Consider the following 576,716-nt stretch of genomic DNA (forward strand, 5'->3'; position numbering starts at 1 on the left):
TAGACCTAGTTGATTTAATCTACCACTATTTAATCAAAACAATAAAGACGAAACTTATCCTCTTTGTAGACTGTCAATCTCAATCAAAATTTTTCAAAAGAGAAAACTGCCTGAAAAAGGTAATTAGTGTAATGTGAAGCTATTTGATATAAAGTAAATATTAAGAGAGCAAAATGAACACCACGTCTTCTGTCTTTGTGTGAATTATTATTTGCATTGTAAACCTGTTATATAAGATCTAGCAATCTGTTACATAAGGTCTAACAATCCCTATATAATCAGGTCAACAGTTATTATGCTATCAGTATGGTAAAAGTATTCAGCAGAAAAGCCATAACAGAATATGACCAAGAGGATTGTAGACTCTTTTCAAAAATGCACGCCAAAAGGATCCTACCTTGAATATTTCACAACAGAAATGGAAGATTGTGGGATGTAGAGTGTGATGGATGGGAAGGGTACTGCCTGTACAGGGTAAAACTCTGAGAATCCCTGAAAAAAATCCAGGAAGTATTGGCAGGGAGCCAGGATAGCCAATGGGAAGGAAGTGTTAAGATCTGAATTGAAAAACAGGTTGCCTGTTTCAGTCTCCTTTGTGTGAGAAGCAGATGAAATGAGGAAGCAGAAATGAAATTTACAACAATAGCCATGTCTAAGGCTTCATCTATATTGCAACTCTATTGTGGGATACCAGAGTATCCCAAGATAGCTATCCTGCATCTATACAGCAAGCTCGTTATTTCGAGCTCGCTATTCCAATGTCCCTGTAAACCTCATTCCATGAGGAGTAAGGGATGTTTTGGAATAGTGGTTTATTTTGAAATTAAATGATGAAATAAGCTATTTAGAAATAGCATTGAAATAAGATACATGTTTGCATAGCTCCAACTGCATATCTTATTTCGAGTTACAGTGCTGTGTAGATGCACCCTAAGGATGTGTCTAAACTACATGGCTCCGTCGATGGAGACATGTAGATTAGGCTGATCAGCAGAGGGAAATGAAGCTGTGATTTAAATAATCGCGGCTTCATTTAAATTTAAATGGTTGCTGCGCTCTGCCGAACAGCTGATGATCATCTGTTTGTCTGCAGATTGGGGCAGTCTGGACACGCCGCTGTTGACAAAGAAGCCTTTGTCAACCGGCGCAGGTATGCCTCGTGAAATGAGGTTAAACTCAGGTAGCCAGAAGAACCAATGGGCATGCAGGGCTGAAATTTGAATTATATAAGATTCCTTGCCTGCTTTCTTTTGTACAGGAGACTTAAACCAGGAGTTGAGAGAGACAGAATGATTTAAACCCAGGCAGGACTACCATGCTTCCAAGGAATTCGAGGCATGGAAGTGGACTGAACCAAGAAAAGACTGGGAGTAAATAAAGGGAAAGAGTGAATCTAGTCATGATTGGGGTATTTTCTCTATTTTGTGGTTTGGTTTGAACTGCCATGTGTGAATCTATGCCTCCCCTCTCCATTTACCATCTAAGCATTGTTCCCAGAAATTCTCCGTGTTTTTAATTTGTTTTCCTTAGCTGCTCTGTAACATTTAGCAACCAAGTATGCTTTATCGAGTTTATTTTTTGTTTTGTAATAAAAATCACCTTTTTTAAGGTGATGATTTGATTCTTGTGTCCTGGAAGGTACAGGAGATCTGTCTGTCACTGTGTGTTTGCATGCCTTAGACTGAGAGGTCAGCTACTAGATACTGCAGCTTGTTTTTCTCTTTTCAAGCTCTCTTGGGGCAGAAGAGCTTGAGGTACCCCTGAGGGTGGGTCCAAGTGTTCACCCTTGGTTTTAGGGATATAAATCATTTGATGGTGGAAGTGGCCCCACCAAACTCAGTGTATTGTGATTCTGGGGGAAGTTTTTATAACCAGTGCCTGTAGTGGCAAGATATATTCAAAGTCTTTGCGGGCCCCCTTCTTCTGCACTTGCGCTACGTCTAGACTGGCATGATTTTCTGCAAATGCTTTTAATGGAAAAGTTTTCCGTTAAAAGCATTTGTGGAAAAGAGCGTCTAGATTGACACGGATGCTGTTCCACAAAAAGTGCTTTTGCGGAAAAGTGTCCGTGCCAATCTAGACGCTCTTTTCCACAAAAAAACTCCGATCGCCATTTTCACGATTGGGGCTTTTTTGCACAAAACAAATCTGAGCTGTCTACACTGGCCCTTTTGCGCAAAAGCTTTGCGCAAAAGGACTTTTGCCCAAACGGGAGTAGCATAGTATTTCCGCAAGAAGCACTGATTTCAGACAGTAGGAAGTCAGTGTTCTTGTGGAAATTCAAGCGGCCAGTGTAGACATCTGGCAAGTTTTTCCACAGGGCCAAGAAGTATCCTTGCAACATTCAGGACCATAAACAGGAAAATTAATATGCGCGTCATTCAGTGTTATGCAGCAACAAATGATAAAGAGGAATCAATAAAAGAATTTTATAACAGACTACAGCATGTGCTTGACAAGACAAAACCAAGAGGTATCAGCGTAGTCATGGGAAATTTTAATGCCAAAGTAGGAGATGACAACACAGGATATGAAGAGACCATGGAGAAGCATGGGCTAGGAGTTATAAATGAAAATGGGGAAATGTTTCCTAACTTTTGTGCAGTTAGCCTACTTATCATAGGAGGAAGTGTTTTTCCACATATGGACATCTATAAAGCAACATGGATATCCCCCGATCATCAAACACAGAATCAGACCACTTCTGCATTAATTGACAATTTAGATGATCCTTACAGGATGTTAAAGTATACAGAGGCGCTATGTGGCCTCAGATCACCATCTACTGATGGCCAAATTGAAGCTAAAATTATGAAAGAACAGGACAATACAAAACTATAAACCATGTTATAATGTAGGATTTTTAAAAGACCAGGTAAAGAAAGAAGTGTTCTGTATCATGCTTAGCAATAAATACCAAGCACTGGAATATTTAGAGTACGTCTAAACTACATGGCTCCGTCGACAGTTTCACGGGAATTGGCAGTTTCATGAGGCAAAAAGGACCTGCCGACGAAGGGTTCTGCTGTCGGCAGATCCCCGTCTAGACTGCTGCGCTATGCCGACAAACAGCTGATCGGCACAGCATGGCGGCCATTTTTATTTAAATGAAGCGGCGATTATTTAAATTGCTTCTTTATTTCCCTTTGTTGTCCTGCCTAATCTACATGGCTCCGATGATGGTGCCATGTTGCTTTAACCCCTTAGTCACCAGGTGCTGGTCATTATTCCTCCTGTCCATTACAGTTTCTATAGAGAAACAATAGTAGAAATGAATGCAAAGTTATCTAGTCTAGTCTTAAATAAGACCTCCCCCACAAAAAAGACCCCTATGCCTTATTTACCTGAGTAAATTAAACAAATATGAATCAATCTGTGTCAAGAGAAAAACATGGAAGATTGACACTATAGATTTTGTTTAAAATCTCCCACCCAGGTAAACTGGTCCAAGTGCTCATTGCTTAGAGTTCAAACAATTTGGAAATGGAGAATATTTTACAGTACTTCCCTAACAGTCACCATTATCATCAGGTCTTAAGTGCTCAATTATTTTATTTCTAGGTTATCAACACTATCTGTGCCCAGTTTGAGTTCCATCTCATGGGACCTGCTCCCCAGTAGGGGCACCTCCTTCTGGCCACTCTGGAGATAACGCATTCCACATCCAGCACCCGCTGACACTGCTCAATGCTCACCTTGCCCCCACCCTCTCTATACTCATGGAGGGGCCCTCTGATCAGGTGACTAGGTTTTACCACTTAGGATATTGCATGAATCAAAGTTTCTCAGGACCTACTGCCCCAGGCATCCTTCTTTCTCATGGCCCCAGATCAGTGCCACTTCCCCTGTAGCTAGCAAGGGAATCCAGCCTTCCCCTCCACACTGGGTTCCAGCCCACTGACTCTACAAGTAAAGGAAGTAGAAATCTCATCCTTTACTACTTATCCCTAGGCTACTTCCTACCGTGCCTTCTGTTACCTGAACACTAATTACAGCCTCTCTCTTTCTCTCTCTCTGTAACCTCCTTCTGTTCTTTATACAGATCCCTCCTGTTCCTGTCCAGCTGTGCTTCCTCTTTCAGTTGTCCTCATTGCTCCCTGAATCCTCCTCCAGGTGCAGTCTACATGGTTAATTGTCCCACTGACACCCCTTCACTGTCCATTGCAGAAGAGATGACCACCCTTCCAGGCCCTACAAATTATCCATCCAAGTGGCCTGTAAATTCCGGGAATTATTTCTCTTCAATGTTGATTAGATTATATCAAGTCATTGACTCCAGGAGATCTCTCCCACTCTGGGATCTCCAGCTATAAAAACAATACCATTATACCAAAAATGATCCAAGCGCTCCCACTAGTAGGATGATCTATGTAAGCATGAGGAACCCATATGGATAAAATAGTAATGGCCCATTTTCTTCTCCCCCTTATCTCCCTACTACCCACCTTAGGCTTAAACTCAATGTGAGCCTTTCACAATATTCTAAATAATTGGTACAACTGTTTTTCCTACTCATGTTTTTAATTCCCAACTCCCTCTAACTGTTGGCCTTCCTGTTTGAAGTAGCAGTGCCAAAAGCCTACATGAAAGGCCTTTCTTGCAAGATCACCCGACTAACTGGAAACTGGAATGTCTAGTTGCCAAGGGGTTTGAATCATTGACTTAGTTGCCAACGGGTTTGAAGTGTGGGAGGGGCTTGGGGCTGAGCCTGAGGCACGGGGTAGAGGTTCAGCATGGAGCTCTCAGGGTGCAGGTTCTGGGAGGGCATTTGGGTGCAGTACTGGCTCTGACTTGGGGAAGGGGTTGAGGGCAGGAGGAGGTTCAGGGTTGGGGCAGAGGTTCAGGATGCAGGTTCTGCCTGGGATCTGCTTACCTCATGTGGCTTCTGGGTGGTGGTGTAGTGAGGCTAAAACAGGCTCACCCCTGCCCTGGCCCTGCCCACTCCTGAGAGTGGACAGAATGTCCAGCAGTGGATCCTGGCATGTGAGGCATGTGGCTCTATACATTGACCCCCTGTAGCCAGACAGGAACCCCCCTCTGCAACATCCATTTTGCTTGTCCCTTTTAGGTGCCTCAGAGTGCACAGGGCACAGAGAGCAATAAAATCAGCATAGTCTTTGAAGCCTTGACAGAAGGCCTGGATATGCTGGCTGCTGTGACCCTGGATGGCTGTAAACAGAGATACACCAATTGTTGACCTGCAATGGCAACAGAAACTGCCATTGGCTAGCACTGATATTGATATGATCACACAACCGTCCTCGGGGGAGAAGGGGGAGGGAGAATCGCCCGCTGAGAAAAGATTGCCCAGCATTCCTAATTTAGTTATTTTTCTTACAAGTGTAAATTATGTTCACAACTTCCTTGTAAGAGCTGGCGTCACAAAGACAGACCAGCACAATCTGGCATCTTAGATAAGAAAGAGGATACGTGCCCCCATGTGTATGAAGATGGGGCCCAGCAGCACACTTATTTGAGCTTCGATCCACCAACTACCTGCTGGTTGGGTTATGTGATTGAACTCTCGAGGTCCACCGGGGGGGGGGGGGAACACCCTGCCTCGTATTCGTCTTTCCGAGAAATTGAGTGACCGATACTGGCCTGACACACTGGAATCGAGAGATGCAGAAGGGGGTAAAAATTGTACCTGTATGTGTCCTTTGTGCATGCATAGACTGAGAGCTCTTTAAAGATTAAGCTGTCTTTTGGTACCATTATTTTTTTGTTTTGTTTGTTTTCTTTGGATTTTTTAATTTTTATGTTTCCTTTTTTTCTTTTCCTTTGTAACTATTTTAAGATCTGTATTTGCTAGCAGTTAAGAAATAGAGCAATAGCCACCTTGTTTAGAAACCTTGTTAATAAATCTGTAAATGTTTAAGCTTTAACTTGACTCCTCCTGTTGCTGTAACAGAGCCAAACACAATTAAAAGAACTCCAGCTGGTCAAAGGGGTAGACGCAGGCAGCACTGGGTGTTCGGATCGTGTTGCCTCCGCGGGACAGATCCTTGGGGCACCCGTCAGCCCTTTCCCGGTTGCCCGCTGTGAAGGGGCTTCTGCCCTAGCAGTTAAAGTCTTGGGAGTAATAATCTCTCCCTGCAAACTTTTGGGACATCTGTCAGCCATTCCTTGGCTGCCCACTGTGAAGGGACCTTGTGTCCTAGCAGTTAAAGTCTCAGGTGTATAATAGAACTCACATACACACCACTCACTACCCCGACTGTCGGCTGACACTCCCATCCACAGGAACCACCCCCATGCCTCCTTGTCTGGCAGGGTGGTACCTGCAAGCAAGGGCAGCTTGTGGAGACCCCTTCCCCTTCCTCCCTTTGGGCTGAAGGGACATGCTAGTTGTTTCCAGGAGCAGTGTGAAGCCAGGGCAGCCTGCCTTAGCCCTACAGCATTGCTGGACCAATCGCCTGACTTAGTTGCAGGAGCTTCCAGGAGATCAAGCCCAATGCCAGGAAACTCCTGGCCAGTGTTCCACACATGGAGGGAAAAATGTAAAGGGAATGAATTTTGTTATGTGCACCACTATCAAAACAATGTGCACTACCACTAATAACCAGAAACCTAGATATAATTTTAGAAATTACCACAGGGATAATGACTCCAGCCATGACTGGTTAGGCATGTTAGAACTCACTGCCCAAAGAATTAAACTTAAGTGTAAGAGAAATGAAAGTTATGAAATGCACAGGTCAGACAAAAATAAAAAATAACCCACTTTGCAAGAATAAAAGTAGCAACAACACCACAAGCCTGGGTTGGGTGTGAAGGTAAGTGTGAAAGTTGTGTGTATGTGTGAGTGACAGAGATTCACACTGCCTCATTAATACGCTGAGCATGTTCACACATAGGAGCAACTGCCAGTAAGTTCCCTCCATACCAATCCTGGTCGTGACCCTTCTCCCCCACCCGCCTCCTGTGGAAATGGGGCACAAGGTATGGGGCATTCTGATATCAGCACCCTTTCTCTACCTTCCCACCCTGCACAACAAGCAGGAGGCTCTGGGAGGAAGGGGCAGCTTCAAGGCAAAGGGCAGAAGAAGCAGGGCAGAGGGGGAGGGTAGCTAAAGTGTCAGCACTGGACAGCCTCCCAACCAATCAAGATCACCTGCCAGGCCGTGTCCAGACTCAGGGGTTTTTTCGGGAAAAGTAGCCTTTTCCCGAAAAAACTTCCCCTGCGTCCAGACTCAAGCCGCGTTCTTTCGAAATTATTTCGAAAGAACGCGGCTTTTCTTTCGATGGCGGTAAACCTCATTTCACGAGGAAGAACGCCTTCTTTCGAAAGTTCCTCTTTCGAAAGAAGGCGTTCTTCAATGTAAAGAGGCCGTCTTCGAAAGAGAGCATCCAGACTCGCTGGGTGCTCTCTTTCGAAAAAGCGGATTTCTCTTTCGAAAGATCCGCCTGCAGTCTAGACGCGATCTTTCGAAAGAGCCTCTTTCGAAAGAAGCCTGCAGTCTAGACATAGCCCCAGAGGCCCCAGGATCTAGCAGGAGAGCCCAATTTTTTGGGTAGTGACCAATGTGCAGAGACAGCGCTAGAGATCCCAGGGGCTGTCTGTTGACAGTTCATCTGATGCGTTTCACACAGTAACTCTAATTCCTAGTTCTCAAACACGGATGAGTGCCCTGTCAGAGCAACTAGAGGGAAGGGCTCTGAAACCCCTAAAGCTAATTCTGGATGTGATGAAACAAAGAGAGTAATAAATAATATGGGTGGGAGGTTAGAAAAGACTAAGGTTACGCTACTGAGCTTGTGCATTTACTCAGGTTTGGAATGTGTAAGTTTTGGGAGGTGCATCGTATGTATTGGTAAATCCATTCTGTTGGCTTTGTGGAGGAAATGTAATAAAGAGCAGGTGGTGGCTTGCTGTGCAGGACATGGGAGGGTATTGTAGGCACTGAGGGCAGCATGGAAGAGTGATGCAGACAGAGGGAGATCTAAACCATCTGTTGTACAATGTCTCTCATTACTTACCCAGGATACACCTGTAATGCAGGGGCTCTATATCTCATAGGGTGGTGAATCTCAGAACCAGGTCAACAGGCTCCCCGTTCACTGCAGGGCTAAAAATAACAGTGAAGTTGTTTGGGCTGGAACTGCAGCCTCAGCTTTGAAACCTGACAAGGGAGAACAGTCTCTGAGCCCAAGCTCTAGTCCAAGCCCACACATCTGCATGGCTCTTTTAGCCCACCACTGTGAGTGCCAGTCAGCTGACCCAGCTCTGAAACTCACTACCACAGTTTCAGAGAGGCCCGTACCCAGGCACAGCTTAGCTCGTGCCACTGTGGTTACACTACACTCTTTATAAGCATGTTTCTAGCAAAAGTATACATACGTGAGCAGGGAATCACACCCTAGCTCACAGCCAAGACAGGGCATCAGTTTCCAAGGAAGAGTTTACAAAAAGCTTGTGTAACCTGTCTGCCAGGTAGCGTCGGCAGCAGCCAGAGCCGGGTTCAGTATCTAGGGATTCATTTTCATCCATCCCACACAAAACTGGCTGGAGCCCCCACCCAGTACCCTGGGGAATTCACACACACACTTGGGCACCTCCAAGAGGCAATACTTCCCCACTCACACGCACAGAGTCTGAGTGTAGAAAAAGAACTTTTAATAAAAGGGGAGGGAAGTAACTTGGCATTAACTTGGGAAAACACCACAACTAGAGTTCATAACCCAAACCAGGAGTAAATGTCCCTGCTCAAGTAGGTTGGGCAGTGTCCTTTGCCTCTCAGGCTCACAAGCCCAGTAACATCAATGTCCCCTTCACATGCTCAACCCTCCTCTGCACCCCACTCAAAGTTGCTGCACTTGGTCAGGGCAAACCAGAGTTCAGAGGTGATTAGCAGAGCTCAATTCCTGTCCTGAGGATGGGGCAGGAGGCATCTCATCCATTCTGCTGGTCACTCACCATCCACCTGCTCGTTGCCTTCTGGCACCACTTTGCTGGCCACCTACCGGCTGCTCTCACCAGCTGCTTGCTGGCCACTTGTGCCTGCCAGCTGCCCTGCTGGTCAATTGCTGCTGCTCCCGCTGGCCACCTACTCACTGCTCACTCTTGCCAACCACCTCACTGGCCACTGCTCCTGCTGGCCACTCATTCCTGTCAGCCACCCTGCTAGCCCTGTGATGTGTTTGCCTCTAGGCCAAACCAAGTGATTTCAGCTCTTTGTCAGTTTCTCAGTGATTTCAGCTCTTGGCCCATGACACAGGCCAGCCAAAAGATTCCAGCATCCACTGGAATATTTTTTTAAATAATAAAGAGATTCCTTACAGAGTCTATTTTAGTTCTGTCATTAGAATGGGGAGAGGGGAAGCAAGTTGAACCAGTCTTACAGCTGATGCCTGGAGGGCATGTAGCCTGCTGGTTCAGTACTCTGCCCTTCCCCCCCATTTGACTTCACAGAATCTGGAAGGGAAACCCTTGTCCATCCGAGATTCTTTACAATGACAATGTCTCTCCTGAAAGCACTGGTGGTCATATTTTACAATTCCCACGTTTAGGGTTAACATGGTTTGCGACTCCACAACAGTCAAATTGGTTACAATATGCCATTATAACAGTTGAATATCTATCAGGTCTAAGCAACTAAGTGAACTGTAGTTACATAAGCACACCCAGGATTTCATTCCCTTTCCAGTGTGAACTGTTCACATAGCAACAGCTGAATACTTTGCAGGGCTAAGCTACTGAGTGAGCATAACCACACCCAGGAGTCCTTTCCCCTTCCAGCTGGATGCATTGGATGCATTGATTCAGACCCTGCTTACACTTAAATTTTGCTTCATGTAAATTACTTTCCAGAACAATGCCCATTCCTCCATGGCAGTTTCCCATCAGTGGACTGCAGTCTAAGTTGTGATGTTGGCGTGCAAGGTAATGCAAAGGTACTCTTGTTTGGCAAAACTTTATACAGCTGGAAATCTAAAAATACAGTCGAACAAAAATCTCATGCTCAGTAGAGCAAGAATGTGTACAGGATGTGAGATGCACAGCTCTAGCTCATCAAGCAGACATAGCCCTACTGCACATTTTTCTCATCTCTCTCTTGTCACATTCTGTGGTACATTACAGAGGAATTTATGTGGCTTTAATATAGCGTCAAAGGTACTTGAACCCAAGGAGCTTTTCACGAGGAGTAATGCAATTATGTCACCTCGCCTGGTCCAATTTACAGTAGTGTACATGCAGCATTGGGTTGCAAAAATCAACATTCTTGGCCTCTGGAAGGGATCCCACAGAGCCCCACTCTGGCCAAAACTTGCACCTCTACTGCTCTCCAGGTGAGCAGCTGGCTCCTGCAGGATGGGAAAGTGGCACTCTTCCTGGAAGTGGGGTGAGGCGGACACACAGGAGGGAAGCCGCATGAGTCACTGGCCTTCCCTGTCAGCATGAATGGCCCCCACAGGATCATGCCATGACAGGCCTCTTAACAGCAGGCAGCTTGCTCTGTTCTCCCCCAGCTCCAGCAGCTGTCTGTCTCACACAAATCTGCAGGCGAAAATGGACAAGAGAAGACACATGCAGGGAGAACATGGAGGAGATGCGGGCGGAGCGGCTGGACAGGACAGCAGAATGACAGGAAAGGAGAGCATGCAGGGAACTTCATGTGAGGCAACAGAACAGTATTTTTGCCTCCCTGATGACAGTGATGGAGCACCTGGCAGCATGTCTGGAGAAGAAACCTCCCAGAACTACCTCCAACCTGTGCAAAATCACTTTGCTTCCTTGCCCAATTCCACAGCCTTCACCCCAGGGGCCCCAGCATGCTGGGGGGAGGAGAGACGCAAGGACAGCCTCACACACAACCTCCAGGGCTTCGGGAGACAAAAGGCTGTCCTCCTCGCATTTCTGAGACCCCTTTGGGTCTTACCGGGTACTCCCTTTCTGTCCCTGCTGTCTTCCTGAAAACAATGCATGATCTCTGAATAGCAGTCTCACAGTCTGTTCATTGCTTGTACTGTAGGGGTGGGGTGGGGAGTACAAGTGAACCCAGTGAATGCAGGGGCACCTCATTGAGAGCAATGTGCATCACTCTCAAAACTGGCCAGTCATAAATTTTCTTTCAAAACCTCTCTGATTTGCACTGCCCCACTCTGTGCTCTCTTCATTGCCCTGGCTGCTCAAAATCTCTGGTGAGACACTCTGCCTCAGCCCTTCACCCTGCAAGATAACTTCCCCCTTGCTCTTGCACAGGCTATGGAGCACACCTAAACTGTCCCTTTAAATGCCCAAAAGCACATGCAACCACCATTCCATACCTGCCCAGACTTAGCTGAACTGCTCCTTGCTGCGGTCCAGGCTGCATGTGTACGGCTTCATAAGACACAGGAGTAAGGGGTGGGCTGGGTTGCCCAGGATCACTATTGTCATTTCCTGCTCTCTGATTCTGATTTTCCAGTCTGGGGGAAAAGTTCCAGCTCACATCTTTCTGAAAAGGCAGGAGTCTCCAACTATCGCATGCTGCTGTTGGTGAAATAGCCCTTATGATGCACCAGCACCTGCAGCATCATGAAAAAGTCCCCCTTGCGGTCTATGTACTATTTAGCAAGTGGTCAGGGGCTAAGATGGGGTTGTGTGTTCCATCTATTGTCCCATCGCAGTTAGGGAACTCCATCGTATCAAGCCATCCACAGTGGTATCCACATTTCCCAGAGTCACTCCTTTGCGTAGCAGAATCATATTGATCCCCACTACAATTTGATTCCCAACTGACCAGTGGCTGCCTGGCATTGCAAGCTTCCACAAGGCAATTGCCACACATTTCTCTACCATCAGGGCAGGTCTCATTAGCATGTCCCTGCACTGCAGGGCAGGGGAAAGCCATTCGCAAAGTTCCGTGAAAGTGGCCTTGTGCATTCAGAAGTTTTACAGCTACCGTTGGTTGTGTCATACCTGTGGCACTGTGCAGTCCACCAGTCTATGCTTGTCTCACGGCATGAGAACCAGCATTCCACTGTGTCCAGAGGATCAATTGCTGGCTGCATTTCCATCAGCGCAAGTGCTAGCCTTTACAGTGAGTGCATGGGATGCCGAGATTCATCCTCATTCTCTTCCTGGCAGAATGATGTGCATATGCTCTCGACATCCTGCACCAATAGGCACATCAAGGTAGACATCAACATCACAATGGCTTGATGCAAAATGGGAACCAGGCTCATGCTGCTATGGTGTCTGCACTGGTAACCAGGGACAAAAAGGGTATAAAAGGACTGTTTCTGGAGATCTCAAGTCGGGGGGTGGGAGGGGAGGAGTAGATGCTGATGATATGAACCCAGAACCACCCGCTGAACAGTTTTGGTCCCAGCATGCACAGGGAGCCTAACTCAGAATGCAAAGTGGTACAGGCATTATGGGAGAGCTACCCACGGTGCATCACTGCCAAAGTCGATGGCAGTCTCTGTAATGGGGATGCACTACTTCTAACTACGTTGAATTCTTCCCCACAGTGGGGGCAAAGACCTTGGACTTTGTAGAACTGGGTGGTAAGAAATCCATGGCCACGCAGTAACAGATTGTCAGGTTCTAGAACCCTGACTAGAAATACAAGTTATCCAAAGCTCAAGTGCTCGAACTCTACAAAAAGCTGTAATAACTGTTGACTTATTCTGGCATGTCCTGTTGTTCACTCCACTCAGGAGGCTTGGAATGGCTCTGTGGGGCAGAAGGAACGAGAGCTGAGACCAAGGAAATCCTGTAGAGAAACTGAGCAACATCCAAGGCTGAACAGGTTTATTTGTTTGGATTTTCCCCTTTGATGGTTATTAGAATGACCAGTTAATTGAGACTCCAAGACAGGGGTAATTTTGGACAGCACACAGGCTGTGTCTAGACTGGCAAGTTTTTCTGCAAAAGCAGCTGCTTTTGCGGAAAAACTTGCCAGCTGTCTACACTGGCCGCTTGAATTTCCGCAAGAACACTGACTTCCTACTGTCTGAAATCAGCGCTTCTTGTGGAAATACTATGCTGCTCCCGTTCGGGCAAAAGTCCTTTTGCGCAAAGCTTTTTTGTGGAAAAGAGCATCTAGATTGGCACGGACGCTTTTCTGCAAACCGTGCTTTTGCAGAAAAGCGTTCGTGCCAATCTAGACGCTCTTTTCCGCAAATCCTTTTAACGGAAAACTTTTCCGTTAAAAGCATTTGTGGAAAATCATGCCAGTCTAGACATAGCCACAATGTGTGCATATTCAGTCAGTAGCAGGGAGGGAGGTGTACCATCTGAAATGTGGGACTAGGAATGGATTGATTATCCGCCGCACCAAGAAGCATGGAAGAAGCCCTGAAATGTATACTAGAACAGCAGACATAACAGTAGCCGACCTCACTGCAATTTGTGGCAGAGCAGAAACTGCACTAAGCCCAAGTTGCAACCCTCTAGCAACAGCAGCAGAAGTACCCAGAAGCAGCTGCTGGATGTGCCAGCTTACCAGTCAGTCTAAATGGAACCAGATGCTTATCCGGATACTCCCAAGAGTGCAGCTTTCACAGCTGTGTGGGACAAGAGGGCCTGGCCTTTCCATTTGACTTCTTTCTAACCAGAGAATCATGAGCTGCATTCAGGGCACTGCATAAGGAAGGTATCAAGGCTGTTCCCCACTCTGGCACTCCGAGTGCAGAAGGTGGGGGCCTTCAAGACAGCTTAAAAGTACCTTGCCTCTATAGGCTTCTGCTTAAAATCTCCCTGATGTCACAGATTCCTTGACCCCTGGGAGATAGGCTGCCATCACCAAGTATAAAAACTCCTTCTGAAACCCAGGAAGAATCACTTGGACTTCTTCCAGAGGGGTACCCCAGTTCCTTTACCAAAGAAAGCTTGAAAAAGAAAAGAAAACAAACTGCAGTCTCTGATAGCTGACCTCTCAGTCTAGTACACAGACCTCCTGCTACTTCCCCAGGACACAAGAATCAAACCACCACCTTCAAAAAAAGGGGGGATTGTATTAACAACATACAAAAGACATACTAATAAAGCAAGCTTGGTTACTAGATGTTAAAAAGCAACTAAGAATAACAAATTAAGACACAGAAAAACATAGTCTCTCTGGGCTGTAGCTTAGGTACAATGAATGGGAAAGGGGGTGCACATGGATTAACACAGAGAAGTTAACCAAACAACAAAACAAAGAAAATAACCTGATTGCAACTAAATAGACATTTTCCCCTATTATTCATGATCTACTTCAAGGTCCAGTCCATTTCCATGCCCAGTATTCTTTGGAAGCATGGTACTTCTGCCTGGATTTAAAACTTCCTGCTTCCCCAGCTCCTGGCTTAAACTTACACAAAGGAAAAACCAGCAGGCAGGTACATCTTTATAATTTAAATTTCAGCACTGTATCCCATTGGTTCTTCTGACTCCCTGCCAACACCCCCTAGCTACCTATCGTCCTATCCATCACAGAAGTATTTGCAAATTACAAGTCCATGTAGGTCACTTTTTAGGGCTGGTTCAGGGTCTCACGTACAGATTTGGAGATGAGTTCTTTTCGTGGGGGGTTGAAGCCACATGCCTTCTCTTGGGGCTGTGGCAGACTGGAGGCCTTGTTGCCTTCAGTCACAAGTCTGGATTTCATGGGAACTAGTAGGCAAAGCAATGGAGTGTTATTTAGAAAGTCTGTCTGGAAGGGCATAAACGTAGCTGTCTGGCAATCCTGCAGCTTGAGTTAGAGAGCTGAGACTAATAGACTCCTGTCATCTGCTGGTTGTCACAGAGCTGTAACTCCCACTCACCACTGTGCCACACACACATGCTTTCCTGTGAAGTTCATCTCTCAAAAACTGATCTCCTCTCCCCACCCTGAGAGTCTCTCCTAAAAGTAAATGGGTTTTAAATTAGATGCTAATGCAGGATGGGAGGGGAAGGACCTTGAAACAACATGACTGTGTGTAACAATGCTTTGCCCAGCTCTCCCTGCTGAAATGACAATAGACAACCAAACAAGAAACCTCCTAACCCCCACCGTGCCCTGTAGCATGTGACTTTCATCAGGTTGGCTGATGTCATTGACGTATGTGCACAGGCTGCTTGTGCACTGGTATTGCCTTTGAAACACTGTCAGGACTGGAATGATTGATTGCTTCACTGGATGACAAGACCTGTTGTTCTAGTGTCATTAATCAAATGTCTCCAGGCAAAGGAAACACGAGGCAATTTATTAAGATGCACTGCCATGCTTGTAAGAGAGATCTGGTGACTTTTTTCGAAAAAACCCTGTAGTCTAGACATACCCTAAATGTGTCACAGGAAGAGGACAGAGCCTGTGACCTGTTCAGGAAGCACCCACTTTGTATGGACAGTGGCCTTCTCTGAAGAGCTAGGAAGTCTTGGGGAAGTTACGATATGGACATTACAGTTGCAAAGGCCACTATCATGAACCAGAGAGGCAGTGAAACATAATCTGAAACCTCTCGAAACAGTCTCTCATGAGCCCCACAAGCCCTAGCACAAGTCTCACTAGAATGCCAGCCAGCCTCTGTCATTCCAATATCTACTGTGTGTTGCATAATCTGAAGCACAGGATTGGGAATTAGAAAAACTGGGTTCTGATATTAGCTGTGCTAGTGTTGCACTTAACCTCTCTGTATTTCTATTTATCTAATTTGCACGGGTTCATGAATATGAATTACTTAGTGAATGTTTGAGTAGTGCTTCAGACAGGTAAAGTGCTATCTAGCAGTGTGGATCATTTAAATGTACATTACTGTGACATCTAGATAGAGGCCTCATTGTGCTAAATACCGTACACATATGGCAAAGGACAAGCTTTTGTGTTACTCTAGTTCTAGCCTACTTTGCAGTCTGGAGGGAGAAAAGAAGAGATAGCAATAACTAAAAAGTGGTACAAGTTGAACCTCTGTAATCCAGCACATTCTGTACCTGATTGGTGCCAAACCACTAAATTTCCAAACCATGGGAAGTAAATTTTGTCTAGCAGCATCACCAACATTTTAACTGCTTACTGGGCTCTTAGAAGACATTTAAGTAATTTAGAGTAATTTAGAGTTAAGTAACAGCTTAAGTTAAGAACACTGAGGAAGAGATCTTCCAGAAAAACTTATTTCAAAAAAGGGCATCTACACAGCAAAAGCACAATGAAATAGTGATGTGCTATATTGAAAGATGGCGTCCATACTGATTGGACACTATCTTGCATATAAGGCCACCCAGAATCAGTTCAGGAAGGGCATTAGGTCAGCAGTTGCTTCCGGGTGCTGTTGCCTGAGGCTAGCTGAGGCGCGTGCTTAAAGGGTCCCCCTGGACAGCCGTTTCTAAGCTTCTGCTGCTTGTTTGCCTACCTCTCCGAGGGACAGCAAAGAATTTGCAGTGCATGCTCTGGTTGCTACTCTTTTGAACACCACAGCACACTCCTTGCCATGGAGCCGGAGCTGCCTCTGGGCATGCGATGGCCCCTCACTGCCATGCTGCAGTTTGTGCAGGCTGCCTTCAAGGCCCTGCATGAACTCGACACCGAGCTCATCATTGAGACCCTCTCCCTGTGTGTGGGAGCAAGGACCTTGCAACCGCACCCCAAAGCGGAGAGACGGTTCTGGTGGCTGGACACCAGGTCTAACTGGTGGGACCGGCTGACTGATGGAGCATTGGGACGACCAGCAGGGCCTCCAAAAATTCCACATGCAGAAGGTCGCCTTCATAGAGCTGTGTGCCTGGCTCGCCCCTACCCTCCAACAAGGGGACTCCCAGATGCAACCCACCATTCCTCTGGAGAAGCAGGTTGCAATAACCTTCAGGAAGCTCCCCACCTCAGACTGTTACAGGTCAGTGGGAAACCAGTTTATCATGGGAAAGTCCACCATCGGGGCCCTTCTCATGGAGATAAGACACTCTCGGGCTGCAGTCCCTGTGGGGCGGGGGCGGGAGTCCTGGAAAAGGGGACCCTAAGGAAAGATGGGTGGGAGTCTGGGGTGTTTGGGGATGGAGCGGAGGGGGGCAGGCACCTCCCAAGGGCTCAGGCACTCCCTCTGATTATCTGTTTTGTGTGTTTCTTTGTCTCCTTCTGCAGGTGGTGAGGACCATAAATTCCTTGTTGCTGCACAGGGTCATCTGCCTGGGGGACCTGGACTCCATCATTGCAGGATTTGCCAATGACTTGAGTCTGCACCCCCCTATATCCCTACCTCAGCCTGATGAAAGTGAGTGAGAATGGGGGTGGGAGGAAGGATGGAGTGAGCAGGGGGGTCTCAGAAAAGGGGCAGGAAAGGAGGCAGGGCAAGGGTATTTAAGTGCAATCAAGGATCTATCTCAAAGCCAAATTCAAAAAGGAGCCCACTACTCTACAGCTTGAGCTAATGCACTTCCCCCTCCCTTGACACAAGCAGCACACTCCGGTGCGCCATAGGCCCAGCACAGAGAAGGGCGATAAGCAGCCCACACTGAACTGTGCTTTGTGTGTGTTCATTACATTGCATTTCCGTAAGGCTTTGCCAGGCAGATTTTGCATTCACACTTTTGGGAAAGAAAAGATCTCTTCATCTTCGGAGCCAGTAAATCTGAACAAAAATCTGGCAGGTCATCAAGGCAAAGCGGTAATTTGGCATTAGGACAGAATGAGGATCAGCAGGTGTTGACTAGGGAGAAGGATATAAAGGTATTCAGGGTGCTTCCAGCTGGCAGTATTCCTTGTGTGCCCTTTACACAAAGAGACCAAATGACAAAACAACCATCTGAGGCAGCCAGTATCAAATGCTTCCAGTTCATGATTATCTTCTAAACAGCCAGAAAGAAGACAAGGGAGATGGGAAATGTGGAGTTAGTGAGAAAAGTCTGGAAAGCAAGAATATAGAGAAGTGGATGCGACAGATTCAGTCAATGTATTTACTTGCTCAGTAGTCACCACGCACTCTGTCCAGATGAGGCTCGCTCAGGAACCCTGAATCAAACACAGAAGCACTGAAATAAATACATGTAAATCCATGTTCCTGAAAGCAGTCTACGAAACCACTCTGACAAACCTGCTAACTGACCGCTCTGGTGTATTTACCAGCTCCGCATCCACGGAGACTTGTGGCTCCCATTGGCTCCCGTTTGCCATTTGCAGCTGCTTCCCATGGCTCCCCTTGGCTGCAAATGGTGAACTGGAGCCAATGGGAGCTGTGAGTCTCCATGGCTGCGAAGCCGGTAAATAAAGACACCAGAGTGGCCAGTTAGCAGGTTTCTCACAGTGGCTTCACAGTCTGCTTTGAGAAACACTAATGTAAGTGAGAGGGGCAGGGCTGATTGGAGTTGATCCTGCTTTGGGCCGGGGGCTGGTCTCAATGTCTCCTGAAGTCTCTTCCAGCTCTATGATTCTGTGGCTCACAACCACAGAGTCTCCTGCTGGCTATTTTGTGAATTCACTCTTGTTTCACCCAGGCGCCCTTGTGATTGGTGTCTCACTTGTGGTCACTCTTGTCTCCATCTCTAGGAGCTACCACGCAACAAACTTTTCTGGAAACAATTCTCTGGCTATGTCCCTCTCTATTCTCCCCTTCCGTCTAGAGGGCCCAACAGTCCTCATTCGAGCCCCTTGCCTTGGTGGCAAACTACAGTCTCTTGGTCTAGTCCCTCACCTCAGTGGCAAACTGTAGCGCATGGACTGGCCACTCCTCTTGGCGGCAAGTGGGGACAAAGAGGAGGGAGGACAGGTCTGCCCACTACTCCAGGTTCTGATCCAAGGACTCAATAGCTAGCAGCCACATGCTGCCATCTCCAGTTTCTACCATCTGTTTCCCTTGGCCACTTCCCTGTAGCCCTGGCACCACCTCTGCCCTGGTATCAGAGCCTCAATCTAGCAGCCTTCAGGTTGGAGCTCCCTCTTGCTCCCTTGACTTTGCCCAGCACTGCTGGGTCAGTGGTACTGTCTCTCTCAACCTTCCTACAGGGCAGGCAGTCCCCCTCTCTTGACTTCCAGGCCCTATTTTTATGTGCCAGTCTGGCTCTGATTGGCTGCTCCAGTAAGTGTTGTCCCTATTGGCTGGTTCAATAAGCCCACTTCTAATTGTCAAGATTCTGCGTAGCCTTCCCCCAGCTACTTTAACCCTTCTTCTTCCTGTGTGGGGCAGCCATCCCACCACAATTCAATTATAAAGGACTAGTGTAACTAATTCAGATTCTTCCTAATTTCAACACAGTTAATCTTCACCACTCTGCTTTTAATATGGCTTATACGTAAGCAGGGCCATATGCAACAGCAGCTTAAAAACAGCCAGAAAAATGACATGAGTGCTCTGAACAATTCAATATCCAAGTATAAAATCATGATGACCTTCTAGTTTCACTACTCTTACTACAATGTCTCAGTATGCTTTTTACATACGTGAGATCAGGAATTCAAAATACATTCCTCAGAAGAGGGAGCATATGCCAGCTACCCAGAAAGAATCAGTGAAAGGGAATGCCTTCGAAGAGAATAAATGTTCCAAAAACCTATCGTTGGGAGAGAGGCTAATAAAAAGGTGCTTTAAGTATGATCTAAAAAGCAGCCAGGCTTGGGGTCAGGAATATTTTCAGGTACAGCAAAATCTAGAGAGCCCTGATCTTACCTTGCTCCTGGCTCTAGGGAGTTCTGTAGTCATGTGGTAAAGGAAGAAACAAGGCACCTACAGGTTTATAAAACCCGGCCTACAGTCAGTCCCCGAGTTACGCAGATCCGACTTATGTCGGATTCGCAGTTACAAACGGGGCTTTTCTCACCCAGGAGGATGGAAGCGGCGGGACGCCCAGATGAGCCGCGGTCCCGCCGCCCACATTCCCCGGGGCGAGAAAAACTGCTCCCCATCTCCCTGGTCTGCTGGTCAGACCAGGGAGACGGGGAGCAAAGCCGCGGAGGACGCCTGCAGAGGGACAGCCCAGGCGCGCCGCGGCTGTCCCGCTGTGGGCGGCCTCCAAGGCTTTGCTCCCCGTCTCCCCGGTCTGACCAGCAGACCAGTTAGACGGGGAGCAAAGCCTTGGAGGCCGCCCGCAGCGGGACAGCCGCGGCATGCCTGGGCTGTCCCTCTGCGGGCGTCCTCCACGGCTTTGCTCCGCGTCTCCCTGGTCTGCTGGGGGGGAGGGGCGCAGCTAGTGTACCCTCCCCCCCAGCAGACCAGGCTTTTCTGCCGACGACGCCTGGGGCAGAGCAGGTGGGGTGCTACTGGGTTGGTCCCACAGCGCCGCTCCTCGGCGCTACTGGACCAACCCGGCAGTGCCCCAGCTGCTCTGCCCCAGGCGTCCTGATTCAGCCGCTGCTGGTCAGTTTCAGCAGCGGCTGAATCAGGATGCCTGGGGCAGAACAGCTGGGGTGCTGCTGGGTTGCTCCAGTAGCGCCGAGGAGTGGCGCTACTGGAGCAACCCAGCAGCACCCCAGCTGCTTTGCCCCAGGCATCCCCAAGTCAGCCAGGGTACGTCTACACTACAGCGCTAATTTGAACTAACTTAGTTCGAATTAGTTAATTCGAACTAAGCTAATTCGAACTAACGCATCTAGAACTAAAAACTAGTTCGAATTAGCGTTTTGCTAATTCGAACTAGCGCGTCCACACTGATTGGACGCAGGGGGGCATTTAAGGGCAGCTGAAACCGGTTCTGGCAGGGCATCAGGTCAGTAGTTGCTTTGTGTGGCTGCTGTCTGAGGCTATCTGAGGCTCGAGCTTAAAGGGACCCCCCTGGACAGCCGGTTCTCAGCTTTTCCTGCTTGCTTGCCAACCTCGCCAAGGGACAGCAAAGCGTTGGTCTCTGTGCCCGTCTGTGTTGGTGCTTCCCTTCGGGAGGGCTGCCGCAGGTGGCAACATGGAGCCACAGCTTTCCCTGCACCTTCTGGTGCACGTTCTGGACTTGCTGCTGCAAGCCTGCCAGCAATGGTTCGAGGCTGCTTGGCACCACCTGGTGCACGTCAGCCCCCTGCCTCTCTGCCTGGCCTCCCTGGGGCCCGTGGAGGAGCCGCGGCAGCGCCCCGGCACCGGTGTGCCCCGCCGCGTCTGGCGTCTGGACACCAGCACCGACTGGTGGGACCGCATCGTCCTGGAGCGCTGGGAGGACCGACAGTGGACGCAGAACTTCAGGATGAGGAGGGACACCTTCCTGGAGCTCTGCGAGTGGCTCGCCCCTGCCCTGCGCAGAAGGGACACTCGCATGAGGCCCGCCATCCCCCTCCAGAAGCGGGTGGCCATCGCCCTCTGGAAGCTCTCCACGCCGGACAGCTACCGATCCGTCGGGAACCAGTTCGGCATGGGGAGATCCACCGTCGGAGCGGTGCTCATGCAGGTATGGCACTCGTTGGCCACCGAGCCGGGGGGGAGGGGAGCTGCGAGGAGGGGATGGGCCGCCCCAGGGACAAAGGGGGGGCGGGAGGAGGCGAAAGCGCCCCGCACCGGAGGGGTCGGGCTGTCCCGGCCGTACTACACGCTGCCAGGGGGGTTGCTTCCGGGAGTGGGGCACGGGGCACTGCCAGGGCACGCACGCTCCCAGCCACCCGGGCGCCCCACTGATTGGTGCTTTGCTGTGTCTCTCTCCGCAGGTGGTCAAAGCCATCAACCGGGTGCTGCTCCGCAGGGTGGTCCGCCTCGCCGACCCGGACGCCATCATCCGGGAATTCGGCGCCCTCGGCTTCCCCAACTGCGGGGGGGCCATCGACGGGACGCACATCCCCATCCGTGCCCCGGAACACCAGGCATCCCGGTACGTCAACAGAAAGGGGTACTTCTCCGTGATCCTGCAGGCCGTGTGTGACCACCGGGGACAGTTCACGGACATTAATGTGGGCTGGTCCGGCAAAGCACACGACGCCCGGGTGTACCGGAACTCCTCCGTGTGCCAGCGGCTGCAGGCCGGGACCTTCTTCCCCGACCACCACATCAGGGTCGGGGACGTGGACATGCCCATGTGCCTGGTGGGGGATGCCGCCTACCCACTGCAGCCGTGGCTGATGAAGCCCTACACGGGGCACCTCAATCCCTCCCGCCAGGCCTTCAATGCCAGACTGACCAGGGCCCGCATCGTGGTAGAGGGGGCCTTCGGGCGACTGAAAGCCCGCTTTCGATGCCTCCTCACCCGTCTGGACCTGGCCGAGCACAACATCCCTCCCATGGTGGTGGCATGTTGTGTGCTCCACAATTTGTGTGAGCGAAAGGGGGAGGCTTTCCTGCCAGCCTGGATGGCTGAGGCTGACCGCATGGCTGGACAATACGGTCAGCCCCGCACCGCCACCATCCAGGAAGCCCAGCAGGGCGCCGTCCGGATCCGGGAAGCCCTGCAGGAGAGCTTCCTGGTGGAGGAGGAGGAGGACTGACCTCTCCCTGCATGCCCCACTGGGGCCTTCTTCCACCCTACCCCCCTTCCCCTTTCCCCTCCCTATCTACTGTAAAATAAAGACACCTGTTTTTGAAACAAAAACGTCTGTTTATTTAACATAACTGGGTGCGGGAAGGGAGGAATGAGGGTTGGAGAGGGGAGGGGGAAACCTGGGACGAGGGAGCTGGAAGGGGAGGGAAGGGAGGAAGGGAAAGGAAAGCTCAGGGGTGGGAGTCCAGCTGCCTCTCCCGTCTCGCCACACTGCGGATCTGGGGGCGTCGGTGGGAAATGGTTGTGGGGGAGGGGCAGGAGGGACAGGGGGTGTGGAGGAAGCAGGAGCGGAAGCAGGAGCGGGAGCAGGAGGGGGAGCAGGAGGAGCAGGGGGAGCAGGGGGAGCAGCAGGAGGAGGAAATGGGAAGCGGTCGAGCAGGCTCTGGAGGTGGCCTTGCAGGGCACAGCCCTGCTCCTCCAGGGCCTCCAGACTCCTCCGGCGCAGCCTCAGGTCCTCCTGGACCCAGTGGTCCTGGAGACGGAGCTGTTGATCCAGGAACCGGAGGTGCCGCCTCTGGTACTCCTCCTGGTTCCTGGCTCTCCTGCTTGCCCGGGAACGGGCAGCTGCTGTAGGCGGGGTGGTGTGCCCTGCAGTCCCAGGTGCTGCGGCTGTGGTGCAACAAGACCAGCGGTCAATTACCCCAGGGGCCCAGGTGTGTGATACCCAGCTCCCTTCTGCAAGGCCAGGGCCCCTGCAGGATCCCCAGCTGCTGCTCCTTGGTGGGCAAGGCCCAGGCGCACGGTCCTGGGGCTCCCTCTCGCCCCAGCCCCCCATACACATAAGGGGAACATTAGGGTACTCACAGGTGGACGCCTCCCCGGCCTCAGACGACACAGGCGAGCGGCTCTGTGGGGTGCCTCGGGGGTCCCGGGTCCTGGGCATGCTGGCGGCAGGCTCCTGACTCTCAGAACCCTCTTCCTCCTCCTCCGTCTCCAGGAGCGGTCCCTCTGCTCCGGGGTCAATCACGTCCCGGGGGGCAGGGACGGCATGAGCCCCCAGGAGGCGGTCCAGGGTGTGGAAGTTGGGGCACGCCTCCGGATCGGCCCCTGGTTGGCAGGCCCAGGAGTAGGACTGCCACAAGTCCTTAATTTTGCAGCGGACCTGCTCCCGGCTGTGCTGGTGGTCCCTGGCGGCCAGGCTGGCAGCTATGCGGCTGTAGACGGCCGCGTTCCTGTGGCTAGTGCGGCGATCGTGGACATTGGAGGCTTCCCCCCAAACCTCGATGAGGTCCACGATCTCCGCACTTGGCCAGGCGGGCGCCCGCCTTTTGCGCCCCCGGGCAGGCTCCTGGGAGCCGCCAGGCTGGTCCCGGGAAGAGGGGGAGAGCTGGGTGTCCTCAGGTGGCTGGCTCATGGGTGTCAGGTGCAGGGTGTGCTGGCACAGGTGCTGGCAGCCTTGCAACTGGCACAAACTGTGTAGCCAGCCCGTGGCCCTTTAAGGGCTCCGGGGCCGGGAGGGGGGCAGACAAGTTTGCCTGGTGTTGGCCAGAGTGGCCACCAGGGCAAGCTGGGAAGGGCTAGCCTCCCACTAGTTCGAATTAAGGGTCTACATAGCCCTTAATTCGAACTAGCTAGTTCGAACTAGGCTTAATCCTCGTACAATGAGGTTTACCTAGTTCGAACTAAGCGCTCCGTTAGTTCGAATTAAGTTCGAACTAACGCAGCGCTAGTGTAGCGCCTAGGAAAGTTAGTTCGAACTAATGTCTGTTAGTTCGAACTAACTTTGTAGTGTAGATATACCCCCACTGCTGAAACTGACCAGCGGCTGACCACAGTAAGCCCGAGGCAGAGTTGCTCTGCCCCCGGCTTCCTGGAATCAGCCGCTGATCAGTTTCAGCAGCAGCTGACTTGGGGACGCATGGGGTTCTTAAGTTGAATCTGTATGTAAGTCAGAACTGGCATCCAGATTCAGCCGCTGTTGAAACTGATTAGTTTCAGCAGTGGCTGAATCTGGACGCCAGTTCCAACTTACATACAGATTCAACTTAAGAACAAACCTACAGTCCCTATCTTGTACGTAACCCGGGGACTGCCTGTGTAAGGAAAAGCTAAAGAAGCTGGGCACCTGTAGTCTTGAGAAAGAAAGATTAAGGAGGAGCTCTAGCAACAATCTTCAAATGTGTAAAGGGCTGTTACAAAGAGGACAATGATCACTTGTTCTCCTGCCCACTGAAGGCAGGTCAGGAAGTAACGGGCTTAATATGCAGCAAGGGAGATGTAAGTTAGATATTGGGAAAAACTTTTGAATATGTGCTGTTAAGCACTGGAATAGACTTCCAAAGCGAAGAGCGGGTTAGAAAGGGATGGTCTACTTTATTTGTTCTTGCTCAGGGGGCTGATCTAAATCAGTGGTTCAAAACCAAAGATCTGAGGTCCCCTTGGGGGCTGCAAGCAGGTTACCAGGGGGACTCCCAAGCAGGGCCAGCATTGGACTCTCAGGGAATAAAAGCCTCAGCCCTCAGCCCCGCCATCTGGGGCTGAAGCCAAAGCCTGAGAAATGTAAGTTTGTGGGGTTCCATGGGACCCCAGGCATGCCCTGCTTGATACCCCTAATGCCGGCTTTTATATGAAGAAAACAGCTTTTGTGGCACAGCTGGGCCCTGAAGTTTTTACAGCATGTTGGGGGGCTCTAGGAAGGACAAGGTTGAAAACCTCTGGTCTAAATAACCTCTTACAGGCCCTTCCAGACCTATATTTCTCTGATTCTGTGGAATTGCCGTGATCGTACTTAGACATGAGTGAGCAGTAAATTATTCAGTTCATGTATTATTCAGATCAATTATTCCAGTAACATTTCCTAGTCTATTAATTAATTATTTGACACCTTATTCAAAGCAGAAGCTGCTCCAGTAGGAATCCTTTGGAGTTTGACTGGCTTTGTTTTCCGCGGAAAGTGACGAAGCCAAATGAACAAGTTCTCCATGCAAAAGAAAATACCAAAATTGCATGCATTTACGAAGGAAAACCAAAAATTCTACCGCCTACCCATCTCTTCTAGCCTTCACCTATTCCTATGCCCTGGGCTCCCCGTTCTTTTCAGAATCCAGTGTAAATATAATCTAAGTACTAAAATGCACCTGATTGCCGTGGACCCGATATCTATTATAGTGGCTAATCTTACAATGTGCACACACTCCTTCTGCCTCACTGTTTGGGCTGGTACACATGGAGGATATTTTTGTTATTCCTCCATCCCTAGCAACCCATAACCTAAGGGGCTCCGGTCTGTAGATCTGAAGACTGTGGGGTCCACCACTGATGATAATCTCTGTAAGGGTTAAAAAAAGTTGAGATATGGACGTTAGTATGTGCACTGAGGAGTAGCTATTATGCAGGGGTTGGCAACGTATGGCACATGTGTCATAAGCGACATGCAAGGCAGGAGCTCAGCCCTTCTTTTCCCCCATGCCGCAGGGAGCCTGTGCTGCCACTGGACCCTCGCGGCCTGTGCACGGCCACAAGGCTGTAGCACCAGGTCCAGGGAACAGGCGGGGAGGTTGCAGATTGGGCTGCACAGCAGCTGGCAGCCTCCCTGTTCACAGAGGGAGGAAGTGTCACTGGGGCCGAGGCAGCGGCTCCTCCAGTGTCTGGGCTGGCCTGGTACTGTGTGGCTGCGGTTCCTCCGACATCCGGGACTGGCCTGGGACCATGTAGCTGCAGCTCCTCTGGCATCCAGGGCTGGGGCCAGACCCGTGTGGCAGCTATGGTGGTGGTTGCTCCTCAGGCAGCCAGGACAGCTGGGATGTCACCACATGGCCATGGCTCCAGTTTCAGCCCTGGGGAAGGGTGGGAGCTGGGCTAGGGCCATGAGCTATCTGCTTCTGGGGCAGGCTGCAGGAGGCTGCTGGGGCTGGAGCAGGGGTTGTGGTGTGGTATGTGAGTGCTGGGGAGCTGCTGCGGTGGCAGAAGATCAGGCTCCCGTTCTCCTGCCATTGTCACCGGCAGAGTGATGCTGGAGGCAGAGGCTTCGGTGCTGCTTAAAGCATCAAACTACGAGCCCAAGATCAGTGAACTCAGCAAGGGAAAGCAAGGCCAACGGTCACACTGCAAGGGTCACATCTGCATCTTCACTGATGTATTAGTGAAACTGCTAAAGTGTAAGTAGGATTATTACTGACTTTGAAAAGCATCAATGGCACACAGGCCCGTAAATAGAAGTGAATAAGTTAAATCTCAGCACGCCACTTCTGAACGGTTGCCGACCGCTGCTATCATGCATAATCTCTATTTAGGAGTAAATTTGGAGACTATGTTAATATTTTATAGTTGCATTTTAATTATTTGTAATTGGCTAATGGCAGATTTCTCTGGGTATGGCAGATTGTGATTGTGTTTGAGATGGAGCAATGTGTGGCAGATTGTCTAGAAACTGTTATATTTCATCTGTGTAAATGCCAGAAAAGCCAGGACTTGCTTTAGTAAATGTCATAGATTTTTCAGGCCAGAAGGGTCTGTTACAGGGCTGGGCAACATGGGGCATGCAAAATCCACCAAGCCATCAGATCTGGCCTGCAGACGCAGCAGGAACCCTCAAGCAGACTCTGCTTGTCCAGGCTAGGGATGTTACATTTTGATTAATCAGCTAATTGAGTAGTTGATGGAATTTCCATTGACTATTCATTTAGACCAGTGTTCCCCAAATGGTGCTCCGTGGAACCCTGGGGTTCCGTGAAGTGAAAGTAAGGGTTCCACGAGAATCCAATTGCTCCCTCCTCTACCTTCCCCCCACTTAAAGAGACAGAGAGAAGCCTGGTGCGCAAAGATGCTGGCTCCTTCTCTGGTTCCCCACTGCCCTTTCAGACACCTCCACTCCTCCACTGCCGCTCTGCTTTTACTACTGGACTTAGCAGCAGCAACAGCTGCTTATCCCGCTTCTCCCCAATCAACCCAAGATTCCTCTCTCCCGTCCGCCACTGCCGCTCTGCTTTTACTCCTGGACTTAGCAGCAGCAACAGCCGCTTGTCCCGCTGCTCCCTGGCAAACATGTGGATTCACAAACAATGGAAATGAAGATGCTCCAGGTGCCCAGTGTATAGTGTGCAACAAAATATTATCTAGTAGTTGTTTAGTACCTGCTAAATTGAGAAGACCTTTTGAAACAAATCATTAGTTTTTTTAAGCAGAAGCTTAAATTGCTTGAAAAAAATAAACTCTTCATGTCAAAAATTGCCGAATCTGATAACGAAAATGCAACAGAGGAATTTTACAAAGTTAGCTATCGTATATCGCTCGCCGGAGAAGCACACTTTATTGGGGAATCACTCATAAAACCATGTGCAAAAGATATTGTAATGTGTATGGTGGATCAGGAGTCTTGTCAAAAAGTAGAGGCTGTGCCACTATCAAACAATACTGTCACACGTCGTATTCATGATTTTGCTGCTGACATCGAGAAGGAGCTTATTTTTTGGCTGCATTTATGTGATGCATATCCATTACAATTAGACAAGTCCACTAACGTTGCAGGTCTTGCAGTTTTGCTTGTATTTGTCCGTTATGATTTTAATAGTTCTATTGAAGAAAACTTACTTTTATGTGAATTTTTGCAAACCAATATGACTGGTGAGAATATATTCAATTGTATCGATAACTTTATGAAAACACATCAAATAAGCTGGGAAAAAATGTGTTGATGTGTGCAGTGATGGTGTCAAAGCAATGGTAGGAACAGTGGCTGGTGCTGTAACACAAATAAAAAATGTAGCACCAAACTGCACCAGAAGTCATTGCATTCTCCATAGACATGCTCTGGTAGTTAAGAATATTTCTCCCTCTCTTAAAAATGTGTTGGATGAAGCAGTACAGCTTATTAATTATATCGATCATTACAATCAAGACTGTTCAAAATTATGTGTAAAGATATGGGTAGTCAGCACACAGCCCTGCTTCTACATACAGAAGTCAGGTGGCTGTCGCAAGGCAAAGTGCTGGTTAGATTATAATCTGAGTTGCATCGTGAACTCTCCACATATCTGATGGATCACAAATTCCAACTGTCTGATCGTTTAACAAACTTTTTGTGGTTATCGAGAGTTGCGTATCTTGCAGACATCTTTACAAAACTAAATGAAGTAAATCTGTGACTGCAAGGAAAGAATATAAATATTTTTAACGCGAAAGATAAAATTTTGTCATTGTCATAGAAGCTACAGTTTTGGATCTCGTCCATAGGACAAAATAATTTGGATTGTTTACCAACCCTGAATGATTTCCTTGAAGAAAATGAATGCAAACTTGATGAAGATATTCGCAGCGACATTGCAGTTCATCTCTGTGATTTATACACGAACATCATTAAGTATTTTCCAACCATTAATGACAACAAATACTGGATTTGAAATCCATTAAGTTTAACAGAAAAGCCAGTCAGTTTTTCTACAAAAGATTATGAAAACCTAATTGAAATCGCTTCAAATGGCCAATTAATACAAACATTTAAAGAAGTTTCTTTGATTACATTTTGGAGTGACTTATGTCAAAGTCAGGAATATTCATCTTTATCGAGATGCGCAATTCGTCAGCTGTTACCCTTCACCAGCACATACTTGTGTGAAACTGGGTTCTCGAACTATGCAGCAACAAAAACGAAATACAGAAATTGACTGAATGCTGCACCAGATACGTGAATCCAACATTCTAGTATTAAACCAAATATAAAAATAATTTGCCAAGAAAAGAAGAAAAACCACTCTTTGCATTGAAAACTGTGAATATAATTAATATTATTTGATAGCTTTATTTTTTGTACTTGTTTAATATGATTTTTGTTTTAAAATATGCTGAATGGTGATTTCATGACTACTAATTACTACTAACTGGTACACCCCAGTCTGTGTGTTTGAGTGGTGGGGTTTTTTTGTTTTTTGGGGTTTTTTTTTTTTGCTCCACAAATTTATCCCCTGGCTGTAGGGGTTCCTTGAAATTTTTCTGAATTTAGAAGGGCTCCGTGGTAAAAAAAAATTGGGAAACACTGATTTAGTCGATAAGGGTATGTCTACACTACAGTGCTAATTCGAACTAACTTAGTTCGAATTAGTTAATTCCGAACTAAGCTAATTCGAACTGACGCATCCAGACTAAAAAAATAGTTCGAATTAGCGTTTTGCTAATTCGAACTAGCATGTCCACATTGAGTGGACCCTGAACCGGGGTTAAGGATGGCCGGAAGCAGTGCCGGCAGGGCATCAGAGGAGGACTTAGAGCGTGGAGCTGCTGCCTCAGGCTAGCCGAGGGCTGTGCTTAAAGGGACCCGACCCCCACCCCAGACAGACAGTTCTCAGGGGTGCCCCGCTTGCAAAGCAGTCCTGGCTTGGAGTGCCCGGAGTGCCCACACTGGGCACATCACAGCACTCGGCCATCAGACCGGCTGCACTTGCCGCAGGCTGCCATCTGGGGAGAGGAGGTAATTGGGGGGCTGCAGGAGAGGTTCCACCCCCAGAAGCCCTCAGAGCCAGCCCAGTCCTCCCCATCGGGGGCTCGTACACCATTCCTTCCTCACCTCCTTCCACTTACCCTTCCCTAGCCTCCCTTCCTGATGTACAAAATAAAGAAAACATGTGTTCAAAAATAGAATCTCTCTTTATTGAACAAAACTCGAGGAGGCTGGGAAAAGGAGGTAGGAGAGGGGAAGAGATAGGGTGGAAGAGGGGAGGGCAACTAAAATGATCAGAGGTTTGGAATGGGTCCCATATGAAGAGAGGCTAAAGAGACTGGGACGTTTCAGTTTAGAAAAGAGGAGACTGAGGGGGAATAGGATAGAGGTCTATAAAAGCATGAATGGGGTGGAGAGGGTGCATCAAGAAAAGTTCTTCATTAGTTCCCATAATAGAAGCACTAGAGGACACCAAAGGAAAGGAAGGGTAGTAGGCTTCAAACTAGTAACAGAAAGTTCTTCTTCACAAAGCAAATAGTCAACCTGTGGAACTCCTTGCTGCAGGAGGCTGTGAAGGCTAGAACTAGAACAGAGTTTAAAGAGAAGTGAGATAAAGTCATGGAGGTTGGGTCCATGGAGTGGTATTAGCCAGGGGGTAGGAGTGGTGCCCATGCCCAAAGTTTGTGGAAGCCTGGAGAGGGATGGCACAAGACAAATGGCTTGATCACTGTCTTCGGTCCATCCCCTCCAGGGTCCCTAGGGTTGGCCGCTGTCGGCAGACAGGCTACTGGGCTAGATGGACCTTTGGTCTGACCCAGTACGGCCATTGTAAGCTCAGGGCTCAGGGTCGCGGGTCTCAGTGGACCACCTTGATTTTCATGCACACCTGCTCCTGGGTGGCCAGGCTGGCAGTTCTCCTGCCCTTGACGGCCGCTTTCCTGTGCAGAGGTCGTGGACAAGGTCCACAATGTCCGCACTAGACCAGGCGGGTGCCTGCCTCTTGCAGTCCCGGACAAGCTCCCGGGAGCCTCCAGCCTGGTCCTGGGAAGAGGGGGAGGGCTGGGGGGCATCGGGTGGCTGGCTCGAGCCGTGCCAGGTGCAGGGTCTGCTGGCTGGGTGCTGGCAGGCTTGCATCTGGCACGGGCATCGTAGCCAGCCTGTGCCCCTTTAAGGGGGCCGGGGCCGGGAGGGGGGCAATAGAGTTTCCCTGGTGTTGGCCAGAGTGCCCACCAGGGAAAGCTGGGGAGGGCTAGCCTCCCACTAGTTCAAATTAAGGGGCTACACACCCCTTAATTCGAACTAGTATGTTCGAACTAGGCTTAGTCCTCGTAGAATGAGGTTTACCTAATTCGAACTAAGCGCTCCGCTAGTTCGAATTAAGTTCGAACTAGCGGAGCACTAGTGTAGCGCCTGTCAAAGTTAATTCAAACTAACGTCCGTTAGTTCGAATTAACTTTGTAGTGTAGACATACCCTAAGGGAGTAAGGGAGCCCTCGCTATCCCCACTGTGCCTCTGTCTTTTAAATGTGGCAAGAGCCCCATGCGACCTTTAGTCCCTATTAGCGCCATTTCCCCCACTGCCTCCCCTGCCTCCCTACAGAGACAGTGCTGGGGGGAACCAGCTTTTCAGCCAGCTCCCTCTTCCACCGTCTTCTTCTCCCCACCTTCAATGCCTCTGATACAGAGGCAGCAATTGGGGGAAGCAATTAGCTGAATAGAGACTCTACTACCCGATAAGCCTAGGCTCATTGGGTAGTCGACTAGTCACTTACATCCCTAGCCCCGGCCCCACATGCCACTCAGAAAAGTGGCCACTGGGACATCTGTGTTATCCCCAGCACAATCCCATTGGCCAGTTTCTAGCAAATGGGAGCTGCCTCTTGAAGAACAGGCAGCACGTGAACCACTACTCCCCCTCCCTTCAGGCTCTTATTCACAGAGCACATGGCCCCTGCTGCCTGTGCAGGGGCAGGGCAGGCAGGGACTATGCCTGAGAAATGTGCTGCATTGTTGTCCAGGAATTACTGAGGTAAGTCTCCTGGCCAGAGCCTGCCTCTGGCACTTCAGCCCCTCTCTCCCCCCAACCATTTGTCCCCCCCATTCCTACCCACTTACTCCACAGAAGCCAAACGCTCTGCCCCCCTCCAGAGCCCATAACCCCTCTCAGATCCAGCACCCCAATTCCCTGCCCCAGATCACAATCCCTTGCTGCCCTAGGTCACAGCTCAAACCCCTGCACTGCATTCCCCTGCACTAGGTCACAACCCAAGCCTCTGCAGCTCATCCTGCACCCCAGTACCCTGCCCCAGGTCACAACCCCTTCCTGCCCTAGATTACATCCCAAGCTCCTGCAGCCCCTCCTGCACCTCAGTCCCCCTACCCCAGGTCCACAACCCCCCCATTCTAGGTCACAGCCCAAACCCCTGCAGCCCACTCCCCCTGTCCTAGGTCACAACAGCCTCCTTCACCCAACATCCCCCCCAGACCCCACATCTCCTCCATTAATATCATAGAATCATAGATTACTAGGACTGGAAGGGACCTCGAGAGGTCATCGAGTCCAGTCCCCTGCCCTCATGGCAGGACCCAGTATTGTCTCCCTAGGCAATTTATTCCAGTGTATAACCACCCTGAGAGTTAGGAACTTTTCCTAGTATCCAACCTAAACCTCCTTTGCTGCAGTTTAAGCCCATTGCTTCTTGTCCTATCCTCAGAGGCCAGGAAGAACAAGTTTTCTCCCTCCTCCTTCTGACACCCTTTTAGATACCTGAAAACCTCTATCATGTCCCCTCTAAATCTTCTCTTTTCCAAACTAAACAAGCACAATCCTTTCAGTCTTCCTTCATAGGTCATGTTCTCTAGACCTTTAATCATTCTTGTTGCTCTTCTCTGAACCACTTGTTACTCCCTTCCAGCAGGATTGTGAACCTTTAATAACTACTCTCTGGGAATGGTTATCCAGCCAGTTATGCACCCACCTTATAGTAACCCCATCTAATTTGTATTTGCCTAGTTTATTGATAAGAATATCATACGAGACTGTATCAAATACCTTACTAAAGTCTAAGTATACCACATCCACCACTTCTCCCTTATCCACAAGACTTGTTATCCTATCAAAGAAAGCTATCAGATTGGTTTGACATGATTTGTTCTTTACAAATCCATGCTGGCTGTTCCCTGTCATCTTATTATTTTCCAGATGTTTGCAGATTAATTCCTTAATTAATTGATCCATTATCTTTCTTGGCACAGAAGTTAAACTGACTGGTCTGTAGTTTTTTACCCCCTTTTAGCCTAACTTAGGGTATGTCTACACTACCACCCTAGTTCGAACTAGGGTGGTTAATGTAGTCATACGAACTTGCAGACCAGTCAGTTTAACTTCTGTGCCAGGAAAGATAATGGGTCAATTAATTAAGGAATTAATCTGCAAACATCTGGAAAATAATATGATAGGGAACAGCCAGCATGGATTTGTAAAGAACAAATCATGTCAAACCCTTAGTGACTCTCAAAATGCCCGTCGCCTATGTCCATCTCCACCTCAGTCCAAATGTGTACATTTTTAATATATAAGGCAACACCTCCTCCCTTTTTTCCCCACCTCTCTTTCCTGAGTAAGCTGTACCCTTCTAGACCAATATTCCAATCGTGTATTATCCCACCAAGTCTCTGTGATGCCAATGGTGTCATAGTTCTATTTATTTATTAGCACTTCTAGTTCTTCCTGCTTATTATCCATACTTCTTGCATTTGTATATAGGCATCTAAGATACTGATTTGATCTTGCCTCCCATTTCTGGCTTGTCCCTCCTTTCTCTCTGCTATAATAGCCCACACTCCCTCCCATTTCCAACCCATCTCCCAGGTCTCCATGTTCTTCATTTACCCGTGAGTTTTGGTCACCTGTCCCCGTCGAACCTAGTTTAAAGCCACGGAAGAGTGTGGCCCTCAACCACTGTCCAAAATTTTGGAGTGACCTCCTCCCCCATCAAAAATTATTGCCCACCCCTCATCTATTATGGTAACTTAGGGTATGTCTACACTACCCTCCTAGTTCGAACTAGGAGGGTAATGTAGGCATACCGCACTTGCAAATGAAGCCCGGGATTTGAATTTCCTGGGCTTCATTTGCATAAGCGGGGAGCCGCCATTTTTAAAACCCCACTGGTTCGAACCCTGTGCAGCGTGGCTACACGAGGCACGAACTAGGTAGTTCGAACTAGGCTTCCTAGTTCGAACTACCGTTACTCCTCATTTCACGAGGAGTAATGGTAGTTCGAACTAGGAAGCCTAGTTCGAACTACCTAGTTCGTGCCCTGTGTAGCCGCACTGCACGGGGTTCGAACCAGCGGGGTTTTAAAAATGGCGGCTCCCCGCTTATGCAAATGAAGCCCAGGAAATTCAAATCCCGGGCTTCATTTGCAAGTGCAGTATGCCTACATTACCCCACTAGTTCGAACTAGCGGGGTAGTGTAGACATACCCTTAGTCTAACCTTATGCCATAGAACTTCACTTTTCAGGAGGCAACTTCATTATCAATGTTGTAATGTAAGTATTTCTGGGAAACTGGATGCCTCAGAGAACTGCTAATGAGCTATGAGCTTTTAATCTGTAAATCAACACTAAGAATCATTCATTTCAGCAGGGATTAAAATGTGTTGCCCCTAATGATTGTTCAGTAGTCACTACATGAGAAGTCTTTGTGACCCAGTTATAGCGTCTGTTCAGAAACGTGTATGCTTTATGTCAGATTGTAACCTTTGGGGGCAAGACTGTTTTACAACATGGTTGTACAGTGCTTAGTCCAAGGTCGTTCCAATTTTGGCTGGATCCACTAGTGAGAGCTCCAACCTGGGGGCCAAAACTGTCTCACTCACTTTAAATTTGCAGAAGTTGGCAATGCTCAAACTGTCTTCACAAATACATTGAGAATGGGCAGAGGGGTTCTGAATACAGACCAAACCCATGATTCAATCTTTTTCAGAACTCCTATGACTTGTCATCCAAATACATTTTTGCCTTTCATTTATAACAAACCAGGACTTATCCTGCTGACACTGAGGGAATTCTCACAGAAGCACATTCTGCTTGTTTTCTGACACTATAAATCAGTCTGATTCATGATTTAGGGACATCTGGGTGTGGAAATACGACATTGGGAGTATGTTGAGTGCTCCTCCAGCGGTGGATCTCCACAGCCTCCCATAAGCAGTGCTAAGAAATAAAGGTCACAATCTGTTCCCATTCTTTTGCCACTTGTAATTAAATGGATCTTCTTCATTTAATGTTAAAAGCCCATACATTGCATGCAAGGTATTGTAGAAAGAGAAATTAAATGATCAAAAGACATTTTTGCCTTTCATTTATAATACAACAGGACTTTTTGCTGTCTGTGTGTATTTTCAGGACCACCAGGTACAAGACTAAAGACTGACATTTGAGATTATAACAGAGTATGTTAGAAATTGTTAAACTGTTGGCAGGCTGGAACGTTTGTCACTGTTTTTGCAAGTGTATGATCCACTGGAATTCTTTGTGACAAAATAACTCAATTTTCTGCACTGATATCTTGCAAACACATAAATGTCCTTCAAGAAGGAAAACTATTTATGGGCAAAAAGTTAATATTACAGGCAGCAAGAAAGCGGGGGGGGGGGGGGGAGACTTCAGAGCAGATTAAAGTAACAACATAATCTAAAACAGTTTGATAGAAATTTCATCATAGAGCTCTTTAAATTCAATTATAAAGCCTTCTGTGCAGGGTATCATTCAGAAATGGAAAATGTGTAACCATTGGGTGAAAGTGGTTATTACTGAGACACCTAGGCATTGGCATAACTACATAATAATCAAACATTGATGCCTTTTCCAATACCATTTCTAGCTACATCATTCATAGATGTGTTTTCTGAATGCAGCAAACTGCTGAATGCTATAGGTTTATACAAGTTTATTTGTTTGGCCCTTTCAAAGCTACTGATGGGCTGGCTAGAGCTGGAGTAAAGTGGTACCATGGTCATGAAAGTAGATTTGATTAGGTTATGTCCCATATTTATAACTGAAAAAGGAGGCATGCTTCAAGTATGAAATTCAGAGCCAGCATCTGGAGAGGCACAAGCTATTTTAAGAGTTTACCTAGGATGTAAATAGGTTTATACTGATTCTCTGCATAAGAGAGGAGGAATATACCTTCCAGGATTTCATTTCAAGTAAGTATTAAAATGCCTGTCAGCCCAGGTATCTTTGCAAGTAGTACAAGCCAACTGTAACTTCTAAATGTCAGGGCATCATGGGAGACAATATCAGCCCATCCCGCTCTGAACCAAGTCTCTGACTGTGTGCACAGTCCTAGATGCCATTCAATTAAAATCTCACCCAAGTTCAGTAATGATGGCTCTCGGCGCTTCTGTGGATCCTTATATCTGAGGATCACAAAGTACTTCCAAACATTAATTAATCAAGACTATTGCCAGTCACTGAAATGTAGCCAGCAGTGGGGTGGAAACACAGCAGCTATTTAATCATGCATACCGACACTACACAACAGCTTAGAGCTGAGAGTGGAGAAAAATACCACAGCTACCTGCAACTGCAATAACAATTAAATTGGAAATTGGTCAGGACATCACGATAAAAGCCTCCCTTTCCCTTACATAATGTATTCTGGGAAGTTTAACTGCAACAGGTGAAACCGGCAGCTTGGTTTTAGCTTGGTAGTGCATTTCGAGCTGTGTCATTGGTTCAGTAAGGGAGATTCACCTCATCTGCAATCACCAGTAGCACGTCCGTGCTTTGTGTTAGTCTAAGAACTAATTTGTCCTGACCCCCTCTAGTCTGAAAGAGGTTGGGGAATCAGTGCAAGGCTGAAGGATGTGCTAGGTCATTGTAGGCCAGATAGCCCAAACCTGCTAGCTCCCCCTCTTTCCTCCTATCAGCTAGAGTGTCCTGCGACATTGAAAATTCCAGATCATCCTCCACTGCACTGCAATTTTCTGCTTCCCTCTCGTTTAATGTTTCCTTATTTGTTGCTTATTCCTCCTGAATCCATACCAAACCAAACCAAACTAAGTTAACTACCACTTCAAGATTTATCTCAAATGTAATTAACTGGAGTATTATTGGACTCCTGGTTAATTTCAGCTACCCACTAAAATTAGCCTGCTCTCTCCAATCCCCAAACTAACACATGGTGAGCAGCAAATCCCCTGGGTCCTAACCCACTACACAGCTATTCTTAGCATTTTGTTGTTGTTCTTGTGACTAGCCTAAAGACTAAGCCATTATTCCTCTATTTTTCTTCTATTTGGCAGCATTATCTTTACCTATCATAATGTACACAAGACATAGGTTTGACCAGCTGGGCACAGATGCTAAGTTGTGATATTTCACAGTGGCAGCATCTGGTTTCTACATAAGAGGCAGTTGTGTTAGCAGCTTCAGAGTGGTTTTTGGGTCTGTTATGTTCTGAGGCTACAGATGGATGGTCTAAATTGCTGCATCCTGCTTGCTCATGTTCATATGATTCACCCTCAGCGCTGCAACATTTTTTCTTTATTATTGTTAGCCTGCAAATTAAATAGTTTATTCAGTTTTCATATCTTCTGACTACATAGCTCAAAAATATCATACGTATCCAGACATACCCACTCCCTTCATCTGCATAAAATATAAGTTATATATGATTCTATCCACCTGTAAATAGAAGTCACAGTAACAAAATAATTCAATATCAAAACAGCTAAAATAGTTTGAGATTGTTCTAGAAGCCTCAAGGACTCCACTAGAAAACACAAGTTCATCAACTTGCAAGAAGAGTTTAAAGCAAACTCAAGTCTCCAAATCAAGATCAGCTTTTATAGTAAACAAGAAAAATCAGGGCTATTGAAATGTTGTAGAAGAAGAGAGCTATTTCTCAAACCTTTACACAAAGGAACAAAAAACCTCTAAACAATAATAAAAAGCTAGCAGGAGAAGCAGGATTACAAAAGATATTTCCTATATCTGGGTGGAAAAGTACACAGGGAAAATGGAAGTAAGTGGTGTAAATGGAGGTCCAGAATTAATCAAGTGGGCGCTGTGGGGTTGGGATGTGATTGTCACTTGGCCTTCTCGGCCTGGCCCTCACGCTGCAGTCTGTGCAAGTGGATGCACATGCAGTGCCAGTCTGCACCATACAGCCCCTGGACGCAGCACTGGAGCACCCCTGGGCTCCTTCTCCCAGGCTCTGGGGAGCCCACACACACTTCTGAACCCTGGGGTGGGGAACACCCTCCCACCATGAGCCACTGCTGGAAGGAGGCTGGGGACAAGGGCACACACACACACACACACATGCAGCAGATGCTGGCCCAGAAAGTCCGGGATAATGCGCAGTGGCGGAGAGAGACGTGAACGGAGTTGCTGCAGCAGGGACACAACATGTGTACGACTGTCCAGAGCCAGCTCTTGCTCCTGCCCAGTTCCTGGTCCTGCCCCCCCATACCTGACCACACTCTGCCTCCCCCCACCCCACCTATCCCAGACTCCCCCACTCTCGAGGTTGCCCATGTCGGAGGAAGCACCTGAGCCACGCGCCACTCCCAGCTCCAGCCCTTCCCACTACAAGGTTCTCAGTCCCCTACCCCCCCGCAATTTCTCAGCCCCCTTGCTCCTCCTTCCCTGTTTCCAGCTTCTCAGCCCCCCTCCTCCACAGCTACTTCTATCCCAATAAATCACCACACTGATCTGTTTTTATCAACCAAACAGTTAATTTTATTGTGTCTGCAGGTAAAGGGGGTGGAAGGGGGAAGGGAGGGGTTGTTGTGGAAAGGCAGAGAAGGGCAAGACACAGGCTCCTAGTGGGGAGGCCCTGTCTTCCTTTCCACAATATTGTGGAGTACACCAAATGCTGACACCACCTGGGGGATGTTCTGCTTCCCCACATCCAGGAGGGTCAGGAGGCACCTGAACCGTGCCTTGAGATACCTGAAGGTGCACTCCGCCTGCATGCAGGCCCTACTCAGGTGGGCATTGAACCAGTCTTTGCTCGGGACAAGGTGGCTAGTGTCTGGCTCTAGTAAAGTAATTCCTCATTTAATACGTGCCCACTTAACACGTTTTTGCTATAGCACAATTTTTTTTTTAGGGAACTTTTTTGAATTTCATGACCGTCCCGGAATACCATGATTTCCCCAGCTGGCCCATTTCTGGCGGCTGTGCCATGCTTCCCCCGTCTCCCTGCCAAACGGCGGAAGTTTCGCCGCTCGCCATGCCATTCCCCAGCGACCCCCCCCTCACCGGACGCAGTGCAGGTCCCAGCAGACTTGTCACAGGGGCATACTCCAAACCTATTCCCCTCCTCTCTCCTCCTCTTCCCTTCCCCAGAGCCAAGCACCTCCCGTCCCTGCTGTAACCCAGTTCCCTTTCTCCCCTAACCTTATGTCTCGGTCCCAACAGTCACCATCACTTGAAACGCAACCCCCACCTTTTCCATTATTTTCAATGGGAAAATTGACCCTGAATAACACGTTTTCACTTAACACAATCATTTTCTGAAACATATCTGTAGTGTTAAATGAGGAATTACTGTAGCCAAAGCATGAGGAGATAGGCTGTATCTCCCCTGATGCACAGTGCCATGTCCATGTCCCCAACCCTGATTCTGTGTTTGGGGAAGAAAGTGCCAGCCTCCAGCTTCTGGTAGAGGCTCAAGTTGTGGAAGATTCAGGCAGCATGCACCTTCCCTGACCAGTCAATGAAGAAGTCCATACATTGGCCACAGTAGTCAACCAGGGCTTGCAGGACCATAGAAAAGTATCCCTTCTGGTTAATGTACAGTGCTGCATGGTGATTGGAGACCCGTGTGGGGATGTGGTTACCATCAATATCCCCCCACAGTTGGGGAAGCCCAGGGTGGCAAATCCAGCGATGATGGGGTCCATGTTGACCAGGCAGATGACCCTGCACAGAAGGACGGTGTTGATGGCCCTCAGCACCTGCAGAAGGAGACAAACAAACAAACAAAACAGAATCAAATGGGGTGCCAAAGCCCTTGGAAGGTCCTCAAGCCCTCCCCTCCTCCCTCCCCACAAACACCCCAGGAGCCACCCCCTGTGAAGCTCCCCCTCTACAGGGCTGTGTGAGGGCGGGACTGCAGAACCCCCCGGGGATGGGGCTTCCCTCATCCACACCCCACCCACCACACCTCTAACCCCCACTTTCCCTTGGGTCCCCCTTTCCAGTACTCCCCCCTCCACAGTTGACTTCCCCATGCTTAACTGGTTCCTGATGGACCAGTAACTGTCTGGGGTGGTGAGCTTCCAGACGGTGATGGTGACCCGCTTCTCCAGGGGGCGTGGCAGATCGCATCTGGATGCCCCATCGTGTGAGGGCAGGGACAAGTCAAGCACACAGTTCCAGGAACGTCTCCTTCCTCTTATGGAAGTTCTGGAGCCACTGTTGGTTGTCCCACCGCTCCCTCACCAGTCGGTCTCACCAGTTGGAACTGGTGTTCAGATGCCAGAAGCATCACTCCACAGTGGGGTGCAACTGCCAGAGCAGCACTCCTGCACACACGCAGAGGTTCTTCTCAAGCAACTCGGGGTTGAGCTCATGCAGGGCCATGAAGACAGTGTAACCCTTCTGCCGGGTAGGCCTGGCAGTAACCAGGGCTGGGTTCAATATCTTGGGGTCAATCTCACAAAGAACCAGCTCGAGCCCCCACCCAGTGATCTGGGAAATTCACGCACCCCTGGGCGCCTCTGAGAGGCAGTGCTTCCCCACTCGCAAGCACTGAGTCTGAGTGTAGGAAAAGAACATTTAATGAAACAGAGAGAGAATTCATACGGCATTAGCTTGGGGAAAACACCACAAACAGAGTTCATAACCCAAACATGAGCCAAGCCCCCACCCCATCCAAGAATCGCCCAAAGTCCACAGAATCCGACTCCCCAAAAGTCTCTGTCCCCACAAGTCTCTGTGCCACCCAGAGTCCCAAAGTTCACCCACAGGGTTTCACCTCCCAACCAGGGTAGAAATGGGGGTGGGGGGAAAGATAGGGGGCACCTTATACAAAACTCTGCCACGCTTCACCAGCTGTCTCGTCCCACACCTCTGGACACTCCGCTGGGCACTGTCGCCGCTTCTCGCCTGCCGCCACTCCATGCCACGCCGCTGGTCACCGCTCCTCGCCTGCCGCCGCTCCACGCCACGCCGTTAATGGCCACTCCTCATCCGCCGTCGCTCCACGCCACACCACTGATGGCTGCTCTTCGCCTGCCGCTGCTCCACTCCAGGCCACTGATTGCTGCCTCTTTACTGGCTGCAATAGGTCTGGCTCTCAGCCAAACCAGTGATTTCAGCTCAGTGATTTCAGCTCTCAGTGATTTCAACTCTTTAGCCACCAGCTGGGCTGTCAAATGAATCCATCTTTCACTGGACTAGTAAACAAAAAGACTCCTCAGGGAGTCTGCTTTAGGTCTGTCCTTAAAACAAAGGGGGAAAGGTGCAGGCTGGGCCAGTCTTATAGCTCACACCTGGCAGGTGTGAAGCAGGCTGACTCAAGTCCTTTAACCCTTTCCCCTAGCTCTGTTCACTCAACTCTGGAAGGAGGAAGGCTTGTTCTTCTGAGACCTCTTACCATGATGGTGGTGTCTCTCCTGCAAGCGCTGGTGGCATGTTTTACAGTTCCCACATTTAGGGGTAGCATGATTAGTTATCCCCACGACAGTCCCAAATTATATACAATTCTCCACATTCCATTCCAACACTGACCCTCCATCAGCCCTGGCTGAATGGGATTTACATAGCCACACCTTGGATTCTCTCCTGAGCAGTATTTACATGTCAACAGTTAACAGTTAATTACCTTGTAGAGCTAAACAACTGTAGTGGGCACACCCACCCCTCCTTTTAGCTGGCTGACAGCAAGCAGCAGTTCAGCCCCTCCTTACATCGACAGCCTGCAGAAACTACTGCAGAAACTTCAGCATGGCAGTGTGGGGCCATTGCATGTCCAGAGGCAGCTTTGACTCCATAGCAGGAAGTGTTGTGGTGTCCTGAAGCAAGGCAACCAGAGCACTCAGGGGAAATGCTTTGCTGTTCCTTGGAGAGGCAGGCAAGCAAGCAGAAGAACCTGAGAAATGGCTGTCCAGGGGGGTCCCTTTAAGCACACGTCTCAGCTAGCCTCAAGCAGCAGCTCCAGGAAGCAACTGCTAACCTGATGTCCTGCCTGAACTGGTTCCAGGTAGCCTTAAATGCGTGATAGTGTCCAATCAAAGTAGCAAATCACTATTTCGTTGCGCTTTTTGTGTGTAGCTGTGCTATTTCGAAATAAGCTTTTCTGGAAGATCTCTTTGAAAATGTAGACATAGCCTAAGACAAAACCTGAGCTACTCTGAAATTAAGAGTGAGATAAACCTTGAAAAAAGCAGTGGCAATTTCAGAATTTGTACAGAGTTTAAAAAAGAGCTAGATAAATTCATGGAGGTTAGGTTAATAAAAGGCTATTATCCAGGGGCTCAGGAATGGTGCCTCTGGCCTCTGTTTGTCAAAGGCTGGAGATGGATGGCAGGAGACAGATCATTGTCTTCGGTCCACCTCCTCTGGGGCACCTGCCAGTGGCCACTTGGTCCTTTGGTCTGACCCAGTATGGCCATTCTTATGTTCTTATGAATGCTCTGCCAATGTGTCAAAAGTAATGTTGCTTATTTTCTTTAATATGTGAGGCATCCTTCAGGGATACTCCATGGGATTTAATTTCCTTTGAGACATAGGCCTTATCTACACTGGCATGTTTTGCCACCAAAAACTGCCTCTTGTTGACAAAACAGCGAGAGTATACATGCTACAGTGCAACTTTTGTCAGGAAAAACATTCCATTTTGGCTACAAAACAAATCTTCCACCTCTGTGATAACACTTTTGTCTTTACCCCTCCCTTTATTGTCAACAAAGAACTATCGTTTATTTTGTTGAGAGAACTGGCCTCCGCCAGTATCTCACAATACCTGCCCTCATGGCTCTGCTCAGTGTTTTGTGATCTCTGCTGCCCTGCAAGTACATAGCCCTCCCCTTTCAAAGCTGAGTAAACTGCTCTGTTTGGGGAACAAAGAACAAATCATTAGAATGCCCCCATTCTGCTCTGTGCTAGCAGCACAGCAGTAGGCAGACTGCTGCTATAGTGGGAGGACTGAAGAGACTTCTGAGCTGCTTTGACATTCCTTAGCACAGAGTGCTCACAGAGCAAGGAGGGAATCCCAAGAAGTGCAGGGATCAGCTCTGCCTTCCCACAACTCTGCATACCCACAGTGCTTTGCTATGTCATCAGGGTGCTAGCAATGTGGCCATGAAATCTCAACAATGGAAGGCAGAAAAACTGGTTTAACCAGTTTTCACTTTTGGCGACTTTTGCATGTTGATAGCACTTGTCTCCAAATCTTTCCAGTGAAGACATAACCATATAAGGGACCCTAAAGTGGGAGTGGCTATTTAAAAAAGCTCAGAAATGAAATTGAACAGTTTTTCATGTGCTCTGATTTTCCTCCTTTCTGGGGCTTGTTTTCTTTGATAATGAAGAAACAATAATTCAACAAGCCTCAGCGGAAGCTTCCTCTTTGCCTTCTGCTGGTCATATGGCATTCCCACATGGTCTTCTCTGACCTAGTTTTATGTGGTTCAGAGTGATTTCCCTTCCCTTGCATATCCTGGGAAGAGCTAACTGGGAGGAAGCACACAAACAGGTCTCCATTTTGTCCTATTTAGGGTCTTATACTGCGTCCATCAATCTGATACCTGAGCACCTCAGCAGTAATTACCTTGAACTCTAATGCAAGGTTGTATCCCCTGAGTGCTGGGTGATTGAACAGAAAATCCCTGTATTTTTAAACAGGGTTTCAGAGCACATGCCTTTCTGTTACAGGTGAAAGTATCACTTTAATATATCACAAACTGAAATAATACATTTAAACATGCTGAAATAACAAAATTCTTGTGTTCTACTATCATAAAAATATGCCAGAAAATCTAACAATTAGGCTGCCTATAATGGTAGGGAAATGCTCTTATTCTGGTTGTCCTCTAAGCAAACACTAATATATTTAATAAGCAGAAATCATGAATCACATTTTTTTAAAATCTGTTTTCTTTTAAACATAATCCAAGACACACATGAACATTTGGCATTTCTTTAATTCAAGAGCTATGAATTGAATTGGGTAACACTGAAAAGCGTTTTCTGGGATTATGCCATTGAATATTAAACAAGGTTATTTTGAGTATGTTTGTGCCCCTTTTCTGTTTGTTTTCTGTTAATAGTCTACTAAATAAGCTTTATGAGTGCGAACAGTCATCAAGGGCAAATTATAAATGTGACTCTTCACAATGCATGAATTTCAAATGGCATAACTTGCCAACAACACTGGAAATTTTGAAATGGAAATTTTAACTCAACAATGCAAATCAAATTTTGTTTGTTTTTGGTTGGTTAGGAAAATCATCCAAGTGCCAGGAACAGAACCAATCTGATCTGAGTTTTGTGATTAGCTAGAACAGCATGTCTCTGTGTTTACAATTAATGCATACACAACCTACAATCAATAATTATTCAGAAATGGTTGCAAAGAAAGAACAAATATGAGAAATTTATAATCTGTATGCAAATGAAATTCAGTGCATACATTATTTGTTATTAATCATTCATCCAGGATCTGTTAAACTAGTTTTGGCATATAAGTGTGTGAGTGTGTGCTTATGTTTAAAACGCTCTGATTCTGTAAGATGATAGCACTTCCTGCATGGGACGGAACACCTCTAGCTCTTGTTGACTCCAAGACTGTTAGGGTATTCTAAAGCCTTTTGGGTACTGGTCTTCATAGGTTACTGACATTTTCCTTCTTCACAAAAAGACATTTTCCCTTTCTCATTTTTTAATCTCATTCCTTGCTATATGTTTATCTACCTTGGACTTTTTAAAAGCTATGCATTCATACTGCTTCCCAATTCTGAAGCCATAAGAGCCCCCCAGTGGCCGTCTGAGAGTCCTGGCAACCCACTTCATGTTGTCCTTTTTCTCTTCAAAGTTAATGACGCTCCTTGTGACTATTGCTCTGACACTGTATCTTGTGATTGGTTCCAAGTAGGGATTTAAAATGTATTTCTGATGCTTACATTTTTGCAGCAATGCAAATTGCTTTGTCTGAGGGCCAAAACAGGAACAGTTTTATTCTGAGGCAAGATAGGTATTAAAGTGTTTCTCTTTCGATCATGATACGTCTTCTAATATCAGCATTAGAGTTTGTGGCTCATCTGGGGGAGGATAAGACTGTTACAGAAGATAAGTTTACGGCACTAATGGGATGAAAGGGTGACCACATGCAGTGCTGCTGTCCCTGCCACTGAAATTTGCTCTCAAATAGTAATAGACCCCTTAAACGTCAAACAGAGTGGATTCCAGTAGTTGATTGTCACTGGAGATCATTATCATGCACATAAGCCCACCAAACATTGGCAACAGACCCTTGTTGTTCCTATGAACTGCAAGAAAAACAAATGGAATACACATAGGAATCTATGCAAGATTAGCACAAGGGGAAGAATGATATGCTTTATATTTTATTAATACTGAATGCTATTATGGCTCACCAGAGCTGAAAAATTACTGTATTAGATTACTCTAAATGCATAAATTCAAAGCTCTCAGGATCTATCTGCAGTGAAAGCATAAACAAAACTGTGCGTGTATAATTACATTTATAGTTATTTCTCTACCTCTACCTTGCTTCTCGCAGCTACATATGATTAATCATCATGAAATGGGAAAAATAAAGAACTAATGCTAAAGCACTGATACATTACAAGAGTAATTCCATGTTTGCATCAGGCTTAACAGCAGAATCATTTTAATTTGGGTATATTTAGTGTTTTAAAACATATGGAACTAGTGTAGGAAGCTGAGAATCAGATGAAACCTTTAGTGTTTCCTATTCAGTAATCCTGAGATAAAAATCACTTTCCTGTGCTTATAGCATCATCAAAGGCTTTTGGAGACAATTGTAGACCCACCAGAGGCTGGACTAGATGACAGGAATGAAAGTGACACCACACACGTGCCATTTGAAGGAGAGGGAATGGGGGGTGTCAGCCAACTTGGCCAGATGTCTGAATTTCAGTCTAATTTGGCGTTTGGCTAGGATCAGAGTGGCTGGTGCAGAATTTCCGTACTGGATTTTGTAACATCAGCAATAACAGAATGAAGCAAAGAGGCTAATGTGATTTAAAAAATAAGCTCTTGACATGCCTGCTCGTTTCTGTTCTTCTTCTTGTGTCTACCAAGAAGGATGTGTCCCTCAGAGGTGGGGCTCTCTGAACTATGGCAGCCCAGGCAAAGTTGCAAAGCTGTGTAGTGAGTAACCTCAAAGAGGATCCAGTGGGCCTGATTCAGTATTACACTACGGCTGTGTCTAGACTGGCCAGTTTTTCCGGGAAATCAGCCGCTTTTCTGGAAAAACTTGCCAGCTGTCTACACTGGCTGCTTGAATTTCCGGAAAAGCACTGATGATCTCATGTAAGTTTGTCAGTGTTCTTGTGGAAATACTATGCTGCTCCCGTTCGGGCAAAAGTCCTTTTGCGCAAAACTTTTGCGCAAAAGGGCCAGTGTAGACAGCTCAGATTTGTTTTCCGCAAAAAAGCCCTGATTGCGAAAATGGCGATCGGGGCTTTTTTGCGGAAAAGCGCGTCTAGATCGGTATGGACACTTTTCCGCAAAAAGTGCTTTTGCAAAAAAGCATCCTGCCAATCAAGATGTGCTTTTCCGAAAATGCTTTTAACTGAAAACTTTTCCGTTAAAAGCATTTCCGGAAAATCATGCCAGTCTAGACGTAGCCCCTGAGTGCAACTCCATATACACGAATATAGCTAACATGGTAAAAAACTGGAGTCACCTCATGGAAAGCCAGCTGATCCCAGCGAGGGGAGGATATTGGATGGAGGAGAGGGGGAGGTAGAGAAGAGGGGCCCAGGCGACCCTGTTACCTGAAGAGAAGACAATGGACTGGGGAGGGGCTGTTGCTGAGGTTATTGGAGGCTTTGCTGGAAGACTGTGGGGCTGTTCAGGAGAGAGAGCAGAGCAGGCAGGACTCAGCTAGCTACAGAGAGACTGATGTGCGGGCTGAGGGCCCAGGCATAGAGGTCTGAGGGATCTGTTGCTGTGTTCAAAGCTCAATAAACCCTCCTGTTTTGTGCTGGCTGAGAGTTGCTCTGGTCTAGAGAACAGGGTGGCATTAGTCCCTCTGGCAGTGGAGGCCCTGGGGGGTCCTTTAGGGGCTCACAGTGGAGGCAGGCGGGTGGAGGCCCTGAGAGGCACTGTTCTGGAGGTGGAGGGGCAGACTCCCCAGGTGAGAATGGGCACCCCGAGAGAGGGTCACTGCACTGGAGTGGACTTCCTGAGAAAGGGCTGTCACACTGCTGCTGGAGTGGAGTGGGCTCCCTGAGAAGGGGCTGCCGCACTGGACGGGGGTCCTGCCCAGGGATGGATGGGCCGAGCATGGGTACAACCTGTGAGCTCTGACAATGTGGTAGCAGAAGACAGTTGGAGGTGCACCCTGTAGACACTGGCTGCGGGTGCAGGCACTTTGTTGCGGGCGATTGCTAGAGACTAATGAGGGTGTTGAGGGAATTAGCGGGGAAATGGCCTATGCCCAACTCTGTAAGAGCAACCTGGCACATCTGTGTAAGGGAAAAGGGCTGAGTGTGGAAGGCTCACTGAGGAGCAGCTAATAGCTCAGCTTGTGGAGAATGACTGGTCGGAGCTACAGGCTCCAGGTCCCAGCAGGGCTCCCAGAATGCCAGAGAGCCAGGCAGCTACCCAGAGTAGATGGGGGGGGGGGGGGAGGAGAGCAGTCAGTATAGCAGCCTGGAGCCTGTCGGAGCCTGTCATGGCTCCTTCCCCACTCTGGCATGATAAATGCAGAAGTGGGGGCCAGCAAGTGTACCCCAAAGCCTTATCTACCAGGCTTTGGTATAAAACTTCCCCCAAGATCTTAAAAACCTAGATCTTAGGAATAAAACTTTCGCTGCCACCACCCAAATGTTGCTAAAGAAACCAGGGAAAGATCATTTGGGAAATCTCACCCCAAAATAAAAATCAGGGCACACAATTAACCACTGCCAGGTTAATAAAAAGAAAGGAAGGAACTTTTATTATTACAACAATATTCCTGTTGCAAACATAATGACTAGATAGGAAGGGAACAAAATATACTCATGGAGAAACTCCATGGGCCTAGAACTTAGTTACAAAGAAAAGCCAAAACATCTTTTAAACAGTGCCAGATCTCAGATCCCATACCCAACCCTTAAAACAATAAAGCCTAACGAAACTACCTACACTTTACCCTACTTACAGAAAATGAAGAATGGTGTCTGGGAGAGAGAGAGAGAGAGACATGCTTGTCCCTCTCTGTAGCTGCAGAGACCTCACCCAGGATATGTCTACACTACAAAGTTAATTCGAACTAACAGATGTTAATTCAAATTAACTTTAATAGGCGCTACACTAGCGCTCCGCTAGTTCAAATTTAAATCGAACTAGCGGAGCGCTCAGTTCAAACTAGGAAAACCTCATTTTATGAGGATTAAGCCTAGTTCAAACTAGCTAGTTTGAATTAAGGGGTGTGTAACCCCTTAATTCGAACTAGTGGGAGGCTAGCCCTCCCTAGCTTTCCCTGGTGACCACTCTGGCCAACACCAGGGAAACTCTATTGCCCCCCCCTCCCGGCCCCGGACCCCTTAAAGGGGCATGGGCTGGCTACGGTGCCCATGCCAGGTGCAAGCCTGCCAGCACCCAGCCAGCAGACCCTGCACCTGGCACGGCTCGAGCCACCCACTCGATGCCCCCCCAGCCCTCCCCCTCTTCCCGGGACCAGGCTGGCAGCTCCCGGGAGCTTGCCTGGGACCGCAAGAGGTGGGCACCCGCCTGGGCTAGTGCAGACATCGTGGACCTTGTCCATGATCTCCGCACTAGGCACAGGAATGTGGCCATCTAGGGCAGGAGAGCTGCCAGCCTGACCACCCAGGAGCAGGTGTGCAAGAGAATCAAGGGGGTCCACTGAGACCCCCGACCCTGAGCCCTGAGCTTACAATGGCTGTACTGGGTCAGACCAAAGGTCCATCTAGCCCAGTAGCCTGTCTGCCGACAGAGGCCAACCCTAGGAACCCTGGAGGGGATGGACCGAAGACAGTGACCAAGCCATTTGTCTCATGCCATCCCTCTCCAGCCTTCTACAAACCTTGGGCAGGGACACCACTCCTACTCCCTGGCTAATACCACTCCATGGTCCCAGCCTCCATGACTTGATCTCACTTCCCTTTAAACTCTGTTCTAGTTGTAGCCTTCACAGCCTCCTGCAGCAAGGAGTTCCACAGGTTGACTCTTTGCTTTGTGAAGAACAACTTTCTGTTACTAGTTTGAAGCCTGCTACCCATTCCTTTCCTTTGGTGTCCTCTAGTCCTTCTTTATGGGAACTAACGAAAAACTTTTCTGTATGCACCCTCTCCACCCCACTCATGATTTTAGAGACCTTCTATCCTGTCCCCCCTCCGTCTCCTCTTTTCTAAACAGAAAAGTCCCAGTCTCTTTAGCCTCTCTTCATATGGGACCTGTTCCCAACCCCTGATCATTTTAGTTGCCCTCCCCTCTCCCAGCCTCTCTCTTCCTTCTTATTGGAGGATAGGGACATAATTCAAAATGACCTTAGCAAGTTAGAGAAATGGTCAGAGGTAAACAGGATGAGGTTTAATAAAGAGAAATGCAAAGTGCTCCACTTAGGAAGGAACAATCAGTTCCATACATACAAGATGGGAAGCGACTGTCTAGGAAGGAGCATGGCGGAAAGGGATCTAGGGGTCATAGTGGACCACAAGTTGAATATGAGTCAACAGTGTGATGCTGTTGCAAAAAAAGCAAATATGATTCTAGGTTGTATCAACAGGTGTGTTGTAAGCAAAACTCGTGAAGTCATTCTGCCGCTCTACTCTGCACTAGTTAGGCCTCAGCTGGAGTACTGTGTCCAGTTCTGGGCACCACATTTCAAGAAAGATGTGGAGAAATTGGAAAGGGTACAGAGAAGAGCGACAAGAATGATTAAAGGTTTAGAGAACATGACCTATGAAGCCAGGCTTCATGAACTGGGCTTGTTTAGTTTGGAAAAAAGAAGATTAAGGGGGGACATGATAGCGGTTTTCAAATATCTAAAAGGGTGTCACAAGGAGGAAGGAGAAAATTTGTTCCTCTTGGTCACTGAGGACAGAACAAGGAGTAATGGGCTTAAAGTGCAGCAGGGGAGGTTTAGATTGGACATTAGGAAAAAATTCCTAACTGTCAGGGTGGTCAAATATTGGAATAAATTGCCAAGGGAGGTGGTGGAATCTCCCTCTCTGGAGATATTTAAGAACAGGTTAGATAGACATCTGTCAGGGATGGTGTAGACGGAGCTTGGTCCTGCCGTGAGGGCAGGGGGCTGGACTCAATGACCTCTCGAGGTCCCTTCCAGTCCTATGATTCTATGATTCCCCTCTCCCACCTCCTTTTCCCAGTCTCCCCCAGTTTTGTTCAATAAAGACAGATTCCATGTTGGAAGACACGTTAACTTTAGTTTGTACATCAAGAAGATGGGCTAGGGAAGGGTAAGTGGAAGGAGGTGAGGGAGGAATGGGGCACGAGCCCCCGATGGGGAGGACTGGGCTGGCTCTGCGGACTTCTGGGGGTAGAAGCTCTCCTGTAGCCCCCCAATTACCCCCTCTCCCGAGATGGCAGCCTGCGGCAAGTGCAGCCGGGCTGAAGGCCGAGTGGTGTGATGTGCCCAGTGTGGGTAGTCTGGGCAATCCAAGCCAGGACTGCTTTGCAAGCGGGGCACCCCTGAGAACTGTCTGTCCGGGGTGGGGGTCAGGACCCTTTAAGCACAGCCCTCGGCTAGCCTGAGACAGCAGCTCCACGCTCTAAGTTCTCCTCTGATGCCCTGCCGGCACTGCTTCCGGCCATCCTTAAGCCCGGTTCAGGGTCCACTTAATGTGGACATGCTAGTTCGAATTAGCAAAACGCTAATTCAAACTAGTTTTTTAGTATGGATCCATTAGTTCGAATTAGCTTAGTTTGAATTAACTAATTTGAACTAAGTTAGTTCGAATTAACGTTGTAGTGTAGACATACCCCCAGAGAGACAAAAAGGGAGAAAGGAAAAAACCCAAATTCCTTTGTCCCAGTTTGAAAGTCCCACCTACATTCCTATTGGTCACTCCATCTGGCTAGGTGTAGTTAACCCCTTAATCCCCAGGCTGCTGGCTAACCCTCATAATCATGACATGGTCGGAGCTTCAGGCTCCAGGTCCCAGCAGGGCTCCCAGAATGCCAGAGAGCCAGGCAGATACCCAGAGTAGCTGGAGGGGCGAGGGGAGCAGTCAGTATAGCAGCCTGGAGCCTGTTGGAGCCGACTCCCCAGTCAACACAGGGGAGCCCCAAACTGGGTTATCCCCGGGGCAGCTGTGGAGATTTGCCTGGTACTGATGTTAGACTTACCAGTCTGTAATTGCCAGGATCACCTCTGGAGCCCTTTTAAAATATTGGAGTGACATTAGCTATCGTCCAGTCATTAGGTATGGAAGCTGATTTAAAGAATAAGTTACAAATGTGGGATATGCAGATGCCACTGTGCGTTGTGGGGGATGTGGCCTACCCCCTCATGCCATAGCTGCTGAAACGGCTGTTTTTCCAACAAAACTGTGTAGTGTAGACATACCCTTAGTTAGATGTCCATGGTTATGGCCAGGACTCGACAAATAATGTAATCTACTCACTCGTGGTGAGTAGATTACAACCCGGAAGAGCCGGCGCAGAGTGATCTGCACGTGTGCAGAACAATCTGCGCATGCACAGAATGCAGAATGAAACCGCGCAGCTGGCGAGCGGGGCTCGCCGCCACTTGGCAAGCCCTAGTTACGGCTATAGAAGGGGGCTCTCGCTGAAAGGGGACACCAGAACATAGGTTGTGCTGCTGGAGCTACCATAGGAGCGATTCTTTGACCCTCTTTGTGGGACTGAGAATTTTTTGTATGTGATCCCTATGTGGTCGAAAACACATATGAAGCCACAACTGCAGTCATCTCATGCGGAGTATGGCCTGGGGAACCATGCATGTGGTTGCTGACATATGACCCAGCAATTGCAGGCACTGTCTGGAGGGTACTTCAGGGCTGCCTATGATGGCCTTTGCTAGTGTGGAGACAGTGTGGACGCTCTGCATGGGGAGCCGTGCCTGTAAATTTATGTAGACCGGTGTGACTCCTATGAACTCTAACTCTTGGGATGGAGTGAGGTGTGACTTGGGTGCATTTAACTGGAGACCTAGAGAACTGAAGGGTATGTCTACACTAGCTTGTTAGTTCAAGCTAGGTAGGGTAATTAGGGTAACTGGAGCTGCAAATGAAGCCCAGGATTTAAATATCCCGGGCTTTATTTGCATGTTCCCGGGCGCCGCCATTTTTAAATCCCCCTTAGTCCGAACTCCATGCCCGCGGCTACAAGAGGCATGGAGTAGGTAGTTCGAATTAAAGATCCTAATTCGAACTACCGTTACTCCTCATTCCACAAGGATCTCTAATTCGAACTACCTACTCCATGCCACGTGTAGCCGCAGGCATGGAGTTCAGACTAAGGGGGGATTTAAAAATGGCGGCGCCCGGGAACATGCAAATGAAGCCCAGGATATTTAAATCCCGGGCTTCATTTGCAACTCCGGCTGCCCTAATTACCCTACCTAGCTCGAACTAACGAGCTCGTGTAGACATACCCAAATAGATGTATTGTCTCTGCTGTGGACAGGATCTCCTCGTGCTGCAATCATGCCACGATTAGGCAGTTGTCTAGATTTGGGAAGATTATTATGCCCTGTTTTCTGAGATGGGTGACTGCAACAGCTAGCATTTTGGAAAAAACTCTCGGTGCTGCGGACAGGCCAAATGGAATAACCCAGGGTATGTCTACACTACCCCGCTAGTTCGAACTAGTGGGGTAATGTAGGCATATCGCACTTGCAAATGAAGCCCGGGATTTGAATTTCACGAGGAGTAACGGTAGTTCGAACTAGGAAGCCTAGTTCGAACTACCTAGTTCGTGCCCCATGTAGCCGCGCTGCACGGGGTTCGAACCAGCGGGGTTTTAAAAATGGCGGCTCCCCGCTTATGCAAATGAAGCCCGGGAAATTCAAATCTCGGGCTTCATTTGCAAGTGCGGTATGCCTACATTACCCTCCTAGTTCGAACTAGCGGGGTAGTGTAGACATACCCCCAGTACTGGTAGTTGGCCCTTTAAGATCACAGCTGGAGGATTCTCTGCATCTTGGGGTCTTCAAAGTATTTGAAGGCTTCAATATCTGAGATATAGGTGAGAGGATTATTCTAGGAGGGGGTGGGTGAGATTCTGTGGCCTGCACTGTGCAGGGGGTCAGATTAGATTATCATAATGGTCCCTTCTGACCTTAAAGTCTATGAGTCTATAAGTGAATCTCAGAATTTTTCTGTGTGATGGCTGGATTGACACATACACGTCCTGGATGTAAAGGGAGGACTTCCAATTTCCCTGTTCCAATGACAGAATTATCTTTGCTAACATTATCATGGGACAAAGAACCTGTCAACCCTAAAGATGGTAATTAGAAATTAACACATAATCTCAGATCAGACAACACCTTGTTCCACGAGAGTTAAGGGATGTCTCAAAATAGTGCGTTATTTCAAAATTTGGCTCTGTGTAGATGTGCCACATTTCAAAATATGCTCTTTTGAAATTCAATCTAAATAAAATATGCAATTTGTGTAGTGCAGGTTGCATATCTTATTTCGAGTTTAGGCTGTTGTGTAGACACACCCATAGTGTCACAGATTCAATTACTTCATCTGCTGGTAAAATTTCCATTTATTTTAATAGTATCTTTAATCCCTTATCAAGATTACATAGTAAGGGTACATCTACACTGAGGGCTAAAGTTGAGTTAAGATACTCAACTTCAGCTACGTTAATTGCATAGCTGAAGTCGAAATAGCTTAACTTGGTTTTTGGCACTGTTCACACTGCAGGAAGTCAAAGGGAGAACACTCTTCCTCTGATTTCCCTTACTCCTCGTGAAATGAGGGTTACAGAAGTTGGAGTAAGAAGCTTGTTATTTTGAAATTATTTTGAAATAACGGGCTTGTTGTGTAGACGCGTACTCTGTTATTTCAAAATAACAAGTGTTATTTTGTAGTAAGTGTGCAATGTAGACATAGCCTAAGTGACTTAGCTGCAAGCAAAATTCAATTTTGAATTTTCAAATTTAGCACGTAAATGTACTAATATGTAACATCATATGAAATACATATATATTTTATGTTTTATTGAAAGCCCTTATCCTCTTACATTTCATCTTTAATTAGCATCTTGCCGCTATGATATTCACTAAATGATGCAAATTTTATGACAATTTTTGGGTGTTCTATTTAGTTTCCTGTTAGAAGCAGTGCGAAATCAGAAATGCGGAACATAACCTTTCAGAAAAGCAATCAGGGCAGATCCTCAGGTGGAGTATATATGATTTCAGTGGGAGCTGCATTAAAACACATCAGCTAAGAATTTGCTCCCTTAAAATTTGTCAGCATTTTGTCAAAGAGTTAAATCCAGTGGCAACAGTGATAATACCACTCTTCTCACCCTGTTACAAACCTTATGCATACACGAGTCTCCAGAGCTCTGAATTTTGAAGTTTGTTGCTTTCTAGATATCAGCTCAGTGGTGGGCATCCAAGGATAGCGAGTGGGCTGCAAGTGAGCCACAAGACTGAAATTGGGCATGCGCGTTAACCATGACTCCAAGAATAAGATTAAACACAAAGGCACTTTATCATGCCTTTTCAACACAAAGTGATCATTAATTAGGGGCTAATTCAATTGTTAGCAAAGGTAACAGTAAAAGTAAAAATTCCCCGAGTGGGGACACCCTAGCCACTGCCCTAAGTGACCACAAAAAAGTTGGGGCTTTAGCTCCCCAGAAATTCTGGCCCCAGCCTTGTTGGGGTTATGAGGACTCTGTCACACAAGAGTGGAAGGGGAGCCCTAAAGGTCAGGCAGGGCTCTGGGTAAGGGAAGTGGGAGCAACGACTCAGATCTTTTCACTAGTTCATTTCACGGGGGTAGTGTAGAAGACAGGAAAGTTCCCCTCAACAGCGGGACCATCCCCCCATTTACATTTGGATATGTACACACTGAGGTTATGTTTACACTGCAGTTCTTTTTCAGAAAAAGGAATGTAAATTGCGAACCGCAATTTGCGTCTCTTTTTTCTGATTCTTTTTTTGGAAGAGGCTTTTGCGACATTTGGCCCATCTACATGGGGCCAAATGTGGGGAAAACCTCCTCTTTTGAAACATCACTTATTCCTCATACAATGAGGAATACAGGGTTTCTGAAAGAACATGCCCACTTTTTTGGAAACTGATCCGAAAAAACAGACATGTTTCTGGATGTCCATACACTGACCATACGTCCCGGTTTTTCTGGGACAGTCCTGAATTTAAATACTCTATCCCAGTGCCCCATCAAGTAAGGAAATATTCCAGAAAGCCCTGACAGATTTGGCTAGAAATAGCACCGTCATTTCCCTCCCGCACTGGGACAGCCTCGCAGATGGTAGCACGGCACAGTAGCAATGCCCCTCTCCCGCAGCAGATAGGTGGCTCCCTGGGTGCTTTGCCTGTGGACAGCCAGGGCCACTTCCGGTAGTGCGCGGTTTCCAGGTTGGGTCAGAAGCTGGAGCCGGGGGCTGCCCACGGTGCTATTTTTAGTAGTGTGGTCCCAGTCTCTGCAGGTGGCCCCAGCTCCAGTTGGAGTCAAGCAGCAGCCACATGTGTGGCTGCCACTTGACTCCAGCTGGAGCCAGGGCCACCCGTGTGGACCAGGATTGTGATACTAACAATAGACACGGCCTCTACTTCAGTCCCAGCATGCAAGCCCACACCATAAGAAGCTGGGATCGGGGTTGCAGGGACGGACCCCAGCTCCAGTCCCCACAAACTGCTTTCCACGTCGAAGGCAGAAGGTGAGGGAAGGGGCAGAGGGAGAACTAAGGAGGAGGTGGGGGAGGAGAGGAAGGGAATTGTGCTGAGGGGAGGGCAGAGCAGGAGAAGAAAGGTGAAGGCACCAAGGTGGAGGAGAGAGAAATGCCAGAGGGCCAAGAGGAGACAATGAGGAAAAGGGCAGGAGGGAGAGGGGTGGGAAGGTGTCAGTGGAAGTGGGAGAAGGCAGGGGACAGGGTGATGCTGGGAGTGGGGAAGGACAATGGGGACAAGAGGGAGGAAGAGGAGAAGGGAGCAGTGAGTGCCAGGAGAAGAGGGGTTGAAAGGAAGGGTGGGCATGAGGAAGGCAGGAGATGGAGCAAGTCATGTGTGAGGGTGCAGAGGGGCATGAGGGGGTGGACACCAGGGAAAAAGATGGCAAGAAGATTGGGGCAGTGAGGGAAGGGGAAGGCACCAGGATGGTCCAGGGGTAAGGGAAGGTGCAGGTGCCAGGGGATTGTGGGGGTGAAGCAGAAGGGCAGACACTGGAGGGGAGGGACGGGCACCAGAGGACAGAGGCAGGGCAGGTGGACAGACGGAGGTGTTAGGAGAGGGCATGGGGAGGGGTAGCTACAGATGATGAGAGTGTGGCTAGCGAAGGGTTGGGCACAGGGGGAAGAGAAAGGCTGGTGCAGAGGGGGCTGAGGGGTGTGAGAAGGGCAGGAGCCAGGACAGCAGAGGAGGTCTAGGGATTGGGGGCAGCAGGCACCATGGGAGCAGATGGGGCGAGGGGAGGGTGGGAGACATGGCAGCAGAGGGAAAAGGGAGAGGTTTATAAGATATTTATTAATAACGTGGGGCCACAGTGGCACACACCCGAACAAGCGCAGATGAACTCAATACTGGTGCACAAGACAAAACTCACTCCGCTCATGGGAGTAAAATCTTAGAGGGACACTTCCTCCAGCCTCTCCCCCTGAGTTAATGCAATGCACGTTGGGTTAATGCAATTACAGGATACTTGAATGGGGAATCCTGTGGGGGCCAAACCCATCCCTAATGGTAGAGGTTTGTGGGAGAAGTTCTTAGAGGGGTCACATGACACCTTTACTTCCAGTCATGTGTCCATCTTGACCCCAGGAGTACTACCTCCAGGGGTGGACTTCTTATGGCAGAGGGTGTGTCTAATGGGGATCAAGAGGTGTGGCTAATGTGTCCCTTCTTTTGGTTCAGAAAATATGGTTACCATAGATATGGCATTCCTGAATATTAGGCATCAAACTGCCTTCTGAGTGTGATAGGGTGAGAGGTGGAAGCATACCAGAGCAGTAGAAGCATCTCCAGCCCTTCACACTAGCATCAAGACCAAAGAAGTGCAGACATAGTAGGTATCAAAACAGCTTGCTTTCTGGAGGCAATGTAAGTATTTCTTCTGACTTCAACGGATTTGGATCAAGTAAAAGGAGAGGAGGCTGATGATGCAAGAGAGCTTGCTTTTGTCTCCTTCATTTCATCCACTGCCAGAACTTCTTGCCTCAGGGCTTGTTTGTTCTGTGTGGCTAAAAAGGCTGCACTTTATTAAAAGACATTCTTTAACCTTCAAGTAGTGTCCCTTCTCATTTGTTATTGCCTTTGGAAAGCAAGCCGCTTACTCCGCTAGTCATATCCATTGTAATAACCTGTGTGCTGGAAGGGCTCGTCAGCTGATAAAGCTTGAGAGTTCCCTGAGCATGAGTCCCCATTGCCTAGTATCTTGCAGAACTGGTTGTATCTGTGCAAAGTGAGTGTGGTATACTACCAACTCAGAAATACCTACTGATTCTGGTAGTAACATTTGGTACTCCCTTTGCACAGGTGTATATGACTACACCCCTCTGGCAGCCACACAGCCCCTGATCCCCGGACATGCCTCAAATCTGAGTGATGGTGACATGAAGCTGTTGTTTTGCTAGTCCTAGACCCATGTGGGAGTGGTGAAAAGGGTCAGCACAAAACCCAGAATTTGGATCATTACATTCTGGCTTAATATTAGGGTGCTCTAATTTTTGCTCAGGGTGTTTATGTTATTAAAGGGTCAGGGGAAGGGTAGCAGTGAGCCCTGAAAGATAGTATGTTAAAATGCAATGGGTCCGACTTTGATCTTTGGCTCTTTTACAAATAAAGGGTTTGATTCTTTTCTCCTGCTGGTGTAAAGCAGGAGTAACCTCACTACAGTGAATGCAAATACACCTGCGTAAAACTCATATGAATCAGAAAGAATCAAAGCGGCTGCTCTGTGTCTCTTCTCAGTAACAATAAAGCAAACCTTTCTGGATGGCATTCAAGTATCAGAGCAGAATTTGCCCCCATATATATGTAGTTGGAGATAGGCAAAAGTTTCCATGACAGAAGATGTTGGTTTTATTATATAAGTTTGTTGATTACTTAACACAGTAATTTTGTTGCCACATTTACAGATATTTTGGACATACTCTAATCTAGGGGTGGGGAACCACAGGCCTGGGGGCCAGATGTGGCCCCCAGCTTGCCTAGGTCTGGACCCCAAGGATCAGGGGCCCCCCCACACACACCATTGGGGAACTTATGCTGGCCCTCCAGCCCCCCTGCCACGCCTTGTGGGGCTGGAGCACACAAAGGCTACGTCTAGACTACATGCCTCTGTCGCCAGAGGCATGTAGATTAGGCTACCAGACATAGGAAAATGAAGCGGCGATTTAAATAATCGCCACTTCATTTAAATTTACATGGCTGCCGCGCTGAGCCGACAAACAGCTGATTAGCATAATCAGCTGTTTGTCGGCTCAGCGCGGTAGTCTGGACGCACGGGTGATGCGTATGATGAAATATTTCATGTAATCAGTTCTGCGTTTGCTGCCTTTCAGTATTATTCAATTTGCTATTGTTCTTATGTAAAAATATAGGATGAATAAAAGTTTCTGCTCTACCTTCACTAACCAATTATTTTGTAGACTCTTACGTCTCCTATGATTTGTTGTCTTTCTAAAATAAACAATCCCAATTGTTTTTACTCACATGGAGAGTTTTCCCATACCTCTGACCATTCTTGACCCCTGCATTTGCACTGACTCTAACTTTTGCAATGTACTTTGAGAGAGAGGCCACCAGAATGAAGATAGCATTCCAGATGGGGGCATAAGATTGATTGAGCCTGGCTTCATGAGCTACAGATAAATTCCAGTGGTGTGTTTGTTCAGAATTTAAAAAACAACACTTGCCCCTCAAAGGTACATCTCTAACATATCACTGGCAGCTTCAATTTTTGGATTTTAAGAATATCCCCATTAGGACATAGATAGTCAGGCCTGCCTGAAAAGGCCTATATAAGAACAAAATCTATCTGTCTGAGACCTTGTTCTTAAGCTAAGGCTTTGGGCACATTCCAAACCATCCCTATTGGAAAAAGGAACATTCCAATCATCTGGAGCTGCTGTCTGTCATGTACAGATACAGGGAACGTAGATAGCTTTCTGTCCAGCAAACACCCACTCCCCATCTCTCCATTGTTTATTTGTCTGGTTCTTTGATTGTGACTGTTTCCTGTACAATTGTGCTGGGTGTAAACCAATTAAGGTGGTGGGATATACTTGGTTAGATAATCATGTTACACTATGCTAGGATTGGTTAAGATACACCTGAAAATATTGCTATATATATATGCTGACCATCCAACCCAGAAAATCCGTGACAGTACTGATTTTAATGTCCTGTCCCAGAGTACCCGTGAAGCACTGAAATGTCCCGAAAAGTCCTGAGACTCCACACACTGTACGTTGCTGTTTCTCCTCTCGCTCCCTCGCTGGGGAAATAGGAGTCACAGAGACTTCCCGCTCAATAGGAGCAGCCACTAGTGGTGCCTGTTGGGAGGCGGGAAAGCAAGTAATTTGCAAGGGGGAGAACCAGAAACCCGGCGCAAGGTTCAGCTGGACTGCAGGCGGAGGTGGGGGGAGGGAGGCACCGGGAAGCTCAGTGCAGAGCTCAGCTGGGCTATGAGGGTGGGCACTGGGAACCCTGGTGTGGGGCTCAGTTGTGCTGCAGGGATGGGGGGGTGATGCAAGGAATTGGTGTGGGGCTCATCTAGGTTGTGGGGAAGGGAATGCCAAGAAGCCCGGTGGAAGGGGACAGCAGCAGGGAGCCTGAAATGACCTCCCCTGGTCTGGAAAAATCCCTTATCTGGGACCAATCAGGTACTGAGGATGCTGGACCAGGGAGGTCCAACCCCTACCCTAAGTCCCCTCCTGCACCCTCCCTCCTGCCCAGACATCCTACCCTTAGTCCACTACTGCACCATCCCTCCTGGCCAGATTCTGCACCCTCCTTCCTGGCCAGACACCCCATACACCCTACACCCAGTCTGCTCCTACATCCACTGTTGTTCGTGGACCCTCCCTCCTGGCCACACACTGCACCCTCCCTTGCTCCTGCTCCCTCCCCCTGGCCAGACACTCTACTCCCAGCCTGCTTCTGCACCCTGCCTCCCACCCAGACCTCACCACCTCCCCCACTTCTGCACCTCACCTCCCTCCCAGATCCTGCCCTACATCCCTATCCCACTCACTGGCAGCCCTGTCCCACACACTGAACCCCTCATTTTGTCCACACCTCAGAACTTAAGGGGTGTCTATAAAATTCACCAGAAAAGAAAATCTGGCCTATGGGAAGCCCTAAACCTCAGTCCTCCCTGTCCCTTCCCCTCGCCCTATGGAGTGCCAGAGGAGTAAGGTGTCTGAGTTGGGGGTCACCTTATTGAGGGTTGGGGGTTTGGGGAGGATTTTTTTTTTGCTTCTCACATGTGTGGTCCCCAACTGATTTTTCTGTGGGTCAGTGGCCCCTGCCCCTGCCATAAATAAACATTGAAACCTTTTGTGTTGGTCATAAATTAATATTTTACTTTATTTAAAATGAAGTTTGATAAATTAACATGAGAAAGTTAAAACACTTATTCTGTTTAATAATTTAAATTAAGCCGTTCTTCCCAGCTGCAGCACTAGCAAAATGGCTCAAGTGTAATTATGTAATTAACAGTGAGTTTCCATTAGCAACTAGTGGTCTGCATACAGGTTTACATTGAGCCAGGTGGTTCATGGGCCAAAAAGTTTGAGAACCACAGAAATAGAGGCACCCCAGACCTCTGCCCCAGGCTCCCTGCTGTTCCACAAGAGCCCAGAGAGAAATCAGGTCTGTTACCCCGGTGGTGAAATCACAATGTCAGTCTGGTGTGGATGATGGACAGACTCTTTGTGAGTTTTCCTCATCCAAGCAGTTGGTGATTTAAACAGTGTATTAAGTTGACACATGAAAACACTTGGCACATCCACAGAGAGGCAGGACGTATTGTCTCTCTCCAGAGAGGGTTGTCATGATTTGTGTCTCTAGGTGAATAAGCCCTTTGTGAGCTCTGTGAAGAGGTGAGATGTTTTGACTTCCAGTTTCAAGGGACTTGTTCTTCTGTCTTTGGGCTGCACATTGCCTAGACCTGAATGAAGCTAGCTGTAACAACACATTTCTGAGTTATTTTGACACACAAAGTGAAACCTGTGCTAAAGACCCCACGTCCAGTGAAAGAGAGTGCTGCTGTCAGAAGTCAATTCAAAGTCTCTCCAATGTTCTTCAAAGATCACCTCTACCAAGCAGTGGGACTTTTACGGATTGGTCCCTTCGGGTATGTCTACACTTGCCCCCTAGTTCGAACTAGACGTGGTTGTTCGATCGGAAACCCTTCCCTCGAATTAACTGGTACTCCTCATGCAATGAACTACCGCATCTACACGCGGCAAGTTAAATTGGGTGACCGGCATTTTAAAATGGTGACTGGCTGCGAATATGCTAATCAAGCGCGGGATATTTAAATCCCACGCTTGATTTGCAACTTCGGTATGCTTCATTTGCCTCCCTAGTTCAAATTAGGGGGCAAGTGTAGACATAGCCTTATATTTTTGAAGGATGATTACATGTTAACTAGATCTTCTTGGGTAGTATCAACACATTTCTTTGGGCCCAATCCTAGCTTAAATTGGATTAGGCCCTTTGTAAGAAAGTTGGGAAGTGATCTCATTTGGCAATTATTATTAGGTAGTATTTATATAATAAAGGCATTGCCATCGTGGGATTGACATGTACATTTCTCAGTAGCTTTACATATAAAATAACCCAGCCCCATTGATCTCCACAGGAAATGGACCTTTCAAGCAGTGGTGAGGAGGGTTAGTGACATGGTCTTCTCCACCCTGTAGTTGTCATGGTTAGTTCAGTATTGTCATTCTGGCTTGTAGAAACTTGATAGTTTTGCAGTAACTTCAAAAACTGCAGTTGCAGTCCATCTCATTAGGGATGTAAATTCCCATTCATAAGTTAACCGGTTAATGTTGGGTCACACGGGGGCTGCCTCTGGCTCCCAACCCCCTCTGGAGCAGCCCCTGTCTGCAGCAAGCTGGACTCCCCACAGAGAGAGGCTGCTCTGGACACTGGTGCAGTCCCTGCCTTGGGACTCCCAAGTTCCCCAGACAGGGGATACTCCAGACAAGAGCAACCCCTCTCTGCAGCGGGCCCTCTGCAGGGCTGGAGCAGCCCCCTGCCCATAATAGGTGAGAAGCTGTTCCAGCCCCCTCTAATAACCAGTTAATTGGAACCGATGAGCAACATCCATTAAGAGGACTAAGGAAGTTGTCCCATGAAATTGTGGGATAGTTCTGGATGATTCCCAAGCCCTGAGTCTACATTAAAAAGTAATAGGACTTAGATCCTGTATCCATCTTGAATCAAGGTTGGACCCCTAGTGCTGCAGTGTTATGGGACCCTAGGTCTGGGGCCTGGGTTTATGCAATTGCAGTATAGTTCCATGGGGGGCTCCTATAGTGTCCAACCCAATCCCTATTGGTAGGGGACGGTGGGAGGAGCTCTTAGAGGGATCACATGACACCCTCTACTTCTGGTCAAGTGTGCATCTTGACTCTGGATGTACTATCCCTAGAGGTGGGATTTCCTGTGGCAAGTAGGCAGAGCCTAAGGGGTTGGGGCATAGCAGTGTCGGGGGGTGGCTAATATGTCCCTATTTTGGGTTCAGAAAATGTGGTCACCGTATATTTATATTAGGGACAAACAGGAAGTAAGTGGGGGGAGGGGAAGGACAAGGGAAAAAAGACAGGAAACTGGATTCATACTTGCTGGAAGCTAACCCCAATAAACACTGAATTGTTTGTACCTCTGGACTTTGGGTAGTTCTGTCTCAGTTCATGGGAGAAGGACCAGGGAAGTGGGAGGTGAAGGGATAAGTCCTCTAACAATTGCATTACATAAAGGAAACTGATGGTGGGAAAGCACAGGCAGTTGGTGAAGGTAGGGCTGGAGGAGGCAAGCTCCCAGTCCCACTTCCAGCCCCGCCCCTTCTACTGAGGTTCAGCCCCCCCATGGGAGCCAAGCCACTTCTCTGTCCCTCCCAAGGGGGGGTGGGGCAGCACCTCGAGTATGCATCCCCCTGCCTGGTGGGGAGGAGGGCGGGCAGCGCATGGCTCCAGCCCCCATTCTCCAGAGCAAGGGGGAGCAGGAGGGTGTGTGGCCTGGCCTCCAATGCCTTGGAGCACTGGGGAGAGAGAAGGGCATACAGCCTTAGACTCCCCTGCCTTGGAGCACGGGGAGGGCGGGCGCAGAGGGCAGCAACACTCTTCCCCCAGTACACCTACAGGAGGCATTCTAGGGGCAAAGTGTGGGTGGAGCAAGGCCAGGCTGGTAGTTTGGGAAGGCCTTCTCCACCTATTCTACCAACTCGCATGTAGAAAAGCCAGACTTCACTGAATCCACAGACTAATCACAGCTTGCGCTTCCAGAGGAAAGAGCTGGTTTGTGGCTATGCTGTTTGGTTCTTATTTTTCTCCTCCGTGGTCATTGGACAGCTGATTTTTCCCCCTCTCTGAAGCAGCCATGAGAGGTGGAGTGGGAGGGGAGTGGTGCATTCAACAGACTCCCAGCCTGAAGTATGTTCAGATATTGCACTAGAGGTGCGGCTCAACAGCAGTTCTGGAAAAGCAGGTGAACATCCTGGTCAATGTGTTCTGCTTCTTTCATGTTGTTTGGTGTGGGAGGGAAAAAAGTATTAGTAGTGTTAATTATTGTTTATTTGTGTAACCATGTAACGGCTGGAAATTCTGGCGGTTTCACAATTACATGCGGGGGGCAAGCAGGCAGCAGCGTGGGGGGGGGCAGATGGCTCCATGGGAACCGATATGGGCAAGGAGCCAGCTAGAAAGCTATTTCCTCTGTGTACCGGCTCCCGTCTGCTCCCTTCACTTCCTCGCCTTGCTGCCTGCCTCTCCATCAGAGGCAGGCGGAATTCCGGGGAGGAGAGGAAAGCTCATGGGGAGCTGGATTTTAAGCCAGCTCTATGGCTTCCCACAGAGGATGCAGCATGGGAGGGGCAGGCAGGAGCCACCTTCCTCTGTACTGCTTTCTTTGTGGAAGGCAGCAAATGGGGGGGTAGGCTGATCCATGGAGCCAGCACATACAGGATATGTCTAGACTACATGGCTCCATCGACGGAGCCATGTAGATGAGTTTACTAGACATAGGAAAATGAAGCGGCAATTTAAATAATCGCTGCTTCATTTACATCAAAATGGCCGCCACACTGTGCCGATCAGCTGTTTGGCAGCACAGCAGGACAGTCTGGACGCGCTGCGATCGACAAGGGAAGCCTTTGTCAACCGCTCTGGTAAACCTCATTTCATGAGGCATAACGGAGCGGTCAACAAAGGCTTCCCTTGTCGACCGCAGTGTGTCCAAACTGCCACGCCGTGTCGGAAAACAGCTGATCGGCACAGCGTGGCGGCCATTTTGATGTAAATGAAGTGGCAATTATTTAAATCACCACTTCATTTTCCTATGTCTAGTAAACTCATCTACATGGGCTCCGTCGACGAAGCCATGTAGTCTAGACATACCTGCAGAGAGCCGGCTCTGCACATGTGTCGACTCTCACCTGCCCCCTGGCACTGCTGCCTTTGTGGGAGGCAGCAGTGGGGGGGCAGAGGTCCTGCATGAGCCAGCATTCATGGGGAGCTGTCTTAAAAGACAGTTGTCCATGGGCACCAGCTCCCATCTCCCTCTGCCCCCTTTGCTGCCTCTGATACAGAGGCAGCAAGGAGATCTGCGTGTAGTCAATATGACAATATGATTAAGCTTATTGGTTAATCATGTAATTGAGTACTCACTAACTATCCTAAAAAGTGTGTCCTTTTATAACTATAGCTGAAATTAACAAGTTTATCTAAAACCAGCCCATCCATAGAGTCCAAATACAGCATTGTAATTTCACTCATTTTAACTAGAAATAACAGTCAACAGAAACAACCACGTCTACCCCGTTACAATGGAATATAGAACTATGTAAATTAGGAAGAACCATTTCAAATATTACAATTTCCATTAGAGTGAAAGTGGTAGAAATTTGCTTTCAGCAAACTAAATTGTGTTGATTACATTGTCGGTGAATATATTTTTGTGTTAAATATAAAACAGTGTAACATACAGACTCAGATGGTGATAATTTGCCATATAGGAATCATTGGATTAGTCTGTCAGCAAAAAAGTAATCTTACTTAAAATATTTTGTCCGTAGTTACTTAACTGTTTGTTCACACCTTCCCTAAAAAGGACCTGAGACAGTTAGATATTGCACAACACTAAAATATTAGCTGAGAAAAATACATGCATATCAGGGAACAGAAAGGCAGGAAAGTAAATACATTAATACAATTATGACAGAGTATCAGCCACTTTCCTTAATTACAGTATGGTAGTAAGTTTATAGACCGAGCTCCTAAATACACTCTCATCTGTTTCGCTGTGTGCTGCAGGCTCTAGAGGGGAGAGGAAGGAGAGGAGATGGGGCACACTCAAAGAAGGGGGCAGTAGGAGGTGTGGAGATGGGGACTTGGGAGAATGGGTCAGGTGGGGTAGGGCCTCGGGTGGAGTTGGGGCGGGAAGAGGCAGACTGGGGAGGAGACAACTGGTTGGGTAGCGGCAGATTTGGAGGGGTTAAGCACCGTCAGGCCTGGAGAAAGCTGGCACCATGCTTGCAGATTTCAATGGTCATGATTATTGTTGTTTTGATCTTTGTGATGGATAGGAGGGATACTGGCCAGCATTCAGTGACTAAAGGGTTAAACTGAGGAATCTAGGAGGCATTGGCAGGGAGCCAGGAGAACCAATGGGAGTGCTCAAATTTGAATTGACTAGATACACCTGCCTCCTGGTCCTTTGTGTGAGATTCTAAGCTAGGAGCTATTGGAAACAAGATTAATTAAGCCAAGCAAAATGACTATGCCTCCAAAAATAGCGTGACACCTGTGCAGTAGATTTCAATGGTCATGACTATGGCTGTTTTGATCTTCAAGTACTTCCAGATCAAGTCTCCATTGTATCACAATACAATATTTCAGCATTTATAAGAAATGTCATTTTTGCTATGTTAAATACACAGACATTCATTATTCCTTGGACAGGTGTTACATTTTAAACAAAAAAAATCTAGAAAATACTACAAAACTGAAAACTTCTGGAGGAGAAAAATACTGGACAAGCTAGAGCTACAACATGTCTTAGCACCTGGAAAGTATCTGATTGCCTTCTGCAGATTATATTATACTAGCCAATTAGCCCGTCATAAAACGAGATTTTCAGGTCTCTCCTCCATGTCAGTCTTCTCTCCTGAGCCTCCCGTCTCTCTCTCTCTCTCTCTCTCTCTCCTCCTCCTCCTCCTGCTGCCTCCCCCCCTCTCTCTCTCAGCTCTCCTCTGCCTCCTGCCTCTCTCTCTCTCTTTCTCTTCTCCTCCCCCTCCTGCCTCTCACTCGGGGGACCACGGAGCCCAAATGGCTTTTTGGGCTCTGGGCTCCTCGCGCTGCATGGGGAGTGTAGAGCCCAAATGGATGCTTGTGCCACTTGCTCCCACGTGGCGGTCTGACTGAGTGGCACAGAAGTCAGCTGAGCACCATGGCAGGAGGTGAACGAGGGTGGGGCCTGGAGCCGCTGTCACACCGCACATCACCACCCCGCCCCCCTTCCCCTCCTGCCGTGGTGCTCGGCTGACTTCTGCACAGCTCAGCCAGGCCACCACAGGGGAGCAAGCAGCTGTTTGGGCCCTACACTCCCCATGCAACATGGGCCGCCCAGAGCGAACAGCCAGCATTTCAGGCAACAGCGCCCCCCAGAGGGAATAGCCAGCATTTCGGCGTTACAGACTTACAGACACTGGGCTACTATATATATGACTATACTAGCAGAAATACCCAGCATCGCCCTGGGAAAATATAGTAAAAGGTGTAATGAATGAACTACGTCAATGACATTAACATAGCATATTTTATTGGAAATACTTTTCTCTTGTATATTACTTAAAGGGATCCTTAAGGAATCTATTTTGAGGCACTTGGAAGAGAGGAAAGTGATTAGGAATAGTCAGCATAAATTCACAAAGGGCAAGTTGTGCAGGATCAATCTGATTAGCTTCTATGATGAGGTAACTGGCTCTGTGGACGTGGGAAAGTCAGTGGATGTGATATACATTGACTTAGCCAGGCTTTTGATACGGTCTCCCACAATATTCTTGCCAGCAAGTTAAAGGAATGTGGATTGGATAAATGGACTTTAAGATGGATAGAAAGCTGGCTAGAAGGCCGGGCCCAGTGGGTAGTGATCAATGGCTCGTTGTCGGGATGGCGGTCGGTTTCTAGCGGAGTGCCCCAAGGTTCAGTTCTAGGAGCAGTTTTGTTCAATATCTTTATTAATGACCTTGATGAGGGGATGGATTGCACCCTCAGAGAGTTTGCCGATGACACTAAGCTAGGGGGGAGGTAGATATGCTTGAAGGCAGAGATAGGGTCCAGAGTGACTTAGACAAATTGGAGGATTGGGCCACAAGAAATTTGATAATGTTCAACAAGGACAAGTGTGGAGTCCTGCACTTGGGACAAAAGAATCCCAAGCATTGTTACAGGCTGAGGACCAACCGGCTAAGTAGTAGTTCTGCAGAAAAGGACCTGGTGGTTACAGTGGATGAGAAGCTGAATATGAGTTAACAGTGTGCCCTTGTACCCAAGAAGGCTAATGGCATATTAGGTTGCATTAAGAGGAGCATTGCCAGCAGATCCAGAGATGTCATTATTCCCCTTTATTCAGCTCTGGTGAGGCCACATCTGGAGTATTGTGTCCAGTTCTGGACCCCCCACTACAAAAAGGATGTGGATGCATTGGAAAGGGTCCAGCGCAGGGCAACCAAAATGATTAGGGGGCTAGATCATATGACTTATGAGGAGAGGCTGAGGGAGTTGGGACTGCTTAGTCTGCAGAAGAGAAGAGTAAGGGGGGATTTGATAGCAGCCTTCAACTTCCTGAAGGGAGGTTCCAAAGAGGATGGCAAAAGGCTGGTCTCAGTAGTGACAGATGGCAGAACAAGGAGCAATGGTCTCAAGTTGTGGCGGGAGAGGTCCACGTTGGAAATTAGGAAAAACTATTTCACTAGGAGAGTGGTGAAGCACTGGAATGGGTTACCTAGGGAAATAGTGGAGTCTCCATCCCTAGAGTGTTTAAGTTTCGGCTTCACAAAGCCCTGGCTGGGTTTATTCAGTTGGGATTGGTCCTGCCTAGAGCAGGGGGATGGACTTGATGACCTTCTGAGGTCTTTTCCAGCTCTATGGTTCTATGATTCTATGATTCTATGTGTGCAAGAATACAGTATCAATCAATGGCTCAGAAAGGATGCTGCATTTAAGTGGTTTTTTAACTGGGAAAAAATTATATTATTTAATAGGCTCCTTCAGTCCCAAGCTAGTCCAGCCCAGACTTGCTTCAGCTGGCGGGAGAAGTCACCTTAGAGTACATTAAGAGGAGCATTGCCAGCAGATCCAGAGAAATGATTATTCCCCTTTACTCAGCTCTGGTGAGGCCACATCTGGAGTATTGCGTTCAGTTCTGGGCTCCCCACTACAGATAGGATGTGGATGCTTTGGAGAGGGTCCAGCGGAGGGCAACAAAAATGATTAGGGGGCTGGAGCGCATAACCTATGAGGAGAGGCTGAGGGATTTGGGCTTATTTAGTCTTCAGAAGAGAAGAGTGAGGGGGGATTTGACTTCCTGAAGGGAGGTTCCAGAGAGGATGGAGAAAGGCTGTTCACAGTAGTGATGGGTGGCAGAACAAGGAGCAATGGTCTCAAGTTACGGTGGGGGAGGTCTTGGATATGAGGAAAAACTATTTCCCTAGGAAGGTGGTGAAGCACTGGAATGGGTTATCTAGGGAGGTGGTGGAATCTCCATTCCTAGAGGTTTTGAAGTCCCGGCTTGACCAAGCCATGGCTGGAATGATTGAGTTGGGTGGGGTTAGTCCTGCCTTGGGGAGGGGGCTGGACTTGATGACTCTTGAGGTCTCTTCCAGCCCTAGAATTCTATGACTCTCCCTCAGCACCAACCCAGCCCAGATCTGGACATGCCATGGCTGGGAAAGAGATGCCCCGGCCCCACCCCCCAACTCAGACTCACCCCAGACCTGGTCTGGCCAGAGGAAATGGCCAGAGGAACCTCTCCAATGGTCCCAGCTGAGCCCCCCTTTGGACCTGCAGTGGCCAGGAGAGAGGCACCCCTCCCCTGTCCCCAACCCAGACCTGCCACAGCCAAGGGAGAGGTGCCTATTCTGCAACCTCAGCTCCAGATGCTGCTACGGATAGAGAGAGTTGGGGGGGGGGATCCTTTTCCCTCCCCAAAGCCCCAGGGTAGCCGGCATCAGAGTTCCTGTAAGCTGAACATGTGAGTGGCTGCGCAAGAGAGTCAAATGCTGCCCGGCTGATTGGCAGAGCACTCGTAGCTTCCCACTGCCAGCAGCATGTGTTTCTATTGGTGGTGCACATCTTCATATGCCTTGGTGCGCATAAAATTTATTCTGCATGTGGAAACAATTAGGGAGGTTGGAATAAGGCAGGCCTCTCCAGGAGCCTTGTGGGACAGCCCAAGGAGTTTCTGTGTGAGAGGCTTATGGGGCTAAGTGCTCTGGACTGGCTCTCCATGTGCACCCACATGCACAGGCTGTTGTGCAAGTCCCAGGACAAGAAGGCAGCATGAGGAGCATGCGGCCTTTTGCCGCCCACTGCCTGGCCCTGCGTGTGTATAAGGAAACTTATAGCATTCACCTGCACGCCTTCCCAGGGTCTGTCCGAGCCCTGGGAGACATCTTGGGAAGGGGGCCCGGCTCCAGGATTATGACCACCTCCTGGCTGGTGGTCCTGGTGTCCAGGTGAGGCTGCTCTTCTTCCTCGTCCTCCTCCACAATCCTGCCCTCATGGAGGCTGACAACGGGCATGTTCTGGCTGGAGTTGATGACGAGCCAGGAGGTGGCATCCAGCTGCTCATAGTAGCAGCAGGGGTGTGGCACTGCCCCTAAGTGGGAACTTTGCTCTCTGGCCTTGGTGGACGACTACTGGAGCTCTTCATTCTTCATTCTGAGCTGGTCCATGGTCTGGCTGTGTCACTTCTGGGCCAAGCTGGCGGCCATCTAGCCACACACCTCCGTGTTGCGCCTCTTGGAGCGGACACCCTGGATGTTAGTCTCCTCGCTCCAGACCTTGATGTGATCCAGACTCTCTGCACCTGTCCAGGCCAGTGACCTCTTTCACCCCTGGCCAAGGCTTCATAGGGTGCTGTGGCATGTTAGCAGCCATGGGGGGCACAGAGGGAGCCCTGAGGTCTGCCATGGCTCCACATAAGGGTGCTGTGCGTCAAGGGGCCGGCAGGGTTCGTGCAGTGCCACAAGCTCTTTCCCTTCGGCCTGCAGCTTTAAACTCTGTAGAAGAGGAGCAGTGGAGTTGTCATAGGTGTGGCCAGAGTGGCCACAAGTGCGGCTGTGAGAGGCCTCTGGAGGCCAATTGTCTTGAAATAGCAGCAGCTGAGTGTCCACACTCATGCTATTTTGAACTAACAATTTGTAAAATCAGTGTTATCCCTCATGAAAAGCAGGAGTTACTATTTCAAAATAACAGGCTGGGTCGTGTAGATGCTCGCCTTGTTATTTCGAAAAAACTCCCTCGTGTAGACCAGGGTAAGTGTCCTCCTTTTCAATAACTCTGTAGGTAAGAAAATGATGCCAAGTATTATGCCCATCCAGGGAAACCTAGATCTCCTATGTGGTATGAAGGCATTAACCCTGCAAACATGCACATGTTCACAGTAGGAAATTAAACATAAGCATTGCTGTTGACATGATTGGGACTAACATGAGTATCATCCCCAGAATGGCCTGGGTTTTTTTCTGTGATAAGAGCATGAGAAACATCTGTGATGTCTTTCCTTTTAAATGAGCTCTTGTGACATTTAGCATGGTTGAGTATATTACATGCCTTGTCAGTCTTACAATTTCAATAAATGTTAAACACTTTAGCTCATGAACCAATAACCAAACTGCAACTGATAATATATAATGAATGAACCTGTTTTCTTATCAACTTTGTGTTCATTACACTTGGTTTTGTACAGTGAAATTAACATAAGGATGTACACTTATTTCATGCTAAGTATTTAAATCAACTGTTGTGTGGGGGCATACAATCATGTGTAAGTGTCCTCTTCTGCTTAGCCAGTTACTCCTCATTTTGTGGCTGTGAGTTTGATTTTTCATTCTAAAATATAGTACTTTGCACTTGTTTAGTGAGACGGTCTGATGACGTGCTTGTTTAGCCATCAGGTCCTGGCTTATGGTTTCTGCTGGCCTGTTCATCCCAGAAAGGGCCCCTGACAGTAGCCTGAATCACTCCCATATGCTCTTAATTACTCCCCCAGAGACCTTGTCATTATCAGGAGGGGCAGGAGAGGAATCCAGGTGAAGAACCCAGGTAAGGAACCCAGGCCCATCCTTTCCACCAACTCCCAGCCCAGGGCCTTGGAGTTTATCAGAGCATCAAGCCCAGTTATTAAGCTACCCCAAATTATGTTTTCCTTGGGGCCCTTTCTTATCATTCCAGAGTCCCTCTGCTTGGGACATGGTCACTGGAGGTACATCTACACTGCATGGCTATTTTAGGATACCAGAAGTATCCCAAAATAGCTATCCCACATCTAAACAAGCCACCCATTATTTTGAAATATTTTTCAAAATAGTGGCCATGCTATTTTGCCATCCCGGTGAATCTTGTTGCAATGAGGGTTAAGGAATGTCTTGAAATAGCACATTATTTTGAAATTTGGCACTGTGTAGAGGCACCAAATTTCAAAATAAGCTATAGTGAAACCTCTGTTATCCAGCACTCTGTTATCCAGCACTCTGTTATCCAGTTTGTGGCTGGGGGAACAAACTTAATTCGAACTAGCGGAGCGCTTAGTTCGAACTAGGTAAACCTCATTTTACGAGGACTAAGCCTAGTTCGAACTTACTAGTTTGAATTAAGGGGTGTGTAGCCCCTTAATTCGAACTAGTGGGATGCTAGCCCTCCCCAGCTTTCCCTGGTGGCCACTCTGGCCAAGACCAGGGAAACTCGTATGCCCCCCTCCCGGCCCCGGACCCGTTAAAGGGGCACGGGCTCGCTACGGTGCCCGTGCCAGGTGCAAGCCTGCCAGCACCCAGCCAGCAGACCCTGCCCCTGGCACGGCTCGAGCCAGCCACCCGATACCCCCCAGCCCTCCCCCTCTTCCTGGGACCAGGCTGGCGGCTCCCGGGAGCTTGTCCGGGACTGCAAGAGGTGGGCACCCGCCTGGTCTAGTGCAGACATCGTGGACCTCATCCACGACCTCCTCACTAGGCACAGGAAAGTGGCCGTCTAGGGCAGGAGAGCTGCCAGCCTGGCCACCCAGGAACAGGTGTGCATGAAAATCAAGGTGGTCCACTGAGACCCCCGACCCTGAGCCCTGAGCTTACAATGGCCGTACTGGGTCAGACCAAAGGTCCATCTAGCCAAGTAGCCTGTCTGCCGACAGCGGCCAACCCTAGGGATCCTGGAGGGGATGGACCGAAGACAGTGACCAAACCATTTGTCTCGTGCCATCCCTCTCCAGCCTTCCACAAACTTTGGGCAGAGACACCACTCCTATCCCCTGGCTAATACCGCTCCATGGACCTAACCTCCATGACTTTATCTCACTTCTCTTTAAACTCTGTTCTAGTTGTAGCCTTCACAGCCTCCTGCAGCAAGGAGTTCCACAGGTTGACTCTGCTTTGTGAAGAACAACTTTCTGGGTATGTCTACACTACAAAGTTAGTTCGAACTAACTTTCAAAGGCGCTACACTAGCGCTCCGTTAATTCAAATTTCATTCGAACTAACGGAGCGCTTAGTTCGAACTAGGTAATCCTCATTCCACGAGGATTAAGCCTAGTTCGAATTTACTAGTTCGAATTAAGGGCTATGTAGACCCTAGTGGGAGGCTAGCCCATCCCAGCTTGCCCTGGTGGCCACTCTGGCCAACACCAGGCAAACTCTACTGCCCCCCTCCCGGCCCCGGAGCCCTTAAAGGGCCACGGGCATCATAGCCAGCCCGTGCCCCTTTAAGAGGTCCGGGGCCGGGAGGGGGGGGGCGTACGAGTTTCCCTGGTGTTGGCCAGAGTGGCCACCAGGGAAAGCTGGGGAGGGCTAACCTCCCACTAGTTCGAATTAAGGGGCTACACACCCCTTAATTCAAACTAGTAAGTTCGAACTAGGCTTAGTCCTCGTAGAATGAGGTTTACCTAGTTCGAACTAAGCGCTCCGCTAGTTCGAATTAAGTTCAAACTAGCGGAGCGCTAGTGTAGCGCCTATCAAAGTTAATTCAAACTAACGTCCGTTAGTTCGAATTAACTTTGTAGTGTAGACATACCCCAAGTGTGCTGGCTCCACAGAGCTGTCTTCCCCCATTTCTCCTCACAACTGCTGCCTCTGATACAGCACAGGGGGAGGGGAGGACAAGGAAGGCTGCCACGGAGAAGCCTCTGTCATCACAGAGCTTAGGCCCTTCGTGGGCTGGTGATGCTGCTGCCTAGCGCTGCTCCCTGTGTATCAGAGGCTGTAGTGCAGGGTGGCTTGCAGAGCCAGTCTGTGAGAGGAAGCTAAAGCCGGAAGCCCCCAGTGACCATTTTAGTAACCATGTAACCAAAAAAATTGTTTTAGCTAAATGTTTACTAAAAAACACGAAAACTAAGATCCTGAAACTACAGTATCAACAAAGAGAGTGTGATGCCACGGACTAATAAATTTTGTCATATGCACCAAGACATGTGCACCACCATAAGAAATACATGCTGCCGGTTGCTGCCAGCTGTGGGCACTCCGTTCATTAGCTGGGTGGCATTTCAATTTCTCCAGGATGCATAACTTACATGGAACACTGGTTACAGGACTAAAAATAGCAATGTAGGCGTTACCACATGGGCTTGAGCTTGCACTCTGAAACCCAGTGATGGGGAAGGACCTCAGGGCCCAGACACTAGTCAGAGCCTAAATGTATACACTGCCATTTGTAGCCCCACAGACCAAGCCCCACAAGTCTGAGTCAAGTGACCCAGGTACTGAGATTTAATACCATTGGGTTCTCTGTTCAGTGTAGACACACTCAGATATGTTCTTTGGTGAAGACAAAACTCAGGGCCAGGACATCCTACCAAGAAAGTGCACTACAAATGTGTAGTAACTATGCAAATGCCATATGGAAGAGAGAAGCAGTTAGAGCTGTGCGGTATTAAACCATCTCACTGTGGAGCTCCCACTCGCCTGTTCACTGGCCCAGTTTGAGATAGTTCCAGAGTGGAGAAGCCCACAGGTTGAAGCAAATGACCTTATTGAGAAGCTACCTAGAAAAATCAATGATATTTACCTCAACACACTGCCAGTAACACAGATATCTAGACTGAAGTCTCTGTGTCAATGTTAACATGGAAAGCTAATGGAAAGTGTTATGCTGTTTGGAGTTACAGAGTTAAGGAAGAAATCACTTGAAACACAGAGAGCTGCAGTGGTTGCAAGTTTCCATTTCATTCCATACACAGAACTAACTAGAACCAGCCAAAACCGCCTGGGCTGACCACCAATGACCTAACTCAGTTACTATAACAACAAGATCTATCACTATGACAATCCAATATGTAACATATTCCTCTCCCCTTAATAAGAATGTCCCTTAAACAAAACAAACACTAAACTAGGGAATGAGAGTATATTAACTCAGTTCCTGGCTAACCCAGGGATAATTTTGCCCTGTAACCATGGGCTAAACTTAACTAAAGATCCAACTGTTGAGGAGGCCTTCTTTCTCTAGGTCAGGGGTCTGCAACCTTTTCAAACCAAAGAGCCAAACTACATCAGAATTCAGAACAAGTGGTCAACAAAGAGCCATGTAAGAATGTCCATTTGCATGACTGAAAATATACAACTTCATATTATTGATAACTGACATGATTATTAACAATAGCATAAATGAAACGTACTCACAGACTTCATTTAATGGGACTTCTGCTCCTGCATCTCTGCATTTTTCTGCACATTTCTTTGAAGTTTACATCATAACGGTCAAAGCCAGCTTCATGCATACATTCAGGCTGTCTTCTATCATTATTATGGCAGGGGGCTGGTGATGTGGGAGTGCAGGAGTCTGGATTGCAGTGTTGCAGGAGGAATAATGGTAGTTCAAATTATGAGCTTTATTTCAAACTACCTAATCTGTGCCGCGTGTAGCTGCGGGAAGGTAGTTCGAACTACAGAGCATTTAAAAATGGCGGTGCCCGGAAACATGTAAATGAAGCCCGGGATATTTAAATCCCGGGCTTCGTTTGCAAGTTCGAATGCCTACATTAGCCACCCTAGTTCGAACTAGGGTGGCAGTGTAGACATACCCTAAGGGGCTCAGGGCAGGAGGAGATTGGAGTGTAAGATTGACTCAGGGCACAAGATTGGGGTGTGTGGAGGTGCAGGACTGTTATGGCAGAGGACTGGGGCTGTAGGAGTGCAGGAGTCTGTGGATATGGGAGTATGAGACTTTTGGCTATTTGGAATGAGCATCTACTACCATCAAGAACATGCTTCCTTCAAAGGTGACAGCACAATCAATGTGAATATGTTGCCATGGCTTTTCAGGCCAGTCCTAGGGGTGTAGAGGTGCCAACAGATGTTCATTCCTCACAGGCTGGCATGAAATATAAACTCTTGCCTTCTCTTCAATTGCACCGTCTAAGCCAGACCACCAAAATAGCTTCATGCAATTTCTTTTATGTGCACCATTCCACAGTGGCCTGAATGCAGGTGTTTTAACACCTGTGATCTCAGTAGTGTTGGAATAATGAAACGCATGCCCCACAACAAGCACCCAGAATGGATTGATAACTCCGTCCTCCTGGACATGTAGGGAACAAGGTCAGGTGAGACGTGAGAGTCCCGTAGAGATGTTCCATTCATCACTAGATCCATAACTTGGGACAGTACTGGGTCAACATGAGTTGCTCTCTTAACTTGCACAGCAGTGATGGGTATGTTCTCTATCTGTTCAAAGTAGAAGATTTCCTCCTGGCCACTAACTTTATATTTGACTGGCAAAGGCAGCCATCTGCATTGCCATGAAGAGAGGATTTCCGATATCTGATCTCATATGTGTGTCCCAAAAGCCACAATGCTAACATGAAGGGGAAAGGAGTCCAGGACAGCTGGCAGTATTTTAAAGAAGCCTTACTGAAAGCACAGGAAGAAACCATCCCAATACTCAGTAAGAAAAGCAGATATGGTAGGTGACCAGACTGGCTTACCAGGGAAATCCTTGGTAAGCTTAAACACAAAAAGGAAGCTTACAAAAAGTGAAAACTTGGACAGATGACTAGGGAGGACAATAAATATATTGCTCGACAATTCGGGGCATAATCAGGAAGGCAAAAGCTCTATTGGAATTGCAGCTAGCAAGGGATTCGAAGGGTAACAAGAAAGGTTTCTACAAGCATGTTGGCAATAAGAGAGTGATCAGAGAGGATGTGGGGCCCTTACTGGATGACGGAGGTAACCTAGTGACAGATGATGTGGGAAAGGCTGAAGTACTCAATGCTTTTTTTGCCTCTGTCTTCACAGACAAAGGCAGCTCCCAGACTAGTGCACTAGACAATGCAGGAAGGAGGTGGACAGCCCTTGGTGGGGAAAGAACAGGTTAAGAACTATTTAGAAAAGCTAAACATACACAAATCCATGGGTCCGTATTTAATGCATCTGAGGCTACTGAAGGAGTTGGCAAATGTCATTGAAGAGCCTTTGGCCATTAACTCTGAAAACTCGTGGAGATTGGGAGAGATCCCAGATCACTGGAAAAAGGCAAATGTAGTGCCAATCTTTAAAAAAAGGAAGAAGGGTGATCCAGGGAACTACAGACCAGTCAGCCTTACCTCAGTCCCTGGAACAATCATGGAGGGGATCCTCAAGGAATCCATTTTGAAGTATTTGGAAGAGGAGACACTGATCAGGAATAGTCAACATGGATTCACCAAAGGCAAGTCGTGCCTGACCAATCTGGTTAGCTTCTATGATGAGGTAACTGGCTCTGTGGACATGGGGAAGTCAAGCTTTTGATATGGTCTCCCACAATATTCTTGCCAGCAAATTAAGGGTCCAGCAGAGGCTGGAGCACATGACTTACAAAGAGAGGCTTATTTAGTCTGCAGGGGTATGTCTACACTACCCCGCTAGTTCGAACTAGCGGGGTAATGTAGGCATACCGCACTTGCAAATGAAGCCCGGGATTTGAATTTCCCGGGCTTCATTTGCATAAGTCGGGAGCCGCCATTTTTAAAACCCCGCTGGTTCGAACCCCGTGCAGCGCAGCTGCGAGGTGTACCGGTAGTTCGGAATAGGAATCGTAGTCCGAACTACCTAGTTCGAGCCCCATGTAGCCACGGGATTTGGTAGCAGCCTTCAACTTCCTGAAGGGAAGTTCCAAAGAGGATGGAGAGAGGCTGTTCTTAGTAGTGTTGGATGGCAGAACAAGGAGCAATGGTCTCAAGTTGCAATGGGGGAGGTCTAGATTGAATATTAGGAAAAAACTATTTCACTAGGGAGGATGGTGAAGCACTGGAATGGGTTATCTAGGGAGGTGGTGGAATCTCCATCCCTAGAGGCTTTTAAGTCGTGGCTTGACAAAGCCTTGGCTGGGATGATTTAGTTGGGATTGCTCCTGCTTTGGGAAGGGGGCTGGACTCGATGATCTCCTGAGATCTCTTCCAGACCTAGGATTTTATTATTCTTTTGCTTCTAAACAAGTACTGATGAAATTTCTGAATCCTGAAAACGATTCACAATGCTTCACGCTCGATTTATGTATAGTTCGTTTCTGCCTTGCTTAAGGTGCATGAAGCAAAAGCAATTGGTCTCTCTTCTCCCTAAGGAATAATGTGTGACAAGACTGCTCCTACTTCATATGGGGAGGCATCACAGGTCAACTGTAAAAGTAAGGATGGATCAAAAAGGACCTCTGAGTTTAGCAATGAATATTTATCTTTATTAAATGAAACATCACAGACTTCAGTCCACTTCCAGGCCTTGATCTAGCCAAGGAGTTCATGGACTGGTTTTAGCAGAGGTGGTATTAGAAGAGGTTAACGATGTGGGGAAGAGGGTATTGCTCTACACACAACACCGGGTTAACAGTGACCTTTAAGACTCTGCAAATCTGAATGGAACAATCTTTCTTCAATAACGGAATAACTGAAGCTGCCCTTGGGCTATGGGCAACTGGTTTTAGGACTCCATTTTTGACTAGACACTCAAGGTCCACTTCAACTTTTGGCCTAATGGCATATGCACAGTTCTGATCTTCAGATATTTTGGTTGGCTCTCAGGTTTAATGTTCAGTTTCATGGTGATTCTTCTCACACTTCCCAGATCCTCTCCAAAAACAGCAGCATGTTTCTTTAATATATTGGTTAGACCTGTTTCTTCTTTAGTCATCTGGTGTACTTCTGTCTAGTTCATCTGGATTTTCCTAAGCCACAATATACCCATTAAAGCTGGGTAATGGCCTTTCCCAAAACAGTGGCATTTCAGCAGTCTGTCCATTGAGCTGCACCTGAACATCAGTAGTACCACTTCTCCCGTATATGTCTTCAGAATGATCTTTGTTGCCTTAAGTGAAAAATGCTTTTGCTTTTCATTATACACCGTGTTTGAGACCAACAAAACTGCTGCACTGTTGTCCACTTCCATGAGTACAGGTTTGCCATCCAATAATGGGGTTACCAAGTATTTGTGGGAGCCCCCTACCAAAGACAGAGGGCTTTTGCTGATAGTTATTCCTCTCCCCATGAGGAATAACTTCTGTTTATGCTACAGCTATTGCACAAAAAGGCAGGTATGGATGCTCCAGAGGGGTTTCTTGCACAAGAAACCCCTATCGGCAAAAGCACAGGTGCACTGATGGCCATTCTGTGAATGGCCATCAGAGCTTTCTTGTGCAAGAGTGTCCATGCAGTGTGGACGCTCACTTGCGCAAAAGCATGTTGCTTTTCCGATGCGCTTTGAGGTCTGAATGTGCTTTTGCACAAGAAGTTTTTGCAGAAGAGCTCTTCCACAAAAGGATTCTTGCACAAAAACCCCGCAGGGTAGACGACGCCCTTGTGTAACTGTCAATTCTCACCCCCATCTTCCAGAACAGCAAAAAGGTTTGTTTTCTTACATTGACTTCTACTTCTTCTGTTGCTGCAGGAAACTCAGGTATCCCATCCACGTCACCACTTTGTTATATCATTTGGAGTTACAGAGTTACAGGCAAGAAATCACTGGAAACACAGAGAGCTGCAGTGGTTCCAAGTTTCCATTTTATTTTATAACACAGAACTAACTAGAACCAGCCAAAACCGGCTAGGCTGACCACTAATGACCTAACTCAGTTACTATAACAACAAGATCTATCACCACAATAACTCAATCCACAGCAGAAAGGTTTATATGCTACTGGTGAGAACTTTGCAAGGCACCTGGAAAAATACTACAAAGTTTGTGACCATTATCAAATCCAGTTTTTATATGGGATCATGTAAATTTTAGCCAAATGTAGAATATTTTCTTTTTCTTTCTTTTTTTGTAAAGTGGGAAAAAGAAAGAATTGCAGTTACATAGGAACGGCTGTGTCAGACCAATGGTGCACCTAATCCAGTATCCTGTCTCTGACAGTGGCCAGTGCCAGATACTTCAGTGTGAATGAACAGAACAAGGCAATTTCAACTAATAGATTCCCTATTGCCTAGTCCCAGCTCCAGGGTAGACTGCAGAAGCCACTCAAGGCACTGTATGATATAAAGATTAACTTTTTTTTGTTTGTTTGTTTTTTGAGTGGAAGGATTTTTTTAAACTTTTTTAAAAATTATATCGAATTTGTGATTGATTCAGCTTTCTACTAACTTTTTGCTTCTTACATATTAACTGTAATTGCTTATAGGCAATAGATTATAAAGTTAATTAACACTTGTCAGGTGTGCAATCAGTTAAGATATGAAAAAACAGGATCCCACTGAAGGGAAATTGATAAAAAAAAGGATTAAGAAACATACTGAACACTAGGTGGAGCTATTTGCCTGCTATTATTCTTCTTCCATGCTGTTAGATCATCTATAGCTCTCAGAAAACAAATTTAGGTGGCTCTGCTGGTTTAGACACGTTTTATGAAGCTTATACATGCAGTCTTGAACAACTTTTTAAAACATGTAGAATTTATTTCTCCTCTTGTGAATTCATGACATTATTATACATTGATCAGTCAGTCACAGGATAGTATTTCATCTTTATCGGAGGGAGGTATTAAAGATGAATGCTATGGCAGACATTAAAATATACCCGCTGCTGCAGAATGTTTAGTATACAGGAGACCCTCACAATGGGTGGAAGTGCCAGGACTGTGGGAAACTCACCGTGATATCTGGGAGCTGTGGGGTAACAGACCACTCGCTGTGCTTTCCCCCACACCCAGTATTCATGGATTTTGCCATTTGCAGTGGTATCAGGAATGTATCCCCTTCTTTCTCATAAAATTCAGAAGAAAATTGCAAGTATCCTTTTGTGTAAGAACAAAATATATCAATCTGAGTTTTCATCCAAAGTATTTCACATTAACTCCACCAGATTTGTGGGGGGTTTATGTTTACTATGGTCACTCTTCTGCAGAGGGAAAAATGTCCTGCCAAGAATGGGTAGCAGAAGGCCCAAAACATAGTCAAAGGAAGCTGGCCCTGCTTCTTTCAAGACTCAGGACATTTGCCAAGACTGAGGTGCCCAGAGAATTGATGGAGTTGTTGCCAGTAGATATTCAAATAGGGCATGCTTTTGTAACAATATGGAAGGCTGTAGCCATAATGGAAGGCCTGAAGCCTTCCTCTGCATCCAGACAAGAGCAGTAGCCATTAGCTGTAAAACGTGAAGTCACATACTCACACTCTATCTAAATTGCACTAAAATAGTGTCACACCAGGCTGTGAAGAAGGAGACCCTGTCCTAATGGCATCCACTGTCACCAGATAAAGAAAGAGATCTCAAGATGGGTAAAGAAAACTAACCATACCAGCATTTTGTCTGGCAAGAAACTGCTTATCAATAGCTGTGATTGTGGAATCCGTATTCTATTATTATTGTCCTCAAGTTCCTATTATTTGTTTGTGTGATCTCTGTCTGGTTTGTAACTGTTTCTGTCTGCTGGATAATTAATTTTGCTAGGTGTAAATCAACTATGGTGGTGGGATATGATTAGTTAGCTAATTACATTGCAGTATGTTATGATTGGTTAATAAAATTATACTAAAATAGTTGGTTAAAGTATAGCTAAACAGGACTCAAGTTTCACTATATCAACAGGGGTCCAAGGACCAGGAGGGGAAAAGGGAGAGAGGAAGGAAAAGAAGAAAGAAAGAAGGATCAGCAAGAGGAAGGAGGGAAGACCTGGAAGAACTCACCTCCAAGACCCAGCCTAAGACCAGAGCTGCCAGGACTCGTCTGCACAACTGTGACATGCAGCAGCTAGGATCCAGAGAGATTGGCCTTGCCTGGCCAACAGGGGAAGTCTGCCTGCCTTTATCAGGCATAGTGACCATGACAGTGCTTAGCAGGTATATTCTGCTTGCTTGGGCATTGTCAATAGATAGAGAATAAGAATATTACTGTGTGAGACTCTTTCAGTGCCAACGATTCTGTAAACCTGCAGGAGGTTCTGCCCTGAGCCCTAGGAATTGGGTAAGGGTGGGTGTGTAAATTAACAGGGTTGCACCTTAAGCCCAAGGAACAGGGTAAGGGTGGGTATCCCTGAAGTGTGGAAGGGATAAGAAAAATTGTGTGGGTAACACTTTGGCCATTAAAAGGCCCATTCAAAGAGGGACAAGGTACCAGGCTACATCATCTAATCAGATATTATGGGCGTGTCTACACTGCATCTGGGAGCAAGCCTCCTACCCTGGGTGCACAGACTTGTGTAAGCATGACTTGCACTAGACTGCAAAATAGCTGTGTAGACATTGCAGCTCAGGATGCAACTTGAGATCCCGAGCCACAATATCTACACAGCTATTTTTAAGTGCACGAGCATAAGTTGGTGGACAGACCTGGGTTAGGAGGCCCAATCGCAGACATGGGGTAGATGTACTCTGTAGGGCTGTCATACACAAGCTATATTGGTGCAGATTAAACAAGGAAAGGATTTGGTCCCTTCTTCTCTTGCATCCATCCCTCTGCAAAGATTAACTAGCTTTGCATAAGGGATAAGAATTTAAACATATGTTTTATTCCTTGTGGTAGAGTGTGCCTCCAAAGCACTTTCCAGAAGCCTTTAATGGCACACCTCACCCCACTGGTTTCCTCAGTAATCTTTAATCCCCCTGTCAGGGCTCTCTCTCTTTAATACGCTCCCTCTTTCAATAACTCTTATGTCAGCAATGTCAGCCTGAAGCATGCATTCTCTCCAGAGAGACTCTTGATGGAGCACCCTGAAGCAGAGCACTGCTTAACTTAAACTACAGTGTCAAAAGAAACATTAAACAAAAGTATCTCCACCCCCTCCACGGCTACTCTCAAATGCAAGCTTCTTTCCTTAAAACTGGATCTTTGGACCAAGTCCACTAATAGACCATCTGCATGGGGTTTGTCCGTCTCCAGAGCCTGCCTCAACAGCCTCCTTCTCCTTGCTACCCTCTCCCTCCAGGGCCAGTCAAAAGGTATGTCTACACTAGAAACTACAGCAACATGGCTGTACCACTGTAGCACAGACACCACAGCAACAGAACTCTTTCTCTTTGAGATGAATTTATTCCATTGACCTAGGAGTGTCTACACTGGAGCTTAGGTTGCTTAATTACATCACATAGGACATGACATTTCTCTCAGCCAATCTAATTCTGTGGTGTAGACTAGCCCACAAAGACAACTTCCTTCTGTCAGCAGAGGGGTAGCTGTGTTAGTCTGGATCTGAAAAAGTGACAAGGAGTCCTGAGGCACCTTATAGACTAACAGATGTCTTGGAGCATAAGATTTTGTGGGCAAAGACCCACTTCATCAGATGCATGCATCTGACAAAGTGGGTCTTTGCCCACGAAAGCTTATGTTCCAAAAGATCTGTTGGTCTATAAGGGTATATCTAGACTGCATCCCTCTGTCAGCAGAGGGATGCAGGTTAGGCAGGTTGCCATTGCAAATGAAGCAGGGATTTAAATATCCCGTGCCTAATTTGCATAAAAATGGCTGCCGTGTTTTGTTGACTCAGCACTTTGTCCGCAAAAAGCGGCAATCTAGAGGGGGATCTGTCGAGAAAGAAAGCCTTTTTTGACAGATCCTGTAAACCTCCTTGCAGGAGGCAAAAGGGATCTGAGTCGGCAAAAACGGTGGCCATTTTCATGCAAAGTAAGTGCGAGACATTTAAATCCCCACTTCATTTCCAATGTCGACCTGCCTAATCTGCATCCCACTGCCGACAGAGGGATGCAGTCTAGACATACTCTAAGGTACCACTGAACTTCCTTCCTCTTTAGGAAAGCTATCTAAAGTCTTCCCTAGCAAGATTTAACAATTAATTTGAGTCAGCTGGGTAGAGTAGATGATCTAACAAAAGTCTGGTTGAGCCCAACTCCCCTTAAAGCAGTGGTCACCCACCAGTCAATCGGGATCTACTGGTAGATCTTGAAACCTCTGACAAGTGATCCTGACTGGTTTGGCCAAGAGGCTATCAAGTGCCAGCATTTCAGCTGCCCCTCCCCCCACTGCTGCTCATCTCCTGCCCTTTGCCTTGGGACTGCCTCTCCTCCTGGGGAGCCTCCAACTTTCTGTGCAGGGCAGGGAAGGGAGGGGGGACTCTGATGTCAGGGGGCCCCCTCCCACTCTGTATTCTATCTCCACAGAGCAGAGAGGGGGCACAGCAGGGCTTGGGATGGAGTTTGCTGGCTGCTTTAGGAAGTGGTGCAGGGCCAGGGCACAGTTGAACCTGCCTTAGCCCCACTGCACCACCACCCAGGAGTCACCTGAGGTCAGCAGGTGCCCACATCCCGAAACCCTGCCCCAGCCATGAACCACCTCCTGTACCCCAAGCCCCTGCCCCAGCCCCGAGCACCCCTGCATCCAAATGCCCTCCCAGAGCCTGCACCTCGAACCCCCTTCTACCTCCCAATTGCCTGCCCCAGGCTAAGCTCAGAGTCCCTTTCACATTCCAGGTCCCTTAATCCAAGACCAGAGAAGGAGGATGGAGTGAGCAGGGGGAGGGCCTCAGAGAAGGGGAGGGAAGGAGGCGGGGCAAGGGGATTTATATTTGAGGTAGATCTTGGATTGCGCTTAAGTTCAAAAAGCGATCTTGTGCTCAAAAAGGTTGGAGACCGCTGCCTTAAAGAGTCAACCCATTTGTGGCAATCTCGTGAAAGAGAATATATTGTACTTGCAGCTTTCTAGATAATGTTATTGGAAGGAGAGAAGAACAGGTCAAGGTTAAAACTGCAGAATCTTTCTAATTCACCATCATGACTGACAGACCTATTATAGATGACCCAATTTTATGAATTAGGGAGTGTTGCAAGAGAACAGTCCATTTAAAAACACTAAATCTACTCTGTCACAAGGTGCCCTTTGTTCATTTTTTTTCATGTATAGCTTGTGTTTTGTAAATGTGAGAGCTTGCTTTGTAAATACACTGTAGAGTATTTATTAAAGTAATGAAGTCTTCGTATTACAATACCCAGTGCTTTTTTTGTGATAGTACTGCCCGGTATGCAGTACCGGCACCTCCAGATGCAGTACCAGCACCTCCAGTCAAATCAACAACTTTTACCCTGGAGTACCAGGACCTTTTTTTGTTTGTTTACAAAAAAAGCACTGACAGTACATTGCAGCTCTTTGCTTTTGGGCTTGGTTAAGTGATGGGCTGAAGACATTGGGCTGACTTAGAAAAATGCTTGGATTTATTATTAAGAAAAACTAGAATGACAAAAGGGTTATTGACAGCCTCTGTACTTCAATTTGAATTCTCTCCTGGAAATTGTACAATAAAACCAGTTCATTAACTCTTTACCAAAGGCAAACCACAGTCTAGTATGTATAAGTGGAAAACAATTCACCTGATGTACAACATGCACTGGCCTGAGGTCCCATTAAGGAACAAAGCTTCATGCGGATAGACAATGCTCGCCTGAGCTCACTGAGCCTCCCTGTAGGGCGACTAGCTATGGAACGCACATCACAGGCCTTGTCCAGCATTGTCTGTTTGTAGGTCCTGTTGCCATGTGTGCACACCTCACCCCTTGGGGAACAGGTATTGAGGGGTGTGGACTCTTCTTGTTCAACTGTTGGTCCGTAAGTGACCAATGGCAGTATGACACCCTGAGGCAGTGCAGCCTATTGGCCAGAGTCAGTAACACAGCCCTGGGGCTCAGGGCAGCACAGCTTAATGGCCAGTCAAAGGGGTTGGGGCAGCAGCCTTGATAGGGGGTCCTGGGCCCACCCTGCTCCAGCAGACCCCAACCCAGGGCCCAGTCACTGTGGGAGTGATCCACCACATGCTCAGCAGGGAATCCCACCGCAACACAAGGTGCTCACTCGGGTGGGAGATACCTCCCTTGGTCACTTCCTACCAGTTCTGGCATTGGGATGATCCACGTGGTTTCAGGGTCCTGAGATTCCACAGCAACAGTCTCCCCCTGAGGCTCCACCGGCTCTGGCAGCTCGATGTGGTCTCCCAGATCGCCAGCTCCCATCAGCCAGGTCTCTGGCTGGATTAACTATGGAGCTCCTCCAGCAGGCCCTTCCGCTCCAAAGTCTAGCCCAGACTGAGCTGAGCTGCTCGCTTTTATACTGCCCCAGCACTTGGAACACGCCCTGTCTGGGTGGAGGGGTTGGACTTCCTCTGCCCACAGGGTTTTAACCCCTTCCGTCCCAGTGTGGAGTCTGCATACCCCTTCATAGCCCTTGATCCTGCAAAGCCTTCATACTGATTTAACTTTCTTCACACATATGAGTAGCCCCATTGGACCTTCTATAAAGACTACTAACCTGTACAGGTGTCAGTACAGTTGTAGGATCAGGATCTTGCAAAACTGGAGGCCCTTACACCATTGCCATAGAATGACAGCATCCTAGGGCTGGAAGAGACCTCACGAGGTCCAGCCCCCTGCCCAAAGCAAGACCAATCCATAAGCCAAGACTGTGATATTGGTACAGGAAAATTACAGCTCAACTAACTTTTACCAGAAGAATAATATATCCCAGTAGTTCCATAGATATCTAGGTGCTGGGCATGAAAAGTAGAATATTTATTGAGATAACCAGTGAATTTTTCACACTGGTCACCTGGGAGGTCATAGACAACATTTAACTTTTTCTGCTGGAAATTATTTCCCAATAACATTAATAAGATTTCCCATGACTCAGTTTTCCCACAAGCATTTCTTTATTTGTCCAAAGACCACTTTATGTTGGATACATCCAAAATATAAATATAAGCACACCCACCCACCCTTATTCTATACCTTAGAAACCATATAGTTATAAACATTAGCCAAAATACTTCAAACAGGTTCAGGATAGGGAGGTACATTTCTATTATGGCATAACTCTGAGGGGTAAGGAAAAATTCTGACAGAGAATCTCTAAAATCCTTGCTTTTTTATATACCATAAAAACAAGCAATGCCACTGCTGGTTACTGAACCTTAGCTACTGTCAGTTGAAGGAGTTTCAACTGGACCTTCTATAGTTTCTGGCTGTACTCTATTCTCTTCAAGATTTTTTTTCCTTTATAAGACTTTTGCATCTTTTTTGGACTGAGCACTTTAACCAATGATTTGCTGCATCTGGTGCCCAATTAGCCATTTTTTCTTTATTTCCCAAGCCTTAAATAAGATAATACTAGTATTCCAAAGGCACAAACAATCCTTCTTTCTAGTGAGTTCATTCTTTTTGGCCACGTGCTTTGAAGCAATTATTCTTCCTAATATCCAAACTCAATTTAAAACCATAGTTCACTCAGGTCCAATCTGGCCCTACAGCTTCCAGAAATGGCAGGGGGAAAAACTGTCACTAAAACTAAAGACAAAAAGAATCATTGTCTTTTGGGCTTCCTGCCTTTCTTTTTGCACAGGCTCACTTTAAGAAGCAAGTTTCTGCTGCCTTTGAATAAGGTTCATTGTTATCAAGGAGAAGCAGAGTCCTAATACAACACTGGCTTTGTGACACTAGCCCGTCTCCACTACTGTAGAAAAGAAACAAGTATATTCTTAGTGACTATGGAGGGATTGCTAGAATGGTAATTAGCCAAAGAGAGAGCATGCAGGGACAGCTGAAAAGGAGTGTATCTCTAGGCCTACACTGCGGAAGAAGCATATTAGAAAACCATTAACATGTTTTAATGGACATGACATGATTTTCTACCCACTTAGTCAGTGGCAAGTTGTGTTTAAAAGTGTGTTAACTGTCTGGCAAATGGGTTGATCACAATTTCTCAACATATTTTAAAATATGGCTGTCCTTGTACATACACATTTAGGGGAAAATCATGTTTAACATCACGTTAACATCATGTTAGTTAAAACATGTTGAATATGTTTTCTAACGTGACATATTTTTCTACAGAAGATATAACCTGAGGGCCAGGATTGGAAAGCAAGGCTTAAGGAGGTCTCAGCATTGAACAGTTGTGCTATTATATGGCTAAACACTTAACTAAATTATATATTTGGAAGCTCCAGGGGATAGCAGAGTTAGTCTGTACAGGATAAACTTTAAAAACAACAAATAGTCTAGTAGCACTTTATAGACTAACAAAACATGTAGATGGTATCATGAGCTTTCGTGGACACAGCCCACTTCTTCAGATATATGGGTAATGCTTCTTAGGCCATTTAGTGCTCAGCAACACTCTGCTTCAGACCTATATCAAAACTGTACTTCATTTGTCATACTCTGCAGCCCCATGTCAACTTAAACCCTTGCTTGAGAGAATGCCTCTGGGGACGTCTACACTGCAAGCTTCTTTCGGAATCAGCTATTCCAGAAGGTATCTTCCAGAATAGCTCATTTTGAAATAGCGCGTCTACACACAAAAAGTGAATCAGAATAGTGATTTGCTATTTTGAAAGAGAGCGTCCACACTGACTGGATGCTATCTTGCCACCTGCCACCAGTTCAGGCAGGGCATCAGGTCAGCAGTGACTTCTGGGTGTTGTTGCCTAAGGTTATCTGAGACGAGCTTAAAGGGTCCCCCTGGACAGCCGTTTCTCAGCTTCTTCTGCTTGCTTGCCTACCTCTCCGAGGGACAGCAAAGCATTTCCCCTGCATGCTCTGGTTGCCCAGCTTTTGGACACCACAGCACACTCCTTGCCATGGAGCCAGAGCTGCCTCTGGGCATGCGCTGGCCCTGACTGTCGTTTTGCAGTTTCTGCAGTAGCTTCTGCAGGCTGCCCTCCAAGCCCTGCAGGAACACAACCCCGAGCTGCTTGACAAGACCCTCAACATGTATCTGGGAGTGCAGCTCTTTCAGATCCCTCCCCCGCTGCTCCACTGTGGAGCGCCGCTTCTGGCGGCTGCACCCCAGTTCCAACTGGTGGGACCAGTTTTAATGGACTCCAGAACTTCTTCATGAATCGCTCCAGAACTTCTTCATGAGGAGGAGATGTTCCTGGAGCTGTGTGCCTGGCTCGACCCTGCCCTCACACTACAGGACACCCAGATGTGACCTGCCATTCTGTAGTAGGGTGGAGACCTCCCCCACTACCGGAAGGGAGAAAATACCCCTCCGGAAGCCGTCATGGGCGCAGGATAGCCCCACCCAGTCACCTGACCGGAAGGCAAGGGGTGGGGCTAGGACTATAAAAAGCCTGGCTGAGAGCTCAGTCAGGGCCCAGCCTCTGAGGGAGACAGAGGCCTGTCCCGAGCTCCCTGACCTGGAGGCTGAGGCCTGGCTGGGGCCGCCCACAGCTGCCTTCCACGCAGCCAGGGAAGACGGCCCTGCCAGGGCTGCTGAGGCCTGGCCAAGCCAGCCAGCAGAGCTACCCTCTGACTCAGAGGAACCCGGGGCTCTGCTGGTGCCTGGTGAACTTGAGGACCTGCCTGAGATGGAGGTCCTGCTTAAGCCCCGAGGCCTGTGGACACCCGGAGACCCTAAGGTCCTGCCCGAGCTGGAGCTAGAGGACCTACAGACTGATGGGGACCCTGAGGGCTTGCCGGAGCCGGTGGACTGGCTCAAACCCCGATGCCTGACGGGACCCTGGGGCTTTGCGAACCTGCTGGATGTTGCAGGGTTCCAACCCACTGAAGCCTGGATCGGGCCGCCCGGACCCTGCTGGGACGACACGGACCTCAGCTCCCTAGCCTGCTGAAGAAACAGGTACCTGCAAAGGGGGAGACGAGGAGTGGCCCAGGGGTAGCCCGGGCTGAGAGCAACCCTAGGCCAGCAAGTTGCAGGCTGGAGTCCCTGCTGAGCCAGTAGCAGCTGTACTGCTGCATTCAGGGCCCCTGGGCCGGGGCGCAGTGGAGTGGGTGGGCCTGCGCCCCCCTGCCACCCACTAACCAGGTGGCAGTCTCTCCCCATCGCCACTGCTGCAGGTGCGCTACCTGCCCAGCTCCTGCACTAGGAGCTTCTACAAACCGGTGTGTTTGTTTGCGGCCACACCTTGCATCAGAGCCTGGCCGCCATTTATTGCCCACCCTGAGTGAGGGCCGGGCCGGCAGCTTGGGTCAGCCTGCGGCCACGCCTTACACTAGGGCCTGGCCGCCATTTCGCTGCCCCGCCCTGAGCTAGGGCCAGCAGTTTGTTTGTGGCCATGCCTTGCATTTTTGATTAGCTGCCCCGCCCTGTACCAAGGGCCTGGGCTCAGCTCATGGTGATTAGCTGCCCCGCCCTGTACCGAGGGCCCAGGCTCAGCTCACTGTGCTTTGCCGCCCCGCCCTGCTCGAGGGCCCAGGCTTCCATACTGTTTGTTGCCCGGCTGGGTTCCGGACCGGAGCTTTTAAAGGGGCCAGGACTAGAACTGTTGCCCTGCCCATAACTGTGAGTTAAGGGTATGTCTACACTACCCCCCTAGTTCGAACTGGGGGGGTAATGTAGTCATATGGAGTTGCAAATGAAGCCCGGGATTTCCTAATCCGTTCCACGAGGTGTACAGCTAGTTCGGATTGGAAGCCTAATCCGAACTAGCTAGTCCGTGCTGTGTGTAGCCACATGGCACGGGGCCCTACCTAGCCGGCATTTAAGCACTGTTCTTGAGGCCTTGCCCTCATCTGTGAGCTGAGAGCAACAGTTCCCGGGTCAGAGGAAGGTGATGTCCTGCGAGCAAGGCCATGTGTGGCCTGGACAGTGGGCCCTTTCTTACAGGGACCCAGACGTCCCCAGGGGACCATGCTTCCTGCCCCTCCCAGGTCCCACAGACAAGCAGGCATGGGAAGTTGCTGGCCACATTGGGATCCAATGGCCGGGAGGGGGCCTCGAACAGCCTGGGCTTCCAGCGGTGCCGCACACATGATGGCTCCGGCAGTGGTGGCATCCCAAGGGGAGAGACCTTGTATCCCTGGGAGAGAGGGGGTGAGATTGTGTTTGGGGGGGGTGAGCAGCAGACACACCTGTGCCTAGCAGCGCTGTCCACAGAAGCAGGTGCTGCCTTGAGCGTGCAGGCATGCCCATGTGCCGTGTGTGGCACTACAGAGTCTGTCCGTCTGTCTGTGTCCTTTTCCCCAGTCTCCTTCCAGCAGTGGCTCCCCCCTCTGCCTGGGGGGTCTAACTCCCTCTCCCCTTCCCCTTGGGGGTCAGAAGTGTGTCTGGCCTCCGCAGAGCCTGTGAGCAGGAGCCCAGGGTGCTTCGGGGCTGCCTCCTGGGGCTGCGTGGCGCAGACTGGCGCTGCACGTGCATCCACATGCACAAACTGCAGCACGAGGGCCAGGCCCAGAAGGCCGAGTGACAATCACACCCCAGCCCCTCAGGACCCACCACCCTCACCCTGTTTGTGTGAGAAAACTAAAACCACTCTCCTGGGCTACAGCTACAGTGAAGGCTTCTTGTGCAAGACCCGTTTTGTGCAGGAGTTCTTGCACAGAAGTTCTTGCACAAGAGCACATCTACACTGCTCAAAGTGCATTGCAAAAGCAATGCGCTTTTGCACAAGAGAGTGTCCACACTGGCAGGACACTCTTGCACAGACTTCCCCCCGGATCCATTTCAGACAGGGCAAAAGGGCACCAGGACCTTCCAGGGGCAGGGGCAGAAGCCCCTCTGAGACATGTGCTTAAAGGGATCTCCCTGGACAGCTGTTTCTCTGCAGCTGCGTGCTTTGGGACCTCTGGTAGGGACTGAAAGCTGTCGCAGTGCCTGTTGTGGTGCCCTCTGCCTCACTGGACACCACAGCTTTGTGCCCCAGCGCCTTTGGGGACTTGTCACTTTTCCTTGCTGTGCCATGGAGCCAGGTGTGGCCCTGTGCCTGCTCTGGCCCCACACAGCCATTCAGGAGTGCCTGCAGCTACTGCTCCATGCTGCCTCGCTACTCCTGCATGAGCTCTACGCCAAGCTCAATCTGGACTCCCTCTCCCCGGATGCGGTGACTTCCCTGTGGCATCCCCACCTGACTGTGGAGAGGTGATACAGGACACCTGTTCTGACTGGTGGGACTGGCTAGTCTGGAGCAATGGGACAAGAACTGCAGGGTGCAGAAGCAGATGTTCCTGGAACTGTGTGCCTGGCTCACCCCTGCGCTCCTCAGACATGACACCCAGCTGCGGCCCACCATCCCAGTCAACAAGAGGGTCACCATCACCCTGTGGAAGCTGGCCACACCAGACATCTACCGCTCGGTGGCACACCAGTTCGGGATGGGCAGGTCCACACTGGGTGACGTCTTGATGTAGGTAAGGCCCTCGGGGGAGCTGTACTCCCTGCCCGGAGGAAGGGAGGACTCCAGGCTGGGGGGCAAGACAGGGGGAAGTGGGGGAAGCCCAGTCACCCAGAGGCTTGTGCCATCCCTACCTCACACAGGCCTCCTGGTATGGGGGGGAGTTCTGGGGTTCTGGGGCCCTGGTTTGTTTGGGGGGAGAGGGCATCACAGGGGGGTGGGAACCCCCCCTCCCCAAGGGCTCATGCACCTGCCCTGCCCCATTAGGTGTGTTCCCTGTGTTTCTGTGTGCCCTTCTGCAGGTTATCCGCGTCATCAACAACATCTTACTCAAGAGGGTCATTCACCTGTGGGACGTGGACGCAACCGTGGCTGTCTTCGCTACCTTGGGGTTCCCCAACTGCGGGGGAGCCGTGAATGGGACCCACATCCCCATCCGGGTACAGGAGCAAGCGGTCCATTTCATCAAGCAGAAGGGGTTGCATGGTGCTCCAGGTCCTCCCGGGCCATCATGGCCGCTTCACAGACATCACGCATCGTGACGCACGCACGTGGGAACTGACGGTTGGGGATGTCTGCATGCCTCTCTGCATCGTGCGGGATGCAGTCTACACCCTCATGCCGTGGTTGATGCGGCCGTATACCTCTTGTGCCACCGAGCGGTAGATGTCTGGTGTGGCCAGCTTCCACAGGGTGATGGTGACCCTCTTGTTGACTGGGATGGTGGGCCACAGCTGGGTGTCATGTCTGAGGAGCGCAGGGGTGAGCCAGGCACACATGCGGCATGTCCCCAACACCAGCTTTTGGAAGAGGCTGGAGTTTCTGAAGATGCGGGCAGGAATGTTTCAACCAGCACCTGAACCAGGCCCTCAACCAGGTGGAGTGCGCTTTCGGACGACTGAAGGCCAGATTCCATTGTCTGCTCACCCATCTCAACATGGGTGAGCAGAACATAGCGGCGGTTGTGGCAGCATGTTGCGTGCTGCATAACATAGTGGAGCAGAAAGGGGAGGACTTCCTCCCGGGATGGATGGCAGGCGAGGGCCGGGCATGTGAGCAGCCCCGCACAGCCGCCATCCGACAAGTGCACCACAATGGGGTGCGCATCCGGGAGGCCCTCAAGGAGATGATCTCCCAGGTCCCACAGTAAGTCGCTTCAGTCTGGCATCCACATCTCCCTCCCATCCCCAACACTTACCTCCCCCCTTCCCTCTCCTCCCAATAAACACAATTGTTTTTGTTAAACAAAGAATAAACTGTATTTTTTACATAGGGACAAAGGGTGGACAGTGGGAGGGGGCTCTCAACTGGGAGAGAGAGTTAGTGGTGGGAGAGGCGGCTCCTGCCAGTGCTTCTGAGGGCACGGAGGCCTCGGCGTCCTTCAGGCTGGGTTGGGGCAGGCAGCACAGGGAGGTGGGCAGGATGGAGTGCAGCAGGAGGGGGCATGGGCACAGCAGGGAGGGCAGCAGGGTAGGGCAAGGCCATGCTATAGTTCATGACATGGCCAATGCGGGAGGTCCGTGCAGCGATGCTGTCACAAATGCGGTCGCACTGCTGCAGGAACTGGCCCCACACCTGCTGCCACCTCTCCCTGTTGTCCTGCAGCTTGGTGGTGACTGCCTGCTCCAGTCTCTTGATGGCCTGGACATGCCGCCAGAGGAGCTGGTCATGCTGCCTGGCCCACTGGACTGGTGCCTGGGTGTTTGGTGCCACTGCTGCAGGGCTGAAGGGTTCCTCGCTCCTGGCAGGTCCCGCTGCAGAGAACACAGAAAACGACGAGGCAGTCAGTCAGCCCTGCCCACACTGTCCCTGAGCCTCATGCCCTCCGCCCTGAGCCCTACGCAACACCACCCAACTGTGGCTTGGGCCCAATCGGTCCCCTGTTGAGTGTGTTCACATAAAAGGACTAGCTTGAAATCATGGAAGAGAAGTGATCCTCCATAGACTGTACCCCTTGGGAGACATCACTGTGAATGCAGACCCCTTGTCTGTGTCCTAGCCACTTGGCATGCAGTGTGTGTCTGCGTAGCACTGTACACACTCCCTCCCCAAGGTAGAGCACATGGCTTCTACTCTTGTCACTGTCTGTGAGCACACACTATTGATGCTGTAGTCATGTTTGCGTGCACATCCCCACACTGCATGGGAGCAAGTGTGGCAGACGAGGTCTGGGTTCTTGGACCACTGTCAACTGATGTCCTCGGAGACGGAGCCCGGGCTACTGGAGGGTGTACCGTCCCTGCAGCAAGACTCAGTGGCCCAGAGGCCCAGGCTGCCCACTTCCCTGCTCCCCCTCCCCCCAGCCCTTGGACAAGTAGCCCAAGGAAGTGTGTGGCTGCAGTGGGGGGCTTCCCTCAGGGGCAGCCTAGGGGCTGGGAGCAGCCAAGGGGCTCCGTGGGGGCGGCGCTTACAGGGTTAACTTGCTTCGGTTTTCCCAGGAACAGCTGCTGTATCGCACAGGCAGGCATGGCTGCATGCTGTCTGTGTGGCATCCTGTGAGAGGTGTGGGGTCTGGCCTGCACCCTTGGGACCTTGGCTGCTTCCAGCCAGCATACCCCCTCTTCCCTCCCAGGCAGGACGTGTGTGAGCAGCAGAGTCCCAGGCATGTCCTGGAGCTGCCTGCCACATCCACATGTCACACAGAGAATGTCTACACTACCCCGCTAGTTCGAACTAGGGGGGGTAATGTAGTCATCTGCAGTTGCAAATGAAGCCCGGGATTTGAATTTCCCGGGCTTCATTTGCATGAGGCCGGCCGGTGCCATTTTTAAATGCCGGCTAGTTCGAACCCCGTGCCGCGCGGCTACACGCAGCACGGAGTAGCTAGTTCAGATTAGGCTTCCTAATCCGAGGAGTACAGCTAGTTCGGATTAGAAGCCTAATCCGAACTAGCTACTCCGTGCTGCGTGTAGCCGCGCGGCACGGAGTCCGAACTAGCCGGCATTTAAAAATGGCGCCGGCCGGCTTCATGCAAATGAAGCCCAGGAAATTCAAATCCCGGGCTTCATTTGCAACTGCAGATGACTACATTACCCCCGCTAGTTCGAACTAGCGGGGTAGTGTAGACATACCCACAGTCAGGCAGCCCGAGGTTGCACGTACTGCGTACTGCTGCACAGTGTGCAGCTCGAACTGCTTGAGTGATGCTTCCCCCCCAAGCACCCGGCTCCCCCCGCCCTTGTGAGAGAGAAGAGCAACACTCACCAGCGGATCCATCGCTGATCTCGGATGAGGCCCGGCAGACGTCCCAGTTGCTGGGCACTGGCTCCAGGTGCAGGGTGACTGGTGCTGTGGTCATCTTCCTTATCCTTGGAGCCACTGGTCAAGTCATCCTCCTCCTCCAAGCCAGGTGGCCTGGCCACCGGGGTGCGCAGGCCGGTATCTGCTGCCAGCGAGGACCCAGGATGCTGTGCAGGTGTCAGCTCCTGCCCCCTCACCCTCAGTGGCTCTGACATAGCCCAGGCACAGCTCTTTGACCTTGGCCCAGACCTGTTCAAGGGTCTGGGCTGGGTGTTCCTGTTCAGAGAGAGCCTGGGCCATGTGGGCGAAGATGTCGGCATTTTGGCTCTGGGAACAGGGTTCGTGGAGGGTTTCCTCCTCTGCCCACAGGTCCAGAAGGGCTTCCACCTCAGCCCTAGACCAGCAAGGGGCACGCCGCTTGGTGTCCCTCTGGGCCTGCTGGGAGGGGGGTGCAGGTTCTCGGGGTGCCTCTGGAGCAGACATCTTGGGGCTCCTGGGTGCAGCAGGGCACAGCCACGTGATGGAGCTGCCGGCTGACCTGCTGCCGCCGTGAGGCATCTGCAGGCTGCATGTGGCTTTAAGGGGGGGGTCCGGCAACCAGGAAGTGGCGAAGTGTGAGCACGGGTACGGAGCGTCCAAGTGGCCACCTGCAGTTTTTCCTGGGAGGTCAGTTCTTGCTCAAAAACTCCCTGCTGCCTGTCCACACTGCCCTCTTGAGCAAGAAGGTTTCTTCCTCATGCGGAGCGTCAGAGCTCTCACGCAAGAAGCCCTCTGTTCTGATGCCTTACTGTAAATTTACTTGTGCAAGAATGCATGTGCAATGTAGATGCTCCGCAAGTATTTGCACAAGAACAGCCATTCTTGCGCAAGAAGCCTGCAATGTAGACATAGCCCTGATGTTCCCTCCCCAGCCTCGGAGGATCCCTGGGACACATTCAGGCCATGGGGTACCAGCTCCAGAGTGATGGTGGTCACAGTGCTGACTGTGTCGGGGTCCTCCTCCTCCTCATCCCTGGCTGGGACCCCTAGGCAGGCAATGACGGGTGTCTCCAGCACCGAGTCCACCAACAGGGGTGGGGAAGGGCCTGCACCGCCCCCCAGGATGTGGTGCAGGTCATCAAAATAGGGGCAGGAGTGGCATAGGCTTGCCGGAGCTCTTTCACCTTGCTTCAGACCTGCTCCTGTGTCCTGATGTGGCCCTGGGTGGCCAGGTTATCGGCCATCTATCTGTACACGTTGATGTTACACCATCTGGAATGGAGATCCTGGAAGTTCTCTTCCTCACCCCACACCTCAATGAGGGCCAGGATCTCCATTCTAGACCAGGATGGCGTGTGCCTCTTGTTGTGCCTGGCAGGCTCCTGGGAACCCTCTGAGTGCTTCCTGGGATGGGGAGGGAGTGCTTGGGAGGCTTGGGGGTCTGCCATAATAGCCAGACAATGTTCCCTGGCAGCTGCGACGGGCTGGAGGCTTTGAGGGACAGCTTTCTGCCACAAGCCCTTTCCCCTGTGGCTGCAGCTTTAAGAGCTGCAGGGGAAGAGGAACTATAGAGTCCTGAGGAATGTGGATGGCCAGCAGGGCACCTGTGGGATTTCCTGGAGGCCCCTTATTTTGAAAAACCTCCCTGTGCTGCGTCCACACACACCCTCTTCTGAAAAAGGTATTTCAGAAGAGGCCTTATTCCTTGTGGAATGAGGTTTACAAATGTCTGCAAAAGCCCTCCATTATTTTGATTTTCTTTTTAAATAACGCAATTGCTGTGTAGACACTAGCATTGTTTTTCCAGAATAATGGTGCAGTGTAGATGAGCCCTTTGAGAGGAATCTAGAGAAGCCAGAAATAGGAAAGATGAGAATCAGAATTTAAAGCAAGTCAAATTCAGTGCAAGATCTGACAGTACCTGCCAATTCTACTTAGTCATTAGCATATTACTAGGAAAATTTTCAAAGATATTCAACCTCTCTCACCCTTTACTCCCTCTCCTGACAGTTCCCTTCTACCAGTCAGCTCCTTGACCTGGTATGTGCTTTATGGTGCTTATCTTGCAAACATGAATACTTAATTTTAAGCTCCTGCATAAGTGTTTGCAGAATTGAGCCTTTGTTAGATGATTAACAAGAAACAAAACACCTGACAAAACCACTAAGCCTTTTAGTGTTCCATGCACAACTGGGTTTTATGATGAATGTAAGGAATTCTTAAAATGACAGATAATAAATAAATAGAACTATGTGGAAACATAACATTAAATATTTGGAAACCATTCAAATAGATGTGAGATATCAGCTGATGGCAGTCAACATTTTTCAATGGCTCAAATATGACATTGTGTAACCACCACCTGGCGGATTTGAACCTGGGCTCTCTGAAGCATAGTATAGGAGCCTCTACCTTCTGAGATAAAAGCCAGCTGGCTCCCAGCGCTTGCTGTAGAGGTCTCTTGATCTTAGCTGTTGCTGTGGTCTAGATACCACTTGCATTGCTCGGTAACCTCACTAGGGCTATGATTATTTTCAGGAATAATGGCATTGCGCAAGAGGGCTTTTCTTGCGCAAGAAGGGGCAGTGTAGATGCTCCTTCTGGTGCAAGAACCTCTTCTGAAAAAATGGCAGCTCATTAGATATGCAAATGAGACTCAGTGATATTCCACACTTACCCTCATTTGCATATCTCTGGCGCAAGATCGCGCCAGTGTAGACATAGCCTAGGTGTGTGGGTTACAAAAGGAGGGCAGATTAACTGAAATGTATTTTTAATTATATCATGCACGTTATAACAACTTAAAATTTCTTGTACTGTTAATTGCCCACTGTCATTTAATCATCACCTTGAAAAATGACATAATCTGAAGCATTTACCACATGGATGCTATGTTTTTTCATCTTTGGAAGGAGCTGTATCAGTGTCATACATACCCATTAACCAGTTTGGGTGACAAAAAACGAGACAAGAAATACTGTCATCAACCTACATGAAAGCGCCATAATCAGTAAACCCTAAAGGCCTGATTTTATCATCTTTTATATGAAACTCAGAAAACTTAGATCTTTAACAGGCACATTGCCATTTAAAGTTAATTATGCTTTTTCCTCCTTAGGGTTTGTTTATACTTGAAAGGTTTACTAATAAGTGTGAAATTATATTAGAAACCAAAATAAACTATACTAGTATAAATCACTTTTATACCAATATAACCTGAGTTTAATCTGTTCCAACATAGTTATAACTATTTTGCCAAAAATCATATCCCTAATCAATAAAAAATTACAGTATTGGTCAAAAATTTTATGTGCATACTCTGTTTCTATATCTCTGGAAAAAAACAGTCCAGTTTCTCTGGATCTAAAATTTTAATTACTCCTTGAAAATTCTTGTTACAGAATAATAATATTGCAACAAGAATCTGCCTCAGCAAATATTTGTCTGATAACATTGTTCTGTTAAATTATTTAATTAATTATTCTATTTCAGCAATAATGTAGGAGGGGGATTTGGAAAGGTACAAACAGCAGTGGAAAATTGGATGTTAAACAGTCTTTTGTGCTTTTGAAAATATTTTCTATACTGTGCATTTCTGTATCACGTGAAGGGCTCAAATCACTGAGGGCATGTCTACACAGCAGGGCTAAAATAGAAATAAGCTACACAACTTGAGCTATGCTAATTGTGTAGTTGAAGTAGAAATTGCTTATATCGAATTTGGGCATGTCTACACAGCACTTATTTTGAAATAGAACTGCTTCCTCCGACTTCCCTTACTCCTCATACAATGAGGCTCTAATCCTGCAAAGAGCTCAGTACAAAATTAGGACCCAAGATAATAGTGAGGAAGCCCAATTAGATGCACTGATATTTTTTACCAATATATGAGTTAAGGCTTTGTGTACTGCTAAGAAGTAGAGGAAGTATTAATGATCCCATTTCAGAAACAAGGAAACTAAGGTTCAAAACAGCAATGTTCACAACTTGTGCAATGTTCCATACTGGAGTGGCCTGAGGCCGGCTGCAGCAGCGGGTGCCCTAGGCGGGGAGGCAGAATTGGTGCCTCTGCCTGCACAGCCGTCAATGGCCGTGATGCTATCACGGGGCGCCCCGGCGCGTCATCATTGGGCGCCTGGGGCAGCGGTGCCCTAGGCAGCTGCCTAGCTCACCTATGCTCACAGGCCGCCGGTGGTTCCATAGGTAGTCAACAGATCAAAATATGCCCTGAAGCCCAGTGCTGTGTTTTCACCATCCCTTTGTAACCAAAACCTGGTAGGAGTATTTTGGTTGGGGGTGATATTTTCATTTTATAGTTAGACTGGTACAACCCCCAACATGAATGCAATTATACTAGTCTAAAAGTGATTATACTGGTGTAACCTCTTACCTTGCCTGTCTATGAGGAAGCTATGCTACACCACTATTTGTACTTTTACAGCGGACCAGTACAACTGCTGCCACACTAAGGGCTTGCACCACATTAACTGCAACAACAGGTGCATCTAGACTGCCCCCTTAGCTTGAAATAGGGATAAATCCCGTAGCCTATTTCCAGTAAGTTTCAGAAGCTTAGTTTGTCATTTGGCACTGTTTATACAAGGCCAAATTTTGAACTAACCCGCTCTTCCGGAACGTCCCTTACTCCTCGTGGAATGAGGTTTACAGGGAGGTCGGAATAACGCCCCGATTATATTTCGAAGTAAGGGGCTTGTTTCAAAGATGCGGAACAGCTATTTCGGGATCCTGGAAGTGTCTCAGCACCGCAGAGCACCCTCAGGGTGTGTCCAGACTCAAGAGTTTTTTCGAAAAAAGTAGCCTTTTTTCGAAAAAACTTCACTTGCGTCTAGACTACAGCCGCGTTCTTTCGAAATTAAATCGAAAGAACGCGGCTTTTCTTTCGACGGCGGTAAACCTAATTTCACGAGGAAGAACGCCTTTTTTTGAAAGTGCTCTTTCAAAAAAAGGTGTTCTTGAATGCAAACAGGGCGTTTTCGAAAGAGAGCATCCGGACTGCCTGGGTGCTTTCTTTCGAAAATGCGGCTTGCTTTTCCGAAAGTACTGGTTGCAGTCTAGACTCTCTTTTTGGAAAGATACTTTTGAAAAAGCCCCTTTCGAAAGAGGCTTGCAGTCTAGATGTAGCCCCAGTGAGGTGTAACTGCCGCTAGAAAGACCTAAGTGTGGGCAGCACCCACGAAAGCCTGGGAACGCCCATGTGTTGTAGTGAGACCCTGTGGGAGGCTCGCGGCGGGGGCAGCCGCTGAACGGGCAGTGTAACCAGCACCCCGGGCTCCCTTCGGGGCTTGCAAGCGGCCCCTTCTCCCGCCCGCCCGCCTGCCCGGAGCACCTGCCGCCGCTCTCCCCCCCGCTCGCCCCGCGCACACCACGTGGGGACAAGCGCTGCCCGCCGCCCCGGCCCGGCCCCGCACCACTGGCGCTGCAGCCGGGCCGCTGGGCGGAGGAGCTGGGTGCAGGGCCCAGCGCAGCCCGGAGCGTGCGCCAAGCGCCCGGCGAAGGGAGCCCGGGCCGCTCCGCTCTGGGCTGCCGGGCGCCCCCTCACGCGTGGCCGGGCGGGACTCAGCAGGCGCCCGGAGCGCTTCCCTGGCGCACTGTGCCCTCGGCAAGCCCGGGGTGGCGCGTCACCGCGCCGGGGGGCAGCCGGGACCCTGAGCGCTGCTCCAGCCTCCGCCCCTGGGCGGCCTCGGGTGTCATTTCTCCAGGAGCAAGTTCTCACCAGCAGCGGGTCCGGGGCCAGTGCAAGGTAACGCGTCACTGCAGGCTGCGGGCTGCGCTGCGGGGTACTCGGTACCGCTTTTCAGGCGCGCTAAGCGGGTGGTCAGAAGTGAAACATTCCCTCAGACCTATGAAGCTCAGTGCCACGCCGGGGCTTCCTTTTGGCTTTGGGTTTGGTTGCCCGAATCGGACTTGTATTCTTTTGTTCTTCAGCCAGGAATACTGAGCTTTTGAAAATGTAACCGATTCATGTAGAGACATGGTTATTTTATTGGGTTAAGAAGGCTTCAAAACTGAATTTATGCTTGTGAGTTAATGAAACTAGTTATTGACTTAGGGCTGTTGATTCAAGGTATGTGCTATCAGTGAGTACATCCTGTTGCCGTCAAACTTAAGTGGAAGAGAGGACAGTGCATATTGTTCCACGAGCTGCAGTTCTTACCCTTTCAGCCTTTATTCCTGCCCTGATTGTTTGTTCTCCTTGCTGTATGAATGAAAGAAATCTGGATTCAAGTATACTTTATGTGATGTAGCGTGGAAATGTTTATCCAGCAACTAAATCTGAAAATAAGTTACCAAAAGGAATAAAATAGCTTGAGAGGATGTCATGTATGGAACAGTGGAGGAATAACGTATTGTTATGGATTATTTTGTCACTACACAACAATAGATCAATGCTAAGTTCTCAGGAGCTTGACTTTTGTTGTTTCTGTGACCTGGTGAACACCTGAAACTTAGGTTGATCTAGCTTTCTTGCTCATTGTTGAGAAAAATTCACACTCCTGAGGGCCATGTCTCCATTTGCACTGCCACAGATCAAACTTCTGGTGTTTGATTTAGTGGGTCTTAGCCAGATCCACTAATTTGAACACTAAGGGCAGCTCCAGTCAGTGTCGGTTCTCCTCGCTCCTATTGGCTTTCCTCCACGAATACGGCACCACACTCAGCATAAAGTAAGCTGACTCCAGCTACGTACTTTATATAGCTGGAGTTCCGTACCTTATCCCCGACCTTCCAGGTCCAGTGTAGACCTGGCCTGAGAGTGTGAAGCTGACCTAAGCCCTGGTATGGACATTGCTAGGTTGGTTGAAGAATTCCTCTGATGACCTCCATGCCATTTCTCAACGGGGTGGATTTACTATAGCAATGGGGAGAAAACATTCCATCACTGTAGCAAGTATCTACATTCCACACTGGCTTAGCCATCCTGCCTTGGATGTCACAGCTGCAAAAATAACCAACACGCTCAATCTTGACAAAGCACAGGTAGCAGAATACTTTTTGTTTGCTCAGACTATTTTTCCAACTGGAATATAAGGTATCCAAAAGCCATCATTGTAGCCAGTGGCAGTGGACAATTTCAGGGAGTTTTCTTGAAGTTTGCAGAGGGGCTTGTTGCACGTTTTGTTGTTTATTCACATTCAGTACTTATCAATATAAAATAGTTCAAGTAAATACATCAGGCAAAGTAGTGGCTATGGATGTCTGTGTAGCTTAGCTGATGCTTAGAATCATGTGTTTTAAGGCACTCTTATCCTGTGAACTAGATAATTTTAACATTCGTTTTAATAAAAATATTTTAAATACATCTATGCTGTGAGATTTCCATTAGTAAATACATTATACTAACCTGATATGATGAGTAGTCCTGTGGCACACAAAGTTACAGACTAACACAGCTATCCCTCTGAGACTTTTAACTTGACATGGTTCTTGTTTGCATTCAGTTCCTGATTGTGGTCTTTCAGAGAAACTTTCTTCTCTTCTCATTTTTCTTTTGCTATTACGAAGCTACGGTAATTTTATGTGTATATACCAGCTGATAAAGGAAGCGCATAATTCTGAAACTTTTAGAAAGAGGACAGAGTAGATGGGATGGGGAATAATATTTACAGAGTCAACAGTAAACCTTTGAAATCAAAAGGCGTGGAGAAAAATATGATCGGTATCTGAATTAAATATCCTAGAACCCACAATGACACGGGCCTGATTGCCTGATGACGTGAGAAGACCAAAGACAGAAATGGTATTCAGACAGACCCCAGGATGAAACTGGGTTAGAGTTCTAAACTTTGCAATTGTTAGAATAAAGCCTCACAGTATGTGAGTATGTCTACACTACCACCCTACTTCGAACTAGGGTGGTTAATGTAGGCATTCGATGTTGCAAATGAATCCCGGGATTTAAACATCCCGGGCTTCATTTGCATCTTGCCGGGCGCCGCCATTTTTAAATCCCCGTTAATGCGGACTCCGTGCCTGCAGCTACAGACGGCACGGAGTAGGTAGTTCGAATTAGGCTTTCTAATTCGAACTACCGTTACACCTCGTTCCATGAGGAGTAACAGTAGTTCGAATTAGAAAGCCTAATTCAAACTACCTACTCCGTGCCGCGTGTAGCCACGGGCATGGAGTCCGCACTAACGGGGATTTAAAAATGGCGGCTCCCGGCAAGATGCAAATGAAGCCCGGGATATTTAAATCCCGGGCTTCATTTGCAACTTCGAATGCCTACATTAACCACCCTAGTTCGAACTAGGGTGGTAGTGTAGACATGCCCTGTCTGTAATGTAGGTTTCATCCTAATTGTGCAGGTGAACCAGGAAACCTGCGTTTTTATTTCTGACTCTGCCCCTTAATGCCCAGGTAATGAAGCAGGCTGCCGCTGCTTTACTTCTCAATGACAGCATCCACCACCTGGATTTAATATGCTTTACCTTCATACCGTTAGTTAATTTGTCTTAGCTCTCTTGAGTGTCCCTTTGTAGACAGCTGCTTAGGTTGCAAGCTTCTTAGGACAGGCACTTTCTCTGTATGTTTTGGCAGTGACCAGCTGTGACGGGGGAAGGAGGGTGGTCACAGAAAACCCCTTAGGGTGCTTCCCGGAGTGCTGACAAAGCCACTGACACTCTCCTGCTTGCTCTCTGGAGCTTCTCACCAACCTGTCCTTCTGGGCCAGATCTCCTGCTCTCCCCTAGCAAAGGCCCAGAGCTTAGATCATCACCTCTCCCCCACCCCGAGGAGCAATACAAACATTGAACCTCTTCATAGAATCATGGAATCATAGAGCTGAAAGAGACCTCAGAAGGTTATCCAGTCCAGCCCCCTGCTCTAGGCAGAACCAATCCCAACTTAGATCAACCCAGCCAGGGCTTTGTCAAGTCGAGACTTAAACACCTCTAGGGATGGAGACTCCACTATTTCCCTAGGTAACCCATTCCAGTGTTTCACCACCCTTCTAGTGAAATAGCTTTTCCTAATATCCAACCTGGACCTTTCCCACCACAACTTGAGACTGTTGCTCCTTGTTCTGCCATCTGTCACTACTGAGAACAGCCTTTCTCCAGCCTCTTTGGAACCTCCCTTCAGGAAGTTGAAGGCTGCTATCAAATCCCTCTTCACTCTTCGCTTCTGCAGACTAAACAGACCCAACTCCCTCAGCCTCTTCTCATAGGTCATATGCTCCAGCTCCCTAATCATTTTGGTTGCCCATTGCTGGACCCTCTCCAATACATCCACATCCTTTTTGTAGTGGGGGGCCCAGACCCGGACACAGTACTCCAGTTGTGGCCTCACCAGAGCCGAATAAAGGGGAATAATGACATCTCTGGATCTGCTGGCAGTGCTCTTCTTAATGCAACCTAATATGCCATTAGCCTTCTTGGCTACAAGGGGACACTGTTGACTCATATCCAGCTTCTCACTCACTGTAACCCCCAGATCCGTTTCTGCAGAACTACTACTTAGCTGGTTGGTCCCCAGTCTGTAACAATGCTTGGGATTCTTCCGTTCCAAGTGCAGGACTCTGTACTTGTCCTTGTTGAACGTCATCAGATTTCTTGTGGCCCAATCCTCCAATTTGTCTAAGTCACTCTGGATTCTATCCCTGCCCTCCAGTGTATCTACCTCTCCCCCTAGCTTAGTGTCATCCGCAAACTTGCTGAGGGTGCAATCCATCCCCTCATCCAGGTCATTAATAAAGATATTGAACAAAACTGGTCCTAGAACTGAACCTTGGGGCACTCCGCTAGAAACCGACCGCCATCCTGACATCGAGCTATTGATCACTACCCATTGGGCCTGGCCTTCTATCCATCTTTCTATCCATCTTACTGTCCATTTATCCAATCCACATTCCCTTAACTTGCTGGCAAGAATATTGTGGGAGACTGTATCAAAAACCTTGCTAAAGTCAAGGTATATCACATCCACTGACTTTCCCACATCCACAGAGCCAGTTACCTCATCATAGAAGCTAATCAGATTAGTCAGGCACGACTTGCCCTTTGTGAATCCATGCTGACTATTCCTATTCACTTTCCTCTCCTCCAAGTGCCTCAAAATGGATTCCTTAAAGATCCCTTCCATGATTTTCCAGGAACCGAGGTAAGACTGACCAGCCTATAGTTCCCTGGATCGTCCTTCTTCCCTCTTTTGAAGATGGGCACTACATTTGCCTTTTTCCAATCATCCGGGATCTCTCCTGATCTCCACGACTTTTCAAAGATAATGGCCAAAGGCTCCGCAATGACATTTGCCAACTCCCTCAGTACCCTAGGATGTATTAAATCCGGACCCATGGATTTGTGTATGTTTAGCTTTACTAAATAGTTCCTAATTTGTTCTTTACCTACCAAGGGCTGTCCATCTTCATCCCATCTTGCATCACTTAGCGCATTAGTCCAGGAGCCCACCTTGTCCGTGAATACAGAGGCAAAGAAAGCATTGAGTACTTCAGCTTTCCCCACATCATCTGTCACTAGGTTACCTCCTTCATCCAGTAGGGGCTACACACTCTCTCTGATCATCTTCTTCTTGTTAACATGCCTGTAGAAACCTTTCTTGGTATCCTTCACATCCTTAGCCAGTTGCAATTCCATTTGCGCTTTTGCCTTCCTGATAACCCCCCGTCATTCTCAAGCTATACATTTAAACCCCTCTCTGGTCATTTGTCCAAGTTTTTGTAAGATTTCTTTTTGTGCTTAAGTTCATCAAGGATTTCCCCTGTAAGCCAATCTGGTCTCCTACCATGTTTGCCTTTCTTGCTACGCATCAGGATAGTTTCTTTCTGTGCCTTCAATAAGGCTTATTTAAAATACTGCCAGCTGTCCTGGACTCCTTTCCCCTTCATGTAAGCATCCCAGGGGATTCTGCCCATCAGGTCTCTGAGGGAGTCAAAATCTGCTTTTTTGAAGTCCAAGGTGTGTATTTTACTACTCTCTTTTCTTCCTTTGGTCAGGATCCTGAAATCTACCATCTCATGATCACTGCTTCCCAGGTTGTCACCCACCTCTACTTCCCCTGTTAGTTCCTCCCTGTTTGTGAGCAGAAGGTCAAGCTGTGCACGGCCCCTGGTCGGATACTTCATGTATAAGGAGAATGTATTTTTGGGCACAGCTTCCATGGAAAATTACGTGGTCAGACCCTACTAGTTAGGGTGGTCACATGTTTTTCTAAAACCAACCACTGCTTAGACTTAAAGGACAGAAGAGAATGTTTATAGGTGATCACCCAGACATTGAGGGAAATACTCTTGATAGCTCTTATTTGCAAATTTAAAATGACAAACCATTTCATACCTCATATTTCTAATTTTACACATACACCAAAGTAAGATATACAGACCCAGCAGATTGTGACATTAAAATTGATAGGTTACATGAGGTATTTTGTCCAAAACATCTCCGATGTATACACTTATGTACAGTACCCATAAATCAATTTCATAAAGCAGTGGCGGAGGGGTGCAAAACCACCACATCAGCATTTTGAGGTCCTGGTCTTGAGTGATGCATTTAGATAGAGTTCAGCATGGATTCAACATTTATGTCTGCATCTGATCCGTAAAAACAATCTTCGGATATCTGCGGGTTTTCAGGGCTCCACTGCAATACCCTACATAATAATGAGGTAGAGTGGATGTATGGAGTCTCAGCAGTAGAGACAGGATTACAACCCACAACTCTTAATAATGCTCTAATCCAGGGGCAGGCAATGAAACAGTGGTAGCCCTTAGCAGCCTGCCACCACTATATTTACTTGCATCCCCTCAGGTATGAGCAATTGCAGCTCCCATTGGGAGTTGTGGGAAGAGGTATGGACGAGGACACCACTTCTCGCAGCTCCCATTGGCCGGGAATGGCAATCTGTGGCCAACGGGAGCTGCAATTGCCCATATCTGTGGACACACAGGGAAATACAGTATCAGCAGACCACCAGGGGCTAACCCTGGGGAACCCAGATATAGCTTGCAGGCCGGTATTTGTCCACTCCGCTCTAATCACTAGTCGTGCTACCTTTTGTAAAGAGAATATATGTTTAAATATTAACCTTATGGTGACAGTGACGAGAGGAGGAAGGAAAAAGTGTGTGACAATTTAATAAGATTCAGGGCCTACAACTATCATCTCCTTTTAGATGTCTATTTTAAGTCTTTAAATAGATATTATTCAGAACATTTGGTATTTATCCAAATAGACGTGATCTTATTTTCCTATATTTTAGAGGTTTTATTTATTGTAAAAAACAATACGTTCCCTCATGCAAAGTTGGTAATACCTTTATTAAGAACTTCTGTTGGTGAAGGAGACTAGCTCTTTGTATGAGAATGTACAGGGAGTGTCACAGCTAAATACAAGGTGGAATGTATTGTTTTGCATGAGTCATTAACACATATTCTAGAGGACCATTCAATGCCCCATTAACACCCCTGCAATCCGAGCACAAAAGTAGTGAGTTAGTGAGATACAGTTTATTGTTAAAGACATAAATAAACATATTTTATTAAACCATGATTTGTAGCATCTTGAAGCTTTTCTTTTGAAAGCATTGTGTATATTTTCTTTGAGGACAGATTTGCCCCAGATCCCTAAGTGGTCCCCTTGAGGATTGAAGTCACAATACTTGGATAGAAATAGACAAATGTTCAAACCACTGAGCTATCCCTCCATACAAGTGTATAAGCTTGCTGTGTGGAAGTTCACCTTGTTATTTCCCTTACAGACTAACAAAAATACATAGAATCATGAGCTTTCATGGGTAAAACCCACACTTAGCTCTGAAAACTAGCCCCGTTTGGGGTGAAAATAGCATCTGTTTAAATTGGCATAACAATAAATAACTATTTAGTGACGTCTTCCTTTCTCTCCTGTTCAGTTCAGGAAAGGAAGTGAATAAGATTATCATGTGCAATATTTACCACATCTGGCTCTAGGTCAGGGCTTGGGAGATTTTTAAAGTCATCTAGAGGGTTTGACTCTCACTCTCAGTTCATTTTAAGGAGAAGTAAGCATCCATTTTCCTTGGAAATTCTACCCTTCACTTTCACATCCCGTCATAAAGGGGGCCATGGTTTTATTACTCCATATTTATTGGCATCATTTACAAATGTAAAAAGTGAGGGGAAAAGATATATTACATTAATGTTTAGATATTTAAAATTCTAACAAATCAGAATGCACTTTACATTCCGTTTGCACAGGTGTAAATAAGCCCTGAAGGGAATTCAAAGCCAGAATTTACAGCAGTGAAATTCCACCTGTACTTTTGGGGCATTAGCTCAGCTCTGCCCAGAGGGAAATGTACCTTACTGAATCCCCATCCCCACCTCCAGCAGCATTCACCTTGTAAGTCTACCATCATAGTTCTGACCTTGTCCAGCCATGCTTATATGTAACACAATGCATATAGGCTCTGGCTCTCATAGGGGACTTCAATCACATTGACATCTGTTGGCAGACCTATAAAGCAGTATATATATAATCCACAAAGTGTTTGAATAATGTTGGGGGCAACTTCGTGGTGCAAGTGCTGAAGGAACCAGCCAATGGCCATGCTTAGCTTGACCTGCTCACAATCAGGGAGAAATTAGTAGGGGAAATAGATGTATTGATTGAACCCTCAGCAAGTATTGATTGAACCCTCAGAGTGACCTAGACAAATCAGAGGATTAGGCCAAAAGAAATCTGCTGAGGTTCAACAAGGACAAGGGCAGAGTCCTGCACTTGGGACAGAAAAATCCCATGCACTGCTACAGCCTGGGGACTGAAGGGCTAAGCAGCAGTTCTGCAAAAAAGGACCTGGGGATTACATAAGAACATAAGAACGGCCGTACTGGGTCAGACCAAAGGTCCATCTAGCCCAGTAGCCTGTCTGCAGACAGTGGCCAGCACCAGGTGGGGTGGACCGAAGACAATGATCAAGCAATTTGTCTTGTGCCATCCATCTCCAGCCTCTGACAAACAGAGGCCAGGGACACCATTTCTACCCCCGGCTAATAGCCTTTTATGGACCTAACCTCCATGAAATTATCTAACTTTTCTTTAAATTCTGTTATAGTTCTAGCCTTCACAGCCTCCTCTGGCAAGGAGTTCCACAGGTTGACTATGTGCTGTGTGAAGAAGAACTTTATTTTATTAGTTTTAAACCTGCTACCCATTAATTTAATTTGGTGTCCTCTAGTTCTTCTATTATGGGAACTAATAAATAACTTTTCTTTATTCACCCTGTCCACACCACTCATGATTTTATATACCTCTATCATATCACCCCTTAGTCTCCTCTTTTCTAAACTGAAAAATCCCAGTCGCTTTAGCCTCTCTTCATATGGGATCTGTTCCAAACCCCTAATCATTTTAGTTACCCTTTTCTGAACCCTTTCCAAGGCCAAAATATCTTTTTTGAGGTGAGGAGACCACATCTGTACACAGTATTCAAGATGTGGGCGTACCATAGTTTTATACAGGGGCAGTAAGATATTCTGTGTCTTATTTTCTATTCCCTTTCTTAATAATTACTAACATCCTATTTGCCTCTTTGACCGCCGATGCACACTGTGTGGAAGTTTTCAGAGAACGATCCACAATAACTCTAAGATCTCTTTCCTGATTTGTCATAGCCAAATTAGCCCCCATCATACTGTATGTATAGTTGGGGTTATTTTTTCCAACGTGCATTACTTATCCACATTAAATTTCATTTGCCATTTTATTGCCCAATCACTCAGTTTGATGAGATCTTTTTGAAGTTCTTCACAGCCTGCTCCTGTCTTGACTATCTTAAACAGTTTAGTATCATCTGCAAACTTTACCACCTCACTGCTTACCCCTTTCTTCAGAATATGTTGAACAGGATTGGTCCTAGGACTGAACCTTGGGGGACACCACTAGTTACCTCTTTCCATTCTGAAAATTTATCAATTATTCCTACCCTTTGTTTCCTGTCTTTTAACCAGTTCTCAGTCCATGAAAGGACTTTCCCTTTTATCCCATGACAATGTAATTTACACTAGAGCCTTTGGTGAGCCTTGTCAAAGGCTTTCTGAAAATCTAAATATACTATATCTACTGGATCCCCCCTGTCCGCATGTTTGTTAATCCCTTCAAAGAACTCTAATAGATTAGTAAAACATGATTTCCCTTTACAGAAACCATGTTGACTTTTGCCCAACAAATTATGTTCTTCTACGTGCCTGACAATTTTATTGTTTACTATTCTTTCGACTAATTTGCCCGGTACTGAAATTAGACTTACCGGTCTAATTGCCAGGATCACCTCTAGAGCCCTTTTTAAATATTGGTGTCACATTAGCTGTCTTCCAGTCATTAGAGACAGAAGCTGATTTAAAGGATAGGTTACAAACCACAGATAATAGTTAAGCAATTTCCCATTTGAGTTTGTTTAGAACCCTTGGATGAATGCCATCCGCTCCCGGTGATTTGTTAAAGCTAAGTTTTTCTATTTGTTCCAAAACCTCCTCTAATGACACTTCAATCCAGGACAGTTCCTCAGATTCATCACCCACAAAGGCCGGTGCAGATTTGGGAATCTCCCTAACATCCTCAGCCGTGAAGACTGAAGCAAAGAAAATATTTAGTTTCTCCGCAATGGCTTTATCGTCCTTGATTTCTCCTTTTGTATCTTGATCGTCTAGGGGACCCACTGGTTTTTTATCAGGCTTACTGCTTCTAATGTACTTAAAAACATTTTGCTATTTCTTTTTGAGTTTTTGGCTAGTTGTTCCTCAAAATCTTTTTTTGCTTTTCTTATTACATTTTTACTGTTGATTTGACAGTGTTTATGTTCTTTATGTTCCTTTCTATTTATCTCACTAGGATTGGACTTCCACTTCTTGAAAGATGCCTTTTTGTCCCTCACTGCTTCTTTTACCTGGTGGTTAAGCCACGATGGCTCTTTTTTAGGTCTCTTACTATGTTTTTTAATTTGGGGTATACATTTAAGTTGGGCCTCTATTATGGTGTCTTTAAAAAGTTTCCATGCAGCTTGCAGGGATTTGGCTCTAGTCACTGTGCCTTTTAATTTTGTTTAACTGACCTCCTTATTTTTGTGTAATTCCCCTTTTTGAAATTAAATGCCAGGGTTCTGGACTGCTGAGGTGTTCTTCCCATCACAGGAATATTGGATGTTTTTATATTATGGTCACTATTCCCAAGCGGTCCTGTAACGGTTATTTCCTGGACCTGATCCTGTGCTCCACTCAGGACTAAATCGAGAATTGCCTCTCCCCTTGTGGGTTCCTGCACCAGCTGCTCCAAGAAGCAGTCATTTAAGCCATTGAGAAATTTTATCTCTGCTTCTCTTCCTGAGGTGACATGTACCTAGTCAATTAAAATCCCCCATTATTATAGACTTTTTTATTTTGGTAGCCTCTCTAATCTCCCTCAGCATTTCAATGTCAGTGTCACTGTCCTGGTCAGATGGTCGATAATATATCCCTACTGCTAATTTCTTATTATTGGAGCATGGAATTACTATCCATAGTGATTCTATTGAACATGTTGATTTATTTAAGATTTTTATTTCATTTGATTCTATGTTATCTTTCACATACAGTGCCACTCCGCCACCCACACGGGCTGCTCTATCCTTCTGATATATTTTATATCCCGGTATGATTGTGTCCCACAGATTTTCCTCATTGCACCAGGTTTCAGTGATGCCTATTATGTCAATCTCCTCGTTTAATACGAGGTACTCTAGTTCACCCATCTTATTAGACTCCTAGCATTTGTGTAGAAGCAGTTTAAAAAATTGCCACTGGTTATTTGTCTGCCCTTCCCTGATGCATTGGATTTCTTTATATGTGGTTGTTTGTCTGCTCTGGCCCATGGTTTGTCCTCTCCCCTCCTCTCTTTCTGACGACAGCCTAGAGAATCTCTATCAACAGATTCTCCTCTAAGAGAGGTCTCTATCCGATGTATGTGCTTCTCCGCACCAATCGGCTTTCCCCCATCTCTTAGTTTAAAAACTGCTCTACAGCCTTTTTAATGTTCAATGCCAGCAGTCTGGTTCCACCCTGGTTTAGGTGGAGCCCATCCTTCCTGTATAGGCTCCCCCTCTCCCAAAAGTGTCCCCAGTTCCTAATAAATCTAAACCCCTCCTCCCTACACCATCGTCTCATCCATGCATTGAGACTCTGAAGCTCTGTCTACCATGGCCCTGCGCGTGGAACTGGAAGCATTTCCGAGAATGCCACCATAGAGGCCCTGGATTTCAGTCTTTTTCCTAGCAACCTAAATTTGGCCTCCAGGACATCTCTCCTACCCTTCCGTATGTCATTGGTACCCACATGTACCACGACCACCGGCTCCTCCCCAGCACTACACATAAGTCTATCTAGATTCCTCGAGAGATCTGCAACCTTCGCACCAGGCAGGCAAGTGACCATACAGTGGATGAGAAGCTGGATATGAGTCAACAGTGTGCCCTTGTACCCAAGAAGGCTAATGGCCTATTGCGGTGCATTAGGAGGAGCATTGCCAGCAGATCTAGAGAAGTGATTATTCCCCTTTATTTGCTACTGGTAAGGTCACATCTAGAGTATTGCATCCAATTCTGGGCCCCCCACTATAAAAAGGATGTGGATGCACTGGAGAGGGTCCAGTGGAGGACGACCAAAATGACTAGGGGGCTGGAGCACATAACCTACAAAAAGATGCTGAGGGATTTGGGCTTATTCAGTCTGCAGAGGAGAAGAGTAAGGGGGGATTTGATAGCAGCCTTCAACTTCCTGAAGGGAGGTTCCAAAGAGGATGGAAAGAGGCTGTTCTCAGTGGTGACAGATGACAGAATGAGGAACAATGGTCTCAAGCTGCAGTGGAGAAGGTATAGATACGGTGACTATATATTCCTGAACCAAAAAGAGGGACATATTAGCCACACACCTGACCCTTCAGGCACCTTCCACAGGAAGTCCCACCCATGTGGATAGTACTTCCAGGGACATGATGGGTACATGACTGGAAGTTAAGGGTGTCACATGACCCCTCTCAGAACTCCTCCCACTGTCCTCTACCAATAGGGATGGGTTTGGGTGCTATAGGAGCCCCCCTCATGCAACTATACTGCAATTGCATTAACCCAGGCCCCAGACCTAGGGTCCCATGACACTGTAGCTCTAGGGGTCCAACCTCGATTCAAGATGAGATGTAGGATCCATGGCCCATTACTCTACAGTGTAGATGCAGCTCCATTTGACTCAGGGCCTGGGAATCATCCGGAACTATCCCACAATTTCATGGGACAACTTACTTTGGCTATGTCTAGACTGCAGGCTTCTTTCAGAAGAAGCTTTTCCGAAAGAGATCTTGCGAAAAAACTTCTTCTGAAAGAGAGCGTCCACACTGCCAAAGCACATCGAAAAAGTGATCTGCTTTTTTGAAAGAAAGTGTCCAGACTGAATGGACATTATCTTGCATGTAAGCTGTGATTACTATGGGTGGCATGGCCACTAGGGCATCTGTACTTTTTCATCTTTCCTCTTCTTGCGAAAGAACTCCCTTTTCCCTGTCTACACATGCGTTTTTCCAAAAGAGCTCTTTTGGAAAATGCTTCTTCCTTGTAGAAAGAGGTTTACCAATGTTGGAAAAATCCCTCTGTTTTCTCGATTTTCTTTCGAAAGAACAGGATTACAGTGTGGATGTAATTGAATTTTTTTCAGAAAAACAGCCATTTTTCCGAAAAAAACTCTGTAGTGTAGACATACCCTTAATTCTTTTAACAGATGATGCTTATCGGTTCCAATTAACTGGTAATCACAGGGGGCTGGAACACCCCACTACAGATAGAGGTTGCTCTTGTCTGGAGCAGCCTCTGTCTGTGGGAAACCCAAGTGCCCTGCAGGCAGGGACTGTGCCAGTGTCCAGAGCAGCCTCTCTCTGTGGGAAGTCCAGCTTGCTGCAGACAGCGGCTGCTCTGGAGGGGGCTGGAAGCTGGAGGCAGCCTCAGTGTGACCCAGCATTAACCAGTTAACTGATGAATGGGAATTCACATCCCTAATGAGCTGTACTGAACTGCATTTTTTGAAATTCAGAACTGTCAAGTGTCCTCCATTTCCACAATCCAGAATGACAATACTGAACTAACCATGACAATTACAGGATGGAGAAGACCATGTCACTAACCCTCCCCAACAGATCAATGAGGCTGGGCTATTTTATATGTAAAGCTACCGAGAAATGTACATGTCAATCCCATGATGGCAATGCCTAAATTCTGTAAATAACACATAATACTAATTGCCAAATGAGAACACTTCCCAACCTGCTTACAAAGGGCCTGATCCAATTTAAGCTAGGATTGGGCCCAAAGCAATCTATTGACATTACCCAAGAAGATCCAGTTAACACTTAGTCACTCTTCAAAAATATAAGGGACCCTTCAATCAAAGCCCCACTGCCTGATAGAGGCGACCTTTGAAGAAAATTGGAGAGACTCTGAATTGACTTCTTCTGAGAACAGCACTTTCTCTCTCCTTGGATGTGGGGTCTTACACAAAGTGAAACCAGTGCTAGTCAGCATAACTCAGAAATGTGTTGTCACAGCTAGCTCCATTCAGGTCTAGGCAATGTGCAGCCCAAAGACGGAAGAACAAATCCCTTGAAGCTGGAAGTTAAAACATCTCACCTGTTCACAGAGCTCACAAGGGGCTTGTTCACCCAAAGACATGAGTCATAACAACCCTGTCTGGAGAGAGATGATACATCCTGCCTCTCTGTGGACTCACCAAGGGTGTGTCTAAACTACATGGCTCCATCAATGGAGCCATGTAGATTAGGCTGATTGGCAAAGGGAAATGAAGCCGCGATTTAAATCATCGCGGCTTCATTTAAATTTAAATGGCTGCCGCACTGAGCCGACAAACAGCTGATCAGCTGTTTGTCGGCTCAGCACGCTAGTCTAGACGCTCCCGCGCCGACCTGAAAGCCCTTTATCGACCTCTCCGTTATGCCTCGTAGGATGAGGTTTACCGGGGAGGTCGATAAAGGGCTTTCATGTCGGCAGGGGAGCGTCCAGACTAGTGCGCTGAGCCGACAAACAGCTGATCAGCTGTTTGTTGGCTCAACGCGGCAGCCATTTAAATTTAAATGAAGCCGCAATTATTTAAATCGCGGCTTCATTTCCATTTGCCGAACAAACAAATCTACATGGCTCCGTCAACGGAGCCATGTAGTTTAGACGTACCCCAAGTGTTTTCACGTGGCATCTTAACATGTTGTTTAAATCATCAACTGCTTGGATGAGAGAGACTCACGGAGTCTGTCCATAGAATCACAGAATTCTAGAACTGGAAGGGACCTCGAGATGTCATCAAGTCCAGTCCCCTGCACTCATGATAGGACCTAGTACTGTCTAGACCCTCCCTCTATCATGCACACCAGAGTGACACGGTGATTTCACTGCCATGGTAACAGACCTGATCTCTCTGTAGGCTCTTGTGTCTCTGGGGGAGAGCCAGGGATGCTTCTATTTCAGTGGTTCTCAACCTTTTTGCCTGTGAACCACCTGTCTCAATGTAAACCTTTCCACGGACCACCAGCTGCTAATGAAAACTCACTGTTAATTTCATAATTACACCCATGCCATTTTGCTAGTGCTGCAGCTGGAGAGAACAGTTTAATTTAAATTATTAAACAGATTAAGCATTTTAACTTTCTCATGTTAATTTATGAAATTTCATTTTAAATAAAGCAAAATATTAATTTCTGTCCAACACAAAAGATTGCAATGTTTTCTTTATTTATGGCAGGGGTAGGCAATCTTTTTGGGGTCAGGAGCCACACACCCACTGAAAAATCAGTTTGGGCCCACACAAGTGAGAACAAATAATACTTCTCCCAAAACCCCCAAGCCTCACTGAGGTGGCCTCCAATTGAGACACCTCACTCCTCTGGCACTCTAGCCCCAAAGGGGGAGGGGCAGAAACATGGAGGATTGAGGTTCAGGTCTTCCCATAGGTCAGATTTACTTTTCTGGTGGATTTTGTGGACCCCCTTAGGTTCTGAGGTGGGACAAAATGAGGGGTTTAGTATGTGGGACAGTGCTGCCAGAGAGTGGGTTACAGATGGGGTGCAGGATCTGGGAGGGAGGTGGGGATGGAAAGGGGAGAGGTTGCAAGGTCTGGGTGGGAGGTAGGGTGTAGAAGCAGGCTCACTCTTCTCTTCTGCAGACTGAATAAGCCCAAAACCCTCAGCCTCTCTTTGTGGGTTATGTGCTCCAGCCCCCTAATCATTTTGGTTGTCCTCTGCTTCCCAGTGCTCATCTGAGCGAAGTGCCTGTTCCCAGCACCGTCCCTTCCTATAGCTCAGCTGAGGTGAGTGCTGGGTCTGGAACCCACCCCTCACTGCAGCCCAGCTGAGATGCACCAGTCCAGTGCTCCCCCTCCTCATAGCCCAGCTGAGCCAAGTGCCGGTTCTTGGTGCCCCCCTGCAAGCTACTTGCTTTCGAGCACTCCCAGTTGTCATGGCCCCCTGCTGTTCCTATTGGCAGATTCCTGAATAGCAGGGAAAGCCTGCAGGAAGTGTCCCTGATTCCTATTCTCCCAGCCAAAGGAGGGGGAGGGGAAACAGCAGGACACAGCTGCTTCTAGCTGCCTTTGGAATCTCAGGGCTTTTCGGGACATTTCAGTGCTTCATGGGTATACTGGGACAGGAGATTAAAAATTGGACTGTCCCGGAAAATCCAGGATGGATGTCAGTGTAGGTACAGATTGGATATTAGGAAAAAATATTTTACTCAAGAGGGAGGTGAAGAACTGGACTGGGTTACCTGGGGAGGTGGTGGAATCTCCATCCTTAGAGTTTGTTAAGTCCCGGCTTGTCAAAGCCATGGCTGCAATGATTTAGTTGGGATTGTTAGCTGTATGTCGACAGAATTGAAGAAGGTCTTTAAGGACACTTCTCCCAAGAGTTAATTTAATAACCCGACCAATCCGCAAGGGATGGTAATTTAAGGTAGCGACCCTCTTGCCGTATCTGATCACTGGAGAGTGTGAGATATTAGATTAAGGTGGCGCGTTAAAGAAAAACTTAAGACTTGGTTTTAAACTGAAAACCACCAGACTATATTGTTGCAAAAATAAATTTAACAAAACAATACCTCAAATTAACCCAAGGGGGCAGTCCCCTCTTACACTAAGTGAACCAGGAGGGGAAGTCCCTCAAGGTCCCTATACCTACTACAGAGTCTACGACGAAGACGATTGATGGACGCTGGCGACCTACAACCCTAGGGCTAATTGGAAGTCTTTGGGGAGGACCTGCCAGGTTTCCCTCATCGGCTGATCTGGTGCTTGGCGACCTACAATCCTTTGACTATTTGCTAGCCGCAGGAGAGGAACAGCCAAGGTGATCCCTCGAAGCAGGAGTTGAGATCGAAGACAGTTGATTCGCCTTCCTCAGAATTTCTGGTCCTCGATGCCTCTTCTCGCGCTTCGGTGCGACTGGATCAGGCGATGGACGACTTTGGATCCTATCTATCCTAAACCTAACCTAAAAATAAAACCTTAAACTAATCCCGATGCGCCCGACGGACAGTCACGAAGACGGCCGACATGCGTTAGCCGACGCAACCTGCCGTACAAACACGATGACGGGAGCTATCCTATATAACACTAAACTACCTTAACCTAACCTAAATGAGAGAACTGACCTTTCGTCAGGTTCTCTAAAGAAATAGCTTTACACGACTTTTCTCATTCTATCAGACCTAGGACAAGACTTGAAGGATCTCTCTCTCTCTCTCTCTCTAGAACCTACCCTATCCCTAAGCCCGATGCCCAGATGCAACAGGTAACCACTGTGTGGCAGAAGCTTTTATAGTTTTGGTTCATACATATTCATGAACCCTAAGGTTTAAAATGATTGGACACTAAAGGATGCTCTTACGGTGTGTTTTTAAACTGATTGGGAGAACAGGATGCTCGTGAATATTCATAGATTATGTAAATTCCAACAGGTAGGTGAGTTGTTATTTTCAAACTCTAACAGCTACCTGGGGATGTGATAGAATGCATAACTCAAATGGATGCTACCAGAAAAAAAGTTCTAAATTCAAAATGGAATTTCAGACTCCATTTTGAGACATTGCAAACTTTGCATATTTTTAAGTTTACAAACATTTCAATAATTGAATTGACATTGACATATGTATACAAAGGTAACCTCTGTCCTTTAGCACTTATACAGATGTTTACAGGAGAATTTACATCAAGATCTTACATTTGCATTTATAATTTTACACTTTATATTTAAATATCCATTTCTGCCTTACAGGATCTGTCCTACTCTTAGCAGAGGTTGGACTCGAAAACCTCTCGAGATCTCTTCCAACCCTAGGATTCTATGTGAGTTGAACACGTTTATGCATGTGCAGCATTCAGGAACTCTCATTGATTATCTTTGGGAAAATTGTCTACTCTTGTATATCACAGTGGCTTCCACATATAAACACAAGTAACATAAGTAATGGAGTCAGTATTTATAACTCAAAATTAGGTAAAGACAATATCTTACGTTTTAAACCCATTTGACAAGATTTGGTTGCAAAGATGAGCCTGATGTCATCCCTGGGTGATAATAAATTCCAGTGTTGACAGTGCACCGATGAGAACAAATTCCACAATTGTGTTTCTTCACAAAGAACATTTTCTTTCCAGTCAGCCAGAGTGTGTGTGTAGCAATTGTCAACGAAATTTCCCCAGGGGATTATGCTGATCTCAGTCATTCTGTCAGCTTTAAGGGCTGTTAAAGTCATTTTCAGTACTGCTTTTTCACAAGGAGTAACAGTAAATTTGACTTTGTATGGTTGACTTTAGGCTAGTGCAGATGCAGTGTTGGGAAAGTTGACATTTTTGGTCTCAGAAAGTGTCCTACAGGGCCCAGCTGTGACCAGTCTGGCCAGAACTTTCAACTCTGCTGCTCTCCAGGTGCATAGGAAAAGACCTGGGAACATTTCAATTTCATTTCCTGTGTGGCCACCATGGCGAGCAGACCTCAGAACAGGCAGCACACCTCGGCAGCACATCTGACCATGAATGCTCAGGGTCGGAAATGAGCACCAGCTTGGAATGTATAGGAAATCCTGGAACTCATTGCTGTGTAGAAAGAGGAATTTGTTCTTGCAGAACTATGAACGAGAAAAAAAAAATCTATGCTAAGCTCGTAAGTGGCATGGAGGAGAAAGGATAAGCCAAGAATAAGCAGTGGCATGTGAAAAGAAAGGAGCCGAGCCAGTAGTACCAGAAAACAGAGGAGGCAAACAGAGTCTGAATCACTGCTGCAAACATGCCACTTCTAAGAAAAGCTGACTGGACATGGAGCGGGAATCCTCCCGGAACCCCTCAATAAAGCTTGCGTAGAAGACCTCTTTGATCCTCCTAACAAGGTTTCTGGAGAGTCCTGTATTATTCCGTGCTCCATGGTAAGACGTCTTTCCACGCCAAGCCAGCAGTAAGCGGTCTGGAGTCATTGTAGCATAAGGTCCAGGTTTGTGGCCACATTCAGACAGCATCTGCTTCCTGTCACTCCGTGTGATTCAGAGAAGACTGATATCTTGTATGGCAAGCTGGCTGAAGGAGGGGAAGCTATTAGCTGCTGCCTCTTCTGCTAGCATGGTCTCAGCCTCTGGCACCTCCTCCCTCCAGCTGGCTCCTGCAGGATGGGAAAGCGGCACTCTTCCTGGAAGCGGGGTGAGGCAGACACACAGGAGGGAAGCCGCATGTGTCACCGGCCTTCCCTGTCAGCATGAATGGCCCCCACAGTATCATGACCTGACAGGCCTCTTAACAGCAGGCAGCTTGCTCTGTTCTCCCCCAGCTCCAGCAGCTGTCTGTCTCACACAAATCTGCAGGTGAAAATGGACAAGAGAAGACACATGCAGGGAGCACATGGAAGAAATGCGGGTGGAGTGGCAGGACAGGACAGCGGAGTGACAGGAAAGGAGAGCATGCAGGGAACCGCATGGGAGGCAACAGGACAGTATCTTTGCCTCCCTGACGGCAGTGATGGAGCACCTAGCAGCATGTCTGGAGAAGAAACCCCCCCAGAACTGCTTCCAATCTGTGCAAAATCACTTTGCTTCCTCGCCCAGTTCTGCTATTACATGATTTTTAACATCCCTAATGTAGACTCCAGTTGCTTCACACAGTCATCACCAGCTTATTAGTATGCCCATGGATAGTTTGTATGCATGTGTCTAGACTACAGGGTTTTTTCCAAAAAACTTTCCCTGCATCTAGACTGCTGCCGCGTTCTTTTGAAAGTAAATTGAAAGAACGTGGCTGTTTTTTCGACCACGGAAAACCTCGTTTTACGGGGAAGAACGCCTTTTTTCGAAAGTGCTCTTTTGAAAAAAGGGGCTATGTAATGCAAACTGTGCTTTTTCGAAAGAGAGCATCCAGACTGCCTGGGTGCTCTCTTTCGAAAAAGCGGCTTGCTTTGTCAAAAATATTGGTTGTAGTCTAGACGCTCTCTTTCGAAAGAGACTTTTTTGAAAGTATCTTTTGAAAAAGCCTCTTTCAAAAAAGGCTTGCAGTCTAGATGTAGCCTACATGAACTCCAATAAGGAGGCACTCTTGTTGCCAGCACACTAAAACTTTTCAATAGTCAGGTCTGTCATTCCCACCCCAAAAACATGCTTTAATCACTCTCTGTGGCTACCATCAGACTTTTTAATTTCTGGGACTGCATTCAAAAGGTCTCTTCTTCTTCCTTCTGATAGGCAGTTGCTTTCTTCCTTTAATCTTCCACCTTAACCTGGGACAACTTCACATTTCACATGGATAGTCCGATTTAACACAGACATCATATATTATTACAGTTGAGCAAACACATCCCCTTAACTATCAAGCTTTCCATTTCCAATTTTTAAAAAGAAAGAAAATGGTTATTAAGGATGATATGCAGCTGTTTGCATAGTATAGTTTCAAATTTACAAGAAATGAAAAAGAATATAAATGATTGTTCCAAATTTTTAAGGAAGCCCTGAGTTTCACCATTATTTTGTTGATTGTTGGGCAGATAGCTAATTGTCATATGTTCTAAGAGTGATTGATTTTACTGACCCAAGCAGTATATCAGTTAAACAGTTAGGGTACGTCTACACTAGCCCCCTAGTTCGATCTAGGGAGGCTAATGAGGGCGACCGAAATTGCAAATGATGCACGGGATTTAAATATCCTGCGCTTCATTATCATGTTCCCAGCTGGTCACCATTTTAGAAATTGACTAGCCCAAAGTAACTGCCCGCGTCTACATGCCGCAGTGAAACGGGATTCCAAATTAAAGCCTTAACTTGAATTAGCTGGTAAACCTCATTGCAGGAGGAATACCAGCTAATTCGAGTTAGGGCTTTAATTTGGAATTAAATTTAATTCAGGCAGTTACTTTGGGCTAGTCAATTTCTAAAATGGCAACCGGATATTTAAATCCCACGCATCATTTGCAATTTCAGTCGCCCTCATTAGCCTCCCTAGATCAAACTAGAGGGCTAGTGTAGACATACTCATAATCAATTATACTCTAATATTAACTCTTCTCCGTTCGGGGAAGGAGGCACAGGTGGCAGTTTGGCTTTCTCTCCTAAAATCTTAGGGTGCAAGTAGGGTTGCCAGGTGTCCGGTTTTGAACTGGACAGTCCAGTATTTGAGCTGTCTGTCCAGGAAACCAATTGAGAAAATAGAAATGAACAAATACAAATGTCCGGTATTTTCTAAGTAAGATGTAATGTCAATTGTGATGTAATGTCAAGTGTGTCCGGTATTTTTGTTGAAACCATGTGGCAACCCTACGTGGGGCTGCTTCTTGGGGTCAGGGAGCCCTAAGTACTGATGAAGCAGGTAGTGTTATGTGGGAGGACCAGTAGGCTTGGCTTATCCATGTGCTTATATACTGTATGTGATTCTTATGTTCCTTTGGAACAATAATAGAAAGTACATGAATATTCATAATAAATGAATCACATGCAAACTGTTGAGTTGCCAACTTTCTGACCAAACACGCTTGCCCCACCCCTTCTCTGAGGTCCTGCCTTGTTCATTTCATTCCCTCTCCTTCCCTCACTCGTTCTCCTCTGCCCTCACTCACTTGCCCTTTTCGACCTAGTTAATATCTGGACACCTGGCAACCTGTGTGCAAGTGAAGTAAATACTACAAATGGTTTTAGTCTGCACTACCCAGATCTAGATTCCAAACATTCTCAAAGTTGAAATTGGGATTTTGATTAATTGAAAATGTTAGTCATAGGAAGTCTGTAAAGATCAAAACTGGCCACTCTTGAAATGCAGAGATTTTTTCTTTGGGGAGGGGGGGGGGGGAGAGAGGTGCAGGGTTCCTGCTTAGGCCTATCTCTAATTATTTATACTTCCATATAAGAACACTGTTTTGTTACTCCTACTTGCATGAATTCCTAAATAAAATTACAGCAGAAAATTCTTAGTTTTGATAGAAAAGCCTTTGTTAGATTTGAGAAGATATCTCTGGGTATGTCTACACTACAAAGTTAGTTCGAACTAACGGACGTTAGTTCGAACTAACTTTGATAGGTGCTACACTAGCGCTCCGTTAGTTCGAACTTAATTCGAACTAACGGAGCGCTTAGTTTGAACTAGGTAAACCTCATTTTACGAGGATTAAGCCTAGTTTGAACTAGCTAGTTCGAATTAAGGGGTGTGTAGCCCCTTAATTCGAACTAGTGGGAGGCTAAGGCTTCCCTGGTGGCCACTCTGGCCAACACCAGGGAAACTCTATTGCCCCCCTCCCGGCCCCGGAGCCCTTAAAGGGCCACAGGCTGGCTACACAGTTTGTGCCAGTTGCAAGGCTGCCAGCACCTGTGCCAGCAGACCCTGCACCTGCCACACTATGAGCCAGCCACCCGAGGACACCCAGCCCTCCACTGCTCCCCAGGACCAGGCTGGCGGCTCCCAGGAGCCTGCCCGGGGGCGCAAAAGGCGGGCGCCCGCTTGGTCAAGTGCGGAGATCGTGGACCTCATCGAGGTTTGGGGGGAAGCCTCCAATGTCCACGATCTCCGCAGTAGCCACAGGAACGCGGCCATCTATGGCCGCATGGCTGCCAGCCTGGCCGCCAGGGGCCACCAGCGCAGCCGGGAGCAGGTGCGCTGCAAGGTCAAAGACCTGCGGCAGTCCTACTCCCGGGCCTGCCAGCCAGGGGCCGACCCGGAGGCCTGACCCCACTTCCACGCCCTGGACCGCCTCCTGAGGGCTCATGCTGTCCCTGCCTCCCGGGACGTGATAGACCCCGGAGCAGAGGGACCGCTCCTGGAGACGGAGGAGGAGGAGGAGGGCTCTGAGAGCCAGGAGCCTGCCGCCAGCCTGCCCGGGACCCAGGACCCCCGAGGCACCCCACAGAGCCGCTCGCCCGTGTCGTCCGAGGCCGGGGAGGTGTCCACACGTGAGTACCATTGTGTTCCCCTTATGTGTACGGGGGGCTGGGGCGAGAGGGAGCCCCAGGACCGTGCGCCTGGGCCTTGCCCACCAAGGAGCAGCAGCTGGGGATCCTGCAGGGGCCCTGGCCTTGCAGAGGGGAGCTGGGTTTCACACACCTGGGCCCCTGGGGTAATTAACCGCTGGTCTTGTTGCACCACAGCTGCAGCACCTGGGCCTGCAGGGCGCACCACACCGCCTGCAGCAGCTGCCCGTGCCCGGGGAAGCAGGAGAGCCAGGAACAAGGAGGAGTACCAAAGGAGGCACCTCCGGTTAATGGATCACCAGCTCCTCACCCAGGACCACTGGGTCCAGGAGGGCCTGAGGCTGCGCCGGAGGAGTCTGGAGGCCCTGGAGGAGCAGAGCCGTGCCCTGCGAGGCCACCTCCAGAGCCTGCTCGACCGCTTCCCATTTCCTCCTCCTGCTGCTGCCCCTGCTCCCCCTCCTGCTCCCGCTCCCCCTGCTCTCCCTCCTGCTCCCGCTCCTGCTTCTTCCATACCCCCTATCCCTCCTGCCCCCCCCCACAACCATTTCCCACCGACGCCCCCGGACCCGCAGTGTGGCGAGACGGGAGAGGCAGCCAGACTCCCACCCCTGAGCTTTCCTTTCCCTTCCTCCCTTCCCTCTCCTTCCAGCTCCCTCGTCCCAGGTTTCACCCTCCCCTCTCCCACCCTCATTCCTCCCTTCCCCCATCCCAGTTATCTGAAATACACATACGTTTTTGTTTGAAAAACAGGTGTCTTTATTTTACAGTAGATAGGGAGGGGAAAAGGGAAGGGGGGTAGGGTGGAAGAAGGCCCCAGTGGGGCATGCAGGGAGAGGTCAGTCCTCCTCCTCCACCAGGAAGCTCTCCCGCAGGGCTTCCCGGATCCGGACGGCACCCCGCTGGGCTTCCCGGATGGCGGCGGTGCGGGGCTGACCGTAGTGTCCAGCCATGCGGTCAGCCTCAGCCATCCAGGCTGGCAGGAAAGCCTCCCCTTTCCACTCACACAAATTGTGGAGCACACAACATGCTGCCACCACGGGAGGGATGTTGTGCTCGGCCAGGTCCAGATGGGTGAGGAGGCATCGAAAGTGGGCTTTCAGTTGCCAGAAGCCCCCCTCCACCACGATGCGGGCCCTGGTCAGCGTGGCATTGAAGGCCTGGCGGGTGGGATTGAGGTGCCCCGTGTAGGGCTTCATGAGCCAGGGCTGCAGTGGGTAGGTGGCATCCTCCACCAGGCACACGGGCATGTCCACGTCCCCGGCCCTGATGTGGCGATTGGGGAAGAAGGTCCCGGCCTGCAGCCGCTGGTACACGGAGGAGTTGCGGTACACCCGAGCGTCGTGTGCTTTGCCAGACCAGCCCACATTAATGTCCGTGAACTGTCCCCGGTGGTCACACACGGCCTGCAGGATCACGGAGAAGTACCCCTTGCGGTTCACGTAACGGGACGCCTGGTGTTCCGGGGCACGTATGAGGATGTGCGTCCCGTCGATGGCCCCCCCGCAGTTGGGGAAGCCGAGGCGCCGAAGCCCCTGATGACGGCGTCCGGGTCGGCGAGGCGGACCACCCTGCAGAGCAGCACCCGGTTGATGGCCTTGACCACCTGCGGAGAGAGACACAGCAAAGCACCAATCAGTGGGGCGCCCGGGTGGGTGGGAGCATTCGTGCCCTGGCAGTGCCCCGCGCCCCACTCCCGGTAGCAACCCCCCGGCGGCGTGTAGTACAGCCGGGACAGACCGACCCCTCCGGTTCGGGACGCTTTCGCCTCCTCCCACCCCCCCTTTGCCCCTGGGGCGGCCCATCCCCTCCTCGCAGCCCCCCTCCCTCCTGGCTCGGTGGCCGACGACTGCCATACCTGCATGAGCACTGCTCCGATGGTGGATCTCCCCACGCCGAACTGGTTCCCGACGGATTGGTAGCTGTCCGGCATGGAGAGCTTCCAGAGGGCGATGGCCACCTGCTTCTGGAGGGGGATGGTGGGCCTCATGCAAGTGTCCCTTCTGCACAGGGCAGGGGCGAGCCACTCGCAGAGCTCCAGGAAGGTGTCCCTCCTCATCCTGAAGTTCTGGGTCCACTGTCGGTCCTCCCAGCACTCCAGGACGATGCGGTCCCACCAGTCGGTGCTGGTGTCCAGACGCCAGATGCGGCGGGGCACACCGGTGCCGGGGCGCCGCCGCAGCTCCTCCACGGCCCCCAGGGCGGCCAGGCGGAGAGGCAGGGGGCTGACGTGCACCAGGTGGTGCCAGGCAGCCTCGAGCCATTGGTGGCATGCTGGTAGCAGCAAGTCCAGAAAGTGCACCAGAAGGTGCAGGGCGAGCTGTGGCTCCATGTTGCCACCTGCGGCGGCGTCCCCAAAGGGAAGCACCGACACAGACGGGCACAGAGACCAACGCTTTGCTGTCCCTCGGCGAGGTTGGCATGGAAGCAGGAAGAGCTGAGAACCGGCTGTCCGGGGGGGGTCCCTTTAAGCTCGAGCCTCAGATAGCCTCAGACAGCAGCCACACAACGCAACTACTGACCTGATGCCCTGCCAGAACCTGTTTCAGCTGCCCTTAAATGCCCCCCTGCGTCGAATCAGTGTGGACACGCTAATTCGAATTAGCAAAACGCTAATTCGATCTAATTTTTAGTTCTAGATGCGCTAGTTCGAATTAGCTTAGTTCGAATTAACTAATTCGAATTAAGTTAGTTCAAATTAGCGCTGTAGTGTAGATGTACCCTCTAAGGGTACGTCTACACTGCAACACTATTTTGCAATAACTAGAACTATTCCAAAATAACTTAGTTTGCATCTACCCTGCAGGCAGTTATTTCGAAATAATGTCAGATTACTGTCAAGCTGGAGATTACTCCGACTCCTGTAACCCTCATTGTATGAGGAATAAGGAAAGTCAGAGGAAGAGTGCTCTATTTTGAAATAAGTGCTGTGTACACACTCCCTATTTCACAATAAGCTATTTCTAAATAAGATACGCAATTGATGTAGCTCCATTTGCATAGCTTATTTTGGGATAAGCCCTGCAGTGTAGATGCACCCTAAGATATAGTGTGAATTATGGTTTTGTTCCAATATAGATCTTAACAACACAATTATTGTTTGCTTGTTTAACCTGCATTTGGTATGTAAAGCAAGACTCAAATAGTCCAGATGGTAGCATCTGCTTTAATTATTCCTAATTAGAACATCTTACTTTGTCATTTCACTAAGCTTTATGAATATAACATATTGTGATGCTCATGTACTAGTATAATAGGTCATCAAACCAAAGTTCTGGCTATATTTCACTCCAGAGATAAAGCTTTGTCTAGAAAAGATCTTGGAGTAAATCCAATCTAGTAAAGAGGTAAGAGACCATCCAGGGATGGATGAGAGTTTTGCGGGGCCCAGAGCAGCACAATTCTGCGGGGCCCCCCTTTGGAGACAAAATAGAAAAAAGGTGTCAAATGCACAAATTTAAGACTATTTTTCATATTAAATATGAATTGGGTAAATTTGAGAGAAACTTAATTTAGTTGGATAATTTTATTTTAATTATATTGTCATTCTTTCTTAAACACAATTCTGCATTAATAATTAAACATTTTAATTTGTATTTAAGTCTACTATAGCTGTTTAGCTCTTTTGGCAACAAATTCTGCAATTATGTCAGTAAAGTCCATTTCTTTACACAGGTCGTTTTCAATTGATATAATCGAAAGACCTACAAAACGCTCCTGGCTCACAGTAGATTCTCTTTGTTCTGTCCATGGCTGGTATTTGCCAGGCAGCGTTGGGTGTTCCGCAGCCAGGCAGCATTGGGATTTGCGGGGGTTAGGTGGAGTGTTGGTGTTGAGACTGGGGGTAGGGGGCGTGTGGGTGTTGAGGCTTGGGGGGGCAGGCAGCGTTGGGTGTTGGGGGGAGGCAGCATGTGGCTGTTGGGACTTGGGGGGCCAGGCAGCATTAGGTGCTGGGATTTGGGGGGCAGGCAGCGTGTGGGTACTCGGGTTGGGGGGCAGGCAGGGTGTGGCTATGTGGAGGATGGCACAGAGATGGGCCATAGGGAGGACCAGCGGGCAGGGGGGTCTGACTCATCAGACAGGCCAAAATGACCATTTCAGCCTTTGGAACAGCTCCTGGCTGGGCGGGGGCAGCTGGCAACTCCCCCCGCTCCCAGGGACACGTATGGGGGGGTGCTGTCTGTGGAGCAGGGTTGCGCTGCGCCCACGAGTGGGGGGAAGTGGGGACTGGCGGGAGGAGATGGGGTCTCCCTGGCGAGCGGGTCGCTCTGCCCCCGGGCGCGGCGGGAAAAAGGTCTGGGCTCCCCCCGGGGGAGACTGCACCACCCCCAGCCTCTCTCTGGTTGGGGCAGGAGGGTGGAGCAGCGGGATACCCGGGCGCCATGGCCAGGCGTCGCCCTTCGCCTCCATGGCATCGAGCCATCGCCGCATGCGCCACTGGCTAACGGAGCCGCTTGTGGGCTCGCAGCGAAGGGCAGCGGCGGAGGCGGGTCCAGCAGATGAAGGCAGCAGCAGCAGATACACGGCAGGGCGAGCGGGGCTGGCGCGGGGCCTATTGAAGCGCGGGGCCTGGGGCATCCGCCCCACTCGCCCTGCCCTATATCCCCTGCTGAGACCATCATTAAGATCCTTGTGCAAACAAAGATTCTGCATTTTGCCAATGTAGTCTTTGTACAATACAATAGCAAAGTGTGTGGTGTATATTTAGCACCATGTAATTCTGTAAAGACAATTTGTTCCGATTTGAAATGCTTTTATCACCTACTGCAAAATTTCTATGTGGCATCTCTATTATAGCATTTTCTCATGTGTAATTTGATGGCTTTATAAAATTGAGACTTGATGCTAATGGGTACTGTTAATACAAATCTCTCGTAGCACATCCGTAGATCCACAAGGCATATTTTGTAAAATTATTTCCACTGTGTGTATGTTATAGGAAGGCAGGGATCAAATGGATTTATAATAAGTGGGCTGTGCCCATGAAAGCTCATGATACCATCTCCATGTTTTGTTAGTCTATAAAGTGCTACCAGACCATTTGTTGTTTTTTAGTATAATGTTTATGGAGAATTTTGTCAAGAGGCACACAACTAGATTTTCCTGTCAATTTTTATCTTCTGGAAGTATCTTGTTTATTTTAAGCTTTTTTTAAAAAAAAAAAAACCCTAAGAATGTATAAAATTAGTTGCAGGTTGTTATTCAGTGCATTTCTTTAATATTATTGTAATATAATCTGCGTGAAATACCGACATCTTATTGTAGAATCTCAGTACAGACTTTGTGTTGGTCTTAAAACAGAACTTTTCTGTGCAGAATGGAAGTAACAGATGGTATCATTTGTCTTCAGTTTCAGCACTCTAACCCCTGAATTGGAAGAGTTACTGCTTATTAGAAAGGATGTAAACCAAAGTCTGACAAGCATTTCCACTGTTAACCTCCTCCCTTCAAAATGGCATTCTAGGCTACTCTAAACAATAGCTATATTTTTCTTCTGTTTGTGCAAGTGTCTGGGAGATTCACCAACTTTTAGGACTAGCAGATCTTACTGTTGTTCTGTTATGGAAAATAACTCATTTTATTTGGGGATAATGGAAAAGGAGAGTAATCTGCAGTTTGTAATTTGGTTTAATCCGAAATCTTTCAATAAAACATAATGTAGTAGATTTGATTTTCCTCTCACTTCTGATGGATGTTGTAATAAACAGCATGCTTTTTTCTGACACAATACGTTTTGCAAACTTAGAATTAAGCTTGGATTTATTTTTTTCACTATGAAAACACTGCCTAAAAAACAACTAGTCCTGTGGACTACTTACTGTTTTAAAAGTCTGAGACTAACTAAAAAGGAAGTAAACCATTAGGAAAGAGCCTCATTTAGAACAGACACTATAATTGACAGGATTTTTTCTCTCTCCCTCTCCTTTCTTTTTCTGCTTTAAATTTGGAGTTTCTGTCCCTTTGCTCCACTCACTTGAAGAAGTGGGTTGTGTCCAGGAAAGCTCATGATTCACGAGACCACTTAATTTTTTAAAGTTTTTTCAAGTTGCAGAGTAACACAGCTAATCCTCTGAGGCTGGAGTTAAGTCACAGTGCAATGTACAACTTTTTCAGTTCTTTGAGGTGAACAATAGGATGATAGCATACTGACCTGAAATTGAATATGTATAGAGAATGTTTGTGTCTGGGTGGAAGAGTCTCATGACTGTGGTGAGATATAGATTAAAGACAGATATTTTGTTGGGTGTGACTTTACTGAAAATGTATTTTTTTTAGCGCTTCCATTTAGAAGAAATATGTTTGAGCAGCTTCAGCTCAATGTTTGCAAAGCTTTTTTGAGTGGGGATTTCCTAATTAATCTTTTCACTTATGTAAATAGGGGGATAGGACAACTTGCTGAGGTTCCCTTAAGTGTAAGCCACTGTGTTACCCTTCTCAGCCTCAGCAAGTGAGAGCAGTGCTGCTGCTAAGATACAGATTATCTCTCCCTTGTCTGCCCTGCCAGTAAATTCTTCAGGACTTTGTCAGTCCAGACGTTGCCTAGCACATAACAATCAGTGAACCCCAACTCCCAAGTTCCCTAGAGATGACTCTCTGTAATGTTCAGTCCTCTTACACATCATTACACAGCACAGAGGTTATGAAGTTAGCTGCTCTTTTACAGAGACAATAAACATCAGTTAAGTTACTGGTGTTGACAAACCCTCCAAGAAAGCTAAAAGTAAAACAAGTGATGCAAAGTTGAAAAAATAGAGATAAAAATGATTTCAAACAAAAGTAAAACACGGTTCTAAGGCCTAAGGCTTCTGAAAAGTGATGTTGATTCAGGTTTGTTGCTCAGCCAATTCACAATATAGATACACGAGGTCAGTGAAAGAATTTTTCTGTCAATATAGTTACCACCTCTCAAGGAGATGGATATCTGCACCAAATCCTTCCTGTCAGCTACATAGTGTTTACACTGAAAACACTGTGGTGGTTCAACTGCAGCATTTCAAGTGCAGACAATGCCTAACACTAAAACTTAATCAGCTATAGTTCTTGTTGAGGATTTTAACTCTGTTGACATCAACTTCTCCAGTGTGGCTGACTCTTCCAGACTAGATCCATCCTTAGAAAATAATAGTATTGGGAGTATGAGGCCTTGTCTTCACTCCATGGAAGATTGACAAATTCAGAGGGTGCCCCTCCCAGTGGCCAGCACTGCTGCTTTTGCAGGGAGTAAGGGAAACTGATGGGAGTGTTTGTTCCCATCAGCCACCCACTGTGGCTATGTACTATGTACTCTATATAGCTGGAGGTGCGTACCTTAAGCTGAGCTTCCGGGTCGAGAATAGACCTGGTTTAGGTAGCCTCCTCTTGTGAGAACAAGTGGGCTTCCTCTGCTGCTCTGTATAGTCCAGTAAACCTGTGACGTATTCTTCTGAAGGGTCTCCCCAGATTAAGCTCTTTTTCCCTGTCCATTGTCAACTCCATTCTGGTTCCTTCCCTACTGTTGAGGGAAATGATCCCATAGTTGGGGACGCTCCTTCCAGATGATATTGTGGTATCCTTTCACACTGAGGTTACCTCTCCGGGAGAGGGAACTCCAGTGATTAGGAAAAGGCAGGTGTTAGTAATGGGAGATTCAGTCATTAGAAATGTAGATAGTCGGGAGAGCCCTATGGTGACTTGCCTGCCTGGTGCGAAGGTTGCAGATCTCTCAAGACATCTAGATTGACTTATGTGTAGTGCTGGGGAGGAGCCGGTGGTTATGGGACATGTAGGTACCAATGACATAGGGAATGGTAAGAGAGAGGTTCTGGAGGCGAAATTTAGGCTGCTAGGAAAGAGATTGAAATCCAGGACCTCTATGGTAGCGTTCTCTGAAATGCTTCCAGTTCCACGGGCAGGGCCAGGTAGGCAGGCAGAGACGATGGTGTGGAGAGAAGGGGGTTTAGATTTATCAAGAACTGGGTAAACTTTTGGGACAGGATGGGCTCCACCTAAAACAAAATGGAACCAGACTGCTGGCACTTAACATTACAAAAGTTGTAGAGCAATTTTTAAACTAAGGGCTGGAGGAAAGCTGAAGGGTACAGAGGAGTACGTGGATGGGACAGATGGGTGAATTAGAGTGCCTCGTTTTAAAGGAGGATATTGATATTATAGGCATCATGGAAATTTGGTGGAATGAGGACAATCAATGGGGCACAGTCATATGAGAGTAAAAAATACATCGGAAGGGCAGAACAGGTAGTGCTGGTGGGGGAATAGCACTATACATGAAAGAAAATGTAGAAGCAAATGAAGTAAAAATCTTAAATAATCCAAAATGTCCCGTAGAATCTCTATGGATAGTAATTCCATGTTCTAATAATAAGAATATAGCAGTAGAGATATATTATCGACCACCTGACCAGGACAGTGACTATGAAATTCTGAAAGATTAGAGAGGTTATCAAACTAAAAACTAAATAACTGTGGGGGATTTCAGTTATTCTCATATTGACTGGGTACATGTCACTTCAGGATAGTGTCGGGGACTCGAACCCGGACGGCCTCTGTCCGTTGTCTGACCACAAAGAGACAGGCAACACCAGCAAGATCCAATCACAAGCTCTTTATTGAATGGTGCACACAACAATAGAGAGCGGCCAGTCTTCAAAGAGAACCAGCCCCGATTTCATTTACAGGTAGGCTTATATAGACAGTTCCGTCGCGTCATAGACTATTCGCCCAAGCAACCCACCCCCCTTTATCAGTTAGAAACCTCTAATACCCATGCACACCTGGCCAACTATACATCATGGCCTTAAGCAATTCATAATGCATCAGCAGTTTCTTATCAGCCCAAAAGACAGGTACTGGGCAATAAGGAGACAGTTTGTTATGGCCAAAGGAGAACATAAACAGGGAGTTTGGAACAAACGGGGAGAGCAGAAACAGGGAGTCTTCTTATCAGTTCTCAAAACAAACTGTTCCTCATCACAGCAGGTACAAAAATGCAGCTTTTTGCTTATCTCATTTTGCCAACTTGAGCAAGCGTGTAGGGTGCATCCCTGCTTGAACCTATCTCCAGTTCTGCCTGGGGACTACCCAGAAACCTTTGTTACATTTGCTTTAGCATAACTGCACTTGGCCTATTTTTCTAGGGCCTAACAATAGGATACAGAGATAAAATTTCTCGATACCTTAAATGACTGCTTCTCAGAGCAGCTGGTTCTGGAACCCACTAGGGGAGAGGCAATTCTTGATTTAGTCCTAAGTGGAGCGCAGGATCTGTCCACTATTTCTGCTTGGAAATAGTGACCATAATATAATAAAATTTAACATCCCTGTGGTGGGAAAAACACCTCAGCAGCCCAACATTGTGGCATTTTATTTCAGAAAGGGGAACTACACAAAAATGAGGAGGTTAGTTAAACAGAAATTAAAAGATACAGTGACAAAAGTAAAATCCCTCCCTGCAAGCTGCATGGAAACTTTTCAAAGTCACCATAATAGAGGTCCAACTTAAATGTGTACCCCAAATTAAAAAAAAAACAACACAGTAAGAGAACCAAAAAAGTGCCACCGTGGCTTAACAGCCAAATAAAAATGCAGCGAGAGATAAAGAAATATCTTTTAAGAAGTGGAAGTAGAAGTCAAATCCTAGGGCACGTCTAGACTACATGGCTCCGTCGACTGTTTGGCGGCACAGCGCTGTAGTCTGGATGCTCTGCGATCGACATCAAAGGCATTTGTCAACTTCCCTGGTAAACCTCATCCCATGAGGCATACTGGGGAGGTCAACAAATGCCTTTGATGTCGATCGCGGAGCATCCAGACTACACTGCTGTGCCACCAAACTGCTGATTGGCACAGCGCAGCAGCCATTTTAATGTAAATGAAGCGGCGATTATTTAAATCACCGCTTCATTTCCCTTTGCCGAGTAAACAAATCTACATGGCTCCATCGATGGAGCCATGTAATCTAGACACACCTATCGTGAGGAAAATGGAAAGGAGCATAAAAATTTTCAAATTAAGTGTAAAAATATAATAAGAAAATCCAAAAAGGTGTTTGAAGAACAGCTAGCCAAAAACTCAAAAAGTAATAATCAAATGTTTTTTAAGTACATCAGAAGCAGGAAGCCGGCTAAACAACCAATGAGACCCTTGGATGATCGAGATGCTAAAGGATGACTCAAAGATGATAGTCATTGCAGAGAAGCTAAATGAATTCTTTGCTTCAGGCTTCACCGCTGAGGATATTAGGGAGATCCCCAAACCTGAGGATATTGGGGAGATCCCCAAACCTGAGCCATTCTTTTTAGGTGATAAATCTGAGGAATTGTCCCAGACTGAGGTCATTAAGCAGGTTTTGAAATAAATTGATAAATTTCAGAGTAACAAGTCACTAGAACCAGATGGCATTCACCCAAGAGTTCTGAAAGAACGCAAATGTGAAATAGCGGAACTAGTAACTGTGCTTTGTACTGGGCAAATTAGTTGAAACTATAGTAAGGAATAAAAATTTCAGACACATAGATGAACATAATTTATTGGGAAAAAGTCAACATGGTTTCTGTAAACGGAAATCATGCTTTACCAATCTACTGCAGTTCTTTAAGGGGGTCACAAATATGTGGACAAGAGGGATCCAGTCAATATAGTATACTTAGATTTCCAGAAAGCCTTTGACAAGGTCCTTCGCCAAAGGCTCTTAAGTAAGTTGTCATAGGACAAGAGGGAAGGTCCTCTCATGGATTGATAACTGGTTAAAAGACAGGAAACAAAGGGTAGGAATAAATGGTATGTTTTCTGAGTGGAGAGAGGTAACTTGTGGAGTCCCCCAAGAGTCTGTCCTGGGAGCAATCCTATTCAACTTATTTATAAATGATGTAGAGAAAGGGGTAAACAGTGAGATGGCAAATTTGCAGATGATACCAAACTACTCAAAACAGACTGTGAAGATCTTCAGAACAGACCGTGAAGAGCTTCAAAAAGATCTCACCAAATTAAGTGATTGAGCAATAAAATAGCAAATGAAATTTAATGTTGATAGATGTAAAGTAATGAACATTGGAAAAAATAATCCCAACTATACATACAATATGCTGGGGATGAATTTAGCTACAACTACTCAAGAGAGAGATCTTGAAGTCATTGTGGATAGTTCTCTGAAAACATCCATTCAGTGTGTAGCAGCAGTCGCAAAAGCAAACAATGTTAGGAATCGTTAAGAAAGGGAGAGAGAATAAGACAGAGAATATCTTAATGCCTCTATATAAAACCATAGTACGCCCACATCTTGAATACTGTGTACAGATGTGGTCGCTTAATCTTAAAAAAAGATATATTGGCATGGAAAAAGGTTCAGAAAAGGGCAATAAAAATGATGAGGGGTTTGGAACGGGACCCATGTGAAAAGAGATTAGAAAGACTTGGACTTTTCAGCTTAGAATAGAGGAGACTAAGGGGGGGATAATAGAGGTCTATAAAATCATTACTGGTGTGGAAAAAGTTATTTTCTTATTCCCATAATATAACAGCTAGGGGTCACCAACTGAAATTAATGGGCAGCAGGTTTAATGCAAACAAAAGGAAGTTTTTCTTCACTCAGCACACAGTCAATCTGTGGAACTCCTTGCCAGAGGATGTTGTGAAGACTAGGGTTATGTCTATACTACAAAGTTAATTCGAACTAATGGACATTAGTTCGAATTAACTTTGATAGGCGCTACACTAGCGCTCCACTAGTTCAAACTTAATTTGAACTAGCAGAGCGCTTAGTTCGAACTAGGTAAACCTCATTCTACGGGGACTAAGCCTAGTTCCTTAATTCGAACTAGTGGGAGGCTAGCCCTCCCCAGCTTTCCCTGGTGGCCACTCTGGCCAACACCAGGAAAACTCTATTGCCCCCCACCCGGCCCCGGACCCCTTAAAGGGGCACGGGCTGGCTACGATGCCCATGCCAGGTGCAAGCCTGCCAGCACCCAGCTAGCAGACCCTGCACCTGGCATGGCTTGAGCCAGTCACCCGATGCCCCCCTGCCCTCCCCCTCTTCCCAGGACCAGGCTGGCGGCTCCCGGGAACTTGCCTGGGACCGCAAGAGGCGGGCACCCGCCTGGTCTAATGCAGACATCGTGGACCTCGTCTACGACCTCCGCACTAGGCACAGGAAAGTGGCCATCTAGGGCAGGAGAGCTGCCAGCCTGGCCACCCAGGAGCAGGTGTGCATGAAAATCAAGGTGGTCCACTGAGACCCCCGACCCTGAGCCCTGAGCTTACAATGGCCGTACTGGGTCAGACCAAAGGTCCATCTAGCCCAGTAGCCTGTCTGCCGACAGCGGCCAACCCTAGGGACCCTGGAGGGGATGGACCGAAGACAGTGACCAAGCCATTTGTCTCTTGCCATCCCTCTCCAGCCTTCCACAAACTTTGGGCAGGGACACCACTCCTACCCCCTGGCTAATACCACTCCATGGACCCAACCTCCATGAATTGATCTCACTTCTCTTTAAACTCTGTTCTCGTTCTAGCCTTCACAGCCTCCTGCAGCAAGGAGTTCCACAGGTTGACTCTTTGCTTTGTGAAGAACAACTTTCTGTTACTAGTTTGAAGCCTGCTACCCATTCCTTTCCTTTGGTGTCCTCTAGTCCTTCTATTATGGGAACTAATGAAGAACTTTTCTGTATGCACCCTCTCCACCCCACTCATGCTTTTAAAGACCTCTATCCTATCCCCCCTCAGTCTCCTCTTTTCTAAGCTGAAAAGTCCCAGTCTCTTTAGCCTCTCTTCATATGGGACCTGTTCCAAACCTCTGATCATTGTAGTTGCCCTCTCCTCTCCCACCCTCTCTTCCCCTCTCCCACCTCCTTTTCCTAGTCTCCCCGAGTTTTGTTCAATAAAGAGAGATTCTATTTTTGACCACACGTTTTCTTTATTTTGTACATCAGGAAGGGGGGCTAGGGAAGGGTAAGTGGAAGGAGGTGAGGGAGGAATGGGGCACGAGCCCCCGATGGGGAGGACTGGGCTGGCTCTGCGGGCTTCTGGGGGTGGAAGCTCTCCTGCAGCCCCCCAATTGCCCCCTCTTCCCAGATGTCAGCCCGCGGCAAGTGCAGCCGGTCTGATGGCCGAATGCTGTGATGTGCCCAGTGTGGGCACTCAGGGCACTCCAAGACAGGACTCCTTTGCAAGCGGGGCACCCCTGAGAACTGTCTGTCCGGGGTGGGGGTCGGGTCCCTTTAAGTACAGCCCTCAGCTAGCCTGAGGCAGCAGCTCCACGCTCTAAGTCCTCATCTGATGCCCTGCCAGCACTGCTTCCGGCCATCCTTAACCCCGGTTCACGGTCCTTTTAATGTGGACATGCTAGTTCGAATTAGCAAAACTCTAATTCGAACTAGTTTTTTAGTCTGGATTTGTTAGTTCGAATTAGCTTAGTTCGAATTAGCGCTGTAGTGTAGACATACCCTAGGACTTTAACAGGTTCATAAAAGAGCTAGATAGATTCATGGAGGTTAGGTCCATCAATGGCTATTGGCCAGGATAGGGAGGAATGGTGTCCCTAGCCTCTTTTTGTCTGTAAATGGATAACAGGAGCGGGATCACGTGATGTTTATCCGTTCTGTTCCCTCCCTCTGGGGCCTCTAGTATTAGCCCATTGTTGGCAGACAGGATATTGGGCTACATAGACCTTTGGTCTGACCCTGTATGGCCGTTTTTATGTTCTTTTTTTAGATACAGATATAGTGTGTGGCTGTGTATATGTGTAATTTTATTAGCAACTGGTGGATGCCACGGTGGTATACTTGCAAACAAGCACACATGACCTTAGTATTGTTGCACAAGAGAAAACGCACTCCACTCATGGATAGAAAACCTTAGAAGGAACATTGGTCAGGACCTTCCTTCTTAGCAGCAGAGAAATATAATTCCACTATAATTGCAGATGGAGAGTTCATTGCTTTTTCTCACACAAACCTAACAGATTTTTTTGTTCTTTCTTTTTTTGTACAAGATTAATAAAACTGTCTTTTTAATATCTCTACATTGTGTTCCTGATGCCATTTCATGCTCAGCGAGCAAAATATCTCTTTTATACTACTAGTGTGAATCAGGTGTAACTTTGTATGTACTTTTATAAGTCAGGGGAAAGCTAAGTCATTCCGGATTGACACTGGTATGAGAGTAGGCTTTGGCCCAGTTTCTCCAAAATGTGACTTTTTTCCACTTAATTCTTTCCATTCTTACTGACAGCTGCACTCCCCCTTTCTGTTTCCCAGTCTCACTGCCTCAGCGTTATAACTAGTATCATTTTCTGTCTCCTTTCGCTTTTGGGTTTGATTTGGTTTTGCAGTTAAATCATTTGGCTTCTTTCTTGTCTTCACAAATCTACCTTTTCCTCATAATCTCTGCTGTTACTTACATCTTGGTTATCTCTGTTTGGTTTCTCTTTCCACCTTGATCTCCCCATGTCTCTATCCCCAATAGCCTACCCAAAATATGCTGCTCTTTCCATATCACTTCCTTCTTACATTCTTTGGTTTTAGTCTCTGATTTCAAATTCCAATTCTTCCTTCCCATTGTAGAAGCTATAAGGGTGGGGTTTGTGCCTTAGTAAAAAAAAAAATGCTGTGGGTATATTTCTAACACCAGCAAAGAAGTAGAGGAAGATGCCTCAGAGATTAAAAAAACTGTAAAAAGCCTAAGGCAGGGGAAAAACTGGACCCTCTGGGATTGGTTGGGAGGCTGGTTTGAACATGTGGAAACTTAAATTTTGCAAAAGGTAGTTTTAGTATTAGCTATATTCTTTTGTGCCTATTTTTGTTTCTTGCTAATCAATTGTTTTATTTCTTGTATTCTGAAAAACACAAGACAGACCCTTACCAAAGGGAATGTGAAACTCGTAATGTTAAAATAGAATAAGCAAAGAAAGAAACAAAAAATGTACATAAATACTTTAATGAAAAATGAAGGTATAAAATGGTTTCAAGGTTAGCCTTTAAAAGGCTAAAAGGGGGGAGTTGTAGAAGCTATTTTATGTTTAGCTAGAAGCCATCTTGTATATCAAAAACCATTTCAGCTTTTCTCTCAAGCACGTAGACCAAAGTAAACTTTCTGTCACCCCGTGAAAAGAGGCCTACAGGATGGGCTATTGGTATGTGTTAATTGGGCTGGTTGGGACAGGAAATGTACTCCCTCATACCTGTCCGCCATCTTGTAGATAAGGCTTTGTTTTTTCCAAATTTAATTGAGGATTTCTGTAATTGAATGCCCTAACTGTTTGGCTAAGGGTATAAAAATACTAGGATTGATTGTATTAGCAGCCTTACTGGGCCCGGCTCTGCTGTAACCACGTTTGGCTCATGCTGTGCTTTATTAATTAATAAAGCTGTTTGTTAGCTGCCTAAACACAGAGGAGCGTGTTTTTGCTTCGACACCATGCACCCAAATAATCACTGATCTCATATCTCAGTGTTCTCCCTCTTGCTCCATGGGAGGGGAGAATAGGAAGAAATGAAAGCAGTACTTTAAAGTTTTTAATATGTTCAGTCCAAAGGTATTTCCTTTTTACTCTTCATCAAACAGGTCTGTAGTCTAAAAAATTGGTCAGACCTGCTGTTTTAAAATTATGTAAAATATTAGGATTTGAAAGTTTATGCCAAAGGATCAAGAAAGTTGTGAGAAAGCTGAACATCATGTTAGAAAAAAATCCTCAACAGCTAATCAGTTGGCTTAAGTTGGTTTTGCATGTTCACTTACCTGGAATAATATTTCCCTCTCTTGGGCTATATCTACACAGCAGCATTATTTTGGAATAACTGACATTATTCCGAAGCAACAGAGAGTGTAATTACACTGCAAACCATTATTTTGAAATAATGTCGAGTTGGAGGACTTATTACTCTGACTCCTGTAACTCTCATTTCCACGAGGATTGAGGGAAGAGTGTGTGTTCTTCAACTTCCTCCTGTGTAGATAGTGCCAAAAGCCAAATTAAGCTATTTTGACTTCAGCTATGCAGTTGACCTAGCTCAAGTTGCATAGCTTAATTCAAGTTTTGCCCTGCTATGTAGACATATCCTTGCTGACTATATCCTATAGGTACAGAGGATAACCAGTGGGTGTATTTTTATTGTTAATATTGAGGTAATGTGAAACAACGTAACTTTATTTACAGTAGGACCAAGCACCACCAGGAAATGTTTCATATGTTCCTGAAAATCTCCACAATAAGACAAGATTTATTATATCCTAACTCTGATTACCCCCTTTGGTGTTGTTATTCTGTGCTACAACTCTGTGCTTCTGGGCTTCTCTCCATTTTGTAATGACATTATTCAGCCAACTTACGGTAATATGAGAGCTCTGCTTTATTTATCTTGTCTATTTAATGCTGTTTTTTAAAAATTCATTTGCTGCAGCAGTGATAAAGGTTCTACTAATTTTATAACAGTAGCTGTGTCATTTATATTCTGCTAGCATGTACATTAACTAATTTTTCAGGTTTTAAAAATTTGGGTGCAGAATTGTGGGTGAGGCTGAAAGTAGAATACAGCATAAGTATTCATGTTTGAAGTTTATTTACTCTTTAACAAAAGATTTGAAATTAGTTTTGCCATTTCAAATTTGAAGCAAATAATATTTGAAATAAAATATTTTTTTCAATTTTTTCACTAATATTATGTACAGTGACAGGGTCAGATCAGAAATCTATAAAAAGGAGTCCTATTGGATTTTGGGTGGGTGATACCCCACCCACATCTGAAGGACCTCCCCCATCCCCTAGTCTATGGGAACGGTCCACAGAGCCCAGAATGCCAAATGATTTTAGGGGACAAATAAAGAGAAAACAGGGATGGGTGTGGAGGTCATAGGGCCAAAACGAGGGCGCCGGATGGGGACACCGAGCAGAGAACGCCAGACAGTGCCCACTGCCCCTTGAAGGTCTTGAGACAGGCAGTGGACGCCACCCAGTGGAACTCTGCCTGGATGCGTGAGCGGATACAGGAGCGGAAATAGGCCCCACAGTTGCAGGCCCCTCCCTCGGCCAACCTCTGCTCCCTGCTCTTGTAAATTGCCATCTTGGCCATCGCCAGGAGGAGATTGAGGAGGAGGTCCTGCAACTTTCTGGGGCCATGGAAGGGGTGCACATAAATTAATAGGTGTGGGGAGAAGTGCAGCCAGAACCTCAACAAGAGGTTCTGGAGGAGCTGAAAAAGGGGGTATAACATGGCGCATTCGAGGTAGACGTGCGCCAGGGTCTCCCTCATGCCACAGAAGGGGCAAGTGTCAGAAACAGGGGTGAACTGCGCCAAGTAAGTTCACAGCGCCATAGAGGTTTCTCCAACTGATGTCCCCGACAGGCCACAGAACCAAGGTGGAGTAGGGACTGGCCCATTAGGGCTCCCCATCCTCTAATGGCAGTAGAAGATCCCACCACTTGGTACCTTGGAGGGACATGAGGGTGGGGAAGTAGAGCGTGTGAAGCATGAGCGTGTACAGGTGACTCTTTGGCGGACCAGCTGCAATGCGTGCAGATGGCTTGGGTGACGATGGGGAGGTGGTCAGGAAGGTAGACGGGTGCAGGGGCCGATGGAGAGATCAGGAGGGCCAGTGGTGAGGGGTGGGCAGGGTGCAGGACCCTATCGAGATAAACCAGAGTAGTGGGCGGCAAAGTGTCCCTCACCTCCTGAAGTACATTCTGGGGAGTACGCAGGGTGGGTAAGCACCAAAGGATCCACCCAGTCTCCCTGGTCGGATTTCAGGAGGTCTCTGATCCTGGTGACATCTGCCAGGACCACTCTTCGGTGCACCAAGGTGGACTCCGCCACCTGCACATGGAGATGGGGATTATGTAGCCCCATGGTGGCTCCCAAGGACTTGGTTGCTGAAAGCAGCTTCCAGGTCTGGAGGAGGTCCTGGTAGAAGGCCAGCAGCTTGGAGAAGTGTCGCGGAAGACCTCTCAAGCAGCTGCCAGTCATATTGGATCCCTTGGAAGTGGTGAAGGAAAGAGTGCACCAGCGTGCTCCACGCCGGACTGTCTGCATCATATAGGATCCTCTGCAGGGTGTGGAGATGGAGGACATGAACCCACATGCGCAAACACGTCAGGCCCTGCCCTCTCTCCTTCAGAGGAAGATGGAGAAACCCTGCAGAGAACCAATGCATGAGCTGCTGGATCTGAGCCAGGAAATCTGGGGTCGGGAGCAGGGTGTTGGTACGGTGCCAAAGCATGGACAGAACTGCCTCGGTGCCTCTCCCTGTGAGGGAGGGTGCTGGTGCTTAACCCAGACCTCTGCAACCACTCAGCCACCCTGGAATCTAAACCTTGCCAGTTCTCCGGCAGAGAGGGATGTGCAGCAGAAAGGAAAACACCAAGATAGAGCAGCGGACCATGCTCCACCTGATGGCCTCAAGCACAGGTGGGAGGGAGCCTGCCTGCCACCCGACCCCTACCACCAGACCAGAGCTCTTGACCCAGTTGACCCGGGTGGAGGCAGCTGCTGAGTAGATGGCTTGGCAGGCCTCCACCTGTGCCAGGTCGCCCGGGTCCTGGACCATGAGGAGCACATCATTGGTGTATGCTGATAGATCCAGCCGCAGCTCTGGCTCATGGGGCACCAACCCCATCAACCTCTTGTGAAGGAGATGGAGGAAGGGCTCGATGGCCAGAGTATGCAGCTGACCTGACAGTGAACAGCTTTGACGTACTTCTCGCTCAAAGCTGACCAGTGCTGTCAGGGTCTAGTTGAGCTTGACCGAACACTCTGCAGAAGCATACAGCTCCTGGAGAAACCCCACAAAGCAGGGCCCACAGGGTGCCCAGGAGGTATGCATGGTCCATCCAGTCGAATGCCTTCTCCTGATCCAAGGACAGGAAGGGAATAACCGGCCACCCCTACACCCGAGCTCTAGGAGATCCCAGACCAGATAAAGGTTATCTAAGATGGTGCGGCCTGAGACGGTGTAGATCTGGTCTGGATGGACCATGTCCGCCAACAAGGACTGCAATCTGAATGACACGACCTTGGCAATGATTGCACAGTCTGTGCTGAAGAGTGAGACGGGATGCCAGTTCCTCAGATCGCAGAGGTCCCCCTTCTTAGGCAGTAAAGCGAGCATGGCTCTCCAAGGACTTGGCCCAGATGCTGGCAAGGTCTGGGCTGAGGACGTCCCAGAACATGTGGTAGAACTCCATGGTCAGCCCGTCCATGCCTGGGAACTTACTGGTGGGCATGAGACGCAGGGCTTCCGAGAACTCAACCAGAGAGAGAGGCAGCTCTAGCCAGTCCCGGTCACCTGCGCTGACCGTTGGGAGCTCCCCAGGGCTGTTGCCACACTTCAAAAGTGAAAGTGCTGCAAGGAGCATGGGGCCAGCAGTCTCCCACTGGCCCCATGCTCCCCATGGTGTTCATGGCCTCAGGCCAGATTAACTCTTCAGGGGTTCCAGGGTTAGTGGATTTTGTGGGCCCCCCCGGTTGTGGGGTGGGGCCAAAAATGTGGTTTCTAGTGTGTGGGACAGAGCAGCCAGTGAGTGAGATGGGGATCATAGACTCATAGAACCATAGAACTGGAAGACACCTCAGAAGGTCATCAAGTCCAGCCCCCTGCTCTAGGCAGGACCAATCCCAACTAAATCAACCTAGCCAGGGCTTTGTCAAGCCGAGACTTAAACACCTCTAGGGATGGAGACTCCACTACTTCCCTAGGTAACCCATTCCAGTGTTTCACCACTCTCCTAGTGAAATAGTTTTTCCTAATATCCAACCTGGACCTCTCCCACCACAACTTGAGACCACCTTGTTCTGCCACCTGTCACTACTGAGAACAGCCTCTCTCCATCCTCTTTGGAACCTCCCTTCAGGAAGTTGAAGGCTGCTATCAAATCCCCCCTCACTCTTCGCTTCTGCAGACTAAACAGACCCAAGTCCCTCAGCCTCTCCTCATAAGTCATATGCTCCAGCCCCCTAATCATTTTGGTTGCCCTCCGCTGGACCCTTTCCAATGCATCCACATCCTTTTTGTAGTGGGGGGTCCAGAACTGGACACAATACTCCAGATGTGGCCTCACCAGAACTGAATAAAGGGGAATAATGACATCTCTGGATCTGCTGGCAATGCTCCTCTTAATGCAACCTAATATGCCATTAGCCTTCTTGGCTACAAGGGCACACTGTTGACTCATATCCAGCTTCTCATCCACTGTAACCCCCAGGTCCTTTTCTGCAGAACTACTACTTAACCGGTTGGTCCCCAGCTTGTAACTATGCTTAGGATTCTTCCATCCCAAGTGCAGGACTCTACACTTGTCCTTGTTGAACCTCATCAGATTTCTTGTGGCCCAATCCTCCAATTTGTCCAAGTCATTCTGGACCCTATCTCTGCCCTTAAGCGTATCTACCTCTTCTCACAGCTCAGTGTCATCCGCAAACTTGCTGAGGGTACAATCCATCCCCTCATCCAGGTCATTAATAAAGATGTTGAACAAAACCGGTCCTAGAACTGAACGTTGGGGCACTCCGCTAGAAACCGACTGTCATCCTGACATCGAGCCGTTGATCATTACCCGCTGGGCCCAGCCTTCTAGCCATCTTTTTGTCCATCTTTCTATCCATCTTACCGTCCATTTATCCAATCCACATTCCCTTAACTTGCTGGCAAGAATATTGTGGGAGACCATATCAAAAGCCTTGCTAAAGTCAAGGTATATAACATCCACTGACTTTCCCATGTCCACCGAGCCAGTTACCTCATCATAGAATCATAGAATCATAGAATAATAGGACTGGAAGGGACCTCAAGAGGTCATCGAGTCCAGCCCCCCGCCCTCAAGGCAGGACCAAGCTCCACCTACACCATCCCTGACAGATGTCTATCTAACCTGTTCTTAAATATCTCCAGAGAGGGAGATTCCACCACCTCCGTTGGCAATTTATTCCAATATTTGACCACCCTGACAGTTAGGAATTTTTTCCTAATGTCCAATCTAAACCTCCCCTGCTGCACTTTAAGCCCATTACTCCTTGTCCTGTCCTCAGAAACCAAGAGGAACAAATTTTCTCCTTCCTCCTTGTGACACCCTTTTAGATATTTGAAAACCGCTATCATGTCCCCCCTTAATCTTCTTTTTTCCAAACTAAACAAGCCCAGTTCATGAAGCCTGGCTTCATAGGTCATGTTCTCTAGACCTTTAATCATTCTTGTCGCTCTTCTCTGTACCCTTTCCAATTTCTCCACATCTTTCTTGAAATGTGGCGCCCAGAACTGGACACAGTACTCCAGCTGAGGCCTAACTAGTCCAGAGTAGAGCAGCAGAATGACTGCACGAGTTTTGCTTACAACACACCTGTTGATACAACCTAGAATCATATTTGCTTTTTTGGCAACAGCATCACACTGTTGACTCATATTCAACTTGTGGTCCACTATGACCCCTAGATCCCTTTCTGCCATGCTCCTTCCTAGACAGTCGCTTCCCATCTTGTATGTCTGGAACTGATTGTTCCTTCCTAAGTGGAGCACTTTGCATTTCTCTTTATTAAACCTCATCCTGTTTACCTCTGACCATTTCTCTAACTTGCTAAGGTCATTTTGAATTAATCATAGAAGCTAATCAGATTGGTCAGGCACGACTTACCCTTTGTGAATTCATGCTGACTATTCCTAATCACTTTCCTCTCATCCAAGTGCCTCAATATGGATTCCTTAAGGATCCCTTCCATGATTTTTCCAGGAACCGAAGTAAGACTGACCGGCCTATAGTTCCCTGGATCGTCCTTCTTCCCTGTGGGGTTTAAAAATACAATACAAGAAAATGTTGTGCATGTTTCCGTGAGTTTTTATTTTGTGTTAAGCAACCCCCACCAATGCTCTGACCTGAGTGCCTCACTTTCAACCCCAACACACAGAAATCTCAGCCCCAGCAATGTCAAAGTGCTTCCTCAGAGCCTCCCTGGTATTGATGGCTACCCTGTGTGCTCCTCTGAGTGCTCGAGTGTTTGTTCAAACACCACGCCTCAGTGCACGCCTCCAAAGGGAAACAGTTCACCCTCACCCTCACAGAAATTACGTAAGCAACAGCATGTGGCCACCACCTTGGGGACATGATCCTCCAGAAGGTCCAGCCTGCCATAGAGACACCTCCATTGCCCTTTCATTCTGCCAACGGCACATTCAACAACCATTTGGCAGCAGCTTAGCTTGTTGTTGAACTGCTCCTTACTACTGCCCAGGTGCCCCGTGTAAGGCTTCATGAGCCAGGGCTGCAAGGGGTTGGCCGTATCACCTCGGATCACTGTGGGCATTTCCTCACCCCCTACTACAAATTTCTGGTTACTTTCTGGGAAAAGTGCTGGCATGCAGCCTCCTGTACAGGCCACTGTTCCTGAAGACGCGTGCATCATGCACCTTTCCAGACCACCTCACATCTATGTCTGTGAAATGTCCCTGGTGATCCACAAGCACCTGAAGCACCATGGAGAAGTACCCCTTACGATTGATGTAATCTGAGGCAAGGTGGGGTGGTGCTATAATGGTGGTGGGGGGGAGGGTGTCCCACCTCAACTAGGAAAGCCCTTTTCGGCAAAACCAGCCACTGAGTCATCCCCATTTCCCAGAGTCACTAACCTTCCAGCAAAGTGTGATTTATTGCCACACACACCTGCAGAAGTGCTGCCTCGGCAGTAGACTTGCCTACTCCAAAGTGATTCACAGCTGAACAGTAGCAATCTGGAGTGGCCAGCTTGCACAAAGCAACAGCCCCACGTTTCTCTACTGAGAAAGCAGCTCTCATTCAGGTGTCCTGGTGCTGCAGTTCAGGGGCCAGCTCAGCACATGGCTCCAGGAAGGTCGCTTTGCAGTTCTGTAGCCGCTGCTCTTCATCTCACACCTGCATGCCAAAGCAGTCCCACCACTCGCAGCTGGTTTCCCTGGCCCAAAAGCGATGATCAGATAAGCATATTAGATCTGCAAGTACAAAATTATATATCAAATTCATCATCCACTAATTCTGATGAATCTGAATCAGAACCCTGATCAGACGAGTACAAGTAGTTGTAGTAGTCATCTGCTACCAGCTCTATAAGTAGAAATGCTGCAGTGTGTGATGGCATCTGCACAGGGCTCATGATAAGGGCCGGAAGGCTGGGTTCCATGTGTTCTTGCTGCGGTTGCGCGAGTTAGTGTGCAATCTGGAAACTCCCAGGGAGGCCTGGGAAGAAAACAGATGGCAGATGGGACATTTTTCATGTTCTCATCATGCCTAGTGCTACATTGTGTGTTCCCATAGGTGAAGTTGACACAAGGCTCTGTGGGATGCATGCCCACAATGCTCTTCTCTTTCCGTTGACCAGGGAGCTGTAGATGTGGCCATAAGTTGTCAACAGCAGGTACCAGAAAAACTGATTTGATGGGTTTCCAGTTATGGAGACTCCTGCCAATCGACAGCACTTTCATCACCAAACCTTGCTAGTGTAGACATAGCCTGAGTGTCCTGAGCTTTTTTCTTTACCCACTCACTCTGCCGAGGCTCTGATGATGAAGAGAAGCAATATAAGCATTGAAAGTTTGCCTTTCTCCCTCTCCAGAACTGTGCACATTTTCACAGCTACAGATAAAGATCTTGTAGGTGTAACCCATGTTTGCTTGGTGTGCTGGTCGGCTCCCTTTTAGTGGCATCTAGTCCATTGAGAGATTAATGAGTCTGTTACAGCCTTGTCTAAGGTCATGGAGCTTTTTTCTCATGCAGTGGACTGTGACTCATACACTAAGATTTCGAGGTCCCAGGTTTGCTCCCATCCACTGACAATTGGGTCTGTCAGCATTTCAGAAACACTTTGACATTGGGTTACCGGGGCCCATGATTTGGTGCCATGTTTTATAAACACTTATGGCAAGTAAATCTATTTTGGAGGTAATCCTTCTAAAGAGTACATCTGTGTTTAGTGGTTTTGGTCTGTGAATGGGACAGGGGTGTTTTCTCCCTTGGAGTAATTCAGTTTTTAGTAAATAGTTTAATGAGATATTAAATGAGAATTAAACAATATTAACCATATACTTCAGATACTTCCCCATAATATGTTGTATTAGTGGAGAAAATGGATTTTTGATTATGCAGAAGAAAAACTTCTCTTAGTCAATTAAAATATTTTTGGACTCATAGACATAACTCAGAATGCCAGCAACACTTAGACTTCAGATGTGGAGATAAAAATAAAAAGGGGGGGAAAGGCAGAAATGTGATTGTCTCTAGATCCAGCTCACAAACTGAAAACTGTTAAGATAGCTTTTATTTATAATATCAAACACTCTGCCCTTCAAAAAGCTTCTTTTGACATTTTCCATTAGATTTGTTTACAGAGTCTAAGACAAAATAACTGATCAGAGTAACTAATGACCCCTAGGCAGATTTATTTTCTGTATTTAGTCTCCACCATCACACAGAATCTATTTAGTTAATTATTATTTTGCACAAATGTATGGACAGGCAATCACACATACAAAGCCATGATCATTAACCCTACATAGTCTGATCCTCTAGCAGATTTCATATAGGATGAATCTGGTTCATATAATTTATGTTTACAGTTGAGTAGTGTAGTTTAGTGAGCAGGACACTTACCGAAGTAGGAGTCAGGAGATCTGGCCTGGGTTCCTAATTCTGCCACTGAACAGTTGTGTGACCTTGGACAAATCATTTCTCCTCTGTGCTTCAGTTTCTCTATCCATAAAATGGGTATAATGATAGTCATCCTCATTTGTAAAGTGGCTTATACTCTGATGAAAGGAACTACACAAGGGATAAGTATTTGGTAACATTACGCTCCAGCTACGTCTAGACTGGCATGATTTTCCAGAAATGCTTTTAACGGAAAAGTTTTCAGTTAAAAGCATTTTTGGAAAAGAGCATCTAGATTGGCACAGACGCTTTTCCGCAAAAGCACTTTTTGCAGAAAAGCGTCCATGGCCAATCTAGACACTCTTTTGCACAAAACAAATCTCAGCTGTCTACACTGGGACTTTTGCCCGAATGGGAGCAGCATAGTATTTCCGCAAAAAGCACTGATTTCTTACAGTAGGAAGTCAGTGCTTTTGCGGAAATTCAAGTGGCCAGTGTAGACAGCTGGTAAATTTTTCCGGAAAAGCGGCTGATTTTCCGGAAAAACTGGCCAGTCTAGACACAGCCACCTAGTACTCAGATCTAATATTGGGCTACTAGACGAGATGATAACAGATTCAGGCTATGTCTACACTACGGAGTTTTTTTTCCGGGATACCTCCGGTAGTCTGAAAAAACTCTGCCGCATCCAGGGAATGCGTCTACTCTTCTGACATTTTTTGTGGAAGAGCAGATATGCTCTTTTGGAAGCCCTGTAATCCTTGTTTCATGAGGAAGAAGGGATCTTCTGAAAGAGGAGGTTTTTCCGAAATTTGGCCCAGTGTAGACGGGCCAAATTTCGGAAAAGCTTCTTCCACAAAAACAATTGGAAAAAGGTACGCAAATTGCGGAGTGCAACTACATCCCTTTTTCCGATAGATCAGTGTAGTGTAGACATAGCCACAGTCTTCTATCATTTCTACATTATCAAACCATCTCCTCTGCTCTGGCATTCATAATGAGGGACCCCATTCCCTGCTTCTCCCTCAACCAATGCTGTGTCCCATGCCACTCCATATTCATGGAACACTCCTCCTGAGCTCATCTGCAAAGTCACTCTCCTCTACACATCAGCCAAATACTGTAAATAATCAGCTGTACAGGACTACCACCTTCTTTGTGGAAATTCTAAGTTTATTTTTTCTCATATGAGGATTCCAGAATGTCAGTTAGATCTGGTGTCATCACCACCTTCTGCTTTAGAATTGTCAGGTGGTCCTGATATTAAGCTAAATTCATTATTTAATAGTTTAGTTGAACTCTTGTAAATAACTTTTACTAATGTTCTGTTATTCATCTGAAGAAGTGGGCTGTGCCCACGAAAGCTCATGATCCCATCTACTTGTTTTGTTAGTCTTTAAAGTGCTACCAGACCATTTGTTGTTTTCTAAGTTTTTCCTATTTATTTATGGTTTTCCATGAGCCCCTGAAGTATAGATCACAGTAATCTAAAATAAGTCAGGTTTCCTCTACACTGTAAAGTTCTGTCAGTGTAGCTCTGTTAGGGCACATCTACACTCCAGGGCAAAAGTCAAATTAAGATACACAACTTCAGCTATGTCAATTGCATAGCTGAAATCGAAATAGCTTAATTTGGCTTTTGGCGCTGTCTACACAGCAGGAAGCCAAAGGAAGAACACTCTTTCTCCAATTTCCCTTACTCCTTGTGAAATGAGGGCAACAGAAGTCAGAGTAAAAAGCCCGTTATTTTGAAATAGATGTAGATGCGCACCCTGTTATTTCAAAATAAGCGTGCAGTGTAGACATAGCCTTAGTGAACAGTGTCAGAAACCCACACCCCTTTTGCTGACACAGCTGCAAAAGTAGATGCAGCTAGGCTGACAAATGATTATTGCTTGTTGCATAACTAATATTATTTGTGGAGGCAGTGTTGCTATATTGACAGAAAAACTCCTTCTGTCAGTGTAAGCTGTATCTACATTTTGGGTATGTCTACACTACAGCGCTAATTCAAACTAACTTAGTTCGAATTAGTTAATTTGAACTAAGCTAATTCGAATTAGTGCATCTAGACTTAAAAACTAGTTCGAATTAGCGTTTTGCTAATTCGAACTAGCGCGTCCACACTGATTGGACGCTGGGTTGCATTTAAGGGCAGCTGAAACTGGTTCCAGCAGGGCATCAGGTGAGTACCTGCTTTGTGTGGCTGCTGTCTGAGGCTATCTGAGACTCGTGCTTAAAGGGACCCCCCTGCACAGCCAGTTCTCAGCTTTTCTGCTTGTTTGCCTACCTTGCCGAGGGACAGCAAAGCATTGTTCTCTCCGCCTGCCTGTGTCGGTGCTTCCCATTGGGGACGCCGCTGCAGTTGGCATCATGGAGCCAGAGCTCACCCTGGGCATGCTGCTTCAGTTTTTGGACTTGCTGCTGCAAGCCTGCCAGCAATGGGTGGAGGCTGCCTTGTACCACCTGGTGCACATCAGCCCCCTGCCTCTCCCCCTGGCCTCCCCGGGGGTTGTGGAGGAGCGGCAGCAGCGCCCGGATGCCAGCGTGCCCCGCCGCATCTGGCGTCTGGACACCAGCAGCGACGGGTGGGACCGCATCGTCCTGGAGCGCTGGGGAGACAGACAGTGGACCCAGAACTTCAGGATGAAGAAGGACACCTTCCTGGAGCTCTGCGAGTGGTTCGCCCCTGCTCTGCGGCGACGGGACACTTGCATGAGGCCCACCATCCCCCTCCAGAAGCGTGTGGTCATCGCCCTATGGAAGCTCTCCACGCCAGATAGCTACAGATCCGTCGGGAACCAGTTCGGTGTGGGGAGATCCACCGTCGGAGCAGTGCTCATGCAGGTATGGCACCCACCAGCCACTGGGCCGGGGGGGAGTGGGGCTGCAAGGAGGGGATGGGCTGCCCCAGGGAAAATGTGTCGGGGAGGAGGCGAAAGTGCCCCGCACCGGAGGGTTTGGTCTGTCCCGGCCGTACTACACACCGCCCGCGGGGGTTACTTCTGGGAGTGGGGCGCGGGACAGTGCCAGGGAACGAAAACTCCCAGCCACCCGGGAGCCCCAATGATTCACGGTTTGCTGTGTCCCTCTGCAGGTGGTCAAGGCCATCAACCAGGTGCTGCTCCGCAGGGTGGTCTGCCTCGCCGACCCGGACGTCATCCAGGAGTTCGGCACCCTTGGCTTCCTCAACTGCGGGGGGGGCCATCGACGTGACACACATCCCCATCCATGTCCCGGAACACCAGGCCTCCCAGTACGTCAACCGCAAGGGGTACTTCTCCATGCTCCTGCAGGCCGTGTGTGACCTCCGGGGCCAGTTCACGAACATTAATGTGGGCTGGTCCGGCAAGGCACACGACGCTCGGGTGTACCGCAACTCCTCCGTGTGCCAGAGGCTGCATGCCAGGACCTTCTTTCCCGACTGCCACATCAGGGTCGGGGACGTGGACATGCCCGTCTGCCTGGTTGGGGGATGCGGCCTATTCCCGACAGCCTTGGCTGATGAAGCCCTACATGGGGCACCTCAACCCCTCCCGCCAGACCTTAAATGCCAGGCTCATCAGTGCCCGCATCGTGGTGGAGGGGGACTTCGGACGCCTGACAGACAGATTTAGGTACCTGCTCACCTGCCTTGACCTCGCCGAACACAATATCCCACCCGTAGTGGCAGCATGTTGCGTGCTGCACAATTTGTTCGAGCGGAAGGGGGAGGCTTTCCTGCCAGCCTGGATGGCTGAGGCTGACCACATGGCTGGCCAATACATGCAGCCCCGCACTGCCACCATCTGGGAAGTCCAGCGGGGGGCTGTCCGGATCTGGTAAGCCCTGAGGCAGAGCTTCCAGGTGGAGGGGGAGGACTGAACTCTCCCTGCATGCCCCACTGGGGCCTTCTTCCACCCTCCTCCCCTTTCCCTTTCCCCTCCCTAACCCCCCTTCTTAATGTCAAATAAAGACATCTGTTTTGCCAACAAAAATCTCTTTTTATTTTACATAACTGGGGAGGAGTGAGGATGGGAGAGAGGAGGGGGAAACCTGGGAGGAGTGAGCTGGAAAGGGGTGGAAGGGGAGGAAGGGAAGGGAAAGCTCTGGGTAGGGTGTCCTGCTGGCTCTCCCTTCTCGCAGCACTGCGGATGTGGGGGCGTCGGGGGGGAGTGGGTGTGGAGGGTTGGGCAGGAGGGACAGGGGGTGCGGAGGAAGTGGGAGGGGAAGCAGGGGTGGGAGGAGGAGCGAGAGCTGGGGCAGCCGCAGGGGTTGGAGCAGGAGGAGGCAGGAACCTGTCCACAAGGGTCTGGAGGTGACCTCTGAGGGCACGGCTCTGCTCCTCCAGCACCTCCAAGCTCCACTGCCGCAGCCGCAGCCGCAGGTCCTCCCGGACCCAGTGCTCCTGGATGCAGGTGCCGCCGCTGGTAGTCCTCCAGGTTCCTGGTGCACCTGCTGGCCTGGGTGCGGGTGGCTGTTGCAGGCGGGGTGGTGCGCCCTGCAGTCCCAGTTGCTGTGGCTGTGGTGAAACAAGAGCAGTGGTCAGTTCTCCCTGGGGACACGGTGGGTGAATCCCAGCCCCCCTCTGCAAGGTGAGGTCGGCATGTGGGGAATTGGCCAGGGCCCCTGCATGACACCCAGCTGCTGCTCCATGGTGGGCAAGGCCCAGGCGCACTGTCTCCCCCCAATGCCCCCCATACACATAAGGGGAGCATGATGGCACTCACATGTGGAGCCCTCCCCGGCCTCGGATGACACAGCCGATGTGCTCTGTGGGGTTCCTCAGGGGTCCTGGGCAGGCTCCCTGCAGGCTCCTGGCTCTCAGTGTCCTCCTCCTCTGTGTCCAGGTTGGGTCCCTCTGCCCCAGGGTCGATCACCACCTGGGGGGCATGGATGGCGTGAGCCCCCAGGATGCAGTCCAGGGCCTCAAAGTGGGGGCAGGCCTCTGGGTTGGCCTCTGGCTGGGAGGCCCTGGAGTAGGACTGCTGCAGGTCCTTGACCTTGCAGCGGACCTGCTCCCGGTTTCGAATGTGGCCTCTGTCAGCCAGGCTGTCAGCCATGTGACTGTAGACGGCCGCGTTCCTGTGGCTACTGCAGAGATCATGGACGTTGGAGGCTTCCCCCCAACCCTCGATGAGGTCCACGATCTCTGCACTAGACCAGGCGGGTGCCCGCCTCTTGCGGCCCCGGGCAGGCTCCTGGGAGCCGCCAACCTGGTCCTGGGAAGAGGGGGAGGGCTGGGTGGCAGCGGGTGGCTGGCTCATGCTGTGCCAGGTGCAGGGTCTGCTGGCTGGGTGCTGGCAGGCTTGCAACTGGCACGAGCACCGTAGCCAGACCGTGCCCCTTTAAGGGCTCTGGGGCTGGGAGGGGGGCAGAAGAGTTTCCCTGGTTGAGCCCAGAGTGGCCACCAGGGCAAGCTGGGAAGGGCTAGCCTCCCACTAGTTCGAATTAAGTGGCTACACAGCCCTTAATTCAAACTACTTAATTCGAACTAGGCGTTAGTCCTTGTAGAATGAGGTTTACCTAGTTCCAATTAAGCACTCTGCTAGTTTGAATTAAGTTTGAACTAGCGGCTTGTATGTGTAGCGCCTATGAAAGTTAATTCGAACTAACAGCTGTTAGTTCAAATTAAGTTTGTAGTGTAGACATACCCTTAGAGATTCTGGCAGCGTAGCTATGCTGGCAAAGCCCTTGTAATGTAGAGTAGGCTTCAATCTTTCACAAGTGTCATTAGAGTCTGTAGAGACTTGTTACTGTGATGGAAAATGCCATGCTGTCTCAGTTCCGTAGCTTTGTTTTAACTTGATTTTGTTTTAGTAAATGTGGCAAAGTTTCTGGTGTGGAATAAAGAAAAGGAAATTAATATTTCAGGTGACTGATCAATACCATTCACTTTTGAATGGTTTTGTCAGAAAGTTTTGAAAACGTACATTTTAAAATGAAGATGCCATCTTAGGGTGTGTCTAGATTACAGGATTTTGTCGACAAAAGTGGACTTTTGTCGACAAAACTAAACCTGTGTCCACACTGCCTTTGAGTTATGTCGACATAACGTCGACAAAACTCAGCAGTTTTGTCGATGTATGTAAACCTCATTCTATGAGGAATAACGCCTTTGTCGATGTAGTTCTGTCGACAAAACAGCAGTGTGGACGCAGGGGAAAAGTTATGTCGACATAAAAGGCCTCCAAGGAGAACCCCTGGTGGACACTCCTGCCACAGCTTGAACTCTATTGTTCCTGCCTATATATACATCTTTAAAAGGCACAGGCACCCAGGAGCAGCACTCTGGCAGCAAGCGAGCTCCAGAGCAGACCAGGACTGTGCTGCTCAGTTCTGGGTGAGCCATGTCACAGGGACAAGCCCCCCAAGACCCCTTTGACCCTTCCAGGGAATCATCCCCCCAGGAACCCCGGGGCACCAAGCGCTGGGCACCCTCCTGGTCAGGGCTGGAGATAAAAGCCCTTCTGGGCCTCTGGGCTGAGGAGGACTCCCTCCAGGCCATGCACTCCACAAAGAGGCGGAACGCAGACACCTTTTCCCGAATGGCAGAAGAGCTGGCCAAACAAGGCCACCATCCCCGCACACTGGAGCAGGTCAGAGCTAAAGTGAAGGAGCTGAGGCAGGGGTATGTCCGGGCTTGTGAGCACAGCTCCCGCCCTGGGGAAAGGTCGCACTCCTGTGAGCATTATGAGGACCTAGACAGGATCCTGGGGGCAAGGGATCCTCTGCCTCCTGAGAGGCTCATGGATTCCGGGCTGGAGACCCCGGTTCTACAGCGGCCGGAACACCTGCTGGGGGACCAGGAGCGCCAGGAGGAGAAAGAAGAGGAGGAGGACGGCACCCAGAGCACCCGGGAGCCAGGCACCCAGACACAGGAGGCCTCCCCAACCACCTTGGACCCCGGGGAGGGAACATCAGGTGAGTGCTGTGAGGGTCCAACACACGCAGGGCAGGGCAGGGCAGGGCAGGGCAGGGCAGGGCAGGGCAGGGCAGGCGGGAGCAAAGGGGACGGTGCAGTGCTGTGACATGTCATCGGCCTGGGGGGAAGGAGGGGACTCAACCATGGCTGCCCTCAGGGAGGGCCGTGCTACCCCCCTGAATCCATACAGCTGCTAGGCACCGCTTGTTCCTGCAGGCAGAGATGCCCCATGCAGGCATGGGCTGGAGACGCTGGGACTGCCTCACAGCTGCAGGCCTCTCAGCACTCTGTGGGAACCCCAACCGTAGCCCGACACTCATCCGTGCTGCTCAGCCATGGGGGATGTGCGGGGGGAGGGTACGACAGTGGCCTGCACACCGCCTGGGGTCCAGGGAGGCCGTGGCTGCAGGCCAGGCCACACCATGCCTTACTGAGACACACATGAGCAGCCTCTGACCCTAGCACAGGCACTTCCTGATGAGAAGAAGGAGGGCATGCCCTCTCAGGGAAAGGGTGAGCATGCATGACTGACGACTTTTCCCTCTTGTCCTCCACAGCTGGACCAGCTGAGCAAGAAGGGGGCGCCCCACCTGCCCCACCACCCAGACGATCGCAGGGCACTTGTAGGCACTGGCGCAGCTATTTAGAGCTGGTGCGCCAGCACTTTGGAGTCCTGCAAGAGATGAAGGACTCCATGGAAAGAAGGCTGGAGGCAGAGGCAGAGGCCGAGTGGCGCCGGCAGTTGCTGCTCGAATTTGCCCAGCAGTGCAGGGACATCTGTGCTGCATCTGGGAGGCCATGGCCTTCCCCGGTCCTTTGCCTGCTCCTGCCCCTTCTCCTCAGCCTGCCCCCTCCTCTGCCCCTGCCATCCCAGCCCCAGCCCCAGCCCCATCTCCTGCCCAGCCCCCTTCTGTGGCATCCCACACATGCAGCCAGGCGCTACAAGGCTGCCAGAGCCAAAGCAGCAGGAGCTCAGCCTCCAGGCAGCCCCCTCAGCCCTGAGCCTCTCTCCCCCTTTCCGAGTTCACATTCCCCCTTCCCACCAGTGACACAAACTGAGGAATGCATTTTTTTAAGCACTTTATTTTCTAAAACAGACATTTTTATTTTTCTCTGAATCAGGGTATGTCTACACTAGAAAGTTAGTTCGAACTAACGGACGTTAGTTCGAACTAACTTTCCTATGCGCTACACTAGCGCTCCGCTAGTTCGAATTTGAATCGAACTAGCGGAGCGCTTAGTTCGAACTAGGTAAACCTCATTTTACGAGGACTAACGCCTAGTTCGAACTAGCTAGTTCGAACTAAGGGCTGTGTAGCCCTTTAGTTCGAACTAGTGGGAGGCTAGCCCTCCCCAGGTTTCCCTGGTGGCCACTCTGGCCAACACCAGGGAAACTCTATGCCCCCCTCCCGGCCCCGGACCCCTTAAAGGGGCACGGGCTGGCTACGGTGCCCGTGCCAGGTGCAAGCCTGCCAGCACCCAGCTAGCAGACCCTGCACCTGGCACGGCACAGAGCCACCCACCCGATGCCCCCCAGCCCACCCCCTCTTGCCGGGACCAGGCTGGCGGCTCCCAGGAGCTTGCCCTGGACCGCAAGAGGCGGGCACCTTCCTGGGCTAGTGCGGACATCGTGGACCTCGTCCACGATCTCCGCACTAGGCACAGGAAAGTGGCCGTCTAGGGCAGGAGAGCTGCCAGCCTGGCCACCCAGGACCAGGTGTGCATGAAAATCAAGGGGGTCCACTGAGACCCCCGACACTGAGCCCTGAGCTTACAATGGCCGTACTGGGTCAGACCAAAGGTCCATCTAGCCCAGTAGCCTGTCTGCCAACAGCGGCCAACCCTAGGGACCCTGGAGGGGATGGACCGAAGACAATGACCAAGCCATTTGTCTCGTGCCATCCCTCTCCAGCCTTCCACAAACTTTGGGCAGGGATACCACTCCTACCCTCTGGCTAATAGGACTCCATGGACCCAACCTCCATCACTTTATCTCACTTCCCTTTCAACTCTGTTCTAGTTGTAGCCTTCACAGCCTCCTGCAGCAAGGAGTTCCACAGGTTAACTATTTGCTTTGTCAAGAACAACAACTTTCTCTTACTAGTTTCAAGCCTGCTACCCATTCCTTTCCTTTGGTGTCCTCTAGTCCTTCTTTATGGGAACTCAGGAAGAACTTTTCTGAATGCACCCTCTCCACCCAACCCCTGCTTTTAGAGACCTCTATCCTGTCCCCCCTCCGTCTCCTCTTTTCTAAGCTGAACAGTCCCAGTCTCTGTAGCCTCTCTTCATCTGGGACCTGTTCCCAACCCCTGATCATGTTAGTTGCCCTCCCCTCTCCCAGCCTTTCTCTTCCCCTCTCCCACCTCCTTTTCCCAGTCTCCCCCAGTTTTGTTCAATAAAGACAGAGTCAATGTTGGAAGAAACGTTATCTTTATTTTGTACATCAAGAAGAAGGGGGGCTAGGGAAGGGCAAGTGGAAGGAGGTGAGGGAGGAATGGGGTACGAGCCCCCGATGGGGAGGACTGGGCTGGCTCTGCGGGCTTCTGGGGGTGGAAGCTCTCCTGCAGCCCCCCATTACTCCCTCTCCCCAGATGGCAGCCTGCGGCAAGTGCAGCCGGGCTGATGGCCGAGTGGTGTGATGTGCCCAGTGTGGGCACTCAGGGCACTCCAAGCCAGAACTTCTTTGCAAGCGGGGCACCCCTTAGAACTGTGTGTCCGGGGTGGGGTCGGGACCCTTTAAGCGCAGCCCTCGGCTAGCCTGAGACAGCATCTCCATGCTCTAAGTCCTCCTTTTATGCCCTGCCGGCACTGCTTCCGGCCATCATTAAGCCCTGTTCAGAGTCCACTCAATGTGGACTTACTAGTTCGAACTAGCTAGTTCGAACTAGTTTTTAGTTCTAGATGCGTTAGTTCGAACTAGCTTAGTTCGAATTAACTAATTCGAACTAAGTTAGTTCGAACTAGCGCTGTAGTGTAGACGTACCCTCAGAGAGTTATTTATTTTCGTTTAAAAAAACAACAGTTAAATAAAGTGTACTATGGTTTTCACCATCACCTGTCTCCATTCTCAGTGAGTGGGGACTGAGTAGAATGGGTGAATGTGGGGCAGGGAGGGGTTGCCGGGAGGAAGGCACCGAGGGTATGGAGCAATCCCACATGTGGAAGGCCCTGGGCACAATCAGGGGCCTCCCTCGGAGAATTGCTCCCTCAGGGTATGTCTACACTACAAAGTTAGTTCGAACTAACGGACGTGAGTTCGAACTAACTTTCATAGGCGCTACACTAGCGCTCTGTTAGTGCGAATTTAATTCGAACTAACGGAGCACTTAGTTCGAACTAGGTAATCCTCATTCCACGAGGATTAAGCCTAGTTCGAATTTACTAGTTCGAATTAAGGGCTGTGTAGACCCTTAATTCGAACTAGTGGGAGGCTAGCCCTTCCCAGCTTGCCCTGGTGGCCACTCTGGCCAACACCAGGGTAACTCTACTGCCCCCCTCCCGGCCCCGGAGCCCTTGAAGGGCCACGGGCTGGCTACACAGTTTGTGCCAGTTGCAAGGCTGGCAGCACCCACGCCAGTACACCCAGCAGCTGACACCCCATGAGCCAGCCACCCGATAACACCCAGCCCTCCCCCTCTTCCCAGGACCAGCCTGGTGGCTCCCAGGACCCTGCCCGGGGCCGCAAGAGGCGGGCGCCCGCGTGGTCTAGTGCGGAGATCGTGGACCTCATCGAGGTTTGGGGGGAAGCCTCCAATGTCCACGATCTCCGCACTAGCCACAGGAACGCGGCAGTCTACGGCCACATGGCTGCCAGCCTGGTCGCCAGGGGCCACCAGCGCAGCTGGGAGCAGGTGTGCTGGAAAATCAAGGACCTGCGGCAGTCCTACTCCTGGGCCTGCCTGCCAGGGGCCGACCCGTAGGCGTACTCCCACTTCCAGGCTCTGGACCGCCTCCTGGGGGCTCATGCTGTCCCTGCCCCCCGGGACGTGATACACCCCGCGGCAGAGGGACCGCTCCCAGAGACGGAGGAGGAGGAGGAAGAGGAGGAGGGCTCCGAGAGCCAGGAGCCTGCCGGCAGCTTGCCCAGGACCCGGGACCCCCGAGGCACCCCACAGAGCCGCTTGCCTGTGTCATCCGAGGCCGGGGAGGCGTCCACATGTGAGTACCATCGTGCTCCCCTTATGTGTACGGGGGGCTGGGGCGAGAGGGAGCCCAGGGACCGTGCGCCTGGGCCTTGCCCACCACGGAGCAGCAGCTGGGGATCCTGCAGGGACCCTGGCCTTGCAGAGGGGAGCTGGGTTTCACACACCTGGGCCCCTGGGGTAATTGACCGCTGCTCTTGTTTCACCACAGCCGCAGCACCTGGGACTGCAGGGCGCACCACCCCGCCTGCAGCAGCCGTCCGCACCCGGGGCAGCAGGAGAGCCAGGAACCAGGAGGAGTACCAGAGGAGGCACCTCCGGTTCCTGGAGCAACAGCTCCGTATCTAGGACCACTGGGTCCAGGAGGACCTGAGGCTGCGCCGGAGGAGCTTGGAGGCACTGGAGTAGCAGGGCCGTGCCCTGCGAGGCCACCTCCAGAGCCTGATTGACTGCTTCCCAATTCCTCCTGCTCCCCCTGCTCCCCCTCCTCCTCCCCCTGCTCCCCCTCCTGCTCCCGCTGCTCCCCCTCCTGCTCCCGCTCCTGCTTCCTCCACACCCCCCGTCCCTCCTGCCCCACCCTCCACAACCATTCCCCACCAACGCCCCCGGACCCGCAGTGTTGCGAGACAGGAGAGGCAGCCGGACCCCCACTCCTGAGCTTTCCTTTCCCTTCCTCCCTTCCCTCCGCTTCCAGCTCCCTCGTCCCAAGTTTCCCCCTCCCCTCTCCTACCCTCCTTCCTCCCTCCCCCCACCCCAGTTATGTTAAATAAAAAGACGTTTTTGTTTGAAAAACAGGTGTCTTTATTTGACAGTAGGTAGGGAGGGGAAAGCGGAAGGGGGTAGGGTGGAAGAAGGCCCCAGTGGGGCATGCAGGGAGAGGTCAGTCCTCCTCCTCCACCAGGAAGCTCTCCCACAGGGCTTCCCGGATCCGGACGGCCCCCCGCTGGGCTTCCCGGACGGCGGCGGTGCAGAGCTGACCATAGTGTCCAGCTATGCGGTCAGCCTCAGCCATCCAGACTGGCAGGAAAGCCTCCCCCTTTCTCTCACATAAATTGTGGAGGACACAATATGCTGCCACCACGGGAGGGATGTTGTGCTCGGCCAGGTCCAGACGGGTGAGGAGGCATCGAAAGCGGGCTTTCAGTTGCCCGAAGGCCCCCTCCACCACGATGCGGGCCCTGGTCAGCCTGGCATTGAAGGCCTGGTGGGAGGGATTGAGGTGCCCCGTGTAGGGCTTCATCAGCCATGGCTGCAGTGGGTAGGCCACATCTCCCGTGTGCAAAACCAGGCACACGGGCATGTCCACGTCCCCGACCCTGATGTGGCGGTCGGGGAAGAAGGTCCCGGCTTGCAGCCGCTGGCACACGGAGGAGTTGCGGTACACCCGGGCGTCGTGTGCTTTGCCAGACCAGCCCACATTAATGTCCGTGAACTTTCCCCGGTGGTCACACACGGCCTGCAGGATCACGGAGAAGTACCCCTTGCGGTTGACGTACCGGGAGGCCTGGTGTTCCGGGGCACGTATGGGGATGTGCGTCCCGTCGATGGCCCCCCTGCAGTTGGGGAAGCCGAGGGCGCCGAATCCCCGGATGACGGCGTCCGGGTTGATGAGGTGGACCACTCTGCGGAGCAGCACCCGGTTGATGGCCTTGAACATCTGCGGAGAGAGATACAGCAAAGCGCCAATCAGTGGGGCGCCCGGGTGGCTGGAAGCATTCATGCCCTGGCAGTGCCCCACGCCCCACTCCCGGAAGCAACCCCCCTGGCGGCGTGTAGTACGGCCGGGACAGACCGACCCCTCCGGTTCGGGACGCTTTCGCCTCCTCCCTCCCCCCCTTTGTCCCTGGGGCGGCCCATCCCCTCCTCGCAGCCCTCCTCCCCCTCCGGCGCAGTGGCCGACGGGTGCCATACATGCATGAGCACCGCTCCGACGGTGGATCTCCCCACGCCGAACTGGTTCCCGACGGATCGGTAGCTGTCCGGCGTGGAGAGCTTCCAGAGGGCGATGGCCACCCGCTTCTGGAGGGGGATGGCGGGCCTCATGCGAGTGTCCCTTCTGCGCAGGGCAGGGGCGAGCCACTCGCAGAGCTCCAGGAAGGTGTCCTTCTTGATCCTGAAGTTCTGGGTCCACTGTCGGTCTTCCCAGCGCTCCAGGACGATGCGGTCCCACCAGTCGCTGCTGGTGTCCAGATGCCAGATGCGGCGGGGCACGCCGGTGCCGGGGCGCCGCCGCGGCTCCTCCACGGCCCCCAGGGCGGCCAAGTGGAGAGGCAGGGGGCTGACGTGCACCAGAAGGTGCCAGGCAGCCTCGAGCCATTGCTGGCAGGCTTGCAGCAGCAAGTCCAGAAAGTGCACCAGAAGGTGCAGGGCGAGCTCTGGCTCCATGTTGCCACCTGCGGCGGCGTCCCCGAAGGGAAGCACCGACACACACGGGCGCAGAGATCAACGCTTTGCTGTCCCTCGGTGAGGTTGGCAAGCAAGCATGAAAAGCTGAGAACCGGCTGTCCAGGGGGGTCCCTTTAAGCACGAGCCTCAGATAGCCTCATACAGCAGCCACACAAAGCAACTACTGACCTGATGCCCTGCCAGAACTGGTTTCAGCCACCCTTAAATGCGCCCCTGCGTCCAATCAGTGTGGACGCGCTAGTTCGAATTAGCAAAACGCTAATTTTAGTTCTAGATGCGTTAGTTCGAATTAGCTTAGTTCGAATTAACTAATTTGAACTAAGTTAGTTTGAATTAGCGCTGTAGTGTAGACGTACCCTCAGGGCTTCCCAAATGCACAGGCCCAGCTGGTGGGCTTGCCGGGTGGCAGCTGTCCTGGGCTGCCCAAACTGCCTCCCCTCCATCTCTGTCTGCGTCCTCCACGCAGGGAGGAAGGCCTCCCCTTTTCTCTCTACGAGGTTGTGCAGCACACAGCATGCTGCAACCACATCGGGGATGTTGTGTTCCCCCATGTCCAGCTGCGTCAGCAGGCACCTAAACCTGCCCTTCAAACGGCCGAAGGCGCACTCCAACTGGAAGCAAGCCATATTGAGGTGCTAGTTGAACAGTTCCCTGCTCGCGTCCAGGTGGCCGGTGTAGGGCTTCATGAGCCAGGGCATGAGAGGATTGGCTACATCGGCCATGATGCATGTAGGCAGATGCCTGACTGCCAGGTTCCTCTCTGGGAAGAATGCCCCAGCCTGCAGCCTGCAGTACAGGTATGAGTTCCTGAACACACGGGCATCGTGTGCACGGCCTGACCACCCGACACAAACATCAGCGAACTGTCCCCTGTGGTCGACCAGAGCCTGCAGCACCATAGAGAAGTAGCCCTTCCTATTGATGTACTGTGCTGCTCGATGGGGCGGGGCACGGATGGGGATGTGAGTCCCGTCCAGTGCTCCACCGCAGTTTGGGAACCCCAGCCCCGCAAATCCAGCCAGGATGGTCTGCAGGTCTCCGAGGCAAATGGTCCTGTGGAGCAGCTCTGCATTGATGGCCGTCACCACCTGTAGAATGGGACAAATAGAAAAAAGCAGTGTGGATGCAATAGCCCCTTTTGTTGACAGAACTCTGTCGAAAAAAGGCGTTATTCCTCGTAAAATGAGGTTCACCACCATGGACAAAACTGCTGCCTTCTGTCGACTTACTGTCAACAGAACGTGGTGATAGTGTAGATGCAGGTATAGTTTTGTCGACAAAAGTCCACTTTTGTCGTCAAAAACCCTGTGGTCTAGACACACTCCTAGAGATTTGCTTCACTATATAACATTAGAATGTTTAAAATACTTTCTCTAAAAAAGCAAAACACATAACTAAGGGTACGTCTGGACTACAGGCTTATGTTGACATACGTTTTGTCAACAGAATCTGTCAACAAAACTTATGTGGACATAGAGCGTCCAGACTACATTGCTTTGTCGACAAAGCGATTAGCTTTGTCGACATAAGAGCGTCCAGACTGCAGGACGCTCTGTCAACAGAAGAAGGCACCCGGAAGTGCTTCTGAAAGGTCACGGGGCAGCCATAAAGCCCAGGCACTGCTGCATGCTCTCTGCAGACACACGTGCTTAAAGGGATAGTCCTGGATAGCCGTTCCTCTGCTCCTGCTTCTAGCTTGCCAACCTTTATAGGGAAAGCAAAGCTGCTGCAATTTTCCTGGCTCTGGTTGCCTTGCTTTGTCGGACACCACAGCTGTGTATTATCTGGTTTGTCTGTTTGTTTGTATGTTTGCTTCTGTGTGTGTTTGCTTGTTTGTTTGCTTGGGTTTTGACTTTTTTGGGTTTTTTTGTTTGTTTGTATTTTTGTTCTTGTGTTTGTTTGTTTGTTTTGTTCTTTTGTTTGAGTGTTATTTTGGCTTTTTTGGGCATGGAGCCTGAGCTGCCATGAGCTGCCCCTGCCCACACCGTGCTGCTGGAAGCTCTGCTTCATGCTCAGGAGAGCATGATGACCTTGGCAGCAGAGCTGGATCCTGAGCCCAGCTTTGAGCCCCTCGCTCAGGCTGCAGCCCTTCTGCCCTTGCCCCCCAACTTTTTCCTTGAGAGGCGGGTTTGGAGGCTGGACACCAGTTCGGACTGGTGGGACCGGCTAGTGCTGCAGCAGTGGGACAATGATCAGTGGCTCAGAAACTTCCGGATGCGGAAGGCCACCTTCCGGGAGCTCTGTGCCTGGCTCGCCCCTGCCCTGCAACACCAGGACACCCACTTGCGGCCTGCCATCCCCCTGGAGAAGCCGTCGCCATTTCGTTCTGGAAGCTGGCCACCCCGCTCTGTTGGGCATCAGTTTGGTGTGGGGAAGCCTACCATCGGGGTCGTCTTGATGGAGGTAAGTCACTCTCAGGGGACAGTCCAGGGGGCAGTCAGGACCAGGCACAGGGAATTGGGGATGGGGTGGCAGAGGTAGAAGTTCTCTCAGCCTCACCCTGCCATGGTGCAGGGCCAGGGAAGGGATTGTCTGGGGGACAAAAGGGGGAGCACTTCTCATCAGGTGAGCCAATCCCTCTAAAGTCCTGTGCTGTGTTTCTATTTACTCATAGACTCATAGACTTTAAGGTCAGAAGGGACCATTATGATCATCTAGTCTGACCCCCTGCACAGTGCAGGCCACAAAATCTCACCCACCCCTCCTAGAATAATCCTCTCACCTATATCTCAGATATTGAAGCCTTCAAATACTTCAAAGACCCCAAGATGCAGAGAATCCTCTAGCTGTGATCTGTATCCCATGCTACAGAGGAAGGTGAAAAACCTCCAGGGCCTCTGCCAATCTACCCTGGAGGAAAATTCCTTCCCGACCCCAAATATGGCGATCAGCTGAACCCTGAGCATGTGGGCAATTCTGCAGGTGGTGCTTTTTCGACAGAACTGGTTGTAGTCTAGACGCTCTTTTTCAACGGAGGCTTTGTTGACAGTATCTTTCGACAAAGCCTCTGTCGAAAAAAGTCTGCAGTCTAGACTTACCCGTAGGTGTATAACTATATGTGCTAAACTGCTTAGAGAATTTTGTTCCTTATAAATATACATGTTAATTTTGTAACAGTTTACACCTTCATAGAAATATGCAAAAGGTTCCCTTCAATGGCTGAAGGACATAGCAGGAACAGCTTTGTGATTATTAAGAGCTTCAATCATGGAAGGCATTCTTGTGATAAAAGGTGCTATATATAACATAAGCTTTCTAATTTCTCCCTTTTATCACATGATTAGCAGATTGACTGTTACAGCATGCTAGGCACTTACATTCTTTTGTAGACCCATAAAAAGATGAAGTACTCCAGCAAACTTCAAGTAACTATGCATCTAATTTTACTTCAGCTGTCCAAAAGTGGGAGAGGGCGGAATAATCTTTTAGTCAAGTATTAAATAGTCCATCTGAGTACTTCAGTGAGTTCTCTGTGTGATTGATGACAATAAACATGTTTTCTAGATAAACATGTTTCCTCAGATGCAAATAGAGCTTCCTCATGAGACACCATTAGGGATCCCAGGCATCTTGCCAAATGCTCATCAAGAGCTGCCTCCTGCTACCACTGCAGTCTGTTGAAAATTTGCTTCTGACTTCAGTGGGTGAGTAACTGAACTACTAATCAGTCTCTCCCCATTCCAGTGTTCAGACTTCTATCTGTGTTTATTGGGAAATAATGAGGATAATGTCAGACTTTCCCACTGCTCTATGGGCTGGGAAAGGTTACCAATTTCTCCCTGTGCAAAGTATAAAAAGGCCCAGTACTATTTTTGAATGTCAGAATACCTGTCTGAACTTCACCCTATGGCTATGCAAAACTTTCTTCCTGTAATTGCTAAATTGCAGATACATTTTCATATTTTTTCCCATTCTGATTTGACTTGGTATGTTGGCTCTTTCCTTGTGACCTGCTGTGTCCCACAGAGCATGTTTTGTTGTGTATGATTTTTCCTTAGGCGACATCTACACTACAAAGTTGTAAGTTCTATTGACACACAACCACTGCCGTAATTACACTCTGTTGCACGTCCACATTATGTTCTTTGTGTTGCCTGAGTGCACCCACAGTAGCAGCTCTTATATCGATGCAGAGAAGTGTACACTGTACAAGTAACTAGTATATCTGTTTTTTTCAGTGAAATAGATACAGTTATAGAAGCAAAGACGCCTAGCTTGGATTTCTCTGTATGTCTAAATTGTGTTAAATTTGTCTGGGGCTTTGCTACTGTGCACTGGAACAGACTGACACTAACTGAACTTGAATCTGTAGACAGAGATCAATACTAAAAACCTCTTTTTATCAACCATAAAACAAAATGCTCCATCTACAGAGGACATGATTTCGGAATCCAGTGTAATATAGGGCCCATTGTTTTTAATATCCGCCTCCTCCTGATTTCAGATTGAATCTGTCTTTTAACCAAGTATGGCTTTGCCTGTGGGATCTTGCTCTTTCTGGAAAGATAATTGCTGTATGTCTGAAATAGCTTTCTTCTGCATTCCCAGACTTACCTTCTGGAAACCTTCATAATAGACACTGAGGCTTAAAGTTACAAAACTTAACACAAAACTACTCCATGTTGTCAGCTTCTATAAACACGAATTCTGTGTATGTTCCCAGGAGCACAAGACCCTGATGATGTAGCCAGTTACTTAGAGTACGTCTACACAGCAACATTATTTCAAAATAACTCCAGCTTCTCTGATTCATAAAGCAAAAAGGGTTGAGCAGAATTATGTCATACCCTCTAAGGGATATGAATACTTCTTTGTTCACTTTCTACCAGAGTCTTCGGGGTGGTGGCAGTCAATGAGTGTGAGAGGCAGGAACAGCTGGGGCTGTCCCATGGGCTTAGGACACAAAGAGAAGCTGGACCTCTTTGGAAGGAAAACGAGCACCATCACAGGGTTCCAGTTTCGCATCACCAACCAGCAGGCCAATGTTTCAAGTCTTAGGACATGGTATCCAATATACTGAGCTGGTTCCTGCAGATTCCAAGGCCGAGTTCTCTGTTCTTGTTGATGAGGGCAAGGCTGTGGCCTCAACCTCATTACAAGCAGGGCTAGGCTTTGCGGATACAGCAACGTGTGCCATGTCATCAGGCATAGTAATGCATAGCTGTTCCTGGCTGCAGGCTTTGCACTTAGCTGGTTAGGTGCAACAGATAATACAAAACCTCCCTTTTGTGGGTGCTACAATATTTTCAGAGTAGATGGGCTCTAAGCTGCATAGCTTAAAGGACTCCCATGCTAGTCATATTGCTCTGGCCGCAGGCATTTTAAGTCTCAGCTCGGACCTTGTTGTTTAAGGCCAGCCCAGACAGGACGACACTAGAAGGTGGTCTTGAAACCAAAACTGCCATCGACAAACCCAACTTCCAGACAACCAGGGTTCTGGTTTGTCCAAACAACCACCAGGCCCTAGGCAGACCTTTTTGAAGATAGCCCAAGGATAGCATGCCAAACAGCCAACTGGATTCTTCCTTCTCCTTTTTGGCATGTCTATCCTATTTCTTCAAGGCCTCAATCCAGATTACTTCAGATTGTTGGGTCCTTTCATTGGAAGAAATGAGATATTCTTTTCAATTCTCTTCACCCCCCCTATTCTTTCCCCCCCGCCCCCCCCCGTCCCTCTTCTGGGAACCTTCTCATGAGCAACTCCTTATGCAGGAGATACAAAGCTCCTATTGGCAGAAATTGAGGAGGAGGTTCCGCTGGAACTCAAGAGCAGGGGTTTTACTCTCGGTGAAAGAGGTCTCAGACCCATCCTATATCTGTGAAACTTCAATATGTCCATGAAGATGCTGAAGTTGTGGATGATCTCTCTGGCCACCATAATGCCTTCTGTGAATCCGGGAGGTTTGGTATTCCATCCTTGACTTGAAGGACACGTTTCCACATTTCCATAAACTAATTAGCTCTTCAGCAATTTTTAAGCAATTAGGGACACTCAATAATTTGATGCCTAACATTTAACTTTCTTTAATATTGTTATAATTGTAATATCTTGTGCATCTAAATAGTTATTTTCAAATAAATTGAATAAGCAGTGCCATTATTTTCTGCTCGCTATGACCATCATAAATTTCAGAGTTCTGCAAATATTTTTGTTGAATGGAGAGAATCATGTTTTACAAAATGAAAGAATTGTTTTGAACCTAATCCATGTTTCTGAATGCATAACTATTGGACTTTAATTGGTTCTCCAGTTTTCTGGTCTCTGATCTTGCACTAAGGTACCTGTGACTTGCTGTGACCATGAGTGGTGTAGCAAATCAAAGGACAGTCAGCAAAGCAATATCCATAGTTAGGTCTGCTCTACAGCTACATCTCCACTGCATGCTTTTTTCGGAATAAGCTGTTCTGGAAGAGATCTTCCGGATAGCTTATTTCAAAATAGCACGTCTACACACAAGAAGCACATCAAAACAGCGCTTTGCCATTTTGAAATAGAGCATCCACACTGATTGGATGCTATCTTGCATTTAAGGCCACCCAGAACCAGTTCAGGCAGGGCATCAGGTCAGCAGTGACTTTCTGGAGCTGCTGCCTGAGGCTACCTGAGACACATGCTTAAAGGGACAGGGGGGTCCCTGTACACCCATTTCTCAGATTCTTCTGCTTGCTTCCCTCTCTGAGGGACAGCAAAGCATTCGCACTGCGTGCTCTGGTTGCCCTGCCTTTGGACACCACAGCACACTCTGCAATAGAGCTGGAGCTGCCTTTAAACATGCGATGGCCCCTGACCGTCATGCAGCAGTTTCTGCAGGCTGCCCTGCAGGTCCTGCAGGAACACGACCCAGAGCTATTTGAGGAGACCCTCAACATCTGTGTGGGAGTACAGCTCTTTCAGACACACTCCTCTGTGGAGCACTGCTTCTGGCAGCTGGACACCAGTTCCAACTGGTGGGACTGTCTCATCATGGAGTGATGGGACGACCAGCAGTGGCACCAGAACTTCCATATAAGGAAGGAAACGTTCCTGGAGCTATGTGCCTGGCTCACCCCTGCCCTCACACAATGGGACACGTAGATGTGACCCACCATCCCTCTGGAGGAGCGGGTCGCCATTGGAATTTGGAAGCTCACCATGCCCGACAGTTACCGATCTGTGGGCAACCAGTTTGGTGTGGGGAATTCGACTGTCAGGACCCTTGTCATGCAGGTATGGCACCTTGTGCTGCAGTCCCAGGAGCGGGGAATGATGTACTGAAAAAGGGGGTGGGAATGAGAGTGGGACTGGGGTGGAGGGGAAGTCCTCACACAGCTGTGCTAGATAGGGGATGGCTCCTGGTGTGTTTGGGGGAAAGAAGGGAAGGGCTCAGGGACCTCCCAAGGGCTCTGGCAATCCTGTGATTCTGTTTCATTTGATTGTTTGTCTCCTGCAGGTGGTGAGGGCCGTCAATGCTGTCCTGCTGTGCAGGGTCATCCACCTTGGTGACGTGGACCCCATAGTCGCTGGCTTTGCCACCCTGGGCTTCCCCAACTGTGGGGGTGCTCTTGACAGCACCCACATCCCCATCCAGGCTCTAGACCACCGGGCATCTCTGTACATTAACCGAAAGGTCTGTTTTTCCATGGTCCTGCAGACCCTGGTCAACCACTGCAGGCAGTTTTCAGACATCTTTGTCAGCTGGTCAGGGAAGGTGCACAACAGCCGTGTCTTCAGAAACTCCAGCGTCTACCAGGAGCTGGAGGCCAGCACTTTCTTCCCTGAGTGTAGCTTCAGGGTTAGGGACATGGACACACCACCGTGCATCATGGGGGATGCAGCCTACCCTCTCATACTGTGGCTAATGAAGCCATACTGGACACCTCGACCCCAGCAAGGGCCACTTTAATACCTGTTTGGGCAGGGCCCGCATGCAGGCCGAGTGTATCTTCGGGTGTCTCAAGGTGCAGTGCAGATGCCTAATGTCCCACCTGGATGTGGGGGAGCAGAACATCCCCCAGGTGGTGTCTGCATGTTGTGTGCTCCACAACATCATGGAGAGGAAAGGGGAGGCCTTCCTTCCAGTGTGGGGGGCAGAGACCGGGAGGGAAGTGCCTTTTGAGCAGCCACATACAGCTGCCATCCACCAGGCAGGGGTGCGCATCCGGGAGGCCCTGAAGAAGAGTTTCTCACAAGAACCCCAGTGACACTCTCCCTATTAGGGGCCTGTGCCTTGCCCCCTTTGCCTTTCCCACAACAACCCCTCCCTTCCCCCCTGCAGAGACAATAAAAAAAATTGGTTTTGGAAAAAAGAACACTTTGGTTATTTATTTGGGATATAAGTAACTGGGGAGGGACCAGGGAAGGGACCTGGAATGGGGAGGGAGGAAAAGGGGGGAAGAGAATCTTGGAGTGGGAGGGTGCTAAAAGGGTGTGGATGGGGAGGAGAGGCTCAGGGCTGGGGCTGAGAGTGCTGCATGATTGGGTGGTTCCTCCACCTTGTATGTGGAGACCTCGACAACTACAGGTGTGGGGGGGGGGGAAGGAGGTGCCCGGGGAGGCTAGGGGGAGAAACAGAAGGCGTGGTTGGAGTAGGGTCAGGCATGAGAGTGGGGGCAGGATCTAGCAGGAGGGATGGCAGGATCAGGGAACTGGGAGTGGCAGCAGGAGTGGCAGCAGGAGCAAGAGCTGGCTGCAGGTGGGCAAGGAGAGCCTGCATGATCATCCACATGTTGCTGCAACAACTCTGGCCACATCTCTCTTTGCCACTGCGTATCCTCTCAGATCTTCTGGACCAGCATCTTGTGCAGGGCTTGGAGTATGGAGACGTGCTCCCACATCAGGTCTTCCTGGTTCTTCTGGCACCTGTGGCTCCCTGGGGTCGGGTGGGTGGCTCAGGTGGTGTTGCCTGCTCCCCTGTCACAGCTGATCTGGCTGGGGAGAATAAAGAGAGGTGGTTAGTCATTCCTGGAGACACTATCCCTGAGGCCTTGCCCTCATCTGTGAGCTGAGACCAACAGTTCCCGGGACAGAGGAAGGTGATGTCCTGGGAGCAAGACCACATGTGACCTGGACAGCAGGCCCTGTCTTACAGGGGCCCAGATGTCCCCAGGGGATCATGCTTCCCACCCCCGACATCCCAGGGACAAGCAGGCATGGGAGGTTGCCGGCCACACTGGGGTCCAATGGGCGGAAGGAGGGCCGGGGGCTGCCTGGGCTTCCATTAGTGCCATGCACATGCCGGCTCCAGCAGTGGTGGCATCCCTAGGGGAGAGACCTTGTATCCCTGGTCGCTGGGGAAGAGGGGTTGAGGATGTACGGGAGGCGTGAGCAGCAGACACACCTGTGCCTGGCAGCGCTGTCCCTGGGAGTGCATGCTGTTTTGAGCGTGCAGGCATGCCCGTGTGTGGCACTCCAGAGTCTGTGTGCATGCATATGTGTGGCCATGTCCCCAGCCTCCTTTTAGTGGTGGCTTGTGGTGGGAGGGCATCCCCCCCCCCCTGGTGTCTGAAGCGTGTCTGGCCTCCCCAGAGCCTGGGAGTAGGAGCCTTGGGGTGCTCAGACGCAGCTGCCTGGGGCTGTGGTGCAGACTGGCACTGCACATGCATCCATGTGCACGGATTGCAGGGCAATTCCCCAAGCTGAGAAGGCCGAGTGAGGAGGAGCGCCCTCCAGCCCCTCGCCACCCGCCACCTCCACTCTGTGTGTGTCAGGTAACTAAGGTCACTCACCTGATGTTCCCTCCCTGGCCTCGGAAGATGCCTGGGACACGTCCAGGCCATGGAGTACCGGCTCCAGTATCACTGAGGTGACAGTGCTGGTTGTGTTGGGGTCCTCCTAATTCTCCTCTTTCTCTTCCTGCTCCTCCTCATCCTCTACTGTGACCCCTGGGCAGGCAACGACGGGTCTCCAGCCCTGAGTCCACTATCGGGGTGGAGAAGGGGCTGTACTGCACCCCAGGATGTCTTCATACTAGGGGCAGGAGTGGGGTTCTGCCCTGAAGAGGTGATATTCCTCATAGAATGAGGTTTACAAAAGCCGGAATAAGCCAGAATTTATTCTGAAATAACAGAATTTCTGTGTAGACACTCACATTGTTATTCCGGAATAATGGTGTGGTGTAGATTAGTTTTGGACCCCACCTGCAGACTGATAGCAAACCCCATAAGCAGAGTGGCCAGATGTCTGATTTTCAGTTTAAATGGGGCTCTGATAGGTTGCTCAGATCTACTGACCAGACACCTAAGTCTGGTTACTACAGGTGGGGAGGCGGGGAGGAGCCAGATGATCATCCTACCTATGTCAGATGGCTGCTGCTCCCAGCTTCGTTTCCATGGGCAATTTCCTCCTAGCCCAGGCAGAGAGAAGAGGGCGGGGAAAGGAAGGGGAGAAAAGCAGTGAGTGACAGGTTGGTGAAAGAGGAGCAAATAGTGGGGAGGGGAACTTTGGGGCAGAGCAGAGACAGTGTCTCGGGGGAGGGGGGGGAGAGGCGGGGCAAGGGAGGTCCCAGCACTCCTGCTGAAGTGCCTTGTTTATTAAACATTACAGAGTTGGTAATCCTACTTGAGTACTTGATTCGTATTGATGATCCATCCAATGGATTGCATTCAAAGTCCTTGCTAGGCCTGAATCATGGTCAATTGCTAGCCTCATGGTCACTGATGCACTTCCCCCATCCGCCTTTCCCCCCACATTTGAGCCATTGGGCTAGCCCTGAGAATACTGCAGCACAATGATGAGGGACTGTCAACATCCAAATGCTGCTTTTTGAGTGTTGGTGGATTACTATGGGATGGTGAGGGTCAGGCATCTGCAGGTTTGTCTGAGACACCAGTATTCTTATAGTGCCTCTGCCAGTGTACCGTCAGGTGCAATGCAAAGAGTCATGCACATTTTCAGAGAGTTCTCCAAATTGAGCTTTCAAAAGCTACCCTATCTTTAAGGCAAAAGTACCTGATTCACTAGTGCACTTAAGTGTTTGCTTTGTTTTCTTTGAATTTAATGCTGGTACTTATGTACTTGATTACATTCAGTCATAACAAGCTGATAAGTCTAAAGAATATATTTGAATTCTAAGGTCTATTAAAATACAAGAAAACAAACTAGGAACATAGGAATTATCATACTCAATCAGACCAGGAATCTAGTGCAATAGAGTGTCTCCCAAAGTAGCCAGAGTCAACTGCCAGAAACCCCACAGTAGGCAGTTATGACCCCAAGGGAAAAGTGCTTTCTGACATCCAATAGGTAAAGGTTGGTTAAACCTGAAACACAATTGTTGATTTATTTTAAATATTGACTGGTGGAACTCTGTTCTCTTCTTGTTAACTGTATAAATGTCCAGTTTCTCCCAAATCCTACTTAGCTTTTGCTCTTGGTGATATCTTGTGGCAACGAGTACCAATGTGTAGAAAGCGTTTCCTCATACCACTATTACATTTGCTATCTTTCAGTGTATTTAAATGTCCTCTTTGACCTAGTGCTGCTCACTGTCATGATTTTATCAACTTGCACAATAATTGTTATTTTCCTGGAAGTGTATTGTGTGCTTGAGAATTGCAGCTTTATTTATTTTAGTATATTTCTGGCCCTTTGTGGTTGTGTAAAAAAGTTTGAAAATGTGAGCTCAGTGTATTCTAATGCCTAAAAAACCAGAAGACAAAAAAAAAAAAAAAAAAAGATTTCAGCATATATTTATTTTTAAAGCTCTTTTTTTTTTTTTTTTTTTTTTGGTGGCCTCATTCATGGAGTTTTGTAAGCTTGGAGTTGGTAATACCTTAAGTCCTGGACCTGCCTTCTTATACTATTGATTGTTTTGTATACCTTTGCATTTGTGAGGTTTTTTTTTACATCCTTAGCTATTTCTTCTTAAAAATAATTTTTAAAAAAACCACTAAGCAGTTTTTTCCATAGGACAAAAAAAAAAAAAAATAGGGAATCAGACAAGAAAAATAAATAGAGAATCGGAAACATAATCTATAATTGCATTTATCAGTTAGGGTATGTCTACACTACCCTCCTAATTCAAACTAGGAGGGTAATGTAGGCATACCACACTTGCAAATGAAGCCCGGGATTTGAATTTCCCGGGCTTCATTTGCATGAAGCCAGCCGGCGCCATTTTTAAATGCCGGCAGTTCGAACCCCGTGCCGCACGGCTACACGCGGCACGGAGTAGCTAGTTCGGATTAGGCTTCCTAATCCGAACTAGCTGTACTCCTCACTCCTCATTAGGAAGCCTAATCTGAACTAGCTACTCCGTAGTTGCGCGGCACGGGGTTCGAACTGCCGGCATTTAAAAATGGCGCCGGCCGGCTTCATGCAAATGAAGCCCGGGAAATTCAAATCCCGGGCTTCATTTTCAAGTGCGGTATGCCTACATTACCCTCCTAGTTCGAATTAGGAGGGTAGTGTAGACATACCCTCACAGAAGAGATACAGATCATCCAGTCTGAACTATATCCATGTGGTATGAATTGTTCCCTTAGACAGGCTCTTCCCTACTAAAATAATAAACCAGATTTTCCCACTGAATTTTAAATCTATAGCAGTATTTATATCATTGTATTGCTGGAACAGCCAGGAGAGTACATGGTAGTTTTTCTAATGAAAAACCTTTTTGAAATGAAAGTATTTCTTGACAGTGTTGGTTGGGCGATACTTCACTATGTTTTCGGAGCATTGTTACACCACACAATGCAGTAATGCATAATTGATACATAATTGGTGGGAGAATTTGCAAGAAGTTATCTTTTATTAATGGTGAACAGTCTTATCTCTCTTATCCACATAATTCTGACAACACATTGAATGGGTACTTATTTATCCAATTCTTCATTGCTATAGGAGCTGAACAAAACCAATTTGTGTAGCTGTTAGTGAAGATCAAAAAAGAAATGATAAATATTTAGGTTTTTACAAAAACAAAGCCCTGTAGAATTTAAAAATAAGCTGAAGGTCGGAAGAGTATGACATAGCTGAGAAAGCAGCCTTGAGAATGGAACTGAAAAAATTTAATTTTGACATATGTATGCTATTATTTCCACAAAGGGTTTAATGTTTAATGATGAGACGTAACACAAACACGAGTCAGGATATTCCGTTAAGGTACCAGTAGCAACTAAGTTTAGGGTTGCCAGATGGTTTTAAAAAAATACTGAACCTCTCCCCCGCCCCCCCCCCCCAAAAAAAAAAACTGGGAAAAAATTCTGGTGAGCAAAGAAAAAAGCGGGGGGAGACCAAAGTTGCTGAGCAAAAAAAAAGAAAGAAAAAAAAGGCCACTGTGCCTTTAAATGGCCCTGCGCTCCTCACTCCCCCGCCAGAAAATTTTCCTCACCAGGCTTCCTGCTGAGGGAAACAGGAAATACCAGACATTTCACATGTCCGGTATTTTCTGTTTTTTTTTACCAGACGGGGGACCCAAATAACGGACAGTCTGGGAGAAACCAGACACCTAGCATCCCCAACTAAGTTTTAGCTTTCTTGGCTACCAGGGCACACTGTTGACTCATACTCAGCTTCTCATCCACTATAATCCCCAGGTTCTTGTCTGCTGAACTGCTACTTAGCCAGTTAGTCCCCAGCCTGTAACAATGCTTGGGATTCTTCTGTCCTAAGTGCAGGACTCTGCGCTTGTCCTTGTTGAACCTCATCAGATTTCTTTTGGCCTAATCCTTGAATTTGTCTAAGTCACTCTGGACCCTATTCCTGCCCTCCAACGTACCTACCCTTCCCCCTATCTTAGGGTTTGTCTAAACTACATGGCTCCGTCGATGGAGCCATGTAGATTAGGCTGATCGACAGAAGGAAATGAAGCCGCGATTTAAATAATCGCGTCTTCATTTAAATTTAAATGGCTGCCGTGCTCTGCTGACTAGCTGATGATCAGCTGTTTGTCGGCAGATCAGGGCAATCTGGACGCGCTGCTGTCGACAAGGAAGCCTTTGTCGACTGGCACAGGTATGCCACGTGAAACGAGGTTTACCTGCGCCAGTCGACAAAGGCTTCCTTGTCGACAGTGGCGCGTCCAGACTGCCCCGATCTGCCGACAAACAGCTGATCATCAGCTGGTCGGCAGAGCGCGGCAGCCATTTAAATTTAAATGAAGACGCGATTATTTAAATCGCGGCTTCATTTCCCTCTGCTGATCAGCCTAATCTACATGGCTCCATCGACGGAGCCATGTAGTTTAGACACACCCTAAGTGTCATCTGAAAACTTGCTGAGAGTGCAGTCCATCACTTCCTCCAGGTCATCCCCTCATCCAGGTCAGTTGAACAAAACTGGCCCCAGAACTAACCCTTGGGTCACTCTGCTTGATTCTGGGCATCAATCAGACATCAAGTCGTTGATTACTGCCTACTGAGCCTGACAATCTAGCCAGCTTTCGATCCACCTTACAGTCCATTTATCCAATCCATACTTCCTTAACGCACTGGCAAGAATACTGTGGGAGATTGTATCAAAAGCTTTGCTAAAATGAAGGTATATCATATCCACTGACTTCCCCATGTCCACAGAGCTCATCTTAGAAGGCAATCACTTTTGTCAGGCATGACTTGCCCTTGGTGAATCCATGTTGGCTATTCCTGATCACTTTCCCCTCTTCCAATTGCTTCAAAATGGATTCCTTGAGGATCCCCTCCATGATTTTTCTGGGGACTGAGGTAAGGCTGACCGGTCTGTAGTTCCCTGGATTATCCTTCTTCCCTTTTTAAAAGATGGGCACTACATTTGCCTTTTTCCAGTTGTCCGGGATCTCACTCCATTGACATGAGTTTTTAAAGATAATGTCCAATGGCTCTGCAATCACATCAGCAAGTCCCTTGGCACCCATTAGAAGCATTAGATCCGGCCCCATGGATTTGTGTGTTTAGCTTTTCTAAATAGTTATTAACCTGTTTCTTCTCCACTGAGGGCTGCCACCTCCTTCCCACCTCCTTTGCAATCTGTGTTGCAGTCTTGGGAGCTGACTTGTCTGTGAAGACAGAGGCAAAAAAAGCATTGTGTGCTTCAGCTTTTCCCACATCATCTGTTACTAGCTTACCTCCTTCATTCAGTAAGGGTCCCACATCTTCCCTGTCAGCAGCTCCCGCTACCATCAGACATGCATCTATACCCAGCAGTTGCAGATGGTTCTAAATAACTGATGTAACTTAATTAGGTAAGTATGTTAAGTTTTAGAAACCAGGATTGAAATGAACGTGAGAGATTTGTCAGAATGCGTGGCACCAGAACTGCTGGACCACATTTGGGGAAGCCCAGGGAAGAGATGGGGAAGCAGCAATCACTGCCAGAGAGTTTGCAGGGTGATGGATATAGGTGAAATGTATGTGTAAGGAGGAAATATGAAAGCAAAGGGAGAACTGTAAAGGAAGGGAAGTAAAGCTGATGAGCCCTTAAGGGTTCAGAAGTTTGCACAAAGCTTATAAACTCAGGGTTTAACCAAACTGATTGATGTTTGCTTGAATCATTAAGTAATAAGAAGATGACAATATCAGTAAAATGCCTAGGATTTTGAATCTTTAAAACACTTAAAATATGCATGTGTAACATGCCTGAAAGTGGTATTATTATTATTATTATTATTATTATTATTATTATACACATTTTATAAATGGGGATGGAGAGTTAGGTTCTTTCTTAATGCCAGCCAAGAAGTCAGTGTAAAAACAGGTTTGCCAGTTGCCCGATTTTCAACTGGAATACCTGGTCAAAAAGGAACTTTGGAAGCCTGGTCAGCTGCTAACCAGACTGCTAAAAGTTCAGTTGTCAACACAGTGGTGCTAAAGGAGGGACTATCCTGGCTCTGCTTCACATGTCTGTGTCCTAGACACAGGGGCAGGGGTGGCTGGGGTCTCCACATATTACCCCACCTTGAGCACTGTCTCTGCAGCTCTCATTGGCTGGGAACCATGGCCAATGGGAGCACCAGAGGGCAGCACCTGCAGGCAGGCAGCTCCCTGGCCCCTCTGCCTAGGAATCAGACATGCCAGCAACTTCCAGGAGCTGGATGTAGCCAGGGAAGGCAGGGAGCCTGATCAGGCCCACTGCTCTGCAGACCAGGAGCTGTCCAGCCATAACCCACACCCCAACCTCCCTGCTCCAGGTCAGAACCCCCTCCCACATCTTATCTCCTTCCCAGAGCTTGTACCACCTTCCATACTCCAAACCCAGACCTGTGCCCCCTCCTGCACTCCAAACTCTGTGGTCCCAGCCCAGAGCCCTTACTGTAATGAAAACACCTCATCCCTGGCTTCATCCCAGTCAGAGCCTGCACTCACTTCTGCAATCCCAACCACCTGCCTCAGCCCAGAGTCACTTCCTTTCTGCCCCATATCCCAGATGGAGTCCTCACCCCCTTCAACACTCCAGGCTTCTGCCCCAGCCTGGTGAAAGTGAGTCAGGATGAGGGAGAACGAGTGACAGAGGTAGATGTGATGGAGTGAGCAAAAGGAAGGTGTTTGGTTTTGTGGAATTAGGCTATGTCTAAACTGGGAAGGTTTGGTGACAAAAGTGCTATCAACATACAAAAGTCACCAAAAGTGAAAACTGGTTAAGCCAATTTTTCTGCCTGCTGTTGTCAACGTTTCATGGCCATATTGCTAGCTCCCTTGTCGACAGACAGAGCAAAGCAATGTGGTGTAAGCATCCCACAGTGCAGTGTTGTGGGAAGGCAGAGCTGATCCCTGTGCTTCTTGGGATAGCCTCCTTGCTCTGTGATCTCTCCCAGCTAAGAAATGTCAAAGCACCGCAGCAGTCTCTCCAGCCCTTCCTCTGCAGTAGCAGAACAGAAGCATACTTAGAGCTAGTAATTAAGAAATTTGTCTGCAAACACCTGGAAGATAATAAGGTGATAGGTAACAACCAGCATGGATTTGTAATGAATCATGTCAAACCAATCTGATAGCTTTCTTTGATAGGATAACAAGTCTTGTGAATAAGGAAGAAGTGATGGATGTGATACACCTAGGCTATATCTACACTGCCCAGTCTTGTGCAAGAACATATGCAAATGAGGCAAGGCGATGAATATCGCTGCACCTCATTTGCATACTTAATGAGCCGCCATTTTGTGTAAGGGGCTTTTGCGCGAGAAGGAGCAGTCTACACTTACAATAAGTGGTAGGACGGCTCTTGCACAAGAGGGGGTTTTTGCACAAGAAAGAACAGTGTAGACTGCTTCTTCTTGCACAAAAGTCTCTTGTGCAAAAATAAGTATGCAAATGAGGCACGGCGATATTCATTGCCATGATTCTGCATATATTCTTGCGCAAGACTGGGCAATGTAGACGTAGCCCTAGACTTTAGTAAAAGCATTTGATATGGTCTTATCTTATCAATAAACTAGGCAAATGCAGCTTAGACAGGGCTACTATGAGGTAGGTGCATGATTGACTGGGTAACTGTTCTCAGAGAGTAGTTATTAATGGTTCACAATCCTGCTGGAAGAGCATTACAAGTGGGGTTCCACAGGGGTCTGTTTTGGGACTGATTCTGTTCAATACCTTCATCATCAATTTAGATATTGGCATTGAGAGTATGCTTATTAAGTTTGCAGATGATACCAAGCTGGGAGGGGTTGCAAGTGCTTTGGAGGATAGGGTCATAATTCAAAATGATCTGGACAAACTGGAGAAATGGTCTGAGGTAAATAGGATGAAGTTTAATAAGGACAAATGCAAAGTGCTCCACTTAGGAAGGAACAATCAGTTTCAAACACAAAGAATGGGAAGCGACTGTCTAGGAAGGAGTACTGCAGAAAGGGATCTAGGGATCATAGTGGACTACAAGATAAAAAATGAGTCATCAGTGTGACACTGTTGTAAAAAAAGTAAACATGATTCTGGGATGCATTAACAGAAGTGTTGTGAACAAAACACAAGGGCTACGTCTACATTGGCCCCTTTTCCGGAAGGGGCATGCTAATTTTTCAGATCGTAATAGGGAAATCCGCGGGGGATTTAAATATCCCCCGCGGCATTTAAATAAAAATGTCCGCCGCTTTTTTCCGGCTTTTAGAAAAGCCGGAAAAGAGCGTCTACACTGGCCCCGATCCTCCGGAAAAAAGCCCTTTTCCGGAGGATATCTTATTCCTACTTCAAAGTAGGAATAAGAGATCCTCCGGAAAAGGGCTTTTTTCTGGAGGATCGGGGCCAGTGTAGACGCTCTTTTCCGGCTTTTCTAAAAGCCGGAAAAAAGCGGCGGACATTTTTATTTAAATGCCGCGGGGGATATTTAAATCCCCCGCGGATTTCCCTATTACGACCTGTGAAATTAACATGCCCCTTTCGGAAAAGGGGCCAGTGTAGACGAGCCCAAGAAGTCATTCTTCTGCTCTACTCTGCACTGATTAGACCTCAATTGGAGTATAGTGTCCAGTTCTGGGCACATTTCAAGAAAGATGTGGAGAAATTGGAGAAGGTCCAGAGAAGAGCAACAAGAATAATTAAAGGTCTAGAGAACATGACCTATGAAGGAAGACTGAAAGGATTGGCCTTGTTTAGTTTGGAAAGGAGAAGACTAAGAGGGGACATGTTAGCAGTTTTCAGGTATCTAAAAGGGTGTCACAAGGAGGAGGGAGAAGAATTGTTCTCCTTAGCCTCTGATGATAGGACAAGAAGCAATGAGCTTAAACTGAAATAAGGGAGGTTTAGGTTGGACATTAGGAAAAAGTTCCTAACTTTCCGGGTGGTTAAACACTGGAATAAGTTTCCTAGGGAGGTTGTGGAATCTTCATCTCTGAAGATATTTAAGAGCAGGTTAGACAGACATCGATCAGGTATTGTCTAGATGGTGCTTGATCCTGCCATGAGGGCAGGGGACTGGACTTGATGACCTCTCGAGGTCCCTTCCAGTTCTAGTGTTCTATGATTCTATGATTCCAATGATTTGTTTGTCCCCAAACTCACTCAGCTGTCAGATACTTCCTGGAGCTTTGAAAGAGGATGCCTGCAGGGCAGCAGAGATCACAAAACGCTGAGCACAGCCATCAAGGCAATTATTGTGGGATACTGGTAGAAGCTGGGACTCTGGACAAAACAAAACAGCAGAATTTTTTCCAACAAAAGTCTCATTGTAGTGTAAATGCTCTCACTGTTTTGTCTCCAAAAAGGCAGTCTTTGGTGACAACACATGTCATTGTAGACTAGGTCTTAAGACAATTGGCAACCCTGTGTAAGAGCTAGGCCTAGAACTCAAGATTTCCTAAGCTAACCCACATCTCTGTCAATAAAATAAGTTGCAATTAGCAACTTGATTATCATGAGTAGACTTGAGAGTTAGCACCTGCTTTATGAAAAGGGGAGTTGATGCTCTCCCTGTTTGACTGGCTCCACACTCAAGGCAGTCACACAGCTGTTAAAAAATAATTGAGGCTTTTCAGAATCATGAAAAAAATTAAAAATAAATAAGACATTACGGATTATATTTTGCAAAGAACAGAAAATTCTGTGGATGTTCTACATTGGCGAGTTTCTGCAGGGAAAATAATAATCAGTTTTCATGCAGAATTGTCCCCTAAATCCAATAGTTTCATTGAAGTTTATATTCGCCCAGTGTCTACTAGATATTAGAGGCACTATCCCAGGTAAAAAACCCCTTCTTCACCTTCAAATCTAGTTTGAAATGCAAATAATGTATTAGGATTTGAACAGTATCATGACTGAGCAAAGGAAGCAGGATGCATTAAGACCAGTTTCTTCATAACTTCCTGGCAGATCCTATTACTTGTATGTGGTTGAGCTTGAGTAATTACATAAGATCACAGCGCTCTTATATGTGGGTTGGGCTCCAAATTATTGTAGGCATGTGTCTTAGGGTGGTGGTTATATTTGGGGATTGTCATTTGTTTGGTAGTGAGGTTATAACTATTAGCAATGAAAGACTTCACAGATCAGAGCAAAAGGAAAACCTTCTCACTTTAGTGATCTGTAAAGGTGAGTTGCTTTTGTATTTCCCTAACCGGTTTATGCAGATGTGTTTAAATAATTATGTAAAGATTTGCTTTAATCTAGTATTAGAGATTAAGAAAGTGTTTCTCAAAGTGGGTTGCAGGACTGCTTTGGGAAAGCTGCTGGTGGGCCCCTGCAGCTTTGCTTACCGAAAGGCTCCGTAGCCACAGAGCCTCGCATCTCCCCTTGGCTCTGGTTCACCATTTCCAGCCAAGAGGAGACATGGGAAGGGGCGTGGCCCACGCCACCCCTTCCCGTGGCTCCCCTTGGCTGGAAACAGTGAACTGAAGCCAATGGAAGCCATGAAGCTCCATGGCTATGGAGCCTTTAGGTAAACAAAGTGGCATAGGCCCACTAGCAGCTTTCCCATAGCAGTCCTGCGGCCCACTTTGAGAAACACTGGATTAGGATATAAGGTTGCCAGGTGTCCATTTTTCAAAATTTATTTATTTATTTATTTATTTATTTATTTTTGCTTAACTCTCTGGGCTTTTTGTTTTTGTTTGTTTGTTTTTGCTCAACAACTTTGGTCTCCCCCTTTTTTTCCTCCAGTGTTTTTTTGGGGGGAGAGGGTGTTTGGTATTTTTGGGTAAACCATCTGGCAACCCTATTAAGATATCTTTTTTTCAAACTCACTAAGTATTAAAATAAAGCTCCTCCTCCAGAATATTTTTCTTACATATAGAGAGAAGTCATTTCATTTTTGTTATATTCTTGAACTTTTATATATCTTATAGAGTAAGATGTCCTATGAATTGTGGATTTGTTGGTGTCCTCTGAGGAGAGAAAACATCAAACAAGTAAAAATTGCAAAAAGATACCAGCAAATATGTGTCTTTGCTATAGTCTTTGGCCCTAAGTAACTGACAACACACAGGATCTAGTTTGCTGCTTGCCAACTGTTGCTTTGACTAGACACACAGCAGGAGAGGAGTGTCTGGGAAAAAAGAAACTTGCCTGAAGCTCGAGCAACAGGTCTGGCTAGAAAAAGATGTCAAACAAGAAGTATTACATTGTCACTCTGGAATAAATTACACTGGGCTCTACTTTTTTGATATGGCTGTTAGGATTTTTTTAAAACTTATCTTGACTTTAAGTTACATAATCAGCTTTGTACAAAGCATTGTACAAAGGTGTGTACAATGAAGTGGTAGTGAGGAAAAAGTACCAGGTGTATCAAGAGCATGTGAAATAACAGCAAACTTTTCATTTTTGTTTTGTAACCAAAGTTAAGTCATTTTTTGCAACACAGAAATTTAGGTTTCTTGCTTCTTTTTTTTTTCAGAGAGATTTTTTTTTTTGGCTTGACCTACGGGTCTTGTGTTGTATTAAAACTTTTATAAGCTAAATTAATTTCATGTTCAAAATGAAATGTTGAAGTTTTATTTTTATAGTAACTATTTTCCCACGTCTGCTTGTAAACACGTGCCCAAACATATATTTCATATTTAGGAAGAACTCACTTTCTGGCATCTCAAGTTAATAATAAATATGAATTCATTTGACTGGTTTAAACATACCGAATGCCAGGACTACAAGGTTACATTGCAGAATGCCACACTGTACAGCACATAAGCTGGAAGCTTTCAGCAACCATTTTTTAATATTACCTCTCTTCCCCCAGCCATGGCCCAACTGTGCACCTGTCCAGTGTCTGGTCTATTCTAGTTTACACAAGCTATCCATGGCTCGAAGAGGCCAGCGTACAAGCAGGGATTACTAGGGAATGTAGACAGCCAATTTTCTAGCCAAAGGAGGCAGGTAGCATAGGAGTCATAAAGGCATCTTTGTAACACAGGAGGAACCTCCTACATTGGCGAGATTCTTCTGTGACTCAGGCCTTGTCTGCACTAAATGGCACCATCGATCTGCTTCAGCTATGCAAATAGCACAGCTGAATTCGATATACTCATCATGGCGTCTTGCGTGCAGCAAGGTCAGTGGGGGCTGCTCTTCTATCAGTGCTAGCCACTCTCCTTGTCTTGGTGGAATAGCAGCATCAATTGCAGCATGCTCAGAGCTCGATTTATCTCATAGAAGCAGATATGATAAATTGATGGCCGATGGATCAACTGCTGCAGCATTGATCCCTGGCATAGGGTAGACAAGGCCTTGGTGTACTAGCATGAGATCAGTGCACTGGCAGAGTGATGCAGAGCAGCTTAATTGTAGCTGAATATCAGGGCCAATATTTCTGGGGAGCAAAAATCTTTTCCTGAATCTAATAACTATACTAGCAAATACCACATTAAAGATGTGGCAACAGGAGACCAGAATCTACCATAAACTATTAAACCCAAGAAAATGGATGAGCAGCATTGAAGCATGTTTCTGTACACTCTGATGCACATAATAGGTTCCAAAATATTAACAGAAATGATTATTATTTTTGGAAATACCCAATTTATGTTTAACTCAGTCAATGGGCAATGAAGATTAAATAGGTCTGAGGGTAAGATGATTTATATTCAACATAGTAATTTTTAAAAAATATAAATATTATTGTGTTAGAAAAGAGAGATAAAACCAAATATTCAGTTGTTTTGAATGCTGTATTGTAACACAGGTGTTCTTCACTTACATCCTGTATATATTTGAGAAAGTTTGTCTGTGAGGGTATGTCTACACTACAACACTAATTCAAATTGACTTAATTTGAATTAGTTAATTCGAACTAAGCTAATTCGAATTAGTGAATCTAGACCTAAAAACTAATTCGAATTAGCGTTTTGCTAATTTGAACTAGCATGTCCACATTGAGTGGACCCTGAACCGAAGTTAAGGTGCTGGCAGGGCATCAGGTTAGGACTTAGAGCATGGAGCTGCTGCCTCAGGCTGGTCGAGGGCTGTGCTTAAAGGGACCCGACCCCCACCCCGGACAGACAGTTCTCAGGGTTCCCCGCTTGCTTGCCTACCTCGATGAGGGACAGCAAAGCAGTCCTGACTTGGAGTGCCCTGAGTGCCCTCATTCAGCACATCACAGCACCTGGCCATCGGCACTTGCTGCAGGATGCCACCTGGGGAGGTCAATCGGGGGGCTGTCAGAATCCAGGAGGCCCTGCAGGAGAGCTTCCATCCTGAGGAGCCCGCAGAGCCACCCCAGGCCTCCCCATCAGGGGCTCGTGCCCCATTCCTCCCTCACCGCCTTCCACTTACCCCTCCCTAGCCCTCTTTCCTGATGTAAAAAATAAAGGACACGTGTGTTCAAAAATAGAAACTCTCTTTATTTAACAAAACTGGGGGTGGGGCATTAACCTCTGGGGAGACTGGGAAAAGGAGGTGGGAGAGGAGAAGAGAGAGGGTGGGAGAGGGGAGGGGAAAACCTGGGAGGAGGGACGGGAAGGAGGAAGCCAGGGGAAGAAGGAGAAGGGGAAGTATCAAACTATGGTACGCCATATCTTCAGTACTGTGTACAGATGTGGTCTCCTCACCTCAAAAAAGATATTTTGGCCTTGGGAAGAGTTCAGAAAAGGGCAACTAGAATGATTAGGGGTTTGGAACAGGTCCCATATGAAGAGAGGCTAAAGAGACTGGGACTTTTCAGCTTAGAAAAGAGGAGACTGAGGGGGGATATGATAGAGGTCTATAAAATCATGAGTGGTGTAGAGAGGGGTTAATAAAGAAAAGTTCTTCATTAGTTCCCTATAATAGAAGGACTAGAGGACACCAAATGAAATGAATGGACAGCAGGTTTAAAACTAATAAGCGAAAGTTCTTCACAAAGCCCATAGTCAACCTGTGGACCTCCTTGCCACACGAGGCTGTGAAGGCTAGAACTATAACAGAGTTTAAAGAGAAGTTAGATTAATTAATGGAGGTTGGGTCCATGGAGTGCTATTAGCCAGCAGGTAGGAACAGTGTCCCTGACCTCTGTTTGTGGAAGGCTGGAGATGGATGGCATGAGACAAATTGCTTGGTCATTGTCTTTGGTCCATCCCCTCAGAGGTACCTGGTGCTGGCCACTGTCAGCAGACAGGCTACTGGGCTAGATGGACCTTTGGTCTGAACCAGTACGGCCGTTCTTATGTTCTAAGCTCAGGGCTCAGGGTCGGGGGTCTCACTGGAACCAACTTGATTTTCATGCAAACCTGCTCCTGGGTTCGCATGTGGCCTTTGGTGGCCAGGCTGGCAGCTATTTTGCCCTAGACGGCCGCTTTCCTGTGCCTAGTGCGGAGGTCATGGACATTTGAGGCCTCCCCCCAAACCTCGATGAGGTCCACAATCTCTGCACTAGACCAGGTGGGCACCCTCCTCTTGCGGCCCCGGGCAGGCTCCTGGGAGCCGCCAGCTTGGTCCTGGGAAGAGGAGAGGGCTGGGTGGCAGCAGGTGGCTGGCTCATGCCGTGCCAGGTGCAGGGTCTGCTGGCTGGGTGCTGGCAGGCTTTCATCTGGCACGGGCACTGTAGCCAGACCGTGCCCCTTTAAGGGCTCTGGGGCCGGGAGGGGGGGCAGAAAAGTTTCCCTGGTTTGGCCCAGAGTGGCCATCAGGGCAAGCTGGGAAGGGCTAGCCTCCCACTAGTTCGAATTAAATGGCTACACAGCCTTTAATTCGAACTACTTAATTCGAACTAGGCGTTAGTCCTCATAGAATGAGGTTTACCTAGTTCGAATTAAGCGCTCCGCTAGTTCAAATTAAATTCGAACTAGCAGTTTGCATGTGTAGCCGCTATTAAAGTTAATTCGAACTAACAGCTGTTAGTTTGAATTAACTTTGTAGTGTAGACATACCCTGAGGTTGTCTGTCTATCTGTTTGTTCAAGAACTCCTCCTAAACAGTAAGCTGGAATACAGCTTCCTCTTATCTGAACTTAAAACAAGGGAAGGGTTTGGTTGTGCCAGGAAAATGGTCTTTTTATGAAATGGAGAGGGAGGGCTCTGCTACGTAATGCCCGCATGGGGCTATGGAATGGAAAGCAGGGACAGTTATATTCAATAATGACCACAGAGAGGCCAGAGATGGGGACTGGGATAGCTACAACCTCTCCCTGGCAGGAGGGGGCCTGGGTGGAGAAAGGGAGACTTATCTATGATAGATCTGAGAAAGTTTGTCTGTCCGTCTAGTTTCCTCACATAACATAGAACATTGATGTTCTCTATTTCCATGTTCCAATTCTTGATTATCTTGCATAACATACAAATAAAACATGTAAATATGAATTAACCTTAAATATATTTTACCTTTGTATGATTTAGCTAATTAACATTTATTTAAGTATAAAGGAATGCAAGAGCCAGATTTTACGTTCCTTTGCCAATTCCATTATTTTGTAATTTTCTTTCTTTTGTTCTGAGTTCTAATGAAACATACTCTTTTGAAAATTTCCCTGTGAAATGAAATTTCTGAAATTGGCTTAGATCTGCCGAAATGTTCAGTTTTGGTAAATTTGATTTTTTTCCAATGTTGGTTTTTTTATTTGATATTTTAATATACAATTAATATAAACTTTTTAAACAAAGAATTCTTTAAAAATGAAAAACTGAAGATAACGGTGATCTTATCAAAACCCTTGGTTTCAATTTTTTTCTAAATTTCATCAAAATTGATACAGCATAGGATAAGAAGCAATGGGATTAAATTACAGCAAGGGAGATTTAGGTTGGACACTCGGAAAAACTTCCTAAATGTGCGGTAGTTACCCACTGGAATAAGTTGCCTAGGTAGATTGTGAAATTTCCATTATTGGAAGGTTTTGAGAGTAGGTTAGGGTATGTCTACACTACCACCCTAGATTGAACTAGGGTGGTTAATGTAGGCAACCAAAGTTGCAAATGTAGCCCGGGATTTAAATATCCCAGGCTTCATTTGCATCTTGCTGGGCACCGCCATTTTTAAAGCCCCAGTAGTTCGGACTCCGTGCCCGCGGCTACACGAGGCATGGAGTAGGTAGTTCGAATTAGGCTTTCTAACCTAACGAGGAACGAGGAGTAACGGTAGTTCGAATTAGAAAGCCTAATTCGAACTACCTACTCCGTGCCGCGTGTAGCCGTGGGTACGGAGTCCGCACTAACGTGGATTTAAAAATGGCGGCTCCCGGCAAGATGCAAATGAAGCCCGGGATATTTAAATCCCGGGCTTCATTTGCAACTTCAGTTGCCTACATTAACCACCCTAGTTCGACCTAGGGTGGTAGTGTAGACATACCCTTAGACAAACACCTGTCAGGGATGATTTAGTCTTGCCATGAATTCAGGGGACTGAATTGGAAGATCTCTTCAGGTCTCCTCCTATCTTACAATTCTGGTTCTGTCATCTATTATTTCTGTAGAAAGTTTTAATTTTAATGAAAGGTGATTTCCAGATGGAAAAACTCTCCACTGGAAAATTTGTGATCAGTTTTAATTTAATCAACTTTTTAAAAGTAAGAAAATGAAAGAAAAAATCTTCCAAAATTAACATAGCATAGGTCAGATAGGCAGATGAACATGAAAATTATTCTTCCTCCTTGGGCAATCTTGTTGATAAATCTCTGCAACATTTCTATATAACCATGTATCATTTTCATATAACTTTGTATTAAGAGAAACTTTATAAGTCTTTATATAGATAGATCTTGTATAGATCTTTGCTTCTAATATAGATCATAGAAACTTTGTATAAAGCCCTTTATGTTATAGGTCTTAGGAAGCGGAAAATGTCTTTTTCTGGGCGGAGAATAGATCTCTCCCCTTTCATTGATTGTCCGGTTGAAATGAATGAGGTGTGAATGGAGAAGCCTTAAGAGGTGAGCACCTCCAGCAGCAGTTGCAAGGGTGGAGAGGGGCTGGGAGCCAGATCCAAAGACGACAAGACTTGTGAAGTGAGCTCATTGAAAAGAAGATTGGACATATCAATGGCCTTGGGAGTCAAAAGCAAGTGCCTGCCCTTGGAAGGTCCCTCTCTGAAGCAGCATTAAAAAAGGGGAGGTGATGACTAACTGACTACACGAGAGGGATAAACACGAGGCATCTTGCAGGGGGACCCTGGGTTTTCGTCTTATCAACATGGGAGCATCGAACCAGATCTGCAGAAGCCTGGCTCCACCGCTCCCCTATCTAACTCAACTGGCTAGTGCAGTTAGGGAGAGCAACTATTGGTAACAACAAGACCGAGTGTGCTTGTGTGTGTATGTGTGAGTACATGAGTGTAATGTAGCATATGCATATGATAAAGTATTGATTGGTCTCTGTATGTTCAATAAATGCGGTATGTTACCTTATCCCCCTGAAAAAGATCCCGGGTACTTCTTTTAAGCACAACAATCTTACTCATTTACCTTTCCAATTCATGTCACTTTGTGTAATCGGTTGATTTCTGGGATTCAGCCCAGGAAAGTGTGATGGTACTTTTCTCAGGTTTTAGTTCAGCAAACCGTTTAAGTACTTGGTAAAAACCATTCATGAGATTTAGTGCCTTGCTGAATAGAGATGCCTACTGGAAGGCAGGTATTTGAGCCTAAGACCATCACATCCTAAATATGGATCAGTCACAGTAGGAGTGGCTGGTGGGCATTAGAAAGCTTGTACTCCCTCTGGGCTTGCTCATGGAAGAAGGATAGGAAAGTGATAGAATCATAGAATACTAGAACTGGAAGGGACCTCGAAAGGTCACCAAGTCCTCTGTCCCATTACCATCTAGACCACCCCAGATAGCAGGACCCATTACCATCTAGACCACCCCATATAGATGTCTATCTAACCTGCTCTTAAATATCTCCAGTGATGGAGATTCCACAACCTCCCTAGATAATTTATTCCAGTGTTTAACCATCCTGACAGTTAGGAAGTTTTTCCTAATGTCCAACCTAAACCTCCCTTGCTGCAGTTTAAGCACATTGCTTCTTGTCCGATACTCAGAGGGCAAGGAGAACAATTTTTCTCCCTCCTCCTTGTGACACTCTTTTTGGCTCTAGCAGTCTAAACTAAATGAGGTAGAGCTGAGGAAACAAGAACTTTAAACTGGGCAAGATTAGATCTGTGAAAGACATGTTTCCCAAGAAAATGCCCCATGGGAGGGGAGTAGTGTTATTAGTGACTCTGGCTGCTAGGGCTTACCGCCCTGGAAGAAGGGAACAATTACTGACTGGCCACTGGTCCTTGCTGTCCTGAAGGAAGGAAGCGATTACTGACTCTGTCTCCTGGGCCTCACTGCCCTTCAAGAAGTGGGTGTTTTTACTGACTGTGGCCAGCAGGCCAGACTGCCTCATTGGGCCAGGGTGTCATTATTGTCCCAGAGCCATAGGGACTGAGGTGCACATGGAGTGAAGCCCTCTTTGAGAGGCTATAGAGGCCTAACACCCTGTTCTGCAGGGTCCTGGTGTGCCCACCCCATGACAGTGACTCAAAAGAGGAGATTGTCCTTCACTAGCAGAGAATGGATCAGATGATCTAATTATAGGTGTTGTTTGTCTCCAAATTCCAGGATTATCTGACACTTGGGATGCTTTGATAGGGTGTTCCTTTTTTGTTTTCCTCCATCTTTTACTCAAAATTCAGTTTGTCAAGCCTATTCCTAGTAGGCTTGGTGAAAAAGCAAAGTGAAAAATTCTGTGGCTTTTTCCTCAAAATTAATTTTCAAGAAAAGTTTCTGACTAATGCTAATTTCTAGCTCTAGAAATGCAATCATCTTTCTAATACAAAAAAGTGAGAAAGAAAGAACTCTCCAAACATTCAATTTATTGTCTCTTTTTAGAGTTGTTGCCAGCAGGAAATCTGACGAATGTTCAATTTTACATCCTTAATATTGTTATCAGACTAATTACAATTATTTTGTAGCAAACCACAAACTGAATAATAAACACAGCACAATGCAGATCAGTTTCTTCCATAAATAGTAAGTCAGACCCTTTGTTTCAAAACAAGAAAAACCTGAAAAGGAAATTGAAAACAGGTAAATCAGTGTTATGGTCAAATATAATTTTTAAGGAACTAAAGTTTATTCTCTCAGTAGCTGAACTCATCATAAAAACCTGCATGTTATCCCTTTATCCAATGTAATCACAACATTGGATGAGGTGTGTCCCACTTCACATTTCAAATTTGTTGCACAAAAGGCAATGCAGATTGCAGTGGGATCACATAGGTATAATAGAGCAGGATTTGGCCCACTATTATTGAATAGATTTTGGTGCATAGGATCAGATCCCACAGGAACTCCCGTGATCTAGCAATGGCCACTCAGGCTATGTCTAGACTGCAAGCCTCTTTCGAAAGAGAGTGTCTAGACTGCACGCGGAACTTTCGAAAGAGCAAGCCGCTTTTTCGAAAGAAAGCACCCAGTGAGTCTGGATGCTCTCTTTCGAAGAAGCCCTATTTACATTGAAGAACGCCTTCTTTCGAAAGAGGAACTTTCGAAAGAAGGCGTTCTTCCTTGTGAAATGAGGTTTACCGCCATCGAAAGAAAAGCCGCGTTCTTTCGATTTAATTTCGAAAGAACGCGGCTGCAGTCTAGACGCAGGTGAGGTTTTTTCGAAAAAAGGCTACTTTTTTCGAAAAAACCCCTGAGTCTGGACACAGCCTCAGTGTACTGCAGTGTAAAATTGATAGGGTTCATCTTGGGGCCATGCAGTCACAAACTAACCACGTTTGTTGAAGACAGTAGGTGACTGTTCAGACAACAGTGCTTAATTTGAAGGGAAGTGTTGGTTTTTCTCTGAGCGACTGGCTCTGGAAGTCAAGGGAGAGCCGGGCCAGTTCTTGTTCTTTGCGTGTGTAGAGTGAGGGGCACATGCCCTTTGGACTTGTTCAAGATGAGTGTGTTATGCCACACCCATTCGGGAATGCTTAATTACTTTCAGCATATTTCTAGCAGATGTCATTTTCATTGTCTCTTGCGCAGCATGAAGTTGCCACATATGCTGTGGCGAATAAATGTGTATGCCTGCAGTAGCTTGTCAAGGTTGCAAAACAGCACTTTCTGCCCAGAGTGCTTATCATTAGCTGAATAGAAGGCGGACTCTGTCCTCACATGGAAAATAACATTCTGCTTCACTTTAAACAGTCTCTTACTGCTTACACGAAAGTCTGGCCAGCGGTGTTAACTGAGTTCATGCCTGCTTTTTTAAGCCTCCCAAAAATGGTAGTTTCCTTTCCTTCTCCTATCAATTAAAAGAGTGCAGAGGTCTATCAGGAATAGTTGGAATTAGTCTATTAATCATCCTAAGATTATGAATTAACATTTTAATAACATAAAACTTAGTAGCAAAAGATCCAAAATAAAAATGTAGTGACACTGCATGGATTGGAGAATGGTTCCCTTCTGTGTCTCTATCTGGTGTGAAGCTAACAATGTATCTCAGCGTGCTCCTTCGGGAGCTGGCCCTTACGCCCTTCTTGGAGCCGAGAAGACTGGACTCTGCTTCAAGCACCACGGCCTCAGTACGGAGCACTTGCCAGCACCAACCTCCCACCAGCCACTGGTCACCATCCCTAAAAAGCAAAGAAAGGCCATGAGGGGGTTGTTCTCCTGTGTCCTATAAAAGGAAGGAAAGAGTCAGAGGGGAGAGAGACACACACATGGCAGCTCTTCCCCTCTGCGCTGTGGCCTGGCTCTGACTTAACATAAGAACGGCAAGACTGGGTCAGACCAAAGGTCCATCTCACCCAGTGTCCTGTCTGCCAACAGATGCCCCAGAGGGAGGGAACACAACAGGCAATCATCAAATTATCCATCCCTCTGACCCATTCCCAGTTTCTTACAAACAATGGCACATATGTCATTGGTGAACATATCCTCTATGAATCTATATAACCCTTTTTTTAAACCTGCTAAAGTCCTGGTCTTGACAACGTCCTCTGGCAAGGAGTTCCACAGGTTGACTAAGTGCCAACCTTTTGCTGGTTTTAAACGGTCTACCTATTAATTTGATTTGGTGACCCCTAGTTCTTATGTTATGAGAACAAGTAAATAACTTTTCCTGATTCCCTTTCTCTACACCAGTCATTATTTTCTAGACCTCTATCATAACCCCCCTTAGTCTCCTCTTTTCTAAGATGAAAAGTCCCAGTCTCTTTAATCTCTCTTGATAAGGGAGCTGTTCCAAATGTCTGTTAAGCTGTCGACAGGGCTGTTCCCAGAAGAGTGCGGGGCCTAGTGCCCTGCCTCCTGTGCTCCCGGCCCCATCCCTCACCCCAACACAGAGTAACCTTGCCCCAGCACACTGCGCTCTTCCGAGCTCACTTTGTTCCACTTACTGTTGCCAAGGTGGAGTGGAGCAACCTGGCTGGGAGATGTGACAGAAAAGGCTTCTGCATGGGTTTGCTTCCTGCAGCTCCCGCAGCTTAAGTGAGCACAGGGGTGCCTAATTCCTGATGTTAACCTATGCCTGGGCCTCATGGGTAATCCCCCAAAATGCCCTGGGCTTTGTGGCCCAGCTCAATATGGTTGGCCATGCTGTCCATAAGAAAGTTGGGGTGCTGCTGTGGGGTCCCCCAAAACATGGGATCCCCCAGAGCGGGGGCCTTGGGCAGCTGCCACAATCATCAGGATAGTTCTGGCTGTAGATCACACTTCTGATTAATGTCAGATGCATTCAGCACTGGGGCTGCTGTACACAGTGGAGGCCTGTTAGGCTACTACAGTTATTCTGTCGTTCCGGTATTGTCCATGGCAGCCACTAAGCTGCCCGGCTTGAGGTGTAAATGTGTCCTTGGACCTTTCCAATTGTCTCCATCAATGCAGCACAGCTCCTCCCACCCCTTCCCTCGGCCCCCTCCCCCCCGCCTGCCAGGGGTTTTCTCCACTAGCACTTGCCTGATTAGTGAGCCATCCCCTGGATGCAGGCTAGCTTACCTACCTGGGTTCCTGGTGATGGTCCATGGATTATAAGCAATGTTCTGTGGGGTCCAGGTGTCAGTCACTGGCATTGACCTGCAGAGGTATGGCACCAATCCCCACAGCCCTGGTGCCAGGAGTGTGCAAGTCTTTTTCCAATCCATGGCACTGATCCAGAGGGCTGAGTTGCTGGTCCCGAGGGCCCCGTCTCTGGTTTCTGGGCAGCTGGTACAGATCACCATGGGCATGTCAACAATCTCCAAGATGTTGATCTTTTCACTTCAGGTCTATGGAGCAGCACCATTCTCCAAGGGTGCGTCTACACTGCACCGTTATTTCGAGATAACTAGCATTATTTTGAAATAATTATTTTGAAATAATAAGTCATCTTATTCCAACTTTTGTAACCCTCATTCTGCAAGGAATAATGCCTATTCCAAAATAGCTATTGTGTAGACGCTCCACTGCTGCTGTTTCGAAATAGCCCCCACTAGGGCCATTGTAATTTATTCCTCCCCAGTGCCTCCTAGGGCTCTAAATCAAGATAGCATATCTACATGAGGGAAGCCTGCCTCAGACTCATTTTGAAGCTTCCTTGCAGTGTAGACGTGCTATTTCGAAACAAGCTATTTCGGAATATCTCTTCCAGAATAGCTTATTTCAAAATAGCCGTGCAGTGTAGATGTATCCTAAGTGAGAGGCAACAGTTGCTGGGTTACCTTTGCCAAATGTTGCTGCCAATCACTGGAACTGCAGTACTGAGAGCCATCATCCTGTGCCGGTCCCAGTGGAAGTCCATGAACAGAACCAATAGGATCAGGAGGCCTCTCTATGATCCTGGCTTCTCAGACTAGTCTGCTGCCTCTTCATGCTTGGGCAGCAAGGAGGAGAATCCTCCTGCAGGCCAGGGGCATCCGTCCGAGGCACTGCCATTCCCCTCTGATCCACCAGTGCAACATGGTCCCAAAACCAGTGGCCAGCTCCTGACAACTATGGAACTCTGGGAGGTTTCCCTACTCATCACAGGGGCATTGTCTAGTCTCAGGGACATCTGAGAGACTATTGGTGACAGTCTCCCACCTGCCCCCTGACTCAGATGCAGGACTCCCCAGGGACAGCAAAGCTTGCCCAAGGCTCCCCTACAGACAGCAAATGATCAAGGTGCTTACCAGGGAGGTTTGGGATGTGAGGTCTAAGTTCAATCCCTCACTCCTCGAGCAGCCTTCCTCACTTGGGGTGTGTCTAGACTACAGGGTTTTGTCGACAAAACTATACCTGCATCTGCACCACCGCTACGTTCTGTCAACAGTAAGTTGACAGAATGCGGCAGTTTTGTCGACAGTGGTAAACCTCATTTTATGAGGAATAACGCCTTTTTTCAAAAGTGCTCTTTCAAAAAAAGGTGCTATTGCATGCAAACTGTGCTTTTTCGAAAGAGAGTGTCTAGATTCTCTTTTGAAAAAGTGGCTTGCTTTGTCGACAATACTGATCATGGTCTAGATGCTCTTTTTCAACAGAGGCTTTGTCAACAGTAGTTGTCGACAAAGCCTCTGTCGAAAAAGATGTGCAGTCTAGACGTAGCCTTAGAGTCCTCGGGAGCTATGCCTGTGGTATAAAACATCATACTCCAGCGGGAAGCCCAGCAAGGATGGCAGCCCACAATTGCTTGACCCATGAGCAGTGTGACTCCTCCTCCCCCTCAAATTGGGTGGGCAGCAAAGAAGCAATCCTAGCATCTGGAAGCTTTGGCCTCTGTTTAAGAAAGAGTTTGTGCTTGAATCTCAACCCTTCCCTTCACAGAAGAGGGACCGCGTGAGGATTCCCTGTTCCATTCCCTCCCTCTGGGGCATCTGGCATTGGCAGCTGTCGGCAGACAGGATACTGGGCTAGATGGACCTTTGGTCTGACCCAGTACGGCCGTTCTTATGTTCTTATGTTCATTTTAAAATCTAATATGGATTATTTTATTGAAATTACATGGAAGAAAAAAACTAAGGTACAAATCTTAAAAGATCAGCTGGAAATGCTGATCTAAGATCATTGATAGCCACAGAAGTAACTCTATTGGTTTTTATGGCATTATGCCTAATTGTGCCAGGGGATTAATTTAGCTTACGTGGTTCCATTTTCAGCAGGCCCATATTGAACTATGTTCTTTAAAATATCTGTGATTTCATGTAATATGCATGGATTCATCACCCTCTTTTTTATTTTTTCAGTTGGAGGAATAAAGGTTTGGTCAAGTCAGACATAATGGATTCTGATGCTAGCCATGTGCTTGAAGCAGCCTTAGAACAGATGGATGATATCATTGCAGGTATGTTACTACTTGATCTGAGATCAAACTGATTTGGTTGAAACCTGATCCTGAAAAATGCTGAGTAGCTGCAACTTCCTTTGACAGCAGGTGAGAATTGGGCTTGCTTGAGCCCTTTGTTTTTGTCACCACACTTTGTCTTTCTGAGTCAGCCTCTTTTTCCTCCTCCCGCTCTCCACTTCAAATAACTCACTTGGGCATTGAAAAACTTCACATCTGCAAGATAATTTTAAAGAAATCCATTTAAAAACCCACCTTGTAGTATTGCAATAAAACAAATCCTTACTTCTGAGTAAAGTTACAGGGGGAATTAGACATGTGCGAGGGTGTGTGGCAGAGGGCCTGCTAGCTGGAGCTTGTTCTGTTGAAATCTCATGAACATTATCATAGCCACTAATGCCCAAATTTGCCTTACAGCATGGGCCTGGTCACCAAGTTACTGGGAAACAGCTCACAGTTTGTCTCTTAAATGTTGAATTTAGAAAATTAAATTTGTTTTTGCAACACTAATTCAGAGGTCTTGCCAAGACTTGACCCATCCCATTTTTTAATTCATGCACCATTCGTTTTGTTTCAGTGTTCTAGAGAATGAGATTATGTAATTAATTTGCTCTATGCCAGTCCTCCAACTTCTAGTGCTGAATTATCATCTGGTTGCACAGCAATGCAGATGGGGCAAGGAGCACTTTGCAGTCATGTGATATACCCGCATAGAAGCAAGCAGATCCATCTGCTGGCTTCTCTTTGCTGAAGGAAGGAAGACCTCTCTGGGGAGGACACCATTAACCTCTGAGTTTGCATAGGCACCATCATAAACTGAGCGCCAGGGGCGGATGAGAGTGCTGCGGGGCCCAGGGCAGCACCGTGGGGCCCCGGGCAGTGAAATTTTGCGGGGCTCCTCCTTTGACATGGTGCATGCGTGGGGCCTCAGGAAGCGCGGGGCCCGGGGCAGCCGTCCCACTCGCCCTGCCCTAAATCCGCCGCTGCTGAGCGTACTCCAGGGTAACTCTCTGGGCACAGCTCTGACCACGCCCTGTGCAGAATAGGAGAACACTTGTTACAGCTTTTTAAATGTGTATTATCGCCCTGAAGCTCGTTCTCTCCTTCTGCCCAGGGGGACGAATCCAGCCTTTAGCACTTCAGTTATTCATTTTATGACCAGGCCAGCCCACAGGGCTGCTACAGAGTGGGGAAAAGACAGCCCCAAAAGGGGGAAAGGCCAGCTAATTAGGGGTGCAGGGCAGCAGGGCAATTAGGAGCAGCTGCCCAGGAGCTGGTCCAGGCAGATTGGGGCCAGCTGACTCCACTTCAGGCCTGCTGGAGGCCTTTAAAAACCTCCCCACTTGGAAATTGGTGGAGAGAGTGAGAGGATGGAAGGAGAGGTAGAGAGCAAGAGGTTGAGACTAAGCTATAGCTACGCTGACCATCCATCCTGCTTTTTCTGGGACAGTCCTGATATTTAATGTCCTGTCCTGGTGCCCCGCGCAGCACTGAAAAGTCCCAGAAGGCCCCGAGACTCCGGATGCAGTCAGAAGCTGCTGCACACTGCTAATTCCCCTCCCCCTCCCACTCTCTCGGACTGCGGAACAGAAGTCTGGAGGGACAGTTCCTGAAGCCTTTCCCTGCTGCAGGGAACGGATGTGCCACTCAGCTGGGCCGCAGGGGTGGGCAAGAGCCATGACGCCCAATACGAGCAGAGGGAGGCATTTCCTGTGGGAGCCTGGGAAAGCAAGAAGTTGCGAGGGAGGGTGGGGAGCGGGTGATGCAAGGTTCAGCTGGGTTGCTAGGGGGGACGTGAGGAGTGTGGTTAGTGCATGGTTCAGCTGAGTTGTGGGGGGCGGGGGGAGAATGGGCAGCGTGTGGTCCACCTGGGTTGAGGGAAGGGTGTGCATATGGGCAGCACGAGGTCCACCTGGGTTGGGGGGCGAGTGCAGGCAGCTTGGGTTCAGCTGGGTTCCTGGGGGGGAAGTGTGGGCAGCTCGCGGTTCAGCTGGGTTGCTGGCAGGGGGATGTGGGGAGCCAGCATGTGACTTGCAAGGCAGGGGAGGAGACACACAGAACTGACTGGCTGGGGTGTGTGCAGGGAACTGATGCACCGCTCAGCTGGGCTGCAGGTGTGGGAAGGAGCCAGGATTCCCAGTGTGGGGGAAACAGCAGGGGACCTGATATGACCTCCCCTGGTCTGGAAAATCCCTCCTCCGGGACCAGTCAGGTATCGAGGGTGCCAGACCTGAGAGGTCCAACCCCTATCCCAAGTCCCCTCCTGCACCCTCCCTCTTGGCCAGACACTCTGCTCCCAGTCTGCTCCTGCACACTCCCTCTTGGCCATACAACCCTACCCCCCACCCAGCTCCTGCATCCACTGTTGCTCCTGCACTCTCCCTTCTTGCCACATACTGCACCCTCCCTTGGTCCTGCTCCCTCCCTCTGGCTAGACACCCTACTCCCAGCCTGCTTCTGCACCCCAACTCCCACCCAGACTTTGCATCCTCACTCGCTTTTCTGCACCCCACCTCCTTCCCAGATCCTGCACCCCCTCTCTATCCCACTCACTGGCAGCCCTGTCCCACACACTGAACCCCTCATTTTTGTCACTACCCCAGAACCTAAGGAGGTCCATAAAATCCACCAGAAAAGAAAATCTGGCCTATTAAAAGCCCTGAACCTCAGTCCTCCCTGTCCCTTCTCCTTGCCCTGTGGTGCTGAAATGCCAGAGGAGTGAGGTATCTCAGTTGGGGGCCACAGTGAGCATTGGGGGTTGTTCAAGGAGTATTTTTGCTTCTCACTTGTGTTATTTTTCAACTGATTTTTCTGTGATTCAGTGGCACCCAACCCAAAAAAGTTTCTCCAACCCTGTGATAAATAAATAAAACATTGAAACCTTTAGTGTTGGACACAGGTTAATATTTTGCTTTATTTAAAATGAAGTTTGATAAACTAACACGATGAAGTTAAAATGCTTAATTTGTTTACTAATATAAACCCTTCTCCCTAGCTGCAGCACTAAGAAAATGGCTTGGGTGTAATTATGTAATTAACAGTGAGTTCCCATTAGCAGCTGGTAGTGATCTGCAGACAGGTTTACATTGAGCCATGCGGTTCATGGGCCAAAAAGTTTGAGACCTACTGAAATAGAGGCACCTGGTCCGCTCCCCCCAAGTTAATGCAATGCAAGTTGGATTAATGCAATTGCAATATAATTGCATGGGGGGGTCCTATGGAGCCCAAACCCATCCCTGTTGGTAGAGGACAGTGGGAGGAGTTCTTAGAGGGGTCACATGACACCCTTTACTTCCGGACATGTGTTCATCTTGACCCTGGAAATACTACCTCCAGGGGTGGGATTTCCTATGGCAGATGAGTGTGATCTAAGGGATCAGGGGGCATGGCTAATGAGGCCAGGCGGTGTGGCTCCCCCAGCAGGGTGGGAGGAGTGGGAGGAGAGAGTGGCAGTGCATGGAGTGCACTTGCTCAACCCGAGCGCACCCGTCCCCTCAGCACCCCTGCTGGCCTCCAGCGGCAGCTCCAAGGCACCGAAGTCCAGGAGTGGCTCTGCCGGGTTTTGCAGCTTCCTCAGACCCACTCGGCACCCTCCCCTCCAGCAGCGGCGGCTCCTGTAAGAAAGAACAAGCAGCCGCCTGGAGCTGAAGAAGAAGGCAGCTGTGGTGCGACCAGGGCCCCGCTTCCCAGAGGCAGTCCCACAGGGGAACGGAGGGGGCCATGCAGCCAATCAATATGTAGTATCTTGTTAGTTCTACTGAATGTGCATTATTTTAGAAAGCCCCATCAGACATTGGAAGTTTCAGCTTTACAGATGAACAACCAGTCCGGCAATCCCCCATCACCTCTCCACCCACTGTGGTTGCCCCACTACCGCGCACCATGTGGCTGGTCCAGGGGCGGCCCTGCATGTCAGAGGCAGCTGCAGTGGATGGAAAGGCGGCAGAGGTTTGCTGGGCGGCAGGACGTACTGCGCTCGGGCAATGCTCTGGACTCCAGCTTGCGATCCACGTACCACCAGAAACTGGACGGATGCCCACTGGCAAAACAACAAGGGAACCTCCTCCATGCTGGAGAGACAGGGGGCATGTTACTGCTGTGCCATGCTAGGGCGTGTCCCTGCCAGGCTGTCCCAGTCGGGGGAAGGGAAGTGGCAGTGCATAGACTCATTTCTGGCTTGCTTCTTCCCGGCAAGCTGGATCTGGCAGGCCTTTCCAGGACAAATAGGGTACGTCTACACCACAGTGCTAATTCGAACTAAGCTAATTTGAACTAGCGCATCTAGAACTAAAAACTAGTTCGAATTAGCGTTTTGCTAATTCGAACTAGCGCGTCCACACTGATTGGACGCAGGGGGGCATTTAAGGGCAGCTGAAACAGGTTCTGGCAGGGCATCAGGTCAGTAGTTGCTTTGTGTGGCTGCTGTCTGAGGCTATCTGAGGCTCGTGCTTAAAGGGACCCCCCCGGACAGCCGGTTCTCAGCTTTTCCTGCTTGCTTGCCAACCTCGCCGAGGGACAGCAAAGCGTTGGTCTCTGTGCCCATCTGTGTCCGTGCTTCCCTTCGGGGGGGCCGCCGCAGGTGGCAACATGGAGCCACAGCTCGCCCTGCACCTTCTGGTGCACTTTCTGGACTTGCTACTGCAAGCCTGCCACCAATGGCTCGAGGCTGCCTGGCACCACCTGGTGCACGTCAGCCCCCTGCCTCTCCTCCTGGCCGCCCTGGGGGCCGTGGAGGAGCCGCGGCGGTGCCCTGACACCGGCGTGCCCCGCCACATCTGGCGTCTGGACACCAAAACTGACTGGTGGGAGTGCATCATCCTGGAGCGCTGAGAGGACCAACAGTGGACCCAGAACTTCAGGATGAGGAGGGACACCTTCCTGGAGCTCTGCGAGTGGCTCGCCCCTGCCCTGCGCAGAAGGGACACTCGCATGAGACCCGCCATCCCCCTCCAGAAGCGGGTGGCCATCGCCCTATGGAAGCTCTCCACGCCGGACAGCTACCGATCCGTCGGGAACCAGTTCGGCGTGTGGAGATCCACCGTCGGAGCGGTGCTCATGCAGGTATGGCACTCGTCGACCACCGAGTCCCGAAAAATCCAGGGTGGATGGTCGGCATATTTATACCCCCACCCATGGCAAGGGTTGGCAACCTTTTCAAACCAAAGAGCCAAACTACATCAAAATTCAGAACAAGTGGTCAACAAAGAGCTGTGTAAGAATGCGCATGTGCATGACTGACAATATGCAGCTTCATATTATTGATAATTGACACAATGATTAATAATGAGACATTGTCCTCACAGACTTTGTTTAATGGGATTTCTGCTGCTGCATCTTTTCACACATTTCTTTGAAGTTTACATCGTAACTGGTCAAATCCAGCTTCATGCACACATTGAAGATGTCTTCTGTCAATCTTATGGTAGAGGCTGGGAATATGAGGGTGCCGGAGTTTGGGTTGGGGCATACGGGGGGCTCAGGGCATAGGTTTGATGTGCATGGTGCAGGAGTATTATGTCAGGGGACTAGAGATGTGGGGGTGCAGGAGTCTGAGGATATGGGGGTATGAGGGGCTCAGGGAAGGGGGTTCAGATGTATGATGGGATCAGGATTTGTGTGGGGGGGTGCAGGAGTGTTATAATGTTGCAGCCAGTTGGAGGCTGGGCCCCAATTGCGGGCTTGTTGGCCAAGCTTCATTTTTAAATAAAATTAAATATTATGTCCAACACAAAAGGTTTCAACATTATCCAGCAGGAGTGGGGAACCTTTCTGGGTCGGGAGTCACTCTCCCACAGAAAAATCAGTTGGAGACCACACAAATGAGTAGCAGAAAACCCAACCTCTCCTGCAGGAAACATTATTTTATAGAGAGAGAGATAATAGATGATGATGACAAATTTCAGATTTGATTGCCTACAGACAAATGCACAGTTTCCTAGTTAGGCATCAAAATAAATAAGTGACCTGATTTTTTTCTAGGTGCCTAAACATAGATGTTTCTTCCTAATTTTAGTCTTTTCCATTTGAAAATAGATTCCCTCCACCCCCAAATCTGGTCAGACCAAATACATGTGTATAGCTCATCCTAATAAAAACAGTCATACTCTAGATCATGCAGCTCAGTGCATTATAAAATATACTATTATAGCGCATGAGGGAAAGATTGTCAAACTAGATTACCAAATTGAATTATATTGAGCTTGATCAAATTTGACAGACAGATCAGCCTTCCCAAGCCTTTTCTGCTCCAGTACAGCTATACTGATAACTTGCCCTCATAGCTGTCTGAATTAGGATGCTGAATGATTAGCCTAATGTTAGCTGCCTCGTTTAAAATCTCCTTTGTCATCCAAAAGAGAGTAATGTGTTTACCAGTGAACAGGACTGATTCATTAGCCAACAAGACTTGCTTAACTCAAAACAAAAGTCTCAGTCTAAAGAATATTTCTCTTATGTCAGATCAAATAAAGTATGCACAGAATAGCAGATATATTTTTGACAGATTCTGTGGCTTTGAGCAAGTAATTTAACCTCTCTTTTCTTTAGCTTCCCTCTCTGTAAAAAAAGGAGGTAATAAAACCAGAGCCATTCTTTTTAGATGACAAATCTGAGGACGTGTCCGAGAGTGAAGTGTCATTAGACAAGGTTTTGATAAATTGATAAACTTAATAGTAACAAGTCCCCTTTATTTGCCAGTGGTGAGGCCACATCTGGAGTATTGTGTCCAGTTCTGGGCCCCCAGTACAGTAAGGATTTGGACACATTGGAGAGGTTCCACTGGACGGTGACCAAAATGATTAGAGGGCTGGAGCACTTGACCTACAAGGAGAGGTTGAGGGATTTGGGCTTATTTAGTCTACAGAAGAGAAGAGTGAGGGGGGATTTGAAAGCAGCCTTCAACTTCCTGAAGGGGGGTTCTAAAGAGGATGCAGAGAGGCTGTTCTCAGTAGTGACAGATGACAAAATGAGAAGCAATGGTCTCTAGTTGCAGTGGGGGAGGTCTAGGTTGGATATTAGGAAAAACTATTTCCCTAGGAGGGTGGTGAAGTACAGGAATGGGTTACCTCTATCTCTAGAGGTTTTTAAGTCCCGGCTTGACAAAGCCCTGGCTGGGATGATTTAGTTGGGTTGGTCCTGCTTTGGGCTGGGAGGGGGCTAGACTCAATGACCTCCTGAAGTCTCTTCCAGCCCTAGGATTCTATGATTCTAAATCACTGGGACTAGATGGCATTCATGCAAGGGTTCTGAAAGAATTCAAATGTGAAATTGTGAACTATTAACTGTGGTTTGTAACCTATCCTTTATATTATCTTCTGTACCCAATACTGGAAAATAGCTAAGAATGCCAATCTTTAAAAAGGGCTCTAGAGGTGATCCTAGCAAATACAGATGGGTCAATCTAACATCAGTACCGGCCAAATGGGTTGAAACTATAGAATAAAGAATAAAATTGTCAGACACATAGATGAGCATGGTTTCTGTAAAGGGAAATCATGCCTTAAGAATCTAGTAGAGCTCTTCGAGGGAGTCAACAAGCATGTGGACAAGAAGGATCCAGTGGATATAGTATACTTACATTCCAGAAAGCCTTTGGCAAGGTCCCTCACCAAAGGCTCTTAAATAAAGTAAATTGTCATGGGATAAGAGGGAAGGTCCTTTTATGGATTGATAACTGGTTAAAAGACAGGAAACAAAGGGTAGGAATAAATGGTAAGCTTTGAGGTTTGAGAGGTAACTAGTGGTGTACTAGAGAGGCCCATACTAGGACCAATTCTATTCAACATATTCATAAATGATCTAGAGAAAGGGCTAAACAGCAAGGTTACAAAATTTGCAGATGATATGAAAATGCTCAAGATAGTTAAGACCAAAGCAGAATGTGAAACACTTAAAAAGGATTTCACAAAACTAGTTGACTGGGCAACAAAATTGAAAATAAATGTTAATGTTGATAAATGCAAAGTAATGCACATTGGAAAAAAATAATCCCAACTATACATACAAAATAATGGGAACTACAACTACTCAAGAGAGAGATCTTGGAGTCATTGTGGATAGTTCTCTGAAAACATCCACTCAATGTGCAGCAGCAGTCAAAAAAGTAAACAGAATGTTAGAAATTGTTAAAAAAATCATAGAGAATAAGACAGAGAACATCTTTTTGCCTCTATATAAATCCAGGATATGCCCATATATTGAATACTGCATACAGATGTGATCACTTCATTGCAAAAAAGGTATATTGGCATTGGAAAAGGTTCAGAACAGGGCAAGAAAAAGATTGGGGGTTTGGAACAGGCCCCATTTGAAGAGAGATTAAAAAGACTTGGACTTTTCTTCTTAGAAAAGCAGAGACTAAGGCTGTGTCTAGACTGCAGGCTTCTTTCGAAAGAGCCTCTTTCGAAAGCATCTTTCGAAAGAGGCTCTTTCAAAAGAGCGCGTCTAGACTACAATGCGCGGATCGAAAGATCGATCCGCTATTTCGAAAAAGAGCGTCCAGACTGCCGGACGCTCTTTCGAAATTGAAAGCCACCCGGAACTGCTTCTGCCAGGGCATGGGGGCAGCATTTCCTTCCGGGTGCTGCCTGCCTGCCCTTTGCAGAGACGCGTGGTGAGAGGGACACTCCTGAACACCCGTTGCTCTGCTCCTGCAGCTGCCTTTGCTGTCCTTTGAGGAATTTTGCAAGGCATTGCAGTGCTGCTTTGGAGTGCTCAGCTTCCTGGGACACCCCAGCAGCTTTTTTCTTTTGAGGTTTTTCTGCTTGCAGACCCTTATTTGTGGCATGGAGCCAGAGCTGCCCCTGGGCAGGCGAGGGCCCCACACCACCATACTGCAGCTGTTGCTGCATCTTCGTGAGACAATCATGAGGCTCCTTCCCGAGCTGGACCCAGACCAGAGGGACGAGGGGTTCCCCCGTCCGGCAGCCACACTGCCCTTGCCTCCGAACTTTTTCGTGGACAGGCGTGTTTGGAGGTTTGACACCAGCTCTGACTGGTGGGACCGGCTCGTGATGGAGATCTGGGATGACCAAGACTGGCTACGGAACTTCCGCATGAGAAAGACCACTTTCCAGGAGCTCTGTACCTGGCTCGCCCCTGCTCTGCAACGGCAAGACACCCACCTGCGGCCCGCCATCCCCCTGGAAAAGAGGGTCGCCATTGCCCTCTGGAAGCTGGCAACCCCCGACAGCTACCGCTCCGTGGGACACCAATTTGGCGTGGGGAGATCTACTGTCGGGGCCGTCTTGATGGAGGTAAGTCATTGTCTGGGGACAGTCACAGTTTGGGGTGGGGGGAAGGGAGACTGTCAGGAAGGGCCAAGTGGAGTGGGAGTGGGAGTGGGAGTGGGAGTGGGAGTGGGAGTGGGAGGGAGCTCCTCCACTCACCCTGAATTGTGGGGGGGGGGGGTTCTGAGGAGGGGATTCCCGGGCTGTTTGTTTGAGAGGGAAGGTGGGCGGTGGGTTCTCCTCCTAAGACATAAGGCACCCCTTCTAACACTTTGTTGTCTGTCTCGTTCTGCAGGTGGTGAGGGCCATCAATTCGGAGCTGCTCAACAGGCTCATCTGTCTACCGGATCTGGACAGCGTCATGGCCGGCTTTGCTGCCCTCGGCTTCCCCAATTGCGGAGGAGCACTCGATGGGACACACATTGCCATCCGTGCACCGCCCCATCGAGCAGCCCAATTCATCAATAGAAAGGGCTACTTTTCTATGGTCCTCCAGGCCCTGGTCGACCATCGTGGACAGTTTTCGGACATTTGTGTTGGGTGGTCAGGGCGGGCACACGATGCCCGCATCTTCAGGAACTCGTACCTGTACCTGGTACGAGGCAGGAACATTTTTCCCCCATCGCCAGTTTGCGGTTGGGGATGTGCACATGCCGGTGTGCATAGTGGCTGATGCCGCCTATCCCCTGATGCCGTGGCTGATGAAGCCCTACACCGGACAGCTGGATGCGAGCAAGGAGCAGTTTAATGCTCGCCTTAACCGGGCTCGCAACCAGGTGGAATGTGCGTTTGGCCGTTTAAAGGGCAGATTCCGGTGCTTGCTCACACGCCTCGACATGGGGGAGACCAACATCCCCGAGGTGGTGGCCGCGTGTTGCGTCCTCCATAACCTCGTGGAGAGGAAAGGGGAGGCCTTCCTACCAGGGTGGGGGAGAGCTGCTGATGCCCAGGAGAGGCTCTTTGCCCAGCCCCGGACAGCTGCCATCCGCCAGGCTCACCGGTCTGCAGTTGGCATCCGGGAGGCCCTCCGGGAGCAATTCTCCAGTGGAGGCCACTGAGTGCACTGAGGGGCTTCTGCCTGGGGACTGGGCCCTGGCCCCCAATAGAAGCTTCCCTCCACAACCCATCTCCTGACCCAGTTTGGACACATCACTTACACCAGAGTGTGTTTCAAAATAAAATGTTCTCTTTACTTATTTATAATTTTGTACATATTATCAAACAATGTGGCAAACATAACAAAAATTTTTTTCATTTTTGTTGTTGCCAAACTATATACAATAAACAAACAGTTCCTTTAACCCTTTGTTTTTGCTTTAACTGGGGTGATGGGGGTGATTGAAACCTGGAGGAGGGAAGAGGACTGGAAACCTGGAGGGGGGAAGGGGATCAGGTTGAACGGGGCTTGGCAGATTTCCCTTTCCTGGCTGGGCCTCGTGTTTGGGGTGCTCCCCGGCTACGGGATCGGGTGATACACCTGTCGGTTGGCTGGCTGCTGGGGGGCTCTTGGGACGTGGAAGCCTGGGGGAGAGGAGGGCCAGGGGGAGAGAGGGGCTGGGGAGCTGGGGGGGCTGGGGGAGAGGGAGGTCCAAGGGGGGAAAGGGCTGCTGTTGTGGAAGGGGGGTTTGGTGGGGTGGGGTCATGGGGTGCTGGAGGAGCAGGACCAGGCACAGCAGCAGGCAAGCCGCTGACCTCCCTCAGGGTGGCGTACAGCACCGTGCGCTGCAGGACCAGCTCATTCATGAGCCGATCACGCCACCGCTCCTCTGCCTCCGCCCTCTGGAGCAGGATGGCGTTCTGCTCCTGCACAGCCTCGACGTGCTGCCGGAGGATGTCGGCGTAGACACGCCTGTGTCTGCGGCTCCCATGTCTCCGAGATGGAGATGGAGATGGAGGTGGGGCTGGGGTGCTGCGGCCCTCTTCCACGGCTGGTCCGGCTGTGGAGGAAAAGAAGAAGACACAATCAGTCCTATAAACTGGACTCTGTAGCACTGAAAATACTAACAGGATGGTTTATTAGGGGATGAGCTTTCCAGGGCCAGACCCACTTCCTCAGATCAGAGTAACACGGCTACATTTCTATCACAATCAGTCATGTGTGCAACAGCTGTCCAAAAGGGCATGCCCTCTCCCTTGAGACAGGGGAAGCAGACATTCTGAAGGTCACACTGTGTGTGTGTGTATGTGTGTGTGTGTGTGTGTGACCTGGGCATCAGCCTGAGCATGACAGGTTTCCCTTGTGCATCACCCACTGTGCACCCACCCACCTACCTCCCCCCCCCCGGGTGTGACACAAACTCACTGTACTCACCTGCTGCTTCCTCTCCCGCGCCAGATGACGCCTGGGAGGCCTCAGAGGTCTGGGTGACTGGCTCCAGGGTGAGGGTCGCCGTCTCCTCGGTGTCCTCCTCCTCTGGGCCCATGTCCTCGTCTCCAGACTGCTGTAGCTCCCGCTCTGGAGCGTCCACCACCGGGTCTGCCAGTCCGGACTGCACAAACCGCCGTGGTGTGCGTGCTTCTGCACTGCCACCCAGGATCTGGTCCAGCTCGGAGTAGTAGGGGCAGTAGTGGGGGGCTGCCCCAGACCGGGAGCTCTCCTCCCTGGCTTTGGCGTAGCCCTGCCGCAGCTCCTTCACTTTGGAGCGCACCTGGTCCTGGGTGCGGGGGTAGTGGCCCTTCTGGGCCAGGGCTTCAGCCATGCGGCCATAAATGTCGGCGTTTCGCCGCCGGCTTTTGAGGGCCTGTAAGGCCTCCTCCTCTTCCCACAGCTCCAGCAGGCTCTTGATCTCTGCGCCGGACCAGGATGGTGCCCGGCGCTTGGAGCCCTTGGCTGGGTCCCCAGAAGGCTCTGTGGAAGGGCCAGGACGCTCTTGGGGCTGTGACATGCTGCAGCAAGGTCGCCGTGTGCTCTGGCTCCTTGTCTGCAACAAGTGGCTGTGAGGGTGCCTGTCCCTTTAAGGAATGGCTGCAGCCAGGAACCACAGACGTGCAACCCATGGCCCAGATTGTCCACCAGGGCTTGTTCCTGGAGGCCAATAATTTCGAAAGAAAGGGCTCCCCCCGTCCAGACTCACGTTCTTTCGACGGATCTCCCTCGAAAAAGGCGTTCTTCCTCGTGAAACGAGGTTTACCGCCGTCGAAAGAAAAGCCGCGTTCTTTCAATTTAATTTCGAAAGAACGCGGCTTGAGTCTGGACGCAGGGGAAGTTCTTTCGAAAAAAGGCTACTTTTTTTGAAAGAACCCCTGAGTGTGGACACGGCCTAAGGGGGTATATGATAGAGGTCTATAAAATCATGACTGGTGTGGAAAGAGTGAATAAGGAAAAGTTATTTACTTCTTCTCAAAACATAAGAATGAGGAGGGTCACTAAATGAAATTAATAGAACACAGGTTTAAACAAAGAAAAGGAAGTTTTTCTTCACACAGTGAACAGTTAACATGTGGAACTCCTTGCCAGAGGATGGTATGAAGACCAGGGCTTTAGCAGTGTTCAAAAAAGAACTAGATAAATTCATGGAGGATAGGTCCATCAATGGCTATTGGCCGGGATGGATAGGAATGGCATCCCTAGCCTCTGTTTACCAGAGGCTGGGAATGGGTGACAAGGGTGGGAATGCTTGGTGATTCCCTGTTCTTTCCATTCCTTCTGGGGCACCTAGTATTGGTCACTGTTGGACAACAGAATGATGGGCTAGATGGATATTTCATCTGAACCAGAATGACCGTTCTTATGTTCTTATAGAAAGAATTGAGTTTGGCTCTCCATCTGGCAGGTATTGTGTCTGTTGTCATCCAACCCAGCTTAGTCCTCTGAAGTAAAATTTCAAAAAAAAAAAAAAAAAAAAAAACAGTATATGAAACATGCCAGTAACTTTCTTTGTCATTTTGAATTCTAAAGTAAGTGCATGTAGGAGTGAGTTCCATATCAAAATCCCTCATCAGCCTATGAAATCAGAGTATATCCTAGTGGCTTTACCTCTTGAATGACCACACTTTATCACTGGGTTCATTTGTAGTCCAATATCTTTTCCTACAACATCAAAGCTAACCACATAGTCTTTTGCAAATCAAACAGAATTCACAGCTTTCCTTCACAACACTTAATACTGTTTTGCGTAATCATTTGTTACTTTGCTTTTAAATATGTGGTGAACGATGCGTAACTGATGGGTGTATAGAACTCTGACAGTTGTTTGTATCTGTTTTTTTCCATCTTTTCCCAGCATGCTGTTATTTAATGTTTTATTACCTTCCATCCTACTTTTGACACTCAGTATTTTAAAGAGAAGAAAAAGTTTTGTATTTTACCTTTTTCTGTGGCAAAGATATGTAACGTTTTACAGCTAGTAATAAACAGAAATTACAGAATTTTACCCAACCGGTGCATTGAAATAATAGTGACTGAAATGGAGTAATTGAAATAACGAGCTGTTAGTTTCCTCTTGGATGTACAATTACTCTGATCCAACAGTAACTGCGGTTGAAGGTGATCATTTTTGTATTCTGTGTTATCCTTTGTGTTTTCCAACTACTGTGTAATTATCTGCACCCTCCAGCCTCAGACCTTAATTAATTTTGTGCAGTGCAAATTTTACACATCAGACTCCGATTATCTGAGATACAATAATGGTCTTTTGAAAGTGCAAGGGAGAACACATATTAAACAATAGGAATATGAGAGGAGAAATGCCATCAATCAATGACTTTTGAGACAAGATCCCTGATAGAGAAATATCTAATTTCCTGCCCTACTGTGACAGTTCCCCCGCAAGCTTTATGAAGTTGACTTATGAATACCAATATGCATAACTTGAAAACGCTTTGGAGAAGACACCTCATGTACCCTATGAAACTTAATGTTTCAGTCTCTTGGATCCATATATCTTATTTTGGTGGATGTTAGGGAGTAGTCAACTACTCGCTTCCCTCTCTCCCCCCTTGCTGCTCTCAGTATAAGAGGCAGCAAGGGGGGAACAGGAGATGGTACTGCGGGGAGCCGGCTTAAAAGCCAGAGGAAGCGCGGGGCGGGGAGATAGGATAGGGAAAGCTGCTGCAAAGCAGCCTCTGCCCATGGTTGTCCAAGGCTCGCTGTGGGCAGAGGCTGTTCCACAGCAGCCCCTGTCCACAGGGATCCCAGCGGGAAGCTGGACCCTGCCGAGGACAGGGGCTGCTGCCACCAGTCAGTCTCTGTTCACCTAGCCGCCGACAGGGGCTGCTCCAGCAGCATCCCTTGACTGTGGCCAGTCCTGGTTGCTGCAAACAGGAGCTGCTGGCCTCAGCAGCAGCTCTTACAACATTTAAAATGCAGAGCCACAGCGCAGGTGGCTCCAAGAGTCAGCACGAGTTGTGACAGCTCAGTCCTGGCTTGAGGCAGCTCCGGGAGCTATGCCCCCTGTGGCTCTGCAGAGCAGTCCTTATTGACTAATCGTGTAGTCCATAGAAATTGTACCAACTACGCAATTAGCCCGATAACTGCAATTTAACGTCGTTAGTGTATATATCATTCTTCTATGTAAAGTTAGACACACACAGTGTGGCATGGTTTATGGCTTTCAATGCGCAAATGCAAGCCACCAAAGGTGTTGCCCTCCATGTCTGGTCACCTGTAAACAGTCCCTTTTGTCCTGTAAGTCTTAGCAGTGGTTGGTCCTAGGATGTCATGTGATACTCCCACCGCTCCAATTGGTAGAGTCTGACCAAGTAATTTTCCATGTTAGGGAATGTAGAAACAGAATTCCCACCCAAAGTGGAATCTATAAAACGATGGGAAGCTAGCAGTTTCTTTGTCTTTGGCTGCCATGGCACATCCAAGAGGATGAACCAGAGACCTCAGGGAGAGGAACTTCCCTGGGATGGAAGCTTAGCTGGAATAAGAACAATTTCAGGCTGAGTTTGTAATAAGCCTGAGTGTTATGTTAGAATTACCTAAGCGGGGGCTTGGGGGGGGGGTGTTTGTTATTTTAAATTTACAGTCTACTTTGCTCTGCCTGTTCTCATAACCACTTAAATCCTACAGCTTGTACTTCATAAAATCACTTTTATTTTCTATCAAGCCCAGTGTAAATAATTGTTACTTGGGGGAGCAATCAGTGTGCACATTCACCTTTTCATTGTCAAAGGGGGCTTGCCTAAATAATTCATTTGGAGTTTGATCCCATTTGGGGAGTGGTATCCCAGGAATCTGGGCCCAAAACTGCATTTTCCTCAGACCTGAAATGTTTCAGTGTTGGTATTGCTCCCCCGAGGAGGGGTAGCAACAGTGGGAGGCAGCAGTGACCTCAGCTCTGAGTCTTGGCGGGGGGTGACCAGGAGATCTGGTCCAACAGGACTGGGTGGTGAGCAGTCCCAGAGAGCGGGAAGGCGAGTGAGTGTCAGTGGTCTTGTCAGCAGTCTGGGAAGTACCTGCAAAGGGTCTTCTGTGACCTCACCCCGTCACACCTACCATCACCAGACACATGGTTATCAAGATCTTTTTGGAAAGATTCCACCCTCAGTTCATTCTGGAAGTAAACGGGGAGACAACAAATATTGGCTTGTTCTAATAGAATTAACCGATTCTTCATCTGCTGTATTGTCACATGAAAAATTTAAAAGTGACAAGATTATAAACCTTGTAACCCTAACTCAGTCCAATGGGAGAGGAAATAACTGGGATCTGTTACCTGAGTCTCACCTTTTCCTAACACTCCTTCAAGTGGAGAGCGGGACCTGATAGCCGAGGTCCTCAGTCAGATTGGTTCTCTTTGTTTCCCATCTTGCTATGCTGTCTTTCCCAGCTGTTTCTCTGCTTAGCTCTTCTAGAGCACATGCATATGAACTACTTACATCCTGGTGTCTGTTTCCAGCCAGATCTCTGGTATTTTGTGCTGAACTACACATAAGTGTGTGGAAAGGAATTAAGTGCATCGTCAAAGAGTCTGTGTTCTGTAAATAATTTGGTGCATTGTGGTTTAATTCTTTAGGTGTACTAGGGCGCTGTGCCCCCTGTTTGCTATGCTTGCTAACTCCCCTCTGTCCGCAGCAGCTGGAGAGTGGCTTCCCTGCCTCTCCATGCTGAAGCAGGAGGGGGGCTGCCACAAGTCCTTCCTGTGGCCAGATGGGGACTGGACCATGGGACCTGCATGGCACTGGGGACAGGATGCTGCAGTCAGATGGTTGTACTGGTCTCCCAACAGATGCCAGGGTGATTAAAGTCCCCTATGAGAACCATGCCTTGAGATCTGGAAGCTTCTGTTAATTATCTGAAAAAAGCCTCGTCTACCTCATCTACCTGACACGGTGATCTATATCAGACACCTGCAACCAGTCGGACTCGACTGCCCCGCCGCTCTCCACTGGTGTCTAGCTAACCGGACATACTCTGCTTTTCCCTTCTTCCCTGACCTTTGCTTTCTTAGTCATAATTTATGTTAAGCTTTTTATCATGCCTTTGATATGTTATCTTTAGTATGTCAAACAATGCCATTTCTTGTACTCACGGCCATGAGGCCCAATTTTGCCGAGAAACCATGTTGCTTATGAATATGTATGTGGCCGGTGGAATGTGTGTGAGGCGTGAATGATATTAATTATATCAATGCCCAGCAAAAAGGCAGTTTAGGATCTGTGACCTTTTAAGACAAACAAAGACCCTGCAAGCAGATACATTAACTGAGAAGCAGCCAGAAAATCTCTCTTGGAAAAAATGTAACATCACAGCAGAAACCTGGGACTGCCTGGGAGAGGTAGAGCCTCCTGCAGATCCAGAGGGATCTCCCAAGGAACATCATGGTCAAGTCTCTGATAAGCTGACTCCTGGCCAGTACTCCAGCCACCAGCGAAATCAAAAGTAATCTACACCATACTTGCAGCCTGCCTCTAAACTGGCAGCATGAATGTGATGTGATGTGATGTGATGTGATGTGATGTGGTGTGTGTGTGTGTGTGTGTGTGTGTGTGTGTGTGTGTGTGTGTGTGTGTGTGTGTGTATCAACTTACCCTTAAGAGTCTGCACCGATAAACAACCCCAAAAGCAATACTGCTCCAGCCCTCCCTTTGTCTGGGTTTGTTCCTCAGCAGATCTGAGGAAGTGCAACATCACCCACCAAAACATCACCCTTGTTGCTCCCACTCAGCACTTAACCCAAAGACTCTGGACAGTCTTTTCTCCCGTTTTATACTAGAGCCCTGAGCAATCATATTACTGTCCTGGGGGAACATTAATTATTCTGAAATAACACTGCTGTGTAGATGTACACTCACATACGGTGCAACTCCTCCATCTTTCTCCCCTGCTGGTCTTTCCTGAACAGTTTATACCCTTCCATGACAGTATTCCAGTCACATGAGTCATCCCATCAAATCTCCGTTATTCCAATCACATCATAGTTCTTTGACTCTGCTAGGACTTCTAATTCTTCTTGCTTGTTTCCCAGGCTTATTGCGTTGGTGTACAGACACTTTAGATAACTAGCTGCATGCCCTACCTTAGTACGAATCAGGGGTCCTCCTCTTTTGCACCTTCCTCCTTGTGTTTCTTCCTAGTCTCCCACTTCCCCACTTACCTCAGGGTTTACAATTTCCCGATGAACCTAGTTTAAAGCCCTCCTCACTAGATTTGTAAGCCTGCCCACAAAGATGTTCCTCCCTCTCTTCCTGGGGTGGATCTCCTCTCTTCCTAGTAATCCTTTTGCCCAGAACAGCATCCCATGGTCAAAGAATCCAAAGCCCTCTCTCCACCACCACCTACAAATTAAGCGTTTACTTCTAAAACTCGTCGATCCCTACCTGGACCTTTTCCTTCAGCAAGGAGGATGGATAAGAACACAACTTGTATCTCACACTCCTTAATCCTTCCCAGCACCACGTAGTCTGCAGGGACCTACAAGTCATTCTTGGCTGTATTGTTGGTTCCTACGTGGAGATGTAGGAAGAGGTAATGGTCTGAGAGCTTGATCAGTCTTGGAAGACTCTCAGTCACATCCTGAATTCTAGCTCCAGGCAAGCAGCATGCTTCTTAAGTTTCCCAGTCTGGACATCCTCTTAGAAGGGAGTCCCTGAGCACAACCACATGTCTCCTTCTCTTGGAAGTGGTGGTCATGGATCCCCCGATCCCTAGCACTGTGCATTTCGTGCCTTCTTGTTGATCGGGTCTACTGACCCCTTCCCTCAGAGGTCTCCTCGAAAGCATAGTCTGGAGTCCCACTAAGGGTCACAGCTGGAGTCGGACTTAGAAGCCATGCCAAGGGTTAATCTGGAGTCAGAGCCAGAAGTCACAGCAGAGGTCAGAGACAGAGTCACAGTTGTGCCAAGGGTCAATAACTAGAGTTAGGATGAGGAAGCAGGAATGAGCCACGGTAATGTGCAAGAAGGGAAAAGCCAATGTGGAGGCAGGAACTTGGTCTCAGAGGTCTGATCTGTAGCTGGCCTAGATACTAGTTCTTCAGACAGGGGTATGGCAGGAACAGGAAGCTTTATGCTAGGAGTGGTGACCACTCAGGAGTCTTCTGCTAGTCAACAGATCCTGATGACTTAGTGAGTGTAGCCTCTGTTTGCAAGAAACCAGCTCTGTCTGTCCTTGCACCATGTGGCTGGGAAAAGTAACGCTCTGACTCATCAACCCTGTAGGCATGGGTCTAAGATCTATATCACCTGACCTAGTGAGTCATTCTTCAACTGACAGGACTATGCAGCACTTCAAAGACTAACAAGATAACAGTGGATATAGTATACTTAGATTTCCAGAAAGCCTTTGACAAGATCCCTCACCAAAGTCTCATAAATAAAGTAAGTTGTCATGGGACAAGATGGAAGTTTCTCTCATGGATTGATAACTGGTTAAAAGACAGAAAACAAAGGGTAGAAATTGTTGTGTGGTTTGATTTATTTTAGATCTGAGGGAAACCAGGAGACTACAGAGGGTACGTATACACTACACTAAGCTAATTAGAACTAACGCATCTAGAACTAAAAACTAGTTCGAATTAGCATTTTGCTAATTCGAACTAGCATGTCCACATTAAGTGGACCCTGAACCAGGCTTAAGGATGGCCGGAAGCAGTGCCGGCAGGGCATCAGAGGAGGACTTAGAGCGTGGAGATGCTGTCTCAGGCTAGCCGAGGGCTGCGCTTAAAGGGTCCCGACCCCCACCCCGGACAGACAATTCTCAGGGGTGCCCCGCTTGCAAAGCAGTCCTGGCTTGGATTGCCCGGACTACCCACACTGGGCACATCACAGCACTCGGCCATCAGCCCGGCTGCACTTGCCGCAGGCTGCCATCTGGGGAGAGGGGGCAATTGGGGGGCTGCAGGAGAGCTTCCATCCCCAGAAGCCCGCAGAGACAGCCCAGTCCTCCTCATCGGGGGCTCATACCCCATTCCTCCCTCACCTCCTTCCACTAACCCTTCCCTAGCCCCTTTTCTTGATGTACAAAATAAAGGACAATTGTGTTCAAAAATGGAATCTGTCTTTATTGAACAAAACTGGGAGAGACTGGGAAAAGGAGGTGGGAGAGGGGAAGAGAGAGGCTGGGAGAGGGGAGGGCAACTAAAATGATCAGGGGTTGGGAACAGGTCCCATATGAAGAGAGGCTAAAGAGATTGGGACTTTTCAGCTTAGAAAAGAGGAGACGGAGGGGGGACAGGATAGAGGTCTCTAAAAGAAGGAGTTGGGTGGAGAGGGTGCATACAGAAAAGATCTTCATTAGTTCCCATAATAGAAGGACTAGAGGACACCAAAGGAAAGGAATGGGTAGCAGGCTTCAAACTAGTAACAGAAAGTTGTTCTTCACAAAGCAAAGAGTCAACCTGTGGAACTCCTTGCTGCAGGAGGCTGTGAAGGCTAGAACTAGAACAGAGTTTAAAGGGAAGTGAGATCAAGTCATGGAGGTTGGGTCCATGGAGTGGTATTAGCCAGGGGGTAGGAGTGGTGTCCCTGCCCAAGGTTTGTGGAAGGCTGGAGAGGGATGGCACGAGACAAATGGCTTGGTCACTGTCTTCGGTCCATCCCCTCCAGGGTCCCTAGGGTTGGACGCTGTTGGCAGACAGGCTACTGGGCTAGATGGACCTTTGGTCTGACCCAGTACAGCCATTGTAAGCTCAGGGCTCAGGGTCGGGGGTCTCAGTGGACCCCCTTGATTTTCATGCACACCTGCTCCTGGGTGGCCAGGCTGGCAGCTCTCCTGCCCTAGCCGGCCACTTTCCTGTGCCTAGTGCGTAGATCATGGACAAGGTCCACGATGTCCGCACTAGCCCAGGCGGGTGCCCGCCTCTTGCGGTCCCGGGCAAGCTCCCGGGAGCTGCCAGCCTGGTCCCGGGAAGAGGGGGAGGGCTGGGAGGCATCAGGTGGGTGGCTCGATCCGTGCCAGGTGCAGGGTCTGCTGGCTGGGTGCTGGCAGGCTTGCACCTGGCACGGGCACCGTAGCCAGCCCGTGCTCCTTTAAGGGATCTGGGGCCGGGAGGGGGGCAGATGAGTTTCCCTGGTGTTGGCCAGAGTGGCCACCAGGGAAACCTGGGGAGGGCTAGCCTCTCACTAGTTCGAATTAAGGGTCTACACAGCCCTTAATTTGAACTAGTAAATTCGAACTAGGCTTAATCCTCGTGGAATGAGGATTACCTAGTTAGAACTAAGCGCTCCGTTAGTTCGAATTAAATTCAAACTAACGGAGCGCTAGTGTAGCGCCTATGAAAGTTAGTTCGAACTAACGTCCGTTAGTTCGAACTAACTTTGTAGTGTAGACATACCCAGAGAGACTTAACTACTGTCTTATTTATTGCAAGCTTTAAACAGTTAATATAGTTGTTTACGTTTTACAAGCCTTAAAAACAATTACTATATAATTTAAACATTAAATACTATACATTCTAAAACAATTAGTACAGCACAAAACAATACAAAACCAGTTAATAGAAGATTTAGTATAACCAAGTATTTAAGCCTACTTCACTTACACTTCATCCATATGCTACCTACAGTACTAGACAGCAAGTTCATGGTCCCTTTGATTTCCACGCATTGGGACACCATGCACTGCCGTGGCCAGTGTGAAGGGCCTATTTACCTCTAGTTACAACGAGCAGGATCTGTGGGTCAATCCTGCTCACTACCTCCCACCTCTCAAAGCTGCCCCCCCAGCCTTGCCTGCATGCTTACATGCACCAGACTTGTATAGCTAACTATGATTTTTTCCTGCCAAAGTTTAGTTTTTCTGTCATCATTGTTATAAATCCTGTTCTCACCTGGATTTCTTGCTAAAATACAGCAGATACAGGAGAAATAGGGTTAGGGTCTTTCAGCAATATTGTGACATCTAACGATTGGTAAAGATAAATCCAGGTGGTTTGGGCATGTTCTGGTTTGTGTTTATGGAGCGTTAACAAATCTATGATTAACTCATTTTTTTAAAGTGTAACACCTCTATTTCATTCCGAAATGGGACATTTCTTTGTCTATTTAAATGACAACTAACCCCAAAATGTGTAAGTGCTATTGGAAAGATGTCATGTTCATCTTTTCTTTAATTGTTAATAATGCCCATAGAATAACATCTAGAGAGTAGCTATTGTAGTATCATAGAATTATATTCACATATCTCTTTTCTCCCTCTTTTTATTATATTAGGTACTAAGGCAGCCACAGAGTATGCAAATGGCATATATGGCATCGTGTCACCTGCTCCATCAGTTTATTTGGGCACATTCCAAATTTTGCATCTGCTAGAAGACCTGAAGATGGCACTAGAAATGCTAGAGGATCCACAAGAGAAAGAAGCGTTACGGAATCAGATACCAGGGAATACAGCAACATGTATTCGGGAGTGGCTGGAGAAAAACTTGGTGAGTCATCATGGACAACTTTTCCATCTGGTTGTGGAATAATATTGACTCCTGTATCTCATGGTTCAGTTGTTTTATTCCTGGAATCCAACTAACAGCGATCTACTTCTGTTTTAGCCCTTAGAACACTTAGTGTACTCAAGCTGTCTATATTAGGCTAGCAAAGGGATGCTGTGGAGAGTGAGGGCACCACAATGTAGAAAGCCTGGAGCATACAAGATCCCTTTAATGTCTTCCACATTAGCTGCCTACGAAGCACGTACCACTGCATATAGTCAGATTCTGAATGCGGGACTAGAGATTAAAGGAAGTTTTTCTTCACTCAGCACACAGTCAACCTATGGAACTCCTTGCCAGAGGTTGCAGTGAAGGCTAGAACTTCAACAGGGTTAATAAAAGAGCTAGATAGATTCATGGAGGTTAGGTCCATCAATGGCTAGTAGCCAGGATGGGTAAGAATGATGTCCCTAGCCTCTGTTTCTCTGGAGGTGGGTGACGGGGGAGGGATCACATGAGGATTACCTTTTATGATCCCTCCCTCTGGGGCATCTGGTATTGGCCACTGTTGGCAGACAGGACACTGAGCTAGATGGACCTTTGTTCTGACCCAGAGTGGACGTTCTTATGTCCTTATGTTCTTATGAAAGGTTCTGTATCCAGTTACAACCTTTCTGATTCAATTGCTTTTCTCCAGGGAGGCATGGAGGCAGAGGAAGCACTTTTAAACTTTCCACCACTTCCTTCTCTCTCTCCTGCTCCCCGCACCATAAAATGAAACCTCCCCACCTTCCAACCCCAGCTATGCAAAGGTCCGTAACTAAATAAGAACAGAGAATCAACTATTTTCTCTTTAGCAAAATCCATAACCAGAATTCACCTTAGATTTTGCAGGGGTTCTTATTTCTGAGTCGCTTAACCCTATTATGACTATTTCCGATCTTTTTGAACTAAAGTGACCAAGCGCTCACTACACCATTATTATTTATTTGTATTGCAGCAACACCTATAAGTGTCAGCCCCATTGTGCACAAAGATAACAAAAAAAATTCCTGCCTTGAAGAGCTTACAATTAGTGGAACAATACCATGTTTGCCATTGATACTCCCAGTGGCTACAAAATTTACTAAAATAGACAGGGCCATGGAATTCTCCCCCTCCAGGTCCTTATTGAAGTACATTGGGAGGGTGATGAAGGGGAAACTTTAATAACTATCGCCTATGCTATAACTATTCTATGAATAAATAGAACTACCTGTCACAAAGCACTAAATCCACTCATTTTTTAATCTAAGCCAATTGTAGCTTCAGCCTCTTTGGGAGTGTCTGCTATACATGTAAGTATGTAGAATGCATGGAACTTAGTTTTTTTATAGAGTGCAAATCCAAAATAGGAACATAACTACTAAAATTTATGCCCATCATTGCTTACCTGCATTCTGTCAGTGTCTACTTTAACCCTTTGCTATGAAAAAGATTAGTTGTGATTTGGTTGTTCATGTAGAGATGAATTTGACTCAGAACCTATTGGAGTTATTGGAAAGGCTCTAAAAACAGACTGATTGCAGTAGTAAAAGTAGTGAGACCACAAGCTCATACCACAAGTTTCCTGCTCTTGCTCAGTCTGTGATCTCGGAACTTCAAGGTTCCTGAGGCTGCAGAAAGACGACGTGGAGTCATGCTTCTGAAGTTGCTGACATTTCTGCAATTTTAAAACATATCCCAAAGGTAATAACATAAATGGTTGTGGTATAATTTGTTGTGGTTCCTTTTGTATGAAATGGCTGAACACATTACAGAAAGAAATACTCCTGAGAACTCAGATGCACAAAACATTCTTGAAATGACAGCCCCAAAAGCTGTGTCAGAGAGGTTCTCAATGAGAGATGTAATGGACAGGAGTGCAGACCAGCACCTGGTGACTAAGGGGTTAAAATCAGGTAGCTAGCAAGGGTGTTGGCCAGAGGGCTGAGAGAACCAATCAAAATGGAGGGCTAGAATTTGAATTGTATAAGGTTCCTTGCCTACTTTCTTTGTGAGGAAGAGTTAAATCAGGAGTGGAGAGAATGATTTAAACCCAGACAGGACTACCATGCCTCCAAGGAATTCGGGGCATGGAAGTGGACTGAACCAAGAAAAGATTGGAAGTAAGCAGAGGGGGAAGAGTGAATCTAGTCACGATCAGGATATTGTCTTTATTTTGTGGTTTGGTTTGAACTGCCCTATGTGGGTCTATGTCTTCCCTCCCCATTTATCATCTAGCATTCTGCCCAGAGACTTTTCTCTGTGTTTTAATTTGTTTTCCTTAGATGCTCTGTAACATCTAGCAACCAAGTATGCTTTATTGACTTTTTCTTTTGTTTTGTAATAAAAATCACTTTTTAAGGTGATTATTGGATTATTGTGTCCTCGAAGGTACAGGAAGTCTGTCTGTCTGTCTCAGACTGAGAGGTCAGCTACCAGAGACTGCAGCTTTTTTCTTTTATTTTTCCAAGCGCTTTTAGAGTGAAAGAGATTGGGATACCCCTGGATGTGGGTTCAAGTGTTCACCCCTAGTTTTTAGGGATAAAAATCACTTGATGGTGGCAATGACACCCTCCCCCCCCCCAAAAAAAAATCTAAGTATTGTGATTCTAGGGGGAAGTTTTTGGTAAGCAGCTCCTGTAGAGGCAAGATTTTTATGCTCTCTTTTGGGTCCTCAACTTCTGCACTTGGAGTGCCAGACTGGGGGAACAGCTCTGACAAAGAAAACGGATGGAAAAGAGCTGTAGCTAGTCCTGCCTGGCTTTTTTATTAGACTTCAAATTTTAGCCCTGCTAGTACTTTGATTCAAATATTGTGGGGCAAATGTACCCTTCTTTGACATGGTGGTAAATCAGAATTTCATGGGAAATGTATTGGGTGTATTAAATGTAGGCAGCTCATTAAGTAGGGCTTAACAATCTCTGTAATTTAGAACAGGACTATTGTTTTGACAAGGCTAATATTGAATACATCTGTGTTAACTGAATAGCCGTAATTACTTAAGAACTGTATAGAGATTCTTTGCCTATGGGTGAACAAGTTTGTGTTGTTTAGAAATGCTTTGCATTTGGAAATATTGATGCTATCTGACACGATGCAAAATTAAGATTATTATGGGCAGCTGGCTGTAAAAAGACTTTGGATATAGTACCACAGTTATTTGCTAAATATTTCAGTAGTGCAAGGACTGACTGATGTATCACAAAGCAGATAGTAATTTCAACATTAAAAATTAACCACTGACTCTGCTTGGCTTGGTCAGGTAAATTATAAATATTTAGTTACCATTTCATTTTGCTAACTCCAAATCTTGTACTGACAATGCTTTTTTTGTGTGTGTTAGGCTCTGCAGAGATGCATTTCTCCCCTAAGAATGTTTGGCTCCACTTCACCTGAAAATAATTCTAACATGATTTTTAACATGAGTGACAATTTAGTTTCATAGATTGTAAAAATGTCTGTAGTTATTTTAAGCCACTTCACCATGGAGCATTGTACATTGGTCAATAGACAGCTGCTGATTCTTAAAAACATGACAATATTTTCCTGACCATTCTCACTTTGACAAATGTAACTCTGGCAGACTTGATAAATCTATTTGCCAGATGGCGAGGGAAAAAGAGGAATAGAAAAATCTGAAATACTAGAAATATTTTATTTAATCTTTTCTTGATCTGTACCAAGTAACTATCCTGTTACTCTGAGTGCTTTCACACTAATCAAAATATCCCATTCAACAGATTAAATAGAATAGCATGTCCATAAATTCTTAGCTAGTATCTACCAACAAGAGCTCTTTAATGAGGGTCCATTCAATGCCTAAAGTCAGAGGAGTCTTTCCATTCACTTCATTGAAGTCCCCTTGGCCCCAGTTCAGCAAAACAATAAAAAACATGATTAAGTTTGTGAAGAGTTTGTGAACTATTCACTTCAAGATTTAAAATTCAACATGTGCTTAAATGCTTTGCTGCATTGGGGCTTTTGGTCTGAAGTCCCTCTGCTTTCCACTTCTCTGAATGGCACGTTTTAGAATTCTTAGCCTATAACTTTGTGATATTACTACTTCACAGAGCACCTGGAGATATTTGGGTGAGTGTCACTGCATAGGTGGAAAGTATTAATATTGTCCACTAGTATTAGATCATGTTTATTTGTACAGACATTTAAGGGACATCATAAGGTCAAATTGACCCTAAATATGGATTTTGTATAACATAGCTTTTACCGATAATGTTTTCCTCAAACATATTTATACAGTTTTTACAGAAATATGTTTTATCAAACAAACATTACTCTGTTTACAACTCAGACACTGCAGAATTGTTTTAGAGATGAGGGTTTGAAAGTGAAATTAACTTTGCTGAAAGATATGCTCTCGTTCAAACAGGAATTAATTCAGGGAAGTTCTAAAGCCAGTTTTACACAGATCAGACTAAATGTTCACAGTGGTAACTTCTGGCCTAATAAACTATAAAATAAAGTTTAAAAAATTACCAGTCAGTTGTCATTGGACAAGCTGAGAGAAATGTCATTAACTGAAGTGCATAAACTGTGTAAAGTAAATTAGGGTTTTACAATTCTTTTATTTTAGTGATCTAAGATGTTATCAGTAACACAGGTACAATAATTCTGTTTCTGCAAAAATAATTTATTTCAGCTTTTTCAGTGTCCTTCTAAGCAAGTTGGAGACCACCCCAAGATCACACACACATGGATTCATTAATTGAGGAATTAACAATCCACTATAGGTATGCTGTACTTATGTCCTGAGGGGCAAGAGGGAAGAAGAGAGGGGAGGAGTGGATGCCGGGAGAAGAGGGGTTGGAAGGAGGGGTGGGCATGAGGAAGGCAGGGGATAGAGCAAGTCATGTGTGAGGGCGCAGCAAGGCATGAGGAGAACTGGGGCAAAAGATAGTGAGGGGGTGGATACCAGGGAGAAGGAGGGCAAGGGCTGTCAGGGAAGAGGGAGGCACTAGGACGGTGCAGGGGTAAGGGAAGGTGCAGGTGCCAGGGGATTGTGGCGGTGAGGCAGAAGGGCAGACACTGGAGGGGAGGGACGGGCAGCAGAGGGCAGAGACAGGGCAGGTGGGTAGAGAGGGGATGGGGTGGGGTAGCTACAAATCATCAAAGTGGGGCTAGAGGAGGGTGGACACAGAGGGAAGAGAAGGGTGGGTGCAGGGGAGGGGGGCAGGTCCCCAAAGAGCCGAGGGGAGTGAGAAAGGCAGTAGCCAGGACAGCAGAGGAGGGTGAGGAGTGGGGGGCAGCAGGCACCAGGGGAGCAGATGGGGAAAGGAGAGTGTGGGAGACATGACAGCAGAGGGAAAAGGGAGAGGTTTATAAGATATTTATTAATAATGTGGGTACCACAGTGGCACACACCCGAACAGGCACAAAGGGACTCAATACTGACACACAAGACAGAACTCACTCTGCTCATGGGAGGAAAATCTTAGAGAGGTGCTTCCCTCAGCCTCTCCCCCCAGGCTAATGCAATTCAAGTTGGGCTGATACAATTGCAGGCTAATTGCAAGGAGTAACGGTAGTTCGTGCCGCGTGTAGCCGCGCGGCACGGGGTTTGAACCAGCCGGGATTTAAAAATGGCGGCGCCCGGGCTTTATGCAAATGAAGCCTGGGAAATTCAAATCCCAGGCTTCATTTGCAAGTGCGGTATGCCTACATTACCCTCCTAGTTCGAACTAGCGGGGTAGTGTAGACATACCCTTAGAGTTCTTTGAAGGGGTTAACAAACATGCGGACAAGGGGGATCCAGTAGATATAGTATACTTGGATTTTCAGAAAGCCTTTGACAAGGTCCCTCACCAAAGGCTCTTGTGTAAATTACATGGCCATGGGATAAGAGGGAAGGTCCTTTCTTGGATTGAGAACTGGTTAAATGACAGGAAACAAATGGTAGAAATAAATGGTAAATTTTCAGATTGGAGAGGGGTAACTAGTGGTGAACCCCAAAGGTCAGTCCTGGGACCAATCCTTTTCAACTTATTCATAAATGATCTGGAGAAAGGGGTAAGCACTGAGATAGTAAAGTTTGCAGATGATACCAAACTGTTTAGGATAGTCAAGACAGAAGCAGACTGTGAGGGACTCTAAGAAGATCTCACCAAACTGAGTGATTGGGCAGCAAAATGGCAAATGAAATTTAATGTGGATAAGTGTAAAGTAATGCACATTGGGAAAAATAACCCCAACTATACATACAGTATGATGGGGGCTAATTTGGCTGCGACAAATCAGGAAAGAGATCTTGGAGTTATCGTGGACAGTTCTCTGAAAACTTCCACACAGTGTGCAGCGGCGGTCAAAAAGGCAAATAGGATGCTAGGAATTATTAAGAAAGGGATAGAAAATAAGACCCAGAATATCTTACTGCCCCTGTATAAAACTATGGTACGCCCACATCTTGAATACTGTGTACAGATGTGGTCTCCTCACCTCAAAAAAGATATTTTGGCCTTGGAAAGGGTTCAGAAAAGGGCAACTAAAATGTTTAGGGGTTTGGAACGGGTCCCATATGAGGAGAGGTTAAAGCGACTGGGACTTTTCAGTTTAGAAAAGAGGAGACTGAGGAGGAATATGATAGAGGTCTATAAAATCATGAGTGGTGTGGAGAGGGCCGATAAAGAAAAGTTATTTATTAGTTCCCTAAATAGAAGAACTAGAGGACACCAAATGAAATTAATGGGTAGCAGGTTTAAAACTAATAAAAGAAAGTTCTTCTTCACACAGCGTGTAGTCAACCTGTGGAACTCCTTGCCAGAGGAGGCTGTGAAGGCTAGGACTATAATAGAGTTTAAAGAGAAGCTGGATAATTTCATGGAGGTTAGGTCCATAAAAGGCTATTAGCCAGGGGATAAAATGGTGTCCTTGGCCTCTGTTTGTCAGAGGCTGGAGAGGGATGGCAGGAGACAAATCGCTTGATCATTGTCTTCGGTCCACCCTCTCTGGGGCACCTGGTGTTGGCCACTGTCGGTAGACAGGATACTGGGCTACATGGACCTTTGGTCTGACCCAGTACGGCCGTTCTTATGTTCTTATGTTCTTATGTACATGACACCCTTTACTTCCCGTCAAGTGTCCATCTTGACCTGGGAGTACTACCTCCAGGGGTGGGACTTCTTGTGGCAGGAGGCATGGCTAATGTGTCCCTAATTTTGGTTCAGAAAATATGGTCGCCATAACTATAAGGTTAAACTAAAGGGGACTGAGCTGTCTCACACACACACACATTCATGCCCTCAGACACTCACACACTTACTCAGGCAAGAACTGCAGAGAGAGAAATAGCCAAGGCATAGTATGTCTGGAGTGTCTGCCTGCAATCATGGATCCCGCCTGGCGAGCTGATCAGAAAGAGGCTTCTGCCATGTGCTCTCTCCTTTGATTGGAACTGGGCAGCTCCTGTCACGCATGCAGAGTCCTTCCTCCACATTCGTCACCAAGGAGCCTGCCCAGACCCTCAATCTGGGTCCTTTGTTTGTTTAGAGCAGCAACATTTCTGTGATCGCTTTAATTAGTCATCACCTGGCTCCACGTTCTAGCCTTGCTGTTTCCCTGACCCCAAACATGCTCCAGTCTCCACTCACACACTCTCTTACCACAGAGAGATGCAGCTTAGAGCTAGTTACAGAATTTAAAAAGCAAATTGGATGAAAGTTACAAAGAATACAAAGTTGCAGAGTTCAACAATCAGGGAGCTTACAATAAGTTGTGGGACGTAAAAAGCAAAGCAGATAAAAATTACAAAGAAACAAGTACAAAGTTCCAAAGCTTATTGGTTACAGAGCTACCAAATGACTGAGAACAATTTCCATCTTAATCATCCACAAATCATCAGTCATAAAGTGACATAGAGGAAACATAGGACCCAGTTCTATAAAACCATAGGACTGTTTTTACAAAGTGGCTCAAAAGCTGGCAGGTTGGTCAGCTGGCAACTTCCAAAACTGTTATGTCGACTCTTCTCACAGCCCTTCTGAAATGTGGCCATGGGAGAAGAGTTTTGGTGGGAGTGTCTCTACACATCAGCTCTGCCAGATAGCATTGGCTTTCCCCTTGAAAAAGCCAGCACTGGATGTGGGTATTCTAGTACCAAGTACAGATACAATGTATTCTAGCTTTTGTCCTGCATGGAAATGAAAACCCGTCAGTAACCAGCATTGCAGTCAGTTACTGTATTAGCTGTTCAGCAGAAATTGAAAAAAAAAAAAATCAGCAGTAGGCAAACTAAAGCCACAAGTTAGAAGTAGGGATGTGAAAGGTTGGTCACCCAGTTAACCATCATTCCAAATGGCTAATGCTTATTGGTTCCTGTTAACAAACAAGAGGCTGCTCCAGCCCTACAGGGGCCTGCCATGGACAGGGGCTGCTCTTGTCCCAGCCACTGTCTGCAGCGGGCCTGGTGCCCCACAGGCAAAGGCTGCTCCCAACATCCAGATTAGCCTCTGTCCGTGGAGAGCCTGGGCCCTCTGTGGACAAGGGCTGCTCTAGCTGGGGCTAGGAGCTGGGAGCCGGCAGCCCTATGGAGCAGTCCCCAGCCCAGGATCTTGCTTAGTCGGTTAAGTAGTTAAACATTAGGGTTAACTGATTGGGATTTTACATCTTTACTTAGAAGTCATCTCACAGCCAATGGGAGTAAATTGTCTCTCGCCAGATGTTTCCCCTCAAAAGTAAACACTGATTCTGCATTCCCATAATTATTTGCACCCATCTCCTGTCCAGCAGTGGTACCCCATAGTCCCAACATGACCACCTCTTAGAATTTCTGCTTCACAGTGATCAGAGCTAGATTTAGGGCATCTCTGATAAAAATGTAGAGTTCTGTCCCACCCTCATTTGGGATACATTAGTCATAGGACCTGTGGAGAGAACTATTCTGAGTGTTTTCGGGAAGCCTTTGAGGATATAGCAATTGTACATTTGCTTTTACAAGGATTTTGAATAATGGATCTGGACAAATCCTGTGCATCAAAGTCTCATCTGTTGTCTTGAGTGTGTTGTCCCCTTTCAGTGAGCAGCTGACAAATCTGTAAAAGTTCTTTTCCCCTTGTGCCTAAAGCTCTGCTATATCATCCAATCTGATGTTCAGTTGATGTACCTGACGTATAGCTCTGCTATACATCATCCAATACTGTCACTGAATTTCTAGCTCGTCTTGTGGATACAGTATGATGCACTGCTCCAATTTTGCAGATAAAGGTAATTTGCTGCTTGTGAGAGGAGGCTTTTGTTGAAGGAATTGTTATTTATCAAGGGCTGAATAAGGAGGGCTTTATTTTATTATATCATGAAAACTAGTTAGAAACTAGCAGTGCCACAAGTGTGGAATAGAGGTAAAAATATTTGGTAAAAATATTTGTTTCTGAATATAGAATGCTGGATTTGGAATGGTACTGGAACTGTATAGAACAATCTAAACCTAAGCATACTTGCTTACAACCGTCATCCAGTCATTCAATCTGTATAAAATGTATTTGGGCAAGCAGGCCTGTCATATCTATAAGATAGCACTATAGATCCCCCAATAAAGATAACAGTACATTATAACACAAGCCAAAAGCACAACATTGCCTAGGGAGTTGCACTTCATCTTTGGTTCCAGCTGAATATTTTCAGTTTTATTATCTTTTCAGTACTGAATAGCTAAAAAAATCTAAATATTGTAGCTCATATACACATAAATAAAACAATACACACATGCAGGTGGCTTTTGTTTAGAATCTGAAATAAATGCTGAAATTGTTTTATTTCCTGTTCAAGACTGGAGTGAATGCTTTAACAGGAAAATAACCTAGTGCTTTTCCCACCCTGTCTCATTTAGTTGAAAGAAGGGTCATACTTCTGCCTGATATAGTATAATTATGATACAGTACAGTAGCACTAAGACCTCTAAAGAGTGGCTTAATTATTTCTCAACTTAGAGCATAGTAAATCTAGAAAGAAAACAAATCTGGAAAATGAGTGTCATTTCCTGCCAGATTATAATAAAATACTTTAGGTAAAACCTCTGACCAGTTTTTTAAAATAAAAAATAACCTGTAAAAATTTAGGGTGGGTGAAGCCTCATAATGCAATTCTTATTTTATTAAAAAGAAAGTCTGAAATTGCAAAGAGTATGCAAATGTCTCTGAATAAGTAGATAGTAGCTTCTCTCTCAGCACTGGTGATACTCTCTTTATAAACTAAGGGAAGACAGCCACTTATTGCTAGAACTACCGGGAAAGCCTAATGGTGTAAGAGAGCTATAGTATAGTATGACCTGCAGTTGGGAAAGGGTCCAAAGTCTCCTGCACCTGCTCAGGGAATTATGTTTTCATCTAGTGTATGTAATAGGAGCCTGGCTTAATCATGCCGGCATAGAAATGGGGGAGAGAGGGCACAACTATTTGATGTCCTCTGCAAATTAAAAGTCTTATTTGTCCTGGCTATTCACTGGTGCTTCCAACATGCAGAATTACAAATACCACTTCAAGGTTTTGGTTCAAAATTAAAATTGTTTCTCCTTCAGCCTAAGGGTATGTCTACACTACCCCGCTAGTTTGAACTACTGGGGTAGTGTAGACATACCCTAAGAGACAACCTGCTTTACTTGGGAGTGTGACTTGGTCTTGGCCAAATGGCTCTGAACAAGTTGTTGGAGATGCTTTTTCCTGTTTCTCCAGTCCTTTCCCACCACAAGCAAAATGGGTGCTGCTATTGGCAAAAATGCCCTGATTTTCCTTTCCGGTACATTCACACTCCCACTCTGCAGATGAGACATACCACATCCCCTTACCATTCCCTTACTGCAGACATGGGGATTTGGATACATAGGGCATTTTCAAGTTGAAAACCTGCCAGTAAAATTTGGTCCTGACCCTCTTTCCCCCAGTCTCCAAGGGTATATGTATGGTGACCATATTTTCTGACCCAAAAAATGGGGACATATTAGCCACACCCCCTGAATCCAGAAGTCCCACACCTGGGGTAGTAATTCCGGGGTCCAGAAGTATTTGACTGGAAGTACAGGGTGTCATGTGACCCCTCCAAGAACTCCTCCCACAGTCCTCTCCCAATAGGGATGGGTTTGAGCACTGTAGGAGCCCCCCATGCAACTATACTGCAATTGCATTGCCCCAGACCTAGGGTCTCAGGACACTGCCGCACTAGGGGTCCAACCTCAATTAGAGATAAGATCCAGGATCGGAGACCTATTACTTTGCAGTGTAGATGCAGCCCCATTTAGCTCAGGGTCTGGGAGTCATCCAGAACCAGCCCATAGTTTCATGGGACAACTTCCTTAGTCCTCTTAATGGATGATGATTACTGGTTCCAATTAACTGGCTATCAGAGGGGGCTGGAACAGCTCCTCACCTGCTGTGGGCAGGGGGCTGCTCCAGCCTTGCAGAGGGCCCACTGCAGACAGAAGTTGCTCTTGTCAAGAGCAGCCCCTGTCTGTGGAGGACCTGGGGGTTCCAAGGCAGGGACTGTGCCAGTGTCCAGAGCAGCCTCTCTCTGTGGGGAGTCCAGCTTGCTGTGGACAGGTACTGCTCCAGAGGGGGTTGGGAGCCAGAGGCAGCCCCCGTGTGGCCCAGCATTAACCGGTTAACTTATGAATGGGAATTTACATCCCTAATGAGATGGACTGCAACTGCAGTTTTTGAAGTTACTGCAAAACTATCAAGTTTCTACAAACCAGAATGACAATACTGAACTAACCATGACAACTACAGGGTGGAGAAGACCATGTCACTAACCCTCCCCACCACTGACTGAAAGGTCCATTTCCCGTGGAGATCAATGGAGCTGGGCTATTTTAGATGTAAAGCTACCGAGAAATGTACATGTCAATCCCATGATGGCAATGCCTATATTATGTAAATAACACCTAATACTAATTGCCGAATGAGATCACTTCCCAACTTGCTTACAAAGGGCCTGATCTAGTTTAAACTTTAAGTTAGGATTGGGCCCAAAGTTAACTATATCATCTTGGGTAGTCACTCTTAAAATATAAGGCACCAATCAGTAAAGCCCCTCTGCCTGGTAGAGGTGATCTTTGAAGAAAATTGGAGAGCCTCTGAATTGACTTCTTCTAACGGTAGTGCTTTCTTTCACTGGACGTGGGGTCTTTAGCACAGGTTCACTTTGTGTCAGAATAATTCAAACGTGTTGTCACAGCTAACTCCATTCAGGTCTAGGCAACATGCAGCCCAAAGACAGAAAAACAAGTCACTTGAAGCTGGAAGTCAAAACATTTCACCTCTTCACAGAGCTCACAAAGGGCTTGTTCACCCAGAGACACAAGTTATGACAGCCCTCTCGGGAGAGAGACGATACGTCTTGCTTCTCTGTGGATGTACCAAATGTTTTCATGTGGCATCTTAATATGCTGTTTAAATCATCAATTGCTTGGATGAGGAAGACTCACAGGGTGTGTCTAAACTACATGGCTCCATCGATGGAGCCATGTAGATTAGGCTGATCGGCAAAGGGAAATGAAGCCACGATTTAAGTAATCGTGGCTTCATTTAAATTTAAATGGCTGCCGCGCTGAGCTGACAAACAGCTGATGAGCTGTTTGTCGGCTCAGCGCACTAGTCTGGACGCTCCCGCGCCGACCTGAAAGCCCTTTATTGACCTCCCCGGTATGCCTTGTAGGATGAGGTTTACCGAGGAGGTCGATAAAGGGCTTTCATGTTGGCAGGGGAGCGTCCAGAATACCCCGATCTGCCGACAAACAGCTGATCAGCAGAGCGGGGCAGCCATTTAAATTTAAATGAAGCCACGATTATTTAAATTGCGGCTTCATTTCCCTTTGCCGAACAAACAAATCTACATGGCTCCGTCGACGGAGCCATGTAGTTTAGATGTACACACTGAGTCTGTCCATCATCCGCACTAGAGTGTCACAGTGATTTCACCAGAGTGGTAATAGACCCCATCTCTTGTGGAGCAGCAGGGAGCCTGGGGAGGTCTCTCTGAGGGAGAGGCCAGGGATGCCTCTATTTCAGTAGTTCTCAACCTTTTGGGCCCATGGACCACTTCTCTCAGTGTAAATCTTTCCGTGGACCGCCAGTTGCTAATGGAAACTCATTATTTCCATTTAACACACACTTACATCAGATCCGCCTTTATGAACGGGGCTTTTCTCGCCCTGGAACTCGCGGGCGGCGGGACCACCCAGACACGCAGTGGTCCCGCCACCGCATCCTCTGGGGCGAGAAAAGCTGTTCCAGGTGTCCCTGGTCTGCTGGGGGGGTCCCCAGCAGACCAGGGACACCCCGTGCAAAGCCTTGGAGGCGCGGGACCCCGCTGCCTCTGCGGCTTTGCTCCAGGTGTCCCTGGTCTGCTGGGGGGGGGGTGCAGCTAGTGCGCCCCGCCCCCAGCAGACCAGGCTTTTGTTGTGGATGCCTGGGGTAGAGCAGCTGGGGTGCTGCCGGGTTGGTCCTGGGGGGACCTACCCAGCAGCGCCCCAGCTGTTCTGTCCCAGGCTCCAGATTCAGCCGCTGTTGAAACTGATCAGTGGCTGATTCCAGCAAGCTGGGGGCAGAGCAACTCTGCCTCGGGCTTCCTGTAGTCAGCCCCTGGTCAGTTTCAGCAGCAGCGGCTGAATCTGGAGCCAGTTCCGAGTTACGTACAAATTCAACTTGAGAACAAACCTATAGTCCCTATCTTGTATGTAACCCGGGGACTGCCTGTAGAGGTCTGAATTAGGGATATTAGATATCAGGTAACAGAATAGTCGAGTAACTGCATAAAATATTATCGGTTATTTGACTATTCTATACTCCCTGGGGGTGGAGCCAGCAGCCAGTGCGCTCCGGCCCCACTCCAGGGGAGCCCTCTGCCACCCTGCATTGCTGCCTCTACATCAGAAGCAGCAGCACGGGGTGCCAGGTGGGAGCTGGTCCACAAGGGGAGCCAGTTTAAAAACTTGCCAGAGCTCTTTTACTTTGCTCCAGACCTGCTCCAGATTTCTGGTGTGGCCCCTCATGGCCAGGCTCTCAGCCATCCAGCCATAGATGGAGTGGAGATCCTGGAGGTTCTCCTTATTGCCCCATACCTCCAGGAGGGCCAGGACCTCCACTCCAGACCAGGATGGTGCATGCCTTTTTCGGCCCCTGGCAGGCTCCTGGGAGCCCTGTGCATGCTCCCTGAGAGGGCCAGTGGGCTCTTGTAGGACTTGTGGCTGGGACATGTGTGCCCACACATCAGGCACCAGTAGCCGTGTGGTTTCTGGAAGCTCTCTGGGTCAGCTTCCTGCCACAAGCCCTGTCCCCGGCGTCTGCAGCTTTAAGAGCTGCCAGGAGACAGAAACTATAGAGTTGTGATGATTGTGGACCCAGTGGCTAGCAGGGCACCTGTGTTATTTCCTGGAGGCCTCTTTTTTTTGAAAGATGTCCCTCTTCCGTGTCCTTTGGAAAAAGGCTTATTCCTCATAGAATGAGTGTTACTGCCATCGGAAAAAGCCATCCGTAATTTCGACTTTCTGTCAAAATAACGCAGTTGCAGTGTGGATGCTAGTATTGTTTTTCCAAAATAACGGCCATTATTCTAGAAAAACTCTGCAGTGTAGATGTACCCATTGATACTTCCCCATGAACAACTACATTCTGGGATCTGTCAACAGATCCGTTTTTTAATTAACTTAACACAAGCCTGGTTAATTCCATATAATGTAAATTTTTAAATCAAAGTATTATGTGGCACTAAGTCAAATGCATTGGGAGAATCCAGCTATACTATGTCAATGCAGTTACCTTTAGCAAGCAGATCTGTAATCCTGGACAAAAAAAAAAAAGTTTGTATGACACGTCCTTCCTTCCATAAAATGAAGCTGACTGGCATTTTTATTTTTTTAGCCTCTAATTCTTTGTTGATAGAATCCCAAATTAACCATTGCATTATATTACCTGGGATAATAGACATGCTAACTGGTCTATAGTTCCCTGGGTCATCCATTTTACTTTCCTCCAACATTTTTTTTTTTTTTAAAGAAAATGGACCTACAGTAGTAGTCTTCCAATCCTTTGGGAATTTCCCTATTTTTCCAAGATTTGGTTGTTTGTTTGGTTTTTTTTTTTTTTTTTTTTTTTTTTTTTGTGGTTCAGAGAACTCTTTAATTCCTTTAAGACTTCTGGGTGTAAATTATCTGGGCCTGTTGATTTCAAAGTGTTTAATTTTAGCAGAGTCCATCTCACATCTTCCTTTGTTGCTAATATGTCTAGATGAATGTTTCAGATTATATTCTTATATATGTTGTGTGTCCTCTGTTTTGGGGGGATACGGGAGATAACATTTCTTGATAACTAAAACTGCTCAGGTAAAATACTAAATCAAATACCAGACAGAAAATAATGGTCTGGATTGAATGGAAGACTGCCTGTTCAGTTTTTTGTAAAGGGAACAATTAGAAGTTGATAGTGGCTTCTTAATGGAGCATTATAATAGTAGCCATAGGAAAATATTTCCAAACTGTAACATTTCCCTCAGCTTATCTTTACACACCTCATTGACACCATCTCCTCTTTCTAGTTGAATGAAAAAATACTCTGATTAATCTTAACACATTTTATTTGTCTGCTGCTTCACTCATCTGGTACTTGAAACTCTTTAGGGCCAAAGCTCAACAGGAGAGAAAATCCAGAATGTAGGTGACAGGCTAACAGCAAGCATGTGACTGTTTTGGAATGTACTTTGTCAACATTCCTAGCTGATAAGGGTCTGACTGAGTGTAAGAGAACCAGAAATTCTGTCAGTGTTACCTTGTAGTCAGGAAGAATGACTGTGACAAAATCAAGGTGCAGTTACATGAAAACTGAAACAAATCATCGGACAGGAATACGGTATGTTAGCAATTTAAATTTTCTTTGTAGCAAGAGAGCTGTTGTTCACCTGTCTGTGAATATTGTACTCAGACAGTAGTAAAGTAATGCAGCTTTCTTTGAACATAATTAATTGATTCTATTGATGTCATGCATAGGGATGTTAAATTTTGATTAATCTGCTAATCGAGTACTCAGTAAGGGGGGCACTTGCTATCCCACTGTGGCCCTGCCTGTGAAATGTACAAGAGCTGCATGTAGCTCTTGTACATTTCAAAGGAAGAGGCACCCTGGGGAACCCTGCTTTGTCCCCGCTCATGCAGTTTCCCTGCTCCACCTCTGCCTCCCTTGTCCATAAGCAGTTCCCCCCAGCACCAGCTCCTGTTCCCCCCACCTTTGGTGCCTCTAATACAGGAGAAGGGGGAAGAGGGGAGAAGGGCAGAGGGAACTAGCTGAGTAGTGACTTTGGCTTAAGTAGCCTAGGCTTATCGGGTGGTCGACTAGTCGCTCACATCCCTAGTCAAGCAGTGACATTTTGAATGAGATAAGTTTTAAAGAAATTATTATTGGGTTTAGCTAACTATTTAAAAACATAATGGGGGAATGCTTTTTAACAGAGGCAAGTTATTTTTAAAAATGGTCTGAAATGAGGGAGATTTGGAAAATGTGGAGGATTGGAAAACAATCTGAATTCGATAAAGCTTAGGATATCTGATTCCTCACAAGAGATATAAATAACATGTAACTTACACCTGAAAGCCCAAAATTAAATTGTAACTAACTGTTGTCCTGCATGCAAATATATTTCAGAACTTTCAAATCTCTTTATCTCAGGCTGTAACAATTTGTGTATTTTTAGTGTGAGGTCCCCAGTATGTCACCCAGGTCAGTTGCTGTCACATATAATGGGCATGTTTAATTGAATATATGTAAGTCATATAGTATAGGCACATGAGAGGTGGGTGTTTTTATGAGCTTTTGATGCTATAGACAGTTGACAAGACAGGCAAATATGGGAAGGCTGGGCTAGATGTCAAGAACTGCTGAATTATGAAGAGAAGCCGTTCCTACCAACAGAGGCCAGCTATCAGTTAACACTTATGAGACAAACCTGGAATGCATATATACCTATCCTAATTCTTTCAAAGGCCTATCACAATTGGCATTGTATATTTGACATTGTACCATTCTGGTACATCGTCAGAGGTTTATACAAGCCTTAGTCATATTAGCACTTCCAGATATTTTTAATCTCATTCATTCTTTAGAAATCTTACACATTTTCCCCAGCATGTGACTTTAAATGAGAAAAAGGAACTTTACGCAGAACGGCAAACAGGGATACTCACCTCTGCTTTTTGCCTTGGAAGATATTGAACAGAGCTCCTTTGACCCTGTCTGCAGAAGAGGACTTGATATAACATGGCATCACCTCTTTGACTGCAGAAACTCCTCCATATAGAATCGTAGGACTGGAAGGGACCTTGAGAGGTCATTCAGTCCAGTCCCCTGCACTTATGGCAGGACTAAGCACTATCTAAATCATCCTTGTGAGATGTTTATCTAACTTGTTCTTTAACATTTCCAGTCTTGAAGATTTGTACTTGAGACCTGTGTATTTTGGGGTGTAGCTAAGGGAGGCAGATTCAAACAAGAATTGTCTTTCAAGGAAACATACTGCATCAAATTCCTGATTGTACTTTCTGTCTGGGAATATCGCAAGGCACGGTTACTGGTATGCTTTCCCTCTTCCTGCTGCTAAGCTTCCTTTAAGTGGGGTTGCGTATGTGGCCCGCGAGACATTTCATTTCCCATTGCTCATGCAGAGGGTTGTCGGATTCTGCTGGTTTCCATCCACAATGTGGGGGGGAGGGGTGTTCCTACCAGTATCACTAATGTGACATACTCGTAAAGCAAGGACACATGAAGTGGAGCGTGTGCTGATTGCACAGAACATTGACTGTAAGAACCGTTTGCTCCTTCTGCATCAAATCAGAGCACTGCTATGGGTCATTTGGCACACCCTGTAAATTCTAGGTTCCCAAGTGCAATTAGCAAAACTATCCTGTCTTGGGGGACAGTCTTGGTTATGCCAATCTTGTGACCTACTGAGATGAAGGAGGGCTACTCATGCAGCTCATTCACTAGCCTAGGTTGCCCATCACTGCTTTAAGATCAGAAAGAGTTTCGCTAGGGAACCTGTAGGCTTTTATGTAAGGATGCCATTGTTCATTGTGCAAGGAGGAAAACCCCATTCTGCCAAACAACACACTCACGAGGCATCATGGCTTTTTCAGCTGATGAAATGACCTGGATCTGTGGTTTAACTTCTTGCAAATATTAAAATGTTTTTGTCCAAAATAACTCTTCATATGGAGTTCTTTATTTCCCATTTTCAAGTCAGGGCATTTTACCAATCAACTCTAAATAGCTGAAACTGGAATTCATAAAGAAAAACTAAAGTCACAGCCATAATTCTGTCTGGAGGCACTAGGGGACACCACTAGAACAGGCAGAAATGCCCGAGACTTCCCCTCTCAATAGAGCCATTGCTTTGACTATACATTCATCTTGGCATTTCAAGTTTGAAACACTGCCATGCAATGTGGCTTCAGTTGCAGTTAAAAAAAAGACTGTAAAAAGCTGGGGGCATATCATTTTGCTTTGTAAAGATGAAATATAGCCCTGTCTGGAAAAAGTCGTGTTCATAAACTATTTGACTTATCCGTAAGGGTCTTTCCTGAATCCCTTCTATTTTTACAGTGTGTTCTGTGAGAGTCAGCAAGTAATACAAAGATCAGGACTTATTTTTAGGTTTAATCCCAGCTTGATATAAACTGAGAAGCTAAGTAGTGTTATGAGAAACACAGAGTAAAACAGAGACAGGAAATAGGGGGTCTTTGGGTAATGAGTTCCAGCCACTCTTGAAACAGAGAGCTGGTGAAGGCATTACTTGAAAATTGTTCCTCTATGAGAGCTTAGTAATTTTTAGCTTGTTATTTTGCCATTAACAGGGAACAGTTACTGCAGGCTAAGACTACTATGGAAGGTTCCTTTTTTCCAAGAGACCATCTGGCACGATACATCTTTTGAAGCTTTTAGAATGATGTTGCTGCTTGTCACTACTGATAAGCTACAAAAAAAAAAAAAACCAACAACTAAACAACAGATGCTCGGAGGGGAGAATCTGAAGTTTATGCAGTTGTGTGTTGTATATACATCTGTCAGCAGAGTTTGGGATAAGCCTTAGGAACATAGGCAGGAGAGTTAAGAAAAATATGAACATAGATGCATGCTCTTAGAAGTAGGCGATGGAAAGGGGAAAAGTAGCAATTGCATTCTGCAAGACAAAGCTTTGTCCTCTGTCCAAAAAGTTCATCGTAACCCAGGAAATATAATTGCTGAGATGGGCCCAAAGCATGGATGGTGAGATTGATATTTACAAGCACTTTACGTGGCTAAAGAGGGTAAGTGATTTGTTGTGCTCTGTTGACTCTCTGTAAATACTTGTTAGTAAAAGACTTTGACTTTTCAGCTTCATAAAGAAAAGCATATTTAGTGCCTCAAACTTAAACAATTGCCAAGTTCTTCATGAGAATCTAATTATAGGCATACTTCCACAAGAGGGGAAAATCAGCACTTTGTGCTTAAAATGAAACTCTGAAATCAAGCTTTGGACTAATGGGAAACAATATTTTAATTTGAATGTTACTGAGATTGTAAACTTACAGCAAGCTTCCTATATAAGAGTTTATGGTAGGCAATGAGAAAATGTTGTTGATAGCTTTGTGATAATTGAGGGCATTTGTGTCAGTAGTTCATGTAATTAACCCTTTATACATAGGTGTAATTGCATGGAACTTTTGGGGGTGAGGGGATGATATATTCATCATTCAGTGTAGTTTATGTATTTTAAAAATAGATGAAATACAATTCAAATCTTAAATTAAGGTGAACAGCCTGAGCTTAACAAAATAACTTCTAAATAGGATTTTTTAAAGTTCTCTTGTGTGAAAGTAAAAGTGGAAAAGCCAGAGTTTTCCTTTTTACTTGAAAACGAAGAGTATTTCTAGTGCATTTTTATAATTTTCTTGTATCCTTTTTCTGATTCTGTTATTCAGTTTTTCATGGTAGCAATGAATAGATTTTATTGTGTAAAAAACTTTTCTTTGCTGACTTCCCAATAATATTATAGTATTAAAGAATAGTTTTATATATTTCTGTAGAAATATTTTCTTGCAAATACTGTGCATTGGCATAAACAATTAAGTATGTATTCATTCCCATACAATTTTCAGACTATATTAGTGTGTTAATTTTTGAAATGTCTGGTTAATTACTTTAATTATAGTTTATGTAAATAAAAATAAATATGTAAGTAAAAGTCTATTCTGTATATTAAGTATGAACAGGATCTACAATTTTCATTGGCTTATTGAATTCATGTAAAACTTCATAATAGTATCTCATTCTCTAATAAAGGCTGAAGCTTGAGAAACTTGGAATTCAGTCAGTTTGAAAAAATTATGTGGAAAATACTTGCTTCAGTCCCTGGGGCCCTTGTGTCTTTGCACTTGGGATATGCAGCAGGAAATGGCAGTCGGTAATATTATACTATCAGAGGTTAGCCTATGTTTTTTCACGGTTAAAGCAAGGGTAAATAACTTTTACCCTTTCCTGTTTTCCTAGGTCAGAAGTTAAATCTTTTTACTAAAGTAAGTTTTCAAACAATGCATTTCCCCCTTCCTGATAAATTGTCTCTCTCAACTCTTAAGTAGGCTAAGTAAAAGTTTGTGTGCAGTAAACAAGATGTTCAACATACACTGTAAACTGAAGCCAATCATTCTTTGTCTGATAAAATGGGAATGCTCAAAAAGTAGCTTTCTGTAGCCTGGACTCCTCCACAGTGATGAATTTTAATCGCTTTAAGAGTTACTCAGAAACCCCATTAATCTTTTGTTCCCTATTGTGAAAAGAGTTTTAACACCGTGTAATGCTTTTATGGAAGAATTAATTCTCGAAACAGTGGATATTTTGGGATTATTTTCAAAATCAATATCTCAGAAATGTATGCTCTGTTAAAATGTATATGCTATACTCTTATTTTACATAAATGAAAGTATAATGCCATACAGTAGTTCTAGGTAATGCCTTTTATGTTGATGACTTGGAAATAGTATGTCAACACTGCTCCCTTTTCTTAATGTGAAAGGGATTGGAGAACTGCAAACGATCACCGTTGTGCTCCCAAATTCTTTTGATAAGTGATAAAATGCTGCACCAATCTTAATGTTGTATTGAATTCTTATGCCCCAGAATCCCAGTGTTGTGTCAAATGTTCTGGAACCAAATGTGATGGCAAATAAAGATTTCAGGTCCTATCATTATAAACGGATACTCTTTGGCTGATAATAAAAGCAACACTTCTCAAAGGGTAGGGAATAGCACTTAATAGAAAGCAACTGAAATGGACTTCCATAAACCTTTGGTGAAATATGCCAAAGCAGGCTCCAGTTTCATCATGAGTATAAAACACTTATGATAAAAGGATCAGTTTTTCCTTTACAAGTTATTAGGTGATATAGGTAGATTTTCATTACAGTATATCTCTGGGCTAGAACTGGATTATGGGATCATAGAGACAAAAGTAAAAATCACAGACCCCGGGCATATGATGCAGCTGATATTTTCACATTCTCAGAAAATCAGAATCAGCCTCTTCACAGTGATCTCCTGTAACATTTAACTTGTGCAACAGCGGATGTCATGTGATAGCTGGCAGGGAAAAAAAAACACTTACCGGTAGATCAAATTGAAACAAATGTTACCACAGTTCAACTCTGCCATATGTACTTTCCTGGCTATGAAAAGATGTTTTTAGAGTGCCAAGAGGGACTCTAGGCATCGGATAGGTAGTAGAAAAATGAAGGAGCAAGTTGATGAAGCCAAAAAACTCAACAGTCTGGTTTTGGTCATACAACGAGCAACATTAACATTTTGTTTTTTGCCTTTTTCTGATGGGAAAGATGTTACCAGTTGTGGCATTGTTCCCTATAATAAGCACAGGGAATAAATCCCCAAGGGTATGTCTACACTGCAAAGTTAATTCAAAATAACAGCCGTTATTTTGAATTCACTTTAATAGCATCTACACAGGCAAACCACTATTTCAAAATTAATTTGAAATAGTGAAGTGCTTAATTCGAATTTGGTAAACCTCATTCTATGAGGAGTAACACCAAATTCGAAATCGAATTAAGTGCTTTGTAGACGCGTAAGTCGAAATAGGGGGCCTCCAGTCTTTCCCAGGGAGCATGGTGGCCACTCTGGGCACAACCAGGAAAACTTACTCTCCTCTCCCCTAGCCCTGGAGCCATTAAAGGGGTAGACCCTGGCCACAGTGCCTGTGCCAGCTCCAAGCCTGCCAGCCCAGAGCCAGCAGTGGCCACCCTGACCCAGTGGCCCCAAAACATGAGCCAGCAAGCCACTGGCAGCCAGCCCTCCACCACTCCCCAGGAGCAGTCTGCCAGCTCCCAGGAGCCTGACAGTGGCTGGAGAAGGCGGGTGCCTTCCTGGTCCAGGGTGGAGATCATGGACCTTATTCAGGTTTGGGGGGGATGCCCCCAACATCCATGATCTCCGCACTAGATGGAGAAATGCAGCTGTCTATGGCAGGATAGCTGTCAGCCTGGCCACCAAAGGCCACTGTGAATCCAGGAGCAGGTTAGCATGAAAATCAAGTTGGTCTGGCGAGACCCCCAACCCTGGGCTCTGAGCTTCCCCCTTCTTCCCCTTGCTTCCCCCTTCCAGCTCCCTCCTCCCAGATTTCCCCCTCCCCTCTCCCACCCTCTCTTCTCCTCTCCTACCTCCTTTTCCCAGTCTCCCCAGAGGTTCATTCCCCCCTCCCCCCAGTTTTGTTCAGTAAACCCAGTTTCTATTTTGAACATACATGTCTTTTATTTGACATCAGGAAGGGGGGCTAGGAAGGGGTTGGTGGAAGGACGCGAGGGAGGAATGGGGCACGAACCCCCGGTGGGGAGGACCAGGGTGGCTCTGAAGGCTCCTCAGGGTGGAAGCTCTCCTGCAGGGCTTCCTGGATCCTGACAGCCCCCCGATATACCCCCCCGGATAGCAACCTGCAGCAAGTGCAGCCGGGCTGATGGCAACGACCCCACGAGACGCACTGGCATGCCCAGGGGCAGCTCTGGCTCCATGTGGCCTAGTGCTGTGGTGTCCCGAGTGTGGGCAGTCAGGGCACTCCAAGACTGGACTGCTTTGCTGTCCCTCATCGAGGTAGACAAGCAAGCGGGGAACCCTGAGAACTGTCTGTCCGGGGTGGAATAAGGTCCCTGTAAGCATGGAGCTCAGATATCTTCAAGCAGCAGCCCCACACACTAAGTCCTAATCTGATGCCCTGCCGGCACTGGTTCTGGCCATCCTTAACTTCGGTTCAGGCTCCACTCAATGTGGACGTGCTGTTTCGAAATAGCAAAACACTATTTCGAAATAGTTTTGTGTGTAGATGCGCTATTTCAAATTAGCTTAATTCAAATTAGCTATTTCGAATTAAGTTAATTCGAAATAGCGCTGTAGTGTAGACATACCCCAAGTTGGTAGAATCTTATCTACTGCTGGAAAGGCAAAGAAGTTATCTAGTTGTGCACATACCATGCTCAGCAAATTGTTGACATGGTAGGAAATTATTTCACAATGAACAGACATTCAGCCTATAATGGATGGCAGATGCATGTAACTCTACAGTAGGAGCAGGGGTGGTATTTGGTGTTTCAGTCTACCCTTTGTATTGATGAAGGCATTCTTAGAGACATTGCTACCCCCTGACAAGATATGCAACTATGGAGGCCATATAAGCTTCTACTTCTGCAAAAGTGTCTCTCCATCATCCGAGACCATAGACGTTTTTATGAATAGCGGTACTTGTCTAGCATCACAGCTCAAGAAGTAGCAAGTTGTGATCAAGGCCCTTGTACATATTTATCACAGAGCACAAGCGTGTTGGAAAGTGCTGCCACTTTCAAGCCATTTTACAGAAAGCCAGCCCTATGAGTCAACCCAACCTCAGTAAGGGAGAACATCCCAGTAACCCTAATGAGACCTTCCATGACAAAATTAAGAAGCTGATACTGAAGAGGAGAAGAGGCTCCCACCTCAGATAAAGTCAAAGGATACTTCTCTCTAATATGAACTAGGGATGTGAACGACTAATCGACTATCCAATAAGCAAATGCTTATTGGATAGTCAACAGGCTAGTTGAATAGTTGCTTCCTGCCCCCTGCTGCCTCTATCAAAAAGAGGCAGCAAGGGGTGGGGGAAAGGAAACGGGGTGCTTCAAAGTGGCAGCACTGCATGGAACCTGGGGCCAGACCCCGGGCTCCACATGGTGCTGCTGCTTTGAAATGCCATGTGTGGCCCACTGGCCCAGGCTGCCCACAGCGTTTCAAAGTGGTAGCACCACATGGAGCCTGGGGTCAGCTGGGGACTCCCCCAATGGTCCTGGGCTTCATGCTTGAGTCTCCTGCTGACCCTGTGGCTCCATGGAGTGCTTTCACCTTTGAAGCATAGCAACAGCACTGCTTGTTTCATTGCATCCAGGTGAACAGGAAGAAGAACCGTGTATCTAGCAACTCTGCAAAGTTCTTATACTAAAAGCTCTAAAATATTAATGGTTTGGATTTGCATTCCAATTGTAGTAGGAGATTCAAATAATATCTACAAGTATCTCCCAAATAATAATTCACTGTGCCCATGGTTATGCAATTGTGGAACAGAAGTAGTGACCTGGATGTGTCGCAAAACAGAGATAAAGAGATAAGAATTGCATATTTCTCTTGATAGCCTTGACCCCACAATAGACTGATACAGAAAAAAGGGAGGATGAGATGAGATGAGATGAGATGAGATGAGATGAGATGAGATGAGATGAGATGAGATGAGATGAGATGAGATGATCTCTTTCTTCAGTCTGGATGCAAATGACAAAACATAGTTTCTCGGGCTGTGGGCCATGGACTGATGGAAGTCAGTGGAAAACTGGTTGGTCACACACTGCTGACTCTGCGTCTATGTTTTCAGTTGCAAAATGGCAATACAAGAAAGAATACATTAAGCACATCCTTAAGATTATTTTGTCTATGCATGCAATTGCCATAGTGGCCATAGGGGACTTATTCAATTCTCTGTGGACCTGGAGATGGTTCATGTGATTGCAAATGGAAGGGGAACTATGACTATGGAAGGAGAACTCTCTATTAAGCTTTGGATGCCTTGCGAAAAAAGTTTGAGAACCGCTGATCTAAATGCTTTATTATTGTTTCAGTATGGCTTCTGTAGAATTAGTGCCGAATTACTGTGCTTCAGTGTACTGACCAAACTGTCAAGCTCATTCTGAGCAGCTTGATAAAGCTTCCTGAAGCTAAAATTTAGCACACACAAGGAAACTATAGATTGTCCCATTCTGAATTTTATTACTTTGTATATACTTTCTGTATTTTGAATATGTCTTTGTCAGAGCTCTCTTGTCAACAAAGCAAATGCTGCATGCTTAGCTATTTCAAAATAGAGCGCCCATACTGATTGGATGCTGAATCGCATTTAAGGCCACCTGGAACCACTCCAGGTAAGGCATCGGGGCATAAGGATGCAGTTACTCCATGGAGCCCTCATCTATTGTGCTGCAGTTTCTGCAGGCTGCCCTCCTGACCCTGCTGGAAGGCAACTCCCAGCTGATTGAGGAGACCCTCCCCATTTGTCTGGGAGCACAGTTCTGGTGGCTGGACACAAGTTCCTACTGGTGGGACCAGCTCATCATGGAGCGGTGGGACGACCAGCAGTGGCTCCAGAATTTCTTCATGAGGAAGGAGACCTTCCTGGAGTTGTGTGCCTGACTCACCCCTGCCCTTACATGATGGGAAACACACATGCCACCCCCATCACCCTGAAGAAGCGGGACACTGTCACTTTTTGGAAGCTCACCATACTGGACAGCGATCCTTTGGGAACCAGTTCAGCATGGGGAAGTCGACCATCAGGGCCTTCATCATGCAGGTATGGAGCTTTTGGGCTAAAGTTCTGGGGCTGAACTGCTGGAAGGGGGTACCCAAGGGAAAGCGGCAGTTGGGGGTAGAGGTGGGGAAGCCCACTTCCCCAGGCAGTTTTTCAGTCCTGCCCTCACACAGCTCTGCTGGGAAATGGGCTACGTAGGGGGTTGCTCCTGGTCTATATGGGGGAGGGGAGGTGGAGGAGGGGACCTCCCGTGGGCTCTGGCACCCCAGTGATTCTCTGTTTCTCCTTTAACAGGTGGTGAAGGCCACGACCACCATCCTGCTGTGCAGGGTCATCAACCTTGGTGATGCAGACATCATCGCTTCCAGCTTTGCCAACATTTGCTTCCCCAACTGCGGCAAGCTTATTAACGGCACCCACATCCCCATCTGGGCCCCTGATCACCAGGCATCTGTCTATATGAACCACAAGGGGTACTTCTCCACGGTCCTGCAGGCCCTCAACTACTGCGGGCAGTTCATCAACATCTATGTGTCGCATGTTCCAAAACTCAAGAGTCTACCAGAAGCTGGAGGCTGGCACTTTCTTCCCCAACCACATCATCAGGGTCAGGAACATAGACATGCCACTCTGTATTGTGTGGGACATGACCTACCCTCTCTTGCCCTGGCTCATGATGCCCTGCAGTGGTGTGGCAGGACCAGGAGGTGGGGCTGGGGCAAGAGCGGCAGCAGGAGCAGCAGCAGGAGCAGGAACTGGCTCTGTTGCAGTGAAGAGAGACTGGATGATTGTGCACATGGTGCATCCCTGCTACATCAACTCCCTGAAGGTCTCTCTGCAATTGCACATCCTCCCGGAGCCTCTGGTCCAGTGTCTCATGCCGGGCCCGGAGCACAGAGATGTGCTCCTGCAGCAGTTCCTCCCGCATCCTCCGGTGCCTGCAGGTCCCCTGGTGTCGGGCGACTGCCCTGGGTGGTGTTACCTGCCCCTCTCACAGCTGGTCTGGCTGGGGACAATAAAGAGAGGTGCTCAGTCATCCCTGGAGACACTGTCCCTGAGGCTTTGCCCTCATGTGTGAGCTGAGACCGACACGTCTCAGGTCAGATGGTGATGTCCTGGGAGCAAGGCCATCTGCAGTCTGGACAGCGGGCCCTTTCCTACAGAGATCCAGATGTCCACAGGAGTGAGGAGCCTCACCACCCCCATGTCCTGGGAACAAGCAGGCATGGGAAGTTGCCAGCCACACTGGGATCATGTGGGTGGAAGGGGGGCCTTGAGCTGGCTGGGCTTGCCTTGATGCTGTGCACAGGCCGGATCCATCAGTGGTGGTGTCCAAGGGAAGAGGACTTGTGTCCCTGGCCACTGGAGGAGAGGGGGTCAAGGTGTATGAGTGGCAAATACTCCTGGACCTGGTCCAGCCCTGAGTCGACCACCAGACATGGGAAAGGGACTGTGCCACCCCCAGGATGGTGCAGGTCCTGATAATAGGGGCAGAAGCTGCACTCCTTCATCCTGTCATATGCCTGGCATTGCGCCTTTACTTTCATCTAGACCAGCTCCTGAGTCCAGACGCAGCCCTTTGAGGCCAGGATGTCAGCCACGTGGCCATAGATTTCAGCATTGCGTTGTCAGTTCTGGAGAGCCTAGAGATTTTCCTCCTTGCCCCACACCTCGATTCACCCCAGGATCTCCACCCAAGACCAAGACGGCGCATGCCTCTTATGATGCCTGGCAAGCTTCTGGGAGCTGTCAGACTGCTCCCTGGGAGTGAGTGGTGGAGGGTTCTTGGGGAGCTTGAGGGTTGCTCCTGCTGGCCCAGTCAGTTGGTGTGGCAGCAGCAGAGTTGCTGTAGGCTGTCTGGGCCAGCTTTCTGCCACAAGCCCTTTCCCCTGTGGCTGCAGCTTTAAGGACTGCATGAGAAGAGGAATTATAGAGTCCTATTGAGTATGGACAGAATGGCCACCAGGACACCTGTGGGATTTCCTGGAGGCCCCTTATTTCAAAATAGCTCCAGCCGCTGCATCTACACATACCCTATTCTGAAATAGCTATTTCAGAATGGGCGATATTCCTCATGGAATAACAATTCACATTGTTATTCCAAAATTAATGTGCTGTGTAGATGCACCCTTAGAGAGGAAACAAAGTACTCCACTTTTACAACTGCAGAAAGTATTCCAACAATCTACAGCTGGTCCCCAACTTACAGCCATCTCGACTTATGACCATCCACACTTACGACCAAAGCGGTCGTAAATGCGGGCTCTGAGTTACAAACGCAATCCGTGCTTATGAACAGCGCAGTCGCAATGTAACTCAATGGGTTCCGAGTTACGACCCTCCCGAGTTACGGCCAAGCGTTTGGTCCATAATGCATTCGTAACTCGGGGACTGGCTGTACATTGTTTTATCGTGTTCTATATATCAATCTATTAATGTTATTGAATAGGTCATCTTGTGGCACTTATCTCACAAGTACAGATAACAGCTCACTCACTCGCTGACCTGTGAAAAAAGCAGGTATTTTCTTGCTTACATGAGACTGATTCACTAGCTTTTACATGGATATTGAATAATACATTTGCATTTGGGGATGTTTCACAAGCATACAAGAAGGCAGATAACACTGGACAGCTTTACCGTTGATAAAAATGGGTGCAGCAATTTGGATATCTGATATGATGCTGATCATCTTCTAGACTGCTGACTCTTCAGTTACGTTTGTGAATTCTGTTTGTGTTTCATGAAAAATTATGTATGGCAAAAAATGCAATGACATTCATTTAATTCTTTGAGCCTGTAAAATCTTTCCCCTGAACATAAATGATCACTGTCATGTTTCCTAAAAAAAGTAGCAAAGGGGCAAAATCAACAGTAATAAGTGCATATGGTGCAAAATTCATCTTCTCTTTGGTCATGAACACAATCTCACTTTTCTGGTAGAAGCATTTCTTGTACAAATCTTGAAATCTAGAACCACTTTTCTGTTTCCCTCCCCTTCAATAGCTCTCCTTTCCCCCTAAAATCTTGCCTGTCTGACTGAGATAAAACTAAATGGAGGTTTGAAAAATTACAAGAGAGCCTTCTTCTTAAGAATCCTGTACAACTCTTGAAAGAACAACTATCTTTATCATCTGTGACTCAATGATCAAAATGAGAATGTTATCAGCAACTAAGAAAGCTAACAAAAACAAAAAAAACTCTTATTTTATTTTCCCAGCTTTGAGCCCACATACCTCGCCAAAGAAGATTAGTTCCTAGGGATGCTTGTAACATTGGAAGCATAGATGTGGCTCTTCTTGCAAAATGAAGTGTCAGACATTCTAGAAAGGAATTACATGTTCTGGGAAGCCGAGTAGGCCACAATACTTCTAGAAAAAATGCACAACATGATCAAATGCCAAAGCTTTGAAAACTAAACAGAATTAGTGTTCACTTCTCTAAAGCTACTCTAAAATTAAACTGTAAATTCCAAGGGAGAAATTCACACCCAGGTAAAAGTGACCAGGAGAGAGACTGTGGGAAACTATGGGCTCCTCAAAGCAGGGTTTTGGGTGGACCAGTGGGATGTATGCATTGTCCCCCATAAGTGAATTTGCAGTGAGGATTATAACTTGATGCTCAGGATGAGGCACATAATGAAAATGCAATTAATTATCAAAATGAATTGTTTCCGGATATGAACTGTACAGGATTTATAGTAAGCTGGAAGAATGCTAGGCTCCTCCTCTTTATCTCTTCACCTGTGGCTTATCCTGCTCCATGTAGAGATGTGAATGATGCTCCTAGGGTACAGCATCTGTTACAAGGGAGTTTCTCCCATCGTGTTGTTGTGGCCATGGGTCCTGTTGTGGGAAATTGTCCATCAGGTCCCTGAACCCCATGATGATGGAGGGAAGTAAGTATTTTTAATGTTAGGAATTAGGTCAAAGGTCCCTGCACTAAGTGAGTCTGTAAGATAAAAAGCAGACTAGCTAGCAGTATGTCAGAGGTCATGCAACCTCTCAGGCAAGGGGATATCCCTACTGGACATACAGGGACATCTCTTGGGTACTTATTGAAATTTTTTGTTTCCATTATAGCTCTGTAAAAAAATCCTAACAACTGGATTGATCCATGTACCCTGGACCTATGCACTTCTGACATCTGTTGTATTTGTTTTTTAAATGAAGGGTTGAAAATAGACAATTGATGAGATGTGCAGGGAAGGTGATGATCAGGGGATGTTTTCAAAGATAAACTGAAAAAATAAGAAAAGGAGGAGACCTTCCAGAAAGCCTTATATATTAATAGTTCTGTGAGATCTGGAGGACCCTCGGAAGTCAAAGCTGCACAGCACCCTGCAACTCTGCCCCTAAGTGCCCATCTTTGTAGAGTCCTGCAAATCTGCGGATATTCACTTTATATCCACAGGTATCTGCACCAGCAGATACGGACTCAGATATCCACTGAACTTTCTGCGAATACAAATGTAGATTCAGATGCAAATTTTGTATCCATGCTGAGCTATTATGTGCTTGAAAATGTAGTGAAACAAGGTTTACTGGAGCAATTGACAAAGACTTCCCTTGTTGACTGCGCCATGTCTAGACTGCTGCAGTGTGCGGGATCAGCTGATCGTCGGCACAGCGCTGCAGCCAATTTTATTTTAATGAAGCGAGGATTATTTAAATCCCCGCTTCTTTGACTATGCTGCATAAACTATTTTTCATGGCTCTGTCGATGGAGCCCTGTAGTCTAGAAGTACCCTAATATGCCATTAACCTTCTTTGCTACAAGGGCACACTGTTGACTCGTATCCAGCTTCTCAGCCACTGTAATCCCCAGGTCCTTTTCTGCAGAACTGCTGCTTAGCCAGTTGGTCCCCAGCCAGTAACAATGCTTGGGATTCTTCCATCCCAAGGGCAGGAATCTGCACTTGTCCTTGTTGAACCTCATCAGATTTCTTTTTGCCCAATCCTCCAATTTCTCTAGGGCACTCTGCACCATATCCCTGCACTCCAGAAAATCTACCTCAACCCTAGGTTCATGTCATTTGGGAACTTGCTGAAAGTGAAATACATCCCCTCATCCAAATAATAAAGATGTTGAACCAAACCAGCCCTAAAACTGATCCTTGGGGCAATCCACTAACCTACTGCCTGCCAGATATTGAGCCGTTGATCACTACCCATTAAGCCTGGTGATTTAGCCAGTTTGCCATCCACCTTACAGTTCATGTATCCAATCCAGCCTTCTTTAACTTGCTGGCAAGAATACTGTGGGAAACCGTATCAAAAGCTTTGCTAAAATCAAGGTATATAACATCCACTGACTTCCCCATATCCACAGAGCCAGTTACCTCATCATAGAAGCTAATCAGATTGGTCAGGCACGACTTGCCCGTGGTGAATCCATGTTGACTATTCCTGATCACTTTCCCCTCTTCCAAGTGCTTCAAAATGGATTCCCTTACTTCTGCCCGGGTTGTGCCCTCAGGGACCATGGGTCTGCTCCATCCCCTAGGCACTCTCCCTAGCTGAGGCGCCTCTCTAGCTGAAGCCCCTGTAGTCATGTTGCCTGGGCCCATGGTGAGCAGTACATTCTTAGGGCTTAGCCCCTTCCTATCCACACTGTAACTGGAGGACAAGAGGCAGCTGGGTTGTGGTGGTGGCCAGCAGCAGCCTGTGGGTATTAGTGCCTTCTGACAGTTTCTGGGCAGGAAGGGACAAGCTGCTTTCAGCCACAGGGACAGGAAGGGAGAAGAGGTGATGTGTTTGGTAAAATCTCAGGCATTCCCTCCCTTCATCCTGTTTATAAGAGTAGCCACACGAGTACAGCCCGTCTAGTACAGTAGTCTGTTCTCTGACAGTGGCCGATGCCACCTGCTTCAGAGGAATGAATAGAACAGGCAAGCATCAAATGATCCCTCCCCTCGCCCATTCCCAGCTTCTGGTGAACACAGGCTGGGGACACTTCAGAGCCTGGTTTTCAATCCCTGCACATCCTGACTAATAGCTCTCGATGGATCCATGCACTCACTAACCTCTTTTTTTAATTCTGTTATAGTCTTGGCCTTCCCAACATCCTCTGGTTCTACAGGTTGATTATGTGTTGTATGAGGAAGTACTTCCTTTGGATTGTTCTAAACCTACTGCCTGTTCACTTCATTTGGTGACACTTAGGGTATGTCTACACTACAGCGCTAATTCGAACTAACGCATCTAGAACTAAAAACTAGTTCGAATTAGCGTTTTGCTAATTCGAACTAGCGTGTCCACATTAAGTGGACCCTGAAGCGGGGTTAAGGATGGCCGGAAGCAGTGCCGGCAGGGCATCAGAGGAGGACTTAGAGCGTGGAGATGCTGTCTCAGGCTAGCCGAGGGCTGTGCTTAAAGGGTCCCGACCCCCACCCCGGACAGACAGTTCTCAGGGGTGCCCCGCTTGCAAAGAAGTCCTGGCTTGGAGTGCCCTGAGTGCCACACTGGGCACATCACAGCACTCGGCCATCAGACCGGCTGCACTTACCGCAGGCTGCCATCTGCGGAGAGGGGGCAATTGGGGGGCTGCAGGAGAGCTTCCACCCCCAGAAGCCCACAGAGCCAGCCCAGTCCTCCCCATCGGGGGCTCGTGCCCCATTCCTCCCTCACCTCCCTCCACTTATAGGGTCACCCTTCTTTGACGTTGCATAATGTAGTATTTACCGTCATAGCAATTTGCTGCACAATATTCAAAAATTGTTAACGTGGAGTTGCTCCTGTGCCATTAAAGGCAAAGGGAGTTTTACAGTTGACTTTCAATGGACACAGAAATGGGTACTATTTCTGTAGATTGTGATGTGTATAGATTGTGAAATTTCTGCAAATGAACAGTATTCCTTTCAATACCACAGCAGACATTGTCGTATTACTGATTGTTAAGGCACATAATTGCATGGTCACTGACAATGACAGTTCATGCTGTGTTCTAATTTGCTTTTTTTCCTATCTGCTCTGCACAGTGAGTTTGCTTTAGAAATCTAATTAAACAGCCACAGTAGTTCCTGATAAGTTTCTAGCTAAACAAGGTAATAATAACCCATTAACAAGGAACACATTTTTCCCTTGCATTTGCTTTATAGTAATTATGTTGCTAAAAAAATGCATCTACCGAGCTGTAGCCTATAAAATACAAGGTAGCTTTTTGTGGTGTACTTTGACAGACAAAACAAAGCAAAGGACTTGAAGTAAATGCTGTGGAGTCTTTACATGTTAGAAGAATATTATGTAAGTATTTATTTCTATGAGGTGTTTTTAAAGCCTGAACTTGTATATTGTTAAACTCTGGTTTTGTATTACAAGCATTTTAAGATATTTTTCATAAATTTATAGTAAAAGAAAATTTCGTATTTTTCAGTAGTCTGTTCATAGGGACCTATTTGCAAAGTGAACTACACACTTGGATTACTTTTTAAAATGACTTTCCTACATGAGCTATGATTAATATGAAGTCTTATTCACAAAGGATGTCAAAGTAACATAGTTCACAATGCTTCTGTACATAGTATTCATGGTTCTGAGTTTGTATCATTTCAACTGGAGAGCCCAAGATACAAAGTTTGATTCTGAACATGAATTTTTAACATTCTGAAGTTTCCAGGTATCCAAAGCCAGAGGTTCAGTTAGACTCGCCTCTGTTTATTTGCTGCTTTTCTTCAAAAAGTTGGGGCTGTTTTCTGTGGTGGCTGGATTCTTTTATGTTTCGGTCTAATGGTAAACATTTATTTTCAGTGGTTGCACTACCAGGGTGTTCTATTAAAATGTGTTTTGAAAATGCACCAATTTGCATGTCAGCACTAATATTTGTAATTATTAATTTCCAACCTATATGTGATATTTTCAGTGGAAGTTTGCATGACAAATGAAAACAAATGGATAACAAGAAAGAAATGACCTCCCTGTAATATCTTACAGGCTCACAAATGGCTGAGGGTATACTGATTCCAGTTCAAGACACAATTTGTGTTCCATTATATTTGGAAAAAATGCACAAAGCTCAGGAGTAACATGAAGTTCTCCTGGATGTCATTCTTGATTGACCTTTTGGTATGCAGAGGTACTGATCCCTAGAAATAAGTTGTCTAAGCTTCAGAAGCACTTAAAAGGAGTCACCAAACTGCTTATGGCATAACAGATAACTCTTTGCAGGATCAAATTCAATATAATATATGCATTTACATTGCTATATTGCAGCTCCCCTGGTTCTATATTGCTGTTTGTTATGTTCATTATTGCTTGACATTTTCATTTACATTATTTGATTAAATTCTTAGCATATTATTATCTTCAGTCTCAGGTGAATCATCTTTCTGCTGCTAACAATGAAACCTATCAAGAACGACTGTCACGATTAGAAGGTGATAAAGAGTCTCTCATACTGCAGGTATGTATAGAAGCATACTATAAACTTATTTTGTATTCAATGGCTAAAAGTCATGAGAGAAATATGAAGCCAAACACCTTGGTTCTGTTGTAGCAATGGAATACGATCTGTGCAAGAAACATTTATTGGGCGCTGAATAGAAAATTGCCATTGGATGTGAGGAAAGCTTGCCTTTAGCCAGGCCAGCCATGAAAAGGATTGACATTTATATGTAACACAAAGAAGAGAAGAAAGTGACTAAGCAAGAAGATAAATCACATTCAAAATAGTGGACGTGTCAGTTGACGTTATTCACATTGTTCTGTAAAATGAACACTACAGATGTGGCTGCCAAGTAATTGTTCAGAGTGTGCAAAATTATCCCAGTTGGTTCTATGAAAAACATGGTTTTGTGACAATTTCTATAATTGGCTGGGAATTGGACAGCTAGCTCTTGTGCGCAATTCTCCCCCATCTTCCCGGGCTTCCACTTCCTCCATCCCACCTGCCACAAATTCACTCTCTTTCTCCTTCAGTGCTAGCCCCACAGGTGGTGTAAATCCAGTGAAGTCAGTGGAGTTATTCTGAGGGAGGATTGGACCCTCATCTGATGATTTATCATTCATTACGAGAGTCCAAATGCCCTACTCTCTTTTTCCATTATAGTTGATCTACCATGCACAAGTCTCTAGTAAAAGAATATTGATCAGCAGCATACTCTGAATTGAAAGGTGGGGTGATGAACCCTGTTGTCCTGTAGTTGTGGGGAGAATGTGGGAAATTAGGAACAGGAGAAATGAGGAAACTAGAAGGTTGGGATGAAGGAAAGGGCAGGAACAGACACTTCAATAATGACATGGTTCCACAACACACTCTCCTTCCATTCTCCAGGTGACATAAGACTCTCTTAACTGTCAAATTCTTCTCTTCCCCATGATTCAAATCAGAAATGTGTTATAACATCTAGCTTTCCCAAACCTTGTTTCTCTGTCAGGAAGTAAACAGAATACAGGCAGTCCCTGGGTTACGTACAAGATAGGGACTATAGGTTTGTTCTTAAGTTGAATTTGTACGTAACTCGGAACTGGCTCCAGATTCAGCTGCTGCCACTGAAACTGACCAGGGGCTGACTACAGGAAGCCGGAGGCAGAGTTGCTCTGCCCCCAGCTTCCTGGAATCAGCCTGATCAGTTTCAACAGCTGCTGAATCTGGAGCCTGGGACAGAACAGCTGGGGCGCTGCCCGGTAGGTTCCCACAGGACCAACCCGGCAGCACCCCAGCTGCTCTACCCGAGGCGTCCCGCAACAAAAGCCTGGTCTGCTGGGGGGGGGGCGCACTAGCTGCACCCCCTCCCCTCCAGAAGACCAGGGAGACCCGAGCAAAGCCGCCCAGGTGGGCCTGGGCAGCTAAACGAGCAAAGCTCGGGTGTCCCTGGTCTGCTGGGGGGGGTCCAGCGGCTTTGCTGGACCCCCCCAGCAGACCAGGGAGACCGGGAGAAGCTTTTCTCACCCCAGAGGACACGGGTGGCGACCCGCCGCCCGTGAGCTCCGGGGCAAGAAAAGCCCCGTTTGTAAGTGCGGATCCGACATAAGTCGGATCCGCGTAAATCGGGGACTGCCTGTAGTAGGTTCTGTGTTCATTTCTTGCATTTGGATTGCATCTGAACTATTTCACTTCCTTAAAAATCTGAGGAGGAAGAAGAATTTGGCAGTAAAACAAGGGGAAAATAACCCTGAAACAAGGTCAGTTTCTTCCAGGTTTCCAGCTTCCCAATTTACAAGCTTTATCCTTTTCCCTCAGCAAGTGGTTCCTAGTTCACACAACAATAATGCATGTGGGTTTACATTATGTTATCTCAGTAATGAGCTTCTGTTACATGTGTTTCTGGTCACACTTACTTTAATTGAGTGATGTTCTCATCACAATTATAAAATAAGCAGTAAACCTCCTGTGAATTGAATTCTTAATTCTTGTCTAATTAGAACGGCCACTAGCAAAAGTCTCAGCAATAAAACTTCTGTTTGAAACAGAATGAAGAGTAACGGTAGTTTGAACTAGGAAACCTAGTTCGAACTACCTAGTTCGTGCCGCGTGTAGCCGGGGTCGAGCACAGGGTTCGAACAAGCGGGGATTTAAAAATGGCGGAGACCCGCTTATGCAAATGAAGCCCGGGAAATTCAAATCCCGGGCTTCATTTGCAAGTGCAGTATGCCTACATTACCCTCCTAGTTCGAACTAGGAGGGTAGTGTAGACATCCCCCAAGATACTAATGTCATTTGGAAAAACAATACCAACAATCATTAAAGCTATTTAAAAGATACAATTTGAGTAATTTGTTATTAAAGTAAACATGATTCTAGGATGCATTAGCAGGTGTGTCATGAGCAAGACACAAGAAGTCATTCTTCCGCTCTACTCTGCACTGATTAGGCCTCAGTTGGAGTATTGTGTCCAGTTCTGGGCAGGGCATTTCAAGAAAGATGTGGAGAAATTGGAGAAGATGCAGAGAAGAGCAACAAGAATGATTAAAGGTCTAGAGAACATGAGCTGTGAGGGAAGACTGAAAGAATTGAGCTTGTTTAGTTTGGAAAAGAGAAGACTGAGAGGGGACATGATAGCGGTTTTCAGGTATCTAAAAGGGTGTCCCAAGGAGGAGCGAGCAAACTTGTTCTTCCTGGCCTCTGAAGATAGAACAAGAAGCAATGGGCTTAAACTGCAGCAAGGGAGGTTTAGGTTGGACATTAGGAAAAAGTTCCTAACTGTCAGGGTGGTTAAACACTGGAATAAGTTGCCTAGGGTGGTTGTGGAATCTCCATCTCTCGAGATATTTAAGAGTAGGTTAGATAAATGTCTATCAGGGATGGTCTAGACAGTATTTGGTCCTGCCATGAAGGCAGGGGACTGGACTCGATGACCTCTTGAGGTCTCTTCCAGTCCTAGTATTCTATGAATTTTTTGTACATAATTCTACATTTGTAAGTTCAACTTTCATGATAAAGAGATCGCACTACCGTACTTACATTAGGTGATCCAAAAATGACTATTTCTTTTTTTTTGACAGAGTAAATATTTATGATAAAAATAAATATAAAGTGATGCTTGTACATTGTCTTTTTTTTTGTATGGTTGCACAATACCCACCAGGAAGGGGACCCAGTCCATGACTGGGTCTCTGAGGGCTACTACTACTACAACTAATATAATAATGAATATAGATTATGCAATATGGACTGCCTCACCTAGAGCTACAAGATGTATTTTAAAATCTTTGTAATGTTATGCATTACATATATTTTTGAGTTAAATATGTTTGGGTATGTCTACACTACCCTCCTAGTTCGAACTAGGAGGGTAATGTATGCATACCGCACTTGCTAATGAAGCCCGGGATTTGAATTTCCCGGGCTTCATTAGCATAAGCGGGGAGCCGCCATTTTTAAATCCCCGCTGCTTTGAACCCCGTGCAGCACGGCTACACGGGGCTCGAAATAGGTAGTTCGGACTAGGGTGCCTACTCCGAACTACCGGTACACCTCGTTTCACGAGGAGTAACGGTAGTTCGGAATAGGAACCTAGTCCGAACTACCTAGTTCGAGCCCCGTGTAGCCGCGCTGCACGGGGTTCGAAGCAGCGGGGATTTAAAAATGGCGGCTCCCCGCTTATGCTAATGAAGCCCGGGAAATTCAAATCCCGGGCTTCATTAGCAAGTGCGGTATGCCTACATTACCCCGCTAGTTCAAACTAGCGGGGTAGTGTAGACATACCCTTTCTGAGTTAAGCTATTGGGCTTTTCTTATTACAGTCTAACCTTTCCTAAACCAGTTCCTACCACCATTCTTATAGTTCCTTCAAAGTATTACTAATTGTTTCCTTCACAGCGATCCATCCCTTTTATTTCAGTTCTTTTTCATTCATGTTTTGGCTTGTTTAGTTTGGAAATTTTTGTAGAGTAGTTCTTAGTCAAGGCTAAAACATGCCTTTTACTTATTGCATTCTTTTATAGCTTTAGAAAGCTTTATTGATAGGTAAGTTGTACTCAGGATCTTGTAAGAAGCACTGTAATTGGTCAGTTTCCTGAAGAAGAGTTTTTATTGCTTATCCACTTTAAGAAGTGAAGTTTTAACAGAAGCTGAAAAAACAATGCATGTTCTCATATCACTTAAAATATTAAGAGTATTTTAGGCTACTGTTTTTTTAAAAGACAGTGTTTTCTTTATACAGTGATATGATTTACTCAGGCTATTTATACATAATCTCCCAGTGTTGTTGTGTCTTTTGTTGTTGTTTTAAAGAAAGCAGGGGAAAGGTGATTGATGTTTTCAAAGCAAAGATATTGTGAGAGGCTTTAAGGTAAAATTCAAAATTTGTGTTTGTCTTGCTAGAGGAAAGTGGTATGCTACTCAGGAATGTAAATCTTTTAAGGACTTTTAATTACAGGCTGGATATAAAAACACAATGTGTGCTGGACTGTTTAATAAGGCTAGCTGACGTTTGATTGCAGTCAGTTCAAAAGTGTTCTCTGTGTCTTGTTCTCAAATTACAGGTGAGTGTCCTCACCGATCAGGTGGAGGCACAAGGAGAGAAAATTCGGGACCTAGAAGTGTGTCTTGAGGGGCATCAGCTGAAACTTAATGCTACTGAAGAAATGCTTCAGCAGGTAAACTCTAACTTCAAAGGGTTCTTATGCAATCTCTTTCAAGGAGAAGGAACATGTATTCATGCTTCTGACTCTAATGCCTGAGCAAATGGACACAGAACAGTTTTGTCTCCTTTTATCCTCTCTGTTACCTTGAACAGTATTTTCATAGTGCATGTTTGTTTGCTTTCCTAGTATACATGGATTTTACTGGTCTGTTGTGTGGTATAAGCAGAAGGAATGTAAAATGAAATGGCTGTATATTATTAAGAATACTCAAGCAAGTTAAGCTGAAAGTGGGCTAGAGAAAAGGTTGAATAATTGGTGAGGTTAAATGCTAGTTTCTGTAGGGGTTAATTCTGTACTGTGTACTGCTTTAAACTCTCTCCTGCCTTCATGTGGCTTGCTTTGAAGTTGAATTTTAAGTTCATTTGAGGTTGAAATGGGTTAGATTAGCATTTTCTTGATTCATTTTTACGAGCTTTCTTTTTCTTCTCAAAGAGAGAGCTACTATATAAAGCTATTTTCCCCTTACTTCTGACCATGTGCATACAAAACCACAGTTCATTTTTGCTGTTCAACTTAACCCATTCATGCCATTTCACAGCAGAGGATGAGGGCATAGAATACACCATAAAGTAAATGTGGTTAAGCATATCAGACAGCAGTGACAGTTTCAGTGACAAATATTCTGAAGAAGTTTCTCTCTGCAATTTTCCACGTACCAACAAGAGGCACTGAAAATGATGAGTATCTACAGGTAATTTAGATTACAGATATTTAGACAAAGAATAGAGAATTTAAATAAATCAAGACTGTAGATTTGTAGGGCAAAAGTAAGCTTGTTTGGATCTTATCCAAGTGTTTTAAACTTATTTGTAGATGATTAGCACACTTATCTGGCATTGCTTGGGTCCTTAACTCAATTAAGTTTTTTTTTTTAATTAAAAGGAAAATGTCCAAGCTCTATATGATTGTATTTTTCAAAAAATGTTATTTAAGGAAGTTATTTTTAATTTTGGATTTCTGAAAAAAAGAATTATTAACATATTTTCAATTTAATTGGTTTTAGTGGTTTTTTTAAAAATGGGAATTGCATCAAGTTTATTTTTTCTTTATCTCTGTAAACTGTTACCATTTGCTACGTTTTAACAAAAAGGGCTGTAGTCAATGTGGATTCCAGTAACATTTTCTTCTAGTTTCCAGACCTTAAGCATTAATTTAGCTGTGCCAAAACAGAGCACTGCCTCTTTTCTGTAAGGTTTATTGAGAAGCGATCCTAGTGCAGGTTCATCCTATTTTTCTGGCTCATCTTGGTTCAGTCCAGGGATGGAAGTAACTTAATTTTATACAGGTTCTGTCGTATTACAACCTGCCTCTGGCAGGGGCCCTTCAGATCAGGAGGTTGGGGATATTACAACAATATTTGTAAGAAATGTAAGTGAATGGTGTGGTATGCGGGGCTCAGGGCAGGGGTGGGCATGTTGCGGGTTCAAGTTAGGGGACTGGAGGGGGCTGTGGGTGTGCACCTCTTAGCCAATAGGATTCCTTGGTTGGATTAATGCTTTCAAACTGTTCAAGGCGAGGGAAGCTGGATTCACTCATATAAAATGTGCTAGATTTTGGAAAATGCCAATTTTTAATACCTAGGGTTTTCTTTTCAGAAGGTGGATCTCTAAAAACGACTAGTAGCTATTTAGAATGTGAACCGTCAGAAACAGCATGAACATGTCCCTAATCGGATCTAAGAGGGTTTTTTTCTAGAGCAGCCAGAGTGGAATCCAGGTGGTGGGGTAACGGGGCTTCATGGGGTGGGGGGTCTAAGTACAGCTGGTTGGGGCTCAGTGTAGGGTCTGCATTCAGGGGCTTGGCAGAGTGATCCAGATGCGGGAGGAGTGGGGCTCAGCAGGGTGAAGGTTTGGGAGGAGGGAGGCTCAGAAGTGGGGGTCCAGATGCAGATGGTTTGGGCAGATGGGGTAGTTCCCCCCATACAGTGACCTCTCCACTACTGGCTGAAGGTAGCCATGGGAGGTCCCTGTGGGGCGAGTGTGACCCAGTCTGTGCTTCAAGAGGGGTCCATGCAGAGGAAGAGGAATTCCTTCTCAGCTGGTGCCTGGTACACAATTGGAGCGATCAGTTGGGGAACCCTCAGTCTTGCTTCTCCCTGAGAAACAGAGTCTTGAATGCAGGACTTTGCAGCAGGGGGACTAGAACTGTTTTTATAGTGGAGTCAGCTGTAAACCTTACATGGAATGGAATCCATCTGAAGCCAGGGGATGTAGCAGCACCCTGAATTCCCGCATCTATGCTCCCAAGCTGCTCCTAATGGCCAAACCAGAGGTGCCTGCTCAGGACTCTTTCCCCAGAGGGACACGCAGATCAATTATTCAACAGTGAAAGAATGAAATCAGTGGGGGACATTAGTTCTGCTCTTGCTCAGTGGGATAGAATTCTCCCAGGAGTAAATATTATAGCTACTTAACTCTTGGACAAACCGAAGCATGAACACTTTCAGACCCTGTTTCTGCAGAGAGACACATTTCAGTGGATCTGAACATCTTCACAGAGCTCATGCAGGATCAGGCCCAAAGGGATTTACCCAGGATCATAACACAAGGCAGGGACAGAGACAGGAATAGATCTGAGGAGATCTGATGCCAAGACTATTATTAAACTATTGCATTCAGTATTTGCTTTGTTTAAATTAACCCCCCACATTCTATACTATTACCACTTCTGCTGTTTCTGGGTGGGTTTGTACAGTAAGGATAGACATAAACTAGTCATTTATTTACTTGATATTATTTTTCAAATAGTGTGTAGGACAGGAGTTTCTTTATGAGTTAGACATCAGGAAAATTTTATTTTCAGTTTAATCTTTCAGATGCTGACTTGTTAATTTAAGTCCCAACTGTGCAAAAATGTATAAGATTTATATACGTGTTAAAATTTAACTATGTAAGTTTTAGATTTTTCAAAACCATGTAAGGGAGTTAACAGTACAACTCCCTTGTCCTTCAAAGAGTCTTCAGCAGTACAATAATGAAATATTTGAAAGGGGATTTTTAACTAAGATTCTGTAGACTGAAAATTTAGAAATTAATTGTATATACTGGGGGTTGGCAAATGTCTGTTAAATGGATTCATTACCACTTGAATGGCTTTCACAGGTTCGATGCTCTGCTAATAGCTCTGGAGGATTTTTTTCACTTTTAAGTTAAATAGATCCTCTCTGGAGGAAGCAGAGCCAGAGAAAAGGAATAGGCAGAGGCAGAGGCAGAGGCAGGTGGATGGCTATTAAGACCCAGTAGTGCCCTAAATTTTTCGGGTGCCCTACACAGGTGTTTCTCAAACTTTTTTTTATAAAGTACCCCTTTTTTAAAAAAATTGTAAGTACCCCCAGTATCTACAGTTTTCAGACACACAATTTTTTTTGGTATTATTGCAACACATTTGTTTAAACAACTTAATTGTAGCCATGCAGGTGGTGAAATTTTTGGGTGCAAAAAGTACAAAAATAATAAAGTGCTGTAAAACTTAAAACAAGAATTCAGTTTTCTCCAAATTACAGTTGTGTTGACATACCCCCCAGACTTCTCTTGAGTACCCTGAGGGTATTCGTACCACTAGTTGTGAAACACTGCCCTACATAGCTACATATTCTACATATAGGTAAGGATATTTATGTATGTAATGCTACCCAGCAAAATGCTTACCATCTGAATCCAGACTAACAGAGATTCATGCATGATGTAAGGGCATGGCCATTAGCTTGGATCCTTTTGGTTTCTGATTCCCTGGTGCTTATTTTGAACTCTGATCTAAAGCTACAGTGCAACACTTTAAAAACAGAATAAGCTCCTTTTTGTGTATTAGTGTTATTCAAAATTTCCTTCTGTTTCTTGTAGGATGTCAATGCACAGTGTAGTGGAACAGCTCAGGTGTGGAAGAATAATCTGGCATGTGACTATGTCAAGACCAACTTTTCATGTTTTCTTGAAGCAACTTGTAATGGTGGTTCTGATTTTGCTAGGACTTAATTCATAGCCTAACTAAGATCTATACCAGGGGTTTGTTTCAAAGTCCACTGAAGATATAGGAGTCTTTGAATTGATTTCAGTGGGTTATGGATCAAACCTTAAATTTAGAACACAAGGGCTGTGTCTACATTGGCACCCTTTTCCAGAAAAGGGATGCTAATGAGACAAGTCAGAATTGCAAATGCTGCGGGGGATTTAAATATCCCCCGCGGCATTTGTATGAACATGGCTGCTGCTTTTTTCCAGCTCGGGGCTTTGCCGGAGATAAGCGCCAGTTTAGATGGGATCTTTCGGAAAATAAAGCCTTTTCTGGAAGATCTCTTATTCCTGATTTTAAGAAGAATAAGGGATCTTCCAGAAAAGACTTTATTTTCTGAAAGATCCCGTCTAGACTGGCGCTTTTCTCCGGCAAAGCCCCGAGCCGGAAAAAAGCGGCAGCCATGTTCATGCAAATGCCACGGGGGATATTTAAATCCCCCGCGGCATTTGCAATTCTGACTTGTCTCATTAGCATCCCTTTTCTGGAGAAGGGTGCCAATGTAGACACAGCCAAGTATTCTGTCTTGTGAGGGATGAAAAAGAGGGTCATGAGCAATGTTCCCTCTTACCTTTTCCATCCATGTGCAGATTTTTTTTAACCATGTGTAGAAGAAATTGTTGTGTGCACTGATGCATGTGTACCGCCAATAGAAACAAAAAAGTAGCTGTGGATGCTCTGCTAATCTGCTGGGTGGCATTTGAATCTCTCCTGAGTGTCTACAGAACTGCACACATTACAGGTAACACATAAGTGTGATTGAGGTATTGTTTTTCATTTTTTAAACCACTTAACATTGAAATTTCTAGATGAACATCTATTGACATTAGCACTTTGGATAAGCCTTAAATATGCATCCCATTCTGATTAAGAAGAAATTCATCCTGAGTTGCTTAATGTTTGTTTTCATGTGTGAGTTCAGTAGTAGAGATTTTTGAGTCTATCCTCTGTATAAAATACTCAAGTGAAGAGAAGAGCGTTCCAGTGCAGGTCTTTGTTTTAGACAACGCTTTACTTTTTTAGGGTATGTCTACACTACAGCACTAATTCGAACTAACTTAATTCGAACTAGTGCATCTAGACCTAAAAACTAGTTCAAATTAGCATTTTGCTAATTCGAACTAGCATGTCCACATTAAGTGGACCCTGAACCGAGGTTAAGGCTGGCCGGAAGCAGTGCCGGCAGGGCATCAGGTTAGGACTTAGAGCGTGGAGCTGCTGCCTCAGGCTAGCCGAGGGCTGTGCTTAAAGGGACCCGACCCCCACCCCGGACAGACAGTTCTCAGGGTTCCCCGCTCGCTTGTCTAACTCGATGAGGGACAGCAAAGCAGTCCTGGCTTACAGTGCCCTGAATGCCAACACTTGGCACATCACAGCACTCGGCCATCAGCCCGGCTGCACTTGTCACAGGCTGCCATCGGGGGGGGAGGGGGGTGTGAAATAGGCGGCTGCAGGAGAGCTTCCACCCTGAGGCGCCTGCAGAGCCACCCCAGTCCTCCCCATCGGGGGCTCGTACCCCATTCCTCCCTCACCTCCTTCCACTTACCCCTCCCTAGCCCCCCTTCCTGATGTACAAAATAAAGGACACGTGTGTTCAATAATAGAAACTCTCTTTATTGAACACAACTCGGGGAGACTGGGAAAAGGAGGTGGGAGAGGGGAAGAGAGAGGGTGGGAGAGGAGAAGGCAACTAAAATGATCAGGGGTTTGGAACAGGTCCCATATGAAGAGAGGCTAAAGAGACTGGGACTTTTCAGCTTGGAAAAGAGGAGACTGAGGGGGGATATGATAGAGGTCTATAAAAGCATGAGTGGTGTGGAGAGGGTGCATAAAGAAAAGTTCTTCATTAGTTCCCATAATAGAAGGACTAGAGGACACCAAATGAAATGAATGGGTATCAGGCTTCAAACTAATAACAGAAAGTTCTTCCTCACAAAGCAAATAGTCAACCTGTGGAACTCCTTGCTGCAGGAGGCTGTGAAGGCTAGAACTATAAGGGTATGTCTACACTACCCCGCTAGTTCGAACTAGCAGGGTAATGTAGGCATACCGCACTTGCAAATGAAGCCCGGGATTTGAATTTCCCGGGCTTCATTTGCTTAAGCAGAGAGCTGCCATTTTTAAAACCCCGCTGGTTCGAATCCCGTGCAGCGCGGCTACACGGGGCACGAACTAGGTAGTTCGAACTAGGCTTCCTAGTTCGAACTACCATTACTCCTCGTGAAATGAGGAGTAACGGTAGTTCGAACTAGCTAGTTCGAACTACCTAGTTCATGCCTCGTGTAGCCGCGCTGCAAGGGGTTCGAACCAGCGGGGTTTTAAAAATGGCGGCTCCCCGCTTATGCAAATGAAGCCCGGGAAATTCAAATCCCGGGCTTCATTTGCAAGTGCAGTATGCCTACATTACCCTCCTAGTTCGAACTAGGAGGGTAGTGTAGACATACCCTAACAGAGTTTAAAGAGAAGTTAGATCAATTCATGGAGGTTGGGTCCATGGAGTGGTATTAGCCAGGGGGTAGAAATGGTGTCCCTGGCCTCTGGAGATGGATGGCACGAAACAAATGGCATGGTCATTATCTTCAATCCATCCCCTCCAGGGTACCTAGTGTGGGCCGCTGTCGGCAAACAGGCTGCTGGGCTAGATGGACCTTTGGTCTGACCCAGTACAGCCGTTCTTATGTTTTTATGTTCTAAGCTCAGGGCTCAGGGTCGGGGATCTCACTGGACCACTTTGATTTTCATGCAAACCTGCTCCTGGGTGGCCAGGCTGGCAGCTATCCTGCCCTAGACGGCCACTTTCCTGTGCCTAGTGCGGAGGTCATGGACGTTGGAAGCTTCCCCCAAACCTGCATGAGTTCCCTGATCTCCGCACTAGACCAGGTGGGCACCCGCCTTCTGCAGCCCCGGGCAGGCTCCTGGGAGCCGCCAGCCTGGTCCCAGGAAGAGGCGGAGGCCTGGGAGGCAGCGTATGTCTGGCTCATCCCGTGCCAGGTGCAGGGTCTGCTGGCTGGGTGCTGGCGGGCTTGCACCTGGCACAGGCACCATAGCCAGCCCGTGCCCCTTTAAGGGCTCAAGGGCCGGGAGGGGGGCAGAAGAGTTTCCCTGGTGGTGCCCAGAGTGGCCACCAGGGCAAGCTGGGGAGGGCTAGCCTCCCACTAGTTCGAATTAATTGGCTACACAGCCCTTAATTCGAACTAGTTAATTCGAACTAGGCGTTAGTCCTTGTGGAATGAGGTTTACCTAGTTCGAATTAAGTGCTCTGCTAGTTCGAATTAAGTTTGAATTAAGTTTGAACTAGCGGTTTGTATGTGTAGCGCCTATCAAAGTTAATTCCAACTAACGTCTGTTAGTTTGAATTAACTTTGTAGTGCAGACATACCCCAAGATAGATAAAAATTTGGTAGTTATATTGTCCATTGGAAGGTAAATTATGAAGAGTGAAGCAAGGTGCAGTCTCTGCTCTGACTTCCTGTTGAAGATTTTCTGTTGCCTAATGAGCCTTGGAAATGACTGTCCAAGACTGACCAATAAAATGAGTACAAACTGGGCTCTGGTGAACTTCATCTTCCAAAAGCAAGAAGGGCTTGATTCCTCTGTACTAGTCTTTATTGTGCTCCGCCTTCACATCTGTCCCAGTTCCTAGCCATGTTTTGATTCAACCTGCCAGCCATAGCTATCCTGCATTTTGCTTATGACCGGCAATAGTCAATCCAGAGGACTCTGGGTAGTTTGTTCAGATAGTCCCCATAAGTTAGGACATGGTATGTTTCCCACAAGATCTGTTGCCAAAGAGTCATGAATCAGTTAGACTCTGTTCAGGACACTGTCTCTTAATCATATAAATTGAAAATAAATATCTGAACACAAATGGGTCTGAATGTATGTTCTTTCTCCTCTCAAGGCTAGAGTGCCCTCTCCCCCCAGCCACTCTATAAGTTTAAAAAGCAAGGGGACAGTGTATGGAACTCTGTCCTCTCTTGTGTCTTTGAAAAAGTTGGCCAGGATACCACTGGAAAGCATAGTGCCCTCCTCCGCCTCCCCCCTCCCCACACACACATAGGAGCTGGGCTTAAAAGGCAGGGACAAATGGTGCAAGGACAGCAACTTGGGTGTGTGATACACTGTAGCCAGTAATTATTTCATTCTCGTTATCATCTTTCCTGTATATGAATGGGCCAGATTCCTATCTCCATTACTGTGGTGTACATCTGGAATAACTATTCACCTTATGAGAGCTTTGCTGTGCAGCAAGGATCATACTATCAACTTTGAATTACCCAAGCTACCAGCATGCAGACAAGTTTCAACACTTCCTTACAATTTTCAGCAAGTACTTGCAGTAGCCTGTTTGGTGTGAGAGTTTTAAATGGTGATATAGTCTGTGCTTTTTTAGTTGTTAGTGAGGTGATAGTCACACAGCTTTTGCTAGTTTACATTTCATTTACATTTAACGTAGGTACTGCTGTGTTCTTCATACACATGTGAAAGACTATTCAAACAGTCCAAGTAATTAGTATGTTTAGTGCTTTCCATGTTCTTGACTGTAGTATGTGAAAATGGTGAACTGGAGGGCTGTGGTTCACTGTTTGCTGTTGTTTTGTACCATTTCATGGAGATTGCACATGTACATTGCTCTCAGCTGTGTTTTGAGTTAAGTGACTATCTTACTTCTACTCCAGCTGACACATAGCACTTGGAAAGTGCAGTCCTCAACAGTGATGATTCTTGCTGTATTTTTCTAACAGATGTAGGTCTAACAGATGCCAGGTAGGTCTCTATTTTGTTTCAAAACTGCTTTAAGTGAAGATGAAAAGTACAAATTTTGTCTCGTCAGAAAGTATTTCACACAGTGTGTTGTGCAGAATAGGGTTTTTTTTTACTTAACTGAGAATTTTCTCTATAGTTTCTCTATTACTGTGTAGCATGACTTTCCTCCTGTTCCATGGGCTACTGACTATCCCAGAACTTTCTTATTTATTTTATTTTGGGCTATTTAGACACTCTGAAGAGGCCTTTTTGTATATTATCCAATTTCATTTAAAACCTTCTAATAACAACTTTACAAGATCTGTGCATTTCCTAACCAGCTACAGATCCTGTATGAATTTGAAAATGAGCAACAGCACATGCCCAGATTTTATTGGAATTCTTAAAAGACGTGTTTTAACGTAAAAATCAAAATGCTAATGTGTGCAATGTACTTTTGAGTATTTCAGAAATAAATCTGCATTTAGAAATAGCATACATGTTTGAAGTGTGCATTGATCTGTGTGAGGTATGTACTTGGTGCATGTTTTTTCTTTATACACATTCTGCTCCAAAATAATATTTTTCTTATTTTTAAAGGGGCAAAAGTAATTTTTTAAACAGGTCACTTTGTTGACCAGTTAAAAGAAATACAGGCAGTGCTTTTTAAAAAGAGAGAAGTGAAATTCTTAGAAGATCCTCCTAAAACCTCTGCAGCCCAAATTTCCCTTCTGCATCTCATATATTATCTTTTTTATTCAAAAACCAACAACAATAATTTCTATTTTCTTTTCTTGCAACTGCATATTTATTTAAGCTGATTTCAGATTGCATTTATACCACGGAAATACTCTGTAATTTCTCTGTAACAAAATGGGTTATATTCTGCTGTTCACTAGAAACATCTGCTAGAATATGAAAGTAATTGCTTCCAGATGTTACTCATTTCAAAAAGGGACATTTATTTTAAACTGCACTTTCAATCAAACCAAAAGTTACAGACTTTCTAGATCTGAGACTTAGCCTCAGCAGGTGTAAAATAGTCACTTATCACATTAAAGTAGCACCTTATCACTCAAACAGAGCCCTTACAATCAACAGGAGACTACTGAATGGATAAAATGTCCTATGCTACAAGCGTAACAGTGGCAAAGTCTTTCATGAGGGAATACTATACAGTGTAGTCTAAGGAAAGATCTTGTATTGCATTGAGCATGGGATTTTTTATACAGAATGTTTTTAAAAGTTATGTTCTCACTATCTGTTGGTCCTAAACAACAGTAGAGGAACTTCAGCATGGTGTCTGTCTCCAAAGAAGCTCTAAATATTTTGACTAAACAGTATTCGTCATCTGTCAAGCGAAGGGTTACGTGCAACCACGGCAGCAGGCTCTCTATCCTTTTTTAAATGTGGTTGATTACTTTGTACCAGCTCCATGAGCAGAGTGACAGCTTCCAAAGCACTTCCTTCTCTGTGTCCAACACACCCGCTTGCCGGGAGAGTGCTGCTTTCCCCCTTCCCACAGGAGCCTGCGGGTCGGAGGACAGAAGCGAAGAAGTGGGGATGAGGGAGGGAGTCCAGGAACTGAAACCATGTTTCACTGGAGATAGGCAAATGGAGGTTAGCAGCAGATGCAGCAGCTAAAAGCTTCCCCTGCTTCATCCTAGTTGCCGTGCGAGATATCATTCTTCTCCCAATCACACAGAGGGAGTGACAGGGAATTGATGCTGTCTGAATGTGACTAACAACCTGGTCCGTATGCTGCAATGCTTTGTGCTGTAATGACTCCAGACCACTTTCTGGTGATTTGGTGTGGGAAGGCGTCCTATTGTGAAGGATGGAATAAGGCAGGCTCTCCAGAAACCTTGTGAGAAGGACCAAAGGGTTCCTCTGTGAGAGCTTCATGGAACCGTGCAGGGAGGATTCCAGTTCCATCTCCAGACAGGATAAGAAGCTGTTCCAGGCCCCCTGTACTGTGTAGGCACAGAGTGCACCACATATCCCACCCAATTGTTTTAACCCACTTGCAGCAAGATAAAAACCGTGAACTTACAAGAAATGCTCTCTCCAGGGTCAGTGCCCGACTGTGAGACGTCCTGGGAGGAGGGGATTGTCTCCAAGGTTATAAAAAGTTCTTGGATCTTGCTGCTTGTCTGCTGACCATTCTCCTCCTCCTTTTCCACCATGCTGTCCTCCTCACTCCTGCCTTGATGGGGGTCCTGGGAGGATTCCATGGTCTGGCTTGGGAAGCTGATCGGGTCCCTCACTAGGATCAAATGCAGCTGCTCGTAGAAGTGGCATGTTTGCAGCGATGCTCCAGACCATTTGTTTGTCTCCTTTGTCTTTTGGTAAAAATGCCTCAGCTCCTTTATTTTCACACAGCACTGCTAGGTGTCCCTGGCGAATCCTTTCTTCACCATGGACTTTGCAATCTTTGCATAGACATCTTCAGTCTGTTTACTGGTTCAGTGTGCACTCATTGTTTAGAAAACCAACCATATGCAGCTAAAATCAACTTAAACTCCTGGTGTAGACCAGGCCTCTGTGTCTCTGTGCAAATCAGCACAGCATGCATGTTCTGAAAGGGGATATGTGCCTGCCTGTAGGGCAGACAGATGAGTTCAAAATAAAGAGCAGACAGGACTTGAGGGATTATGGGCCATTTTCAGAGTCCAGTCACAACTCAGAAAACACTTCAAGTATCCACATTAGCATCCCAGAACTTGTATCTGTCCGAGACAGAACATCAGAAATGGCTGCCCGTCGCAGGAAGCCATAGCCTGTAATACCTCTGAGGCTGGTATAGGGGGCTCTGTCTGTGAGGTGGAGTGTTTTCCATATAAGGGCATGTAAATTAATAATCTTCCCTTGCTCGCTCCACCCATTGCAGTAACAGATCAGCCAGTGGGCTGACTGGTGCTCAGGCCTGCTACTCCACCCACTGCAGCAAAAACCAACCTATGGGGTGATAAGTTCACAGGCAATAAAACAGGCAGGCAGCCCCTCTCTCACGGGGGATTCGCATCGAGTGAACGCCTGGCCTGATCACCCAGACGCCTTGCACCCCCCGCTCTTGAGTCTTACTGAGCGTACTCCGAGTTGGTCGACCCGAGTGGAGACAGTTTATGAGCGTGTGACCAGTACTTGTGTTCCTGCTGTCTCCAGAACTGGTATAACACCCCCCCCCCCACCACCACCATCATCCCTATCCTAATTGATTTTTTAGTTGTCCTTATTGCTTGCCAAGTGACAGTGGCTAAAAAGTTACTAAGTTAGTTTATAAATAGTTGTGGTTTAGGTTTTTTACTGTTTCCTTGTATAAAGTTGTGTAAATAATCAGCCCTATGGACAATACCAGTGTTAATTCAACTGTTCCTAACCCCTGGGCAGTTATTGGGAATTATTGTGATTTAGAAAAGCCTCAGGGAATTGTTTTGTGTTGTCTGGCAATGTGTTTAATTTTTGTTCTGATGATTGTCTGGCGCCATCAAAATAAAATCAGTTTGTGCTTTTTGAAACCCCCAGTTGTGGTCTCATCCTTTCCGGCATCCCTTCGAACCTCGTGTATTACGGGGACTGACAGTATCCAGAGTGCAGCAAGCTCTACACGTCTCATTGAGGTGGTATATGCAGAGCACAGCAACTGCAACTTTAGTGTGCATTGAGTGTCTTGCCAGTGTGAGCACCTCAGGAGTTACAGCACTGGGGGCTGATTTACTGCTCTGTAATTTACCAGTGTAGACTTGGTTTGAGCGTCTCCCATAGGCATAGCTACTCCACTTGCCTGAGAGCTATGTCGATGGGAGAAACTGTGTCAGGAGATAAGATGTTAAAACTGCATTGTTCAGGGATATGGATTTTCCACACTGCTGAGCCACGTAGTTATATTGACAAAAGTCTGCAATGAAGACTAAGCCCCAATCGCCTCAAGCTCATCTGAAGAAGTGGGGTTTGCCTACAAATATATATATTTGTTAGTCTCTCAGATGCCACAGGACTACTTGTCGTTTTTTTAGATAGGAATACCCATACTGCATGCAGTGTTCAAGTGTGGGCGTACTGTGATTTATATAGTGGCATTGTGATATTTTTCTGCCTCTTTCCTAATGGTTCCTCACATTCTGTTATCTTTTTGACTGCCTTTGCACATGGAGCAGATATTTTTAGAGAATTAGACGACATAATTTGAAGTTCTTCCTTGAGTGGCCTCACCTAATTTAGATCCCATCATTTTGTATCTATAATTAGGACTATGTTTTCTAGTATTCATTACTTTGCACTTATTAGCATTGAATTTTAACTACCATTTTGTCACCCAGCCTTGAGAGAGCACTTTGTAACTCTTTGCAGTCATCTTTGGACTTAACTGTCTTGAGTAGTTTTGAGTCATTTGCAAACTTTGCCAATTCCTGTTTACCCCCCTTCCCTGACCATGTATAAATATGTTGAACAGCACTGATCCCCATACAGATCTTTGTGGGACCCTGCAATTTCCTTTGTTCCATTGTTAAAAATTAACTTTTATTTCTACTCTTTGTTTCTAATCTTTTAATCAGTTACTGATCCTGGAGGGGACCCTCCCTCTTATCCCATGACTGCTTAGTTTCCAGAAGAGCCTTTGTACATATCAAAAGCTTTCTGAAAGTCCAGCTACACTGTACAGTCTAGATCTCCCTTGTCTGTATGCTTTCTGATACCCTTAAAGAATTATAATAGATTGGTGAAGCATGAATTCTCTTCACAAAACCTACATTCACTCTTCCTGAACATGTCATATTCATGTATGTGTCTGATTATTCTTTTCCTTGTTATTGTTTCAGTCACTTTACCTGATACTGAAGTTAGGTTTGCCTTACACTAATTCCCAGGTTCATAGAATCATAGAATCCTAGGGCTGGAAGAGACCTCAGAAGGTCATTGAGTCCAGCCCTGCTAAAAGCAGAACCAGCTTCAACTAAATCTTCCCAGCCAGGGCTTGTCAAGCTGGGACTTAAAAACCTCTAGGGATGGAAATTCCATCAGCTCCTTAGGGAACCCATCCCAGTACTTCCCCACCTTCCTAAGGAAATAGTTTTCCTAATATCCAACCTAGACCTCCCCCCACTGTAACTTGAGACCATTGCTCCTTATTCTGCCATCCATCATGACTGAGAACAGCCTCTCTCCATCCTCTTTGGAACCTCCCTTCAGGAAGTTGAAGGCTACTATCAAATCCCCCCTCACTCTTCTCTTCTGCAGACTAAACAAGCCCCAATCCCTCAGCTTCTCCTCGTAAGTCATGTGCTCCAGCCTTCTAATTATTTTGGTTGCCCTCCACTGGACCCTCTCCAATGCATCCACAGCCTTTCTGTAGTGTGTGGGGGGAGGGGGAAGGGAGCAGAACTGGATGCAATACTCCAGATGTGGCCTCACCATTGTCAAATAAAGGAGACAAATAACTTCTCTAGATCTGCTGGAAATGCTCCTCCTAATACACCCTAATATACCATTAGACTTCTTGGCTACCAGGACACACTGTTGACTCATATCCAACTTCTCCTCCACTGTAATCCCCAGGTCCTTTTCTGCTGAACTGCTACTTAGCCAATCGGTCCCCAGCCTGTAACAATGCTTGGGGCTCTTCTATCCCAAGTGCACAACTCTGCACCTGGCCTTGTTGAACCTCATCAGATTTCTTTGTGGCCCAGTTCCCCAATTCATCTATATCACTCTGGACCCTATCCCTGCCCTCCAACGTATCTACCTCTCTCCCTAGCTTAGTGCCATCTGCAAATTTTCTGAGGGTGCAGTCCATGCCCCATCCAGGTCAATAATAAAGATGTTGAACAAAATCGGCCCTAGAACCAATCCTTGGGGCACTCCACTTGAAACCGACCACCAGCCAGACATAGAGCCATTAATCACTATCCATTAGGCCCAACAATCTGGCCAGCTTTCTATTCACCTTACAGTGCATTTATCCAATCCATACTTCCTTAACTTGCTGGCAAGAATATTGTGGGAGACCATATGAAAAGCTTTGCTAAAATCAAGATATATCACATCCACTGACTTCCCTATATCCACAGAGCTAGTTACCTCATCATAGAAGCTCATCAAATTAGTCAGGCATGACTTGCCTTTGTTGAATCCATGTTGACTATTCCTGATCACTTCCCCTCTTCCAAGTGCTTCAAAATGGATTCCTTGAGGATCCCCTCCATGCTTTTTCCAGGAACTGAGGTAAGGCTGACTGGTCTCTAGCTCCCTGGATTGTTCTTCTTCCCTTTTTTAAAGATGGTGCTACATTTGCCTTTTTCCAGTCATCCAGGACCTCTCCCGATTGGCACTAGTTTTCAAAGATAGTGGCCAAAGGCTCTGCAATGACATTTGCCAACTCCCTCAGTACCCTTGGATGCATTAAATCCAGACCCATGGATCTGTGTATGTCTAGCTTTTCTAAATAGCTCTTAACCTGCCCTTTTTCCATCAAGCCTTCCCACCTCCTTCCCATACTGTGTTGCCTAGTGCAGTAGTCTGGGAGCTGACCTGGTCTATTAATACAGAGGCAAAAAAAAACATTGAGTGCTTGAGCTTTTCCCACATCATCAGTTACCTCCCTCATCCAGTAAGGGCCCCACACCCTCTCTGATCACCCTCTTATTGCTATCATGCCTGTAGAAACTTTTCTAGTTACCCTTTACATCCCTCACTAGCTGCAATTCCGGGTGTGCTTTCACCTTCTTGATTTTCCCCCTGCATTCTCGAGCAATACATTTATACTCCTCCCTAGTCATCTGCCCAAGTTTCCACTTCTTGTAAGCTTCACCTTTAGAGTCTTTTTTTTTTTTTTTAAATCATGGTTACATCAGATGTTCTCAAGTCTTCTGGTAAAGAGACTGGTTTAATTGATACAAGAAGCCCTCGCCATTCATGGAGGATGCGTTCCTGGCATCACCACAAATGGCAAAATTCATAAATACCAAGAGCTGCAACTCCTGGCTACCTCTGTGAGCTCCCCAGGGCTCCTGAACTCACCTCAGCTGCCAGGAGCCGTGAGGAACTCACTGTGGCTCTGGGAAGCTGTGGTGAGTTCCCCGCAGCTCCTAGCCCCTGTCTCCTCCACACAGAACCACAAATTCCATGAATTGTGAGGGTCTCTTGTAGATGACTTACTATAGTTTATAGGTTTGAAGTTTCATATTTGAGTTCTTTCAGAACTCTTGGCTGAATATCATCTGGTCTTCTTGACTTATTACAGCTTAATTTATCGATTTGTCCAAAAACTTCTTTATTGACACTTCAGTCGTACAGTCCTCAGAAAGGAATGATTTCAGGGTGTTTAATCTGAACACTAAAGAGTGATGTAATGAGATAATTTATCTTCTCTGCAATGGCTTTGTCTTTCTTGAGTGCTTGTGTGTCCAGTGGCCCAACTGAACGTTTGGTAGGCTTCCTGCTTCTGGTATACTTAAAAGTTAACTTCAGATTTTTTGTGTGTCTTTGCTAGTTGCTCATTATATTTTTTTGGCTTGTCTAATTATGCTTTTACATTTGACTTCATAGAGTTTATGCTCATTTCTATTTTTCTTAATGGCATTTGATTTCCAGGTTTTATAATACTGACTTTTTAAAATACTCTTTCACACTTCTGTTGAGCCATTAAGGCATGGTTTTGGTCCTCTTACTTGTTTCGATTTATATACATTTAATTTTAGCCTCTGTTAACAGTAGTTTCTCTGCAGCTTGCTGGCATTTCACTTTTGTGATTGCTCCTTTTAATCACCATTTAACAAGCTTCCTCATGGTTTGTATTTCCCTTTTTTGAAGTTAAAATTGTAACTTAAAGTTACAATAGTAAAGCCCACTGCAGTTTGGGGTGATATGTACCTCTGCACAGTGATCCTTTACAAGATGCAATTGTTGTGTCCTTCATTCTTGCTTTCCAGGAAGACAGTAAAATCTAAGGGTAACTTTTATATATTATAAAGGTTTTGGCTCATGACTTTGCAAACAGCATTTGTGGTATAAAAAGCAGTCACTACTGAAATGATATATTGGGTGATTCTTTGAACAAATTTTCTGAACAAAATTAATTCAATGAAATATTCAACTATGAATACTGAAACAAACAAAAAGGGAAATATTTAAATGTATCTCAGTGAAATAATTCAACAGCAGACAGATGCAGCCCAACGAGGGCTGCACAGCCAGAAGCATAAAACACACAATTCCTGTTCTGTTTATTTTCATATCTGTGGCCAGATTCCCTTAGCAATGTCAGCAGGAATGGGCACAACTGTGGGTAAAGTTGGTGGTTCAAGACAACTGCTGTTGGAGCACAGAGGAGAGTCAGTTGCTATTTTTAATCCAGACAACATTCTCCACCAGATTAAAGCAATATTGCGGTGGATTATATTTAAACAGTGAACGTGTAACTTTAAATTTATTAAAAACTAGCAGACCTATAGCACTTTAGAGACTAACCAAAGTGGGTTTTGCCCACAAAAGCTGATGATACTATATATATATGATTAGTCTTTAAGATGCTACAGGACTACTCATTGTTTTTAAAGTTATAGACTAACACAGCCACCCCTCTGAGATTTTTACAATTTTTGTTTGTTTTGCTTTTTCAAAATCCTTCCTTGCTTCTAAATCATAGTATACATACATAATATTTGTGATCCACATTCTGATCTCAGTGACATCCATGTAGATACAGAGTAGCTACACTGACTTCATTAAAATCCTCTAGATTTACCTCATGTAAGTGGAATCAAAGTCTAGCCTCCTTTTTTTTTTTTTTAGTCCCCCTTTGGCTTTTGGGTAAAATTTTCAAAATATGCCTGTGCTTTAGGAGCAGACGTTCTATTTTTTTAAAGTTGCTTAAGACCCATTCTGGAAAATGGGACTGAGGTGTGACTAGGTACTTCAAGTGCTTTTGAAAATTCTATCCTTTGTCAACTTATTTACTTGACATTGATTAGCATGGGAATCGATAGGTATGAAGAGATAAATCTTGAGAGATGGCTATTTTCCAAATGCGACACAAGACTGGTATGAGAATCATTTTTGCTATCGCTATTTCTGGCATGCCATGGTCTTCCACAGATTTCTAATACTTCAAAAAATGAACTCAGTTCACTTGCCTAAGCAAAAACCTTGGCCAAATGTTTCTAGTTGAGCATGTGGCTCAGTTTAGGCATTGTCTACTGTGCTGGATTCCAGTGAGATCACATCACTTTCCATTCAACATTATTTGCTTTATAGCGTGCGTATTCTTCTTCCAGAATTAATTGTAATAACATTGCAAAGAAAATTTTCAAGGTGATTTTGTCTGATAGGAAAGAAGTTGTATGTCTCCATTAACTCAGCAACAGAGGTGGATTTCTCAGTCCTTTTATAAGAGTCCATGTTGTGGAATCTATATGTTTTTGATAATTCATTATACAAATTTGTAAATCTAAATCATTGCATTGTAGTATTAAAATCAATTTTTGCCTGGGGGAATGTTTTGGAATGCAGGTTCTCAGCAGAAAACTCCATGAAAAGATTTTATCTGACACAGTGTTTCGTATTGTGTCATCTGAAGATTTGTGTAGGATTATGTGATTATGCTATTCAGCCTTTACATACTCTTCCAGCTTGACATTTAGCCATGAAATAACTCAGACAAAAATACTCTCCTGAAAAAAATGTTCCCTGGTAGCTTACCTTGAAGAACATTTAGGAAAAATAGCTGCAGAATTCACAGACATTCTTGGAAGGATACATACAATGGAGGGGGTAGAAAATGTTGCTTTCCTCTTAAGCTTGAAGTCAAGTTGCTTGATTTTTCTGCATCAGAAAAACAATCTCTTTTCAGTTATTTTCTTCTGCATTCTAGTCAACTTGAAAATATTTTCACTCTAATATTTATAAATCTGTCACAGTTCCAGTAATAACGTATTTAAGAGTTACTTTTCCCAACAGTAATAAATGCTTATTTCAAATTTGTCTGCAATGCCACATTTTTAAAAAATTATAAACAATGACTGCACAAAAATGGCCATACTGAGTCAGACCAGTGGTCCATTTAGTCCACTATCCTGTCGTCTTACAGTGGCTGGTGCCAGGTACTGCAGACGAAGTACTGAACAGGTCCATCTAGCAGTTGAAAGTTTAGGGACACCAAGGAGTCCCATTCTTGACTATATTGGCTAATAGCCATTGATACACCTATTCTCCATGAAAGTACCTAATTATTTTTTACCTTCCTCACATGCCATGGCAATCGGTTTCACAGTGTGACTGTGCATTGTGGAGAAAAGTACATCCTTGTATATTTATTTTCAACTTGCTGCCCATTAATTTCATCAGATGACTCTGAGTTCTTATATTTTGTGAAGGGGTTAATAATATTTCCCTAGTCACTTTCTCCCTTCCATTCATGACTTTGTAGACCTTTCTCCTTTTTGTAGACAATACTGCCCCCCCCAGTTATCTCTTCTAAACTGAGCAGCCCCAGTCTTTTCAAACTCACCTAGTCTAGTATTGAAGCTGTTCCATACACTAATATTTTTTATTACCCATCTCTGTACCTTTTTTTTTAATGGAGTGCCCAGAATAGCACACAGCATGAGCTCACTACAGCTGTATATAAGGACGTTGTTTTCTGTCTTCTTATCTATCCCTTTCCTAATGGTTCCTAACATTCGGTTAGCTCTTTTTACTGGCACTGCACATTGGGCAGATGTCTTCAGAAAACGTGCTATGATAACTCCAGATTTCTTGAGTGGCAACAGGTCATTTAGAAGCCATCACTTTGTATGTATACTTAGGATTATGTTTTCCAGTGTGAATTACTTTGTGCTTATCAGTATTGAATTTCATTCACCATTTAGTTGCCCAGTCACGCAGTTTTATGAGATTTCTGTGTAACTTTTTGTGGTCCACTTTGAACTTAACTGTCTTGAGTAGTGTAGTATATTCTACAAACATTGCCACCTCCATGTTCATGCCATTTCCCCAAACATTTATAATCTGTTGTACAGAGCTGGATCCACTACAACTCCTCTGGGCACCCTGCAATTTAGTTTGCTCCCACTATGAAAACTGACCATTTATTCCTACCCTTTGTGTCCTATCTTTTAATCAGAGTATCTTCCCTCTTAGCCTATGACTGCTTACTTTTTGATGAGGGAGCTTATCAAAGGCTTTCGGAAAGTCCAAGTACATTATGTCGACTAGCTCACCCTTGTCCTCATGCTGGTTGAGAGTCTCCAAGAATTTTAATATTGTGGTGAATCATGATTTCCTTTTACATGCTAACCCTTCCCCCACACGTAATGGGGGACCAGTCCCAAATGAGGGTGTTTGCCAGATGATGATGATCATTCTGCTCCTTCTGCTGCCAGCCTCCAGGCTTTCTAGATTTTCTGATTGCAAAATTCTGGATACGTTCATCAAAGCTGACTTGACGAAGCAAGTCCGCTTCCATACACAATAGGGAAAGTGAATCGAGTCTGTCCTGACACATTGTTGTTCTCTGAGGGTATGTCTACACTACAGCGCTAATTCGAACTAACTTAATTCAAATTAGTTAATTCAAACTAAGCTAATTCGAACTAGAGCATCTAGACCTAAAAACTAGTTCGAATTAGCATTTTGCTAATTCGAACTAGCATGTCCACATTGAGTGGACCCTGAACCAAGGTTAAGGATGGCCGGAAGCAGTGCCGGCAGGGCATCAAATTAGGACTTCGAGTGTGGAGCTGCTGTCTCAAGCTAGCCGAGGGCTGTGCTTAAAGGTACCCGACCCCCACCCCGGACAGACAGTTCTCAGGGGTGCCCCGCTCGCTTGTCTAACTCGATGAGGGACAGCAAAGCAGTCCTGGCTTGGAGTGCCCTGAGTGCCCACACTCGGCACATCACAGCACTTAGCCATCAGCCCGGCTGCACTTGCCGCAGGCTGTCATCCGGGGGGGTCAATCGGGGGGCTGCAGGAGAGCTTCCACCCTGAGGAGCCTACAGAGCCACCCCAGTCCTCCCCATCAGGAGCTCGTACCCCATTCCTCCCTCATCTCCTTCCACTTACCCCTCCCTAGCCCCCCTTCCTGATGTACAAAATAAAGGACACGTGTTCAAAAATAGAAACTCTCTTTATTGAACAAAACTCGGGGTACTGGGAAAAGGAGGTGGGAGAGGGTGAGAGAGGGGAGGGCAACCAAAATGATCAGGGGTTTGGAACAGGTCCCATATGAAGAGAGGCTAAAGAGACTGGGACTTTTCAGCTTAGAAAAGAGGAGACTGAGGGGGGGATATGATAGAGGTCAATAAAAGCACATGTGGTGTGGAGAGGGTGCATAAAGAAAAGTTCTTCATTAGTTCCCATAATAGAAGGACTAGAGGACACCAAATGAAATGAATGGGTAGCAGGCTTCAAACTAATAACAGAAAGTTCTTCTTCACAAAGCAAATAGTCAACCTGTGGAACTCCTTGCTGCAGGAGGCTGTGAAGGCTAGAACTAGAACAGAGTTTAAAGAGAAGTTAGATAAATTCATGGAGGCTGGGTCCATGGAGTGTATTATCCAGGGGATAGAAATGGTGTCCCTGGCCTCTGTTTTGGAAGGCTGGAGATGGATGGCACGAGATAAATGGCTTGGTCATTGTCTTCGGTCCATCCCCTCTGGGGTGGCTGGTGTCGGCCGCTGTCGGCCCAGGCTACTGGGCTAGATGGACCTTTGGTCTGACCCAGTACGGCCATTCTAAGCTCAGGGCTCAGGGTCAGGGGTCTCACTGGACCACCTTGATTTTCATGCAAACCTGCTCCTGGGTGGCCAGGCTGGCAGCTCTCCTGCCCTAGATGACCACTTTCCTGTGCCTAGTGTGGAGGTCGTGGATGAGGTCCACGATGTCCACACTAGACCAGGTGGGCGCCTGCCTCTTGCGGCCCCGGGCAGGCTCCTGGGAGCCGCAAGCCTGGTCCCGGGAAGAGGCGGAGGGCTGGGTGGCAGCGAGTGGCTGGTTTGTGCCGTGCCAGGTCCAGGGTCTGCTGGCTGGGTGCTGGCAGGCTTGCACCTGGCACAGGCACTGTAGCCAGCCCGTACCCCTTTAAGGGCTTTGGGGCCAGGAGGGGGGCAGAAGAGTTTCCCTGGTGGTGCCCAGAGTGGCCACCATGGAAAGCTGGGGAGGGCTAGCCTCCCACTAGTTCGAATTAAGTGGCTACACAGCCCTTAATTCAAACTACTTAATTCGAACTAGGCGTTAGTCCTCATAGAATGAGGTTTACCTAGTTCGAATTAAGCGCTCTGCTAGTTCGAATTAAGCGCTCCGCTAGTTCGAATTAAGTTCGAACTAGTGGTTTGTATGTGTAGCGCCTATCAAAGTTAATTCGAACTAACGTCTGTTAGTTCAAATTAACTTTGTAGTGTAGACATACCCTGAGGGTTTTATATTCTTTTCAGCTGAGAAAAAGAGCATTCTGCGGAGTTCTGATTTTTCCCACGATGACAACTTTGATGCTTTTTTAAAAATTTTCAAAAAAAAATCTCATTTTTTTTGGTGCCCCTGCTTTGCTGGTGCCCTAAGCACGTGCTTAGTCTGCTTATTGGATAATCCAGCCCTGGCTGTGGAACTAGTTCTGCTGCCATCCCTGGCCAGGCTCCCTGCCGCTCCACTCCAGGTCCCCTGAATGAGCTCTGCACCACCGACGCCCCAGCTGTGGGACTGGCTCTGCTGCTGGCTAAGGATGTTAAGTATGAGGTAATTGACTGATCAAATAGTCAATGCATTTTTGCATCGATTCTTCAGTTAGTCAATAGGGCACCTCCACCTTTGAAGTATAGGAATGTTGCTACACTTCAAAGGCAAAAGCACCAAAGCCCAGGGTCAGCTGGCGACTCCCCCATTGACCCTGGGCTCCGTGCAGTGCCGCCGCTTTGAATTGCCACCATGGCGTATCAAAGCAGCAGCACCACACGGTGCCTGGGGACAGCTGGGAAGTCCCCAGCTGACCGCAGGCTCCAAATGGCGCTGCCGCTTTGAAATACCGCAAGGAGCCCAATGCTGGGCTCCCTGCTGCATTCCAAGTGGCATTACCGCACAGAACTCGGGAGTTCCCAGCTGACCCCGGGCTCCGTGTGGCACTGCCACTTTGAAGTACCTCCCTCTTCTCCCCGCCCGTTGCAGTGTGATAGGGGCAGTGTGTGTGTGGGGAGGGGGGCGGGAAGTGACTAGTCGACTATCCTGTCAACTATCCAATAAGCATTTGCTTATTGGATAGTGGACTAGTCTTTTGTATCCCCACTGCTGGCACTACTGGGCTTTCTGTCCCTGGCCATGGGACTGGCTCTGCTGCCTGCCTCCCACTGGGCTCCAGGGTGCCACACCCTCTGCTGCCAGACTCTCAGCTGGCCCCCAGGACTCTTTGGTCTGGCAACATCTGTGGTCCTGCCCAACCATAGCTGTTGCTGGACCAGAGATGCCTGGAGCAGAAATGTTCAACCTTTATTTGTTTATATGTCTGATATTTCTGTGGTTTACTCCAGTTTCAAACTAATTGTCTGGTGATGAAGTTAGGTTTACTAGGCTCTCATTGACAGGATTGCCTCTGGAGCCTTTAAAAAAAAAAAAAAAAAACACACATTGTTATGTTAGCTACCCTCTAGTTATCTGTCACAGAAGCTAATTTAAATTATAGGTTGCATACCACAGTTGTTAGTTATGCAATTTCATATTTGAATTTATTCAGAACTCTTGGGTCCTAGTGACTTACTACTGTTTAATTATTGTTTAATTTTCAAAAACTCTTATAAGTAAAATCTTAATCCGGTTTCTGTCATTTACATTTTTAAAAATTATACTTTTCAATAAATGTGGCTCTTAAATAAAATACAGAGTCATCTGAAATCTGTATTGAAAATGTAAATTCCTTGGGGCAGGGACTTTTGTTCACATAAGTGTTAATACGTTAGTTCGCTGCTAGTGTTTTACACAAATAAAAATAATTAGGAAGAAAACTGCTGTTCTTTCAGGAGCTGCTAAGTCGAACGTCTCTAGAGACTCAGAAACTAGATCTAATAGCAGAAGTTTCAGACCTGAAGATTAAGTTGGTTGGCATGGAAAAGGAACAGAGTGAATGTGAAGAGAAACAGAACAAAGCTGAGGTGAGTCTTACTTAGTTCCTTGTTTACTTTCTGATGTTCAGTCGCATGCGTGTACTGTAGTTTTGAGAAGCACTTGAGCTGAAATGAGTATGCAACAGCAGCCGCCTGCTTACAGAGCACTTGTTGTACCCTTGGTAATCTGCCCAAGATGCTACTGTATTTATATGTATGTTGTCCATTTGATACTTACTAACATCAAAGAGTACTGTGCCACTTTAGTCATTGAGTTGTTTCTCAGTTAACCCTTCATCTTCCATGGGGGTGGGGGAGTTGGAATCCTCTCTAAGGCAACAGTGCAGTTCTGCAGCTGCATGTTGCATTTTCAGATCTACCACTGCTGATGTATTCCCCATTGGTGTGGAGGGACTGGCCGGTGGCTCAGCGCAGTCATGGCCCCATCCTACCAGGCAGATCTGTACTGGTTCTGACACACAGAGCTCTGCAAATCCGGGAGCATTTGCTTTATATCTTCAGGTATCCTCCGTGGATCTGGGTGCAGCTATCCACAGCTCATGTTTGTGGATCTGGATGCGGGTGCAGTTAGAAATTGTGTATCCATGCAGGGTTCTACTGATGCAATCATAAACACCAGAGCAGGAGGGTGGTAGGGCAGGATTTTCACTTTTGGGAAGGGAGTGTGTAGATTCTTTCAGTTACACAAAATGAAGATCAAAAGAAGAAAAATCTTGGTGAAAAGAAATAATGGCTCTATTGGGGCTAATACTGGACCCTACTGCAGGTTTGGGGGACAGTGGATGCAGCAGAAACTTTGTTTCTAGCATAAAGGGTGAAGAAGTAAACAGGATACACAGAGCCCTGCAGAGATCCACTGTCCCAAGCACAGATCCCCTGGACTTCCCTGTGTCTCAGTGGGGACCAGAGCTGTGCCCCTGACAGACTGGAGCTCTGCAGTAGCCTGCTGCCAGGGGTGGGGGATAACAAAGACAGTGTTCTGGGAGCAAGGTTTGCACTTCAATGCAGCAAAAACACTTTCTTGTAGGTTTACTGAAGAGAGATTTAAAGTTAGGCTGTGTACAGTACCTGTCCTCCATAATGTTTCCAACAAACTGTTTGACATACTAGCCATGCAAATGAAAGCTAGCCATGGGAGTTGTAATTTACTGATCACTTGGGAGGTTTGGAATTTGGATTATTTTATCTTCCCATGGCTTCTAAAATTTTGATAGTTATAGAGAGGATAATTTCTGGCAGTGGATGCTGGCCAAGTAAGTAACAGCAACCCCTTTATCATCTCTGGCCTTCATAGTGCTTTTTCACTCACAACTAGTAGCGTTTTAACTGTAAAATCCCATGTAACCATAAGGTCTAATCATGCCTGTGTAATCTACTTCACAAGGAAATCAGCAGCTCTCTCACTCGAAGGGGGGTGCTCCCAAGAGTCCAAATCCTCCATCAGAATTCCATTTCCTTTGGATTTCGTCGGGGATTTTCCACTTGGGGATCATGACAGTCTTGCCTTATCCTAAGTGAAAGGGAAGGTTCTAGTTTGGCGGGAATGGCTGAATATGTGCCAAACTACTACCTGCCTTGGGGTTGGCAGACCTGACCTCTACCGCCATCACAGCCCCAATGTGAGAGTCTTGGCTGCTAAGAGACCTCGCCCACAGTTGTGATCCTGTGTATCCAAAGTAAGATGAACCGAGACTGTGACCAGTGCTTATGGCTAAGGAGTCCTGCTGTGGCCCACCTGGTGCTTCAGAGCCCAGCCTCTGCAACCCCATGCTGATTGTGCAAAATGATCAAATATGCATGCCCCCAGTGGTAACTGCACTGCCCAGAAGAAACGGAAGCTGCGATAAACATTTGGAAGAGGCTAGGCAGTGGGAGTGATGGTGAGGATACAGGTGGAGGAGTGGAAGGAGGCTGCCTATACCAGCTATTGGCTGTTCTGGGCAGTGCCATGCCATTTGCTAGCCAATCACTGTGCCCTAGGCTGGAGCTGGGATGAACCCAGGTGGGTGTGACATGGATTGATAGAGTGCTGGGCTGACACCACCTATGGGGTGCCGTGCTGGCACCCACCCCAGCGCTAGTGCTGTTTCACTCCACAGGCTTTCTCCAGCTGAGCCGGTTTGAATTGCCTGCAGATTGTGTTACATAGTCCAACCTGCCTCTGACAACTGCATTTTTTAAATGAGGATCAAAGACACCGGATAATTAATTGATTCTGTGCTTTTATATGTCAAATCAACTGTTTCCCAACTGTGTCTCTGGTATTTGGGGAAAACAAAGCAAAGTAAAGATACGCTTCCGGGAGTGACTCTAGAGCTTTCTCTCTCAGATCCATTTCACTTTGCCCTGCACAACATGCAGCTGTGGTTTCGCTTTGGTTTTAATTAGTAACAAAGAGTCCACTGAGTCTCTCTAAGCTCCTCTCCCAGTATTGATTTCTCACTGAGTGCCACTTGTCGCTGGCTCTTCAAAAAGCGCTTGCAAAACCGAAAGCGCTATTTTTATCCATGTAGCAGGAGGATAGATGTTTGTCAATGGGCAGACTCCACTCCTGAGTTTGCAACGGCAATGTCCATGTCACAGGAACACGCTTTCCTGTCACACTGCAGTACTACCAAGGGTTCTGTGCTGAAATCGCGAGCCCCAGCTGGAGTTCTCGGTAGATTTTAACCTTCCACAGCAGCTCTGGGCCCTTTGGGCAATGATCTTTCAAATACATTTAGATTATGCAAAGAGCTGCAGTATTAAATGACCTGCATTACGTGTAGTCATAGCCAGATCTTTTGTTAGGCAGCAGCAGGACAACTGTCACACTCCCCTCCCATCCCCCGCCACCTTCATGCCTGCCATTGTGTCTTTGGGTTGTATGAATGGGTCGTTTGTGACCATGTAGCATACCCACTAATCTGCACGGAAGACAACACACAGCCACGCTCCTCGAGCTCTGGTGCACGTGCTCTACTGGTCCTTCCAGCCCATTGGATGGTGCAATCTTCCTGTTCTTGTGTAGACAGTGATTAGGTGCAGGAGAGGGACACAGCCCTCTCACTGTCATGAGGATCCTGTTTGGAGGGACTGTGACTTGCTGCCCCCTCCCCCCTGCAGTGGAGAGGGGAATTGGCTCCTGGCACTCAGCTTCCCCATTTCTGCTTTCAGCACATCTACAGAAACTTGCCCTGTGCATTTTCTTCACATGTCTGTGTGTTCTAGTTTCATGCGCTGGTGTGTAATTCTTGGTTATCATGGAGGTAAAACTTCACTGTGTATGCAAAGACAAAGAGTTTTGTGCCCTAGCCTGGAGGACAGGCAACAAGTTTTAGCCATGGGAAAATGAATCTTGGAAAGTGTCTTGTTTTTTCAGTAATTGTTGTCTGTACTGTGCTTACTGGGATAAAAAAGACTCAAGACAAATATTAGCAAGTAATTGCTGCTTTGCCACCATTTTAGTGTCAGGTAGGAAAAGTTTCATTCCATTTACAACGCTTCTTCATCTGTGATGGCTAGAGTTATTTGAATAGGCTCTTTTTGGTTTTATCTATAAATTAAAACCAAAAACCACATTTATCTCAGGTACGTCTGTCTCTCTAAGGAGCCTATCACTGTGGTGTTTGGGTCCTTGCAGTTCTGTAGCTGCTAACAGGCAAATTTGACATACCAATTTTTGCATCAATTGGTCTCAAGTAGAAATTTTAAATCCCATTTAATCAGTTAAACAAGCTACAGAGTTTGGCCCTGGATCTGTCTCTAACCTTCCCCAGAGTCTAAGGCAGTGATCTCCAACCTTTTTACACCCAAGATCACTTTTTAAGTCTCAGAACAGGCGAAGATCTACTGCCCCGCCCCTTCCTTGAAGCTCCGCCTACATTACATGAGGAAATCTAATGTAAATGTACTGCGCAGGTGCATCCCTGAGATCTACCGGTAGATCGCGATCTACTGGTTGGTGACCACGGGTCTAAGGGTATGTCTACACTAGCCCCCTAGTTCGAACTAGGGTGGCTAATGTAGGCATTCGAACTTGCAAATGAAGCCCGGGATTTAAATATCCCGGGCTTCATTTGCATGTTCCTGGGTGGGCGCCATTTTTAAATCCCCTTAGTTCGAACTTACTGCCCGCGGCTACACTGCAATGAGGTGTAACAGTTAATCCGAATTAAGGACTTAGTTCGGATGAACTTCTGACTGCCGCGTGTAGCCGCGGGCAGTCAGTTCGAACTAAGGGGATTTAAAAATGGCGCCCACCCGGGAACATGCAAATGAAGCCCGGGATATTTAAATCCCAGGCTTCATTTGCAAGTTCGAATGCCTACATTCACCACCCTAGTTCGAACTAGGGGGTTAGTGTAGACATATCCTTAGGGAGTCTAGATCCAGTCTTTGGCCCAAATTCAGAGAGACTATTGTTAATAGCCTTTAATGCTGAGAGAGAAAAGGTCTGGCATAGGAAGACATACAAAGAGATTCCCAGAAGATGAGAAGCAAGAAGGGAAAAGTAAAAAGACTGTACTTCCGGCCTTTCTCCTGTAAATGGAGAATAGACAGCCACAAAGGTAAAACCTGCTGCTGGAGCTTCTCATTTTCCCTCTGTGGATCGATCTGTCTGTGGGGACAGGGAGTTTTACCATCTCTATGGTGCATCTACACTGCACCTTTATTTTGAAATAAGCTACACAATTTGAACTATGTAAATTGCATAGCTTATTTCAAGTTAATTTCAAAATAGTTTATTTCATAATTTGATCCTGTCTACACAGTGCCAAAATTTTGAAATAAACTGCTATTCCAAAATGTCTCTTACTCCTCGTGGAACAAAGTTTACAGGGACGTCGGAACAGTGAGCCCGTTATACTTTGAAATAACCGGCTTGTTTCAAAGACACGTAATAGCTATTTCAGGATACCGGAAGTGTCCTGAAATAGCACCACAGTGTAGACTTACCCTAAGGGAAGTCCAGGGTGCATAGACACATGTCCCCACAATCCAGGAACCACTCACAGGGGCACAGTGGAAACAAACTAGAAAGCTGAAGAGACCTCCTTCCCCCAGCTGCCAAACTCCTTCATTACCATCACTGGACTCTCCAACTAAAGTAACTGCCAACCTCTTGCCTGGGCCAGTCCATACCAACTGAAATCTGCCTGGGACTCACACATCTGATCTCACCAAGGATGTGAAAACCTAGGCTTGGCTCTGCCTCATAAAGATTATTGTTGTTCCTGCCAATCACAAAAGTAGACTGGAGCTCGGATTTTCAAAGGAAACTAAAGGAAGATAGGCAAACACCCAATTCCCATTGAAGTTCATTAGCAGATGGGTAGCTAGCTCCCATAGTCTCCTTTGAAAATCTCAGTGTTCAATGGGGATTTACCAGTATTGTTACGGCCATGACTGAGAGAGTGAACAAAATCTAGACCCGGAAATAAAGATCTCTGGTAGGGATGTTAGATAGCGTGTAACTGAATAGTTGTGTAACCACATCACATCTTAGCGGTCACACAAATACTCGACAGTCCCTGGGGGCAGGGCCAGTAGCCAATGCACTCCTGGCCCCACTCCCAGGGAATCCCCTGCCACTCCACACAAGGCAGCAGCAGCCCCTGTCCGTGCGGGTACCCAAGCTCCCCATGGATAGAGGCTGCGCCAGCATCCACAGACCCGCCTCTGTTTGTGGTGAGCCTGGGCCTGCTGTGGACAGAGGCTGCTCCACAGTGGCCTCCCTGCCTGCCCCCAACCCTCACTGTTGCCTCTTGTAGAGGCAACAAAGGGAGGGCAGTTGGAACCAATGCTTGTACCTCCCCTCCCCGCCTCTGCGGCTGTAAGAGGCAGCAATGGTGGGGGAGGCAGCATCACGTACCAGCTCCCATGCGCATCGGCTCCCATTTGCCCCCCTCCCACACTGCTGCCTTTGATAGAAAAGCAGCAGTTCAGGGGTGGGGCAGGCGGCTTTGCAAGAGTTGATACATGCAGGCAGCCAGCTTGAAAGCCAGCTTCCCACATGTACTGGCTCTCGCCTGCTCCCCTCGCCTTCTGCACCACTGCCTTTCTATCAGCACCGGCGGCCTCCTCCTTGCACTGCTGCCTGTGATACAGAGGCAGAAGTAGGAGGGGGCCTGGCATGTGACTGAAGGTTAACTGGCTCATCAATTAACTGGTCACACTCTCTCTCTAAAGTCTGTGGTCCCCATTCAGCATATTGCCCATAGACTTGGGGCCAAATTCTGATCTTCTTCATGCTGGTGTAAATCACAAGTAACTCCCCCAACCTCTTTCTCTGATGTATTTTGAAAACATCCATTCCCATGCTATCTGAGCAACTCCAGAATAACTTAAATGGAGCAACTTCAGATTTACATCAATTTACACCTATCTCATGTAGGGAAAAAGCAAGCTTGTTTCTTTGTGGTTAGTCTCTTTGCCAGCTTCATGTATTCCACAATTCTATGACTGTGAAATAATCTTCTGTGCTTCCTAACTTCATTTCTTCCTTAATCCCCCTTATTTTCTTTCTCACCTGTCTCTTTTTCTTTCTTGCAGTCAGTAGTGAACCTGATCAGTGAGCTACAGGAGCAGATGTGTAGACTGCAGCTGGAAATTAATAGTAAAATCCAGGAAAGAAAGTCTCAAGATAGGAAACCTGTACTGACAGCTAATGGTCCTCAGGCCAGCACAAGATCAGTGGTAGAGAGCCTCACCCAGAAGAACTGTTCTCAGTGTGATGTATGAAATGTACATTATAGCATATAACATTTTGTGCATGGCCCCCTTTCTCACGAACTGAATTCCACTTACCGGAATTGTGTTGCGAACAATAGGCATTAATCTGCGTGCAGTTGTTAGAGAGAGTGCTGTGTTAATAATAAACCCACTGCCAAATCCTGCTCTTTGGGTGCCTGCTTTGCCAATGCACAGATGTCAAGGAGAACAAAACACAGACTCATTTGTTAATGTAATTTGCATTGTGCTTTTAACTCTCAAAAGCATTTTGTCATAGCTGTTCTATATTAGAATGCCAGCAATAGAACTGTGTGTGTTTGGAGAGGAGCATGGCTTCTGAGGTGGTCAGCCACCATATATGTCAGCATATATGTCAATCCATGCATTGACACTCAAAGTACAATGGATTATTAATTCCTGAACAACTGTAGAACTGCTTAGCACACTTGCAGAAAGCTTTTCCTTTCATTCTGTTTGTTGTATGCATTCTGATAAAATGAAATTAGTTAAAAGAAACTTAGTAAAAAAATCAGTTTGTAATTTAAAAAAAAAGGAAAATCTTCAAGCAAAATTCTCTAAAACAAGCACATATGATAAACACATGTTTATGTTTACAGTACAAACCTTCACTTTATTTGCTTATATCCAAAAAGTACTTTCCATTTTAATTTAAATGAAACGGCGATTATTTAAATCACCGCTTCATTTCCCTTTGCCTACAACCTTAATCTACATGGCTCCGTTGACGGAGCCATGTAGTCTAGACGTGCCCCTACTCTTGTGTCTGAAAACCTGTTTAAGATTACTTTTTAGTTCCAGGTTGCTGCCTTTGCAGTGTTTCCTTAATTATTTGTGGGATCATTTCAGGATCATTTCTGTAATCTGCTCATGTTGATAGAGGGGTTGGCATTTTGATTTTTGCTGGATGGCTTGATTTATTTAATTGCAGATAACTTTTCTGTCACTTTTTTCTTATGAGGTTTCTTTTATAAACATTCCTTGTTTATTTGGAACCTATTAAATATAGGTGCACCCTGCTATTTCTTAATAGGTTACCTCTGTCTGGCACTAAGGGTACGTCTAGACTACAGGCTTTTGTCGACAGAAGTTTTGTCAACAGATACTGTCGACAAAGCTTCTGTCGACAAAGAGCATCTAGACTACATTCAGTTCTGTCGACAAAGCAAGCTGCTTTGTCGACAAAACCCTGTAGTCTAGACACAACCCTAGATGCAATAATACCTTCTGTCAACAGAACTCTGTCGACAAAAGGCGTTATGCCTCGTAAAATGAGGTTTACCAGCGTTGACAAAACTGCTGAGTTCTGTCGATGTTATGTCGACAGAACTCAGTTTTAGTGTAGACGCAGGTATAGTTTTGTCGACAAAAGTCCACTTTTGTCGACAAAACTCTGTAGTCTAGACACACCCTAACTAGTGAGTCATTAGAGTGCATATGACATGCACATTGGAGAAAAAAAGTTGAAATTGATATGAAGGTACAAATAGCTTCATGAATGGGAGTCCATGGTTAAAATGCACATTTGAAGAACTACTGTTCTTGTTTTCCTTGAGACATAGACATTGTTCACTTATGTACAAGAATATATGGCAGGGGTGGGGAACCTGTTTTAGGTTGGGGGCTGCTAACCCAGAGAAAAATCAGTTGGGGCCACACACAAGCAAAGTGGAAGCCCCTGACTGAGAAGGAGAAAGATACTTCCCACATTCCCCTTGCACACCAGAGCCTCAGGGGTTGCAGGCTAGTAGATTTTGTGCGTGCCAGTCTTGGGAGGTGGGAACACCAGCACGGGTTCCCCAATGCTAAGCCCTGGGGGCCAGATCCAGACAAGCTGGGGGCCGCATCTGGCCCCCAGGCCTCAGGTCTCCTACCCCTGAAATATGGGATCCATGTGTTTGGATTAGTGTGTTGGTTTGTCACAATACAAACATCAGTGCAAGGAAATAGTGCTTCCTTGATGCCAGTGCCAAAATTCATCAGCATTGTTGGCCTCAGAGGATGAACACCAAAGTTACAATCATCTTAAAGGAGGGGAAGGTTTCAGGAGGCAAAAATGGTCAGGTAAATGGAGGTCATTCAGACAGCTTTGAAGTAGCTCAGTGACAAGGACATTCCCTGTGGTTGTATGCCTGGTGACCAACATAACAGCAACAAAAGTTGCATTTCAACATGCTGAATTACAAAACATTACTCTTCATTAAAATCAGAGTTTGCAAAAGGTACCTAGAGTGGACTAAACCCGCGAGTCAAGGTAAAATATCCTGGTGATACTCACACAGATTCTAGAACCACCCCTTCTGTAATTTAAAATAATAAGATGGTTGCGTTTTGTTTGTTGTGTGCTGCTGTAAAATACGGTCAATGTTCTGTTTTTAATTAGATTTATTCTCTTTGGTCCTTCCTCATCTTTGTTTTATATTATAGATCACACTGTGTATTTCCTCCATTGTCTTCTGTATCTGTTTCCTCTTTCTCCTTCCACTTTCTTGTAACTCCCTATGTTGTGTTCTTTACCTCTGTTCTGTAATTTCTCTCTCCTCATGCACTTCTGCCTCCCAGATCTGTCATCCAAAAGTACCGTGCACCTCTTCCCCCTTCATCGTTCATAATCTCGCATCTGACATCAAGTACTTGAAAATTTTACCAGACTCCTAATAGCCAAGTGGCTAAACAAATCAGCCAGGAGCAGTGCCCAGATGAGAGCCTCTCCTTCCCAAGTCTCTGTCCCTCTTAAGCTGCTGGTAAATGGGAAGGTGCTGAGATTCCTATCTTGATGCTCTTCTGGTACCCTGCTCAAAGGTGTCATCTTTTATATTAGCCTTCAGCTAGTACTTGTCCAATAAATGTTGAAGTAGTGCCTCCCATCCCCAACCAAACCACCCTGGCCATTAGAAGGAAGAAGGCATAGTCTCTTTATATTTTACTTAGATATTTGAGGAATGTTATAAGGGCCCCACACTGTAGTATCTGAGCCCCATACAAGCTTTAACAGCATGTCCCTTACCAGTGTCAATGAGGGCTCCCTCGGTGTTTGATTTAGTGAGTCTTTACTAGACCTGCTAAATTGAACCCTGGCATATAGGATCGCCAGAGCGTCAGTCCGCAGGTAAGTGAAGATGTGTCCTCAGCTTCTTTTCCATCCAAAAGCCCAGACCATCAGGAATCATCAGGCTCTCTTCATGGAGGGCACATACTTATCTGCCCATTTAACTTTCACCTTCTCCTTGTCCTGTACAAGGAACCCCATTCCATCACTTTCCGTTTGCCTTCTCAGAACGGTAGCTAGTGGCATAGCACACTGCAACACCACGCCTCCCAGGGCAGATTCAAATAATTACAACATTAATCATGCCAAAAATATAACAGTTACTGAAACACTGATGACAAGAAAAGGAATTTGGTTAATGTTCATAGTTTACATGAGGTATAAAAGGTCGGTGCAGGTACAAAAGGTAATGCTCCTCACTGAAGTAAGGAGACTTGTACATTATATCTGGCAGTTATTGTAAGACCCAAGCTATTCTTCTCTGGATTTTCTGCGTGTGTGCAGGGGAAGATACAGCAGTATTTAAGACTGAGAATTGCTCGATTTTGGTTTTCCTGCTGCACTTCTGAGGGAGGGGAGCATCTTGTCGAATGTCTCCATAGTGTATCTCTCTGGCCTGCCCTTTGCCTTTTCAATAAAACTATTCTCTGCCTCCTAGTCTCTTCAGTGTAATATCATCAAGACTCAGGACAGTATACCGGCAATGTACAGGGGATTACTATGCAGCTCATGCACTGATGCCCACCTCACTGCACAGAGCCATTTTCAACATAAAAACAAAAGTGCAAAGAATGACCGGGAACATAATTCCCCTCCCACAGAAATCTGAGACAGTGCCACGGCAAGGTAGCCTTCTCTGTACACAAAGTACAACCAGGACTTTTCCACTTACCATCTCTGAGGTTCCTCCCAGACCAAAGAAGCTCAAGGAGATAAATTCATTACTTCAAATAAAAAATGGTCTCTTAGCCTGCCTGGAAAACAAACAATAGTCCAGTGTTATTTTCATGCTCCCACAGCCATGGCACCTGCAAAGGCCAGGCTACCAAAGAAAAGGCAGAGTGCCTAGCCAACCTGCCAAGGGCGCAAAAGGAAGATTCAAGACAAGATGTTTGCTTGGCTCGTAGTAGAGACTCCTTCAGAAAAATTCAAGATGGATGAGAGGTGGAGGCAGTGCAGATTGAACCTCTCTAGTCTGGCACCCTCGGGACCTGACCAGTTCTGAACCAGAGAATTTTCTGGACCATGGGAGGTCTATATTGTCTAGTAGCATTGCCAACACTTCCACTGCTTACTGGGCTGTTAGAGCACATTTAAGAGTAAATTATAGCTAAGTAACAGCACAGAACACTCAGATTTAGGACTGGTGGCTGCAAACAAACTTTATAGGACTGCGGGAAACTTTGCCACACCCAGCAACGAATGTTTCTGGATCAGTGATTTCTGGACTAGAGAGGTTCAACCTGTATCTGAGGCGTCAAGGGGGGCGGACAGGAATGGATCTGTCAAACAAGATATTGGCAGTGGGCAAGGACAATATCACCGTCGCCAGGGAAAGCATGGCCATAGCCAAGAAGAGCATGGAAAAGGATGGGGAGATGCAGAGGAAGCTCAGAAGCACTACGGCTACGTCTACACTGGCATGATTTTCCGGAAATGCTTAAAACGGAACAGTGTTCCGTTATGTGTATTTCTGGAAAAAGCGCGTCTACATTGGCAGGATGCTTTTCTGGAAAAGCACTTTTTCCGGAAAAGCGTCCGTGCCAATGTAGACGCGCTTTTCCCCAAAAAAGCCCTGATTGTCATTTTCGCGATCGGGGCTTTTTTGCGGAAAAGAAATCTGTGCTGTCTACACTGGCCCTTTTCCAGAACAGTTTTCCGGAAAAGGACTTTTGCCCGAATGGGAGCAGCATAGTTTTTCCGGAAAAGCACTGATGATTTTACAGTAGATCGTCAGTGCTTTTCCGTAAATTCAAGAGGCCAGTGTAGACAGCTGGCAAGTTATTCCGGAAAAGCGGCTGATTTTCCGGAATAAGTGGCCAGAGTAGACACAGCCCACATTAAGCCACAAGATACTATTTCACTGTATGCTGGTGCTACAACAGCAGGAGCTGCAGCCCAGAGAGCTGGTATCCAGCCATGTTCCTCGGTACCTGCACAGTACGAGTTACTGGAGCCATCCACAACTCCACCCTGCTGAAGCAGTGCTCCCAGAGGTCATTCCCCTCAAAGAGTAAACCTCTGGGCAAGGGGGAAATGTACCTGAGAGCCCTGCTCTTTCGAGTTCTCCTTAACTTTGAACTACGGCGTGCAACCCCAGGAATTCTGCGAACAAGAAGAGACAGTTGCATGGCATATGCTTGCCCATGCCTTTAAGGACCCTCATCCCCGCCAGTTGTTCTGCACCACACTTTCCATGTTGGCTTCATGGCTGTTTTGTTTAATGTATTTTCTATTAAAAGCTGCTGTAGTGTTGCATCAGTCCAAACTAAATTTTTGATTTCTTACATTATTGTGCTTTGTTTCATAATAAAATCCATTGACATTCAGACATGCTGACTCATCACTGCATGCAAGTTAGGAATCCCTTTAAACAAAAGTAAAATAATTTATGGAGTTTCAAAGTCCTGGAACAAGTCCCCACTGGCACCAGCCAGAGACAGTACTAAATAGCACACAGTAAACTCAGATACCTCCTCCATTTTTTACAGATCCGCATTTTCAGGGATGAGACTCAAAATGAGCCCAGTGGGTCTTTCCACTGGGTGATTCTATTTTCTGTGGAATACCTGATCAGTTGCTCAAACTACTGAGCAATATCTAGACCCTCACCCTCTCCCACCCACTGTTAAAACTTTCTTGTTTTCTTGCATTTCTTGGCAGTATCTGTTAGCATGCAACCTGCCATTTACTGAAAGGTGTCTCTTTCACCAGCTCCCCTGAGTTGGGACATAGCCTTATTTGTCTGTCAAGTGTTGTTTGTGTATGGTGCCTGTCTGCTGAATAATGCCCCTTCTGTGGTATTTGTTGGAGTTTGTAGGTATTTTAAGTATCTGACAGCAGGGATTTTTCCCCTCAGTGAATGTCAAGAGACTCTTAGGAAGCATGCCACTCTTCCAGATTCATTAAAAAACTTCTGAATGTACAATATAACATGGATATAAGTGGACCTGAGCACTTTTATACTCATGCATCTGAATACATCAGAATCAGCCCTTCATAACCAAGCAAAGTTAGTCATAGCTTTAGCTGGAAAGTTTCAGAAAGGATTCTATTTAATAACATAGCAAATCAAAATACCTTTCATTTGCGTAACGTAGGGTACACAAATAACAAGGAAAAGTAGTTATGCATGGATGGTTCCACATTCTCTGAAGTGTGCCATACATGAGTCTTAATTTGGATCCTTAGTTAAAAAACACTTGGCTGAGCTCTTTCATTTAGGTGTTCTTATCTTTTTCTTTTGTAGGGTTTGCTTCAGGAACTCAAACATCTCAAAATTAAAGTGGAAGAACTGGAAAATGAAAGAACCCAATATGAATGGAAATTAAAAGCAACCAAAGTAAGCAGTAAATCCACCACTTACAAAAGACAGACTTATTCCAACTGTGAAGTGGATAATCACAATTTTCCTCCCCTTTCCCCCCTCCCCCTCCCCGCTATATATACATTGAATATGTTTCACTGACTAGAGCATAAGAGATTTAGCCTTTAAAGATGTACTATTCTTTTACCTGGGATATTTTACTTGTCCTGCCACCCACTTCTCTCTCTTTTTTTCCCAAAACTAATATATTACCTGTAGCTAACAAAGGAATTGTTTATGAGCAAGCTTTCCTTTCAGGCTTTCTATTTTACTCTTTCCATATCGATTACTAGCTTCTGGAGTAAATTCTCTAGCTTGAAAGATAGACAGATAGCAATGAAAAGGGGAGGAAGACAGACAGCAGTGAAAAGGGGAGGAAGGGATGCAGAGCTGTTTTGGTAACACATGAGTAATTTTCATGGAGTCTAAGTCAAGACTGGAGCATTGAATCATCTTGGATTTTACCCAGTTATTCAGGTATTTAATCCAATTATTGGTGTTTGACTAAAGCATATACTCCTTGAAAGGCATCCAGTCTTGATTTGAAGACATCAATAGATGGAATTCATTAATTCTTTTTAAAGTTTGTTCCAGCGATTAATTACCCTCATTGTTAAACATTTGTGCCTTACTTTTCATTTGAATTTTCTGGCTTCAGCTTCTAGCTTTTGGTTCTTGTTATGGCATTCCTTACTAGACTAAAAAGCTCGTTAGAATACAGTATTTTCCTCCATGTTATGATACTTCTATGAATAGTCCCCAGTCAGCTCTAAAGGACCGCTCACAGGAGTACATTTCCTCTTGTGTGATCAGGCACTATGATTATTTCAAATTAGGTAAGAAACTAGCGTTTGTAATATTTCAGGTGACTAGATGCTTGCTGTAATTACAGTGAAAGCTTTATTGTCTGTCACTCATGGGGAATGAGAGTTGCTGGATAATTGAATTTGCTGGAGATCCTGGAAATCCAGCTCCCACCAGCTCAAGGCAGGCTAGGGAGGAGGTGTTATCTGATGACATCATCTGTCAGGGCCAGAAGGAGGAGACGCCTGCTCATGACATCAGCCAGCAGTGCCAGTTAACAGCATTTTCCAATTAACAAAGTGCTGGATAGCAAAGCTTGCACTGTAATATTACAAGGGGAAGGAATGCAAGCCAAAATAGGGAAAAACCAAATAAAATACTATTTTGGAAGTATTCAAGTTGCCCAGCCTGATGAAATTCCCTACAGTGTACTTAATGAACTGGCTGAAGCAATGTTGAAATTGCTAGTAATTATCTTCAAGAGTTCATGGAGGAGGGGTATGGTCCCAGAAATAGGTTAATAAGTAGTAGCCAACTTGGATTTGTGAAGAGCAAATCATTCCAGAATTATCTTATTTCACTCTTTGACAGAGTTACTGGTCCAATGGATGGTGGTGTGGGGGGGGGGGGGATAACAGCAGATGTGAGACATTTTGATTGTTAGTAAAACTTTAGGCATAGTCCCTCCCACATGACATTCTCATAAGCAAACTAGGAAATTATGGTCTATATGAAATTACTATAATGTGGATGCATAACTAGTTGAAAGACCATGCTCAAAGTGTAATTATCAGTTGTTTGCTGTCAAACTGGGAGGAGGTATCTGTTGGATTCTGTTCCAAATTCAATATTATTCCATGTTTTCATTATTGATTTGCTGATCATGATTGTCATGAGAAAATATGGGGCAACATTGTATGTAACTTTAAGATTCTGCTGTGTGATATTATTAATGCATATTTGTGTGGGGACTCCTCAGCTAGGTATCAACAAAATCAGCTGTACAATCACCTGGGTAAGCAGCCATTTTTTGGCAGGAAGAGGTTTGTGAAGTTAAGATGGAGTCTGAAATGATAAAAAAGAAGGACAATCACCCCAACCTTCCCTTTTTCTCTCTCCTGCCCAACTCATTCTCCACTTGTGAGAAGAAAAAAGTAGATAGCCATTGTACTCTGGAGTAGGGGACATGACCCGAAAATCAGGAGAAAGAGACTATGGGGTAGGATAATCCCTGTGGTTCTTTTTTTCACCTGTTTAAACTTCGTTTGTTTTTTCTCCCTGCTCCATGACTCTATTTGCTGCTTAGCTGCAAATTAAGGAAAACACAAATTCCTTCCTTTGTTTAGGATAAACCTGACTTCTGCCTGGGCAGATCAGTGAGGTCTGGAACATGGGGAATCTTATTACTTTACATGCACTGTTGCCACACATTGTTTATCAGGACAAGACTTTTCAGCAAATTGTGAATTTTCTGAGGGTGTTAAAGAGCGGATATTTGTCTAATTATGTAGTCAATGCATTTTGCAGAGCCGGCCTGAGCTGGAACTGAGTAGCCCCTGTTCGTGGCAGCAGCCCCTGTCTGTGGACAGCCTGAGCCACCAAGAACAGCCCAGGCCTCTGTGAACAGGGGCTGCTGCCAAAGCAGCCTTGGCCCACTGCGGGCAGAGGCTGCTTCGCAGCAGACTCCCCTATCCACCCGTTGCTGCCTCTCATAGAGGCAGCATGCAGAACCGTGGAGACGGTGCTGGGGGGAACCAGCTTTTAAGACCACTCCACCCATCATTGGCTCCTGTTCCCCTCCCCCTTGCCACCTCGCATATAGAGGCAGCAAAGGCGTGGGGAAACAAGTAGCCGAGTACTCAACTCAACCCCAATAAGTTTAGCTTACATCCCTAGTACAAAGATTATTGCAGTAGTGTATAGAGTGTGAATACCGGGGTGTATTTCCTCAACAAGAAGCCCATCTTCTGAAACAGTGACTATGAACTTTCTAGGTCTTTGATAAATGTATTGTCAAAACAAGGTGTGTTTATTATCTTTAGAGACAGAGGACAGAGGAGAAGGATGTTGGGAAAGAAGGAAATAGACTTCTAGAGAGAAATGAGTGGAAGAAGATATGGGATTGGAAAGGAATGTAAGTGCAGGAAAAGAAAGAGGGACATTAATTGTGGTGATGACATGCCACGGAGTAAAAGGCGAAAGATGAGTGTGGAGGAGACAAATCCAATTTGCTATTAGGAAGTCTGCACTTGTGTCTATCTGTTGCTCCAATGCCTGAAATAAAAATGTGAAATGTCTGCCTGACTGGGCTATAGAAAGCAGATTAGTCACTGAGAAGCATGGTAACCATTCAGAGATATTTAGTAAGCTGAATTCCTATATTCGAGGGGGGATTTGTTGGCAGAAATAATGAGCCTTTGCTGCCCCCCAGCTGCCTGCTCCATGTCAAAATGTGTTTTCATCTACTACACTAAATCTTTCTTCTTCTTTTCTGTCAAATCTTGGGTTTCTCTTAAATATAATGTCTTTACGCCCAAGGTGAAATGTCAAGGATAGATCACAGTAAATGTTTACTTGAGGAAATGCACCTAGGTAGGCTTAAGTGCTTCTAACATCTGAAAAATGATGCTGATTTCTCAAATAGTCCAATGCGTTACCGCTGGCTGCTTTCAGATGAATATTGTTAGTTGGACAAGTCCATTTTTAAGATTTTAAACCTGTGAGATTTTACATAATCATAAGAATAGCCTGAATTCTAATGAGTGTAAATTAACTATTATTTTGATCCATATGAATGGTTTTCAGCCCATGCATTACTTCTGCTATAATTTTCATTTAAAATATCTGATGCAGGTGAGAGAGAGAGAGAGAGAGAGAGAGAGAGAGCAAGTTTTACCAAATGTCTAAGAGCAGTGGTCAGACTTGGTAGAAGTAAACCAGAACACTTTTCTTGTGTTTGATTATTTAGCTTTTTAATATGATGGACACAAATATTATCAAAAATGCTAGAAGTTACATCTATTATGAACTGCAATTAACATAATAAAAGCGATGCATACCTATGGAGAAAAATATATGGTAATCTTCCAAAATGTGGGGAAAGTTTGGGAAAACATTCTGCTGTCTTGGAGTATCTATTTCAAATGACTCTGAGCTCTTTTTTAACATGATACTATTAGCCAAGTAAAGCGTTGTACAGACTATTGGGATAACACCTACCCTTAATGCTTTCCGCCTATTTCTAGATTACTTACCAAAGATTGCATTTGATCAGACTGTACAGTCCTGAATTCTTAAAATCCTGCCATCCCTGCAAAGCATTTCCTGCTTTGCAGAGCTAATAGCACTGCATAATAATAGTGAGTTCCTGTCAAAGGTATTTCCTTCCTTCAGGAAAGGTGGCATTTTTAAGGATTGTAATATTTTTAAAAGGTATATATGAGGCCTGAAGTCAAGTGCATTGAGTTTTGTTTGGGAATGCAGAATGGGTGGAAATCCACTGAAGGTAGCATTCTGAACTTCTCTTCTTTCAGGCTGAAATAGCTCAGCTTCAGGAGCAGTTAGCTCTCAAAGATGCAGAAATTGAACGTCTACAGAGTCAGCTCTGCAGGACCTCGGCACACAATGAAATTGCAGAAAGAGGTAAGAATGGATGGGGAAGAAATCAAAGGTGAAATGAAAATATTTGTCTTCAGTTCTGTGAAGCATCCACTGCCCAGCATTTAAAGCAAGGTATGGAGATATGACTGTCCTGCATTCTAAGATTTGGGGGTGAGGAGACAGGGAGCAGACTTTCCTCTACTGACAGTCCATGTAAGAGAATATGGCATCCATGTAGCACTAACATTTCTAACACAGAGAACTTTGTTCTAAATTGAAAAACTATTTAATATTCCTTGTAGCCATATATTTGTAAAGTATTAATCTCCGAGTTACATGAAAGGGTATTTCTAATTACCGTTTTTAAAAGAAAAAACTGTTGTTTATCACTGTCATCGTGCCTCAGTAGGTTACAGCTGAGTGATACCATATTCAGTACAAACAGCTAAGAAACAGAGCAGACTCACCCCCAAACTGATGCTTATTCTATTATTAGATACACCAAGATTGAAACAAATGTAAATTATGTCTCCCCACGCTGGTTAACAAGAAGTTAAAAATGAAGTCTCCTTAGGCATCCCAGCTCTTATTTCACCACCCATAGACCAGTGGTTCTCAAATTGGGGGTCTGGATCCCATTTTTATGGGCTAGCCAATGCCAGTGTTAGACATGCTGGGACACAGGACTGAAACTGTAGCCTGAGCTCTGCCCCACTTGGGGCAGCAGGACTTAATCTGCATCTCCCTCTTCTCTCACTGGGGCAGTGGGGCTCAGACTCTGACTCCCCACCCAGGTTCATTTAGTAACTTTGTTGACAGAGAGGAATGGAGGTGGAATGCAGTTTGAGAACCCCTTTACTAGATTATAAAAGTGGTTATTTAAAACCAATATAATCAAACAAAGGGTTCTTCTAATATCCGGAGATCAGCTCATACTAAGGGCAATATATAACTCACATCTTACATATAATTACACTGTAGCCAGTGCTTTAGTGCCTTTTATCTAAAAGTTTATTTATAAGATAAAAGAAAAGAGAGTTTAAATGGTTAAGGAAATCAAATACTTACAATTATTGCAGAATTCTTATATGCGGTATGAAGTAATAATGTTACAAAATGCTGCCTTGTAAAGTCTCTGGTAACTGTCAAAAGATTTGAAGGCCCTCCATCCACTGTTAGAATGCTCCTTTTCAGGTAATACCATAGTCCAGAGACAAGAGTAGAACAGAGGCAAGATAGAGATGCTTCTAGTGTAATAGTATTTGATATATTGTAACTTTTCCATTGATACCTTACATGACACACTCTGTACAAGATCTGTTGCAGTTGTCTGACAGTGGCAATATTAATGATATCATTGGTCATATTCCAATCATACAGCATCACAATTACTTCCCAGCAATATCCATGTGCTGCCCCTGTCTATTCAAATATTCCAAATCATAATTTGTTACCCTGTGTTCCTTGTGTAATTCTTTGCTATTAATAGGGAAAAATGCTATACAGAAGACCTGGTCCCCCTTCCTCGTCCCCTTCCATTTTCAGCCAACATTCCCTGGAGTGTTGACCTCACTCGGCTTCTATCAGATACCAGGGTGCAGGGAAAGATGATACTTAAAGGCTCCACTGCTCCCCGCTCCAAGGAGTACTATTGAGTGTGCTCTTCCAGAGGCAAAGGAGACAATTTAGCCGTTTGCTGTTGTATGTTCCATTAGGAGTGAATGCTGATTCAGGAAGGGCTCTCACCATATTAGGACTGTTTGATGCTAGTCCATCTGTTGAGCTTATGCATGCTGAGTGTTACAAGATGTCTCTTATGCTTGAATGCATATTCTGACTGAATTGCCATACAGTATCTAATGTGTGCTTTTTCTACAAACTTTATTTGACTTTTACCATTTACCATTGTAGAGGAACTATATAGGAGAAGGCTAAAAGAAAAACGTAAGCCTTGAGATTCTCTTTTGGCATTTTCTTAATGTTCATTTTCACACAAATTATAGCTAAAATGCACTTCTGCAGCAATAATGTAATATCTTTCTCCATTCAGCTGCTTTACCATAATGTATATGAGAGAGTTATTTCATGGTTTGCAGGAAGCAAACAGCTATTAGCTCTGCTTAAAGCTTGAGTCTGATTTATCACGTCAAACAAATATGGATGAAATGTTGTAGGTTGATAAATCAAATAGCTGGACTTTAAAAGGACACTGTCAAGGTTAACAGGCCCTATATTCAACCTTCACTTTTTGTATTGCATGTAAACTGCATGTGTCATTTTCACTTTTGTCTTTGTGATTTTGGGGAGATAGTTTTCTTTGGAAAACATGTTTCTTTTCACCACTGAAGTAAATAAGGGATAACATTTTGATAAAGAAATAGATTTTCATTCAGACTTGTTTGGGGTTACTACAAACAGCAGGAATGAAGTTTGTTTTAAAAGTTATTAAAATATATTGACACTGTTCCTTTTGAAGTCCAATAATGATGAATTACAATTAATTCCAAGTTGATTTTTAAAGCTTTTCTTTAAAAAGCAACTTTCTTTTTAAATCCGTCTGATTGCTTGATCACTGCTTGCTGCTTTTTGTATTTGGTTTGATTTAATTACATTAGTGCATCTCATATGTAGACTAAGTGCTGTTTTCTGCATGAGAAACATGTTTGCAAAATCTTCATTTAAATGTTTGTAAATATATTAGTCATAGCCAATCATTGCAGAATGCATGGAACTGGCAATAACTAACTGAAATTAATTATTAAAGTATGCACAGACACTTTGAATGTGAAGTTGAATGTTCAACCTTAAACTATTTGTCATAAAAATGTATTAATACTGCCTTTTTCAACTCTCATTTTTTCCTATTTCCATCAGTGACTTTGAGAACTGGTAGCACAATTCTTTGTAAACCAAATACATCAATTTAAAAATGTCCAGGAGTGTGTGCCTTGCATGGAAACTACAACCGATAAAATATTTTTAGGCTCTACTTAATTATCTACATTTGGTTACTACAAAAGAGGATGTGGGAGAGTCAGTGGAAAACATGTACATGGAAAACATGGATGGCAGATTTGGCCATGGCTAGTTATGAAATCCAGTCAAAGCTTTGTAAATTTCCAGAAATACAGATTTGTGATGATGAGCAAATTTTGCCTGTATGGTTTTATAAATAACCTACAAATCTTGCATTGCAAAAATTGTGATATGTGTGGTACAGCTCTGTATTTGCTGTTGACATTTTTACCAAATATTTTGTTCAATTATTCAAATTTAGAAAGTTTTTAATAGATTCTGGAGTCCACAGAAAACTTTTCCTTGTGCAGTAAAGACATTAAGGATTACTTACTGCATAATGTCAGGCTTTCTGATTTATGATTTGTTGTTGTTGAACTATAGGTTTCATAAATATTCTTTAACCACAGTTCATGTAAGCTATAGATCATTATCCCCAGCTTGAAGGTAATTTCTTTTAAAAATATTTCCTTAAATATGACATAAAAGAACCTCTCAAATCTCTAGGGAAACGGGAGTCAAATCTTTTCAACCCAAAGTTTTAGGAAAATAAAATGTATAAAACAAAAACCATTATATAGTTTTCATTGTGCATAGCACCTTTAAGATAAGAGAAAGTGGCCAAACTAAATCATTTATAGCTGAAGAGACTTCTAAAAAGTGTGATTGTCCCAGTTAAATGTTACTATTTAATATTTTAATATTCTGGGCACTTAGATGTCCCAGTGATGGGCCCTATATAAGACTCTAAATAGAACAGAACAGAAATGACTTAATCTAGGTTACATACAATGACATTTTTCTCTTAACATTTTAAAACTATTTTAGATCTAGAAGTTCAGCGATTGAAGATAGGAATGGAATCATTGCTAGTTGCAAATGGAGAAAAGGTGAGGCAATGGTTGGGACTAACTTGCTCCTTTGCGGTAATAATGGAGGTGTGTCTAGAAGGTATCGTTTATTGCATCTCTGCAATGCTATAAAACAGTGGTCCCCAACTTTTTGGGGCTGCCGGGCACCCAGGGGTGGGGTTGTGCATGTGCTGCGCGCCTGGGGCACGGGCTGTGCATGCACCGCGGTCCTGGAGTCCGGGGTGCAAGAATGGCTTGGGCTAGCCCATGCCACTCGGTGGGAACACATAAATGCTCCAGCGGGCGCCATGGTGCCCGCAAGCACCGCACTGGGGACCACTGCTCTAAAATGCCACCATCACCGTGAGTTGCCTAGTGTTGTATGGGGTCATGGGACCTATAGATCTAACCTTGAAAAAGAGATGCTGCCTTTCTCTACCAGCCCCAACTACAGCATCTTTAAAGTCCCTCAGATTCTCATATGGGAGCTCTTTTGCCTGGGAAATAGAGATCCAGGGTTATGGATAGGGATGTCAGGGTGTAGTTGGTTACATGATTAACTGATAAGCCTGGTCTTATCAGTTAATCCTGTTGAATATATGCACTCCACCCACTTGCTGCCTCTGTATCAGAGGCAGCAAGCAGTGCCCGATGGCAGACAGTGCCCAGGAAGAGCCTGCATTTAAGCTGGCTCCCCACAAGCACTGGATCCCATGGAGCCACCCATCCCACCCCACCCCACCCCACCCCCACACTGCTACCTCTGATAGAGAGGCAGCAGTGCGAAGGGTGAGGAGGGGCAGGTGGGAGCCGGTACATGTAGGGAGATGGCTTTCAAGCCAGCTCCCCCTGAATATTGGCTCCTATGGAGCTGCCTGCCCCCCCTTTGCTGCCTCCCACAGAGGCAGCGGGTGGAGGGAGGCAAAGCTGGTGCACCAGCTCTTCCCTTCTCCCCATCCCACCCCATGTTGCTGCCTCTATCAAAATAAATACCAAAAAATAAATAAAAATTAAAGTTTGGGATTTGTAATTGAGTTTTCAAGAAAATTATCAGTAGGGCACAAAAATAGCAATGGGCAGGCCAGCCTGTACTTTAGGAAGTTGTTTGCACATGTAGATGTGAGGTATGGGCAAGTAACCTCTTACTACATACCCTCATGTGGGACCGGGAACACTGAAAGGTCAAAAGATAATTCTAGAAAATTGAGCACCTCATAAATGAATTTGTCTTATAACAGACTTTGCTGTTTAAAAAGCCAAAATTTATATCTGGACAATTAAACACATGGCGTTGTCTTTTGGCAGAGCTGTTGCAAGACTGTGGAACAGTTTGCTTCTGAGATATCTTTGCTCACTTTCTAGTCTCACGGACTGGATTCATATTTGCAGCCCTTCAGCCACTATCTTTTTAGGGATGTAAAATTTCAGCTAATTGGCTTGCTTTGAAGCACCTCTGTCTCTCCTCACCTTGCTGCCTCTTTCCGATAGAGGCAGCAAGGGAAGGGGGTGGGGGTTGACTAGTCGACTGGCTATCTGAGAAGCATTTGCTAGTCGACTAGTCATTCACATCCCTATGTCTTATGTGGCTGTCCATTCCAGAATCTTAATCAGGAGGGCAGTCTAGATTCTGCAATACACAGAGAGCTGGCATTCACCTCTGAATCTGAAACTGAATTTAGGGTATGTCTAAGCTAGCTCGTTAGTTCGAGCTAGCTAGGTAAATGAGGGCAACCGGAGTTGCAAATGAAGCTCGGGATTAAAATATCCCGGGCTTCATTTGCATGTTCCTGGGCGCCGCCATTTTTAAATCCCCCGCGGCTACCATGGCACAGAGTAGGTAGTTCGTGGAACGAGAAGTAATGGTAGTTCGAATTAGGATCTCTAATTCAAACTACCTACTCCGTGCCGCGTGTAGCCACGGACACGGAGATTGGACTAAGGGGGATTTTAAAATGGCAGCACCCGGGAATATGCAAATGAAGCCCGGGATATTTAAATCCCGGGCTTCATTTGCAACTCTGGTTGCCCTCATTTGCCTACCTAGCTCGAGCTAATGAGCTAGTTTAGACATACCCTTAGAGATGTTCAAATAGGTGAGTAGTGGCCAATATAGATGGAGTGAACAGGGGTGCAGTCATGCCAATGGTGTTTGGTGTTGTGCGATTTGAAAGTTGGCAGCCCTAGTAGAGTCTTTCATCACTCCCTATCCAATCTCCAAAGGCATTGTCCACCTTGAGGAGACACCTCCAGTGGCAAGCCAAGAGGCCAGCTCCTCACCCTGCTGTACTGGTTTTCACTCTGCTCCGCTCTTCCACGCCAATGGGGGGCCCAGTACTGAGCCCCACTATATTGGCTTTGTGCAGTTAAAGCAGCAGAAAAGGGACTGAAAACGAAGGACAGGTTTTTAAAAGAACTTGGCATCCACAGTTGAAGCCAGACTGAACTCAGTGCTCCCCCACAGGCATCTCTCAAACAAGTGGTCAACTTTTCAAAAGATTTTTAGGAAGAAATGTTGCAGGCTAAGCCATTTTTGAAAATCTGGCCTTAAGTGGGCAAAGTAAGGATTTACATAATGGGGAACTCAGCTGGAGAAAATAAATGTTCTATAGAAGGGACATGAGATTCTGGATATGATTCCTATTAAGAAGGGGGACAAATCCCCAGGAATCACAGATAACATATAGTAGTAAGTTATACACATTATTATTAGTAGAAGATTATTAATAACTATATCTTCAAACACAATGATATTAAATCTAGCTGTTTGAAGATGATTTCCCTTTAATGTTTTTTCACAGGACCGTCGAATAGAGGAGTTAACGACATTGCTAAGCCAGTACAGAAGGGTGAAGGAGATAATGATAGCTGCTCACGGTAAAATAAGTGTTGTGGATAATGTTTGATGTCTGGTCTTCCTGAATACTGGTTTTCACTCTGCTCCGAAGGAGGAATGCAATGTAGACATACCCTAGGATTCTATGATTGTGGTCTCACTTTTCGATTACCTCTGATATCATAGCTTCACTGAAGTAAGGGGAGCTAAGATCATTTACAACAACTGAGGATGTGCCCGGAGGAAACCACACTTTGTGACAACATCAAATAACTTTTCGGTTTACATCACGAGGGCTCAGTTAACAACAGTAGGTTTGCTGGCTCTCTTCTGACCCAAACAGGTTAATAATGCATGCAAGTCCAAATGAACCAGGAAGTATTCTGTCCTTGTGACATCAGCAAAGCACAGTACATGTAGCAATAGTTTTCTATAGGTGATTATAACCATACTGCCAAAGTCAGAAAAATGAAGGCTAATTGACATTTTAATAAACAAAATTCTATTTTATCTACCATGAAATATCTGCCCATCTGATTAGACCAAGTGTAGTAAATGCCATCCATTCTGTCTGCATTTAGAATAGCAGAAACATGAAGGTAAGACCAACCATAAGCAAAGCTATTTGTTTTGTTTTTTTTAATGCATCACAAAATGCACTTTTAAAGGAGCTGATCCAAATCCCATTGAAATTAATGGGAGTCTTCAATTGATTTCTGGGAGCTATGGCTCAAACCCTAATTTAGTACCATTGCCACCATCAGAAATCTTATTAAACAACATTAAGTTTGTTGTTTTCGTGTGTTAGGATGGGACAGTTTTTGTAGTGGTGGTACTGATAGCCATTGTACTAACCTGTGAACATAACAGACATCAATTCAAGGAAGCAGGTGTGACAGTATCTCCACCTACCATTGTTCTAACACATAGGCTGTGTCTACACTGGGCCACTTATTCCGGAAAATCAGCCGCTTTTCCGGAATAAGCTGCGAGCTGTCTACACTGGCCCTTGAATTTCCGGAAAAGCAACGATGCTCTACTGTACAAAATCAGCCGCTATTCCGGAAAAGCTATTCTGCTCCCGCTCAGGCATAAGTCCTTATTCTGGAACACTGTTCCGGAAAAGGGCCAGTGTAGATAGCCCAGTAGTCTTTTCCGGAAAAAAATCCCCGATCGTGAAAATGGCGATCGGGGCTCTTTTCCGGAAAAGCACGTCTACATTGGCCACAGACACTTTTCCGGAAAAAGGGCTTTTCTGGAAAAGCAGCCTGCCAATGTAGACGCTCCTTTTCCGGAAAAACTGAAAACAGAATAGTATTCCGTTTTAAGCAGTTCCGGAAATTCATGCCAGTGTAGACACAGCCCTACAGTGTTAGGTTGGGTTTGAAAGGTCTCATATGAGCTGTAATATAGTCTCCGATGAGTCTGCCTATATTATTATTCCTTTACTTCTTGTTACACAGTATTATGCAATCTGAAGAGCAGGTAAACATAACAGCCAGAGAAGTCTTCTTCTTCAGCAGACATGAAAGACAAAAGAAGAGCTGAAAACAATGTTAATGTTTTCTGACCTGTGATGCATTTTCATTAGCTGAATAAGATCTGTTTTGTTAGGCAGTATTTTGTTTTCATAATTGTAGCACTTCAGAGACATAATGAAGCTCCTAAGAGTCTTTTTGCTATGTTCTATAATTAAATACAAAACATTTGGAAAAACTTAAAAAACAACAAATAGTCTGAGTGCTGAGGACGGTGTCTCTTCTTCCACTTCAGCCTCTGATTCAGATTTACTTTCCAGTTCCACACATCTACCATGTAGGCTTCTGTGTCGGTGTTAAATGCTGCTTTGCCATATGCCGCAGATTTATTTCATTATGAGTTAGCTTAAATCAGGGGTGTCCAAACTTTTTTCAAAGAGGGCCAGATTTGATGAAGTGAACATGCGTGAGGGCCGACCATTTTGCCTGACATTCTTTGAACCATTAAAATGAAATGCAAATTAACTATTTTATGCAAAGTTTATTGCAAACGGCATACTTTTCATTTAGTCACATGGATGACAAATCTAAACAGGTGTTAAATCACTCTGCCTTTCATATCTGAAGGCCAGATGAAAAAAAAATCCAGGAAGCTGAAATATATGTCAGGAACATTGTAAAGTACATTACATATTATTGGTAATAAAGGTTGTCTGTCAACTTTTAAGTTCAAAAAATATGAACAGGAACATAACACCAAGTATACATGTTGTGTCCAAATATATTTATAACTAATTTAGACCAACTGACATTAATTGAGATTTTACAATGTATTCATCTCAATACATATGGATTCGTTGGGGGCCATAAAAGATAGATATTGCCAAATTACCTGTGGGGCCATATTAAACCAGAACACGGGCCGCAATTGGCCCGCGGGCTGGACTTTGGACATGCCTGGCTTAAATACTTTGTCACTAAAGTCATTTGAAAGCTGGAAATATTTGTTAATTCTGTGCAGCATCTTCAACTTAGGGTGCAAGAAGAGGGCCTCAGAGGCTTGGTGATTGGGCAGTGGTGTGTTTAAAAAGTGCACTCTGTAGATGGAGAGGCTGGATCATAGAAAAATGAATGAGAGATGTTCTGTTGATCTGTCATCATTATTGGTCATCATTACTTATATTCTGTGTCAGGATGAAATTATATTGGATTCTAAGTACCAGAATTTCCAGGTACATTTCTGCATTTAAATAATTGCCATCATATTCACTTTGCAATGAAGTACGAGAAACTGGATTGTGATGGGAGAGTGCGGATTCTAACACATGTGCCTTTTAGTAAGAGAAATGTAGCATCTCCAGTGGCAAATAAGCAAAATAATAATAATCTGAAGAAGTGGGCTGTGCCCATGAAAGCTCATGATCCCATCTACATGTTTTGTTAGTCTATAAAGTGCTACCTGACCATTTGTTGTTTTTTAAATGTATTTACTTAATAATAATAATGTTTAGTTTGTTTTATTTACATATAGATATAATGCTCCCTTTTAAAATCTCCCTTTAAAATACTGTATGAGACAATTGTTTTTATAAGCAGAAAGAATATATAAGATCCAATCAAATGTTCATATGGCCTGTTAGCCTACTTAAGCATTTCTATCTTCAAACCATCCAGGCTCTTCAGAGAGAATTTTGTCTGGCAGCAGTGAAGAGGAACCTGAGGCAAATTTGAAGAAGTGGAATCCCGTGAATAAGCCTCAAGCAGACTTACTTAAACCAGAGGTATTTAATAAAAACATTGTGTAGGGTTAAATTATTTTTTTGACCCCACCATATCAGAGATACTCTATACGACTGATCACACTTCGGTTGCAAGAATATCACTCAGGGCCGAATTTCTCTGGGTTAATTAGTTGTGTGTGTGTATTTGTGTGCGTGTATGTGTGTTTGGTGGGTTAGTTTTCAGATTCAAACACATATGGGCTAGAATCACAAACTGGGACTCATATTTTTGATAGGTACCTCTGGGAGAATTGTCACCAACTATGGACTCTCTACTCCCACAAAAGACTCTGGATATCAGGTAAGACTCTTGTTTTGTAAACTGCCCTGGGACTAACTAACCAATTCAGAGATTAACATTTAATCTTGCATGTTCCTATAAAGTTAACAATATGGGGTCGGATGAGGACATACTGCTTGTTATGTATGCATTCAGGGCTGACTTAGCAATGTCATTGATTAAGAGATGTACGTAGCACATAATACTTACAATAAGCTATATTATTCTGATTAACAGTGGAAGCATTCCAGTTCTTGCAACTAACCTTATTTCCCAACATGAGGAAACCTTGGAAGCCAGAAGTAGGTAAGAACAATATTTCCGTGTACCTAGCCAGATAGTGGTCAGCCAATAGAAATGAAGTTAGGGATTTCAAACTGAGACAAAGGAATTTGGGGGGTTTTCCCTCCTTTCTCTCTAAGCCAGAGTTTGCTCTCTAGATACTGAGGGAGACAGAAGTCATGTCTCTCTCCAAGAAAAAGACTCTTCATAATGTGTAAGTAGGGTAAAGTCTAGATAAATCCATCAGGTTTTATTGTTTTCTGAGTTGGGAATTTGGATCTGATGTCTGTGCTGTTAGAAATAGTTTTTCCTCTCTTTTACAACTAAGTTTTGACCCATGGGGAAATCCTCCATGAGTATATAAATTGGTGGCTCTTAGCATCAAGTCATTCCAACTATGCTTGTAACAGGAGTTTTGTTTTAATAATAAAAGTTTTTTCTTCTTTTAATTAACCTGGTATTGGTTCATTTCTGTGTCCTGGAAAGTCTGTCTGTGAGATCTGCATGTCTCTGACGAGGGGACAGCATCACAGACTGCAGTTTGTATTTTCTCTTTTCTTTTCAAGCTCTTTGGAGAAAAGAGCTTGGGGTGCGCTAGGGTTGGTTTCAAGTGTCTACCCCTGTTTGTGTGTTCAAAAGCACTTTATGGTGGCAGTGGATTCCCCAAAATCTGGGTATTAGGATTTTGGGGGGAGTTTTTGTACCAAAGCCTGTAGAGATCAGGATATGGGATTGCTTTGTGGGCCCCCCACTTTTACATTCATTGTGCCAGAGTGGGGAATAGCCTTGACAATTTATCACCGGGATTAACTGAAATCTACAGAACATTTCCTCAGTAATCTACAGATGATTTTGCCAGTTTTTGCAATTTCTACAAATCTACCAACATTATTTTGCATTTGTTATTGTGGTTTTTTTTTTGTTTTTTTAATTTTCCAAACATCATTTTGTACTTTAAGGGTTCCAGAGAAAAAAATGTCAAGTAGCCTAGAGGACTTGCAGAGTGAATCCCTGGAAAAGGTTAGTTCATAAATATTTACAACTTTTAGCATTTAATCTGAAATCTAAGAAATTAACATCAATATCTATCTATCTATCTCACCTGCATATGCTAAATGTAACCAACACCAATACTGTATTTAAAAGGGTGTTTATGAAATGTAGTTCAAACCCGCTCTCTCCTGCTCCTTTTATATAAGCTTAGAATGAACAAAGTATTTGCCTTGTCCAGGTAAACACATCCTAACACTTAATCTGTCAGCTAAATAAGGAGAAAAAGGGAAATGCATGGACATGAAGCATATCTAATGTATAAATGGTAATAGGAATCTTTTTAAATTGCACATCTTCATATGCCTTTAAATTTCAGGACACATGATAACAGAAGTTATTCACTGAGCTCCTCTATAAATAAACAGTATAATTTTTTACATATTTTTCTTTTTTAAAAGTAGATGTTTTTATTCAGAATCTGACCTTTTTAGGCTTCACCATTACACTGAATTCATAAAAGCATTCCATTTTCATAACATATTCTTCAAATTCAGGATCTTACACTGAGAGCATATTCACTCTTATTTCCTTAAATGTACAGTAAGAAGCTTTTAGAGGGTACTGGTTGATCATCATTAGCCAATTCTGTTTTATGACATTATACAGTATTTATTCACTGCATAATTTTACCTTAGCCAATTACAATGCTTTTTTCAAACTTACATGAATTTAACCTTAAACACAATTAAACACACTTGTTTTATGTGTTTTTTAAATAACTAAAGTCCTATGAACTGTGAGTACTTTACCTGTAACAAACCATTTAAACTATTAATTAAGTCACAATTTAAAAATAAATTTAATTGCTAAACATGGAGTACGACTTTTGTCCGGGATTGTGGTTGGATTGCTTGCTTTTAAATATATTTGTTACTTCCCAAGCTAGACTTCTGATATAAATGGCATTATTAAAGTTGGTGTTGCTGTTACATAAACACAAGAGCAGTGTTGTTAATGCCAAGGCTAAATGTATTTCAGTTGTCTTCTTTTTCACTTTGCTTCCGTCTTATTTCAATATGATCAATTGGATCATTTTTTTTACTCGCTAAATTTAGATTTTTTTCCCACTATCAGTTTAATTTTGCCAGAGTTTTCTTGATTTTTTTATATTACACAATTACTAGGTTTGTGTAATGTTATTTATCCCTGCACATTAATATATCCTTTTTAAATGGTGTTAGTGTATCCATATCTAGTAAAAATATGGTTAATTCAAAAATTTCTTCTAGATCTTCCTAAAACTTTTTCTGTGCGTCTTTTGATTTAATACAAATGTAACCTAACAAACTTATTATGTTTGCTCTTTAAGTGTTGTAATACATACAGTAAATGAATCAAGCATTAACATTTTCAGTTCATTGTAGAATTTAAAAGGCTATACTGTTACTGAAGTCTGACAAGCTAAGCACTAGTGTGCTTAGTCAGTATTTGGAGGAGAAACCAAGATGGTATGAAAATTGCATTAGTGAGTTTAAGACCCAGATCAACAAAGCATGGAAACATGTGTTTACATTTAAGTGCATGATTAATTTAGAGGAAAGCAGGGGGCCTATGTACTAATTGCTATGCTGAAAAATGGGATGGGATTATTTGTAGTTTGAAATTAAGTACTGTATATGATTACTTGCTTTGCTGATTAGGGCCTTAATAGTCAATACTCTTCCACTGAGGCAGTAACAGACAATACTAAGGGTACTCTGTTGCTGAAGGTGCAATAATTTACATGCAATCTAAAGTCTTGGGTCCTTTCTGATTGCAACAATTAAAGATCCCTATGCATTTCTTTTTTTAAATTAGAAGTTAGTCTTGTTGACCCGGTCAAAGTACTGTTTGCATAATTACATTCCTACCTAAGTTCTTCATACAGCTTTAATTAGGTAAGATATTCTTCACTTCCTATCCTAGATCATTATGTAATATTATATTGCTGTGGTCTCTTAAATAGATGATAGATCAAAGCAATAAGTAAGTGTGGGATGAAGTGAAGGGAACTCCTCCTTCTGTGCATGTTGAAAGCAAAAAGCCCATTGACCTCAACAGAACCTAGATGGTAGTCATTTTGGTAAAGTGGGTGGGGAAAGACATGAGCTATAAATTATTTAATGAGGAGAGAATGGACCTCTTACTGTCTTCAAATAGAATCATTGCTTAGAAATCAGACTAAAACTGTTATTTTGTGTTGTGTGTATGTTTATACTAACATTTGTCTGTTACTTTTTTCCATCAAACTTTGAAATTATCCTCCCTGCAACTCCATAGTATGTAGACGGGAAACCAGTAGAGCCTGTTGTAGAACAAGAGGTATATTGACTGTATACTCCTTTAACATTTGCCTTCTATGATTGTGCATTGATGGAGGGGCTACTTTTTCACTTTTCATTCAGATTCTCATAAATTATTTTTATAAAGTACTGACAATTCAAAAAGGGAGGGGAGTCTCAGGAAGAAAATCTCTATATTCTAATAAGGAAAATAAAATTAGTTCTTTAAACACTCTTAAATCTATCAGAAAAAGTATAAAGAGATCTAGTGATGGAGACCTGAAGCTACACAAATTCAGAAAATAATTACAGTGCAGTTTTAGAACACTGAAGGTAATTTATCATTGGAACAATTTACCTACGCATGGGATGGATTCTCCATCGTTTGGTCTCTTTTAGACAGATTTATAGTCTTGACTTAGAGCTGTGATAGCTAGCTCAAATAGGAGTTTTCAGTTTGCTCTAAAAATTAATGATGAGGTTGTTTGCCCTGTTTTATAGTGGAGGTCAAATTAAATGATAACAGTGGTCTATTCTAGTTTTAATCCATGAAAATGGACAAACATGCTAAGACTGATCCAACTCTCATTGAAATCTATGGTAAAAATTGCATTGACTTCAGTGTGAGCCAAATAAGACCCTCTGTGTAGAAAATACAACTCACAGCAACAGTTTATATTCTCTCTTTTATTCTCATTAGTTTGAGGCATAGGAAAGGATTTAGCAAAACAGTGAAAATAACACTTAAGTACAATAGCTGTGTGAAATAAATTACACATTACTCTTGTGGTATAATTGTATATCTAAGACATTCCATCTATTTGTAGTAGCCGTGGTTTCTATTGTATTGCTCTAATCAGTCATGATGTAGGAGAATTTGGCCTGCCAGAGTAGGTAATCTTACAAAGATTTGCTATAGCAAAATTCAATGTTTTACTATACTTAGCTTAACCTATACAACAGAAAAGCAAATGGTCCCTTTGTATTGCTCACTTTCAGTACAATATATTAGATATCCGTGTTTTAACAGCCTTGTGCTGTGAACGCTTACTGTCAAGAACAGGCCCTACCACTATGGATACATCTACACTGCACACTCCTTTTGGAATAAGCTATTCCAGAATTTAGCTTCCGGAACACTTCATTTCGAAATAGTGCGTCTACACACAAAAAGTGCATCAAAATAGCACTTAGCTATTTCAAAATCTCGCATTTAAGGCCACCCGGAACCAGTTCAGGCAGGGCATTAGTTCATCAGTTGGTTCCTGGAGCTGTTGCCTGAGGCTACCTGAGACAAGTGCTTAAAGGGACCCCCAGGACAGCCATTTCTCAGCTTCTTCTGCTTGTTTCCCTACTTCTCTGAGGGACAGCAAAGCATTTGCAGTGTGTGCTCTGGTTGCCCAGCCTTTGGACACCACAGCACACCGTGCTATGGAGCCAGAGCTGCCTCTGGGCATGCGATGGCCCCTGACTGTAGTGCTGCAGTTTCTGCAGGCTGCCCTCAAGGCCCTGCAGGAACATGACCTCGATCTGCTTGAGGAGACCCTCAACCTCTGTCTGGGAGCACAGCTCTTCCAGCTGCACCCCACTGTGCACCGCTACTTCTGGCAGCTGGACACCAGTCTCGACAGGTGGGACCCCCTGGTGGTGGAGCAGTGGGATGACCAGCAGTAGCTCCAAAACTTCCGTATGAGTAAGGCCACCTTTCTGGAGCTGTGTGCCTGGCTCGCCCCTACCCTCACACAACGGGACACCCAGATGTGACCACGTACATCCATGTGCATGGACTGCAGAACGATTCCCCAGGCCGAGAAGGCCGAGCTAAGAGCGCACCCCAACCCCTCTCTGTCTGCCACCTTCTCCCTGTGTGAGAAAAATAAGGTGATGTTGATGTTCCCTCCCCGGCCTCAGAGGATGCCTAGGAAAACATCCAGGCCATCGGGTACTGGCTCCAGTGTCACTGAGGTGATAGTAGGTCCTCTTCTTCTTCTTCTTCCTCCACATCACCGGCTCTATTGCCTTGGCAAGCAACGATAGGCGTCTCCAGCCCTGAGTAAACCATGACAGGTGGGGAAGGGGATGCACTGCCCACCAAGAGGCAGGGCAGGTTCTGATAATAGGGGCAGGAGTGTGGTTCTGCCCCTGAGCAGGAGCTGCACTCCCTCACTCTGCTGTAGCCCTGTCAGAGCTCTTTGACTTTCATCTGGACCTACTCCTGGGTCCGGATGTGGTCTTGGTGGCCAGGCTATTGGCCATGCAATCATAAATGTTGGCGTTGCACCATCTGGAGTGGAGATCCTGGAGGTTTTCCTCCTCACCCCAAACCTCACTGAGGTCCAGGATCTCTGTCTCATACCAGGACAGTGCATGCCTCTTGCGGTACCTGGCAGGCTCCTGGGAGCCATCAGACGGCTCCTGGGAGCCATCAGACAGCTCCCTGGGAATGGTGGAGGGCTCTTGGTGGGCTTGAAGGTCTGCCATGGTGGCCTGTTGATTGCTGTGGCAGCTGTGGTGTGGCTGGAATCTGTAGCTAGCTTCCTGTTGTAAGCCCTTTCCCCTGTGGCTGCAGCTTTAAGGGCTGCAGGGGAAGAGGAACTATAGAGTCCTGATGAGTATGGGCAGAGTGGCCAGCAGAGCACCTGTGAGATTTCTTGGAGGCCATTTATTTTTAAATAACTCTATGTGCCACATCCACACACACACTTCCAAAATAGCTATTTTGGAAGAAACATTATTCCTCGTGGAATGAGATTTATAGAAGTCAGAATAAGCCATCTGTTATTTCGAAGTAACGGAATTGCTGTGTAGACGCTCACATTGTTATTTCGGAATAACAACCGTTATTGTGAAATAACAGTGCAGTGTAGATGTACCCTAAGAGTAGAACTATGGCTTGGTGTAAGTGTAGTCTCCGATCTAGTATGAAAGAGGCAAAAACCATATGGAATATTTAATGGAATTAATGGAACCATTCTAAACAGAAATGACTGAAGTATAAATTAGTCCATGCTTCTCCCTAAAAAGTGATATTAAAACTATTACTAATCTTTTAAAAAGTTAGTGCAAGTTATATAAAATATATGAAAAATATTTTAACCATATTTAATTATTTAGTATAATTTTGTATACAAGTTTCATAATAGTGTCCATACCAAGACACCGCTATTTCTTACAAAAATGCAGGTTTTTAACCTAACTTTAGTTTTCATGAAAATAAGTCTTCTGTTTGATATTCTGTTTTGCATCTTTATTTTTACATTTACATACTAGAGATAGGTGATTTACACTTGGCCTAAATTAGATAAAAATGCTTCTGGATTCACAGTTTACTAAGGTGCAGTTCTTTGGGGGAGTGCAAGGGTTGGAAGGAATGTATAGAGAAGAAGAGAGAGGAAATAACAATGGAAAAACAGGATGAAATATGGACCAGAGAGTATGCAGAGGAAAAGAAGGGCAAAAAAATTAATTATAATGACAAAATAAATGCAATGTATTTAACAATAATTTACATGTTAACAGAGCAATCCACTATAAATTTGGAGGCTGGGTGGTGGAGAGGGGAAGCATTCTAGCTTTTATAAAAAACACACACTTCCTTTAGCTAGAAAAACATGTTGGGTGCATCTAGACTGGCAAGATTTTGCGCAATTGAGCAAAAACTTGCCAGCTGTCTACACTGGCCGCTTGAATTTGTGCAAGAGCACTGACGTTCTAATGTAAGAATTCAGTGCTTCTTGTGCAAATACTTTGATGCTTCTGCTCAGGGATAAGCCCCCTTGCTCAAGAATACTTGCGCAAGAGGGCCAGAGTAGACAGGCACATTAATTTTTTGCGCAAGAAAGCCCGATGGCTAAAATGGCCATCGGAGCTTTCTTGCGCAAAAGCGCATCTATACTTGGCACAGATGCTTTTGCGCAAAAGCACTTTTTGCGCAAAATCATCCATGCCAATCTAGATGCTCTTTTGCGGAAATACTTTTAACGGAAATACTTTTCTGTTAAAAGTATTTCCACAAAATCATGCCAGTCTAGACGCAGCCCTTGTGTTTTAAATTGATTCACTTTTAGGAGAAAACTATGGTTTTAAAAACTGTTTGTGACCTTCACATAGCTTTTTCATTGCATAAACACAATGGCCTATATCACAAATGTTATACAAATAATATCTTCTTTTTTAAAAAAAAAAATACAGAATAAACCATATGCAAAGAGTAGCAAATATCAGACCTTACCAGGGAAACTTCTTCGACCCACACACAATGGAGATCATGGAACATACAATACTCCTACTTCCCTAATGAATGACAATGAAGACAACAGTGCACTGAGCCTGAGTAAGTATTCATCTTTTGCTGTGTTTGACCAATTGTGCATAAATATAAACAAACTCCTTTATGAAATCCAGCAGATGTAGCAAATGTTTTATATTCCTTTAAGCTAGAACAGTGGGCTGTTATAGGTAGAGGGTCCAGGAATGAAATTTCTGTTCTTTTTTAAGTAGGTGCTTGAAAGCAAAATGATGCATAAACTTAGCCCATTGCAAAGTAAAAAATGACTCTACAGTACTGATTTCTATTATGCTGAATGGTAAAAACTTTGTTAGCATCACTTTCTTGGGGTACGTCTACATTGCACGCTAATTTTGCAATAAGCTATTCCGGAAGAGTTATTCTGAAATAGCTTATTTCAAAATAGCATGTCTACATGGCAGGGAAACCTCAAAATTAGTCCGAGGCAGGCTTCTCTAATGTGGATGTTCTATCTCGATTTAGAGTCCCAGGAGGCACTGGGGAGGAATAACGTAGAATGGCCCTGGTGAGGGGCTATTTCAAAATAGCAGCAGTGGAGTGTCTATAAATGCCTTATTTCGGAATAAACATTATTGCTCATAGAATGAGGTTTACAGATTTCGGAATAAGATGTCCATTATTTTGAAATTATTATGAAATAATGGAATGGCTGTTTAGATGCTCACATTGTTATTTTGAAATAACGGTGCAATGTAGACACACCCTTGGATGTTAGATAAATCATTTTAAGCAATGAAAAAATAGATATTTGGGCAGGGGATTATAGTGGGGAACAAATTTCTGTTGGTTGAAATTAGGATTTTAGTTCAAGTCCCACTTGCTCATGGTTCTGGGAATAATAAGTAATAATTGTTCAATGCATAGCCTTCCTGGGAACTCTATTGCTTTCACCTCTTTTGATAAACAAAACAGCTAGTCAAGCTAAGATAAAGACAAGCTACAAAACAGTTGACTAAGAAAGTTATTTGAAGAATTTACTTTACCCCAAGGGTACGTCTAGACTACAGGGTTTTGTCGACAGAAGTTTTCTGTCGACAAAGAGCATCTAGACTACATCCAGTTCTGTCAACAAAGCAAGCCGCTTTGTCGACATAACAGTGTGGACACAAAGAACAGTGTAGATGCAACAATGCCTTCTATCGACAGAACTCTGTCAACAAAAGGCGTTATTCCTCGTAGAATGAGGTTTACATATGTCGACAAAACTGCTGAGTTTTCTCAACGTTATGTCGACATAACTCAAAAGCAGTGTGGACGCAGGTATAGTTTTGTCGACAAAAGTCCACTTTTGTCGACAAAACCCTGTAGTCTAGACACACCACAAGATATTAACAATCTGACTAAAAAGATGTATTTTATTATTTGGGAACAGTCTAACTAGCATGAAATGTGGTCTAATTTGTTAACAGTGTATATCGCATGTAACATATTGATACTAAGGAGAGGAAGATTAATTTACTAGGGGAAAAAGAGACACATCCAATTTTGAATTTGGAAGAAGTTGTAGCTTCTTTGCAAATTGTTGTCTGTTTTAAGCTTGTATTTATTGTATTAAGGCCTAAAGTTACATACCTGAAATGGAATTTGCTAATGGGGCTAGGTACCTTCATGTCCTTTGTGCCTATGATCATCTCACTGTTGATTGCTTATATATGGATTTAAGACTCCATTTCATCAAATCACTTAAGCTACATATATATTTAAGTGCTTTACTAGATCAGGTCCTAATTATGGAGTCTAATTATTAAATATGCTGAGTACCCACTCTTCCCACTGATCTCAGTTTCCCCATTTCTAATTAATTCCATGTTGCTTTGGGATTTCTCATTCTGAGATGTTTGTTGGTTTTCAAGCTGTACAGTAGGTTTGCAACACATTACAGTTGACTGAGATGAGGTAAAAATAAAGTATTGTTAGTAATAAACAAAAAAAGTCATCTCCATTTTACCTAACAATTTGTGCAGAACTTTTTAGGGTTCATATGTGCCATTGCAAATCCACTTTCATTTACAGTGTAACTTTACTTTCTGTCATTCCCCACCCCTCACCACCTTTGATGCTTGGTTATTTATTTCTTTGCTTTTCTGTAACTTCATTTTGCTGGATTTCCCATCATCTTTGCTTCTTCCTCTGGCTATCTGCTGCTTGGAATGACTGAAGATCGCATCAGAAGTATTAGTGCACCGATATTAGGTACTGTATCCAATCGAGATGCAACTGTAACCTGCTATGAATTTTCCTGCATTCTTTTCTGTTTTTCTCCTTTTAAAAATGCTAGTGAATGTTAGAAGTCCTAATTAGGCAAGTACAATCCTGAAACAATAGAGCAGCTTTTCTTTTTAAAGTATTCAGTCTAGTTCATACTGGGAACTTATTTTGGCAGATAAGTGTCAGTCGGGGAGGTGAAAATTTCACCCCAAGACATAGCTATGCCCGCCTAACCCCCCTTCCCTCCCAGTATAGACAGCACTAGGTCATTGGCAAAATTCTTCCATTGACCAACTCTTGGAGAGGAGGATTAACTATAGTGGCAGGAGAACCCCTCCCCTAGTTGTTGGTAGTGATAGCAATAAAATGTTATAGTTCTTCAGCTATGCCCTATATCATTTTAAGTATAGGCATAATCTTAGCATGGGATTTTCAGAAGTACTCAACAATGGACTCGTTCTCCTTCCACTGAAATTTGGTAAAAGACCCATTAACTTGGAAGCCATGATAGCAGCCAATGATGAGAGCTTTGGAAAAATCTGATTCTTATTAAAGCAAAATCTCTTAAGAAGTTAGGGTGTGTCTAAACTACATGCCTCCGTCGACGGAGGCATGTAGATTAGCCAGATCGGCAGAGGGAAATGAAGCCGCGATTAAAATAATCGCGGCTTCATTTAAATTTAAATGGCTGCCCTGCTCTGCCGATCAGCTGTTTGTCGGCAGATCGGGGCAGTCTGGACGCGACGCGCCGACAAAGAAGCCTTTCTTGATCGGCACAGGTATGCCTCGTGAAACCAGGTTTACCTGTGCCGATCAAGAAAGGCTTCTTTGTCGGCGCGTCGCATCCAGACTGCCCCGATCTGCCGACAAACAGCTGATCGGCAGAGCGGGGCAGCCATTTAAATTTAAATGAAGCCGCGATTATTTTAATCGTGGCTTCATTTCCCTCTGCCGATCTGGCTAATCTACATGCCTCCGTCGACGGAGGCATGTAGTTTAGACGTACCCTTAGTGTTAAGATATTAAATATTAATTACAAACTTATAAACATCATTAATACAAATGCTTTTATATAAACTTGCCCTTTATGCAAAAAAAAATTGATCAGTTGATTATTATTTGCTATTTGTGTTGAGATTGTGCCTACAAACTCCAGTCTTACAGAATCATAGAAATGTAGGGCCGGAAGGGCCTAAAGTCCAGCCCCGTGTGCTGTGGGAGGACCAAATAACCATAAACCATCTGTGATAAGTGTGTGTCCAGCCTGTTTTTAAAAGCCTTCAATGGTGGTGATTTCACAGTTCCCCTTGGATGCCTATTCTAGAACTTAACTACCCTTATATCAGAAAGTCTTTCCTAATATCTTATTTAAATCTCCCTTGCTACAGATTAAGCCCATTATTTCAGTGACATGAAGAACAAATGATCACCATCCTCTTTAAAACAGCTCTTAACATATTTGAAGAGTGTTATTTGGTCCCTCCTCAGTCTCCTTTTCTCCAGACTAAACATGCCCAGTTTTTTAACCTTGCCTCAGATTTTCTAAACCTTTTAATCATTTGTGTTGCTTCTGCTGGACTCTGTCCAGTTTCTCCACACCATTCTTAAGATGTGACACCCAAGGTGAGGTCTTACCAAAACCAAATAGAGTGGGGCACGACCGTTCCTCCAATGTCTTACATATGACACTCTAGTTAATACACGCCAGAATCACAGAGGTCAGGAGTCCAGCCCCCTGCCCAAAGCAGGACCAATCCCAATGAAATCATCCCAGCCAGGGCTTTGTCAAGCCGAGACTTAAAAGCCTCTAGGGATGGAGATTCCACCATGTCCCAAGGGAACCCATTCCAGGGCTTCACCACCCTCCTAGAGAAAGAGTTTTTCCTAATATCCAACGTAGACCTCCCCCATTGTAACTTGAGACCATTGCTCCTTGTTCTGCCATCCCTCACTACTGAGAACAGCCTCTCTCCATCCTCTTTGGAACCTCCCTTCAGGAAGTTGAAGGCTGCTATCAAATCCCCCCTCACTCTTCTGCAGACTAAACAAACCCAAATCCCTCAGTCTTTCCTCACAGGTCATGAGCTCCCGCCCCCAAATCCCTCTCCAATGCAGCCACATCCTTTCTGTAATGCGGAGCAGAGGGCAGAACTGGACGCAATACTCCAGATGTAGCTTCATCAGTGCCAAATAAAGGGGAATAGTCACTTCTCTGGATCTGCTGGCAATGCTCCTCCTAATGCATCCCAATATGCCATTAACCTTCTTGCCTACAAGGGCACACTGTTGACTCATATCCAGCTTCTCATCCACTGTAATCCCCAGGTCCTTTTCTGATGAATAGCTGCTTAGCCAGTCGGTCTCCAGCCTATAGCAGTGCTTGGGATTCGTCTGTCCCAAGTGCAGGATTGCAGTTGTCCCTGTTGAACCTCATCAGATTTCTTTTGGCCCAATCCTCCAATGTGTCTTGGTCACTCTGGACCCTATCCCTGCCCTCCAACATATCAACCTCTTCCCCCTAGTTTGGTGTCATCTGCAAGTTTGCTGAAGGTGCAATCCATCCCCTCATCCAGGACAGAAATAAAGAAGTTCAAGCCCTAGAACCAACCCCTTGGCACTCCACTTGATACCAGCCACCAACCAGCATCAAGCCATTGATCACTACCCATTGGGCTTTCTATCCATCTTTCAGTCCATTTATCCAATCCATACTTGAAGTATGGATTCAATTTGTGATGCACTATAAATCCCTACATTATCAGAAGTCTGTTCCCCATTTTGTAGTTGTGTGCTTGATTTTTCCTTCTTTAGTGAAAGACTTTGTATTTGTCTTTATAGATTTTCATCTTGTTGAATTCAGATCAACTGTCCAATCTGTCAACATCATTTTGAATTCTGATTGTGTCTTTCAAAATGTTTCTTAACCCTCCCAATGCAGTGCCATCTGCAAATTTTATAAGCATACCCACCATTATCCATTCTAGTCATTAATGAAAATATTGGATAGTACAGGATCCAGGACTGACCACTGCAGGATAGCACTAGATACACGCTCCCAGTCTGACAGCAAACTATTGATATCTACTCTGTAAGCAAGACACCATTGTCCCAAGTACTGTACAACACAGTGAAAAAGGTCCTGCTCTCAGGGACTTAAAGTCAAAGATTGTTTTCCTGTGCCAAAACTCCCATTGAAGCCACTGTGGTTTTTCCTTGCATACGATGGGGAGATTAGTATCAGAGGGAGAGCTATCTTAGTTTGTATCTGCAAAAAGCAATGAGGAGTCCTGTGGCACCTTAAAGACGCAGGGTATGTCTACACTAGCTCGTTAATTCAAGTTATGTAGGCAAATCAGGCAACCGGAGTTGCAAATGAAGCTCAGGATTTAAATACCCCGGGCTTTATTTGCATGTTCCCATCCGGCCACCATTTTTAAATCCCCCTTAGTTCGGATTAACTTTAAACTGCCACGTGTAGCCGCGGGCAGTTTGTTCGAACTAAGGGTGATTTAAAAATGGCAGCCAGACGGGAACATGCAAATAAAGTCCTGGGTATTTAAATCCCGGGCTTTATTTGCAACTCTGGTTGCCTGATTTGCCTACCTAGCTTGAATTAACATGCTAGTGTAGACATACTCTAACAGATTTATTTGAGCATGAGCTTTCGTGGCCAAAAATCCACTTTGTTGGATGTATGATATTATAAGAAGATTGAAATCTGGTACTCAAGATCTAGTGTGTAAATCTGAGGTGTGAGGCCCAGGGCAACTCCCCTGCCACAGGCCCTGCCCCCACTCTACCTCTTCTCCACCCCACCCCTGCTCCGTTCAATCCTTCCCCATCCCTGTCCCTGCTCTGCCTGTGCTCCGCTCTTGCTCTGCCTCCTTGCTCGCTTTCCCCAAGCAACATAACCTGAGGGACTGTGGGTGACAGCAGAGGTTGCCTTTGCACAGCCCCGCCCCCCCCACCAAACCCCTTCCCTCCCCCCGCCCCCTCCCCCACACACACACTCTGCAGCAGCAGGGAGCTAGAGCTATCCGGTGGCCTGTTCCACTCTCCTGCACCACACGCCCTGCCCACTGCACCCTGCTACTCCGCGGTGGTGAGAAGCGGGTCACTTTCAGGCTGGGGCACTCCCTATCCCTCTGCCACAGAGAAGCAGAGCATAACCAGTCAAGAGAGGTGAGTGTGGGGCGAGTGTGGGGGAGAACCCATGCTGCCATCCCATGCCAGGCCCCGTAATCCCCTGGGGTCTCTCCTGTCCATAGGACGGTTGGGGCGGCCATCATGAGGCCTCCCAAATTTCGAGGCCTGGAGCAGCCATCCCACTTTGTCCTACGAATGAGACAGCTTTGTCCCTGAGTCTAAATGGGGCTTTTTTCCATAGAAGTACCCTCTCCCCCACAGCTGGGATTGGAACCAATATTTAATCATGTTGCTCAGTTACTCCAATGTCTAGGAAAGATGTAGGGAAGAGTAAAAATAACAACTGCAACAAACCTTAGCCCTGTTTCCATTTCTTTCTGACGGCATTTCTAAGATGGAAGGTCAGGAAAATTAAAATAACTCTAGAATTAGACAAGTGAACTAGAAAGTGAGTTTGCCTATAACACTGTTCCTCATGATTTCACAAATGTGTGAAACGTTCACTATAGAAAAGTTTCTTGTGGCACTTCTTGACCAATCAGGATTTCACATTGTCAGATTGATCCAAATTTTTTACTGGCATAACTCCATTATTTGGCCCTGAATCTACACATTAGGATCACCTCAGACTTCATTATTACAATCAGAGGGAATTAGAAGTTGTTATAACATGCACTTGGACAGTTCTGATCATCTGTCCACCAGAGGGCCATGCTGCCAGTATCTATAAACTATTTTGTTAGCTACAGGCAAGATATAAATTGCATTGACCAGATCAGCTCCTGTTTGTTAATGAGACTGATTGCACTAAAGCAACATAGAGCTGCTATGACAAGTCTGCTTAGGCCCCTCATTGTTTTCCTTAATCTTTAAACATCTGATCCAGCCACACCCCACATGGTGGCAGCCATGCATTGCACTAAATGCTATTTACTGTATGACTGATGTTACAGATTGAACCTCTCTAGTTCAATCTCTGGTTCAGCTACAGCCATGGTCTGCCAGGATTTTACTTAGCCAGATGTCCTGGCGAAGTTTCCAGCAGACCTATAAAGTTTGTAAACAACCACCAGCCCTGGCTCTTTGTTTTGTGCTGTTACTTAGCTCTAATTTACCTCTAAATGTCTTCTGAAAGCCCAGTAAGCAGTGGAAGTGTTGGTAATGCTGATAGACAATACTGACCTCCTGTGGTTCAGCAAATTCTCTGGTTTGGCACCAGTCAGGTCCCAAGGCTGCTGTACTAGGGTATGTCTACACTACAGCGCTAATTCGAACTAACTTCGTTCAAATTAGTTAATTCGAACTAAGCTAATTCGAATTAGCGCATCCAGACTTAAAAACTAGTTCAAATTAGCGTTTTGCTAATTCGAACTAGCATGTCCACACTGAGGAGACCCTGAACCAAGGTTAAGGATGGCCGGAAGCAGTGCCAGCAGGGCATCAGAGTAGGACTTAGATCGTGGAGCTGCTGTCTCAGGCTAGCCGAGGGCTGTGCTTAAAGGGACCTGACTCCCACCCCGGACAGACAGTTCTCAGGGGTTCCCCACTTGCAAAGCTGTACTGGCTTGGAGTGCCCTGAGTGCCCACACGCGGAACATCACAGCACTCGGCCATCAGCCCGGCTGCACTTGCCACAGGCTGCCATCCGGGGGGGGAGTCAATCGGGGGACTACAGGAAAGCTTCCACCCCGAGGAGACCACAGAGCCACCCCAGTCCTCCCCACTGGGGGCTTGTACCCCATTCCTCCCTCACCTCCTTCCACTTACCCCTCCCTAGCCCCCCCCTTCCTGATGTACAAAATAAAGGACACATGTGTTCAAAAATAGAAACTCTCTTTATTGAACAAAACTCGGGAAGACTGGGAAAAGGAGGTGAGAGAGGGGAAGAGAGAGGGTGGGAGAGGGGAGGGCAACTAAAATGATCAGGGGTTTGGAACAGGTCCCATATGAAGAGAGGCTAAAGAGACTGGGACTTTTCAGCTTAGAAAAGAGGAGACTGAGGGGGGATATGATAGAGGTCTATAAAAGCATAAGTGGTGTGGAGAGGGTGCATAAAGAAAAGTTCTTCAGAGGACACCAAATGAAATGAATGGGTAGCAGGCTTCAAACTAATAACAGAAAGTTCTTCTTCACAAAGCAAATAGTCAATCTGTGGAACTCCTTGCCGCAGGAGGCTGTGAAGGCTAGAACTAGAACAGAGTTTAAAGAGAAGTGAGATAAAGTCATGGAGGTTGGGTCCATGGAGTGTTATTAGCCAGGGGGTAGAAATGGTGTCCCTGGCCTCTGTGGAAGGCTGGAGACGGATGGCACGAGACAAATGGCTTGGTCATTGTCTTCGGTCCATCCCCTCCAGGGTACCTAGTGTTGGCCACTGTCGACAGACAGGCTATTGGGCTAGATGGACCTTTGGTCTGACCCAGTACGGCCATTCTAACCTCAGGGCTCAGGTCGGGGGTCTCACTGGACCACCCTGATTTTCATGCACACCTGCTCCTGGGTGGCCAGGCTGGCAGCTATCCTGCCCTAGACGGCCACTTTCCTGTGCCTAGTGCGGAGGTTGTGGATGAGGTCCACGATGTCCACACTAGACCAGGCGGGCGCCCGCCTCTTGCGGACCCGGGCAGGCTCCCGGGAGCCGCCAGCCTGGTCCCGGGAAGAGGCGGAGGGCTGGGTGGAAGTGGGTGGCTGGCTCAAGCCATGCCAGGTGCAGGGTCTGCTGGCTGGGTGCTGGCAGGCTTGCACCTGGCACGGACACCGTAACCAGCCCGTGCCCCTTTAAGGGCTCCGGGGCCGGGAGGGGGGCAGAAGAGTTTCCCTGGTGGTGCCCAGAGTGGCCACCAGGGAAAGCTGGGAAGGGCTAGCCTCCCACTAGTTCGAATTAAGTGGCTACACAGCCCTTAATTCGAACTACTTAATTCGAACTAGGCGTTAGTCCTCGTGGAATGAGGTTTACCTAGTTCGAATTAAGCGCACCGCTAGTTCGAATTAAGTTCGAACTAGCGGTTTGCATGTGTAGCGCCTGTCAAAGTTAATTCGAACTAACGTCTGTTAGTTCGAATTAACTTTGTAGTGTAGACATACCCCTAGAGAGGTTCAACCTGTACTTCTATTTAAGGAACTTTCCTAATCAGTGACACTACTGTGACACAAATTGTGTGTCTTCTCACAGAGAAGGGCTGTATTGTACTCCAGTGACTTTACTGGGAAAGTACTGGTGTACTTGAGAGCAGAATTTGGCTTTTAGTGGATTTCTTGAATTAGCTGTAAACTATCTATATGACTTTCAGAGGTGAAAATAAATGGGGTTACACACTCAAGCTTTTGCTAAGTGATTCACAGACTTCACAATTAGTCTAACTTGTCTGACTGTGTGTATACTCACTTTCTGCATAGTTGCATTTGTTTAGTGAATGAATTCAATTTTTAAAGCCATTGTGAAACATTGCCTTCTAGATAAATAGCTTGTACTTTATGGACATGTAGTTTAATAAATAACTTGGCTACTGTATTTATCTCAGGAGAGACAGAGAATATGGATGGTACAATAATTTTAGAGGAACTTTCACCCCTTTCTTCTGGAAGAGAATCAGGTCCACAGTCTCCATTGTCTCCAGAAAATAAAAGGAGTCCAAAAGGCATCAGGAAAATATGGGGAAAGTAAGATCTTCTTCATTCCATATCCATGTCCTATCAAACTATTTCAGATCACAACATTTTCAGTGTACATCATGTTCTAGAAGAGCTAGAGAATCTGTACCTGTAATAAAACAAAATGTCAAATGCAATAAGCAAAACCAGCAACTCTGTATGTCCACGTGGGCAGGTATGTATGTATGGCTCAGACTGAGGTAATAGATTCCTCAAATCTAGGAACAGACATACTGTACGAAGGAGAAGTTCTCTAATTTATTAATGTCATACGTTGGATGGAAGCCAAAAACTTTAATTACCATTTTTTTAAAATGCCTTCCATGTCTGAAGGCAAAAGTTGCAAATACAGGCTTAGTCTTAACCTGTTAGACACTTGTCTTTTCCAAGCCACCAGTTGTTTGGTAGTCTGAGTCCAGGCACTTCGACTATTTGGGGTACAGTGTCGGGACTGAGCAGCGTTACTCGCAGAGCACTTTGCTTTCACGTGGTTTGGACTAGCTGCCTTATCTAATCGTCTCTGCAACCTTCATCATTTGCTCAAGAAAAGATTATTAAATGATTCCCGCTAATAAGTGTAATAGCCAGATCTAAAAGTTTCATTGGAACTTACACAAAGCTGACATGATTGGTGAGTTCCATAGCTTCTCTCCAGCTTTAGTATAAATGTTTTGGGCTTACTGGAGAGCTAAGGTGCCTTTCTGTGTATATCCCTTTTATGGATTAAATAGAAATGCTGGATGTCATGCTCTAATACATGGTGTTTTGCTCTCTGTACAGAATAAGAAGAACTCAGTCAGGTAACTTCCACACAGATGATCTAGGTTTAGCTGAATTTCGAAGAGGTGGTCTCCGTGCAACAGCTGGACCTCGATTATCTAGATCAAAGGAAACAAAGGGGCAGAAGAGGTAATCACTTTTACTTTCAGTGTATCTTTGAACGGAATGTATCTCCTGTGATGAAGTGTAGGCCAGCTTACTTCACAACAATTGAATTTCACTATAACTAGGAAGGGTATTTCTGATGCATCCTCTTTGCACTGTTGCAGTTGCAGGAGGTATTGAGCTTCTGGTTGGAAAGTCTGAGAAGCCATAACTGCTCTTGTAACAGAGAGCAAATGAAGCATGAACTCCTTTTCATTCCCTGCTTTGGGAAGAACTAGACTGGGGTGGGCAAAAGGGTCTCCGTGGGCTGGATCTGGCCCCCCAAGTGGGTTGATCCAGCCCATGGAGGCCTTGTCATGAGAGACTTCACATATTCCCCCTCCTCAGGCCTGACTGACCTGGGGGTGGAGGGAGTGCGAAGTCTCCTCCCACTGCCAGGGACACGGGTACCTAGAGGGAACCGCCAGCTGTTCAGAACAGCTGGTGGTTCCCTGGGGAAGACGGGGGGGAGGGGGCAAGACTTTGCATACTCCCCCACTCCCAACCAATCAGGGTCTGTGGGTGGAGAAGCACAGAAGTGTCCTGGCCTTGCCCCTTCAGCCTGAGGCCCTGCCCCTTCCAGAGTCAAACATTTCTGATGTGGCCACTGGTCAAAAATTATTGCCCACCTCTGAGGTATAGGATGATTCGTAGTCAAGGATTCGATCTTAACTTTCCCCACATGGAAACTTCTCTCCTTTCTCTTCTGCTGAATTTTTCAAGAGTAGGTAGAACTAAAACTATGTAAGAACGTTCAGATTAGCATTCTCTGTATCGCAATGTATATTTGCCATATTATGTACTCCAAAGCTAGGTGTCAGTTCTTTTTACTGCAATACAGAGAACAGAGTATGAACCAAATCACAGAGACCCTGATACAAATGCACCTTTTGGCTGCTCTTCAAAGAAGATCAAAGCCATGTATAAGCCATGAATTCAAGTTAATTTGTTTATTGTCTTTTAAATATTTCTCAGTGCTATCAACTAAAGACAATGAACCTTGCAGGATCAGGCTCCAACTTTCTACTTGCTATGGGGTGGGTTTTTTTTAATGGAAGCTGGAAAATTATATTTAAAAGTGACGTGATTTAAAATATAGCTATTGTGAAAGCATTTACTAACCTCCCACTGCCAGGTTAGAAGGCTTTTCTGAAGAGTCAGTTAATTCTCTTTCAGGTGATCCTAATACTGGGATTTTGCTTTTCAGTGACAACAATGCTCCCTTTGCTCAGTGGAGCACTGAAAGGGTTTGTAACTGGCTTGAGGACTTCGGTCTTGGTCAGTATGTCATTTTTGCACGGCAGTGGGTGACTTCTGGCCACATGTTATTAACAGCAACACCTCAGGACATGGAAAAGGTAAGAAATCTGGAATTGTTGCTGTGTATAAGGGAGATGTAAATGGCTGGTCCTTTATTGTATCAGTCCATTAGCTACATTTAGATTCAAGCATCAAAATATAGCAGCTAATTCAAAAAGGTGTATAGTCGTCTTTATGTAGCAAAAACTAAAATCAGTTTCTCTCACATGTATGGCACCACGTACAAACTATTTGTTATCATTGGTTTTATTACAGGAACTAGGAATAAAACATCCTCTGCACAGGAAGAAATTAGTTTTGGCTGTTAAATCAATAAATACAAAACAGGATGATAAGTCTGCACAACTAGATCATATCTGGGTGACACGTAAGTGCTTGTAGAACTTTGGGACTAGAGATTTTGGAGGTTTTGCCTCAATTGAAAAGTAATGAAAATGTTTCAAGTGTTTCTTGGACACAGTGAATGAGAGCTTTTCATGGAAATGTATATTAAAGTCAGAGGATTGAGTGTCTAAACATACTGTACCACAGTGACAGTAGGAAGATTTAATTGGTAGAAGAGATTTATATTTTAGAAGTTTGGCCTTTTTGAATGTCATTTACAATGAATATGCTTTATGTTGTCAACGCTTACTTTTTTATTTCTTTGGAAGTTTGAACCTTAGCTAAATTTAGGACTGAGGAAAAGGCAACAGAAATTCAGCTTAAAAATACCTCAGAGATCAAGCAACTCTTCCAATTTAACCACCCTGAGGAGGACTGTGTGACATTCTCAGCCATTTATTCTGTCCTCTAAAACATTTCAGGAATGCCATTTGTGGGTTTTGGGGGGAGCTGCCTCCAGCTATCTGACAAAGGGAGGGCAGAAAACCTTGAAAGGGGAGTGAAAAAGAGAATAGGTGACACATGAGTTTCTGAAGGGGGTCAGGGGACCCTGAGTATGAGTGAAAGCACAGAGAACATGGAATTTCGTCTCCAAGAATTGTTTCTTGGATATGAAAAGACTTTTTAAATCTGGATTTGTTTTCTCCATTCTTTTTATATTTTCAGGATGGCTTGATGATATCGGCTTGCCACAGTACAAAGATCAGTTTCACGAATCCAGAGTTGATGGGAGAATGTTGCAGTACTTAACTGTGGTAAGATAGCTTACCTAACACGGCTTTCCCTCCATTCAGACTGATGCTGAACCTTCCATCTTACAAATACAGTACAGTCTGCTTAAAAGCAGTCCTGACATTAGCCATGTCTCATCAATGGCAACATATTGCCAGTCCCAACCCATTAACATTAGCAGTAATAGCATTCAGATATTAGCAACATGCTCCTTATTGGCAACTGTTTGGGGGAAAGAAACGTGCCACTTGCACACTGGTTTGCAAGGCTGCAGCTGGGGTCAGAAGTTCTGGGATATTTCTCCCCTGGTTGCACCCCTGAACCCGGAAGTGCCGGCCAGCGAGCTACAGAGCCGGGGCCCTGCTCCACTATGTGGAGCTGGATCTCTCCCCGGCTCTGCCCGCAGCCGGCCACCCTGCGCATCCTCCCACCCCGCCCCCAGAGCATCCCCTTCGGCCCCTGCCATGCGCGGCTCCTTCTGGCCACCTGCTGCTGCCCATGTGCAGCATTGCACGTGGGCGGGGAGAACGCCCGGGCCATGACGTGACGTGGTGTGACGTCATGGCCCAGGATTTTAAAAATCCTGGGAGGCCACGTTGTGGGGCCTTGCTGGTTCCGGCTTCATCCTCCAGGGCTTGAGCGCAGGTCCCGGCCCCGCAACCGCAACGTGGAAGGCAGAAGGTAGGGAATGGGCTTATGCGGCGGCAGTGGTGGCGGCGGCGGCAGTGGTGGCGGCAGTGGCGGGGGGGAGGGAGGAAGGAAGGGGCTTAGGCTTGGGCGGAGGCAGAGGGACGGAGGGGGAGGGGTGGAAGGAGAAGAGGCTTGTGCGGGGGGAGGAGAAGGCACCAAGAGACAGGGGTGCAGGAGAGACAAATGCCAGGGGCCCAAGAGCAGGAGGGGAGGTGTCAGTGGGAGGGGGGACAGGGTGATATTGGGAGAGGAGAAGAGAGGGGAAGGGCATTGGGGCTAGAGGGGTAGGTGCTGGGAGAAGGCTGAAAGAAGTAGTGGGCATGAAAAAGGTGGGGATGGAGCAAGGCATGTGTGAGAGCACAGGGGCAGGAAGGGAATGGGGCAGAAAGTGGTGAGGGGGTGGGCATCAGGGAAAAAGAGGGCAAAGGGGGCAGGGGCAGTAAGGGAAGGGAGAGGCACCAGGAGGGTGCAGGGCTAAGGGAAGGTGCAGGTGCCAGGAGATTTTGGGGTGAAGCAGAAGGGCAGACACCTGCAGGGGAGGGACCAGCACCAGAGGAGAGAGGAAATGGAGGTATTAGAAGAGAGGATGAGGAGGGGTAGCTCACATGATCAGAGTGGGGCTACTGGAGGAGTGGGCACAGGGAGGAGAGAAGGGCTGGTGGAGGGGAGCAGGTCGCAGGAGGGCCGAGGGCAGTGAGAAGGGCAGGAGTCAGGACAGCCAAGGAGGGTGAGGAGTTGGGGGGCAGCAGGCACCAGGGGAGATGATGGAGCAAGGAGAGGAGACATGGCAGCAGAGAGAAAAGGTAAAGGTTTAAAAATATTTATTAATAACTTGGTATGCTGCCCACGGCCAGTTTGTTTGCAACCCGCAGTGCAGTTTGGATTTATGTGGGGATCAACACGTGGCCGGCGAGTGGGAGCCAAAGCAAAAAAGTAGTCAGCGTAATGATCTTCTGTTGATGTGTTTTAGTAGTTAATTTCTTGGACTGTCATTGCTCAGGAAAAGTGCTGTCACATGGGTAGAAATTGGTTAAATATTGCATTTTGTTAATATCAGCAGAACTGACTTAAATGGGGCCTGTGTGTTGTGTAGTCTTGCCTTATCTTTGTATTCATGCCTGTCAGTGTGAGAGAAGCTATTTGTATATATTTGCTTGCATATGCAACCACACTTAAAGTTGAGGCCCTCAGCATGTTCTGTAAGTATCAGTGTGGCCCCTGGGGCTTCCAAAGTTGAGTTGCCCTAGCTCATCCCTGACAGGTGTCTGTCTAACCTGGTCTTAAATATCTCCAGTGATGGAGATTCTACAATCTCACTAGGCAGTTTATTCCAGTGTTTAACCACCCTGACAGGCAGGAAGTTTTTCCTAATGTCCAACCTAAACCTCCCTTGCTGCAATTTAAGCCCATTGCTTCTCATCCTAACCTAAGAGGCCAAGCAGAACAATTTTTTTTCCTCTTCCTTATGATACTCTTTTAGATACTTGAAAGCTGCTCTCATGTCCCTTTTCAGTCTTCTCTTTTCCAAGGTAAACAAAGCTAATTTCTTCAGCCTTGCCTCATATCTCATGTTCTCTAGACCTTTCATCATTTGTGTTGATCTTCTCTGGACTTTCTCCAGTTTCTCCACATTTCCTGAAATGTGGCACCAAGAACTAGACATGATACTCCAACTGGGGCCTAATGTAGGCTCATTCCCTGCCTAGGGGAAGTGAGACTGGGTGGGTTAATTTCCAATTCTCCTATTTATTCATTTCCTAAGCCAGGAGGGCACAGTAGTTCTGATGGGGGTTGGAGAGAGGATGGAAGCCAGATCCAAGATCAATGAGCTCTGGGAAGTGGGCCCACTGAAAGGAGACTGGACCTGTGGATGCCTTGGGAGTCAGCAGCAAGGGCCTGCTTTGGGAAACCTCCTCTTTGGAGGTGAATGTGGCAGCATTGAGACACCACCCAGAAGCAGGCGCCACAGACACTAACTGCAGAGTCATGGGACGGCTTTCATAGATCTTGCACATGCATAAGATGATAGATCTGCAGGAGTGGGGGTAGTGGTGTAGTGAGGGGGCCAGAGGGTCAGTTGCCCCTGGGAGGAAAAATAATATAAAATGGATCAAAATTATAGGTGCTTTGTGAATACGCTGACTTGAGAGTGGAAAGATTTCATATTATCATATATGATTCCTGGTAACCCATCTCAAATATGAAAAACTAGGTTGACACCTGTTCATATCAGGAGCTGTTGAATTCAGTTCACCATTTGCAGTATCTCATTAGGATGTTTAGTGGAGAAAATATTATTGTTGTTGTTTTTTTATTTATACTGTGGGCAAAGCATGGGCTCACAAGAATTCCTCCATTGTTTTACCATGAGTCTCAAAACATTTGGTGTTTTTCTAAAGGTCTGGAGTCAGTTTATTATGTAGGAATCTCAGCTTTCATTTTAAAAAAAAGTTCTCTATACTTCTGGGCCTTACAGCTAAGGAGGAAAATTTTAAACATGAACCCTAAATTCTCAAACAAAAGGCCAATAAAAATCCAACATATTTTCTTTTTAAAATATCTTATGATTTGTAGACCATTCTCATAACTTTGTGTAGGCGTCCCTTGTGATTTTTGGTTTGGCAATACTGCTCTTTGATTGGTGAATTTAGAGAGGTCTCTCCCTTCAGTTTCCTTTCCGCCTTCCTTTTTTGTCACAGGTCATCAGAGAATCATAGAGACAATGGAGAGTAGGGTGAGTCCATGACTATGGTTAATGACTGGTCAGGGTGACTGACTATTATCAGCCAGTGGTCTGAATGAGCTGTCTACTGCCATCTGTTAATCAACTGTAGGAAAAGGCTTCAGGAGCAGACCTTATTTATATAGACAACTTACTTTGCCACAGAGATCAGTAGACACACTTGCTGTGTCAAGGTGATCATTTCTGGCTCTTTTGGGTTGAAATTCACTTAAAACTTGGAGCTGGGAGAATGAAATGTTGTTATCCATATTGTATGATTAAAAGACCTGAACTTAATATGACTTGGCTTAGGGTCTACCATAACTTGAACACTAAGCAGAGGATAGTGAGTCATATCTAACTGAAAGTCACAAAAGATGGAAAGAGGTTTTATTTCTGGTGGTGTAGAGTCTATTTGGGAGTCCTCAATTATATCTGACACTTTTCATCCAGTGTTTAAAGGCAGAGCTGACTAAAATCAATTGAGAGTCCTTGTCTTGTCTCAGTGATTGCTTGAGCAAAAATCACTGATAAAATCTTGTCTAGACTGATCTTGGACTCAACATGCAGGCAATGTGTTGAAAGGGCAGTGCAAAGGAGGCAATGGTGGTGAGATACCATATTACCTAATGAAATCATTGGTGCTGAAATCACTAAGGCCTGGAATTTGACCACAGAACTGACACTTTCTTAACAAAGACTCAATTTTTGCTATTTAAAAAGTAAATCAATGTAACAGAAAACTGCAACGCCCTCTGGTAACTATTTAAAAATCAAACTTTAAACTTTATTGAAAAAATTGGATAGTTTGCAATTGAAAATATTTGACCTATACTTAAGGCAACTGATTTAATTTTGTGTAGAATTTTGCATAATAAAGGATGGCATTTTTTTTTTAAATATTCAACTACATTTTGATCAGATCTACTTCTGATGTGATTTTTGTGTGTCATTGTGGTTTGTTGTGTGGGTGGGTGTGTTTGTTTGGTTGGTTGGTTTTCTCAACAAAAAATCCAGGTGGAGGGTGTGGGGGGCCCCCGCCAAAGTGGTTCAAACTAGGCCCTGCATATCCTAAAGCCGGCCCTGCATCCCAGTACATCCTTCTGTGGCTGCAAGCCCAGCACACCTTCTTGCGGACAGGGGCCATGCAGGAAGTCAGGGGTCATGAGTCAGGGGCCATGCAGGAAGTCAGAGTCTAATTAAAGTTCATCCGCAAATTCAATTCACATGCTAATGGACTTAATCGTGATGAAAGTTGGTTGGGGCACATTGAAGGTGCAAACAGTTCTTTGTATAGACTCCTGTCAGGAAGGATACTATCAATTGACTTTGATTCTTATCTGCTTCGTTTTAACTACCCAATCTTCAGATACTTACTGATTTCCCCCTAGTTCCCTGTCTCCCACCCCCCTTTTTTTTTCTCTCCCTCCTCTCGTTTTCCCTCTCCCTCTTTGGGTCTGCACATCCTAAAGTCATAACTCTGGTCATCTGAAGAAGTGGGCTGTGCCCACAAAAGCTCATGATCCCATCTACATGTTTTGTTAATCTATAAAGTGCTACCAGACCATTTGTTGTTTTTTTTCTGTAACAGACTCACTCAGCTACCTCCTGAAGCTTCTGTAGCCACATAGTATGTGTAAGAGTATAATGATCTACAGTGTGTGCAGGTCAGGGTATTTATCCTGTTCACTAGATAATGATGATATTTAGCAAGTGGAGGCCAGCAGTGAGTGAACCCAGTTCTTTGTCAGGCCTGAACCAAATTGGTATAATTACTATACAAGTTATAGATCTGTTTAAATATGTAAGTCTCTAACAATGCTTCCGTATCTAGGGTTGATAGAGATTTTTCTTTTTATCTTGCAGCTGTTATAACCCAATTGTATAGTTCCACTGGGCATTAGTCCATTATGTAACTTTGGTTAGCACTGTTCTCAGAAGAATATTTTTGTTGATGCTGATCAAAGAGACTGTGCTAGAACTTTGATGTATTCCCCTTTATTTAAATGTGGCTTTAGTAATGGCCCCAGCATGGACTTTGTCTTACTCAACTGAGAAACACTCCCATGTCTAGTTTCTACTTAATAGACCCACAGTCTTCTAGATTGATAGATTAATTTTAGTAAGATGCCACTTTTTCTCACAGGATTTCCTACCATTGATTTAACCTGGATTTCTTTGGAACATTCAAATGTCACAGCACATTTGGAACCTGGCTTTTTTTATTTTTCAAGGGGATAAAATATTGTGTAGTGGTTCCTGTGTAGTGCTATTCTGTGTCACTTACCCAGGCTGTTCCTCTTTCAGAATGACCTTCTTTTTCTCAAAGTCACCAGCCAGCTGCATCATCTCAGTATTAAATGTGCCATTCATGTGCTGCATGTCAACCAGTTCAATCCCCACTGCCTACGTAGGAGGCCAGCTGATGAGGTAAAGAAGAAATGAGTGTATCTTGAGTCTAGTGTCACTGAACCAGTGCTTGTTTATCCCACATAAATCAAATGAAGGTGAAAGAAAATTAACTGTACAATATACGGCCACTGTAGCTAGGAGCTGCCTCTGAAGTCTCCTCGGGGACGTGGGACTTCCCTGAGAAAAGTAGTGTAATTTACTGCTTATTCTCTTCCATATCACCAGCCCAAACCCACGGGAGCCTCCCTCTGTGTTCCTGGTGAAAGGGAACCTGGTGGCCATGTGTAGCTTGGCACAGATTATGTGACTGAAAGAAATGGGATGTATTGTCCCAGTCAATCTGTTAACCCGTACAACCTTAGATTTAACTGATTAGCCAAATAAGCAGGATCCAACTCCTACCCTTCTATCGCCCCCCCTCACACTTGGGACTGCCAGCAGGGGATCAGGTACTGCTGCCATACTCCCCCTCCCCCCGCGCTTGCCCAGCAGCCACTCCCCCCCAGTGCCTGGGGCTGCCAGCCCCCCATGCACGGGGACCAGCTCCCAACCAGCATGGTGCTAGAGCCCATGGCAGGCTGTGGCCCACTCCAGGGTACCGGTTAATTGGTCATCCATTTGCATCCCTAGTATTGAGAAAGGGACAGGTTTGGCTGAACATCCAGAAAAGCTTCCAAAGAATGAGATCTCTCAACACTGTCTGCGAAACAGTTTTCCATGGGGTAAGGTGGAAATTCAAATATTCGGTAACCCATTGGGATCAGCTCAGCACTATCAGTGAGATGGACTATGCTGGCAGTAAGTGTAGGCCATCTGTAAGTTCCAGAGCTGGTTGAATAAATTATTCACTGAATCTTGCATTTAGTTTTAATTATTTCATCCACTTTTATTCTCCCAGTCTAAAAAGTTTGGCAAATCATTCATAACTAAGTAAGAATTTCATAGTGTTGGAATAAAGTAATTGGAATTTTTATTATTTACTCAACTCTACTAATTTCTCAAGCAGTATTTTCAACAGCATATAAATTAATTTAACCATTCTTCAGCCAACATCAGTTCTTCTCTTCATGCGCATCTACACGGCAGGGCTTAACTCAAAATAAGCGACACAAATTGAGCTACGTCAATTGCGTCGCTTATTTCAAAATAGGGAGCGTCTACACAGCACTTATTTCGAAATAGAGCACTCTTCCTCTGACTTCTCTTCCTCCTCGTACAATGAGGGTTATGGAAGTTGAAGTCCTCCGTCTTGACAGTATTTTGACATTACTTCAAAACAACTGCCTGCTGTGTAGATGCGGCCTAAGTTATTTCAAAATTATGCTAGTTTTATTTTGAAATAATGTTGCTATGTAGACGTACCCTTCATCCCTGTATTAAGTACCTAGATACTGATCTTAGAAATAGGTTATTTCTAGTGTTTTTGCAAAGTAAATATTTTCTGTATATTATCTTGTATTGAAAGCAATAGATCAGTGGTCCCAACCTTTCGAGGTTGTCGGGCGCCAGGGGGCGTGGCCGTTCGCCTGCCGGGCGCCAGGGGGCAGGGACACTTGCACATGCCCGGGGGCGGCCCCCCCCATAGCTGCATGCCCGGGGCCAACGCGCCCCCCGCCAAGCGCCGCACGCCTGGGGCCGGCGCTCCCCCCGCCCAGCACCACGCGCCCGGGGCCAGCGCTCCCCCCGCCCAGCGCCACGCGCCCGGGGCCAGTGCTCCCCCCAGCCATGCGCCCGGTGCCAGGCCAGCCCCAAGCACCTGGCGGGCGCATGGAAATGCCCCCGCGGGCGCCATGGCGCCCGCGGGCACCGTGTTGGGGACCACGGCAATAGATCTTAGGGTTCCATCTGAAGCAGAATGTAATTACAACTTCAGCCAGTCCAGATTCAAATATTTAAGATTCTCAGACCAAAACAGCTTGCCTTCAGTATTTGGGAAATACTATTAAATCATTCCTCTTCAACAGTCAGTAACTGGTAACTAGACAAGTATGAAAAGTAAATTCATTAGTAGAGGTTCAGCCTCTCAAGTATTGAACTGTATTTTCCTATCTGAATTGTGTGTGTATGTATGCATGTATGTATATACATTTGAATTGTAAAAAAAAACAAAAACAGAAAAACAGTATATCATCTTTTTGTGGTTACTTTTCCAGAATAATATTTCACCTTCTGAAGTGGTGCAGTGGTCCAATCACAGAGTGATGGAATGGCTCAGATCAGTAGATCTGGCCGAATATGCACCAAACCTTCGAGGAAGTGGAGTTCATGGTGGTCTCATTGTGAGAATTGGTTTATTATTTTTGTTTATATTAATTTAGAAAATCAATTTCCAGATTACCTTGCCAAAACTACTGTAGCAGTTTAATTTCCATGTATGAAACAGAGCATAAAATATACCTCAATTTTATAAATCTGATAGTGTGCTTACTGATCGACCTTCTAAAATCTTTTGAGTCTGTTTTATGTAAATTACATTTCTTATGTTGTAAAAATTAAAGTAAAAAGAAGTAGAAATCTGTAAAGCCAAATGATGTCATGGTATCTTCCACATGAATAAGGAGTGCATGAAATGAACATTTTTGTACAGATTTTACAGATTGTTTCCTTTCAGCTAGCAGCATCTCCCACAATTCTAGATGTGTGGGCTGGTCATCTCCTCTCTGCAGCTCACAGAAGGGGATGGATCACTTGATGATTCGCCTATTTTGCCTATCCTCTGAGGCAACTGGCATTGGCCTCTGTTGGAAGGCAGAAAATTGAGCTTTGGTCTGACCCAGGATGTCTGTTCTTATGTTCGTAGAAGTGAATGAATGTCTTGGTGCTGCATGCTCCGGCCATGCTCTCTCTGCTCCTGCTTGCCACCAGAGGAGTTGTGTCAAAGCTGTAAGAGCTTGCATAACAATTTGAGTAACTCCAGAGTGACCAGACCAACTATAGACAGTGGATCACATAGTTAAATATCCTACTCAACATATAACCTTTTGATCAGTAAATGCTGCTGGCAAAAAAAGAAATCAATGTGTTTTCCCATTCTGTAGCTCAAGATCTCCCACAGTTCTGGACATTTGGAAAGTAGAGAATAAGGAGATTATAAAAAAGGCCAGAAAGAAGAGATGGGAAAGAGTATAGCTCCCCATTTATGAGATTTTCTCAAAGGGCAATATTATTTCTGGGCCATCTCCTGCAGCGCTTTTCTGACAAAGGAAGTCTCTTCAAATGATAGCAAGTACACATTACAGTGCTTGAGAAAAGGTAGTAGTTCATGATCAGATGGCTTCCTTGCAAGTTTCCAATGTGGATGCATTTCTTTCTGCCCTTGAGGTTTCCAGGGATCTCATGGAGTGGGATCCCTTTCAGAATCATCATTGAGTGCCTTGTATGCCTCCACAATGCAGTAGAGGACTTGGAAGCTTTGAGTCTTTTTTTCCACCAACTACCATAAAAAATGGCCCATCTTCTTCCTATGGATTCTTTACAATGGAATTAGATTTTCAAAGCTATTCTGACACCTAAGGTGTCTTCTCTGAAGACACAGAGAAGGAAGGATCAGCTCTTGGGCAGTGTGGAAGGAAGGATTCATCTAGGGAATAAAAGCATCAGGAATCCTGAACGCTGACTTGTGCTTGTGGAAGAAGCTGTAAGGCTGCCAGTTCTGATGCTCACCTGGCAGATGTGATGGCTATCAGCAAGTTGTGATGGAAAAATAAAATGCTGGTATTGACATTCATGGAGCAAAGGGATGACGTGTCAGAGATCCTTGTTCTTTTTGGTGGTTCGCGTTCGTGACCAAAGTTGTGTTGTCTGACAAAACTGGGAGGTATTTCTCCTCTTCATTGGATTGGAACCATCCCAGCTTCAGCTTGACTGCTCCTGGCATTGGGAGGTTTATGTGGTGAGGCCTTTCCTTTGGGTTCCAGCTGCTTTAGAATCATAGAATACTAGGACTGGAAGGGACCTCGAGACGTCACCGACTCCAGTCCCCTGCTCTCATGGCAGGACCCCATACTGTCTAGACCATCTCTGATAGACACTTATCCAAACTACTCTTAAATGTCTCCAGTGATGGAGATTCCACAACCTCCCTAGGCAACTTATTCCAGTGTTTAACCACCCTGACAGGTAGGAAGTTTTTCCTAATGTCCAGCATAAACCTCCCTTGCTGCAGTTTAAGCCCATTGCTTCTTGTTCTATTCTCAGAGGCCAAGGAGAACAATTTTTCTCCCTTCTCTTTGTAGCACCCTTCTAGAGACCTGAAAACTGCTCTCATGTCCCCTCTCAGTCTTCTCCTTTCCAAACTAAACAAGCCCAATTCTTTCAGTCTTTATGTGGTCTGGGACTCCAAGTGTGCTGTGCAGCCCTCCAGAGGGACGAGAACCGGAAAATCTGGAAGACACATGGGCCCAGCATTGCAGATATTGCCCTGGGCTAAATGCCCCCATTGTAATGAGAGGGGCACCTTTGCACAATCTTTCATGTGTTCTGGGGGATGACCCACATGTTGAAGATGAAGCCTTGATGATGTTTGATGTGCGATTGTGCCCATGGAGTGATTCCTGTGTGCAGCGCTAGGAGGCCTAACAGCTGAAAGTCCAGTGCTCTGCAAGGCCTCTTGCAGTTCTGGAGCAGTGTCAGAACATCCTGAATCTTTGGAACCTTTCTAGAGGCGGGTAGATCTTTGCTATCAAGGCGTCTAACTCCACTTCTAGGTCAGTTATTTTGGTAAACTGAGTCAAGGAGCATTTCTTCTGCACTGATAGTAAATGCATGCACCTGAAAGAGAATCAGCATCAAGGATGCGGCTCTAGCAGTGGAGCTCTAGGAAGGGGATAAAGGTGTATGCGCTTAAACTTGAGCCTGGCTGTGATTACCAGGATTATCTTAAAGACTCTGGTGTCAGAGGGCAGGAAACGCCCCGTGCTGATGCTGCTTCCTGCTGTCAGCACATCTTCGACATCTGAGGGTACAAGGTCTGATAGAAATATGGAGGTATGCATCCACCAGATCCACTGAGATCAGAATATCCCCTGTGACAGGGATGACACAGTAAGATAGCTAGTGTCTCCATCCACTTGAGTCTTTTAAAGTCAATACCGCTTGGATTCCCCCTTGCATGTCAGAAGTAGATAGAGCAGAGCCCTAAGAATCTTTCTTCTGAGGAAGTGTTTTCTTACTCCCGTATCTAAAAGATGAAAGATCTCGCTCTGAAGCACACTTTGTGTTTCCGGCTTGCTGGAGGCGGGAAGAGAAAAAGTCAGAGGACACAACAAAAGAGTAAGACCATGGCAGTAAGTCTGGCTGACTGGGACTCGTGGGGCACACAACAGCTGCCTGGATGTTCAGGGTTGAGCAGTGTGGGCTCTGGGACCCTCCTCCCAGGTTGGACAAGTGAGCTCTACAAGCCTGATTGAGACTTGCTGCTGGGGGGTGGGAATGAAGTTTCACTGCATAGATGTACCCCCCGAGCCCTACCTGGCTGAGTCTATTCCTCCATCTTGGGAGAGGATTTGGGGGGTTTTTTTGGCCCCAACAAGTCTTCCCTTGGAACTTACCCCAAGTTGGCTGACTGGCATTGTCCTTATATTTGGAGTCTCTTCCTGCTCTGTTCAGACTTCTGTTTTTCCATTTTGGAATGGCCCACTCATCACTCTTTGACTCATGGGCTCAGGAAGTAACACATTCAGATCAGAAGGCTGGGTGCAGGCTGCCCATCATCTTCCAAACCCAGGAAGGACTGTCTCACAGGTGGGGCTTAAGGATCTTGCGCAAAAAGGAGTTTTTGCGCAAAACAGACATGTCTACACAGCTTGCGCAAAAAGCCTTGGGCAGAGATTATGCAAATGAAGTGCAAGAAGTTGCTAATGAGCACTTCATTTGCATTGCCTCTTCCACAAACAGTTCATAGTGTAGACAAAGCCCTGGAATTTACAAATGTTTCAGGGCTTCTGATTTTTTGTTTTGTGTGCTTTGCAACATGAAAGTACCACAAACATTTCCTCATTTCTCTGTATGTTAATACAAGGAACACTTCAGATCCTGAGACAATGTTGTTTAGTCAAATGCAATTGTAAAGCTTTTTCACATGACTTTTGTCACGTGCTTGACAGTTACTTGAGAATGAGGGAGGCTTGATTTGTCTAATAATGTGTAAGAGAAGATAATTATTAAGACCATATAGATCATTTTAATCAGCATTATAGGATGACTAAGGTTTTTTACATGTTTGATGTTGTAGAAGGTTTTCTCCATAAAGCATAATTTTATGTTTTTAATAGATTCTTGAACCTCGCTTCAATGGTGACACATTGGCAATGCTGCTTAACATTCCACCTCAAAAGACCCTCTTGAGACGCCACCTGACCACTAACTTCAATGTGTTAATTGGGCCAGAAGCACAACAAGAAAAAAGAGAAATAATGGAATCTACAGCTTACACACCTCTGACTACCGCTGCTAAAGTTCGGGTATGCTACTGTGTGAATTCTAGGATAGCTCAGTGTGATTGTTTGCTTTTCTTAGGGTACATCTTCACAGCAGTGTTATTTCAGAATAACTGACGTTACTCCGAAATGACACAGTCTGTCTACGCTACAAGTGCTTATTTCAACATAATGTTGAAATAATATTGAGCTGGAGGACTTCTTACTCCAATTCCTGTAACCCTCATTTCACAAGGAGTAAGGGAAGTTGGGGGAAGAGTGTTCTTTCTCAGACTTCCTGCTGTGTAGACAGTGCTAAAAGCCGAAATAAGCTATTTCGACTTAAACTACCTAATTGACGTAGCTCGAGTTGTGTAGATTATTTCGGCCTTAGCCCTGCTGTGTAGATGTGCCCTTACAAACTAATGGGCAATCTCTGGGAACTGTTACATGTTAGTTATTCTTAATCATGGAAGAATATTCTGTGCAAATCTACCCTAATATACTACAGAAATAAACTTGCAATATCATAAACTTTTTTTGAAAGGAAACACAATCCAATGCAAAATATTGTTCATTTTTATCATTACTTATTCCTAGTTTAACAAAGATTTAACCAAGTTCCATAAAAATATTATTCTGAACTGAGTTGTCTTGGAAATTAAAAATCCTCTTCTTTTGAGCTCCTGCAGTATATTGATGTCAAGCATACAAGTGTAACTTTAGACACATGAATTGTGCAATTGAACTACAGGTGACCCCCACACTTATGACCTAATTGATTCCTGGAGAACCGTCGTAAGTCGAGCCATCGTAAGTCGAACCTTATTTCCCATGGGTGCAGTGTTATAAATGGTGGTTCTGTTACTGGAAACCCATTTCATACCCTAAAAATACCAAAATTGGCTTCGGAAATGGAGGAAAACTAAACTAAATAGTTCAAATAATGCACAAAAATAACTAAACAGTGTAGTCCGATGTGGCGGAGACACGCACAGTTCAAGTTGCAGCTGCAGACTGGTGAATCTGACTGACCTTCTGCGTTTCCCGTTTTGGGATGACGCGTGGAGTCTGCATCGTACGCCATCATAAAATGCGAGCTGCAGATGTAAATTGGGGGGCTTTAGGAGCTATCTCACATGAAAAAAATGGTTGTAAATGCGGGGGGGTCATAAGTCGGGTGGTTGTAAGTCGGGGGTCGCCTGTATTGCTTAATGTTGCAATCGTTCCACTTTAAGTTCAGCTTGAAGGTGTTTAGGTACCTTGAGCAACAGAGGCCTATTTTACTAGGTGGGAAGACAGAAGATACAGTTTAAAGATTGCACACTGTAGCTAAGTATTTAAATCTCACCAACTGGCAGAACTATCATCGTTGCGTCTTGGATTGTTTATTAACATGGTTGCCAATTGAAAATATGTTAATGTGAGGTACAGTTGAATCCTACTAAATCAGTGCTGGGAGGAGACCTTTAGTGAACTAGCAAATATACAGACAACCATAATTTAAACAAAAATAAACTGTTACAAAACACAGTTCATTTATGTTGACAAGTTTAACTGTGATAATTCATCATTATCCTAGTAAATGTACAGTAGGACAGCTAGAAAAGATAATCAAGTGATAATTTCAGCACAGTTTTCTGCTCTTATATCCTTTAAGAATATAGAAGTAATGATTAAAACTGTATTTTTCTAGTTCATAGATTTCATCCAAGATCTGTGCACTGTTGGCATCTACAAAATTGTAACTTCAAAGTAGATTTTACATGTTAGACAAATTATTTCACTTTCATTATTTTAGCCAAAGAAACTTGGATTTTCACATTTTGGAAACCTAAGAAAAAAGAAATTTGATGAATCTACAGATTATATTTGTCCTATGGATATAAATCCAGATGCGTCTAATGGTACTCAGAAGAGCTACAGCGGATACAAAGGACTTAATCCACTCTCTGATAGGGAATTGGACAAACTGGATCAGGTGGGACAAATAGATTGATGTCATTCTCATCTCTCATCCTCTACATACATTCCAAAGCTTGCCAATAACCTTTTGTTACCATATAACAAAGTCTGTGCTACATCCGCATGAACTCATTGAGAACATATGTATGGGCTCTGGACACTTTTGAAGAGTTTTATATTGAGAATGTCAGATGAATTATATTTTTATCTTTGTAAGTGAAAGCCCTCTTTCAGATTACATCTAATCTTTACACTATCAAAGTTAATCTATTTGGACTGTTACATTTGGGGTTATAATATAAACACCACATTTTTTTGTACTTTTAATTTCATAATCCAGGAGTACTTATTTTTACAAGTGGCTTGTAATGTAATAATATCTTATTCAGATTAATTTGTACAGATATATCAATTTATATTTTATTCTTACATAACTACTACTGGATTGTATATTTTAAGACATGTTAATTGAAGAGTGCAACATTTGCACCCTGTAAATGTATTACATTACTGTATGAAATAATTATTCTTCAGCATTTTATTATATATATATCAGTGCATCACTCATTAACATTATTGATTAGACAATAAAAGAGGACTTTGAATAATTCACACTCTCTGTAGTGGAATTTAGCTTGCCTATCAATATCACACACAAAGGCTACGTCTAGACTGGCATGATTTTCTGGAAATGCTTTTAACAGAAAAGTTTTCCGTTAAAAGCATTTTCGGAAAAGAGCGTCTAGATTGGCACGGACGCTTTTCCGCAAAAGCACTTTTTGCGGAAAAGCATCCGTGGCCAATCTAGACGTGCTTTTGCGCAAAAAAGCCCCGATCGCCATTTTCGCGATCGGGACTTTTTTGCACAAAACTAATATCAGTTGTCTACACTGGCCCTTTTGCGCAAAAGTTTTGTGCAAAAGGGACTTGGAGCAGCATAGTATTTCCGCAAAAAGCACTGATTTCTTACAGTAGGAAGTCAGTGCTTTTGCGGAAATTCAAGCAGCCAGTGTAGATAGCTGGCAAGTTTTTCCAGAAAAGCGACTGATTTTTCGGAGAAACTGGCCAGTCTAGACACAGCCAAACAGTACGTTTCCATAAAAACCCTGGCCAGCCTCCTTGCTGCCCAGTGTTGTGTAAAGTAATGCCAATCCTGAAACATTGAGCTATGGGAACTTCTGCCATGCTCAAGAGCCAGACCTGGGCAGATCCTCTGCTGATGTAAATTATCATAGTCCCAGTGACTGCCATAGCGCTGTAACAACTTACACTAGATGAGACCATTCCAGCAAGAAGTTAAACTAAAACAGATTAAAACTAATTGAGAAACTAGATAAGAGACTGACTCAAAATTGATAAGACTAACTGTGATGATTCATTTTTCATTTGCATGGTTTACTGCACCTAACACATCATTTGTGCTCATCTGTAAAGTAACGTGTCACCCAACCATGTCTTTTCTGCGTTATTTTTAGGACCCTATTAACAAATGCTTTAGCATGTGTTTTAGTAATAAAAGGGTGATATATGTATGCTCCCCTAGAGTTCTCTTTACTGAAGCAGTATGGATTTGATTTAACTTGAATATTCCACCATTCCTGACCCCATTTTAAAGTACTGAATACAACCGTACAAATGTAACCAAACATTTGTAATATTTTAAAAAACAGACGTTCCATCTTCCAACTGAACAAATGACCTGGAAGTGAATCGAGTACATAGGTGAAAAATTAATACTTTCAGTAAGATACCACTGAACCCCATTTCCATTTTAGATTATATGATGTGCTCAAACAATTGATATCCCTTTTTAGAATCAAAGAGAGAGCGTAAGGAGTATTCGTATTGCCTGTCTAGTAGGAATGCATCGCTTGTGTTATTGAATGCTTTTGGCTGCTGGAAAAAATACTGTAACACTTAGCACTACAATTTGTGTGTGAATCAATGTATGTACTATTAGTACTAAAGGATTAAAGAATGCCTTTTCTCCTTATCAGAAATTGATCTTCCTATCATAGCTGTATTTCACAGTATGCTGGCACAGGAGAAGAAATGTTCTTTTTGATTTGTTAGGCGTTACGTACAATATGTCCATTTGTTTCTGTACAACTTTGAAATGTGTTTAAAAACTAGTCCTTGAAAGGTAGTAATTCATTATGTTGAGATTTTGTTTTTCCAAAGACAGACTCACCTGTAAAAGCTGCATGGAAAGTCTGGATAAATCTGTAGTTACTATCTGATTTGATCTAGTGACTGACTGATTTTACAGATGGAACATTCAGAAGGAACAGTAATGCAAATAGGGGTGCTCTCTCAAGGCATAAACAACCTCACGGTATGTACCAATTTACATTTGCTGCAAAGTCACAACCTTATCCTGCTAAAATGCAGTGAAAGTTGATCATTATTCACCATCCTCTAGAGTAAGTGCTGTGGCATCCATGTTTTTGACTCCTTATTTACAACCTGCTTACGTTTCCATAATTAAAACATCTTTATTTTAAATAAGTTGTCAGTCCTTTATTTACCATATCTGGCCTAAGTTGAACTTAAGCGTTAACATAGTCTCCACTGATTCTGCTCTGCAGTGGGGTGACTTCCACCCACAGTAAATTAGTATAAACATCTGATAAAAACAAATTAAAAACTGAAAATAAGTAACTCCAACATTTTGCAAGCAACTTTTGCTCTTGCTCTCTTAGGCTACGTCTACACTGGCCCCTTTTCCGGAAGGGGCATGTAAATTTCACCAGTCGTAGTAGGGAAATGCGCGGGGGATTTAAATATCCCCCGCGGCATTTAAATAAAAATGTCCGCCGCTTTTTTCCGGCTTTTAAAAAAGCCGGAAAAGAGCGTCTAGACTGGCCCCGATCCTCCGGAAAAAGTGCCCTTTTCCGGAGGCTCTTATTCTTACTTTGAAGTAGGAATAAGAGCCTCCGGAAAAGGGCGCTTTTTCCGGAGGATCGGGGCCAGTGTAGACGCTCTTTTCCGGCTTTTTTAAAAGCCGGAAAAAAGCGGCGGACATTTCCCCCGCGCATTTCCCTACTACGACTGGTGAAATTTACATGCCCCTTCCGGAAAAGGGGCCAGTGTATACGTAGCCTTAGAGTTCACTTTACTGAAGCAATGTGAATTGATTGCGCCCAATACATAAGCTGACAATGTGTAAAATTAATGCATGGTCAGGTAATGTGAAAACATTTTTTTCCACTCTGTTACCCAACTGAGAGACTATGATGATCATCTCTTGTTACATATGAACACGTGACCTGTAATTCCTTAAATATTTATATTATTGTCAAATAAGCTCCATCACGTTGGTTAATTCCTGCAATCATAAATCAGTGTTTTGCTCTTGCTATGCACCTCCAACTGAATATATTTCTGACTGATCTGCATACTGCTTACTTTCAGGATATGCTAAGTCAAGATGAAATGCTAAATGACAACCGATTTTTAACCCCCACCTTGGAAGACTGGAGATGATGAACCTGACCAAGATCACTGCTGTACCTCACATGTATCCAGAGAACTGTCCAATGAAAGCTGGATACTAGATGCAAAAATAGCTTTTCTGCCAATGAGAAATGTAAAATATTTGTTGTTCCTGCAGCAACACCTTTCAGGTAAAAAGCCCACTGTGTTCTATATTAGGCATTTTTACATAAGAAAAGCTATGCACAATTATTTCTCACCAACCAGAGAGAGTAAAATTAGAAAATGATTAAAACTGGTAAAGGATTTCTTTACAGATGTGTATGACCTCTTTTATAGAATGGGTTTATGCACTGTGGCGTGCTAAATTATCTGTTTTATAGTTTTGTACTTTTGTAATTAATGTAAGTAGAATATGCCTCTGTCACAAAATAAGAGTCCTCTTGTTATTAAATGATAGTGATGAGGATGATACTTTGCTATCTTGGGATCTGACAGACACCGATGCAGTTAGTTGTTTACTGAACATTACTGAAAAAGCTGCAATCAGATTTAGAGTCAGGATTGGCTTTAGGATTTTGAAATTCCCTAAACAGGAAGAAGGGACTTCCATCCCTCATTCTCTCTTCCCCAGCTTCTGCACCTCTCTCCTTGTCTCTGCTTTCTCTACCCTGGCCAGGATGAAGAGAAATGACAGATCACCTTTCACTCCTCATGAAGCTGGTGTGTTCTTAGATTGGCCAGCAGAGAGAACACTGATTATTACTCTGCTCTGCCTAAGTCATCACTAGAAAAGCAATGAGAATTTTGCTCACACACCAGGAACTCCCACAATCCCGGCTTAAGTTTGAGACTATGAAAAGGAAATTGGGGGGCCTAAAAATTGATTTTTTTTTAGAAAATAACTCTCCTCTCACATGACTTCATACACGGGAGTGTGTTTGTGGTCAAGGAACAGGCAAAAAATGCATCTAACTTAATATTCATATTTACAATACCATAATGGTGTATACCACCCTCTCTACAGATGCCTGAGGGTGAGTGCAATAGAAGTTTTAGCCAAGTACGTGGTCTGTCTTATGACAGAGGAAAATTCCTTGTACACTTGGAACATTTCAGTAAACTCTGCTGTATATAGCCTTCTCTTATAAATACCAAACTGCCCCCTACCCATACACGCATACAAATGTGCCCATGTAGCCTTCAGAGCCATGGTGTCCAACTATTTCTGAAGCAGTAGTCACTGTAGTGACCATTGCTATAGCGAACTAGCTTCTCTCAACTAGCCACATTGTTCAAGCCAACTAGTCACACTCAACCAGACAAATAGCCACATGTGGCCAGTGGCTAACGTCACTGAATTTTGGGTCAAAATGATTAGAGAAGGTGCAAAAATGCAGCTTAACGTATAGTGTGAAACTCAGCACAGATGGTTGGAAAACCAGGAGGAAGTGATAGTCCCGCTATAAGAGTCTGCTGATTCCAATTCCAGGTGCAGCTATAAGCAATGTAAATGTGTGTGGACTCTGCATAATGGTATGCCACATAATGGCATAGTTACAAACCAGCCATAATGTTTTCAAGAGAAATTTGTTTGATGTTTTTGTAGACAGCATATGCTTTCCCTTTAACCATTCTCTTTTCATTCCAGTCTCCTATGTATGCTTACGTATCACAACACCCTAATATAACAGTAGCAAACTACTGCTGTAGCCATTGAGACGTGCAAAGGGTCACAAGTCAGGAAATGTTAGTGCTGCAGGCCTGCTGCCACACTGGTGTTTAATATAGCTTCATGTAGATTAGCCAAATCAGCTGTGCAGCTGCAATACCACAAATTTTAGTAGCATAATGGCTAGCACAGCAGAGAGAGAGACATTTGAGCTACATGTCTCAAGCTGTATTGTAATGAATCCAGAAGTATACTGCTTCAAAGGAAATAAAAGCAATTAAAGGATGAAATATAACAAGAGACTCTCCCTTGCCTATACATCTAAGGAAGGGTAACCTCTGAACGCTAGATTTCCAACAGGATATAACTGTAGTGATGCAGTTCATTTCTGGAGACCAGATTATCAGCCAGAGATGGAACTCACACAAACACAGGATTGGAAGGAAACAGGCTAAGTGATCTAGTTCAATCCCCTGCACTGGGGCAGGGCTAAGTATTAACTCAGTCATCGCAGACAAGTGTTTGTCTAACCTGTTCTTAAAATCCTCCCTAGGTAATTTTCCCCTTGTGCTTATATAATCTTCCTAATGTCTGACCTAAATCTCCCTTGTTGTAATTTAAGCCCATTACTTCTTGCCCTATCCTCCGTGGTTAAGGAGAACAATTTAGCAGCCTCTTATGTCTTTCAAGATGCATGTTCCTCCGCAGTCTTCTCCCAGGTTTTTCAGTCTTTTCTCATAGTTCATGTTTTCTAGACTTTTAATCACTTTTTTTTTCTCTGCTCTGGATTTTCTATAATTTGTCCATATTTTTCCTGGAGTGTGGTATCCAGAACTGGACACAATACCCTAGTTGAGGCTTATCTGGGCTGCTAGAGAAGAAGGGACTATTTCTGTTTTACTTTTGGCACTCCAGGTAATACACGCCCAAATGATGATCACTTTGCAACAGTATTACACTGTTATTATCCCATATTTAATTTGTGATCCATTATAAGGCCACCCCAGATCTTTTTCTGTAGTACTCCCTCCTAGACAGCCATTTCCTATTTTGGGTATCTACAACTGGTTAGTCCTTCCTAGGAGCAGGACATTGCACTTGGTTCTTACTAATTTCAGACCATTTCCTTAGTTTAGCATCAAGATAATTTTGAATCTAATCCTGTCCTCCAAACCACAGCCCCTCCCAGCTTGATATCATGTCCTCCAGCCAGACATTACACCTACCAGTGCAGTGCAGACATACCAGAGAGGTTGGGGCAGTCCTGCACATAAAAACTAGTTGCAAGACAGCATTACAGGGACAGTGGCCTTGCAGGCATAATAACCCTTCCACCCTAAATTTTCTCTTCACCTGTCAGCCAAGTACACTGACAGGGGCTGTATGGGCTTCAGAAAATCCCCAGGAGTGGGGCTACACTGGTCATGTATGCACATTCACTACCATAGTTCTAGCGGGATATTTTGTTCTCTGGACAATTCAAAAAACAATCCTGACTGGGCTATGAAACAGATACTTGATTTTTGAATACAGTAATTACTCACTTACACGTGCCCACTTAACACGTTTTCGCGATAGCACAATTTTTGGGGGGGAATGATTTTTGAACAACATGACTGTCCCCGAAATAACATGGTTTCCCCAGTTGGCCGGTCGCCAGTGGCTGCCCGGGGCTTCCCCTGCCTCCCTTCAAAGTGGTGGAGGGTTCGCTGCTCGCCATGCCATTCCCCAAAGACCCCCTCTTGCCGGACGCTTTGCTCCCTCTCCTCCAACAGAGCTTGCAGACCGGCAGCTGGGTTTCCTCGTTCCCCACCGCTTGAAACACAACCCCCACCTTTTCCATTTTTTTTCAATGGGAAAATTGACCCCGCATAACACGTTTTACCTTAACACGATCATTTTCTGAAACATATCAACCGTGTTAAATGAGGAATTACTGTATATATATAATTAAGCATTGTATGAGGGTGGGCTATTGGTTAGATCTTATACCTTTTAATTGCAATGAGGTTTAATGCTTATTTCAAAATAACTTAAAGTACAGCTGTTTTCATTGAAGTGTTACTCAGAATCAATAAGAGGTAGTAGCCCTTATTCCTAGGACTAACTGGAGAACAAGGAACTTCTCACTGTGGGTACATCTACATAGCAGTGGTATTTCAGAATAATTAACATTATTCTGAAATAACATAATCTGCGTCTATACTACAAGCAGTTATTTCAGCATAATGTTGAAATACTGTCAGGCTGGAGGACTTCTTACTCCAACTCCTGTAACCCTCATTGTATGAGGAGTAAGGAAAGTCGGAGGAAGAGTGCTCTCTCTCTCTCTCAGACTTCCTGCTGTGCAGACAGCGCCAAAAGCCAAAATAAGCTATTTAACTTAAAGTATGTAATTGACATAGCTCAGGTTGCATAGCTTATTTCAGCTTTAGCCCTGCTGCGTAGACGTGCCCTGTGAGTAAAGATGGCTCCGTCTAGCCCTTCCTGCACAAACTTCAAAGTGTGACCCAAAGTAAGACTTGAATGACGGTCATAGAACTGACTTCTCATAAAGACTAGTTAATTCCATGCAGCAAGATTCCTATGTAAACTCATTAACTGCTAATTTCCACTCTGCCCATTGTGAAAAATTATGTTTAATGAATGGAGACTGTAGAATTGTTTGATATAGGTTGGGAATTTCAAAAGTCCCATTCAATTAATGGAGATGAGTATTGTGGTATTAATGAAAACTTGATTATTCTCCCTGTTAACTGAACACCTTAGATGAATTTGGCAGTGAGCATTTAATTAAATGTTTGTTTTGTATGGATGTTGACTCAGTGTACACTGACTGAACAGAGAAGGGTAGTTTTGCACCCTGAGCTGTTTCAAGCAAGCCATACTGTATTTAAAAAAAAACAGTTTAAGTGTGTGTTCTGTAGACTTTAATATTCAACTATAAACTAACAGAACATTTAACTATTGTATTTGATATATAAAATAAAAGTGAAAATTTTGGGAAATGCAAACACTGAACTTTGGGCCATCATACTGCGATGAATAAATGTTGTATGTTGGTCTATATTTCATGTTGACTCAGTGTAGGACATTTTATATAAACCTGGGCTGCTGGTCCTGGGATTGGATGAATAAACATTAAAATTCCCCAATCTGCTCTTCAACAGTTAATGAGAGTACTTGAAACACGGGGTACTCTGTGCCTTACCCAAAGAACTGGGTAAGTATCTCATTTAAAATGCACAGAGACATAATATGGCTAGCATATAAACTTCACCTTCAAAATAAATGAGAATCTTTTAAAAGTGTTAAAGCTACACAATAATATTTAGCAATTGATTATTAACATTTTTAAATGACTGCACCACAATGAGTAAGTGTGCAGTGTTTAAAAAAAAACAGTGTTTTATTCTAAAATATTCAACAGCAGTGCCACCCTAGATACAGCCGACATAGCAGATCGGACTACCGCAACAGCCATAGTCATGAGAAGGGCCTCATAGTTCAATTCTGCAGCTTTCCCTGAGAGATCCATTGAGCCACAGAAGACTTTCCATTCAACGGCCAGAAATTATTCATAGCCAGCACTAACAAAGTTCTGTATTCCATGAAGGAGTCTAGAGCAACTCTCCAATCTCTGGGCATCCACAATCCTGCAAATACGAGAAGAAAATATACTCATCGATATAACATCAACAGAACCACTCCAGAGGCAGGGGTCAGTGATGACGCTAACCCTCTAACAGCTGTCAGCAATTGCAACCTTCTAATAAGCAAATTTGAGTCATACGTCGAGGGTCATGAACAAGGTTCCCTGTAAGCTGTGCTCCCGTGTGGGTGCACATCCCTTTTCTGAGCCCTGCACAGAGGTTCAGTTGATCAACTGGGGAAGGGGGTGGAGCACTCACCCGCTTGAAGGAGCAGACTCCACAGTAGCTGTTGCTACTGCCTGCTATAAATGGAAAAGCGGGATCCACCTCTACTCCAGGGCTGGGCAAAAGATGAGCTGCGGGCCCGATCTGACCACGAGAGCCCCAGCCAGCTCCCCAGCTCCACCTGGCACTCAGGAAAGCCGGGTGCAGGACCACATGTGTGTTTGTGAATGCTAAGAGCCTAGAGAGAGGGGAAACAGGCTTCTCATACTGCCCCTGCCCCCAGTAGCTCCCATTGGCCGGTTTTGGCCAATAGCAGCTGCCTGTTTGCAGGGCAAGCAGCATGTGAAGTGCCCCTCCCCCTCATTCCCAGGGTCACAGCATTCAGTTCAGAACAATAAACATGGCTCCTGCAGCTCCCCTGAGCACATACAGGGGCTCAGAGGTAGGCTTAGGAATATGCTGGGATGCTGGCTGGGAGCTATGTAAGGTCTCCCAGCCAAAGTCTATCTCTGGCACCCCAGCCCCTCTCTCCCTCCCCCCAATCCTCTGTCCTACTCCATGTAACCCAAACCTTCTGCACCTATACACCGTCCCAAACACTGCATCCCCTCCTATGCCCCTCCTCAGGTCACAACCCCCTCCCAGACCTTGCACCCCAAGCCGCTATCCCTGGTCACAGCCCACATCCCTACACCCCCTTCTGTACTCCTGCCAGAGGTCACAACCCCCTCTCAGGCCCTGCACCCCCCTCCTCACCTCAATCTGTTGCTCCAGAATACAGTCCCTTACTTCACCCAAACTCCCTCCCAGATCCCACACCCCAATCTCTTACCCAAAGCTCCCTTCTGCACCTAACCTCTATCTCAGACCCCCACACCTCCTCCCTTAATATCATGGAAGAGTGCCATCCTTGGCCACTTACCAGATTCAGTAATATGTCTTTTTCAGTCTGTTGTTTAAAAAGTCAGAATTGTCACAGAACACAGTAACATGGACTAACATTCCGAATTAAATATCACAGTATCATCAGCTCAAAGGCCTCTGAATGGTGTCCCTAGGGTGAATAAAAGGGCAAACAAATGACACAGCATATTTACCTGATTAGCAAAAAGGAGGCAACATTTTGTATCATCACTGGGATCCTTTGTGATGTGATGGATCAGCTGCAACGTGGGAGTTATTCCTATTCAAACAAAAGACTATTACAGATGAGCTTTTCCATTTCGCTCATATGAAAGCCACAGTATTAGACAACAAAAGATTACTTCAGTGGCAGTTTTGTCTGCATGAAGCCACAAGATCAGGCCCATTACATCCCAATTTCTGATCATGTCAGCTATAAAATGTCTTCTTTTTAGTCAAAAAAAATACAAAGTAACACTTTACCTAGTGCTTTATTAGCATTCAGTAATAATCACTGAAAGGATAGGCAAAGTAAATATTATAACCCCATTGTACTGAGGTTGAGACAGATTCAGAGATGCTAAACTAATTTATTATGTGATCTTGGGCAAGTCACTTAAGAACCATGATGAATAGTGATAGAAATGTAGCCGTGTTAGTCTGGTGTAGCTGAAACAAAATACAGGACTATGTAGCACTTTAAAGACTAACAAGATGGTTTATTAGATGATGAGCTTTCGTGGGCCAGACCCACTTCCTCAGATCAAATAGTGGAAGAAAATAGTCACAACCAGATTAATTGTACCAAAGGATACAATTAAAAAAAATGAACACATATGAAAAGGACAAATCGTATTTCAGAACAGAAGGAAGATATGGGGGGGAGGGAGAAGGAAGGTAAATGTCTGTGAGTTAATGGTATTAGAGGTGGGGAAAGGTAGATGTCTGTGAGCTAATGGTATTAGAAGTGATAATTGGGGAAGCTATCTTTGTAATGGGTAAAGTAGTTGGTGTCTTTGTTCAACCCCCCGTGGAGAGTGTCGAATTTTAGCATGAATGACAGTTCAGAGGATTCCCTTTCAAGTGCAGATTTGAAAGTCTTCTGGAGTAGGATGCATGTAATTAGGTCATTGAGACAGTGTCCTTTCTGGTTGAAATGGCAAGAAACTGTTTTTTCACAAAAACTGTTTCTTTGTTTCACAAAGTGCTACATAGTCCTGTATTTTGTTTCAAGAGCCATGACAGAACTCATGTGATTCTGGCTCTCAGGCTTAAGCTCAGAGCACACTGCTCCTTTTCTATGTTGTTATAATTTATCAATGCCGTGGCAATGCCCCACATCTGCCAGTAGACTAAGGTGCCTATTATCCTAGGACTGTAAAAAACAGAAAAAAACAGTCTAAGCCCTGAATATCTTAGTATAAAGGAGAGGAATTCCACAATGTTCAGGAACTTTAAAATAATATGTTAATTTTAACCAAATGGAATGTTGAAATATTACATCCATGTACCAATGGGAGCACTATTCAGCAACAAATTCAACTGAGACACCCTTCAGTTACAAAGTAAACAGAAAATGTCTCCATAATCATCAAAACTCTCTAAAGCTCTCTTGTGAGGTACTTGCCATCAGCACAACAGTTTCACCTGCTGCTCCAGCTATCATCCCAAGATGTTTTACAAACTTTCTTTGTGCTTCAGACTTCTTTAAAAATGGCGGCGCCCGGCAATATGCAAATGAAGCCCAGGAAATTCAAATCCTGGGCTTCATTTGCAACTCCGGTTGCCTACATTACCACCCTAGTTCGAACTAGGGTGGTAGTGTAGACATCCCCAAAGTGTCTTGCATGCTGGCAACATTCCACTCCTGCTATGCCTAGAATCCTCTTGAGGGATTCCTCCTTCATTAATTTCAGGCTCCTCACACATTCTCATGGCTCTGCACAACTTCCTCGGTCTCTGTCTCTGCTCTCATCTCACAACCTTTACTCATTCTCTGCACTCAGAATAGCCCAGTTTCAGCAATCAAAGGCTTCCTCTCCTCCTCCAAATGTTTCCTTTGAAACACCTCTTTTGGAAGCCTTCCCATGATAAATAGAGGTGAGCAAAAGAAAATTTTCTCTCCCATTGAACATTTTTAAAGTTCAGAAGTTTTCCTGTTCAGCATCAAAATGAATGTGAAGCCTTTCAAAACAAATTTAGACAAAAACAGAGACCTGCACACACATCCCAAAAATATTGAAAACTTTTCTGATTAAAATGTTGTTGATCCTCATCTTTTCCTGCTAAAAGTTTGGGTTTCAGTGAATCAGCATTTCAATTAAAAATGTTTCACTGAAAAATTCCTGACCAGTTCTAGCAATGAACTCGTCAGTCATTAGGTTCCCAGCCTTAAAGTGTCTGTGCTGTTTTCCCATACTGGGTACCCATTTCAGCTCCTGGATAAAGCAACTTTGGCCTGATTCAGATTTTGCATGGATTTTACACTGAAGTCAGTAGTTAGACTAATTTATCCTAGTATGAGAGCTCAACCAGCCCCCAGATCTTTCTACAAGCTTTGTAGAGGACTCTGCTCCTACGATCTTCTCCAAATAATACATCTCATTAGAACAACTTTGAAACTTAGAGAAGAAGCCTCAGGTATAGCTGAATCTGACACTTATTTTCTGCTAACAGAAACTGTCAATAGCAGCAGCATAGTTTTAGGCTGAGCTGCCTTTAGCTAATCATTGCTGAAAAAATAGCAGGGAAGAGCTCCCGGCTCCAATGTATTGGCTACTAGAGGTGTTAACTATCAGGAATTTGTTTAAACATGTAACCGCTTGGAACTATAGCGGTTACATATGCTATGCTGGGAGTGGGGGGCTGGACAGAAGCCGATACTCGCGGGGAGCTGGCTTAAAAGCTGGATCAAGGTGAGCACTGGCTCCTGCCCCCCACCTCACCTCCCCGCACTGCTTCTGATTAAGGAGCAGCAGCATGGGGAACTGGCTTGAAAGCCACTTCCTATGTGTACCAGCTCCCACCTGCCCCTCCTCCCTCCCCACACTGCAGCCTCTCTACCAGAGCACGGGGGGTGAGAGAGCAGGCAGCTCCCCACTGGGCCCCCTTGCCACTTCTGATCCCATCCCTCTGCTGCCACCTGTTATGGGTCATTGCCCAGGCTCATCAGTTAATCGTGTAGTCAACTGCATGTTGGCATCCCTGTTCGACACGGTGCCAAAATAGGAACAATGGTCTGCTCCCTCGCCAAGTCCTCCTGGCTGATTTATTAGAGGGGTTCCTCTCAAATAAACTGGTGTTCCAACTTCCAAAGAACTGCTCTGACAATTGACAGGTTTTTCTGCAGTGTCGCTCCTCCCTCCCCAAGTCCTTGAAGAAAAAGGCATCCAAAAGACACCCCCCTCAGGCCAGGCATTGGCAGTGAGCCACAGCGGGGAGTGTGCATTATCCCTGGCTGTCCCTGTGCACCAGATAAATGGGCTTCATGCTCCATGTCTAATATCCAGCACCTTCCAGCACCACTTTAAAATAAATAATAACCTGGAGGATTTTGGCCATCAAATCACTCTGTCATGGAGTGTTGGAGAGGGGGTCCCTGACCCTGCACCCCCACCTGCAGCCAGATGTGACTATCAGCTAGCAGGTAGAATAGATGGTCTACTGGTTCACAGGCACACAGTGTAGCAAGGGATTGATGTTAACACAGGAGCCAGGGCAGGCAGCATTATTCTCTCGGGCTGTGTCTACATTGACATGATTTTACACAAACACGGCCACTTTTCTGCAAAAACATGCTGCCTGTCTACACTGGAGAGGAGTTCTTGCGCAAGACACTGATGTTCTAATGTGTGAAATCAGTGCTTCTTGCGCAAGAACTATGATGCTCCCGCTCAGGAATAAGCCTTCTTGCGCAACTGTTCTTGCACAAAAGGCCAGTGTAGACAGGCAACATGAATTTCTTGCACAAGAGAGCGTCTACACTGCCATGGATGCTCTTGTGCAAAAGCAAATCTCTTGCGCAAAGGCACATGCCAGTGTAGACGCTCTCTTCTGGAAGAGTTTTTGCACAAAATCATGCCAATGTAGACATAGCCTCGGAGGCAAGGGGCTCCCAGGTCCTGATCTCAGCCTCATCTCTCATTGTAGCCCAGCCAAGACAGATTCTTCTCACAGGCCCTACCCCCCAGCATGGTGCAGCCCCACCTATCCTTTGTCTCCCTTCCTGGCCAGGAGTTATCTCCTGTGTCTGGCCCTCAGGTGTCTGGGCCCAATACACATCTGCAGTGAGTCATGCTCAGCCTCTCCCTTCTCATGCAGAGAGTGCTGCCGGGATGGGGGGACCTGAGGTATACCCCCCCACACACACACACACAACCCAATACAGCAAAGACTGAGTGTAATACCACCCCCACTACATCACACTCTTTCTTAAAGAAGGTTACATTTTGGACAAAAACTACTGTATTAGACAGCATTTTAAAATGTCACTGAAATCCAATCTGCTCCTTCCTAAGGCAAGCATTACCGTTGACACTCAGATAGTAAGCCTGTCCAGTTAGATTCAATTGTCTGTAAACAAAAAGGCTACAAATATTTACCTTTATAATTAAGTCAACATAATCTTTTACTTCATCACTCGAAACTGGGGTGTAGGCCTGAATGACAAGATTACCACTGATTTTGGAAGCGAGGTAAACATGTTGGCCTAGGGAGAAAGAGTTACAATCTAATTATCCCTTTCAGGGGAAAGAGAAAACATATGCAATATAATGCCAATAAGAGCATTAGAAGTTAGCCATGATAGGTAAATCGCATTGGACTATAGAATCATAGAATACTAGGACTGGAAGGGACCTCGAGAGGCCACCGACTCCAGTCCCCTGCCTTCATGGCAGGACCAAATACTGTCTAGACCAGGCATGTCCAAAGTCCGGCCCGCGGGCCAATTGCGGCCCGTGTTCCGGTTTAATACGGCCCCCGCTTCCTCCCCCTCTCCTGGCTCCCTGGCGCTCTTTTGAACTGGCGCACCCAGCGCGCCGCTTCTGACTGCGCCACCGCCCATGGCCTCCGCGGTCCTAGAGCCTGCCCTGTAGGGCACGTCCACAGCCCCGCTCCCCCGCTCGGCTGCGGGTTCGCCCTGCCCTCTCCGCCCGCCTCTGACCCCGCGGGCCCTCCGCCTTGGGGCTGAGAGTGCGGGGACGGCCCTCACGCATGTTCACTTCTTCAAATCTGGCCCTCTTTGAAAAAAGTTTGGACACCCCTGGTCTAGACCATCCCCGATAGACATTTATCTAACCTACTCTTAAATATCTCCAGAGATGGAGATTCCACAACCTCCCTGGGCAATTTATTCCAGTGTTTAACCACTCTGGCAGTTAGGAACTTTTTGCTAATGTCCAACCTAAACCTCCCTTGCTGCAGTTTAAACCCATTGCTTCTTGTTCTATCCTCAGAGGCCAGGAAGAACAATTTTTCTCTCTCCTCCTTGTGACACCCGTTTAGATTCCTGAAAACCACTATCATGTCCCCCTCTCAATCTTCTCTTTTCCAAGCTAAACAAGCCTAATTCTTTCAGTCTTCTTTCATAGGTCATGATCTCTAGACCTTTAATCATTCTTGTTGCTCTTTAGAACATAAGAACGGCCGTACTGGGTCAGACCAAAGGTCCATCTAGCCCAGTAGCCTGTCTGCCGACAGTGGCCAGCACCAGGTGCCCCAGAGAGGGTGGACTGAAGACAATTATCAAGTGATTTGTCTCCTGCTATCCTTCTCCAGCCTCTGACAAACAGAGGCCAGGGACACCACTTCTATCCCCTGGCTAATAGCCTTTTATGGACCTAACCTCCATGAAATTATCTAGCTTCTCTTTAAACTTTGTTATAATCCTAGCCTTCACAGCCTCCTCTGGCAAGGAGTTCCACAGGTTGACTACACGCTGTGTGAAGAACTTTATTTTATTAGTTCTAAACCTGCTACCCATTAATTTAATTTGGTGTCCTCTAGTTCTTCTATTATGGGAACTAATAAATAACTTTTCTTTATCCGCCCTCTCCATACCACTCATGATTTTATATACCTCTATCATATCCCCCCTCAGTTTCCTCTTTTCTAAAAAGAAAAGTCCCAGTCACTTTAACCTCTCTTCATATGGGACCCGTTCCAAACCCCTAATCATTTAAGTTGCCCTTTTCTGAACCCTTTCCAAGGCCACAATATCTTTTTTGAGGTGAGGAAACCACATCTGTACACAGTATTCAAGATGTGGGTGTACCATAGTTTTATACAGGGGCAGTAAGATATTCTGTGTCTTATTTTTCTATCCCTTTTTTAATAATTACTAACATCCTATTTGCCTTTTTGACCGCTGCTGCACACTGTGTGGACGTTTTCAGAGAACTGTCCACCATAACTCCAAGATCTCTTTCCTGATTTGTCATAGCCAAATTAGCCCCCATCATACTTTATGTATAGTTGGGGTTATTTTTCTCGCTTATCCACATTACATTTCATGTGCCATTTTGTTGCCCAATCACTCAGTTTGGTGAGATCTCTTTGGAGTCCCTCACAGTCCACTTCTGTCTTGACTATCCTAAATACTTTAGTATCATCCGCAAACTTTACCACCTCACTGCTTACCCCTTTCTCCAGATCATTTATGAATAAGTTGAAAAGGATTGGTCCCAGGACTGACCCTTGGGGGACACCTCTCCATTCTGAAAATTTACCATTTATTCCTACCCTTTGTTTCCTTTCTTTTAACCAGTTCTCTATCCATGAAAGGACCTTCCCTCTTATCCCATGGCCATGTAATTTATACAAGAGCCTTTGGTGATGGACCTTGTCAAAGGCTTTCTGAAAATCTAAGTATACTATATCTACTGGATCCCCCTTGTCTGCGTGTTTGTTAACCCCTTCAAAGAACTTAATAGATTAGTAAGACATGATTTCCCTTTACAGAAACCATGTTGACTTTTGTCCAACAAATTATTTTCTTCTACATGCCTCACAATTTTATTCTTTAATATTGTTTTGACTAATTTGCCCAGTAGTGAAGTTAGACTTACCAGTCTATAATTGCCAGGATCGCCTCTAGAGCCCTTTTTAAATATTGGTGTCACGTTGGCTACTTTCCAGTCATTAGGTACGGAAGCCAATTTAAACGATAGGTTACAAACCATCGATAATAGTTCAGCAATTTCCCATTTGAGTTCTTTTAGAACCCTTGGATGAATGCCATCTGGTCCTGGAGATTTGTTAACATTAAGTTTTTCTATTTGTTCCAAAACCTCCTCTAATGACACGTCAATCCGGAACAGTTCCTCATATTTATCACCCACAAAGGACAGTGCAGATTTGGGAATCTCCCTAACATCCTCAGCCATGAAGACTGAAACAAAGAAATTTGCTGGATCTTCTCCAATTTCTCCACTTTCTTGAAATGTGGTGCCCAGAACTGGACACAATACTCCAACTGAGGCCTAATCAGCACAGAGTAGAGTGGAAGAATGACTTCTCGTGTCTTGCTCACAACACACCTATTAATGCATCCTAGAATCATATTTGCTTTTTTTGCAACAGCATTGCACTGACTCATATTTAGCTTGCAGTCCCCTATAACCCTTAGGTCCCTTTCTCCCGTACTCCTTCCTAGACAGTCGCTTCCCATTCTATATGTGTGAGACTGATTGTTCCTTCCTACATGGAGCACTTTGCATTTGTCCTTATTAAACTTCATCCTGTTTACCTGAGACCATTTTTCCAATTTGTCCAGATCATTTTGAATTATGACTCTATCCTCCAAAGCAGTTGCAACCCCTCGCAACTTGGTATCATCTGCAAACTTAATAAGCATATTCTTTCTGCCGATATCTAAATAATTGATGAAGATATTGAACAGAACCGGTCCCAAAACAGACCCCTGTGGAACCCCACTTGTTATGCCTTTCCAGGAGGACTGTGAACTGTTAATAACTTCCCTCTGAGAACGGTTACCCAGCCAGTTATGCACCCACCTTACAGTAACTCCATCTAAGTTGTATTTGCCTAGTTTATTGATAAGAAGATCATGCGAGACCATATCAAATGCCTTACTATAAGTTACATCATCATCTAGTCATACAAATCCTAGAACCATTCTTCACTACTTTTAAGTCTAATCAGATAAATGCTACTATTACAAATACATTCTAGATCCTTTAATATGTATATTTATGTAATCCATGATTATCATGCCACTATCAGGAGTATCCAATACACAAACCCCACATATGTGAGGACAACAACAATACTAAAAATTCCTTTTACAACTATGAAATAAATTGCTGAAGTATACCAGGTAGGCTTTTTGGTTCATTTTTTGTGCACACTGTGGACATTATCAGTAGATGGATCTTTGGCCCCTTTCTTCCAGAGTCACTTCAGATACTGGAAAAACACTTTGCCCATTGTGAGTATTATGTCTTTCCAGTTCATGCCAATAAAGAAATGCCGTGCCTAAATCTGTAATTCCAGACTAGGGATGTAAGCGACTAGTTGACTACCCAATAAGCATAGTCTTATTGGATAGTTGAGTCACTACTCGACTAGTTGCTTCACCCAGTACCGGTTACTCCCAGGATGATCTCAGCAAGGGAGGGGAGCAGGGAGCCAGGTGCCAAGGGAGGCAGAGGTGCGGTGGGAAATGGTGCGAGTGGGCAGTGAATCAGTCCTTGCTTGCACCGGTCCGACTGCTGCACCTCTGCCTTTGAAATGTAGCAAGAGCCCCTCAGAGGCGGTGCAGTGGGAACCCAGGGCATGTGGGGACTCAAGCAGGCCCCACTCACCCTTGTTTCCCTGCTGCGCCTTTTAAAGTCAGTAAGAGCCATGGGCAGCTCCTAATACATTTAAAAGGCAGAGGCACAGCAGGAATAGTGAGCGCCCCACCCCATCCCTTATCGACTAATTGAGTAGTCAATGGAAATTCCATCAACTACGCAATTAGCTGCTTACTCAATATTTAACATCCCTATTCCAAACCCTTACTGTTAAAAAATTAAGATAGATAATCATCAGTATTTCTACCGGACAGAATATTTCTGCTTTGTTGCAGCTTAAACAGGGAATACTCTTTTATCAATGAACAATTCCTACTGCCACGTATAGTGGCTGATCTCCATGGTTACAAGTAGGGATGTTAAAATGTGAGTAAATGATTAACCATGTAATCACTGAATATTTCAGCAGTTACATGCGGGGCAGCAGCCAGCTCCTTGGGAACCAGTGCATGGAGTGCCCTGGCTCCCACCTGCCACCATGTTCCCAGGGAACCAGCTGCTGCCCTGCACTGCCGCCTCTGCTACAGGCAGGTCCCAACTCCCAGGGAGCCAGACCAGGAGCTGTGTGTAGCCATGTAGCAGTTTCGGTAACTCTTGCTTATCAATTACAGGCCGTCCTTGCTGTAAGTCCAAGATACATTCAAAAAAACTTGGCCTTGTAGCAAAACAACTTAAAGCGGAGAATTTTTTCCCGCGACTGATTTCCATATGTGCAAATTTGCGAGGGGGGGAGAGGATTGCACAGCTTATGAGTGGGGAATGGGAGGACTTATAATACATCCGTTCCTACAAGCATCAATGACTTTCGTGTATCCCAGGGCAACTTATATCCCTAATTATGACAAGATGCTGCAGGCTCTACCCATATATATTCACATGCAACATACATTTTCCACTATATGTGTATATTTGACAAGTGGCTCAGTTTATCCAAGTCAATCTAGTCACAAGTATATTTGGGATTTATGAAAAAATGAAAGCACATGTAATTTGGCTTTTGCTCCCAGTCGATGGTACCCTATGGTTGCTTCAGCATGATATTATACAACAGAGGGTATGCTTATTAAGTTACAGTAATGGTCAGGTAGCCACAGGACACTGGGTTTAGACATAAACACTGGGTTTAGTAGGAAATTTAGGGTTGTTGCTACACTTCAAAGCAGAGGGTGCTGCAGGGAGCATGGGGCAGCCCCTTGTTGACTCTGCTCCCCACGGCATTTCAAAGCAGCAGCTCATGTGGAGCCTGGAGTCATCAGGGGAGTCCCCTGCAGCCCCACTGCTTTGAAACACCACAGAGATCCCAGTGTCAGGCTCCACATGGTGTTTCAAAGCAGCAGCGCTACACCGAGCCCAGGGTCAGTGGGGGAGTCCCCAGCTGATCTCGGACTCCATGCAGAGCTGGCTCTTTGAAATGCCAAGTGCAGCCTGGGGACACCATCTCTGGGGCAAAGGGTGTTGGCCCTCCTGCAGCTGCCTGGGTAGGCAGAAGTGGGGGAAGAGACTCAAACCCACCACCTTGTGCTCCCCCTGGCAAATGCCCTATCCCACTCCAGATCACATTCCACCTCCAGAGAGTCTCTTATCCTGTGTTGGCTGTCTGGTCACTTCCAGGATGGGCAGGGGAGGGTGCCACTAACAGCATTGAGCAGGCAGGACTTGAGCCCACCACCTTGCGCTCCCCAGGCAATTGCTCTATTCACTAGGCCACTCCAGAACCCAGCCCACTTCCTGGACATCCTTTTTCTGGTTTTCCTAATACCAGAGCCTGCTCCATCCCTGGGAAGGCGGGTCTTGGAGGGAGGAGGGGCGGGTGAGGGGAAGGATGGAGGACAAATCCAACCCACCACCCTATGCTGGCCAGATGAATGCCCTCTCCACTAGGCTGCTCCAGAACCCATCCCACCACCATACCTTCAGGACATTCCTTATTCTGCCTTCCTAGTATCAGAGCCTGCTCTATCCCTGGGGAAACTGCTGTTAGCTGTCCAGCTGCTCCAAGGGTGGACAGGACTATAGCACACCACCCTGCGTTCCCCATGCAAACACCCTATCTCCAGCCCACTCCAGAACCCACTGGAGGAGAGGGGGAGGCAGCGAATAGAGGGGCCCAGGTGACCCTGTTACCTGGAGAGAAGACAATGGACTGGGGAGGGGCTGTTGCAAGGGATATTGGAGGCTCTTCTGGAAGAGTGTGGGGCTGATCAGGACAAAGACCAGAGCAGGCAGGACTCAGCTGGCTGCAGGGAGACTGATGTGCAGGCTGAGGGCCCAGGCCTACAGGCCTGAGAGATCCTTTGCTGCGTTCAAAGCTCAATAAACCCTCCTGTTTTGTGCTGGCTGAGAGTCACTCTGGTCTAGAGAACAGGGTGGCATTAGTCCCTCTGGGAGTGGAGGCCCCGGGGGTCCAGAGGGAGTGGACCCCCCCCGAAAGGGTCCATGGCAGAGGCAGGCATGAGGAAAGCCCTGAGAAAGGGCTGTCTCACTGCCACTGGAGTGGAGTGGGCACCCCAAGAGAGGGTCGCCACACTGGAGTGGACTCCGTGAGAAAGGGCTGACCCACTGCTGCTGGAGTGGAGTGAGCTCCCCGAGAAGGAGCTGCCACACTAGAGAGGGGGGTAAGGGGCTGAGTGTGGGCACGACCTGTGAGTTGTGACAATGTGGCAGCAGAGGGTGGTTTGGCAGTGCACCCTGTAGACCGTTGGCTGCATAGGCGCCAGAGTGCTAGCTAGAAACGAACGAACGTGTTGAAGGAACCAGCGGGGAAATGGCCTATGTCCAGCTCCATAAGAGTGACCTGGCATGTCTGTGTAGGGGCAGGGGGCTGAGTGTGGGGGGAGGGCCTCACTAAGGAGCAGCTAATAGCTCAGCTTGTGGAGAATGACCAGTTGGTGCTACAGACTCCGGTTCCAAGCAGGGCTCCTGGGATGCCCGAAGAGCCAGGGAGCAGCCGGGGGGAGGAGGGGCAGCCAGTATAGAAGCCAGGATTCTGTCAGAGCTGACTCCCCAGCTAGTGCAGGGGAGCCCTAATCTGGGTTCTCCCTGGAGAAGCGAGCTGGAGCTGGAGGAGCAGAGGCTGAGAGAGTGAGAAGACTGTGTCCAGCAGTGGGAGCATGAGCTGTGGCTGGAGCTGGAGTGACAGACCAAGAGGACCTGCCTGGGGGTAAGTGAGGAAGGGCCCTGAGATGGCAGTTCTGGGGGGAAGCTGGACTCCAAGCTGCTTCCCCCGATTAGGGAGAGGGATGACATGGATGCCTTCTTCACAGCCTTCGAGAGGGCTTGTGACCTGCACCGGATCGACCCTGCAGACAGGCTTCGCAACCTGACCCCCCTGCTGGGGCCCAAGGCCATAGTGACATTTAGCCAGGTGGATGGGATTGAGACCAGGACAATGAGCTGTTCAAACAGGCCTTGCTGCTGAAGTTTGAGCTGACCCCCGAGGCATACTGGACATGGTTCCAGGGCCTGCGCAAGTCCCCTGGTGCCACCTACAAGGAGGTGGTCAGCTTGCTGAGGGATTATCTCCACAAGAGGGGGAAGGAGCTGGGGTCACCACCACCAGGGACACATACAACCTGGTGGGGCTGCTGGAGCAGATGTATGTCATTCCCATCCCCCCCACATGCACGTGCTCACACACACACACACACACACACACACACACACACACACACACATATATATAAATGAGGTAAACTATATAGTGGAGCTGTCCAACCTGGGCCACTGTCAGCAGGTGCACCATGTCAACATGATGAAGCTGTACCGGCACAGAGAGGGTGCTGGCCATGCGTGGGCAGTGAGGGCCCTGGTGGGTCTCCTCCCAGAGGCTGAGGCTGGCACCTCGCTGGAGTCAATTCCCCTCTTCGACCAGCTAACCCCGGCCCAGCAGGCACAGATCAGAGAGGTGCTGTGTTCCTACCAGCAACTGTTCTCCCAGCCTGTGCTCACTAACCTGGCTGTGCACCGGGTGGAGATGGGAGCTCATCCTCCGATCTGGTGTACCTCTTTCAGGGTCACTGAGAAAGCAGCAGGAACCCAGGATCCTATCCACTAGGCCACTCCAGTACCCATCCCACCTACAGGACATCCTTTATCCTGCCTTCCTAATGGCATTGCCTGCTCCATACCTGGGGAAGCTGGTGTTGGAGGTGGCAGGGGACTCGAGCCCACCACCATCCTGCACTAGACTCAAACCTATCTCCCTATCCACTAGGCTTCTCCAGAACCCATCCCACCTCCCTACCATCAGGACATCTCTTATCCTGCTTTCTATTTTTCTTGGTACAGTGGTTAAAATAACTCTTCTTTGGCTTGATTATTCCTTAAAATAAAAAATACCTTGCCATTATATTTAGGATCTTTTCTAAACTGACTTTTGAATGCAGATTTTCAAACACTCTGCCATGTTAAAAAATGCATGAGAAATTGTGCAGCTAATTTGCTTTGACAGTGACTGAAATTTCACCAGCAAATTGGGTATTTGTGCATGGCCATAGTTATTTGGGCATTAGATAAACAACTGCTGTTTTCATGTGAAAATATCAGATTTACAAGGATCACCTTGTTAGGGTATTTGCTTATGAAAATTAGTCAGCATCAGTTCAGCATGTGATTCTAGGCTCTTTATTTAAAATATCTCCCCCTTGAAATGCTTTTAAATTAGTTAAGTAATGCGAGGAACTTTTCTCATTACTTGTTGAGCTGATGCAATCAATTATGCATGTGTTCAAACTTTTGGAATAAAGCAGGGTGAGCAGTTGTAATTTCGACAGTGACAATCCTACATCTTACGCTTCTTTGATGTACCTTGCAATCTACACTTTCTCCAAATGGAGTAGCGGATATGGGACTCAATTAGCAAAGAATTAAAGAAGGGTATTATAACGAATGTAAATCATCTTGGGTTTATGAAAAATAGTTCCTGTTCTAACTAACTTTAATTTTTTTATGAGCTTTAAAGTTTGGTTGATAAAGTTAATAGTGTTGGTGTAACAGACTTAGACTCCTGTAAGTCATTTAACTTGACACCACGGTCATTCTGATTAAAGCTGGAACATTCTAAAGCTGGCACACAATAAATTGGTTAAAAACTGGCTAATGTAATTGCAAATGTGACTCATCAGTGAGCAGGTGTTTTCAGTGATGTCCTTCAGGATCAGTTCTTGGTCTTTTGCTATTTATCATTTTTATCAATGGCCTGAAAGAAAAAATAAAATCATCATTGATAAAGTTTGCAGATGACTTTAAAATTGGAAGGGTGGTAAACAGCAGAGAGGAGAATTCACTGGTTCAAAGCAATCTGGATCACTTGGTAAACTAGATGCAAATAAACAATATGCTTTTTATAGCTATCTGTAAAAAGTATTCATCTAGGAAAAAAGAATATAGGCCGTACTTACAGGATGGAGGACTACCCTGCGAAGCCATGGCTCTGAAAAAGATTTGGGGTCATGGTGGATAATCAGGTGAACATGAGCTGGTAGTGAGACACTGTGGACAAAAGAGCAAATACGATTCTGGGACGCACAAACAGGAATCTCATGTACGAGTAGAGAAGTTGTTACCTTCATATGTGGCACTGGTGTGTCAGCCACTGAAATACTGTGTCCAGTTCTGTGCCCACAAGTCAAGGATGTTGATAAATTGGAGAGTTAAGAGAAAAGCCACAAGAATAATGAAAAGATTAGACAATATGCTTTATAGCAATATGCAAAATGGATGGAGCTTTAAAGAGAAGGTGAAGGAGTGACTTGATTACAGTCTACAAGAATCTAGAGGGAAACAACTATTTAATAATGGGCTCTTCTGTCTAGAAGAGAAATGAATAACATGACCCAATGGCTGGGAGCTGCTTTTGACGCTAGGGATGTAAAATGCTGGTGAATCAGTTATCCGGTTCAACATTAGGTCGAGCTAACATTTAACTGGTTAACCGGCTAAGTGGGCTCTCACTGCTTTCCCCCCCCCCCCCAAACCTCACACTGGGGCTGCCGCTGGCTCCCAGCCCCCGCCACACAGGGCTGGCTGCCAGGGGTGGAGCAGCCCTGCGGGTCAGGGGCTGCTCTTGGGTAACCAGTTAACCATTACACAGTAAACATCATCTGGTAAGGGTGATGCTTACTGGGTTAACCGGTTACCCATGCACATCCCTATTTGACATATTCAGACTGGAAGTAAGCATAGTTCTTTAACAGCGAGAGTAAGTAGCCTCTGGAACAATTTATCAATTGTATCAATGAATTCTCCATCACTGGCAATTTTAAAATCACAATTGGATGTTTTTCCAAAAAAATCTAATCTGAGAGGTTTTTTGAGGGAGTTCCATGGCCTGTTTTAAACAGGAGGTCAGATGAGATGATCACAATGGTCGTCTCTGATGTTGGAATCTATGAAGTAAGCCGGAGTCCTAACCCTCCCTCCCCCCCAAGCAGTTAGACTCTACAAATGTTCATGCAGTCATTTAATTGTACAACTATTTTTATTATATGGTCAAATGTTACATAGAAAAATATTGGGGCAAATCCTGCAGTCCTTTCTCAGTCCTTCCAGTCGATACTCCCATTGCAGACTGAGTAACTACTAAAGAGGGCAGGCTAACAGAAACTAATAGATGAATATGACTGATTTAAAGCTATCTATTAACAATTCATAAAAGTGTGGTTTCAAAGCAAACATAAAAGACCTGATTCTCTTTTCACTTAGATGAAAGTCATTGCAAATCAATAGAGTTAAACTGATGTAAACAAGTGAAAGGCAAATAGGCCCAGTAAAATAAACCAACAAACAAAACAAAAACACAATGATGCTAAATTTACAGGCTGTAGATATATTTAAAAAGATGCAAGGGATTAAAATGAATATGGTCCCATGAAATGCATCCCTTAACGTACATATCCTGAGTTTTCTAAATACAAAATGAAGAGCTTACTGTCCAAAAGCCACATTCAAAGAAACTTTAATCTTTACTTGGAAAACTGTAAGCCACCCTGAAGTCATAAGGTTGCTAGAGGCCAGGGAGAAATCCATTGTAAAGGTAGAACTGCTTGAGCAGATGAGGTGAGGTATCAGATCTTCACAGAATTTAGCTGTTGTCTTGAAAACTTGAGTAGTCTGGAAATCCTTCTGTCTTGCCTGCATATGGCAGCAAAGCACTCATATTAGTGAGCAGCACAGAGAGCAAAGCTGTTGCATCAGCTCTACTACTGATCATATTTTATGTAACAGTAAGAATTTCAGTAGTTAAATGTTTTACCAGACTGGTAATTAATGTTAAATTATCTTAACTTACAGAAATATTGCAAAGTTTTAAAATGGCTGCTAAAAGAAAACACCTGTGCAGCAGAGCAGTAGATTATTCTGCATTTTAACTCAGCTTCCTTGCTGTAGTGGCTGTCATTATAAGTTTAGGCACCTGGAGCGTGATCCCCAGCTGATACTAATTCATCACTCCTATGGTGAAGTCAACAAACCTGTTCCAATTTATGTCAGCTCAGGATCTGGCCCATAAAGGTAGCCACCGTATGTTTTAAAGAGATACCACACCACCCAATTCTTTGTTATTGAATAAAAAGCAAAACCATTAGTACTATAACAATTATGTTCCCCATATCTGAAGAATAGATCTCAGATTGAAAAAACTGAAGACCGATTCTATTCAAATCAAAGTTGATAGTAAAATTCTCATTGGACCTTTGGAGGAGCCGGTCTGAGATCCTGAAAATTAGCCTTTTTAATCTATTTTGTACAGGTTCTCATATGTGCCTCATCACTGTTGATTTGAGCAACTTCCAATAATTCATTGAATGACATGACTTGCAAGTGTCACGTTCATTTCATGACGTCCCTTTCCTGTCTTCCATCTAATATTTGCAGACTATGTTAAACCTCTATTGTGTGACCACCCCAAAAATACTCATTAAACAAGGGGTAATTTAACTGAATCTCAATTCATATGTTAGCAGGGTGTGAATCAGTGCTTCCATTACAGCCAGCTGGGGTGTTTATGTAAATGAGGTTTGCCCCTGCTTTGCTTAGATGTGTTAGATATTCAACTGTTAGAATGGTGTTTTGCCCTTGTAACCAGTTTGGCTGTTGTGAGGGTCACAAATTGTGTTAACACTAAATGGTGGAAATATGAGCGATGATCAACAACAATGCTTGCAGTTATTGTGGGACTGCAGAAAAGTCAGAGGGTATGTCTACACTACCCTCCTAGTTCGAACTAGGAGGGTAATGTAGGCATACCGCACTTGCAAATGAAGCCCGGGATTTGAATTTCCCGGGCTTCATTTGCATAAGCGGGGAGCCGCCATTTTTAAAACCCTGCTGGTTCGAACCCCGTGCAGCGTGGCTCGAACGAGGTGTACCTGTAGTTCGGAATAGGAATCCTAGTCCAAACTACCTAGTTCGAGCCCCGTGTAGCCGTGCTGCACGGGGTTCGAACCAGCAGGGTTTTAAAAATGGCTGCTCCCCGCTTATGCAAATGAAGCCTGGGAAATTCAAATCCCGGGCTTCATTTGCAAGTGCGGTATGCCTACATTACCCCACTAGTTCGAACTAGCAGGGTAGTGTAGACATACCCAGACTGTGTTTAACTTGGTTAAAAAGAGAGACCCTGTCAGTGTAAATACACTTGAATGGATAGAGCCTCGACTTCCAGATATGTTCAGAGCCTCGACTTCCAGATATGTTCAACTCTATAGATATGCTGAACATATGTCCTGATTTTTCCAGGGCAGTTCTGAATTTAAATGTTCTGTCCCAGTATCCCAGAACTGGCCTTGTGTCGCTGCTGCTTGATTCCAGCAGGAGTTGGGCTGCCCGTGGGGACTGGGATCATGGTACTAAAAATAGCACCGTGGACAGCCTCTGCTGTAGTCCCAACACATGGTCCTATCCTGGGAGCAGCTGGGGCCGGGACCATGATACTGAAAATAGTGCCATGACCCCAGATCCAGCCCCCAGAAATTGGCAGAAGGTGAGGGAAGGAGCAGGGGGAGATCTAAGGGGAAAGGGGGTGAGTAGAGGAAGGGGCTTATGATGTGGGGGCAGGGTAGGAGAAGAAATGGGAAGGCACCAAGGGGCAGCATGGAGAAGAGACAAATGCCAGGGGGCCAAGAGGAAACAATGAAAAAAAGGGCAGGAGGGGGGAAAGGAGGGAAGATGTCAGTGGAGGTGGGAGAAAGGAGGGGACAGGGTGATGCTGGGAGAGGAAAGAGGAGGGACAATGGGAACAAGAGGAAGGAAGAGAAGAGGGGAGGAGTGGGTGCTGGGAGAAGAGGGGTTGAAAGTAGGGGTGGGCATGACAAAGCCAGGGAATGGAGCAAGTCATGTGTGAGGGTGCAGAGGGGCATGTCGGGAACTGGGTCAGAGGCTGGTGAGGAGGTGGGCCCCAAGGAGAAAGAGGGCAAGTAGGACAGGGGCAGTGAGGGAATGGAGAGGCACCAGGAAGATGCAGGTGCCAGGGGATTGTGGGGGTGAAGCAGAAGGGCAGACACTGGAGGGGAAGGACGGGCACCAGAGGACAGAGGCAGGGCAGGTGGACAGAGGAAGGTGTTAGGAGAGGGCATAGGGAGGGGTAGCTACAGGTGAACCCCTCCATCTAGCGGAGGGGTGGGCATAGGGGGAAGAGAAGGGCTGGTGCGGGGGAGGAACGCAGGTCCCCAAAGGGCCAAGCAGAGTGCGAAGGGCAGGAGCCAGGACAGCAGAGGAGGGTGGGGGGCAGCAGGCACTAGGGGAGCAGATAGGGCGAGGGGAGGGTGGGAGACATGGTAGAAGAGGGAAAAGAGAGAGGTTTATAAGATATTTATTAATAATATGGGTGCCACAGTGGCACACATCCGAACAAGCGCAGATGGACTCAATACTGGTGCACAAGACAAAATTCACTCTGCTCATGGGAGGAAAATCTTAGAGGGACACTTCCCCCAGCTTCTGCCCCGAGTTAATGCAATGTAAGTTGGGTTAATGCAATTGCAGTATAGTTGCATGCGGGGTTCTGTGGGGGGCCAAACCCATCCCTAATGGTAGGAGGACGGTGGGAGGAGTTTTTAGAGGGGTCACATGACACCCTTTACTTCTGGTCATGTGTCCATCTTGACCCTGGAAGTAGTACCTCCACAGCAGAGCTGGACTAAGGGATGGGCAAGCCAGGCAGCTGCCCGGGGCGCCAACCGATAGGGGGCACCTGATGGAAGCTGTAAGGGGCGCACAGCATCCCTTATAGCTGCCATCAGGCACCACGCGCCCGACTCCTGCAGCGCCACCCTCCCCCCATTCCCGCAGTGCCAGCTAGCAGTGCCCTTTCCCCCACGGTCACGGGGCCCTGCATAGCCAGGAGCTGCGCACCAGCAGCAGTGGCTGGGCCGGGCTGGGCAGCGCATGCGCCGTGTGCCCCGGGGGCGGGCCCACGCATGTGCCATGTGCCCAGTGGCGGCGCCGCGCACCCAGGCCCAGGGCGCCAAAATGGCTCGGTCCAGCCCCACTCCACAGGCGGGACTTCTTGTGGCAGGGAGTGTGGTTAATGTGTCCCTAATTTTGGTTCAGAAAATATGGTCACCGTACCTATAGACTCAGCTGGGGAGAGAGGTGAGTCAACAGGCTGCATGCCCTCCAGGCGAGCGCTATAACACTGGTTTGACCTGTTTCTCCCCACTCTTTCAATGATAGAGTTAAAGAAAGGCCCCATACTAAGTCCCTTTTGTATGTAAATGTCCTCCAGTGGCTGCTAGAATCTCTTGTGGCTGGACTGTGCTTTGCACCAAGAGCCCAATCCACCACGTGCCAGTGGGGTGGTGATGGAGAGGCATGAGGAGAAGTGGCAGTGAGGGGTGACCGATGGGGAGGCATGAGGAGCGGCTAGCAGAGCGGCGGCAGAGAGGGGCAACAGATGGCCAGCAGAGTGGTGACAGAGCAGCGGGCGAGTGACCAGCAGAGTGGGTGAGATACCTGCTACCTCACTTCCCCACTCAGGACGGGGGGTGAGCTCTGCCTATCACCTCTGAGCTCTCGTCTGCCCTGGCCAAAGACAGCGACTGTGAGTGGGGTGCAGAGGAGGGTTGGGCATGTGAAGGGGACATTTACATTGCTGGGCTTGCAAGCCTGAGAGGCAAAAGTCATTGCCCAACCTACTTGGGGAGGGATGTTCACTCGTGGTTTGGTTATGAACTCTGGCCTGGTGTTTTCCCAAGTTAATGCTATGTTACTTCCCTCCCCTTTTATTACAAGTTTATTTTCTACACTCAGACTCTGTGCATGCGAGTGGGGGAGCATTGCCTCCAGAGGTGCCCAGGGGTGTGTGTGAATTTCCCCAGATACTGGCTGGGGGTTCGAGCCAGTTCTGTGTTGGATGGATGGAGAGGAACCCCTAGCTATTGAACCTGGTCCTGACTGATGCTGGTGCTACCTGGCAGATGGGTTACACATAGAATTGCCAATAAATTTGGAATTTGCCCTTTAGAATCATAGAATCCTAGGACTGACAGAGCCCTCAGGAGTCATCGAGTCCAGCCCCCTGCCCAAAGCAGGACCAATCCCAACTCAATCAACCTAGCCAGGGCTTTGTCAAGCTGGGACTCAAAAACCTCTAGGGATGGAGATTCCACCACCTCCCTAGGGAACCCATTCCAGTGATTAACCACCCTCCTAGGGAAAGACTTTTTCCTAATATCCAACCTAGACCTACCCCATTGCAACTTGAGACCATTGCTCCTTGTTCTGCCATCTGTCACCAGTTGTCTTTAACTCCATGGGAATGTGTTCATCTGACAGAATAATACACTATAGGGCAAATTCTGCCAACAGTTATATTACTGGAACCCTACCAAATGAAGAAATCTGCTTTCATTGCCAGACTTGTATGCTCAATTTGTATTTAGTGTTTTGGGAGAATACTTCAGTAAGGCCTGCTAGAACTGGTCTTTTGAGCTTTAGAGCATGAAATTGAGTAGATTTAGAAAAAATCTTCCTGAACAACAGCCTTCAAAATGGGTCTTTTCAATTCAGGTAGAGACTCCATGAGAGTTGTCAGTTTTGAGTATTTGTTGAAATTATGGGTGGATAAATGTGCCAGGTAGTTGGCTATTTGGAGAAGAAGTGTCGATGACGTGTATACCTTCCTTCCAAATAAATCCAGCCTCTTTTAGTCTTTGTTGGATGTTTGGCTTCTATATTGCGGTGCCCGTGCTCTTTGTCACTCTGCGTCAACCACCAAGGAGTTGGGGAGCGGGTGAGTGAATAGGAATTCTGACCCCTGGGGGGGGACAAACTATTTCTTGTCCGCCTTCTTATTTGTAGGTAATACTGATGCTGGGGTCTGCCACAACTTGTTGGTGACTTCTAATATCGCCTCATCCAGGGGAATAGCCAATTTAGGAACATGAGACATCTTGAGATTTTTTAAGAGATGGTGCTGTTTCTCCTTGATCTCAGTCATTTGAATCTCCTGGGAGATTGCTACTCTTTTAAAAAGCTCCTGAAATTGCCTGAGATCGTCAGGGGGAGAAGTGTCCCCTGGTATAACCACCTCATCTAGTGAGGATGATGATGGATCAGTAGGTGATGTCTCAGGTTCATGCGTCTCTCCACTTGGGGCTGCCCTTCCTCAACATAAGGATGGGGAGGGAGTGGAGACCTTGTGCCGTGCCCTGAATGAGGTGGGTCGGTCACAGGTGAGTGTCTCGCAGAAGAATCGTGTGTCCTGGATCTCGGAAGTGATCTGGACGAGCGGTAATAAGAACGGTGTTATGGTGAATAGGTCCTATAGTATGTGCAGCTATCATACGGGTCCCGATAATAATAGGAGGAACGAGATGGCAAGCGCTCGTAGCGAGGAGATCTGCTATACGACTGCCTGTATGAGCAATTGGGCAAATGCAGTGACACTGAGGGAAAGTAAGACCTTCGTGGTAAGGGAGAAGGGGAGGTGGAAAAACAATGATGATAATGATGCTCCCTTGGTGGGGTTAAGAATGGAGATGGGAGGCGCTCACAGGAGGCGGTGGCGAAAACAGTTCCGGAGAAAACGTTAGAGAACGTGAGCGTGGAGATGGACTCCGCTTTCGTGATGTCTTGAGTGTAGCCTTCCTAGGCTGCGACCATTTTGGTGCCGAGGTCGGTGCCGGATCGTCTACCATGGGAGGCGGGGTCATACACACTGGTGCCGTTTGCGGTGCCAATAGCACTGACTTCCGGGTGGTTCGGCACTGGAGTCAGTGCCGTGTGGCGCTCGGAGGGAGTCGGTGCCACCCTTGGAGTCGGTGCCGGTGGTGTGGGCATGACTCGAGTGGAGCTTGTTGGTGCCGTAGGCATCAGTGCTGATGAACAGCGTGTGGTCGGCACCGAAAAGGTGGATTTCAGTGATTTGTATAGTGCCATGTGCACCGTAGATTCGCCTGAAGTACCCGGTTTACTGCCAACATTCATTCTGCCATGCGAAGTAGCAGGCAGAGAGTGGGTCGGAGATGGCTTGCTCTTTCTTGTGGGGTGGCAGTTGGAGAGGAAGCCCTTCATTTTTGTGGCTCTCTTGATGGCCGTGGGGGGGAGGCAGGTCCTTGAGGCTTAAGAGCCTTGTTGAACACGTTCATCCTGAGCCTCATCTCCCTGTCGTGTTGAGCTCTAGCCGTAAGCTTAGAGCAGTGAGGGCATTTTTGTGGAACATGGCCCTCCCCTAAGCAATGAATGCAGGAAGAGTGGCCGTCCGAGGCAGGCATGGCCTCGCAGCAGGCCTCACTTCTTGAACCCTGGTGAACCAGGCATTGTTCTAAATCTAACTCTAACTTTCTTTAACGTAACTTTTAACTTTTTTTTTAACAGGGAAAGAGTAAGTGTATGTCTACACTACAAAGTTAATTCGAACTAACAGCCGTTAGTTCGAATTAACTTTAATAGGCGCTACACAGGCAAACCACTAGTTCGAACTTAATTCAAACTAGCGGAGCGCTTAATTCGAACTAGGTAAACCTCATTCTACGAGGACTAACGCCTAGTTCGAATTAAGTAGTTCGAATTAAGGGCTGTGTAGCCATTTAATTCGAACTAGTGGGAGGCTAGCCCTTCCCAGCTTGCCCTGGTGGCCACTCTGGGCCAAACTAGGAAAACTATTCTGCCCCCCTCCCGGCCCCGGAGCCCTTAAAGGGGCACAGTCTGGCTACACTGCTTATGCCAGATGCAAGCCTGCCAGCACCCAGCCAGCAGACCCTGCACCTGGCACGACATGAGCCAGCCACCCACTGCCACCCAGCCCTCCGCCTCTTCCCAGGACCAGGCTGGCAGCTCCCAGGAGCCTGCCTGGGGCTGCAAGTGGCGGGCACCCGCCTAGTCAAGTGCGGAGATCGTGGACCTCATCCAGGTTTGGGGGGAGGCCTCCAACGTCCACGATCTCTGCACTAGACACAGGCACGCAGCCGTCTATAGCCACATGGCTGCCAGCCTGGCCACCAAAGGCCACATGCGGACCCGGGAGCAGGTCCGCTGCAAAATCAAGGACCTGCGGCAGTCCTACTCCAGGGCCTCCCAGCCAGGGGCCGACCCAGAGACCTGCCCCCACTTTGAGGCCCTGGACCACATCCTGGGGGCTCAGGAATTGAATAGATTCCAGGTTGACATTTTCAGAAGTGACCACTGATTTGGGGTTCTTCCATTCCAGGGTGCCCAACCTGAGACATGTTAAAGGGGCCTGCCATTCAGAAAGTGCTGACAACCTGCACTCTGAAAAGGAGGAGGCCCTTTATATGTGCCTCAGGCTGGGCACTTAAGGCAAACTTAGTGGCTGTTTCCTCTGTACATACCAGTCTTGTTAATGTAGTGATTGATCCAGTCAACAAAAACAGCAACGTTTGTGTATACTCCTGGGTAGTTTTTTCTTCCACAACCAAAGCCCCAGCTTATTAGTCCATTCAGAGTGTAAAATCCTGTCTCTTCTGAAGGACAAACTAATGGTCCCCCTGAGTCACCCTACATTAGAAGAGAAAATCGTTGGTTACAAATTAACATGGCTGTTTGGTGTGCTGCCATGGCAAACTTTGAATCATTATGTGTTTGATTCATGCTTACCTCATTTATTTTTGTCCTTCTTTTGTATTGTAGGTCCAAGACACTTGGGCCATTTGTGTGGTGCATGGGTGGATGTGTAATCTGAATAGCTAATGGTACTGTTGGAATGACAAATTGTTTCACAATGTACCAGATAAGCAATTTTTGTCCGCAGTGAAACAGCCCTTTCCACTCAAATCTTAGCACTCCCTATTTCAGAATCAAAGGTCTTTCCAATTCCGTGATGAGCACAAAAGCGGCACTTTGTTTTAACTTACTGTGCATGAATCCTTTCCCTCCTCCAGAGGGAATCCGGCACACAGCATCTGCTGGGTCACCCTGCCAGGATGATTTACATAGTAGTTCTGACACATCTCAGGGACTAGGATTGGGACTTCCAGCTGCTGAAGTTTATTGGACTTTTCCCTGTCTTGAAGTGAAAAAAGATCTTAGAATCAGCAAAAACTTGGACCAGCGATGAACACTAATGTCCATCTACCTCCTGCCAATATCACAGACATAAGAGCTGAAAAATACCTCTAGCTCACCAACCCTGCCCACGGGCAATGCAGGATTGTTCTCTCCTATACATTTGCTCATGCTCTGTCCTGTCTTTAAAGGTTTCAAGTGACAATGTTTCTAGTACTCCCCTTCTGCCAGCTGTCCCAGTTTAATATAGCTGATTCCTATCCCATCCCATGCACATCACACCATCTACACCATCAAGAACACATTCCAATTTGCACATGACTGTTCTAGGAGCCAAATAAAGATACAGCTCACTCTCCCATGTTTGTTAAAATATATCTGTGGTATGCACAGCCCTGGGAAGTGAAAAGACTTGGATACCTTCATTACGGATCCCCCACCCTGTGGTGGTGCACACCCTAGAAGGCTGAACCACTTCACCCGTCTCAGGCAGGCACACCGGACGCACGTAGTGATTAAACTCCAAGGGCTCAGTCAATTGCAATAATGCAATATCTGAATCCATAGTAGTCTTGTTAAAATCATGATGTACAATGTACAGCTTCACTGATCGTCTCTAGAAAAAGGAAGATATGGCAATTAATCAAATGAGCCAGGAACCTGGTGCTTTAAAACATGCCAGTTTGATGCATTTACCTGGAGCCCTGGGGATGGTGCATGGAAAAGAACCAACATTATTAATGATTGGCTGCTTGAAAGTGTAACCAATTGGACACCATCCCCCCTCCCTCCTCTCCACTGGCATCTAGCTGAGGCTAGATCTACACAACAGCGTTTTTGCACAAAAAACTCACGGAGCTTCCACACCTGAAGCGCATTTTTGCGCAAGTAAATCGACGGAACAGAGGGGTTTTCCAGCGTAGGTATTCCTCTTTCTATGAGGTATAACTCCTTTTTGCACAAGAGTTCTTGTGCAAAAAGGTGTGTGAGTGGATGGGCAACAGGGGTTTTTTGTGCAAAAACAGGAAAGAGGAAAAACCACAGGTGCCCTGGTGGCCATTCTGTGGATAGCTATTAGTGCTTTCTTTCCATGTAGTGTGAACACTCTCTTGCACAATAGCACATTGCTTTTTTTGATGCACTTTTGCACGGTGGACACGCTTTTGCGCAAGACATTTTTGCAGAAGATCTCTTCCACAAAAAGCTTCTTGCGCAAGAAGCCTGTAGTGTAGATGTAGGTTGATTGGACATACTCCTCTGCTTTCCCCTTTTCCTTTGACCCTACCTCTCTTAGTTACAGTTTATGTTAAGCTCTGTATTCTGCTTTTGGTATGTTAACCCCTATTATTTACATTAGGTCTTTTTATTACATCAAGCAATCCAATTTATGGTAGGTTTCTGCTTACTCAAGGTCATGAGGCTGGTTTTACTTAGAAACCATATTGTTTAATGTATGCTTATGAATATGTATGTAACCTATGGAATGAGTATGAGGAGTGAATGAGAAATACCCAATCAAAGGCAGTTTAGGATCTGTGACCTGCAGCTCCGAAGGGATTTCCCAAGGAACATCATAATCTACACCGCATTTGCAGCCTGCCTCCAAACTGCCAGCATGAATGTGATGTAAATCTGTGCCAATGAGCAACCCCAAAAGCAATACTGCTCCAGCCTACCCTCTGTCCGGGTTTGTTCCTCAGCAGGTCCGAGACAGTGCAACAGAAAGCAGCTGTCTTGTCGTGATAGGTAAGGAGCATTTAAGACATTGAGAAACTAAAGTCAGGAGAATGGGATTGGAAGGAATGCACATGCACTGGACTTGCCACTTCTCTGTGACAATGGGCAGCATTTGTTTTGGCAACAGTTACCAGATCTTGCAGAATTTAAAGCTAAAATAATGGAGTAGTGTCTGAGACATTCCTCTGCTGTGCCCTGCTTTCTTCACACCTTGCACACTTGGGAGCAGTGCTCAGAGTCTGGGGCTCATTCTTGTTCACTTCAGAGTTCTATGATGGCAATTAAACTTCCTCATGTGCATGTGTGCCCTTCATTTTTATATTTGCACATCTGCTGCCTCCTACATTCTATCAGTTAGTGAGAAGTATGTAATGTACAAACCAGGTTTAATTCACAATACCTGACTGTGCTCTTGCTCTGTAATATCATGGAGTCCAGCAACTACTGTCCATAATTCTCTATATTGTTCCCTAAAAAACAACAAAAGCAGGAACAATCTTAGGGCTGTTCTCACAATGAAATTTGTCTAACAATCTCTCGCATAATTAAGTCTTCAGAACTTAGGACCCCACTCCCATACAAATGCTTATGTCCTGATTATTTCTGAATCACCAAGTGTAGGGATCCCATCCTATTCCCACAAACTAATGGGAATTTTGCCATTACCTTCAACAGCAGCATGATCAAGTCCTGCAACTCAGCAGTGTGTTAAGGCAAAAGAATAATTTGGGCCAGGAATTAGGATCTTATAGGGTCTGAGTCTTATAGAAAGCATCTTGAGAAGCAGCAGGACATAGATATATACTAGGAACAAAACTAACAATTAATCCCATTCTTTTCATTTCACATCAGTTTTTCATGAAAAAAAAAAAAAAGATTAACTGAATCAGACTGAAAACACAACAGAAACCTCGGTCATGCCTTTTACAGTTGTTCCTTTTTGTTGAGACAATAAAGACACTGAGGATTGACTAAATCAATTAATGCAAAGCCACTGGCGGCCTTTACAAAGATTCTGATATAATGAGATCATACAATGTAGAAATTTTCCTCACACAGGCTACATCTAAACTATGATCCTCTTGCGGAAGAGCAAATGCAAATGGAGCACTCATTTGCATATGCCATGCTCTCATTTGCATTTCCTCTTCCTTTCCTTTTTGCGCAAGAGATTTTGCGCAAACACGCGCTGTGTAGACGGTGCCTTTTTGCACAAAAAAAACCCTTTTGTGCAAGAGCCATTCTTTCTCATTGTTTGTGCAAAAGGGAAAGGAAGAGGAAATGCAAATGAGAGCGCGACATATGCACATGAGCGCTCCTTTTGCATTTGCTCTTCCGCAAGAGGATTGTAGTTTAGATTTAGCCACAGGGTTGTTTTCTTTTGTTATTTTTTTAAATACTGCAAAAGCAGGACCCCTGGGGTAAAATGTTCAGACCCAACTAAATCCCATTTTCAGAAGTGTCTTAGGCAAGTCAGACCATAAGTTCCATTGGGATTTAGGACCCTAATGCCTGAGTCATTTCTGAACATTTGACCTCTAATCCTTAAAGACATACTCAAAATTATTTGAAAATGTAACAGAATTTCTAGGGTAACCCTGGGAGAAGATGCTCTTGCAGAAAGAGCCTACTGTGGAAAGAAAACTAGATAACAAGGAGGGTCTTTATATGTGCTTTTCTTTAAAGCAGAAAATTAGAACAGCCAATTAGAACAGCCATATAATATTCATTACAAATGATCTAGAAAATACCCAAGAAGTACTTTTTGGAAAACATATTTCTCGAGGGAGCTCCTGTTGCCAACATCTGTAATTAACTCTTTCAATAACAGTGTCCTGCCCCACTCTAGTAACAAGGGGTCAGATCTGTGGGTCTATGACTCAATAATGACAAGCCTATCCCAAAGCTCTAAGCAGATATGGTAGGCCTCCTGTTGATCTCCCAGGATCTAAAGAGGTTCTGGGGGAACTTTTGGAGGTGTGGATGAGCCAGGGGTGAAAGTAGAATTAATTTCTTCCCTGTATGGAGAGAGGGGGCCACACCAGCTAGAGAGGGGGCATGTGACTTCCTCACGTGACCCTCCATGTGATTCTGCTCCATCCCCACCAGACTACCCCCGTTCCCCACTCTTGCCTCTCCCTCCCCATCCTTTGTTAGCTGGGTGGAGAAACCTGGGGTTGGGATGGCAGTTGAAGGAGCTGCCGGCAGTTCTGCCCCATTCTGCCCCAGCCAGCAATGAAAGGAACGGAAGCCCCAGCTCTGCCCCCTGCTCTTCCAGGGAGCTGCTTCTTCTCTGGCTCTGGGCAGCAGCAACCCCCATGGAGGGTTGTATTGGGGGGCCTTCTCCTTTTCCCACTGGCAGGGGCATAGGGGTGAAAACACTGCAAGTGCAGGCAGCTCCTCCAGCTGCTGTACCACACCCCCCTACTCTGCCCTGCTCTCCTGAGGCAGAGCTCTGTGGAGAGGCGGGGTCAGTACGGTGTCTTTCTGACATGTTGTATCAACTACAAAGCGCTCATACAGTGCACTGGGCCTTGTGGGTCCCTTTCTTGCCGGTACAGAGTACCTGGTCGGAGTGGCTTACCTTCACCTCTGGGAAAAGCCCCTGCAATGCATGCTGTGGCGGGGCACAGGACAGTCAGGGATGGTAGAGAAATGTGGGGACTATAAATCATGTCAGTATCCCCTGAAATATCAAATATGTTAGCTGCCCCCATTTTAAACCAGCCTGTCAGAGCAAAATTCAAATAACTACATCACATTTTATGTGACATCTTGTGATAAGGAACTCCCTCCCAGAAATCCTATAGTGTCTTCTTCCCCTGGGCACCTACTTGAAATTAAAGCAGTGAGCAGCTGTGACAACCCAATCTCTGGTAAGAGCTGCTCCTCCACAGATGTGTTCGGCTGACATCTGTATGCTGACCTGCCAGGGCCAGGAGTAGGGCACAGCTTCCTCACCACCCATTATCCTGCTGAAGAGAAACCTGGGCTGATTTGAAGGCACTCCACAGATGTCATCTGTTAGGAACAGAAAGCGTTTATACACTGAAGGGAGAGTCCAGGTTTTGGTTGGGGGAAAAGAGTTTACACTTGTTTGACTCTTTACAGTGAGGGTAGCCTGCCTCAGCAACCTTTGTGCCTAATCCTAGATCTCCTGCACTGCAATGCAGGTGTAGGGCCCCCACTGTCAAGAGAAGATGCTTTTTGCAGAAACAGAGTATGTTCATAAGAGTAAGATCATCTGCAGTACAACACATTAGCCTCAGGTCTGTAGTGTATTGCAGACTCATTCCTTTCCATAAACCTTTAAGGGTGCAAAGCCAATTTCTAAATGTACAGGCAATGCCCGGTGTTCTAAATTACACTTGTACAAAGAGGGTTTTTGCAAAACATTACCAAATCAAAATGGCATTTTAAACACACATTTTACCGATGTAAGCGAATGAACGAAGTGCAGGCACCAGAGAGACAGAACCTACCATTCTAAAGCCAACTGTATTTCTTTACACCTCAACTGGAGCATCTTGTAGCAACTCAAGGTACAATCATAAGCCATTTTTTACCCCTCCTCCTGCTCAAATCGTATCACATTCCCACTAAAGAAGGCTTATCACAGGTGGATTACCTGGAATTTCTGTGGTGGTATTTAGATCTGCAGGAAGTGCTGCTTCATTGACCGAATCAGATATATTTAAATCTAGCAAGTGAAAATAGCATATTAGTGTATTTCAAATGAAGTTACTCCTGGTTTTGTCACAGAGACAAATCAGTAATTTCTTGTGGTTTTAGTAACCTATCTACAGGAGGACTACATCTGATGATGGATATCTTCAGTTACTTCTGTATTACTAGATCTAGTATTTGTCTGTCTAATTAGGTGTCCTCAAAGCATGATAGAGCAGGGACCAGATTTCCTGAGTTTCTGAAAAATGCCTAGCACACATTGGTGGCTACGATTGACAATACAAATAATCACAACAACATCAACATAAACAAACACAAAATTAGAGCTTGTCTTAAACCTCAGTATTTTCTTTTGATCCATGTAACAGGTATCCCTCAGTTTGACTGGAGGGCCGCACACTGTCACCTAGTCTAACTCAAAATTTATACCATCATATTTATGTCCCTCGGGTGTGTGAAAAAAAAATAACACGCTACCTAGAACATAGCTTTTCTGATCAAATTCTCAGTGTAGGTGCAGCCATGCCTATGGAAGATAACTTTTGCCTGTACACCTAATATCATGCAGGTAAGTCCAAATTCCCTCTGTAGAGCTACGTCTACACTGGGGAACTCTTTTGGGATATCAGAAGTATCCCAAAATAGCTATTCACATCTTTTGAGCAAGCTCATTATTTCAAAACATAACGGACTCCCTATTCCAACATCCCTGCAATTTGTGTAGCTCAAATTGCATAGCTTATTTCGAGCTCCAGGTGCACCCTAGGGCTACGTCTACACGGCCCCTTCTTCAGAATAGCCATGCTAATTTAGAACTTTGGAATAGGGAAATGCGCGGGGGATTTAAATATCCCCCGCGGGATTTAAATAAACATGGCCGCCGCTTTTTTTCCGGCTTGGGGAAAAGCCGGAAAAGAGCGTCCAGACTGGCGCGATCCTCCGGAATAAAGCCCTATTCCGGAGGATCTCTTATTCCTAATTGAAATATTTAAATCCCCCGCGCATTTCCCTATTCCAAAGTTCTAAATTAGCATGGCTATTCCGAAGAAGGGGCCAGTGTAGACGTAGCCTTAGGTGTATATTGCATCGATACTCAGGGACTATGTTGGCTTTGTAGTGTAATGCAGACAATAGTTTTAGGTTTCATTCCCAGTTCTGGACCTAACTCACTTTCAGCCTGATCCTGTAGTTCTTACACAGGAAAGACTTTTATTGTTTCCAACTGGGGTTCTGACTCTGTAGGGACTGGAGGATCATGCCACATGTAAAAAATGACCAAAGATGAACAACTGAAATTTTAGCTTAGTGACTGTGTCTGCTAATTGATGGGCACAGATTGGAATGGATTTAATTAAGTGACAGTGACCCCAATTGCTAACCTCAGTTGGTGAAATCCTGGCTCCACTGAAGTCAAAATCAAAGCAAATCTTGATACATATACTCAATGATGGGATCTAAATTAGCTGTTACCAGTCAGGAAAGATCTTGGAGTCACTATGGATAGTTCCCTGAAAACTTCCACTGAATATACGGTGGCAATCAGGAAAGCTAATAGAATGTTAGGGACCATTAGTAAAGGGATAATAAAGTAGAAAATATCATTGTGCCACTATATAAATCCATATGTGGGATATAGCATGCAGTTCTGGTTAATCAATCTTGAAAAATACATGAGAATTGGAAAAAGTGCAGAGAACAGCAATGAAAATGCCCAGGGGTATGAAACAGCTTCTGTGTGAGGAGAGATGATCAAGGTGGGGACAGAAGGGACACCTAAAGGGGATTTGAGAGATCTCTATGAAATCATGAATGGTGTGGGGGAGTTGAATAGGAAAGTGTTACTTACTTATCACCCAATGAAATTAATAAGTGCCAAGTTGAAAACAAAAAGAATAAAATATTCCTGCACACAATGACTAGTCTTCTTGTGGAACTTGCTACTCTACGGCCATGTCTACACTGCCGAGAAAAGTCGGACAAAAATACGCACATTGCTAACCACCATTTGCGTATCTTTTTCTGCTTTTTTTTTTTAAAGAGGCTTTTCCAAAATTTGGCCCATCTATAAGGGGCCACATTTTGGAAAAATCTCCACTTTTAGAACATCTCTTCTTCCTCTCACCGAGGGGAATACAGGGATGCTGAAAGAACACGTCTGCTTTTTCGGATACCTCCCAGAAAAGCTCTTCAGTCTAGACATAGCCTAAGATGCTGTGAAGGCCAAAAGTGTAACTGGGGTCAAAAAAGAAATAGATAAGTTGACAGAGGATAGGTCAATCAATACCTATTAGCTAACTTAGTCAGAGACAAAACACCATGCCCCACGTGTCCCTAACCCTCCACTTACCAGAATCTGGGCATAGATGATGGGAAGAATCACTCAGAATTGCCCTGCTCTGTTCATTCGCTCTGAAGCATTGGCACTAGCCATTGTCAGGGGCCAGAGACTGGGCTAATTGGCCCACAGGTTTGAACCACGGTGGCCATTACGTTTTTACTATTGACTTCAGTGGAGCCAAAATGTCATTCTCTGTCTTGGCACATATTACTGCAACTAAGGTTTGACCCAGGACCTTTGCAGTCCATAAGTAACGTCTCCTTCTGTCTGAACTTGTCTGCACTCCAAGTTGTTTATGGCATATGTCCCACTGCCAGGTGCTCAGCAATTAAACAAAATTCCACAAACAAGATGTGATTGTTCTGTTGTGAGCTATTATATTACAGGCAGGAGCTATCTAGTGGTCTAATCACAGGCCTAAGTAAGCTGCCTTTAGTAAAATCAAATTGCTTACTCTTACTATCTCAGTTTCTCCAGCTGTAAAATTTTGATTTATTGTTCCGATTCTGAACAAAAAAATCAAAATGTTTACATTTCCAAATTTTGATCAGCTCTAGCTACAAACACCACAATATGCTTTTAATGCCAGCTGCCTGCATAAAGTAGGACAGAGCAAAGTTGGACTTTTGACCATTACCTGGCTATGACCTAAAAATGTCCCAACATATCACTTCACAGAATGAAAAGTTGATTCTTAATAGCATCTGCAAGATGACTGAATGTCCATTCACATGTCATTTCCCATCATTTAAACCCCAAACATGCCATGCTGCAGCAGGCTTTTCATTTGGGTGTGAAGAAGAATCAGTCCATATATATATCAAGATATGACTCAAACTTGTACCCAAAACATGCACCTTTAGATTTCTGGACTCAATAGATCTTAGAGACTATGGCCCACTGGATATATAATAGTTTTTCTCATTACTACATTTTCTCAGTGGAGACCTACCTAGACCAAAACCAGATGAAATACCAAGACTCTCTGCAGAACACCCATGCTGGCCCTCCTCCTCCTCTACCCATCCCTCCCCCCAGGAAAAGCAGGATGACATGTAATACAATATGCTTCAATTCTTTTACCTGTAATATGAATGAAGGAGATTGTGGCTCGGAATCCCCCAAAGGTCTCAGTTTCATCTGAATGAAAGATGATTAGCATCATGCTAGAGGTGCTCAAAACAGGTGCTGGGACAGCAAACCCACAAGACCTAGCTAAAGACAGACCCAGGATTTACAAATATAACTCTCATCATATCTGGTATAGACAGCAGAAGAAAAGGGAAGGAGGAAAGGAGAAACATACTTTTTCCAGCAGATACATATGGTTGGAAAGAACCCTAGTTTTGTATATTAGAAGGAGCTCCTGTGGGACTCAGCAACAGTATTTAGATCCAAATTCCAAACTTCCCAAAATTCCAAGGAGTTGAGATCCAGGACATTGGTCCACAAATATAGGAACCATTTGCAAAATTCAATCTGAGGTTTAGGTTTTCAAATCTCTCTCATGACAAAATGATTAGATCTTGGTCTATGTCTAAGCCCAATTGCCAAGATGAGGATTCATGGAGCATTCATTCATAGATTTACATTTTCCAGTTCTGCGGTGGGAATCTGGTGTCCTTTTCACCATGTTTCACAACTTTGGGAGGAACACATTAGGGATTTGGCTTTTTTTGTATTATCACAATGTCCCACCATCATTAACTGACCAAGTTATCACGAATAATGAATACCATTTGTAGTTTACAAATGTCACTACACTGCTAGGAGAGGTGTTCCCTTTCTTCTCACCTTCTCATCTTAAAAACAACAACAACAACAAACAATAACCCAACTCTTACCTTACAAAGGCATTAAGCCACCCCTGAAAGCACAGCAACCTTCTCCAATTGTTTCAAATTCTTCCAAACAAAGCCAATTTTGGTCTTTACTGACCAATCAAAGCATACAGGTGAATTCAGCCTTGTTCTAGAGCCACTTTGCAAAGGGGCTGAGAAGGTAACTCTTCTGTTACATAGAACTCTCCTGGGAAAAATCCTTAGTGCATGAATCCCACTCCACTCAATCCCATGCAGAGATAGGCTGGAATGGCACAGCATTAGCCATGGCTTCCCTGTACTTCTTCATAGGCCTATCAAAGCCATTGCAGAGGGTACAAGTTAGGGCAGTCCTGAGGGCTTTCTTAGACTACACCAAGAGTCCACTTGATCCCTGAATAAAGGGAGGAAAATATTACCTCCCCTTTACCTTTGCTCCAACACCAGCACTGGCACTGAGATGAATTGGGCCTATTATGTATTCCAAGGTCTAGATAAACCAAACAACAAGTCCTTAGGCTTCATTCTCCTGTCATGTATTGATACAATGCCCTAAACCAAAAACAATTCTAGTGATGTTAATGAGAGTTACATCAATGTTCCAGGGGTTTGGTGAAGAAGAACAAGCCCCTGAAAAGCAAACCAGACTCATGTCACCTGGGGTGTTTTGTATGATCAATGTGCCAAAGAACAGTACTTCAAACAGTATCTGGCTGTTTCCTTCCTTGAGTTACAGGAACTAAATACAGAATTTAGGATGCTATATAAATAACCAACATTTTCATGCTATAGATATGTTTCTCTATCTAAGTAAGTAGATAGTAGACAATAGTCCTCTGAAAAGGATCAGAGGTGAAAAATGCCAGTGTGTACTGTATGGAGAATAGTATACATTTCAATGCCTAGTAGCAGGAGAGGGGAATTGCTCTTTTTTATTTGTTATTTGGCATTGCAGGCTGTAATGTTTTTGGTTGCTATTACAGTGTTTGAAAATGCAAAATGAGACCAATAGAAAGCAGGTCTAAATCAATGACCAGTACTGAAAAAAATCAAAAGACAAACCTATTTCTTCCTCTTTTGTTACATCCTCATACATTGTTACAGAGTCATAGGAACAGTCTTCATTTTCCTCAATTTCAAAATACTCATATATAAGCTTAAAAGAAAAAGTAAAAAATCAGATTAGAGAGCTAACAGTAAGAGATGGGAAGACTGAGTACAGATCTGTAATACTCTAGCATAGATCATGCTCCTATAAGGGCAGCATACAGCCCCCGACAGAAAATGTTTGAAATATTAAACTGATACTCTGCTATTTTATTTTCAACAAAAGGCTAAGAGGAGGAAAAATATTAAGATGTTCATAGCCAGAGAAATATTTTAATTTAACCTAATACTGAATCAAAACACCCAATCCAAACGTCCCCAAAACTTTGGAGAAATCTGGGTTAAACTTGGGTCCAGATCCACAATTTGCAACTAATGCCAGTGGGGGGGAAAAAAGCCCAAATCTAAATAATTCCAAACTTTGTTATAGTTCTAACAGATCTGAAATATCATGAGATTACAGCTACTTTTTAGGTGGAATGCAACTACAGCACTACACAAGAATTGAAGGTACTGGTAAGTTTTTATTACCAATGAATAGTGTACAACTTGTTTTTTCCCCAAAGAAAGTTCTGCACAGGCTGAAAGGTGTACACCCTTCCTTCATTGTACCTTGATGACATGGTTCTCTGGAGCATGAATAATCCATTGACAGTTGGCCAAGTTGCTGTAGGGCTCAGGGTAGTTCATACTTTGAATCACTCCTCCTTCAAAGAGGACAGCTAGGGACTCACAGCCAGAATCTAGAAACACATCAGGGGGAAAAATCAAAGGGAAACAAGTGTTTTCCTATTAATTGGCCATCCACTGAATTCAAATCCTGACCAGCTCCCATGCAGCAATCTCCCAGCTGAAAAAGAAAGGGAGAATGATTTGGCGCATTACTGTGAGCTATGCACAGAGAGGGCCCTATCCCCTCTGATTACACCCCTCCCATAGGGAAGAGAGAGCCAACCCACTGCAGTAATGTACTTTTCACCGTCCTTCAGAAAGCACTCTGCAGGAACAGGGCAAGGAAATAGTAGGGCGCTGCACTTTGCACCCCATCCCCCAAGCCCTTGGGAGATCAGGGTGGAAAGGTAACATGACCAGTGGATGTGTTTCCTCCAGAGGCAGTGCTCCGCCATGCAATGATGCACACAGAGTTACAGAGATACATGGCCTGCCTCTGCTACCAGGCGAGCTTCCAGATTTGGAGGCAGGCCCCGTGACCTGTTCCAGGGGGAAGACAAACCCTACCCAAAAACATTTCTACCTACTTAGCAGTCTTTCCTGCATTCTCTCCCAGGAAGAAGTGATTGGGCCCAGGATCCATTATAGCATCTTTTACCTGAGGACCATTTTGACTTTACAAGCATGCTTTAATTAAGTAAGCCTTAGCTGTACAAAGAGCACCCACACACCTTCAGCTTGGTGCTTTTTCAGCCTCAAATCAAGCCTCACTCTGAACTTTTCCAAATCCATCTCCACTCCTAAGGCCATGTGCCTGACAATGCAACTGCAGAAGCCTCAGAACAGCTAACTTCAAGGATACAATGTATTTTATACAATGGCTTGGCAGGGAAGATATACAGCATTAACACTTACCAGGAAGAGCATATGGTGAAAGAGGTCTGTAAAACATTGAAAATCCAGTTCCAGTCTCCTTGTTATCAGAGACAAACTTCAGCTTTACACTATTGGAGCCAACCAAAATGGGTAGTGGAGAGTCAACCCCACAGAATCTCCCTGCAAATTATGTATTTATAATTAGAGAATGATCATCATCATTAAAAACCTTAGGAAAGTTGGTTGAAAAATGTATACATGTCAAAGTAATAAAAGCTCAGCTACAGGATGTGGTCACCAAAAAAACCCAAAACAAACAAACAAAAAAACACTTAGAAGTACCAGGGCTGGCCTTATCATGAGGCAAACTGAGGCGGCCACCTCAGGTGCCAAACTGTGGGGGGGCACCACTAGGACCCAAAGTGTAGAAAATTGTGTCTGCTGCTGGTGCAGCGAGGAGGCATGAGGGTGTCATTTGAGCTCCCCACCTCAGGTGCCAAAATGTTGTGGGCCGGCCCTGAGAAGTACAACTATAACTAGAATTCTTACAGCTCTTCAGTTGGAGGTCTGCCTCCATTTTCCTTTCTACTCTTGCTGAAAAGCTCAAGTGAAAAAATAGCATACTAGTAGCTTGATAGTACCAGAAACTAACATCCTCTGTTTAAGCAGCAACACTTGAAGTGTTGGAATGGTCTCTTCCCGACCTGTAGGAGCCACCTCTGATAGTGAAATGGGAGGCCAATCTCCATACTCCTTAGGTTCTCTCTTAAGACAGTCAAGTGCACCAGTTAATTTCAGTGGTTTATATGGTGCAAACACATGATCACTAGGAACCAGGCAGAAAAACTGTGTAGCTTGTATCACTGAACAGTTATCAGATTGATAACATCTTTCAATCTTAATCCTTACAAACCTTGGTTAGAGTCACACAGCACCTAGAGATAAAGAGCCCCCATGGTCCTATTATTGTTTCACTAAATTTATAGTTCCTCCTCCAAACACTTCTCCCCAATAAATTGTAATAGCTGGGTAACACCACCCACTCCCGCATAAGATGTCAGCAGGCTTTCAACCTCGGACCTTTCACATCAAAACATAAGCTTCTAACTCTTAGTTCAAATGGTAACTCCCTTAGCTAGGGGAAGTAGTAAACTGCTAGCATCTGGTGGTGAAGGTCCTAAAGGCTGACATGGCATAAAACTTGCAAGCATGAGTTCAGTGTGATCAGTGACAGCACAGACAGGCCTGGCCAAAGGGTACATGTGGGGTCCAAGGCAGCACGCTGCGCCTCACTCGCCTTGCCCAAAGGATGAGCCTGAACACAGAGAGCCTGAAACCAATGAATCCAGTTACTATTACAACTTTAAATAACATTGAAGAACTCTATGAAAATATTTGATAGAATCACTGAAAATCAACTCACCAACAAGTCTGTCATCTTTCGAATAAACTGACAGAGAATCATAGTCACAGAATGTGTCTGACTCCACATTGAAGTGGGAGAAATTGAGTAGTATATGCATGCCTTCTGGGACAAGCAGGGTCCAGACACACAGCCTGTAATGACACGAACTGGGTAAGTTCTTGTTTGCAATCAAACAACAAACTTCAACGACATGATTATTGCATGTAGCTTCTGAAAAGGGAATGCAATGCATCTACTCACTGGTTGTTTGGATAGAAATGTTTGGGACTTTCTGGGAAACGTAATTCACCTTCTTTTCTGGGGACTTTGCCATCCTGGATGCTACATGATGCTGCATTAGGTACGTTTAAAAAGAAACAATAAAATATCAGGTTTGACACAGTTGTTAGTCAAAAAAAAAAAAACTCATCTAGCATGTAAGGATGATAATGAGATTACCATTTTAAAATTTCTCAGATACACTTTTGCCACAAGATTAGATTTATATTGCCTCTTTCTTCCACTTACTCCTTTATTCACAATAGTTAAACAGATAGCGAAGTTTGAAAGCACAATAAGAACCAGAAAAAAAAAACCCAACCCTAACCCCTTTATATTATACTCTAAGAGCATTAATGAAACATTTTATAATAAGAACTGTAAGACAATTACAAAAATAATTGCAATTAATAATAACATTTAAAAATATTCATGATTAATCACAGTTATATCTCACTTAAACAATAACAGAATACCAATTTAAATTAATTTAAATATTTAGGATGATTTTCTACATTTTCAAATACATTGATTTCAACACAACACAGAATACAAGGTATATAGTCCTGATTTTATGCAATTTTTATTAAATATTTGAACTAAAAAAATAATTCACCTCATACAAGTAATGTAATGCTACCTATTTATTGTGGAAGTGCAACTTACAAATGTAGAATAATTATCTTTTTTATTTGACATAACTGTACTCAAACAAAACAATGTAAAACTTTAGCACGATGCATGAAGGGGTGAATATGAATGTTTAGATATCTGGCATGTAAACAGCGTCCAATCCCAAATAGAGTAGTTCCATGCAAATAACTGTTCTGACTTTCAGGTGTCATTGTAAATCAGAAACAGGCAGCATTACCTCCCGTAAATGTAAACAAACTTATTTATCTGAGCAATTGGATGAGCAAGAAGTAGGTCAAGAGGACTTGTATGAGGTGAACTGAAAAATACTATATTATCTCTCTTATCTTTTAAAATGCAAATATTTATAACAAAACTAATAAGAAGCGAGTACTATTCACGTTATATTCTGTGTTGTAACTGAATTCAATACATTTGGAAATGTATTAAAATGGTCACAAACATTAAATAATACCAATTTATTATGTGAATAAAACTGCAATTAATAGTTACTATATTTTTAATATAGTTAATTTGTTTGGTATTAGTTGCTACCACTAACTGCAACTGACAGCTGCATAGATAAACTTGTGTGTTAAACTTATGTGTTTACTGAAAAGTTGAGTAAACGACATAGTGGAAAGAAAGAATACAAAACACAAACTATTTTTTACCTATAACACTTTAAAAATATACCCACTCACCTGTAGAACTTTTCATTTTCAAATCTAGGTTTAGAGAGGGAAAAAAGGAATTTTAGAGGAGCACTCTCAGTGATAAGACAAATCTTCTATACACTTTCTCTTTATTGAAATGAATAAGTTTATAGAAACTACAGTGTATAATAGAATACTAGAACTGGAAGGGACCTTGGAAGATCATCAAGTCCAGTCCCCTCAGACCATTTCTCTAGTTTGTCCAGCTCATTTTAAATTATGACCCTGTCCTTCAAAACACTTGCAACCCTTCCCAGCTTGGTATCATCTGCAAACTTAACAAGTGTACTCTCTATGCCAACATCTAAATTGTTGATGAAAATGTTGAACAGAACTGGTACCAAAACAGACCTCTGCAGAACCCCACTTGTTGTGCCCTTCCAGCATGAATGGGAACCATTAGTAACTACTTTCTGAGAATGGCTATCCAGCCAGTTATGCACCCAACTTACAGTAGTCCCATCTAGGTTGTAGTTCCCTAGTTTATTGATAGGAAGATCATGTGAGACCATGTCAAATGTCTTACTAAAGTCTAGGTATACCACGTCCACCGCTTCTCCCTTATCCACAAGACTTGTTATTCTATCAAAGAAAGCTATCAGATTGTTTTGACATGATTTGTTCTTTACAAATCCATGCTGGCTGTTACCTATCACCTTATTATCTTCCAGATGGATTTCTTAATTACTTGCTCCATTATCTTTCCTGGCACAGAAGTTAAAGTGACTAGTCTATAGTTTCCTGGTGTGTTCTTATTTCCCTTTTTATAGATGGGCACTATATTTGCCCTTTTCCAGTCTTCTGGAATTTTTCCCCACTTCCATGATTTTTCAAAGATGATGGTTAAAGGCTCAGATACCTCCTCTATCAGCTCCTTGAGTATTCTAGGATGCATTTCATCAGGCCCTGGTGACTTGCAGACATCTAACTTTTCTAAGTGATTTTTAACTTGTTCTTTTTTTATTTTAACTTCTAAACTTACCCCATTTCCACTAGCATTCGCTATGTTAGGGATTCCGTCACCATCCATCTTCTTGACAAAAACCGAAACAAAGAAGTCATTAAGCACCTCTGCCATTTCAAAGGTTCCTGTTACTGTTTCTCCCTCCTCATTGAGCAATGGGCCTACCCTGTCCTGTGTCTTCCTCTTGCTTCTAATATATTTATAGTATATCTTCTTGTTTCCCTTTATGTCTCTAGTTCAGTGGTTCCCAAACTTTTCAGCATCATGCCCCCTTTTTGATTTTTGAAGAACCGTCATGCCCCCTCCCCCCCAAATAGCAGCAAAACTTGTTGAGTAAAAAAAAAAAAAAAAAGCTAAAAAAAAAGTAACTGGCTGGGGCAGCAAAACTTGATGGGGGGGGGGACTGGGTCACATTTCACCCCCCTGGAATTTCTTCATGTCTCCCCAGGGGGGCGCACACACCAGTTTGGGAACCTATGCTCTAGTTAGATTGAGCTCGTTTTGTGTCTTTGCCTTTCTAATCTTGCCCCTCCATTAGGGTGTGTCTAGACTACATGCCTCCTTCGACGGAGGCATGTAGATTAGCCAGATCGGAAGAGGGAAATGAAGCCGCGATTAAAATAATCGCGGCTTCATTTAAATTTAAATGGCTGCCCCGATCTGCCGATCAGCTGTTTGTCGGCAGATCGGGGGAGTCTGGACGCGATGCCCCGACAAAGAAGCCTTTCTTCATCGACACAGGTAAGCCTCGTGAAACCAGGTTTACCTGTGTCGATGAAGAAAGGCTTCTTTGTCGGGGCATCGCGTCCAGACTCCCCCGATCTGCCGACAAACAGCTGATCGGCAGATCGGGGCAGCCATTTAAATTTAAATGAAGCCGCGATTATTTTAATCGCGGCTTCATTTCCCTCTTCCGATCTGGCTAATCTACATGCCTCCGTCGAAGGAGGCATGTAGTCTAGACACACCCTAAGTGTGTTATTTGCTTATATTCACCCTTTGTAATAGTTTCCACTTTTTATGTGACTCCCTTTTTATTTTTAGATCATATGAGATCTCCTGGTTAAATCAAGGTGGTCTCCTGCCAGACTTTCTATCTTTCCTACTCAATGGAATAGTTTGCTTTGGAGCCCTTAATAATGTCCCTTTGGAAAACTGCCAACTCTCTTCAGTTGTTTCTTCTCTTAGTCTTGTTCTCCATGGGACCTTACCTACCAGCTCTCTGAGCTTACCAAAATCTGCCTTCCTGAAATCTATTGTCTCTAATTTGCCGTTCTCCCTTCTACCATTCCTTAGAATCATGTACTCTATGATTTCATGATCACTTTCACCCAAGCTGCCTTCCACTTTCAAATTTTCAACCCGTTCCTCCTTATTTGTTAAAATCAAACCTAGAACAGCTTCCCCTCTAGTCACTTTCTCAACCTTTTGAAATAAAAAATTGTCTCCAATGCAGTCCAAGAACTTATTGGATAATCTGTGCCCTGCTGTGTTAGTTTCCCAACATATGTTTGGATAGTTGAAGTCCCCCATCAGCATCAAATCCTGTGCTTTGGATGATATTTTTTGTTGTTTAAAAAAAGCCTCAGCCAGCTCTTTTGATGTTCAGCTAGACACATAATGAAAGCCATAACAGCTATTTGTTCTGAAGCAAAGATTGGAGCCATGAAGAACATATCAAGAAATCATTACTCCTACATATTATTAAAGTATTTGTGTAGGTTTTATTACCAGTACTGATGTTTTCTTGAATCCAGGAGAGCACCTTCCGGAGATCCGTGAAAACCCCTGGCGATCCTCTCTTATCATACTTTTTCCTCACATTATCATTCCAGCTCCGAGCACATCCCATACCCCATGAGGTCACCCCAGCTAGAGTCCAGGCACCATGCTTGCGCCTACACAAAAGAGGGCCTCCAGAATCACCCTAAAATAAAGGTAACCCATCTTAATATAAATGCATGTATGTGACCAAGCCAGTATGAAGTGCGCCATTGGACAGTTCCAGAAAAGAACATCCTTCTGTATTTTGTAGAGGAGTGATCCCATTGCTATTTAGTGCATGTCCCATTAAGCCAACCAAGTGAATGAGAGTGTGCCTCCACAGCTGGGCTGGCTGTATTTGGTCAGGGTTGTTGTGAAGGGAGAGGGAGGGAAAGAAAGACAAATATGTTCCCTACCAACAAAATGAACATCCACGTTTTGGTGCCAGAATGGGATGAGTTATGGTCTTAGCATAGGACTAGGAGGTAGGAATTCTTGAATTCTAGTTCTGGTTATGACACTAAGAGTACATTTATACTAGACCCCTAGATTGATCTAGGGAGGCTAATGAGAGCGACCGGAATTGCAAATCAAGCCCGGGATTTAAATATCCTGTGCTTGATTTGCATTTTCCCAGCTGGTCACCATTTTAGAAATTGACTAGCCCGAAATAACTGTCTACACGCAGCAGTGAAACGAGATTCCGATTTAAAGCCCTAACTCGAATTAGCTGGTATTCCTCCTCAATGAGGTTTACTAGCTAATTCGATTTAGGGGCTTTAAAGCGGAATCCCGTTTCACTGCCGCATCTAGACGCAGGCAGTTGCTTCGGGCTAGTCAATTTCTAAAATGGCGACCGGCCAGGAACATGCAAATCAAGCATGGGATATTTAAATCCTGGGCTTGATTTGCAATTCTGGTCACCCTCACTATCCTCCCTAGATTGATCTAGGGGGCTAGTGTAGATGTACCCTTACTCCCTGTGTCACGCCTGTGCTACAGAGAAAATCATAGCTGCTGCAGTCGATCTTCCATGGTTCGAATTAGCGGTCTAGGGAAGACATACTAATTTGAACAGAGAGAGTGCTCCTGTTGATGCCTGTCATCCTGCTTTGATGAAGAGTAAGGGAAGTCAAAGGGATAGTGTGCTCCCATTGGCTTCCCACAGTGTGGACGGCACCAAAATTCAATTTAAGCTACTTTGACTCAAGCTACGGAATTAACGAATTAATGGAGCTGGAGTTGTGTATCTTAATTCGAATTTATCCCCTAATGTAGACCTAGACTGTATGTCCAAAAGCATCTCATTTAACCCCCATGCCTCTTTTTCCTCATTGAAAATCAGGGCAGGACTCGCTGGGGTATTATGAGGCCATTAATTAATGGTTATGAAGTGTTCTGAATATGGGAAGTTGCAAGTGGTATTGCACTGAGACATGTTCCAAAGGTCTGAACTGAAAGCTCCAAACCTTAATTAATTTCAAGAAACCCATACCAAAACGACGAGAAAATAAAATTTACCAAAGTGGTAGGTGGATTATACTTGCATCTTTGAACAACTAAAATATGAACTGGATTACACTCCTTATCATTGTATTATAGAGTATCTAGTCACTCAAACACATACATACATCAGTGTGAGCTACAGCACAACACAGGCAGGTCTGCAAGGCTAAATGTTCCACTAACCTGGCATGCATCCTTTCCTCCATCTGGAAATCCTGCACATATTAAAGTGTCTCCTCGGATTGGATTCCGTAGAGTTGACAATGCTTTAGAGCATTCCTTGCTGTCTATTATTGGCAAGTCCACTTCATGCAAGACCTGAGGGAGAATTCCATCTAAAAAAAGATTCAAGAAAAAAATAAGGGGACTAGTTTGCTAGATATACTGAAAGGTGAATAATGATGGTTGTTTGTTTTATGGTGGTTTCAATCTTCTAAATGTTGGGTTTTGAGAAATAGCCATTGTATATATCAATATGTGAAGTTTTATTTGGATGTATATATTCAGTTCAAATATTGATCTTTGGCTGCATAAAATGTGAAATGTCTTGATTTGAAAACATAGGCCCTTATCCTGTAGTGACATCAATGTAGGCACGAGAGTCTACCCATGTATAGATCATTGCAGAATATGAGCCTTATAAAACTGAGCGCTAGGTTTTCTTTAAAAAGAGAATACTTAAAAAAACAATATCAGACTGTTTCCCCCTCACAAAAAAAGACCTATTGTAATTCAGAATGCGTTTTAATGCAGACATTTCACATTATGACATTGAACCATTTTTGCAACTATGAAATACAACTTTGTATGTGATGTTCAGAATATGTACCACAGATATATTTTTTTGTTTGTTAAAAACCCTTATGGATACAAATAAAAACAATTTCAGTTCACCTTCAAAGAAAAGTTAGCAAACTATTCCACCTTCCAACAGCTGAACTAAAAAAAATTTCAAATGTTGAAAATAAAATATTTAGATACGTATTAGAAGTTGAGTTTATGCCACCTGCTTCCAGAACCTCTGGCAAACTAGTTTAGATTCCTGTAATACATTTAGGGTAAAATTTACTCCTCTGAACAGTGCAGAAGGTCCACACAAAACCACTGTACCACATAAGCCCTGTTTTAAGATTCCAATATGTTCCAAAAGTGAGGGTTCAGAAAAAATGTATAAGGCTTGCTTTGGAATTCCAGTTAAGAGAAAACTCATTCTCTCTCTCGCTCTCTCTCCACCATTTGTCTGGTCTGTAGATTTGGTGATACTATGCAAACGTCTATACAATCCAACTGGGAAAAAAAGGAGCTTATAAACGAGACTAAGAAATATTTAAAAAATACTTTAATGGCTTACTCTCTGTTAGACGGCCCCAACCACAAGTGGTACAAACATCTCCCGGACCAAACTTTTCACCAACATTAGGAAGACAGGCAGGCAAAACTGATGAACCTACCATGAATATACATGGAATTTTTTGTTAATCATTTGGAAGAAAGACCTTAGGAACATAAACTGTGTTTTACTTTTCAACTAAACCTTTACATAAAGTAACACTGTGGTTTAGTGTGATATTTATCAAAGGGCCAATCTGAAAAAGACAGTTGTTACAAGCTACTGGACATTTGTTCACACCTGTATTTCAGAGCACCTCGGAGGAAGTTACCTTCTTACCTGGTGCAATTGGATGAATATGTTCTCTTAATCTGGTCTTCCATTCTGTCAAGCTAATGAATAGCAACACAACGAACCATAGTACCAAAGGTTAAGTCATTACAGACCCAAGCCCTCATAGCCTCAAATTATCTGTCTATATCACAAAGTTTTCCCTGTTAAAAAAAAGATCCTCGTGGTTGCAAAGAAAATCATGCATTGATGTACAGTATTCCTATTTCTCAGTCTCCTTTATGGCACAATTATTTTTTCCGTGAGAAATGTAGTTAAATTATGCAAAAAATATTTCCCTTTAGGTGTAATGCTTTAACAGCAATGTTTAACAGGCAGCTCTGAGAGCTTGACATTTATAAATGCAAATTATTGTATAGAATTATGGCCTTACTAAAGTTGAAAGCACCATCCAGCTTCACAAGGGCAATGTCATAATTCATTGGTCTTCTGGGGTTGAAATATGGGTGTTTAATGATGGATTTAACCGGTAGTGTCTGTTCTCCTGCCTCCGCAAGACTTAAATCATGTTCTCCAGCAGTGATATTCAGATAATCACGTAAGTGTCTGTAGAGTAGAGAGTCAATGTTTAAGGAGGAAAAGGAGAAAAACTTGAGAATAACAAACAAAGGTTCCCTGAGGTATTCCTGTACGGCAATTGGAAATGTGATTGTGGTGCAAGTAGATGCCCTCGAGCTAGCAGTAAAGCATAGACTTCAGCACCAGTGAGCTGTCTGAGTAAATACTCTGGGTCCTGAGTGGACTCCTCAGACTAACCGCTCTTAGTATTCAAGACAGCTAGATTACAACTAACCGCAGGTGTGTCTACACATGCTGCAATCACACCCCCAATTGCAGGGTATACATCTTGTTAGTCTTTTTAACCATAGTATAGCACTTCCCAGCCACATAACTTAAAAGGCTTTACATTAATAGATTAGCCTCACAACACCTAAGTGAGGTAAACTTAGAAATGGGGAAACCGAGGCACATAGTAGTAAAGCAGCAAAAGGGGGAAGACATGAATTTCCTGATTCCTAGTCTTATACTCTCAATACAAGATCATGATGTTTTTCAGATAGGAAAACTTTGACTTCCCTAAGGTCATCCAATGAGTCAGTGGCAGAATCAGGACAAGAACCCATATAAAAAAATTCTCAATCCTGTGTCCTAACAGTAATTTGCCTCTGTGCAGAGGAAAGCACTTCCCTATTGTGAGACATAAGTGCCATTAAGTGGTATATCATCCCTGTGCTGGCTCTCCTTGTAGAAGTGCATTGCAGATCTTAATTAAATTAGCAATACAATGCACAGCAGTTGCACAAAACTACTATGCACATACATTAGACACTTCAATAGTTAGGAAATCCTGGCTTTCTATAGACAAATCCAGTTTTGTTCTCCGTATGCTGGGATTTTCAAAGGTGCCTACGCCTAAGAGAATTAGGGGCCAATTCTGTGGAAAATTAGCTCCAAACTTCCTTAGATGCCTTTGAAATCCCAGTCTAACTTGTCCGAAGTAGTAACCAGAAAAGGCATTTTCCTATTAACATTGAAAACTGAACCCCTGTCCCTTTGATGAGTCTGCTCAGTGATGCGAGTCATTCCGAATTTTCATATACAGATTCTCAGGGATCCCTTGAATTGGATAGATTCATAATACTTCACCCAAAGATGGTGTGTATGATCCCTACCCAGAGCCAGTAGCTCACTAGCCATAATACAGGCCCATACATAGGGGGGTGCAAAGTCTGCAAATACCCCCCCCCCATGGTCCCTCAAGTCAGCATGAGGGGGCTCTGTTCCTGCATCCTCCCCCAGCCAAACACTATACTCACAGCCTGCTTCTGTATCCTACCTGCCATTCAGACCTCGCACCCTCATTCCCTCCTGTACCCCACCTCCCACCTAGATCCTGCACCTCATCCCTATCCCATTCCCTGGCAGCTCTGTTCCACACACTGAACCCCCATTTTTGTCCCAGCCCAGAGCCTAGAGGGGGGCCACATATTCCACTAACCCTGGTACCCCAGAAGAGTAAATCTGGCCCATAGGAAACCCTGAACCTCAGTCCTCCCTGTCTGCCCCTCCCCCAGTGGGGCTGGCTCACCAGAGGAGGGAGGTGTCTAAGTTGGGGGCCACATCAGTGAGGATTAGGAGTTTTGGAGGTTTTTCTCACTTGCATGGTCCCCAACTGATTTTTCTGTGGTTCAGTGGCCCCACCCAAAAAAGGTTCTCTGCCCCTGCCATAAATAAAGAAAACATTGGAACCTTTTGTGAATATGTTAGTTTCTTTTAAATTAAGTTTAATAAACTAACATGAGGAAGTTAAAGTGCTTAGTCTATTTAATAATTTAATTGCTATTTCCTTTTGTACTGGTTAAATTAAACCACTCTCCCTAGCTGCCACACTAGCAAAGTAATTGTGTAATTGTGTAATTAAAGACGAGTGTCCATTAGCAACTGGTGGTCCATGGAAAGGTTTGTGTTGAGCCAGGTGGGCCACGGACCAAAAAGTTTGAGAACTGCTGTGTTGTGGGGGAATGAGCAGGAGGGGGTGATGGCAGTGCCAGAAGCTCCACCCACCTTCACCCGGCATTGGTCTCGCCAAGCAGGTGAGGCAGCAGCAGGCAGAAGCGGCTGAGGGCACGGGGTTGGGGGAGGGCATGGCGGTCGTGCTGCCCGCCATGATCCCAGAAGGTAATTTCTATAAAACTTTTATTACTGTGTAAATTTGTGGTATGTTATAACAAAATCATTTGACCAATCACTGTTTCCATTCACATTTTTCATTAACCTCTCCTGCACATGACTATTTTGCACTCCTTTATAGTTAAAAACATTGTAGTCCACATTTACCAAAAAAGGCCCCCCACAGAAATTCCTGTGTACAGACCTCTAATACTCACCTTGGCTTCTTGCGCGAGTAATATGCAAATAAGGCTAAGCGTGGAATATCGCCGAGCCTCATTTGCATACCTAATGAGCCACCATTTTTTTCAGAAGAGGCTCTTGCGCAAGAAGGAGCATCTACACTGCCCCCTCTTGCGCAATGCGTTTACACCTATTAATTTTCAGGAAGAACGGCATTGCGCAAGAGGGTTTTTCTTGCGCAAGAAGGGGCAGTGTAGACACTCCGTCTTACGCAAGAGCCTCTTCTGAAAAAAATGGTGGCTCATTTGATATGCAAATGAGGCTCGGCGATATTCCATGCTTAGCCTCATTTGCATATTACTCGCACAAGAAGCCGCGAGTGTAGACATAGCCCTTGTATGGATAGATACTTATAGGCTGTGTGTACACTGGTACAATCTTGTGCCAAAGCAGCCGCTCTTGTGCAAAAACTGGCTGCCTGTCTACACTGGCGGGGAATTCTTGTGCAAGAACACTGACATTTTAATGTGTGAAATCTGTGCTTCTTGCACAAGGACTATAATGCTCCCGTTCAGGAATAAGCCCTCTTGCACAACTGTTCTTGCACAAGAGGCCAGTGTAGATAGGCAACATAAATTTCTTGCGCAAGAAAGCCCTATGGTTAAAATGGCCATCAGAGCTTTCTTGCGCAAGAGAGCGTCTACACTGACATGGATGCTCTTGCGCAAAAGCACATCTCTTACGCAAAACCACATGCCAGTGTAGTTCTGGAAGAGTTTTTTCACAAGAACTCTTCCGCAAAAGAGTTCTTGCGCAAGAAGCTGCCAGTGTAGATGTAGCCATAGAGTTTGTATCTATACTGAAAACTATGTTCTTAAGGTGTTGGGAGGCAGGCCACCAGGTGACATACCTTTCAGGCAGGAGATAAACATTTATCTCCCTGTCTGGTCTTTGGGTCATGTGTATTGTATGACTCATAATGTATGCCTATTTGCATACTGAACTAGGGGCTAAGTAATCTCAGAGGGGTAGCTGTGTTAGTCTGTAACTTTAAAAATGAGGAGTGGTCCTGTTAGAGACTCGCCAAGATAGCTAGCTAGACAGATAGATGGGGTGTATGAGGATAGATAGATAGATAGATAGATAGATAGATAGATAGATAGATAGATAGATGTTATATATCTATATAGGTATGTCTAGACTACAGGCTCTTGTCGACAAAGAGCATCTAGACGACATCCAGTTGTGTCAACAAAGCAAGCCGCTTTGTCGACATGAGAGTGTAGATGCAAAGGACAGTGTAGATGCAATAATGCCTTCTGTCGACAGAACTCTGTCAACAAAAGGCGTTATTCCTTGTAGAATGAGGTTTACTGCCATCGACAAAACTGCTGAGTTCTGTCGACGTTATGTCGACAGAACTCGGCGGTAGTGTAGACACAGGTGTAGTTTTGTCAACAAAAGTCCACTTTTGTCGACAAAAACCTGTCATCTAGACATGCCTTATATGAATAGATTATAGATATAGATCATAGACAACAGCAGAAGAAGTACTTGTCAATTGTAGGACCTGTGTTAATGGGGTTAACTAAGTGGGCTGGGTGTGTCCCATACATAGTTTTTGGTGTGCAAATGCTGATGTTAAAGGCAGGAGAAATGGGCTTGTAATGAAGCTAAGTAAGACTGCAAAACACAGGTGAGAGGAACTCTACAGGAAACAAACAGCAGGAGAGTTCCCTATTAAGGGATAAAAGACACAGGTTGTTCAGGTCCATCTTGAAGAGAAAGGGAGTGCAAACGAACACACCACTTCACCACTTCCTCAAGCCCCGCCCCTGTTCCGCCCCTTCTGCCCCCTGAGGAATGCAAGCCAGGGGATGATAGGGCCTGGGGTAAGGTGGCAGCAGGGGTCGGCCCTCCCTCCCGCACTTACTGCAGCAGCAGGAGCCAGAGCGGCCCGGCAGCCTGCTTCATCCCGACACTGGTCTCTGCTTCTCGGCGGCAGCTCTACTTCCCACTGCCATGGTGAAGCGAGTGCAGCAGGCTGGGAGAGGGCAGTGCAGCTGAGTGGAGCAGATTACCTGGCTACTCCAGCTCCCGCCACTGTGGTAAGTGTGTGGGGGGGGAGGGGTGATCCCTGCTGCTGCCCCGCGCCAGACCCCATAATCCACCAAGTCCCTCCCATCTATAGGACAGTTGAGGTGGCTGCCACAGGGACCCCCAAAGTGTGGAGCCTGGGTGGCTGTCCCAAATCATTTTTATCAGTGGGAGGGCTCTGGGTGAGCCAATAGCTAACCACAGAGTGACAATGGGGCTGGCTAGTTTCAAAAAGGAAAGCTCTCGTGTGTTGCTCAACAGCAAAAGCAAGGCTTCCTCACATTGAGCTTACAGTGAGCTTGCCTCGGAATCCCAGGGAGCACCAAGAGGCATCACAGTATGGAGGCTAGGTCAGGGCTACCAAACCGTGCAATTCAAAGAGTATCTCCAGCAGCAGTGCATTCCCTGGCATCCAGCTCTGAGCACAGGAGGAAGAGGGCCCCCGACTGAGTCTCTAGCTCACTTCAATTGGCACTCTGGATTTTATGGAGCATCTTTCATCCCACCATATCCCAGTGCTTGCTGAAGGGCCTGATTCTGCATTTCGAAATTCTTGGTTCACTGAAAGGTGGTGGCATGCAATGATGCAGGATTGAGTCCTTAGTGTCTGCATTACGCTGCTTGTAAGTAATCTTTACAGAAGATTTACACCTCATCACTATTACAGGATGTACATTCCCATCCCCAAGCAACACAGCTGCTTCTTGCTACGGTTTTGATCTATTTTCCTTTTTTAAATTGCTTGTGGACTTTTATTCGTTCTTTTCCACACATGCACACTGCCATCCGCCCTTTAAAAATTCCATTTGCAACCAGTATTTTGCAAATTGAAAGGTTACTGGAGTTAGTAAAACAATTTTCATGAACAAATGCCATAGCACAAGAACTTTTACTAGCAATACACTTTTTAGAACTTGCAGTCCTGAAGTGAAATTCCTCATCCATACCTGTCTAAAACACAGTGAGCTGCCGTGACCACCCATTGAGCAGAAACAATGGTGCCTCCACAGAAATGCCTTTGCCATCGTTTCAAGGAAACCTGCATCATAAAGAATGCCTGTCATATAAAAGGCTTCAGAGGGGGAACCGGGTTAGTCTGTAACTGGAAAAACTTTCAATGAAAGGAATAGTCTAGCAGCATCTTAGAGACTAACAAAACAAGTAGATGGGATCAGGAGCTTTCATGAGAATACTAGGACTGGAAGGGACCTCGAGAGATCTCATCTTCATGATCTGTTAGTCTCTAAGGTGCTGCAAAACTATTTGTTGTTCTTTAAATTTTTCCATGTACATCTGATCTAGGAGAGAGAGCATCCTCAAGGCCTTCCCAACATTCACGTTAACACTGCTTAAGAACATTCAACAACACTTGGCATTCAGTTGGGGTTTGATATTCTTAAGCTCTTGTAACTTCCCATTGAGCCCCAGTTGGTGTTTTATCTCCAAACAATTTTGTGAAATAAGAGCAAATTATATATATATATATTTCACAAATGCCAAAAGAGGGACATATTCAGCCCATTGGAGAGGGTGTCGGATTATCCTATCTTTATACATTACTGATTTAGATCCAGACAAGGTGCCAAAAGCCTTCACAGCTATTTGGTGTCCTGTGTGAAATCAGTTTGTGGTCTCAGCCCACCACTCAGTGCAAAACACCATCTTCTTCCCAAACACTACACTCTGCAGAGGTTTGTGATGTTCTCTTACTTTCCAAACTAGTTCAAGTGTCACTATTTGTAATAGACCAGCTACAGACTCCCTTTAGGGCCCAATAATAAACATAAAATCTTCTAGGAACTTGGAGAGAGTGGAAATTATTCCTGCTTTCTGTCTGCTTCACTGCTCTTACTAAAAGCAGCATGGGACTCAACAATAGAGCACTAGAAGTGCCAATAGTACAAAGTTCTCCTGCCTTTCTGCTTTTGTTACATCTATGAAAAGTTGGACCTTTGTTTCCAGAGAGGGACAGGATAAAACCGCATTCCCTTGTGCTAACCTGCCATGGATGTGAGCCTTGTTTCGCCTGGTTCCCACCAACAATGCGCGTGAGGAGGTTGAAATTATTCCAAGGCTTCATTTCATGTGGCGTCTGTCCACATCCAGAATCTAGAGGGTACCAAAAGCAAAGAAAATGAGCTTGTGGGTTTCATTCTGTATTTGACTCTCCCATCAAAGATTTCAACAAGAATGCAGACTTCCAGAGGTAGCATCAAATAGGAGACAGAGAAGGGCCCATTCCCGTGGTTCTCCTGCAATAAAATCATACTGACCACTCTTAATCTCTATAGGAGCCAGAAAAATTGTTTGTTTGCTTATTGACTTTTTTCTGGATCTGTTTGTCTACACCTACAATGCTGAAGCTGTACCATGGTACACTTCAGTGAAGTTGCTATATATGTCTAACTCTGTCCACACCAGGAGTTAGGTTGATTCAACTGCATTGCTCAGGGGTGTGGATTTTTCAGACTTCTGAGAGACATAAGTCTCCTAACTGAATGTCCTAGTGTAGATCAGGCCTCCATTTATCCATTTTGTGTGTATGTGCATTAGGTAGAGCCAGAGAGAAACTTCTGCTTTTAAGCTTTTAGCTTCAGCTTTCATAGCTGCTCCACTCCTGCTTTGAAGCACTCTCAGGGAACCATTTTATGTTCTAATATTTCACGGGGTGCTTATTTTGTGAGATGTCTGTTTGCACTGCTCTGTGTTTCTGAGTAGTGCCATCAACTTCCTTCATTTTGGGAGGAGAGGGCAGATCGGTATTTTTTTCTTACACTACAAAGCCATTTTTAGGAAAAAGTTCTTTCCCATCTTATAGTTCAGGCCCGTAGGTGGGGATGGGGGGGTTGAAGGGGGGGGAGAGAGAAGCGCCCTATGGTCCCCTAAATGAGCATGCTCTAGCTGGCTTGGGGAAGGCTGGGGCTGATTTCCCCACTTACCTGGGGAGTCATGGGGGTGCATTCACACTCTTGTAGTTCACATTTACAAAAATACGCCCCCCCACAGAAATTCCTGCAGTTATACTCCCTTTTCCAGACTACTAGAATTTTATAGGGTCATGCATGGTAGAGAGAAGATGGAGGCTCATTTCTGCACCCAGTGACACAAAGTGAACTCATCTTTAAGCCCAACCCTGAAATCAGTTTCACATTGGTAGACTCTCTCACTTGTCCGGAGACTTATTCATTTCAGTGGGACTCTGCTGAAATCCAAGAGTGCAGCTCAGACTGAAGGACTAGGGCCTCAGTATTTGTCTTACGTTCTTGAATTCACTGCCAACAAAGTGCACTTTATTGGTTAATTAATGGAGCAAAGCAATGGAGAAAAACTCCTGGCAAAGTCTAACAGAACTGGCGTTATCTGTAATTGGTGTCTCAGCAAAAGAATAAACAAAGACTGGAAGGGATCCTGAGAAATCATCTAGTTCAGGCCCCCTTTGCGGATGCAAGACCATATAACCCTAGTCCATCCCGGAAAGGTGTTTGGCCCCTTCTGTAATACCAGCTGAATCTCTAAGTAATTCACACAATGGACCAATGACTCACCCCCGTGCTATATGTTCTGAAGGCAAATCACTAATGTAGTGAACCTGTATCAGACTAGCCAAGAGCAATTGTTTGTTACAGAAGATCCCCAGTTATGTGGTCTCATTATTTTTATTAATATGACTTTTTCTGCCATGAACAAATTGTAAGAGGCAAACCAGAAATATCTATATAAACACTTAAAATTCTTTTAATCTGAAATACCCTTTTATGCATATTTTGAGAATGAGTCACTGTTCCACTAACTCCTTCAATTAGTGGAACATACATTTAGCCAAACTTTTTTGCAACCTTCAGAACATTCTGTACACATGGTGTTGACCTATCCACTACATAGGCTTTGATAATCAACAACTCCTTGGAGAACTTTTACAAAGGCATTCAGCAATCGCGTAACTAATTCTGCTCCCACTGAAGTCAATACCAGCGCTACTCCACAATAATACTTCGTTTAGAGAGGGCTTTTGCAAAGCTAAACACAGTTTTTCCCATTTCAATAACTACTTGCAATCTGTATTAATGAAAAGGGCATTGTCTTGAGAGAGTTTTCAAACCCAGCATAATTCCCATTTTTGTTTTATTATTTGGAATTGTGTGAAAAATTGTAATATGGTCAAAAGTCTCCAAAGCACTTAGCAGACCATGTATGTGGGGTTCTCCTACCTCCCATCTGTGCGGCAGAATGCTGCAGCAATAAAGGGTGCCATTCAGTAGAATACCAAGAGTCCCTGGCAGTGTTTGTAATACAATGTTCCAGGGATTCTTTTGATGATACAAAGACATCGGATGCTTCCAAGAACCGAGCCCGAAATTTAAATTTACTTTTTTGCACAAGTGAAGTTGAGATCACAGTTCTGATATCATACAGATATACTGCATTTCTGGATTTTCAGACTGTAATTGAAATCAGACGCCGCTGACCACATGCATATTTTTGACAAGCGACAAACAGATATCTACAACTTGTCTGTGAACACTTCTCATAATGATTGCTACATTTCTATACTCAATAGTCATTAGAAAATCATGAAGTGTGATTAAATTGGACACAGTTATGAAAACAATCCAGTTGGTCATTACATTTCTACCCGGTGTGGCTGGGAGAGATATTTCCAACAGTGGCTTGTCTCCTGCCACCCATATAAAAAGTGAAAAAAATAATAAACATATAAGAAATAATTAGGAATATTGACATTTGTTTTTCAAAATTGGTCCAAATAGAGTACTTGCTGGATTTTAAAACACAAGACAATTTAAAAAAGGAGACAATTCAAGTTATTTCATTTCAACTAAAGTAAATGCTTTGGGTTGCTAACATACAACTGGCACTGAAGTAACTACATCGGTTTTAATCTGCAACTTTTTGTTATTTTGGTGAAAAATGTCTTATTTTGATGTAGTTCAGCTTGTTAAAGAGAAGTAAGCTCATTTGAAAAAAAAATCTTATTCTCAAGTGTCAACTTAAATGTGCAGTGAAACAACAAAAGAAGTGGATTAAACCTCATGTAATAAACCATCTTTTTGAGATGAGCACCCACTTTGAGTTACAGATAGTTGCCTCTCCCTCTCCACCTGCAAACACAAAGGAATGAGCCTTGGGGTGGGTATAGTCCATCCCTGAGCCTTGCCATCTTGATTTAAACCCTGAACTGAAGCCTGAGCCACCCCAATATTCCTTGGTCTCCTGTTAGCAGGGCACTCCTCATAGTATGAAAACCTCTGCTGTGGGCAGATAGGACTTAAGGGCAGATTCAAAACTGGAATAAATGAGTGTGACTCCTTTACTTTAATGGTGCTAGACTGTTTTACATCTTCGGAGATTCTGGGCTTTTGCCTTTAGAAAATTTTTAAATTGTTCCTACCTTTATGTTGAGCCAGTGATGCTGAGTTGCCTTCTCTGAGACAAACTATCCCAATCATGAACAAAAGCAGCTGACCTAGGGCTACTGGCATTTTGAGGTTGTAACTAACCAAGTAAAGATTGGAAGAGTTTTTATAGGGGAAAAGAAGAAAATAACGCTGTGGGAGACCAGCAATTGACTAATTAAAGTGGCGGTTACTCATTAATCCAGTCATAAAGCGTTTACTGGGCACAACTAAATTTTCCAAATTTAATCAAGCATGATACCTTTATAAACCTAAAGTTATTGAGATCTTTGTTGCTAAGTATTTTCTGAAGTTTCACAGGGGGAAGAAATCAGCCAATTGAAGACAAAATGGCAGAGCTGAAAATTACTGCCTACTCCCCAAGCTAATATCTCTCTAATGTTGTACATCTATAATAACATCCCACGAGAAAAACAAATCAGTTGTAATTCTAGTTTTCACAGTTCTCAGTACTGGTGCATGTGAAGTTCACTTACTGTATTTTGCATGTTGGCCAACACTGCAAATTTGAGGTTTATATTGAGAGTGTGTTCACGTTGCACAAGACACACAAAGTAAAGATTGTCCCTGACTCAAAAGAGCCTGTGTGTAAAATTTTCAAAAATGTAAAATCAAAATTCTATTTTCAAAAGGGACACAGACACAGATTTTTAAAAGGTATTTTGGTGTTGTTCTACTCAGCATTGCCTAAATGATATAGATGACAAGGTCCCATTTTTAAACAACTCTTTTTAAACAATGTTTTTAACAACTAAAAAAATCATCCAAAGCACAGGGGACTTCAACTATCCAGACATCTGTTGGAAAACTAACACAGCAGGGCACAGATTATCCAACAAGTTCTTGGACTGCATTGGAGACAATTTTTTATTTCAGAAAGTTGAGAAAGCTATTGGGAGGAAGCTGTTCTAGATTTGATTTTAACAAACAGGGAGGAACTGGTTGAGAATTTGGAAGTGGAAGGCAGCTTGGGAGAAAGTGACCATGAAATCATAGAGTTTATGATTCTAAGGCCGTGGTCCCCAGGTGCTCGGGGCTGGCCTGGCCCCGGGCACATGGCGCGGCGCTTGCGGGGAACGTCAGCCCCGGGCGCGCGGAGCTTGCGAGGGGGGAGTGCCGGCCCCGGCCCCGGGGGCGCAGCGCTTGCAGGGGGGAGGGGGAAGCACCGGCCCCGGTCCCCGGCCCCCGGTCACGCGGCGCTTGCGGGATGCTTGCGGGGGGCACTGGCCCTGGGCGCGTGGCTATGGGGGGGGGGCGGCCCGGGCATGCGGCTATGGGGGGGGCCGCCCCCGGGCGCGCAAGTGTCCCCACCCCCTGGCGCCCGGTGGGCGAACGGCCACGCCCCCTGGTGCCCAACAACCTCAAAAGGTTGGGGACCACTGTTCTAAGGAATGGTAGAAGGGAGAACTGCAAAATAGAGACAATGGATTTCAGGAAGGTTGATTTTGGTAAGCTCAGATAACTGGTGGGTAAGGTCCCATGGGAAACAAGTCTAAGAGGAAAAAACAATTGAAGATAGTTGGCAGTTTTTCAAAGGAACATTATTAAGGACCCAAGAGCAAACTATTCTGCTGTTTAGAAAAGATAGGCAGAATGGCAAGACACCACCTTGGCTTAACCAGCAGATCTTAAATGACCTAAAAATCAAAAAGGAGTCGTATAGAAAGTGGAAATTACATCAAAGTACAAAGGATGAATATAAGCAAATAACACAACTATGTAGGGGCAAAATTGGAAAGGGGAAGGTCCAAATAAGCTTAATCTAGCTAGAGACATAAAGGGTAACCAGTGTAACCCTTCTGCCGGGTAGTGCTGGATTCCTCTCCAGCCATCCAACACAGAACTGGCTCGAGCCCCCACCAAGTAACCTGGGAAGTTTACACACACCTCTGGGAGGCAATGCTCCCCCACTCCTTTGCTTCTCAGGCTCACAGGTCCAGCAACCTAAGGCTACGGCTACACTGTAGCCTTCTTCCAGAAAAGCTTATGCAAATAAAGCATGGTGTGGAATATTGCTGTGCTTCATTTGCATAATTAATTAGGGATCATTTTTGCACAAGAGGCTTTTGCGCAAAAAGGAGCTATGTAGATGGCTCCTTTTTGAGCAAAAACCCCTCTTGCACAAGAGCCATTTGTCCTCATTTTTTCAGGATATTCCACTCTGTGCTTCATTTGTATAAGCTTTTCCAGAAGAAGGCTACAGTGTAGCTGTAGCCTAAGGTCTCCAGCACACCTTACCCAATGGTCCACAAGAGGAGCCAGCCAACCACCCTGCCTTAAGTGGCTGCCTTACCTGTCTTGCCTTCAGCTGGCTGTCTACCTGCTCCAGGGCACAGTAGGGCTCAAACCTACATCCCCAGTATCTGGAGGCTGATGCCTTAACCATTAGGTCACTGAAGGACCCAGCCCACCACCCTACCTTCAACTAGCATCAGAGCCAACTGTGGGCAAGTTAGTGGCTGGCTGGCTGGCTGGCTGGCAAGCTGGTGGTGGTTGCACAGGTGCTGGCAGTGGGTGGGCCTCAAAATAACAACAACCCCAGGGGCTCAGATCTGATCCACTAGGCCACCTGAAGACCTGTCCTACCACCCTAGCTTATCCTACTCTATGGTGGCAGCGGGTCCAGCCATAGGCAAGCAGGTGGTGGGTGCTGGCAGGGCTTGATTCTACCACTCTAGGGGCTGATGGTCTACCCATTAAGCCACAGGACAACACAGCCCACCACTCTACCTGCAGTGCCTGTGTTAACCTGCCTACATTCAGCTGGGGACAGGTCCTGCCTTTGGCAAGCTGGTGGTGGGTGCCCAGCTACTCCAGCAGTGGGCGGGCCTCGAAACCACAAAGCCAGGCTTTGGGAGCTGGCACAATCCCCCTCCCCTCCTGCTCAGTTACTCATTCAAGCATATGGCTGAGCAGAAACATTTTAAGCTCTGAAAGCCTTTAGCTTTGCAGGCAGGCAGGCTGGTTTGGCAGCCTGCTGGTAAAGTCTCCTGCCAAAGCCTGATTCTGGCACACCAGGTCCTCTCTTTCCCAACCCTCTGCCCCCCACTCCTGCCCCACTACTCCACATACACTCATATCCCCTCCTAGAGCAGGCACCCCAATCTCCTTCCTAAGATCACAAGCCCCTCCTACCCTAGGTCACATCCCAAAACCCTGCACCCCAGTCCCCTGCCCTAGGTTACAACCGCCTCCTTCACCCAAACTCCCTCCCAGACTCCAGTGTCCCTCCTGCTCCCCAGACCCTTACCCCAAGCTTCCTTCTGCACCCAACCTCCATTCCAGACCCTGCACATCCTCCATTAATACCATGGGAGAGCATGGCCCTTGACCATTTTCCAAAATCTTGAAGTGGCCCCCCATTAAAAATGAAGGCCCACCCCTGAGTAAAGGACAAAAAATGTCAAATTGGCCTAAACAGGGTGACTTACCTTGGACACCAGGTGGGTCAAGGAACTATCAACCTTCTACAGACTAAGGTAGGGACTATCCAAAACTGGCCTAAGTCAAAGAAACAGGTCCAATCCTTCTTAGGCTTAGCGGGGTATTCCAGGCGATTTGTACCGCACTACAGTGAGATCACTGCACCACTAACAGACTTACCCAGGAAAAAGCAACCAAACATGGTCCAATAGACTGACAAGTGCCAAGAAGCTTTTAACCAGGTTAAGGCTGCCCTGGTGTCTGACCCTGTACAAGGGCCCCAGACTATGGTAAGCCTTTTGTCGTCACCACAGACATGTCTGAGCATGGTGTAGGGGCATTTCTGATGTAGACAGAGCCAGATCAACTTCACCCTGTTGTGTTTCTCAGCAAAAAACTCTCTAAGTGGAAAAGACACTTGTCTGTCTCAGAATAGGAGAGCTATGCCATTGTGTATGCTCTAGAGAAGCTACGGCCATATATGTGGGGATGATGCTTTCTTCTGCTGACTGACCATTCTGCTCCGCAGCGATTTCATTCAGTCAAGAAGACTAACAAGAAACTCCTTCAGTGGAGTTTGGCTCGCCAAGACTTTTTGAAATACAACACATCTTTGTTGAAGCTTCTAACAAAGTGGCCGATGCCTTCTCCCACGAAAGTTTCCCAGAAAAAGGCAGTTAAAACTCTCCCTTTATCCAAGTAATTGTATTCCATGAATGTGGGGAATCATGTTTAGTTCTTTGTGTAATCAGTAGTAAATGTAGTGTGTGCATGTACTTTATTAATTGTATTTTATTCTAGATCTCCAGGAAGAAATCACAGACAGTATGGGCCAGCCTGTCCAGCACTGGCTGTGATTTGGAGAGGGAGACGGGGCGGGATGATGAATAGGAGGAGTGCTGGCCAGCACCTGGTGACTAAGGAGTTAACATTCAAGTGGCTAGCAAGGTTGTTGGCAGGAAGCCAGAAGAACCAAAGGGGATAGAGTGCTGAAATTTGAATTGTACAAGATACCTTGCCTGTTTTCTTTGTGTGGGAGAGTTAAAAGAGTTGACGCACAGAGGGTGTGTCTAGACTACACTTCTCTGTCGACAGAGAGATATAGATTAGGCACATCGAAACTGCTAATGAAGCAGAGGTTTAAATATCCCGTGCTTCATTAGCATAAATATGGCCACCGCTTTTTTTCAAAACGGAGGGTTTTTTTTTAAAAAATGGCAGTCTAGACGGGGATCTGTGGAAAATAAACCCTTTTTCGACAGATCCTGTAAACCTCATTTTTTGAGGAATACGGGATCTGTCGAAAAAGGGTTTAATTTTGACAGATCTGCATCTAGACTGCCTTTTTTTAGAAAAAACTCCGTTTCGAAAAAAAGTGGCAGCCATGTTTATGCTAATGAAGCATGGGATATTTAAATCCCTTCTTCTTTACCCATTAGGGCAGAGGATGACTCAGCCCACCACCTTCTATTAAGTGCCTGCCTTATCCTATACTACCCTACCCTCAGGTGCCACCAGGTCCATCCACGGGGAAGTTGGTGTTGGGTGCTCTGCTCAAACCAGGAGCTGATACTTTATCCCTTAGGCCTCAGGAGGGGACAGCCCACTGCTGAGCCTTAAGCAGCTGCCTTGTCCTCTCTGCCTTCAGCTGGCAAGGGTGCAGCTCTGGGCAAGCTGCTGGTGGGTGCTCAGTAGGCTGGCAGGGGGAAGGATTTGAAACTGCAACCTCAAGCTTCATTGGTCCACATGAGGATCCAGCCCACTGCCCTGACTTCAGCAGCTGTCTTATCCTCCCTACCTTCAACTGGCATCTGGTGCAGCCGTGGGCAACTTGTTGGTGGGTGTCCAGCTACTCCAGGGCTCAAAAAGACAGAGCCAGGCTCTGATGTCGTACCAATTAGTCCACAGGAAGATGCTGTGTACCACACTCCATTGGGTGATTGCCTCATCCTACCCTCAGGCAGCTCCAGGTGGGTGCTGGCAGGGAGAAGGGGTCAAGCTGTATATTTCCTACCTGCTAGTTAGTGCCAGAGCCAGCTGGTGGTGGGGACTGAACCCATAAGCCTAGACTCCTAAGACTGACCCTGTGCTCACAGGTCCACTGAAGGACCCACTTTGTTAAGCTTCCTCAAGCAGCTGCCTTAACCTGCCTATATTCAGCTGGCACCAAGTCCAGCCATGGCAAGCTGGTGGTAGCGGGTGCCTGGCTACTCCAGGGCTCAAAAACACAACTCCAGGCTCCTGGGGCTGATGCTTTACTCATAAGAACAGCCACACTCTAAGGGTGTGTTTAGACTACATGCCTCTGTCGATGGAGGCATGTAGATTAGACAGATAGGCAAAGGGAAATGAAGCCGCGATTTAAATAATCGTGGCTTCATTTAAATTTACATGGCTGCCGCGCTGAGCCAACAAACAGCTGATCAGCTGTTTGTCGGCTCAGCGCGCTATTCTGGATCCTCCGCGCCGACCTGAAAGCCTTTTATTGACATCCTCCTTATGCCTCGTAGGATGAGGTTTACGGGGGATGTCGATAAAAGGCTTTCATTTCGACAGGGGAGCGTCCAGACTAGCACGCTGAGCCGACAAACAGCTGATCACCTGTTTGTCGGCTCAACGCGGCAGCCATGTAAATTTAAATGAAGCCACGATTATTTAAATCGCGGCTTCATTTCCGTTTGCCAAATAAACAAATCTACATGGCTCCGTTGATGGAGCCATGTAGTTTAGATGTACCCTAAAGGTCCACCCAGCCCAGTATCCTGTCTGCCAACAGTGACCAGCACCAGATGCCCAGAAGGAAGTAAACTGAACAAGTGCTGATCTTGAAGACATTTAACTTCTCTAAAGGAATTATTAACTTCTTTTCCTATTTTAACTCCTAAACCTGTGCTTGTAATGATCAAGTGCTTTACCCATTAGCACAGAAGGACCTAAACAACCCTTCTACTGAAAGTTGTTGCTTTAATCTTCCCTTCTCCAGGGGAGGACAAGGCTGGAATCCACAACCCCTGGGCCCAAAGACTGACACTTTATCCGTTTAGGCTATGGGAGGGCCTGCCCCAGCAACCCATTGTCAGCCAATGTCTTAGTCTCGCTACCCCCAGCTAGTGGCCAGTATAGCCCTGCTCCCACTAAGGGTGGGGCTCAGGCTCAAATCCACAACCCCCACCTCCAAAGGTAGCTGCCTTATCCATTAGGCCACAGGAGACCCCCAACCCATAACAGAACTCTCAGCAGCTGCTTTATCCTTCCTACCCTCAGCTGGCACCAGGTTTAGACATGGGCCGCTAGTGGTGAATTTAAAATAATGAAGAGACTCCTTATGGAGTCTGTTTTAGTTCTAGCATTAGAACAGGGGTGGGAGAGAGAAACAGGTTGAACAAGTCTTACAGCTCACACCTGGAGGACATGTAGCCTGCTAGTTGAGAACTCTGCTTGTTTGCTCACTCGCTCACTCTCCCCCCTCCTTCGCCTACACAGAGTTTGGAAGAGAAAGCCTTGTCCATCCGAGATTCTTTACAATGACAGTGTCTCTCCTTTGAACTGAGTTAAACACAGTCTGACTTTTCTGCATTCCCCAAAACTGCAAGCACTGGTGATCATATTTCACAATACCTATGTTTAGGATTAGCATGGTTATGACCCCACAACAGCCAAATTGGATACAATAGGCAAAATACCAATCTAACAACTTATTATCTATCAGGCCAAAGCTCCTGAGTGAATTGTATTTACATAATCACACCCTGGATTTCTTTCCCATTCCAGATGGTTGTCATTGAAGCATTGATCCAGACCCTGCTTACATATGAATCTAGAAGACATTCTACAAATATATTAGAAGCAAGGGGACCAAGAACAGGGAAGGCCCATTGCTCAATGAAGGAGGAGAAACAATAACAGAAATATTAGAAATGGCAGAGGTGCTTTACAACTTCTTTGTTTTGATTTTCACCAAGAAGGTTGGTGGTGCCTTGATGCCTAACACAGTGAATGCTAGTGGAAATGGAGCAGGTTTAGGAGTTAAAATAGGAAAAGAAGTTAATAATTACTTTAGAGACGTTAAATGTCTTCAAGTCACCAGGGCCTGATGAAATGCATCCAAAATACTCAAGGAGCTGATAGAGGAGGTATCTAAGCCATTAGCTATCATCTTTGAAAAGTCATGAAATAGGGAGAGATTCCAGAAGACTGGAAAGGGGCAAATTTAGTGCCCATCTATAAAAAATAGGAACAACCCAGCAAACTACAGACCAGTCAGTTTAACTTCTGTGCCAGGGAAGATAATGGAGCAAGTAATCTCCACATGAATTCCACACAGAATTCATCTGCAAACAACTGGAAGAAAATAAGGTGATAGGGAACATCCAGCATGGATTTGTAAAGAACAAATCATGTCAAACCAATCTGATAGCTTTCTTTGATAGGATAACAAGTCTTGTGAATAAGGGAGAAGTGGTAGATATGGTATACCTAGACTTCAGTAAAGCATTTGATACAGCCTCACATGACCTTCTTATCAATAAACTAGGGAAATACAACCTAAATGGGGCTATTGTAAGGTGGGTGCATAACTGGCTGGATAACCATTCTCAGAAAGCAGTTATTAATGGTTCACAATCATGCTAGAAGGGTATAACAAGTGAAGCTCCACAGGGGTCATTTTTGGGACTGGTTCTGTTCACTATCTTCATCATCAATTTAGATATTAGCATAGAGAGTACACTTATTAAGTTTGCAGAGGATACCAAGCTGGGAGAGTTGCAAGTGCTTTGGAGGATAGGGTCATAATTCAAAATGATCTGGACAAACTGGACAAATGGTCTGAGGTAGATAGGATGAAGTTTAATAAGGACAAACGCAAAGTCCTCCGCTTAGGAAGGAACAATCAGTTTTACACATACAGAATGGGAAGCGACTGTCTAGGAAAAAGTACTGCAGAAAGGGATCTAGGGGTCATAGTGGCCCACAAGCTAAAGCATTTTTTTCTTTACAAGAAACTAAAAGGACATTTCATTACTAAGATTATGGTTATCATTTTGATAGAGGCATATATATTTTCTTTCATTCATTCATGCTCTGCAAAAAAGAATTTCCCACTGATTACAGAAATTTGATTTTGCCTGTTAGCCCCTAAATCTCTTCTGAATATATTATCAGGTGCAATGCACATTCAGCTTTCTAATCAGCCATTGATTTCACAGTAGTACACTCCAAACTGCACCACTTCAGCACTAATCTATTGTTTTGTGTTAGGTTCTTGCCAGAGGTTCTTTCGCCAGTCACAGGGCAATAGCAGGTTCTGAAAGCCTGATTTGCAAATCAACCTCAACTGCATACACATTGTATCCTAAAAACATCTGTGAGCAGGGCTCTTCTATCTAATACTGAACATATACCCTTGCACTTTTGCTGGAGCTGATGGCTCTTTCTTTGCGAGTTCATACCTGCTTTGCAAAAGTAAACAATAAAGTCAACTGAATATAATGAAGAGGTCACTGATTAGCCCATCACAGAGACATCATTCAGGATCACAAAGTCTAAAAGCTACAGTGTAACTAATTGTTCCATCTGTCACTGAGTCTGAGCTATCTATTTCTCATTGGTAGTATGACAGAGCAGTCACACAATGTCTTTTACAATAAAAATAAGAAGTCCGTTTGTTTGGAATTTAGAATAGAGAGAGGAAACACTGACTGTACAGTGACCTAGAAGGTCCAAGAGAAAAGGCACAGAACAGCACATACTATAAACTCGGTCTCTTGTCTACAACAACAAGAGGAGCATAGGCTCCCGCCTTCTATAACTGCTATTTTCTTCCTCCACTGCCTATTTATCTCTCTTCTGCTGTCCATTGTTATGAGCTGCAATAGCAGCTCCAGACAGAGGCACTGATAATACCATCCTGAGTCTCCATTGCTTGGTTGCTTGCAGCTTTGGCAATCAGCCCCACAAGTTTCATTCCATGCAGGCTACTCATGGGCTAGAACCTAAACCCTGGGTTTGATCTTCCCCTTCTAGGTGTTCAAAATCCAAACCCAGAGCCAGACCTGTATTTGCAAGTGGTCACTATCTTTATCGTAGGTCAAACCAAAACCCTGAATCTAAAAGCCCAGGAACTTCAGGGTGTTTGAAATCCAGCTCTCGTCCATATTCTAACAGCTTGAGTCCATCTCGTATCCCACTGTTTCAGTACTGACCAATGCTTGACTGCCTGCCCTGCCTCTGTCCCAGTAATATATTTCATTTTCAGGTATTATACACAACTTTACATTCCATTGGGCTTCCGATGCACTAGAGCCTCGCACAGCCCTTCCTCCCGCTCAGATTATCACACAAAGGACACACTTCCCAGCAAGAACAGCCAAAGGTGGTAGAAATTCCCTGTCTTTAGAAATGAATTTTATTGTCAGGCTAGTTCAGTTGAAACCTACATCACTTCTTTAGTGTTACACAATTTGAAACAACTCTGGTTGTTTGTAGAAGAACAACAAAATGATCCATCGCAGCTAAGGCCAAATGGCAATGAGAAACTGTCTTTCTTTGATCACTGCTTGAGCTAGTGGTTGCTTGTTTCAGTGACATAAAGACTTGGACCCAAGCAAATGCAGGGCCCCAATTTACAGACATCAGTCATAGGAAGATCAGAAGCTACAATTTGCCTCCCACTTTATCTCACTACTGACTGCGTGTGGAGATTACTTCACTTCCTAGCCAACCCAAGTGATTACAGGAGTATGCTCACCCTTTCGTCTGACTGCCATGGACAAACAAAACAAAACAAAACACACCCCAAACAGTGAATTTGCCATCCTTTCCGATGCTGGAGAGTATTTAGACTACTAGGTGTCTCTCAGAAAATAATTAAATTAGCAAAACACATTTATAATAGCAGTAAGGCTTTTAAAAGGTCATGTCGTCACACTCGTTAAATTGTTCATGCGCAATTACTGGCAAGAATTGCAACTTTTAATGGTTAGACAAAATTAACAATTTAATATATTGTATACAATATATAGTTTCAATGCTTGAAAGGTTCATAAAACTTGGAACTCTATTAAGTCACTAATCCATAGATACAACAATTTCATTATGCTTATAAATTCAACCCTTCTTATTTAAAATAATTTCGATATAGGATGGTTTAGACAGAACTGCACATGGCATTTAATTCTCTAAGGACTGATTTTCCTCGCTCCAATTTCACCCCAGTTTAACTCTATTGATTTCCACTGAGTTACTCCAGAATAATTTAGAGGAGAATCAAGCCTGTCCAAAAGAAATAACTGCAACTATTGCATAACATTTCCCAAAGAATATAAAAACAGCTGGGTTTACAGCTTGTCATTGACTATGCACAATGAAAGATGACCTTAATAAAACAAAACCACAATGCCTTCAATTTCAATAGGTTAGTTTCCTTTGTTGTAGAGGGTAGGTACAACATCTGACAAATGTTGACCTTTCAACCACTTACATAGCCAGACATTTCTTACCATGTTTCAGTGATTTATTTGTAGGAGAGGTAGCCAAGGAAATTCCTCTTTTGAAACTACCCAGTCTTTGGCTATAAATAGTCAATAACTTTCCAGCTAAGAAATGTGCTTTTCCCTCCCTTCCTTACACATTTAGCAGTGGATTGTATTATCATTTGATAAGCACATTAAGATATGCAACTTAACTCAACCCACAGCTTGGAGACATTTACATGTCTATGCAATGTTCTAATAAATCTCTGCTCTAGTTATACTATTTCAGGCAAGAATATAGGGCCTTGGCCATAGTCAACTGAAGTCAACAAGAATTGCTCCATTTGGATCTGATCCACAGTGGAGCTAACAGCTACTGTGGGCCCTGGGCAAGGTTGGAGGGTCCACACCTTGGAAGGGGCAGCGTGTCAGGTGGAAGGGCCAGAGTTGTTAGCCTAAGCCCTCAGAGCCGCATGGAGCACCCAGTACAGCTCTCTAACGGTGATTCAAAGGGGCCAGGGGTTCCAGCTGCTACCATTGCTGCAGTAGCCAGAGCCTTGGGCCCCTTTGAATCGTCCCCTTTACCCTATTGCCCCCTTTACCGTCCCCCCTTCAGTGGGCCTGCTGACCCATTAGTTGTGTTCTACCGTTTCTCTTTCCTTTTTGGGGGAGAGGTTTAGTTTTAATTTATTACATAGCAACCGACTTCAGCCCTCAGCAAGTGAATGCACACTGACTTAGGCTGGCACTAGATTATACATTAAACCACTTCTCCTGACACAGAGGAGAATGTAGGAGGGACAGAAAGGGGAGCGATTGCAGACTTTGTGAGATACTTTGTGAGGGACCAGGACCAGAACCCTAAGGATATTGACTGACACTGCTAATCATTAAGACAATCATAATAACTGTGACATAATAAAACTATGTTCCACATAGCATACGTGGCAAGAGAACAGAAGCATCCTTTACAAACTGATTGAATAACCCATCAGATAGGGTGCAGTTTGACTGGATTCCCAAGTCTGTACAGTAAGCAGCAGAGAGGCTGATAACATCAGAAAGTGAGTGGGAGAGCAATGCTAATTTATAGCAGTCGGTCAAGATCATAATATTTAGGACTAGAATAGAACAGGCTCAACCCTGCCTAATCTGAGCATTCTCCAGAGATTAATTGTAATTTGAAACATCTGTCACGAGGACAAGAACTGTATAACATCATAGCAGGCTCCATAATGTGTAAGATTTGCAGATTGTAAAGCCAGCAGGGGCCCTATTGATTATGTAGTCTGACCTGTATGATACTGGCAATAGACTTTCACCTGGCAGTTCCTATGGTTTGTTTTCTGGCTAAAATAGAGATGTTTGGTAGTTTAGGTTCATCAAGAGAGCTGGGTGGTTTTGTAGTTTAGGTTCTGTGGCAAAGTCCTTGCCCAGGCCCCTCGCCCTGGGACCCCTACTTCAGCCACAAATCAACCAGAAACCCTTCTTGTGCAATCACCCAGGCTTTTTATTGTCCATGCCAATCTCCCACCACCTTCTATTTACATAGCTTTCATAGAATCATAGAGCTGTAAGAGACCTCAGGAGGTCATCTAGTCCAGCCCCCTGCCCAATCCCAGCTCAATAATCCCAGCCAGGGCTTTGTCAAGCCAGATTTCAAAACCTCTAGAGATGGGGATTCCACACCTCCCTAGGGAACCCATTCCAGTGCTTCACTACCCTCCTAGGGAAATAGTTTTTCCTAATCTCCAACCTAGAACTGGATACTAAAACCAGCCTAAGCCAAGAGGAGTTCCTTGATGTGTCTTTTGTTTTTTATGTAACAATAATATGAAGGAACCATCCACAATGGGGTCCAAATTCGTATGTTTGCTGAATATGCACAAGATGAAAGGCACTACTATTCTCTTAGGACTCTGGAGACTTCTGAAATATGGACCATGGTGAGCATCACTACCAAGTTCACAAGCTATTTAAAATGACACTACCCTATTCCTAGTCACCAACTCCTCTTTCAGACTACAGCAACTGGCAGGCTCTAAGACAGGCAGTAGGCCAGCTCCTTGTTTTCCTCAGATTGATGATGTCCTCTCACCGGAGAGCTGGCAAGGAGAAGTCAGCCCCATGTGGCTGCTTGCTTCCTGCAGATTCCCAGGCAAGGGCTCCGTGGTTTGAGAATCCCTGCATGAGAGCATTTGGCTACTGCAATGCGTTTATCTTTGATCTGAAACAGTTCATGCTGCCGTATCTAATGTGGAGTACATGGAGGGGAATGGAGAACAAGATCTGAGAGTACTGCCTTGTGGTGCAGTGACAGAACATTTCCATCCAGCTGCTCCTATTTATAACAATGTGCTTTTCACCTGGGCCTATTGTACCGCATTTCTTAAAGAGACATGTACTACAGGAAATAAGGGTCTTATGGTTGGAGTGTTGCCTAGGACTCAGCAAAGGTAACTGTCAATCAAATGCTATGTGTTTGATTGCTCATTCTAGGGACACTGCACCATTTGTATGCCTCGATGGAATCCTTTGGGGTATGGAAACAATACCACTTACCAGCCTCACAAGCTTTGGGCGGCTAACTTTATTAATGCGTACAATGGTACTTCAGAGATCCCTGGTTGAAAACCAGGAAGAGTCTTGTTTCCTTTTATAGTAAGGCACTTTGGCAGCAGTAAAGAAGCTTTAAAATGGGAATAAATGTTAAATTAACGTTAGTTGTAAAGTCTGCTTTATGCTGCCAGAAAGGACTAACGTGGCCTTAGTGTAACTGAGAATCTGCCATATATTTATATACTCACACCTGTGCACATGTAGACATGCAGACACACACATAACTAATCAACTCCTTCATCGTGTCCTCTCCCACTATCATTGTGCTCCCATTATCACCTTCTATGTAAACTGAAAGGGCTAATGTTCTTGCCTCACATGGCAACATTTAGTTATGCTTTATTGCTTCCAATTAACTAAAGGAAGGAGGCAGACAGAGATAAAATTAGAAAAGCTGGTATGTGATAGTGTTTTCTCTTTCATTTGCTGCTGAAGTTCTGAGGTTGACCTTTCAGAGCACAGAAACAGTTCAGACAACTAGTGCCAGATTCAAAGGTCTGTGTACTTGCAATAAACATGCACAGAAATTCCAGGGGCACCTCTTGGGCCCTTTGTCCCCAAATCTTCAGGCTTTCAACTTTTGAAGCTAGCTTCCAAAATTGCAGCAGGATCCATATGCCTGCACAACCGATGTGCAAGTTAAAGCCAGCTTTGAAAATCCCATTCCCTGTGAACAGAGCGCTAACAAGGATAAATACTCCTTCCTAACTTCACTCTCTTTGAAATACTCCTATATTTCCTGGTCTCCTATTTTTCCTGTTAGTGCTGAGCTAGCATGGCTCAGTCTGTTAGGTCAGACATGCCTCTCTGTGACAAATATCAGAGCAATCTATACTTGGAAATATTTTATATTGGAAGCTTTTTTTTCTTACTAGTACAGATTTTACTTTTAAAGTTCACCCCATCCTCCTACACATCCTTCTACCACAGCAAGGTGACCAATGTCAACAAATGCAGAGTAGCTGCAAACTATGAACCGGACAAGCATTTTGAGACTGATACAGATCAAAGACTTCCTTTGGGGTCAAAACTATTTTCCGCATAACTAAGTAACAAAGTGGGTAATAATTTGCACTTATCTACTGCCTTCCATTTGAACCTCTCGAAGTGTTTCAAGGCTAACAAGCACCCCAGGGCAAAGACACAGGGGCCCAAACATGCCGGGCAGTTTCCAATCTGCCAGGTCCTGGTAGGAAATGACTGTTTTCAGATTATGGGGAATAACTTGATTATGGCCCTAAAATCCATGTTACACAGGTGTTGTTGACTATATAAGGTGCAAGGCAGCACAGAATCAGGCCTCAGGTGTCTAGTTAACTTCTCTGCTCTTTTTCATTAAGGTAATTATGGTACCATATTTCACACATTTATCACTCTGAGCTCTGTAATGCTCACTCTGCTACACATACAGAAGATGTGAAACTTTTTGACAATTACAGTACTAAGTTGAGGAAGCTCAGTAATATTTTTTAAACTTATTTTACACCATATTCTTGTTGGAAAAATTGCAGCTATAATTTCACTGGTTTTGCTGAACAGGCCAAGCTTAGTAGAAAAACATGTTAGCTTCATGAACAGTGTGTATCATGATAATTCTGAATATGAGAATCACAGAGCTATGATATCCCATTACACACACAAAAAGAGGGCAGTTTTCTAAGGCAACTGGACAATGAACGTTCTCTGCCAACAACAGGCTCTGCTTCATCTTCTAGATGTATGTTTCTCCTCTTGATGGCTCTCCTGAGAAGTGATATTGCTGCTCTCTATAAATGTTTCATCCAGATCCTGGACAGAGGTGGACATTTCCTCTAGGGTCTAATCCTGTGACAGGCTGTGGGCACTCAGGGATTCAAAGGCTTTCAGCACCTTGCATGATCGAACACTTTTCTGACCATTGGGAAGACCAAGATTAAATTTCATTTCAAATACTGATTTGAGCATGTAATAATTCCTCTCTTAGTGGCCTGCTTCTTCTGATTTTGCAATAAAGGAAGAATCTGCAAGTCATCTATATGTGCAATTTTATGAGAGACAGACAAAGAAGGACCTTGGAACATATTCGCTTCCTGACGTGAGCACTACCCCCAGAACTGCTCTAAGAGGATACTCTACCTGTGACCTCACTGCTCACAAGTTTGGATTATGCCAGCACATTTATTTCTACTGAAATGCAAAACAGTTCCAGAAAGGAGCAATTTCTGCTGATGCAGAAGTCTACTTAGATGACATGCATATAGCACAGCCCACATAAATTACAGTTGGCCTCCATCTAGCCAAACCAATGGGTGACACATTCATGGTTCTAAATAAAAATCTAACAATGTGATTGTTTTGATTGCCATGATTTTTCATAGTCCATGCTGAATGTGTTTAGAATATATGTTGATATAGGACTAGATTAGGGAAAAGGAATTTAAAATCCTAAACTGCTGAGTAATATATTCATAGTAGCATAGTAGCCTTAGGCAGACACAGCAGCCAGTCAAACCACTGCATTTGTGCTTGGAAAGGTATTGAAATGGTATGCAAACATAAAATATGCAAACTATGCTGCTGTTCCAGTGCAAATAGTACTTCTGCCCGCTACCATGATGCCCATACATTAGCAAGCTGGCACACGTGGTCTCCAAGTGCACAACAAATTCTTGGTATCAAGACCCAACTATTTTGTTTTTGCACAACCCATTTACTGATGGCATCCTCATACAGAGATCCAGGTCGGACAGAGTCCAATCAGCCCTTTTATAGATACTGGACCTATCACACTGGTTTAGGAGTCCATGGAGGAATTGTTAAACCAATCAGTGCATTCCTTCCTAGGCAGTCAACAGTTCATTGTTTTAGCTGTGGCAGAAACTGGCATGCAACCAGGGACTATTTGCTCTTGGCGATGCTGGGTCTCCATGGCCAAATAACTCTTATCACCTCGGACCACTGTTAAAAAGCATTCAGTAGATGAAAGGATCAGACAACAGCCACAATGGGCAGAAATCAGCAGGTTTTGTAGAGGTTAGAAGGGTTGCTACAACATCCATGTGTGAAAAGATAGAGACTAGTTTACTGCAGTTTTAAAAGCTGAGAGCTATGATTATAGCATTGTCCCTTTTGGGCTACTCAGTGTGTGTGTCCTGAGGATGTTCCAGTTGGAAGTGGAAATTCTGCTATTTCTGGCATGATGCAATCTTATGTATGTACAAAAATACACAAAGTTCTGCTTCACTGAATGTAGACGAAATCAAAACCAAAGAGCAGTATCTTAGCTTGCAGCCTCTTTAGCCAACCATCCCAGACACTCTCTCTAGCTTTTTTCAGGGTCATATTGTGCTCACAGGTTAATACTTGGCCTTCTTGTTTTTTTGCCTCTGCTTCTTCCTTTGTTCTCAGTTTCTAAGCATGCTGCCCGCCCTCTCTCCCTCTCCCTCTCCCTCTCACACACACACACACACACACACACACACACACACACACACACACACACACACACACACCTCTAACACCTTCCATCCAATCCCCCTTCCCCAATTTTAGGTGCATGGAGACAGTTTTCTTATTGATTCATCCTGAAAGCTGTAAATCTCAGTCTCAATGTAATAACCCATATCTCTTAGCATGATACAGTAAACTTCCGATAATCCAGCACCTTTAGGACCCAGGGGGTACTGGATTATCAGATATGCCAGACTATCAGAAGGGAGGGCTATCAGGGGTCTGGGGGGATGCCACCCCAGACCCCTCATAGCCCCCCCTTCCGATAGTCCGGTTCTGCCCCAGACATCCCCGATTCAGCCGCTGCTGGTCAGTTTCAGCAGCGGCTGAATCGGGGACGCCTGCGGCAGAGCAGCTGGGGTGCTGCCGGGTTGGTCCGGTAGCGCCACCCCTCGGGGCTGCGGGACCAACCCGGCAGCACTTCAGCTGCTCTTGGGGATGCCTGGACCAGAGCAGCTGGGGTGCTGCGAGGTTGGTCCCACAGTGCCGAAGGGTGACACTACAGGACCAACCCAGCAGCACCCCAGCTGCTCTGCCCCGGGCTTCCCAGAATCAGCCACTGGTCAGTTTCAGCAGCAGCTGAATCGGGGATGCCGGGCGCAGAGCAGCTCCAAGTGTTCGGCTGCCTGAGCACTTCCGGGTTCCTGATGGTGCCGGACCATCAGGAGTGCCGGAGCATTGGATGCCGGACTAACGGAGTTTTACGGTAATACTATTATTATTTAAATTGCACTATGACTCCAAATAGTCTTACATAGCACTTTCCAACTATAAATCTCAAAGCAATTTATGGAAGATCAGCTATCCCCATTTTACAGACAGGAAAATAGCAGCACAGAGTAGTGATGTGAATTGCCCAAGATCACCCAGGTCAGTGGCAAAGGACCAGACTCCAAATCTATCAGCTCCTACTCAAACAACTTTTCTAATTAACCAGATGAGTCATTGTTTCCCCAAACACAGAGACGACTCCCACCACCCAAAGCACATAACAGGAGAGAAGTACAACACACCGGTTGGAGGAACAGGGTGAAGGGAGAGACCGTATGTGTTAGCTCCAGCCAGAGCTATTTATTTATTTGTTTAAATAAAAATTGACATTGGAAGTGATGGTGTCGGTATTCTCTGGTTTGGTTTGGTTTATTGGAGGGGGAGGGAGAGCAATAGGGGAGAATAAGAAATAGGAGGAGGGAAGGAAAGAAGCAGCACAGGGGACAGGAAGGTCAAGTCAAAGTTTACAGTAAAACAGAATTTTACCCTAGACTCACCACTCATAGATGTTCAAATATCTGGAGTGATACCCCCTACATCAGATGTCATGGGGAGGGGAAGGGGTAGCAGGAGGGCCAGGAGATAAACTGAGAAGTGTGTGTGTGTGTGTGTGGGCAGCACGCAAGGCCAGGGGAGAGACCCAGCCCTGGACTTCGGTGGAGCTGGGCCCTGGTCCAGGAAATTTCTGGTCCCTGGGCACCACAGGCCCATACAAAACTCGTACCCTGTGAATGGATTCAAATTAAGACATAACCACTTGAGAACAGTGCCGGGAAATCCTTCCTATGTGTATGAACAGCAGGACAATGGAACAAACTGCCCCCTGGTTTCAAGAAGGGGCTGGACAGCCATCTGTCTCAGATGATTTAGACACAAAATCCTGCACCTTAGCAAGGGGACAGGGGTCCCCTTTAAGCCTACGGCTCTATGATCTAATTGATACAAGAGCAGGTTGTGACTGAACATTATTATATTTGTGCAAATTAGTCTCTTGACCTACAACATCATTGCTATGCTGCTCCAAGGCATTTATAGAGCAAAGATGAACAACCATGCCAAATTATACCTTAGATGAGCTCTTCAGGCTCCAATCCACTTGTAACCCAAGCTTAAACAGGAATCTGTGCTTCAGGTGGTCTGTTTGAGTTGCTGCCAAGAACCTTTGAGCAAACTAAGTGCCCACTGCTGCATTCCTTGTGCACCTGGACACGCACAAATCTCAGTGGTTTTGGAACTCATGGAAGAGAGATCGGACTCCAGGTGGGAATTGTGGGTGCTGCATATTTCAAAAGAGGATCAGTACATTCAGAAACTCCAACCAAGCTGTTTTCTCTCCAATTACACTGAGGCATACCTGAGAGCACCATTTAGCTTGACATCCTTATCTGAGCTGCTCCATTAATATGACCAGATGTAGTCCTTTTGATTACATTGGAGTAGGAGGTAACTAAAGTGCCTTCATCCTTTCATGCATTTGCTCTGTTGGAAGTTCTGCCAGGAGATGGCAGTGCAATGCCACAGTGATTGAAGTGCTCTGCATTTGGCATCTTCAGACTGCCAATAATAGACAGGTAATGAGTTAAAGTGTTGGCAGCACAACCCTCCTCATTCCCAATACCTTATTTAGTAAGTTCTTTTCAATAGCTCCAGTGCTTCCATACTCGACTGCCTTTCATTAGGCTAGCTGGGAGACACCGCTCAGATCAGATGAGATCTTTGAAATCACTGCTGAGCATGAAAATCTAGTTCCAAATCCTCTAAAATTTCTCCTAAAAATCTATTCATTATTTTTGTAATTGCAAAGAAGACCGTGGATGAGAGCAAGCGATTTGTGATGTCATGTAACCATTTTGTAATAGGAGCAACAAGTTATTGCACATGTCTTACATATGAACCCATGTGAATTTATAGACTGATTGATTCAGATCCCTGGGCACAAGATTTTCAAATGCTTTCACTCGCACAGGCAAATGGAGCTGAAGTAAGGAACTGAGCCGAGTTTTCAGGCAGCTTGAAGTTCGACAGCGTTCCCATGGAGGCTACCATGGAGATGTACTCTGCCCATTGCCTGGCTTTGCAAGCCAGCTCTCTGCCTTGGGGAGGAAAGGGATTTGTAGTGTGCTTGTTGCATAAATGCACCACACTCAAGGGACATGACTAAAGTTCTGCCAGCAGAACTTAGGCAAGCTCTGTACAATTGTCCTCAGCACTGAAAAGCAGGCTTTATGGCTCAGTATATACTACATCAATGTTTTTCAAGCAGCGGTAGGAGTACCCTTAGGGGTACTTGAGAGAAGTTGAGGGGGTACGTTAACACCACTGAAATTTGGAGAAATTTACAGCACTTTAATATTTTTGCACTTTTTACAACCAAAATATTACCTGGCTATGATTAAGTTGTTTAAACAAATGTGTTGCAGTGGTAGAAAAAAATGTGTGTGTCTGAAAACTGTAGGTACTGGTGGTACTTATAATTTTTTCTAAAAGGGGTACTTTATATAAAAAAAAAAAAAAGGTTGTGAAACACTGTACTTCATAACAGGTAGGGGGAAAAAAGCTTTCCAAAGGAAATTGAGAGGAATTTAAGAACAAGTGGATTTTAATTACCAGGCGTGGCCAGAAGACAGATTCTGTTTTGCAAACAATGTTGAGATTCCAGAATATAGTTTTCTTTCTCCTCTCTTGTTCAGATGACACTTAATTTTTTTTATTTTTGGCAAAACATGTGGAGAGAGACAGGCTGACATAGATGTGTTGCCAATAGCTCAATGGTTAGAGAACTATGGACTTGGCAGACCCAACCACCAGGGTACTTGCAATGCTAGGATTTCGGGATCCAATAAAATCTTAAGTCAAACCCACACATTCTACAAAGGTTCAACAAATTGCTATTTTCCATTTTAAGAAATTCCTAACCAGCTCTAGTTGCGATCCAGACAGGAACTTAGACAGGACATTCACATAAAAGTACAAGCAGCCCTTCCCAGGGGATCTTTCATGGCTGAAAATGGCCAGGACTATGGTTTTATGGCTCCTCCAGCAGTTACTGGTTCTCCGGAACTCTAGTCTGCACTGCCTTAGCACTAAATCAGAGGAATGATGAGCATCTAAGGAACTACCAGCACTACTTCTGCACAACTGGATCTTACTGAATAGGTTCTGGGCCGTGGGTGTCTGGTGTGTAAGGCAAAACAAGGCACAGTCTACCAAAGCTCGTGAAGATCGGGAGAGATCCCGGATGACTGCAAAAAGGCAAATGTAGTGCTCATCTTTAAAAAAGGGAAGAAGGACAATCCAGAGAACTACAGACCAGTCGGCCTTACCTCAGTCCCCGGAAAAATCATGGAGGGGATCCTCAAGGAATCCATTTTGAATCACTTGGAAGAGGGGAAAGTGATCAGGAATAGTCAGCATGGATTCACGAAGGGCAAATTGTGCCTGACAAATCTGATTAGCTCCTATAATGAGGTAACTGGCTCTGTGGACATGGGGAAGGCAGTGGACATGATATACCTTGACTTTAGCAAAGCTTCTGATATCATCTCCCACAATAACTTGCCAGCAAGTTAAGGGAGTATGGATTGGATAAACAGACTGTAAGATTAATAGAAAGCTGGCTAGACTGTCAGGCCCAACGGATAGTGATCAACAGCTCAATGTCAGATTGGAGGTCGGTTTCTAGCGGAGTGCCCCAAGGATCTGTTCTAGGACCAGTTTTGTTCAACATCTTTATTAATGACCTGGATGAAGGGATGGATTGCACCCTCAGCAAGTTTGCAGATGACACTAAACTGGGGGAGAGGTAGATATGCTGGAGGGCAGGGAGAGGGTCCAGAGTGACGTAGACAAATTAGAGGACAGGGCCAAAAGAAATCTGGTGAGGTTCAACAAGGAGAAGTGTAGAGTCCTGCACTTGGGATGGAAGAATCCCAAGAAATGCTACAGGCTGGGGACGGACTATCTAAGTAGCAGTCCTGCAGAAAAGGACCTGGGGCTTACAGTGGATGAGAAGCTGCATATGAGTCAACAGTGTGCCCTTGTAGCCAAGAAGGTGAATGGTTGCATTAGGAGGAGCATTGCCAGCAGAGTGATTATTCCCCTTTATTCATCTTTGGTGAGGCCACATCTGGAGTATTGTGTCCAGTTCTGGGCCCCCCACTATAGAAAGGATGTGGACGCATTGGAGAGGGTCCAGCGGAAGGCAAACAAAATGATTAGGGGGCTGGAATGTATGACCTATGAGGAGAGACTGAGAGATTTGGGCTTATTTAATCTGCAGAAGGAAAGAGTGAGTGGGGATTTGATAGCAGCCTTCAACTTCCTGAAGGGAGGTTCCAAAGAAAATGGAGAAAGCTGTTTACAGTAGTGATGGATGGCAGAACAAGGAACAATGGTCTCAAGTTTCAGTGGGAGAGGTCTAGGTTGGATATTAGGAAAAAACTATTTTCCTAGGAGGGCAGTGAAGCACTAGAATGGGTTACCTAGGGAGGGGGTGGTCTCTGTCCCTAGAGGCTTTTAAGTCTCGGCTTGACAAAGCCCTGGCTGGGTTGATTTAGTTGGGGTTGGTCCTGCCTAGAGCAAGGGGCTGGACTTGACCTCCTGAGGTCTCTTCCAGCTCTATGGTTCTATGATTCTAAAGCTGGGGCTGTGTTCCCCGGCCTCCAGCTGCCACAGGGGTTGCTGTGGGATTGTTAGCACGGTTCAGGCAGTGACCAGGGCTGCTGGGAAGGCAGAGAGCAGGGAGTCTCCTCAGCAGCCTGCCCCTGAACCTGCCTGGCACAGACACAAGGCTTGAATTATAGTCACATGGTTTCTCCCTGATGCTCCAGATCTCCCACTGAGCTGCCCACACCCAGACGGCCCCACATCCAGGACCCCTGCAATAACCCTTCCACACTTAGCTCATGCTGGGCTGAGCTTGCCCAGCCACACCTGGTACGCCTGGCAGAAAGGAGCAGTACCAGCCATTACACTGGGTTAGAGTCACATGAAGCCACTGCCGAATTCCTGTACTGGGGGAGGCTGGGGCTTCAGGTGATCTCCCCACCACAATGCAGCCAGTGTCCTGTGCTTCCCTCTCCTAGAAATGAGAAGATGAGGGGTTTTCTCAAAGGCCTTCCTGTCCCAGATGTCCAGTTTGACATTAGACCCATCACTTAAGGCTTGGTCTCAAGGGGAGTTTATCTACTGATTTCAAAAAGCCCAGTGGATAAGCAACTCAATTATCCTGTGCCTGAGAGATAATAGTAATTCTTGCCTGCCTCACAGGAGTTTGTGTAAATTCATTGGTTTTAGTTGGGTGTTTTGGTGTCATCCCATGGAAAGTGCTGAGAAGTGCAGTTTTGCAACGTGTTTTTTATCATTTCAAAATCTTTCTGCGGTATTTTTCCAGTAGCCACTTCTCCTGGATTGCAGAATTTCAGTTTGGGGCTTTATGGGATGAATCCTTCTCCCATTGTGTGATGCTGGAGCAATTTGCCAGAAGAGGCAAGAGGGGCAGTGAGAGCAGGGCTCTCAAAGATACAGGTAGGCCAGCCAGCCTTATGCAGTGTGTGCTGCAAGGAGGCCTGGATCATTTGTGGTGGCAGGTCCCGTGGGACTGGACAGCACAATAAATGGACAGGAGGGATGGATCTCCTCCCTCTGGACCAGAGGAGTCCTTCAGAGCTTCCCCACAGGTAATCAGTGGCCTGAGTCAGGGCAATTTGCTTTTGTTTTGTTTTTACTTGTTTACATTCTGTGACAGGCAGGGCAAGGGAAGCACTTGATTGGGGGAGGGCAGTGATCTTGAGCAGTGGGAGCCTGGGGAGAGAGGGCAGGGGCAGGAATGAAGGGGGAGCAGAGGGAGGAAGAACATGGTGGCAAGGAAGAGAGAAGTTATAGGATAGGGCTCAACTCTTTCCAGTCTCATCTCTTTCCAGTGTTTGCCTGGTGAGAACTAGGCTGGGGATTTGGTTCCTTCACCCCTGGGGATATTGGCTCTACCAGTCCGATACATAAAGCTGGCACTATCATGCTGCCTCAGTGAGACATTTTACCTTCTTGGATCTGTGAGCTGGATGGGTTAAAGCAGCAGCCAGCCTGGATTTTACTGGCATGTCCCTTGACAATTCTTATTCATTGTCTGAGTTGCTTACTGCTGTTGGAACAATCAACATAGGAAGCCCTCACTTGTTTGTATGAAGAAGCGAAAATAAGGCAGCAACTTTTGCAGCCTGATTCTAGTAGTCATCTTCCTCTCAGGAGGACAAATGACAGCTCAGGACAAGGCCTGACACCTTGTTTGATTGTGTGAAGAAAGGTCAGAGATTTCTCAATTAGCTTTAACTAGTGTTTGCCATTCTGTGTTCCCCAGGATAAATAAGAGGAGTTTGGGGCCTTTGCAAGCTGCCTGCATGTCTGATATGAAGGTCTCTAATAAATCTGTGACTGACATTTCTTATTCCCAAATGTAGTGCTGTTAATTAGGTACCTTCTGCATATCTGGCACATGGTACAAAACATGCTCCATTTTGGTGAGAAAAATTGCAGAAAAGTGGAGGGTTTTTTCAAAAATAATTTGCTTCAGTTCAGGGATTTGGCTGGAAGGGGACAAGCACGCAGGGACACAGGATGCACAGGGAAGAGAGGAGGGAGATAGTGGGAAGGGGGTGGGGCCTGGGTTGGCAAGAGGGCAGAGCCTGGGCTGGGAAACTACTTCCTTCCCAACTGCTTCACCAGCCGCCCATGTGCCTTCTTAGCACAGATATTATTCCTATTTGTTTGGATGCAGGTTTGAAACAAAATGCAAAGACATTTAAAAGAAATCTTTATGGGCAAAAGGTCTTTCAGTAAGAGGGACAGTGATTAATATTCACAAATTATCCTGTGGGACTTTGTTGGCACAGGAAACAGACTAAATACAGCACTGTGCTGATAACACAGTATCTGCTGCCAGTTCTACAAGAAAATAGCAGATACCGGCTTCCTGAAGAGAAACTGGCTAAAGCAACCAAACAACAGTCGTTCTCACATTGAAGATACACAATGCACCCCTTTTCCTCAAGCAAAGTGTCATAGCAATGCTCCAGAACACTACAGCTCATAGTTCCTGCAGAATACCCTACAGTTGTGTGCTACTTTGTACCAGATCATAGTTACAGCATATCACAAGCTGCACTATGCCTTGCCCTAATGAAATATGCATTGGGTGCATAGCTAATTGAAAGGAATCACAGCTTGCTTCCTTTTTTTTTTTTTGACCCTCTGTTCCAGAGAGAAGCCATCAAAGGCAAAGTACTTAGTTTTCCCTCTTTAATACCAACACCTACCTACACAAATATAAATAACCAAGCAAACTTCCACACTACTTCTCTTGGAAGTATGACAAGGAAAAAAAAACTGCTTTAGTTATTTTTTCCATTGAATTCAAATGGTTTACAGGTGAGGATTAGGTTTCAATAGCTACAACTCTCAGTGATGTGAAAAATACACTCCCTTCAGAGCTGTAGCTATACTTAAGGACATTCCCAGTGTACATCAGGTCCCGGAATAGTTCATGACTCTCTTATATTAGCAATAACTTCTTGACTCCTAATGCAGCATGAGGAGCTTCCTATAAACACGGAGCTGTGAAAGGCCGTACTCCCTGGGGTGTGGGCCTCCCTGGTTGAGGAGAGTTATGACCAGGTGAACCTAAACTGACTCTTTCCATTTCTAGGAACAGCCCACAGCTAACCACAAGAAAATTAGGCTGCTCTGACATGCTGGATGGGGGAAGGGGGGTGTTAAACTCATACCAGCAGGAGAGACATAAAGGGAGCTTACAGCTATTTTTGTCCTTTCGTGCTCAGTCTCTTGGCAGAACTCAGTGCTGCTGCTGAAAGGATGAATTTGCCTTTCCGCTCATGCCTTTAACATTTGATAGGAACAAATCCAAGAAAAGGTAATTCCTGTTTCTGTTCTAATCAGGGCAAGATTTATGTATGTAAATAGGTTTGGGGAGTTTTGGGGCAAGCCTTGGAGAGTCCTTTACTGCCTCTAGTAGAGGAGCAGTTGACCCATGTGCATTCACTTTTCATTGCAGGGTGTGGAGTTTGGACTTTTAATTGAGTGACAGACTCAACCACAACACAAGTAAGCCTTCTAATTGCACATAGCTGACCGGTGGTATTTGAGATGCTCACACCTGGACCAAGGACAAGAAACATTGTCAAGGGGGAGAAGTATTGGCTGAACCATAGCCAAGGAAAAATAACCCCAACTATACGTACAGTATGATGGGGGCTAATTTGGCTACGACAAATCAGGAAAGAGATCTTGGAGTTATCGTGGATAGTTCTCTGAAAACTTCCACACACTGTGCAGCGGTGGTCAAAAAGGCAAATAGGATGCTAGGATTATTAAGAAAGGGATAGAAAATAAGACAGAATATCTTACTGCCCCTGTATAAAACTATGGTACGCCCACATCTTGAATACTGTGTACAGATGTGGTCTCCTCACCTCAAAAAAGATATTTTGGCTTTGGAAAAGGTTCAGAAAAGGGCAACTCAAATGATTAGGGGTTTAGAACATGTCCCATATGAAGAGAGGTTAAAGCAACTGGGACTTTTCAGTTTAGAAAAGAGGAGACTGAGGGGGGATATGATAGAGGTCTATAAAATCATGAGTGGTGTGGAGAGGGCGGATAAAGAAAAGTTCTTCATTAATTCCCATAATAGAAGGACTAGAGGACACCAAACGAAATTAATGGGTAGCAGGTTTAAAACTAATAAAAGAAAGTTCTTCTTCACACAGCGTGTAGTCAACCTGTGGAACTCCTTGCCAGAGGAGGCTGTGAAGGCTAGGACTATAACAGAGTTTAAAGAGAAGCTAGATAATTTCATGGAGGTTAGGTCCATAAAAGGCTATTAAGCCAGAGGGTAGAAATGGTGTCCCTGGCCTCTGTTTGTCAGAGGCTGGAGAAGGATGGCAGGAGACAAATCGCTTGATCATTGTCTTCGGTCCACTCTCTCTGGGGCACCTGGTGCTGGCCAGTCTGCAGACAGGCTACTGGGCTAGATGGACCTTTGGTCTGACCCAGTACAGCTGTTCTTTTGTAAGGATTTACAGAGCACTGCCTAGGGCAGGCCTAGCTGAAGCTCACTTTCATGAGTTGCCACTTCACATAAAAAAGTATTTAAAACACACACAGTTGGGCAACAGGGATCTATCAGCAATGGAGGGTTTATTGCTTGAAATGGAGGAAACAGTAATGTAAGCTAATGGCAACGGCCTATGGCTCCTTTTTCCTTATCTCAACATTTCTGCAAATCCACTGGTACCCGCTTTCTAGCTGTGGCTATCCACAGCTCATTTTTGTAGCTATGGATACAAATTTTGTAGCCGCACCGGGCTCTGCTTATCTCCAGACTGAGACAGGCTTCTCTTCCAATCTTTACTGAGAATCCCCTTATGGCTAACATGATGTAAAACCAAGTTTGCCGTTTTGCTTGCCAAATCAATTCCTTGTAGGGAATGTTATCACTCTTCCTGTTTACTAGGCTTGATTGAGCCTTGTGTTATGTGAAGGGAGGCTGAAAATACAGAAGTTGTGGAATTATTGGGCCTTTACACACCCTTCTAGTTTGCTCTGGGCAGGTCATGGGGTGGTTCCACAGACATCAGGAAATGCTATTCCTAATGCACTCTAATAGGCCGTTAGCCTTCTTGGGTACAAGGGCACACTGTTGACTCATATCCAGCTTCTCATCCACTGTAACCACCAGGTCCTTTTTTGCTGAACTGCTACTTAGACAGCCTGTCCGCAGCCTGTAGCAGTTCTTGGGATTCTTCCATCCCAAGCGCAGAACTCTACACTTGTCCTTGTTGAACCTCATCAGATGTTTTTTGGCCCAATCCTCCAAATAGTCTAGTTCACTCTGCACCCTACCGCTACCCTCCAGCTTATCTACCTTTACCCCTCGTTTAGTGACATCCCCTCATCCAGGTCATTAATAAAAAAGTTGAATAAAACCGGCCCTAGAACTGACCCTTGGGGCACTCCGCTAACCTACTGCCAGCCAGAAATTGAGCCGTTCATCACTACCCATTGAGCCTGACAATTTGGCCAGTTTTCTATACACCTTACAGTCCATTTATCCAATTCATATTTCCTTATCTTGCTGGCTAGAATATTGTGGGAGACAAAATCAGAAGCTTTGCTAAAATCAAGGTATATCACTTTCACTGTCTTCCCCATGTCCACAGAGCCAGTTACCTCATCCTAGAAGCTAATCAGATTGGTCAGGCATGACTTGCCCTTCGTGAATCCATGTTGACTATTCCTGATCACTTTCTCCTCTTCCAAGTGCTTCAAAATGGATTCCTTGAGAATCCCCTCAATGATTTATCCAGGGACTGAGGTAAGGCTGACTGGTCTGTAGTTCTCTGGATTGTCCTTCTTCCCTTTTTTAAAGATGGGCACTACATTTGCCTTTTTCCAGTCACCTGAGACCTCTCTCAATCATCATGAGTTTTCCCGCATCATTTGTCACTAGGTTACCTCCCTCATTGAGTAAGGGCCCCACACACTCCCTGATCACCCTCTTATTGATAACATGCCTGTAGAAACCTTTCTTCTTACCCTTCACTTCCCTTGCTAGCTGCAATTCCAATTGCGCTTTCGCCTTCCTGGTTAGCCCCCTGCATTCTCAAGCAATATATTTATACTCCTCCCTTGTCATCTGTCGAAGTTTCTACTTCTTATAAACTTCCTTTTTATGTTTAAGCTCGCCAAGATTTTCCCTGGTAAGCCAATATAGTCACCTACCATATTTCCTTTTCTTACCGCACATTGGGTTGGCTTATTCCTGTGCCTTCAATAAGGCATCTTTAAAATACTACCAGCTCTCCTGAACTCCTTTCCCCTTCATGTTAGCATCCCAGGGGATCCTGCCCATCAGTTCCCTGAGGGAGTCAAAGTCTGCTCTTCTGAAGTCCAGGGTGTGTATTTTGCTACTCTCCTTTCTTCCTTAGGTCAGGATCCTGAAATCTACCATCTCATGATCTCTGCTGCCGAGGCTGACACCTACCTCTACTTCTCCTACTAGTTCCTCCCTGTTTGTGAGCAGCAGATCAAGCTGCGCATGGCCCCTGGTCAGTTCCTTCAGCAATTGTACCAAGAAGTTATCCCCAACATTCTCCAAAAACTTCCTGGATTGTCAGTGTACTGCTGTATTGGTCTCCCAACAGATGTCAAGGTGATTAAAGTCCCCCATGAGAACCAGAGCCTGTGATCTGCAAGCTTCTCTCAGTTGTCTGAAGAAAGCCTTGTGAACATCATCCACCTGGTCTGGTGTTTTATAGCAGACACCAACCACAACATCATCTCTGTTGCTCCTGCCTCTAAGTTTAACCCAAAGACTTTCAACAGGCTTTTCTCCCTCCATATCCTGGAGCTCTGAGCAACCATACTACTCTCTTAGGATGCATCTAGACTGAAGAGGTTTTTTTTGAAAAACTGCTGATTTTCTGAAAAAACTTCCCCAACGTCCACACTACAATTGAGTTTTCAAAAAACAAAAAATGGAAAGAATGCAGGAGTTTTTCCAACTTTGGTAAACCTCATTCTACGAGGAAGAACACCTTTTCTGAAAGAGCTCTTTTGGCAAAAGGCGTGTGTGGATGTGGAAGAGGCATCCAGGAAAAAGCACAGGTGCCCTGGTGGACACACTGTCCATACTCATCACAGCTCTATAGTTCCTGTCTCCTGCCGGCTCTTAAAGCTGCAGGCACCCTGCACAAGGCTTGTGGCAGGAAGCTGGTCCTGGAACAGCACCCTGACTGTGCGGCTCTCCCTGCAACAGGCTTGCTGTCCCATGGCACAGCCACAAGCCCCCGAGGCCCCCCCCCGATCCTTCCAGAGAGCAGCATCAGGGGCCCCAGGACCCATCCAGGGGCACCAAATGCTGGGCATTCTCCTGGTATGGGACAGAGATCTTGATCCTCCTGGAGCTGTGGAGGAGGAGGAGGTCTTGAAGGATCTCCGCAGAAAGCACTGAAATGTGGACATTTCTGGGCACATGGCCAAAGCCCTGGCCCAAAGGGGACACCACTCCTGCACCTTCGCCCAAGACCAGAGCAAGGTAAAAGAGCTCCAGCGAGAGTACGCCTGGGCCAGGGAGCGCAGCTCTCACCCGGGGGCAGGCTCCCACTCCTGCCCATACTATAGTGTGTTGCACTATAGCCTGGGGGTGGGGAAGCCCTTTCCCCACCCGTACTGGTGGATTCAGGCTTGGAGACACCCGTGCTCGCCTGCCCCGAGCTCCTGGAGAAGAACGATGACGAGGAGCAACAACAGCCACAGGAAGAGGAAGAGAATGACACTGGTAGCACGGTCACCCCCATGATGGAGCCAGTACCCCAGGCCCTGGACATCTCCCAGGCATCATCTGATGCCAGGAAGGGATCATCAGGTGAATGCTCTCAGTTTGTCACACATACAGAGTAGGGGAAGTGGGTACACAGAGGATAGGGCGCGATGGTCACTCAGCATGTTTGGACTGGACAGAGTGCAGCTGTCCATGCACGTGCGAGCACATGCACCAGCAGTGTGAACCACGTGGTCTCAGGAGCCAGTCCCAGAGCACACACAGGCAGCTGGTCACTGGCTTGGGGGAGGCCCCACACACATCTGACCCCTGGGAGGGACGTTCTCCCCATGTCAGGCACTGCCAGAAGCAGGGTGGGCACAAGGGAGCATGCACGACCCCACACAGACCGAAGAGTATCGCACATAGCACACGGCCATGCCTGCATGCGCAAGGCACCACCTGCTCCCGCAGATAGCACTGCCAGGCGCAGGTGTGTGGGGGGGCCCCAGGGAGGGACAGGCCACTCCAAGCCCCTCTCCCACACATGGGAAAGGTATAAGGGGGGCAAGGCACAAGACCCCAGTAGGGAGGCCTTGGGGAGAGTTACTGGGCTCCTTCAGAGAACCTTTCCTTGAGGGTCTCCTGGATGTGTACCCTGGCCTGATGGGCCTGGCGGATGGCAGCTGTCCACTGGCCAGCTTGTCCACAGGGGCGGAGCAGGCAGGATAGTTCCCCTGGGCACTTCAGGGCCCCTGTGAGGCCAGGCCTGCTGTGCAAACCACACATGGCCTTGCTCTTGGGACATCACCATCCCCTGTTCCTAGGACAGTTGCTTGCTACTCACAGAAGAGGGCACAGCCTCAGGGCCAGTGTTTCCAAGGAAGACTGACCACCTCTCACTCTTGTCCTCCACAGGGGGCTGTCGCTGAGGGTCGAACCACACCAGCCCAGGCAGCCAACCAAAGCTGGAGGAGCTGCAAGCGCTCGAGGGTCCAAAAGGAACTCATGAGAGCACATGGCAGTCCTGCGTGACATGCAGCAGACCCTGGCCCAAAACGTCCGTGATGACACTGAGTGGCACAATCACATGTGGGACCAGCTCATGCGGCAGGGGGAAAACGAGTGCCACAATCCGGAAAGTGATGGCACTCCCAGCTCCTGTCCCTAGTCTAGCCCTCCCCCTTGCTCCCTCCACTCTAGCACCCCCTGCTATGCCTCCTCCTGCCTGCCCCCCTGTTGTCCCAGGCCCCACCCAACCCCGAGTTCATTGAGGTCCCTGGACCTGAGGGGATACTTCCAGGTGCTCCATGTGCCACTCCCAGCCCTGAGCCCCCTCGCCACTCCCTCATCCAGGTTCTCAACCCCCCCTCCCCCATCCCAGTTTCTTTATTATAAAAACAAAATACAAAGTTTTTGTTGAAACCTAAACTGGTGTCTTTATTATTTGCACAGGGAATGGGGGAGGGGGAGGTTGTGGTGGGAAAGGTATAAGGGGGGCAAGGCACAAGACCCCAGTAGGGAGGCCTTGGGGAGAGTTACTGGGCTCCTTCAGAGAACCTTTCCTTGAGGGTCTCCTGGATGTGTACCCTGGCCTGATGGGCCTGGCGGATGGCAGCTGTCCATGGTTGTTCAAAGACCCCTCCCTTGCCACCAGCCTCTGTCCCTCACCCTGGGAGGAAGACTTCTCCTTTGTTTTCCATGAGGTTGTGGCGCTCACAACACGCAGAGACCACCTTGGGGGTGTTACACTCCCCCACGTTGAGGCGTGTCAGCAGGCACCTAAACTGGCCCTTGAGGCACCCAAAGGCGCATTCCACCTGCATGCATGCCCGGTGCAGGTGCATGTTGAATTGTTCTCTGCTGGGGTCCAGGTGGCCAGTGTAGGGCTTCATGAGCAATGGCACGAGTGGATAGGCTGTGTCACCTACAATGCAATTGGCATCTGTACGTCCCCCACATGAAAGTCCCACTGGGGGAAGAACGCTCCAGCCTCCAGCTTGTGGTACAGGCTAGAGCTCCTAAATATGCAGGTATCGTACACCCAACCCGACCACCCGACAAAAATGTCTGAAAACTGTCCCTGGTGGTTGACCAGGGCCTGCAGCACCATATAAAAGTAGCCCTTCCTGTTTATGAAGTGGGTGGCTCAATGCTGTGATGAGCGGATCAGAATGTGGGTCCCATCAATTGCTCCTCTGCAGTTTGGGAAGCCAGGGGCAGCAAATCCGGCCATGATTGGATCCACGTCTCTGAGCTAGATGACCCTGCACAGCAGGATGGAGTTGATGGCCCTCACCACCTGCTGAAGGAGGCAAACACACAAAACAGAGAATGAGAGGGAGTGCCTGAGCCCTTGGGAGGTTCCTGCCCCCTCCTTCTCCTACAAACACCCCAGGAGCCACCCCCACTGAGCCCCTACCCCCAGCAGCTGAGCTGTGCGAGGGCAAGACAGCACAACCCCCCTCAGGGACAGGCCTTTCCCCCACTCCCTCTTTACCCCCTACTCCTACTCCCCTTTCCCAAGGGTCCCCCTTTTCCAGGACTCCCCCTCCCCCCACAGGGAGTGCACCCTGAGAGTGCCTTACCTCCATGAGGACGACCACGATTGTGGACTTCCCCACACAGAACTGGTGTCCCACCGGTAGCTATCTGGGGTGATGAGCTTTCATACAGCAATTGCAATCCACTTCTTCAGGGGGATGGCAGGCTGGAGGTGGGTGTCACATCTCCAGAGGGCAGGGGTGAGCCAGGCACAAAGCTTCAAGAAGGTGGCCGCCTGCATGTGGAAGTTTTGGAGCCACTGCTGGTCATCCCACTGCTCCATCACAAGGTGGTCCCACCAGTCGGAACTGGTGTCCAGCCTCCAGATTTGTCTCTCGACTGTGGGATATGGGGGTAAGAGCATTACTCCTGCATCCAGGCAGAGGTTGTCAATGATGAGCTAGGATTCGAGCTGGGGCAGGACCATCATGACAGTCTGCTGAAACTGCTGCAGAAGCTGCAGCATGGCAGTGTGGGGCCATCACCTGCCCAAGGCAGTTCTGGCTCCCTGGCAAAAAGAGAAAAAAAAAGCTGTGGCGTCCAAACAAGCTGGGCAACCAGAGCACGCACTGCAAAAGCTTTGCTGTCCCTCAGAGAGAGAGAGAGAGACAAGCAAGCAGCAGAACCTGAGAAATGGCTGTCAAGGGAGATCCTTTTAAGCACGCGTCTCAGATAGCCTTAGGCAACAGCAACTAGCAGTAACTGCTGACCTAATGCCCTGCCTGAAGTGGTTCTGGATGACTTTTTCTCCCCTGCCTGTTCTTCCTGTACCGTTGATGGGATGACCCTTCCATGACAGTGCTCCAATCATGAGAGTCATCCCATCAAGTCTCCGTTATTCTAATCAAATCATAGTTCTTTGACTGGGCCAGGGCTTCTAATTTTTCCTTTTTGTTTCCCAGGCTTCTTGCATTAGTGTACAAAAAACTTAAATAACCAGTTGATTGCCCTACCTTCTCCATTCGAATCAGGGGTCCCTCCTGATTTTTCTTCCTGGTATCCCACTTCCCCCAGGGCTTAGGTCACCATCCCCCAATGAACCTAGTTTAAAGCCCTCCTCACTAGGTTTGCAAGCCTGCCCACGAAGATGCTCTTTCCTCTCTTGAAGCTTCAAGGGGTAGCCAAGTTAGTCTGTACAGGATGAATTTAAAAAACAACAAATAGTCTGGTAGCACCTTAGAGACTAACAAAACATGTAGATGGGATCATGAGCTTTCATGGGCACAGCCCACTTCTTCAGCTGTTCTTCCTATTGCTATCCTATGATCCTTATCTGCTTCTTTTAACTATCTAATTTTTAGGTGCCTACAGATTACCAGTTTTGCGTGTTTGGTTTTCCCTTTGATATTTACATATCCTCTGCTTCTTGTTTCCTGCCCCCTTCCATGCCCTTCCTTCTCCCCTATTTATTTTGGGTCTGGACACCCTACACTCAAAACTCCAGTCATCTGAAGAAGTGGGCTGTGCCCATGAAAGCTCATGATACCATCTACATGTTTTGTTAGTCTATAAAGTGCTACTAGACTATTCATTGTTTTATAAATTTTTCCTCTCTTGGTTAGAAGGCCATTGCCACACCCTCTTTATAACCAGTATGGCTCAAGACTTCTCTTATCACTACATTAATGTCATTACTCTAAAAATAAGCACCTTGCAATGGACAATGAATCCTAGTATAAACTTAAACAACAAATAGTCCATACAGACTAACTCAGCTACACCCTGAAACTTCTTAAGAATGCTAGTGTTACCCTAGGCCAGTGGACACCAACCAGTAGATCGGGATCTACTGGTAGATCTTGGAGCCTCTGACAGCTGATCTTGTCTGGTTTGGCTAAGAGGCTATCAAATGCTGGCACTTCAGCTGCCCCTCCTGCCCTCTGCCTTGGAGCTGCCCTCCCGTCCCCTGCTTGCTGGGCAGTGCAGGGAAGGGGGTGCTAATGTCAGGGTGCCCCCCCCCCCCGCCCACCATATATTCTATCTCCACAGAATGGAGGGGGGCACAACAGGACTTGGGAGGGAGCTTGCTGGCTGCTTTTGGGAGTGGTGCAGGGCCAGGACAGGGGTGAACCCTCCTTAGCCCCACTGCACCACCTGTGGTAAGCAGTGTCCAGCTGCATCCTGAACCCCAGCCCCAGTCAAACCCCCTCGTGCACCACAAGCCCCTGCTCTAGCCCTGAGCCCCCCCCCAGATCCAAACTCCCTTACAGAACCTGTACCCTGAACCCCCTCCTGCTCCCTAACTCCGTCCCCAGGCTCAGCTCAGAGCCCCTTCACACTCCAAATCCCTTAACCCAAGACCAGAGCCTGCACCCCAACCCTCTGCCCCATACTAGTGAAAGGGTGGAAGGTTGGGGGAGGGAGGGAGAATGGAGTGAGCAAGGGTGGAGCCTCGAAGAAGGGGCATGAAGGAAGCAGGGAAGGCTATTTGGGTTTGAGGTAGATCCTGGATTGTACTTAAATTCAAAAAAGTGATCTAGTGCTTAAAAAGGTTGGGGATCACTGCCCTAGGCTATAATTCCTTCTGAGGGGGTTTTCAGATCTGTGAAATGGCTATAATTATATTTCTCCATCCAAAGGGGAGGGAGGAGCTGTGAAGCTTTAATTAACATTTGTAAAGCACTTTGAGATCCTTGGATGAAATGTGCTATGGCAGTAGCATATTAATTTAGTACTCCCAAGAAGCATGCTTCCCAGTACAGGCCCAGATTCTGTATTATTAGCTTTAATAAGAAGCAGGGTTCCACCCTAAAAGGAACTCTGGCCACACATTGCAGAATTTACCATGGAAATACTGACAGTCTCAGTCACCAGGGTTGCCTGTGACATTGCAGGTATATGTTTACAAGCATCAGAATCTCTCTGCCTAGGGCAGGAGAAAAAGCAGGACTAATGCCAAGAGTTGGGTGTGCACAGTATTACTTTGTATTAGGGAAAGGAGATAAGTAGGTGTGTACACCGGAAGATGCAAGATATCACAAATGCAATTAACAGTCTTTGAAAGACCTGCCAGCCAGTAATGCTAAAGCCTTTGGAAATCTGATTTGCCTGAAAATAGTAACAGTATTTACTTTTCAAAAAAGCAAAGTGTACAATAGCTACTAGGTATCACCCTCCCCAATGTTAGATAAGAGCAGCAAAGTTTTAAGAGCAACACTCCTTTGCACAAATCGGCTACGTCTACACTGGCCCCTTTTCCGAAAGGGGCATGCTAATTTTAAACTTCGTAATAGGGAAATCCACGGGGGATTTAAATATCCCCTGCGGGATTTAAATAAAGATGTCCGCCGCTTTTTTCCGGCTTGTAGAAAAGCCGGAAAAGAGCGTCTAGACTGGCCCGATCCTCCGGAATAAAGCCCTATTCCGGAGGATCTCTTATGCCTACTTCGAAGTAGAAATAAGAGATCCGCCGGAATAGGGCTTTATTCCGGAGGATCGGGCCAGTCTAGATGCTCTTTTCCGGCTTTTCTACAAGCCGGAAAAAAGTGGCGGACATCTTTATTTAAATCCCGCGGGGGATATTTAAATCCCCCGCGGATTTCCCTATTACGAAGTTTAATATTAGCATGCCCCTTTCGGAAAAGGGGCCAGTGTAGATGTAGCCATCCTGTTTTCTAACCTTTTCTTTTGGTTCCCCTTGCCCTTTCTGTTCAGAACATGAATTCTTCAACCCACAAGTTCAATTAAGCAGCAGCATCTGTGGTACTTTAATTAAAGTTGTGTCAGTACTTGCACTCTAAAATGCCATTTTGCAGCGCTTTCAACTCTGCTGTAAAAATTAACTCTAGAGAAAAGCTCAGTACAAACAAATCTCAGTTAGGGAGACAAACAGAAAATAAAACCGCTTTTCCACCAACATGCCCAATTTGGCAGCTCCCTCATCTGTGTTCATCTGAGTAATAAGATTGAGGTCCCATATATGGGATGTAAGTGAACTTATTTTCCTCACCCTCACCTCCCTCAATCTCCTCTTGTTCAGCTCTTGTTCATAGTCATCCCTTCAGCACACATTTCTTGTGCTGAAGTCTTCTGTCTCTGTTAAAGATTTCCAGCTGAAAGTTCATTTATTGTTTGTCAGCCATTCAAAACCTCAAGGATACAAACAATGGCCCTGAGCCTCAAGGGTGCTCTGTCATCAACTCCCACTTGCTGCTGAGGAACAGAGGCTTCAAACCCACAGGCACATGAGCAGTTCTATTGAGCTGCTCATAGAGCTACTCATATGAGTAACTATGGATTATGCCCTCCCAGCATATTCCTTTCACAAAAAAGCTTAGTAGAGCTTGGAGAAGACCTGTCTCTGCTGAAATACTTCCAGTAGTCAGCACTACCAAATTTTTATGCAGGCCCAGTAATTAGAAACTTAACCCTGATAAGTAAAAGTGAATCACCATAAATCTGTGTATTTCATATCTAGTATATCTAACGCTAATGTAGCAACAACATTCATTTACTTCTCCAAAAGGTATAGGAAACATTCCTTTGACTGGAAAAACTTAAACAAATAGTCTAGCAGCACCTTAGAGACTAACAAAACAAGTAGATGGGATCATGAGCTTTCATGGGCACAGCCCACTTCTTCAGATGAAACATCTGAATTTGTGGGTTGCTCCCACAAAAGTTCATACCAGCATCTACATGTTTTGTTAGCCTTTAAAGTGCTGCTAGACTATTTGTTGTTTAAGTTTTTCCAGTTACAGACTAACTTGCCTACCCCTCTAATACCTTTGATGGTTAATCAGAACTTCACAATGGAGAAAAAGTAGTGACTGAAAAAGTACATATGTATTTTGAAGCTCCATGGGCAAAGTACAGTAAATCCTGAAGATTAATTACTATTAGAGATAATTTTTACATTGCAATGCTGGTCTTTTCCAAAAATGTATCACTGATAGCCTTAAAGTAGTATTCAAGGACAAAGAAAGGGAGCTTTAAACCAGCTGTATTTTGCCCTCCAAAGCTGCTTCTGCAGGAAGGGATATCAATTGTGGGGTAGTTAATGTGAAAGAAATAGGTGGTCACCTATATCAACTATGGTTTTGTTTGTTTTAAATTATTTGCCTTCAAGATGCACAGCAGTAGGTTATATTTAAATGGCATGAGTCTCCTGGGGCCATAGAACTGCTAATTGCCAAGTGGCACAGATCTGGGCTGTGTGTTTGTGAGAGTATCCAATAAACAGCTCTAGCTGCTCAATGACTTTCAAAGTGCAAGCTACAACCCAATACTGGGCTGTGGAAAGGCAGGTACTGAGTCGCCTTGGTGTAGGGCAGGGGTCGGCAATCCTCAGCATGAGTGACATGAGCCCATTTTCAGCAGCACACACAGCCTAACCTTACTGCCCATGCCCTGGTTCTTCTCTGGCAGCAGGTTAGGCTGCGTGCACAGCAGCCCTGTGCTCAGAGGTGCACCCGAGCCAGCTGCGGTGTGTGCACTACTGCCAGTGAGTCCCTGCCATTCCCTGCCCCACCACCATGCACTTTACAGCTCCCTCCTTTCCTCTGTGGGACTGTCGCATGGGGCTACAGGTCCAGCCACACCATCACCACCTTCAGGCCCCTGCTACCAGGAGGAAGAGGGGGTGCCGTGCCTTGTAGCTGCCAGCCCTGTCCCGCACACTGAACCCCACATTTTTTCCCCACCTCAGAGCCTAAGGGGATCTACAAAATTCACTAACTATGGAACCCCAGAAAAGTAAATCTGGCCTATGGGAAGCCACTAACCGCAGGCTTCTCTATTCTTTCCCCTCACCCAATGGGGCAGGAGCACCTGAGGAATGAGGTGTCTCAGTTGGGAGCCACATCAATGAAGTTGGGGGGCGGGAGCTGAAGGAGGTTTTTTGCAGTCCCCAACTGATTTTTTCTGTGGGTCAGTGACCCTTGACCCCAAAAACGGTTCCCCAGACCTACCATAAAGAAAACATTGAAACCTTGTATGTTGGACATATTTTACTTGATTTAAAATGAGGTTTGATAAACTAACATGAGAAAGTTAAAATGCTTAATCTGTTTCATAATTTAAATTAAACCGTTTTTTATCTGAGAAAAAAATGTTGCCCTGCATAAGTTTTAGAAGGCAGGATTTTTTCTCACTGATTTTACTGTTTTGTCAATGCAAATATCAGCGTTACCTCCAGAGATTTATTCAAAAGATTCTTTCACCTTTGAGGCAATTAAGAAAAAACCAACCAGAATATAAACAAACTACCTGTACAAAATTAGGCAAGAAAGTAGAGCTGCCATAGATATTGAAGTGGCAGTATTGTACCTTCAACCCACAGAACTTTATTCTTGGTAAAAATTATGATCAGAAAAGAGGCATTAATGATTGGAAGGGATTTATTTCTTGTTGCTATGCTTGGATTCTTCTACAGTGCAGCTTTGACATTAGCTACATACCTAATTGCTGGCACAAATTAACAGCATCATCTTAATTGAAGACACATTAAATATTTAGCCTTTATTTTAAGGCAGGTACATTTTGGAGATTAAAGATGGCAACTGTGTCCCCCATACCTCCAAAACAGGCTCCAAAAGTGGTTCTGAGTGGTCACCATTAGCAAAAAGAAAGGTGAGTTTGAAATGCCACAACGGCGAAAGAGTACGACAGGATGGGGAATCCAAAGAAATGCATGTTACACCATAAATGACAATGACACATCTTAATTATAAACCCTTTTTCTAAGGATGTTTTCTCATTGTAAATCAAACAAAACAGTTTTGCAGTTAGGAAGGAGGGAGGGGAGGAAGGAGGCATAAGGTGACTTCTAGTACAATGTGCTACTTTTAACATAACGCTAAGAACATAAGAACGGCCATACTGGGTCAGACCAATGGTCCATCTAGCCCAGTAGCCTGTCTGCAGACAGTGGCCAGCACCAGGTGCCCCAGAGAGGGGGACCGAAGACAATTATCAAGCGATTTGTCTCCTGCCATCCTTCTCCAGCCTCTGACAAACAGAGGCCAGGGACACAATTCCTATCCCCTGGCTAATAGCCTTTTATGGACCTAACCTCCATGAAACTATCTAGCTTCTCTTCAAACTCTGTTATAGTCCTAGCCTTCACAGCCTCCTCTGGCAAGGATTTCCACAGGTTGACTACACGCTGTGTGAAGAACTTTCTTTTATTAGTTTTAAACCTGCTACCCATTAATTTCACTTGGTGTCCTCTAGTTCTTCTATTATGGGAACTAATAAATAACTTTTCTTTATCCGCCCTCTCCACACCACTCATGATTTTATATACCTCTATCATATCCCCCTCAGTCTCCTCTTTTCTAAGCTGAAAAGTCCCAGTCTCTTTAGCCTCTCCCCATATAGGACCCGTTCCAAACCCCTAATCATTTTAGTTGCCCTTTTCCGAACACTTTCCAAGGCCAAAATATCTTTTTTGAGGTGAGGAGACCACAATCTGTACACAGTATTCAAGATGTGGGCGTACCATAGTTTTATACAGGGGCAGTAAGATATTCTGTGTCTTAGGCTATGCTAGTCAGGATATGCTGGGCTGCAAAACACCAGTGTCATCTCTTTCACTCCTTTGTCATACTCTTCACTGGCAAGTTTTATTTGTCACTTAGGGGCAGGTTTGAAGGTAGGGAGACTTGAGACATGAATGCAAGGAAAGTAATTTTGAGGTGGTTATGGTGGGAATTTCTGAAATTAGGTTGCTTTTTTAAATTCAGTATTCAGTTGTCTCAATCAGAGGGCATTGTTTTTCAGGTCTGTAGGTAGGCCCATTTTAGACAAGCTGTTCTATTTTGCCACTGCATATCTAGTTCATTCTAAAGGGTGCCTGACCTGAAAATGCTACTCATTAAACATGGATGCCAAGCACCTGTGAAACTATTCTGAATGAAGGGACCATCTGTTTTCAGTTCCCCCCCATTCTGAATTATATGCCAACTGTAGAGATCATTGCTGGAACAGTGAGGAACAATTTATTTCATTTCATTTCAACAAAAGGCCAACAAATAGGAAAGAGGATTTTTTCTAATTCCAAAATAAGCTAAAGAAATCAAGTGCAATATCTTGTCATTTAAAAAAAAAAAGCACTAAACATGAATATTTGTCAATACTGCTCTGACATTGGTTTTAATAATACACTGGTTTTAATAATACTTGCCCTGTAGTCTCAATACTTTCATGGTAAAGGTTAGAGTAAGGATAAAATTACAAGCAGTTATTTGACAAGAGTTTCCACTACCTAAAAATAGTGAAGGGTGCCTTTATATGCTACACCTCTATTTCAGGACATTATTTTTGCTTTGTTTATAAAGTGTGGTATTTGCTCCCTTAAAAAGAAAAGTCTTAACTTTACAAATTCAGAGAATTTCCACATACTCCTTTCACCTTCTCTATAGGCTCTATTTCTAAAAATAGCAGTAATAATAATTATGCTTTTAAAAAAACTAAAATAATTCATCTCACTCAAATTTGTATCATCAGGAAAGTTTGTATACCCTCAATTTCACAAAATACATTGTCATTCAAATGCTCTCAGCAACCTGATTCTCTTTATAATTCCAAGTCACATTCTCCCTTACTTAGCCCAATGTACTTCTAGGCACAGGTTGCTTAGCATCCAGTATTTACTCTGGAATGCTGAAGTCAGCATGATAGAGTAACTCTGCATGCAGAAACTGACTTATTAGGCTAAGTGCAGTAAATTCCTATTAAAAATGAATGGACTTGGTTTTAAATGAGAGTCAAACAGTAAACATTACCTTACAGGCTTCTTTTTCCAAATAAAATATTTAACAGAGGAAAACCATAGGTATTACTGGCACAGAGAAATTCATCATAGTTTAAAAAAACACAACTGCATATTAAAAACAAGTGGTTAGACTCATTCTGCTTGCTTCTAAACCTGTGAACTTTAGGTAGGTACATAAATTTAGAATATTTGTTGTTGCCACACAGGAAGGAGGAATCTTTGTTTCCAAGAACAATATTAGTCATATTCCTGCTTAACAAGAAAGCCTAAACCAGGGTTTTTTTACTAATATCTCAGTGTTCACGTCACTAAGGAATTTACCATAAAAAATGTACTACTTTTTCAGCACAAAATTCCCAATGCTTGACTACCCAACCCAACACAAAAGCTCCAGTCCTTAAAGATTTCAAACACTGTCTGAAACAAAGCATGCCAAAGAATGCCAAGCAAATTCTGGTGAAGCAAGAGTAGTTCCAGAAATCTGGACCTTCTACAGAAAAAGTCCTGTTGCTGAGAAATGAATAAAACAGAAACAATGTAGAAGCAATGGAGTGAACTACAAATTTCTGCAAAATGACGTGGGGGAGAACTGTGATCTCTCAGATAGCTGGGTCACAAATTGTATAAAAGCTTAAAACTGAATGAAGAGCAGAGGTTTCCTTGGCATAAAGACATTACAATCTGAAACTTCTTAATGGGCCCTCTACTATTGGATTATTTAGGACTGTTATTTACATTTCAGCTCTGAACAAGTTACATTTAAAGCTTCAAACCTTGTGTGAGGGGAATTTTCAGACACAGTGTCCCCATTTTTTCATCAGTTACACAAGTAAAACTCATGGACCTTCATGGAGATGCATAATTTTTACAAGTTGCAGAATCTGCATCACTGTAGCTTATTTATTACCCAGAAAGCACTGCAGATATGTATTAGTGCTTTACACAACACAAAGAACAAATCCCTTAGCTCGGGGTGGGCAAACTTTTGGCCTGAGGGTCACATGTAGGTATGGAAATTGTAAGGCGGGAGTGTTGGACGGGTAGAATGGGGCATTGGTGCAGTTACAAGCACTGTTGGGCTGGGCATGGCTCATGGGCTGTAGTTTACCCACCTCTGCCTTAGTTAAACTGCTTAATGTCGATGGACACAAAATAGGGGAATCTGGGTAAGAGATTTGAAAGACAAGGGTGTATGGGACGGGGTGCGGTCACAGACAACCCCTCGGGGTGCCTCCCAGGGCGCTGACATGGCCACTGCCACTCCCCTTCCTGCACTCCAGCTCTTCATTGCCCAGTCCTGCTGGGCCAGCTCCACTGGTCTCCCCCAGCCAAGACCCCGAGCTGAGGTCCCTGCCTCTTCTGAGAAGCAGCACAGACACTGAACCTCTTCAGGTCCAAGGAGAGAACAGTTTAGAGCCCAGCTTCCTGGGGTACCATTCCCTAATTGGGATCAGACCCCAAAGAATTAGGAAAGCCCCTTTAGCAATGAAAGGGGGAATGTACACACTGGTTGCTCCCGGGTAACAATTATGTACACTGGGTTTGATAGAAAATAAAAGTGATTTTATTAAGTTGAAGCAATAGGATTTAAGCGGTAATAAGTGAGAACAGACAGAGCAAAGTAGGTTACAAATCAAAAGAAACAAAAAGGCTTTGATAATTCTACACTGAAACCTCAGTACTGGCTCTTCAAATTCACCCTAAAACCTCTTTTCCAGCTGCCCCTCCAAACCAGGGCTCTCCCCCGACCTAGGGGTCTTCTGGCTCCTTCCTTCAGGTGCAGCTCAGCCAAAAGACCAAGGCCTCTGCTTTCCTATTCCTTTTGTAAAGGAATCGAGGCCACTCCCTACCAACCACTGCTCAGATTAAAGGACAAAAGAGATTGTTTAACTAGTGAGGGTAACACCCTCCATGTCTCTCATTCACACATTTGAAACCCACAAAGTATTTCCCCACTCCATAGGTCTAATTTCACACCCACAAATGATACATACGTTGAAGTAAGATAAACAGAACCAGTGGATAGTGACATGAAGATTGATGGGTTATACGAAATAATTCGCTCAGAACAACTTTGAGTTATGTATATTCCTGGCCATAAGTCCATTTCATAAAGCATGGGGGGGGGGGGGGCAGGACAGGGGGAGGGAGAGGCATTACAAAGGGCTTTGGAACACAAAATGATTTGGGGATTATCTGGAAGATACCCACCCACCCACCCACCCAAGGAAAGTCACACAGCATTGGTGTATTTAATGTATTTAAAGTGAAAGTCTAAGCACCTTCTTAAATAACCTTGTTTGCGAATGGACTTGGAAAAGATGGGGGCATAGGAAATGTCGTATCCCTCCATCTAATCACAACAGGTGGTAGCCCCCATGCATTAACAAAACAGTTTTGTCACTGTTCTTTGAGATGTGTTGCTCATGACTATTCCAATCTGATGTGCGCGTGCTGCGTGAATAGGTCCCAGAAAGTTTTACCTTAGCTCCTATCCGTCAGGTTGACAATGGACCTCCCCCGACATGGCACTGGTGCAATGCCCTATATATGACCCTGCTGACACAACCAGTTCCTTCTTGATGGCCTCTCTGATAGTGGTGAAGAAGGGTGGATATGGAATCATAGAATCCTAGGGCTGGAAGAGCCCTCAGGAATCATTGAGTCCAGCCCCCTGCCCAAAGCAGGACCAATCCCAACTGAATCATTCCAGCTAGGGCTTTGTCAAGACAGCACTTAAGGGATGAAGATTCCACCACCTTCCTAGATAACCCAATCCAGTGCTTCCCCACCATAGATATGGTCAACATCTTGAAGAACAGCAGTTACAAAGGTAACTGTTTTCTCCTCAGGTGTTTGCTCATATATATTCCAATCAGGTGATTCACAAGCCTTACCTAGGAAGAGGGGTTGGAGTCACAGCAGGGCTGACTGAAGAACTGAGGTTCCAAAGACTGTTCTGCTGTGACTGTTGCCCAATGGCATAGTGTGACATGAAGGTACGCACTGAAGATCATGTCATGGCTCTACCGAATTCTCAGTGAGTCCGGCCAGCTGCCAAACATGCGTGTGCTCGTATGGAATACACCATGAGAGGCGGTGGGGGGGACTGTGACCAGATCATAACATGCACAATGCATGCCGTGATTCAGGAAAAGATGCACGGAGAGGAGACGGGCTATTCCTTGACAAGATCTGCCACAAATAACGGGGTGGTCTTGTATAAGGGCTTGATCTGATTGATGTAAAAGGCAAGTACATCAAGGAATTGTAGTCTTTGTCCCCGTAAGCTCTGATGCAGCATAGGGTAGAACACAAGAAGAAAAATGTCCTGACTGATGTTGAAGCTGAAGACCACTTCACGGAGGAAAGCCAGATGAGGGTGATGCTGGACCTTATCCTTGTGGGAGGTGTACAGAGGTTCTGATGGTAGGACGCAACACTCCGACAGCTGTTGAGCAGAGGTGATGGCAACCAGAAAACCACCTTCCATGGTAGGAGGGAGCAGGGAGCATGTGACCAGGGGCTCAAAGGGAGGCCCTATGAGTGCTAAGAGGACCAGACTGAGATCCCAAGTAGGGCTGAGCAGGGTGGGATGGGGTGGAGCCTGTCCATATCCTTGAGGAAGTGCACAAGTAGGGGGCTTGAGAAGACAAGAGTGTCCGGTTTCCCTCATGCGGAAAGGAGCTGGTCACCAGGTGCGCCTTTAGTGAAGAAGTCACTAAATCTTGCTGCTTCAAGGACACTAGTAGTCCAGTACTGGGAAAAGAACGGTTACTTACCTGTAACTGTTGTTCTTCGAGATGTGTTGCTCATGTCCATTCGAAGTAGGTGTGTGCGCCGCGTGCACCACGTCTTCTGGAGCATTTTCCCTAGCGGTACCCGTAGCGCCGGAAGGGCGCCCCCTGGAGTGGCGCCGCCATGGCGGGGCATAAATACCCCTGCTGGTGCTGCCCCACCTCAGTTCCTTCATGCCGGATACTCCGACTAAGGGGAGGTAGGGTGGGAGTCGAATGGACATGAGCAACACATCTTGAAGAACAACAGTTACAGGTAAGTAACCGTTTTTTTCTTCGAGTGGTTGCTCACGTCCATTCGAAGTAGGTGACTACCAAGCTAACCCCAAGGAGGAGGGGTCGGAACAGTCATAGCACCAGAGTCATAAAGGAAGGTGAACAATAAACAGATTTATTTGAACAAATAAACAGTGACAAGTCACCAACCCAGAACAAAGACAACGAGATCTATATATTTACATCACAGATTCGAGGACTGCAGAGCCCACCCTTGTATCCTCCCTGGCCTGTTGAGGTAGCGCATAACGTGTTATAAATGTGTTGTAAATGTAAGTGTGGAGGGAAGACCAGGTGGCTGCCCTGCAGATTTCTGTGATAGGTACCTGGGCACTGAAGGCTACCGAGGACGCCTGCGCCCTGGTAGAGTGTGCCTTTACCCTAGGCGGGGTTTTACCCACCAATTGGTAACACTCTGCTATACATTGCACCACCCATCTTGATAACTTTTGGGTAGAAACAGGCGAACCTTTTCCCTTTCCCCCAAATGTGACAAACAACTGTTGGGATTTATGGAAGGGCTTGGTTCGGTCGATATAAAAAGCCAGCGCTCGCTTGGCATCCAGGGAGTGTAGAACACGCTCCTTAGGGGATGCGTGAGGTTTAGGGAAGAACACTGGTAAATAAATCTCCTGGGATAGGTGAAAAGGGGAAACCACCTTCGGGAGGAAGGTTGGATGAGGTCGTAGCCTCACATTATCATGAGAAAAAACAAGGTAGGGCGGCTCTATGGTCAACGCCCTTAACGCTGATACCCTTCTAGCAGACGTAATGGCTACTATGAAAACAACCTTCAATTAAAGGTGTTTCAGCGAACAGATAGCCAAGGGTTCGAAGGGATGGGACATAAGCCTGTGAAGAACCAGGTTGAGGTTCCATTCAGGGTATGGAGCCCTCACCAAGGGATACAATTTCTCCAAACCCGTAAGAAACCTTTTAACCACCTGGTTAGAAAAAAGAGAGACTCCTGCCATTCCCACATGGAAGGCGGAGAGAGATGCCACATGGACTTTAATAGACGAAAAAGACAAGCCAGAAGAATGAAGTTGAAAGAGATAGTCGAGAATAGCTGGAATAGGAGCCGAGGACGGCTGTACTCCTCTCTGGGACGCCCAAGACGAAAAGCGCCGCTACTTGGCAGCGTACGACCGTCTAGTAGAGGGTTTCCTGCTGCTAAATAGCACCATCTGTACCTGTCGGGAACATTCCCTTTCCGGTTGGTTCCACCACGGATAAACCAGGCCGTCAGGTGCAGAGACCGGAGATCCGGGTGAACCATTATTCCTCCGTCCCACGGTTGCGTTAGCAGGTCCCGAACTGGAGGGAGTGCTATGGGGTCCCGGGCCAGCATGTCCACCAGGATGGGGAACCAGAACTGTCTGGGCCACCTGGGGGCTATGAGGATGATCGAGGACCTGAAAGTTCTCGCTCTGGTCAACACCCTGGAGATTAGTGGAAATGGGGGAAAAGCGTAGAGCATGTCCTTTGGCCACGTGGTCGTTAGGGCGTCTCCCTTGGAAAAATTCCCCAGCCCCAGCAGGGAACAGTAGTTCCTGCATTTTGTATTGCGTGCTGAGGCAAACAGGTCCAGGTGGGGATTGCCCCACCTGTGGAAAACCTGGCTGAGTACAGAATCCTTGAGCGACCACTCATGGGCTCCAAAGGATCTGCTCAGTGTGTCTGCAAGCAGGTTCTTGCACCCGGGGAGGTATTCCGCCTGGGGCGAGATGTTGCGCATGACACATAGTGCCATAACAGCAGGGCCTCCTTGCACAAAGGTGGAGAACATGCCCCACACTGCTTGTTGAGGTAGAAAACCGCTGCAGTGTTGTCCATATGTACCAGGATGGAGCGGTAGGAGAGCCTCGGCAGGAATGCTTCACAGGCTTTCCTCACCGCTCGCAGTTCCCGGACGTTCATGTGCAGGGACTGTTCGGACGGGCCCCCGAGGTGTGCACCCCACCCTAGGTCGGATGCATCAGTGACCAGGGTCAGCGAGGGGGGAGGGGCATTGAAGGGAACTCTGCTGCGCACCATGGATTCCTGGGTCCACCAGAGTAGGGAGTCCAGAATGTCCAGGGGCACTGTGACTATGGAGTCCCATAGGCCCTTGGACTGGCAGAAGGCCTTTGCCAGCCAAGCCTGCAGAGGTCTCATCCTCATCCTGGCATGTCGCACCGTGTAAGTGCATGCTGCCACATGTCCCAGGAGCCTGGAGCAGACCCAGGGAGTTGTGATGGGGGACCGGGTTAGCTGTGAAATCAGCTCCCCTATTGCAAGGAACCTGCCTTGGGGCAGGAACTCTCTGGCCACCTTCGCATCGAGTAGGGCTCCCACGAACTCTATGCTCTGGGAGGGGATCAGGGATGACTTCTCGACATTCACCAAGAGCCCCAGCCTTAAGAAGAGAGCTCTTATGAGTGACACGTGAGCTTCTACTTGCTCGTACGAGCGACCTTGGATTAACCAATCGTCGAGGTAGGGGAACACATGTACTCCTCGATTGTACAGAAAGGCGGCAACCACAGCCATACATTTTGTGAACACCCTTGGCGCAGTACACAACCCAAAGGGGAGTACCGTAAACTGAAAATGGTGACAGCCCACCAGAAACTGAAGGAACCTCCTGTGACTGGGCCTGATAGCCACATGGAAGTAGGCGTCCTTTAGATCGAGAGTCGCGTACCAGTCGCCCAGTTGTAGTACTGGAATGACCGAGGCTAAAGTTACCATTCTGAACTTTTGTTTCACCACCGCCTTGTTTAAGAACCGTAGATCCAAGATAGGGCGGATACCCCCCCTTTGGTTTTGGGACAACAAAATAACGGGAGTAAAACCCCTTGCCCCGCAAGAGTGGGGAAACCCTTTCTATTGCCCCTTTTTCGAGGAGTGCCCCCACTTCCTGAAGCAGGATGTGTTTGTGAGGGGTGTCCCTTATTAGGGACAAGGTAGGGGGTTTTGAAGGAGGTGGGCCCAGGAATGGGATAGAATAGCCCGAATGTACAATGTTGAGGACCCAGGCATCTGATGTTATTTGTGCCCATGCCTGGGCAAAATGGGAAAGCAGGGCCCCGAACGGGGGGACCGGGTGGCAGACTGGTACGGGACTCTCTAGCTAAGTCAAAATTGAGGCTTGCCCTGATTGGAAGGGCCTTGAGGGCCTGCCCGTTGGGGATCTGACCTGGGGCGACAACGTCGACCCCTAGACCCTTGAGGGGGCGCGGCCGCCCCAGAACCTCCACCGGAGGCCCAGTAGCAGCACCTCCAGAAGTCCCCACGGGGGATCTGGGGCTGCGCTCTACCCTGCTGCCTAAACAGCAGTTGACGCCGCTGAGTAGCTGGCGTATGTATGCCCAAGAACTTCAGGGTCGACCTAGTGTCCTTTAGGGTATGGAGCCTGGAATCTGTGTGCTCCGAGAACAATGTCTTCCCTTCAAAAGGCAAGTCCTGGATAGTGTGCTGGACATCCGTGGGGATCCCCGAAACATGGAGCCACGCCCCACGGCGCATAACGACACCTGTTGCCATGGTGCGGGCTGCCAAGTCCACGGTGTCCAAAGCCGCTTGGAGGGCAGTTCTTGTGATGATTTTACCCTCGGAGGCCATAGCTACAAACTCCTGGTGGTCCTCCACCGGGAGTCAGTCCTTAAATTTCTTGACTGCCCGCCAGGTGTTGAAGGCGTACCTGCTCAGCATCGCCTGCTGATTAGCGATACGGAGCTGCAGAGCTCCCGTAGCGTATACTTTGCGGCCCAGCAAGTCCAGCTTCTTAGGTTCCCTTGCCTTCGGCGAAGGACCGGGTTGGGGAAGCTTCTCCTTTTGGGCCGCGGCTTGCACGACCAATGATCCCGGTATGGGTTGAGAGTACAGAAAATCGTGACCCGACTGCGGGACGAAATAACGCCTTTCTACCCTTTTTTGGGTAGGAGTCAGAGTCGCTGGCGTTTGCCACAGGGCATTAGTAATTTTTGAAACCGTCTTGTTAAGTGGTAGCGCGAATCGTGCAGGGGTGTCCTCAGTGAGGATGTCTACCGTCGGGTCGGTATCCTCAATTATGGGCTCAACCGGAACAGCCAGGTTGGAAGCCATGCACCGCAGGAGGTCTTGATGCGCTCTGGCATCCATTGATGGCAGCTCGGGCGCTGGGTCTGCCAGTGCCTCATTGGGGGAAGACGACGACGATGACTCCTGGACCAACAGGGGGGCCGTCGCTGTCAACTGCGGTGCTGATTGGGCGGCCCAAGTTTCCATAGGGGCTGTTCCCGGCACCGATGGCTGCGGTGCCGCTGTGTCTTGTGGCACCAGGAGAGGGGAGGTGGGCGCCCTACACAGGGAAGCAGAGGGACGAGAACGGTGCCCTGAAGCCTCCGACGCCATAGATGGTGGTGGTTGGCCCTGCCACTGATGATAGGCCCAGGGAGTCCAAAAGGGCCACTGCGGATGCGGGGGCCACACCTGCTGGTTGTGGTCCCTTCGGTGCCTGGATCTAGATCTGTGCGTCGAAGAAGCTCCCGAAGACCCTGAGTGCACCGACACCGCATCCGAGTCCGAAGAGTAATCGGATTCCGACCACAGTGGAGTCGATGAGGAGTGCGGCGCAAACCTGGCCATCGACTCTGGCTTGCCTGCATGCGCACGGCATGTACGGGTCATCTGCGGTGCCGGGGGACCCAGACCCGGTGCAGCGAACTCCGATGGCACCAACAGCTGCGGCACCGGGGCGCCCAAGCCTGGTGCCGTTTGAGGCGGCATTTGCGGCACCGAGGTACCCAGGCTCGGTGCCGTGTATGCCAGTTGTGGCACCAAGGTGCTCAGGATCGGTGCCATGGGCGCCAATTGTGGCACCGGCGTGGGCTGCGTTGCCAGTAACTGCGGTACCGAGGTGCTCAAGCTCGGTGCTGGTTGCGATGGCTGAAATAGTGGAAGCGGTGCCGTCTGGGGCTGCGGTACTGGGGTGCCCAGGCCCGGTGTCGATTGCGCCAACTGTGGCTGCGGCAACGGGGTGTCCAGGCCCGGTGCTGGTTGCGCCAACTGTAGCTTCGGCACAGGGGTGTCCAGGCCCGGTGCCTGTTGCGTGGCCAATAGGTACGGCACCGAGGTGCTCAGGCTTGATGCCGACCGAGTCGTGTCCGACTGAAGCGGTACCGGGGTGCCCATGCCCGGTACCGGGGTGGACCACTGAGTCAAAGCTGGTGCCGATGACGGCACGGAGACAGACGTCGACTCTTGGGAAGCCAGATAGCCTTGGGAGCATGGCACCGGTACGGCCAAGCGGGGCTCTGGCAACTTGGAGAGCAACGGCCTGCCATGGGTCGAGGCTCCCTGGGAATGACGACCCGGCGTCGTGAAGGAGCCCGTAGTAGCAGTGGGAGCCAAACCCAGCATGGTTGGTCCCGACGCATATGCCACTGTAGCATGCCGACCCTGGTCATGCAAGGGTGATAGCAGCGCCCTTGGGGCTTGCCCCGTGGGCGACCTCGACCCATCCGAGTCAACCGACGACGGCGGGGAGGTCATAAGGCTGAGTAAGTCCTGTGCCGCTTCAAAGGTGTCCGGCATAGACGGACGATGAGAGGGCAAGCGGCCCGGGCTCGCTAGCCCTCCTTGGTGCTGACAGTGCACCAGAGGGGAGGCGCACACCGGCGAGCTAGCGGTGAGGTGTCCAGCTGACGCCGGCTTCTTGGACCGGGACCTGCCCCGGGACTTCTTCACCCTCTTAGAAGGGGGAGAGTGAAATCAGTGTCGGGAGCTTGCCGCCTACGGCCTCACGCATGGAAGCCAGTGCGCTGTGCACCGCAGGCTGGTCCGGCAGTCCCAGTTGAAGCGCCGTCTCCATAAGGAGAAGCTTCAAGCGGGAAATTCTGTCCTTTCTATTACAAGGCTTGAAAGACTTGCAGATCTTGCAGGCTATTGCCAAATGGGCCTCACCCAGACACTTAAGGCAGCTGTCGTGTGGGTCGCCCCTGGCATAAACTTCCCGCAGTCAGCACATCTTTTAAAGCCTTGCGGCCCTGGCATTCCTTACCCCAAGGGGGGCAAGGAACAAAACAAAAAACCTAACTATCTAACTACACAACTATTTACAAAGTGAGAAACGGGAACCATTAAACTATCTAAGCCTAACAGCTATAGAGAGAGACACGCTCCGACCGACACGGCGGTAAGAAGGAACTGAGGTGGGGCAGCGCCAGCAGGGGTACTTATGCCCCGCCATGGCGGCGCCACTCCAGGGGGCGCCCTGCCGCCGCTACGGGTACCGCTAGGGAAAACGCTCCGGAAGACGTGTTGCACACGGCGCGCACACCTACTTCGAATGGACATGAGCAACCACTCGAAGAAGCAACAGAGGTAGACAAAGGGTCCAAGTTATGCTACAGGCACCAACATGAGCAATGCTTCCATTTTGCCAAGTATGAGAGTCTCATAGAGGGCTTCCTGTTACTAAGGAGGACATGTTGGACTTGTTGGGCCAGATTTTGCCATGAAGCTAAGGGAGCGGAGGTCTGGGTGGCAAAGACTTCAGTGGTCCTGCATGATGAGGTCCAGGATCAAAAGAAGCGGAATTGGCAGTTGTATTGACAGCTTCAAGAGGGTGAGGTACCAGCGCTGATGACTCCAGGATAACATTCACCTCCATCTCTGCAGAGCTCGAGAAGCACCTTGTGAACCGATGGGGACTGGGGAAAGGCATACAACAGGGCTGTGCGCCCCAGGATCAAGAAAACATCCACTAGAAACCCCAGGCTGGGGCTCCAGAATGAGCAGAAGTGTGGGTGCTTCCGGTTGGCGAAGAGGTGAAGGTGGGGAAACCTCCACTTCTGGAAAAAGGTATGGAGGACGTCCAGCCGGATTGACCATTCATGAGCGAAGTAGTGGTGGCTTCAGGCGACCTGCCAGCTGATTTTGGACTGCAGGAGGTATGATACACCCAGGTGAATTGAGCAATGCTTCCATTTTGCAGATTTAGTTGGAATTGGTCCTGCCTAGAGCAGGGGGCTGGACTTGATGACCTTCTGAGGTCTCTTCAAGTTCTATGATTCTATGACTTCCTGGCAGAGTGAGGATGACCAAGCACCACTCTAATATACCGGGTTGGCCTGGGCACCGCTGAGTGTGCCAGATCAGGGCAAATTGCTCAAAACCAGGTTTATTTACAGCCCATGACTAGGATCCTTCCATATAAAGGCACCACACTAGTCATGCAGAGCACTTCAGCTGCCCCTCTGGCCAGCAGCAAGCCTCACAAGCAAAACCCCTTGAACACTCCAACATTTCCTGTGCCACAAGCAGACCTACACCTTACACAACGTGAGAGGTTACAAAACCAATCTCACCAACTCTGAACAGATCCTTCCAGTCCCCACGCGGGGCCAATCCGTTAGCATCTGAAATCTAACCGTGTATTAATAAAAGAATGAAAAGACTGAATATGAGATTGTTAAAGAGAATACATTACAAATGTTCATCACAGAGTTCTTGATGCAGGCTCTTAGCAGATATGTTACAAATGGATAGCTTAAAAATTTCTGGTGTGCATTCTAATCCTCCCCAGCTCTCTGTCCCTAGAAAGGATGCTTCTGGTATCAGGAGCAGGACTGAAGACAAGATGGAGGCAGCTGCATGATACTTTTATGTTCCTGGTGCATCCCAGACCGGAGCTGGTCACGTGATCAAATGACGTATGTCTTTCATGCAAGTAGCCATGATGGACTTGCTGGTTTGCAGGTTTCCAGACGCATTCCTCAGGTGTATATTGGCAACCCTGAGAGCGATCGTCCATGAAACATCACTAATGAGCAGTCATCCATTGGATAACCATTCCTCACAATAGGTAGCTGAGACCTAATGCTGTCTCCCAGACAGAGAACATTTCAAATACAACAGAGCCCATATTCATAACTTCACATACAAAAATCATACAAGCATATGAGTAGCATACATAGATTCAGAAAAAAATAAGATTTCATTTGACACCTCACATGGCCCACTTTGCACAGAATTTGGAGCAGACACCCACTAGCAGGTGCAACGACCTGCCTGCTCATTGAAATCCAATAATGTGACAACTACCTTGCTTGGAAAATACAACCACCACGTACATCATGGAGGTGAGATGGAAAAGCGAGGCACAAGAGGTGTACTGCCCAGAGCTCCCGCACATAGATGTGGAGTGACAACTCCTCTGTTGTCCACATTGTTTGAGTGTTGAGGTCCCCCAAGTGAACCCCACAACCTACAGTGGTTGTGACAAGACAGACCATGGGTTGCGGAATTGAAACGGGATGCCAATCAACATCCACTGGGGGTCCAGCCACCACCTGAGTGCTTGGATCACATGGTAGGGAACCATGACCACCATAATGATGGTGTTGTACCTAGGATGACAAGTCAATGCAAGCCAGACTGGAGAGGTCACAAATGGAACATGTCTAATGGGACTACATATGTACACATGGCCATGTGTCCAAGAAGCTTGTGGCATGTCCCAGCCATAGTGACTGGAAAGTCAGCAAGCGACTGCAACTACTAGGTTATCACAGCATAGTGTTGCTCTGGCAGGAAAGCCCAACCCCTGGTGACATCAAACACTGCCCTGATTAACTTGATCCATTGTGTGGACATGAGGATCGACTTTCTGGAACTAACAGGCCTAGTCTTTGCAGAGTGGCCAAGTGAAGCTGACATGAGTCTCCACATGACAGTAGGAACGGTCCTGCAAGAACCAGTTGTCAAGGTAGGAGTAGACCTGAACTCCGTGGTAGCGCTGCCATGCATTTGGTAGCACAGCAGAAAGCCAGAAGGGGGAGAGACAGTAAACTGAAAACTGGATGCAACTTCTGTTCAAAAGTCTGTCGGATAGTCTTGGCTAAGGTTAAGATGTATTTTATGATCAAGAGGCCACCCAGAAGGACCCTTAGGGGACAGGATGTTGACCATGAGGTCATTCTGCTCTACAGCCTAAACTTCCAGGTGGAAGAGGTTAAGGGCTACCTTCTGGAGTAGGTTCTGCAAAATCCTACAGTCCATGGAGGGAGGGCCTGTTATGGAAATGCTCACCACCACCCCATTCAGTGACAAAGACAAAGAGGTCATTGGAAGTCCCATGCCCTGCTCCTCCCCCTGACTGATCCTGGGTTTGAGCCAATGGGCTCAGGAGATCCTGACTGCAAGATCCTGATGGGCAATTAACAATTGCCTCTGGAACCCTGGACTTTTAGGAGGGGCCAAGGGAGGACCAGCAGGCAACGTGCCCTTCGTCTTGTTCAAACTCCAATGGTGTCCAGAATTACCACTGAGGCAGCCACTGGGGTGCTCCTTGGTCCCTGGGAAGGCAAGGGCCTGCCCTCATGGACTGGTCAGAGACCATCAAGGCTTCCCTCTGGAAGGATGTGGGAGATCCTGAACGAGGCCAAGGTCTGACTGAGCCAGGAAGCATAGAAGGGTGCAGGATCTCATCATTCACATGGTACAATGCAACAATGCCTGGATCCCTCACAGAACCATGACCAGTGCTGCATGGGTCACCCAGAAGACAAAGGGTGCCCAGAAGAGGACCAGTGCAGAGAGTGGAAATGGCCTGGAGGATGGCCCTCCTGGTATCATTTTTGCTCAGGGAGAGTCCAAGACAATCGGGTTCCAAATGTGTGTGGAGCTCAGCACCTCTGTTCCTCAGGACAGAAGACCATCGGGACTAGTGGGCATTGAGGGTGTGGGAGGCTGGTGGTGCTGCCAACACTGAGGAGGGCTTGTCCGCTGTAGAAGGCCATGCTGGAGAGTGAGACCGACACCAGGTGGAGGGCTGCAGGTGCCACGAGTCCATTTTTTTCCCAGACCTGGGACTGAAGGTGGTGCACTATGCATCAAACCACTTGGTGTCATGTTTTGCCTTTGTGGCCACAAGGAGGACTCCATGAGGAGCTGCTTTAGATGAAAATCCCACTTCTTTCTAGTCCAAAGACCTTGCAGATCTTACACTTATCTGCTTGGTGAGTTTGCCCCAGGCACAGAAGGCAGGAATTGTGGGAGTTGCTTGTCAGTATAGACTTCTGGCAAGAACTGCAGGGCTTGAATCCTTGGGACCTTGGTATGCCCAAGTTTCAGGGGAAACACGAGCGAGAAGGAGAAATCCCTTCATTCCCGGTGCTATGAATGCTAACTAATTGCTAACTATTGTCAAATAAACTAACCCTAAACAAGAGGGACACATGGCGCTTGCAAAGCAAGAGAGCCACAGTTCTAACAGCCAACAGTAGAGATAATAAAAAACCAAGGATAGGATTGGTCAGCAGGGTCATATATAGGGGCATCACACCAGCACTACTGAAGGGGACTCCACAGCAGACCTGACTGACGGCAGCTAGGGTAAAACTTTCTGGCAACTGTGCACATGGCACACGCATGGACACGCACACATGCACCCCCCTGATTGCAATATATACGAGCAAGTACTTGAACTAGACTGAGAATCAGGGTATGAGCCTGACTGTGAACATAGATAAATTATTTTCATGTGATTGCTTGAAATCATCTCTGACCTAATCCCTTCCATATAAGAGTTGGCTCTGTATTTTTCCCCCATTCTTGTTATCACTTAAATACCACAGCCACCCAACCAAGCAACTTCCCATCAGGAAGCTCTTCAAATGGCAACCTTCAAAGAATCTCCCTTGCCTTCTACAGAGGGATAAGGAAACCGAAGCTGGAGCTGCCAGCAAGGTCTGCCATGTCCTATCTGTAACATTTTAATACAGGAAAGATACGATCTGGTTGATGGTTTCCCCTTCCCTTCCCTCCCCCCAGTCCTGAGGCTGAAAATATTTCTGTAAGATGTGAAGAGCGGAAGCAGAGTTAGCAATATTGGAGCACATTTGCTGACACACCAGAACAGGGTAGATGAGGGAACAGTTTGCGGAGGGAGGGGGGATTAAAAAATATACAAGAAATTTACCTTTCAAATGTTTCTTAGCACATCATTACTATTTCCTCTATTTAGATTTTAAACCATCTAAGGCAGGAGACGACTGTTACTTGATCCCTCCTGTCACCCACCTCCAGAGAAACAAAGGCTAGAGACACCATTCCTACCCATCCTGGCTAATAGCCATTGATGGACCTATCCTTCATGAATCTAGCTCTTTTTTGAACCTTGTTAAAGTTCTAGCCTTCACCTCATCCTCTGACAAGGAGTTCCACAGGTTGACTGTGTGCTGAGCAAAGAAAAACTTTTTTTTTGTTTTAAACCTGCTGCCTATTAATTTCATTTGGTGACTCCTATTTCTTATATTGTGAGAATAAGTAAATAACTTTTCCTTATTCACTTTTTCCACACCAGTCATGATTTTATAGACCTCTATCATATCCCCCCTTAGTCTTCTCTTTTCTAAAGCTGAAAAGTCCAAGGCTTTTTAATCTGTTTTCATATTGGACCTGTACCAAACCCCTAATCATTTGTATTGCCTTTTCTGAACCTTTTCCAATGCCAATATATCTTTTTTGACGCGGCAACCACATCTCAGTTCTTTCTTGCCAGAACTCTGACAGAAGGGAGGAAGGTGGGAGGCTGAATGGACATGAGCAACACATCTTAAAGAACACAAGTTACAGAACATTTAACTGTCTTTTCTTTGAGGACTTGCTCATGTCTATTCAACATAGATGACTATAGGTAAAGGTGGATAGGAATGATGAGAATGCAGAGTGCAGTACAGCCCTGCCAAATGCAGCATCGTCTCTGGCCTGCAGCTTGATGGCATAATGAGACATTATGCCATGTTACTGCTCCTCAAATGTCCTGGATCAGGACATGCACAAGGTAAGCACGTGAGGAAGCCTGAGCCCTGGTGGAAGGGGCTCTAATCAGCTGGGCCCCTGCCAACTCACAGCACTTGTAGATGCAGGAAGTGATCCACATGGACAGTGGCTGGGAGGAAAAAAATTGGGGAACTCCTCCTACACTCCACATAGGCTACGAAAAGCTGCTTGGATCTGCAAAGGGCACAAATCCTCTCCAGGTAAATGGCCAGTGCCCTGTGCACATCTAGTACATGAAGGCGCTTCTCCTCATTGGTAGCATGAGACTTTGGATAATTGAAGACTGGTAGAAAAACATCCTGGTCCAAGTGGAAGATGGAGACCAGTTTAGTGAGGAAGGCCGGATGAGGCCGCAGCTGGACCTTATCCTTGAAAAACTGAGTATATGGCTGTAGCCTGGTGGGGAACACCCTAGGGAAAGAGGGGTGTCCCCCTCGGAGTCAGTGGGTGGCCACACCAACCCACTACTCTCCGTCCCCGGCTGGTTCAACGGGGAGCTATTCCCCTAGAAATCTAGAACTCCCAGCCCTTGTGCAGGGCAAAGGCTGCAGTAGTCAGCCAGTTAATAAGCGAGCTCAAATGCAGGGGAGGCTGCCACAGTCAACAGCCTAGCCCTTAACACAGAGCAAGGGCTGCAATCAGTAATTAAACAGTTAGGTAGCCAGCCCAAACACAAGGGAGGCTGCAACAATTAAGCAGTCAACAAGTAAACAGAGGCCCAGTCCTAGGGCAGGGCAAGGGCTTCACACAGAGCAAGCCAGCCAGTTCACAACCAGTAAGCACAGGTAAGTAGTCTGTCTCCTTGTTCAGGAGGGGTTCAGGTACCTTGCTTGTGGCTGCCAACTGAAGGAGGAGAGACTGCCACCCAGTCAAGGAATGCTGCGTCCATATGGAGAAACGAGTCCATTTGGCAGACTAGGAGGACTGTGCTGGGGGCTTTCTACACTCAAGAGACTTCTGAACTTTGCCCAAACATGACCAGCTCCTGGGGGGTAGAAAAACAGATAAACCATGGCTTCAGGTGGAGTAAGCTGAGACTGAGGTAGAGTAGATGCCCTTTGTCCTGGGAGAACAAGTCTTGTCTCATCAGCAGCCACCTGGGCACACGGGACACTAGGTTCATCAGTGCCCTGAACCAATGCTGGCGTGGCCAGGCTGGCACGATAAGGATCACCGTTGTCTAGTCCCTCTTAACTTTCTGCAGGACTTTGTTAATGAGGGGAAATGGCGGGAAGGCATAGAGGAGATCCTCCAACCACTGGTACAGGAATGCATCTGGAAGGGAGCCCCACTTGAGGCCGAACCAGGAACAGAACTGACTGCATTTCGTGTTCTCATGTTGCAAAGAGGTCCACTAGGAGAGAGCCCCAGTCTCAGAAGAGGAAGGCAGTCACCTCAGCGTGGAGAACCCACTTGTGCTGAGAGAACTCTCTGCGGAGATGATCTGCCATGGCGTTTTGAACCCCTGGGAGATGACAGGCTTCTAGCATGATGCTGTGCAGGACACAGAACTCCCAGAGCCTCATAGCCCCCTTGCAGTTCTCCAGGGAACAGGCCCCTCCTTCCTTGTTTATACAGTACATGATAGCGGTGTTGTCTGTGAAGACGCGCACCACCGTGCCCATGAGATGAGAGAAACTCCACATGAGTTCCTGATATCCCTTGAGCTCTTTTTATATTTATGTCAAGAGTAATCTCTTTTGAATAGAGCACACTCCTGCAATGAGAAGGCTCCCCATGTGGGCCCCCCAATCTCAGTCCGAAGTAGCAGTCCGGAGTTCCCTTGAGTGTGATTGAGGATGGTATGGGATGCCCAACAAGACCTACACCGGACTTGCCTACAAAACCAGGGCTGACAGTACTTGCGGTGGGACTGTTACCACTCTTTCCAGAGAGTGTCTTAGTGGTACATACACCAAAGCCAGCCACAGTTGGAGGGGCCTCATCTTGAGTCTGGCCTGGGGCACTACATCTGTGCAAGTAGCCATATGTCCCAGGATCTGTAAACACACTTGTGCTGTGGTAATAGGAGGGTCTGTGAATGCCAAATGAGGGCTGACACAGCATCGAATCTCTCGAGGGAGCGATTCGTCATGGTAGAGTCCAGGACCGCTCCAATGAACTCTATCCTTTGAGATGGTACCAAGAGGCTGAGCTGGCAGTACGTGTCCAGGATGAGATGCACATTGTGCTAGATCTTCAGTTTCAACAGGCCCTCGAAAAGCCAGTCATCCAGGTAAAGATACATCTGCACACCCTGACACCTCACATATGATGCTGCCACCGGCATGCACTTGGAAAAAACCTGGGGGGTGGGGCGGTAATAGACAGGCTAAAGGGCCCCGACAGCAAATTGGTAGTGGTTATTTCCCACTATGAACCTCAGAAAATGCTTGTGACCTTCAAAGATGGCGATATGGAAGTACGCATCCTTGATGTCAATGGTGGTATACCAAGATCCAGGTCGGGAATGATGGAGACCATGTGGAACTTGAGGCAGACCAAAAATTTGTTGAGGCTGCCTAAGTTCAATATAGGCCATAGGCCCCCTTTCACCTTAGGAATCAAAAAGCAGCCGGAGTAGAAACCGTTTTTCTTGAACTCTGGCAGTACCCTCTCATGATTGGAGGATAAGAGGGTGGCGTGGAGGAGAGGTGGAAGATATAGCCATGTTGGACAATGGCTAGGAACCAGACAGTCCAATGTAATGTCCCTCATTGCTGGGAGGAAGGGACGGGGCCTGAAGGAGAACAGGCAGGATGTTAGCAGTCTGGTATGTCGACTCCAACCAAACCCTATCTGAAGCATCCTCTCTCCATGGGGAGTCCAGCATGCTGTGGACAGTGGTTGTTCTGGAGGGGGCTGGGAGCCAGCAGCAGCCTCAGTGATACCTAACATTAACCAGTTAACTAATTAATGGGAATTTACATCCCTACTGAGATGGACTGCAACTGCAGGTTTTGAAGTTACTGCAAAACTATCAAGTGTCCTGCATTTCCACAAGCCAGAATGACAATACTGAACTAACCATGACAATTACAGGGTGGAGAAGACCATGTCACTAACCCTCCCCACCACTGACTGAAAGGTCCATTTCCCATGGAGGTCAACAAGGCTGGGCTATTTTATAAGTAAAGCTACCGAGAAACGTATGTCAATGCCATGATGGCAATGTCTATATTATGTAAATAATACCTAGACATTGTTTGGCAATGATTATATGTAAATAATACCTAATCATTGCTTTGTGTGTCAGTAACTCAGAAATGTGTTGTCATAGCTAGCTCCATTCAGGTCACGGCAACATGCAGCCCAAAGACGGAAGAACAAATCCCTTGAAACTGGAAGTCAAAACATCTCACCTCTTCACAGAGCTCAAAGGGCTTGTTCACCCAGAGACACAAGTCATGAGAATTCTCTCTAGAGAAATCCATCCTGCCTCTCTGTGGATATGTCAAGAGAGGCATCTTAACAAGCCATTTAAATCAAACTACTTGGATGAGGAAGACTCAGAGTCTGTCCATCATCCACATCAGAGTGACACGGTGATTTCATTGCCATGATCACAGACCTGATCTCTCTGTGGGCTCTTGTGGAGCAGTAGAGAGCCTGGGAAGGTCTCTTTGGGAAGGGGGCGGGGGTGGAGAGGTGGCAAGAGGGGCCGGAAGTGCTTATTTCAGTGGTTCTGAAACTTTCTGGCCCATGGACCACCTGACAATGTAAATCTTTCCACAGACCACCAGTTGCTAATGGAAACTCACTGTTAATGACATAATTACACCCAAGTCATTTTGCTAGTGCTGCAGCTATTAAACAGATTGAGTATTTTAACTTTCCTATGTTAGTTTATCAAACTTTATTTAAAATGATACTTTGGGTGGGGGGAAGACTATTAACTTCCCTGCTTTACATCATAATTTGAACAAGTTTTACTGCAATGTTTTATCTGTCTCATTTATTTTGCATGTGAAATCCAGGGTACAGTGCCACTGAAGTATTATTAGGAAGACGTTAGGTCAAATCCAAACAGAATGGATAGTTTGTGTGCCTCTCATCCGTCTACCAAGCACTCACCTAGCAATTCTAGAATATTACAATTCTAGATTTGTCCTCATTTTTTTCCACTTTCCTAAAAAGAAAGAGACTAGACTACCTGTTGGTAGTTTGGTTTTTGCTCACTAGACTGCTACAGAATGTTGGCTAAGATGGTCAGAGAAATGCCATGTACTGAACTTTTTTAAAAAATGTGTTTTTACTATTGATATCTATACAGTGCCTACCAAAATGAAACCCAACTATTACTACAATAGAAATAAAAACAAACATTCATTCTGGGGAAAAATCAGAGTATCCATCTAATTATTGCCCCATGAGAAATGCCATTCAATTAGTTAATGAAATGTAATCACCATACTAATAGTTGACAGGATGCAACAGAATTAAAAGAAAAATCCCACACATTGCATTCAAAAAAGCATTCTTAATGCTTTACATTTTACTTCAGTACATTTCTAAACTAATCAGAACTTTTAGCCTCATCAATTAGTCATTTTCATTTCCCACAATAATGCACACAGTTAAAATTACTCAAAGCCGTCAATGTTTTAGCCTTTCCATATCATGAAAAGACAAGTTGGCAGCATATTATCTATCAATGAGTCACAGATCTGTTAAAGCATAGAGAAAGCCAAATAGGCCACCAGCCTCATACCACAAAGAATTAACAAGATACTATTTAGGAAAAATCGCTTTGAGATTATAAATAAATCCTGAAAGTGGTAACAGCTAACATTTATTTTGAGGGGACAGAAAAACGGGACTGACGGACAAGTTAACTAACCTTTTATTTATCTAATCATCTAAAGCAGACAAAAGAAAAGCAAGCTTCTTCAAACAGATAAAGCCAAAGTAGATGCATTGCAAGAGGCATTACAATAAGTTTAAGAACAGCTTTGAAGTGAAAAGGGAAAAAATGAGACTCCATGAACCCAACTGCCCTTCTCCTCTGTACAGACCAGTGCACTGCAGATTCAAGGCATGAGTGTGTAATTCACACACTGTTTGCTGAGCTACTGTATAGCTTCTAGCAAGTTTACAGTGAACACTTAAAATGTTTTCCAAATTGAGCATTTTTAAAAGGACAACATAAATAGAATATTTTAAGTACTTGCTGACATTTTTCTACAATATCCTAGCTTCATTCCTGTATTTAATTATCAATTTGTTCCCCAGTGTCATATTAAATGTGCAAATTTAGTGCTAAGTAATATTTTATCAACACCTTTCTTCTTGCCTGTATAAAAGGTTGAATTTTTCCTTAGATCTGACATTTACTTCAGTCCCACAAAACCATTCATGTACATTAATACTAGACCAGGATTAATTTATAAAGCAAGGTTATAAAAATTCATATCACTTGTATTTTCCAGTATATGGATATTTTTAACTTTCTTTTGTATTTTTGTGCTCATGTCTAGGATTCAGATATTAGAAGTGTGCAGGTGTCAAGAATTAACAAATGTAAGCATGACAGGTTTCCAGCAAGAGTCCCTCTAAGCTACGCAGCAGCATGGCCCTGCAGCTGCTTAATGAGCCACGCCCAGCCAGAAGCTCAGATCTCCATGCTGGGAGAATCACTGCTCTATCCTTAGCAGGGAGCTGCTGATGTAGCTGAGGGAAAGCATCCCTTCCCCAACCAGGCAGCTCTGTGCACAGGACCCTGAGCTCCTGGCTGGGCAGTGCTCATTAAGCAGCTGCAGGGCTGTAGTATGGAGCAGCTTATTAAAGGGAACCTTGCTTATAAGTGTACCCTTTCAAAGGACAAGTGAAAACAGGCATGAATGTCATGTCTAAACCCTACTGAACAGTATTTTGTACAAAGCTAACAGCACTTGCTCCTGCATTCTCCTCAAAAGCTGTGCTTTCAGTCTCTGTGGTACAGTGAGTGCAATTCACTCGTGCAAACAATATATTGCAAAGCCAAAGTGTACTGCACATTTCCTTGTGATAAACTTGTAATATGAACTAGAATTTCCTAAGTTTCAACTTCAGGTACCTTTTCTTCCTAACCTTTACCTCTTTTCTCTTCAAAAGGAAGTATTCATGCATTCAGATATATATATAAATTGCCATTACCAAATGGATAGTAATAGTGAGGTGACAAACTTCAGTATGACCAAATATTCCTAGCTAGGCACTTCAGTAACACCTCAAAATCTTAAATTTGTACTGTCTCCTTAAATAGAATAGTATTTGAGAGACAGTAAGTCTAGTTGGCAAAGATATGAAAACACAAAAATGCAAATATAATTACAAAGAGCTTATCAAGATAGCACAGGTTGCACCTCCCAAAACCTGGACTTATCTGGTAGCATCTGTGGTCTGGCAGGACCATGGATGTTTCTGCATGAGAGAGCCCTGAGGCAGGAGGGCTAGCAAGCTGAGAGCCCCACACACAGTGAGGTTGGGGATAGTGGGGCTTCAGCAGCCTGGTGGTGGTAACAGGCAGGGGCAGCCTGGAGACCCACCTGGAGCTGGGGCAGCACGTGTGCGCCAGCCTGGCAACAGGGCTAGTGCCACAGCAGCCCGACTGGGGCCGAGTGCTGGCCTGGCAGCAGGGGCAAAGCTGCAGCAGCCTGGCTGGCAGTAAGACTGGGCTACAAAAGCCCAACCGGGGAAGCTTGTCTGGGGCTGTGGCAGTGGAGCCAGGGCTGGCCAGCAGTGGAGCTGGGCTGCCGCAGCAACCCCCAGCTGGGACCAGGGCAGCTCAGCCAGGGCCACGGGCCGCCCAGCTGTGGGAGTGGTGCCACAGCAGCGGAATCAGGGCTGCTTGCTACTATGCTGGCAGTGGGGCTGGGGCAGCCGTTCTGGCAGCAGGATCGAGGCAGCAGTCTTGTCCATTTGGTGATAGGGGACCTTCCCTGGTACAGCAACTTCCCTCATCCAGGACTGCTCAGGTCCCAAGGGGGCCAAGACCAGGGCTGTATAACCTTGAATTCTGTACATCTTATTCTCAATTAAATATTCCACACATTTTAAATCAAAACATGACAAATTCAGTATATGTAAAGATGCAAAAATATTATAAACAGCATATTTAAGGGATTTGTTTATTTTTGGTTTACAAACAAAGGCACCCAATGTTTCTATGTATGTTTTATAAAAGCTTACAGATTTAACATTTCTCTTAGTATGTTCCTATGACAGAAAATCCCATGATAGGAAAAAGCACTTTTCCCTTGGTCCCATATTTTAGATACGGATATACCCGTTTAATGACCATTTGTTTTCAGACTGCTCTCTCTCTTACTTAACATGTCAGATTTCACTGTTATTTAGTGAGTTACAGGACATATTAATCTTATGGTATCAAAATATAGACCTAGTATGTTCTTTTTATAGTTCTGGAAACAGAAAACTGAAAACATTAATATGAAAAATATTAGTATCCTATATGGAAAAAAGTGCCTTCAGATACAATTTTAATGGATGATTCACGTGGAATGAACAAATGTATTTAATGCCATAAGTTATCATCAATTCACAGGATGACTGATGAGTGTATATAAAATAAAAATAGTAATCCACAGCTAACCATAGCTTCAATTATGGAGAAAAGCCTGGGTTTTTTAAATGGTAACATTTATACAGGAAATATTAGCGACCTTACGCCCAAAGTGAGACGTAGTTACTTCAGTAATTTATTTATACAATCCTTAAGAGTATTATGGACAAGAAAATCAACTCAGTAGGTTCATAGTTCTCAGCTATTAAAGAAAGTATTATTAAAGGAACTATGTAAAAAACAAGTTATGGTTGCAGAGAGGAAAAAAGTTGTTTTACTATTAATTTCACAATCTTGATACATTTGTGCCTCTTTTCAAGTTCACCTACATACCAAGAATGGAAAAAAGTGGGTCAATAAGATTCCAGGCACTTTCTGCAGAAAGTCTACATTTTATCATTACTATATTTTCAAGTGGAACAACAGAAAATTCATAGGGAGGTAGTTATAAAAATACATTAGGGATATTACAGTTAAGTGTAATACCTCGAATCGCAAAAGCCAAAATTTATTATAGTTTCAATCATTATCGGAGGTCTCTCACACTTCGTAGTGTGGTCCTAGACCATGAGAGTTTATCAACGTAAAGAATATATACACAAGTACCTTCAAAAGGAGCTAATGGTTAAGATACTCACTACATAGTATTTAGCTTCAACAAAGTCATTTTCTTTCAAAATTAGATATATGCCCATGTGAAATAAAGCGTTTTTCTTTAAAGTTAGCTTTTCACAAGAACAGCAAAATAAGCTCATTACACACTTCAAATGTGATAAGAAAACAAATATGTATACATGTTTTTGCAATTTTTGTATAATTAATTCAAAATTTACCCTTTCCAGGTGTATTCAAAAATGTACGGGATTTAACTACAGCACAAACAAACATTTTAATGAGAAAATACCATGTAGGTGTGTGCAGGCAGTTTGTCAAATAAAAGCAATGTTAAAAATGTTTTAAAACAGAATTATAGGCCATTGAGATTTAAAGGGAAAATCATTAAGTGTTGTATTAAAGTAGAATTCAGCTGTTTTTGCAGTTAAATATGTATTTCTCCCACTAATAAAACTGACATGCAGAAAGATATTTCTTCAATTTTATCCAAGAGTGTGCTACTAAATATTGTGAGGTTAAAAAAATGTCTTAAGATGTACTTAAGTCCTGAAGTAGGATTCCTCTTCCCCCTACCTCTCCAGTGAAATGTAGGTTTGTGCTGTATCTTTGTACTTAAATCTTAACTTCAATTCTTCACATATTAAGAGAATGTTGTTGAAATGATAATTCTTGGAGGTAGCATACCTTGCTAAACCATTTTAATCTGATGGAGTATATATAATCGGTCTTAGAATATTTTTTTAAATTTTGGTAATATAAAAAGTAGCAAAGGATATGGAAATGTCTCTGGAATAGGTTAATCTTGAATCAGGTTTGCACTTAAAAAAGCATGGTCTCTGTGTTCCTAATCAAGCCATCATTTAGGGCAAGTAAGTTCAATAACTTGCAGATCTGTTCTTTTCAGTGTTAGAGTTCCTTTTCTTTTTTTCTTCAATATAAGCTTTGATTCAGCTTTCAGACATGCAAATAGTTTTCACTGATCTGACTTTAATAGTAATTTCATGACAGTATCTAAGAGCAGACTTAATCAGTGTGTGCATTCTGAAGATTAGATCAGCCTTTCAATTAAGAGGGATGTATTTCTTTCAGTGAAGGAGTCTACATCATATCCTTACAATCTTTGAGGAAAGAAGTGAAGGAAAGATGATAAAAATGAAGAGCAGAGGAGCCATCAGTAATTTACAAAGATCCACAGTCACTCGTATGGGCTTGTAAAGGGATAAAACTCACTAATACAGGAGAGTCTCAAATAAATAAATCTACAAACAATATTTTGTTCTTACTGAATGTGCCTATTTACAACAACAAATAAAATGAGAAGTTAATTGTTAAGGCAGACTTTAATCAAATGCTTTCCAGATTTGCACAGTTATATTGGTCAGCGGTTCAAATTTTTCTGCCAAGCCAAAGAAATAAACTTGCTGTGGATTTTTGTTTGTTTGTAATGCTAACACATTTGTCTAATGCCAATCTGATCTGATATTTCAACTGTTTTATTCGCTATATCTTCATGGGAATACACAATTAAACATTACATACACTGTACTGAATATTTCACACTCCAGATTTTAAATGATTTCATATTTTTACAAAAGATGAGATGACTAAGTACATTTTACAGGCTTTGTGCAGTTAGTCCACCATATGCATAGATGTCCTAATGCTAAAATTATTCTCTTCAGTATCTCATAGTACTGGATGCTCTAAAGTAGGACAGGAACTTGTAACACAAACTAACCACAAAGTACCAGATGTTTCTTGCCATTTGTGATCTTGCAATAAAAATACGCCAGATCAGGATCACAAGGACTGTATTGAAGCCGTAACGTATATTCCTTAACCTGGGAAAGAATTAAAGAAATGCAAAAATTGTTAAGTGTTGAGAAAACAACAACCACTGTAGATGTAAGGTGCTATAGAAGTGCAACCTCTTACTTGGTATGGGATTTAATTTATTCCACATTTCTCACACCCAATTTGCACTGTGAGCCAAATTCAGTGAACAAAGGGGTAGCAGTTAATCTCCAGTCAGCCCAAAGAGGTGAGCTCAGACTTAACTGATTAAGGGACTTAGAAACAGAGAGAAAAGCCAGTCACATATCTGTGTTAGAAACTGTAATACGGAATAAACAGAAATGTAATATGCCAACAGCATTTATTAAGCAAATTCAAAGTCCACCATATTTAGCCATCAAAAAATAAGCAAAGGGATCACATCATGTGCCATTTATTTTCTTAATAGGTTCAACATACACAGTGCTGATTGTGGCAGACAAAAAAAACCTACAATTCACCCCTTCTGAAGACTGACTGTTCACAAAGCTTTAAAAAGGTTAATTTTTATTGTAATACATCCTGAAAATAAGTAGGTTTCAGAAGGTGTGAATCCAAGATGGTGGCTCTGAACCATGTAACAGGTTTTTGTAGCTTCCCTAATCTGCTATCATTCAGTTTTTGTTCTGTATTTAAGATAAGCACAATTAGAAAATGCAAACCATAGGCACAACAGAACTACTTCACTTTCTAAATCAGCAGAATCATTTGCCTATTTGCAGCCCCTGTTTTTTAAAATGTAGTTATAACACTACTAGGGGGCTGCACCCCCTGCTCACTGTACTCGCCAACCCCCCTCGCTGGCCACTTTTGCAACCAGAGACCCCGTTAATCTTGCACTAAGCCCATCTGCGCTCTCCATGGCCCCAAGTCATACTCACCCTTCTCCATTCCCACCCACCATACCCTGGACGGCCCCCTCTATCCGAATGCTCTCTGCCCATCTCGCAAGCTTGAGCCCTTCAATCACCAGCCAGTCCCACACCCCACACCCTTCCTACTCCTGCCCTACCTGCCAATAAAATAGTCCATGGTCCACAGCCCTCCCCCCTCCTTTCAACCAGCCTCCACTCCTATACCCACCCCCTTCCTAATCCCTCCCTCCCCACTCATCCCCTTTCTTCCATTCCTACCCCTACCTCCTTCCAACATACTCCTACACCCTCATCTTTCCCTAACTCCTCCCCTTCTACACTCACATTGCCCATCCCCCTCACAGCCAGTCCTCCCTCCGCACCCTTCCCCCTCCTGCCCCACCCACTTGAGAAGAGCAGTAGGTCCCAACTGGGCTGACTCTGAATACCCAGTGCTCACTAGGACCCTGAGGGAACTCACGTGAAGTACAGTGGCATGGCTTAGTTTCTGCAGTGTCTTGGGGATCATCTGCCCTGGCAGCTCTCCCAGCCCCCGTGGGCTGCTGAGGTTTGGCGGCTGAGGCAGAATGTAGCTGCCTGCAGGCCCCATGGGGCCCTCTCAATCAGTCCCATGGAGTGGCTGGTTGCTGGCCCCTGTGGGCTGCCGGGGTTTGGTGGCTGAGGCAGCGTGGAATTGGAAGCACTGCACTGGGAACCGGCTGATCTCCTGCAGGTCCCGCTCGGGTCTTGTGACCCGCCCTGAGGAGGGGCTGAGTGCTGGTGCCTGTGGGCTGCCTGTTTGGTGGCTCAGGCGGCGGGGAGCTGGCAGCGCTGTGCATGGGGTCAGGCAAGGAGATGGGTAAGGAAGGACAGAAGAGCATGGCATAATTTACCATCCAGGTTCAGCTGCTCAGTCACAAGCTGTTTGCCATGGCCTTCACCTTCTGAGCTAATGGGATTAGCAGCAGGGAGGGAAGGAGGAAGTAGGCCAGGTGGCTGAAGGGAGAGGGGATGCAGAATGCAGAGTGACATCATCACATCACAGTCATACCACAGGAAAAACTTTTACATAGCGAGAGATTCGGATCAAATAAAAAGTGTTCTCTTGCTCTCCGAGTAAGACAGATTTGTTCTTATGGTAGCTGTAGGTAATTAAATTAATCGTCCTCTTTAGAGAGCTAGATAAAGTGCTTGGTGAATTTTAAACCACTCTTCATTGGCTAAGCAAATCCATCTTCACACCAAACCCTTAATTTAAGTGTGTGTGACTATTACAACTTCTAAGTGCTGTTCAAGTTGCACTAAAACCTACATATCAAGATGAGTAAGTTTTGAATTTCCAAAACACATCATTGTGGCATCTGGACAAAAATATTTCAATGTTCTTACTAGAAAGCTGTGCCCCCTGCTCTCTACACTCACCAACCCCCCTCCTTCTAGGGGTAGGAAGCCCTAGCTCTCTCTCCTCCTCCCTATCTGCACAACTAGCCCTGGCTCTTCCCACCCCCCCAGCCACGCCATGAGCCCTGGTGCTCTCTCTCTTTTCCACCCCACCCCACCCTCAGCAGGACCACCAGTCCCATTTCTTTCTCTCTCTCTACTCCTCTGACCATGCCGCCACCACCACCAGCCCTGGTTCTTTCTCTTCCTTCCCCAAACCACCACCAGTCCCAGTCTCCAAATTTTTCCGTCTAGCTGCAGCTGGAGCAGCCCCAAATTTTTCAGTCTGGCTGCATCACCAGCTCCAGATTTTTCTCTCCCACCCTCCAGATGTGTCACCAACCCCAGATTTTGTCCTTCCCTGCCACGAGCCCCGGCTTTTCTCTCCCCATTCCCGGTGAGGCCTAACCCTAAACCCCTCCTTTCTGAGGCTGTGCCAACCCTGGTTCTGCCCCCGGTGACTGGGGAAGGCCGAAGCCACATCACGCCAGGCCTGGATTTGCCTCCAGCTTTGGCCTGGCAGCTGGGGAGGGCCAGGCCAAGGCATGCCAGACCTAGGTCTCCACATGGCTGCCAGAGAGGGCCGAGCTGGCACTGGATGTGGCTTAACTCCAGGGCCAAAGCTTCGGGTGGAAGGGGCAGGGCTGGGCTTTACCCTCATAAACTGTGGTTACTGTGACATCACCGCCATCCCGCAATAAATTTTTAGAGAGAAATAATCCGTTTTATAGGATGTACATATAAAAGTACTGGGGATAACATTACAACATCACACACAGCACTATTATGGTATCTCTGTAGTAACAGAAGATTTACAGACAAAGGAAGTCACTCACAGTTTGTGATAAAACAAAGTGTTGCTCAGTATCTGAACGTGAGAGTTGCTGAGGACAGTCAAAGCTGCCTTAACACAAGCTATTGGCCTTTTGTTTATTTTCCACAGTGCCCAATTCATCTAAGTGGCACAACTGTAGCTACTATATGTGCTTCCAGACACTAGATGACACTAAGTTCTCTTCTCACTCTTCCTTAGTAAATGGCAGCACAACTCTCAACAGATAAAGCTCTGGTGATCTCTAGCTGGCTCTTGTTGCTGTGCAGCTCAGTCTTGTCTTTATTTCACTAGAAACAAAACAGTGACACATGCTCTTCCACTTCCTCTGTCAGAATGGCCACCGACTCTTCTAAGAAGGGTAAAAATAATTTTGATTACGTAACCGTGGCGGGCTGGTATGTTTTGTATGCAGGTTGTTCAGACCACTCAGAAGGAAAGTAGGCCAACCTCTCATATTCTCTAAGTCCTAACAAGTTCACACATTGAAAGGGATAGAATTCACTGGACTACTGAATTTGCACAGTAACTCCATTGGCACTGCCAAAGCAGATGGAAGAAATGCTCCCACTCGAACCTCAGGTACCTAGGAAGCAGAAAATAAATTGCTTTGCATGCCATTGTTTCCAAAATTGGTAACTGCCCACCTCTTTCAGTGCAGATACTATTTGATATTATAGCCAAATGTCAGTCTCTCCATTGTACGGATTAAAATCCTGGTTAAACAAAGTTGAACTGATTAACTACTTAAATGGGAACTAATGGGGGGCTGCTCCAGCTGCAGCTAGACTGAAGCACCCCTGCCTGTGTCATGCTGCTCCAGCCAGATTGTGCTGGCTGCAGGCAGGGGCTGTTCTGACCAGGTTCTGTTCTGCCTACGCTGGAGCAGTTCTTACACACCATCAGGGGTGGCTGCACTAGTCCCTGCAGGTTAACCATAACTAGTAAGCATTACCAAGTAAGGGTGATGCTTCCTGGTTAACCATTCACATCCCTTCTCCACTGATTCCAAATCAAGACCATTCTCTTACTCCCACACTGCCAAAGACTAAACGTTCTCAATCCAGAGAAATGGCTCTATGCAGCAGTAGTTTATCTGAAGGGCCAGTCCTCTGCTAAGACTCTATCGAGCCTACATTCAAGAAGTAGATTCCCTCTCTTGCCTAGAGTTTGAGAGTTTATTCACCTTCTGCAGCAACTGGTGTTCTTCAAGATGGGTATCCTTGTGGTGTTCAACTGCAGGTGTCTTGGTGCCCCTGCGCTTATAATCGGAACATTTTAGAAGCAGTATTGCGCCTCCCCCCCTCACCGGGTGCTGGCACGAATGTGCCAACATGCTTGCACCATCCAGTCCTTTCAGCTCCTTCTCTACCACAGAGATGTTAAAGCTCCGAAGCAGAGGGGAGGAGGGAGGATTTTGGAGCACCCAACAGGGGCACCCATCTCTAAGAACACCAGTTACTGCACAAGGTGAGTAACCTCTCTTCTCTTCTTTAAGGCGTGTCCGTAGCACTCCACTCTAGATGATTATGGAGCAGTACCCGTAGTCCTTGGGGGCGGGGGGGAGGAAGAGGGAGGAAGGGGCACACTTTGGACTTCCTTGGTGGATGACCAAGAGGACTGCCGTTCTAAATGTGGTACACTGTGAAGGTTAAGTGTCTATCGCATAATGTTTTGTGAAGGTACGTGTGGAAGTGCATGTTGCTGCTCTGCAAATGTCCCTGATAGGCATGTCATGTAGGAAGGCCACAGATGTGGCCAACACTAGTGGAGTGTGCCCAGGGGTAAGTAGCCACTTTGTTGATGTCATAGCACTCCCTAATGCAGTTTGTTATCCATTTCAGAAATCTTTGGCTACCAAGTGCCCTTCAGAGCGGTCTGCTATTGAAACAAACAGCCTAGGAGATCGCCTAAATTGATTTGCTCTGTCTGGGTAAAAAGCTATAACATGTCTAACGTCCAAGGAGTCTTGCCACGTTAGCATCTGGATGAGGCTTCTGGTGAAAGACTGGCAAATATACAGGTTCACTGAGGTGAAAGCATAAAATTATCTTAGGTAGGAATTTCACATGTGGTCTTAGTATGACTCTCTTTGCAGAAGATCATGAAGGATGGGTCAACGATGAGGGAAGCCAGCTCCCTGACCCTGACTGTTGTGATTACTATTAATCACCTTCACTGAAAGGTGTGCTAAGGAGCAAGTTGCCATGTGTTGAAATGGAGGACAGGTCAATGCGTTTAGGACTAGATTGAGATCCCAAGATGGGACCACTGGTTTTACTGGAAGAAAAGTATTATTCAGACCTTTCTGGAATTTCTTAGTGGTTGGGTGTGAAAATATAGTTTGGTCCTCCAGTATATCATGCTCGCTTGATATAGCCACTATGTTGACTTGCAATGATGTATTCTAAGATCATCACCAGTTGCACTGATCAAGGCTGAAGTGCTCTGTGGTTGGCTCACTCAGAAGTGTCACCATTTATTAAAGCAAGTCTTTCTTGTCCTCTGTTTACAACAGTTGAGAATTATCCTTTGTACCTCGTCCGAAAAGATGAGATATCAAGCATGAAGGACCCATACTGTAAGATGGAGCTTGTGCACTTCTGGATAAAGAACTCGCCCTGGTCCTGATATATGTCCAGCCATCATAGAAGAGGAATCGGAGGAGCAACTGACATTTGCAAGAGGCAAGGGAATTAGGTCTGCCCGGGCCATGCAGGCGCTATCATATTACCTTGGCCCTTGAGTTTTATCTTGTGTACAACCTTGCCAAGGAGGGGAAGAGGCAGAAAAGCATACAGAAGGTTGAGACACCAGTTGTTCAGCATGGCATCTCCCATGAAGCCCTTGCCTAGACCTGCACTGGAACTATACCTGGGGCACTTGGTGTTGAGTGATGTGGCAAATAAGTCCATTTCTGCAAATCCACACCTGAGGAAGAAGGTATGTAGGGCTTGCGGGTGTATCTCCCACTCGTGTTTTTGGTGAAATATGCAACTCAGTTCGTCCACAGCGATGTTTTGTTTGCCTGGAAGATATACCGCTGATATGTGGATCTGATGGAGTATACATCACCACAGTACTGAGGCCTCATTGCAAAGATATGATCTGACTCTGCCTTGCCGATTTATTTAGAACATAAAATGTGCAGTCTGTGTATATTCTTGCTACTTCACCCTGAATTAAGGGAAGAAAGTACTTGCATGCTTTTCTTACCACTTGTAACTCAAGCACATTGATGTGTAGGTTGGTCTCTTTGGGAGATCATCTTCCCTGCATACTGTGTCTCCCAAGGAGACCAACACACTCCCAAAGTGTGTGCTCCCCCCAGCCCTCCAGGGAAGCATCTGTCGTTACATGAATAGACAGGGTTGGCTGTTGGAACAGGACACCCGAGCAGATATCGTTGTCATATAGCCACCATGTGAGGGATTCCCTGACCTTGCTTGCATGGCTGGGCTTCTTGTGCAACAGGTGCCTGCAAGGCCAAAAGCATGTGTGTAGCCAAACCTGCAGAGTCTGCATGTGCAACCTGGCATGGGGAACTATGTATGTGGTTGCTGACATATGGCTGAGTAAGAGTAGGCACTGCCTGGCAAATACTGTGGGGCAGTTTATAATTTTTTTGCTAGTGCAACTAGTGCATAGAATCTTTGCCAAGGTAGCTGCACCTGTGCTTGTATGCAGCCCAGAGTGGCATCTATGAAGTCCACCTTCTAAGATGGTATGAGGTTTGACTTGAGTGTTTATTTGAAGCCCCAACGTTAAAGAGTTGGATTGTGTCCTTGGTGAATTGTTTGGCCACTTATTCTGTTGAAGCCACTTTCAGGTAAGTAAGGGAAGATTGCTATGCCTGATTTTCTTAAGTGGGCCACTGCTACTGTGAGAAACTTAAAAAAAATGCTGGGTGCTCCCAATAGACCAAATGGTAAGTAATGTTGATCTCTTAGGGTGAATCTCAGGAACTTTCTATGAGAAGGTTCATATTGTGAAAGTATGCATCCTGCAGGCTGAGGGACAATATCCACTTTCCTTTTTCCAGTGCAGGAATTATCTTTGTCAGCGTTACCTTTTTTTATTTGTTCAGTCTGCACAGGTCCAGTATGGGCCTCCATCCTCCCGACTTTTCCAGCACGAGGAAGTATCTGGAGTAGAACCCCTTTCCCCTATGATGTGCTGGTACAATCTCTATTGCCCCCATTTGAAGTAGTCTGTCTCCTATTGTAGCAGGGACTTGTGATAGGGGTCTGAGAAAAGGAATAGGGAAGGGGATGGGGGGGGGGGGGAAGATGTGAGGAATGGTATTGTGAGTCTTTTGCTATGACCTTTAGAGCCTATTTGTTCATTGTCACAGAGGACCATGCATGGTAGAATGGTTGAAGAGTTTCCGCCAGCCAACCAATACATTCTATGTCGAATCCTTGATCAACGGTTCAAGATATTGGTCTGCCGTCAGAGGACTGGGGCACAGTCTATTGTTCGAGGTGGTCTGCGTTTTGCTACCTCTGCTACATCTTAGGTCATAGCCCCTCTGAGAGGGGTAGGATGAGGATGACAATGCCCTGCCACGAGGTGTGTACAGGTGGTTCATTTTCTTTGGTTGTGGAACATACATCCCCAGTGTTTTTAATGTGGCTCTTGAGTCCTTACGGGAATGTAGTGATGTCTCTGTGGGTGACACAAAACAACTTCTGACCTTCAAAGGGGCGGTCCTCAACTGTGTTCTGTACCTAATTAGGGAACCCAGAGAGGTGAAGCCGGGCAACGCAACACCTCACTACTGATGTGGCAAGAGATCTGGAAGTGGTTTTGGTCATATAGAGGGATGCCTGCAGCGCTGTCTTTGCTATAAGGATACCCTCATCTATCCTTGACTTAAGTGTGGCCTTGTTGCCCTTTTGCAGTTTTTCAATAAAGGGTCTCATTCTTTCAAAGTGATTTTAAGTGTATTTGGCCAGTAAACTCATTTGCTACCCAGATGAGTAAGGATGCTGAAGAATAAGATTTTCTCCCTAGGAGATCAAGTCTCTTCCAGTTCTTATCATACAAGGTATATTGACTGCACCAGACTACCAGCAAATTCAGGCTGGGGTGTGTAAACAAGAACTCAGCCCCTTTTGCTGAGATGTAATATTTCCTGTCTGCCCTTCTCGATGTGGGTGAGATGGAGGCTGGTGTTTGCCACAAAAGTTTTAATGGGTCGAGTCCTCATTGACTGGTAGGGCTATTTTCGCTGAGGGTGAAGCTTGCAATATGTTTGTCAACTTGCACTGGATGTTCGGTACCTCAACTAGTGATATGTTGAGGGAATTAGTCTTTCCAAGACGTGTATAAGAGAGTGGCTAAGTTATTGCCCATGGTAGGAGATGGGGACATTATGGATTCATCTGGGGACGATGATGATGATGTGAGATGCAGGTAGTGTAGCCTCCTCCTGTGTTTCATCCACATCCTCCATGTCATCCTGTCACCTCTGACCTTGTGGATCCAGGTGGATTAGGTGCCACTGGCTGTAGTCTCGCTACCACTGGAGGTGGTACCTGAGCCTTCATGGTGCTCCAAGGATCCCATCCCTGCCAGGCTGTATGAGTGGGATGGAAGGGAGCCATGGAAAGGGCTGCCACAACTGAGTCTGGACCATCTGCTGTTGCAGCTGAGAGGGCAGTTTTGGAGAAGAGTGGCATGGTGAGAAGGGAATCTCTTGCTGTCACTCGAAAACTGAGATACCAAACTTGTGGGCATTACAAGCCTGCTTGGGCACTCTGATGTTGGAATGGCATTAGTGCTGAATAACTGTGCCTGGTATTGATGCAATCACTAATTCCTGATGTGTGGTGAACGGTCTTAGTACCAGCCTTCCTTCTACCATCAGCATGGAGGACTGTATCCACTGCGGCACTGCTTCTTCATATGACTTCAATGTCACAGGTACTGGGGAAACCTTGGTGTATGCAGTTGGTACCAACTTTGTTGGTGTCTGTACTGCTGGTTGTGGCTGCCCAATCACCAGTGCCTGCGGTGGTGGTTTGGGTACCCATTTCTTTGGTACCAATGCTTTTGGTACCAACGGCGCACGAGCGGTCGTCTTAGTCTGAGGGAGTCACCTTTCCCCAACAAATAAGATCTCGTTATAGACTGCTCGGAGGAAGAGTCTCTTGAGGTAGAGCTGGCAGACACAGCCCTTTCAGACATGGCCAAGGGGGATGGCTGGCACGAAGGAGAGGAGTGCTTTGGGTCTGAGGCAGTTCTCACCATTTTCTCATGTGAAAGAAGTTTCAGTTGAAGCTCCCGTGCCTTCTGTGTGCAAGCCATTAACTGTCTGCACTGTGCAGTAGTGTGTGCCTGACCCAAACAGTGCACACCCTGGGAATGACCATCAGAGGTGGGGATAGATAGGCTGCAGGAGAGGCAAAGTTTGAATCAGGCATCTCAGATATTAAGTCTGTGAGGCCTAAAAAGGTAGCCATATAACAGGTAGAAAGATTTTTTTTTTTTAAGGAATTAGAAGAAAAAACTAACTATTAACTAAAAAGAACTGTAATGCTAACTAACTAGGAGATTAAGGAAATTTTTCAAAATTTCCAAGTGCTTTAGAAAGAAATCAGAGCGCAACTGCAGTTCCAGCTGACACTGGTGGTGGCAGAAAAGGGACTGAAGGGATGGTTGGCTGCTCATGTGTGGTAGCAGCACTGTGCGTGCCATCTGCCTCGCACGTGCAGCCTACAGTAGGGAATTGCCACTTTAAATTTCCCCACATAGCAACCTCCCAAAGATCTAAGATGGAACACCCACAGGGACATTCCTCGAAGAAGAACTGGCGGCTGTAAATGGCTGAACTGGCTCTTAGTCTCAACAGAACACTAGACCTGAAAAAAAGGACACTCTAGAACCCAAACTTCTGGAGACCAAACTTTCAGAAAGGAAGTTTAACATTGCTTCAGCCGGAGGTAGACTTTTCTTTCTTAATACTGACAGAACAGTTCTCATGGCAGCCTGCATTGCCCACTGTATTGGGGTGGAGGAAAGGATCAGGATGGGGGGGTGAGGTTAGGAGGGAGAGAAGAGGGGTAACAGCAGAAGGACTCAGATGACAGCAGAACCAACTGAGTGAGTGGCTCTACTCTATTCCAAAGTGAAGGAATACAAGACAACCCCCCCCCCCCCCCCCCCAACACAAAACTAGTCTTCCCATGCACTACAATGAACTCTGATAACAATGGATTTATCACTGTCTGTCAGGAAGGAATCGAATTAATAAAGAATGAAGCCATAGAGCAAAAGGAACTAAAGTGGGTAAGGACAGGAAAACAATAGACAGAAATATAATATATTAAGTAATAACTGAAATGTAAACCTACTTCTTCAAGTGTTTCCTAGCTGCAGGGAGGCCAGACATTTCCTCATTCAATACATACTTCTTAGTTCCCATACAGTAGTTCTCCATGTATTCTGCCCAGTGTAACTGTCGAACATCAATATTAAACACCTACATAAAAAAGAAACTAATGGTTAAAATATTAAAGAAAAATCATTACATAATCTCATAACACAAGAAAATTGATACATCACTGTCCAAAGGAGGATTCCAACATCTTTCATACTGTTTGAAAAACACTTGAGAACTCAGGAAGAAAAGAAACTTGGTATTCCCCCCCCCCCCCCCCCATCAGTGGTGAAGACTAGGCTAGGTTATGCCACAATTTTACTTCTGGGAAAGAACCAGTTATGTCTGGCTTCTTCTGCAGTCTAAGGGGTATGTAATCACATTAGTGAGAACACAAAGGCCCAGACTCTCATTAAAGAAAGACAATGGTGTAATAAGAGATACAAAACAATTAAAATTTCATCTTAACTGCACTGATTAGATTCAAGAATCTTACTACTGCTATAAAAAGTAATCCTTTAAAAAGACCAATCCAGCTCTAAAACCCTGCTCTCTTTGTTCCTGTCACTTATGTACTTTATAAGAAATGAGTAAACAAGAATCTGCTCTCTCTAACAGAGCTCAGAGCTGCTTCTCAAACATTTTCGTGTTTTGGAAGAAGATTGAAATTACCATAGAAGAATGACTCCTGGTTTGTTTGTTTTTTTATTAAAGACTCTGACCCCAGAAGCAAAATTGTGCTTTTATTGTTAGCAGATTTCAAGATGTTTTTACGGAAACAAAGTGGATGTGGATTTATTTTTGTCTGAAAACTATTTTTGTAAAGCTCAGGCATGGCATTCACCCACATCAATGCTTATTCTAATCTATATTAGAAAACAGGCTTTTTCCAAACTCAGATTTATATAAACTATATCTTAGCAGATTTGCCCACTGTTGCTTGGGTCTGTAAACTGAAGGATTTTTTTTTTTTTAAATAAACGAAAACATACATGTATTTCAGTAACTGTATTTTTCAAAAACAAAGGCAAATAAAGGCTGGAGTAAGAGTTCGGGTGAGGAGTAGCAGGGGGTAGGTAGCTTGGGGCAGAGGACTGGGAGATGTGGGAGGCTCAGGTTAGGTGGGAGGTACAGGACTTAGGACAGTGGATTCAGGACTAGGGATGTAAGTGAGTAGTCGTGTCGCATTTCCTCCCCCTCTTGCTGCCTCTGTATCTTAAAAGCTAGTTCCCCCAGCACCGTCTTCAGTGCCACCTGCCCTGCCTCCACGTTGTTACCTCTATCAGAGGCAGCAACGCTGGGGGGGGGGGGGGGCGCGCAGGGGAGAGACAGGGGAGACTGCTGCAAAGCAGCCTCTGCCCGCAGCAGGACAGGCTCAGGCCAGCAGAGGCTGCTCCACATCCTATGGAGAGGGGCTGCTTCTTCCTACTGGGACATCCCCAACCCATGCTTGATCCACCTCTTCCACCATTATCTCCTCTAAGTCAGGGCTGACTGCTCGCACCGAACACAACTGACACCTAGCTGTCATTGGAGTGCGTGAACACAGTGGTGGGTAGGGCACCTTAGAGTATCCCGTCTGAGAACACACTCTAGGTTTGTGCTGAGACTGCCATCTTCCTCTGTCCTCCTCTTCCTTTGTAGCACTGGGAATGGGAGTGGTGCCAACTACTGGTGCCAGATCTCAGTGCTGTGGAGAGCTGCACTGCCTTTGAAGGTTGCCACACTGATCCTGGGGCACAAGAGGCTGGTGTTGAATTCGAGACAGATTGAGGTTGGAGGGCAGACACCATAAGGAGGATTTTCAACCGCAAGTCTATCCAGTATGTATGTCATGATATACAGGCGCGCCACTCCTGCCAGCTCAACAGGTATCACCAAGTAGGAAAAAAACCCAACTTTCCAACAAACATGCATGCAGCACACTCCTCTTCAAGAGATTGCTCATGTCCACTCCATTTAAGAACCTGAAGTTATGCTGATAGTTAATTTGAACGTATTTTTTAAAAGTTTTATCCATATTATACCATACCACACTAAGGGCAAAGTATAGATAGCTGAAATGATCTCTGAAAACACACGTCTTATTCATAGTGTAAAAAATAAAATAAAATAAAATAAAATAAAATAAAATAAAATAAAATAAAATAAAATAAAAAAATCAAAAGCTACCAGTTTGGACTCCCCCCCCCCCCCATAGTTGGACCAAATGGATCACAAAGAAGCATTATATATTATAGTTAAACTTTCATTTACTTGTCTTAGGTAAACAGATTCACTTATTTTATAACCTTAAAATAACAGTAAGTTACACAGATTACTTGCCTTTTTGTCTTCAAGACTTAGCTGATTCATTAGCATATTGACATTCTCAGTGTTCCAAATCCAAGAATTGCTTGTAAAGTACTCTATTAACATCATGGCCTTGTGAAGACGGGTTATTGTTTTCATCATCCTATTGCCCAAGGAAAGGGATTTACAGATCAAAATAGCAAGACACATGTACAAAACTAACATACCCATAGCACCCAAACCACCAATCTCAACGTCCCCATACCATAATGCATTAACACCAACACAGGAACTCCCAAGTTACCCAGCGCACCAAGCAGGACTACCTTCATAGAAACATTAATAGAGAGGTAGCCGTGTTAGTTTTTCCGTTTGTTTTAGCAAGATCAGACTATGTAGCACTTTAAAGACTAACAAGATAGAGGTCTGTAAAATGTGGTATTGGAGAGTTGTCTAGTTGCCTCCTGGTCATAGTCAGACTTATTCAGACTTGTTAGTCTTTAAAGTGCTACATAGTTTTTCCTCCCTCCCCTCCCCCCATAGAAACAGAATATTCTTGCATATTTTATATTTTAGAAATTTGCTAGAGGAATGTGTACGTGGGTATAAAATAATATTTGTGCTTTCACTCTTAAGAGGCAGCTCAGTTCAGGGGGAGTGGCCCAAGTCAGAGCAGCCCTATTATGCTACTTGAGACTATTTCTAGCCATAAGGTCGACATAGCAAATCGTTGCCTGGCCCTGTTGCCACCTCCTGTCTTCACTTGGCTGACTACAGGTTGGAGAGTGTTCAGCAGCATCTTACTGAAATGTGCATGCCATTCTGCTCAGTGGGGAAGCTACTGAAGGGCAAGTGTCTTCATCTGCTGGTGACCCATTAATAGGAATATCACTGTCATCTTTCAGAAACAACAATCCTAGTAAGGCTAATGAAGCAAGTACTGGAACTGACGGGTGCATCAGCAATGCTGGAGTTGAAGGTGAAGCTACTGGTTGGATAGGGGGTCACTGCCAGTAGAAGTGAAAATTGTGGTGGTGGAAGCCAAGTCACTGGGACCATGTGCAGGGACCATGCTGATGTCATCTGCAGGAAAGGCAGTCTGACAAGCCAGATCAAGCCCAACTCTTAGGGCTCTCTAAAGAATCCCACTAACTATTCAGATGAAGTGGTGTGGGCTGAGATTCTGACAAAGTTCCTCTTCAGGTTCATTATCAAAGGGAGTGGCCTTGCCCAAATGAATTCAACAGTGCATGATGGCTGGTACTCAGTAAGTGAATGAGCAAGCAGAATTTGGCTTCATGCCTTAGGCTGCTCTGAGCACCCTGAGTCTACAAAGGGCTCTTCTTTCTCCAGACAAGTGAAACTAAAACCAGACTAAGAAACAGGGAGCTAATATTTACTAAGCAGAGGTAGCAAGGTTCCTAATGTTCCTTATTGCAGGAGAGAAGGAACTGAGGTAGATAGAGAACATACTAATGTAAAATAGTAAATGTCAACTGCTGATATCCTAAGACACATTAGTGCAGCTCCAGTGAGCAAGGCTTTGATAGAGATTCTGTAACAACTTCAGGAGGCACCATCCTCTCCCCACACATGGGAATTCAGAGAAGACTTAAGAGCATCAAGTTCCACGGTGCAGATATTAACAACCCGAAGTTTTTTTCAAAATACATTTTTAGGTTGTTGCAAAAAAACAGCTATTAGAGGCAAATACAAATAATCAGCCACCAGAACAATATGATCAGATAATACTGCACCACAATTTCTCCTAGCAACCATAAGATGGTCAGAGATTTTCAAAATATTCCTCTCACAAAGAACTAAGTGCCAGTCACGGTCAATGAGACACACTGGGAGAATGGATCAATATCTTGCAGAGGTTAGCTAGTACTACCGATCCCATACTTTCATGAGCACAAAAATTAAGTAAAAATATTTACTGAATTATCAGCAAGGATTTTAAAATAAAACCCTATTAGCTATCCAATTCAAATATGTATATATCAAATTTACAAGTTTCATTTGAAGCTCTCTTGAATTAAAAAAGTTTTCCCACAAAATCTAGAAAACTCATCTCCATTACAAGTAGTTCTACTGAAAAAATAAGTCACAGCTCTGCTTGTAGTCAATCTTTTATTGCTATTGCTGTTAATTCTTTGTGAATGCTTGCATATGTATTCTAGGTATGGAATGAGTTACTGATAGAAATCTGCCACCTTAAATAGATGTTCTGGAGGCTGAGTGTAGGTATGGCTTCCCCCGCCTAGGCAATCAGACACCTATGGGGGCACTGATGGCATATGATGTGTGCATCAACTAATATATGCTGTGAACGAGCCCTTTATGATATAGCCGAGCTGATGGGGCCTGTGATGATGTCAGTAGGGTAGATATGTGGACAGAATTGAAAATGGAAATTCTTGCAGGGCTTGATTCCTAGGTTAGTGTTTCTGTTGCGGGTGTGTGAAGTTGGTAATGAGTAGGTCATCTCCAGCTGGAGACAAAGCAAGGACTGGCCTGTGTCCCAAGCAGTGTTCCCTCTAAGCTGCAGGGCAGCACACCCTCACAGGTGATTCATCAGACACGCCCAGTCAGAGGCTCAGGGCTCCACGAACAGCCCTGACTGACTGGGTGGGCCTGATTGATCACCTGTGAAACTCTACCTGAGGGCTTAGAGGGAACACTGCTCCCAAGGTCAGAGAGTGAGGGATCGACATCTATGACACGTTGTAGATCCTTGATGAGGTGTAGGAGATGTTTTAGCTGGGGCTTGTAGGTAATGACTAGTGATGTTCTATTGCTTTCTTCGTTGGGTCTGTCTTTCTGGGTGTGTCTAGACTACAGAGTTTTGTCGACAAAAGTGGACTTTTGTCGACAAAACTATACCTGCGTCTACACTACCACTGAGTTTTGTCGACGCTGGTAAACCTCATTTTACGAGGCATAACGCCTTCTGTCGACAGAGTTCTGTCGACAGAAGGTGTTATTGCATGTAGGGTTGTGTCTAGACTACCGGGTTTTGTCGACAAAGCAGCTTGCTTTGTCGACAGAACTGAATGTAGTCTAGACGCTCTTTGTCGACAGAAGCTTTGTCGACAGTATCTGTCGACAAAACTTCTGTCAACAAAACCCTGTAGTCTAGACTTACCCTCTGTGGGTGACTTATGGGTAACCTGCCTGACTGTCAATCTGTAGCCTAGCGAGGCCAGTCACAGCAGAAGAGTTGGAATACATCTTACAACCTTATGGGTCATAGATATTGTGCTCACTATGCTAAATCAGCTGGTATACAAGGATTTCACCAGGATTTCTATAACATTCGCTGCAATGCTAACTGTTGTGCCATTTGATAGTACGTGTTAGGGTTTAGGTGGGAATATGCCACCAAGAGAAATAGATCTGTAGGTGACCAATAAGACTTAAGTATTAGTTTCTTCAAAATGGTTTTCATAAAGCATCCAGTAAGCTTTTAATTTCTTGCTAAATTATATCAATTTTTGACATGGCTAGAAATTCCAATTTAAGTGCATAACATTTATGCATCAGCTGGAATTTTACACATCTTTCCAACAACTCTGCATCTGTGAAGATTGCATCAGGCTTGAAAGGGAAAGTTTTCATGCTCAACAGAAAAATAGACATTGATTTTCACTCACTAATGGTTTATAATATATCATCAATGTGTGGGTTTTATTTGTTTGGTTTTTTTTTTTAAACAGGCAAATTAAGATAATCCCTATAATAGATAATCAGGATTTTAAATAAGATCACATAAAATGATATTTTTACTCCTGGCTATCCAACTTAACACTTAATTTTTTTATTACAACTACTTAAAAATAAAAATTTTTGATAGATCACTAAATCTAAGACTTCTATCTTTCCACTGGCATACTAGGCAGTGTTTATAAGTGCTCTGACGTCCTCAATTAAAAAGTGCTGAATTATTATTTGTAATACAGTAGTGCCTAGAGAACATAGCCTTATTGTGCACTGTACATACATAAGTAATGTCAATGAAAAGCATTGTTCGAATTTGTTGGTTTTGGTTTTTAAATACACAGTCAGATTCCTTCATACATAGCACATTCTTAGCTAAGGATATGCTACCAGTAGCATTCCAAGGAGTATTACACAATCTATCAAAAAGCACAACTTCTGATGAGACCGATCTGATTTTTATAATTAATACCTATAAGAACAGCCACACTGGGTCAGACCAAAGGTCCATCTCTCTCAGAATCTTGTCTTCCAAATGTGGCCAATGTGTGCCTTAGACTGAATGAACAGAACAATCTGTAGCCAGACATGAACCCCCCCCCCCGACTGTAACATCCATCTTTGCTTGCTTGAAAGCATGCAGAGCACACAGAGTAATAAAACAGCATGGTCTTTGAAAGCCTTGGAGCAGGAGGCTCAGATATGCTCATTCACCCAGTGGCCCTGGACAACTGTAAGCAGAGATAAGAGGGTGGTCAAACTAATTGCTGACCAAGAGGCTGCCGAGGAGTGCCCTTGACTGAAACCCATATTGATACGATCACACACTCGTCCAGGGGGGAGGAATCTCCCGCCCAGCAAAGAATGTCCGGTACTCCTAATTTAGCCATCTCTCTCTCTCTCTTACAAGTGTAAATTATTTGAAACTCCCTTGTAAGAACTGGCGCCACAAAACGGACCAGTACAATTTGGCATCTTAGATAAGAAAGAGGATACGGGCCCCTAGGGGTATAAAGATGGGTCCAGCAGCACACTCACTTTGAGTGTCAATCTACCACCTATCTGCTGGTCGGGTTTGGTGTTTAACCTCCCAAGGTTCCATGGGGACGCCCACCTTGTATTCGTCTTTCCTAGGAATTGAGGGACCGGCCCTGGCCTGACCCGCTGGAGTCGAGAGGCACAGAAGGGGGTAAAAATTGTACCTGTATATGTCCTTTACGTATATACAGTGTTAGAGCTCTTTAAAGATTAAGCTGTCACTTGGTACCATTATTTTCTATTCTTTTTCCTTTGTAACCATTTTAAGATCTATTTTGCTAGCTGTTAAGAAGTAGAGCAATAGCCATTGTAACCACATGCTTTATAAGCCTTTTTAATAAACCTGTAACTGGTTAAGCCTTAACCTGACTCCTTCAGTTGCTGTAACAGAACCAAGCACAATTTCAAAGAACTTCAGCTGGTCATAAGGGACAGGTATAGGAAGAGCTTGGGCGTTTTGGATCATGTCACTACCAGGTGACAGATCCATTCGGGCATCTCTCAGTCTTCCCTAGACTGCCCGCTGCGAAGAGATCCTGTATCCTAGCAGCTGAAATCTGAGATGTAATAAGCTCTTCCTATGAATTCTGGGGCGTCTGTCACCCCGCTGGCTGCCCTCCGTGACGGGACCCCGGTCCTAGCGGTAAAGTCACAAACGTTAAACTTCTCTGGGCGCCCTCCAGCCTCCTAGGCTGCTCGCTACGACAGGACCTTGTGTCTCATCAGTTAGACTTGGGTGTGACTGACACACACACACACACACACACACACACACACACACACACTGCCCTGACCATCGGCTGACAATCACAGTGATCCTTCCCTGTCATCCATTTCCAGTTTCTTGAAAACATGGCCTATGCTTTTAGGGACACCAACCCTGCCCATCCTGACCCAGTCATTGATAGACCTAATCTTTACCAATTTATTAGTTCTTTTTTGAATCCTGTTAGTCTTGGCCTTCACAATATACTATGGCAAGGAGTTCCACAGGTTATGGAAAAAACACTTTGTTTTAAACTTGCTGCCTGTTAATTTGGTGACCCCCCTAGTACTTGTGTTGGGGAAAGAGCAAATAATACTTCATTTACTTTCTCCAAACCAAATCATGATTTTATAGACATAAATATAAGTCCCTCGGCAAGACTGTTTGCACAGAATTTTTAAACTGTTGACATAGACAATAATTGAACACAATTCTGAAAATCATTTTAAGAGTGTTAATACTTCAAGACTCAGCATAGAAATAGCAGATGAAGGATAATAAACAAAATACTACTGTAAACTAGTTACAGGAAGATGAATATTGATTCAAATTTTACTCTACCATGTTATTTTTGCTGTAACTATATAATTGCATCTTTTTTCTGTGCTATAGTTCTTCTGAAGAGACAGCAGAACTTTAGAGTATTTAATATAGAAGGACCCTATCCTTGGAAACAGCCCTTCTGCGCCCAGCACAGCAAGGGTACAAGGAGCACAACTGGCTTCAAGTAACCTCTGGTTTGGAAGACTCGGGGCTGCTCTAAGTTGAGACATCCCCTTCGCTGAAAACAGCAAACTGCAGCCAAATGGAGCTGCGAGGCTCTGTGGCTATGGACACTCAGATAAATTAAGCATCACGAGCCTGCCAGCTGCTTACCGCGGGGGGGGGGGGGGGGGGGGGGCTCTGATCCATGTAGTATAAGTTTCTAATATGAAGATAGAGAATACCTTTAGAACGCACAATTATATTAGTTATCTTAGCCTGCTTTGTCATACCACTATTTCTTTGTTTTAAATATTTTAAGGGATTTTAAAAATACCAACAACAATTCAAACAATCCTGACAAACTCCAGACAAAATTGCTTTACCATGACCCTTATTTTCCATATGCCCAGTTGCTCCTGCATATATTGACAAACTGAATTAACTTTGACAATAGTTTTCAGAAATGTGTACCTCTAAAAAAAGAGCTGTGACAAAAGATATTTTGCCCCATTTACATTAGCGCTTGCATAACTTTCCAGTACTGGTTCAGGGTCACCATTTGTGAAGACCTTTATCAGCAACTGCTCAATTTTAAAGCATACGAAAAGGTCCTAGAACCACATATACTCTCTCATGTAATTTGTCGTAATGCCAGGAAGACAAAGGATACCACTGCTTAAACCCTTTGTCTCTGCACTTCTTCCTCTAGGAGCTGTAGGAGGAACCCCCTCAGGATTTGATGGAGGTAGGAAACATAACCGCTTTCTAGTTTGCTGATGGGTGTTTAGGCCCAGGGAATGAAAGCTGGCACAGGAGTCTTTAAAGCTGTGTAGCCATGCCTGTTAGGCCTGAAAAAGCTCTGCTCCCTCAAACAGGAGGTCCAGAATGGCCATGGCAATCTGGTGGGAAGTTCAACAGTACTGTGGGAACAGGGATCAGCATCATAACTCAGGTGTACCATGCCTTGTAGATAGAGATCTTGGCATCAAGGACCTGAGTTTTCAACCAGGGACCAAGGCTGCAATGCCAGAATCCTAGGCCACAGTGATGGAGATTGATGCCGGAGGATCACGGAGACCTGCTTTAGAGGGTGGTCCCAAAACCAGCTTGCCTTTAGATGCCAGAGCCTTACCCAAGTCTGTTGCCTGGCTTGGCATCTATGGTGCCAGGTAGCCTACTTGATATTTGGCTGCCAAGACCAATTTGGGCATAGATGGCCCTATAAAGGGCTAGAATTTTGTGCTACTCCTGGGAGTCAGAGGTGGAACCCTGGCTGGGCTAGGGGGTCCAACCACAGTGGTACTCACAAGTGGCTCTATAGTGTTCGTGTGATCCAACACTGATCCTTTGCCCAAAGCTCCTTTCTCCTGCCGTACGGAAGGGCTTTGACTTCAACAACTTCTTAGGCACCGGCGAGGGGAAATGGTGCTGGACAGATTCTGGTGCTGGCAGTGTGCTGCATGCCCATGTTGAAGTCCAATCAAGAAGCAATTGAGGCAGGACAAAGTGCAACCTGCATTAGGAGGGCCCTCTAGCACAGTGTGTTTCTCAATCTTTTTTTTTTTTTTAATACATAAGTACCCCTTCTTCAAAAAAGTAAGTAAATAAATAAATAAAATTAAGTACCCCCCAGTACCTACAGTTTTCAGACACTTTTTTCCTACCTTTGCAACATATTTGTTTAAACAACTTAATCGTAGCCAGGTGGGCGATGAAATTTTTGGGTCTAAAAAGTACAAAAATAATAAAGCGCTGTAAAACTTAAAACAAAAATTCAGTTCTCTCCAAATTTCAGTTGTGTTGACGTACTCCCCAGACTTATCTCAAGTACCCTTAAGGGTACTCCTACCACTGGTTGAAAAAACACTGCTCTAGCAGATATCCCACTCCTTTTGCGCATAAGGGTGACCGTTTTTGCAGCTCCTCCACTTTTTTCTCTGGGACTTCCTCAAAATACTTGAAACAGCTATTGTAGCAATCACTAACAGGCATTGACCAACTGCACAATGAGCATGGCTTTAAGCTGGTGGAATGGGACACGCCCCACTCCAAGACAAAGTCTCAGCTGAAATTTGGAAAGGAGACAGAACAATGGACTGTAAGAACCTCTTCTGCTCTTGTGATTCAAGACAAGGCACTCCGACCAAAAAACAAAGGCAGTAAGAAGGAATTAAGAGGGTGTAAAGAGGGCACCACCTAATATGATGCATGAGCACAGCAATCAAGGGAGTGCCACAGCCATATGTCGGTTCAGGGCAGCCACCTCAGACTCTGCTTTTAGCGGCCACACAGCAGCTACCCCAACCATCCCTATGGATGGGAGGGACCCGAGGAATTATGGAGGCCTGGCATGATGGCAGCAAGGACTGCTCTACCCACCACGACAACAGGAACCAGAGCAGATAACCTGCTTCACTTCACTGTCCTCTCCTGGTCTCGATTTCTCAGCAGTGGCAGGAAGTAAAGTGTACTGACCCCAGGGTGCTCTAATTCCCGCTGCTGAGGAAAAGGAAGGCACAGCAGGCCAGGAGAGCAGTGCCACAAAGCAGAGCAGGTTGCTAGGCCACCCCAGCTCCAGCCACCTGCTTGGTAAGGTGGTGACCCCTGTAGCTGCCACGCCAGGATCCCCATAATCTCCCAGGCTGTGTTGCTTAGGGGGGGGGGCAAGGAGCTGGAGCTTAAGGAAGGGGTGCCGTGAGGGTGATGGCTTCAGCCACAAGGAAGCGCCTGGGGCCTCATGCTCCCCTCGAGACAGCCCTGGCTGCAGCTAACCCTATGGATAGTGGCTAGGCAGAAGTCTGATGACTATGCACTAGGGATGTTAAAATATTGGTTAATTGAATAGTTGAGTAACCTCGTGAAATTTTATAGTTAGCCGACTATTCTATTGTCCCCAGGTCAGCAGCTGCACGGTGCCAGGTGGGAGCTGGTCCACAAGGGGAACCAGTTTAAAAACCAGCTCCCCTCACAGACTGGCTGCCTGTCACCTTGTGCTGCTGCTTCTGAGAAAGCAGCAGCAGCACGGAATGGCAGGGGTCTAAGTTCCTGGACCTGGCACAAGCCAAAACTGAGCTGGGCTGCCTACCCACCTGGCTCTTAATATACTTGAAATGCAGAGCTGAAACGGGGGTAGGTCCCTGACCCAGTGTGAGGTAAGACTGAGACGGGTTGCCTGTCCACTCTGCTCCTAATACACTGTAAATGCAGAGCTGCAGCAGCAGTAGGTCCCAGACCCATCACAAGCCAGGACTGAGCCAGGCTGCTGGCCAACCTGCTAAAAAATGTACTGGCAGGGCAAGAAGGAAAGAGAAACACATGTCATTTATAGCATTAACCTATAAGCTTTTGCTTATCGGTTAATTGTCTACACTATTACATCCCTACCATGAACATGGAGGTGTGCACAGCCACCCACCCCTAGAATAGAACTGATATGAATAAGCACTTGAAGAATTAATCAATTTCAATGACTTCTAAAATGTAATCATTCTGCATTTTTTGGCCACCTGAACAACGAAGTTGGCATTTAAAGTTGGAGGAAGTTTTTAACTAATAAACGCTTAAAAACTTACATCCCTTGGAAAGTTACATATACACTGTTTGTTTCTATAAGAAATTATTCTTGCCCTGAAGAGCTCACAGTCTACAAAAAGTTTGTGCATGTTAATAGAGCCAAACAAGAGTGTTCTCTTCACCCTTGGCAGATACCTTTCACTGAGACAATTCCAAGGTCAAGCAGGTCTTAAAATATTCTTACAGGCCCATTAAGAGTTGGTGGTGGTTTTTTAAAAATGTACTGAGGACACATCTTTGTTTTCCCCCATAACAAGATCTAAATTCTGGGATAGTGAATGACTCATTATTTACAATTTCAGCTCTCTACATTGATGGCAATGTAGTTAGAAAATAAATTATTTTTCCAAAGACAGGCATGCCATATAAATGCAGCAGAGAATTATAGAGGATTGTACTGCTTTTGAATTTTGAAACAATGAAAAAGTAGTAGTTAGACCTCACCCTGTAATTTAGGTTTATTTATTATTTAGTTAGAAATTATACCATTTTCCCACTTGAAAAGAGTCAGCCAGATAAAAATATTAAATATTATAAACTGAATGGAACGTTGAAACAATACAAGTAATTATCTGGAAAAAGTCCAGCATATAGGAAGTGAAACTGCGTCATCCACAACAAAACATAAAACTGATATGCCAGACTTGTGGAATGTTTGTCTCCATATTCAGCTTATAAGAGCAATAACAACCTCAGAGAAGGACAATTCTTAGGGCTTAGTGACTGACTAGCATTACCAGCCTGAAGTACAGCTCAATGGCAACTCTTCCCAGACAGTCACCATTCCCTTTGGAATACCCAGCCAGTGGCTTGTTATTACTTATGTTAGTAGATTTAAAGTAAAGCTCATGCGCCAGCATCTCTAAAAGCCTCCACCACCACATTTTTAGCACTTTCCTTCTTACCACGGTTTCTGACCTGTCAACCTGAGAACAACATCGTGCAATAATGCAGGTAGTATATGGCTGACCGCAGTCCAATACTGATGCAAAAGGGGGTTGGAACGGATATTAACATTGGGGCGCCTTAGTGCTTGTTCTAAAGGATTCATCTTGAAACTCAAATTTAGGTAATATTCTGTAGGAAAAAATAAGGTTCACAATATTTTGAATATCCAGAGAAAAAGCCTGTAGTAAGATAGTGAATTAAAAGTTATCCTGACATAATGATTATTCAGATTCTAGCACAAACTCAAACACCCAGACAACGTATTATTGGTGGGGAGGAAGAAGTCTTGAATTCAAGTTTCTCCATTTAGAGTGATGACAAACTTAATAAACAAGCATAATCTGGAAAATAATTCAGTATTAATATGCATTTTTCATATCAACATGGGATTGTTTAAACATCAGAGCTAGTCACCATTACCTTGGGCTTCTTCCAGTAATCCTGAGGTAGATATCATACAGGAATGCTGGGGCCTTATGGCTTACAGCAATCCAGTAATGATATAAAAGGTGATTGGAGGTTAGATTTACATTGGGCCGTCTGAAGGCCTGTTCGAGAGGATTCCTCTTGAAAGTGGAAATTACATGGTATTCTGAGAAAGAAAAGTTATGTAATAGGTTTTTAACTCTTACTAACGTTATTTCAAATATGAAACTTTTCTAACATTTCTGTCACCCCCCATCAGCTACCAAATTATGAAACTATTCAACTTGAATTGCTATTGGCCTGCCACTTTGTCCCAAGAAGTACTTTGTACACTCATTCCATTGTTTGTTTGTTTTAAACACTGTACTGCACTCCAGCTAATGCTCTGTTCCTCTTTCTTACTTAAAAAACAAACCAACAAACAAACAATATTCAGTCTTCTGGTTGTAAATTTTAAAATAGCTTTGCATGCATATATATTTAGCAATCTTAAACCTAATTTGCAGTACAAATTATTTTAACTTTCCTTTTAATCAGATCATAGGTATATCTAAGCATAGCATTTGACCTGCATTTCAAAAGACATTTTAACAAGTGATTCACATTTTAAAAAACCCTTCCTTTTATTGTGCATTTCTTGCACATACAACACTCAGTGAGGTCAAAAGGAATTTTAGCTGTTAGAGAAATGCAAGACTGGGCACATTTGCTTCAGCTTTCTAAACATCTCTCATTTTTTCCACAATGGTTTCTTCAGAAAAAATGTGTTCTTACCACAAACTAAACTGTGATTTAATTAAAAACCAATAGTTCTCTAATCAACTTGTCTGGAAGATTAAATGGATGAAATTATGTTTTATATATATATAATTTAGTACAGAGATAATTTTAAGATCTACTTTTAAACTACCTACGGGGCAGTTTGTATAGAACGTATACAAATATTTGGAATAAATATTATCCTAACAATAAAAATTCTGCTTAAAACAATAAATATATGCATTAAAATATTAGAAATCTTACAATTTAATGAAATCTTACATTTTCATTTTAAGAAAAGAGAACATTTATTGTAGGTCTGCAATATTTTACTATTAGAAACAGATTAGACTGTAATTGTAAATGTTAAGAATTGCAAACAGATGGCCAAGAGGATTATTTCTCTCTTCAGATAATATTTGATACCTCATGTAACTACTTAAAAGTAAAAATAATGACATGAATCTGACTACTCGAAAGCAAAGTTGCCATCATACCTCTCAAGTGTGCTGCTCTATGCAAAACCCACCTCACTTTCATGCTATTGTTCTATTATTTGTTACTTGTGTTACCAGTAGGGATGTCAATGTTGACATCCGATTAGCCAATAAACCTAATAGGTTAATCTTGTCAATTACATGCATTCTCACACCAAGGGTGGGTGGCAGGGAGGAAACAGCAGCAGAGGCAGCAGCGTTGGATGGCAGGGGGCTTTCCAGGGGCTCCACCCCCAGGGATTATCAAATACTGTAGTCATATAACCAATGAGAATTCATGCAGTTACACAACTACTCAATTACCTGATATCTAACATCCCTAGTTACCACAGTCCTTATGAGCCCCAGTCATGGACCAGGAGCCCACTGTTGTAGGCACTGTAGAAACACAGAACTCCAAGTTCTAGATGCATTTAGCAAGAGTGCTGCTAAACCCAACATCGAATGTTGTGACAACATCAGAGTCTCTGCTGATCCCTCTGAGCAGTTCTTCACTCTACCCATGAACTGAAGGCAGATTAAGCTGACGGAACAATTAGGAAAGCAAATAGGACTCCCACATTTTAGATGAAGGTGGGACCAGGAAAATAAACAGTGAATGGAGGAAACAGAGGATAAAATTAAGAAGTGATGGAATACTTCAACTATGCAGTGTATCACAGGGGAATTTCTGATTATAAAAATGCTAATTTTTTAAAATCAGTGGTCTCAAGTTCTTAGAGAAAAAGTTACTCAAGTTGCTAACAAAAAATTTCTAGAAATACATATTAGCTAATGGCCACATTGTGGGTCTTTCATTATTTCATACTTTTTTCTATTGACGTTTAAAGAGAACACATATAGAAAGAATGCAGCATACCAACTTCACCCCAGTGGAAAGGATTGGTGCCACCTGTTGTGCAGTTGTACACCATAATGTTTCTTGGTCTGAAAAAATCAGATAGAATTAGTTAAAATTAAAATTTGTGACAATAACCCAAACCAGAATCATGTATCCAAATCACTCTTATCCCCTGAATTTTGGAGTTTGGATAAAGTGGAGACCAACCAACCACCATAATTTTATCTCCACACTGCTCATGTTTTTCTTTCCAGCAGTTCTGTCTCTCATGAAACAAATAATTAAGCTTTAACTCTATAATATTTATAATTTAAACTGACTGCCATAATGAAGGAATTTCCACTCCCTTGTCTACAGTATTGCATAACTGATTAAATACACTATCAGATACTGTCCAGATACAGACTAGATTGGGCTAATAGGTTGAATCCTAAATTCCATAGTACTGTGGGAAAAACAATTAATCTACTAGCAGTTAAACGGATGGTTAGGTTTATAGAAATATTACACAACCCCTCTTCAGGCTAATTAAAAATGAACTGCACTGTCACCTGCTATACCTATTAACTCCAGAATACCAAGCAGCAGCCAGTGTTGTGTTGACAACTACATCTACTGGAACAAGATCTGCAACTGCACTGTTGGAGGCTCTCATTGTTCGAAGAATTCCTTTTCCTGCCTTAAATAACAAAAATGGAAGACACCAATAAAATACTGAAAGGTTACACATTATTTGAAAAGACATACTTGTCTTAAAATGTTTACTTACCGCAATAAAGAGACCACTGGGCCCATTAAAGTTATCAATCCATCCCTATTGGGTAAAAAACACCAAAAGCAATCTCAGTTGAAATTCACTGATTTCAACATATTTCACAAACATTTATAGTTACCATTCAAGCAGACAACATATTACTTCCCTATTCCTACTTAAGTTACAAATATAAATGTGCTTTCATTTGAAACCACTATTGCATACCTGTGACAGAGCTTTAAACAGCTGCTACAACTGCAGCCAAAGAGCTACACACAATTTAGCTAGCTCCTCAAAATGAGCTGCTGCATATTATGAAATAAACGATAGGATTAAAATAATTTTGTAATGCACATTTATAGTTCAAAGCAAGTTTCCTAGCAGTAGCTATGAAGTGAAGTCATACTTTGCCCAGAAAATCTTTTCACAATTGGAAAGCAGCTAAACAATTGCACTGTCCATTATTATATTTCCTTCCATTTTCTAGAGGTAGGATTCTCTCAATATGTAGTGCCCATATTCAGTACCAAAAAGGAAAGCCATCTCTGATTTTGGTGATCTGTACGGACTTGAGAAATCAACTTATCTTGGCACACATTTTCTCCTGAGTTAGGAAAAGTGCACCAAAACCAATCACAAGAGGACCATCCCACACCAAGAGAAACTTCAGGTAGCAACTGCTATAGCAACCCCAAAACACTGTCTTTTCTATGGCTGTCATGTAGGGTGGCTACAAACAGAGGGTGCGTCAGGGCATCTGGTTGAAGGGAAAATGGATCTATAAAGACATCTCCAGAAAGAGGAAGCAGAAAAGTGGCATAAGCAAAAATAAAAAAAATCCAGGTCTTATATGTGTTTTAGTCTCTTAGAAGTCATGGGAAGTAACTGATGAGAGAAACTTCAAAGAGCTTCAGTGTACCCATAAAGAACTTAACTGAAGTCAAAATTACTTTAGGCTTTCTTATCAGAAAAAGTTTTAGATGAACAATTAAAAGCGTAACGTTTGTGTATATATATAGAATAACACCATATTGATTCCACTAGTTCTAATTAAATATATTCTCCCTGTGTTTTAACAAATATTGTTTAATTCACTTGATAGGCCCATATATTCCAGAGGTAAGAGTAAGTTATCCTTTAAATCAATGGCTTTCTTACATAAAAGCTGTCAACTAAACAAGGCAGTTTTATAACTCAGGTTGCTATCCACAAGTGACAAATTTTCACCTCTGATTTCTATGGAGTGTTGAACTAGCTCCCTACCAATATAGACCTAGCAAGGATAAGGTACAGGACTAGAAATATATGGAAGTATATAGATTGTAGAATATTCCGTGGGAAGCTCAAAAGACTTACAGGGAAAGGCTCCTTCCAGCTAGCACCAACAATCGATGGTCGTATAATAGCTATGTTTAATTTTGCACCTTCCTGCTGCACAACATATTCTGCTAAGGCTTTTGTATATGTGTAAGTATTAGGCCGGTCTCCTATCAGTTTCGGAGTAATGTCATTCACTAGACCATCATCCATCCACCTAAAGAATCAAAAGAACAAAGTTTTAGTTACTCTACAATTAACTTAAAGGAGTATAAGAAAGAAAGAGAAATTGGAAAAATAACTTATCAAGCAAAATACTTTGACTCATTTCTTTTAAAGCAACAAAAATAAGACAAACTGAAGCTGTAAAGTTCCACCAGAAGCAATGTAAACAAAGACAGCAAGGCAAAGAATTCTGCTGTAGTGCTTATCGGTAAATTTTTTTACAAGTTGTATTCAGCAGAGATTTGGAAGTAATTTACTCCTGCCACTTCAAAATTCTGTAAGAGTACATCTAGACTTAAGGGGAAGGTTGACTTAAGATACACAACTATGTTAATTACATAGATGGAGTCGCCGCATCTTAAATCACCATCTATACAGCGGGAGGCCGATGGGAGCAAACACTCTCGTTGGCTTCCCTTATGCCTCATGAGGAGCAGGAGTACTGATGCCAATGGGAGTGCCTTTTTAGTTCCAATTATTGGTCTTCACTAACTCACTAAACCAAACCCTGGAAGATCAACCACAGCGGCGTTGATCTTCCATGTAGCGTAGACATGGCATAACAGCCCTAATGTCCAACACCAGATCAGTAGCAACTTTGAAAAATCAGCGTGTTGGGTTTTAAGAGATGCTTAGCACCAATTTTCACTAAAGTGGACAAAAGTAACACCTCTAAAAAATAAGTCCTCAGATAAATCAGAACTTTTGACACTGGTGTGGCAAGCATATATGTAGGTTATACAATAGTGAGGTTTAGCAGATAACTTACACCAAGCTCAGTTCTGAAATCTGCAGTTCCTTGAGATTTCACTAATTACAAATGGTTTCCTTTCTTTAGAAACCAAAATGCTGGATTTTATGAGAAGCAAAATTAAGAGTTGAACAATACTAGGATTTAGCCCTTAACTGTTCACTTTGATTATCTAGAACAGCCTTTGGTTTCTTGAAATTAATGTCAAACCCTTCTTTCAGTACAGTTCTTCTACCATTTACTCACCTCCAGTGTGAGGGCTGTTTAATAAACAATTTAGCCTTATTGGTGCAAACTTTCTAAACGCCAACGTAGAGGCACACTTAAAACAGATTTAAAAATTACTTGCCCCAACGCAACATGGGTACAAGCATAATTTAAACTTTCAAGTGTACTTAAAAATAAGGGCTTGCAATGGCATAGTTTGTTATTCTGCTAAAAATATTCTTATATAGACCAACCCCAATATGTTTAGAAACATTTTGCAATGCGCTCTAGAAACTGAAGTTTATTTTATGAATCTAGTTAAAAAACCTGATTTTTGGAGGAAGAATTTAGGATTTTTTATTAAACAGCAATATAAAAAGAAAATACAAATCTCTTTGATCTATAAAAGATCTCTCAAAAGCAACAGATCATTGTACAAGAAAACCACAACTGAATGCACATTTCCAGTGGTTTATAGTTCAAAGACAGTGATACAAAGATTGACAGGACAAAATAATGTGATACCCAGTAAAATCCCAAAACTGCTTGCAAACTTAAAAACTACTTTTTGTTTTTATTTTAAACAAGCAAGATGACTGGGAAATAGCGTGCATCTTTGATACATCATTAGTGAACTTAGTCCATTAATTATAGCTGAAGAGACAGCCATTTTCAAGATTTCATATTGCCACATTTTTCTGCCTACCCCCCTTTCTCCATACATGTCAACTATAAACATTAAGTCATTTCCCAATATTCTTGGTTCTTCCGTGATTGTGTTAAACAGTTTTTTTTCCCCAAACAACACAGCACGCAAGATGAACTAATCAGCCCTCCTATAACTATAGGGTCATACTGAGTAAAATCATACTAGGCGATATGTAACGAAAGCTTGTCTGCACACTGACCTGTGTTCTCACAGATTTACTGAATGCTGCAGGTTCCCCACCTGCTGCTTTCACTTGCAGCCCAATATAGGTTCAAGTGGCCTTCAAAAAGCGACTCACTTTTACCCACACTCAGAGCATATTTGCAGTATGCATGCATAGGAGAGCATGTTGCACTGCCAGACAAATGACTCCATATCCTCTTCTCTTTTTCAGTTCTCCCAATGCTTTATTCCACATCCTGAAGTGTTTGCCCTTCTTGGATAACTGCTTGCAGAATTCAACTCTTTCCAGATAATTTTGGTTGGTCTGCTACTGCATAAACTACCCCAAGTCCTCCTCTAACTACAATACTCAAGTAACATTGAAGGCATTGGTTTCTGGATCTGCATTTCTGAAAAACAATCTATTTTCAACCAATATATAGCTCCCATAACTACTAATAGATGTATAAGTGTTCTGTTAGCCAAGTACCTTGTTCCTGTGCCAAAAAATGATCAATTATTCTATATGACAATACTTTCAGTTTACCTGAGAACACATATGTATATGATGTAAAGCCCGTATCATAATCTGGTCTAATTAATTCCAGATATTTTTCAGGGGAGTCACATCAAAAAAGGCCATATGACATTTCTGCTGGCTATTATATCTAGTGATATTTAGTGTCAAATCATTAGGCTCCAACAGAACCAGCGGGGTTTTTTGTGATGGTACTGCACAGAAAGGCATACCATCACCTATTTTCCCAGCCCACAGAAAAGGAATGGGATTTCCCCCGTGTGTTCTGGCACCTATTTTCCTGGGGTGGTTTGGCTCCTGCTGGAAGCCTGCCCAGAATATGCAGCTTTTTTTTCCTGGCTCCCAGCGCAGCACTGTGGCTCTTAAAGGGGCTGCGACCGCATTTTGGCCCTCAGGGGTTTTTTTTGGGGGGTGGGGGGGAAGCTGAACAAGTTTACCCCAGAATACCGGCACCTCTTTTTTTTTTTTTTTTTTAAACACACAAAAAAAGCACTGAACAGAACTATGGGCTGAAACCGTTACTGGAACATAATATACACTTCAGTGAAGTGTGGAATTTTTTATTTTTACTGATGGTATGTTCCTAAATTTATCTTGTGACATACAACATTTCATCTGAAAAATATGCATTCTTCTTCCTTTCTTTCCACACAATGCTGAGACCTTTCATTGAATAAGCAATTTCTATTGTATTTCAAAGTATTTTTAATTAAATATTCCCAGAGTTACTTACACATTTAAATAATTGTCATGCTGAAAGATACTTCTCTAACCTTCCCAGTCTGAGGAACACAGGAGTAACTGCCCTTTATACATAATGATGCATGGTAGCAGGATTTCCCAATGTCAACGTTAAAAATTAAGATGAAGTTACTTATGAGACCAGGTACCAAATGCACACGGTATTTGATATGCATTTGTACACAGGATAAAAGGACTTACATCACTTAAAGTCACCAATTTTAATCATGATTTGAATCAGGAAATCAGCAAAAAATGATTTAAATTTATTTTAATCATCTTTTGCATTTTAGTTATTTTTCCCTAAAAAAAAATTTTTAGTCTTCTGGTTGGTAACCATTAGAATATGAGATTTCCAACTACCTTTATTTATTGCAATTAACTTTAATTAGCTTCAGCCTTTATACTTTTTGGTGGCCAGAAGGTGACTATATTTAAGTACACATTTAAACTAATTATATAGCTTAACATATTTAGTCTTAATTTTTTACTTTTTATTATATTAAGAATTGCATCAAACTTTTTTTTTTTTTACACTTGATTAAAAAAACACAGATGACTTGTGTCAAACTCCATATGCAGAGAAAGTGACATTCAATTAAAATACACTAACCTTTTAAAATTGTTTCAAATAAACTATCACAAATGCACCTTTACCTAAAACTAAAGTTTATTAAAAATTATTTGAAACTGATTATTAAACAAAGGAATAGCTATCTGTAGGTAGTAAGCTGAACTTGAAGGGGCTAAAACACTTTAGAACTAGGATCTCTCATCCTTTCATACCTCCATTTTATGCATGAACTGGAAGACAAAAAAATGCTTTCCTTTTTTTAAATTCCCAGTTTAATTTTATATAAATTGGTCAACACTGAACTAGCTGCATAAAGAGAAACAGAAATTAACCCATGCCTTCAGATTCAGATAGGTAGTCTTTCTACAAGCCTTTCTTAGTGTTCCAAAATAAAGAAAAATGTAAAAGCCTTCCTGCAAAAATGTTTCTTCCTGTACCACAATATTTCTATGACCTCAGCTTTTTTTAAAAAAGTAATTATATCAAGGTTACTTGTGTACTCCTTAGATTCTACCCACTGCCATTCACCACCTTACATTTTAGAGATCAAGTTAGGAGCCAATTAATTAGATCCCAGGCTGGGAGCTAACCCTGCTGTGACGTTCTCCCACTTAACTAATTGACTAGTGGATGGAAAATCGATCGACTAGTCGATTAAACTAAATTTAACAACCCTAATTTGAACTTTAAGTTTTGTTATATTTCATTTCTATGCTACGCTACAGACATTTAACTTTATACAGAATTGCTAAATAGACACTATCTTTTTGTATAGGATTACTTGAGGGAGTTTTATAGGATTGCCAGTGCTTGGGGTTTTAAACTTTTGGCATCTATTTATATGTCTAGTTTGATATAGCGACCATTTATTATCAGAGGGGGAAATACTCTGCATGGAAAAATAGAGTGATATTTGTCCTTACTTGAGTAAATGACCTAAAGTAAGTCACAACCTTCCTATACCTTAGTTTCCACTTTTGTAAAATGGAGATAATTGCCTCATCAATGTGTGTAGTTTTTTTGTATTATGCTTTTCAAAGCCTTTTATGCTGTTAATAGTACTGGAGAAGAGCAAAGCAGGTGGGTATGGATTAGTCGAGGAAAAAATATAAAGATTCAAAACATACCCTAAAGAATCTATCAGTTTCTTGGGGTCAACAGGGGGTGGATATATGATTTCTTCAATGTGCTTTCGATTGCAATATGCATATGCTGTTGAAACATGTATGAACACCTCCAAATTCTTCATTTGCTGGGCCAAGATGATGAGCTGTTGTGTGGCAATCACATTTAACTGCACAGCATCTCTGTTGAAGAAAATAGACAAATGAAGAAGAGTAAGTATGGTAGAGAATCATAAACTGAGGTGAAAAGTCCCATGTGGGGACTATTCACATTCTCCCACATCTTATTCAGTTAATGTTTAGATGTGCCTAATAATGGCTTGCACTACTGTCCTTGAAAGACTTTCAGTCTTAGAATCTGTAACACTGAAATCCACAACATTTCCTAATACTCAGCCTAGTCTTCACTAATTTCAATCTCAGTTTCTGGTTGTGCCCCTACATGGGCCATCTAAAATTCCTCAGGTTACATGGCAGACACCTAAGTCAAGTTATACAAGTTCATTTTCCTAAAACAAAAGCCTTCTCCATTAAAAATAAGGGAGCGAAATAACGACAATCTGTAACTGCTAGCTTCTCTTGCTTTCTTCTCATCTGACCCTCACATGTAGTTATCTATTGATACTGGGTAAGACACCATATCTCAACCTGTAGAACTATCCACATCAGGCTGTCAACACACCAACCTAAACAAGATCTGCCCTGGTCAATACTTCAACTGGCGGTCCCCAAAGACTTCGTGTCAGCAATTCAGCAGGCGACACACCCACCCACCCCACCCACCCACATTCATGCTGGCAGTTTGGAGGCAGGCTGCAAGTGCAGTGTAGATTACTTCTGATTTCACAAGTGGCTGGAATGATGGCCAGTTGTCAGCTTCCCAGAGACTCGGATATAAGGTTCCTTCAAATCTGCAGGAGGCTTTACTTTCTCTGGGCCGGACCCAGGCTTCTACTGTGCTGTTGCATCTTGTCCAAGAGAGATTTCTTGCCACTCATCAGTTAATTTATCCTCTTTGCAGGGTCTTTGTTCGTCATAAAAAGTTACAAATCATAAACTGTCTTTTCATTGGGTTTCTCATTCACACTTCCACACTCATTCCACAGATTGCACACATTCATAAAGATACATTAAGAAATATGGTTCTTAGGCAAAGCATGGCCTCGAGTAACAAGAAACCTAACTATAAATTGCATTGCTTGACATACCAAAGAATATAACAAGAAGGCATAATAAAGAGCTTAACGTAAATCATAACTGAGAGCTAGGGTGAAGGGAAGGGGGAAAGCAGAGAGGTACGTTCAGCCAGCTAGACGCCAGGGGAGGAGAAGGCAGGGAGTCATACCCAGTTGGCTACAAGCACTGACTCAGATGGTAGAGTATCACCTTACCCTTAAGAATCTGTGCCAATAAACAACCTCAAAGCAATACTGCCCCAGTGCACCCTTTGTCCGGGTTTGTTCCTCAGCAGGTCTGAGGAACTGCAACAGTGCTCAGGTAATAACCCAATATGATATGGTTGTGTTTGGTTCTTAGAAGGGGAGTAGGATGGGCATCATGTTATTCATGGGGTGTCTTGTGCAGGAGCTCCGGGGCGAGAAAGCCCCGTTCGTAAGCTGCTCTGGTGCCCCTGGTCTGCTGGAGACCGTCTCCAGCAGACCAGGGGCACCGGGCGGGTTCCCGCGCTTCTGAGGCTTTGCCAGACCCAAGCCTCAGAAGCGCGGGAACCCGCCGCTGCTGCCGCTCCAGTCCCGGTGCCTGTGGTCTGCTGGGGACGGTCCCCAGCAGACCACAGGCACCGGGACTGAAGCCGCAGCCGCGGGGGGGTCCCGCGCCTCTGAGACTTTGCCAGAGCAAAGCCTCAGAGGCGCGGCACCCCGCTGCCGCTGCGGCTCTGCTCCCTGTGTCCCTGGTCTGCTGGGGGGGGGGGGGGGCGCGGCTAGTGTGCCTCCCCCCCCCAGCAGACCAGGCTTTTGTTTTGGACCCTGGAGCAGAGCAGCTGGGGCGCTGCCGATTGGTCCTGCAGCGCCACTCTGGGCACTACTGGACCAACCCGGCAGCACCCCAGCTGCTCTGCCCCAGGTCCTGATTCAGCCGCTGCTGGTCAGTTTCAGCAGTGGCTGAATCAGGACGCCTGGGGCAGAGCAGCTGGGGTGCTGCCGGGTTGGTCCAGTAGCGCCGAGGAGCGGTGCTACTGGAGCAACCCAGCAGCACCCCAGCTGCTCTGCCCCAGGCATCCCCAAGTCAGCTGCTGCTGAAACTGACCAGTGCTGACTACAGGAAGCCCGAGGCAGAGTTGCTCTGCCCCAGGCTTCCTGGAATCAGCGCTGATCAGTTTCAGCAGCAGCTGACTCGGGGAAGCTTGGGGTTCTTAAGTTGAATCTGTATGTAAGTCAGAACTGGCGGTCAGTTTCAGCAGCGGCTGAATCTGGACGCCAGTTCCGACTTACATACAGATTCAACTTAAGAACAAACCTACAGTCCCTATCTTGTACGTAACCCGGGGACTGCCTGTATTCACCTTTATTCAGCACTGGTGAGGCCAAAACTGGAGTACTGTATCCAGTTCTGGGACCCTCACTGTTCTCAGTGGTGACCAAATGAGGAGGAATGATATTTTGATATTTCCCTAGGAGGGTGGTGAAGTACTGGAATGGGTTACCTAGACAAGGAGTGGAACCTCCATCCCTAAAGCTTTTAAGTCCCAGCTTGACAAAGTCCTGTCTGGGTTGATTTAGTTGGGATTGGTTCTGCCTTGGGTCAGGGACTGGACTTGATGATCTCCTGAGGTCTCTCCCAGCCCTAGCATTATGTCCCCACTCCAGATGGATTTTTCAGCTAAGGCCTCTGTAAACCTAGCTCTTTAGCTAATTCTCATGTTGGAGACATAAGAGGCCTACCTAATTACAGGAATTTGTGGGAAGGCAGTATTAAAAAGTGACTTGCTCATTTTTGTCATAGCACATTCCTAGAAGGCCACAATCAGTATACCACAAGGGCTGTGTCTACACTGCAGGGTTTTTGCGCAAGAAGCCTTTTGCGAAAGAGTTCTTGCACAAAAACATGTCCAGACCTCAAAGCGCATTGCAAAGGCGATGTGCTTTTGCGCAAGAGAGCATCCACGCTGCATGGACACTCTTGCGCAAGAAAGCTCTGATTGCTATTCACAGAATGGCCATCAGAGCACCAGTGCTTTTGCCAATAGGGGTTTCTTGTGCAAAAACCTCTCCAGAGCGTCCACACCTGCCTTTTTGCACAAGAGCTATAGCGCAAAAAAGGAGTTATTCCTCATGAGGAGAGGAATAACTCTACCAGTGAAAGCCCTCTGTTCTGTCGATTTTCTTGAATAAAAACGCGCTTGAGGTGTGGACGTTCCACCGGTTTTCATGCAAAACCGATCGTTTTTACACAAAAACCTTGTAGAGTAGACAGCCTACAAGTCAGAAATCAGGGTTTCCTAACCTTCCTTTTGGTCTTCTATAGCCAAGTCTCTCTCCCTCCTCCATCCCAATTGAAAAGAGGTTTCTCCTATAGCAATCTTTTCCTAAGCAAAAAAATACGCTAACATTTCAACATTAAAAACCTTTATGCTAAAAATGAATATACCTATCTCTTTTGATGGTGTTAGTCCTTTTCTTCTACAAATTTATTTTTCTTAAGCCAGGGGTGGAGAACCTTGCTTGGTTCAGCTGGGGGCTGCACACAAGGGGAAAAAAACAAAAAACAAAAAAAAACCCAACCTCTTCATTGATGTGGCAACTCCCCACATGCCCGTTGCATACCACCAGACCTAGAGAGGCCCAGGCTAGTAGATTCTGTGTGCACAGACCCATGGGGTGGGGGGGGGAGGGGAGAGGAGAGAGAGATGAAGCACCAGCATAAGCTCCCAAATGCTAGAGGCAAGGGAGCCTTGGGGGTCGGATCCAGGCAAGCCAGGGGCTACATCCAGCCCCCGGGACCTCAGGTTCTTCACCCCGGTCTTAAGCATTCAGTAGTTTTCCCTCAATCTAATCTCAGAAGCATTCCTAGTAGTTCTCTCCTCACTCTTCCCCTTTTTTTTCCTCCCCATACACACTGCTTTGTACTGCTGCTATTCCCCTCTGTCATAACTTTCTCCTTCTACACCACTACCACACATTTTCTTTCTTCCGCTGCACTCACCCTTAAGCATATTTTTGATTCTCTGACCCCACTGTCAAGTGAAAAAGCAAAGGCTAGAATTTTATCCTTACACCTTCAGGAGGAGAACATTTTTCCCCCTCAGTGAACCCTTACCTGTGACCCTGAAATTACACAGATACATGTTCTGTATGAGATGATTCATAAAATGGGTGCTGATTCAGTTCAAATGCATCTTAATCTGACCCATCCACATTCATTTATTACCTACCAGCTACACTTATATCAGGGGCCATCACAGCAGGAGTACACAGGACACATGAAGGTTGTCAAGGCCAGTACAAGCAACAACATTACTTAACTTGCTCTGTCTTGTGCCTGTGTCAAGCCTAGGACCAGGCACAGATCTCCATATCGGTTTTTCTACGTATCCTTGTTTTCTTAGAGAAGCAAAAGAAAAATTGACCACATACGCAGTGATGTCCAGCACACAAAATTAAACTTTAAAAAAAAATCCATTTTTTTAAATAATATTTTGCAGGTGTTATTTTAAAGCTGGTGCCTTTGCAGAATACACTAATATAATTCAGCTACTTTAGTTTTCTTCATATCAAGCTTTATACTCACCTTAGCGTTTCATTGAACCTGACGGTAGCAGCACAATGGAATACAATATTAATGCAGTCTATGAGCTTTTCTTTGTCCTGTTCACTAAGGTCCAGTTCAGATTGCGTAAGTTCACTAGTAACTGCAATTATTTTCTCTTTAAATTCAGGCTGTTCATCCCTTAACCTGTCAAAGAGCTGTCAAAAGAAAATCAGGTCTAAAAATTAAAATTCACAATGATTTTAAGAAGTGAGCTGTTTAATTTACGTAGCAGAAGGGATATCTATACATATTTCTGCCTATAAAATGGAGTTGTACTTCTTCAAATATAATGCATATATGAATTGAAATTTTGCCATCATATTTTTAATATCAACATGAGCTGGGACTGGTAAATTATGCAATTGGCAGAGCAGCCAATGGATTATGCAGGTCATTCCAAGTTAATGGTAAAGCTGAACATGCATGATGCATATTTTTAAAATTTTCTTTGAGCTATTTTTTCCTGTCCTTAAAGCTAAGTTTGTTTAGGTCTCGTAAGTCCATATACTCAGGACTCCAACAGAGTCAAAGACAGCCTCTAAAAATTAACTGAAGTAGCTGTAATTAACTTACAGTCTATCATATCTGGCCCTTTCAGAGTTAAAAACACCACATTCCAGGCTATTTTTCACTGTATACTACTCATTTCTAGACCTACAGTACTCCAAACATCAGTCTTTAATTCCATGAATTAGGTCCAGAAGATGTGTTGCTGACCCAAGAATGAACACACTGCCATGATGTGATTCTGAGGAAAGTTTCACAGCTAAAAGGACACACGCTGCTCTTGCAGGTCGTTTCAAAAGACACATGAAGATTTAACAAAAAGGACTATATAGCACTTTAAAGACTAACAAGATGGTTTATTAGGTGATGAGCTTTCGTGGGCCAGATCCACTTCCTCAGATCAAATCTTCCACTATTTCATCTGAGGAAGTGGGTCTGGCCCACGAAAGCTCATCACCTAATAAACCATCTTGTTAGTCTTTAAAGTGCTACATAGTCCTTTTTTTTGTTTGTTTCACCTACACCAGACTAACACGGCTACATTTATATCAGGAAGATTTAAGATTGCTAAAGGAATCTGAAAGTCAGAATAAGTCCTCATTTTTCATCTGCCTACTAAATTGGGCTTTTAAAGAGGCACAATAAATGTGTTAATCACATCTGTATTTTTTCACATGGATTACCATCATCTATTTGGTGTATTACATACAAATACAAAATCCTTGTCTCCCCCGACCCATTAGATGTCCAGGAAATTTACAGGGGCAAACCAACTAACAGTAATGGATGTTCCATAGGCCACGTTTTAATACATCAGTGCAACAGAACCTTAGCATTTATGTCAACATCCCAGTCAGACATGAAGTTTGATTTAAAATTACCAACAATTTGAACAGAACACCATTATCAAAATGTTTTAATCCAACATCACATTAACAAAAATGCAAGAAGCCTCCAGTAAGGTACCAACTATTACTGAAAGTATTGTTTGTAGACTGAGCTTTCAAGGTTGTGTTTCACATGAGAAGGGGGCATAATTTGATTTAACTTTGTAAAACAAATACTGGTGAAATAAGCGTACGCTGTTCAAACACAGGTTAGGACATTCTGGTCTGGCACCCTCGGAACCTGACCGGTCACAATCAAAAGTATTTGCCAGACCAGGAAAGGTCCCTTCCCTCATGGCCCATGCTACCCTGCTGATGTCCCAGTCCCCGGGGGCTCTCTAGTTGCTGCCAGGGGGGCCAGAGCGCCACAGCTGGAGCTCTGCGGACAGGGATGAAGCGCCACAGCTGCCTGGCTCTGCAGTTGTCCCTGGAGCTCCTTGGCCACTAGGGCCAGAACTCCTCATCACCTCCCCTCCAACCCTTCCCTGGCCCCAGGACTCCTGGCTAAGTCACCCCTTCTCTCCCCACCCCAGACCTCCCTGTTCCTGGGCTCTGTGGTCCAGGAACATCCACTGTCCTGCTGGACCACAGATATTGCCCGACTAGAGTGTCCCAGTTTAGGGATGCACAACCTGTACTACTTTGGGGCATACTAACACTGTGTTTACACTTACAAACTTGACCCTATAAGGTTAGGAGCAGCATTACTCCTCAGGAAAGAAGGAGGAACCAACATTAACTTCAGCAGCTCTGAAGCTCGATGTGACAAGCTTGGCAATGTGAATAAGTCATCTAGAAAAACTGACCATATGCAGCTAAATTCAATGTAAAGTCCTATTGTAGGCCAAGCCTAAGCTTCAACTTCTAAACAATCAAGCAAATCTCTCATTCAGGGTTTTACAGTGTTGGGTGCATGACAGCTCCAAAGAACACTTTACATACCAGTAGTCGTTCAAAGAGACACAATACTTCCACTCCAGGCTGTAAGTGAAGTTTCAAGGTGCTTTTAAATTCACTAGAATCAGATTGGTTTGAAAACTGATATGCTTTATTCAGAGCTGGAACAGGCTTTGTGGCGTAAATTTCATGGGTATCCTGACACATGACCACCCCAAAATGTTCAGAAGATGTTTGTTCAATGTATGCCACAGACTCAAAGCAATAGCTGATGGGTACCGTTCAGAGAAGAATGTGCAAAAGGGGAAGATTCTCTCCTGGCACAAGCTAACACACAAGGCCAGGGTTGAGACAGAGAACTAACTGGGTGGCCCACAATATGATAGTCACAAAATGTTGAGATCAGGACAGGGAGGTGAGAATTGACAGGCCTGGGAGTATGACTTAAAAAAAAAAAATAAACAAACCTGGAATTGTGGTGCAAACCACAAGACTGGCAGAATCAGTCAAACTGAAAGGATGGTGGACACTGCACTAATTCAGTTGAAGAGACTAGAACATGTAGGCTTTGAAGGGTGTGGCACAATGCTACAACTCGAGCAAAGAGTGGAAAATGAGCAAGTTCACTGTATGCCTCACAGCACACCAAGACTGAGATGGGGCACCCAAAACTGTCTCTCTCTGCCCGTGATTTAGTGCTGGCATCTAAGGAGAACACCATGGAAAATAATTCAGCAATTCACATCTCAGCAAACTATGCGCAACAGCAAATCATCTGGGGTTTTTGACTGAAGATGCATTTCAGGATTGCCCTTTTCCATCAGGAAAAGGGAACTTATGATTTCCTCCATTACCCATTCCTATGGGGAAAAAGGGTAAACAACCACTTCTCCCCACAACTGAGCCCCAATGTCAAGTAGAAACCGAGGCTCCTCTCATTTAGGGACCTTGTTCCTGCCTTGAGTGGATAACCTGTAAGGATATCTATCTATTAACAGGGCTCACCGATCCACGGAAAGCCCCACTCGCCAGCCGCGCTTTCCAGCGATCTGCACATGCACAGATCGCCTGAACCCGGCTCTTCCGGGTTGCAATCTACTTGCCACAGGTGAGTAGATTGTATTATTTGTCGAGCCCTGTCTATTAACTACTGCCTTCCAACAAGTTCTTGAAAGTGTATTGGAGACGATTTTTTATTTCAGAATGCAGAGGAATTTACCAGGGGAGAGGCAGTTTTAGGTTTGATTTTGACAAATGAGGAGGAACTGGTTGAGAATTTTGAAAGTGGAAGGCAGCTTAGGTGAAAGTGATCATGAAATGGTAGAATTCGTCATTCCAGGGAAAGGTAGGAAAGAAAAAAACAGCACAATATAATGGATTAAAAAAAGGCAGATGTTAGCAGACCCCAGGAGTTGGTAGATAAGATCCCATAAGAAGTAAATTTAAGAGGAAAAATAGTTGGAGTGTTGGCAGTTTTAAAAAGAGACTTTATTAAAGAATCCTAGAACACTAGAACTGGAAGGGACCTCGAGAGATCATCAAGTCCAGTCCCCTGCCCTCAGGGCAGGACCAAGCACCATCTAAGCATCCCTGGCAGGTGTCTGTCCAACCTGCTCTTAAACATCTCCAGTGATGTAGATTCCACAACCTTCTGAGGCAATTTATTCCAGTGTTTAACCACCAGGACAGGTAGGAAGTTTTTCCTCATGTCCAGCCTGCAGGGCCCTGAACACAAGCCTCTCAGCTCAAGCTGAAGCACTGATGCTGACTCCTGTGGTTTTTGCAGACAGTCTTGCCATATTAAACACTGGGATGCCTTTTTTATGGATTCTGTGAGACATCTGGCCATGCCTGAATTAACCAGTAACCCTGTAGCACAAGAGCAAACTATCCTACTGAATTGAAAAGACAGGAAGACTGACAAGAAAACAATCTGGCTTACCCAGGAGATCTTCACTTATCAGAAAGAGGAATGGAGGTCAAATTACAAAGAATAAGTGAACAAACAACACGTATGCAGGGACAAAATTAGAAAGACCAAAAGCACAAAATGAGATTTAACTAGTCAGGGACATAAAGGGTAACAAGAAAACAGGCTAAAAATTACTTTGATAAGTTAGGAGTCTTCAAGTCAACCAGGGCCAGATGAAATACATCTCAGAATATTCAAAGACTTCAGTGAGGAGATAGGAGACATTAGCAATTATCTTTGGAAGATGGAGATTCCAGAGGACTACAAAATAGGCAAATATAGTGCTAAGCTATAAAAAGGGAAATAAGGACAACCCAGGGAATTACAGACAGGTCAGCCTGACTTCAGTACCTAGAGAAATAATTAAACAATTAATTTACAAATACCTAGAACATAAGGTGATAAGCAATAGTCAGCATGGATCATCAAAAACAGTGTCAAACCGACCTAACAACTTTGACAATGTAACTTTGTGGATGGGGTGAACCAGAAGATGTGGCATACCCTGACTTTAATAAGGCTATTGATGCTGTCTCACATCACCCTCCCATAAAATGAAAAATGCAACCCTAATATTTAGTTCATTATCAATATTACAGCTGTTACTTGAAAATGAGTACAACAAAAAAACCTGTCCCAACATGTTAGACTTGCTCACCATTTCAATCATCTCTTTACAATAGAGAAAGGAGGTTTGTATCACGTTTTAATGACTTAACAAAAAGATGTTTTAGACATACCTTACAGCTTATCATTTCTTCCATTCGTGCTTGAGGTGTCTGTCCTGCTTTATGTCTCACCAATATATAAACCGCTTTCACTTTAGGGCAGGACCTCAGTAGCTTTTCCAGAAGCACTTTTCCCATGAAGCCAGTAGCCCCCGTGAGAAGGACATTCTTTCCTTCGTAGTATTCTGGGATGGATACCATTATGACCTTAAAGTTTAAAAGCATACATTAAAACGTGTCCCTTCATGCAGACCTCCAGAACTGTAACTCCACTATAATGCAAAGATAGGAACATTCAGTCCTATGGTTGAAAGTAGAATTCATCTCTTGATATCCACTCCTTCCTTACACAAGTAGGTCTTAATTTTTTTTTTTTTAGGGAAAATGTCAAATTTTAGAAGCACTTCACAGAATTTTTTTTTAATCTTCTCACAATCTGGATTCATGCTAATGGCACAATTCAAGATTTCTCCCTCCGCCACATTCATTGGAAGTAGTTCCAGGGGATAGCTGGCCTCAACCCAATTTCTCACTTCACTTTTGGTTATTCAGAACCAGCTCTAGGTATTTAACCAACAATTTTATCATGAAGTGAAACAAACCACCTCTATCTCCACAGCTAGATAGAGGTTTAAAGAAACTGCACAATGTACTGCAGAAATTGTATATACTCACTTTAAGTAACCATCCATAGGACCAATCAAAACTGGGTGGCTGCTACAGAAAATTTAAAGGTGAGATCATTAATTACACAATCGCATATGGATATGTGAAAAAATGATCACTTAAAACAGGACCCTAGCATGCCAACTGCTGGCTTGAAAAGATTCATATTAAGCAGTTCTGCTACAAATTAAAGGCTCATCAGGTGGAAGAAAACAGGGGGAGGAAAAACTCTAGTACACTGCTGAATTTGAATCACCAATATGATGCAGCTACAAAAGAGGCAAATGTCATCCTAGGATGCATCAGACGAGCCATTTCCAATAGAGATAGACAAATATTAATAATGCTGTACAAGGAATTAGTGAGAACTCATCTTATACACTGTTCACAATTCTGGTCACCCATACTCAAGAAGAGTTCAAAGAGTTCATTTAAATTAGGACAGTTGAAGAGAAGTGTTACTAAGATGCTCGCTCATGGGATTGGATGGCTTGTTTATGAGAAGAGATAGGCTTGTTCAGATATACATTGTGGCCACAGATAAACAGCAAGAAAGGTAAAGAGTTATTAAAGCTAGAGGACAATACAGGCACAACTAGTCATGAATAAATTCAGACTGGAAATAAGAAAGTTGTGTCACAACCTTGGCACTTCTCCACTTAAGGTGAGAAAATTTTGAACTGAGTGAGAAAATTTTGAACTGAGAAAAGAATTCCCGCTGCAGACAAGGATGATATAAAGGAAAACAAACCATGAAAGAGGGGGCCGGACTAGGGATAATAGATAGCAGGTAATTCAATAGTTGTGTAACTCAAATATTAGCAGCTACATAACTATTAGATAGTCCTCGGAGGCAGAGCCAGCGCACTCCCCACCTCACTTCTGGTGAGCCCCCTGCTATCCCGCACTGCCACCTCCGATACAAATTTGACGCCGTTTCCTTGGGCTTGAACAGAGACAATAACTGATTAACACACTATAAAGTCAATTTCCCCAGCCTTTCACATGGGCATTTTCACATCAAAAGCTATTAATGGAACACATCCAACCCACTTAATTAGCTTCATTAACATAGGTCCTACAATTGACAGGTAACTGCTTTTGCTATCTATCTATCTTGGATTTTCTTATTTCCACTCCAACTCATCTAATGACAGGACACGATACTGGAAATGTTCTGTTGCTAATGTGAATTGAAGGAACCATCTGTGAGTATGATGGATGGTGACATGGAAACAGGCATCTTGTAAGCTGAGAGCTTTATCCAGGGCTGGGATTATCGATCCTAGGATAACCATTTTGAACCACTGCTTGCAAAGGTATCGGTTGAGCTTGCGAAGGTCGAGAATGTCCTTTTCTGTGAGAAAGTAGTGAAAGTAGAAGCCCTTGCTTAAGAACTCATCTGGTGACCCCTCTATTGCTCCGATGGAAAGGAGCCAGTGGGCCTCCTGTTTTAATAGGTCTTCATGAAAGGGGTCCCAAAGAGGGACATGGAGAGTGGGGAAGTTAGGGGGAATGTAAATAGGATGTGTAGCCAGATGCCACAATCTCAAGGACCCAGTGGTCCAATGCGATGGTGGCCCAATGGTGATAGAATGGTCTCAAACAGTGGTGAAAAATGGGAACCTGCTTGTGGCATGAACATCTAAGATGGAAGTCTTACATGCCCTCTACCAATGCCACAAACCTGCTGTTTGCTTGTTGGGTTAGCAGTGTGGTTTTTTGCCAACATCTCCTCTGAGGGTGCCGTCTCGCACAGGATTGGTCGAGACCCCTCTGTTGGTACCAAGAATAAGAGAAGTCGTAGTGCTTCTGGTATGGTGAATAAAGATTACAGCAATATGATGGCATGTAAATCCCTAACTTACGTAAGATTGTTCTTGAATTTTTACTTGTGGAGGACTTGTGGTCTTCTCCGCAAACAATTTTTGTTTATTGAATGAGAGGTCCTCTACTTTGGATTGCAACTCTTGGAACCCCAGCAGCTTGAAGCCAAGATGCTCTGCACATCACTATTGAGGTTGCAGTGGAGTGTACTGCTGCATTGGCGACATTCAAGGCCAGGGCTCGACAATCTATGTAAAGTACTCGCCCGTGGCGAGTAGGTTACATCCCGGAAGAGCCGGGTTCGGGCGATCTGCACATGCGCAGAACACCGGACAGCGTGGCTGGCGAGCAGGGCTCGCCGTGGCTCAGTCAGCCCTGTTCAAGGCCATATGGAGGGGGGTTCATATGGTGATACAGCCTCTTGGACAATACGCTTGAGGATAGGCCTTTTATTATCAGGTAGGGTAGGTGATCCATGAGTCCAGTGATTTTGGATTTGCTAGTAGGGCCGAGTAATTTGCAATACAAAGTTGTAGGGTCGACAAACACATTTTCTTAGCAAATAAGTCCACGTGCTTACTCTGTCTGTCATGGCATTCTTATACTGTGGTAATTCAGACCTCTGTTGGGCTGTGTCTACCCCCAAGGAGTTTGGTTGGGGTGAAGAAAAAAAAAGTCATCCATGCCTTTGGCAGGGACAATATTTCATGTCAGCCTGTTTGTTGGTGGGCAGGACAGAAGCTGGGGTCTGCCCGATTTCCTCTGCCACTTCCATAATGGCCTCATTGATGAGCAATGCAATTTTGGCCTGTTGGGAGGACTGGAGGTTTTTGAGGAGACAGTTTCTCCTGTACTGGACTTCCTGACTAGCGTAACAAATCCTGAAACTGCTTCAGGTTGTCTATAGGTAAAATATCACCTGGAATTACTGTCTCATCTGGGGATGAGGAGGACTGTTCAGTGGGAGAGGTACCAGGCTGTTGTTCCTCAGGCTCAGATTTGTCCCTCCTCTAAATCAGGTTGTTGAGGAGGAGAGGTACTTGCACGAAATGATGTGATGGGTCGCCTGTGAGCTGGGGTGGAAGAAACTTTAGACTGGTGTTTTGAGGCAGACGGGTAACAGCATGATGACCACTGCCTGGAGTAGGCTGGTGGATAATGGTACTATGTGATCCAATGGGATGGATGGTCACAAGAGTGCCAATGTTTGTAATACTCATAGTATGACCTTGTGGGGGAGGCTTTTCTAGAAGAAAATACACTCCTGTGATCCTCATGAAAGACAGTGTCTGTACTGATAGTGTCAGAGACCTAAGAGATCTCACTGAGCCCCTTGAAGGAGGAGATAAAGACATCTGCCTGGTCACGGCGCCACGGGAGGATACATGATGTGGCGCCAAAGGTTACAGGGAAACTCCTTTATGGTGTCTCCTGTGAGTATGCGAGTCTTATCTGGCTATGGAATTCATTGGTGCTAGAGATAGCAGCGCCAGCAATGATAGTGCTGGTGAGAATCTTAACGGTTCGGAACTGGGTTCCTGGCTGGTTCTTTATTGGTTTTTGCATGGGCATTGGATGGTGTTGGTGGCTTGCTCAGCACCGATGGTGCTGGAATAGGCTGCATCTCCAGTTCCTGTGGTGTTGTTTGTGCCAGTGCCAGAGGCTGTGCCAAAGTGCCAGTGGTCGGCACCGATGATGTTCTGTGCCATATTTTCAGTTTCATAGCACTCTTGGAACAGGTGGTCATGGTGCTAGATGTCCTAGTTTACCCCCAGTGCTCAAAGAAGTAGGTAGAAGAGACCACGTTTAATTCCAGATTTTTCCACTGACTGTGACAACGAGAAAGTCAACCTTTGTGTTTCTGCCCCTTCTAAAATCATTTGGTGAAGTTCATGCCTGCTGTTTAAGAAGTCAGGCTTAAAAAAAAAAAACAAAAAACACATCTCTCTAATATGTGGCTGTATATTTTGTTACGATGAAACAGTCCATCAATACAGCGATATGTACCTTAATAGGAAGGTTACTGACTAGTAACTGGATTTTGTATACGCAATTACCCATGAAGATCTGTGCTACAGACATTGTGTATCAAGTCTTTAAAACCAGAAAAATCACTTAAAAGGGGGTTAAGTGCAGACCCCCACAAACAGTATATTCAATGTCAGCTCCTTTCACCTGCCTGGTGATTCAGTCTTTTTTCAATATGGTTTTATGAAAGCAATCCCATTTTCTTGGCACAACCAGAGAATTAGTTATTCTCCAAGGTGAGACCCATACTTCTTACCCAATAATTACATTATTAGAACAGGTAGGTAAAAAAAGAGGTAGTTTAGAGTAGCAATGTTAAAATGCAGGTAATTGGGTAACTGTATAAATCTCAGCAGTTACACAAACCCACAACATGGGGTGGCAGCTGGCTCTCCAAGAGCAGGGCAGGAGCCACTATGTAACTATTCATGGTAACCGATAAGCCCAGACTAATCTGTTAACTGTTCTAACAGTTATACTTTTTACATCCCTATTTTGGAGTAGGTGGAAGAAGAGGAACTGAGAATGTAGAAGCAGACGCCTATAATTTGAAGCACTGATCTGCAATTCCATGACTCATCTCTGCCACTGCAAGCAGTAAATTATTCTAAAACACGTACGAGACATGATACCACACAAGATCCAGCACTATAGTATAACAAGAGGAGGGCCTGAAATAAAAGTCCATGTAGCAACGGCTAGGACCTTGATAATATAAAGCAAAGCTAAGCTGTGAGCAAGAGGCAGGGCCCTGCTCCAAGAACTTGGCAAGAACAGCTCTGAGAGTATAAGACACAAAGGGCTCATGTAGACTACACTAAAATGTCGGAAGAGGTACATATACATGTCAGGGGTACATATGCATAGTGGTTAAGTGGAGTGTACCAACAACTATTACTGTACTACTTTGACAGTAAAACTGGCCACACGCATCCAATCCTTCTCGGATTTTGTGGGCTTCGGGGGGCTCCTTTGGAGTCTGCCGACTACTTGCACAAGTCAACATAATACACATGATTGAGCACACACACACCCCCAAATGGTTATCATCACTGATGGAGCAGGAGACCTGTCAGGACACCACACCAGTAAATCCTGTCTAATACAGACAGTGATAAGTGTGCCACACTTTTCATCTTCAAGATTCTTTGCCAACAATCCTCACCATTCTTCTGAGAGACAGATGACTAAATAATAATCCTAAATCAGTTATCAGGCTGTTTACCTGCATCACCAGTACCTCGATACCAAAGTCACTGTCCAATAATATTCTATAGCGCTTTTCTGCTCTTTCTTCCTCAGAGCCTCCACTCGTATTGAATTATGTGCAAAGCCATTTCTATCAAGCAGTCCACTTACCAGAATAAGCTAGATTCAATACCAGAAGTTTCAGGCAGCAAGGCATATAGTTTAGTTGCCAAAGATTCTTACACAAGAGCAGAGAATGTGATTACCTGTACTGTACACATAAAGAGAATATATATGAAGCCCCTAAGCCAGGGGTGGGCAATAATTTTTGTAGGGGGGCCACTTCATCAATCTTGATAGTGGTTGTGGGCCAGCCCTGTAATGGGAGGGGCCTTAGGCAGAAGGGGCGGTTCCCTCTAGGGGCCTTAGGCTAGATCAAATGGCTTGGTGGACTGTATCCAGCCCAAAGGATGCATCTTGCCCACCCCTGCCCTTATATCCACATCCATGTGTCTTGGGCAGTCCCTGAACAGAATAAATATTTATATCCCCAATTTCACAAGTATTCTGACTAAATTATTCTGACATACTAGAAAGAATGTGGAGCAAATAAGCTTCTGAAATAACTTCACTTAAATAATATTTCCATCTGCCTTTTCAATAGTTAAGCAGAAAGGGCCATATTACTTCAAAGAAAACAGCTGCGGGCCACAAGTAGGGATGCTCTCCCAAAAAACACCAAACACACGGGCTAAAAACTGTCGTCGAGGGGAAAAAAAAAACAAACCCACACGTGTCTCCACTTGGTCCCCCACCCCTCAGCAAAAGCCCCTTCCCCTCCCCTACCTGGCTTCTGCCTTCCAGTTTGAGGGGCTGCCGGAACCTTTTCAAATCCGGTCATCGCTGGCCATGACATCACGATGCCACGTCATGCCAGCATCCCGCCCTCTGGCTCATGCCCCGCCTCCTCACACCAGAGCTGCATGCTGGCAGTGCAGGGGCGAGAATCACCGTACCTCCACCTCCCTGGCAGCGCTCCGCTCTTCTGCCCAACCGGCAGATGGGATGGGGCCTCACCGCCCGTAGTTGGCACGGGCCACACAGTGAGTCCCTGCGGGCCGCATGTGGCCCTCGGACCGTATATTGCGCAGGCCTGAGTTACACGCTACACACTCATCCTTACTTACTATGATCTTAACTCTTCACAAACCATACCACTTCTGATAAAGTAGCAGAAGTGGGAAATGACTAGCCCATTGACTTTATTAGCCATTTCACCTTCCAGCTTTGCACTAAAGCACAAACTTCTTGTCAAGTGACTTATGATGTCCAACACTTCAGCCTTCACTCCAGCTTCCCCCTTCTTTTACCACATACCAGTCATCTTCTTCCACAGTGTATAGCTATGTTGCAGTAAAAGACCCACAACTCACAGCAGACACATGTCTGCTGACCTGGGCTCAGACTGTTGGGCTACAAAACTGCAGTGTAGATGTTTGGGTTCAGCTATAGCCTGTGCTCAGGGTCCCTTTCCACACAGGAAACAATGCTGGGGGAAGAACCAATTGCATTGCAGTATTATAGCCCTGCACCCTGAGCCCTATAAGCCCAAGTCTGCTCATTTAGGCCAGCTGTGGGTCTTATTTCAACACAGACATATCATCAAGCAGCTCCATCAGATTTCTCCAATATTCCTCTTCTGCCTGAGTGCATGCAAAACACTTAAATTTTTTCTTTAAAAGACCTCTCCTTAAAATCTCCATTTTGCTGTTAAGCCTGTAAAATAATGCCTGCTAATGATGGCTAGGAAGGTGAAAATTCTGAGCATTTCTCTCTCCCTCTCTTATTCTAGGTTCCTCTCTCTACTATTTCATTACCGTACTTTCAACACAAAACTGAAAACTGTACTATTTATTAACATCTTCAGGTGCATTAACACACCTGAACTTGTATTTTAGGTTCTTAGTTATAGGGTAAAGATTGTCTTTGTTATTATCTATATTCAGGGCTCGACAAATCGCTGTTTCTACTCACCCATGGCGAGTAGATTTCTGCCGGTCGCCTCTTTTACCGGCGGCGCACGGATGCGCAATGCGGGTCTTGCACATGCGCAGTGCGGGACTGGCAGGTAGATTTTGCCGCCATTTGTCAAGCCCTGTATATTACTAATTAGTGTCCTGATGTCTCAAAACAGAATTTCAACCTCTGTTTGCACAGCACACAGGACAAACAGAATTAATATATTTTAAAAGAAGTGTTTTGTAATGATGCATTCTTTAGTAAACAAGAGATACAACTTATGGTAGGGTCTGATGCCTGAAAAGAAAAAAAAGTCAGCAGAGGTCAAGAAGTTCCCAGGGGTGATTGCTTTAGACTGTAGCCATCCAAGCCTCTTTTATGGAGGTACTAGAAGACTTAACAGCACTGCCTGAGTCTGGGGCTGGCCCGGTGCAGGGGGGGGGGGGGGGGGGGGGAGGCCACAGCCTAGTTGACAGCTGTCACTTAGGGCCGACCCACAGTGGGGGGACCACATGTCACATTAGCCTGGGGCAGAGGATGCTCCCCTGAGTAGGCTAGGATTGCAGAGGTCATGCTGCCAGTCAGCAGCTGCTCCAAGGTGCTGGGGCACTTGCTGCCTCCTGTAGTCATTCGTAACTATAACTGTACCTGTTCTCACACCCTTCCCTTTCCATTTGATACAAAACAATCACATTCCACACATATCCCATTGTCCTGACACAGCCAAAACCTGACCTTACTTTAAGTTACTGTAAGAGGAAATTACATACCAAGTTTTGGTCCTAGTTCTTACTGTTTAAGAGGAGCTCTTGAACAGATAGACGAACATACAAACTCTCTCAAATACATAGTAGATTAATTATTCTAGATTTGACAAATCACTATAGCTAAACTGTAATACTGAGCACTGAGCCAATACAAGCCATGACAGTGCAGCAAATCTATACATATTTTCTGTTGTAGTTGCACGCAGCATTATAGTCTAGAGAAAATGTTCCTTGAAAACATTAAACAAGTGCTTGCTGTCTACATGGGCATCAAATCAGAATAAGCAACACTAATGGATGACATGGTGCTTAGGGACTGCATTTGACCAAGCCTCAATCTTGCTCAAAGCAATACCAATGCATTGATATAGCAACTTTTGCACTGAATGTGTGTTACAGGAATACTTATGGTTGCAAATGTGCTTGCAAAATCATCTCCTTTGACAGCTAAGGAAAAAAAGCAGCTCATGAATAATCTGAAGTACTTGTATTATGAATATGAATTCTACTGGTTAACAATGGACATTACGGTAATTAAAATTAAGGAAAAACTAAGATTGCATTACACTTAAGGAACACTTCTCTCTTTTTTTTTTTAAAGCTCTCACTATTTACAGCATCCTTTAAGAGCTGGATGAAATATAGCGCACTAAAAATCACCATTGCTTTTCTCCCACTTCCACTGGAAATATCTATCAACTTGTCAAATTCACTCAACATTCCAAGGTCAGGCTCAACTTGTTGCAAAAAGCAATAGCGGCACACAAAGCATTGGGAACAAGGGATGTTTAAAGGCAGGTAACAATTTGTATCAACTGCACAATTAGTTGATAAGGGAAGGTGCTCTGCCCCTGCTGGTCCAGGAGCTACCCCTCCAGTGGGTCCGCAGTTTATATGTAGTAAGAGCCGGGCACACAGGTTCTTGCTACACTTAAAATGCAGAGCTGCACTGGGGTAGTTCATGGACCTTATGAGCAAGCTCAAATGTAGCAAGTTTTTACTACATTTAAAATGCAGAGGTGCAGCAGACAAGGGCTACTGCCAGATCAGCCTCTGCCTGCAGCAAATCTCCTGTAACAGACTAACTCGGCTATCCCCTGAAGCTACATCCCTACTGTGAACACCAGGGAGTTGCTAGAGCAGCATGTTTAACCAGTAGTAAGTACATTTACCTCAAACAAATCAGATAGGGTAGAGCTTTGTCAAGAGCTTCAAAAAGATCTCACCAACCTAAGTGATTGGGCAACAAAATGGCAAATGAAATTTAATGTAAAATAATGTACATTGGAAAAAATAATCCCAACTATATTCACAATATGATGGGGACTAATTTAGCTACAACTACTCAAGAGATCATGGAGTCATTATGGAAAGTTTTCTGAACACATGCACTCAGTGTGCAGCGGCAGTGAAAAAAAATCAAACAACGTTAAGAATAATTAAAAAGAGAATAAGAGAACATCTTATTCCTTTTATATAAAATCATGGCACACCCACATCTTGAATACTGCGTGCACATGTGGTCGCCTCATCTCAAAAAAGATATATTGGCATTGGAAAAGATTCAGAAGAGGGCAATAAAAATTAAGGGGTTTGGAATGGGTCCTATATGAAAAGAGATTCAAAAGACTTGGACTTTTCAGCTTATAAAAGAGTAGACTAACAGGGGATATGATAGAGGTCTATAAAATGACTGGTGTGAAAAAAGTGAGTAAGGAAAAGTTACTTACTTATTCCCACAATATAAGAACTAGGGGGTCACCAAATGAAATTAATAGGCAGCAGATTTAAAGCAAACAAAAGGAAGTTTTTCTTCACACAGCGCACAGTCAACCTGTGGAACTCCTTGCCAGAGGACACAGTGAAGGCTAGGACTTTAACAGAGTTCAAAAAAAAGACCTAGATAGATTCATGGAGGTTAGGTCCATCAGTAGCTATTAGCTAGGACAGGTAGGAATGGTGTTCCTAGCATCTGTTGGTCTGCAAATGGGTAACAGGGGAAGGATCACGTGAGGATTACCTGTTCTGTTCCCTCCCTTTGGGGCATCTGGTATTGGCCGCTGTCGGCAGATACGATAGGATACTGGGCTAGATGGACCTTTGGTCTGACCCAGTATGGCCATTATGTTCTTTGGGTTGCCAGCTTTCTGACAAAAACTGAATATCCTTGTCCCACACCTTTCCAAGGGCCCCATCCCCGCTCACCCCAGCCTTCAGTCACTTGTTCTAAAGCTACAAGAGAAAAATCTACAATATGAAAGAAAAACATGAATAAAAAGACAAAGAGTATATTTTAGTGCATAAGGGAATACACAGAGCTATTCATTGAGGAAGCAAGCCAACAGCGTGCTTGGTCATGGAAAGAGGATCGTAGCCAATCTGGTTTAAGGTACTGTAAAATTTGGGGTGATCCTTATTCTCATTTCTCCTAGAGTATCTAATTAAGGCCAGTGGTCCCCAATCTTTTTCAGCATAAAATCACTTTTTGAATTTAAGTGCAATCCTGGATCTACCTTAAACCTAAATCCCCTTGTCCCGCCTCCTCCATGCCCCTTCTGAGGCCCTGCCCCTGCTCACTCCATCCTCCCTCCCTTTCACCAGGCAGGGGCAGAGGGCTGTGGAGCAGGCTCTGGTCTTAGGCCAAGGGATCTGGAGTGTGAGAGGGGCTTTGCACTAAGCCTGGGGCAGGGGCTTGAGATGCAGAAGGGGATTCATGACTGGGGCAGGAGATCCGAGATGGCTCCAGCTGGACACTGCTTACCTCAGGTGGCTCCTGGGTGGTGGAGCAGTGGGGCTAAGGCAGGCTCACCACTGCCCTGGCACTGTACCACTCCCAAAAGCAGCTAGCAAACTCTTTCCATCTCAAGGCCTGTTGTGCTTCCCCCACTCTGTTCTGTGGAGATAATACAGGGTGGGAGGGGGGCACCCTGAAATCAGCACCCTACTCTCCCTCCCCTGCTCTGCACCACAAGCAGGAGGCTCCAGGGAGGGGCAGCTTCCAAGCAAGGGGCAGGAGATGAGCAGCAGTGGGGGAGGGGCAGCTGAACTGCTAGCACTTGATAGCCTCTTGGCCAAACCAGTCAGGATCACCTTAGATCCAGTTAGAGGCTCCAAGCTCTACCAGTAGATCCCGATCTACTGGTTGGTGACCAGTGGTCTAGGCCCTAAGATGCACATTATAGTTTTATTTTATATATAACAATATTTCCAATAGATCTACTTGCTGTTACTTGAAACAGTGTTCTGTAAAACTCCTTACTGATTTCACTATAAACATATATAAATACTGTGAGTTAAGGCGAGTAATGATCAGAGTGGAACTAGTAAGCTGTGGTATACTGTTTCTATGGAAGCGGCAAATCCATGAATACTGTGAGTGTCTAAGGGATGGACTCCACCGGAGCAATGCTCGGAGGGCTCAAGGGTTTGGGCCTGCTAACCTGTAGAGTAACAGTAAGATCTAGAGGGGACTGTCTGCATTGCTAGTGGAGCTGGGAAACTGACCCATGGCAGATACAGACAAGGCTTCCCCATGCTATGGGCAGATGATAGCGAGATGCATCACAAAATCCTGGATACACATCAATGCTTAGAGATCGAAGGATGTGGTTTTGGAAGTAGGACAGTTGGACTGTGGAGTCCCACCACCCAAGCAAGGCCTCATAGAAGAGGTTTGTGCCTGGGTGTGTGCCCTAGAATCCCAGATCATTGAACAATAAATAGACCAGCAGGCTTAGAAGCATCTAGGGTCCAAGATGGAGTCTGCTTACAACATACTGGTGACTGTCTCAAAGAGAGAACTGGGTCAAGTTGTAACATTAAATATCTCTCCTATTGACTTACAAATGCTTAGCATCTATCAGAATTTTGACTTTCATGCATAAGAGCACATATTATTTAACTTTCTCTTCACAGTAGAACACCTACAACATGTGATTTGGGATAAACTAATCACCAAAACAAGTGCACAGATTACATGAGAATTTCAGTTGAAAAAGGCGAGGCCCCAATCCTGACATCGCTTCTGCACATGCTTCACTTTACTGGTGTGAGCAGTCTCACTGACTTCAAGTAGTGGCACAGTTAAGCAAGTGCATAAGTATGAAGAATCGGAGACCCAGGGCACATCTACACAGCAGGGCTAAAGCCGAAATAAGGTACACAATTTGAGCTATGTCAATTGCACAGCAGGAAGTCTGAGTTAGTGCACTCTTCCTCCAACTTCCCTTACTTATCATAAAGTGAGGGTTACAGGAGTCAGAGTAAGATGTCCTCCAGCTCGCCATTATTTCAACATTATGTTGAAATACCGCTTGCCTTGTAGATGTGGACTATTATTTCAGAGTAACGTCAGTTATCCCAAAATAACACTACTGTGTAGACATAGCCTAAGTTGCTTGGGGGTTTCACAAAAAAAGTCTTCAGAGTATGGCCCAAGCACATTCCAAAACCTCAAAATCCAAAAGGCAAACAAAATTAAAAATACTGAAGTCTGAGAATTGTGGCAGGCTTGTCTCATGACTTTTAAGCACTGGTGAAAAACTAGATTAAGTGAATATTACAGGTGGGAAATATAAATAAGGTTTGCTGGGCAACATTAATTCACCCACATCAATTTCAATTACAACATAACATATATGCAACGCAAATAAATTTATGCCCTCAAACTTTAAAGGAAGCTGACAACTTGAACTGCTGTCAATTAAAACAAAAAAACCACACACACACACACCACTTAAGTTACCACATAAACAGAGAACTGGTGAAACTTCTACATACTTCCTTCCCAATTGCAAACTAATGGTTCTTATCAGCCTCTTGTAACTATTTAATCTTTGAGATGCTACTAGACTGTTGGTTGGTTTTTAAGTTTTTCCTGTTACAGAATCTCTCAGCTCCCCCCCTGAAGCTTATGTACTCATAAAATCATAGAGCTGGAAGAGACCTCAGGAGGTCAAGTCCAGCCCCCTGCCCAAGGCAGGACCAATCCCAACTACTCTCTGTATTTTTTTCCCCTCCCCTTCATTCCCCCCCCCCTTTCTCCACCTCCTCCCTTCCCTTCCTCTCCTTCCCTTATTTATTCTTGGATTCCCTTATTTATTATTGGATCTGAACTTACAACACTCCAGTCATCTGAGGAAATGGGATGTGCCCAAGAAAGCTCATGATACCATCTACATGTTTTGTTAGTCTTTGAAGTGCTACTAGACTATTTGTTATTTTTAAGTTTTTAAATGCATTTAAGTTAGGGATGTTAACTGATTACCAGTTAACTGGTAATGATCACACTTAATGGATGATGCTTACCAGGTAGAGGTTAAACTGGTACTCGGGGAGCAGACCGCTATGGGCAGAGGGCAGCTCCAACACAGCCTGATCCCTGCCCCACTCTACCCTGACCTAGCACTGTTCAATCAGTTAACTAAACAAACAGGAGTACTAATTCACTAAATGGGATTTTACATCCCTAAATCAAATGTACTAAATGAACTCAGAGAGGAAAAGCTTTATTTCTCTAATCAGCTTGAGTTAGCTGTTACCTGTAAGATGAGACAAGCATGAAATTTTTTAATGTTAATGGCATCCCTTGTGTGTTTCACTTTCTAACTTTCGAGTATTTACATCTCTACCCTGAATGCTACATTAATAAGATAACTTTTCTGTAATTAGTCATACTGTGCACTTGTACGCACTGAAGACACACTCCCAACTCCTGCTTTGTGTAGTTAGCATGTGACAAACAGCTGCTCTAGTAAAATCCCTACAAAAAGGCAACATATTTACTCCTACTTTAATCTTGGAATAGACAGGTAACCGATTACCAGATAAGCATTACCCTTACTATGTGATGCTTACCAGGTACCAGTTAACCAGTACCCTGAGCAGCCCTCTGCCCACAGCCTACTCTGTGAGGCGCCTGGGAGCAGAAGCTGGCCCTCCCTCGCACGTGGCTCCTGTTGCCAGGGTCAGCAGCAGCAGCCCTACACGGGGGTGAAGGGAGAAGAGTGGATCCCTGATTAATCAGTTAGCCAGTTAAACCTAAGATTTAACTGGTTAACTGATTAGCCAGGATTTCATATCCCTACTTTACTCAGCTACTACACCACCAATGCCCTGATCTTGCACTAGGAGTAATCTCATTGATTTCAGCACAATTTTATGTGGCCACAAAAGTCTGCCCACACAGAGATCTTGGCCAGATGTTCTCTTGATTTTTCCTGGAAGGCAGCAAGCGCCAGTGCTCCCATACAAGTTGGGTAGGTGTGGTTTCATGAACTCTTTTCCTTCTGCAGTTGGAGACCGGTGTAGGTATCATTATTCACTTGACAGACAGATCAACAACTTAAACCAGAAGGACTCATGCTGAAAACAAGCAGGCATTGTCCACGCTCCTGGCACCACTTCCCAGATCTGAGTGAACATACACAGCAACCAGGACATGCACCTTCTGGCTCCTTGCAAGACCTGAGTGCAGCAGTTGGACACACACATTGAGGCCCTGGCAGCCCTGCAAGGGGCACCAGGAAAAGGCCCACTGCAGCTCCTGGGAGAACAGATGGCCATAGGCTTCATATCCAGTTCCTCCTTACATTCCAAGCGGGGTCAAGTAAAAGTCTCAGGCTCATAGGAAACTGAGCTGGAAGGAGTCAGTGAGAGCGAGCAGCCAGTGCTGTGCACAATCACTCTTGGCTCCATGCCATATTGCATCATGACAACTCCAATCAGCAAGTAGCGGTCAAACAGCTAGTTGTGGGTCCCCTACAGAAGGGCTGGTGGCCTCTTTTGAGACATACAGGCTGCAGAGTAAGGGACCTGCAACTGCTGCACGATGTAGCAGGGACATTGAATTTCAATTGATCAACTAATCAAGTAGTTGATGGAATAATAGTTCCATTGACTACTCAATAAGGAGGACTCTCGCTATACCACTGCACCTCTGCTTTTGTAACGTACAAGACCTGCGGGTGACTCTTGTACAATTCAAAGGGAGAAGCACGGCAGTTTGGATACCTCTGCCTCGCCTGCCCTGGCGAAGACAGTGCTGGGGGGCGGAGGGGGGGGGGAACCAGCTTTTAAGCAGGCTCTCCCCAACATTGGCTCCTGCTTTCTGCCCTCCCCCCTTGCTGCTTTTCTTTGATACAGGCAGCAAAGGGGAGGGGGGTGACTAGTTGAGTGATTACCCAGACATATGCTGGGAACCAAATGCAGCAGGGACAGATATCCAATAAGTTCTTGGACTACATTGGAGGCAATTTTTTATTTCAGAAGGTGAGAAAGCTACTAACAACTTGGGTGAAAGTGATCATGAAATCAGAGTTCATGATACTAAGGAATGGTAGAAGGGAGAACAGCAAAAGAAAGACAATGGACTTTGGGAAGGCAGGTTTTAGTAAACTCAGAGAGCTGGTAGGTAAGGTCCCACAGAAATCAAGACTAAAAGGGAAAAACAACAGAAGAGAGTTAGCTGTTTTTCAAAGGGACATTATTAAGGACCCAGAAGCAAACTACTTCATTGCATAAGAAAGATAGAAAGTATGGCAAAAGGCCACCTTGGCTTAACCAGGACAGCTTGCATGATCAAAAAAAATCAAAAAAGAATCACATAAAAAGTGGAAATTAGCTCAAATTACAAAGGATGAATATAAGCAACCAATACATGCATGCAGAGACAAGACTAGAAAGGCAAAGGAACAAAACGAGCTCAATCTAACTAGACAAAGGGTAACAAGAAGACTTTCTAGAAATATATTAAAAGCAAGAGGAAGACCAAGGATAAAGTTGGCCCATTGCTCAGTGAGGAGGGAAAAACAACAACAGGAAACTTGAAATGGCAGAGATGATTATTGACTTCTTTGTTTCGGTCTTCACCAAAAAGTTTGATGATGAAGGGATGCCTAACATAGTGAATGCTAGTGGAAATGGGCTAGGCTTTGTTTTTTTTATTTTATCTTCTAAGTTAAAAATTACTTAGAAAAGTTAGATGTCTGCAAGTCAAGAGTACCTGATGAAATGCATCCTAGAATACTGAAAGAGCTGATAGCTAAGGCTCAGATACCTCCTATCAACTTTGAAAAATCATGGAAATTGTGAGAGATTCCAGAAGACTGGAAAAGGGCAAACATAGTGCCCACCTATAAAAAAGGGAAATAAGGACAAGCCAGCAAACTACAGACCAGTCAATTTAACTTCTGTGTCAGGAAAGCTAACAGAACAGGTAATTAAGGAATTCATCTGAAAACATCTGGAAGAAAATAAGGTGATAGGTAACAAGCAGCATGGATTTATAAAGAACAAATCATGTCAACCCAATTGATATCCATACCACTTGCTATCCTATCAAAGAAGGTTAAGGAAGAAGCAATGGATGTGGAATACCTAGACTTTAGTAAGGCATTTGACATGGTCTCACATGATCATCTTTTCAATAAACTAGGCAAATACAACTTAGATGGGGCTACTATAAGGTGGGTGCATAACTGGCTGAATAACCGTTCTCAGAGAGTAGTTAGTAACTGTTCACAATCATGCTGGCAGGGCATAACAAGTGGGGTTCCGCAGAAGTCTGTTTTGGGACCAGTTCTGTTCAATATCTTCATCAACAGTTTAGATGATGGTATAGAGAGTACACTTACTAAATTAGCAGATTATACCAATCTGGACAAACTGGACAAATGGTCTGAGGTAGACAGGATGAAGTTTAAAAAGGACATATGCAAAGGAGTTCACTTAAAGGAACAATCCGTTTCACATACAGAATAGGAAGCGACTATCTGGGAAGGAGACCTGCAGAAAGGAATCTAAGGGTCATAGTGAACCACAAGCTAAACATGAGACAACAGTGTGATGCTATTGCAAAAAAGCAAACATGATTCTGGGATGCATTAACAGGAGGGTTGAGGTTGAGAGCAAGATACAAGAAATCATTCTTCCATTCTACTTTGTGCTGATTAGCCCTCAATTGGAGCAGTGTGTCCAGTTCTGGGCACGACATTTCAAGAAAGATGTGGAAAAATTGGAGAAGGTCCAGAGAAGGGCAACAACGATTACTGGTCTAGAAAGCGTGAACTACGAGGCAAGACTGAAGGAATTAGGCTTGTTTAGAAAAGAGAAGACTGAGAGGGGGAGATGATAGCGGTTTTGGGGTATCTAAAAGGATGTCTCAGGGAGGAGGGGAGGAAATTGTTCTCCTTAGCCTCTGAGGATAGGACAAGAAGCAATGGGCTTAAACTGCAGCAAGGAAGGTTTAGGTTGGACATTAGGAAAAACTTCCTGTCAAGGTGATTGAATACTAGAATAAATTGCCTAGGGAGGTTGTGGAATCTATGCAAACATCTATCAGGGATGATATAGACTGTGCTTAGTCCTGCCATGAGGGCAGGGGACTGGACTTGATCTCTCAAGGTCCCTTCCAGTTATAGTAGTCTATGATTCTACTTGACTGTCCAATATGTTTATGCTCATCAGGTAGTCAACTAGTCACTTATATCCCTATGACGTAACGTAGGTAACTTGTGGACAAATACCTCCTGCAAACTCTTGGATGTACACACCACTCCCCATCAGAAAACAGGCATACACAAAGCAAATGTGTAAATAGGCCAATGGAGGGAGGATAGGAATTACTATAGAGAACTTTTCCTGGGTGTCTGGCTGGTGAGTCTTGCCTATATGCTCAGGGTTCAACTGATCGCCATATTTGGGGTTGGGAAGGAATTTTCCTCCAGGGTAGATTGGCAGAGACCCTGGAGGTTTTTTTGCCTTCCTCTGTAGTATGGGGCACAGATCACTGCCTCCTGGTTATAGTCAGCCTTATTCATAATGACCACAGCACCCCCTTTGTCAGCGACACACAATCTCAGCCACGCTGAACACCATGCCATCCAGAGTCTCAAACAACCTGGACATTATAATCAAACCAGCTGACAAAGGGGGTGCTGTGGTCATTATGAATAAGGCCGACTATAACCAGGAGGCAACCAGACAACTCTCCAACACCACATTTTACAAACCTCTCTCCTCTGATCCCACCTCAGAATACCAAAAGAAACTACACTGTCTCCTTAAAAGCCTCTCTACAGGTACTCTGGCACAAATCCACACAGAAACACCTTCTGACCCCCGACCTGGATTGTTCTAACCTGGACACCCCAGACATCCCATCATCTCTGGTATCGGCACACTCACTACTGGTTTATCCATCTATGTAGATTCTCTTCTCAAACCCTACACAACCAACACCCCCAGCTATCTCCGAGATACTACTGACTTCCTAAAGAAACTACAAAACATTGATAACCTCCCCAATAACACCATCCTTACCACCATGGATGTAGAAACTCTATACACCAACATCCCACATGAAGACAGATTACAAGCAATTAGAAACAATAACCCAGAGGACACCACTGCCAATCTGATAGCAGACCTATGTAACTTTGTTCTCACCCACAATTATTTCCAGTTTGAGAACAACTTGTACCTCCAGATCAGCGGCACAGCCATGGGTACACGCATGGCCCCACAGTATGCTAATATCTTTATGGCTGACCTAGAACAACATTTCCTCAACTCCCGTCCCCTTTTACCCCTTCTCTATTTACGCTACATCGATGACATCTTTATGATCTGGATGCATGGCCAAGAAACACTGGATACATTCCACAGAGATTTTAACAACCTACACCCCACCATCAATCTCAGCCTGAACCATTCTACATGAGAGATCCATTTTCTGGACACGACAGTACAAATCAGCAATGGAAAATTAGACACCACTCTACAGAAAACTCACTGACTCATACAGTTACCTACATGCTTCCAGCTCCCATCCAGAACACACCATACGATCCATCATCTATAGCCAAGCCCTTCGATACAACTGCATCTGCTCTAATCCCACTGACAGAGACCAGAAACTTCAGGATCTCTGCCAAGCATTTATAAACCTCAACTACCCACCCAGAGAAATAAAAAAGAAAATCAGAAGAGCCAGACGAATACCTAGAAACCATCTACTTCAAGACAGACCCAAGAAAACCAACAATAGAATACCACTTGTCATCTCACCTACAGCCCCCAACTTAAACCTGTCCAACACATTATCAATAAACTACAGCCTATACTGGAAAAGGATACTAAACTCCGAGAGGCTGTGGGAGACAGACCCATAGTCTCCTATAGACAGTCACCTAACCTCAAGATGATTCTTACCAACAACCACAGGACATACCACACTAATACCAACCCTGGTACCTTCCCTTGCAACAAACCCCATTGCCAGCTTTGTCCACATATTCACTCTGCTGATACCATTATTGGACCCAACCAAGTGAGTTATAAGATCAAGAGCACATATTCCTGCACATCCAGAAATATAATTTATGCTATCATGTGCCGAAAGTGTCCGATGTACCAGACACTTCGCCAAAGGATCAATGCCCACAAAACAGATATCAGACAGGATCGCAAAGAAAAAACAATTTCTTGCCATTTCAACCAGAAAGGACATTGTCTCAACAACTTGATTACCTGCATCCTGCTTCAAAGACCTTTTAAGACTTCACTTCAAAGAGAATCCTCTGAACTGTCATTCATGCTTATATTCGAAACTTTACACACAAATTTGAATAGAGACACTAATTATCTTACCCCTTATAAAGATATCTTCCCCAATTATCACCTCTAATATCATTAGCTCCCCCCCTTCACCCTCCTCCATCCCCCTTCTGTTCTGAAATTTGATTTGTCCTTTTCATATGTGTTCATTTTTTTAAATTGTATCCTTTGGTATATATGGTTGTGACAATTTTCTTCCACTATTTGATCTGAGGAAGTGGGTCTGGCCCACAAAAGCTCATCATCTATTAAACCATTTTGTTAGTCTTTAAAGTGCTACACAGTCCTGTTTTTTGTTTCAGCTGCACCAGACTAACACGGCTACATTTCTACCACTGAGATATAGGTGAGAGAATTATTCTAGGAGTGGATGGGTGAAATTCTGTGGCCTGCATTGTGCAGGGGGTCAGACTAGATGATCATAATGGTCCCTTCTGACCTTAAAGACTATAAATCCTTGATAGGGGATTGCCTGCTCCACCCTGCCTGGTCAGGCTTAATCCCTTGCAGGCCCTGCTGATGCCAGGAGGTGGGAGGGAGCTTAGGTCTGGGAGAATTTGCAAGCGTCAGGAAAAGTTTCATGTGTAGGTGGTTGCAGTTCAGGAAGGAGTATGGGCTCTAGGAATAGACTCATAGGTGCCAGCTCTGAAATGAGGCCAGAAGTCAGGGGTTCATGGTGTAGGAGGGAGTTCCAGGCTTAGGCGACAGGTTGGCGTATGGGAACGGGTGCAGGCTCCAGGAGGAAAGACTGGGTAGAGGAGACGGTTCCGATCTGGGGTGGAGCTTGGGGCCTGGGAATGAATTCAGGGTGCAGCCTCTGGCTGGTATCATTTGCAGGGGCTCCAGGAGGCACTGAGCTTATGTGGCTCCTTAACAGCTGCCCCACAAAACCATCAGAGGCACCACAGAACCCCTCCACTTTCTGGCCAGAGGAAGTGGGGAGAGGGAGAGAATAAGAGAGAAAGTAAGAATACAATCTGAGGGGTGAGAGGAAAGGTGGAGAAAATGGCAAATGCCTCTCCTACTACAGGACGTCCCGCTATAAGTCGCCCTGGTATACATCTGTTCCACACTCAAGTCATTGATGCTTGCAGGAACTGATGCATTATAAATCCTCCCATTCCCTGCTCTTAAGTCACATACCAAAAAAAGCCACCACGCACGCCACCAATCTGGGTAAATGAAAGTCAGCCATGGGAAAAAAATCCCTTGCTTTAAGTTGTTTTGCTATACTTTCCAAAGAAGTTGGACTTATAGTGAGTACGGCCTGTATAGCAATAAATAACATACAAGCTCCAGGAGCAGAGAAGATAGTGAGGCTTAGTTTGACTTCCCTCCAGCCACTCCCTGGACCCAGTAAACCCATGTTCCCATCTGAGATGCACATAGTCTCCTACTGCTAGCTAATGCTATTCACATTCTATAGCTCATGTAATTGTCCATACTGCAGATTCGGGGTTCAAACCCGGTTGATGATTCTAGATTTGGGGTGCAGGAGTACAACTGCATAAACAATGAAGAGTCCTGTGGCACCCACTTCGTCAGATGTGAAGTGGGTCTTTGCCCACAAAAGCTTATGCTCCAATAAAGTTGTTAGTCTATAATGTGCCACAGGACTTCTCGTTATTTATGCAGATTCAGACTAACAGGGTTTCCCCTCTGATCCTTGGAGTACAGCTAGTTACAGCTGCACAGAATACACGTTTTTGCTTTGTTTTTCCAAAAGCCAGTATATGACACAAGTTATGTTAAGAGATTTAGATTCCAATGGCTGACTATCAAAGTTAGAACATGCCAGATTGAGTAGCCGATACAAGCTTAACTCAGCTCGCTCGTGAATACACAACGTTAATCTTCAGGTACTGGACACATCCCCGACACCGCCCTCGCTCAGCTCGCAGGGTGGTCTCGCAAAGCAGCAGCCCGAACTTGGCAGGACACAGAGCGGTTGTGACGCTGTCGCTCGCAGCTTGGAGCCGGAGAGCGGCGGCAGGACTAACGCTCCCCGTCCGTTCTGGAGGGATCGGAAACTGCAGCTGCACGGCGGGACCCCTTCGCCACAGAGCGCGGGGAGGCGGGCTCCGAGCGGGGCCTCAGCACCGACACACCCGCCCGCGCTCCCCACACCCCCGGCACCTCACCTGCCCCGCCAGGCTCCGGGACTCCGACCGCCCGCTCCGCACCTAACCGGCCGCTACCGCACCGCGCAGGCCACTCGGCCTCGGCCTCTCCACGCACCTCTCGCGAGAGGAAGTATCGCGAGAGTAGCGCCGAACAGGATGTGGGGAGCGGGGGGCAAAGCGGCTTTGCAGACACCCCCGGCCGGAAGTGAAGCGGGTAACGGGGAGGTAGAAGGCCGGGCGGGGGCGGGGAGTGAAACTGAGGCTGAAGCCCGGGTCGAGGCGTGAGTCTGTCGCCGGCGTCAGTGACGCTCGTGCCCCGGTCCCCATAGTGACCGCCGGGCGGTGCCCAGAACCGCGCGCAGCCGCAGTTTAGTGGGCGGACAGGACATGCGGGGGCGGGTTTCCGGGGGCCGGGCCTGCGCGTGCGCGGGGGTTGGTAGCTTGACTGGCCGGGCGCAGGCGGCCCCGCAGCGCCCCCGCGCGTGGGGGAGCGAGAGGGGCTGGGACGGGCCTCGGCGGCGCGCCGGATAGAGGCAGCAAAGGGGAGGGCGCTGCAACTCTGAACCCCAACAGGCCGCTGCACAGCGGACCCGCGCGCTGGCCTCTGCATTTTAAAGGGGCAGCTGCGAGTCCCCAGCTGAGCCGGGCTCTACCTGACATGCAGCGCGGCATGGAGCCCAGGGTCACCAGGGGACTCTTGAGTCCCACACTGACCCGGGTGCCATAGCTTTGAAAGGCACAAGAGCCCCTGCCAGGCACTCCTGTGCAGCCCCCAGTTAGTGGGACTTCTCACTGGCCCCAAGCTGTATGCAGAGTTCTGCACTCCTCCTTGGAAATGTGAAAGAGCCCCAGCGGTGCCTCTTCTGCATTTGAAAGGAGGAGTGTGGAAGTGCCTATCGACCAGTTGAGTAATACATAGAAATTCCATCAACTATTCCACTAGTCAGTTGACCGCAATTTAACATCTTTAGAGGCCACAGGACCAGCCATTTTGATGAGTTTCTGTGTGCTTGTGCTTTTCAAACCAATATGGTAGCATAAAATTTGGATCCTATTATTTCATAGAAGCCCAGGGTTGGGAGATACCTCAGAAGATCATCGAGTCCAACCCCCTGCCCAAAGCAGGACCCACCCTCACTAAATCATCCCAGCCAGGGATTTGCCAGGCTGGGACTTAAAAACCTCTGGGATGGAGATTCCACCACCTCCTTAGATAACCCATTCCAGGGCTTCACCACCCTCCTAGGGAAATAGTTTTTCCTAATATCCAACCTAGACCTCTCCCACTGCAACTTGAGACCTTTGCTCCTTGTTCTGCCATCCGTCACTACTGAGAACAGCCTTTCTCCATCCTCTTTGGAGCCCCCCCTTTAGGAAGCTGAAGGCTGCTATCAAATCCCCCCCTCGCTCTTCTCATCTGAGACTAAATAAGCACAACTTCCTCAGCCTCTCCTCATAGGTCATGTGCTCCAGCTCCCTAATCATTTTGGTTGCCCTCCGCTGGAACATCTCCACATCCTTTTTATAGTGGGGGGCCCAGAACTGGACGCAGTACTGCAGATGTGGCCTCATCAATGCTGAATAAAGGGAAATAATAATGTCTCTAGCTCTGCTGGAAATGTTCCACCTAATGCAACCTAATATACCATTCACCTTCTTGGCTAGAGAGGCACACTGTTGAATTATATCCAACTTCTCATCCACTCTCATCCACAGGTCCTTTTCTTCTGAACTGCTGCTTAGCCAGTCAGTCCTGAGCCTATAACAATGCTTAGGAGTCTTCTGTCCTAAGTGCAGGACACTGTGCTTGTTTCTGTTGAACCTCATCAGATTTCTTTTGGCCCAATCCTCCAATTTGTCTAGGTCACTCTGAATGCCCTGGTAAATTGAGATGGTAGAGTTGCCAGATGGTTTAAACAAAAATACTGGACACACTTGACATTACATCACAATCTACATTACATCTTATTCAGAAAATACCGGACATTTATATTTTCTCAATTTGTTTCCCGAACAGAAAGCTCAGATACTTGACTGACCGGTTCAAAACCGGATACCTGGCAACCCTATGAGATGATCTAGATCTGTGATTCCAGTTTTGTCCCAGTTCACAAAGTATAATCACGAAGGAGGAAATGTAGCTCTGAAAGCTATGAAATTACTCTATACTCTTCTTCCCTTCCCCCTGTCTATGTGGCTCTCAGAGCAAGAGAAATGGATAGAGATTAGATTATTAGTGGTGGAAAGCTGAGGCATACAAAGCTGAAGTGTAAATAATTCCTACAGGCTCGTGTGTAGGCCCAGCGGATTTAGTCTTGTTTCCTGACCTGTGTTCAGGCCAGTACTAAATAGTTAAGGGACTTTTACTTGAGGGAGGATGCTGGTGCTGAACCAACTGGTCCTGTCCATGCTCTGGCACCAGCTCAACACCCTGAGCCTGGCCCCAGAGGTTCTGGCCCAACTCCAGAGGATAGCCCTGGAGTTGTTCTGGCTAGGACTGCACTGGATCTCTGCTGGGGTCCTGTGTCTTCCTCTGGAAGAGGGAGACAGGGCCTGGTCTGCATATGTGGACCGTATGCCTCCAGGCCCTGCAGGGACATTTGTGTAGTGCAGATAGTCCAGGATGAAGCACGTAGGCGCATGCCTTCCTCCACCACCTCCAAGGTCTCCGATATGACTGGCAGCTCTTTTTCTCCACCCAAGGGGTATTCCGCAAGGCCTCTCAGAGCTGCCAGAGTTCTACCAGGAACTCCTCTAGACCTGGAAGCTGTTTGCAGTGACAGGTCCATTGTGGCCTCCGAGAGGGTAGACCTCCTCATGGAGCCCCTGTTCCACAATCCAGCATGGTGGGTGCTTTTGGCGGAATCTCCCTCGGTGCGCCCAAGGTTGGTCCTGGCAGAAACCACTAGGGTCAGTAACCTTATGGACTACAATGGGGGACTGTGTGGACCCCGGAGTGCTCACTGAGCACATGGGGTTCTCCACCACCCGAACCCCTCTACACAAGTTCCAGGAGGTGAAGGCAGCTTTGTTGCAGCCCACTCTTGATTTCCTGCAATGAGCCCTGTGAGAGGATATGTCCTGCCCCCACCCTTTGCAAACCCTCTAGCCCTTTTCCTTGGGCTCCTGTTTCAGGACCACGGGCCTCCCAATCCCTGCACCCCTCCGCCGGCTGCAGATTCTGCAGGTTTTCAAACTGCACCTAGGGACCATCTGTGCACACTCGTGCTCTGCACCTTACATTTTCTCATCCTCATGTCCCACCCTCACACCAAGTGGCAGGACTATTTAACACCTGTCAAGGGTTAGGAACCCTGGTGGGCCAATGTGTATTACACCATGATCCCAAGACCCATCGGGGACATAAATTGGCAGTTCCTTCATGAAGCTGTAAGCACAGGTGTATACCTGACACAGTTCACCCCCATGCCTGCCCCTTCTGTAGCATGAGGGAAAATATGGTGCATGCCTACCTAGAATATGCCAGGTTGCAGTCCCTTTTCCAGCTCCTGGCTGCACTTTTCTCCACACCATTTCTTTCTGCATACCCCATCCATGGCCCAACAAAGTTGTGAGACCTTATCAACCTCCTCCTGGCCCTGGCAAAAGCTGTTATCTATAATACCAGGAGGAGGATGCTGGCCAAAGAGGTGCTCTGCAACTTCGGGGCCTATTTCTGCTCCTCCCTGCCCTCATGCATCCAGACAAAGTTCCTCTGGGCAGTATCCACTGGCTCCCTGGACAGCTTTGAGGAGCAGTGGGCACTGCCCAAGGGTCTCTGCTCGGTATCCCCATCTGGTACCCTCATTTTAAAGCTTTGACTCACACCCCTGAGCCAATTTTCTTTTCCAGAATATGGTCTGTGGAAGTCGGTCTGGCCCACAAAAGCTCATCACCTAATAAACTATCTTATTAGTCTTTAAAGTGCTGCATAGTTTTTCCTTTTGTTTTACCAAAATCAGACTAACATGGCTACCTCTCTATTACCCCTGAGCCTGTTTTTCATTATTTGTCCCCTGTAATCAATTGAATCCTGAGTCCAGGAGTCCTGAGACTGGGAGAGGGGTTTTTAGTGGGCACCTGCCCACTCCCTTTGGTTCAAATAGTAAGTCACTCCAAGAAGGGTGTGGCTACTGCGCCTCCTCCTGTTCCGCCACCCACCGACTGAAGCTCTCCCTGCCCTCCCCCACGGCCACCTGCCTGCTACCCTAGTATCAACACAGAAATTCATCTGTCATTTGATTGCCCAGTCATGCAGTTTTGTGAGATTCCTTTAAAATTCTACAGTCAGCTTTGGACTTGATTATCTTGACTAATTTTGTATCACCTGCAGATTTTGCCACTTCACTGTTTAGCCCCCTTTTCAGATCATTTATCAGTATTTTGAATGACACAAGTCACAATATGGATCCTTGGAGGACCCTGCTACTTAGCTTTCTTCATTGTGAAAATTGATCATTTATTCCTATTCTTTGTTTCCCATCTTTTAACCAGTTCCGGATCCATGAGAAGACCCTCCATCTTATCTTACAATTGCTTACTTTGCTTACGAGCTTTTGATAATTGAGCTTGTCAAATCATTTTGAAAGTCCAAGTACACTGTTTCAACTGGCTCATTCTTTTTCATATGCTTGTTGACATCCTCAAACAAGTCTAATAGATTGAGGAGGCATGATGTCCCTTTACAAAAGCCATGCTGACTCTTTCTCAACATATCATTTTTGCTTGTGTGTCTGATAATTTTACACTTTCAACCAATTTGCTTGGCACTGGAATTTGACTTACTGGTGTGTAATTGCCAGGATCACCTCTAGAGACCTCTTTCTACATCGGCATTACATCAGCTACCTTCCAGTCATATATTACAGAGAGGGTACGTCTACACTTGCTCCCTAGTTCGAACTAGGGATGCAAATGTAGCCGACCGAAATTACTAATGAAGCAGGGATTTAAATATCCCGTGCTTCATTAGCATAATCTCGTCCACACGCTATTCTGCTCGCCAGCTGATTCGAACCAGGAAGTGCGCTCAGGGACACATTAGTTCAAATTAAACCCCTTGGTTCAAACTAACGTTACTCCTCAAAAAATGAGGAACTAGTTCGAACTAGGGAGCAAATGCAGACGTACTCAGACTGATTTAAGTGGTAGGTTGCAGTTGTTAGTTCTGCAATTTCATATTTTACTTCTTTCAGATCTCTTGGAGGAATAACATCTAGTACTGGTGACTTATTAATGTTTAATGTATCAGTTTGTCCAAGAACCTCCTCTATTGACATCTCAATCTGGGACAGTTAGTCAGATTTGTGACCTAAAAGAATGTTTTGGATGTTGGGATTTCTTCCATATCATCAGCAGTGAAGACTGATACAAAGAATCACCCCACATCTCTAATAATCTTTTCTTCCTTAAGTGCTTTTTTCTCACCTTAGTCTTGCAGTGTCCCTACTGACTATTTACAGGCTTCCTACTTCTGATGCAGTTAAAAAAATTACTGTTTTTGTTTTCCTTAGCTAGTTGATCTTCGAATTCTTTCTTGGCCTGCCTTATACTTTTATGCTTGGCTTAGCAGAGTGTATACGCCTTTCAGGTTTTTTCTATAAGATTTTAATTGATGCCATTTTTCCTCTTTTAATATTCTGTTTAGTCATGCTGGATTTTTTTTATGCTCTTACTGTTTTGCTTCTTTTTTTTTTTAATTTGGGGTATACATTTAGTTTGAACTTCTATCACATAGTTTCCATGCCTTTCACCCTCATGACTGCTGCTTTTAACTTCTGTTTAATTTAACTCACCTTATTTTGAAATAAGTGGAGAGTCCACACTACCAAGCCTGTTATTTCAAAATAAAGGACTAGTTATTTTGAAATCTGTACAGCTTTTCATGAGGAACAATGCTTATTTTGAAAGAGTTATTTTGAAATAGCATGAGTGTGGATGGAGCCAAATAATTGGCCTCCAGAAGCCTCTCGCAGCTGTACACATGGCTTCTTTGGCCACATCTGCCAGCGCCACTGCTCAGTGCTTTCTTTCACATATAGACCCACTATCCCCCTCCCCTAGCATAACCTACTTTATCATTTCTGTATACTTTGCACTCTGAAATGCCATGTCCCATTGATTATCCTTATTCCACCAAGTTTCCAAAATGCCTATTTTATCAACATCCTCATTTAATGCCTAGCACTCTATTTCATCCATCTAAGGTCACATCTATACTTACTAGAAGCTCGACACTCAGGAGGTCAATCTTCTGGTGTTCAATTTAACAGATCTAGTATAGACCCAAAAATTGAATGCTGAGGGCAGCTCACATCAGCGTCCAAAACTCCTCCTTTTGTGAGGGTATGTCTACACTACCCCCCTAGTTCGAACTAGGGGGGTAATGTATGCATACCGAACTTGCTAATGAAGCCCGGGATTTGAATTTCCCGGGCTTCATTAGCATAAAACCGGCGCCGCCATTTTTAAAAGCCGGCTAGTGCGAACCCCGTGCCACGCGGCTACACGCGGCACGGGCTAGATAGTTCGGACTAGCAAGCTATTCCGAACTATCTGTACGCCTCGTGGAACGAGGTGTACAGATAGTTCGGAATGGCTTGTTAGTCCGAACTATCTAGCCCGTGCCGCGTGTAGCCGCGTGGCACGGGGTTCGCACTAGCCGGCTTTTAAAAATGGCAGTGCCGGCTTTATGCTAATGAAGCCCGGGAAATTCAAATCCCGGGCTTCATTAGCAAGTTCGGTATGCATACATTACCCCCCTAGTTCGAACTAGGGGGGTAGTGTAGACATACCCTGAGGACTTAGAGAAGCGGACAGAAGCATTTGCTCCCATAGGCCTCCCGCAGTGTGGATGCTGTCAAGGCTCGGCTTAAGGTAAGCCATCTCCAGCTATGCATTTTACATAGCTGGAGTTGAGTACCTTAAGCTGAACGTCCTGGTCTAGTGTAGACCAGGCCTTAGTATTTAACACTTCTAGAATTTGTATATTAGCTCATTTGATCTATATTTAGTTTCTTGCACTCATGTGTTATATTTAAATGGGATTTATATCTATCTATTCTTCAGTAGCTGCTACCTTCACAAACTGTGTGCTCTTTCACACCTATCAGCTTTCCCTCAGTCCTTAGTTTAAAAAAAAAATCTACAGCCTTTTTATTTTTTTATGCCAGCAGTCTGATTTTGTTTTGGTTTAAGTACAGCTCATAAATTCTCCAGTTCCCAATAAATTCAAAATGTGTCTCCTTATCCACATATCTACCAATATAAATACTGACAGGAAAATCAGAGTTTGTTATGCTTTAAAATAATGTCCAAGAGCTGTTGGTCCATTGTATGCGGTGACACATAAGTAAGACTGGTTAAAAATGCAATTTCATTTCTTTATAAGTTAAGCATAAACATACGATAAAAAATAAATAGAAAGTACACTTTAAGGGCCCAGTTCCAAAAATAGGTATACTATCATGGATCCCTACGTACCATTGTGTACTATTCACTATAATGGGACTTGGTACCAGGTCTGCATTATCGCATCATCTGTTTGCCGTATCAGGGCTTTTACATTAGTAAAGATATAGTCAAGATAATGAAATACAGCTCACTAGTTGCAAGGACATTTCTAATCTGCAGAAGATTTGAATTTATATTTTGAATTTATTTATTATTTGTTCACTTTTTATCCGAAGTGTGCTAGGAATCAAATGGACAAGTAAACATTACATGGGAAAAGGGCAGATTCTAGGGGCGAGCAAGAAGGGCAGCTGTCCTGGGTGTCAACTCCCAGGAAGTGCTATGTCGTTGTGCGTTACTCAGCCTTTATCTTTTGCTCTTTGCTTTGACTGGCCATTTTCCATTTGCTTTGTTGCTTGGCCAGTCCTCCCCCATTCCCTCTTCTCAGTCATTGCAGGGAATGGGAGGTGTTTATTTCCCTGGCTGGCAAAAAGGATTGGAAATGTAGAGAAAGTTGTGCTGACTGAGACCAATGGTTCATCTAGTCCAGTATCTGGGTCTGATCATAGGTGCTGGATCTGGGGGTATGTGTACACTACAGCACTAATTCGAACTAACTTAATTCAAATTAGTTAATTCGAACTAAGCTAATTCGAACTAGTGCATCTAGACCTAAAAACTAATTCAAATTAGCGTTTTGCTAATTCGAAATAGCATGTCCACATTGAGTGGACCCTGAATCGAAGTTAAGGCTGGCTGGAACCAGTGCCGGCAGGGCATCAGGTTAGGACTTAACATGTGGAGCTGCTGCCTCAGGCTAGCCGAGGGCTGTGCTTAAAGGGACCCGACCCCCACCCCGGACAGACAGTTCTCAGGGTTCCCCGCTTGTTTGTCTACCTCGATGAGGGATAGCAAAGCAGTCCTGGCTTGGAGTGCCCTGAGTGCCCACACTCGGCACATCACAGCACTCGGCCACCAGCCCAGCTGCAGTTGCCACAGGCTGCCATCTGGGCGGGGGATCAATCAGGGGTCTGTCAGGATCCAGGAGGCCCTGCAGGAGAGCTTCCACCCCGAGGAGCCCACAGAGCCACCCCAGTCCTCCCCATTGGGGGCTCGTGCCCCATTCCTCCCTCACCTCCTTCCATTTACCCTTCCCTAGTCCCCCTTCCTGATGTAAAAAATAAAGGACACATGTTCAAAAATAGAAACCCTCTTTATTTAACAAAACTGGAGGGGGGGGAGGATTAACCTCTGGGGAGACTGGGAAAAGGAGGTGGGAGAGGGTAAGAGAGAGGGTGGGAGAGGGGAGTTGGAAACCTGGGAGGAGGGAGCTAGAAGGTGGAAGCCAGGGGACGAAGGAGGAGGGGAAGTATAAAACTATGGTACGCCATATCTTCAGTACTGTATACAGATGTGGTCTCCTCACCTCAAAAAAGATATTTTGGCCTTGGAAAGGGTTCAGAAAAGGGCAACTACAAATATCAGGGGTTTGGAACAGGTCCCATATGAAGAAAGGCTAAAGAGACTGGGACTTTTCAGCTTAGAAAAGAGGAGACTGAGGGGGATATGATAGAGTTCTATAAAATTATATGTGGTGTGGAGAGGGTGAATAAAGAAAAGTTCTTCATTAGTTCCCATAATAGAAGGACTAGAGGACACCAAATGAAATGAATGGACAGCAGGTTTAAAAATAATAAGTGAAAGTTCTTCTTCACATAGCACATAGTCAACCTGTGGAACTCCTTGCCACAGGAGGCTGTGAAGGCTAGAACTATAACAGAATTTAAGGAGAAGTTAGATAAATTCATGGAGGTTGGGTCCATGGAGTGCTATTAGCCAGGGGATAGGAATGGTGTCCCTGGCCTCTGTTTGTGGAAGGCTGGAGATGGATGGCATGAGACAAATTGCTATGTCATTGTCTTCAGTCCATCCCCTCCAGGGTACCTGGTGCCGGCCGCTGTCAGCAGACAGGCTACTGGGCTAAATGGACCTTTGGTCTGACCCAGTACAGCCATTCTTATGTTCTTATGTTCTAAGCTCAGGGCTCAGTGTCGGGGATCTCACTGGACCAACTTGATTTTCATGCAAACCTGCTCCTGGGTTCACATGTGGCCTTTGGTGGCCAGGCTGGCAGTTATGCTGCCCTAGACGGCCGCATTCGTGTGCCTACTGCAGAGGTCGTGGACGTTGAAGGCCTCCCCTCAAACCTCGATGAGGTCCACGATCTCCGCACTAGACCAGGTGGGCGCCCACCTCTTGTGGCCCCGGACAGGCTCCTGGGAGCCACCAGCCTTGTCCTGGGAAGAGGCGGAGGGCTGGGTGGCAGCGGGTGGCTGGCTCATGCCGTGCCAGGTGCAGGGTCTGTTGGCTGGGTGCTGGCAGGCTTGCAACTGGCACAAGCAGTGTAGCCAGACCATGCCCCTTTAAGGGCTCTGGGGCTGGAAGGGGGGCAGAAAAGTTTCCCTGGTGGTGCCCAGAGTGGCCACCAGGGCAACCTGGAAAGGGCTAGCCTCCAACTAGTTTGAATTAAGTGGCTACACAGCCCTTAATTTGAACTACTTAATTCAAACTAGGCGTTAGTCCTCGTAGAATGAGGTTTACCTAGTTCGAATTAAGAGCTCCGCTAGTTCGAATTAAATTCAAACTAGCGGTTTGTATGTATATCCGCTATTAAAGTTAATTCGAACTAACGGCTGTTAGTTGGAATTAACTTTGTAGTGTAGACATACCCTGGGAGTGCTGCAGAACCCCCTGGCTTGAAATGGTTTCCATCATATCCTGAGTATTCAGCACCCCCACCATACAATTGTTCTACCTGCCACGTTCTAGTAGTGATATGTAGCAGAGGTTTGGGAGGAAGGTGTCATAAACTCCACAGTGGAAATCATGGAAAACATTGAATACAAGGAAAGTTTCTTCCTCAACTGCATCAATTAGAAGTTGGTTTATCCTCCAGAGCTTGAGTGTTTATATCTCTTCCAAAATTCAGGTTTGGAATTTTTTTGCTATTCATTTTTATAATTATAATTTTACTTATAAACCTTATTATTTTTACACACACACACACACACACACACACACACACACACACACACACACACATCCAATCATTTTTATAATTTCTGCTAAGCTCACGGCTTCTGTGGTATACTGTTGCAATTATTTCCAAAGGCTAATGGGAATCTGTTGCAAGGATTTTATAGTCTATTGACCCATTTCTATAAATATAGATGCATGCACACATGAGTCATATTGCCAGTATAAATTCTTAGGCCTATGAATGGGTAAGTTTATGCATGTAGTACTAAGACAACATATAGACAATTTAGATAGTGAATAATTTTCAGACAAGAGAGGGGCTGAAAATATTTTGTACAATTTTGGATGAATGTAATTGTCTGACTTCAATTCCATTTTTTGTTATCTAAGGGTATGTCTACATAGCAAAATTATTTCAAAATAATAGCCGTTATTTCAAAATAACTTTACCAGCATCTACACAGCCAAACCGCTATTTCACAATTATATTGAAATAGCACAGGGCTTATTTCAAAATTGATAAACCTCATTTCACGAGGAATAGCACCAATTTCAAAATTGCTATTTTGAAATAAGCATTGTGTAGATGCTTATTTCAAAATAGGGGGCCTCCAGCCCTTCCCAGGGTGCCCTGATGGCCATTCTGGTCACAACCAAGAAAACTCCTCTCCCTCCTCCTCCCTCCCCCCCGGAGCCCTTAAAGGGGTAGACTCTGTCCACAGTGCCTGTGCCAGCTCCAAGCCTGCCAGCCCAGAGCCAACATGAGCCAGGCAGCCAGTGCCAGCCAGCCCTCCACTGCTCCCCGGGACCAGTCTGCCAGCTTTCAGGAGTCTGCCAGGGGCTGCAAAAGGTGGGCGCCTGCTTGGTCCAGTGCAGATATCAGGGACCTAATTCAGGTTTGCGGGGATGCCACCAACGTCCATGATCTCCGCACTAAATGGAGGAATGCAACCGTCTACAGGCGGATGGCTGCCAGCCTGGCCACCAAAGGCCACATGCGAACCTAGGAGCAGGTGCACATGAAAATAAAGGAGCTGCAGCAGGTGTATGCCAGGGCCACAGGGGGCAGCTCCCAACCAGGTGAAGACCCAGATCCCGGCCTCTATTTTGATGCTGTGGGCCACATCCTGGCGGGCAGAATGGTCCGTGCTCCCCAGATGGTCATCGACCCTGGGACAGAGCTTGCTGCCTCCTGCTGCTTCAGCCCCTGCTGCCTAGCTACCCCTAGCTACTGCTCCTCTTCCTACTTCTTCTCCCCCTCCGCTTCTTCCTCCCCAGCCTCCCTTCATTCCCGGGGATGCTGAGGCCCCCACAACCACGGTGCTGGGAGACAGTTGGGCCGGCGAGATCCCCAACCCTGAGCCCTGAACTTCTCCTCCCCTTGCTTCCCCCTGCCAACTCCCTCCTCCCAGGATTCCCCCTCCCCTCTCCCACCTTCTTTCTCCAGTCTCACCTCAGTTTCATTCCCTCCACCCCCATTTTTTTTCAATAAAGAGGCTTTGTTGTAATGAACACGTGTCTTTTATTTTACAGCAGGAAGGGGGGTTAGGGAGGGGTAAGTGGAAGGATGTGAGGGAGGAATGAGGCACAAGCCCCCAGTGGGGCACACCAGGGAGACTGTTATTGCCTGCAGAATGTGCTGTCAGGCTCGCAGCAAAACGTCCAGGCGAAGCACCAAAGTGCCCAGGGGCGGCTCTGGCTCCATGCTGCAGAGTGTTGTGGTATCCTGAGTGAGGGCAACCAGAGCACACAGAGGGAAAAAAATGCTTTGCTATCCCTCAGTGAGGTAGGCAAGCAAGCAGGAAAACCTTAGAACCAGCTGTCTGGGAGGGTCCCTTTAAGCACAGGTCTCAGCCTCAGGCAGCAGCCACACAAGGTAACTCCTGACCTGATGCCCTGTCAGAATTGGTTCCGGCAGGCCTTAAATATGATTCAGCATCCTATCAGTGTAGACACGCTATTTTGAAATAGCATTTTGCATTTTGTGTCTGGACACGTTATTTCAAAATAAGCTATTTTGAAATAACGCTGTAGTGTAGACATACCCTAACCTCGCACCTACATGCTATACATTTCCATTTATTGTTCATGTTACAAATCTTATCCTTTTGGCCATTGTGGAGTAGTTAAATATTTCCCTTATTTGAATATTTTATTTAACCATTGATTTTTCTATTGTTTATAAAATTAGTTTTAATCCTACATTTTGCTTTTAATAATTTATAATCTTTTGCTTTTTCTGTTTTTATATTTTAACTTACTTTTTAATATTTTTAACATTAAAGGTCTTTTTTTATACTTCCCAGATCTTTCTCTGAAACGGATATGAACTCAACTTTATATAGTGTGAGCAGTGGATCAATGGAACTGGTCACTGTGTGTAGAATGAAACACATATTTAAATCCTTGCACAACTTGTACTCTATTTATTATGGGATCAGATTCTGCCATCCTCATTTAGGTTGATTAGTAATTTATTCTGGGATGATTTCACTGGGTTAAAGTAAGTAAGAGTGGTAGAACCTGGACTAAAACCCTGCCTTTAAAAACCATTTATATTTAATCTCCTGCTTGTTTGGCTTTTAGACATACATGTTTAAATGTTAGAAATAAATGGATCACGCTAGCAATTGAATTAGACATTCAGAAATTATCGGCATTTGACATGGGTGCAATCTCTTCTTCTGTGTTTGCAAAGGACCTACCAGGGTGGCACTGCAGTCTTGGTTGATGCCTCTAGGAACTAATGTAATATACATACTAATAAAATGCCCTATCTGGTCAGTGCCTTAGACATGCGTTCACTTGGACTGATCAATGCTATGCGTCTTTCACTTGGACTTTGTTTTGAAGAATATGTCCCTGTAAGCTTTCTCCAGAACAATAGGTTTCTTCTGCACTGCTGCCTGCAAATGCCCAGGGAGCAGCCTCCGATTTCTGATCTCCCCCAGAACAATATCATCCTTCTTTCGGGGCCTCTGGGTCCTTGCATCCACCAATGCCTCGGGGGCACTGTGCACATCGTGCAGTTTCAGCTGAAGCCAATCCTGCCTCTCCACAGTATGCAGGTGCTCCCCAAGATCGTGCATCAGTTGCATCTCACTCACTGACCTCTTCCTGTATGAAAGGTGAACAAAGTAACAGTCTCATAATGGTCCTGCCTTGAATTCTTGATCTCCACTCAAGACAAAGTTTGGGAGCCTTTGAGGTCGGGGAAAGGCACATTTGTTCAACCTGGATCTTTACCAAGAAAGGGATATACTGTCTGAAAGTGGGAAGGGGAACAGTGATATGTGAATTGGTGGTGGAATTATTAGTGGGAGAAGGGCTAGAAGAGGGAAATGGCCTAGTTTTGTGCCAATACTGTTTAGCCACTGACATTGTTTATTTTAATTCTTGTACTTGATGCCAGATTTCCAATAATGCTACGCATGTAACCAGTCAAGATGAAAGTAAAGAGAATTGGTAAAAATATCCCCAAATTCCAAAATGTGTAGCACTATACTTACGTCGCTGGTCTTCCATCAGATGTTGCAAAGATACAAATTGCATATATAACAATAGCAGTCTTAGCCATGTCTTTGATAGGAAACATGTTATCTGTAAGGACAGAACAAGGACATTTTTATATTTGTTTCACATCTGTTAAACTAGGGGAACAACTGGGGTTAGATAAAGAGAAAAAGTTTTGAAGACATATACCGGGGTGGCCAACAAGTTAGAGATGAAGAGCCAAAATAGCTATGGATAGAGTGCAGAGAGCCACATATTATATATTTATAGATAGATAGATATAGTACACAAAATGCAGTGATAAAAATAACATTACAGGACATTTTAGACAAAAAACAATAAAAAAAAGTCTCTAGTCACTTAAAAAATTCACGGCCAGTCCATAGATCTTGACAAGGAACAAACATCAAATTAAAAAAAAAAACTTTAAAAATACAGTAATAGTCCCACACTAGAAAAAAAAGCCATCCCCACCGAGAGTTTTAAACTTAACATGACTGCCCTATTATGACCTGTGAAATTTTTTTAAAATTAAACTGAACTGAGAAGTAAATTAGCACAATTTGAAGTGCCTGTTTCACTCCAGCTTGTTGATCTCTGGTATCGTTTCCTCATTTTTTTGACTTATGAAGATTATGGCTTTTTATATAGTTCTAAAAATTCAGGTCTGTCCCAGACTGCATATATATGAAAGGTTCAAAAACAAGAAGGGAGAGAATCATATCTCAGAATAATTTCTTCAGCCTGGCAAACAATAGCCTTTGAATTTTCTTGAAAGAAACATAGAATAAACCTGCTGATTCTTTTTTTGCCCTGGAATTTAAATATGACATCTGTGTTGGCTGCCTTGTTCTGCTTCCATGAAGACTTTGAGTTTAAGGTGCTTCAGCCCCCCACTCTAACCCAATCCCCCTCCTTTCCTCCAGAGTCAGGCCCTCTGGGCCTCGCCCCGTTCCCCGCTCTAATCCAATGCCTGGGACCCGGAGTCACCACGTGTTTCTCCATCCAGAAATTGGGGCATGTGTGCAGAACAGCCGGTCATGAGCAGTGCTGGCACGCAGCTCAGAACAAGAGCCACATTTCTTTAACCAATGAGCCGCATGCAGCTCAAGAGCTGCAGATTGGCCATTCCTGACATATACAGTCAGAAAAGAGACTATGTAAAAATATCTTTCACATGTTGTACATAGAACAAGGAATTTAGGGATCAGAAAAACTAGATTTTATTCCTAAATTTTATAATGACTTGCAGTACAATTTTGGACAAGTCTCTTAACTTTTGGACAAGTTTCCCGTATTACTATAGGCATTATAATATCCACCATTTTGGTATCTTCAGATACAAGGCAGAGTTTAATTGCAAAGTGTTTTTTATTTTTAATTTCTGTCTCATGGAAATATTTGTAAGGCTCCTTGAAATACTTGCATATGTAAATTGCAAAGTGTTACATTTTGTCTGCTTCTTTGGTGTCATTCTTCAGTGTCTTCAGTTTTGCTGATTTTACTGATAGAACCAAGAACCTTGATTCTCTTATGGCAGCTTTACACTGGCATAACTGTTAGGTCAATTGTGTTAGTCCCTTTATAAGCTGGTGTGGAAAAAAAACAGAATGTGGTCCCAAGTTTTTATAGTTGCTAGTGCTGCATAGCTCATATAGCTGTGGAGCAGAGATTGGTTTTATTTTGCTTTGCAGATAAACAACATTGTCAGTGCAATGATAATTTAAAAATATGTATTACTGGTAATGATGTAAACGTCTAAAATAAATTTGAATTTCAGATCTCAATTTGAGTTTCTAGTGGTGATCACTAGAAAAATATGTTTTGAGTGGTAAGCCAAGCAAATTTCAGGTGGAGTAACTGAGGCAGAATAAATATAAAGCCCTAAAATGCAGGGGGTTTACAGTTATGTTCCTGTTGATTTTTTACTGAAAAGCATTTACAGTACCATCATAGCATGAATATGCTCAAAGCACAGCATCTAATTCACTATTTTAAAGTCCATTGGTTTAATTCACTTTGAGATATGTGAATTCACCATTAATTTTATTCATTTAACTGAATTTTAAAAGGCTGATTCAACCAATAACCTTAAAAACCTCAGATTTTTTTATGCTTAGCCTAAACAGAAAACAAAATATAAAAACTGAGTTACAATTTGTTATTAAAGTCATTTATCTGGTGTATCCTAAAAGAAAAATAAGGCATACTTACCAAATAATATCCTAAACAGGCTTCTGCTTCAGATAAGTCAACAAGCTGCCTGTTTTAGATGTTGAGTATATTTAAACACTACTGAATTGATATAGTGGACCCCTTAAATGTAACTCTAAAAAAAAGCTTCTAAGTAACTAAGGAGCCCTTTTATTGTCTCAGTTGATGTCACTCACAACACACGCCCCCTGATCTTCATCTACCAATCTTATGTGTTTTGGGGGATTTTTTGTTTGTTTGTCTGTTTTTTGTTAATTGAGCATTTAAAGAAAGAGAGACAGGAAAGTTTAGGCTAAAAGAAAGTATGCTGGGTAACAGTGAAGAAGTCACTTTTGAAAAATCTGAGTTTGGGTTGGGAGGAAAATGCAAGAAAAGAAATTTTTTAGTGCCTTCATTTATTGATCAGCTTTAAATGTTAATGAGCCCAGAGATGACTAATGATAGTAATTTGAAAGTGAAGTGCAAAATGACCAAGTAAAGTAAAAGTAATTTTTCAGTAGCCTTTATGTTTAGCCTCTAAATAGCCTATTCAAGATAACTGTGTCATTCAATAAAAAAGAAAGAAAACCTCTTTTCAGTTGATAGGTTTAATTCAGTATTGAAACTTGCTTTCAATACACATTTTGCTAAATAGAACAGAATAATACTAATGAAATTGATCAAATATTCAAATATTTATGAACTAAATTGCTATTTCTACTTGACCCACTCTGGTTTTGACCCTACAAAAGGATTTCTGACCATATAAAAAAGGGTAAATAATTAGAAATGGTATCTTCAGCTGTATGCTATAACTCCAATTCTGGAGAGTAATCACAGCAGTACCTAATTTTAAATACATAAGTAGTCCCATTAACTTGCTGAATTTGGGCCACAGTCCTGACTACTATTCTTTCAGATAAATTATTTAATAAATATAAATACTGAGAAAATATAGTACAGATTGAATCAATGTAATGTTCAACAGAATTTCAGTATTGATATGAAATTGTATGTGGTCACAGGTATGTCATATATTTAAAAATAAAATGCCCACATCTGACAATAATGTATACAATTTTAAATGTCTTCGATCTCATCCTGAAGTCAATGAAAGCAAGGTAAGGTCCTAAGACAGGTAGATTGAATAACATCATCTTGCTCTTTGATAAGATCAACATATACTTGTATCTCTGTATAATCTATAGAGGATTGTTGTAACTAAAGACCCTGCCCACTCCTTACAGCAAAGAGCAACATGCAAGTAGAAACCCTACTACACATAGAGCCCCATTAAAGTCAGCCCCATTGAGGCATACAGGGATCCACCCACAGAGAGCACACTGCACAGTTTAGTACTCACATAGGGTATGTCTACACTACCCTCCTAGTTCGAACTAGGAGGGTAATGTAGGCATACCGCACTTTCAAATGAAGCCCGGGATTTGGAATGAGGAGTAACGGTAGTTCGAACTAGGAAGCCTAGTTCGAACTACCTAGTTCGTGCCCCGTGTAGCCGCGCTGCACGGGGTTCAAACCAGCGGGGTTTTAAAAATGGCGGCGCCCGGCTTATGCAAATGAAGCTGGGGAAATTCAAATCCCGAGCTTCATTTGCAAGTGCGGTATGCCTACATTACCCCGCTAGTTCGAACTAGCGGGGTAGTGTAGACATACCCATAGAGATTGAACCTCTCTTGTCCGGCACTTTCTGGTCCGGCAACATTAGTAATCCAGAATGATTTTAGTTAGCTAGATGTCCTCTTATCATGGGTGTGGTCGAGTTTCCCACAGTCCCATAAAGTTTATTTATAGCCACCAGTCCTGGCTCTCAGTCTTTTGCACTAATTTACCCCTAAATGGCTTCTAAGAGTCCAGTAAGCAATGGCAGTGTTGGTACTGCTGCTAGACAATATTGATCTACCATTGTTGAGCCCTGGTCAGGTCCTAGGGGTGTTGGACTAGAGAGGTTCAAGCTGTACTTCAGAAACCTAAACTTGGGGAGCACCACAGATTGCTGAAGTATGGATACATTGAGTGACAGACAGGTTTGGGACTCTCCCAAGACAGTCAATAGCAAAGCTGTGGACAGAGCATGGGGGCCCTGACTTCTCATTTCCCATCCTCTGCTCTTTCCTTCAAAAGAAATGTTGCCGAGTACACAAATGCTTTGTCCAGTTATCATTGCACAAAATTTGGGTAAAAGTCACATTGCACAAAATTTGGGTAAAAGTCACATTTTACTTTTAAAATACAAATTACTGTGCTCTGAAAGTCTTTAATAAGAACATTAGTTAAATTAGTTGGTGATATTCTTATGAATACTGCATATATGAGTAGCAAGTTATTTGGTTCTCTGAAAACTTGGTAATATATCATTAGCATTAGGAGCAAAAATTCAGAGATTACCCTTCTTGAGAGGATATAATTGATTTTGTGACTTTTTTATAATGTAAAATGTCTGCTAAAATTTATGAAATAACATACAGAGGTGTATTCGACTGACTGGTACTATAACGTCAGACCTCTTTAATCATCACAGAAGCCAAGTCTGCTGTTCTCAATCTACCATCATTGATCTTAGATATGAAACAATATGAAAGTAATCAAACGTGTATTAGAATAAGAGCTTCTCCATGACTTCAGGCTTTTTATTTGCAGGCATCAGACGATAGAAAGGTGCTCCAGAGGGAGAGGGCTGAGGGTCCTGGCACAGAAGATGTTGGAGTCGCACTGTGTGAGGGAAGTGCTGACTACAACCTTTTTCTCTGAAGAGCTTGATCAAGCATAGAAACACCTTTACCCGACCTTCCCACACTGATTGCAGATACTTGAGCCAAGTCAGCATGACGAAACTATGTTCTCTTCTGCTACCTTGCCTTGTGCTTGTGCCACAAAGGCTCCAAGCTGGGAAATAAATCATATTCTCGTGAGAATTGTTTCAGATGCAGGCAGAGGATGGTCACATTTGTAAAGTGCAGATTTTCATACACCAGCATCCATCCTGCACTGTATTCATTTTGGCAGAGAATGGGCTCATATTCAGCAGAGAGTGAGACTCATGCTTAAGAGCTTAGCTAGCGCCAGGCTGGAGCGCACAGCACCTTGTTGGATAGACTCCAAGCGACTTGAATAAATGATCACAAATGTAAGGCCTTCGGAAGCTGCGGGGATGCGCTCATGTGAGAGTGCATATTTAAAACACTCCTTACAGTTCAGTTATTAAGATACATTATTTTCATCCGAGTTAGACTTTTTATCTGGGTCTTGACCGGATGTCTATATATATGGACACTGGACGCTCCTGCATAATACACATTCTAATCCCCACCACAGCTAGGAGGGTATGAGTACAGTTCTGTTTCCCGGGAAAGGAGGAGGGAAAAGGATAACACCCTTGAGCAGGGTGGTGGATGACTGTGGTGAGGCAACCTTTCTAAATGTGTCTGAGGAATGTTTGTCTTGACAGACTGGATCCAAAGTGACAGTGAACTCTTTAGATCTTCACTTGATTGACAAGATTTGTGGCTTTTTAAATGCCTCAGCCTCATGTCGAGTAATTGATGTAGGCAATGTGATGTATCTTTAGATGTCTCCTGGGTTATTGCAGGTAGATCAGGAGTTAATCGAATGGCAGATTCCAATTCATGATGAAAAAGAGAAAGGCTTCATCTCCAATTCAGAATGAGGCTAATACAGTTTTTAGCAAATGCCAATGACAGTATGATGCAATTCATTTAGTAGCAGCTATCGCTAATTCTGAGTTCAGAAATAATAGCTTGCACCAGTATTTCCTGGCAGGTTTATAGCACCTTTCATCTAAGGCTCTCAAAGTGGTGTGTAAATGCCTGCATTCCCTCCTTTCCCTGGCAAGGAGATACATGTGATGATGATATTTAGATACTAGGCAATGATTATATTTAGATACTAGGAAATTTAGGCAATGAGAAGCTAAGTGCTGAGGTCACTCAGCATCATGCCAAAGAAGAAAAGAACCCAAGCACCTTGGCTCAGTCTCCTGTGTAAGTGCAATGCCTGCCATAGATCAGCTTGGCAGTAATCAGTAAGAACATAAGAACACAAGAAAGGCCATACCGGGTCAGACCAAAGGTCCATCTAGCCCAGTCTCCTGTCTGCCGACAGTGACCAATACCATATGCCCCAGAAGGAGGGATCACAACAGGTAATCCTCATGTTATCCTCCCCTGTCACCCACCTCCAGAGAAATAGAGGCCAGGGACACCATTCCTACCTATCCTAGCTAATAGCCATGGATGGAGCTAACCTCCACCAATCTATCTAGCTCTTTTTTGAACCCTGTTAAAGTTCTAGTCTTCACTGCATCCTCTGTCAAGGAGTTCCACAGGTTGACAGTATGCTGAGTAAAGTAAACCTTCTTTTTGTTTGTTTTAAACCTGCTGCCTATTATTTCAAACCCGGTAACCCAGACTATTTCTAGTTTGCAGTGCTTAAATGCAATATGTGATGTAACCAAAAGATTGTTCTTTGAGGAGTGTCCAGATGGGTGCTTCACCTTAGGTGTCTGGGGCACCACTGTGCTTCTGATTGGAGAATTTATGTAGCAGTGCCCTCAGTAGGCTGTGCATGCAGGGCAATCAGCATGCACTAGTGCAGCTACTCAGCATGCACAGCCAACCATTCCTTCAGTTCCTTGTCTGCCCCTAGCAGCTTCAGTCAGAACCCAGAGCTGCCCTCCCAGTAGTTTGAAAATCTTGCTAGTTAGAGTTAAACTTAAAAAACAACATGCACTACTGTTGTTTATAGACTAACACAACATGTAGATGGTATCATGAGCTTTTGTGGGCACAACCCACTTCTTCAGATAACCAGAGTTAATTAGTTGTGTTAGTTTTTGAAGTTACTACTGTTAATTTTTAAAACGAACCACAACTATTTAACGAAGATTTTTTTTTTCTCCCGATGAAGCCCTTTTCCCAGTTTTTTCTTCCAGGGATGCCTGGTTCCCCAGGTTTCAAGAGCTATCTGTCCTGCAGGCTTTCAATGCTAGTCTCCCACAGGCATTCACCGTGCATTCAGTGCCTGGCACGAGCTCATGCTACCTCCCAGTGCAAGCACTCTAAGCAACTCACGGCACTCACAAGGCTGGCTGGAGAACTTCAATTGAAGTTGCTATTATTAGAAAATACTGTGCGTCTGGCATCGGATCCGGAACATTCGACACCGCCTGAGGCAACTGTCCCCAGTGGCAATGTCTGACAAAGCTGCCCCTTCAGGCTCCAGCACCAAGGATTCTGCTTCAGACCAGCAGTGCAGGAAGCAAGGCCATTCAGCAGCTAGAGGTGAATCTCCTTCAAAGAAAGGGGCACTACCTCATAAAATGCCTTCGGCACTTGCTGCAGTTAAGGTGCCAGAGAAAGAAACGCCAGACCATCAGGCTTCCGAGGGTCTAAGGACCTCGCTCATACCAGCTCCAAGTTGCCAAGCAAGTCTAAATATAAGGCAGCACCGCCAGCACCATCTGACCCGCTGTCAGCACCAAAGAAGCCGCAACAGTCTTTGGCACCGACCGCACCCATGCTGCCCTCAGCACTGAAGGAAAATAGACATTCAGCACTGACAGCACCACAGATCCCACCGGCACTGACCGTAGAACTGCCTTTGGCACAGACAGCTGTGGTGCTGCAGCCTTTCATGACTAGCGAGGAGCTCTGAGTCACCACAGTACCAATGGTACACCAACCTCAGCCAGAGTCAGCCTCTCCACGCCAGCAGGGTCAGCACCACCTCTTTCCAATGAAGATGAAGAGCCTATAGTGGGTACAACCCCCCCCCCCCCAGAATCTCTTCCCCCGAGCAATCCCGACCACCTCCTCAGAGGCAACCACCACAATGGCTGCCAGCCCCAGTACCTTAAAAAACAACTAACAGTCCTGTAGCACCTTCAAGACTAACAAAATGGGTTGTAGAGGGAATCATGAGTTTTTGTGGGCACAACCCACTTCTTAAGATCACTGGAGCATTAAAAGTATTGCACCAGTCATCTGAGGAAGTGGGTTGTGCCCACAAAAGCACACAATACCATCTATATTCCCTTTTGTTAGTCTTGAAGGTGCTGCAGGACTGTTCATTGTTTTTTAAGTTTTTCCAGTTACAGACTAACCCAGCTCCCCCTCTGAAGCTTTTTATCCCCGATACCGATGCCCACCAATTGACTCTATTGGGATCCCTGGGTATTACATAGAGAGCAGCAGCAACAACAGCAGCCTCAACCACCCACCTCCTGCACAAGTAGGGCTCCATCTCTGCACTTCAAGAAGAGGAAGAGTTGGCATCAAGTGAGGAGATCTCACCACTTCCTACCCATATTTCTCCTCGTCACTAGACGACATTATAATGCCTCCTGCACTCACATCAGCAGATGTCTTCAAGTCATTTCAGGAGGTTCACGAGAGGGTGGCGAATGTATGAGGGGTCTCCCAGTGAGCTTGCCTGAGACCCAACACAAATTAACAAACATTCTGCATGATTCTCCCTCAGCCACATTGGCAGGGTCCCTTAGGTTCCATTGATAATGCCAAAGCCATTTCGCAGACACCTTCTACCACCCCGCCAGTCTGTAAAGGTATGTCTACACTACAGCGTTATTTCAAAATATCTTATTTTGAAATAGTTAATTTGAAATAAGTTATTTCGAAATAATGCGTCTACACACAAAATTAATTTTGAACTATCGTTTTGCTATTTTGAAATACTGCATCTACACTGAGTGGACGCTGAATCGCACTTAAGGCCAGACGGAACCAGGTCTAGCAGGGCATCAGGTCAGGAGTTACTTTGTGTGGCTGCTTCCTGAGGCCTGTGCTTAAAGGGACCACCCCTCCCCCCCCGGACAGCCGGTTCTCAGCTTTCCCTGCTTGCTTGCCTACCTCGATGAGGGACAGCAAAGCATTTTGTCTCTGCGTGCTCTGGTTGCCCTCACTCTGGACACCACAGCACTCTGCAACATGGAGCCAGAGCTGTCCCTGGACACTCTGGTGCTTCTCTTCAATGCGTTGCTGTGAGCCTGGCTGCACTTTCTGCAGGCTGCCATCTGGGAGGTCCATTGAGGGGCTGTCAGGATCCAGGAGGCCCTGCGGGAGAGCTTCCACCCTGCTCTGCCCCACTGGGGGCTTATGCCTCATTCCTCCCTCACGTCCTTTCACTTCCCCCCCACCAACCTCCCTTCCTGATGTAAAATAAAATACACATTTTTTCATAAACACAAACTGTCTTTATTTAATAAAACTGGGGGGGAATGAAACTCTGGTGAGACTGGGGAAAGGAGGCAGGAGAGAGGCAGGGAGAGGGTGGGAGAGGGGAGGAGGAAACCTGGGAGGAGGGAGCTGGAAGGGGGAAACAAGGAGAAGAAGGGGGAGGGGAAGCTCAGGGCCCAGTGTTGGGGGCCTCTCCAGACCAACTTGATTCTCATGCAAACTTGCTCCTGGGTTCGCATGTGTCCTTTGGTGGCCAGGCTGACTGCTATCCTGCCATAGACGGCCGCGTTCCTCCATCTAGTGCAGAGATCATGGACATTGGGGGCATCCCCCCAAAATCTGAATAAGGTCCATGATCTCCGCCCTGGACCAGGAAGGTGCCCGCCTTCTCCAGGCTCTGTCAGGCTCCTGGGAGCTGTCAGACTGCTCCTGGGGAGTGGTGGAGGGCTGGGTGGCAATGGCTTGCTGGCTCATGTTTTGAGGCCACTAGGTCAGGAGTGACTGCTGGCTCTGGGCTGGCAGGTTTGGAGCTGGCACAGGCACTGTGGCCAGTCTACCCCTTTAAGAGTTCCAGGGAGGAAGGGAGGGAGAGGAGTCTTCTTGGTTGAGGCTGGAGTGGCCACCCGCTCACCCTAGGAAAGCTGGAGGCCTCCTATTTCGAAATAAATGTCTACACAGCACTTATTTCAAAAAAGCTATTTTGAATTTGGCACATTATTCCTCGTGGAATGAGGTTTACCAACTTTGAAATAAGTGCTCCACTATTTTGAATTAATTTTGAAATAGCGGTTTGGCTGTGTAGACACTAGTAAAGTTATTTTGAAATAACAGCTGTTATTTCAAAATAACTTTGCTTCATAGACATATCCTAAAAGATCAGACAGAAAATATGATGTGGCACCTCAAAGGGATGGTTTTCTGTTCTCCCACTCTTCCCCTAACTCTTTGCTTTCCCCTCTGGTTTACTGCTTCCACTACCAAAGTGCCGCCCAGATCACTCCATATGACAAGGAGTGGAAACACTTGGATATAATGGGCAGAAATTCAGCATCTCTGCAGTTGTCTCACAAATTATACTACTCTCTTAGCAAAGTACGCACATAATTTATTCACGCAATTGTCACAATTTATTGAAAATCTCCCTGACATCATAAGGGAACAAATCAAGGAGAATATAAATGAGCGGTGCCCTTATCTCTCGCACCACCTTATAAGTGACCCTGGATGCCTTGGACTCGGCATCCCACTCCATTTCCACAGCTATAGTAATGAGGAGAGCCTCTTGGCTCCATTTGCTCAGCTTCCCACATGAGGTGCATGCAACAGTAGAAGATCTTCCCTTCCCAAAGTCAAAGCTCTTCACCGACACCAAGGATACCTCCCTGCACACTCTTAAACACTCCCGCACCCCACTGAAAATTCTAGGCATACATGTTCCTACAATAAAAAGGAGGCAAAGAAAATATTTTACTCAGAGATACAGGCCTACACCTTTTAACCAGCCATAGAGGCATTATGAGACCAGGCGTAGACGCCAGTTTAGGTGCAGGCAGAGCATCGACTAACCCTCAGCTTCTCAACCTACACGCTCCAGACAAGCATTTTGAAGTTCTTGTCAAGGGTACAATAACCTACCTACCTCTAAGGCAACTGGACACACTACCCACATTCCACAACTGTCTGACACCCTTCTACCTAAAATGGTCTTCCATCACCATGGACAGATGGTACTGGACATTATCAGGAATGGTTACTGCCTCCCTTTTTCATTTATTCCTTTGTCCCACCCCCTTCCCCATCCCTCTTCAGGGATGCATCTCATGAGAATAACCTAAATCCAGGAGCTCAACCACCTACTTCAAACTGGAGCAATAGAACCTGTGCCCAATGTCACAGAGGGAAGGGATTCTACTCCCATTATTTCTTCACAACAAAGAAAACAGGAGTCTGGAGGCTGATTCTCAATTTAAGGAAGCTCAATTGCTACAAATGACCTCAACGTTTTAAGATGGTCACCCTGTCGACAATAATCCCTGCCTTAGAAATAGGAAATTGGTTATCAACCCTCAACCTCCAAGATGCCTATTTTCATGTGACCATTCACCCAGCACAGAGAAAATACAATTTGCAATCAACATTGGACATACACGGTGCTCCCCTTCGGACTCTCCACGGTTCCAAAGTGCTGGCCGTTCTGGTGGCATACCACCACAGGCGGGGAGTCACCATATTTCTGTACCTTGACAACCGCCTGCTAGAAGCACAAACATGTCAGGATGCAGAAGATGCAGTCACCCTGACTATGACAACATTTCAGAGCCTAAGTCACTCCAGAGCATTCCAGAGCTAAGTCATTCCAGAGCAGCCCCCAAGTCACTGTAAAGCTATGCTTCCAATTACTGGGCCACATGGCAACAGCTATCTTTGTAGTACAAAATGCCAGATTACATGAGACCTATGCAGCTATGGCTAAGGACAGCCCACTAGCCACCTTTCCACAACATCATAAAACTATCTCAATCCCTCTCAAGGTGAAACAGTTCTTAGGTTGGTGAACAAACCCACTCAATGCGTGCAAGGGAGTATCTTTCTACAAACAACCACCATCCATAACTATCACCACAGACACATCTCTCTTCGGTTGGGACACACACAATGACAGTCTAAAGGTGCAAGGTCGATGATCCCCAAAGGAATCCAACTTGCACATAAACATATTAGAGCTCAGAGCAGTAAACTATGCTTGCCAACACTTCTTGCATCTAATCCTCAACAAAACAGTACACATTTTTATGGACAATTAGATTACCATGTACTACATAAACCACCAGGGCAGAGCCAGGTCACCTATGGAGATGGTGAATGCCATACAACATACACCTTCAAGCCACCTACTTACTGGGCAAGGACTACAATGGCAGACACCCTCAGCACGAACTTCAATTGGAATTATGAATGGGAGATCAACATCAATCTCCTATTACAAGTGTTCAGTCAGTGGGGATTCCATGTGGTGGACTTGTTTGTAGTTAGTGCCAACAAGAAGTGTCTACAGTACAGTTCTTGTGTGGTCACTGGAATGCACTCTCTTGGGGATGCATTCCAAATAACCTGGAGTGTACCACTATTGTACACATTTCCACAAATCCCACTTCTCCATTGAGTAATTAACAAAATAAAGCTGGACAAGTCCATAATAATTCCAATTGCTTCCTGTTGGCCCAGGCAGACATGATATCCTTACCCGGTGCATATGTCCACAAAGAAGCCATGGCATCTACAGATGCTTCCACATCTCCTGACACAGAACAGTGGTTGAGCACACATCATCTGCACATCCAAATTCTGCATCTGCAGGCATGATTTCTGATTGGCTCACCTCAGTAGAGGCAACGTGTCCTGGACTGGTTAAAGAGATTCTTCTCAATAGTCCCAAAATAACTTTCAGGAAACCATAACTCTACAAGTGGCAAAGAGTCTCTGTGTGATCTCAACAGAAAGAAATACCTCCTATGATTGCCTCCCTTCCTCTGGGTATGTCTACACTGCAAAGTTAATTTGAAATAACAGCCATTATTTCAAATTAACTGTAAATTAGAAATTAATGGAGATTGCCTATCTCCTAGAACTGGAAGAGACCTTGAAAGGTCATCAAGTCCAGCCCCCTGCCTTCACAGCAGGACTAAGTACCATTCCTGATGAATTTTTGCCCATAATCCCTAAATGGCCTCCGCAAGGATTGAACTCACAACCCTAGATTTAGCAGGCCAATGGTCAAACCACTGAGCTATCTCTGTGGAGGGAGGGCTAGCTCAGGGGTTTGAGCATTGGTCTGCTAAACCCAGGGTTGTGAGTTCAATCCTTGCAGAGGCCATTTGGGGGCAAAAATTTGTCGTGAAGGCAGGGGACTGGACTCAGGGGACTGGACTCGATTACCTTTCAAGGTTCCATCCAGTTCTAGGAGGCATCTCCATTAATTAAAAAAAAAACTGTAATAGCATCTATACACGCAAACCGCTATTTCAAAATTAATTTGAAATTGCGTAATGCTTAATTCGAATTTGGTAAACCTCATTCTATGAGAAGTAACACCAAATTTGAAACAGCTATTTCAAATTCAGTGCTGTGTAGATACTTAATTCGAAATAGGGAGCCTCCAGCCCTTCCCAGGGAGCCCTGGTGGCCACTCTGGGCACAACCAGGAAAACTTATTCTACTCTCCCCCAGCACTGGAGCCATTAAAGGGGTAGACTCTGATCACAGTGCCTGTGCCAGCTCCAAGTCTGCCAGCTTAGAGCCAGCAGTGGCCACCGGGGCTCCTGACCCGGTGGCTCCAAAACATGAGCCAGCAAGCCAGTGCCAGCGCCAGCGCCAGCCAGTCCTCCACAGCTCCCCAGGAGCAGTCTGACAGCTCCAGCTCCCAGGAGCCTGACAGAGGCCAAGAAGGTGGGCACCTTTCTGGTCCAGGGTGGAGATCATGGACCTTATTCAGTATTCAGGTTTAGGGGGGATGCCCCCAATGTCCATGATCTCCACACTAGATGGAGGAATGTGGCCGTCTATGGCAGGAAAGCTGCCAGCCTGGCCACCAAAGGACACATGCGAACCCAGGAGCAGGTCTGCATGGAAATCAAGTTGGTCTGGCAAGACTCTGAGCCCTGAGCTTCCCCTCCCCCTTGGTTCCCCTCCTTGCTTCCCCCTTCCAACTCCCTCCTCCCAGGTTTCCCCCTCTCCCACCTCCTTTTCCCAGTCTCCCCAGAGGTTCATCCCCCCCCCCCCCAGTTTTGTTCAATAAACCCAATTTCTATTTTTGAACATATGTGTCTTTTGTTTGACATCAGGAAGCGGGGCTAAGGAGGGGTAAGTGGAAGGACATGAGGGAGGAATGGGTCACAAGCCCACAGTGGGAAGGACCAGGGTGGCTCTGAGGACTCCTCGGAGTGGATGCTCTCCCGCAGGGCCTCCTGGATCCTGACAGCCCCCCGATGGACCTCCTGGATGGCAGCCTGCAGCAAATACAGCTGGGCTGATGGCAACAACCCCACGAGACGCACCAGCATGCCCAGGGAAGCTCTGGCTCCATGTGGCCGAGTGCTGTGGTGTTCCGAGGGTGGGCACTCAGGGCACTCCAAGACAGGACTGCTCAAGGTAGTCCCTCATCAAGGTAGTCAAGCCAGCGGGGAACCCTGAGAACTGTTTGTCCGGGTTGGGGGTAGGGTCCCTTTAAGCATGGAGCTCAGTTAGCTTCAGGCAGCAGCCATACACACTAAGTCCTAACCTGATTCCCTGCCAGCACTGGTTCAGGCCAGCCTTAACTTCGGATCAGGGTCCACTCAGTGTGGATGTGCCATTTCGAAATAGCAAAACACTATTTTGAAATAGGTTTTGTGTGTAGATGTGTTAATTCGAATTAGCTTAATTCAAATTAACTATTTCGTATTAAGTTAACTTGAATTAATGCTTTAGTGTAGACATACCCTCTGATCCTAGAGTATTTACTGTCTCTCAAAACCTCAGGACTCTCATTTAGGTCCTTAAAGGTTCACCTGGCTGCGATAACCGCATTTTACCTCCCAATAGATGACAAATCTACTTTTACCCACCCTACCATTAAACACTTTTGAAAAGGAATTCAAAACACTTACCCACCCACAAAGAGTGCAACTCGACCTTGGGATCTCAATCTAGTACTTGGGGCACTCACCAGCAAGCCTTTCAATCCACTCACTACCAGTTCAATACTACACCTTCCCATGAAGGTGGCCTTTTTAATCACCATCACCTCTACCAGAAGAGTAGGAGAACTCAGTGCTCTTATGGCGGATCCACCTTTCACAATATTACAAGGACAAAGTCATTCAATCCACATCCAAAATTCCTCCCGAAGGTCCCAACTCCCTTTCATTTTAACAAACCCATTTACTGTCTTCTTCCCAAAACCCCATGCAGATACCAGAGGGGCTGCCTGTCACATACTTGACTTCTGCAGAGTGCGGGTGTTTTATTTGTACAGAACTAGACAGATACACAAATCACCAAGATTATTTGGGTCAACTATGGAAAGATCTATGGGCATGCCAATTTTCAAATAAGCTGTCCTGATGGATCATGAACGGTATTAGATTGGCTTACTGCACCTTCGACCAGAACCCTCCATTGTAGATACATGCTCACTCCACAAGAGCAATGGTAATGTCTAAAACTTACCTGAATAACATATCTCTCATGGACATTTGGAGATCTGCCACATGGTCCTCCACTCGTACATTTACAAAGCACTGTGCACTTGAAACTTACCTATCTTATGACACTTGCTTTAGCTAGGCAGTATTGGCTACCATGCATACTAGTGATCAACCAAAGCTCCCTCCTCTGAGCATGGGTACTGTTTCAGAGTCACCTAAGGTGGAGCACCCCCAGGGACACACCTTGAAGAAGAAAAGAGATTACTCACCTTGTTCAGTAATGGAGGTTTTTCGAGATGGTTGTCACTGTGGGTGCTCCACCTCCCACCCTTCCTCCCCTCTGCTTTGGAACCAGCTGTTTCTGGGGCAGAGAAGGAACTGAAGGGATGGTTGGCTGCATATGTGGAGTAGCCACGCTGACACATGCTGGCTGCCCCGCATGCACAACCTACCAAGGGCACTGCCACCTACATTCTGTGACTAGAGGCAGAGCAGTGCCCCAGACACCTAAGGTGGAGCATCCACCGCAACACTTAAGGTAGAGCACCAAGAAAACCATCTCAAAGAAACTTCCATTACTGCACAAGGTGAGTGATGCTCTCATATCTACTTGAACCTTGCATACAGCACATCAGCATGGTCACCCTTGATCAGGCATTTTCTGTAGTGATCTGCAGTGGGCATGCATCTTTTGATGATATGAGTCTCTTTGCATGCCACCTTTCCCCTTGGCTGCCTGGAGTTTCTTATAGCATTACATGGCTGTTTTGAAGCCTAAATGAGGGACTGTGGTTACCTCATCTCTCTCTAATGAAAAGAATCTCAAGCTTGGTCAAAATACCCAGAGGAATGCTGCAATAGCTGTTATGGAAAGTCATGAAGATGAGGTACATCTTACTCTCTACAGAGACGTGCTTCACTGATCAATAACAGAGATGTCATTGTGTATCTGAAACAATAAGAAAAACCTTACTTAGTCAGTGTATACCTATGTATGTAAACATACACACACACATATATGTATCTACATGACTTGTGTGTGATATCAATTGTATACCTACTGTCTAATTTTTATGGAATTGTGTAGGAAAAGAAGATTTGCAATTTCAGAGTTAAAATTTAAGTAAATTACGACAGGTTAAACTACTACACAGTGATAGTGAAGTGAAGTATTGGCCTTCTCAAATATACAATTTAGTATTTTTACTCGTTGCTGGAGATAATATGTAATTAATAGGAAGCATTTATAAGATGTTCATTCTATATATCTCAGGGTGCTATTGAGACCCGGTGTCACATAATCAGAAGTTTAGTGTCTGATCCCAAATTTGAAAATGTCTATAGGACATATGCTAGCCTTAAATACTTTTAGCACAGACAGGAGTTCACATTTAACATTAAAGTAGCTTTAATGGGGCCTGTTTTCTTTCTGTCACCCTAGGCGTGGACACACAATCTCTGCACAGCCATCCATGCTTGGATTACACATGACTGAAGCATAAGTAATTCCAAAGGGGAGTATGTGTGTGTAAGAGGTCAGGAATGCCTGCCCTGTTGTTGGGGCCAAGGAAGAACTTTTGAGTGTCAGTTGTGTGAGATTTGGCTGCCTTTCACCATGACTGGCTCTCTCACTTTGGGCCATTCATTCAAATGGCATCACAATCAATGGATACATTCCTCTTGACTTAAACATGACTTGGGGAAGCACCAGAGAGTGAACTTGAATTTGGCCCCCTAATGGTAGCCAAGACATCAGTTTATTATTATAGAATGTGAATTTTTACAAACAGAAGATAGTATGAAGTAGCTGTTTTTTAGAGTGGTTGAAGCAGAAATAGTCACTTTGCTCACTCCAGTTAGAGGGTAGCTATTCAAAAACAGGGAAATTCACCCTTGTGCAAATGGTCAGCACAAGGCCCATGCATGATTTGGAATCTACGTGAGACTTCAGAGGTTCATGTGTCTTGTGCTGGGCCTTTACATAAAGGTGAGTTTCACCCTAAAAGCTCTGTCTGTGCTTTTCAATTCTTTACTTTCATCAACATACATCAGATTACTTCTGTTACACCAAATGACTTAAATCTCTGAGAATTAAATCATTTATAATAAAATGCTGGGTGGGTAGGTAAGTATTTCATATTTTTTAAATATAATGGCATGCCTATGAGTTTTGCTTACTGGCCTGGCCAGAATAGCTGGAGCCCATTATCACATCCTCTCATTTTATTCCAGTATCACTTGCTGTTAATCATATCACTGCTCACAGTGCTATTGCTTATTGTTAAATCTACAGTCCTTATGGTCTGTGCAGTATTTATCATCAAGACATAGTGCCATTTACTGTAACACACATGCTACCTTTTTCTAGTAGAGTTCTATGTTTACATGTTTTCCTGCTGTCTTCTAATTAGGATCTTTGGGACAAATTCTGCTCTTAGTTATACCAGAGTAAATCAGATGTCAGACTGCCTATAATGTGATTTTTATTTAGAACATAACAACATAAGAACGGCCACACTGGGTCAGACCAAAGATCCATCCAGCCTAGTACCCTGTCTGCCAACAGTGGCCAATGCCAGGTGACCCAGATGGAGTGAATGGAACAGGTAATGATGAAGTGATCTCTCTCCTGCCATCCATCTCCATCCTCTGACAGACAGAGGCTGGGGACACCATTCCTTACTCATACTGGCTAATAGCCATTTATGGACTTAACCTCTGTGGATTTATCTAGTTCTCTTTTAAACTCTATTATAGTCCTAGCCTTCACAACCTCCTCAGGCAAGGAGTTCCACAGGTTGATGGTGAAGAAGAACTTCCTTTTATTTGTTTTAAACCTGCTGCCCATTAATTTCATTTGGTTGCCCCTAGTTCTTATATTATGGGAACAATTAAATAAAGTTTGCTTATTCACTTTCTCCACACCACTCATGATTTTATATACCTCTATCATATCCCCTCCCCCTTTAGTCTCCTCTTTTCCAAACTGAAAAATCCCAGTCTCTTTAATCTCTCCTCATATGGGACCCGTTCCAAACCCCTAATCATTTTAGTTGCCCTTCTCTGAACCTTTTCTAATGCCAGTATATCTTTTTTGAGATGAGACCACATTTGTACACAGTATTACAGATGTGGGCGTACCAAGGATTTATATAAGGGCAATAAGATATTCTCCATCTTATTTTCTATCCCTTTTTAAATGATTCCTAACATCCTGTTTGCTTTTTTGACTGCCGCTGCACACTGTGTGAACGTCTTCAGAGAACTATCCACAATGACTCCAAGATCTCTTTCCTGATCAGTTGTAGCTAAATTAGCCCCCATCGTATTATATCTATAGTGGGGGTTATTTTTCCCCAATGTGCATTACTTTACATTTATCCACATTCAATTTCATTTGCCGTTTCGTTGCCCATTCACTTAGTTTGGTGAGATCTTCTTGAAGTTCTTCACACTCTGCTTTGGTCTTAACTACTTCGAGCAGTTTAGTATCAACAGCCATCTCACTGTTTACCCCTTTCTCTAGATCATTTATGAATACGTTGAATAGGATTGGTCCTAGGACTGTCCCTTGGGGAACACCACTAGTTACCCCCTCCATTCTGAAAAGTTACCATTTCTTCCTACCCTTTGTTTCCTGTCTTTTAACCAGTTCTCAGTCCATGAAACAATCTTCCCTCTTATCCCAACTTAATTTACATAAGAGCCTTTGGTGAGGGACCTTGTCAAAGGCTTTCTGGAAACTTAAGTACACTATATCTACCGGACCCCCCTTGTCCACATGGTTATTGACCCCTTCATAGAACTCTAAGGGTATGTCTACACATCAAAGTTAATTCAAAATCACATCCGTTATTTCAAATTAACTTTCCTAGCGTCTACACAGGCAAACCGCTATTTCAAAATAAATTTGAAATAGTGGAGCACTTAATTCGAATTTGGTAAACCTCATTCTATGAGGAATAATGCCAAATTCGAAATAGCTGAATCGAAATAAGCTCTGTGTAGATGCTTATTTCAAAATAGGGGTCCTCCAGCCCTTCCCAGGGTGCTCTGGTGGCCACTCTGGGCCAAACCAGGAAAACTCCTCTCCTCCCCGCCCAGCCCCAGAGCCCTTAAAGGGATAGACTCAGTTTAGCCACAGGGCCTGTGCCTGCCAGCCCAGAGACCGCAGATGCTGCCCCTGACCCACTTGCCAGCATAAGCCAGCTAGCCAGCCCTCCACCACTCCCTAGGAGCAGTCTGCCAGCTCCCAGGAGCCTGCCAGGGGCTGCAAAAGGAGGGCACCATCTTGGTCCAGTGTGGAGATCATGGACCTGATTGAGGTTTGGGGAAAATCCCCCAATGTCCATGATCTCTGCACTAGACACAGGAATGTGTCCATCTACAGATGGATGGCTGACAGCATGGCCACCAAAGGCCACATGCACAACCAGGAGATGCGCATGAAAATTTAGGAGCTGAGGCAGGCCTATGCCAGGGCCAGAGGGGTCAGTTCCCAACCAGGGGCAGACACACACCCCTTGCCCTACTTTGAGGCTCTGGACTGCATCTTGGGGGGCCGGACGATCCATGCCCCCCAGGTCGTCATCAACCCTTGGGCAGAGGGCCCTGACTAGGACACGGAGGAGGACAATGGCCAGGAGTAGCAGGAGCCTGGAGGGAGCATGGCACTCACCCTGGACTCCCGAGGCATCACAACAGCCATGTCACCACTGTCTTCTGGGGCTGGGGAGGCCTCAACATGTGAGTGCCATCACTGTCCCCTTAAGCGGGGTGGGGGGGAGAGGGCGCCCAGGGACCACACATGTGGGCCTTGCTGAGTACGGATCATGCAGTAACCTGTGCATGTGCTGTGCCAGCCGGGGC

At 45.5% G+C, this 576,716-nt stretch overlaps 4 protein-coding genes and 2 long non-coding RNA genes across 21 annotated transcripts; 2 read left to right on the forward strand and 4 right to left on the reverse strand.

Moving 5' to 3' along the window:
• Positions 1–100,892: 100,892 nt before the first annotated feature.
• PPFIBP2 (PPFIB scaffold protein 2) lies at positions 100,893–347,822 on the forward strand. Of its 14 annotated transcripts, none has more exons than XM_075927828.2 (30): positions 100,893–101,026; positions 195,649–195,746; positions 217,571–217,785; positions 251,959–252,051; positions 256,575–256,688; positions 280,488–280,619; positions 287,127–287,309; positions 293,843–293,935; positions 298,297–298,405; positions 300,275–300,307; positions 302,207–302,268; positions 305,028–305,103; positions 308,215–308,321; positions 308,558–308,622; positions 308,839–308,907; positions 309,843–309,903; positions 312,196–312,237; positions 316,389–316,530; positions 318,667–318,699; positions 326,379–326,517; positions 327,289–327,417; positions 328,640–328,790; positions 329,008–329,119; positions 329,803–329,891; positions 335,588–335,710; positions 337,846–337,971; positions 341,965–342,153; positions 343,910–344,089; positions 346,343–346,408; positions 347,488–347,822. In XM_075927828.2, the coding sequence occupies exons 2-30, from the start codon at positions 195,683–195,685 to the stop codon at positions 347,557–347,559; spliced, it is 3,069 nt and encodes a 1,022-aa protein (XP_075783943.2). In that variant the 5' UTR covers positions 100,893–101,026; positions 195,649–195,682; the 3' UTR covers positions 347,560–347,822. The 14 variants fall into 14 exon arrangements, with proteins under 14 accessions (XP_075783943.2, XP_075783944.2, XP_075783947.2 ...); XM_075927829.2 differs by lacking the exon at positions 100,893–101,026 and adding an exon at positions 118,615–118,639; XM_075927826.2 differs by lacking the exon at positions 100,893–101,026 and adding an exon at positions 181,519–181,666.
• A 4,477-nt stretch (positions 347,823–352,299) lies between these two features.
• On the reverse strand, positions 352,300–358,722 carry LOC142829191 (uncharacterized). The gene is made up of 3 exons (XR_012903595.2): positions 358,563–358,722; positions 354,156–354,241; positions 352,300–352,836 (listed from the first exon to the last, which is right to left on the reverse strand). It is a non-coding gene; the product is annotated as an uncharacterized LOC142829191 (long non-coding RNA).
• Positions 358,723–369,716: 10,994 nt separating this feature from the next.
• Positions 369,717–409,896, reverse strand: OVCH2 (ovochymase 2). Its single transcript, XM_075927839.2, has 21 exons — positions 409,779–409,896; positions 406,371–406,480; positions 405,319–405,410; positions 399,795–399,967; positions 399,092–399,187; positions 397,924–398,075; positions 396,202–396,397; positions 393,495–393,518; positions 392,140–392,230; positions 391,897–392,030; positions 390,513–390,653; positions 389,538–389,668; positions 388,881–388,974; positions 387,082–387,213; positions 383,602–383,673; positions 382,808–382,994; positions 380,374–380,443; positions 378,657–378,852; positions 378,086–378,237; positions 377,564–377,729; positions 369,717–369,908 (listed from the first exon to the last, which is right to left on the reverse strand). Exons 1-21 carry the CDS (start codon positions 409,867–409,869, stop codon positions 369,859–369,861), a joined length of 2,550 nt encoding a protein of 849 aa, XP_075783954.2. The 5' UTR covers positions 409,870–409,896; the 3' UTR covers positions 369,717–369,858.
• Positions 409,897–435,407: 25,511 nt separating this feature from the next.
• LOC142829192 (uncharacterized) lies at positions 435,408–483,576 on the forward strand. Its single transcript, XR_012903596.2, has 3 exons — positions 435,408–435,501; positions 435,643–435,692; positions 482,709–483,576. It is a non-coding gene; the product is annotated as an uncharacterized LOC142829192 (long non-coding RNA).
• Positions 476,704–542,588, reverse strand: FAR1 (fatty acyl-CoA reductase 1). Of its 3 annotated transcripts, none has more exons than XM_075927847.2 (12): positions 542,349–542,588; positions 520,012–520,206; positions 514,988–515,163; positions 510,245–510,424; positions 505,250–505,427; positions 503,909–503,953; positions 503,691–503,818; positions 503,158–503,225; positions 501,037–501,208; positions 489,900–490,029; positions 487,549–487,676; positions 476,704–477,072 (listed from the first exon to the last, which is right to left on the reverse strand). In XM_075927847.2, exons 2-12 carry the CDS (start codon positions 520,198–520,200, stop codon positions 476,910–476,912), a joined length of 1,557 nt encoding a protein of 518 aa, XP_075783962.1. In that variant the 5' UTR covers positions 520,201–520,206; positions 542,349–542,588; the 3' UTR covers positions 476,704–476,909. The 3 variants fall into 3 exon arrangements, with proteins under 3 accessions (XP_075783962.1, XP_075783960.1, XP_075783961.1); XM_075927845.2 differs by having other exon boundaries at positions 542,252–542,587; XM_075927846.2 differs by having other exon boundaries at positions 503,700–503,818; positions 542,252–542,586.
• Positions 542,589–554,835: 12,247 nt separating this feature from the next.
• Positions 554,836–556,449, reverse strand: LOC142829006 (parathyroid hormone-like). Its single transcript, XM_075926046.2, has 2 exons — positions 556,234–556,449; positions 554,836–555,841 (listed from the first exon to the last, which is right to left on the reverse strand). Exons 1-2 carry the CDS (start codon positions 556,317–556,319, stop codon positions 555,556–555,558), a joined length of 372 nt encoding a protein of 123 aa, XP_075782161.1. The 5' UTR covers positions 556,320–556,449; the 3' UTR covers positions 554,836–555,555.
• Positions 556,450–576,716: the final 20,267 nt, after the last annotated feature.

Source organism: Pelodiscus sinensis, chromosome 5 (assembly GCF_052426305.1).
Source record: "Pelodiscus sinensis isolate ZL-2025 chromosome 5, ASM5242630v1, whole genome shotgun sequence".
NCBI lineage: Eukaryota > Metazoa > Chordata > Testudines > Trionychidae > Pelodiscus > Pelodiscus sinensis.

Bases quoted from the DNA above. Each gene is read 5' to 3' on its own strand.
- LOC142829006 (XM_075926046.2), bottom strand. From the start codon at position 556,319: ATGTTTCCTATCAAAGACATGGCTAAGACTGCTATTGTTATATATGCA. The intron at 555,842-556,233 runs GTAAGTATAGTG...CCTTTCATACAG, and splicing joins TCTGATGGAAGACCAGCGAC to GAAGAGGTCAGTGAGTGAGA.
- FAR1 (XM_075927847.2), bottom strand. From the start codon at position 520,200: ATGGTATCCATCCCAGAATACTACGAAGGAAAGAATGTCCTTCTCACG. The intron at 503,954-505,249 runs GTAAGTCTTTTG...TTTACCCAATAG, and splicing joins GCTGGAAGGAGCCTTTCCCT to GGATGGATTGATAACTTTAA. The intron at 490,030-501,036 runs GTAATGGTGACT...CTTGGGCAATAG, and splicing joins ATTACTGGAAGAAGCCCAAG to GATGATGAAAACAATAACCC.
- OVCH2 (XM_075927839.2), bottom strand. From the start codon at position 409,869: ATGCCAGTAGCCCTAGGTCAGCTGCTTTTGTTCATGATTGGGATAGTT. The intron at 405,411-406,370 runs GTTAGCACAAGG...TTTATGATGCAG, and splicing joins AAGGCTCACATCCATGGCAG to GTTTCCTTGAAACGATGGCA. The intron at 399,188-399,794 runs GTAAGGCCATAA...TATTCATGGTAG, and splicing joins GGATGGTGCTTTCAACTTTA to GTTCATCAGTTTTGCCTGCC.
- PPFIBP2 (XM_075927828.2), top strand. From the start codon at position 195,683: ATGGATTCTGATGCTAGCCATGTGCTTGAAGCAGCCTTAGAACAGATG. The intron at 217,786-251,958 runs GTGAGTCATCAT...TATTATCTTCAG, and splicing joins AGTGGCTGGAGAAAAACTTG to TCTCAGGTGAATCATCTTTC. The intron at 293,936-298,296 runs GTAAGCAGTAAA...CTCTTCTTTCAG, and splicing joins GGAAATTAAAAGCAACCAAA to GCTGAAATAGCTCAGCTTCA.